The sequence below is a fragment of the Amphibalanus amphitrite genome, unplaced genomic scaffold (genome assembly GCF_019059575.1).
Source record: "Amphibalanus amphitrite isolate SeventyFive unplaced genomic scaffold, NRLGWU_Aamphi_draft 000315F_arrow, whole genome shotgun sequence".
Taxonomy (NCBI): Eukaryota; Metazoa; Arthropoda; class Thecostraca; order Balanomorpha; family Balanidae; genus Amphibalanus; species Amphibalanus amphitrite.
In genome coordinates this window covers 164,925-673,620 of record NW_024881810.1, presented here as the reverse complement: position 1 = coordinate 673,620, position 508,696 = coordinate 164,925, and the positions used below count along the sequence as shown (strand labels likewise).

At 49.3% G+C, this 508,696-nt stretch overlaps 9 protein-coding genes and 2 long non-coding RNA genes across 33 annotated transcripts; 5 read left to right on the top strand and 6 right to left on the bottom strand.

Annotated features, from left to right (window-relative positions):
* Positions 1–2,549: 2,549 nt before the first annotated feature.
* Positions 2,550–48,588, bottom strand: LOC122388249 (protein sidekick-1-like). The gene is made up of 7 exons (XM_043379146.1): positions 48,399–48,588; positions 39,766–39,836; positions 32,200–32,345; positions 27,699–27,860; positions 18,851–18,985; positions 11,504–11,741; positions 2,550–2,659 (listed from the first exon to the last, which is right to left on the bottom strand). Exons 2-7 carry the CDS (start codon positions 39,827–39,829, stop codon positions 2,550–2,552), a joined length of 855 nt encoding a protein of 284 aa, XP_043235081.1. The 5' UTR covers positions 39,830–39,836; positions 48,399–48,588.
* Positions 48,589–83,760: 35,172 nt separating this feature from the next.
* On the top strand, positions 83,761–103,066 carry LOC122388250 (islet cell autoantigen 1-like). 6 transcript variants are annotated; one of them, XM_043379148.1, is made up of 12 exons: positions 83,761–83,817; positions 92,984–93,036; positions 93,776–94,056; positions 94,381–94,541; positions 95,564–95,725; positions 97,721–97,913; positions 98,366–98,513; positions 100,166–100,344; positions 100,643–100,827; positions 101,186–101,267; positions 101,495–101,613; positions 101,937–103,066. In XM_043379148.1, the coding sequence occupies exons 2-12, from the start codon at positions 93,023–93,025 to the stop codon at positions 102,033–102,035; spliced, it is 1,623 nt and encodes a 540-aa protein (XP_043235083.1). In that variant the 5' UTR covers positions 83,761–83,817; positions 92,984–93,022; the 3' UTR covers positions 102,036–103,066. The 6 variants fall into 6 exon arrangements, with proteins under 6 accessions (XP_043235083.1, XP_043235087.1, XP_043235082.1 ...); XM_043379152.1 differs by having other exon boundaries at positions 83,776–83,873; positions 100,166–100,215; positions 100,755–100,827; XM_043379147.1 differs by having other exon boundaries at positions 83,776–83,873.
* Positions 103,067–103,947: 881 nt separating this feature from the next.
* LOC122388267 (pleckstrin homology domain-containing family G member 5-like) lies at positions 103,948–331,912 on the bottom strand. Of its 9 annotated transcripts, XM_043379187.1 has the most exons (29): positions 331,720–331,912; positions 310,415–310,759; positions 238,305–238,397; positions 201,582–201,649; positions 166,970–167,090; positions 159,048–159,168; positions 158,055–158,124; positions 148,917–149,072; positions 144,344–144,441; positions 143,059–143,198; positions 142,202–142,284; positions 141,660–141,818; positions 138,352–138,469; positions 131,801–131,946; positions 123,674–123,874; positions 123,320–123,430; positions 120,014–120,163; positions 115,516–115,626; positions 114,249–114,395; positions 112,351–112,572; positions 110,373–110,563; positions 109,847–110,023; positions 107,767–108,119; positions 107,264–107,388; positions 106,626–106,765; positions 106,078–106,196; positions 105,454–105,602; positions 104,992–105,218; positions 103,948–104,440 (listed from the first exon to the last, which is right to left on the bottom strand). In XM_043379187.1, the coding sequence occupies exons 2-29, from the start codon at positions 310,752–310,754 to the stop codon at positions 104,431–104,433; spliced, it is 4,146 nt and encodes a 1,381-aa protein (XP_043235122.1). In that variant the 5' UTR covers positions 310,755–310,759; positions 331,720–331,912; the 3' UTR covers positions 103,948–104,430. The 9 variants fall into 9 exon arrangements, with proteins under 9 accessions (XP_043235122.1, XP_043235124.1, XP_043235121.1 ...); XM_043379189.1 differs by lacking the exons at positions 310,415–310,759; positions 331,720–331,912 and adding an exon at positions 285,610–286,151; XM_043379186.1 differs by lacking the exons at positions 238,305–238,397; positions 310,415–310,759; positions 331,720–331,912 and adding an exon at positions 215,523–217,111 and having other exon boundaries at positions 148,917–149,069.
* Positions 331,913–333,401: 1,489 nt separating this feature from the next.
* LOC122388264 (ADP-ribosylation factor-related protein 1-like) lies at positions 333,402–345,293 on the bottom strand. Of its 2 annotated transcripts, none has more exons than XM_043379181.1 (6): positions 345,266–345,293; positions 340,621–340,735; positions 340,299–340,469; positions 339,685–339,766; positions 338,886–339,057; positions 333,402–334,560 (listed from the first exon to the last, which is right to left on the bottom strand). In XM_043379181.1, the coding sequence occupies exons 2-6, from the start codon at positions 340,711–340,713 to the stop codon at positions 334,470–334,472; spliced, it is 609 nt and encodes a 202-aa protein (XP_043235116.1). In that variant the 5' UTR covers positions 340,714–340,735; positions 345,266–345,293; the 3' UTR covers positions 333,402–334,469. The 2 variants fall into 2 exon arrangements, with proteins under 2 accessions (XP_043235116.1, XP_043235115.1); XM_043379180.1 differs by having other exon boundaries at positions 345,232–345,291.
* On the top strand, positions 334,974–337,117 carry LOC122388266. Its single transcript, XR_006257762.1, has 2 exons — positions 334,974–335,683; positions 336,664–337,117. It is a non-coding gene; the product is annotated as an uncharacterized LOC122388266 (long non-coding RNA).
* On the top strand, positions 341,707–342,778 carry LOC122388265. The gene is made up of 3 exons (XM_043379182.1): positions 341,707–341,851; positions 342,134–342,253; positions 342,444–342,778. The coding sequence occupies exons 1-3, from the start codon at positions 341,840–341,842 to the stop codon at positions 342,711–342,713; spliced, it is 402 nt and encodes a 133-aa protein (XP_043235117.1). The 5' UTR covers positions 341,707–341,839; the 3' UTR covers positions 342,714–342,778.
* A 4,516-nt stretch (positions 345,294–349,809) lies between the features above and the next one.
* On the bottom strand, positions 349,810–357,292 carry LOC122388262 (ciliary rootlet coiled-coil protein 2-like). 6 transcript variants are annotated; one of them, XM_043379176.1, is made up of 2 exons: positions 357,247–357,292; positions 349,810–352,595 (listed from the first exon to the last, which is right to left on the bottom strand). In XM_043379176.1, the coding sequence occupies exon 2, from the start codon at positions 352,532–352,534 to the stop codon at positions 350,201–350,203; it is 2,334 nt and encodes a 777-aa protein (XP_043235111.1). In that variant the 5' UTR covers positions 352,535–352,595; positions 357,247–357,292; the 3' UTR covers positions 349,810–350,200. The 6 variants fall into 6 exon arrangements, with proteins under 6 accessions (XP_043235111.1, XP_043235112.1, XP_043235113.1 ...); XM_043379177.1 differs by lacking the exon at positions 357,247–357,292 and adding an exon at positions 353,945–354,089; XM_043379178.1 differs by lacking the exon at positions 357,247–357,292 and adding an exon at positions 353,949–354,089.
* Positions 357,293–359,208: 1,916 nt separating this feature from the next.
* On the bottom strand, positions 359,209–379,525 carry LOC122388261. The gene is made up of 2 exons (XR_006257761.1): positions 379,453–379,525; positions 359,209–359,805 (listed from the first exon to the last, which is right to left on the bottom strand). It is a non-coding gene; the product is annotated as an uncharacterized LOC122388261 (long non-coding RNA).
* A 542-nt stretch (positions 379,526–380,067) lies between these two features.
* On the top strand, positions 380,068–384,870 carry LOC122388248 (beta-alanine transporter-like). Its single transcript, XM_043379145.1, has 9 exons — positions 380,068–380,253; positions 380,650–380,753; positions 381,120–381,274; positions 381,542–381,710; positions 382,172–382,333; positions 382,772–382,989; positions 383,194–383,381; positions 384,520–384,636; positions 384,847–384,870. Exons 1-9 carry the CDS (start codon positions 380,092–380,094, stop codon positions 384,868–384,870), a joined length of 1,299 nt encoding a protein of 432 aa, XP_043235080.1. The 5' UTR covers positions 380,068–380,091.
* Positions 384,871–385,540: 670 nt separating this feature from the next.
* On the top strand, positions 385,541–389,673 carry LOC122388260 (superoxide dismutase [Cu-Zn]-like). Its single transcript, XM_043379172.1, has 7 exons — positions 385,541–385,557; positions 386,898–386,963; positions 387,092–387,122; positions 387,894–388,005; positions 388,515–388,651; positions 388,939–389,036; positions 389,293–389,673. The coding sequence occupies exons 2-7, from the start codon at positions 386,935–386,937 to the stop codon at positions 389,441–389,443; spliced, it is 558 nt and encodes a 185-aa protein (XP_043235107.1). The 5' UTR covers positions 385,541–385,557; positions 386,898–386,934; the 3' UTR covers positions 389,444–389,673.
* Positions 389,674–392,188: 2,515 nt separating this feature from the next.
* LOC122388259 (PDF receptor-like) lies at positions 392,189–473,106 on the bottom strand. 4 transcript variants are annotated; one of them, XM_043379168.1, is made up of 14 exons: positions 471,998–473,103; positions 418,933–419,004; positions 412,265–412,375; positions 410,992–411,143; positions 410,660–410,763; positions 409,143–409,302; positions 408,143–408,245; positions 404,478–404,595; positions 403,726–403,795; positions 403,336–403,421; positions 398,536–398,719; positions 394,719–394,909; positions 393,292–393,451; positions 392,189–392,685 (listed from the first exon to the last, which is right to left on the bottom strand). In XM_043379168.1, exons 1-13 carry the CDS (start codon positions 472,047–472,049, stop codon positions 393,394–393,396), a joined length of 1,461 nt encoding a protein of 486 aa, XP_043235103.1. In that variant the 5' UTR covers positions 472,050–473,103; the 3' UTR covers positions 392,189–392,685; positions 393,292–393,393. The 4 variants fall into 4 exon arrangements, with proteins under 4 accessions (XP_043235103.1, XP_043235106.1, XP_043235104.1 ...); XM_043379171.1 differs by lacking the exon at positions 471,998–473,103 and adding an exon at positions 467,535–467,730; XM_043379169.1 differs by lacking the exon at positions 471,998–473,103 and adding an exon at positions 456,678–457,044.
* Positions 473,107–508,696: the final 35,590 nt, after the last annotated feature.

Sequence of the window (508,696 nt, the reverse complement as noted above, 5' to 3'; positions counted from 1 at the left end):
TTACAGAGGTGAAGTTTCAGTGTGTGATGGTTGAGTTGAGATTTCGAAAGTTTTTGGCGATGAGAAAACCGAAAAGGAGAGGAAAAACGGTTCACGGTAAAGGGTGCCTTTGGAACGTGAGTTCGCTTCATAGCTTTCCTCGTCTCCTCAACGGCAGGATAATAAATACTTTAATGGCATACTGACATGGCAGCACTGTGAAATAGGTGGAAAAATGACCGAAGGTGCATGTGTAACAAGAAGCAATGCAGACAGAAACCACCATACTTCGTTCCAGTGCAGTGTTGAGATGAAGTAAAGCAGGGTGATATGCGTCACTGGAAGGCATCCTACAAGTGAAAATATGCGTAGATCGTCGTCGTAACATTTCAAAGGATGTTGAGTTTCCATCGATATTCATTTTGGAAACGAGCAAAAGGAAGCGAAAACGGATCACGAGTAACGTTTCATTATTTATATGCTTCCTTCCAGATTTGAGACACCGCCATTCCGGTCAGTTCCCAAGTTGTACGCAGCAGGTCTCCCTGTAGAGCACTGGTCGCGTCAAAGTTCCGCCGCCGGCCAGCTCCGTTGCCGTTCTGCTCACCTTGAAACACGGGCCAGCGTTTGGCTCGCTGAACTTAACGATGTCATTCTTCAACCGAATGGCCTGGAACTCGAGCATCCTTAACACGCGTTTGATAGCATTTAATGAGGGTTTAAAAGTACAGTGGCGAGTTTATATATTTTATTTGTATGCGGTTTTTAGGCGCTGACAATTCTGATTAAAAATTTCATTTTTCATTTAACTTTGAGATATCAAAAATTCATGCCCGTGCCGTGCTGTTTGATAAGTGACGCTGAGGACGGGGCGGCGCGGCGGAACAAATTAAGTACCCCTCAACCTCCCCGGACGCACGAACAGATCTCACCACCTTCCCATGGGACGTCGAACGTAATCAGCTCAACCCGAGGTGGACCCGTCGCCTGATGACAGACCCGAGCGAAATGTGTCTCCGAGCTGACCCAATCACAGCAAACAACTCCGCTTCTGCAGCAGAAGCACCGGTGTCCAGATAACTTGACATGTAGGCGGACGGAAAATGACAGATCATCGATGGAGTCCGTTTATGATTCATGATTTCGGTAGAACGCCATGCCGCATTCAGCAGCTATCGTGACATGAAGAAGCGGTGTATTCTGTGAATCAGATTTAACTGAGTGATTCAGTGTCGTTTTTCAGTGTCATTTGAAATTAAATGTCTCACGTGTTGAAACTTGACATTCGTATTCCTGGTTTCAGTGATACTTCATTTATACCTTTATCCATTGTAGTTCGTAAGTTCGTCTTGTCTCAATCCATCCGTCCTCTTTTTGTCCCAATCCACCCGCGTTCGTCCCACTTGCCGATGTCATTCAATTCACTACGGCATTTCCATCTCCCAAAAGGCTTATAATTAGCCCGCGCGATGCTGATTGATCATCTATGTAATATCGCACGGTCATCTGCCATGGGGTCAACACGAAATAGCTGAATGCAGGCCAAGCTGCCGACAGCTGCCCAAAACCGACTGCAAACGGAAAAAGCAATTCAAAATGTTCACTGGTTAGATTGATTGGGAAAGGAATACTGGGAGATCTGCCAGCACTAGTCCTCATACAAGGATTGTGACAGGCTCAATATAAAATGGCATGAGCCCTTTCTATTGTATTCCTCTGAATTCAATAACCTTCTTAGAGCTATAAAGTGAACCCTTTGACCTGAAGTAATCACATTTTCACTTTGAAATCCAGCAAAGTTGAAAGAACTCGGCTTAGCCCTTATTCCGCTCGCTAATTACGCGTCCCAATAAGCCAAGCGCCACATCGTTACATCTTCACCCAGACTGTTGGGCATATAAAGGCTGAACAATGACGGCCCATAAAACGCGGGCGGTCAAGCGTTCATAAACTATGCATCCTTCAGACGGTCCGGCGGACATTGCCACCAGGCGTGGTCGGCTCCGGTCGAAACTCGGCCCCATCTGAGCAGCGTCCGTACCCAACCGGCTGCGGGGAGACGCCTCAATCTGAGGCAGCCCCGCCGGGAGACCGGCTGTCAGCGCAGCCCGCCTGCCAATGGGGTCATTTTCGGCATGCCCGGGTCTCGAGTGCGGCCCGGAGATAGCGCGGCAGGACGATGTATGACGCGGCGAGAGGAGAGCAGATAGAAACGGCGGAGGGAATGGCGGCGTCGGGACGGCCGCGCACAGCACTGGGAGATAGACGTCAGATCGGGGAGCGCGGCGAGATGAAACGGCAACTGTCGGTGATCGTTCTGCTCGGTCAACGACGGCCCATTTTCCCTGAACATACGCACAGTTTGTCGTGCTTATATAAGTTTTGCGAAGTTAGTAAAATGTGTAGTACCAATTTAAAATCACCCATTCACAGAAGTATTGTTTGCTGTGCACTTCAAAAGACAATTACGCTCGTTTAAAAAGCAAAAAAAAAAAAATCGATCAACAATCACCAGCACACCTCCCCTCCAGCCAACTCACCAGTGACGTAATGTGTGTGTGACGTCATCACTACCTGGCCAGCAGACAGGCTGTGACCGGCAGGAGCCAGGTGGCCGGCCCCCGTCCGCTGAGCGCGCTACCGGTGCTGTTCCGCCGGCTGATGGCGGCCGTCTTGTCGGCTGGAATGAGATAGACGAAGGGAGATGGTGTTAGGCGTCTGCTGATGGGTGTGAGGTGAGGAAGATATACGCGAGACGTCCGTCATCCATCGTCAGTCGTCTGTTGTCAACCATCAGTCGTCAGTCGTCTGTCTCCAGTATTCATAATCTGTACGTCAACCGTAGTCAATCATCTCGACCATTCTCGACATGTGTCGCGCAACAGGCATCAGTCGTCACCTCATCATACATCAGACTACGTCATATCACGTCAGTCTCTAATGGTCACACATCAACTGCCAGACTCGCCATCGACTGTAAGTTCAGAGACATATCGCCGCCTTTCAGAGGTTACGCACGCACAGGAAAGGCTGTGGAGTGGAGCAAGACGGTGCTGAGTCACGCGACCCACGAGCGTCGAAGGGAAAGGGTCATCGTACCGAGAAAGGCGACAAAGAAAGCTCGTAACGCCAGATTAGCTGTGGCTGTTGCGGAAAATCGTGCTAAGGTATGTGAACGAAAATTCCAGAACAGTTAAGTTTTTTTTTTTAGTTTAAGCACTTAACCATGAAATGGTTGAGCTCGGCGCTGATGGCTGCATAAACAAGCTACTCAACCCTTATTGAATTCGACTGGATTTGCCGAACGTAGTTAAATAACTAAAATCCAAAACACTAAGTGTCAACATCGTCTTATTTGCGATGTTCGATTGCCGTTAACTTCAGGCGAGTTTCCGCCGGTCTGGGCTGTAAATCTTTGACGTGGTAGTCGCTGGTCGCGGGCTCCCGACAGCCAACGGCCGGCGTGGCGGTCTCAAAAAGACAGACGGCACGTGCACAGCCAAGTGGCGATGGTCGATTGGTCCGGTTCATGCGGCCGGACCGGACCGGACCGACGAAATCGAGAGCCGGAAACAGATCGGTAAATGGATGGGGCACAGAGGAGAGCCGGAACAGGAAGGCGGAAACGAGAAATGGCGACGATTTCGTGGGCGGCCATGATGGTTGACTTTTCCGAGAAACTGGGGAGGAGATAGTGGAGACCGCGAAGTGCTTAGGATGGTTACGGAGCGAGCGAAGCGAGCGTAGTCTTTCCTTAGATTAACGGAAATTTCTGAGTATGAGCGGCCGGCCGGCCGGCCGGCCGTGGTCACGCTTTTGCGAGGCTTATATCTCAGCAACCACTTGACCGATTTACACGCGGTAATTTTTGTAGGGTAGCTTCATTCCTTCTACCAAGTATTGGACTAGTCCCGATGCATGTGGGTGACCCCTTATGCACGTGCCACGTGCAAAACGAAGAGGTGTCACTTTTGTAATTGTTGCAATATCTCGGTAACTACTTGGCCGATTGCGCTGAAAGTTGGCATGTAGGTAGGCACCCACTAGGCACTGCATATACATGTGCCAGAGTTGGGGTGCTGCTGCACGTGCGCACGTTTGTTTGTTTGTTTGTTTGTCGTTTATTCATGATTATGGGCATGGACAATGGACAGAAATAAAGTTGAATTGGTGCAAAAGCATAAACTTATTACGAGGCACCTCTTCAACAAAACAAAACGAAACAGAGCATCACCGAAATAAACACACACACACACCAGGTCCCACGCGCAACCCCGCTGCCCCGACAGACCTTCCGACCACTATAGCTGGACCACACGCGCTCCGCCAGCCTGCGGCCTCCCCCTAACTTTGTACGGCGGCCCGTCTGGCCAGACCGGGACGGTGCCGTTCCATGGCATATGCCGTCCCGGCCCCGGGGAGAGCTGTGGGATACCTCCCCGGGCCGGGGAGATCTGGTGGATACCTCCCCGGCGCTCCAGACGGGCCGCGAGCCCCCGCCCGCACCCCCGGAAAATCATCTTTCCCGGGGGTGCCCCCTAACCACCGCCCGGGCGAGGGGAGCGCCGACCTGACCCGACAGACCGGCGCCCCGCCCGCCCGGGCGGCCGACCGGTCCCTTTCAAGTGGGACCGGTACCCAGGTTGGCCCGGATGGGTCATAGGGGCGGGGGCCCAATGCTCGGCAACTCAGGGTTCCGCCACAGGCCGGCGGAGCCCGTCTGGTCCTATAGTAGACCACATCTGCTGTCCACTGCCCGTGGCATCTTTTTTTTTTAAGCAAATCGTTTTGTTTCAAAAATGAATCCCTGAATGATATGCGCCACTTGCTTCGCTTGATTACTTGCTATGTGAGTTCCCTTCAAAAGTATGTCAAGTTGTACTTTGTCAAGTAATTGTGGGAAAGTAGGAATTAATTGTGATATTTCAAAAATCATTCTAATCCTAGCATTAGCATAAAGGGGACAGTGCAAAATAAAATGTTTTTGGTCCTCGCAATGATAGCCACAGGAGCAATTCGGACCATCTACAAGCTGATTTTGAATTCCGAACATATGTGCGTTAAGATGCGACATTCCGAGTCTCAATCTAGTTAGCAAAATGCTTCCCGTTCTCGATCCCAAATTGTAATACAAAGGTTGTGGGGCTTCGCCCAAGCGCTCTCGTATCTCTCGCTTAAAGGAACGTGATGAATGTAAACACCTGATGTGTGATGGCAGACGATTCCAGATCCTTATGGTGGATGGGATGAAGGATTTTTGATAGGATGTAGTTCGATTTGGAGGGAGCGTGAGTGATGCCGCATTGCGAAGTGGTCGTCCTGTGTCTTGTGCTCGTGTGTCGGGTAGAAGTGCATTCGTGTTTGGTGGTAGTGTGTGCCTGTCCTTCATAAGTGCATGGAGCGTGGTGAGTTTGTGGATCTCCCTTCGTGCTTGGAGTGTGGTCCAACCCAAGTCTTGTAGTAGAGTTTTGGTATGTGTTCTGAGAAGAGCTCCTGTGATGAGTCGAGCGGCTCTGTTATGGAGTCGTTCAAGACGTAGAGAGTCATGAGTAGTCAGGTGTCCATCGTAGATCACGTCACAGTAGTCAAATATGGGGAGAATGTAAACAGTATAAATGTTTTTGAGAATGTGTCTAGGAAGGATTCGTGACAGTGGGTATAGAGGTCCTAGAGCCCTATTCACTTTGGATATGATGTCGTTAACGTGTTGGTGGAAATGCATGTCTGTTGATATGGTTAATCCCAGGTGTTTATGTGCAGTTACACATGGGATCGCTTGACCGTCAAATGTCAGTTTGGGAGGATCGTGTGTGGTCTTGTAAGTGAATGTCTGCTGTATAGTTTTGGCACCATTGAATGTGATTTTCCAGTCGCTGCCGAACTTCCCTATGGTGGTGAGATCTTGTAAGAGTGAATGTTGAGCATTGGTTGCATTGTGTGTGTGTGGTGTGAATAATGTGGTGTCATCAGCAAAGAACAACATGCTGTTATGAGTTCGATCTGCTAAGTCGTTTAAATAGATGAGTGCTAAAAGGGGCCCCAACACGGAGCCCTGTGGGCATCCAGCGTTGATGGTTCTTGGACGACTAAAACTTTCTCCAACTTTGATTTTTTGAACTCTATTTTCTAAGTATGATTTGAGCCACTTAAAGAGATCCCCTGTAATACCACAATAGTTTTTACACTTAAATAAAAGACCCTCGTGCCATATCTTGTCGAAATATTTGCTGATATCCAGATAGACCACGGTAAAATCGTCACCTTTGTCTAAGGCAGTGTACAGACTATTGGTAAAGTGGATTAGTTGAAGCACCGTACTGTGGTGTGGCCGATAGCCACTTTGATTGTCTGTAAGCAGAGCATTTTCAGTGAGATGATCATAAATATGCTTGAATATTATTCTTTCAAAAACCTTGGAAATACATGGTAATAAACTAATAGGCCTATAATTTACTGGGTCTGACTTGGATCCTTTCCTCTTGTAAATTGGTAAGACGTCCGCAATCTTCCATGATGATGGGAAGACGCCTTGGGTGAGTGACATGTTAAACAGTTTGGTCAGTGGAGTTTTGATGATTATAGCACACATCTTCAGAAGTTTAGCTGGCACATTGTCACTACCTGTTGATTTGTTAGGGTCAATGGCATTGAGGGCAGAAAGTACCTCGTCCTCTGTGATCACAAATTTATCCAGTATGGGAGGCTCAATAACTGGGGCAGACACTGGTGTCATTTCATCGACTTCCAGCAATGACTGTTTAGCAAAGAACTCTCCTAATAGGTCAGCTTTGTCTGAGTCATGTTCTAATATGGCTCCATTTTTGTCAACTAAGGGTGGTAAGGTGTCTATTTTGGCATTTCCCAGCATGTGCTTTAAAATGCGATGATACTCGTGGGGATTCTTTTGAGATTCTAATAGCTCATTACATTGCTGTTGGAGATGTCTCACTTTGAGACTTTTGTTCAGACTGGTAGTTAGATTTCTTTGTTTTTTCCAGCTGTTCCAGTGATGTTCAGTTTGGTGTTTTTGAGCTAGTTTAAATAATCTGTCTCTTTTCCTGATCTCCCTCCTGAGAGAGGCGTTGACCCAAGGCTTGTCAATCACTCGCACTTTAATAATTTTGGTAGGTATAGTCTCTGCAGCAGCTCTTAACAATGTTTCTGTAAAATTTACTGCTGCTACATCAATGTCATTACTGACTACTGCTTCCCAGTCAGTATGAGTAAGAATTTGTGACAACCTGTCGGTGTTCATATTTTTATAGTCCCATATCTCTTTATATCTTACTTTAGTTTTCACTGTTTCCGCCACGTGCAGGGGTCGTTTCCAGATCTCGGGAACGGCTGGACCGATTGCGCTCAAATTTGGTACACGGTTAGGGACCGGTTAGTAGGGTGCCGTGCACAAGTCAGTTGGGACCCATTTTGCACGTGCGCACGTGCAGGGTGCCGCTTCCAGATCTCGAGAACGGCTGGGCCGATTGTGCCCAAATTTGGCACATCGCTAGAGACCAGTTAGTAGGGTGCCATGCACAAGTCAGTTGGAGGTACCCCCTCGCAATTTCGCACGTGCAAGGCCCACCCTCTCGCTCGCTCCGTTAGTCGCCCCAAAAGGCGTTATACTGGTAGGTTACTATTTGAAGAGATCAAAGCTTTTTTAAACGTGTAAGAGTTGAACATTCTCTAGCGCTATGTGTGGTCTAATCTATTTTATAGTTTGATTATATCACTATATTGCGAGGTGCAATTTCAAAATTGAGGTCGGGCTTAGTTTCATTTTTCATTTGTTGTCATTTTTTTTATAAATTTAGTCCGAACCTTTTGATTTGAAGGATTCACAAGGACAGAGCCCACACTAAGTGAAGCTTATTGCGTTGACCCTGCCCTCTACCCTCCGCGCAATTCCGGTTCTCCGGCAGAATTTAGAGTCCAAAATTTAACGTGCGCACAGAGCCGCGCAGCCGGCCAGTCCCCTCACTGACTTCGCCTTGCTACGGCCTGCCACTAACCGCAAACATGCCTGTCAGGAGTCCCATAAATGTCAAGCGCCCGTCACGCTTCGAACCATGACTGTTATAACCGGGAACGCGTGCCCTCACCACGCGGAGTCCAGCGCTCTACCGACTGAGCTACGGGACCGGCTCAAAGTCATCCTGCTCAATAACGGGTTCGATGTAATTTTGTTGTCTGTCTATTGAAACACAGCACGTCTAACTGTAATGGTAAGTGCAAGATGAACATTGATATTTAATTATTCATTTCATAAGCAGTTGCATGATGAGCTTATAACAATGGAAATAAGAATATCAGTCATATAACCGAAAACTGGTAACTACCTACACATGCATTGCATCGAAAATGCAGAACATTTGTCGACCAGCACGACCTAAAGTGAAGAATGGCATTACCGTAAGGTCTGTTTTTACAACGCTCTTATACCTATTATTGTCGAGAACAATCTATCATAGACCGGTGATGTATGAGAGGTCATACATACACATGAGTGTCCTATATTTTGTGTCACTTGCATCATTTTATCACTAAGACGGCAAGAACCCCCGAAGTGGATACCTTGCATCATATTGGGATAACAAGTAACACTCAGAATGGATATGACATCTGATATCCCTCACAAGACCAAAGAAAGCATGCATCTTCTGGCATCATTTCTCTTTACCAATGCCCGAACTGGGCAGAGGCTAACCGTTAGAATAGCCTCCTGACCGCCTCCATGCCCGGCTGCTGCTCGCCGCTTCCGTACATTGGAGCCAACCGCCTCAGAAACTGGCCGCAGACGTTCCCAGTCGACTGTGAACGACCTACCGTGGCTCGAAGGACGCCAATGACGCGCCTCCTCGCCCGCGGCGATTTCAATAGAGGCCGACCGGCTGGCGGTGGCAGCGGCCCGCCCACCTCGGTCGGGGCTCGAGGGAACCTCCTCCGTGACCGACTTAACTGAACTCGGTCTCACCCGACCGAGCCATCGATATTCGACAGTCCGCGCGCTCTCTGACTGATCCACTCTCACCCAGCTGAGTACGCTCTCACTCGACTTCTCTGCCTCTCCACTCAGTTGAGTCCGCTCTCTCACCACTCTGGCCGCTCTCATCCAGCAGTCCTCTCTCTCTCTCTCTCTCTCTCTCTCTCTCTCTCTCTCTCTCTCTCTCTCTCTCTCTCTCTCTCTCTCTCTCTCTCTCTCTCTCTCTCTCTCTCTCTCTCTCTCTCTCTCTCTCTCTCTCTCTCTGTCTCTGTCTCTGTCTCTCTCTCTCTCTCTGTCTCTCTCTCCTCCCTCTCTCTCTCTCTCTCTCTCTATCTCTCTCTCTCTATTTCCATCCCCTTCCCCTCTCACTCAGCTGAGACGTGGTTAACTGGCGATAAATCTGCACCAGCCCACAATCGACCGGCCTGTAGGTGACCATATCTAGTATCATTTGGGTCAGCATTCTGCAATTGAAATTCCGCCGGCGTCCGGCTGGCCCCATTTCTGGTGCCCGGCGTGTGGGCTCTCGCAGATCGAGTGCCACCGGCCCGATATAGTTGCTTTTTATGCAGCTTCGCAGCCAGTTTCGTCCACTAATCGGTTAGCGCCGCTCTCTGGCAGACTTTAAATGGCCCTGGTCATCCCCGTAATTTCCGGTCAGAGAGTTATAAAAGGAAGACGGCTATAAAGATTTGATAGTTATCTTAGTATAGCTCGGAACGCACCTACACTATGATCACCTGGAGAAAGTCATGACAAAATACGTAAATCGGAGGTAAGGAAACTTCAGGTTTTATTCATACTATTCAATGTATTCAATGAATCATGTACTTACCTATGTCATAATTTAAATGTCATAAAATGCATAGAAACATGCAACTCCATAAGTATGGCAAGACACGATTGAAAATGTGACTGCAAGTCTTTTGAATAGCCTCCAGACTGGTCCCAGTTTATTCCCGTGTCCATAGATCCGGACCAGCAAAATGAATGTTCGGATGAAAAGGAGCGAGTTGTGAGGAAGGGTAAGAAAACACTTCGAGAACTTCCAATGTGATTCTATTAGAAAAATAAGGGGAAACATGTGAGCAGTTCCTAAGCCACTAAAACATTTCGACAAGTGAGTTATGAAGTGGTAAGTACTTTACCTCAGCGGTGTTTTTCTTCAAATTATCAGCACAAAATTCTGAAGTGTTCGCGACATGTACTGGTCGGAAACCAGCATTGCGGTTGATCTGGGTACGTGTTAAATGGAAAAGTCTGAGAGCGCCATCGCCCGGCGGTCGGCAGACGAAGGTACATCTGAGCCGTCACTCTCTGCCGAATGTCATCTGTGGCTCTTCACCGCACGACAACGGCGGCGTTATTCTGTCGTAGATTCGCAGAAATTGCCCACAGCCGGTATCTGGACCGCCCCAGCGTTAGTTACGAGTCCTCTTCTTACATTTCCTAAACAATTTGGGCGATTCATTGCCGAGAGTTTTGCAGACAGCTCTTGGGATGCATAGCAACACCATTCTATGCCCACACACAGAAAAATATTGACACCGTTAGCGGTGTAATTGCACAGTACATATCTGAGCACTTGAGGAAAGTTAATTTAGTCCCTTCCCCGCTTAAATTACTCGCGCTTCCAAATGAACACCAGGAAGAAGGTAATAGAACACTGTTAGGAGGGTTGGGTGTTTTGCTACAAGTAGTAAAACACCCAACCCTCCTAACAGTGTTCTATTACCTTCTTCCTGGTGTTCATTTGGAAGCGCGAGTAATTTAAGCGGGGAAGGGACTAAATTAACTTTCCTCAAGTGCTCAGATATGTACTGTGCAATTACACCGCTAACGGTGTCAATATTTTTCTGTGTGCACTTCTGTTTGCTAATTCACGGCCGTAAGCAAAAACAGAATTGCAGCAAGATTTCTCGTTAGCTAAGCCTAAAATGATAATTGGATGAGCCTTCATTTCGGGCGCCGGATGAGTGATCATATCATCACGCTGACCATCTAAGGAAAAACGCACAAACGCAGGCGTTTTGGTGTCGTTAACTCGATATCGACTGACCATTTGTCAATAACGGAACAAACAGACCGCTGCCAGCCTATCACCAGGCAAAGGTCATCCCGCGTTATTTATTGCTCATGGCCCGCAGACAGAAGTTCCTGCATCACTCAACATTTTCCCAACATAAATTATCCCACATTGTTGTCATCAGAAAAGAACTTCATCTGACGTTGGCGACAAAACCGCTGTCTCTGCTATGAAACTAACTGAAAGGATGATTTAGCTAGACAGGAGCTTAGCCTGTCTCAGTCTTGCTGATAAAGTCTGAATATAGAATACTTTGATTAATAGCATGGTACATAAATAAACAACATTCTAATGTAATATGATGTCACTATTTTAAAACACAATGAGCCGTGCAAAAGGCTTGACAGCATACCAAAGAATAAACATGCACACAAACCTCATCACTCACTCTCTATCCATTTCCTTCTTTACCCCCACACCCACCGTCTCCAGTCTTCCCTACCCCCTCCTCCACCCACCGTTATCGACGAACAATTTGACGCTGTCGGGCGCTGCTCCGCGGGCGCGGCACGTGTAGACGCCAGAGTCGTCAGCGCCGACGGCAGCCAGCGTCAGCAGTGACGTGGTGTTGACGTCCCCGCGGTGCGTCTCCACCGTCAGCCGCGGCCCGTCGGCATCGGGCGTCAGCGGAGGCGGCGCCGGCGTCAGCGGCACGTCGTCCTTCAGCCAGGAAACCACCCGCACCGGGTACCGCGTCTGTCGACAGGGCAGGGGCGGGGCGGGTCAAATGGGGTCACATCGGCAAGGATATTAGGTCAGGTGGGTCAGCCCGGGTCAGATAGGGTCAAATTAGATATGGTAAGCTTGGTGAGGTTGGGTCATATCGGGTCAGATAAGGTCAAATCATCTAGGGTGTAGGTAGACTAGCTAGCTAGGTGAGGTAGACTTAGGTGAGGTCGGGTCAGGTCAGGCCAGATAGGGATGGGTCAGGCTAGGTCAGGTCGTATCGGACTGAGTGAACAGATTGGGCAGGCTCAAGTCGGGTTGGCGTTAGTGGGTAGGTATCTGCGGAGAAGGTGAGACCGGAGACGAGAGAAGCCAGGAAGTAAGAAGTGGCAGAAAGAGTAGGTCAGGGTTGAGGGCGGGACTGTAAAGAAATGAAAAAAGAGCATCAAAATAAATCAGGGTCTAAGGTTACTGTTTTAAGGTGAATATCACAATGTTTTCATGACATCACCCAGTTTCATTCGTATATTTAGTAACAGATTAACGATGATAACTATTTGTGTCGTTAATTAAATTATTAATTAATAATGCGAAAGACGCGATTAATTCAGCTGTATCAAACAGTTACTTACTTTGAAACTCATATGGGCTATAAACAGGGCTATTAATTCCTGAAATTAGGACAGTTACTGCTCATCACGGCTACTTTCATGGCAGGGTAACCCTTCGCTTTGAATAATGCATCAAAGCCCTATACATATTTCTGTATTCTAGCTGGACAGGTGGAAATAGCCATATATAATTAATTTTATCCATTAAAGCTGGGACAACACTCGAGAAGACAGTGAGGGAGTCTCCCGGTGTGTTTGTTAGTACGTACTTGTTGAGTGACGGGCTGAAAAGCGCTCAGTTTTACTACCTTTTCATTAACCTGTGTGTCTCTGTTCACAGCTGCGCTCAATGCCATAAATGTGACCATATAATCGGATGCCGTCATAAAGTTTTATTCGAAGTGTCAGTTAGACGGGCCACCGTCCAAATTGCCCATACGCCAAACTTGATGTTGCGGTGCAGTGCTGACAGCGAAATTATAAAATATATTAATAGATAACCCTGTTTTCTACCAGGAACAAAGTGCATATCTAAATACACAAAAGTACATAAAATGATCGCCATACCATTCAAAACATTGCAAAAGTTGCCCGTGTTATTGTTTGACATTCCTTGAATCGTTTTGGTCGACCAATACGTAAGCTTCGGACTGCAGTGTCCGACCATGCTTTGCATACCGAGGTAAGCCAAAGTTCCTCATTAAACCGTGCTCTCCAGTCCCATGAAAGTTATCTGAGCTCCTGTCCCGTGCCAGTCCCAGAGACGAGCTGCAAGGTCGGGCGAATGTCATGACACCGCGTCCGAGTCCGTCGTCCCATTGAGACCTGTTGAAAGGTCACCAGACCAGTTCTGCATTCCTGACTGTCGGCCGGTCAAACTGACTAACAAATCACGCGCCTGGACCGACGGGACGACCGGACGGGCCCAGAGACTCGCCGTTCATTTCCATGTTCGGTCATCGGTTTCCGTTCGCTCGCGCTCATAACCCTTCCGCTAAGTTTGTGTCCGTTTCAGTCGGACCAAGTGTCTCATTAAGCCTAGTTGCGAGGCCCTTCCAACTTCTCAAAACTCATCTGGGCACATCTGATTAATTACATGGTGGAGAAGGCTGGGGTGGACGTTCGGCTCTGGTGATGTTATATCCAAACTGACCTTTTGATGAAAGGGCGAGTACTTATAGCTAAACATAGATGCTGTTGGTTATTTGGAGCAAACTATTATAACTTCACAAGCAAAGGATTTCTCAAAATGTATTCATGCCAAGAACTATAAACCCAGGTTTCGTGGCTTTGTTCACAGACTCTGGGCCAGACAAACTCACGCGAGTTAGGTTGCGCCGCCATACGTCGGTGTACGGCGGGTCAGTCTACCTATTCAGTTAAAACGGCCTCCGAGAGGCTCGCGACTTATCGAGTATCACTGCGGTGTCGGGTCCTTTTTTTCACTGCAACAAAAATGATCTTGCAACATCTCTAACTGGAGCTTTCAATAGCCAGTAAAGAAAATAAATAAGGGTCAGGTTATATGTGCACTCTAATAAATCGTGCCTCTCCAGGTTGAGATAGATACGGAGTGAGTTAGCGTCAGCCCGTGGAGCGACAGGACAGGCTCGTTTGTTTCAAGCGCCATTTACCTCGTGGCCGCCATGTATCATCCGTGATTGTGGGGCATATCATGTCCAGCCCGAGCGGCGGTGGGCGGCCCACTTTACTCCATCGCTGATATAGCGCCCCGGTCCACGTAACGTAGCCGAGCGCGGGGGCGCGACGCTCCTGCCCCCGCGCGTGCTTCCCTGAACCATGATTAAATAACTGGTGCGGCGCCAGTTCGGAGCGGGGGCGGCACCGTCCTGGGCAGTAGAAGCCGTGTCGTTACGCTGCCACTGTCCGTTGTTACAGTCGCGCCGTTCGCTCGCTATGGCGGCGTGGACGACGCGGCGGGGGCGTAACGGCGACCCGCTGCACCGTGGGTGGCGCTGTTCGCAAAACTGGCACGGACCTGAGTCACTAGAACCTCAGAGACAATAAAGCTCAGTTCTTGGATGGCACAACGGTCCAAATAACCTTTAAGACAGTGAGGGGAGTACCCTTGACCGGTAAATGCGCATAAATGCGCACCTGCTCGTGTGCGTATAGCGCCGATTAAAACTAGTGCAGGTGTTCTAATATTTTCGGTTGACACATTATCCGAATGAGGTGGTGAAGTTGCGATATCGTCGGACTCGCATGTATGTATGCGACTATGCTTTTGTTCCTTGGTGAAGATGCTCCTGATGCATATTACGCCTTAGTAAGCGGTTGAACAATGCATTCTATCTAGCATTTCACGTTGTTTTGTTATTTAAAATTCAACTTGTGACACATCACGTCGCTGACGTCATGCTGTCCATCACGTTATTGAAGTGACGGACGTCACCGACGTCAGGCTGGCAGCGAAAGGTCCGGTCCCTCCCTTCCCAGTGACCTCTGGACCCCCAGTCAGAAGCTCGGTCCGACGCTGGCCACGGCCGGTCCACGCGCCGATACAAGGCCCCTGATTGGCTGTTAATGGGCGGCGATTTCGGCGCTGAATGAGGCAGCTTTGCAGCTACTGCGTCAGCGCCTATCAGCAGCCCACAGCCGGATAAAAGGAACAGCGTCACCATCACCGACACCATCGCCATCACCATTCACCAGCACCAGCAGCCCACAGCCGGAAAAGCAGCAACGCCACCATCACCAATATCATCACCAATCTCGGCAACAACACAAGCACCAACACCAGCGTCCCACAGCCAAAAGCAGTGCAGGTGAGAGCGGCAAGGCCTGGAATCTGGATGACATGACGGGAGTAGCAGCCGCTGACACGCGGGACGGTTATGATATTTCCCAGAGGAAATCGTTTGATCTCGTATATTAACGTTCAGGAAAGGGCTTCCCGCGCACACCTGTAAAACGAATTTCAATCATACTTGTACCCTACGAGTGATATCTTTGAAGAAATCGCTGCCTTGTAATCGTCGCTGTTCCTTTTGAAAGTCTGTGCTGAATCGTCGCGTCAAAGTCATGAATTCCTTCGAAATCGTTTACCTTTGAAATGGAGTGACTAAAACTCAAATAAACCGGCATCAAAGAGGCGAATTAAGTAAATGTACCTCAATAGGGCGGCCGGCGGTGGTTCGCATAGTGGCCCATTGACCTGAATGTCGCATATAATATAGTGTCGATGGCGGCGGCGGCGGCGGGCTCAAAGGCCGATATCCGACGGGCCGGGCCGGGCCGGCTGACCGTGACCGGGTAGCCGAGCTCCGCGAGAGTCGCGGCCGGGCCCAGGCCCGATTGATCAGCGAAGGAAGCCCGGCAGTACACACGGCACAAAGGACTGAAGTCACATTTGTGCACACGGCACAAAAGAGGAAGTCGTAGCTGTGCACACGGTACGAGAGATTAAGGCTGTAGCCGAGCACACGCCACAATAAGCCATTGCAGTGCACTTGGCAACTGACAGCAACTATAGAAGTGCACGCAGTAAAAGACCGCGTCTAATCTTTGGTGCCGAGTGGCTACGAGTTTACATTTTCCGTGGAGGGTTATTGCATTGCTAACTAAATTTATTTGCGGTAGAGTGCAGCTAGCAACTGAGGAAAACTACCACACATATCAGGGCCAGACAAATTTCGATGGCATCATAACAGTTTATACTTAAGTAACAAGACATAACTCATCTCATTTAGCTATGTTTAAGAGTTTTCAAACAATCGTATGCCATAGATTTCACCACAGCTATGTTTGACGTCAGTTTCATTTCGTCACCCCTTGCATCGTCTTCACTTCATTACTTAATCCACTACCCATTTCACAGTCTGCTGCCCTCATATGTCCCATGGAGTCCTCATAGACCACCACGCCCATGTCGTGAGTACTTTTAGTAGACGTTTTGAACGTGTAGGTCGTGGCGGCGGAGGCATACCAAATACCCCGGCGCCCCCGGAGGACCCGAGCGAATGATGAGTGTCGGGCCGGAGGCACCAACTCACCGAATGACGTCAGGCACGGTGTGACGTCATACTTCAAGTGACGTCAGCGGGGCGCGTGAAATGGTCAGGAATAACTGTCTGAACTGAACAACAGAGACAAGAAAGATATACATATGAGGAAGAATTAGAAAAAGAAAACAATTCTGCCTTTGATAATGAAATTACAGCGATGCGCCGTTAGCGTTGACACCATCTCCGAGAGATTTGAGGAGTAGTTGAAATGATTCGACACGACTGCCAAAATATTTCAGTTCAGCATAGTACAAACATAAATCAAAAGCAAACTATTCTGTTAATAATTAACAACATTTACCACCCACTGAAGTGTTGCGATGCGGGCTTGCGAGCAGTAAACGGTCGTTTGACACTGTTACATGAGTTTTACCGGGCCATTTGCGGTTTTATACGCGCGACTTCGACCGTAAGTGGGCCGTTTCTCCGGCAATCACGCCAGACAAACACATTAATAAATTAAACCAGTGGCGTCTCAGCTCGACGAAGAGAGAACGGCGCCGCCATCTCACAAACGGCGCCGCCTTCGATTGGCTCTCTGAGGATAGCGTCTCCTCTGAAGACTGCTCCTGTCATGAGCCCATTCCGTGGTTAACAGACAATTACCTTTCAATTATCGTTCAGTGGTGCCACTAATGGATTGTCTCCATGGATGAAAGCGCAACTGACAGGCCTTATCTTCGCTAAAACGACTGCCGATACGGGCATAATTGAATGGATTTTATTAAGAATTTAAATATATTACAAAATTGTTGTGATAAGGAATGGCATGAGACCAATTCGAGCTTCCTTATCATTGGAACACAAAACAGGTACTGTATCTCCTAGTAACTGCTGTTATTATTTAGGACTGGCACAGCAATCGGTCTTATCTTTAGAACTATGCTCTGACAGACTCCCAGCTTCTGGCTGTGACTTATCTGTAGGACTATACAGACTATATGTGTGAGTAGGTGCTGTGTTGTGATGACAGTATCTCGCATGTAGGACTACCATCTCAGTATCCCTTGCGACTGAAACCCCTCCAGAGGCTGACCGCTGAACGCCGCGCTGTGACTCGAGTCAACTGTGGGGGTCGCTGTGGTCAACTGTGAGGATCTTTGTATATGGGACCATGCTGACGATACGGACGCCGATACCGCCCGGCTGACCTCCACCGGTCGGTGTTCAAGGCCAACTGTGAGGGTCACACTGTGAGAGTCACTGTAAGAGTCACTATGAGGGAGTTGTGGTCAACTGAGAGTCACTGTGAGAGTCACTGTGAGGGTCACTAAGAGTCGTCACTGAGAGGGTCACTGTAAGAGTCACTGTGCGGGTCCATGTGAAGGTCAATGTGGCGATATACGGGCGCCGGCACCGCGGCCGGCTGACCTCCATCGGTCGGCGTTCACGGTCGATCCTATCGGCAATCGCAGCTGACCGAGGGCCCACACGGTCCGGCGGCCGCCGACCCGGGACTCGGGGTCAGCTGACCGAGGACCCAGACGGTGCGGCGGCCGCGGACCCGGCACTCGGGGTCAGCTGGAAGCGGTGGACCAGCTGTAACCAGCTCACCAGCTGCCAGTGCTAAATGCTCGGTACCGGACGGCCATGAGCATGCATTGTATGCAGACCGGAGGCGGGCGAAATTCATGGCTCAGCCAGTACCAGTTTCCGCCATGCATGGCAGCGCGACCCACACCGCATTCGTCTACAAGGTATCCAAAAGTGTCACATACCACATTACATAGTATATCGCCTCGCGGCACGGTGTTTATGCTATGTGGGTACCCGTTCTCCATGCAATGTTTTGCCTTATATGCCGTGTTCTGTCACCCTGCATAGTGTCGTCACAGTTTTTGTTTCCATCTGGTGTCGCCATGTGTCAGGTCATATACCGCCTGCCGCCGGCAGTAACGACTCCCTTGGCGCCCGACCAGACGGTATTCCGTTTCCCTCCAGAGCAGCTGACGCGGTCTACCTGTCTGCCACTCCCTCAGCTGCTGGGCTAGCCATGCTAGGTCATAGTGTCTGACACTGGAACAAACTCCCAGAGCTACGGACTCAGCCGAGTAGCACCTGCGCGTCGCTTTGTATGGAAATGGCGACATGTGCGGTGGGTGGGGAACACAAGAAGTGGTGGTGTGGAGGTGGTGGAGGTGAACGGTGCGCGGCATATGAGAGATTACGGAGAGGTTATGTGAATTTTCGTCGGGTGCATGGAATTGTAGGAAAGTGTTGCTGCTAACACGTAGGAGCTATTATAAAAACATGTTTTGATAAGAGCTCTTCCAAAATGTGACATTTTTATGAAGAAAACACACATATGTAGACAAAGTACTGAATATTCAGGCATGGAATAAGGATGATACATCATTTCACAGCTTGGCTAGTAGGTGAGTGAGAGGAACCCTGTGCGCTTCGCTCACTGTGTTGTTTATAAAACTTGCTTTCGAGTGTCGCTCGGTCACTGACGGAGGTCTCTCGGTCACTGACACGGGCCGCTCGCAGTTCCCCTCACCTCTATGACGGTGCAGTTGATGCTGAGGCTGCTACCGGGCACCATGTGGTACTGGCGGGTGCCGCTGATCAGAGCCCGCGGTCTCTTCACTCGCAGGTGGATGAAGGTGGAGAGCACCTGCTCACCGTCAGTCACCTGCGAGATAGTCACAAAGGTCAGCGGAGTCACACAGGTCACGGGGGTCACAAAGGTCAGCGAAGTCACACATGTCAGCGAGGTGAGGTCACACAGGTCAGCAAGTTCAGTCCTTGACGGCTTGAGTCATTAAAGTTGCAGCTTGCATAACTTATCAGTATCATATGAGAGACATTTCTTCTTTCTAGTAGGTCTAGGCCTTGCAGAGTTGATGGATCGATATCACTCTAGAACAGCATATGGTGCATCGTGGGATTAGTTTTGGGACACAAAAGCCTTTTCATGCTAGACAAGAGCTCAACAAAATATTTTCCTTCCTTTCATGTTAGAACTTCCCGTAAGAAGCAATATCAATTCCAGAAATAGCGCCATATTTGCAGCTACACAAGCTCACACTCATAGTTTTCTTCTCAGTTGCACTGTTAAAATGGTTCATGCTCTATGTGCCAGGCAGCACTTTTCATAACACTTTTCGCCAGATTTTGTCCAGAGTGACTGCGAGAATGAACGGCCAATAAAAGACACTCCGTGCTTTTGGCAGTGGACGGGGAAGGCTGAGCCTCGTCTTGACTGGTCCTCAATCAGGCCGGGTGGTGGTTGCTCGTGACTCCAGCTGAAGTGAAAACCGCTGTCCTTTCAGAACGCCTCGTGCTCCACATAAATCCACGTGACAGTTTGACAGAGAGGGATCTCTGAGCCTCCGTAATCCCTTTCAACACTTATGCATGACCAACAAGGTTGAATCCTCTTTATAATAAAAAGCAAACATTTGAACGGGGATAATGCATTTACCATAAACGATACGAACGCGAATTGCCTCACACCTTAGTCTAGTTCTTTTTTCAAATCTCATGAAACTGCGTGAGCACTGATCCTGCTTTAGCGACAGACTGGCACCATTTCTCCCGCTGAAGACACAGGCTTTGCCTCCAACCCTCCCCGGTCGCTGTTCTATCGCCGTCGTCTAGCCGCGCCGCCAGCACCGGTCGACCATGCTGAATTATCGAAATCGCCCGTTGGCTCCCGAGCTGCCAGCGGCGATCGACGCCGGCGGAGTTCACTCCCTGGAAACTGTCCAGCGGTGTCGGCGGTGTCGGCGCAGAAGAAGGCGGAGCTGGCACAGAACCCTGGGAAGGTGCGGCCGCCGCGGCTCCCGCGCCGCCGCCCCACGGTCATTTGTAACCACTCGGCATCCGTCTTGTCGCCTGAGGCGAAATAACCCGAGTCGGAAGGTCGACGGCGGCGACGGCGGGGAGAGAGCGTGGAAATACGACACCGGAGAGAGGAGGAAAAGGGAGGGAGAGAGAGAGGTGCGGGGAAGACTGGGGATTCTTCGAATTCTGTTCAGGATGCAGAATGCTCAAATATTCGTCTGAAAACTTTGTAGAAACCGAATAGGTAAGTACATAAAGAATAATACACTGCTTCAGTGGAATCATATGTAAAATATTAGACGCCATAATTACATGCGCCGTTCATTTTATGCTTCTCTTGCAAATATATAGTCTAGCTAAGGCCGTGGCTTATTTATAACTCTCTCAAGTCCCACACGATACAATTTGATCAATATCATCGGAACCACAGCCTGCTGAAGTCCACAGCATCGCATCCAATCTGGAGAAAATCGGCGAGTCTGGCGTGACCGTCTGGTTTCGTCTACCGCCTCTGATGTTGTCATCAGGGTTAATCCCGCCATCCGCGGCCAGTCTGGCGGCTGGTCTGGGCAGACTCGGCAGACGGCTGCAATCAGCCGGTCCCGACGCCCCTGGAGAGGGTCTCAGGGAGGTCTCAGAGAGGCCTCAGAAAGATCTCAGAGGTGCCTATGGCCTCAGAGAGGTCGGCGGATGCCTCAGGAAGTGACTGACCAGCAGCAGATCAATGACGCGTCCAACAGACACTACCGGTCACTACCAGAATGGAGAGACTGCGATGGAGAGATGGTGATGTGAATTGTGGAACGATGCATGCAAGTGCGCAAATCAAGGAGAGTGTGTGTGTGGTAACTAAGGGTCAATGAAGCGTGTGCACACATTAGCGAGTCTTCATAGACAGTCTTTAGTTGGCCACTGCTTACTGCCCAATGTGAGCCCAACAGCAAACAGGCGCAAGCTCAGGCAATGACCACCACTCCGATGACCTCTGGCAGGCCGATGGGTCCATCTTCTGCATCGCTGCATCTGCCTCTGAGTATCCTCGCTGAGTGCCGGGCATCAAACTTGGCGCGCTGTCAGAACCTATACCATATGGCCTGCGTGCGGCCACGGCCGGCCCACAGCGGACACAAAGTCGAGGCTGGGGCATGCGTCATTCGCTGCCACCCAGGCGTCCGTATATCAGGGAAAGGTGGAACTTTGTGGCCAAAGTGTCAGCCCTGTGGTGACGCATGAGGCGGCATGATTTTCCCGCTATCTTAATGGGTTGGGCGATCTGACGGCGATAGGAAGCGCTACAAAAAGTGGCTGAACTATACGAAACAATAGCAGTTTTCAAGACGGCTATCTGGTACACATTTGCTGCACATTAGATGCGAATTTGGTCAAATTGGGTGCAGATGCGGTCAAATTAGGTGCAAATTTGGCCAAATTAGGTTCATTGTGTTCCTTAGAAGTAATTAGTTTGACAGTTGCTTATGTGCTTGATTTTTCAAATTATCAGGGGCTGCTCAGTTCCATGGTCAGTTCCATGGGCTGCTCTCACTCGCTTTCTCTGTACCTGTTCAAATATACCACCGGTGGGAACCGGAATGATTATTTTCTACACACTGAAATAAATTCATGATGTGACGGTATACGTATGTTGTAAAAGAGATTTGGTGCCCATTTGGTCAAACGAGGTACTTACATTCGATAGAGTACCCGTCGTGAAAAATGCTGATACGAAATAGAGGTGTTTGGTATTGCAACAATACTTGTGTGGTATGTTTGAAATTGTTTTAACGGACTTTCACTGGGTAGTGGGTACAAGTTATTATTGGTCCCGGTACTCCGACTTGTATTGAAAAGTCTTCGATGGGGCACACGTCTTCGATACCACACATCGTCTTCGACGATGTGTGGTATGCTCATGACTGTATAGAGTCTGCATGAACCTTTTTAGATAATTTCAGGCCCTTACCCACAAAGGAACACGGACACCATATAAAGAACCACCGCAGACATGCATCATGGCAGTTTATGAAAAGCCTCGTCTCGGCCGGGCTGTGGCCGTATGGGACCCAGACACGCAGAGCACAGGCCACACGGACTACCGCGACTCTCGGAGTCCCCCCTCCCACTCCAGCCCCCCCCCCCCTAGTAGCGCGTGATGAGACACTCGGTCCGTGACCACCATACGATATGGGGAAGGCCGACGGTAGTGCCCTAGTACGCAAGCATCTACGCTTCGAATGACGGATTCCTTTTCTTGTGTGCAGCAGTGATGGTGTGATGTGATTGCTCAATGATTGTAAGTGCAATAATGCATGGGTGCTAAATGAGGTCAGTTTATTCGGTGCGAGCGTGGGCTTCAGCGTTGTATGCAATTCAGGCATCAGTGAGCTGTATCCTTTAATCAGGAGCATACAAATGCTTCATGAGCTTTATAGCACCAGCCACCAGCTTTCATGATCGAACCCGAGTAAATTTGTCGATTCCAAGTTCGAGCGCAACGATTTTGTGTCTCACTATATTGTTTTCCAATTAGAAGAGTGGCAATGCTATCGCATCGCCGCACCGAGGCCAGGGTTTGAAAGAAAAAGCAAACACGATAATGAAAAAAAGAAAGAAAAAACAGCACCGCACACATTACAAATATATAATGAAAGTATGATTATCCAAGTCATATTTGTGGGTGTGGAAATTCACCGTTTGATTCATGCCACATTACCGTAAGCTGGACTGTTGCTGCTGTATTATTCAGAGGTGGACCGGCACGGCGCCGAGGTAAGGGATCTGTTGGTCTTCTCGGAATGATAGATACACCCTGAATGCTGTGCCATCACTTTCCAGAAGATAGCGCTCCCAATATAGCCGGCCCACCAGAAAACCGAATGAATTTCCGAAACTCGGCTTGTGAATTGCTGCCATCTCAGCAGACAATTGAAATAGCTGAACAGCAATTGCCATACGTTGGTATTTATGCATTGCCAGTGATCACCTAGACATATGATATCATACCTTATTGCCGTACGCGTTTGATATAAATGAAGACGATAATTTACAAGCCCAGGATATCCGCTCGGCCGTTCTTATTCCCTGTGCGAACACAACCGGACGAGCAGCCACTGGCTGCTGAGCCGTAAGGAGGCGGTTAGTTGGTCATTTCATTAGTGAAAGACGTCCGATATGTCAGATTTAGTGGTCTCTGGTACCCATTTGACTGATTGAAAGGCGTTACTGGCGGACATCGGCAGGGCCGTTCCGTCTCGGACCGCTCACAACAAGGTATCTATTGCTTCCCGACAGCTCTTTCCTTGGCCGCTCTGCAGAAATTGACTGTCAAATCGCCACCGGCCGGACTTCAGAGAGTCTCCGAACCGTCAGTCTCTTACATAACCTAACTCCAGTCTCTGACAGGGCTCTCTAACGACTAACGTCAGTCTCTGACAGAACCAAATGCACTCGTCTTTGGTCCCGGACGAGAGTGAGCTTCCAGAGGCCTGTGCTAAAAAGGAACGCTGGGAGTGATCTGATGGACAGCACCTGTTCTCCGTTCTAGACTTCACAGCTTCATCACCTGTAAAAGACGACGCTGATGATGTATGGACCTGTAGGTTTCGTTTAGACCCTGGCTTGATGATGTCAGAACGTTCACAGCATGTTTTACCACGTGGAGTGGTTCCATGTCTGACGAAAGGCTTTAAAAAATCAACGACGCAATCTATAGAATATTAGCCTTAGGAATTATCAGATCACTACTATTTTAGCACTCATGCTGCCGACTTCCATGTGACGAAACAGCTTTCGATCATTACTCACGAATGTGCTACAGAAAATGTCTCTGAAATAGTGACATCTAGCACATTGTGTCTCAATGTACTCCGAATTTGGCAACACCATCACTCCGAAACGCTTCTTGCGGCGTACACTCGGGAATGTCATTCCTGATCGGCAGTTGGTGTCACGGTGAATTTTTCAGTACTCTCCGGTCCGAACCTCTGTTGGCAACTGTGCGAGCGTTACTAATGTACAGCGTTTGTTCTCAGAAGATGGAACAGCGAACGTTCGCGGAAAACAGCAGGCCCGGGTGCCTGGCAAATCCGGAAGAACAATGGTGTTTCATACGCAGTAAAAAGTCACAATGGCGGTGTAGCGTCGTTTCCAGGTGCAATGGATCTGCGGGGTTCTGTCCCTGGGCGTTACTGCAGTTGTGATAAAACGACATTTTGGTGACCTGACTTAATGACTAAAAGATTGGCATGATGTGCTGAGCTGAACAGTGACAATAAGTATGGTGAGTTGAGAAAAGTAGTTGATGGAATTTTACGTATGTATGTAGGCATTCATGTTTCCAGCTACTTTGGCTGCACGTAACTGCAGGCTGTTTGAAATAGACAAACACAATTCTAACAATTGTCTATTTCCAACATAAAAGCTTGCTGGAGTAAGATGAAAAGAATCTCACATACGCCTTAAAAGGTGCAACCTTTGAGTTTTGATGAATATGAATAACATCTTTGAGACTTCAAATGGCATGTTGATTTGCTCTGCAAAGTCGTAGCCTGACAGCTGGCCTGGCTCCGGGAGTGGAGGCCGGAGGGGCGGGCTGACAGGCCGGATCACTTCCAGAGACCGAGGGGGCCGTCCGGCGCGCCCCCGTCCAGAGATTGACACCGCCCGCCCCGTGAGGAGTTCCTGCGACCCGGGCGACCTCGGACCTCGACCCACACCGGGACGGCAACTACAGTACAATTGAGTCGTCGCTCGAAGCGGCTGCGACAGCGGAGAGGCGCAGGAAATTGGACGCCGACGCTCACTCGCGCTCCGGGCGATTCATGAGCCGCGCTCCGCGATTCAATTTGGACCGGTTCGGCCGGACCGAGAGGACTGCGAGCCAACAGAGGTGTCACTTCACGTGCGGACAGCGCGGCCAGTCGGTAAACGCTGGCAGGATCGGAGAGACACTCGGTCAACGCCAGTCACTTGACGAGTTCGTAAAACTTACTGTTGAACGGAGATAAAATCGTAGCCAAGACCGTCACACCTTGTCTTTTTAGAAGTACTAAACTCAGCCCAGAAGTCGAACTTACGACCATCTAGATTTCTACCATATAATGAAATGCATAGTTGTACGCGATGACATCGCGCCCCGGCGCCATTGGCGGCGATAGACACTCTGTTAATGGGGCGGCGCGTCGCCTCTGGGGATCTAGAATCATTGGCGCACCGGGCTAATGGTCGGTCACTGACACTAATATAGCATGTTTATGTAGCGCCTCGGCCGCCGGGAGGCGGGAGCCATCCTCTCCCGATGTAATTGGCCCCAGCGAGACGTTAGTGCGTTACTATACGCGCCTAAATCAGTTAAAACTGCACCATGCGGAAGCATAGAAGGAGGAGTGCAATGCTTAAAGTGCAAAGCGATTCCCGCTTCGTGTAAAATCTGTTGTATTCAGTGTTGAGTGTTAAAGCAGTGATCAGGAGGCTCAGGATGTTACTTATGAACTTCGTAAAACATCAGTACTAACCATAATTCAGATAAGTATAAAAGCTAAAATAGCAATTAAGATGCAATTCCCATTCATCTGTTACAGCAGTTTCACCTGGCTGCTCATCTTATCAGCCATGAATGCAGCTTTTCATGCATATTATGATAACCTGACGATGCATTGCACTGGAGGCTGCCACCATAAACACTAAACAAGTCAGTAATAGACCAGATTGGGCCGTGGTCATCCATTTTCCTGTCAGACCAGCGCATATGTATGCCGGCCGCGAGGGCAGGTACCTCGCCCCTTGCATATAAAGTGTGATGAGCTGGCATTAGGGGACAATGCTTACGGCGACGACGCGTCATCACATATGGATGGCACAATATGCGCCAGGAAACACGCAATATTGTATACAAATATTAATGGAGAGTTGCGCCGTTGAATATCGACAAGGTACGCACATTTGATTCACAGGAATAAATTTCGAAACAGCGTATCTGATAAAGCTGCCATAACAATTGCTGGAATATTTTTGCGAAGATGATTTTTTAAATATACAGATCAGTTAAATTGAAATTATTTTAAACCTAATATTTCAAGCATTACCTCCTTTTTGTTGCAATAGCTGACAGCTTTCCAAGTATCCAAGATGCGTTCAGAACTTCAGACATTCCTTTGTGCGACAATCACTTCAGATTGGCTCTTGGACATCTAAGGATTCATCCTATTGCTTGCGTGCTTCGTTTGAGTAAAAGACGAGCATTTCATTTCCTTTATTTTAATAGTGCTTTCAAGAATGAATTCCTCTGTTTCATCTACAATCAAATTAGAAGAATTAGTTTAGCCCAAATTAATGAAATTTGCAAGCTTAACTTTGAAATGAAAAACACGATCCCTGAAAATGCAGCACTTTGAGGGCTGAGCACAGCCTTACGACGAAAGAAAAAGGGTGGAAGGCTACATTCTCGCTTTGGGACTGCTAGAGCACTTTGTCATTGAGCAGTTTTAATTCCATTCCATTTTTTCCGATCAATGAAATATCACACTTTTGTACGATATGCGACAAAAATGTTGTTTATATTCTCATATTAACCATGATGTTTGCTCCAACATTTTATTATCTGTTTTAAGGCAGCGAAGCGTCAGCCTCGCCCGGGGTGCGTATCGCTTTCCTCGCCCCGCTAGTTTATCGCGTGACGGGGCAATTTCGTGTCTCGGCATTCCTGAAAATCTGACGACAGCGTCGCACGTCGCTGAAACTTTGCGCAGGGTAAAAATTTCACGGCGAGCGTCTCACACGCCGTCCTTATCACGTCACGGGCTCATAAAGCTGACAGCGACTGCCTTCCGCGCTATGAAGTTCCCTTCAGGCCGCGTCACCTCTGGCCCGTGGACGTCAGAACGGCGGACGGCGCGCAGCAGCAGCGCGGCACCGTGGACAGATTTCGGTCCGACCCGCCATTCACCCGCTGACAAAGCGCCAGTGAGAGCGCTGGAGGTATGCTGGCAGCCAGCCGCGACCGAGACGCCTGATAAAGCGTCTCGCGGCATGTGCCGCCATTTTGCAGGTCATTGCCTGCTCGATAACTTCATAAATCGGCCTCGGGAGCACCGCCGGGGCCTGTTCGATAGGGCACGCCTTGCGCGGACGGCCTGTTCAGACCGCTGCTAATGTAACGTTCCGTTTTGTACGGGTGGTGGCTCTCATTGGAGCTGGCGAGCCGGTATATGGCCGGACAGATTATGCGCCGCGGGCCGAAGCCGCCAGCTAATGCCCATTCCCGTAATCCAGGTGTTCTGTGTCGGTGGCTGAATAAGCCGCTCGGGTGTTGGCATTGTCACCGAGTCAACGACCCGCAGCCAGCCATTCCCCCTGGCAACGACCCGACCTGACCTCGAGCGGCCGGCTTTAGGGCCGCTCCGGGACCCTGCTGTCGGTCGGAGCCCGTGGCTGCTCTCCCTCCCTGCGCTCTTTTCTTCTATACCTGAACGTCCCCATGTTTTAGGTGTAGCCTATCGTTTAACCCCACACAGATCTTCCAAACTTTGACCATTCGGACTCTGAGGGACGCCCTGAACACTGACCTGACACTCGTAGCTGCCGGCGTCCGAGTACTGGACCGGTTTGATGTGCATGTTCCACTCGTCCGAGCCGCCTGGGTGGGTCACCTGGAACCTCTCGTCCTGGATGTAGAGCTGCAGGTTGGACGACAAAATGTGCCAGTCGCGCCGACGCAGCCAGGTGATCTGAAATGACAGTAAAGGTGTGCGATGTTCAACGTTTGTTCGCGGTTAAGACGCTTATGAGTAATTATTTGAGACATTTTTGATTGATCTAAAATGCTGCCTAGCTTTATTCTCGACCACAGCCACCGAAGAGTCTAAATTGCTACATGTAAAGAACAGTCTTGCCTCTTGCTAGAACGACAAGAGCACCCTCAGCCCGATTGCTGTTTAAGGATGCTGGTAAATGAGGCTTTCAGTAGCATTTCTTCACATTAATAATTAAGTGATGATCCATAAGCAAAGTCTTACACATTCCTTATCTGTATGAGCGCGGCAAATAGCTTCTGTAATAAGACCTTAGGTCGCAAAGGTAATGTTTGCGTAACAGAAATAATAGATGAAAGAGTGAAATCCAGTACATGTTGACTGCCATATGGATATTTGCCCGTGGTGGACAAAAATACAAGTAATTCTGGTTGATGACATCATAAGGGAATGTCAGTGAAACATATCCTCTGTCCTCAACATTGCCACGTCGACACGCGAGCTGGTGGCATACCGAACAGACAATCGGTACCTCGCCTCCTGTTTGGGGTTTCTGGCTGATTCAAACCACTGAAAGTGCACCCTTGGGGCCCAAATCCAATCCAGTTGTGGTGCGTTCGTCAGGGGTGCTAGTAATATTGATCTGCAGATTGGCTGCGGTTCCGTGATGCAAAAATGCATCGACCTCAACTTTGGGTAACTGTCTTCTTTGTTTGTTTGTTGTTTTGTTGGGTTAGGCCCTTTCGGTCGACAAGACCATTGCAGAGCCGGAAGGATGATAGGAATTAGGGGGAGACATTGGTCTGGGCAGGCACCCTAGTGAGTCGCCGGGGCTGAGCCCATCCAGAGGACAGGCCACCCAGCCCCAAGGCACTCACTGCAACCGGCTACGGGGTGCGCTCCCTCAGGAGCAGCGGTGCCGCTCCAAGGGAGCAGCCCGCATGAGATAAAGTTGCCTGTCCAGCCCGGAGGGGGGTTGCGGCTTGGAGGAGAAGGATTTCAGTATCTTGAGGATAGAAGCACGGATAGGTGAACTGTCTTCGTACCACAACTGTTACATACATAGTTGCTTGAGGGATTGAGGTACGCATAGTTTTGCCAAAACTACATACAGCTTAATTGCTTCAACCCGAAAACATTCTTATTCCGACTAAGGTCAATCTCAAAAAGTTGTGCCGTGAAATGTTTCATATCCTTAATTACTTATTGACATGTGTTTGCATATCTAAACAAGGACATCAGGAAGGCCATGTGACCTCCGTGCTACAATTTTGAATTAACAGCAACGGAAAATATCACAGCGACTAACTTCATTTCACAGTCAACAGCGCACATGCTGATAAGTTGGCTTCACTTAAATTTTAATGAGCAAACATTGCTCATTATAAAACTTGCGAGACATAAGCAACGCTCCGAAGCACAAACAGATAATAAATGAGTTTCAAAGAATTTAGGGATATCCCTCTTCCCTCTCTCTCTCTCTCTCTCTCTCTCTCTCTCTCTCTCTCTCTCTCTCTCTCTCTCTCTCTCTCTCTCTCTCCCTCTCGCTCTTTATCTGTGTGTCCCCAGCCAATTCGGATGATTGCAGCCGGCACCGTAATACTCCTGTGCTAATGAATTACATTAGCCCATTATGTGTTGCTATAGGCTCTGGGTCGAGGTTATTGTGGTCAGCCTGCCTCGCTGCCGAGGTCACACCGCAGTGGTATGCTATTCGGTGACCTCAGCGGCCCGCGGCCTGTGTGTCGCAGCTGATCTCGAAAGGTCAGGTCACCAGAGGGTACACAATGCACAGCTCCCGGCGGAGAGAATGTAATAGGTAAGAGGCCGCAGTCAACAGAACAGTCAACAGTCACAGTCAGCAGAACCAGTGACGACTGACTGCAGACTGAGGTGACTCGGCACAAACTCGTTTTATTTGATGGTGGACACACCACTTCGCTGACTTTGATGGCGTCGCCTTTATCCACAGGTGCGCCAGAATGATCACCGGTGCGTCAATATGGCCGCTGTTTGGAGAAGTGACGAGATGAATGTTTGGACGACTTGCCGGGTGATGTTGACATAAGACGACGCCTTTCGAAACGCAGAAAGCCATCTTTCTGTATTTTATTGCTACACAGTTGTTACTGAAGATGAGAAAATATAACTTTAAACTTATCATGTTTTTCTGTTGTTGAGGTATTTTATTAAGACCACAGCGTTAAACGAATCGTTAAAATCTTCTAGAGCCCGTGAATGGTAATGAGATGCAAGTGATTCCGTTTTTAGGATGGTTTTAAACTTGCCACGCAAATTAAGGGGAGCGCACTAAGCTGAGATGAACGTGTCACAGCCCACTCGGCTCTTATTAAACTGTCAGACAAATTTCATACCGTGGTGTGGAACGGGTAATGTCGGGACTTGGGTAATGTAAACTTTGACTGTTGCAGGTTGTGGTGAGGTTGTCGTGCTAACGCTTGGCCCTGCTATGGACATCTCCACCCTAGCATTGCAATACGAATGAAAACAGCAATAAGTTATCTTCTTAAGATATAATTGTAAAGCTTATCAACAAATAGCGTGCAATTACTCTCCATTCTGACGGGATGTAGTAATTTGTGCATGTAGAAGTCCGTCGCAATCATTTCAATCAAAATATCGCGTTTTCTGGCTACCTGAGACTCTCAGTTCGTGAAACTGTTTATTATTCAAGCAATGAATACCACTTCATTAAGTTTAGCTAACACACATTCAGAATTGCTGTTGGCATTCTGTTTAATCCTAATGACCTTCCATCCCTTTTGAACTAAGCCACAATGTGTTGGCCATGTTAGGCTGATCTTTAAGAGTCGTATTCATCACAATAACAGCGAACTTTGACTAAAGTGATTGACATGAGTTTTGATCAGTGCCTCTTGTAGCCTCTGGCTTCGATCAGCATGAGCTATCATGAGCGTTTACCCTGACCTATCTGAACTCTAAATATTTCAAATGCCTATGTTTCCTGGATACTGTCGCAAACGTAAGCTTTATCTGGCTCACATATAACAAAGCCGTTGACCCCGTGGTGGACATTCCAATAGGGTTCGCTCACCCGCGAGGGCCATCCATCCCCAGCTGTAGGATTAGGACATTTAGAAGTCGTTTGGCGTCCAATGACACGGCGTTAGGGCGGGCACCGGCAGCCACCAGCGGGCCAGCGCGGCGGCGGAGCCAGGGACACCGGCTATGGTGGCGTCAGATTGGTCGGTACATCGGTCGGTGACGGCCAGGGCCGGCCCGCGGTCACTGTTCCGGCAGCACCCACTGACCGGAACATTGGCAGCGGTCAGAGGGGCAGCGCGTGCATCACTCCTGGGTGTCGTGCTGTGCCAAACTCCGGTAACCAACGGACAGACGACCGGATTCAGAGCTTCCGACATTTCGGAATTCCGTATGCACAAAAGTATCTTTCCTGGATTCCTGAAGCCCTGCATTGGACTCGTGTACTTCGTGCAATCGACCGTCCGGAAGTCGCCTTCCCCTAGGGAGGCACATTCGGCACACGGAGGTCGCGGCAACCAAATGATATTGGTGTACCGCTTCAGTAAATTGTGTAGCGGCTTTCCAATGAATAAATTGAACGTCGCTGTCGTCAAGCTTTCATTGCGCTGTGGTCTGATAGTTTGCTGTGTCTCGCTGCAACTTTGAAATCAACAGGACGATCGCGGTTTTGTGGGAGGTGTAAAGTACTGTTGACCATTTGAGTGATGAGGTTGGCATTTATTGATTGATGCTGGAAATCACACTATCGAAATTCGAAACAGTATGCGACCATATTTTTAATCCCGATCAATACTCATGTAAGATTCAGACGCTGTGAATTTGATGGTTTCCAGCCGCCTCATGCGGCTTTGCTGTACACAACTCTGCAAAAGTTGCGCATGCTACTTAAATTCATTCTGATGTAAGTGACGTCCTGCGGCATGACTGCCTGATTCTAATTAAAGTACCATTAAGTGCATCAAACCTAGCTATCGTGATGCAGCTTGATTAAGCGGAGACTCTCCATTTATGTGCCTTGGTATTAATCATTGCATGCATTTGCATTACATTACTATTTAGTTTAATCACTGGTAGACCTATGAAAATATAAAGATAGGACTCATACCGGTGTTTATGGCATTGACTGTACCATTGCGACATAAGTACCTTAATTTTATTTACTTTATATCGAGAGACACATCCGCAACATGTAACTAGTGGCTATTACGTGCATTGAGTATGGAGAAATTACTGTCCTCAAACTTTGACTTTGACTTTAACCATCATCCTCCCGGTCGGATGGTCTCACCTTCCTGCCGGCGGGCTCCTTCAGCCGACACCTGAGCACCGCCTCGTCGCCCTCCAACACGGTCGTGTTGTAGTTGTTGCCGCCCGGTATCGGCTCGTACGAGTAGTGCGCGTGGTGGTGGTACACCCCGTACCCGTGAGAATGACCTGGAACACACGGAGAGAGAGGGTGGATAGGCTGAGACAGCGGCCTGGGTCAGAAGGGTAACATTCAATTTCTCTTCTTAGCAGGGCACCCGGCACACAATGATGTAAAATATTTAAAATTCGTGTTGCACACAATATCCGTAACCTTTTTACGCTGCTGTTTCAAAAATCTGCGTGTCTTGTTTTACCACCAAACACGTTCGTTTCCTTCCATCCAGCTCTTCCCGCTGGCTTTATCCAAGCGTAAGCTTTTCACTGCGTACTTTCACAATCCTCAGCAAAAACCTTATCCCGCTTCATTTCGGTGGTCTTTGGCGTGTCGAGTCGCCCGTTAGTGGCCATTTTTCGCTCATCAGCCTCCGAGCCGCAATAATGGTGCTGAGACAGTGTCACAAATTATCCAGATTTCGTGTCATTTTCCGTCCGAGCCGCTGGGACTTCGCTGAGCGCGGCCGGGACGCTGATTCTGCTGACGGGGTCTGACTCACAGAGGCGTAAACTACTCAGCTCATGAATAAGGTATCAACTGCGTCTAAGTAACGCACATAAAGAGTGACCGAGTGGGAACAAACAGCCCGGAACGGGAGGAGAGGGAGTAAAAGAAGAGAGATAAATAGAAAGAGAGAGAGAGAGAGAGAGAGAGAGAGAGAGTGAGAGAGAGAGAGAGAGAGAGAGAGAGAGAGAGAGAGAGAGAGAGAGAGAGAGAGAGAGAGAGAGAGAGAGAGAGAGAGAGAGAGAGAGAGAGAGAGAGAGAGAGAGAGAGAGAGAGAGAGCAGCGTAGTTACCGAGCTAGCCAGGAACACGAGGAGCGACAGCCCAATGAATGAAACGATCGAGAGATAGGGAGAAACGAAATAAATAAGACAATACAAAGATGAGGATGAACTGGTGGACAGTGTGCAGCAGATAAAAGACGGTGGGCGGTGGACGACACATAAGCCCGTCCCACCGATCGAGCCGCGCCTCCCGTATCCCATCAGCGTCCGCCTCCATAACCGGCGGCGAGTGTGGACGTCGTTGATAGAGCGATGGCACCCTTTCGCTAGATTGCCCTCCACTACTGGCCCCGCCACCCCTCCCTTCCCGCGCCGCCCGCCGCCACCGCGCCGTTTCCGTCTCGTTTCACACACGCGCCGCCGCCATGCAGCTGAACTACCCTTCCCCTGGGCCCGACGGCTCGCTCCACTAATAATGACCGCCCCGGGGACGGCCGAAAGTCGATAGAAGGGCACGCCACTCTGCACGGTCTCACCGGAGAATGGCGGGATCGAGGAGGAAAAACAGCGATAAGTGAGGAGACGGTGGTGTGTTGACACGATCGGCGGTGTTCCGCCAATGTAAACAGGTTGGTCACAGAGCTGTCTTGTCAGCCGGGGGCCAATCGGAACACTCCGCTCGACTCGTTGGGTCAGACTCGGAGACGGGCGAATTTAGGCAGTTTTTGTGAAACTTTTACCGAGCAGCTTTTGGCTGACTAGCCCTCGCCCGCACATGGGGGGGGGGTTGCCACCCCCCCCAGGTAGTCTTTCTGCTCTGCACTCAACATTTTTAGAGCTAGAAGGCTGATTTTTTGTATAGCTGCTCCTCTATCCTTTCTTGATCTCCACTGAAAATGTCAAGTTTCTGTGGTTTGTGGTTTCGGAGATATGACCTTGTTTTTGAGGTCATGTCATGACCCAAATGGTCAATTCTCAACATCTTGCGTTGGCTATGGGCCTTGTGAGCTTTTGACACCTTGATTTCGGCCTTTTTGGCCAGTCTTACCTCCCACCTATCATGGAACATGTTGTTCGACGATGTACAGATGTCAAGGTCAAGGTCAAGGTCAACCTAGGTCATCTAAGATAATTGCGTTTTAGGCAAGCGGAATTTACTTTTTGTGAAGTTTTTTGACTGCATTTTTGGTAAAAGCTTCTCAGATCATGATTTCATGTAATATGGACACATAAACAATCGGTGTACACATCAGTATACACACAGACACACACAGACATACAAACACATATAATTGACCTTGACCTAACTTGACCTGAAATGACCTCAGCAGCAAAAACCTGGTCGCGTAGTGTGACAAAGAGGTTCTAGCTGGCTTGGCACCAGAAAACGGCATCGTCATCGGTATATGATAAACAGCGCACTTGATATCCAACGGTGACCCAAAACAGCAACATTTTTTAGTTTGACCTGACCTGGAAGGTCAATGACTGACCTGAGAAGGTAAAACTGGGTATCATTGGGTTCGTCTCTTCCCAAAGAATCTTTTTGGTCTTTACCGCTAAGCTCTATCTCCAACAGGAACGAAATGCCGCGGGGGGGGGTGGCAACCCCCCCCCCCCCCATGTGCGTTCTAGGATGGGAAAATGGGATGTGCGGGCGAGGGCTAGAGAAAATGCCTGCAGGTAAAATATTCTGGCGTTGGGTACCTAGCTATGCTAGCCAGAATCATGCGGCGTCTGTAAGTAATGAACACCGTTATTGGCTTCCCACATTGTTTATACCAAGCCACAGCTGCGGTGTTATAACCGCTTTGGCCTACTAATTAAAGGAAAGGTCTGCCTATATTTGAATTAATTATTTCTCTAGAGTGCTTTGAATGCTAACATTGTCAAATGTGCATTGTGATCAGCATCAATGCAACCAGCAACGTTGCAGCCTAATAACCATGTTTTCCGCAAAATGAAGCGCTTCCTAATTAATGGCAAAATCAACGACACCTAAGCATGCAATAGACTTATTGCGGCCCATAGGCGAATGCCAGTTACACGAGCTCAGCAAAACGTTTTTATTTTTCTGTATTTACAAAGATTCACAATTCATTCGTTGTGCGCATCCCGTTTTTGCTTCTTAAGTCTGCCAAGTTCCAACTAATGAAGTTACAACATAGGATATTTCCCATTTCTCTTTATATTCCATTTCCATTCCCCACATTTCCCAAGCAGAGAAACGGAGAATAAAAGATGATGGACTTACATAACAATGTAAGCCCTTCACCGTCTACGACATTCACATCTTGACCTGTCATATCAGTTAGATCAGTCAACTGTGTAAAACACAAATAATTTAATTTGATTACATCACCGCAATGGAAAAGTATCACTAAAAAATACATCCACGTTTCCCTTCCACCGCCACCCACAAAACCGTCACATGCCAATGGCCGCCACTTTCCACCTAACTCCGCGCCTACAGAGTCAGCTCACGTCCCTCAAATTTGGCTGATGATGCAGTCAGTCGCGGCGGACATTCGCTGAATGACCGGCGAGCAACAGTCATTCGTTTGACTGGCCGCGGTCTGATGAACTAGAAACGTATGGATGGTCTCCCATCGACCGCGACTCACTGGGATAGAGCTGCTCATAGCGCCTTTGACGGTGGGTTTGACCGAACGAGGATGTGGTGAATTTCTTCATGTGATGACGCGTTGTGTGCAAGAATGCAAGTGATCAGTGATTAAAGAACGCATTATTCTACATCCAAGTCGAATAGCGATTATCTGTCATGTATTTCTGATAATTTATCGCCATAATTTAAAATAACTGAGACCATTTCACTTCAGTATTAAGCCATGATTTACATAAAAATTAACAGCCCTGGCGAAGTGCTGAGGCGGCCGGCTCAGTTCCGTCATCGCCTGATGTCTGCCGGTCAGCAGCTATATATCGGAGCGGGCCCATATAGCGGCGCGGCCCGGAGACGGGTCGCCGCGGTCGCAGCTGGCCGATCCGTTGGACGCTATCGCCGCCTCCCGACACGGTCACCAATCAAACGGCCGCAATCCGGGCCCGATGGAACGGCGCGTTCAATAACACACGCTCCCAGACGGTGTTGTCTCCGGGTGGGAGGGGGCAGGTCTCTGAGCAGGTCAGAGACGAACGCCACGGCCGGGTCATTTTGTCTCGGTCCTTGCCAGACTGACTGACGTGGTCGGCGCGGGACGAGAGAGACGAGCTGTTGCAGCCGGCTTATCGGGGCAGCAGTGGAGTTGTGACAGCTCGGGGTTTGGCTTTACAGCCTACTGACAGTGCCGCTCTCGCCCAGCCGGCCGCACTTGGCGCGGATCGTATCGGACAGCCGGCCAAAACCCACGCAACTGAGGGACCGTATCGGACAGCCGACCGCACTATACCCACGCAACTGGGGTGTCGTGGGGCTTCTGAAGGCGCTGTAGTGATGACTTGGCTGGGGACGCATGAGAGTGGATACTGGATAGAAATGGATGTTAAGGTTACGTAGCTATATTTTCTCGATTCTCCGGCCTCTCAAGGTCATGTTTGCCTAAATTCATTTTGAGCAGCGGCTAGCAGATGCTACGTCAGCATCAGAATCACCTCTGTTGCTTTTATACGCGATGATAAATGACAATATTTTCATTTGACGTATTCCCTTTAAAAAAACCTTCAGTACTGTTACTTCTTTAGCATTCCAAATTTATCCCAAAAAATAAATGTGTACTGCGTAGTGTGCAGCACCGAAGCTGTAGCGAGAAGTTTCGTTTGTGGCGGTCGTCAGAGGTTAGACTGTGTCGCAATACACAACTGTACTCCGGTACAGCCTACGCTCCAGGTAACCAAGCACAAGCCATCAGCTCTGAGCCAGCGCCGTTATACGCTTTGAAAAGCGCTGCTCCCAGAAAAAAAGATGCAGTATTTTCATGTTACAAGGTGTAAAACGAAATGAAAAGAACACCAGTTGGAAGGTATTGTCAAGGAATGAAGCATGAAATGAAGATGTGAATGTCTTTTGTATCCTATTGTTAAGCTATTGGCATGTAACTGAATAAATGGCTAGCGATCTTTTGAACATCACTACGTTAACCCGCGCCCGGCTGGGGGTCCTGGATTTCCACGCCCTGCTGGGGGGGGGGGGGTGTTTGAACACCCCCCTTCTAACTCGGCTCCTGGGCCACGTAGCGATACGCGGAAGGCGGCGTTCGAAAGAGCGTCAAAAATAATGAGGAAATCACTTCGGTCAATTTTTTGGTCAGGTCAAAGGTCAGGTCACCAGAGGTCATTGAAGGCAAATTTTCGCCGATTTCCAGGTCGAATGTCGAACATTTCCAAGAAGCCAACGCATAACTCGGGAACCAATAGAGCTACAGCGCCGCGGAAAAGCGCATTCGATAGCCCTATTAACGCCCTTTCTGAGTAATTTTCTCAGATTTGACCTAACGTCAACGGTTTTGCCTGCAGGGGGCAAAAACTGCAAAAATAGCCGATTTTTTCGGAAACAGTTTTTCTGCAATAACTTTTGACCCAAGCATTGTACGAGCTTACTTTTACCGGCATCGTGTTCCTCTCGTCAAGACGCATCGAACGAACTATAATTTGACCTTGAAAGGTCAACTTGAAAATTTGACCTCAGGTCAAGGTCATGACCTGACCGGAAAGGGTCATGTTGCATATCAGTCGATCCGTATCGTCGAGCTGAACACATCTAAGGCGTTTTCATCGCTCTAGCATGCCTCTATCAAAAGTTATTTGCGAAAAACTGTTAGATACCATTCGTGACCTAAGATGACCTCAGGGCATAAACAGGGGTCACAGACACCATTTTCATGTTCAGTGTGTCTAAACCACTTGTAATTCAGTGTTTGGGAGTGTTTATAATGTCTTTCGTCCAAAACAGGCGCATTTCAATTTTCTTCCATTGACTTATAATGGTGAGGTCGCAAAATTGACCTGACCTTAGGTCATCGATATCAAAATTCTGAGATATACATTTTGTACATGCTAATGCTCTTAGCAATCGCTGAAAGTTTCAAAGCGATCGGTCACTCGGTGTAGCTATGACAGACATTGAAACTTTTTATGAGGTGAGGTCACTTCGAGTGACCTGGTGACCTGACCTTGAATGACCTTGGTCTGAAATTTTCACAACATGTGTAGAATTGATGTATGATAAGGTGTACCAAAAACGGCGGCGCTCCGCGCCGCCGTTTTTGAGATATTCGCGAAAAACCACAGGGGGGGGTGTTCAAACACCCCCCCCCAGCAGGGCGCGGGTTAAGCTAATTGCACCCACCATAATTAACATTATACGATGACATGACAACATCCAAAAACTGCTTACAGCACTTCACTTTATTTGGAAGTGTAATATCATTCATTAATGTTCTGCACAAGTGAATATACTTATCTTGTTTTTACGCCAATCCGCGATTTTTCTCCGATGCTGCTCTTGTCCTTGTTACCATACATGCTGAAATGAACTGAACTGAATTTAAAGATTTGGCTTTATTCGTGATTATCGACTCTCAGCATCTACATACATATATCATTATGACATGTTTTCCAACACCCGAGTCCCCTTTGCAACACTATATCAGCCTGTCCCCCAGGCCCCAGCAAGAGTGCACCTATAATTTAATGGTGGTCATTGGCCATACAATATAGTTATGTTGATGCTTAACAACGACAGTTATCGCTTGAGACTTTCAGACCCTCTCAACCATCCTATAATTGAGCAGCTTAAACGTTCAATGAATTATCCCCCTGCCACATTGAGCTTGCAAAAGTTGGACATTTTGAGCCATCTTTTCATAATTCTACGCTATAAGCTTGCATTCTGTAGGCCATTGCTTCATATCTAACAAAGGTATGCGCTGCAAATCGTAAGTCTTTGCTCGTTAGTGATTTTGGCATCTTGCTGTGTCTTTTAGTAATTGCTTGTCTGAAATACTGTTGCTACAAAAAGATGCACACATTTCTGGAACCAACAGTTAAACATCGATTCAATGTGTGAAAAGGTAGTATCAAATCTCCTAAGAAAGCTAAAGGTGCCCCTCATTCTTATCTTTGCTGCACACACAAATACTTGAACGAAAGAAAGCTGCGCAACATTCGAAAAGCAGTCCGGTGACCGGGATTTCGTAAGTGCCAAACCTGCTCCTGCGAGCTGCGATAAAGCTCACTGATTCCTCGGCGCTCTCGGCTCACCAATAACAGCCGTGGGAGCTATGTAAGTTACAAGTGCTGTGTCCTCTGGCGTTTCGGGACTATATCCGAACCAACCAGTGAAGTGGCAGAAGCGCATTCGAAACGTTCACGCTACAGAGAATTCGGATTGAGGCATTAATCGCGCCAGTAAACAGCAAACACATTATTTGCTGTGATGCAGTCCTAGAACACCTCTCAGCGTCTTGTGATACATAGGGTTGTGTATCACCTTTGAATAATAAGTGTTGTTCATTATGCTGAGTCACGGCAAGCACATTACACAGTGCAGTCAAAGCTTATCGTAAACTGTAATAAATTGTAAAGTCATTAGCAACAAAGCTCTTAGCTTATATGCAAGTCAAGTATTGATCACATATTCAACAACGTCGCTTGTTTCAAACACAAAACTGGAGCATTGTGTTTTCATATTCAAAACATCCATCATATCACAGGAGGTATAAATAAGATTAAAATGGCACTCTTACCGAGTTCACTGTCGCCGGCCATGAAGAGTGAGGCAGACAAACAGACAGTCAGCAGCCAGCTCATTGTGACCCTGCAAGAAAAAATGGACTCTGGTGAACATTTTGGCATATCTTTGCTGATTGAACAAACTTTGGGTGAATTTGCCAGGCTCAAAGAACAGACCAAAAATGGTCTTCATACGTGAAGTAGGTTGTAATCGTTTAGAGCGGGTCATTGTTTCTGCAGGCGGATAAGAGTTCCGGGCCGAGTCCTGGTGGCGGCGGTGGGACCAGTGCACGTCGACTGTACCCGTGTGACGCCCCTGCACGTGCCGCCGCGTGCACCTGGTCCCGGGGCGGGGCCGTCAATCGCGCCGACCCGAAGCCGGCGCCGTCGTCGCCAGTTGGGCCATTAACTCGGCGTCGACGACTATATCACGAATTACGAGCCGGCGGTCGGCAGTAAAGCCGACCTCTTGCTACCATCGCTCCGGTTCCGAATATGCACCGGCCGCCGCGGTCGCCGGCCGCAGCGTTTTATGCGGGTCGCTGAGGGGATCGTCGGGCTCGGCGTTCACCAAATGTAAAACGCGCCATGTGATGTTACTCCCCAGTGACCCTGAGAGTGAGGAGTCGTCAATCGACCATGAAAGTGTGACGACGAGTCTGGCTAACGAAAGGGCTGCGTCGGAATTTATCTCACCTGCTGGCAGCAGACCAGAAAGTTTGGCAGATTTAGAAAATTATTCGGTCCGAAGCTGTTTGGAGGTCGCTAATCTGGGAGCCGAGAAGAGTCGCTCACCAACAGGGAGCTGAGAGCCCCTGTCTGGCACCCGACCAACGCAGAGGATTACGGTGCCGAAATGAACGTCTTAGCTGCACTAAGCCCTTGTTTCAAATAGACACAACCAATTATCTAGTGTCCTGTTTGGGAGCCAGTGGCGGCGCACCGGTCGGTAGGGTCCGTTTGGGAGCTCCTCTCTGGATCTCAAGTCGGACTGGGGTGCCCCCGGGACAGAAAGTTAGGACATTGATCGGGATGGCGGCATATCGAAGCCCTGGAGGAAATCGTGGAAGCGTCCGTGGGCCGGCACGGGTCATTTCTGGTCGAGTTTGACGGCTCATGGTCCTGGTGCGGTGCTGCAGGTCACCTCACGGGGACGCTGGGGCGGTGGAAATGATTGGAAGATGGACTTTATTACCACTTTGACCGATTGACTGCAAAGCGAAAAATAAGGCACTAATCCAATGTTGATTGTATACGAACGTTTGGCCGTTTAAAAATCGTCATCAATTTCTGAACATAACGTAGCATTGCGCAAAAGGAAGCAATAAGAGCAAAAACGCATTCAAGTTGACATGCGAGAAGTGTAGCTGTGATGGCCGTTCAAGCTATGTTTGTAGAAACATGTAGTTCAAGCTATGTAGTACAAACACTGAATAATTCATATCACTGTCAAGTGTCAACAGCTTTGAGTTGAAAAACTTCATGCTGGATATTCAATAGTGCTCGCTTTACGAAGCAATAAGGTAAGATTCTGATCACAGCTGCCTGATAGGGATTTCTAGCCGGACAGTTTCCAGACAGCCATCCCCCCGGCAGCGGCCGGGGTCACAGCTGCACAGCCATCGTCCCAGATGGGACACCACTAGATTGATATACCCCGGTCATTTGTTTTGCTGGATCTCGATGACCCAAGAGAAAACACAACAGCCGTTTCAACTCGTCCTGAACTTTGCAAGTATGGAATATATGAACCATTTCAAACTTTAACTTTATTAAATTGCGCAGTGTATCTCTCAATGATCGACACTGTCGCCTATTTGCCTGACTGCGACACCCCATGCAGTCGCACCTGAGCTCCTGATAACATCATCGTACAGCTCCTTTCCTCTGCGTGGCGATACCGCACCTCCCTCCTCCCTCTATCCCTTTCTGCCCTACCTAAACCCCCATTTCCCCAGCTCTATAGATACGAATTCGGGTGCCGTCTGCGTCTGCAGCCACACCCGCAGCGTGGACTGTTGTCCCCCGAGCGGCGCGGCCGGACAGACCAGCGACCATTACCTTCTCTGGCCGGAGCGACACACTCAGAAATAGATTGGCTGCTCGGTGGCCGGCGCAAAACAGCGCCGCCGAGAGACCGTCGTTCTCTGCCGCCGGCGCGCTGACCGATCTAGCGATGCGGACCGACCCACTTAGGAGCGGTCGTGACGGTTTTGTGCCGCGCCTTTGAGCGCCAGAGAGTCGGCCTCCAAGCAAATACATTACCTGATGACGGCAGTGCTGAATGGCATGGTGGAGTCAAAAGAGAATGAAAAAGGTTTTGCTGTAAGGCTTAGTGTGCTCATAGGCCCTCGCACCGAAAAATGATCAAGTGCGTCTGGCGCTTTTCATTATGAAACGGGAAGTGACCTGCGGTTGTTTTTGTGAATAGGGTCTTACGAGTATCGTATAGTTTTCTGCGTAACCTATGGGTACCTGAATTTGCTTTGAATTATGTCAAACTCAACTCTTGCAATAGGACGCATTGATTACATACCTTATATGCATATGAATCAGCTAATTTCACCCGGGTTATAGAAATCACATGCGATGTGAGTTCAAATGACATCAGGGCACTCAAACGCTGGCAGTTTACAGCCGGTATAAACATCGCGATTATTAGCTACACGCACTACTTTGACAGTATGTACGGCCGAGCCCTGCGACAGAGCTGCTAATACCAATGCTTTTGCTCAATTGTTAAATGCATCGCCGCAGCTGTGCTGTACTCTGCGTTTCAACATTGATTGCGCTGCAAGAAATATGATTACAGGCATGGACCCACTTGGCCACATTGCCATGTGGCTTACCGCTCCACGGCTGCCTCCGCACGACGTAATAAACGAATCGACCAGCCCAACGGTATGCATGCTCAACACACATCAGTGACCATCCACTTCGCGATAGCCGCCTTCGCGCGTGCTCCTAATCCAATTTGGACCACTCTTACACTTGCCACAGAACTAATCAAAGCAGTTGGGGGGTCTTCACGTCAATGCAACTCAGCTACCTTGAGATGAGTTATCATTGTAAATGGGCCGCATTAAATAAATTTTGTTAGAATTTCAGTCACTTAAATCGTCGACCGTCCATCGGCCATCATTCGTCGTCCACCGTTTACTGCTTCTTATTTCGCACGAATTCCTGCCTAACAACAATGGTAGTGTGAACCGAAATCACCTGTGACTGGCGAGGCATTTGCAGTGAGCCTTGGGCATTGAATTGTCAAATGTTAGCCCTAATCCGTGAGCTGTGAATAGGAGATATCAATCTTCAACTGGAGGGCTGTTCGAGCATGGATGTGAGGACCATAAGCACAGTTCATTGACCATTATCCTAGGAGCAAATCTTATATTAAACGGATCAGGAGTATGCAAGCATCTACCAGAGTCGTCAGTCACAAATGTTTATACTCGTAAGAAAGACTGGAACAGAAAAAATGTTAAAATGCAATTCAACGTTAATGAAAGAGGAAACTATGCAGTTGATGCGGCAAAATGGTAGCATACAGAATGTGTAAAGGAAACAAAGCCTTGACCAACGATGACACCTGCCTATTTTAAAGGCTCCTGCTATTGGCAAGCAAATCCCTGCCCTGGCGTTGTTTTGACTGACCAACCAGCGCATTGTGAGATACGGACAGAAGCCCGTGCACTCTTGGCTAGGAATTAGCGCCGTAAGTCATGAGGAAGTGGCCATGAGCCACAAGCCCGAGCCATTGACCGTGGTCCATAGCACTGAGCCGCTGTCTACGGACTATTGCAGTCGCTTGAATCTCATTGTGGGTTGCAGGACATGCCTCACTGGCCCTGGGTAGTGGCCCGTTTGGCAGTGAACCAATGACCGTGAGCTGGTTGTATGTAGCTGCGTGTCGGCGTTCTGCCCAGTCCGTTACCGTTTGCGTGCCTCTTCACCGGTCCGCCCCTGCCGCGCCGTGCCACTTAGTTTTACGGCTGACTGTGCGACGAATGGTCCATTTGAAAAACGCACCGGCCGCCTCCAGTCCACTCCGGTGGCAGTATTGAGCCGGGTGTAATCGGCGTGGCTGGCACGCGTCGCGGGTAAGGAGGAATCATCAGTCTAGTGTCATTCTGAGCGTATCATATCTCTTATATCATTAGTCTATTAGAAAAGGAATATGGTAATCACGGTTGTGAGTGTAACTCCATTGCATCCATATACGAGTACAGGAGTGGTACCTAAGAAGCAAGATGATGGCCAGACACCACAGTATCACTCTTTCATATATCAAATGTTGTTAGCCGTTTTCACGACGGGCTATCCGGCGAATGTACCTGATTTGACCAAATCTGCACCTAATTTCTTTTACAGCAAATATCTTCATTCTATGAATTTATTTCAGTGTTTTAATCATTGATGCTCTCTGATAATATGGCATAGCAGGCACATAAGCAATTAGTGCAACCCTAGCTGATAGCTGCTCAGAGACACACTGAACCTGATTTGACCAAATCTGCACCTAATCTGTACCAGATGTGCACCAAATGAGTACCAGATGGCCGTCGTGAAAACGGCTATTACCATCAGAATCTCCTACAAAGTAATATCTACGATTCTCTATTTTTGACCGAACTCATGACCACTATGGTCAATCGCCACCACATTTCTCGGTCAAATATCACACCGCTGCGTCCGCCCACCGACCTCCCCCACCATCGATAACAGACGGACGCGGCCAGCGGCACGCTCCACGCAGAGCTGCGGTCATCACTCATGTTCTCTCTGTCTCCGTCTGTTCAAACTGACGACATTTATCGCGCCCGGCGCGGCGGGCCAGTGCTGGAACAGTCACGATCGCCGACAGCCGACCTAACTTGGCAGGTTGACGGGCGAGGCAGATTGACAGATTCGCGGGCGGCAGAGTGCGTGAATTGACGACGAAAATGTGGGAGATGAGTGATGCCCATGGAAAGCACAAATTGAAGCTGTTTAAACAGTTAAAAAATTTGCCTAAGATCTTATAATTTGTGGCAAGCATTTATGTACCTCTGTATACCCAGGTCTATGGTGGCAGACCATTCTAGAATATATCACGGAGACATAACATATTGTACCGCTTTTTGACTTTTTTTCACAGTCATCGACTGCCGATGAAATATACTGCGTTCCGTTAAAAGGCATGTCTATAGCCACAATTTATACAGCTGGAATTCACTGCACACCCTCGCGAGGGCTCCGAAATAAAACTCAAATGCGCATGCAGTAGAGCCGGAGAGATAAACTGGGAAAGCGTGTCGACAGCGCCATCTCTGGGGAGCGATTGAACTAAATGGGGCCATTACTATGGGGGCAGCCACAAACCGGGCACTGAAACTCACCCTCGGGGCTTTAGAGCGCGATCTGCGCAGCAGACTCGCCCGGGGAATGGAGGGTGCGTTTGGTTTCCTGCCATTGCCGGAGAGTTACAGTCATGTTCACTTTAGCCGAGATTTGTGATACATATCTGCTGATATTCAGCAAGACTCAATGGGGCACGGCATTTGACAAATGAAAATTGTGAGGATAAATCGAAAATATAAAGTAGAGTACAACTAGAAAATATCAAGATGGTTATTTTGCTAAAGCATTAACAATGGATGGTGTACAAGAAATTACACAAGAACAAACCTATATTGCACAATGTCAGGCTATTGCTTAATCCAAAATACCTAAGATGAGATAGAATATATGCCGACGCATCCTCTCCTGAACGTTTGGTACTGTTGTGCATTTAAATTTTCGTGATCGCGGTGATAAATGAAAAATGAAAATAATAAGTAATAACAAAACGTAGCGTATGTTACCGGCCACCAGCAGTGTGATCAGGTGCCAGGAGGAACAGACTGACACTGCTCTCCATCAACACCAGGATCTTCCAGGGATCATGCCTGGGACCGATGTTGTACAACATCGCCTCCATCGGCGCCGCCTGCTACGTGCCGTCCGAGGTGAATGACAGCATAGCTAGGATGGCCAGGTACGCCGATGACACCCAGCTGGTCGTCTCAGGACCCAAGGGGAGGCTGCCAGAGATCCAGACTGCATTGGAAGGCGGCCGCCTCGCAATTATTGTTCGGCAGCAAAAAAGAAAAGACTGAGATACGGTGACCTCTTCACCCCACTTTATCTTATTCTCCAGACGACTAAATGAAATACAAATTGCCGCATCGATTCAGGATAACAGTGGAATAATGGCGGAAGGACAGGTAAGGGTCCAAACGGTCTCCTCATGAATTGCAGCAAAGAAAGAAAACAGACCTGTCACCAAATAATCTTTCTGAAAAGTGGACTAATCGCATAGCCTCGGACACAGAAGTAAACATCCAGCACGCGAAGCGCCCCGAACCGGGCCTCTCACTACCGGTCAGTTTGACAGTCTAGCACTCCTACGCTGAGCTACACCGGATGGTGGCCACGGCCGGGGCAAAGTCTGGCCGGGCGGGCGGTGGGGCCGGGAGGTCGGCAGCGAAGTCAATGAATGTTTTTGTGGTTGGGGGGTGCCGGTCGCTCTAGCTTGGTGGAATGATGGTGGATCATTGGCAAAACTTTCAACGTGGAGTCCCGGTTCGAGTCTCATCGGGGCTCCGGCTACTTTTCCGGGTTAGGATCTGGTTTGATTTTAGTGGTTGCGAGCCATTTATACGGTTTTATATCTACATGTCGATTGTCGATTGATTGATTGATTCATTCATTCGTTCATTTTATCCATGTCGACATTTAGCATACGAATTGACATCCAGGATCAATCCGATCAATCTACCATTTTCACCTAAATATCATGCATATATGGGGCACAAGACCTATAGTTGCCTCGATACCGTGCCAAATCACGTTTTGCACAATGCACGAGTAAATTATATTCGCTGGGTCTTCCGTGCATTGTGCTTAGCAAAAACAGGAATGCAATTGTTAAGCGACGCAAAATGTGCAATGCAGCAAGTGACCAGTGACCACACACACCCACACACCCCCATGGTCCACCAACACGCCCCACAGTCCACACCACTCGCCAGCTCACGCCAACCACCGAGACGAGCCCCTCCCCCCGCGCTGGTCTGACGCGACAGCTGGTCTACAAAGCGCTCCACCCGGCGACCCGAGCCGATGTCAAACGGCGTGGGTAGACTGTGCCGCTTCACTCTCGGATCATGCGGCACAGTCTACCGGTACCAGGCGGCTGCTGCCAATGCTGAGCCATAGGAACCCGGTGGATAAAGAGTAGGGGACCATCAACCTGTACACGACTGTACGTGATAAGCAATTAACAATGAACTATCGCAGTAATGTCTTTACTCAATCTTGCCAATTGCCATAAGGTTTGCCGAAACATTAATTGATAAATGCAAATGACATCGTCCCATTGACAAACAACAATACCACATGAACACTAGCGAAAGTTCATGCTGATTTCAATCAATAGCAATAGGAATCAAGGCCTTCACCTAAGATTAGTATGTTTTCTTTCAGCAGTGTCCTGGATTTTGTGAAAGGAAGCAGATCAGTCTTCTGTCATTGTCGACTGTTATCATTTATGCTATGCAGGAAGTTCATTTGACATTTCCCTCGCAAATAAACACTACAACGTCGATTGACTACAACTATTACATAAACAATATAAGCGTGGCGCAGGAGGAACGGCCCAGTATGGAGAAGTTCCGTGTATTCAGGACAATGTTCTGGATCGGCCTGGATTCTTGTCGCCTTCTGGCGCCTGGACAGTACCTATGTACCTTAATATATGGGACAGTGGCTTCAGGTTATGATGTTGAGTGTGAATAATATCAGTAACCTCCATACTTAGATATTTACATACGCATGTGCGCATATGTAGAAAAAGATGACTTTTCGAAAGGTTTTTGGCGTGTTTTGTACTTGTTGAAGGCACGTTTATTGCCTCGCAATTAAACCGGTAATTATACTGCACAATGCAAAATATACAGATTGTACATGTTTGAGAAGAGTCACATATGGCGAAGAAAAAGAAGAGAGAGAGAGAGAGAGAGAGAGAGAGAGAGAGAGAGAGAGAGAGAGAGAGAGAGAGAGAGAGAGAGAGAGAGAGAGAGAGAGAGAGAGAGAGAGAGAGAGAGAGAGAGAGAGAGAGAGAGAGAGAGAGAGAGAGAGAGAGAGAGAGAGAGAGAGAGAGAGAGAGAGAGAGAGAGAGAGAGAGAGAGAGAGAAATAAAGAAAGCGATACCAAACACCGACAATCTCAGCTCAGAATTCCCGCATGGCTTTTACTACATATAACCTGGCAAAAGCGCACACAATACTCAAACAGGTCCCGGAGTGCCCATTTCAACCGCACATGCATTCGTGCAAGGAGGCTTCTATTCAAACAAGATCTCTTCCTTTCAAATTACACGCGGCACCAGGGTCTCAGCGTGCATTACGCTAATGACTCGTGGAAGGTAGTTGGATATGTGTCCCCCTGAGAAAGGACCGTCGTCTCGATTACATCACGTAAAATAGGTACACAGTTCAAGCCAAGCATGCGTCTACCTTAGCGTGGTGAAATTAACACCCGAATGACAAAAGCAACCGAAAATCCTTTCCTCGTCATGGCTCATGCTGTGATACATTCCTACCACACACAACTAAACAGGACTTACCGTTCACTCGTCTTTCTGCTACGAGTTCTTCACTTCGTCTTTCTTCCACGCCTGCCTTCAGTGCCCTCCGCGAAACCACAACGTGCTATTGACGGTCACTAAAACGTCCCTATCCCTTCTCCCGCCAGAATCTATACGCTCCGCCCGTCGACGCGACACAACCTCCCTCGCTGACGGCCCGCGCGCGACTGGCGGCCCTGGTCTGGCCGTCGACGGCCGGGTCAGAAGGTCACCCTCGGCCCCTCCCCTCCCCCGCAGGTAGAGTTCTGCACGGCTGCAATTTTCCACAGCCTAGCCGCCCCGCAGCCGTGGCTCCACAGCCACAGCCGCCCACAGCCATGGCAAACTGTGGGCAGCCAGCCGTCAGCCGGCCGTGGATACTTTCAATGAAATGCAGCCAAATAGTATATAATAAGTTGTTTTTAGTTGAAACATATAGCCAAAAGCACATTGCAATGGGCTATAGATTCTCAAGCTCATGAAGCATCATAGGTTAAGTGGTTGTGTACCTGGCTTTAGGCCGAAGGCCTGAAGCCTGATGCGCAACGCATGCCTACACAAGCCCTTGCAAAGGGTTAAGAAAGAATGTAACGGAAGTTGGCACAGATTCAGCACAGATTCAGCACAGCACAGATTCGGTAGGGGGAAAAAAGGCCCCGGTAGAGGGAAACCTTTATGACCCGTTTTCCCCTAGAAATGACGTCACAAAGAGGTAAAAATGGGTATCAATCGAAAGCTCTCGTTTACCCAGACACAGTCCTGCAGGAAAATTCCACTTTTTCCCCATAGGAAAGTTTGTACGGGAAAATCAAAATTTTGGGTCAATGGGGGGTCCCCCCCGATTTCGTTCAAAATCGGCACACAGGTGCCCCACCACCAGCCGAGAAACTTTCCCCAAAACGGTCCCCGTTGCATTGACGTTTAAGGCCCGTAAAGCCCCCTAGACTCGTAAAATATCCGTAAAATCGCCTTTGTACGGACAAAAAAGTGGTGCTATGGTAAAAATGGGTATTAATCGAAAGCTCTCGTTTACCCAGACACAGTCCTGCAGGAAAATTCCACTTTTTCCCTATAGGAAAGTTTGTACGGGAAAATCAAAATTTTGGGTCAATGGGGGGTCCCCCCGATTTCGTTCAAAATCGGCACACAGGTGCCCCACCACCAGCCGAAAAACTTTCCCCAAAACGGTCCCCGTTGCATTGACGTTTAAGGCCCGTAAAGCCCCCTAGACTCGTAAAATATCCGTAAAATCGCCTTTGTACGGACAAAAAAGTGGTGCTATGGTAAAAATGGGTATCAATCGAAAGCTCTCGTTTACCCAGACACAGTCCTGCAGGAAAATTCCACTTTTTCCCCATAGGAAAGTTTGTACGGGAAAATCAAAATTTTGGGTCAATGGGGGGGTCCCCCCCGATTTCGTTCAAAATCGGCACACAGGTGCCCCACCACCAGCCGAGAAACTTTCCCCAAAACGGTCCCCGTTGCATTGACGTTTAAGGCCCGTAAAGCCCCCTAGACTCGTAAAATATCCGTAAAATCGCCTTTGTACGGACAAAAAAGTGGTGCTATGGTAAAAACGGGTATTAATCGAAAGCTCTCGTTTACCCAGACACAGTCCTGCAGGAAAATTCCACTTTTTCCCTATAGGAAAGTTTGTACGGGAAAATCAAAATTTTGGGTCAATGGGGGGTCCCCCCCGATTTCGTTCAAAATCGGCACACAGGTGCCCCACCACCAGCCGAGAAACTTTCCCCAAAACGGTCCCCGTTGCATTGACGTTTAAGGCCCGTAAAGCCCCCTAGACTCGTAAAATATCCGTAAAATCGCCTTTGTACGGACAAAAAAGTGGTGCTATGGTAAAAATGGGTATCAATCGAAAGCTCTCGTTTACCCAGACACAGTCCTGCAGGAAAATTCCACTTTTTCCCCATAGGAAAGTTTGTACGGGAAAATCAAAATTTTGGGTCAATGGGGGGTCCCCCCCGATTTCGTTCAAAATCGGCACACAGGTGCCCCACCACCAGCCGAGAAACTTTCCCCAAAACGGTCCCCGTTGCATTGACGTTTAAGGCCCGTAAAGCCCCCTAGACTCGTAAAATATCCGTAAAATCGCCTTTGTACGGACAAAAAAGTGGTGCTATGGTAAAAATGGGTATCAAACGAAAGCTCTCGTTTACCCAGACACAGTCCTGCAGGAAAATTCCACTTTTTCCCCATAGGAAAGTTTGTACGGGAAAATCAAAATTTTGGGTCAATGGGGGGTCCCCCCCCCGATTTCGTTCAAAATCGGCACACAGGTGCCCCACCACCAGCCGAGAAACTTTCCCCAAAACGGTCCCCGTTGCATTGACGTTTAAGGCCCGTAAAGCCCCCTAGACTCGTAAAATATCCGTAAAATCGCCTTTGTACGGACAAAAAAGTGGTGCTATGGTAAAAATGGGTATCAATCGAAAGCTCTCGTTTACCCAGACACAGTCCTGCAGGAAAATTCCACTTTCTCCCCATAGGAAAGTTTGTACGGGAAAATCAAAATTTTGGGTCAATGGGGGGTCCCCCCGATTTCGTTCAAAATCGGCACACAGGTGCCCCACCACCAGCCGAGAAACTTTCCCCAAAACGGTCCCCGTTGCATTGACGTTTAAGGCCCGTAAAGCCCCCTAGACTCGTAAAATATCCGTAAAGTCGCCTTTGTACGGACAAAAAAGTGGTGCTATGGTAAAAATGGGTATCAATCGAAAGCTCTCGTTTACCCAGACACAGTCCTGCAGGAAAATTCCACTTTTTCCCCATAGGAAAGTTTGTACGGGAAAATCAAAATTTTGGGTCAATGGGGGGTCCCCCCCGATTTCGTTCAAAATCGGCACACAGGTGCCCCACCACCAGCCGAGAAACTTTCCCCAAAACGGTCCCCGTTTCATTGACGTTTAAGGCCCGTAAAGCCCCCTAGACTCGTAAAATATCCGTAAAATCGCCTTTGTACGGACAAAAAAAGTGGTGCAATGGTAAAAATGGGTATCAATCGAAAGCTCTCGTTTACCCAGACACAGTCCTGCAGGAAAATTCCACTTTTTCCCCATAGGAAAGTTTGTATGGGAAAATCAAAATTTTGGGTCAATGGGGGGTCCCCCCCGATTTCGTTCAAAATCGGCACACAGGTGCCCCACCACCAGCCGAGAAACTTTCCCCAAAACGGTCCCCGTTGCATTGACGTTTAAGGCCCGTAAAGCCCCCTAGACTCGTAAAATATCCGTAAAATCGCCTTTGTACGGACAAAAAAGTGGTGCTATGGTAAAAATGGGTATCAATCGAAAGCTCTCGTTTACCCAGACACAGTCCTGCAGGAAAATTCCACTTTTTCCCCATAGGAAAGTTTGTACGGGAAAATCAAAATTTTGGGTCAATGGGGGGTCCCCCCCCGATTTCGTTCAAAATCGGCACACAGGTGCCCCACCACCAGCCGAGAAACTTTCCCCAAAACGGTCCCCGTTGCATTGACGTTTAAGGCCCGTAAAGCCCCCTAGACTCGTAAAATATCCGTAAAATCGCCTTTGTACGGACAAAAAAGTGGTGCTATGGTAAAAATGGGTATCAATCGAAAGTTCTCGTTTACCCAGACACAGTCCTGCAGGAAAATTCCACTTTTTCCCCATAGGAAAGTTTGTATGGGAAAATCAAAGTTTTGGGTCAATGGGGGGTCCCCCCCCCGATTTCGTTCAAAATCGGCACACAGGTGCCCCACCACCAGCCGAGAAACTTTCCCCAAAACGGTCCCCGTTGCATTGACGTTTAAGGCCCGTAAAGCCCCCTAGACTCGTAAAATATCCGTAAAATCGCCTTTGTACGGACAAAAAAGTGGTGCTATGGTAAAAATGGGTATCAATCGAAAGCTCTCGTTTACCCAGACACAGTCCTGCAGGAAAATTCCACTTTTTCCCCATAGGAAAGTTTGTACGGGAAAATCAAAATTTTGGGTCAATGGGGGGTCCCCCCCGATTTCGTTCAAAATCGGCACACAGGTGCCCCACCACCAGCCGAGAAACTTTCCCCAAAACGGTCCCCGTTGCATTGACGTTTAAGGCCCGTAAAGCCCCCTAGACTCGTAAAATATCCGTAAAATCGCCTTTGTACGGACAAAAAAGTGGTGCTATGGTAAAAATGGGTATCAATCGAAAGCTCTCGTTTACCCAGACACAGTCCTGCAGGAAAATTCCACTTTTTCCCCATAGGAAAGTTTGTACGGGAAAATCAAAATTTTGGGTCAATGGGGGGGTCCCCCCCGATTTCGTTCAAAATCGGCACACAGGTGCCCCACTACCAGCCGAGAAACTTTCCCCAAAACGGTCCCCGTTGCATTGACGTTTAAGGCCCGTAAAGCCCTCTAGACTCATAAAATAACCGTAAAATCCTAAAAATAAATCCGTAAAATATCGGCACCTGTGTGCCGATTTTGAACGAAATCGGGGGGGACCCCCCATTGACCCAAAATTTTGATTTTCCCGTACAAACTTTCCTATGGGGAAAAAGTGGAATTTTCCTGCAGGACTGTGTCTGGGTAAACGAGAGCTTTCGATTGATACCCATTTTTACCATAGCACCACTTTTTTGTCCGTACAAAGGCGATTTTACGGATATTTTACGAGTCTAGGGGGCTTTACGGGCCTTAAACGTCAATGCAACGGGGACCGTTTTGGGGAAAGTTTCTCGGCTGGTGGTGGGGCACCTGTGTGCCGATTTTGAACGAAATCGGGGGGACCCCCCATTGACCCAAAATTTTGATTTTCCCGTACAAACTTTCCTATGGGGAAAAAGTGGAATTTTCCTGCAGGACTGTGTCTGGGTAAACGAGAGCTTTCGATTGATACCCATTTTTACCATAGCACCACTTTTTTGTCCGTACAAAGGCGATTTTACGGATATTTTACGAGTCTAGGGGGCTTTACGGGCCTTAAACGTCAATGCAACGGGGACCGTTTTGGGGAAAGTTTCTCGGCTGGTGGTGGGGCACCTGTGTGCCGATTTTGAACGAAATCGGGGGGGACCCCCCATTGACCCAAAACTTTGATTTTCCCATACAAACTTTCCTATGGGGAAAAAGTGGAATTTTCCTGCAGGACTGTGTCTGGGTAAACGAGAACTTTCGATTGATACCCATTTTTACCATAGCACCACTTTTTTGTCCGTACAAAGGCGATTTTACGGATATTTTACGAGTCTAGGTTGCTTTACGGGCCTTAAACGTCAATGCAACGGGGACCGTTTTGGGGAAAGTTTCTCGGCTGGTGGTGGGGCACCTGTGTGCCGATTTTGAACGAAATCGGGGGGGACCCCCCATTGACCCAAAATTTTGATTTTCCCGTACAAACTTTCCTATGGGGAAAAAGTGGAATTTTCCTGCAGGACTGTGTCTGGGTAAACGAGAGCTTTCGATTGATACCCATTTTTACCATAGCACCACTTTTTTGTCCGTACAAAGGCGATTTTACGGATATTTTACGAGTCTAGGGGGCTTTACGGGCCTTAAACGTCAATGCAACGGGGACCGTTTTGGGGAAAGTTTCTCGGCTGGTGGTGGGGCACCTGTGTGCCGATTTTGAACGAAATCGGGGGGGACCCCCCATTGACCCAAAATTTTGATTTTCCCATACAAACTTTCCTATGGGGAAAAAGTGGAATTTTCCTGCAGGACTGTGTCTGGGTAAACGAGAGCTTTCGATTGATACCCATTTTTACCATTGCACCACTTTTTTTGTCCGTACAAAGGCGATTTTACGGATATTTTACGAGTCTAGGGGGCTTTACGGGCCTTAAACGTCAATGAAACGGGGACCGTTTTGGGGAAAGTTTCTCGGCTGGTGGTGGGGCACCTGTGTGCCGATTTTGAACGAAATCGGGGGGGACCCCCCATTGACCCAAAATTTTGATTTTCCCGTACAAACTTTCCTATGGGGAAAAAGTGGAATTTTCCTGCAGGACTGTGTCTGGGTAAACGAGAGCTTTCGATTGATACCCATTTTTACCATAGCACCACTTTTTTGTCCGTACAAAGGCGACTTTACGGATATTTTACGAGTCTAGGGGGCTTTACGGGCCTTAAACGTCAATGCAACGGGGACCGTTTTTGGGAAAGTTTCTCGGCTGGTGGTGGGGCACCTGTGTGCCGATTTTGAACGAAATCGGGGGGGACCCCCCATTGACCCAAAATTTTGATTTTCCCGTACAAACTTTCCTATGGGGAAAAAGTGGAATTTTCCTGCAGGACTGTGTCTGGGTAAACGAGAGCTTTCGATTGATACCCATTTTTACCATAGCACCACTTTTTTCCGTACAAAGGCGATTTTACGGATATTTTACGAGTCTAGAGGGCTTTACGGGCCTTAAACGTCAATGCAACGGGGACCGTTTTGGGGAAAGTTTCTCGGCTGGTGGTGGGGCACCTGTGTGCCGATTTTGAACGAAATCGGGGGGGACCCCCCATTGACCCAAAATTTTGATTTTCCCGTACAAACTTTCCTTTGGGGAAAAAGTGGAATTTTCCTGCAGGACTGTGTCTGGGTAAACGAGAGCTTTCGATTGATGCCCATTTTTACCATAGCACCACTTTTTTTGTCCGTACAAAGGCGATTTTACGGATATTTTACGAGTCTAGGGGGCTTTACGGGCCTTAAACGTCAATGCAACGGGGACCGTTTTGGGGAAAGTTTCTCGGCTGGTGGTGGGGCACCTGTGTGCCGATTTTGAACGAAATCGGGGGGGACCCCCCATTGACCCAAAATTTTGATTTTCCCGTACAAACTTTCCTATGGGGAAAAAGTGGAATTTTCCTGCAGGACTGTGTCTGGGTAAACGAGAGCTTTCGATTGATACCCATTTTTACCATAGCACCACTTTTTTGTCCGTACAAAGGCGATTTTACGGATATTTTACGAGTCTAGGGGGCTTTACGGGCCTTAAACGTCAATGCAACGGGGACCGTTTTGGGGAAAGTTTTTCGGCTGGTGGTGGGGCACCTGTGTGCCGATTTTGAACGAAATCGGGGGGGACCCCCCATTGACCCAAAATTTTGATTTTCCCGTACAAACTTTCCTATAGGGAAAAAGTGGAATTTTCCTGCAGGACTGTGTCTGGGTAAACGAGAGCTTTCGATTAATACCCATTTTTACCATAGCACCACTTTTTTGTCCGTACAAAGGCGATTTTACGGATATTTTACGAGTCTAGGGGGCTTTACGGGCCTTAAACGTCAATGCAACGGGGACCGTTTTGGGGAAAGTTTCTCGGCTGGTGGTGGGGCACCTGTGTGCCGATTTTGAACGAAATGGGGGGGGACCCCCCATTGACCCAAAATTTTGATTTTCCCGTACAAACTTTCCTATGGGGAAAAAGTGGAATTTTCCTGCAGGACTGTGTCTGGGTAAACGAGAGCTTTCGATTGATACCCATTTTTACCATTGCACCACTTTTTTTGTCCGTACAAAGGCGATTTTACGGATATTTTACGAGTCTAGGGGGCTTTACGGGCCTTAAACGTCAATGAAACGGGGACCGTTTTGGGGAAAGTTTCTCGGCTGGTGGTGGGGCACCTGTGTGCCGATTTTGAACGAAATCGGGGGGGACCCCCCATTGACCCAAAATTTTGATTTTCCCGTACAAACTTTCCTATGGGGAAAAAGTGGAATTTTCCTGCAGGACTGTGTCTCGGTAAACGAGAGCTTTCGATTGATACCCATTTTTACCATAGCACCACTTTTTTGTCCGTACAAAGGCGACTTTACGGATATTTTACGAGTCTAGGGGGCTTTACGGGCCTTAAACGTCAATGCAACGGGGACCGTTTTTGGGAAAGTTTCTCGGCTGGTGGTGGGGCACCTGTGTGCCGATTTTGAACGAAATCGGGGGGACCCCCCATTGACCCAAAATTTTGATTTTCCCGTACAAACTTTCCTATGGGGAAAAAGTGGAATTTTCCTGCAGGACTGTGTCTGGGTAAACGAGAGCTTTCGATTGATACCCATTTTTACCATAGCACCACTTTTTTTCCGTACAAAGGCGATTTTACGGATATTTTACGAGTCTAGGGGGCTTTACGGGCCTTAAACGTCAATGCAACGGGGACCGTTTTGGGGAAAGTTTCTCGGCTGGTGGTGGGGCACCTGTGTGCCGATTTTGAACGAAATCGGGGGGGACCCCCCATTGACCCAAAATTTTGATTTTCCCGTACAAACTTTCCTTTGGGGAAAAAGTGGAATTTTCCTGCAGGACTGTGTCTGGGTAAACGAGAGCTTTCGATTGATGCCCATTTTTACCATAGCACCACTTTTTTTGTCCGTACAAAGGCGATTTTACGGATATTTTACGAGTCTAGGGGGCTTTACGGGCCTTAAACGTCAATGCAACGGGGACCGTTTTGGGGAAAGTTTCTCGGCTGGTGGTGGGGCACCTGTGTGCCGATTTTGAACGAAATCGGGGGGGACCCCCCATTGACCCAAAATTTTGATTTTCCCGTACAAACTTTCCTATGGGGAAAAAGTGGAATTTTCCTGCAGGACTGTGTCTGGGTAAACGAGAGCTTTCGATTGATACCCATTTTTACCATAGCACCACTTTTTTGTCCGTACAAAGGCGATTTTACGGATATTTTACGAGTCTAGGGGGCTTTACGGGCCTTAAAGGGACCCTCCCACCTTCAAAAAAGTTAATGAATTGGCATGAAAGTGATGTCGCTCGGTTCAGAAAGAGCAAAAACGAATATCTACCAAATTTCATCGAAAAATATTCACCGGTTTTCAAGATATTAGACTTTTACTTTTGTTTACTTTTTGGGATCTCCGCTGTTCCTAGCGACTTTATTTGAAAGTGCGGCATTTGTTGCGCGCAAAGCAGCATATACCACCGCGTGCTACAAAACGTTTTAGTCAAACATTTTACGGACGTTCGAAAGCCTGATGACGTCATCAGATTCCCGTAATGGTTAAGAGATAGGGACCACGCTGGTCCCACCCTGCAAGTAAAGGGAAGAAATTTCTTGAACACCATAAAGCTGCGGGGGTTGCGACCAGGATAAATAGTGGTTTCTGAGCCTGGCCGCAAACTTGGCTATCTCAACTCAAAACTAATGTTAAGGTGGGAGGGTCCCTTTAAACGTCAATGCAACGGGGACCGTTTTGGGGAAAGTTTTTCGGCTGGTGGTGGGGCACCTGTGTGCCGATTTTGAACGAAATCGGGGGGGACCCCCCATTGACCCAAAATTTTGATTTTCCCGTACAAACTTTCCTATAGGGAAAAAGTGGAATTTTCCTGCAGGACTGTGTCTGGGTAAACGAGAGCTTTCGATTAATACCCATTTTTACCATAGCACCACTTTTTTGTCCGTACAAAGGCGATTTTACGGATATTTTACGAGTCTAGGGGGCTTTACGGGCCTTAAACGTCAATGCAACGGGGACCGTTTTGGGGAAAGTTTCTCGGCTGGTGGTGGGGCACCTGTGTGCCGATTTTGAACGAAATCGGGGGGGACCCCCCATTGACCCAAAATTTTGATTTTCCCGTACAAACTTTCCTATGGGGAAAAAGTGGAATTTTCCTGCAGGACTGTGTCTGGGTAAACGAGAGCTTTCGATTGATACCCATTTTTACCTCTTTGTGACGTCATTTCTAGGGGAAAACGGGTCATAAAGGTTTCCCTCTACCGGGGCCTTTTTTCCCCCTACCGAATCTGTGCTGTGCTGAATCTGTGCTGAATCTGTGCCAACTTCCGTTACATTAAGAAAGATGGGTAGGTAGGTACCTACATCAACAGAAAACATAAACAATGAACCAGAATAGAAGCACTAGCAGTGTAGACATCTAATGCCAAATCCTGAAGCATGGTTGTGGGACAGAACAACAGACCCTGATGCTTTTCATTATCAATGTTAGGTATGGAAAATGAAACTGAAGTTGATGGACTGTCAAACAGTGATTGTCTAGTCAAAACTCTTGCTTCTTTCTTACCTTGCATATTTTCTGGGGAATGATATGCCAGGCTTGAAGCAGCCTTCTGAGCAAGTCTCAAACTAATTTGATATGCAAGGCATCAAAACACTAGTGAGCATCCAAGAAAGAAAAACATTCATCTATTTTGATTTTTCCAAATAATGATCTTCGCTCAAATCCCCAAGGACGTGCGAGCCACAATTGCCTCTTTCATTCAAAAGTTTTACTTGAGTTTTTAATGACGTCAATAGCAAAGAAGTGACAATAAATTGTTTTGTTTCACTACAAACAGCCATAAAATTTATAATTAATAAATAATGATGCTATACAATTCATAATTTGCTCTCAAACAAAGATTGGGTATCAAATTTTTACATTTTCAGAAGAAGACGTCATTTTATTAGTAAAGTCAACAGCTCGCGTAAGAAATATTGTGTTCAGGGTTTTCACCGGCATGTGAATTACGTGTTCAGGGTTTTCACCATCATGTGAATTAACCGTAAGTAAGGTTCATGCTCACTTATAATATAATTCCATTGGCTTCGTTGATCAGCATTTTCTGTTAGCGGTCACTCACACACCAGTTAGAACATATAGCGCCAGTTTTATATTATGTAATTGGACTTGCCGAAAATCCAGAAATACATCTAAGAGTTATTTTAGATAGTATTTTCTTAAGCCTTTACCTGCCTTTTCCTAGGCGTGATTTCTTTTTCTATTACCTGAAAGAATTATTGAACGCTCGTCTTCAATAGCTGTAAGGTGCTCTCCTAATGACCAGGTGAGATTGATTTGAGAGGGATGTGACAATGCAACATGTTGCATTTTCTGAAGCTGTCAAGCTCTTGATGATGAAGAACAATTGGTACCTATAATTAGTATTCTGTACCAGAGTGCAAACTCCCCTATAGCAAATGGTAAAACCATTACAGGTGTTCAAAGGCTTCACCACTTTCAATGTTGCTGGGCATCCTTTGCATGATTTTTACAGGCTAGACTGGTTATCAGAATGTAAGATTAAGGATTTAAAATTTGATATTTGAGTACTTAAGATTGAGCTTGAAATCTCACAGCCGTGGCCACAGCCGTAGCCGTGTTCTTGGAGATACTTGCAGCCGCCCCGGCCCACAGCCGTGGGGCTGCAGCCAGCCGCGGCTGCAGCCGGCCGGTGCAGACCTCTACCCGCAGGAGCCCCGTCAGGGCGACCAATTAGAGACGCAGGTTTACCCGTCACTCAAAGAGGGCCGGGGCGACTGAACGGCGAGCCGTTCCAATCGGAGCTGACGCAGAAATGGCGACTTCTCGAAGCTAATGGTGGTAAACAGTGTTAAATTGCTAATTGTCGCTTCTGAGATGTCGAAATTTGGATTGGAAAGGTTTTCGTAGCATGACACTGTTAACCCGGCAGTTGCTGGAGTATTTCGCCACCCACCGTTTGCTGGGGGGGGGGGGGGGGGGCGTTAAACGCCCCCAGCCGATAACTCGAGAACCAATAGGCGCAGCGAAACGCACGAGGCGGCAAACGAAAGAGCGCGACGAGACGCTTCAGAGAAGTACTTTAACCTTCGCCCTGGTGGGGGGGGGGGGCCATTTTGGCCCCCCCTGTGGTTTTTCAGCGATAACTCAGAAACCACTTGAGTTAGCGCCCTGAAACTTTGTATAGCTGTTTATTCAACATTTTTACATCATGTCCTTTTTTTGGGGGTTCGGGTCAGGTCAGGTCAGGTCACAAGGTCACCAAAACTGACACCACCTCTAAAAAAGTTCAAAGCTCTCTCAAAGGCACAGCTTTTATCCGATCGATGTAAAATTTACAGTACTTGAAGATGTCACCCAGCTCTACAAAATGGCTATCTCGGATTTTTTATAAATGTGACCTAAGGTCAGGTCAGGTCATCGCTGCTCCCCATTATAAGTCAATGGGAGAATCGAAAAGTAGTTGTTTTTCAGCTAAATCGGGCGTGATTGTTCCTATATTTCGTTATTGAAGTGTCTTGGGTCAGCAAATCACAGCCCATGTGAAACCATTTGCTTGTGACCTCGCTGAGGTCACGCTAGGTCATCTCCCTGGTCACCAGAGGTCACCAGCGGTTTTTCTGCACTTACTTGTTATTGAATAGAGATAGAGACTCCGTTCGACGTTTATCGTGTTTGTCTCGTCAATGCGGATCGAATGATATGCAGCATGACCTATTTCGGTAAGGTCATGACCTTGACCTGAGGTCAAATTTTCAAAATGACCTTTCGAGGTCAAACTATATATCATTCGACGCGTCTCGACGAGCCAAGCACGATGGTGCATGAATCGTTTCTCTATTTTCTCGTGAATGCATGCTATAGTTAAAAACATTTTCAACGAAATTTGCCAAGTTGACCTTGCATGACCTCTGTAGGCCAAACCGTTGAGCTGAGGTCAAATCTGACGAACCTTGGCGAAAGAGCTTGAAAAGAGCTATCGATTGCTTTTTTCCGCGGCTCTCTAGCTCTTCTAGTTTCCGAGCTACAGCGGAATATGTCCGGCAACACCGAAAACACTGAAATTTGACCTATGATGACCTCTAGCGACCTCAATATTGACCTTAGCGAAAAAATGACCGAAATACTTTCGAACGTACTTGTTATGGGCTTTCGTTTGCTTTTTTCCGCGTCTTCCTAGCCCTCTTCGTTTTCGAGTTAGACGGGGGGGGGGGGTCATTTTGGCCCCCCCCCCCACCAGGGCGAAGGTGGCTCAGACCCACACCAGGGCGCGGGTTAAAGTTGAATGTTGAGGTCACAGGTCGGGTCAAGGTCAGGTTCAAACACCTGAAATCGGCCTTTCATTAGCATGGACTTCAGGACTTCGCAATGGGCGCCTCTCGTCATAAACACTGTCAAAACGGTGCACAATCCATCATATAAGGCCTACAAGAGTGTTAGCTCCATGTAGGGGTCAGTCAAGCATAGGTCAGGGTCAAGGTCAGGTCAACCGGGTAGGCATATATCCCCGAAAATCAAAACTGATATTCGCAGCCTGTGACACATGTTTACGGGTAATTTGGGGCGTAGAACACGATGGTGACATTCATTTTATCATATGTGTACGTGTTTGGCTCAAAAAGTTCAATTTAAGAAATGCATGTATCATGGTCCACGAGAAATTGCCGAGATTAAGTTCAAGATTTTGGGAAATGCGGAACGATAATCAATAATCGAAGATAGCCATTTGATTGTTCATGGTATTGGCAGTCTAATGGCGTTTACGGCATGTCTGTATGTCTATTTTGTGATTTTATATGATTTTTTGAACATATGCCGTTTTTGGTCGAAAACTAAGAAATCATGACGCCACTAAAACCTCGATATCTCAAAAATTTACCGACCGATTTTTTAAAACTTTGTCACAAGAAACTTCAATCAATTCCCTACAGGTATCTAAAACTTTGGCGCGATGCTATGGCCCGGCGAAAAAAGTGGGGGCGTTTAACGCCCCCCCCCCAGCAACTCGCGGGTTAAAAAGATGGTCAAACTCATCAAAAAATCATTTGTTGTATGAAATTAAGAATGACAATAATAAGGTTGCTTATTTGGCTTAAGGTAGCATAGAACAAATAAATCGTTTGCCACGGCAAATTGAGTCAATACTTTACCTACTAACGGTAGTAGGGTAAGGGCGGGTAAGAGTACGCGGGCGATAAGAGTACGCATCAGCTGTTTCGGTTGCTTAGCAACGCGGGTTTGTCGAGTTCATGAAGTGACATGAAGCCGCCAGTGCGTGCTTGTCACCAACGGAACATGGGCGTTGAGCGGCGACGCTGTTGAGTTTAAGGCGATGAATATTATTTTCGAGCGTTATGATATTATTATGGTATGGTACAATAATTTTGATACTTGGCAGTTGAGATAAGGTACATTTCCGTGATTGTTGTGGGAAACTTGTGAGGTTATCTGGGGAAATACTGTGCAGTGCAATATTCTGTTTGCGAAGTTTTGCACAACGTTTCGGGGTTGTTTTGTGCGCGAATTGCATGTACGGTAAGAGGACGCACTGTTCAGGAGGGTAAGAGTACGCAGAATTATACATTAAATCGAATATACAGAAATATAAAATTATTAATCTATCGATCAATGACGTTTGTTTTGTAGGTATATCATCAATGGAGCACTGTGATGCAGATGCGTACCCGAAATTATTCCAAATACGAGTTATTCTCCCTTTTGATTGTGCATTTTTTTTTAAGAAACACACGACATGATTATTTCCTGATTTATAGACTTGAAAGATTTATTTTATGTTTTTCTTTTTGGATACTAGAATTAACTTAAATGCCTTCTGAGTTTGAAGTTAAGCATTTGGACAGAACAAGCTGCATAGGTGTGTGTTCATATGCTTGCGTACTCCACCCGCCTGGCGTGCGTACTCTTACACACCCCATATGGTAAGAGTACGCAACTGCAGCGGTTCAGAAAATGTCAGTTTTAGACCACTTCCATTTACGCTGAAGGATCTTTGTCCCATGGGTTGATGGCTAATTCAATGAACTTTAATATTCCCTATTTGCGATTTCTTTCTTTCAAATATTAAACAAATGAGAGCAAGATATCCACTAAGTGCGTACTCTTATACGACTTCACCCTACTTGTAGTAACAGCTGTAAACAGATGTAACCTGCAGAAAAATCACACTGTTCGATCAGTCGTGTCTGTTCAATTTATAAGTAAAAGTGATGGTCTTATAGATAAACAAGGAATAAATACATAATATCCTATTTGAAATGTCATTTCAATAAAACCGATTTTTAAACTCAATAATTGAAATGCCTATTGCGGGACCTTCATCTCCGGCTGTATGTAAGCTGTTCGTACTACTATAAGTCAGCTTGAACTAAGCACAAATACCAGTGAAGTGATCCAGTTATTGTGGTGAAGAATAAAAGAAGGAGTGAAATAAGTTATGTATTATCCTGAGTCTAATGCTCAAATTCGTAATCAATGCAACAAAATATGAAATTGTATTGTTCAAACGTAGTAGCCGTTTTCACGACGGCCATCTGGTACATATTTGCTGCACATCTGGTGCAGATTAGGTGCAGATTTGGTCAAATTAGTTTCAGTGTGTCTCTTAGTAGCTATCAGCTAGGGTTACACTATTTGCTTATATGCTTACTTTGTCATACCTATTATCAAAGAGTAGGTATCATCGATTAAAACACTGAAATAAATTCATAAAATAAAGATATTTGCTGAAAAAGAAATAACGAGCAGATTTGGTCAAATTAAGTGCACTCGCCGGACAGCCCGTCGTGAAAACGGCTATTAGCTACCTGAACAAGTAACTTTCTGCGTCCGACTTCGCTTTGAGCAAGAAATGCTTTATCGCATTTCTGGGACAATGAGCAAGTGTAGTGGTCTCTGAAAACCTCTTAAGACTTTATCAGGTTGGAGCGGAAGCATGCTTTGTTGTTTGTTCGGCTTCAGAGCACGCATTACTCAAAACATGTGAACATAAGCATGATAACTAAAGTGCGAACATGAAAATGCTCCAGCTGTTTATGTGAATATGTAAGTTAACAACACTTAAGCCTTTGTGGGAGTGAGAATCCAATTGTGAGCGCCACCGAACTTCGTCCTAACATTGCGTTTGCCCTTTCATTTTATATTCAACTTGGTCCGACTTCACTCAACTTTAGAGTGGACTTTACAGCGCACTCTGGAGCGAGGCTTTCACACAGTTCTGTTTTGGCCCGTAGCGCTCTGTTGACATATCGTTAGTGGCAGTGTTGTGAGCGTTTTTGCCTTCGTGCGTCGGCCTGCGAATGGTATAAAACCCTCCGAATCAAGCATGATTGTTTTCTTTTACACCAACAAAGAAACATTAAATTGACAGCATGATGTTCAGCATACCAAAATCATTTCAAAAGAATCAACTAGTTATTCACATTGATCAGACGATTTCATAACGGCATTTATCCTCCAAACCACTGATTGGGAGTGTTATTCAAACCGACACCCGGCCTCTATCTGGTTCGTCGGCCACTTAGGCAGTGGGCCGATGGCCGCTCTCGGTCCGGTGTTGCGTTTCATCAGCGACGCACCCGAATTTCCACCGCCATCTGAGCGGAATGCTGATGATTTCGAGCGGTTCGGACCGGGGCTCGAAGCGGGACGCTCGCCACTGCGGTGGTTTCCAGTGGTGGACGGGAACCGCGCGGGGGTGACGGCCGGGGACCAGGTCAGGCGCGGGTCAATGCAGACCGTGGTCTCATTTACACACATCGACAGTCGAAGAGGTACGGGAGATGTCCCCGCCAGCAGCGGGTGGACAGAAATTATTGTCGGCCGCTGCTCTATCGGTCAGCCCGGGAAGTTTATTGCTGAAGTTTTGAAACGTTTATTTTAGACGTGTTTCTCATGAATAATGTAGTCTTTTCTTCGAAAAAGGACCTGATAACACCACATGAACCCTCATGGCACATTATTAATAGTGCAGTGTCCAAGCTGTGATATCTTATTGATTATCGTTTGATTTCTACACATGAAAATATGTAAACATAGCCGATAATGGTCATATCACCTCAAGGCTTGTCATAACATCATAAGTTCACTCTAAGTTTTTAGGGTGAATTAACACTTACTGGCACACTGCCTTCCCGTTTTACGCCAAGTCATATGTGAATTTTTCGATTCTCTGACATCAATTTCGATAAGCCTATGCCAATGCCGACATTATGCCTGGTTACATAGCATTTTCGACGAGACTTCAGCTAATTAATTTTGCGATAATTTTGATGCAGTGCTCTTGGTAGATTTGAAAAGCATCATTTTGTAAATTGAAAAGCACCATTGGCAACTATTGCAACTATTGCATGAGCTTGCAACAATCCCTATGTAAGCGCGGCTATTGAGAGACGTCCAAGAGGATTTGGTGACTCAAGTATTCGTGACTTGGGCGATGGCCTGTTGCTAATCACAGTACTAACCCGCGCCCGGCTGGGGGTCCTGGATTTCCACTGTAGGAGTTCCCTACAGCCGCGCACACCTGCTGCGCATGTGTCGGTGCGACATTGCTTATGTATACTCGTATATCCGCGCACACACGCTGCGCATGTCTCACGTTACTAGATAGACCGTCTAGCGCATGCGCGTAGTTTTAGTATACCGTCTAACGTCCGTGTGTGCTGTACATTAGTAAAATCTGAAATTTGTAAATACAGACTCGTCTACTCATCGGCAACAAGGCTTTGGAGGGAAACGGAAGACGAGGAAGCGAGGGCGACATGAAGAGCCCTGGTGGCTGACGAGTGCTCGGAAAGGAACACGTTTCCCGATCACCACGATCGGATGACTGTAAACCGGGACGACCGTCTCCTCCCTCGGTTTACACTGGTGACCCCGACGTGATCCGGGCTACTCGTGGACCACACCATGGAGTCGAGCGAAGCCACCCGGCAGCACACCGCTCCTCCCGCAACCAGCTTCAGCTCGCCTGCACCCGAGCCCGAGGCAGCAGGTCGGCTCACAGCCCTGCTAGCCACCATCGCGACCCTCATCGTCCGAGTACAGCAAATGGAGGCCACCCAGCGTCGACTCAAAGGCGCAGCATCGCAACTTGGCCGAAGCCAGCATCAACGACGCCATGAAAACCGCCATCTAAAGCCAGCGCATCCGTCAACCTACGAGATCTGCTGGTACCACCAGCGCTTCGGGGCCAGAGCGCTTCGCTGCAAAGCGCCGTGCAGTTTCTCCCACCGCAACAAAGGTCGACATCGCAGCCGTCAGACGCCTCGCCCGTCACGCCCTCCGACGCCGACGTACCCAGACAGCTCTGTCTGCTGGTACCACCAGCGTTTCGGCAACAAGGCCCGCCGCTGCGAGCCTCCGTGCAGCCGGTCGAAAGCATCTGCCGCAACACTTCTCTTCGTGCGGAACACGAAGACTGCCAAACAGCAACGGATCGACGCTGACGCCTCACTCAGCGCATCTCCTCGCGGCAACCTACCGAAGCGACCGACGCCGACGCCAGCTCCACCCAACAAGCGGCCGGTGGCCGCCAGCGCACCAACCAGCAACATCGACCACTGCGAGCCTGCGTCTCCGGAAGAGACGCCACACCTACCTGCGCAGCAGTCTCCTGCCTCTGCGACTCTGCCACCATCAGCTGCCCGGTCGGACGGCCTGGAGCTGATGCTGCCACAAGACACGCCGCCTGCAGAACAACCATCTCCAAGAGCAGCAGCACCGGGACCAGCTCCACCGCGATCTATCTTGCGCTCTCGCACCGATCGCGACGTTCGATCCCCACAGCGATCTCGACGCGTCACGTTCGCGACCCGTCTAGGGAGGGGGTAGTGTAGGAGTTCCCTACAGCCGCGCACACCTGCTGCGCATGTGTCGGTGCGACATTGCTTATGTATACTCGTATATCCGCGCACACACGCTGCGCATGTCTCACGTTACTAGATAGACCGTCTAGCGCATGCGCGTAGTTTTAGTATACCGTCTAACGTCCGTGTGTGCTGTACATTAGTAAAATCTGAAATTTGTAAATACAGACTCTTCTACTCATCGGCAACAAGGCTTTGGAGGGAAACGGAAGACGAGGAAGCGAGGGCGACATGAAGAGCCCTGGTGGCTGACGAGTGCTCGGAAAGGAACACGTTTCCCGATCACCACGATCGGATGACTGTAAACCGGGACGACCGTCTCCTCCCTCGGTTTACACCACGCCCTGCTGGGGGGGGGGGGGTGTTCAAACACCCCCCCTTCTAACTCGGCTCCTGGGCCACGTAGCGATACGCAGAAGGCGGCGTTCGAAAGAGCGCCAAAAATAATGACGAAATCACTTCGGTCACTTTTTTGGTCAGGTCAAAGGTCAGGTCACCAGAGGTCATTGAAGGCAAAATTTCGCCGATTTTCAGGTCGAATATCGACAATTTCCAGGAAGCCAACGCATAACTCGGGAACCAATAAAGCTACAGCGCCGCGGAAAAGCGCATTCGATAGCCCTATTAACGCGCTTTCTGAGTAATTCTCTCGGATTTGACCTAACGTCAACGGTTTTGGCTGCAGGGGGCAAAAACTGCAAAAATAGCCGATTTTTTCGGAAACAGTTTTTCTGCAATAACTTTTGACCCAAGCCGTGTACGAACTTACTTTTACCGGCATCGTGTTCCTCTCGTCAAGACGCATCGAATGAACTATAACTTGACCTTGAAAGGTCAACTTGAAAATTTGACCTCAGGTCAAGGTCATGACCTGACCGGAAAGGGTCATGTTGCATATCAGTCGATCCGTATCGTCGAGCTGAGCACGTCTAAGGCGTTTTCACCGCTCTACCATGCCTCTATCAAAAGTTATTTGCGAAAAACTGTTAGACACCATTCGTGACCTGAGATGACCTCAGGGGCATAAATAGGGGTCACGGAAACCATTTTCATGTTCAGTGTGTCTAAACCACTTGTAATTCAGTGTTTGGGAGTGTTTATAATGTCTTTCGTCCAAAAGAGGCGCATTTCAATTTTCTCCCATTGACTTATAATGGGGAGGTCGCAAAATTGACCTGACCTTAGGTCACCGATATCAAAATTCTGAGACATACATTTTGTACATGCTATTGCTCTTAACAATCGCTGAAAGTTTCAAAGCGATCGGTCACTCGGTGTAGCTATGGCAGACATTGAAACTTTTTATGAGGTGAGGTCACTTCAAGTGACCTGGTGACCTGACCTTGAATGACCTTGGTCTGAAATTTTCACAACATGTGTAGAATTGATGTATGATAAGGTGTACCAAAAAACACAAGGGGGGGTGTTCAAACACCCCCCCCCCCCAGCAGGGCGCGGGCTAATGTCTTCAGCAGAAAGCGGAAGTCAATGCGAATTCATCCGCGAATGGTCCGCGTCTGACAATTTTCGCCGCCCATGCTGCTGTTCTAATCATTTGGTTGCTAGAGGCTGCGCTACAAGTATGCCTCTGAAAATGTTGACCTTGGTAGAGTGTTCTAGCTGCGAATCGCGTTCCCGTTTTAGCTGTGCTACATTACATGTTGAAGGTCGAGTTCCTAGCCGTAGGTGTAGCCGTGCTCCGGCGCTCCCTCTGAGAGCTCTATCTCCTGCGTCTCGCTCTGTCGCCTTCCGGCAGTGCAGAGGCACGACGTAGCTCATTTTTCGACTACAAAGCCCGCTGACAGGTAGCCTTTGTGCTGTCGCCGTCGCTATCTCCTCCGGCTGCCTCATAACCGGCGCTCCCCGCCGAGAGAAAATGACGCCGAGACGGCTACAAACTGCCGCGCCGATCTCTGACGCCGAACAGAGCTGCGCACGGTGACATCGTCGGGCGGCTCAGACGGCAACACGTCCATCGCATAGATCGGAGCGTTCATCATCTGTTCCCAGTTCTGTCCGCATCACCTGTCCTCTTCTGTGTCGCGTTCGAATAACCCTCCTTCGTTTGCACAACCGTTCGCAACAGCAATAAAACCTTCACCTGATTCGAATGCTCCTCCTCAGGGAAACATCCGGTGATATTCAAATGTGTTCTGTGCAGTTTTCTAGAGACTGTCGGAAAGGTTAGCAGCCTGTAAAATCGATATCTCTCCCAAGTCCCAGGAGGGCCTCCAACTCATTCTCATGCTCTGTAAGTGAGCGGCGGAAAGAAGTTGGTCGCAGGCAAATCGTGTTAGCCCCCACTTCACAAGTTAGCTCTGTTGGTCCAAATTAGCGTTGGCAATCTGCGGCGCGGTTCGAGGATCCGCTTCCGGTGATCAGGCCAGGTAAGAGTTTCTTTCAATTTTGTCTGGCTTTTACAGTCAGCCGCTCAGATCCTTGTTTGGGCGAGGGATGACGAATTTAAGTTGGTATGGAATTAGGAATAGCTTAGAAAATCATTATACCTAACAAGTGAATGGGATAAGGAATGTCCTTAATATCTAACTATAATATACATCATCATTCATCATGGTAATTATCACAACAAACGGGTTGTGATATCACAACAAACGGGTTGTATGAAGAACATTGCTGCCGTAAACTGGTCTAGGTACTTATGTTCATTGAACATCAGATAAAGTTTTGCTCAATACCCAATGCTCACAGCTCATATATCTGCACTCTGCAGGGTAGGTAAAAGGGTAAAAGATCCTGTTTTCCGTTTAACTGCAATTGCGCAGCGTTCCGACGACGGCAGAGTCTGTAAGTAAACATGTCTGGGAGAAAGCCAAACCAGATGTCTATTGCCACGCATTCGCCGTTGTTGAATGGTTTTGGTGATCAAAGTCGCGAGCTTTTGAGACAAGTACGTTGTGGACAACCAGTCAAATTGCTGTATGTGGCTGTAAAATTTTGATATGATTCCCTACGCCAGCCGTCTTTTTCATGATTTATTTTGATGTAATTATTCAATTTGAAATACCTACCGTTTTTCATCTTTTAGAAGCAAACAGCTCAGAGCATAGGTACTTAGGTACTGCCATAAGCTATTGCCACATCAAATTATGCGTTGAAGTGGCCAAGCTGAATCCACACCTAACACACAATGCCCAAGATCACTATCTTCCTGCACCATTCTTTCACATCGTAAGCCTCATCTTCGTCAGACTAAAGGAGTATTGGCCCAATCGCACGTTATCCATAATTCAGGAAGTGGGCCGTCACACAGCGTTAGTGCCCGGCCGGTGGGCCAGTCGGGGAGGGAGGGAGGGGAGGTCACTTTTTATCCTGATGACCGGCTCGCCGATACCGTCTAGGCGAGTCTTTTGGACGCCGGCCTCAGGAGATGGGTCTCATCACCATAGTGGATGACCCGGGCGGCCCCCGAGCGGCCGGTGGAGGCCAGAGGGAGCAGCCGGCGGGCTGGCGCCCCGCCAGCTGCTGCGCCGAGTCGGCCGCCGTGTGACGGTTGTGACGCGCCGCGGTCACGTCATCAGCAGCGTCACGGATTTGTTACGGATGTGGTGATTGCTTAATTATGTGTGTCGATAATTTATTTGTAACCGGCGCCCGACTTTGTATTTCTGGTAAACGTTTTTGATCTTTCGAGGTAGCATTCAATTGCAGCTTTGTGTTCGCGCGGTGGCTTGCTCATATTCCGGCTCGACGTGACGAATGATGATGAGCAGTCAATGACAACCGAGCGACGTTACCAATTAGAGCGAATTCTAATTAAACTGCAATCAAATAAAGCAACATTGAAAGCAACACAGAAAGCAACATTGAAATTCAATCAGAAGCCAACGAATCGATTCGAAGATAATTTCGCCTGTCTCTGCAGAAACAAATACCTAGCGCACTGAAATGAAACGCAATCCATTGTCAGTGGTAACAGGTACGACGTCCAATAACATGAAAACGTTTCACAATGTCAAATGTGATCCCAAAGACAGCATAATCATTTCCTCCAGCAATATCCGGAATCTTTCGTAATTGTCAGCGCTGTTGAGCCATCGAGCCCCTGCGACCGAGAGGGAAATTGACAGAAATCTCATATCTGACCGCCATCTCATGGTTTCACGGGGCTAGCTCAGCGTTCAGCGCCGCCATAACTGCTGGGGACAGGTTCTTTCGCGGGCGTTCCACACAGCCGACCGAGCATCGAGCGCTGCCGGTAAAGTATTTCATATCAGGGAAATACAGAGCTTAGATTGGAAATGTGAACTCAGTCTCGTTTCAGGGTCAGAACTCAGTCATAACCCTTTGTTTGCTGCCACCTTAAATTTCCTCTCATTAGAAATGGTTTATTTGAATCTACCTTAGCCTTCAATTATATTAGCCTTTGGGTAATCACATATGATTAGAAATTTATAATTATGTAGAATATTGTCCAAATACATATTTATGCTCCTAGGAAAAATGTGGTCTTCCGCCGTGTTCCAAATTATAGGCATGTTAACTTTTTTCTGTAGCTACGTTGAAAACATTGGCTGCCCAGAGTCTAGACTTTCAAGTGAAGCTGCTTGGGGGCTGGCGCATATTGGCTGCCTTCATCGGCATTGGAGGTGGAGGGTGGGGTAACTTCTCCAAAGCGTGTGAACAGATTTTTCCGAACCTAGGCCCGGCTCCTCATTTACCAATATAGGCCACATTGAAATGGGCAGTCTAAAAATTTTGTCTTCCCTCCTTTGAATCACAACGTCACGCGAGTTAGTGACCGTATGTGTATACTGTATAGTATATGTCATAAGCCGGGTCGTTCTTGGTCGAAATCGATGGCTTCGTGATCTAAACGAGGTCGCATGCGAGGTTTTTTATCATAAACGAGTAGAAATGTGGACGATTTCTATAACAAACTCAACTCAACTCATCCACTCTTCCCCCAATTACTCGGCAACTTATAGAGCAAAGTGATAAACAGATTAACGGCGCTCGAAAGAGCGAATAAATGGTGTTTGTCAACTTAGGTCAGGCCATAGGTCAGGTCACTACGTCTACGACCAGAGGTTATCAAAGACTATGTCTTCCCATTTAGACGTTCTTGGAGCTGCTAACCTTTACCTTTGATAACTAATATATATGCAGTGTACTTAGGCATAGGGGAACACCATATCAGGAAGCATCAGATAACGTTAAACAACACTTCCCCTCACGTGTCCTCAGTTTTCGATAGGTGGTTTAGCCTCTTTGAAGATAAAAAATTAAGATAATATTTTCGAATACTAGCTGAAATAACTTCTTATATACGTAGGCAAGCTTGTGCCTGCATGCTTGGGGCCCATGCTTGAGCAACATAAATTATGTTACAAAGATCTTTCTTTTCGTCGAGACGCGTCGAGTAACTGTAAATCTCATGACCGGGTTGATTGTGATCTGACCTTGAACCAGGGGCGCGGGAACAACTTTCAGACTTGGGGGGGGGGCACATCCTAATAGAGATCAACCTAAGCCCTAGGGTAACCCCAAATCTAGTTTTCTCACCAGTTTCAAGCCACTTAGGTATTTTTCATCCCTTGGCTTTTTCAATAAAAAAGAAAACATTTGCCAAAAAGTGCGGTATTCCGCCTCAAAGTTGTGGGGCGCATCGCCCCCATGGCCCCAGAGTTGGGGGGGGGGGCAAACTGGCCCCTCTGCCCCCCGGTTCCCGCGCCTTGACCTTGACCTGAGTTAAACTATGTTTTAGAGTCTTTTGTTGTCTGGCTTTCCCTGACAAAAAGAATACCTATCGTTCGATGCGCTTGATCATGTAAAATACAAAGGTGTCCAAATCGTGGCGCTGAGTTACAGGATCCTCGTAAAGTCCGCGAAGTCAAGCCCTTTGCAGCAGTCTTTATGTACTGTTATGGATGCTGCGTGGCTTGTCATGAATTTTGCAGCTCTTTAGGGGCCAATTTTCACATACGTAAATTTCGTGCACCTTGGTAAGTTTTGTTTTTGCGACGTTTTTGGTGTGCATATTTACGTCTGGACAACGAGTTGCGGGGAAAAGTGCTGATTTTGTTGCAGTTTTAGGAGCCGGTGATTAGGCTGGATTTTTGGGTTACTTTTTCGTTCCGATTCATGTATTTCATAGTGTTTGGCTTTTGAATATTTTAGTTCTTTCAGATAAATATTACTTGCCTTACAACGTTTGTAAAAACGTTTCATTTTTTTATAAGCCGACGTTCAGAGTCCTAAAAATACATCAGCACTACAATCATTGTAAACAAACAAATGGAGCACCACTTGGCTCTGTTCCAAGGCCATTTTTAGTTTATCTGGTGGTTTTCTTACTCTTGTACGTCGTTTTGTTGGATGTTTTGAATCCCTTAAGATTGACTTATATCATATATAAGAAGCATGTTGACTGAAAACAATCTGAAGTATCCAGGAGGCTGACAGAGGTCCTGACTCCTGAGGCGCACCTCCTGAGCAATATCAATATTGATATCAAGTCAAAGTTGAACAGGTTATGAAATTTTGGTTGATAAACGAAAGTTGATCGGGCTCATATATCAGCAAGAAAAAGTTAAATTAAAAGAGCTTATTGGCCAAAAACAAGCTATAATATTGCAGACCTTGGAGCAATACTGAAGAGCACGCTGAGCAGGATCATGCCAGAAAATGTTGACTGATGAGCGCATATTCATGTATTGGTATGAATATTGAATGATAACTTACAACAGCAAGATAAATTAGTGCTAACTATCAAGTTAGAAATCTAGAATGAATGGACTTGGGCAGTTTTACTATGCAGTATGCTTAGATGCTATGCAGATTGTATAATGTGCATCAGGTACTCTGGCTGGCAAATGAAACATGCGATCATTCCATTGCTACTGGAGGAGAAAGCTTGGATCACTAAATCCACTTTATGTTGATTTTGATGTTAATCATCACTGTATTTCTTGAAAAAGGATTGTAGTAAAATTGTCAATGTGACAATCCATGCAACGATGTGATCATATAATGTGTTCATACTTCATAGTCATTCGTGATAGTGATTATTGGTCCAATATACAATGGCAAAGCTCTCAGCCTCAGCGTTTCTTCCTGTGGATGGCAAGTACTGACTCAGAGCTTAGAAGTATTAGTTTTCATCACAGGGTTGGGATAAAAAGTACTGATGGTAATCTTCCACCAAGGAACTCTACTTTGACATGGTATGAGATGTAGGCACAAGTAGGTAGGTGCTTAGTTCCTATAGTCAGTAGTTGTGTATGTTTAGTCAGGTTAGCTTAGATTAGATTGTTAGTTTTTTTTTTAATTTGCCAAGTGTCCATAAAAATGTGACCTGAGCAATGAGCATACCTGACTAACCTGACAGCTGACCTAACCTCAATCATCACGTACATATTTGCAGCCTACCCAAGACCTGCATAGCAGTAGCACCCAGTTATAGATAGGTACTCAGTACTCACCCTAACTCAATCTTACCTGCTAACCTTCAACTTGCCAAAAGTTAGCTCACATTGCCAAGCTGCATCCAGGGAAACAGTCAACTGAGGAATTGGCTCATTGGGTGGCTAGTGTGAGTCTGTGCATTTAAAGTGTTTCTTCTCTGAAGCTGCTCAGCACTGCTGTATGTCATGTTAGATGCTCAGAAAATGTGGAAATGATTACTAAGCTACTTAAGTGCTTTGTTAATGCTCGAGACATGAACAAGTACAGATCCTGCAGGGTACAGCTATGAGTTAGGTGCTAGGTGAGTATGTTATGTGAATGTGCTGTTCCCTGTTTGACGATAGTAAGTATACAAACAAGCACAGTGTCAGTTATATTCAATCTCCACATAAACATACAACAAAAATGGCCATATAGCCTAACTCCAAAGTCCGAACACACCACAGATAACTTAAGCCTTTGCAGGCACAAAAATGTTTTGATTAACAGGACAGGTATACAATATATCCTCTGCCCTTGGGGATCTTGCTGCTAAGTTGAGGTACGATGACTGAACTTCAGGATTGATCAACCTTTTCTTAGCCACTGCTTATATACAAGAAAGACCAAATGCTTGTTTGTTTTGATTTACAGGACATGTATACAATATATTATATCCTCTGTCCTTGGGGATCTTGCTGCTAAGTTGAGGTACGATGACTGAACTTCAGGATTGATCAACCTTTTCTTAGCCACTGCTTATGTACGAGAAAGACCAAATGCTTGTTTGTAAACTGCGTTGAAAATTTAATGATCCACCTTCAATACTGACATGAAGGCACAAATGAAATAGTGAACAATATTGATATTGATATACACTGACGCTTTTCGCTTCATATTTTGTAACAAACGCGCTAAAACTGCAATATGACAGCACTATATGCTTCTTGACAAAATAAGAAAGTAGTAAAAAATTAGCCCTGATGGCATTCATTCTTGGTGGAAACGTAATTACAAAATGTTTTGTAGTAATTATTAAATTCCGGCCGAAAACAGTGCACGGTTTAAAAAAGAATCATTCCAATGACGGTCCATTCTTGCGGTCCTGAAATCGCCACTATTTCCGGCCTCTCCAACGCAACTCGTTGTCCAGACGTAAATATGCTTTTGGTGTGGTGGGCGTATTTACAAACTGCAACCGAGCTCCGCCGTAGGGTATTTTATTTCCGCCGTAGTATATTTCAGTTGGGGTATTTTCTACCATACATCTGCCTGAGCTTGGGGTAATTACAATTTGTCGGCGACGTTAAAAATGATGCACCTTTTTTCGCAGTATAGGTTATCGCATGTGCATATTTTTTGCCTTTTTGGTTGCGCTTTTCCCTTGCCCGTATAGGGGTAGGCGTTGAGCGGACCCCATCGGTTTTTCGTGAGTAACTCGCGTAAAAACCGTCCGATCGCGACGAAACTTTCAATACCCCTGATTTTATCAATTTTACTCCTACCCTGCAAATTTCATGACCCTGACCCAAATGACCTTTGACCTGTGACCTATTTCTCGAGACCATGTTTGGCCCGAATCGCGATTCGGCGTATGTCGGCTCGCATTAGCCGCGCGTTTGCAGTCTTTACGTGGTTTCAAGCGTTGAAACATGTGATATGATGCTGGTCCCATGCATTAGGATGGGTGTCACATGAAGGTCAGGGCAGCTCAATGACCTTTGATGACCTCGGTTCACTTTTTCGAGTTTAGCATGTTTCTAGGCTAGTTTTTGGAGCTGATTTCGAATTTAGCAACCATTTGAACATTACAGGGGGTGTAACGAAATTATCCGGACATCTTTCTTCCCGCTGTAATAAAAAAGCAAAACATTGTGGTACTTTTTATTTTGACTGAGCATGTAGCCACCTTTCATAAACACACAGTGGCGAATGTTTTGGAGCATTTCAGCCAATGGATTCTCCAGCACACTGGCTTTGATGCGGACCAACGCCGTCTAAACCTGTGCCTGCGGTTGGGCGGTGCTTGTGGCGGGCGTCTCTTCAGTCACCTGCTGAACAAGAGCCCACAGGTTTTCGATTGAATTGGGATCGCGACTTTTTCCAAGTCATAAGCGTTAGCCCAGAATGATTGAAGGTTCTATCGGCATCACTTCCCGTTCTTTTAGGGACTTTAAAGTAGCGCACCGCCCCGCATGAAGACAGCGTGGCTTGAATCAGGCATCAGTGCGCGTTCAGAAACCGAGCCCTCCTATACCGTCTGGTTGAGCGCCTCCGACTATTCATTGGCCAGTATGTTTCCCCGGTAATACTTACGTTGATGGTGGTATTATGTGACACTATGTCCTATTGGAGGAAGCAAGTTCGAGCGGCTGTCCGCCCATACATGGCCGATTTGACGGTTCAAAGGATAATACAGCTCGAACGGCTACCCATCCAACCAGACCACCTCACCCTTATCATTCTTCAACCAGTGGACGCGATCTGGCGTGAGGCGAAAGGTGGTGAACTGGTTGTTTTCCCGTCAGTTTCGTTGTCTTTTTCAGTTTGAAGGGCACTAGAACCAAGTTAAAGGGCGGGTAGCGGTAAACCATGATATGGGATCTCTTATTATCTGACTTGGTAAGAATTCGAGTCAATTTGCGGATTGGTTGGTGCCGTTTCCTTGCCGCTATCTTGATGACTCTCCTCACCACTTGACAAAGGGCGGCTTTTGTGGTCGCGACCGGGCTGAGTCTGCCACCGAAGTCCCAGCTTATTACACCTCAGGCAGATGTGCAATTGGCGGCTGCTGATGTCCAGCTGCTGGCAGACCAGCTTCTGGCTCATGACGCCGTGGATGCCGCCATGCAATTTTACCACGAAAGGAGAGATTGTATCCCTTTCTCGCAACTGCCTTGGACGAAAACTACCATGTGAACCCGTCTGTGAATCGACCCCAACTCAGAGCAACAGTCACATGACAAGGTCAGGTCACTGCTGAGTTGAAAACCGATAGAAGAGGCACGTATTCATCCAATATTCCAACTTCTAACATCAGAAAGGATTAGAAAACTGTGCAAACAGATATGGCGAAAAAATAGATGTCCGGAATCGTTACACCCTGTACTGAAGTAGTTTTAAAACCTTCCTAACATGTTACGAAGCTGTCAGAGAAAAAATAGCGTTCTGCCCCTCCAACTTTTGCTTATTTGTAGAGCTTCGTTGCTTAGCAAACCACTATGTTGTTCGCATTGAGGAGCTTTGAAATGTCTGTAATTCAAAATGTTAGTTCTGTAATTAAAAGAATTGATTCAGTGTTGCACATAATCTAACTTAACAACCGAGCATTGCAGGTTTGGCAGCTTTTTGCCCCACCAGCACCACCTTCCCCTGAAAAGCTCCACCCTTGCCTATGGGGCAAAACATAAGGGACAAAAACACAAAACAAGACAGATAAAAAACAAAACAAAATGAACTCATTACCTAATGAAGTTCAGTCTGGAGCAAAAACATAGGTAATAGGTATCTATGTCAAATTAGAATGAAAGATTAAAATCAACCTGACCAGGTCTTACGGTCTGACCTGATCCTAACCGCCTTACTTCACCTAACTTAACCCAATTCAACCTAACCTACCACAACACCTGCAGAGGTACCTTCCTGGAAAATGACGCCCAGGGAGCTGTCCAACTTATTGGAATTTTACCATGATTGCTTGTCAAAATGTGTGTCATCATGCTCTTGTTTGACAAGTGATGTATAATAAATGTGACATTCAAAAATGGTCTCCTGACGGCTGACTGTTGAGTGATCAGAATATTCAAATAATCAGGGTACAATGCTGTGCATCATAGTCCACACTAATCATGTTGTTTTTGTTAAGGCCCTATGCGCATTATTGTGTACACTGCCATGTGCACCTTAAGGAAAACAAGTGACTGGTGGTACATGAAAAAGGTTGTGCAACTGTGAAGTTCATGCCCTTGGTCTTGCTGGAGTCAAATGCCTATAGCTATAGCAGGATCATACACTGCGAATTGAAGATATTGGCACAAAGTTCATCCAAAATTACTATGCTTAACACCTGATGTAAGAAGCAACATAAATGCCCAGATGATACAGCTCTCTGGTCAACATCAAACAAATTTATTGACATACTTTGCAGGTACATATTTACAATCATAGCAAATACTTTCAATTTGATTCAATAACTAGGTGCTAGTAAGCTTGCATTTTTGTAGGTACAATGAACATATATTTAATCATAAAAAAATTTTCTCATGGCATTCATCACATACCTTTTTTCCGAACAAGTACCTATCTACCATGCAATGATTCTAAATTTTATCCGCAATCCACCAATATCTCAACTGACACATTGAAATTGAAATACCCTAACAAAAGCTAGAACTGTACAAAAGAAGAATGCAATGCTACAAAAACTATGAAGTTCTGAAGTTATTCTCACATGCTGGAATGTTGAAACTCTACTTTTGTCGTCCATTTCCACGTTTGATTGAGCCATCATATAGAAGTGTTTTCGCTCTTCAGTCATAAGCTTTTGCATAAATCTTGAATTTTTACACATCATCTTGAACCATGCTCCAGTCTTTCCAACAAGGTACCATGGAACATCAAAGCAATTTTGATTTGTTACAACAGCTTCAGATCATAATAGGCTTGAAGTTTGTTACACCATTTGCCAGACAAAGCTCTACAAAATGTGTATCAATTCCCAAACTAAGCAATTGATTAACAGTATTTGCAGTTTCCACACAATGCTTCATAATATTATTCGATTTTTATATCAAGAAACCCAAATAATTCACAAATTGTTATTGAAACACTCCCACACTTCAAGAGTTCACAGCAATAACTGGCAATAACAATACAAGTTCAGAAGCAAATAAACATTGCGCCAGATTTCGTATGAAACGCGCCATCATCCAGAAGTTTCTACCACAGACGGTAGTTCAACCGCAGCCGTAGTGCGAAAACCCCTGCCCACCTTACCCCACGGCGGAGCTCGGTTGCAATTTGTAAATACGCGTGTGGTGGTGCTGTCCCGGCAGCCGGCTATTTTGTGTGCAGGGTATGACGTATTTCGCGAGCCGACGTCACGGGCGGTGACGTCGGCTCGCGCGCGAGCCGAGCGCCAACGACAAACTAACGGGAACCCTCGGACACCCTCGGGGCATAAACCGCGGAGTAGCATATTGGGCGAGTCTTATAAGGAAAATTCATATATTTTCGTTTCTCAAATGATAATCAGGGTGTCTCTTACCTTTTTACATATCATTTAGGCTTACCTAACACTTCAGTTGCCAAATATCTGCAATTTATTCAAGCGAAGGTATTTTCAGTAAATATAAATGGTATAGACCGAAATCTTTTGAATAAAAACTCCAATCAACAGAAATAAAAATAACTTAATTTATTCCAACCATTTCCTCCCAATAAACAACATAAAAACTCACTTTTACACACATCATTCAAAATAAAGCATACTAACACGCCGCTTTTGACAATTGCGGCGTCGAGTGGCGCGCTGCTAGCGCTCTTTTTCGATCGCAGAGACCCGAGGGGTGTTCACGGGCACCGCACACTGCTGCGTGCGGTGTGTGCGGTACGTCCAGCAGGCGTGGGGGTAGGGGATGGGTAGGCGGCTCTGACGTCACGGCTGCGTGCGGTGGACGGTCCGCTGTGGCCAGTCCCGACCGGCCACAGCGGTCGCTGTGTGCGGTGACGCAAGGCTGACGTAGGGACGCAGTAGGCGGAGCTTGGAGGCTGTGTGCGGTCCGACCGCACACAGGGTCCGTGAACAGCCCTCCTGCACGCACGCGAGCACACTACGTCACGTCCGGGGGGCACAGTTATATGAAAAATCGCAGTGACGTAACACTTTTCTCGCTTCTCATTGGTCAATAGCCCGTTGCCGGGGTAACGTGCACGTATGTGAGCGCGGGCAAGAGTACTAGCCGGCCGCCGATCAGGGCTCCTGCTCCGCCAAATTTCACGCATTTGTGTGAGAAATTTCATTTTATCTGCTCAACTTTGTCCATTGCATTTGGAGTTGCAGGCATATTTACGTCTGGACAACGAGTTGCGGGGAAAAGTGCTGATTGTGTTGCAGTTTTAGGAGTCGGTGATTAGGCTGGATTTTTGGGTTACTTTTTCGTTCCGATTCATGTATTTCATAGTGTTTGGCTTTTGAATATTTTAGTTCTTTCAGATAAATATTACTTGCTTTACAACTTTTGTAAAAACGTTTCATTTTTTATAAGCCGACGTTCAGAGTCCTAAAAATACATCAGCACTACAATCATTGTAAACAAACAAATGGAGCACCACTTGGCTCTGTTCCAAGGCCATTTTTTAGTTTATCTGGTGGTTTTCTTTCTCTTGTACGTCGTTTTGATGGATGTTTTGAATCCCTTAAGATTGACTTATATCATATTTAAGAAGCATGTTGACTGAAAACAGTCTGAAGTATCCAGGAGGCTGACAGAGGTCTGACTACTGAGCAATATCAATATCAAGTTGAATAAGTTATGAAATTTTGGTTAATAAACGCAAGTTGATCGGGCTCATATTGATATCAGCAAGAAAAAGTAAAAGTAAAAGAGCTTATTGTCCAAAAACAAGCTATAATATTGCAGACCTTGGAGGCTGGACCAATACTGAAGAGCAAGCTGAGCAGGATCATGCCAGAAAATGTTGACTGATGAGCGCATATTGATGTATTGGTATGAATATTGAATGATAACTTACAACAGCAAGATAAATTAGTGCTAACTATCAAGTTAAAATCTAGAATGAATGAACTTGGGCAGTTTTACTATGCTTAGATGCTATGCAGATTGTAATGTGCATCAGGTACTCAGTGTCTGGCAAATGAAACATGCGATCATTCCATTGCTACTGGAGGTGAAAGCGTGGATCCTTAAATCCACTTTATGTTGATTTTGATGTTAATCATCATCACTGTATTTCTTGAAAAAGGATTGTAGTAAAATTGTAAATGTGACAATCCATGCAACGATGTGATCATATTATGTGTTCATAGTCATTCGTGATAGTCATTATTGGTCCAATATACAATGGCAAAGCTCTCAGTCTCAGCGTTTCTTCCTGTGGATGGCCAGCAGTGACTCAGAGCTTAGAAGCATTTGTTTTCTTCACTGGGCTGGGATAAAAAGTACTGAGGGTAATCTTCCACCAAGGAACTCTACTTTGACATGGTATGAGATGAATTGAGATGTAGGCACAAGTAGGTAGGTGCTCAGTTCCTATAGTCAGTAGTTGTGTATGTTTAGTCGAGTTAGCTTAGATCAGATTGTTAGTTTTTTAATTTGCCAAATGTCCATTAGAATGTGACCTGAGCAATGAGCATACCTGAACTTACCTGACTAACCTGAGAGCTGACCTAACCTCAATCATCACACATATTTGCAGCCTACCCAAGACCTGCATGGCAGTAGCACCCAGTTATAGGTAGGCACTCACCCTAACTCAATCTTACCTGCTAACCTTCAACTTCAACTTGCCAAAAGTTAGCTCACATTGCCAAGCTGTGTCCAGGGAAACAGTCACTGAGGAACTGGCTCATTGGGTGGCTGGTGCGAGTCTGTGCATTTAAAGCGTTTCTTCTCTGAAGCTGCTCTGCACTGCTGTATGTCATGTTAGATGCTCAGAAAATGTGGGAAATGATTACTAAGCTACTTTAGTGCTTTGTTAATGCTCTAGACATGAACAAGTACAGATCCTGCAGGGTACAGCTGAGTTAGGTGCTAGGTGAGTATGTTATGTGAATGTGCTGTTCCCTGTTTGACCGTAAGTATACAAACAAGCACATGACAGGGTCACAGTTATATTCAATCTCCACATAAACATACAACAAAAACGGCCATATAGCCTAACTCCGAACACACCACAGATAACTTAAGCCTTTGAAGGCACAAAAATGTTTTGATAAACAGGACAGGTTTACAATATATCCTCTGTCCTTGGGGGATCTTGCTGCCAAGTTGAGGTATGATGACTGAACTTCAGGATTGATCAACCTTTTCTTAGCCACTGCTTATATACGAGAAAGACCAAATGCTTGTTTGTTTTGATTTACAGGACATGTATACAATATATCCTCTGTCCTTGGGGGATCTTGCTGCCAAGCTGAGGTACGATGACTGAACTTCAGGATTGATCAAATCAACCTTTTCTTAGCCACTGCTTATAAACGAGAAAGACCAAATGCTTGTTTATAAGCTGCGTTGAAAATTTAATGATCCACAAATGTTGAACGTTCATTGTGACAATTATGACTAGATAAGTGAAACTTTTTTAAATATAAAGGTACTGTATTATAGAAAGCCTTCGCAAACGCGTTTCGATTATATCATCTTCAGTGCTAGCTTCCCATAATACAAAAAGAATTTTGTATTATGGGAAGCTAGCACTGAAGATGATATAATCGAAACGCGTTTGCGAAGGCTTTCTATAATACAGTACCTTTATATTTAAAAAAGTTTCACTTATCTAGTCAATTAATGATCCACCTTCAATTCTGACATGAAGGCACAAATGAAATAGTTCCCTCTCCTTTTGGAATACACAAAGCAAAATATTTAATAAATTTTAGTGGATGGACAAGAGCAATTACCATAGCTTTCCCTCAAGTTTACTTCTTGCACTGTTGATGAATTACACTGACACTTATTCGCTTCATATTTTGTAACAAACGCGCTAAAACTGCAATATAACAGCACTATATGCTTCTTGACAAAATGCAATAGTATTAAAAATTTAGCCCTGATGACATTCATTCTTGGTTGAAACGTTACTAAAAATATTTTGTAGTAACTCTTAAATTCCGGCCGAAAACAGTGCACGGTTAAAAAAAGAATCATTCCAATGACGGTCCATTCTTGCGGTCCTGAAATCGCCACTATTTCCGGCCTCTCCAACGCAACTCGTTGTCCAGACGTAAATATGCGTCCCGGCAGCCGGCTATTTTGTGTGCAGGGTATGACGTATTTCGCGAGCCGACGTCACGGGCGGTGACGTCGGCTCGCGCGCGAGCCGAGCGCCAACGACAAACTAACGGGAACCCTCGGACACCCTCGGGGCATAAACCGCGGAGTAGCATATTGGGCGAGTCTTATAAGGAAAATTCATATATTTTCGTTTCTCAAATGATAATCAGGGTGTCTCTTACCTTTTTACATATCATTTAGGCTTACCTAACACTTCAGTTGCCAAATATCTGCAATTTATTCAAGCGAAGGTATTTTCAGTAAATATAAATGGTATAGACCGAAATCTTTTGAATAAAAACTCCAATCAACAGAAATAAAAATAACTTAATTTATTCCAACCATTTCCTCCCAATAAACAACATAAAAACTCACTTTTACACACATCATTCAAAATAAAGCATACTAACACGCCGCTTTTGACAATTGCGGCGTCGAGTGGCGCGCTGCTAGCGCTCTTTTTCGATCGCAGAGACCTGCACGCACGCGAGCACACTACGTCACGTCCGGGGGGCACAGTTATATGAAAAATCGCAGTGACGTAACACTTTTCTCGCTTCTCATTGGTCAATAGCCCGTTGCCGGGGTAACGTGCACGTATGTGAGCGCGGGCAAGAGTACTAGCCGGCCGCCGATCAGGGCTCCTGCTCCGCCAAATTTCACGCATTTGTGTGAGAAATTTCATTTTATCTGCTCAACTTTGTCCATTGCATTTGGAGTTGATGGTGATACATTACTTTTCACTTGAATGCTGAGAAAAACATTTTTAGAAATAAGGTATTGGTGCGCCGGTTTCGTCTCACTGAGATGAAGTTAGACCATATTGCTCTTATCATATGTAACAAGTTACAAGTTGGTATCAGAGGCGGATCCAGCTCAGAGTTTTTTTTTGGGGGAGGCAAACCATAACAATTTTTCGATTTTTTCATGCCTCGTCCATAGGCGTAATGTTAAAATTATGACGTTTGGGAAGGGCAAATGCCCATTTTGCCCCCTGGATCCGCCACTGGTTGGTATCACGATAAAGAATAAGAAGTTCAGCTAATTTTTTTTTTCTGGGGGGCACCTGCTCAGAAGTTTGGTGAAACCCTTTCTTAAGTCACATTTGAGTGATTGTCATAATTTTGCTTTTATATTTCAGCTGACAGGCTTTGTTAATGTCATTTCGGTAATAAATGTTTCAGTTCATCTCATCCCGATTTAGCTCATATAATTCCATTAACCATTGACTAATGTAAGATTGCAATGACCCAGACCAAACGATAAACGTGACATTGTCTACTCTTGTATGACATTCACGACAATTCTGCTTTAAGTGACGTTCTGAAATGTTTAGCAAGGGTACCTCTTCGTTAGAATACCATATTCCATTTTCAGAGATACTAAGAGTTTTGTTGATTTATGAAAAAATACTTTATAAATTTTTGCTATGATTTATCCATTTGAGAAAATTGAGGAAATTTTGTTGGAGCATTTAAGTTGCTTTTGTTCAATGCTTAGTACATACAGTGCTTTGTTCTTGTCTTTCTTTGGCAAGTCAGGCAAAAAGGCTGGGACAAGACTTTTTTCATGAAAGCTGTGGTTGTTACAGAAATAGGTTGAAAATTAAACTGTTAAAAGTTTAATGTTTTGTTCTGATAAAATAAGGTCTAGCTGTTCATTTTTCAAGGCTAGTCTTATTTTTTGGCTTTCCCACTGAAATGCAAAAAAGAAGCCTTTGCAATGCAATACACATGATGCACTTCAATGCATTATCATTGTTAGCGCCGCACGGCCCCCAGCGGCGGTGCCGTTGCGACGCCGCTCAGCGGCGGTGCCCTCCGCCTATGGTAACTACGCTATGTTGCTATGGTTACCGGATTGTTTTGTTTTGTTTACTTTCTTTCGGCTCGATTTTGACAATGTCTGGCTAGAATCTGAATAATTACGAAACATAAAGACAAAAGATGTGATTGATGACTTGCAAAAATGTTGTTTGAGTGAAAAGGAAGAATTTTGGTTATGAATTTAAGCATGAACACTGTTCGTTACGCCGGAGAGTGACAATTTGTCGGTAAGCACTAAATCGTACCAAATGTCGGATGTTATTGTGAAGCGCTTTGCTTATTATTCTGAAATTATCGTGATACGACTGAACAATGTTATGATACGGATTTATTTGTCTGGAACTTACCTTGTTTTGTTTGTGTGTATGCGTGTTTTAGTTACGGCTCGGCTCGGCTCAAGGCTCCTGGCTCCTGGCTCCTGTTGTACGAGGCTCTGTGGCTCGGCTCAGGCTCCTGGCTCCTGGCTCCTGGCTCCTGTTGTACGAGGCTCTGTGGTATCGGCTCAGGCCGTTAGCGCTGGAAGAAGGAGGAGGAATGGAGGAGAAAATATAGAGGACTGAGAGCCCGTGAACGACGTTTCTCATTGACGGCGCGCGAACAATTTAGTAACGACAAATTTCAAGAATGCGACTTCAAGAACGGCAGCGGAAACGGCGAGTTCTCCAGCGCCATCAGACTTCAAGTTCTACAACGCGATAAGTGCCACAATGCCACTAGTTTCAGCAGCTTGCTTTGATGCTGTCGCCATTTGCGCATTGCATTGCCTACCAGAACTCTTGCCTTGAAAGACACTATTCGTCAGTGTTAATGCTCGTGGAACATTTGTTGACTGTTGCCGTTGGTACGACTGGCAGCCTGCGCCGACTGCGCTAGAAGTACTAGTGTACCATTGGTACTAAATGGTACCGATGATCAGTGTTGCCATGTTGAACTGTTGTCATTGGTACAAGTGCAGTGTACCCATGTTGTGCATAGAACGGTGCTGCCGTTGGTACGTTTCGCAGCCTGGCCAGATATAACCTGGTCGACGCATGTTGTGTACGGTACGGTGCTGCCTTACATTTTGCCGCCAGGGAATGTGAACTTTGATGATAGGCTTCATTTGGTACAACATGATGTTGCCTTGGTACGTTTCACAGCCAGGCAATATGAGCTTTGACAATTGGGTTTGTTTTGGTACCATATGATGCTGCCATTGGTAGGCACATTTGACAGTCAGACGATTTGAACATTGACAGTTATATGCTTCTTGGGTACAATATGGTACTGCCATTGGTACATTTCGCGGAACATTGACACGAGATGCACCCGACTATGACAGCTGCTGTTTATCAGTGCTGAACACATTTGGCATTACGCTTTCACATGCACATAGGTATATTAACATACATCAGCTATGGACATTGACATCGAGAAACTGGTAGTGCGGGACCTGAAGCGTGAGCTGGACGCCCGCGGAGAAGATTCCAGAGGGACCAAAGCTGTTCTGAAGGAGCGGTTGGCGCAAGTTCTGAGAGAAGAGGCGTGCTACAAGAAAGCGGTGATGCCCGATGAAGATGCAAGAAGTCAAGCCGATGTTGATCCAGAGTCGATCGCAAGAAAGGAAGCGTTTCAGATGGACGTAAGAAGTCACGATGGTACTGATGCAAGATCAGTCAAGTCGACGTCCAGCAGAGCATCTGTCACGTCACAGAGAGCTACTGAAGCGGCCAGATTAGCCGGGCTGAAGGCGAAGATGAATGCATTGAAGCAGAAACATGAACTTGAGGAACAGATAGAAAACTTGCGCAGAAAACAAGAGGAAGTGCAACTGCTGGCTGAACTAAAGGAGTGTGAAGCCAAAGAAGCTGTGCTGGCACGATTTGAAGCACTTGAACATGAAGAAGACGATGAAGTTGGAAATGAACATAAGCAAGATGATGAAGCACATGAAAGTGAACAAGATGAAATGAAACATGACAAGAAACAAGACAATGAAACGAAAGAAGACAGACATGCAGGCGCAGGAAGAGCATCTCATGACAAGTCGGCTGGCTCAGTTCAGCAAATGGATCTCAACACAACGGACAGGCTGGTGATGAGAAGAATCGGACTTCAGCCATTGGAGTTACGTGCGTTTGATGGAACCGAAGAAGACTTCCTACCATTCATCACAGCTTTCCAGTCTAACATTGCATGTAGGCTGGACAGGGAAGAAGAGAAGCTGATGTACCTGTTGCAGCTGACCAAAGGTAAGCCTCATGACATTGTAGCCACCTGCGTCTACCTGGGTGATGATGGTTACAGTGAAGCTATTCGTCTACTCAAAGTGAGATATGACAATGCGATGAAGTCCAGAGCATCAGTGATCGAGAAGATTCAAAACTACCCGCGCGTGAGATATGAAGATGTGAACGGCCTTGATGACTACTCAGTGTTTCTGCGAGGTGCTCTCAACGCTCTTCACTCACCTGCTTTGGCAGACAGTGGGTTTGATTCATGGATGATCTGCCAGGCCATTCAGAAGACGCCGTGGGTCGCTGATCGTTGGCGCAGAGCGGTCGACAGGATCGAACAGGATCAGAGACGAGACAGAAGAGAAGACGGAGAAATGAAGAGGACTGACCAGAGGCAGGTCAGTTTCAGAGACTTCGTCGAGTTCATCGAATCAGAAGCAAGAATCGTGTCCAACCCTGTCTATGGAAGACATGTGCTCAGTGCTCAAGAGAAGAAGGACACACGACCGCAAGCCACGACCGTGCAGAAAGCACAGCAGCCTGCAAGAAAGGAGATGAAGAATCGGGAGCATCAGCTCCGCCAAGAACGAAGAAGTCGAGCTTACGCAAGCAACATGAAGCAACCGGCCAAGTGTGCCTACTGCGAGCATCCTCATGACCTGGAGACTTGCAGAGCTTTCGGGGCGAAGACTGAGGAAGAGAAGACTGACTACATACGTCAACATGGACTATGTTTCGGCTGCTTACAGGAAGGACATATCTCCAGGAACTGTCAGAAACGAAGCCGCTGTAAGAAGTGCGAGAAGTCGCATCCTACAAGTATGCACAGAGATGCGCTGCCCAACGCCAACGTCGTGACGGCAGGACATGTGTCACAAGAGTGTGAAGGCGGTGGAAGGCTGCAGGTGCTTCCAGTATCAGCCAACGTCAAGGAACGGTCCGTGCTGACTGGAGCCTTCATAGATCCTGGCAGTACGCACTCATTCATCTCACGTAAGCTGGCAAGTCAGTTAGGCATTCAACCAGACGAGAAGACATATGTAGTCATGTCCACCATCAATGGAGAGCGAAGAATGAAGACCTCGTTGGTCACTGGTGTCAGTATTGGAACTGAAGATGGTGGCAACCAAGTTGAACTTCCAGCGTTGTATGTTCTAGAGCACATACCGGTGGAAAAGCAAGACATCGTACGACAAGAAGACATCAGCAAGTGGCCACATCTCCGACAACGTGGAGTTGAAGCTGGTTTTACTGAGAAGACGACATCAAGAGAGATCGGCCTGCTCATCGGTGCAAACGCCAGCGTGGTGTCAGAACCATTGGAAGTGGTGAGCTGCCCAGGCCAGAAGGGCCCCTACGCCGTCAGAACCAGATACGGTTGGCTGGTCTGTGGCGTTGAGGGGAAGAGGGGACCAGGTGCACACGTCGCGCGTGTCAACCGCATCAAGATGCTGGAAGATCCCGAGCTCGAGTTCCTTGACAGCCATGATAGTCGCAGAGGCTACTCAGTCGAGGATGTCAAGTGGTGCCTCAAGGTGGAAGATACATGCAAGAAGGACGGAGAGAAGTACGAAATCGGTCTGCCATTCCGAGATGCGAAACCCGATCTGCCAGACAACAGAGTGATGGCAGCAAGACGACTGGAATCACTGAGAAGAAAGTTCGAGAAGGATCCAAGATATGCAGCTGACTACAAGGAGCAGATGAAGAAGCTTCTGGATGAAGGATATGCTGAGGAAGCAGCACCAGACTCAGAAGAAGGAAAAGAAGAGCGCTGGTATATCCCGCACCATGGGGTGTATCACCCGACCAAAAACAAGCTTAGAGTAGTTTTTGATTGCAGCGCGTCATACAATGGATTGAGTCTAAATGACGTACTCATGCAAGGCCCGAACCTGACGAACTCCCTGGTGGACGTGCTAGTCCGCTTCCGACAAGAGACGGTAGCCTTTACCGGTGACATCGAGTCCATGTTTCTTCAGGTGATGGTACCGGAGAGCGACAGGAACTATCTGAGCTTCCTGTGGTGGCCAGAAGGCGACACTTCTTCAACACCACGTGTCTTCAGGATGACAAGACATCTGTTCGGAGCGACATCCAGTCCCAGTTGCGCGAACTACGCTCTTCATCGGACGGCAGAAGACTTCGGCACAGGATACACCCCCGAAGTGAAGAAGACACTGCAAAGAAGTTTCTATGTGGATGACGTATGCCAATCGACGACGTCAGAAGCCTTCGCTGCGAAGATGGCGCAGGACCTGAAGCAGCTGTGCAGCATGGGTGGCTTCCGACTCACGAAGTTCAACTCCAACAGCACCGAAGTTCTGAGAGCGCTATCAGAAGATGACAAGGGAAAGACTGAAACTCACCTTGGACAGGAAGCCTCTTCAAGCGAGAGAGTCTTAGGTGTACTCTGGGATACTCACAGGGATGAGCTTGGATTCAGCATCGACGTAGACGCTCTAAACAGAAGACCACGTACTCGACGCGGAATACTCTCCGCGACCGCAGCCTGTTACGACCCGTTAGGCCTGGCTGCTCCTCGCGTTCTTCAAGGACGGATGATTCTTCAGGAACTGACGCGTCTACGAACCGGCTGGGACGATGACATTCCCAATGAAGTTGAAGAAGAATGGAACAGATGGCTGAGTGGGTTGAAGTCCCTGCCAGACGTTCGCGTGCCAAGATGTTATGATCCGTATGGCATAAGTGCCGCGGATGCAGTGAGTCTGCACCACTTCAGTGACGCCAGTCTGAAGGGCTATGGCACCGCGTCATACATACGCACTGTGCGCGGAGATGGCGAAGTGTTCGTTTCCCTGGTTCTTAGCCGAGGCCGAGTCGCTCCGCTCAAGGCGATTACGGTCCCGCGTCTTGAACTAGCCGCAGCCAAGCTTGCCGTAGACGTGAACCAAGAGCTCTTGCGAGCACTGGACATGAAGATCCATGACGTCACCTTTTGGACGGATAGCACGACCGTGCTGCGTTACATCGAGAACGAGACCTCGCGCTATCACATCTATGTGGCGAATCGACTTGCTGCGATACACGCTGGATCGAAGAACGAACAGTGGCGGTACGTACCCTCGTCGCTGAATCCTGCTGACATGGTTTCAAGAGGAGTACTGCAAGACAGCGACATGTGGTACAACGGCCCGCCATTTCTCAGGAGCTCACAGGAGAATTGGCCAAGGTCTCCGTGCGTCGGTGAGATTCACCCGGATGACCCGGAAGTGAAGCAAGCGAAGACAAGTTCGGCAGCTGTCGTTGTGCAGAACGAGAAGGCTGACAACTCCAGCGCCAATCCCATCGATCGTCTGATTGAATATCATTCGTCATGGAAGAGACTCACGAGAGCGGTGGTATGGATCCGCCGAACGATCAAGACTCTGCAGCTGAAGGCCAGAGACGAGCAGGGAGCCTCGAATGTGAGGGAACTCACTCCTGCTGACATAGAAGATGCCGAGAGGATCATCGTGAAGCATGTTCAGAAAACTCATTTTCTGCAAGAACTGACTGACCTGGGAGTGGGACGTGAGGTGCGATGTGCCAGTCGTCCGTCGCGGCTGAGCCCATTCGTGGAGGACGGTCTCATCAGGATGCGCGGACGCTTGATGAACTCTGCGTTGGACTGGGCTGCCAAGCATCCTCTGATTCTCCCAGACAAGGACAAGGTAACTGACCTGATCATCGCTGATCGTCACGAGAGGGCAGGACACGAAGGACGCCAGTATGTTCTTTCTGAACTCAGGACTCGATACTGGGTACTGAAAGGGAACAGCGCAGTACGACGGTGTTTGCACAGATGTGTGAAGTGCAGAAGACGACAGCGCCCAGTTGAGGGACAGAAGATGGCAGACTTGCCACAGGATCGTGTAGAGGAGGCCACTCACCCGTTCAGTAGCACTGGTGTAGATTACTTCGGGCCGCTATACGCCAAGAGAGGTAGAGGTCAGGTGAAGAAGTTTGGAGTCATTTTCACATGCCTCAGCACGAGAGCCGTGCATCTCGAGCTCGCAGACAACCTTTCTGCGGACTCATTCATTTGTGCCTTGCGCCGCTTCATTGCAAGACGCGGGAACGTTCGCTTGATGCGTTCCGACAGGGGAACGAACTTCACAGCAGCAGACAAGGAGCTGAAGGAAGAAGTTGATGCACTGCACGCGAACGAAGAGAAGTTGAAGAGAGCGATGCTGGACAAGGGCATCGAGTGGATGTTCAACGTTCCTGCCGCTTCCCACCACGGCGGTGTGTGGGAGCGTCTCATTAGAGGCGTCCGGAAGATCCTGAATGGTCTGTTAACCAGCCAAACATTCACAGAAGAGACGTTGCACACACTCTTGTGCGAAACCGAGTGCATCATGAACAATCGGCCGCTGGTGCCGGTTTCGTCGGACCCTCGTGACGAGGTGCCTCTGACTCCGAATCACATCCTGCATTTGAAGTGTGTGACACCGGTATGTGATTCCTCAAGTGAAGATGACCTAGATGGACCCAAGAGATGGCGACAAGCTGCTTACCTAGCTGAGCAGTTTTGGCGTTCGTGGAGACGGCTATACTTGCCTCTCCTGCAGCAGCGATCTCGCGCTGCCACAAGAAGTCGGACGAACCTGCGGATCGGTGACGTCGTCGTCATGGTAGACGAATCGGTACCACGCGGTGTGTGGCCGCTGGGCCTCGTGAAGGAGACCCTGATGGGTAAGGACGGGCGCGTGCGCTCTGTGAAGGTGCGCGCTCGAGAAACCATGTTCCTGAGACCTGTCACGAAGGTAGTGAAGATTCTGGGCGCAGAAGAGCAGTCTTGGTGAATCGATGGAGCTGCAGCTACACTGTATAACACAGCATGAGTCTAGCAGCACACCGCTAAGTCATTAACACCGGACACTTAAGATCATGACACGCCACACAGGCTCATGATACAATCACAATGATAGACATCAGGAACGGTGCATGTATATAGGATGCGTTCTACTTGCGTGTGTTGATGCTGATCTCAGCGACGCTTGTTTCGGTAGGCTGTGCAGTGTGCCTATGTGTTGTTATATGTAGGTATAGTTAAGAAGTTGGTTTTGAACCTGGATGGTTCAAAGGGGGCGGGTGTTAGCGCCGCACGGCCCCCAGCGGCGGTGCCGTTGCGACGCCGCTCAGCGGCGGTGCCCTCCGCCTATGGTAACTACGCTATGTTGCTATGGTTACCGGATTGTTTTGTTTTGTTTACTTTCTTTCGGCTCGATTTTGACAATGTCTGGCTAGAATCTGAATAATTACGAAACATAAAGACAAAAGATGTGATTGATGACTTGCAAAAATGTTGTTTGAGTGAAAAGGAAGAATTTTGGTTATGAATTTAAGCATGAACACTGTTCGTTACGCCGGAGAGTGACAATTTGTCGGTAAGCACTAAATCGTACCAAATGTCGGATGTTATTGTGAAGCGCTTTGCTTATTATTCTGAAATTATCGTGATACGACTGAACAATGTTATGATACGGATTTATTTGTCTGGAACTTACCTTGTTTTGTTTGTGTGTATGCGTGTTTTAGTTACGGCTCGGCTCGGCTCAAGGCTCCTGGCTCCTGGCTCCTGTTGTACGAGGCTCTGTGGCTCGGCTCAGGCTCCTGGCTCCTGGCTCCTGGCTCCTGTTGTACGAGGCTCTGTGGTATCGGCTCAGGCCGTTAGCGCTGGAAGAAGGAGGAGGAATGGAGGAGAAAATATAGAGGACTGAGAGCCCGTGAACGACGTTTCTCATTGACGGCGCGCGAACACTTTAATCATCTTTTTTTCTGTTCCAGACAAGAAGCATTGAAATCTTTGTAACAGAGCTACTTAAAATGAATCAAAATGGGTAAGTTGTCAGGCTATTTGAAAGTGATTGTTGTATGATGTTGTGTCTTTGTGGCTTTGCCTTTATATTATATGCAATTATCAACATTTTCTGCCAATTTTCATAGTGGCATTACCTGTTTCCACTAATTAGCATGACACTTCTGTTGTGTAAAATTGTCGGTTTGCCACTGAGCATTACTTCTTTTGAGTTTCTTCTCAGCTTTCATACATCAAGTTCTGAAGGTAACATGCATCTTATTAATTTCTGAAACTGGCAATGTATTTGTTAGATATGTATTTCTTTATAGCAGCTGAAAATTTCCAGACAATAAAAGCAGACCATGTGTCTATAAGCAAAGCCTTCTGTATGTCACAGCACTAGGCATGTGTTCCAAAACTGTACCTTTACTTGGATTTTGGAGAGATATTTGATTCTTGAAAAGGGAAGTAGAGTAGAAATCAACATTCTAAACTCAGCTGCACTTTATCTTAGAATGACTAAGAATTGACATTGTTTTATTGTCTTTTCATTTCTCTAGCTAAAACGTTTTTGCTACAATAGCTGTACTGGCTCAAACATTCAAACACATTTTTGCTATAGCAGCTGCCCTGCCCCTGACCTGGGGAAACTGGGAGTGAAAATCTAGTAGAAGTGAAAATGCAAACTTTTTGTTGGATAATGACTTCCACCAATCACCATATTTACCAACTACCACAGCACATCTTTCCACCCCTATCCCTCCCCCTCCCTCCCCCAGGAGCGGCGGCGGCGTTGGCGGCGGCGGCAGTGTGTACGGACGGATGGGCGGCCCGTACGACCGCTGGGTGGAGCCCACCGACCGCTCGCCGCTCGGCCGCGTCCAGCAGCAGTACTGGACCACCAAACAGACGCTGATGCGCAAACTGGGCAAGAAGGAGGACGAGCATGTGGTGGCGTCAGACTCTGAGCTGGACGCCAAGCTGGAGATGTACAGTAGCATCGACGAGACGTGCCTGGACTTGGACCGGCTGCTGGGCTTCTACCAGGACCAGCTCTGCGGTGAGCGGCGGCGGGCTCCCGGGGTGTTTTCAGGGGCTTTAGGCCAGTGGGTGGGACCAGGATTAGGAAGCAATTACATATAGTGGTCCGACAGTCAAAATACCTTTATCCTACTCTTTATCTCTTTTCATGTTTTTATTGTAGCTAATTCAAAGTTCACTTATTAAAGAAAAGCCATTATCATCTTGGTGCCCTTGCATTTTCCTGATATTCTATTTATATTACTTCATAGTGTCCTTTAACTCAAGTGTTTGCTGTCGTTAGACCATGGACAATGAATACCATCCCTACAACCACCAGTCTCACTCCCTCCCCATCCCCCAGTGTTATCGCAGGAGGAGAACAGCCTGGGCCGCTTCCTCAAGGAGCAGGGCAAGGAGGACAAGACGCGCGCCGGCAAGATGATGGTGGCCGTGGGGAAGACGATGTCGTACACGGCGCAGCAGCGGCTGGCGCTTCGCTCGCCGCTGCTGCGGCTCCACCAGGTGGGTGCTCAGTGGCTGAATGGCTGGCGGCTCGCGGTGATAAGGTTGTAGCGGGGGATCATGGGATGGGGCTAAGCTGAGGTGCGCGATGCTGGCTTTGCTTACTGGTGAGGATGGAAGTCGGACGTTGTTTTGTCGGTAGAAGTATTTGGTTTCGTGTATGCAGTGAATATGATGTTTGTTTTTCAAGTCATTTAGACGCGCACTTCGATTGTGCTGGTTTAACTTCAATGGGGAAAAGGGTTACCATTGTGTAGGAATTGGTGCCTTTGAGTTTTCGCCAAACAAAGCTAATGGAAGCTGCCATAATCCGAACAACAGTTTGATAAAATACGGGTATTCCCGCTGTTCCTTGATTGGGGCATTTGATCGGCGAACTAAACCTGGTCGTTCAGAGAGATTAGATGCTGTATACTGAATCCCGAGCTCTTTGCAGAGATCAGCTTATGCAACATGCATCGTTTGCTCTTAGCTCCCTGCATATATGTTCGACCGCGTTTGGAAGTTGCTTGAAAGAAGCTCGTTGGTTAGCTTCGCTGTTTGTGTAACACCAAATTGCGTGCTGATGACTCGTAATCCTCAACGACTGATGCTCATCAGACGTCTGCAGGCAAAGTTTTTGAGCTGAGACTCGCTGCATTTGGTCCTGTAATATTGTTTTGACTTGTACGTCCGAAAGTACTGGCGTCTTGACTTGTTATAATGACAAAAAAAAAACGCTATCATCCTGCCATAACGTCATCGTTTTCCGTCCCGCCCGTGACCGTCTCCTGTCCGTATTGTCTCACTTGTAAATATAGCCGGTTGTCTGATGAAAACTCTGATGGCCAACAATGCAGTCCAGCTGTCCAACACCAGCAGCAGCTGGTGTCCCTCCCCTCCCCTAACTACTTCAACCTACTTAGCTACTTCAACCACCCCCTAGCAGTATCCTATCAGGCCATCCTGTCTATTTCTATTCTATCTGGCCTGCCTAACTCCCCAACTCTAACCCCTAACTCCTCCTCACTCCAACTCCTCAGGAGGTGGAGACGTTCCACAACCGTGCCGTCAAGGACACGGCTCAGACGGTGCGCACGATGGAGAAGGTGCGCACCGAGTACCGCGGAACGCTGCTCTGGATGAAGGACATCTCGCAGGAGCTCGACCCCGACACATACAAACAGCTCGAAAAGTTCAGAAAGGTAAGGAATCGAGCTCGAACCAGACACCTACCCAAACAACAAGAGAAGTTCAGAAAGGTAAGAGAAGGAGACGCCGACCTTAACGAGCAGCTGGAGAAGTCCAGAAAGGCAAGGACGGGAGACGCCGGCACTTACAAACGGTTGGAGAAGTTGAGAAAGGTAAGGATGGGAGACGCCGACACTTGCAAACAGCTGGAGAGGTTTAGAAAGGTCTCGAATTCGAAAGAGGCTCAGAAAGGACTCGGGCTCGAGCCAAACACCTTCAAACGGCTGGAGAGTCATGGAGAAGTTCAGAAAGGTAAGTGCAGGAGACCCCGGCTTTTACAAACGGATGGAAAAGTTGAGGAAGGTATGAGTGGACAGCTTTGGACAGCTTTGCTCGACCCAGACAAACAGCTGGATTTCAATTTCAGATTTTTGGAAAGGTGAGGGTGTACCCCGCGCCTACAATCAGCTCGGTAACTTCGGAAAATGTGTGTGATGGAATATCCACAGACAGATGAGGAAGTTATTCAGAAAGCCGGGCAATGTTCAAGTAAAGAAATGTAAACCTGGGCTGGAACTTGCACATATCACGTCCGCATATAAAGGTGAACTGGAAAAGTTTAGGAGGGTAGGTTGCGCGCTATTATCAACTAGCGAACAAGTTTATGATAGATATGTCCCCAACCGAACACCGGTGAACAGTTGGCTAAGTTATGAAAGACAAGTTCGTTCATAATATATGCCTCCGGGAGATGGTCAAGTTGAAGGATGTGAACCCGGGCTGGAACTCGCACAAATCACACTATACTTTCAGTCAGACGAGTCTGAGTATCCACAGTCCGGGCGTTGGATGCAGAGGAGTTCGGTAATTGTGCGGCGAGCTGGCGACAGGTGCCTGCCGTGCGGTGTTGTTGGGGAGAGAGGCAGGGATTCGCATTGTGATGCGATACCTGTGATAGTACAGATAGGGGAGAGGACTGGGGTGGGGGGTGGGGGGTTGTAATGAGCCACACCTGTTCTCGATTTATATTTGGCTCGTTAATCTCGGACAGGATACAAGATGTTTGTGTGGGGAGTATTCGGGGAAGGAATCGAACTGTTCTGGGCTTCCGTGACCGTCTCGTATTGTCGATATGTTACCGGAGCTGAAGGTCAGACAGGTTATTATTTCCCATAGCGATATTGGATGCGGTGTCTCCTCACCATTTATAATTTATATCATAGCTGGTGTCTGCAAGTGCGGGGAACATTCGGCCTCGCGGATAGCGGGCGGATACGCTGCATTTGGCCGTTTCCTGAATATGTTTCGTCTACCGCTCCCCGTGTGTACCGTATACGCCCGAGCTATCATGCCTCCGAGGGCCGTTCCTCATCGACTTCTGCCGGGCGGAGTGTTTCACCCGGCCGGCCCGATCGGGAATCGAACATTAAGACAGCGCAGCTAAAAGCTTCGATGAAATCTGGCCTCGTGACTTTGCCGTCTTAAAAGCATCTTCTCCCGGGTCGCCGGCGGTGGCTGGCCGCTGGTTTGGAAGTTCAGGTCGGCTGCTTTAATGGGCTCCGTTTCCAGCTGGCGCGAGTCACGATGCCGGCCGGCGGCCAATCTGCATCGGTCCGGATATAGGTCGGGCGCTCATTGTCCGCGTCAAACTCGCCGCCCGCTATGGACAAAGTTTGGTCGGAATCGACGATTGGTTCCGAGTTTGGCTGATATCTGATCTAGTGTGTCTGAAGTATCAGGGAATCTCAGTTGAGGTGAGCGAACTCTAACTGCATTGATATTTGCCGACTTAGAAACTTCGTGATGTTCTGTAGATTTCCGATTGTACATTGCAGCTTTTCTAATTATAGTATTACTTTCTTTTTGTTGAACTTATGCCTAATACCAGAGCAAGTTTTCACTAACCATCCAGCCGCTCGGGCTTGTCCTCAGCGCTCATTGGTAGCGCATAGCACCATCGCATCGCACCTCATCGCCTCCGCCCTCACCGCCACCACCGTGTTCCGCAGGTCCAGATGCAGGTGAAGAAGAACAAGCAGCGCTTCGACAAGCTGAAGGTGGACTGCCTGCAGAAGATCGACCTGCTAGCCGCCTCCCGGTGTAACATGTTCTCGCACGCGCTGGTGCTCTACCAGGACGCGCTGCTCCAGTTCTGGGAGAAGACGGCGCGCACCATGAACCACGTGGCAGAGAGCTTCAAAGGTCAGTGAGAGGACAGAGAGCTTCAAGGGTCGGAGGGAGGGAGGAGGGAGAGAGGAAGGTACACGAACTCACAGTTCTCAAATCTCGCCACCCCGCGATTAGCCCATGTCCTATCGCTTCTGTGTTCATTGAACTCCCCATCAGAATCGTATATTCCCACCTGAACTATGACAGCTGTATTTCTCCTGTGAACGGTGTTTTGTCGAAGACATGCCATAGTCCTTTTTTGCGCGAAAGGGAAGCTGTCACCGCATAGTCAATAGGCATCGTGTCAACTTACAGAGAACATTGGTGTTAAATGTTAGGCCTGTGTGAAGCCCATTTCACTCACCATTTGGGCTCCAGAAACTATACCCCAGCATTGTGTTCCCAACTGGGCGAATCCATCTCCACCTTCCCGTCTTACATCCTACCTGTTTCGCCAGTCACCAATCGCCATTCACTTCCACCAGGCTACCAGTACTACGAGTTCTCCGTCATCAAGGAGCTATGTGAACCGTCCAGACAGTTGGCGGACCGGACCTCGTCCTCTCGGCCCGCCCCGGCCCAGCCGGCGGTAGGGGCGGCCGCGGCGGCCCCGGCGGAACAGGACGGCGATAAGTGAGTAGTGGAGACGGGGTGGAAGTAGGTAGAGGGCTGCTGGAGGAGGGAGAGGGGTACTCGAGTGGGAGGGAGGTGTAATTAGGTGGAGAAGAGGGGAAGCCGAGTGGTGTGGTGTAAGAGTCTGATATAGGTTCTGAAGGAGGGGAGATGTGGCTAGGATATTTACGGATGAGCTGTGCTGGGAGATGGGATGGTTGTGTTCTCACTGGGAGAAATATTGACTGGAATTGGATCGCTTTTTATGGTTACCCAGGGGGCAGGGGTTAAGTTTTGATTGAAGAGATAATTGCTAATAATGAACCGAGACGGAACACTGATGTTGGCAGGTTCGGGTCCTGCAGCTCCGTCCTTCTTGGTATTGCGTTGGTTTATTCTGAGTTTTTGTTTATTTCGTCTATTTTATTTTTCTGTTTTCGTCATCGAAACGTTCAGTTCACTATTTTATGTTACAGGACATGACACCAGCAAGACGCCGAATACGTTTGATTTTTGGTATGTTAATTTACTTGATTTTGCCTGCCAGCTTCTTCGCACATTTCTAACACACTGAACCCGGCTGCTGCAGCTAACAGCATCCGCGTCGACTAGCGTAACAGGTCGAACATCTAGCCATTTCCTAATAATGTGCACCGTCTCATTAGTCCGCGCGGCTCTGAATGCGAATGGTGGAGGGAGTGGCTCTAGATCATAATCACTGACCTACTAACCAGCCCCCCCCCCTAACCTTCGAAAACGCATGCCCTCAGTTGGTACAAGCGCCAAGCATAGCACTAACATCCGAGAAGGCCAAACACTCATCCGCAGTAATGACTTTCGGTAACAGAACTCGTGCACGCAGGCCTTGTAACCAACAAACACTCGCTACTAACTATGGGGTAACGACACGCCACCTCTCTAACCCAGATCATATCGTCTGCGCCCGTCAGCTTACCCAATAAACGCGGCACTGCGCCGCCGCCGTGGCGCCGTGGGAGTAGATTGCTCGTCTCTCATCAGCCCTGATAGTGCTGTATACCGCCGCGTCAAGTCGCGTTGGCGTGACGAATTCTCCTCAGCGAGTCGCGCTGCCCGGTCGCCCCTTATCTGAAGAGCCCTAGCAGAGCGCTCGTCTACGGGCCGGTCGAAGCGTGCGCCAGGAAATGAACTGGTTGAGCGGGCCGAGACGATGCCGGTTTGACGAGCGTGATTTACAGACGGAGTGTCAGTGTAAAGTGTTGTTGTTTCCGTATGGTGAGATGAAGGTCGCAGCGGATTGCTGAACATACACTCAGAAGTAGAACTGGGTTGAATGTTGAGAAGCTTTGATAAGCAGCAAATCACAAAAAGCAAAGTGCTTATGTGAACAACGCTTCGCTACTCTGCTAGGTCCTCTCGGCTGGGTTTCATTCGTGGTTCGGCAACTTTCCATTTGATATTCTACGTTTTAGCGATACTAATGAGAAGCTTTTGTTGGTTTTGTCTTTTGCTTGATCTTCAACAGTCGCTGGCATCAGTTTTATTGATGCTATCTTCCAGATCCACACATAAACACTTTCTGACTTACATCGCGTCGCCGAGCTACCATCCTGCAACATTCTTTATCCTCTCACTTCCTACTAACCGCCCTTACCTCCCATTCCTCCGTAACGTCTCCCCCACCCTCCTCACAGACTCATCTCGCTCGATCTGGACCAGCCGGACGATGACGCCGAGACTGACGCGTCATCAGCGGCGGCGGCGGCGGCGGCGGATGACGACATGCTGCTGGACCTGGGTGGTGAGGAGACCGGCCGGGGCTCAGAGGAGTCGGGTGGACAGCGGCAGTCGCACCGACCGCTCCGACACGCCGGTGAGAACGGGGGTGAGAATGGATGCTGGTTTATACCTTGTACTTGACTATTTTGGGCCTGAAATGTGGTTCGTGCTATCAGATTTGGCCGAATCAAAGACCAGATATATGAACTTTCATCAATCTACCTCTAACGTGTTCAGACGATCGCAAAGACACCTTAAGGCGGAAGGGGGAGGAGCTGGCACCCTCAGCCGGGAAGGACGGAGGTTTGTCCTCCACGGTTCCCCATCCATGCACCGCCTGACCAACCCTTCCCGTCCCGCCCCCTCCACTAACCTCCGCCTGTGTGTGTCAGGCGGCGGCGGCGCTGCCGACCTGCTCACCCACCACCCGGAGATCCCCGACCTGGAGAAGGAGGACCAGGAGCTGCTCGAGGAGATCCTGGCGGCCCCGTCGGCCGCCGCCGCCGCCGCCCAGCCGGGCCTGTGGCACACTGAGGGAGCACAGGAACCGGCACAGAGCGGCGGGCACGAACTGCAGGTGAGGGCAGAGAGGCGGTTTGGAGGGGAGAGGGGGGGGGGGCGGGGTGGATATCGCTGGTTGGTAGCTGAAGGGCTTGTGTGATCGGGGAACCGGCAGGCTGGATCGTCTGGCACAAATCAAGTCGATTGCTGAACTGAATAACGCAGTAAACGACATCATTGGGCGCTTTCTAGCTGTTTGAGGTGCTGTGTTCATTGCATCTGCTCTTTTTAACGTTATTGTACGTCTCTATACTGTATCACAGCCCCACTGGTACTCCCTGTCGGTGACGGGACCGCGGTATCCGTCTATGGACCGTACCTTCCTCCTTTATCCGCTGGTCCCGCCGGTGACCTCTCCCCGTGCACCCTTTCAGGACGTGTTCGGTGGTCTGTCCCTGGGCGGAGGCGCCCAGTACCAGTCCTCGGCGTTCATGCCCTCTCAGCTGTTTGGCTCAGGTGAGGGAAAACTCTAGAAACTGTGAGACAGTAAACTAAGGCAGAGGTTTATTCAGAGATGTCTTGGCTTTGTATGTTTTTCGTTCTGGGTGTGTTTGTGAAAAGGTAAACTTTTAGCAGGTCTGATTCGTAGTAGTTTCAACACCAAAATCTTGTTTCGAAGTTTCCATAATCGCATTCTGAACTTGGCCTGACGTTGATTGTTGTGCCCCTGTCGGCTGTTCCAGGAGGTCGAAGTGCGGCCGGCGTCGCACAGATGGCAGCACCAGCAGGAGCCGCCGCTGCGGCCCCCGTTGCTTCCCAAGGACCCGTACCCCAGCCGAAATCTGCGGCGGATAAACAAAAGGTAAGCTAACGTTTGGGTCTGTCGAATTGCGTGCTAATATTTGTTTTGCAAAACAGCGTACTTTCAGCGGGACTGTTAAGGTGTTGTGGTTCCTCCACTCATTAACCGCAGTACCGTTGAGTCCTGATACCCAGGAAGTGGGATGACTAATCAGCTGATTTCTGATCAACTCGTGCCCAGCTGATGAACTCATGGACTCCCATTGTCCTCCACATCGGGTTTCACCCTCCCACCCACACCCTACACACATTCACGCACACACAAGCGTTACCATGACGCTCCTGGTAGTCCCTCGACATCACCCCACCCGTCCGTCCCCTCAGGACATGTCGGCGTGGTACAGCCTGTTCGCCGACCTGGACCCGCTGGCCAACCCGGACGCTGTCGGAAAGAAAAAGGGAGAGGAGGACCGCAACTGCTAGCCACAGCGGCGTGCAGACACCCGCACACACGCACACGAACACACCGCCCGGCCCGCCGGGTCGGCCGGCGCGGCACTGGGTTGCTGACAACCTGGTGAGGGTTGGAGATGGCTGGCGTGTCTCGAGGTTCGCCGGGGCATATCCGAGGAGGCTAGTATGACGATGTTCGAGCTTGACGTTCACCGATGAACAGTGACCATCGAAAAACCGCCCAGGGACTCAGAAAGGCGTCTTGGCAGTTACGAAATCAGATTCATGGACAAACCAGAGGCCGCTTCTACCGTTCTGAGACTCAGCAAGAGTCCACTCGGGTGGAATAAGGCCATTGTCATAGGCTGGTCGGGTCGAACCGAGACCCAGGGGGCTGCCCGCACTGGTCCGCGGCAGTGACAGTGCTGCGAACTGGCGGCAAGGAGTTGCGAGAGGCAGCGTGGTGTGCAATTGTGCCCTGGAGGTAACGTGTGATGCGAGAAACAGTTATCTGCGCACTATATATCAGTCGACGGGCTGGTGTCCCGGCCGCGCGCTGGACATGGCCGCTGTATCGCTAACTTGGTCCCTCCTTCCCTTCTCCGTGTTGTTGGCTGCTTTGTTTGTTCCGTACGCCAGTGCAGACTAAATCTGGTGCTGTCTCAGTCGCTGCGCGGAACTGTATCTCGACTGGTGTGAGTTTGCGTGGAGGGGTACATTTATACCGTGTGTTGGGCTATCAGGTACGGTGCGTCCGCGACTCGAAATCGTCTGTATATCTCGTTTGTGGACGGGTGATGACCCTCTCTGCCCCCCTGCGGTGCTCGGAGGTGGCGTAAGTCGTATCCCCGGCGCCTGTCGCTCCTCCTGCCCCGTTTGTACGTGGAGCGGGCTCAGAGCAGTCTCTGAACAGAGGCCTTCGCGCATCTAGTCTATATTTTGGATAGTTTGCTCCTGTTTTGTTTGAATCCTATCATGCTTTAATTATCTGGCTGTTGTGATATATTATCGCCGAAATCGACTTCGGCATAGGTAATACAGATGTGGTATTCGAATGAAGATGTGTTATGCGGGCGAGAGAAGTGGCGCAGTGCGAACGTAGCTAATTCTGGCAGAGGTTTGAAGTGAACCTTCGCTTCCCCGGGTACAAAGCCTCAGTTCAAATCTTACCCTAGCTCCCTTCCTCCCTAGGTTCACAACTTTCCAGGTCCGAAACTTTTCATTGACCTTATTGTCACAGTGAGCTAAAAGAGTTCACATCCTCCCAACATGGCGTGCTACGGAACCCCGGACGGTAATCGGAGCTATTTGTTTGGTGTATTGGGCTGGATGTCCATCTCTGGTGCACCCAATCCAACCCAGCCTAATGAAACTCAACATAGCCTATCCAAACCCGAACCCGATTGCGAACACCGTAACACTTGATAGACATTCGGTGCTTATGGCCTGATGTACAGCCCTGCCCTCTGCAAACTGCGTGGTAGGTATTCTTTTTTCGACAAAACCGAGAATAACGCGAATACTATGCTATCGGGCACACGGAAATCGTAACAGCAAGATGCGCGAGACTCCGCAGCTTAGATTGGCATTATCATCGTATGCATTTTCCATCCAGTTTGGCAACAAAACCCAAAAGTTTATATTTGCCCCCAAAACGAACTTTTACATTTTGTTGCCACACAAGGCGTATGCTTTGTTTATTGATAGGCCCTATCGAAGGAGTGGAGCATGGCGCATCTATTTGCAGTGAGTTTCGACCGACTGATAACATGACTTTTGAATTATTATCAGTTTTGTCGGAAAAAGAATACCTACCACGCAGTCTGCTGAGGGCTGTACATACATGGCCTGATTACCATAGTTATATAACATTGTGATGACATGGCAGCTCTTCCATCGCAGCACCATTCAACTGGCAGTCTTTTCACGTCCACACATCTGGTTAGAACTAATATTTATTATTCGCAGAGTAATACATTGGTGATCTGTCTCCCAGATTCGATGCGGGCAACGCGCCCGTCCCACTAAGCAAATCATATACAATGGTATCCGTCCTGCGTCCGCCATCGATATCGGCGCACCAGGGACATAGGACGCGCGTCACACACTTCACGCCAGGTACAGTCGACTGGAATGTGGGCGTGTGCGGGGGCGGGGGGCGGGGCGGCGGCTGAGGTAGGCGGCGCGCGGGCGGCGTCGGCCGTGGGCCGGCGTGGTCTCCCCGCCGCGCCGGCCGGGGGTCGGCCGGGGCCGCCCGCAGCCCGCCGGGACGCGCCCCGCCAGCCGCCGACTGTCGCGCGGCGCGCGCGGCGGCGTATCACAGCGAAACTTTGGAGTCGGGGTGGGCGCCGCCGGCCGGCGCCGGACCGGGACCGGCCGGCCGGCCGGCGTCACTCAACACTAGCTAAATTAGGTGCTCCGTATCTCATACATCCCTGCAAACACACAGAGGGGATAGACCGGTCAGCCACGCTGGGATTTGTGCTAAACTACGAATGGTCAAGGACGGTTCGCAGTTCCTGTTACACCTATTGCACAAACGTCCGGCTAACCTAACACCCATCCTTGGACCCATCCATGGATCCATGGATGCATCCATGGATACATCCTTCCATGTCTCCCGCGGTACTAGCTTCTTCGGTCATAACACCAAACTTTCATCAACGTTCATCTTCCCACCATCCTCGTGACCCCACATATCCTCCAAAGCACCACAAGTCCAACCACCTCAACACCCCTCCCTGTACAGTCTGTCTTAAAAGTACCGCGCAAAGTGACGGTGGATCCATCAAGCCTGACCGATGAAGGACTGCCAAATTTGAGTCACCGAAGCAATGGACATCCTCGTCCATTCCCCAGCTCCATTGGTTCGGTGACTTTCAAATTACAGCAGGCCCTTCCTCGGTCAGGCTTGATGGATCCACCGTCACTTTGCGCGGTACTTTTAAGACAGACTGTACCCCACTATCCCTCCCGGTCCACTCACGAGGCGCGTATAGTGCTGTCGCTGAGCAGAAATTCGAACTGGTTCCACTGCGGCGGCGTGGCGGCCGGGCTCGCCGCCGGCGACGGCTGCTCGTCGGCCCCGTCGTCGTCTCCGTCGTCGGCCGTCTCCAGCGCCGTCTGGCCGGCCGGCGAGCCGTCGTTGACGGTGATTTGTACACGGGACAGTACGCCGTCGGGCGCCTCCGATATGTCGATTTTCACTCCGCTCTGTGGAGGAGAGAGGGAGCAGGTTATTATTGTGGGTTGCGCTGCATATTGAACATATAGCATCCTTTCATGCAGCAGTGTGCTGTCCTGTGCGCCAACAAACCAAAACCAGCGTGACATCCATATGATAGCGTAAATCGAACCACGAAGTTATTCAGCAGGGCAACATTCATTCATACTCATACAATCATTCGTTTCTGTCACGGCGAACTGCCGTGAGACCCGCGCCACTCACATCAGTGTTTTGTACGCTGGATGAGACGCACGAGACGCCCGCGCAGCTCAGCTCGTCCGTCGAGATGTATGTGGTGGAGATGTGCGGGCTCAGCTTCAGACGCTGCGCCAGGTTTGTCGCCTCCACCAGCGTCTGCGCCGGGTCCGTCTCTGCAGGAAGATAGAGTGAACGGTCAGGGTTAAAGGCTAAGGGTATAGGGCCAGGGGAGCCACCAGGGATGGTCAGAGCTCATGGGCAGAGGGAGCTCATGGGCAGATAGCCGCCCGGAGACACCAGAGGTCAGAGGATAAGCTGGTTGGAAGGTCGTGGACAATGTATGGAACACCGAAAGATTACATCGCTAGAAGATTTCTCAAGATGTTTGCTCTGCTAATAGGATCTTAAACAAGTTTACCCACGATGTTGGATCATGTTTACAGACACAATGGGCCCTTCCAACGTCCTAACACTCGCGTCTCATATCACCAAAGCAAAGTTCACGACAACACACTGAGCGAGAGCACCGTCACTTGTCACAAACGACGTCAGCGCGAGCAATACCATCAGCGATGCTTGCCCGGCCACCCACGCTGGCTTAGTTCACCCCGGCGGCGCTTGGCGACGCCACTGTCGCCAGACACTAACCTGCTGCGAGCACCTCGTCCAGGTTATCGCTGAACAGGCCCTCCTCGAACTCTGAGCCGATGCTCAGGTGGAGGCTGTTGACGCTGCTTACGCCACTGCTACTGTGCACGCTGTCAGAGCTGCAGAAAACACGGTGAGCTGTTAGACGGAGACGGGGAGTGCAGGGTCGCGACAGGCACAATCGTAATGTGTTTAATGCCTAAGTTCTTACTAAACGCTGCCCTAGCAGGTCTTTCCCACTCTCAGCTACTACCTGAGAAAACCGCTAACCAGTGCCGATCCCGCAGTTTTTCCTTGCCCTTCATCCCTTCCTATATCCCATCTATCACCTGTGGCACCCATTGCAACCCCCGCTTCCAGTTCCTTCCCTCACCCTCCCTAAGTCCCTTATCACTCACTTGAGGCAGCCCGTGCTGCCGTGGTCTGTCTCCCCTCCCTTTCCTCTCCCTTCCCCTGTCCTTCGTCTCACCTGAGGCAGCCCGTGCCGCCGTGGTCTGTTCCCTCTCCCTTCCCTCACCCTCCCTCTGTCGTTGACTCGTTTGTCTCACCTGAGACAGCCCGTGCCGCCGTGTCCCCCGCGGCCGCGCAGCGCCTGTGTCTGTCGGGCCATCTGGGGCGGCGGCGCCGGCTGCTGGCCGCAGTTCCACGACAGCCGCTTCTGGATGCTGGCATCACGGCTCTCCTGCTTCTGGGGAGCGAAACGGCGCGGAGCGGAGCGTTAATAAGGGATCGGGTGACACCAACAGGACCTGACAGTGCGCCGCTCCGAACCCCAGCTCGACTCGATACAGCCAGCCGGACGCAGGGTCATTTAGCGGTCTACCGGACGGCGAACCGGTGATAGAGCTCCGACACACGAGCGCGGAGAACACGCGGCGTTCCGAGAACCCAGTAATGACTTGGATCGGTCGTGTTCGGTTCTGGCCGACCAGCCATTAGCGAACTGTGAGCACTGTACCGAGGGCTGACCAAAAATACCGCCGCATTGACAGCGAATGGTCAACGGTAAATGATTCGCTAAAAATAGCCACCCCACTCAATGGCGTGAGGGGTAAATAAACATATCTACTTACGACTCGGCTCTCCCCCCCCTCTCTCTCTCTCTCTCTCTCTCTCTCTCTCTCTCTCTCTCTCTCTCTCTCTCTCTCTCTCTCTCCCTCCCTACACGCACGGCGGCGCCGGTTACCTTCATGTCCTCGATGGCACCGGCCGTGTGGTACCGTCGGTTCTCCAGCCGGTCCCTCGAGTGACGGCGGCTCCGACTCTCGGCGTCGGCCGGCTCCGGCTCGTCAGAGTCGCCCGACGGACAGCCTGCGGCGGGTCAGATCAGGTCAGGATAGGTGGCGAGATGCATAGATGGACCCATGCAGACGGGTGCCATGATAGTGCACATCGTCAGGTAACGATACCATTTATTGAAGCAGATTATTTGTCGTTAGGTGAGAATGTGTCCGAAGAGCCGAGACAAACGAGCCTTCCTCGGAACAACTAGGGCATTTGAAGAAACATGTGTCCCAGTATTGCTGCCAAGGGAACAATACGCATCTACCTACCGGAGGATCGGGAAAGCCCGCAGGTGGCTGGCCCAACGAGCTCAACCACGATTGCGGCACATCTAATACATATTCTAGTCCAATTCAACAGCCCCCATCTCATCCACCCACAACCCCATCCGCTCCCCTGACGCACCTGTTTCGGAGGCGGGCGCCGGCGGGGGCGGCGGCGGGGGCGGCGCGGCGGCCGGCGGCGGCGGCGACGGGCAGCTGCCGCCGTCGGTGGTGACGTGCCGCGCGCGGGCCAGCGGCGGGTTGCGGGGCGGCGGCTGGACGGCCGTACTGCGGCGCAGAGTGCGCGGCGACAGCGGCGGGTAGGTGACGCCGCGCTGCGCCGACTGCAGGCCCCGCTGTGCCGGGGCGGGCACTGAGAGCTGCTGCGCCGCCTCGGCCGCCGACAGGTTGGGCAGCGACTGGCCCGCCGGCGTCAGGTGAGTCAGCACCGAGAGCTGGTTGGGGGTGGAGCCGACCGAGCGCAGCATCGGCCTCCTGCGAACGAGACAGGGAAGGAGGGGTCAGATACAGATACCACTGCGGCCAGATACAGCTACCACAGCGGTCAGATACAGATACCACAGCGGTCAGATACAGTGTAGGGAGAGGCAGATACAGTGTAGGGAGAGGCAGATACAGTGTAGGGAGAGGCAGATACAGCTACCACTGCGGTCAGATACAGCTACCACAGCGGTCAGATACAGTGTAGGGAGAGGCAGATACAGTGTAGGGAGAGGCAGATACAGCTACCACTGCGGCCAGATACAGTGTAGGGAGAGGCAGATACAGCAGGGAGGGGCAGGACCGGAGGTGGAGAGAGATCAGCTATCTGCTTCTGCGAGACGGCCTGTGTCTGGCGCCTAGATCGGCTTGTCATGGGGAAGAGAGATGCTGAGACGCGGAATGGTTACATGATGAAAAAGACTAGCACTCGATTAACTAATGACGGTCGATGCCGGACAACGCAAAACAAACACCATAGGAAAAGAAAGAACGTCAGTCCAGCGATGCGCACATAATTCACTGATTGTCCTTATAGGGGCTCCTAGAAACATCAAGAGTAGTTATTGTCGCATTATATAAACCAGGTACCGGTAAATCAACAAAAAAGCACAGCATAAACCCCAGAAATAGTACAAAACTGACACAAAAGGTCCGAGGTGACGCACATCAACTGACCCGCGTACCAAGTTCACGTAGCTGGTCTAATAGGACTAACGAAAAACAAGAGGAAAGAAATAAACATTCTGTCTTAGACAATATAACCGTTAAACAACCGAGCCCTACTCGGGTAATGGAGCGTAAACTGTTGACGGCACACGTGCGGCCTTTGTAAAGGTGCTACGCAACACCGTGTGAGAAAAAGCAGGAACTGCCCAGTGCCCACGTCATGTCAGCTTATGTACTACCAAGAGTTAAGAGATGACCTGCACGTGCATTTGTAAGTTAATAAAAACCTGATAAAAACCATCTTTTCAACGTTCTCATGAAATAAGCACATAGCTACCACAGCCTGCCAAGCAACAGAGCAGCTAGATCGCGATTATTTTCCAGCCGAAACGACCACACATCTATATATTTCTGTGATCGTCTCTGATACTGTCAGCGCGCTGATGCGATTGTCGCACATCTCCAGCCTAGTCCCTCTATTAATCCCGCAAAACAGCCGTTCCAGCCCCTGGCAGCCTCATAACACCGGATTCGCCGCGCGTCACACCATTAATCGCCAGGTGGACTCGGGTGTCACTAGGTCTGTGTAAGATCAGGCAGGGCTCATAGTTGTCTCCGCGTTGGAAATCCAGCGGCGCATCGCTCACAGTCCCAGCTAAGGGTTCCACAATACTGGAAAATTCACTCGCTACGCAGCGCGTTGGAGAAAAAAAAAACTGGGAAATGAATGAAAGCGCTCAAATGTTTTACATGATTCGGCGATTTTCGAACCAGTGGATTAAATAGAATCATTAATAATCTTCCCACTCTTCACTTTAACGCTCATCGCTCTTCCACGAAAGGATTAGGTCGGGAACAATTTCTTTAAATACAGCCACAATTTGAGAAAATATGAACTTTTCGAGATAAGAAAGCACGCTCAGCAGAGCAGAGACCTTATAGAGCAGCCATCCTTGCTCAGACGCTCCTCAGTCTCGCGTGCTTCATCCGCCGCTCATTCAGTCACTGCAGATCAGTCTCTGCCCAGTCAGTCGCTCCCTCCCCAGTCTCACCTCTCCGTCCTGGGACTGAGCGAGCCACGCAGGCGGGCCGGCGGGTGGTCCTCCGACGCCGACCTCTCCGGCAGGTTCAGTCGCTCGTCGGCCCCGGCGGCCGCAAGAGCCGCCGCGCGCGCCGGACTCGTCTGCAGGGTGGACACTCCGCTCGGGTCGCTGTTGTCCATCGAGCTGCTGCAGAGAGAAACAAGAGGACAGTAAGAAACGGGGCAGGGAGAATGAGAAGGGAGGAGGAGGGGTTGACAAACGTGAAAGCGGAAATATGTTTTGTTATGCCTTCCTTTAGGTCTGCTGCATGTTAAACACACTGATAAATTATCTTTCCCAAACATAATCACTCGCAAATGTAAAATAACTAATCCTACATAGTCCCCTACCCCCCGGGTAAAAGTTCAAACAGCAGTTTTCAAATCCCTGCAGAAGGTGAGGCATGAAGATGAAACACTTCACCGGCAGCCGCTGCGGCCGCTCAGTACCCCCCCCCCCCCCGACCGCGGCGATCGTGCCGAGCCGTCAGACCGACCTGTGCGAATGGATGAGACTGGGCACGCGGCTGGTGCGGCTGCTGCCGCGCGGGCTGCGTGACGTCATCAGCGCCGTGGTCGGCGGCTCCAGCTCGTCATCGTCGTCATAGAACACGTACTCCTGGTTGATGGTGGCCAGGCGCGCCTCGCGGTACTTCTCCTGGGCCTTCTTCACTGAGTCGACCCAGTTCTGGGGATAAGACAGACAAATAGGTAATTTTAGAACGGGGAGGTGCCTGAGCCTGTGTGCAGAGTTTATACTAATATAGTAAATAAAGTAGCATAGAAACATCACCAATATTTCCTCGTCTGTTGTTCAACTGCGCCAGCCCCCAAGGCACCCGAGTGCAATGTAAAAACACACGTGAGCCCAGAAAATGAGCCTCGTGTAAGCAGCATTTACAGCAAAAGCGCCCAGGCAAATGACTACTGTTTACCTACGCCCGGCAAGATTAATTGCCGCCCTGAAGCAGGCTGTGTATAATGAATTTGGTCGTGTAATGTGTTTTCCTAATACAGCGACACACACTAGTAGTCCCCGGCTATCAACTCCATCAAAGAGCTTAGCGAGGGAGATTTATCCAGCGCCAGGCCATCTCACCAACAGTGAATGCGAAGCCCCAGGCATACTCTCCGGGCCAGGAAGTTGCATCCCTTAACCTTGGCGGCTGCTGGGCCGACCGAGGCGGGGTCGTTTAATTTGGAGACCGCGCCCATGCAATATTGCGCCGAGCAACTACCCTTCAGGCGCCCACATCAAGAACTTCATAAAACCGCGGCGCGCGGTCGGCGGCGGCGGTCGATGAATGAAAACACGTCTCGCGCCACGCGGAACCCGGGGTCCGGTGCGGCCGCAGCACACTATGAGACGCCGCAGCGGCCATAGAGACGGTTTATGGGCGCAGGGAGGCCGCGGAGGGTGACCCGGGAACACACGGTGCCGGCGGAGGGACGATTTAACGAGCTGAGACGCGGCGGGCGGCCGCCGCAAACCTGACCAGCGTGTTTTGGAGCGGTACGGAGAAAATGATAACTAAAAAGATGCAAGATGTTGTTTTCCTAGACATGGATAATTTACAATAATAGCACAAGCACAACCACAAACCTAAAACGGTAATAACTACTTAACTACTTTGTAAGCTGGCCGCTTTGTTATCTCACCAGCTCGCTGACAAAGACGCATTAATTATTCCAGCGTTTGATAACTCCATATCTCACGCAGAATGCATACTTAACCGCAACTTCTCCCCCTCCCTCCCTCCCCCTCTCTCTCTTTCCCTCATTTCTCAACAGGTCTATTCATGAAGCACATCCCACTCCGCTGTCTCCTCCCAGTAAAGATATCATCCATTACCGCCCCCTCTCTCCCTCTCCCTCCCCCTCTCCCCCTTCTCAGTACCCGGCACAGCACACCAATCAGTGACCAGCTCTGTGAACTGCTGACTGCTGACGGCGGCCGGTTTATTGCCATTCTCCACTGAGCCCGCTGTGAGGACCGATCGAGTCGAGCACTGGGTATTTCTGTCAGTTGGCGAAACGCTCGACGGCCAAGCGGTGTAACGCTGACCGGCCGAGGCATTCACCAAGAGAGAAGTGGAGGCGAAGCTATACTTATGACGTACAATTCATCAGCCGATGTGTAAAGAATGGTTCGATGCATATCAATGCATAAATGAGTGATTCGTATTGCTCATTGTTTAGAAGCGTTATATTGCTACGGAAAAAACATTAATAAATAATTTAAATGGTCAGCAGAATGGCTGCAAACTTAGACTTATCACTCTTATATTAAATATAAACTTAATTCCCATCTTAATGTGCGTTCCTCCACTACCAAACTTCCAATGTTCCCAATAAGACTCATTCCCATTCCCTCAAAACCGAGGTGACAAGTTTGCCCCTCACACTACCATCTCCCCAGCAGCACGCACTCCTTCACTCCGCAGTAACTCCCACACACACACTCGCTCCCCTCACCTTGCAGTGCCGGCTGTCGGAGCAATAGAGGGTGAAGGCCGCCGTGGCCAGCTGGTACTCGTTCAGGTAGACGCAGAGCAGGGCGGCGTCCTTGGTGCCCTCCTGAACCACCAGCCGGTCGATCACGTACGGCTGTCGGATCACCCGCACCTTGTCCCCCTTCTTGGTCAGCGGCTTGCACACCAACAACATGTCGGTGAAGAGGAAGCAGCGGACGTCCACCTGGAGCGGGGTGGAGAGACCGTAGGTGGCAGGCGAAAACAAGAAACGATGATATAACATCCCGTGAAGAGGCTCTCTTTATTGAAAGCAAACAGCGGAGTTGCTAAATAAGCGATTCTGTTACAGATTGTATCGTAAGAGCCCGAGTGGTTCCACGGCAGTCAAGTATTTAAACAGCTTTCTTGTCAGGTGGATCGAAAAATCAATACAAGATAAAGGGAACGTTTGCATTGTTGCTTTTTTAGCACCAAATGATTCCATCGGTTTAGAAATTGTTAATATGATCGTTGATCCAAGCATAAGACGCAGGTGTGGTACAATCCAAACAAAATCCATAACATAAATTTTGCAATCAGTAAATGAAATTGAAAGCAAACCCTTCGTTATCAACCGCGTACGCTGTGTCCGGGATATTGAGCCGTGCGATGCGGCACAGCATACATTTCAGGCGCTGACCACTACTGTCATCTAGTGGCAACGGGCCAAAGTAGTCGGGTAATGCGGTGCAGTGTGGTATCCAGGCGTTGTAAAACGCATCATATAGCCAGGCATATAGTGAGTCTAGGAAATGCGGTTATCACTGATAATTCAGATATATAAAGGATGGACTTGAATGTTGGTGGAATAAGAAAAACCAAGAAACGTTTCAGAAAACGAATATAACGCACAGTATGCTTTTAATTGCTCTTAGCGATCACATTCATCTTAGAAAGCACGGCGATACTGATGACACTTGAAGCTTATTGACAGCTATTCCCAAATAGGTTACACATGGGCATTGCATCGCTATTGATCAGTGTAATTGCTCGTTACCAAAGCGAGCGGCAGTCATCCATAAGGGGCGGATCGGGCCTTTAGAAATCGTCTGTACCTTCCCTCATCGAGACAACAGAGGAAAAGACGGAAGCAGGGCAGGGAGAGAGATAATCAGCTCAGGAGAGATGAGAGAGAAGATAAGAAAGGCGAGGTAGAGACAAAGAGAGGAGGCAGAGGAGAACAAGCGAGAGGCGGGAGAAGAAAGAGAGAGATGGAGGGGGGAGAGAAAGAGAGAGAAAGAGAAAGAGAGAGAGAGGGAGGGAGGTAGAACGAGAACGAGAGAGAGAGAGAGAGAGAGAGAGAGAGAGAGGGAGAGAGAGAGAGAGAGGGAGAGAGAGAGAAAGAGAGGCGCAAATAACAATAGGAGAGAGAAGGGAGAGCGGGTGGAGGAGGGTCGCCGAAGTGTGAGAGCAGGCCCGGGACGTTCGGTCCGCTCGGCTGGAATAACACGATCGGGGCCGCGGCGGGGAGATGGCTGGCTGGCCACCCTCCCCTCCCCCGGCCCTGAGCCGGTCGATGGGACAATTTTACACGTGATTAGGGAAACTAGAGCTGGCTCAGAATAAGAGAAAATGTCTCACAAGAAACCTAGAAACCTCGTTTGAAAACGATGTGTGTAAATGAGGCATATGTGAGTTCCTATTATCTTCAACGTTAAAATGAAACAGTTATACATTTTCAACATAAACTTCTCATATTTTTCTAAATGATCTCCGAAAAATATCGCAACAGAACACTTCCAATCAACTCAAATTGTTATAGACCCTGTATTTGTGTGCCTCACCTTTCTATTTTCTTTGCATGTATCTCACGAAAACGTCTCGCAGCTGAGAGCACAGATAACTCGAAAGCGGACCTACCTTGGAAGAGACGTGATCCCTCAGTTTGAGTTCGCCCTCCAGCAGCAGGTAGCGCCGGTGGACGTCGCTGCAGCCCGGCATCGGACACGTCAGGTCCAGCGAGAGGTGGGGCTTCATCGCCTTCTCCAGTTCATCGTCCTTGGTGTCCTGGGAAGGGACAGGTTAAATTAGGTCAGGTGTGGTCAGGTGCGGTCAGAGCAGGTCAGGTCAGATCAGGTCTATTCGGGTAGCCAGAGCAGGTCAGACCAGGTCAATGTGGGTAGCCAGAGCAGGTCAGGCCAGGTCAATGAGGGTAGCCAGAGCAGGTCAGACCAGGTCAGTGCAAAGACGAGATATGTTTGCACTGACTGCACTGAACCATGCTTGAGACATTAGAAACGAGTGAAACGCACCAAAGCTTTACCAGATGCCTCCCGGATTTTCCAAGTTCCGTCATCTGTTAAGAATAGTTTAAACCTTACTCTGAGCAGACAATAGTACTGCTGAAAGTTTCGCTGATGGAAAAGCAAAACCCGAAAGCCGGGGTAAAAATAATCAAGAAAACCGTTCAGTAACAGGCGATCTGCTAGAAAACAAATTTCATGCGTCATCAACATTCGCTGATTGGGATTTCTAGCAATGATGAGAAATTATAGACCAATTTGACCAATCGATTTGGGAACCCACTCCTCGCAATTGAATTGCCAAACAAGATAGATGGAAGTATTCCCGAGCATGTGCACCAACACAATAATTTAAAGTCGTCGCTGCAACTATTTCGACCGTGGACGTTCCGAGAAGTGTTCCGCAATTTCGTCTGACAAGCCGACAGTGGCGGCAGGCTATAACGCCGCGGACTCAGCCAGTTCTCAGCGAAGCAAATGACGCACAGGAATTTCTCTGTGAGCGCCCGAAGTCGCCGGTTATTGTTGTCACAGTCATTGAGAAGACTTATCGTCACCGTTCTTCCCCAGACTGGTGAGTTTCAGACGCGACCATTTCTCATGGTGCCAGAAACAGCGCCTCAATTCTGGGTCACTTGTACTTGTAGAGGTACGAGAATTGAGTCTCGTACCCCGCATCAAAAGTCCCAACAGATTTAATCACAGACAGTGAGCCTGGAAAATCAGGACATCTTGATTGATTCCAGATTATCTTTTTGATTCCAGATTACCATTTTCAGCGTTCCCCTGTTTCTGCAATAATAAAAATGTCCTGCTCCTCCAAGCGGCTAACGATCTCCTTTAACGCCCCACACAGTTGAAGGCGTCGTGGAGCCATCTCTTACCACGCAGTCGTAGCTGTCGATGCGACCTATGATGGCGCTGAGCCGCTCCTGCTCGTGCCGACTGCGCAGAGATCCGTCGACGCTGCCCACGAACACGTCCACATCCTCGATCTGAAACACACGGGAAAGGGGACGTGACAGTCAATCCTGGGGTGCAGGGGAGCGGAAGTGTATGTATGCGAGGGGAGGGAAGGTATGTACGAAATTGCTAAACATAACACATGTGGCACATAAGACAAAATTGCTTAGTATATTATTGTACTATTTTGATAAGGTCTTGTTTGACCAACAACATTATTTATATTTACTGATATGCAATAAATTATTATGGAAAGTAATAAACGGAAGTCGAGAAGTACAATGCTATTTTGATGCTATATGCTGCTTGGTATTAGTCACTGTTCACCCATGCTCATGGAGGAACAGAAGCTGAAAATGTTATTTTACCGTACCTACTCCGATAAGACAGCAGCCAGCCAACTCACGTCCAAACAACAACCGGTAAACTAAAAATAAAACATCGTACCGGAAACTATTGATAGCGCGCTGTACCCCCACTAATCGGCTCGAGGTTATCGCCTCAGCTAACGGGGATAAAGCGACCACAGCTCACCGCTCCACCGCCTCCTCTCGGTACACAACCTGCCCCCGATTCGCCAAAGTCATCACCGCACACCATTAGCGCCCCACTTCCTTTCCGAAAACCGGGGGTAGTCGGCGGCAACCTACCGCTCTGCCGCGGATTCGCCATCGCTCGCCGCTGATGGGAGCCTAATAAACAGCGGCTTAGCGGCGCCGTGTCCGCTGACAAGCACGGGTAACGACCCAGGGGATCTCCCGGATAGACGGCACGAGTGCTCCGGCTCATTGACAGCCGCTGCGTGCTGGTTGTGTGTTGGTTCTGACGGTATATACTGCCTTGGTTCTGACGGTTCTGACACACGGGGACGTCCTAGCTGGCGTGGGCAGGCAAAGCATACTGACGGGTAGAAAGACATCAACTGGGAATGACACGCCACGGCGTGTAAAATACCTACAGCCGAGCTTCCGGTATTAGTTTTTATCTTGATTTCAGAGCGGCAGCATGACAGACGCGGAAGTTATTATAGATGAATAGCGACGTGGAATTACTAACAAGAACCACGGCTCGTTTCAAACGAATGCTGCAGCAGACGTTTTCCGGCAATGCAGGGAATGTCTGAGACAGCTAAAAAAATAAGGCAATCGATCCCCAGCGGGGAACGATTTTACACCTAAAAAGTTGACAATTTAGTGAAAGACTCAGAAATCAAAGCTCTGAGCTGATGAGTCTAGAGGTCGATCGGTCACAAAGTCTCTCGATGCCCGCTTTTGGATCCGTTGTGTGACGTCACAATGGCGTCACTGTCATGTCAAACATCCTGATAGTAATGGTGTCCCATTAACCTTTGGTGTGGCACCGGCGATAGACACCCAGCAAACTGTGGCCAAACTTGGCTCGCGGGTTGATTCAATACCTGTCCAAAGAGCTTCCAAACAGAACGAATGTGATGGGACAGGTCTCTCACGTCTGAGCCAACATGAGGGATCATGGACACAGAAACTGCGCCATCTACGCAAGATACCGGCTACTATATAGTTCATAATGTAATTTCACAAATGTAATAATTAAATGAAGGTCAAACATCACTCATCAGAATAGTCAGCAATACCCAAAACTAAAAAGCATCAGGTACTGAATGATTTCACTTACTCAGGTGAAACTAGCAACGATTAATGGAAAGTCAAGACATATCTCGTAGCGACAAAAATGACCGTACCATCCGCCTTTGAATACATACAACATTACAACCGCCCCTCACGAGTCGGCGACTACACTTCTCTCAATTAAAAACTCATGCCCCGTACGCCTCGCTAAATGCCCCGACACAACTTGTTATCATTTTCCCCGGGCCGTCAGCTGACGATCACGGACCGCCGTGTAATCGACTGATCTATCGGGCGAGTTTAGCACCGGACCATTAATCGGGCGCTGTTCAGCTCGGTGGCAGGAGCGGCCGGCCGTCAGGCCTGCTAACTCCAGCGGCGGGGCGGGGCAGGGCCAGGGAGGGGAGGGAGGGCACGGTGTAATCAGGCGCGGGCCAGCCGGGGACAAACAAGCCCGGCGACGTCAGGCGAGCGTCGCGCAGCTCGCAGCTGTCGCAGCCGCCCGAGCGAGCGTCGGAGCGCGTCCTCAACCGATCACACACGCGGGATCACAGGGGACGGACGCGAGGACAGACGCGCACGCAATGCTCCAGACGCCTTCAGACGACTCTAGACGGCTTCAGATGACAACAGACGACTATAGACGACTATAGACGACTACAGACGACTCAAGGCAATCTGAAGGCGACTGCAGTTTGCCATAATCAGCCCAAAGCGACTCCAAACGGCTTCAGTCGACCACGGACGACTCTAGGTGACTATAGACCACCATACAGGTGACTACGGACTACAGTACTCCATAGACCGACTACTCCACAGGACCAGAGACCAGACGTCTACGTCAGGCGCAGCGAGACATGTCAATCAATGGTCGTGCTGTGGTGTAAAGGCGCATAAGTCATAATTACACAGGTGTGAGCAGGCCCAGCAAGTGTATTGGCACGGAATCAAATACCTTTTGAAAGCAGTGAGAAAGTAATAGCGGAAGTATTTACGGAAGCTGAATAGGACTGGGAATAACTATACGGCACAGCGGTACTGGCAAACAAAAACATTCAATACTTAAGGTGAGCGCCATTTGACTTCTTATAAACTTTTGAACAATTGAACAAGGTGCAGTTAAGGATTTCAACAATAATTTTGATTTCTGAGCTTGACGAAAAACGGTTATGTGCACTTCGAGAAACGGATGAAGCCAAAGGAACCCGATTGCACTGCTGGGATTAGCTCCACGGATCAGAAGAAACGAAAGGAGAGATCCTTAAAATAGATTCCGAGCTGGCACGCTGATAAATTTGGCGAGGCTCCAAACTAAATTAATGCTCGATTGGTTGGAGAAATCAGATTCGAGCTAGCTTGCCATGGTGCGGTAGTTTTTGCAATGGCACGTCGATGGATCCCATATATTACCAGTGAGTGAAACGCAAGGTTCCGCTAATGCAAAATTAGAACGCAAGGGGCTTCTAAAAATGCAAAACATCGAGCTGCCATTAATTTGAATAGTCTCCAAAAGCACGATGCGCAGCAAAGAGAACATAAATTGTGACATACATTTCCTTCTTTTCTCGACCATTTTGGTCACGACTCGATTTGTCTCAACCCACGCTGACCCTCGCCAGCACGCTCTGCTGACCTTTGGGTCACTCCCCGACCCTCCATTACTCCACCAGCCGCCGTTCCTAATGACCTCAGGTCATTTCCGACACCCTCCCCGACGGCGGGGCGGGGGGGGGGGAGGCGAGTCGGCCGCTTTGATCGCCGCCGCTGTCAATGTTTGTGGCACGACGCTGTGTTTGGCCGAGACCGTAAACGGCGGCGGCGCTCACTGGCACGTCAGGGACGCCGCGCGAGTGTGATCACCGGCCGCCGCCGCCCCCGCCCAGAGAGGGACCGGAAACCGCGCTCGCTCAGACGGACTGTACACAGCGCCGCCGGCCAGATTACATACTGGAACAACACAGACCGTCTCGGCCGGCGGCGCCGGATAAGAGGCCGGGCCGAGTAATCCAAACGGTCGGCGCACCACCGACTCGCTAACAGAGGAACAAGGGAGCATTGTGTCCTGCGGGATGTTTGATTCTCATCGTGATATCTGCAGTAGTGCTTATTATTACATTAAAATGTTTTATAATTCTCTTAATATGTTATGTTTTCTACAGTACAATTGAATTCAACTTGTGGGTAGCATCATTATAAAACGTTACGCGAATTTCCTTTCGAAATCGCATTTTTATTTTTCTGATACCCATGCATACTTAGGACAGATAACCCGGCTAGAACCTATAATTAGACACCATTTATAATTCTAAGATGCAGCAGCAGGTCGAGACCCACCAGAGTGTCGTTATGGAAGCGACTCATCACGTCGAGGAAAATTCATATCAATCAGTAACAGCATTAGAATTGATATATTTCGCGCAGCTGTGCAGCGATTCGCAATGACATTATAGCCCGAGGACGCAATAGCAGGCAGTGCTTTAGATCCGAAATGGTTGGATGATGTCCAGAACCCAGCAAAGGACAGTTTTTAGTAGATCAGTTAGTAGATTTTTAGTAGATCAGTTATCACCTTACACTTTTCAGCATATAAGATACTGACAAACCTAGAACATTTCGTCACCGTATCCTAGACCAAACTAAAAGTCGACCCGAGCGTCACCATAACTAATCTGGCCACCAACCCAAGTCACCATAAGCCTAACTCGACACCAGCTAAACTCGCCATCAGCCAAGCTTGCCACCAGCCGAAGTCGTCAACAACAATTCACCACCAGTCCCAGCCAAGTTCTCCCAAACCCCAATCGATACTCACCATCTGCCTCAGAATGGCCTGCTCCTCCTGCGGCTCTGTCTTCTTCAGGATCGCCTTCAGCAGCAGAGAGTACTTGGTGAGGCGCTGCCAGGGCTTGGCCAGGATGTCCACCAGCCTCAGCCGGTTACAGTCCTTCTGCGTCTCACACCACTGCGGAGACAGCGGGAGGGCAGGTCAGATTGCGGGTCATGAGACAAATTACTGAAATGGCGAGGGTGATAGGACAGGTGGCTATTGGAGCACAAGAGAGGTCAGTGAGGAGGCGGTGGTCGAGGTCTGGAAACTGCTCCGTTAGTCGGTGAGCCGCGTTTATTGTTTTCATTTTTTTATGTTTTTGGCGTCTGCACCTTGCGTACTCTGAGCCGTGACAAAGCTGTTTGGAATCTGGGGCAGTCTTTCATTCTTATGCAGATTCGATTATTTCCATCAGTATTTCAGCCACAATCGAATATAAACACGCCCAGGAGAAATACCGCGTAAAAGAGTCATTTTCGCGAAAATGTTTGTGTGGCGAGGCTCAGAAATATTTTGACAGCCGAGTGAATACGCTCACAGAAAGCCTCCGTTCGTCTGTCGATCGAGCTGCCATAAATTGTCATTGTTTGCGTCCGTTCGGATGATGAAAGCATGACAAACTAAGCGCAGCCAGCTCAGCCGTCAACACAGGGTCCCAATACATCTATCCATCTACCGATCCCGCTTACAGAAACACTCGAGATTACTCGCTGTTACACTCGAGATTACTCGCTGCTCGCATTAATTCTGCTGTCTGTCCTCAAAGCACACCCCCGCTCGACCCCAACGCACAGCGGCGCTCTCATTTCCATCCGAGGCGGTACTCTGCGCGCGACCTAAGGCGGCTGCTTCCTCTGCCGTCGGGGGACAAAGAGTCGCAGTAGCACACGCCGGATCCGGGAGACGCCTGGGCGCGCGTCTCCGCTACCGGTTGCCGTGGTAACGGATAGTCCAATCAAGGGACTAAGTCACGCAGAGGCGGCCGCACGTTTTTGTTTCTGGCCGAGCGGCGCCGCCGGCCGCAAACTTGCGGGAAAAGATGGGACGCAAGCCGCACGGCTTGGCAAAGCGAAACCTGTTTGCTGGCAAACTTTCCTCCCAGGGGCGTTGCCGCAACAAAGCTGATCCTGATCGCGAGAGTGTTAGTCGTTAGGTGTTCCCGATCTGCCCATGTCTATCCCAACTACGATCGACACTCAGTGTCGATCAGTGTCTCGAACGAAATTTTACGCTGTCTCAAACTCCAACCTTTTATCTACAAAGTCTACCTGTTTTGGAGTCCCATACACAAAGGGCGGATACAGATTGGACCGCCCATCCGCAGTCAGCATACTGCGACGTTCAGATAATGCCGTCCGATCAAATTACAGTCCACCGGCGCACAAAACAGAAAAACGAATTCACATCACGCGACACCCTACGAGACAACAGCACGTGACCCCGCATCGTGAGATTTCTCAAACACTTCCGTTCGCTTTGATATGGACGAAAAAGCTCGCTACACACGCGACGGTTCAAGCACAGCTGCTCTTCGGCATAGCGGATCAAAGTAGAATAGTGTTTGTTTTGGGAACAGCTCTGTTGTATGCAATGAGACATTTAATAATTCATATAAACTCATGCACGGATAAACACAAATGCACGGCTCGCATGCTTAAGTATACCCATGACGTGAACCCGCCGGTAATTATAAGCAGCCGAGGCGGTCCTTTTAGTGACCATATGCCGTTAAACGGCCGCTCGTCTGAGCCGCGTAACGATTCGTCCCGTCTAGTAATGAGCTCGTCTTTCGCCGGCAAAGAGCTGCAACAGACACGTCAGCTCACAACACCGGCATCCGGCGCTTTTAGAGGGACACGGCGAGACTTAAATCTGTCGGCTTAGTGTCGCCGGTGGAACGGACGCAGGGCGGACTGGAGAAGTGCTGCTCCGAACGAGGCACTTGTTACGGGCGAGATGACGACTTGGAGTGGCGAGCAGGCGATGTGAAAACGACGCCAGACAAAATACGAGCATCCGACGAAAGTTTAACTTTAAGTGGGCTGTTGTGGAGGCGAGAAACAAGAAGGTACGAAATAATAGACGTATAAAATAGAAAAGTTAATAATTCATCAACGGTAGACACAGGGAATGATAAAAAAATCGTTCCGGACACAAATAATCACTTCGCAAACTTTGGACGTGACGATAAACATTGTGACGCGAGAAAACTGAAACAAAACTGAGAACAAAATTCACCAGGATGCAGCAAACACACACATACAAAACAGACGATGAAAACAGAAAAGTTCGAGAAAGCCCGAGCGCCATAACGTGATCGGGCGAACGAAGGAAGGGCTTTTTTTTTTAGTGGCCCTAACTTACGTTACCGGCCTCGCGAGGAGGGCAAAGAAAGGGCGATTCACCGCGAATGAAGTGCGTCTACATGAGGTGCTACAATCTGGCCGATCGGCCATCGAATCTGGCTTTAGCGCTGATGGGAGTCCGATCCGTCTGCCATCTGGTCCAGACAGGAGCGTTCCGGTGATATGTGGCCGCCGTCGGCCGGAGCACGGCCCGGGGTGACCCCGGCGGCCCGGCCCCCTGCGGGGAACTCCTTCTACCGGTCCGGCCCCCGTCCACAGACGGCAGCGCTCAGCCCGACCTCGACCCAGTCGGCCGGTGCGCCGACCGTGTCCGACGAGCTAATTAGCTGCACCGGACACCTCGGCGGCCCACTTTTCCAGATTGGCGCCCGTCGGCCGGCCGAGCGCGCTGCTCGCGACCAGCGCCGGCCTCTCAGAGGTCCGTCACCGGCCCGCTTAACGAGCCGTCTCGGCAGCGCGCCGCGGATGACACGCGCCGCAGAGCGCTTTACAGCGGTGCCGAGGTGCGCCGGAGCCGCCGGCCGCGCCGCTTATGGCGAACTTCATGCCGCTGTCTCCGGGAGAAGTCGGCGAAGGTTCGCGATGAGCTCCATCGCGCGGCCGACTGAGTGCATTTGGACATTAGAGATGTCCCAACAGCGCGAGAGCGAGACGATAAAGTGGTTGCCGAGCTGAGTGATGACAGTTGTAATGTGCGGAGTTCCTGAGTTTGTCCGCACTCAGTATGGTTATTATTCGCTCTGGGACGAGACGAATTGCCTATGAGGTTACCACAAACATAATCACATAACAATTATACCAGCCTGATAACACGTATCAGGGAAGTGATAACTGTATACTGATTATGCCGCAACGATGTTCATATGGCTATTGTGTAATACACTCAGACGAGATGGAGACTGTTCCCGACTAAGCGCGCACTTACCGCCAGGTATCCGTTGAAGAGTCCGTTGCTGCGTGAGAGTGACTTGCAGTACAGTTTGCTGTTGTTCTGATCCAGACAGTAGCGAGTGTACGGGTGGCAGATCTCCTCAAACTGGCAAACAAACACCACCGCGTCAGAACCACCGTAACAACAGACAAAGGTCTTGGAAACAGAAACATCTTTCATACACTCCATAGCGTCGTCCGTCGCCATCATCCCAACCTGAATCGTGACGACTCACAATACATACCTATGACACGTGACCGTTTATTACTACCTCATATCACGTGACCCATAAATAACCCCGTCACACCCATGACTCCGTGACCCGTGCCGTGACCTGTCGCCACTCACCTGAGCGAAGCCGTCTCGCATTTCGGTGATGTCCAGCGGCTGGCGGCTCTTGCGCGCCTTGGTCAGCATCCGGAGCACGTGATCGTGCCAGAAGTGGCGGTTGGCCGCGTAAATCTCCTGGATGTTGGAGAAGAGTTTCTCGGTGCTGACGTCAGTGAGGATGCCGCAGTGCTGCAGGTTGCACAGGCACGAGAGGAACAACTGCGAAACAGAAACATGTCGGTTAGTCCGGTCGGCAGTAATTCGAACAGCGTGAAGGGGATACATAGGGCTAATGTAAGGACGAGATAATTTAACGGATTAGACAGTATGTACACATTTTTATTATCTATAACACGAGCAAAAAGAAAGACAATATACGTAAAATACCATAGCTTTGTGGCGGCCGAGACGAATCGATAAAAATATGATAAAATTATATTGAGAGACGAAAATAAAGAACATGGCAGTTTGAAAGTAGGCCGCACACTGAACTAAACACAATTTCTAACATCGACGTTGACTCGGTTTTCTGAGCTAAAAAGAAATATTGTTTTTCACGCGCGCAGCAACAATGACAAGAAAATAAACATGAATCAAATAAGGCGTGATAAAATAAGAACAAAGACCTCAAAGAAAAGGAAGTACGAACTCGCCACAATACTCCCCGCCCCAGAGCGGAGCTAGAAAGTAAGATAAAGTAAATTGCTAACAAAAATCGATCACAAATTGTCAGTCAGAATGGGCGCAGACCAGCTCTTATTAATGGCGGCACAGCGCCTGCCGCGTCGGACGGGAGCGGCGATAAACCGGCGCAGCCCGGAAACTCCGGCGACGGCGACTTGCGACTCGCTGACTTGTGTTCTGCGTTTCGCGGCGACGTATAGGTTCATGTCGTTGACGAACGCTTGGGTATGTAGATAGGTAGGCATGAAGATAAGAAGCACCGCGGTGGAGCAGGCGGCGTGGCTCAGCGCGGCCTGGATCCACCTTGGTTAGGCCACAAGTCAGCGGAGCCGCTCTTGGGAGAAGCGAGCTTGAGGTCGGTGCGCTGGTATCAGCCGGTGCGGAGGGAGGCGGCGCGGCATGGGTGCGGCGCGGCCCGAAACCACCGGCGATTCTTCAAGTGATCGTTTCTGGTCGATAATGGTTCTTGTTGCATGATAAATGTATATCGTATTTCGCTTTCGTTTCGATGATTGACACTTCCTCGTTCTTATTCTTGATGTCGCGTCGAAGGACAGACGTCGACATCGAATAGATAAATAAAATCTTGAAGATCAATAATTTACTGTTATAAAATAAAGAACATCACGTCGGGGTCACCAATGTGGCGGCCGAGACGAATCGATAAAAATATGATAAAATTATATTGAGAGACGAAAATAAAGAACATGGCAGTTTGCAGAGGTGAAAAAAGGTGTCAACTCTCCAACCGGTGTTGGAGACAGAGTCAATCCTATAAAGGAAGGCCGTCGGAGACACAACCACTTAAAGATATATAATAATCTCTTTTCATTGTTGTCAAATTCTTCTCGTTTTTCTTTGATGCACGCAAAAAAATCAATCATATTGAGTCTTAGTTCATTACGAGAACTTCATACTCCATATCACAGAGCACTATATACACTATACAGTATACATAGGCTGCCCCGGAGACACCGGAGACAGAAGGTGGTGAGAAGGTGATGACTCCTAGAGCCGGGCGGAATCCATAAAGACGATTCTCTGTGACGCTTGCCGCGAAACTAGACCTTACGGCTGTCTCCGGAGACACGAAAAAAATTCAGTAGCGAAAACGCTAGCACAAACCCTGCGCACTTGTGACAACGCGGCGCAGCTTCTGAAAATACCGTTGAGATAATAGCGACAGTGAAGTGTGCTTGAAGTGACGGAAGAGGGTAGTTGGATCTTGGTTGGATCTACCTAGGTAAGACTAAAATATGACAATGGTTGAGGTTGGGGAATAATTATCAAAGTTGAGGAATCAATAGGTACTCAGGGAATATCGAACTTTTCAAACAAAAGTAGGTAACACATATTGTACAAAATCCCTTGTGAATGATTTTTATTATATAGTTGATGCAGAAACAGTCGTTTTCCTTTCATTTGTTTTATATTCCAGTTCAAAGTTCAGTTCTGATTGACTGATTTAGGAATACATGAGAAGGTGGTAAAATAGGTACATTGATTGCATTTTATTCTACAAATACTTCAAAAGGAAAAGACAAACCTGAAGTTTCTGTTGCTGATTGCACTTCTCCTGAATTTCAAGAATTTTAGGTAAAGTATTCCTTAGAAGTTGTATTTAAGCTTGATGTTGTTTCTTATCCTAGCTGGTCCTAGCATCAGCCCATGATGTGTAAAACTTGTTTCTATGTAGGTACCCATTACACAAACCACATGGTTTGATATTTGCAGATTGAGGTGCACAGCCTCAATGTAAGCATTTGCATTTTGCAACAAGCATTTACCTATATTATTGAACCATTTCTGGACTTCCTGTTGGAAGTGAAGAGCAAATACTCCAGTCATCATTTTGATTTTACAAATATTAAATCTTGGTGGTCTATATCAAAGCACCCATCTTGCTGACACTACCAGGTAAGGCCAGAGATCAGTCTAAATATGTGCATGCATCTCAATGATGTAAAACAATCCAAGTCTTCATTGGTGCTTATATCAGTGTAAATCTGCTATTTTCATTGGCTTATTCCCATGCCTTAGATTTCTGCATGGCAGAGGAAGCATTTATTCAAAGGTAATTATAGCTTTAAAATAGTAGGGATATGCGAGATGACCTTTTCATTATCAATGCATGACTTCATTCCAGTAGCCAAATCAGTCCCTTGCAGTTCTGCATTTCTCGACCTGCCAACGGTGGCCATGGTAAGGCCCCGGTCCGGCAGTTGGCAGTAGCGCCACCTACACTGAAGGTCGGCGGATCCCGAGGCCACGGGCCGGCCTGGCCCGGCCGCGGACGGGCCGGGGAGCGGGCGGCAGGGGTGGGGAGGGGTACCCGGGGACGACGGGCAGCATTGCACTTTAAAAACAAGGTTGGTATAAATAATTTGCCTGGAGTATCCGCGAGTCATTTTAAGGCAGGCGCGACGTTACCCAAATATAACTTGTTTTTAATTGGAGAGTAGGTAGGCAAATTAAGACATTTGCGTGTTGCTCATTGACTAGCCCTCTGTTTTGGAATAACACCCGGTAATGATGCCCACAAGTGCAGTGCTAGCCTGCTTTTTTGTCTGTTTTAGGTATACATAGAAATGATTGAACGCCCTGCTAACATAAATTTGTTCGTAGGTAATTCTTACGATTTGTTTGAAGTGCCGACCTCCGAAGGGATAGTCCTTTCGAAAGCTGATACTTGCGTCCGGCTTTTATTCTAGGAAAATAACACCCATTGTATTCCTAAGCATTGCTGATCTAACAGCAAAGTAAGTTGAAAATTTCAATTACCTTGCCTTTGTGTAGATGAAGGAGAGCAGCCACCAGCACACACGTCTAGCCGATCCCCTCACAGGCTCCACACTGCTGCCCATTGCCCAAGGACCGACCGTAACATCTGTGCGCCATAAAATGGTACAACGGCGTCTTTTATCAGGCGGACCCCAGTGCGAGCGCCACGCGGACCGTCCGTAATCGAACGGTTGGTCCAGGACGACTGACGCACGGGGCTTAGCTGATTTTGTCTGGTCTGACACAAGCTCTATAAGCATTGGTAAACCATCAGTTAAATCGTTTTGAGTTGACCTCGCGATTAAAGCATAAAGGCTAGCCATTAGTCTATCCCAGAAACAAATATACCCTTCGCATTTGTTCGCGGCATTCGTGATAACTGCGGTTCAAAAGCATGGGAACACAGCATGAACACAACCAGTCTTCCAATGGGTATTGTTGGGTCCAGATGGCAGAAAGATGGCAGAAAGTTTTTGAAGGTATAAAAGGAACACTCCCCAAAAGCAACTCCAAAATCCAAAATATTCTGTTTCCACTTTTTGATCCTTTTTCAGCTCTTGAAAATATTTCACCTTTTATCTAACAGAACTTGATTGAGTGTCTTTCAAAGCCAGAAAACTGTAAAGGTTGCATAAATTGCTTCGTGTGCTGCTCAGCCAAAAAAGTTTACAATTTGCTTGGAGACAGAGCCAGTATGCCAGCTTATACAGTTGGAGACAGCGTAGACATTTTTTTCACCTCTGGCAGTTTGAAAGTAGGCCGCACACTGAACTAAACACAATTTCTAACATCGACGTTGACTCGGTTTTCTGAGCTAAAAAGAAATATTGTTTTTCACGCGCGCAGCAACAATGACAAGAAAATAAACATGAATCAAATAAGGCGTGATAAAATAAGAACAAAGACCTCAAAGAAAAGGAAGTACGAACTCGCCACAGCTTCAAGTCTCTTCTCATAGCCTCAAGTCTCTTCTGAAAGCTTCAAGTCTCTGCTATACGTTACATTATACCCTCAGCGGATATCAAGTGGCGTACCGTCTCCAAAAATCGGGCTGAACCCGCTCAGTCGAGTGTGCGCTTTTGTTGGCCGAGCAATCGAGACCGATCTATTAATCGTGCTGCTCGCGCCACATTTGCCGGCAGATCTCAGAGAGCGAGCCCGAGAAATTCGTCTGCCCGGTCGGAAAATCGGCAAACTGTCTGCCGATACGAGGATCAGTATGGCAAAGTTTTCCGGGAGGTGTCTGAACTTCCCGGGGACACGGTCCGGGCAGAACTAATGAGCCCCACGGGACTTAATAAGCCGACGGAAAACAAACACGGCCACTTTGAGGACCGTTTGGCGACAGACAACAAACACGTCTACTTAGCTGCGGACATATGGCAGAGAAGCCATGGCGACAGGCTTGCTTAGTCCACCAGTCTAAGAACATCAAACATAAATCGTCACCACAAAGAGCCGATGCTGCGTCCCGGGCCAAATATAGCCCGGCAAATGGACCGTAAATACCATGTCCGTTGATACCGATTACTGATGGCGTGGCTGACCTGCTGCTGACACGGGGACTACCACGGCCGTCTGGGCCGTGAGAGCTCTGTACCGGGTCGCGCCGTGGCGGACGGGTCCAGCGCTACAGCCTGTCGTTGAGTGCACCAACAATTACTGAAGACACGTATCGCAAGTTCGATGGTGTTTGAGTTCTGGCCTTGACATCATTTCCTAACACATCTATCCTTCCAGCATTCTTTCCTGTCCTCAATGATCTCTGATCAGACTTCTCGCAGCTGTATCTCGTAAGCGCGAATCGCCTGATGTGGCACACCTGATCGCAGCTCCGACCAGCACACCCACGGCCAGCGTGCCTGCTATGATTAACTACCCTCGGCCGTCGCGTCTGGCCGTCTTCCCACGCCTTGTGCACCCTCCTGCCCACCTCCGGACTCTACCTCATCACCCTCCACTCTACCCTTATGCCATCGGGAGTCCCTGGAGGCGGATCGCGCCTCCGTGGAGCAGCGAGACATTTGTCTCTCGCAGCTGCCGTCAGCTCATGATCACACCAAAACGCGTGGGGTGGAGTTCGTAGGGAATGAGCAACAGTCCACGAAACGACGAGCATGAATCGGGAACGATTTGCCTCTCCATCAGTCTGCGAGAGGTGGGACGAGCACAAGGTGGCGAGGATTAGCGAGAAGAGGCGAGCAAAAGACGAGGAAAGACGCGAAAAGGCGAGGAAAGGCGAGGATAAGGCAAGCAAGAGCGTCAAATGGAAAAGAATGGCTTTGATGTGGGCCAAGTTGACCTGAATCGATGCCGCCCACCGCGGGGTGTGTCCCGCCGGTAGTGGGACAATACGGGCGCCCTCAAAGGCACCTCGGACAAAAGCCACGAGGTTACCGCTGCGGTATGGAAATTTAGTCTCGTTTGTTCTAATTTCAATGGCAAGTGGCGAATGGTTCCGTGGCCCTTCTTTTGTGTCCGGTAGAAACTTTGCCGTGCATGACAGGCATAAAGAAATGCAGAAGCAGGTCAACTAACTTCGTTGTAGCATGACCAACTACAGGATACAATTGAATTGATGAATGCTTAACAGTCTGCTAGCCCATCGCCCTTTTAACGATAAACATACAACCTTAGATCACGGTCTTTGTGCGTTTCGACCCCCACTGTCGATCACCCCCGTTCCCGAGATTTCTGGGACCAGTGACAGGCGTTTTCCCATCCATTTCAGATAGCACCCCTATCCACGACACACCAGATGCATAGGGGCCATTCGTCGCACGTCGGCGCGGCGCCTACTACCGGCGCCGGCCGTCCCATGGGTCTGTGACACGCGCTAAATGGCACGCCACCGCGCGGGGCAGACCGCATCAGCGCCCAAATGGAGCCGCAGGTGATGTACGCCTCGCCTGACACTATCTCCGTCATGACTCGTGCGGGTCATTGCATGGCACGTCTGGTGAGGTCGGCACCGCATTTCAGAGCGGGACATAGCGCCTGAGGCAGTGGACGAGGTCAGAGGTCACTGCGACGTGTATAGCAGCTCGAAGCACCTGTGACAGAGGGCGGCCCACAACCAAACCGGCGGGGATCCGCCACATTTGAAGTGCCATCATACCAGGACATGGAACAGCACTCACTAACCCTCCCGCTCCGAGCGACGCGCATTTGAACGCCCTCGCCGTTCGCGTCCCGTGGACGGGTGCGCGTCTGACCCTGAGAGAGCCCGGCCACGGATGTGCCGGGAGTCACGAGACCAGACACAGCTCACGGAGCCTCACGGAGCGTGCCAGACACGCGTCCAGCCCTGGACACCGACGCGGAAGCCAACAGCGCTCGTCAGTAAGTTTGGTAAGATAATGACGGTCCGTTAAAGCGGCAAACTCGTGCTCGGAGCAGCGTCTGTCGGCCGACCGGCTAGTTTACGCCGTGGTTGGCGGCACGAGCTTCGATCTATTTGTGGGCGGCTTGTAACAGGTAATTATGGCCGCACTGATTAGGCGCCAGAACAGGGAGCGGCTTTGTTTCAGAGCGCGCTGATTAGTTTTCTTCTTCTTGGTTTTATCTGCCAGATAGAATGAGGTCTCAAAGCAAGGTGATCTTGTTTTCATTTCACTGATTCGTGGCGGCAGGAGTACCTACTCATTCGTATTCGTAGAAAGGCAAAAATACGCTCACCTTGACAAAAACTGGCCAAGCTGATATAATTTTGCTGAGAGATTCATAATGCCTGCGGTTTCATATTGAAACGGAATACAAAGTCCTTTTTCCAACGTCGTTAATAAGTTCAGCTAATGCTAATGGAACTATAACTAAGAAGCCTTTAGCCGGGTGTAACCCTCAGGGCCGGTCTGAGAACGCCACGTCCCAGGTCATTAGGCTCATTAAGGTCGGGCTTCCGTCGCGCTGATCAGCGGAAGTGGACGGGTTGGACCCCAACCCACAACCGGTGCCCTCGGGCCTCGCGACAAACAAAACAGCCCATTCATGGTCGCAAGAAAACACCACAATGCAGAGAGCATGGTTACCTCTCAATGCGCCGCCGCTGTGTTCTATCCATTCTGCCATAGTGCTAACTTTGCCACTAATTACTCAATACTATTATGCTCTGTATTTAGGGCCTTGTGCTCTGCCACGACCAGAACCATCGCTCTCCCCTTTGACCCGCGCTGGGGAACACAATCCCCACCACCGACCGCCGCGCCCGCGTCCTATTCGCACTAACACTTTGTGTCCACCACTTCAGAGTCCGCCGAGACCCGGCGGGCGCGGGGGTGGCTCGAGCTCGCCCTCCATCCTCTCGAGGGGTCTCTCGGGACTGCCCAGTGCACGCACTCCAGCGTCCCAACGGACCGCAGACGGCGGGACGATCGGGAAAATACCGCATAGGCAACTCTGCCATATACGAGTAAGCATCTGTTCCATCAATAATTCGGAAAACATACTGCTTATTTTAACATTCCTAGGGTTTGAAATTGCGTTCAATTTACTTTTATTCTAATAATCTATGACTTCGCTGTATTATTGCGCATATCTATATTTAATACTTATAGCTTTTGAACGTATGCTAAGGCATTTATATTCTTTATAATATGTACATCACGAATTAAAAGCGCCATAAACTGAAGCAGCCACATGCACCCCGCGTACCGCCAGCTCCTCAGCCGCTGCGCCACTTACGTCTGTGATGACTTTGAGCGTGTGCAGGTAGGCGGCCTCCGTGTGTACCAACTCCCAGATGGCATTCTGCTGCTGGTGCCGCCTCTCCGACAGGGTCTCCGGCGCGTCCACCAGCTCCCGCCAGTCGCTCTCCAGGTTATACAGCTCTGGAATGGAGAGAGGGGAGAGAGCGTGAGAGAGAGAGAGAGAGAGAGAGGGAAGGGAGAGAGAGAGAGAGTGAGTGAGTGAGTGAGTGAGTGAGTGAGTGAGTGAGTGAGTGAGTGAGTGAGTGAGTGAGTGAGTGAGTGAGTGAGTGAGTGAGTGAGAGAGAGAGAGAGAGAGAGAGAGAGAGAGAGAGAGAGAGAGAGAGAGAGAGAGAGAGAGAGAGAGAGAGAGGGGACGCAGAAAGAGAGGTCTGAAGAGAGATAGTTCTTAAAAAACGCGCGCTTGCTGAACTACTAGAAAACAGCACATGCAAAAAAGAGCACCTGAAAAAGTCGGTAGGATTTCGTACTCGGCTTTCTACTCGGCTTTCCGCCTCGCCGTTCTCGGGCCTATTACGCAATATCCAGTCTCTAACACATGATGATGGAAGCTAGCACGACGCTAAGTGCACACCAAAGTGGTCAGCCGTAAGTGCATCAATTAACCGCCAACATGCTTCTTAGCGCCAGTCAGGCAATCACGGTAATGTACAAAACGGGTCTGCGGTAATATAATGGGTGGCGCTGAGAAACGCTTTAGCGCTGCCAGCACTCAACATCATATGAAATCCTACACATCTAACAAAGCCTGCCGTGGCAGCACCAGCAAAAACGGCCCAGCCTCAGACGTGATATGGATAGCTAACGTGACATTTCGCCGGTATTTTCAGCCTACCGTACCGCCGCCGCCGCCGCCACCGCCGCCCCACTCCTCCCCGCCCCCAGCTGTACCTACCTCCCGCCCGGAGCGGCGGGCCCCCACACTGCGCACGAGCGCCCACCGCCTGATTGAATTCCAGTATCCGTCTCGGCCAGCGCCGGATGGGGAGCGTTCGCCAATCCCTGCCCCCGGGGAGCGCGGGCCACAGCTCGCCAGGCCCTCGTCTCTGCCCCTGTCCTTCCCCGCTCCTCCCCAGGGAGACCGGCCGTCTCTGCCCCTCTTCCCCCCAGGTCCTCCCCCAGATGTCCCGGTCAAATGCGCTGCCCAGGGGACCGTGCTGACTGGACAGCCAGTAGCTGGGACCGGCCCCCTGGGTACCGGACGGTATTGGGAAATGGCCGCTGACGGCTCTGGTCGGCAAAAAGCCACGTCGAGAAAAGGTAATGGAAAAGCGGTCATAGCAACATCAGCCTCCTATGGTAAGCATCAAAATACATTGCGCAGAAAATATGGAACGACACTCGATAACAGCAAAGCAAGGATCGCATTCAACGACGCAAATGAAGTACATACATATATAAACTTAAGAAAAATAAAATATTTTCATCAATATAATGCACTGATGGACTACCGAAGGCACCCAGTGACTACCAGAGGGTCACGTTACCACGGACAGAGTATCATATCTGACAGTCACGGAGATACACTGAGAGACACAGGACCACTGACAGACAGACAAACTGACAGACTGTTGTAACTTAGAGTTCGTTTAGTTTAATTCCTGTATTCGAGTGCCTTACATATTCAAGATCAAATTATAACACCACACAGTTTGTGCCGAGAGAACGTTCAAATTTGCTCAGATAAAATATCGCGTTCTCGGCACGTACAGTTAAAACACGGATACCTCTTATGAGGTTAGTGACCTCTGACATAAAAGGTCAGTGACCAACACAACAACTCACACCCCCTAAAATGTGACCCCACTCCGCTTGTGACCTTTATGGCTCCCCTGCTTGAAAACGGAGAGGCCTGCGTACTTCTCGGCCACTTCTAGTGAATATCCTCGTCCGGCCAGAGTATGTAGTAACATCCTGGCCAGAGGACGGGTCTCCATCGCTGTGTCCATCTTCTGCTGTATCTTTCCCTTCTGTGCTCCTTTCAGCGTCATTTGAATGTTCAACAGATGACCCGGCTCCCGAGAGCGTCGTGCCCGTATCAGGGACCCTGTCATCAGTTGGGTTGCTCCTGCTGACCTCTTGTGGTCGCGGTTCAACTGGAACCGATTGTCGTGTCACTGGGCGGGAGGACATCTCGGTTACTCGCTGACGAAGCGGTGAATTGTTCCTCCTTGACTCCGTTTCAGTTCCAAGTATTCGTGTCTCGGATGAGCCTGCTCGTGGATCGGCTGCTCTCGAGGCTGGCTTGCTGGCATGTCCCAGCGGAAGCAGCTGTCCTGCGTGACGGGACCATGTCAGTCCGTCTACTGCCACCTGATAGGACACTGGTCCTGTTCGGCCAATAACATGGCCCTCCTTCCATTTTGGTCCGCCTGCATAGTTGCGTACCAGCACCTTGTCTCCAGACTGGTATTCTGGAAATCTTTTGCTGCCGTTTTCCATCTGTTTCGCCTGTGCATTTAGCACCTTGTCGGCGGGCCTTGGCTTCAGCAGGTCGAGTTTGGTACGCATCACTCTCCCCATCATAGCTTCTGCCGGGGCGACTCCAGTGGTGCTGTGCTGGGTGTTTCGGTACATCATCAGGAACGATGACAGCTGTAGTTCCAGCGGACGGTCATCTCCGCTCAGAAGACATGCTTTGAGCTTCTGCTTGACTGTTTGCACCATTCTTTCAGCCAGTCCGTTAGACTGAGGTCGATATGGTGCGATTCGGATATGTTTTATCCCCAGCTTTGTCATAAACTCTTCAAACTCTCTCGAGGTCAGCTGCGCTCCGTTATCCGTCACAACTTGCACCGGAATTCCCCACCTTGCAAATATCTTGGAGAGCTCACTGATTGTTGCTTCTGCTGTGACTGTCTTCATGGTGACTATCTCTGGCCACTTGGTATGACTGTCTACTACGACTAGGTAATGTTGACCTCTGAAAGGTCCTGCGTAATCCAGATGGATCCGCTCCCACGGGTTCTTCGTATGTTCCCACGGATGTAGAAACACCGCTGGTCTCTCGTTTTGTCCAGCTTGACATCCTGCACAGCCTCTTACAGCTTCTGTCACATCTTCATCGATCTTTGGCCACCAAACATAACTTCGTGCCAACATCTTCATCTTGCTGATGCCTGGGTGGCTGCTATGAAGTTCACTGAGCACCTCGGCTCGCAGATTCTCCGGAACCACGACTCTGTTACCCCAGAGAATACAGCCACAGGTGAGCGACAGTTCACTCCTCTTTGCTTCAAACGGTTGCAGCTCGGATGGGATCCTTTCCGGCCAGCCGCTGAGGAGGTACTGTGCCACCTTTGATAGAACTCTGTCTCGACCAGTGGCCCTCTTGACGTGTTCACAGGTGAGTGGCGCCATCCTGTCCCACTGCTCCAGGAAGCACACTGAAGCTTCATCTGTGATCCTGTCAGTCTCCTCTGCTTCCGGAACTGGCAAACGAGACAAGAAGTCAGCCATGGGAATGTCTGCTGCTTTTCTGTACTCCACATCATAGGTATACTCTGCCAGAATCAACGCCCATCTTTGCATTCGGGCAGCTGCTAGAGCAGGGCCTGGTGTCTTTGGTCCCAGCATCGTTGTCAGTGGCTTGTTATCAGTCACTAATGAGAACTTTCTGCCCCACAGGTACTGGCGGAACCGTTTCACACCGAAGATAACGGCCAGCCCTTCCCGTTCGACCTGGGCATAATTCTTCTCGGCTGTGGATAGGCTTCTGGAGGCAAATCTGACAGGCCTCTCGTTCCCGTCTCCGTCCACCTGCACGAGAACGGCTCCTAAGCCATACGGACTGGCGTCCGTGATCAAACGCACTGGCTTCCGTCCGTCATAATGTGCCAAGACGGGTGCTTGAGTGAGCCTCTTCTTCAGCTCGTTGAAGCTGGCTTCTTCAGTCGCCGTCCATTTCCACTTCTGGCCCTTCTTCAGCAGTCTGTGCAGCGGCGCTGCCACTTTCGACATGGCAGCCACAAATCTGGCGTAGAAGGTCACAGCTCCCAGGAAGCTTCTCAACTCGCCCGTGTTCCGAGGTCTGGGAGCGTCCAACACCGGGGTCACCTTCTCCTTCACTGGTTTCACGCCGTCACCGCTGAGTTCCACTCCAAGATACCGAATCGACTTCATCATGAACTCGCACTTTTTCCTTTTTAGGACGAGCTTCCACTTCTTCAGTCGCTTCAGCGTTTCATTTAACCGCTCTAATGTTTCAGCCTCTGTTGGTCCCGCTACAAGGACGTCATCTTGGAAGCATGTCACTCCTGGAAGGCCTTCAAGCACCTTCTCCATCGTGCTTTGGAATATAGCTGGAGAGGCTGCTATCCCGTATGGTAACCGCTTCATCTTCAGCAGTCCCCTCGGAGTGTTCAGCACCGTCATCATCTGGCTCTCTTCGTCCAGCGTCATCTGCAAATACGCTGTGCTGAGGTCCAACTTGCAGAACAACTTCATATCTGGCAGCTTTGCCAGAATGTCTTCTAAGGTTGGCATTGGATGTTTCGGAACCTCAAGCTGAGGGTTCACAGTGCACTTGTAGTCACCGCAAATCCTGATGCCTCCTCCGGGCTTCGGAACCACCACCAGTGGCGTTCCCCAGTCAGAATATTCGATCTTCTCAGCAATTCCACTGTCTTCCCATTTCTTCAGCTCGCTCTCAACTTGGTCTTGCAGGGCATATGGGACCGTTCTGACTCGCTTGAAAACGGGCTCTGCCGTTTCCTTTAGCCTCAAATGGGCCTTTACGTCAGCCAGTTGTCCTAACTTGTCTTCAAACACATCCTTGTTCTCATTCAGAATCGCTTCGAGTGATAGGCGCTGGCTGCCGTTCTCCGCTACTTGATTGACGTGTTTCCCGGTGGATATCAGTCCGAGCAGCTCCGCCGTTACTCCACTCAGAAGCGAAACTTGGCCGTGGGCCGCGATCAGCCAGCAGCTCTGGACCTCTCTGCCGTTCACCGCCGTTGTCGCCAAGAACTGACCATCCAGCTTCAGAGGGATCTTCGAGCCATACGGCAGCAGACGCCGGTTGGTCTTCACTGTCTTGAAACCGACCAGTGTTTTGAAGTCCTTTCTTGTTATAATATCTGCTGAGGCTCCTGTGTCAACCAAAACCCTCACAGTCTGACCGTTTAGCTGCACTGAGGTCAGTGTGCCACGTCCTTCAGCGCTGCTGCTCTCGGACGTGAACGCAAAGTCGTCGAAATCACTCACTGTCCGATCTGCTTCGACTTCGTCTCTTGTGGCATTCACTCGCCGCTTGTAGCTCGGTCCATCATCTTGGCGGCTTTTGCACATCTTGGCAAAATGGTTCTTGCCTCCGCACTTGTTGCACGTTTTCCCTCTGGTGACTAAACAGTCACTCGCTTTGTGCGAACTCCTTCCGCATCGGTAGCATGGGCCTCGACTCTGTCCGCCTTTTCTGTCGCCGTGTTGGAACGGACTTTTCTGGCCTTTTTCACCGACGACTCGGTAGGCCGACACTCCTTCTTTCTTCGGCTCCTGCTCCGGACTCGGATTGACTTCTTTTGTCAGATTCATCTCTTGAAGTTTCTTTGCCTGTACTCGGACCTGCAGAAACGACTCCCACATTTTGATTGCATCTTCTGCCGTCAGGTGCTGTGCCTCAAGCATTCTGACTTGCAGCGAAGAGTGCGGACACCGTGAGATTATCATATCACGAATGAGCTCAGTTTTCTGCTCCCGAGTAAAGTCACACTTCTCTGCCTGTTTCTTCAAGCGCCCCACAAAATCTCTAATATTTTCATCTCGGTCCATCATGGTCATGTTGTGGAATATGTTCCTTTCGTACAGAGTTCGGACCTGGGGTTTAAGAATACGTCTCAGCTTTGCTTTGGTGCGTTCATAGTCATTTGGCAGTGCTGAATCGGATTCAATTTCAGCCATATCCTTTAGTTTCTGTTGGATGTCAGTGCCCAGTAAATGAAGCAGCAGTGCTCTCTTCCGAGTCACTTCTTCTATGCCTAAAGCACACAGGTACACTTCAAATCCATCTAGCCATATATCGAAGTCTTCACCTTCATGGAACTTCTCTGGAGTGCTGAGACTGAGCGCCATATTTACTTGCTGTGGCCTGTTCCGGGTCCACAGTGATATCCACAATTATATGCAACAGTCGCGACTCAGTTCACCGTTCAACCTCACTCCAACTCAATCAAACGTCTGTTAAGTTACTTTGCACCAAGCTTCTCTCAAATAAAAATTATCATGATAACACTCGATATCTGACGTTACGTTACTCTACTTAATTAGTATCTCATCCTTGTCGCCATTATGTTGTAACTTAGAGTTCGTTTAGTTTAATTCCTGTATTCGAGTGCCTTACATATTCAAGATCAAATTATAACACCACACAGTTTGTGCCGAGAGAACGTTCAAATTTGCTCAGATAAAATATCGCGTTCTCGGCACGTACAGTTAAAACACGGATACCTCTTATGAGGTTAGTGACCTCTGACATAAAAGGTCAGTGACCAACACAACACAGACACTGACAGACACAGGGCGGCGACTCACCCTCCTCCTCCGCGGCGTCGCCGTCAAAGTTGACCAGGTAAGGCAAGCGCGGGATGCCGTGTGTGCTGTAGTTGTCCAAACACTGGATCATCTGGTCCATGCGGGCAGCACTCGGCTCCTGGAGGGAAGAAAAGGTCCGTAGTGAGTACAGGGTGGAAAGTAATTACGCGAACATACTTTTTCGTCTTCTAGTAATGAAAAAAACGGCGGTGACATAAACAATATATGTTTTACTTTATCCTTATCTAGTTGCGATGCATTGACATAGGCGTTCCGGCATGATTTACATCAGCATGTGAAGATCTGTTGGCCAAAGCTCAGCCCACACCTTATGGAGCTGTCCAGTGAGGTAATCGGTATTGGTGGCTCCTTGCAGCTTTTAGACGGTCTCCTGAGGAGTCATCTGGAGATTTTTAATCGAATTGAGGCCCAGGCGTTTCCCAGATCAGCTTTTGTATGTCCTGAAGAAAAACAGGTTCTCACAGCACCAGTATTGCGTTTTGTTGGCCGTGAAAGTAAGGATTTCACCAATCACGAAGAGCAGTTTCTTTGCGTCAGGCACAAAAGTGCGCTCAGTCATATTGCCCCTTTCGTTGCACGGTGGATTAGACTGAGACACTCGTCTTGGAGGATGTTCCACCGGTTGTATACTTTATTTTTAGTGACCTTTTTAGCGCTACACGCAATTCTGACACCACCCGGGGGCTCGTGACCCACTGATGTGTTCCTTTGCCGGATGTTTGAAGGTTGGGACGGACGGGACATAGGACGCAACAGCAGCCCTCAGAGCAGTTGTTCTGCAGGTTTGACGGATGAAACAGTTTCACAGATGTCTCACCCAACCACAAATCCAGCTGCCTGTCCTCCTCTGTCCATCTTTGATTGTCTTTGAAAAGCTTCAATTAACAATTCTGCTGTTAATTCGTGAATTTTGGTCATCCCGAGGGTTTGTACGACTTAATTTTCGAATTTTTGCGTATTAATGTGCGAATCGTGATATCCTAGATCGGGTACCCGGCCAGAGTAAGCTATTTTGCCAGTTTTCGGGTCGACTGGCGTCGTTTTGTCGCCGACATGGTGACCACCCGCCCGGCGGCAGAATTCGCCGAGGGGTTGCTGCCGCGGACGGCTTTGCTTTTTAAGTCCTCTCAAGTGTTATTATGTTTAAAAAAAACGTATAATTGTGCAATGCTGGTGCTGAGACCGCTACGAATCCCCTCTCCGCCAATCCAGCGAAAATAATCATAAACGCTTTCCCTGGCAGCTCCAAATTGAGCTCTTTGCCCATTTCGGTCTTGTGCAGCGTATGGTGTCTGCACCATTTTAAGTCGAGAGGTGTTTAAGACCTTCCAGGTCATTGTTCAAAGTTGGGTCACTTTTGGTAGATGAGGCGACAACAAACACGACCAATTATGTTCCATGACAGCCCGTACTCATAATAATGCTCCACTGACGGTCAAAATTGTAAGAAAATACATGTTCGCGTAATTACTTTCCACCCTGTAGCACTATGCTAACCGTTGAAATACAACTGGTTTGATTTTTGACATTGCTGAAGCCGTAAGAACAATAATCATCCTCAATCTTAAGCTTATCACAGCAGCCAAGGGATCAGTCTGTTAAAGGGTTACAAAGAGCGCCCAGCAGTAGCTCAAAGAGAGCGTGCGTCTCAACAAAGTCCATTGGCGCAAGGCATATTTACGTTGCATTGCTACTTTATGCATCGCGATTAAGTGTAGCTATCTGCTTATAAGGGCCTGGCGCCGGCGAGTAGCCTCAATCCCTTAAAAAAGCAAGGCACATCCCGTGAAATTGAGGGATTTCAAAAGGCGAAAGTTCCATCTTTAAATCCGCGATCATCTCATTGGTCGTTTGCCCTCAGCCATTGGGAGTCTCTCATATTCGGAGGTCAAAGCGAGCCTCTGAAGCCGGCAGTAAACAGGCGACTAATTTCACGGGCTATTAACCACGGCTCGATTGAGCGCTGCTCTCGTCAATTTCCACCGGACGGCGATAAATATCAATACTTCACAGGAGCGAAAAACACAGCACACGGTTCAATAAGGCTATGATAAAATTATTTACGAGTGGCTGCGATAACTTTCCTAATAACCTTGATCAAATAACACAATAAAAATAACATATGATCTCATCTGTGAATATTAGAACTGCCAAAATGAAATAAGTAAAGCTTGGTCTGCAACCTGAAAAATAAGCGTAGCTTTCGACTGGAAATTATAATATGAAAGCACTATCCGACTTTCGAAATGCATCACATCTCGCAAAAAGTCTACTGAGATCTAAAACACTATTTTCGCACAGGTTGTCTTTGAAAATTCACCATTCGAACAAAAAGTTACTCGGAGAAGAAGATACGCCGCACTTAAGTGGCCAATCAAAAGAATCCTGGTTGCGGCACTCATTGACGTCTCGACTTATCGTATTGAGTACTAAACGTTTTATAAGTCCACAACCTGGCCCGCTTCCATTTCCGCTATCAGAATCGCAGGTCAGGTCGTCGGCCCCTCCTAGCTGGCGCTCGCTCCGTAAAAACATCGCCCTTCCATTTCACCCCGGGACCGGCGGCGCACATAGCGACTTCGGCGTCACCGATTGACTCAACAACATTTCCACCTCCGACAGCAATTTGGAAACAAATCAGGGCCTTTCAGTCGGCAGGCGGTCGCTCGGAAAGTGCTGCATACTGAGCGCCTGGGCTCGGGGAGGGTGTGAGCTGGGGCGCCGCTCACTGCCGCCACCCGCCTCAGTAACGTAAATCCCTCGGACGGGTCGTCTTACCGCTCGGACACCAGAAGACGTGGCGGCTAAACAAGGGATTGTCGTATCAGCGGCGTGATCACAGCGCCGACAGCAGCGGGAACGATCGGGATTTCCAGGCCTTGGGCTTTATGGCCGGTTTGTTTTTGTTTTCGTGTTTTGTCTTGACGCTGTTATGCCGTTTAGGTATGAAATATCGATAAATTTACTTTTATATTTTTTCGTATAGCTAGACTTAGCCGTAATTAATTCGACAGCGTTATGACCGTGACGACTTTTTTGTATAAAATGTCGAACTCGGCAGCAACGAAGCCCGGTAAACAAAGCCTATCGCTGTCTAAAAATACGCAGTCTATGTCTGAGCTTATATTTTATCTAACACTCACAACAAAGGCTAAGGGAAAAGCCCCGAGAACACACCCGAGACCATGCAATATTTTACATTTTTCATTGATCTGTATATCCCCACACCATCCCCGCCCCTAGACTGACCTCTGCGACCAACCCCACTCGTGCTGCCCCTGACTGACCTTCATTGAGCTGTTACTGAAGATGCCACTCCAGCGCGTATGCTGTTTGCTGGTCTTGTTGACCTTCAGGGAGCCCTCAGAGGAACCGGGCGCGGGTCCGTCCCCTGAGGAGGTCTCCTCGGCACTGTTCATCAGCTTGGTCACCATACCGCGGTAACTCTGACGAGAGGACACGGCCGCATGTCAGAGGTCACGGGTCGGGTCACAGGTCACCCGGGGTCAGGTGACAGGGAAGGTCACAGGAGGACAAAACGGCAACGGATGGTGGTTAGTACCAAGTGGGTATGTGATAGAATACGAGATAGGTTAGTGTAGCGAGATATACGAGATAGCTCGTATGATAGCTTAGTATGACATCAAAACACCACCCAAATCAACCACTTCTTCATTTTATCGCTAGTAGATACACACTTAAGATACTAAAACAGATACCGAAGACGCCACTAACATGACCTATCTTCATTTATCTTCAATCGGCTGCTGTGAGCGCTACTGTTCCTCTCATTACTGACGTCAAAGTGGCAGCATTACTCGTTACTCACCCCTGAGGACTTGCGCGTAGGTGCTGACGAGTGGCTGGAGGACGACTTTGACCTCACCGGACTCTTGCTGTCGTGATCACGAACTGTGGAACAAACAAACATTGTCTCAGGATGCGGCAACAAATAGGAATCGAGCCCGATAACACCGGATCAAGAGCTAGAGGCAGTCGAAGACTGCAATCAATAACAATATTATACTCAACAGGCACTTCGTTATCGCGGCTAACGAGACAACAAACATAAACACACTCTCTCTCAGACTATGTAGTTCTGAAGTTCGGCAAAAGGCACCAGACATTGTCGAGCACATACTTCAGAAGTCCGACAAACATACTGACGAATGACGAAGCGGAAATGGCTGTTACGTTGCAGGGCGAAGAGCATGCCAGCCCTACACAAAAATGGTTATAAGAAGGAAATGTAATTCGCTTTTTATGCATTGCAGTTTAGAGAAACTGTTCCAAACCAAAGTTTCCCAGACTTTGTTTGAGTACGGATATGAGCAACTTTTCAGCGATTGCAGACGCCGCCGAGTAGACGGTTACCCTGGCGACGTTCCTGGATCCGCCGCCGTCTGCGATAACTGCTGTCACGCCGCCGGCATGGCAACGACATTCAAACAGGCTAAATCAGTATTATTTGCATCTTACACCAGACTTTAAACAAAATAGTACCTGCACCAGTTGAGTCTTTTCTCTTGTATGTACTTCAAAATCTCGTCAACTCTAGACGAAATCATGCATGCTGTCGGCGTTCAACATATGCACAAAACGCAACAAACACAATCCCCCTCTTCCACTGCCGTTCACCCCTCCGGCCGATGTTCCCGTGGCCCTGCCGCCGTTTCAGTCCCTCACCTTTGATGCGCAGGTGTTTTCCGCCGAGCCAGTAGGTCTCTGTGGTGAGCAGCGGCAGCGGCGTGCGCCCGTTCTCCAGGTACACGCTAATCGAGTCGATGTCGATCCGATGCTGCTCACACACCTGGCTCAGCGCCTCCCTGAGAACACCGCCGGCGCGGTCAGAGGCGCCGCCACCCAGACCAGACGTTTGGAGTAGCGGCAGGCGAAAATAGACCGGTCCTCATATTTCTGGCGCAGAGATCCGCTTGTAAGCTGTTACTGGACATGCTATATTCGAACGATGCTGCGCAGTTGTGTGCGTTTGATAGCACGCCTTTTTGAAACGTGTGTTGCACAAAGAGTGGATTAATCCAATTGGCTTATTACTAAGTGCAGCAATAGTAACAGTGAATTGAGCGTAGAGGATATTTTGCATAATCGGACACCCAACAATGCCGAACGTTACAACCTGCATTCATCGACTCTAAACCCATGATCAACGTGCTGATGTTTGTCAAACTTTCCATTCATTACAATTTCGTAACATTAGAAATGCATTAGCAGAAGTAACATTATTTACGAGTGTCATATTTCCAAAGACGGACCATAAAGGAAGCATCATAAAATCAATCTATATAACTGCTGGTAAGTTACGAGCCATCAATTTGGAGAGCATTTCGGGGCTGCCGGGTTCCCGCGCCGGACCAAACGGGCCTCGAGACAATACTGAGCACGGCCATTATAGACACTGGCACAGCGAACAGTCAAACATCAATAATCGAAGGGCTTTCTCAGAAGCACCCCGCTCGGAGCCCGCAGAGCTCAGTGGGAGTCGAAAACCAAGGGAGAGCACATTCACGGACCATCTTCTTCTGCGTGAGCCACGCAGAAGAAGATGTAGTGTAACAGGGAGGACAAAATGAAAAGGTTAAAGGTAGACGAATAAAAATGAATGCAACAGAGAGAAAAATGAAGAAAGAGCCGGTAACCCATGATCGGTTCAGCGCTAGACATTATTTTCACCGTGGCTAGCCCAAGTGTACCACGGTACTGCGCAGCGTCTGCTGTTTCCAGCTCATTCGTCACCGTTCAGCAATTTTTCAGTGTGCGCCTGGCACCAGCGCGGCCCCATTTCAGCACCAACCATTAACTGTCGCCCGACATTATCAACAAAAGGACTCGCGCGGCGTCGTGTTTGAGCGGCCAGCGGGGCCACTCCCGACAATTCTATTTGGTGCCGCCAACACGGACCGTGACGCTGATACTGACGTTAGCTGTCGCGCCGGTTCTCCACACAACTCACCTGAGGACAGTGCCTTTGACGGCAGAGACGAACTCTTCAGGAACCTCTTCCGACGAATTGACGTCGAAGCTGACGCTGAAGCACTCCGAACTGACCACCTGAGTGACAGAAGAGACGACCGTCACATCTCTAGACGAGGGTAACGTGACACAGAGAGAGGGAGATCTCCAGCCAGTGCGCACAGGTCCACTCACACTCAGCGAGCCACCCGGGAACACTGTCCATCTGCACAAACGATAGTCACATCAGCGCCAGTCGCATGTTTCAGAGCTGGATAAAAAGCTGTAATGTTACATCATAACTAGCTGCTGTGAGATCAATGAGCGGCCACATCTGTGTGAGTCATAGCGAGGCGACGGGACAGTGACGCTGTCAATTCAACACAGTGTGACACAGAGCGAGGTACTGCCGAGCATAACAGAACAACGGAGTAATTAGGGCAAACACGGTTCATTACGAAACATCGTTGTCCACTTTAAGATTACACGAGTGATGAAGTCGGCCGTTATCAGGCGTGAAGTAGCTGCTCAGCGTTCGGGTTTCAAACTCAACTAGCACATTCAGTTTATTGTTAGCCGACACAACGGAGCGACGACTAAAAATCAACACAGCCTTGGTTACTTTCTCATCATACCCTCTCCGTCCCATACCGAGCTCTCAAACCAGTTACCCTTACGAGGTTCCACAATTGGCTGGCCCTCATACACCACCGCTTTAACGCCCACAACTCTCTTCCCGCCACTAGCCTACTTCCCGCCTCATTTCCGCGTTTCTTATGACCGTTACCATCTCCTTCAGCCCTCACAGGCCGCCACCGGCCAGTGTCAGTCCTCAGTCACTCTCCATCAGTCCTCACTCCTCAGTCACTCTCCATCAGTCCTCAGTCACTCTCCATCAGTCCTCAGTCTCTCTCCATCAGTCCTCAGTCTCAGTCCCTCTCCATCAGTCCTCAGTCCCTCTCCATAGATAGCGCCGCCGAGTGTCGGGCCACGGCCACCTGTCCGAGATCAGAGCAGCAGCCCGGCGACATCTGGCCGCTGGGTGGGGCTCGTGACAAGCCCCAGGTCGGCCATAAAACCGCGCCCGAAACAGACGCCGGCCGGCCGTCGGCGGCGTTTATAGGGCGCGTCGGGTCCCCGAGAGCCGGCGAGTCATTCCGAGTCAATTCGAGGCAGCAGGTCGCCGCTGCAAGGCTGGGATCGCGCCGTCAATCTCCGACAAACGCAGGGTGAGCGGGTCCCCGTTCAGGTAATATGCCATCGCTCGCGCGCGGCCACTCTCGGCGGCAGATTTATACCGCATCGGGACCCCGTTGAAATCGAGACCGTGATTGGAGGCGATTTAATCGGAACAAGAAGCAGCATCTCATGCTCGGCAATCTCCGTTTACGTGCGTACGATTTAAGGACATAAGCAATAGACATCCTCGGGCAAGTCACAGCTCTGAAATATTGAGAAGCGCAGCAGACATCACCAATGCCTCCAAAACGCAAGTATTTTCCTTTTCACTCAGTTCCACACTGTGCCGAGGAAAATCCGTCTTTGTTATTTTTTTTTTTATCATATCCATCGACCTTCGGTCTGAGCATGTAGTGCCGAGCTCTCGCATCCATTGCGTCTAGATGCCACATTTTCAGGTGCGGCACTCCGCGGTCCATCAGTGATGTCTCCGACCATATCACCCATCCCTCAGCGGCCATTTGCAGTGTGTGACATGATTTTGGCGGAGATCAGAGTAAGGTAGCGGAGGAGGCGCGGCAGCCGAGGTGGCGGAGGAGGCGGGAATCGAGGGGGCGGCGGCGGGAGTCCGAGTCTGAGTCTGAGTCAGAGCAGGCGGCGGAGTCGGAAGCGGTGGTGGAGGCGGAGGCATTCCGCCACGGTGCGATGATTACACTCCATCGTCAGGAGAAGATGGCGGCTCCGTGCCCCTGTCCTCTCCGGATGTAATGACGGCTCTCAGAGGCGGTAAAAAGGCAGCGGCCACCCACAAGGCTAGTCCTTACGGAGAAGGTTCTGTTTTTGGAAGGCAGCGGCTCAACGATGAAAAAAGAAGATTGATAATGCGGTAAAAATCAAGGAAAAACAAAACAAAAATAAAAATAAAAACGTCGCACATCGTTATTGGGCATTACCTAAAACAATGCACTAGGAAAGACACGAAGATCATTTATCTTAACCTGAAAGTGCTAAATAAATACCAAGCGGGTTTCTCTATAAAAAACCTTGTCGAACTAATTTATCTTTTAAAGCAATGCTAAACGCATTAAATTCAGTGATTGCAGACCGTTGGCAACGAATCAGTCATCATCAGAAGCCCTAAAATCAAACAAAACGCTCAGCTCGAGCCACCGCTTTGAACAGGCCCCAGCAACGCAGCGGCCGATTGCCGGTACGAAGAGTTTCAAACCAATATCCCAGAAAACAGAGCTAGAGTATGTAAAACCAAGTGGCGTAGGACAATATTCTCCTTGACGACACGCCTGGGCCGCCGACAGCAGTTGGAGCGTCGGCGGCCGTGCCACGTATTGCACATCTGCCGATAGCTCTGCCGTCCCACACCTGCGGTTCAGTCAGCTGAATCGGGTCGTTTCTGAGGCGTTCGAGGCGCTCAAACGGCCGTGTTTGTGCCGCTAAAACGGCGACAATCGCAGCGCTTCTGAGGCGTTCGCGGCGCGTCGTCTAGCGCCAGAGCGAGTCCAAAGGAGCCCAATTTCAGCGGCCGAGTCGGCTCGTTCAGGTAACCAGACCCCAGTCGCGGACGGAGATTTCTGTCGTTCGTTTGGAGTCTGTCACCTGCAGCCGCCGACTTGCTCCTCTTTCCTATCCAATCCCAGCCACTTCAGCGGAAACAGGTCTCCGCGGTCGGCGCGCGACGCTCTTCAGTGACGGAGGCGAGCCGTGTGGTCGAGGAGAGTCGCTAAAATATGGCGGCCTTGAGGCGTAAACAGGCCTCTCGGAAGCGCTATGAATATAGATGGAGATGGCGTCCGACCTCCCGTCGGACGGGAGAGCTAGACGGCAGAGAATGGTCGGGAGCCGGGACCGGCCGAGCGGCCGCCGCCGCGGGCCACATTGATCTGCATTGGCCATACCGTATGATTGATTACCACCGCGATGGGGTGCTTTGTATTCAAAATGAAAAGACGTAAATGCGCGCTGATTCGTGCACAACAGCTCTCATTTAGGAAAGAAACTCATCACACATTAAGCCATTAAATACATTACATTTATGTACCCATTAAATACATGAACGTAATGAAAACATAAATCAGAAGACCCACACTACATATTTTTGCAAATGAATATTGATACAAATATCTGATAAGTTCTTTCCACCAACGGTGATTTAGTAGGCATTACGTAAGTGCATTAGGCAAGTGCATAATTACGCTAAAAATCATTAAGATCATAAATATCCTAGCCAGCCCCCCAAAAAGGAAAACGACACAAAGCATTGTTATTCCCTGACAGCGCTCTGTCGACGTTGCCACCTCCATCCGACCCCGGCATAGGTCATCAGAGCCGGCACCGCGGCACGGCAAGCCGAAACGAGCCGGTAGCGGGGTGCAATGGGCGCCTCTCGTGATAGACCGCCACTGATTACTCACCGGCTCAGCACAGGACGCGCCGCTCCGCTGCCGAAAGGCCGCATCGTGTGTCCGACCCTCACGTGTCCGTCACGTGCGCCGTGACGTCACACTACTGACTGTGACGTCACGACCCTTGTAGCAGCCGTGATGATTATTTCGAGTCATCCTTAACAGTTTTTTATGGGAGATGAAATTAATTGTTTTGAGATTTCACATTTTTCGACCTCGGCTGGTCGTTTTCCCACACTAATTTCCATCGGTTTTTCGTAGATCATTTCTTTTCGCTCACAGCCAGTGTCTTCAATTTTCCCTTAAATTAAAATCCCGCCGGATTTCTCCGTCCCGTTAATTCCCGTCCTCACCCTGATCTCATCCTACCCCACCATCCAGCAGTCTCATCGACCAGGTGGACGCGCTCTCTAGTTCTGGATCGGTGCCCAGAGCCGCTGACGAACCGCCGAGGACGGTGTGTGCCTAGCCTTCCCTCCGCTCCTCCCCTCCCACTCCCCCTCCCTCCCCCTGGGGTCGGTCAGTAGGCTGATGACCCGTCGGATCAGGGAGCCCAGGTCGGAATGAAATGCCGCCATGGGGTAATGGATATGTCGATTACCGATTGTCAGCCAGCTATTGAGAACATTGCGACGGCTAGTAGGTTTGCTGTCTGTTTAGAGCGAACAACTGGCATGTACAGGGTACCAACATCAATTAGATTTATACCTGACCACCTAGACGACGGTAAAACTCGTGCAGGCCTCTACAGAGCCATTTTAAACTTAAGTTACATTCGTGATCGACGTCTAAATTGATACGAGGGAGTAAAGAAAAACAAAACGCAACCCCTACCTCATTCTGACTTTTGCTCCCCGATCCCTCTTGCCACCCACCCACATCGGCCATCCCGCCCTCAGGTGACCTCGGTTTTCGGGTCGATACCTCCCACCAGCACTCTCCTTATTGTGAGCGATACCTCCCACTAGCACTCACCTTATTGTGGGCGGCCAGCTTCTTCCTGCGCATGCCGCCGCTCTCGTGCAGCCGACCGGGGGTGTCCGGCTCCGAGAGTCGGTCACCGTCCTCCTGGTGCACCAGCATCGCCGGGTCGAGCGTGTCGATATGCGTCAGACTGCGCGACCGGCCCTGCTGGGGAGCAAGAATTACAGGGGTCAGATTTCGGGGGACGGTAAGAGGGAGATTGCTGTTGGGGAGATAAAGAGAGGGCGAGAGAAAAGATGGGAAGAGGAGGAAAAGGACAGAGAAGAGAAAGAGAGCATCATCTAGGTGGAATTACGTTTAGTTTTCCTCACTGTAATAAGTGGGGAAATGTTCATCGAATTACGTGAGCTTAGTCATATAGCACATTAAGATCTGCTGCTATAGCTGCAATATATTACAATTATAACGTGCAAGAACAATTACATGAGTTCATTATTAACCCGCGCCCCGTTGGGCTCTGCCGAGCAACGCGCCCCGTTGGGGGGGGGCCATTTTGGCCCCCCCCCTAAGATCTCGAGAACCACGCAACGTAGCGACAAGCGGCAAACGGTGTTGGATAGCCCTATCAGGGAACTACCTTGTGACCCAATTTTATTGACCTAGGTCAAACCGATGACGTCACAGGTCAGGTCAAAGTTCCAATTTTCACCGTTTACAGGCATTTCAAGAAATGCGTTGTAAAATCGAGTAAAATGCATTTCATTGAAAATCATCGATGGGGAAATGTTCTTCAAACACATATTTTGCTAGTTGAGGTCACTGATACCAGGTCAGGTCACTGAGGTCAGGTCACTGGAGGGTCACAATATGAAAGTGTCGTGTGATACATGTTTTATGGTCCATTTTACATGACAAATGCGATTATGTGGGTCAGGCAGCCTTTGGGGCCAGCTTAGGTCACGTTTTGGTCAAGGTCAGGTCAAGGTCAGGTCAAGGTCAGGTCAAATAAGGTCAAATTTCAAAGTTGATATTTTTGCATAAAATGGGTATCGAATCGATGCAGCTCGTCACGGGGAGTTCAATGGTGGTCTTTGTTTTGCCGTACGAGGTCTAGAATCGCTAAAAGTTGAGTTCAAAAATTTGACGTCATCATTTTTGAACAGTTTTTTCGCTATAACTTGGCCAAAAAACGAGACATCGATCTGAAATTTGGTATGTATATAGAAGAGCGCAGGGACTATCACATATATTCCGGTTTTTTTTCGAAATTCGGAAAAATTTTGGATTTTTTTTTAGTTTTTCTAAAAAAATCAATTTTTTGAAAATTTTTGGGTCAAAAACCCAAAATTTTGAAAATCCGAGATAGCAGTTTTGTAGCGCCGCTTTTTGTCTATTAGACCATATAAAGAACTTTGAAATTGCTCGATAACTGTAGATTTGGTGAGCGTTTCAAGATTGCATGTTTTTTGCTCATTTTTGCTCGAACATGACCTCAGTTTGACCTCAATAACTCCTGACCTAAGGTGACCTAAGACTTGAAATTTGGTGTGAAGGTGTCAAATTGATGCCCGGAAAGGTACTGAAAATTTGGCGGCGCTGCGCGCCGCCGTTTTCTTGCTATTCAGGAAAAACCACAGGGGGGGCCAAAATGGCCCCCCCCCAACGGGGCGAGGGTTAACAGACACCGTAAACATAATTAAGGCAAGGCATCGGTGCAATAACGATAAAAGCATTCAACATAGTTCCGCTAAGTCCAGGAAGCAAGTTAAATGCCAGAAACATACTAAGTTCGACGTAAATAATGCCCAAGGGATACGGTAAATCGTTCAGTCACGCGACGTACTACTTCAATCATCTACTCCCAGGCCTATAAGGCTAATAATACGGACATTAACGCAGCTGTTGGAAGAGTCGGCGACCATTTCGTCCACGCCATCACAGCTACGTCATCCGCCATCTGCTGTGTCATCGCTGTATCATCCCACACCGACCAGCGCATGGCTTCCCGGTACGAGTGCGTATGCCGCGGCATATTACCGTCGGCCCGACACTTTGTCAACAGGCGCACCAATCGGCCGACTTAGGCACCGCTGGCTAACCAAACAGCCAGTCGGCCGGCCGTATTATTACCGCCGACAGATGGGCGCCGCACCCAGCGCGTGCAGTGCAATAATCGTCACCGTGACCCGCGCGCCGTCGATGTCGACGATATGGTGTCACCGCTCGTCGGAGTCGACGCGCGCCGGCGGTATGGGGCGAGGCGGGCGAGGAATGGGAGCAGCACGCTGGGTGGAACGAACGCTTCCGAGTCGCCGTCGAACGGGGTTAGGGGGCCGGCGCTCGGCTCTCCCGGCGGGGGGCCGCGAACAGTGTTCTGTAGCGTACTGAGGAGAGATTATTAAAGTGCTGTCAAGTGGGGTGTCGCATTGAAACCAGATAAATAGCAGCATAGGCTACTGTAATACATAAACTATTGCATTATGTAGAGTAGCCTATGATAGCAGAGGTACGATTTTAAGCGAGTGGTAAAAGAACTCAAAAGACAATAATTCAGCACCGTCCTATAGCAAACGCAGACTGAATTATTGCTGTAACAAATACCTGTAACACATAACGTACATGCAGTTTAACAAGCCACTTTGTATTGGTTCAATAGAGCCGTTTATATGCACCCGCTAAGGCACATTTATTATCTGTAAGCAAATTATCCACCTAAATCGGGGCGCACTTTATCACAACAGCGCCAAAGGTGCAAATGACAGTTTGACTAAGTGATTGTTGGCGGCCAGAGTTTCGAAGCTGTGCAGTTCCTCTAAAACATAACATATGAGACGTGGCTTTCTCGCTCGCTTTCGCCAGCACTGTATCGCGATTTATGAACGCTACATTTCTTTATTTTTATGTGTTATTTTTCTCCTTGTTCTAAAAAAAAGTTTATAAGCTCCTGAAAATAGAAAAACAACAACCCAATAGTGGTCTGCTGGCAATAATGAGCTGCGTTATTTTTATTATCCTTAACTAGAAAGAGCTATATTCAATTCCAACCAAATCAAAAGAGGCATATGTATTCTCATGACCGAGTCTTGACACTAATATCGTTCCGAGAAAAATGCTGCATTCATTGCGTTGAGTTGATATTTATTCCTACCACGAATTGACTCCTTGACAGCTTTATTCTAGCGTCATTTTAAGTTTCCTGAACCGAATAGCTGACGGTATGACTGCGAATATTCAAGGCTGATATCTGAATTCTACATTTGCTGAATCACCAATCAAATCCAAATGGCCAACTCGTTTGGCCCCAATCTCATTATTTACTTTGATTTGCTGATCACAACGTAACTTTCTGCAAACAGCTTCAAACCTGCTTTGAATAAATGCAAGAGTTCCACAACCGTCTAGAGCCGAGACTTTCAAAAGTCTCTCAGCAGGGCAGCCGCCCAGCTCTCAAAAGGCAGAGCGGTGCCGTGATGGGTCCATTCTGTGCCACGTCAGCCCCCAACAGATGGACGCGGGAAAATAGCGCGCCAGCTCCGCCCGCCTCCCCCGACGGACACGGTTTAAGCGAATAGTCTGGTATGAGAACGCAGACCGACGTCACTGAAGAATGAGCGACGAGAAAAATACCGACCAGACTCGAGAAAAAGGAAAAGAGCACGTCCTTGTCGCAATAAATCCTTCCACGTACTTCGACAAAATAATTATATAAAATATAAAGGTGACCGCAGGATATGAATTGATGAACGCCAAAAGACATAAGAAAAGGGAAGAACTTATTCGCGTAAATATTAAATCTTTGTCCCATCCCATTTTCGACATTTTCCGGCGACTATTTGAAATTGAGATGCGATCACCCTTGACATTCAATCCCCATCGCTGCTGCGGCGAAAGCCGATATCACCTAAACGGATTTAGCTGTTAAACGGATTTTCTCCATCATTGCGCCTTTTATGAGCGAGATATTTCCCGAGTCATCTCTCGGCTCTAGGCCAAAACACTTCTTCCACCAGCCGTGCACTTTCTTCTGTTTTGTGGAATGTATTAAAGTTGCATCTAGCTATCAGTATATCGTATCAAGACTTATTTCATCTATTCATGATATGAATTAAATATCTGAGATAGCCAACAATTCAACCACAACCGTAACTGCAGCGCATTGTGTTGGTAAACTGAGACATAACGTATTTCTTCACTACATATCGTCGTGTGACTACTTCATCCCTCCGCGCTAGAAATCCACTTACTTCAACATCGACCAGCAGGTTGGGGGTCTGAAACATCCTGCCCGTCCACAGCATGAGCGAGTCGATCTTGAAGGAGGTGTCGCCACAGCAGCTGCTGTTGGCGGACGAGCCGCGCCGGCTCTCGGGTCGGGCGGCGCTGCTCTTCCGCTTCCTGCCGTCACTGCCCTCCTTCACACTGGGCCGCCGCATGGCCTCCGTCACCGTCAGGATGTTGCTGTCCGACCCGGTGGACCCGCACCTCCTCTGCCTACCGCCCGGCACCGCAGCCGCGTCCACCTGCAGCAGGTCGGCCGTCGGCGGCCGACGCGGCGTCCGCGAGCCCTCCGAGTGTTTCTTGGCCGGCTTTTCGGAGTTGCTGCCGGCCGATGTTTTGCGCCGGCACCCCCACGAGAGGGTGCGGCGGTGAGCGAACTCGGCAAACATCTCCATAGGGGAGCGCGCGCGCGGCTGGCGTTCAGAGCTGGCGGGGCGGCCGACGGCGGCGACACGAGCGACCCGAGCCCGCCGGCGACATCGCGACCCGCCGGCACCGACTGAGCGTCGGGACCGACGGCGTCGGCGGCGCGCACACGGGCCGCGCTCCATCGATCAGGGAGGGACGGGGACCACCAGACACCTCCGAGGGGACCAGCAGACACCTCTGAGGGACCGTCAGACACCCGCTCTGGGGGACCGTCGGACATCTCCGAGGGGACCAGAAGACACCTCTGAGGGACCGTCGGACACCTCTGAGGGACCGTCGGACACCTCTGAGGGACCGTCAGACACCTCTGGGGGGACCAGAAGACACAATGGAGGGTCCACCGAAGGCAAATTTTGCGCACCTAGATCTTCGGACACATAGAGGAAAACCAAACATATTTCTTGGGACCGTCAAATACTCGGAGATTATCAGACGCTCCTTTTAGAAAACATGTATCTCTGTATTAAACACTGGCTCAGCTATATCAGCTATCAGCCAAGAAGTCGGACGACCCTGCACCCCAGACGTTCCTGCCGTCCGTAGGATAGCCACTGGCCGGAGTGTCACTGCCGAACTAGCTAGCTCCATCCTTCCACCGCTGTCTGGTGCAGAACACCGCCACGATAATCACTGCTGCGTGCCATGAGTCTCCCTCGAGTCCCGTCCTGTGCGCTCCTGGGCCGCTGGCAACAGAAGGTCTGTTCCAGGTCGCCCCAGAGGGCTATCAGGCGGCGGCCGTCGCGCGCTTTGTCTCGAGGGAGGGCCAGATGGGCGGCGGCCAGCACCACGCGCCAATATGCGTCCTGTCAGATCAATCTAGCGAAGACGGAACAGGTGCCGCGCGGTACTGAGAAGCCGCAGGGTCGCGGTGCGGCGCGGCGGCCGGCCGGCCGTCCCGCGCGTGCAGTGCGGAACAGTCTACCCCGTCAGGCGTACGACTCGTAGTGACATCTAGCGACTACTTCTGGAACTAATGGAATGCTCTCCAGTGCCAAAGTCCGGTTCAGCTAGACTTTCTCTCTTCCTCGAATGAGTTCGGATGGTATACCGTGGTACTGCTAAGTTCGTTCTATATTGTGCTTTTATAAGCAAACCCAACGGAAATGACGCCATAACTTTGTACGGCGAAGCCAAATATTCCGTTTTACGAGAATAAACAGAGCGATATTACATCAATCAGGAGGCGTGGTGTTTGTCATTATTGCTTCTGGACACAAAGAATCTAATAAAAGTCTGCCATATAGCCTTCATAAAATCATGACAATACCATCGTTAAACAACTGAAATCAGTTGTTGAACTGGACTATGAAGAACTACAATAGCACTTAGAATACCATTGCGTCGTTGTCATGGCATCTGTAACATTGCACTGGCAATCAGGTACTTACGGTTTAACAGGGTTAGGTAGTGATTGCAGTGATTGTAGCATGATAGAACCCAGCAATAAAGTAAGGCGAATTAGGCCAAGACCACTACAAAGAATGGACGCTGACTGCATACCACCAGTTTCCAAACAGGCCGTTCCATTCTCATAAAATACAAACCGACTTCTTGTCGCATAAATCGCCACAAAAACCATCATACCCAAATCGAACTATCAAAGTTCTTCCTCGGATAAATTTAGCCTGGAACCAACCCCTAGCATGAAATAATGCGGTCGGAATGGCCTCAGTGAGTCTGTGGCCGATTTCCATCCATTTTCGGAGCTCTGACTCAGTGAGCCGGAGCGGCTCGGCCCGGTCTGCCCTCCACAAAGGGAGGGTGACGTCGGGGGTCCAGACGGCCGTCTGATTGGTCCACAGACGCAGGTCTGGACGCAGAGGTCTGATATTACCAGACGGTGGTGCAGCAAAATAAGGCAAGGATGTAAAACCGGCAAGGATGTTAGATCAAGATCGGCAAAATACAGACGGTTGCTGGTCGCAAGGTCAATGGTGTGCTTTACTAGACTTCCAATACCAATTAGCTAAGGTATTGCGGAAATTTGATGTCTAGTCGAGATCCGGTTTTCTTACGATCCATGATTTTATATTGTTGTTTGAGCATACCACTTTCGCAAACCATTGCCACCAAGCTTTAATTATTCCAAGGTAGCATGTGACTGCGTAAATACCAAAATATCACGCATTTCTTGCGAAACCGGCTATGGCCTGCATTCCGTCCGGAGAATTTTCCCCGCCGTGCCGCAGGACTCTGCGCTCTGTCACCTCTGTAATCGGCCGGCCGGCCCGCGGCGGGCCGCTCGACCGCTCGGCAGCTCAGTGCAGAGCACGGCCGGCCAGCCGAGATTAGCGGTTCAGCCGGTCCAGGCCGTGATGAGACGGCCGGCGCAGCAAACAGCCGCGAGCGGTGCCGGGTCGGCACGGACGGCAATCACCGCGCCCGCCGCCGGGTCCCGTCTGTACAGTAGGGTACTGCGGCTGGGGTACCTCCGGCGGCAGTGGTACAGAGGTTTGTGGGGTACCAGTTCCCAGCTGGACCACCACGCAAAGAGAGACAGTCTGTCTACGATAACGAACCGCGCTGTAGCGGGCCCAGAGAAGCGCCGATCAATAACGGGAGGTCTCCGCCGCGCGGGCTGTTTTGAATACGCCCAGCCGAACGCCAGTGTCAGCGTTTCCTCGATCGGTCAGGCCTATCAATTTTCGTCGCGCTGCGCCGCGCTGTTTGCTGCTGTCCACGGCTCGGCGGGCAGTGTCGACCACGGCAAACGTGGCGCAGTGAATCGACCCCGCGGCCGGCCGGCCGATCGTGAATTACGGCTGTTTTCGGCGCCCCGCAGGGCACCTGGGCCGTCTGTGTATCCCCACAGCGGTGTCGTCAGGACAGTGATAGTGGCGACCAGAATACCTACACACGGCCAGCTATATTGCGACTATCTGCGACGGGTTTTTAGACCGGTGTCGTAAATCGCGAATCCTTGGAAAGATGAGCGCGTATGAGCTGTCAACAAATATCGCCATATGTGCGCCGGTGATAGGCAGAAAGCGCAACCTCATTAGTTGCACAACGCAACAGGCGGGGCACAACCGTCATTGCCAGGGAATGCAATACAGTTGGACTATAAATGTGTGTCACCAACAGACAATGCTGGTTGCCCGACATTGAGCTAGAAACCAGCCGAGTCAACAGCGCAAATGGTGAGCCCGATTACACCAAACTTATGGCAAAGCGGGTCAAGGGTCACATCAGGCATTTTATGGGACATGTTAATGCTCATTACTTTGAATCCGCTCCATGACACAGCAATAAATCCAATCATGAATAAAACGACTCTGACAAATGGCGTTTGGCACTTATATGGCCTTATGATCCGTGCTAAATAAATGAAAAAAGATGAAGATCTTGAAAAAGAAAGAAAGTAAGTCCAAGACGGACCTGACGACAGGAGTGTCCGTATCAATTTAATCTGAAATGAACATCGCATAATACCCATCATTGTCAAGTCGACAAGCCACGCCTTATCAGCCTTTTTTCTGCTATCCATGCTCTATAGCAGCTGACAAGAGTCATAAATCCACAAGCATTTGGTGCACCAAATTGTCCCTGTTGCGATCCCCCCCCCCCACGACTGTCACTGTTAGTCGGCAGCCCCAGACTGCAGCGCCGGGCAGTTGTCAGGACACCGGCCGAGCTCGAGTGACAGGTCAATCACGGCCACTGGCCACAGTGACAGCTGTGATTCGGTCATCAGTACACGACACACGGGGGCCGCAAACACGGCCAGGGACGCCCACGACCGGCGCAGTGTGCACGGGACGTCGGCGGTGACCTTGCCGTGACCTTGGGATGCTTTAGGACGTCACAGTCCGATGTAAGGTCGTGGAGACGCGTTGTGACCCATCTCGTTGCTCACCGTTTTGACTTATGATACGATACTGTGTTCTGATGAGCATGATCTCATTCATTAATTCATTAAGCATATACAAGGTATTGCGCACCAGCCACAAGCTATTCGGTAATGTCTGTGCACTTCAGCGTATTTCAGCGACAGGCACAGCATAAAGACGTCGTAAAATCAGTAAATCCTCCTTTAATCGCAGGTTTAAATTCTACTTTGTCAACTAAATACGTGTTTAAACTCATCAACTGGTGAGGGTGACGGTGCTTTTGGCGAGTCAATCTCGTTAGAAATGGACAAGCAAAGAAGTAATGAGACCGCGTTCTGGAGCCGCTCCTCGTCTTTAAACACAATTTCATCAAGTGTTTCCCACTCTGGGCAGCGTAATTGCAAGTCTGATTAAGATTCTGCGTGAAGGAAGCCGCGAGATTGTGCCCTGATTGAGTGCATCTGTCGCCTTAATGGCACACGTTCCACTGGGTTGATAAATTTGACTGCCCAGCTTCCTTGCATTCGGTTACACCGTAAATGAAAATATGTATGACATCAGTATTTGCATCGTCGAGTAAAGCGTAAAAATAAACACGAGCACATTCTGAAGTGAAAAGGGAATGCTGGCAATCCAGCTGGCAGGTACTTACATCCTTCTTTTGTCTGTAGCAGGCCTTCCTCCGCGTGAGCTTGTTCCTCTTTTTCTCCTTCCGAACCTCTCTGAAAACAAAAACAAAATGACATATGAGCGCGTTTTGATATAAGCTCCTTTAAGTATTACAAAATGAATATTAAATTGAGTTTGTTAAATTCAAATCATATAGACAAAAAGTAAAATATGACAAACGAAGGACTAATTATCGCAATTTCGTTGCCAGAGATACACCCTACAGATAGTAATTTTGTGACTTTTGTTTATAAGGGTCACACGCCACCTAAATCATAACACATATCAGCAAAGCTCGTTGGTAATCATTAGTTGCTTTTGAAGCATGATCGATTACTCTATGGGTGGAACTCATTTGTAAATTTTCGTTACATGCCTGACAAAACAGCTGACCCACACGCGTCGCTATGGTTCATTTCAGACCACATTGACACACCATATCCGTCCACATCGACATCATAATGCGACGTGGCCTTCAATACCGATGTCGGCACTAATGTATGCAGGTGGGCGGTGGCCTGTGCCGGGGGCTGCGGGCCCGCCGATAGAGGTCGGATCACACCGTCCGGAATCCGCGGAACGGCCGCCGGTTCGCACAATATCCGGCGGCCCGGACCAGCCGGAAGGTCACGTGACCGGCCGCCGGCATGCCGGGCCCACGTGACCGGGCCATGGGCAGATGATAGGAGCGGGGTGGCGCGGGATGTGGGACCACGTGATCGCGTGGATGGTAAGGGTGATAGAGATGGCAGGGGCGGGAGACGATGGGTATCAGGAGTGGAAAGTTAGCGTAGTGTTGCACTTATGAAGTGTGACATTAGGCTTCATGTGGCAAGAAGTCAATGAGATGGCGTTACGTGCCATTCCACACACAATCGTGTTTTTCTGTCCTTCGTAGATCTGTGTTAAACAATCATGCAACAAGCCTCTACCACGCCCCTCCAGGTCCCTCTCGACCCATCCCCTGGTCACTCACAGTCGTGAGTCATCCTTGTCTCTCGGGGGCTGCTGCGCTGCGTCGTCCTCGATGTCCGAAATGCAGTCGATCTGAGCCGGCAGAGAGTACGTGCTGCTCGCGATCTTCTGGTGGGCCAAACCTGGGGAGAAGAACGACGAATGATCAGACATATCGGAGAAATATGGGCTGAGGGCAGCAGTGTGAAAAGCATGAGAACAACAGAGCAGGTAACATACGGCTATGACTTCGATATATCTTCGACACGTAGCAGTGACTATACAATTAATTCAATCAAGAGAGATGTAAGATCAAAGCATATCAGGTTATCGCCCGCTGTAGGTACTTCTGTTCTGGTGATCCTGGCTCTGCGCTCACTGGCCGTGCCACCGCACAGGTAGCGTCACCTAAGGCAGAAACGAGTGCTAGGGTTTCGTAAAACGGCCGCTAGGGGCAGCACCTGCATCTCGCATCATCTTGCCCGATCAGTGTTGAATAAAGCAAGAAACTAGCCGTAAAACGTCGATAGCTGGTGTTTCCCCTTTTTAATCCTAGGCAGCGGTAAAAATGCCCACAAATAAAGCGAGCCGACTTTTCCGTTTTCGACTAGGGGTTAAATTCAAGTCCGAAACAATGGCACCGCACGCGTGCGCGCGGTGACTGCAATCGGCACAGCGAATGCATGTCGTGTGCGAGTAAGCTAATAACAATCCACCCATTACCATCTAAATACCCAGGCCTCTCCTCCCTGCGCTTCGTCGATTCAAAATACTCGCCTGCGTTACTGACGACACATCCCTCTACCCTGAATGGCACCCCCGAGCCGCCAGCACATAACCCGCCACCAGTCAACCGTGTGTGACTTTGCGCCAGTCACCCGTCTGTCATGTCAGCGAGTCACCCGTCTGTCATAGCGTGATTCATTCCGACTGTCATAGCCTGAGTCACCATCCGGTTCAGCTCAGCTGGATAGTCTTGGGTTGTTGAAGGCGTCGTAGATATTCAATAAAGTCCTGAATTCTAAATAACTGCTTACTCAATAGATCATTTGTGGTTATTCGTATGACTCTTGTAAGTTGTAGCAGCTGAAAGTCTGCGTAATATGTGTCCTATCCCTGTTTTGTGATGAGTAAACATTGGTTTGTCTCTATGACCCCACACACTGGCGTGTCATGAACATGAGGAAGGGACCGTGAGGGGTAAGGACCGGCACGAGCAGCCACCCGGGACACAGCCGGCCAAATGACCACCGAACCACCGTCTGACGACCGGCCTGTCTGAGCTGTCAGTCATTAGACGAGCTCTAATGGGGCCTGGTTAGGCGGCGCACCGCCGCGGGCGCCGCCCGGTCAGGTCAGGTCGGGGGAGGGGGCGAGGGAGCGGGGGGTGGGGGTCGGTTGCCGAGGCACGGGCGCAATGAGTTGACACGGCGGCAGCTCGGTCACTATTTGCCGCCGGCCAGGCCACACAGTGACACAGTGGAGCAGGTCAGAGAGGCTGGGCGGCACCGTGTTGCCATGGCAACAGGTGACTATTTCCGCCCGGTGATACACTCCATGATCAGCCTCAGTTTCCGATACAAAGGAATCACCGTGCAAGGAAAGGAACCTGCGGTGATGGGTGAAACTGAACAGCGGGATTCAGTCAAAATTGGTAATCGTCGGCTAGCAAGTACTATCCTCCATCCTGGAAACACTCTATTGTTCATCCTATCTTCAAAAAAGGCGACCCTTCCGACCCTTCTAACTTCCGTCCTATATCCATCATTCCCATCATATCCAAAGTCGTTGAACGTGTCGTTCAGCGGCAGCTCTTTCACTACCTGTCTTCAAACCACCTCCTGTCATCCAACCAGCACGGCTTTCGCCCACACCACTCGACGGAGACCGCGCTGGTGACGGTCTCTGACCACATCCTCACTGCCGCCGACGGTGGGGAGATCACCCTCATGTGCCTGATTGATCTCAGCAAATGTTTTGACGTTGTCGACCACCGAATACTTTTAAACAAGCTACGGCTGAACGGCGTCGACACCGAGTGGTTCGAAGCGTATCTCTGCGGCCACACACAAAGTGTTTCACTCCGTAACGCCGCGGGTGCCGACAGTGTCTCACGGCCGCTGCCCAACTCCATGGGAGTTTTCCAGGGCTCGGCGCTCGGGCCGTTACTTTTCACGGTGTTTGCCAATGACATGTCACCATACGCCGAGGGTGCTACGGTGGTCCAATACGCTGACGACACCCAGGTGCTAGTCTCAGGTAAAAAGAGCGAACTACCAACGCTCATCTCCAACTTGGAGACATCTCTGGCCTCTCTGGATCAATGGTTTACTGCTAACGCCCTTAAGGTGAACGCGGGTAAAACAGAGCTGATTGTTTTTGGTAGCCGTCAAAATCTCCGCGATTTTCCAAAATTTACCGTCAAATTCTGTGAAACCAGACTCGTTCCCTCTGACCAAGTCAAGAACCTCGGAATACTCTTCGATAAACACCTCACCTGGGACAGCCACGTGGATGCCGTCAGCCGCCGCTGCACAGGGACTCTCCTTGGTCTCTCACACGTCCGCCACATGGTACCCCGTGGCATAATCACTATGCTCGTGTCAGCCCTGGTGCTTACGCAGGTTCGCTACTGCATATCTGTCTACGGCAATGGGTCAAAAAAGAACGCAGCAAAAATTCAAAAGATTTTGAACTTTTCCGCTAAAGTCATTTTTGGTAGGCGGAAATTCGACCACGCTGCGGACCTGCGGGAGCAGCTGGGCTGGTTGGAAGCCCAGCAGCTAGCTGACCAAAGCACGATCTGTCTCACACACAAAGTGTTCCGAAGTGGAGAGCCTGAATCGCTGGCAAATGTCCTCCGTCTGAACGCGGCAGTACGACACCGTACTACCAGGCAGGACGGTCTGCTGCACGTGCCGCGCTTCAGAACCGAGACCGGCAGACGACGCTTTTGCACCAGAGCGCCAACACTGTATAACCGGCTGCCACCGGACGTGACTGCTCTCGACGGGCAGCGCTTCCGACGGGCGTTGAAGCGCTTTCTTGCCCGTGATTGTACTGAATGACATGTCTGCAAGCATCGACGTACGTTATGTGAGGACGCGTGGCAGAGTGTGTATATGTGTTCAATTTATATGTTGACCTTAGAATGTACTGCATCGCTCCCCCTGATGACTCGGAGCCATAATAGCCACTGCTGCTGTGGAGTGCTCCTCAACAGAAATACAATACAATACAATACAATACAACCGAAAGAACCGGTTCAATCAATCAATCAATCATGTATTGAGTCCTCCATGTGAATGGTTTTTCAGTGCTCTCGTCATACAATCATTCACAATCTATAAAACTACAAGTGGGTATAAAACACACATCAATAAGAATGACGCACAGTATAAAAGTAAAGAGAATCGTCTGTACCAGTAAGATACTCAGATGGCAAAATGTGAAGTTAAGAATGCACAATACGCGGGTAAAAAGTAGACAAAGTAAATAAAAGTGAGCAGCGCAAAAAAAAAATCATCACAAAATACAGGGTGATTCATAGCCGTGTGACCGAAAATAAGTGAAAACTACAGGAAATGCTTTCGTGTTACATGCGGTTGCCAAGTACCATATGAAACTGCCAAATCTGAAGTTTTGATCCATGTATTGCATTAGTCATATACACTTCTCCTTTGACGCTCACACTTCTTTTAGACAAGATGCTCAAAATGGCTATCTCGGCGACGGATGCACTATGTACAGCACCAGAGCCGTAAAGTTGGCGATGGCGCGGGCGCACCACATGTCTAAGGAAATGGAGCCAAACAAGCTTGCAATGGCGTCCTTCAGCCGCAAATATCCTGGGGACTCCCCTAATAGACCTCGGGCTTTGCATAGCCCCAGAGGAAGAATTCTGCGACGTTGAGATCCGGCGGGTGTGGCGCCCACCGGACCTCAGCGCTGTTTGAAATCAACTTTCCGGGGTTCGCCTAGCAAATGTTTTCTGCCGTGTTTATCATTAAACCGTGCCCTTTGTTTTGAATTTATTAACGATTCTATTAATTGTTATCTTCCTTGGAGCTTCCTAGGGTGCAAACCCTCAGACGTGCAAAAATATCTTGGCGTTTGCTTAACGGACTGCGTTAACTTATACAAATTACACATTTTTACATTTTGCTGCACTGTGTACATCTTGAGCGATACACACAGACCAGACCAAGACAGAACAAAACTTCATAAAATTTTCTACTAGGACGTGAAATTTCACGCGAAAATATGCAATAGTCTTCTCAAGAGAGATCAACTAAATAGGTTACACGGCTATGAATCACCCTGTACATCACAGCTTGTTTGCCAGAATGCTAACGATGGAGACCGTTCCACGATTTTACTGCTCTAAAATGAAAAGTACGCCTGGCTCGCTCTGTTCTAATTTTAGGCAGGTCCAGCTGATCCCCACATGTGCCGCGAGTGAGCCTCCTATTCACATCAGAGCGACGCATCACGAGTCCAGCTAGAGATGGCGGCGCATCCGACGAGAGAATCCTACGCAGCATCGCTATGTCTCGGTCCTCCAACATCTTGTCAAACTTCGGCCATTCGAGAGCTTCCAGAGCTGCGCTAATGTGGTCGCGTTTAGACAGTCCTGTTACAATGCGCGCCGCGAAGTTAATGGCCTTCTGCACACGTCGCCTCTGGGTTGCGCAGCAGCCTCCCCAGACGGTACAACAGTACATTATGTGGGGGAATACAAGGGCCTCGATAAGCATCTTTTTTACTTCATACGGTAGCTTATGTCTCAACTTAGATAGGCCGACTAGTACATGGTAGCAGCGGCGGGTCACCAACGACACCTGCTTCTCCCAGGTCAGTGAAGAGTCAAAGAACACGCCTAAAATTTTGATCTCGTGACTAGGTTTAATTTCGCAAATGCCAAAGTCAATAGTAAAATTTGCACTACATATTTTTCTCTGCGGCTTTACTAGCAAAAGTTCAGTCTTAGTAGGGTTGATTTTTAGCCTGTTCTGGGTGTACCATCGGAGAGCCACCTCCAAAGTACACTCCATACGCCGTTTTAGGTCGTCCAAATTAGAAACCGTATCAGAGTCAATAAACTGAATGTCATCGGCGTACATGACCTGCTTGCCACTGGGTAAATGAGACATAAGGTCGTTAGTAAAAAGTAAAAACAATTTTGGACCCATTAGTGACCCCTGTATCACGCCGTGTGTCACTGGTAGTGCCCCAGCGCCGCTACCCTGCATCCTCTGACTTCTGCCGTACAACCAGTCACGAAACCAGTGATCGCTCACGCCGTACCAGCCTAGTTTTACAAGCAACCGCTCATGTTAACATCATTGACGTTCCAATCGGACCATTTGCATAAATTGCGCATGTATATGCCTCCAAACAAAAACTTACGGCAACTTTTAAACAACATATCGAAATCATTTCTTATACGGAAAACAGCTTCTAAACTTTTGCTCTCGACCAATATTATTGAGCGTTTCCAGAGATGATTGGATGTGAGCCCACCGACGTAATTCCACCTATATTGACGTGGTCTACGCCGTAGAAGGGTCATCACACAGAAAACCCGATCAAATATCATTTACCGAGACATTCGTTAGACGTAGCTCCGGCGACTTATTGGGATTTCCTTTCCTTCGGGGTCACCGTCTAGTGACCGGGCCAATTCCAAGAATTGGAGCATATGTTACCATGAGACAATACTCTACATCGAAGAACGTCAAGACACGCATTATACGATAAGGGATTATTCATTGATATCACGTAACACGAATGCCGAGAAATGCCAACTGCACAAGTCCATTGTCAGTTGTCACCCTAGACGGTACGATCTTGTGTAATAGCAGATCCTGCTACGATGACGGTCGACTCATTCCTTCAAAATATGTATGATGACTGCATATCCAAACCCTACGTAAGCACGCATATGTGTACATTCATGGAAGTACGTAATAGGTATGCGATATGCATGCATGTATTTATCATATCGCCCAGAACTGAGTCCGTCAAAAATGATAAACCGAATGACTTAAGCGTTGGCTCACACTCCAAACTAACAAATTAATTCCCCACGTCAACCTGCGACGTGTCTAGACCTGACTTCACCACATCTCAAACTCACTGAATAAATCGCACCAAAGCAAATCGCACCGCACGGCGGCGGCTATCTTGGCCTCGTGCCCGCTGTCTAATCGACCTTCCGGCCTGACTGCGCCGCATTCCTTAATCCTTCGGCGCTGGTGTGCACAGGTTTTCACACATCCCCGCGGGCGGCGTATTCTCGTGTCCGTTCGACTGGGCCCCTCCTACGCACGCCGCGCGCATTGTTGCCGACCTCTGAGGCCCACGCCAATACCAACACTCGCTTAGCGGTGCGCTGGAGCGACTAGCGTAGTGGTGGGTCTGTTAGACCCTACACGGCGTGATGAGTGGTCGTGGCTCACCGTGACCCCCAACAGACGAGGTGGGACGGCGGGCGCCTCAGCGAGTTTTGCCTGTAGTGGCACAGCCCTGTCAGCTGTCCGAGTGGAGGCAGGGAATCGGAAACGGGTCCAGGGTGGGAATCTGGGTGACAACGGAAGCTATAGATTCCGAGTTATGGTATTGAACAGCTAAGGATTGGTATGCTACAATGAAATAAAAAGCAGTAAATCATTTCTATTGAAGAAGTTATCAGTAGATATAATCAGGAGATATAATATCAGGCGAATCGAATACTTTTTTAGGAATATTTCCTTACCAGGAGCATATATTCCACAACAAACCATATTCCACTTTCTTCCAAAGACTTCACAAGTCCACAACTGACACCACTAACAGAGCTGAAGCACCAAAGTAGCGGCTATTTGACCTCTGATCACCTGCTCAGAGCTCAGCAGCATTTAATTCACGCGGAGATGAAACCAGATACGGCGCGGAAATCCGTCTCCCGACGACACGTGACGAAACTGTGACGGATCTATGACCGTTCGTGACGTCACGACGCTGGCAGGTAACCACAGCCGGCACACAGCACCGGTCACCTGCCGGCTATTCGAGATGGCGCCTAGTGCCGACCCTCGCCGTTTTCACGCTGCAACTCTCCTCAGGTTGGCAGGGCAGTGTTGGTCTCCTACATAAAACCCCTCAGCGAATACAGCGGTTTACAAAGTCGCCTCACGTCATCGACGAGTGTGAGCTACTTCACAACAGCCTATTGTAAAAGTTTTATGACCAGCTACCGGATTTTTTACTGCACTATGCTCGGCTACAAAACTTTTCGCTCCTTTGCTAAAACCTACGGTGTAACGTTGAAAGCACCCACTTCTTTGGTTGCCCCTAGATCATAACCCGTAAGGGATTGCTAGGCTTGCAGCCGTCCACAGCGTATGCACATCAGTCAGGCTCGACAGAAGCTGAACAGCCTTTGAACGACGCTTGCACTGGGTTGGTGCCAAATGCCAAACATTACTACATTTTTTATGGAAAGCATGTGAGGTGTTTATTGATTATGGCTCGTTCCGACTGCCGATAAATTTCAAAACAGCTCAGGTCATGTCGGTACGGTATTTCATTTCAAACTACATTCCATGTATGCTGCGCAAGCAACATGAAGGGGAAGGTCGGTAAATATGATTCGTCCTTTCAGCCTGTCTTTCCTGTTCTGTCCTGTCCTGTCCTGTCAGTTCAGTTCAGTTCAGTTCAGTATATTTTGGTAACCAAGACCTGTATGTTCTGTATGTCCTGTCTATCTCGCCCCATTTGTCCTATCTCCCTCACCCTGTTCCGTTCTTGTCCTGTCTGTCCGTCTTAGTCTGTCCCGCCTGTCTCGTTTGTCCTGTTAGCCCCTTCGTCTGTTTGTACTGCATGTCCTGTCTCTCCTGTCCTGCCCTGTCTGTCCCGTCTGTCCTGTCTATCATACCTGCCCCTCTTTTCTCCTCCACTCACCTGGGGAGAGCGCGAGCTCGATGTGCTCGCTCTGCGGCCGGCTCCTGCCGCGACCACTCTCTTCCACCTTCTCCTGACCAGAGGAGCTGGCTGAGTGGCTGCTGTAGCCGTTTGGACCGATCTGAAACGCAGAAAAAGACATTGTCAGAGAGGTGTGTACTGTGTGGCATGGCGGCGAGAACACTGATCAACAGGAATGCCAGATATATAATCTATCACTGGGAATAAAACGCATTGCGAGAAGGAGGAACGAATAATCGCGTGGCTTGGGTGTCCTCAAATCTGTCATGAAAGTGATAACTAATCGGATCGGAAACCACCGGACGTGTTGTGCGCCGATTTCCTGTGCCAATATTGGCTGACATCTCAGCGGACCGATCAGCTGATCGGCCAGGGTTCGGCTGATTCCTGGTCAGATAGGCGACACCAATCGCACCAATCCTTCTGACTAACGGAATGACAGCTCACTAATCGTCTGACCAACGAGCTAAGAGATTACCAGCCTGCTGACCAGCGGTATGTCGGCATGGTATTTCGCCTAGAACTCTGATCAAGGAGAAGTCAGCTCACCAACCCGTTTAACCCGCGACCGCCTGGGGGGGTCGGATCCGACTAGAGATGTCAATCGGATACCAACTTTTAGGTATACCGATACCAAACCGATACCAACTTGGTATTTGGTATTTCGATCTTAATGTGTTTGGTATTTTGTTGGTATCATGAATCCTCACTAATGTATAAGAGGCTAAGAAATCGGTAAAAAGTTGGTATTTCTCTCATGTTCCCAAGTTGGTTTGGTTTCGGTATTTCCCCATGGTTTTGGTTGGTATTTGGTTTGGTATCGGTATTACGATTGTCTGTAATTGACATCACTAGATCCGACCCCCCCTCCGTTTTTCTTGGATAACTCATGAACCGCTTGCGCTATCAACTTGAAACTTCGCATACCTTCTCCCCCATCAATTTGACGTCTCCTGTGCAATTTTTAAGAAAAAAATTTCAAAAAATTCTGAGATATATCGATTTTAGTGATGTAACTACATGGCGTTTTCAGTCAAAAAATGGTAAATGTTTGAAAAATCGCCAAAAATCGAGGTTTTAAGCAAATTGCAAATTAAGGACATGAAAAGACGCAACTCAACGAGTTCTTTAAAATGGCTATCTCGGATTTTCCATAAAATGTGTTTTTCACCCCTAAAAATTCAAAAAACTATATTTTTTGGAAAACAGCTAATAAAATCCAAAATTTTGAGAATTTCCAAAAAACCGGAATATATGTTATAGAGCTCTATTAGAACATTAGATGTCCCAAATTTCAACTTTCTATCTTGATTTTTGACCCCCAAATTGTAAAAAATAGCTCCAACATGCATAGGGCAAAGGGCATGGTGACGTCATAAGCATTTTCGCGAATTAGAGGCACTTCTGAACATCGCATGTGAAAACAAATGGCACCACTAGATTCCTGGGACAAAGCTCGTCTAGAAAAGCGCATTTTTATGTCAAAAATAAAAAGTTGAAAAATTGAATTTTTTTCTTAGCCCTCGTTTAGTTATGTATGGTATAAACGATTTTTTATGCTTTCAATGCACACTTATCACCAGCACAGTGACTTGGGGTCACATATAACCATTACCATCGGATTTGGCGTGAAAAATAAGCCATAAAACATGTGTCGCACGCCCATGTAGAAAGTGAAAGTGAAAAGAAAGTGAAAACCGTGACCTTTCGTGACCTGACCTGACCTTGACCCGTACTTAGTATGACCCCTATACGCACATGGTACCTTCACTAGGTCTTTGAGGTCATTTGTGGTGAGTTTCGAGCAGCAGCTATCGATTCCGCTGTCCGTAAGCCTAATCATGCAAAACCCCTGAATTTGACCTTTGACCTGACCTTTACCCGAAAGTTGACCTCAATCTTAAAATCTTAAGAGTGCTTTGGGAAGGTCTCGTAGAGACCTTTCGAACGCCGCCTCGCGGGGCTCGATACGACCATTGGTTCTCGAGATAACAGGGGGGGGGGTCGGATCCGACCCCCCCCAGGCTGATGTGGGCACGGAAATAGCCCAGGCGGTGCCGGGTTAACAGACTGTAAAACGCATTATCCAATATCCATCTCACCAACACACTAACCAACACCTTTCTCAGAGGTCTGAGTTCTGACCAACTGTCAGAAATAACGAGGAACACATCCCCAGTACCGGCAGAGGGGGCGACCTGTGCCGGCTCAGTCAGCGTTCCTATAACGTTCGATCGATTTTTAGCTACGTGGCATATCGCAGGATCCACTATCAGTGTTCTGGCGTAGCGCTGACTGGCAGCGAAACGGCCCCGTCAGATTTCCAGGATAGTTCCCCTAATGCCAAGCATTGCAAAGCATCAATTTCCAACGCAGAGTAGTTGGGATTGTGATATGCTTGTAGGTAAACACGAAACAGGCAAGTGATAGTTATTTACAGGTTTTCCTTCATTCATTGCCTTGTCCAAATAGGGTAACCTTTTGCGCTGCAACATTCAACTTGCATGCCATGTCCGATGCAAGCCGCAAGAATGGTGCACACATCTGTGAACATTAAGGAATGTCATAGCCTGTGCTTTATTATCAATACGGTTTATCAAGTGTCGAGATTCATGACATCACCTGAGCAAATACGGCCCACCCGTGACAGTCTTTATCAGCGCTGCTCCAGCCATACTGTCGGCGGGATGTGTGTCTGTGGGGGTCCCCCTTTTTCCATTGTCGTATCTGTCGGTAACGTCGTCGAATTGTGTCCCTCTGTGGTCGTCGATTTGTCCAACACCGTTTACTGATGAAGACTGAGATAAGAGGTCATTATGACTGCGTCTAAAGGAAAGGTGTCAGCACAGTTGACCAAAACACAAATATCAGTGCAAGCAACTGTATTCCACTGTAATGTTTATCGCAATGTTGATTTCATAATTGGCCTTTTATGAATAGAACCTAGATAAGTACGAATAATACACAATACACATAATTCATAATGACTTGCGATCAGATGGTAACAAGATATACGTTAACAAAAAAGCTGAGTACTCGGTCTAATGTCCAAACAGACGTCACACAATGCTGCGGAATGCGGCACACGCTGGGCGGGAACGTCTGCTAGCGAGGTTGTCACTATCAAATACCAATCGCGGAGGACAACACTCGACAACTGTTTTATGAAGCCGTCTGTTTAACAGATAGCCAAGTAGGATGGGAACTATGATTGTCGAGCATGTGTCCTACAACAGGCTCCGCAGTGCCTACTTATCATCTGGTTTACATAATGGTTTAGTCGCTATCCGTGTAATATTTTTTAGGGATAAAGAATATCACGCATGTTAGAATGTAGCAACGTGCAAACAAAGTTATTACATCCATTATTTTATGCAAATAATATGTTGCATTAAAGTATTGTTACAACATTGACTACTATGGAAATTTTAAGCAAAAAATAAATAGGTACTCATGCGTCTCTCTATGACAAAAAAATAAACAAAAGATGGCAGGCAGCAATGCATGAATACTTCTGTGGCCCTCTCCATATAAAACCCGACTCTGCTTCTTACGCAGCGATCGCCAGAGGACGACTCCGTTCACGACGCATTAACCTTTGAGGAAGTTAGCGCTATTAAATCATATCTGCCAGCCGATTCAATTACAGTTCGTGGCAGAACGAATTCAGTTAGCTCGCCTGGTCTCAAACGAAATAAAAAAGAATGAAGGCGCAATAAATGCCCTCTATCCTGATGTATAAGACACAATTCCTAGAAAGTTAAGCAGCTCGAGTACAGACGTTTGCAGAAGGAGATTAATGACTACGAAAAGCTAGGAAAAGCACACCAGATAGCATCTATTGGGCAATACTCAAATAACTGAAGTCCATACACATATCGAGATGTGATGACAAAATCACTGCTTTTGGTTTTGCTGGCAGATGTTTCACACATCCTCCAACATTCTTATCCACCTGCATGTGAAATAAATGCCACCAACCTCCTCGGAAGCATGAAATACCAGTTTATTGTTTCAGCCACTGCCCTAGAGCGCACGTCAGAATTGAGCCCGACAAAAACTCGTGACCAAGTCGTTATAGGAGCTAGCTTGTTTCAAACAGCGTCCGAACTTGGAGCGAAACTTTATGCTACAAAAAAAAACTCAGTCGAATGCGTGGAACGAAAATGCTCGCACGCACTACCAAACCTACAACTATTCGTTGATTTTTGAGACCACTGACCATGGTTAGGGTTTGATCCGGGGCGATGTTGCTCAATAAGCACAAGAGACAACAAGGAAGTATCCACAGCGCCTGTCCCTAGAAACCGCTGACACCGCCTTTCAGCTAATGTTCTGAGCGCTGACAATGGGGATGAGTGCAGCGAATGACTTCTAAGAACGCATCCCATCGATGAAGAGCCCTTCATCGGTCTACTTGTATTTGTATTCCTTGTCAAGTCCCAAGGAATACAAAGGAAGCATTGCAGCATTGGTCTTTGAGATAGACTGTATCCATCCCTTTGCGGCTAGTATATCCCCGGTGCCAGCTACTTTGCCCCACCAGACTGATTAATGTGATCAACTACACACAAATAAGAAAATAATTGAAACAATATAATGCAGTTCCATAATGCAGTGATGTCCTAGGGTAGCTAGAGTTAACTGATACTAGTTTAGGTACATGATATTTATGCATATGGACCTAAACAGATCTATTGATTAACAACTAAAAGACTGCAGCATCGTTAACTAAGAGGCAAGTGCATGTGTTTGGTATTTGTGTTCGAAAAATTAAAACGATCTAAGGCATCAACTTTCAAACGGCAGGTCCAACTGCGCAGATTCGAGAAACGGCGGGTCCCTTTTTCAAAGAAAAAGTCTCAGGCTTAAACTCAGGATCAGGGATATAGTGTCCTCTGTCCAGGTTATAATGATGGCATCCGCAAACTCACAAAGCATACTCACAAGACTGGCCAGTTTGTCGCTCCATTTGCCTATCTGGTGGGCCGATTGAGATCTGGCCACGGGTTTCCGCACGCGATGATCCGTTCGTCTTCCGGAGTCGACTGTTTCTTGGGGTGTTTCGCCAAGACTCTCCTCTTTCGAGTCTTCAGACTCTGCCTCGGCCACACTCCCCCGCTCCGCTGCCGCCGCTGCCGCTGCTGCTGCAGCTGCTGCCTCCTCCTCGCCCTCCAGTGCAGTGCTCTCCAGGAGGTCAGCCAGTCTCGGGTCCCAGCTGCGGCGCATCGAATTGGTCCTCCTCACCGCCCGAATCCGTAGACTGTTGGCCCTGCGTCTGACGGGGCCCGCCTCCCCTTTGGAACCTTCCGCCGCCTGACACTGCCGCTGGTACGCCTCACGCAGCAGGGAGAGAGGGTCCGTGGCCAGCGACCAGAGAGGAGGGGAAGCCACGACCCTGGGAGAGTCGCAGGCCGCCGCTGGGGCGGTTGCGAAGGGGGAAGCTGTCGGACTTGAAGAGGCTGCCGCCGAGCCGAGGGAGGCCGCGTCCGGCGAGCTCGGAGAGTCCAGCGCCACGGGTCCGTCCTCCGGCTCCGTGACCAGCGAGGTCAGCGACTTGTGCACCTCCTTGATCCGCTTGGTGATGCTTGACTTGACGTAAAGTGATTTGCGCTGCATGGCGCGTCGTTTGAAGGAGTTGCTCTCCTCCGTGTCGCCATTCTGGGTGAGGTCGATGCAGCTCTTTGCCCGGCCGCGGCTCGACAGAAGCTGCACAACCGACCCGCGCTTCTCGTCAGCATTTTTCGCCTTGCTCTCATCCGACTTTTTCTGTTCCTCCAGTTTCTTCTGTTCACCTAGTTTCTTTTGCTCCTGAACCTTTTTGGCCGCTTTCGCCGCCTTGGCTGCCTTAGATGCAGACTCGGTTCTTCCGGCTGCCTTTTTGTTCTTAGTATCCTTCTTTTTCAGATACTTGGAGCCATTCTGTGTCAACTCCGGGCTCGTCAGTCCGTAAGCCTGTTTCATCAGAGTGTGGTACTCTGCTGGCACGTCCATCGTGCCGCACAAATCGGCTGTTCACAAAGGATAACAATGGCTTCTAGCACCTCCCAGCCAATCTCCAACAAATCAACAGCTAGGACAACCCACAGTCACCGAGTGCTGTCGAATTCGCGTTTGATCACCACAACCCGACATAAGCATCACCACCCTCGCAGCTTCTGCGTTCAACCGCCACTGCCACTGTCCCCTCGTCCCTTCTCTCGCACCACCCGGTCGTTCTCAAGACACAGCGGCGGTCGTTCTCAGGGCACGGCGCCCGTGGCGTTCGCGGCGCGCCCGGGGCGATACTGGCGCGGCGGCCGTGGCCGCGGAGACGTGCCCCTGGCCGCGGTTCGGTACACGAGCTCGCCGATAGCCGAGCCGGCGTCGGACTTTGTGCTGTGCTCATGGCCCATTGTTATCGACGGCGGCGCCGCGCCATCGCCGGGTCAGCAGGATTCCACCTGCCCGTCCCCTCCCCGTCTACCACACCGAGACGGGGGCTGGGGCGCAGGTCAGGTCAGTTACCAAACAGCTGGGGTTTCCTCGTAAGCGGAAACTGGCAGCATGATGGGTAGATGTGGGGACACGACGGTAATTTCGACGTTGAGAGCAAACAAGTCAGTCATATAAATCCGATAGCGATGGTAGCTGAGGGCACCTGTTCACCGTGAATCATGTCGCGAAGGCTGAGCTTTCCGGATCCTAACGATGAGTGATCGGCGAGTGTATCTCCCAGGTCCCACCCACACCAAACGAGTCACCAATCAGTAGCATCTCTCTGCGCAGATAGTACGACAATCCGGACACCACCAACACCCACGGCCACTCCATAAATCCTCTCGCCGTGCAGAGATTTATTGCGACGCAACCTTAGCCCGCGGCCGGGGTCGTCGCGTGCAGGGGACCGCAGCTGTCGGCGGCGACCAGTCTCTCCAATGCGTCTGTGTTTGGATCGTCTGGTCTGCCAGTTGGCTCGTCGCGCACCAATTACCCCCGAGTGCGTGCCAATTTCCAGCACGCGTCTTACTGGGTGCTGCGGTGGTGTCTCAGCGGTCTCAGACAGCGAAACGAGGCGGCAGACAGCCAGAAGAGGCGGCGAGACAGACAGAACGACAGACGAGACGAGACAGACGACAGACGGCTGGATGAGGCGGCGAGTAACGAGACGGATCAGACGAGGCGAGACAGACGACCAGACGAGCCAGACAGACGGCGTGACGTAGCCGACGGATTAGTCATATCTTCCAGCATGAGAAAAATGAGCGCTCACGGCACTGTCCGTCCTCACCACTGCTGATTAGCCTTCGAATGCGTGCGAGGACGTCACCAGAAGCAAATGACGTCACCAGAAACTGTTTTCATATACCAAAGTAAGTAGTGGTTGCTTGCATACAAACTGTATTGACAGCCGTGAGCCCTTGCAAACTATTAGAAAACGAAAACAATGATGGCGGTATTCAACACTCAGCAGAAACCTTGATATCGCCATAGTCGCTACCAAGCAATAACGCCCCACAACTTGCCTCATTTCCGACACATTGCCAGTGGGGGTTCATGGTCTCGGCGAAATCGCTGCCACCAGTGCAGCTGAGCCGTCTTTGTTACCGATAAGATACGACTGCCACATGCCTGCACGGGACCATATCACACGTCTCGGTGTCGCTGGAGTGCTGCCGATTGTCCGGTGAGAGGGTCGTGTTCCGACCGCGCGAGCACACTGCACAGTGCACACGCCCACGGCCAGAGTTGCAAATCGCGCGCTGAGAGCTGTATATCAGCCCCCGGCCAGCCGACACCGTTTGCTGAGGTGGACTGACACGGGGGGGGGGGGGCGGCAGCCGGTTCACACTATCCTCGACAGTGCAATACTGCGACTATTGCCGGTGCAAGGCGACACACGCTGAGTTCCCATGGGTGGCCAATGCCAGTCGTGTGAATGCCGCCCGTGTGGGCCAGACCGCAAAGGTGCCACGTGAAAAGGCCGAGTTTCGTTCGTGTGGCCGACGATTGGAAACGTCTGAGAAAATCTGCAACCGTGACTCGTCTTCCAGTTGTGACGCTGGGCAAGGAAATCCATATGGAGAATGATACGATCACGCCCAAAGGATACGTCCAAAGGATACGCGATCACGCGCTAAGGATAGCAAGCATATTTATGCTCTACAAACGCTAGCGCCCATTCATACTTTGACAGGAATAGCGGAGAGCCAAGTATCACTGCATACAAGTCAGCTACTGTTAAATTGTCTTTACCATTACGATGAGTCAGGCTTGATTTTCAACAGAAAAACACAAAACTACCTGATGTTTGGACTACTGTACACACAGCTTCTGATACCAAATAAATATACTTAGCTACACTACATACACAATGCTAAAAACGTTAATTTACTTATAAGTCATAACAAACTTTTGATCAATCAAACCGTGCATTGTTTGTACCCGAGGGCATATGTTGTTATGACACATCCAATATGATGTCAGTTTCCTCTGATTTATTGAACACGACCAATGCAGCACACATTGTGCATGTAAGCCAGCATTCACAACATACAGTCCACAGCAGAAATAATGTGGGGTTTCAGTCATGGGTATGTTCTGCTTCTGAAGCTTAGGAACGATTAGCCAGACTACAATGAAACTTTGAATGTAGCTTATATGTATCGTCACCCTTGCAGCTGCAACTTTAGCTATTGACATCTTCTTTTCGATTACTCCGCATTAAACAATCGCCAGTCAAAGCCAACTGTTGAGATTGGTAAAACCCTACATTACTTTAGCGGTGGGCTGGTACATGACTACTGAGACCGATCTGTCTCGCGCCTTGATAGTCAGCGCACCCGCTGTCATTACGAGTAACTACACATATGCCACCAAACAGCGGGCCTAGCATCGGTAACACATCGCCCTGACAGTAAATAACGCCCACAAAACCACTGCAGCAGGGGCGGCGCCTCGCGGTATCGCACCAGACGCCAATCACCTGCCAAAGCTGGCACTTGGATATGACAAACTCGAACTCCAATGGCCTCACAGTGCGGCGGGGTAGACAGCAAAGAAGCACCCCCCAGTCAGGAGCAGCACCTTGGCGCCGGCTCGGGCACAGGCACAATACCTGTGTGACGCTATCTGATCCCGATCAGACAGTCGCCGCCGCAAAAATGACGCCAAGATCAACTCTTTGCCGATGGAAAAACGTGACACATGACCAATGAAAGACACACGCAAAACTAGCGCCCACAAAATACCGACAGGTGATGGGAAACAATGGGCGTTTGATGCACACGGTTGGCAGCTCGGGTGGCATAACATACTATCTTATGCATTGAGCCCACACCCCGCCGCCCACCCCGTCCCTCCGGGAGACGGTGCCACCTGGTTTGTGCGGCGACGAGGCGGCGCGTCGGAGCACCGCGACAAGAACATTCGTCAGCGCGTGACGGTTGAGAGGGCCGTCAGACGGTCCGTCCGTCTGCTACGACCCGGCGCGACGTCCCTTCCCCGGCGTCCCTGCCCTAAGAGACGCTAGGGAACTATTGTGTGGAAACGTTGAAGTTTTCTTGGCTTTATCTGTCAGATTATAGTAAAACGATAATAAAAGGAACACCGATAGCTACTGCTCACGTTGTTGCTTATGTTTGGTTCAATCAGCTTCCCAAATGCCGAAAATGACACTGTTCTTTGTGCGTTACCTCACAAAAGATCCCAACAAGGAGTCCCAGGCTGTCGTGTCATTACTGTGTCTTCCGTGTCTTTGTTTTTGCGTCCGAGTTCGTAAACAGAGCCTGTCGGACCCATAATCGGTCGATGATTTATGCAAAAGGCCGATCTAGTGACATTGACGCTCGTGACATTTTGACCCGCGCCGCAGAGACGCCATGCCGGCGCATCCCGGGCGGCCATTAGGGCTCCGGAGCACAGACAAAACAATGAAGGAGCAGACGGCAGCGGACCCATCTCCTCCTCTGACGAGCGGCGACCCCGTCATATGGGGCACCCCGCCGCTGCTGTGCGCCGCCTGTCAATCCCGATACTGAGACACCGACAACTTTGTGAAAGTACATGTCTGTTTTGAACACCGCGTGTCCGGCCAGCCTCGTTCCATTCGCGTCATCCGACATGACTGGTTGTCGGTCCACGAGGTACAAAGTGGTCCCGACGAACAAATACTGGAGCTATTAGGGCTTCCATTTGCTTATCGTTAGAAACAAAACGCTAACGATAACATGACAAGTGAATGGCTTCGAACGAGGCCCTCCCTAATGGTTTTCTTATTGAACGCAGTCCAAACAAGACGACAGAAACTAGTTAGCAAACAAATCCATCAGCATCTATTCACTACGCTTACCACTTCACACCACGGATAGCAACAAAGTCTAGTTATTCAGTCGAAAACCAATACTGCCGCAAATCCACTATTCCGACCACCGAATAGCTCAGAAAACTTGGCTGCAGTTTCGCCCCGTATTGAGAGTTACGCGGCCACCCGTACAGCCCGCAGGCCCCACATTATGAACAGTAGCTGCCGGCCTGTAGATCAGGCCCGATAGCGGGCTCCACGAAGGTCACGGCAGCCCACCGGGTCAGCCGTGTTCCCCATTGCATTGTCCATGCGCGCCACCATCGCCGAGCCCAGGCAATTATGGGTCATTTGACTAAGGACTTTCGTCAGCGGAGCGGTCCAGCGCACGGCAGCGGTAGTCGGTCGGGGTGACCTGGTCAGGTCAGGTCAGGTCAGAGGTTAAATGTCAGGACCGGGTGAGACGGGACCTGAAAAAGCTTGGAGTGGAAGTAGAGGCTGTACATTTGAGGGCTTGCCATTGCACTGAATTATAAAACTATATACTGACTATAATTGACACTGGACGTAATTCGAACTATAGAAGCAACTACGGCACTTGAAGTACGACCGCAGTGCTAGAACTGGAGCAGGCCTTCTGATACAAGAAATGCCTGTTTGTTTCCATATCTACCACAGCACAAAAACCAAAGCACGTACTGCCAACAGCCTCCCCGTTTGCAATAACTTTCCCGGCTGTTTCCCGACGGCCATAACATTTCACCTTGCGGCCACCGCGCTGAGAAACAAACCTCGCCTCGAGTTTTACCGCCGCATCGGCCCTCGAGTTTTCGTTTTTCACCTGGCAATTGGTTCGTTTAGGACATTGGCGACGCCTCTCGTGACCTGGCGGCTATCTGAGCCATTAGCTGCGCGTAACTGTGCAGAGCGCGGGTCACCGCGGGGGCCGGGCAAAAAGTGCGCCGCTCTCGCGCTGCATACAAACAGGGGAGCGCGGCGCTGAGGGACGCAGGGTGCCGCCGCCGCTGACAGGCCATTTCTCCATTAATCGCCGCGCAAACCGAGCGGCCAGTCGCCGGACAGACCGAAAAGATCGAGGCATTGTTGCCGGGAGCTCCCGGAGAGAAGAAGTGCAGTCTCTTGGCAGACGCTGAGATTGATGTGGACCGCAAGGTGAAATAACCTCCTCGGCCGTGTGGCCGCGACTGGAGAAGAGATTAAACCAGGTGCCGCGGCTCCAGGACGTTCTTCCCGGCCGCTATTTTTAACGTAATTGCAATTTTCTCATCTCGCTGCAAGACGATGGCGTCTTGAAATTTTGTCGTCAGGCGCGACGGGCTATGGCCTCTCACGTTTGGCACATCTGCATCTTCAGCTTGTGAGAAGCGAGTTTGGCCAGCAGATAATGAGCTATCGGATGAGAGCGGTCACTGCTGCCTGTACAGCGGAGGACCACACAAGGTCCCACGATAACAGGGGCGGTGGAGCGCGGAAGGACGACAAAAAAAAAAAACGTTCATGGTGTGTCAAAAGTGGAAATAGCCGGTGCGCCGTCTGGCAACCCGGCAGCCCGCCGCCATAGGGAAATTCATGCTTTTTGTCGCTTTTTCGCTCCCTATGAGTCACTTGATCTAATTAGAGCTTAACTAGGAACGAGGCGGGTCACTTGGACGTATTCGGGAGCCGAATACGGTGTTTTGGAGCCAATACCTGGGAAACCCTGCCCGCCCAACGCGAGTTTTTAAGAGTCTGCATGCCCAAATTAACCCTCGCACGACCAGGCCATTTCTCATAACACGAACGACCGGGGGGGGGGGGTTGTTACGACCCCCCCCCTGGCGTTTCGAGACGGAAGGTCGTAGAGCTTAGCGGAAAAAACCAACGGATTGCTCTCAACGAGATCTCGCGATTGGTGGTATATTTTTTGGTCCTAGGTCAACATTTGACCTACTTATGACCGGTCAAAGGTCAAATTTTCCGAAAAAATCAAACTTTTTCAACTTTGCGCAACGATTGCGGCAAAACGGTGAGAGATATTAACTTCAAACCTTCAACAACGTATTCCCCACTCAATTCTGCATCATATATGGTGTTTTTGGTGTATTTACCCTATAAAAGTAAGAGGCCTATTGCTGATGAGTGATATGGTGTCACATCACCCTCCGGTGTTTGTCCCGATTCGTCGGCTGTTGACCACTGCTCCGCTATAAATACTGTAGGTAACGACTCAGAAAAGTGTATTTCCAACTTCCAACAATGTGGATAGCATCAGCAGAAAACCTCGGGACTCGGTACACACTTCGTGAAAATCCGGCCGGAGGCTGTACCTCTTATGACGTCATAACTCCGTGACCTGACCTGACCCGGTCAATTTTCTTGCACCACACGATAGCCAATGCTTGCCCCAACATGCATGGGAAGTTTCATCATGATCCATCAAACAATGTGGGTATCACCGGCAGAAAACCTAGGGATTCGGCGCACACGTTTGGTAACTGTCGGCCGGAGGCTGTACCTCTTATGACGTCATCACTCCGTGACCTGACATGACCCGATCAATTTTTTTCGGCAAAAGATGCGCAAAGGTTGCCCCAGAGGGTATTGAAAATTTCAGCCCGCTACGACAAGCCGTTTAGCGTGCACTTCGAAAAAACCTCAGGGGGGGGTTGATACAACCCCCCCCCTAGGCGTTCTAGGGTTAAAGGGACCCTCCCACCTTAACATTAGATTTGAGTTGAGATAGCCAAAATGGGGTCCCTGGCTCACAATTACCGGTTTCGGCACTCACAACATCGAGAAATGCCTTAAATCGGAAATATTGAATTTCAAAATTGCAGCATTTTGATTCAGAGGGGCTAATGCATAGGAATACCCCTCTGAATGTGTGACGTCAGCGCAGATATCTAACGATTTTTAAATGTTTGATTAAAACGTTTTGTAGCACGCGGTGGTATATGCTGCTTTGCGCGCAACAAATGCCGCACTTTCAAATAAAGTCGCTAGGAACAGCGGAGATCCCAAAAAGTAAACAAAAGTAAAAGTCTAATATCTTGAAAACCGGTGAATGTTTTTCGATGAAATTTGGTAGATATTCGTTTTTGCTCTTTCTGAGCCGAGCGACATCACTTTCATGCCAATTCATTAACTTTTTTGAAGGTGGGAGGGTCCCTTTAAAACATGCGATATTCAAAGAAGATAAGCCTTAGTATTTATTTGTTTTGTGGATAAATACTGCTGAGATGTAAAAACTAATCAAACCACTTTCGAATTTTCTCAAGATCATATTGGAGTAGCGTGAAGTAATTTCTTACATAACGAGCATCCTCCCAGTTGCACATGCAGCGCCCTCCCCGTAGTCAATACAACAATCGGCGCTCGCCGGGGCGGGGATGGGGGAGAGCTGCGAGGGCCTACTGTGCGCAAACTAATGAGCACCCCACTAATGAGGCCATCTCGCTGAGACCCGAGGCAGCGCCCGAGTCCCTGGCTCAGCTTGGCCCGAGCGGCACTCGAGTGTTACATACGTGGCGTGACAAATGGTTAAGATTAGTGGCAGGCAGCTTTCAGCAGCGAGGTAGCTCAGTCATTTTCAGTCTACACAGCTAGCAAACCAGGTCTATTCTAAATGACATTTAATGACAAAACTTGGGGGATATCTCAAGAAGGCTCCGCCATCAAATTTTGAGTTTAAGAATATCAAGTGCATTTATGACAAAGGGAAGACTGAACTTCATCCACGGACTAGTCCGTCCTCTCCCTCCTGTCAGCGAGCCTCCGAGCAGTTCGCACACCATTTCGACCCACTGCCGGGGGCCCGATCTGCACGGCTGGGCGCCGAGCAGCACCTCGCGCCGCGGGCACCGCTTGTTAGCGTGCTGCGAGCTCCATAAAAGGCCTGCGCTGGGCGGCTCCCCACTGTGTCGGAAGCACGCTCTGATCAGGCACCGGTACCGCGCCGTCAGCGGCCGAGTACCGAACGAGCGGCGGGGCGGGGTCGGCGAGACTAGACGGTCCTTCGCGCGAGGTTAGGTCACCGGTCAGGTCAGGTCAGATATCAGGTCAACGGGGAGAGTAGGTAAGCGGTCAGGTAAACGGACAGGCTGATGGTCAGTACGGTGGTCAAACCCCACCAGTGAGTGGGCGTATTTGGTTTAAAAGTCATTTCAGCGGAAGGGTCACCGGCCAGGTCAGCAGCCAGGTCAACCAGCAGGTCACCCAGCAGGTCACCAGTAGGTCACACCGGGCAGGTCACACCGGGCAGATTACCGTGTCAGTGTCACTCAAACCGGACGGCGGCACCGACCGTGTCCGTGTCAGCTTATCCCGCACACCTGATTGCTGCTATCAACTTCAACAGCGGACGTCAGGCCGAGTTAATCAGAGCTCTGCTCGCACCATGAGCACCAGATTTCATCGTCCGCCCTACCACTTTTTACTGTCCCCAAGTGAGGGATTTAGATAGGGGCATATCATAATTTCATAAGTGGCAGGTGGGTGACTTCTGTCTTACCAAGGAGACCTTGTGGCACGGGTTCACACCGGTCCAAAGGGCGTAGTACCGAAATAACATATGTATCACAGTTTCTCCGAGACCTTTCATTGTTTACACAACCCCGTTATACAAGAGGCCAGCATTTAAACAAACCAACAAACACTGTGGCTCATGACGCTGCAGGCTGGCATCTTTGTGTTTTACCTGATCCGAGGCGATGGCCGCTCGCCAAAGGGGTGAGAAACAGCAGCCAACAGGGAGGTCCCGTGACCTCAAACGCCCGCGGCGCGGCATTTCCTGGACCACCCCGACTCGCTCGACTGGCCGCATTGCATAGAGAAAGGTAACAGCGATCATGCTGAACCGTAGAGTCTATAGGATTGATCTAGCTAGTCAAGACATACTCAAGGCTCAATGTGAGAACGAAAATTAGTTCGCTCATGATCTATACCAAGAAGGACGAGTGGTATGGTGCGAACTGATTGTTGCATCAGTTATCGGTAAGCAAACAATAGGCATACGGCTGTATACAAGTGAGGCTTACGATTCAGTCAAGATCAGTACATGAAAGACTCTCAAGCCTAATCCACATCCCTCTCTCAGCCATCACGAGCTATCATGCACGATAAGAAATAAGAATCGAACCTGCCTCAGGTGTCAGCTCTCGGTCTGTTGAGGGGATCCGTTAATCGGACTTTCTGCACCGGGTTGTGGTCGCGGCAGGATTATATAGACTGAGCAGCGCGCCCTCAAGGATCGATCAAACCGTCAGTCCGCCGGTTATTGGTGGCACTCGTGTCGGCGGCGACCTTCTGCCACTAGCATCGATCCCTATCGGCCACATGTCAAACATTAATGCCGCGCTAGCATGGAAATCGCATGCAAAAATAGATCGGACGGAGCTCGGGTTAGTGTGGAGCCGGTCCTGATGACTGCCGCCAAACGAACATCATTTAGGCTGATAACGTAGACATTTGATAAGCAAAATGCAAAAGGCCAACCAAATAGCCAAGTCATTACAATAGCGAGTAAACAGCGAATCTCTGCACACCATTGGTGGAGCTTTGAACTTTCAACACCAATCGCATATCGTGTAGGTATGTCGATATCCACAACAGTCGCCAGTACTATTTAGGAACTAATATAATAATCATTAAAAATATATAGGTACCGGGTGGCCCAGAAAAAACGTTCCCAACTTTAAATCATGATTTCTCAGAAAGCGATAACGATACATCATTACAACTTCCAATAGTCAATGCGGCATACATTTTCAGTATATGGTATGATTTTTATGTTATTCGGTCAATTACTTTTTAAATGGTTCGTGTTTCTAGCATGTCATGTAAAAATTACTTTTTTGCTCAGATGTTTACTAAAAATGTGAGTGAACGGGCCACTTCCATCTCGGCACCACGGCATGCAGCCATGACTGCTACTGGCAACTAGTCTCATTGATGGTTCAGGCCTCAGGGTGACACATTCCCTCTAGCTTTTTTCCTTATTCGGTCGACTTACTGTTTGATCTTCTTGAAGGGAGGGCGATCAGCAGTAACCCATGCACCGTGCCACTCCTGCTCGAAACAGGACTTGTTAAAACAAATGGCATCCATTAACACTATTTTGGCTCAGTATTTGAAAATTTGGCACATAAGTGGGACAAAAATATTTAAAATAACAACACACGTGCTGGTTTCATTCACGTGTTCTATTTTTCCTTTTTTTCTAACATGGTACGTCTAAGCCAATCATTATTGCCGTTAAACATCGGCAAAAAAAGCAAAAACGTCTTGCTTAATTCAACATAAGATTGCTGTCTTGAAAATGACGTTACAGTGTTATAATTTGGCATACCAATGCGCAAAGAAGTGACGCAACCTTGATAAAAATTTTGGCTCGTTATTTGCACTCGAATTTGAGATATAGGCCTCCAAAGTTCGGAACGTTTTTTTTTTGGGCCACCCGGTAATTCATTACTGCCTATCGTCGAGAGGCATATCCAATTATGCTCGGCAGGTCAAAGCCGTTAACTACCTTCAGAAAACCAGCGTCATCACCGGAGCTATAGAGGAGAGAATGCGAGAAGGCGCGACTCCGTAACGAGGAGCGAGGTGGTAATTTGATCGATTTTCCGAGTCACTCTGACACCAATCGATGACGAAGCACCGATGAGAATAGGCGATAGGCGATCTGTCGGCCTCCTGCCGCTTCGAAAATACGGGACACAAAATCCACCAGTACCTATTTCCTCGCTATCGGCTATTGGTTATCGGGCCGTTCAAGTGTCATGTCACAGCGAATGCAAAGGGATTTCACAGGGTACCGTACTATGCCCTTCACAATAAGCTGCGATTACTTACACGGGAGATGCGCCGGTCGTCGCCGACACTGGAGACCCGGATTCGGGGGATGACCGGTGACCCGACGATGGTGACCTCCTCACGCGTGGCTTCCATCTCGTCCGGATCGATAAAGAACACGATACGACTGCTGGGCGCCGCGGCCATGGCGAGATCTCCTCACCGTTTAACGATCACGAATCACGAGTCACGAGTCGCGGATTAATAAGTCACGAGTCACGGTGTTGAGCCAGAATCGGCCTCAGAAACTAATATCGAGTCTCACGGACGAGAGACGGATCGTCACGCGCTCGTGTCGTCCACACTCTCTCGTCTTGGCCTCTGTTAAGTTTTTCTCGCCTGTTTTGACCGCTCTCCGTGCCAGCGGCTCAACGCGGCGGCCTGCAGACTATCACGCCTTTGTTACCGCAGATTAGAGGCGACGAAAAAGATCACGCCGGGGCGCGCTCTCTAATTATCACCCTGCTGATTTCAGGCCGGATGTGGGGCCCTTCGAGCCCTATTCGCGTAAGCAAGTCAATCACCTCCCGGGGTAAGTCCCCCTGCACGGCGCAGCTCAGGTGTGGCGGGTCTCACAGTGCCAGGGCGGGGCCCGTCACGTTCTCACGTCGGCCGTCACTCTCGGGGCGCGCCGTCACCGCCTGGAACGCGTCCAAACCGGTCCGAGCGCCGGCTGCCGGTGTCACAACTGGGGCGCGAGGGGCGCCGCCTCGGACCGACGGCGCTTCGACGGGCCGGTCGCGGCGCCGAGCGCCCCCGGCTCCCTGCTGCCAAGATGAGGTGAGCGAGCCAGCGCCGAGCATCGCACATTAATCGTGCAGTCGGCCGCCGACACGGCCGGTCAGCGGGCTGTCGCCACCGACAGCCCGCCGTTCGTCGAACCGACGGCCCGTCGACGGTACGGCGGAGACACGGCGAAGATACTGCGACGACCGCTGACACCACGACGTTGGGTTCTGTCGTAAAAAGTGCCACAAAGCTCTACACAATACCGATTCACGCCAATCACGATCAACTATCTCGCTTACCGAATCGCACACTCAGTATTCACTCCTGAGGCTCCACTTACGTCACAGGGGATGTGACCGGTCACAACAGCGCGCAGCGCGCAGCGCTCGACCTCAGCCGGCGACACACACTACCGGTGGCAGTACGCAGGAGACTGTTTCTCCAGCGAGCGTCACGAGGCCGCGCGAGCCAGCACGCGAGCTCGACGGCGCACACTGGGCCGATCGCCAGGTCTAGCACGACATGGGTAAAAAAATCGAACTTTGTGGATGTGCAATGAAACCTATACCAATTTGTTCAAAAATGATCATACTACACTGCTGTGGTCTTTGTTTTCCAACACAATCGCTATTTCATGGCGAAAACTCAGCTTAAACACGAACTTCGGAATCGTTTGGACCGAACTCGTCCCCCGCACTCTTCGACAACGTATATTTGATCCACGAAAACAATCACAATTTGAGGAGGAATTCCACATTTATATACATCAAACGATAGCTCCGGGTCTGCAGAACACACATAACCACATGAAAATGGCGAACTCTTACTTGGTTGTGATGTATTGGCACCGCAAAGATTTAAAGACGAAAATATAATTTCACATAATTGATGTCACACACAAATAGACTTTTAAAAAAAAGTACCGCAGAGTACCGCTTTAAAAATCTCGCCACATGTCAATTATTCATTGCACTACAAGATCCAACAGTCATTTTTTGCGACTTTTTGCGACTTTGGATGTAGCAGCCAAACATCAACCCGCGCCGGACCGGTGCTCGGCGTCAAACGCGCCGGGCCGGGAGGTGTTGATTGAACATCCCCTTCTAACTCGGCTCCTGGGCCACATAGCGACACGTAGTAAGTGGCATTCGAAAGAGCGCCCGAAATTCCAGATAGAGTAATTAGTCATTTCTAGGTCAGGCCAAAGGTCACGTCACCAGAGGTCATCAAAGGTAAAATGTTGCATATATCAACATTTCTCGAAAACCGGCCCTTACCTCGGGGACCAATAGAGCTACATCGTCGCGGAAAAGTGCATTCAATTGTTCTTTTAGCGGTCTTTCTGAAATAAGCCCTCATATTTGGCTTAACCCTCGCCCCTAGTGGTGTTTTTCCAGCCGCGAACGTATAGAAGGGGTCCGTTGGACCCCTCCCCCGCCGTTTCGCCTCTGATCGAGCTAGAGCTTCGCGGAAAAGACGAGCGTGTTGCCCGTGACAAGAGGAAGCTGATGATACCCAATTGTAAGGTCCTAGGTCATCGGTTGACCTTCCAGGTCAGGTCAATGACCCAAAAGTCGGGAAAATCAGGACCTGTTAGAACGTCGTAAAGGGTGGCTGCTATAGGTTTTTTGGGTGCTGATCACGAATATAATGTTATTTACTATCATAGATGATGTCTTCATACATTTAGGCCAGGTCGGGTCAGGTCAGGTCAGGTCAACCAGTAAGGGTTCTGCCGGGTATTTGCAGTAGGTGGCAACCGCCTCTGACAGCTTTGTAACATGTTACGAAGGCACCAAAGCTGCATAGTAAATGTTCAAATGGTTGCTAGATTCGAATTCAGCTCCAAAAATTAGCCTAGAAACATGTAAAACTCGAAAAAGTGAACCAAAGTCATCAAAGGTCAATGACCTTACCTGACCTTCTGGTGACCTTGACACCCACCCTAATGCATGGGAGCAACATAATATCCCATGTTTGAACGCTTTAAACCAAGAAAAGACTGCAAACCCGCGGCTAATGCGAGCCGACATACGCTGTATCGCGATTCCGGCCAAACATGGTCTCGAAAGGTCACAGGTCAAAGATCATTAAGGTCAGGGTCCTGAAATTTTCAGGTTAGCTGTAAAAGTAGTTATCGCGAGGGTACTGAAAGTTTCGTTGCGATCGGCCGCTTTTTACGCGAATTACTCGCGAAAAACCAAGGGTTCCGTTCGAAGATTCAGGCCCTGTCGCGCTAGAATGGCATATCGGCCCACTGTGCGGCGGTGCGGGCGGCGCTGCACCTTCACTGTCGACTGACGACTGGCGGCGGCGGGTGGAGAGAGAGAGAGAGAGGCGCCAGTGGCCCCAGGTCACCCTAACCCCCATCCAATCGGGTCAGCCCACTCGCCGACCGAGCGTCACAGCACGGTAAAAACACCAGACACGACCGGACACGGCGACGTTCCGGCATCTCAGATATTCTGCGACAAACATCCGACATGACATGCGACAAAACCACGAACGCCTGAGCGGTGGTCTCCGTAGGTAAAATACGGCGCACTATGAAGGAGCTAGTAATATTGAGCATGAAGACCACTCGCCAAAACTACGAGCATCACGCATGGTTGATGGCCTGTCTAAATTGGCAAGTACATAGTAGCGGGCAGGACCACCACCACAATGAGATGTCGTCGGGCTCTGCTTGCAATAAAATTACGTAACCGACAGACCGAACTATTATGAAAAGCGACCGATTCGAAAACATAATATAATTAGAATTCCTTAGCGATATCAGCTGTTGCTGGAAGCAGCTTGTGATAAAGAATAACTCTCACGATAAAATTCAATGTCTTGATAATAAAATCCGCATTACTAATTTTCATTCGAAGCGACGTCGCTCTTGTTTATTCAGTACCAGTGTTTTTGCAGCGAATGGGTTATGGCATAAACACTAGTAGCATTTCTGAATTGTAATTTCCCCCAGGATTGAGATAAGCAGGCCAGACAAAGCTAAGCTCACCAGTAAATTATCGCGAACACGCTATTCAACGAAGTCAGTCACGCCGAGCAAGTTATTTAGGCGCAAACAAACAGACCTAACTAACGCCTTAATTAAGCAACCTGGTTCCTTAACGAGTTGGCCTGTCAATAAAGCAAGCTATCTGGCGCCTGAGTATCGAAAACCTTTACAGGGGCGGCGTCGCCGTGTGTTTACGACGGCCAGCTCCACCGATTTCGATAAAAACACGCTCAGGGGCGAGCCGTCTCCGGTGCGAGCTCACGACATCGCCGACCGGCAAACAGCCCGCGGGCAGAAGTCGAGGTCACGGGGAGGGGCCAGGGGTACGGTAAGGACCGGTTACACCCCTCCATCAACCTCCCCGTCCCGCTGTCATCCTTGCACCTCTCAGATGACCTATCCCCTGTTCCGCCGACAATCCTCAGTTCCCTCTTTTTCATTGGCGGCTAGACCGGCATAGGCTCAATCTACTCCACCCGTCCGACTTCTGGCGACCTGGTCAACCAATTAGTACAGCGTTCCACTATCGGATACACGGTATCGGTAAGGACCGGTTACACCCCTCCATCAACCTCCCCGTCCCGCTGTCATCCTTGCACCTCTCAGATGACCTATCCCCTGTTCCGCCGACAATCCTCAGTTCCCTCTTTTTCATTGGCGGCTAGACCGGCATAGGCTCAATCTACTCCACCCGTCCGACTTCTGGCGACCTGGTCAACCAATTAGTACAGCGTTCCACTATCGGATACACCGCCTACGGCGGCGGTGCCGTGCCGAGTTTGTACCGGCCGCGCCAGAAGCGCCCCGTCGCCGCGGCGGGCAGTTGAGCGATGACGCAAGGCGGGCTGCCTACATAGTGGCGCGACAGGGGACAGCTGACGAGCCACGTCAGCTGACAGCCGCGCACCTGACTCACAGGGCGAGGGCGAGGCGAGGGCGAGGGCGAGGGCGAGCGCCGCCAGGTGTGACGGTCGAGCAGAGAGAGATCGCCGCTCCACCGACCGTCGCCGCCGGCCGGAGCGGTCGCTTTATTATTGCCAACGGTCCGGATATCGCCGGCCGCTCTCATAAACCCACAGCGGGCCAAATCGACAGAACCAAAGTACAATAAATGTGCAACAGTAAAGGTCAAGATGGTATTACCCCACTTCCAGCAATATCTGCATATTTGAATAGTTTTATATCAGTATTATGCCAAATTTAGTTCAACGTTACTTAGGTTTGGTGCTTACTCTTCATGAAACAGGCCCAGGTTTTATAGCTGCCAACACTCGGCTAATGTTAGTCCATAGTATCATAATTAGTATGCAGCTAGGGCACAACTCCACTAGGGACCCATGGCCGCGTGCCCAACACTAAATATGATTGAGTTTTCTCTCGAGTGGATCGTGAAGTTAAATATGTCTTCGCTGATTGAACTTGCGCAAACGATCGACTAATCACGCATTCAGTTATTTACATTTGTCATTTAGAAGACGAAGCGGAACACAGATCCATGCTCTTGACACGGTTTTCTATTTAGCAAAATTTTCATACCATCACTATCCACTTGTAATGTGGACGATTGGACGATGACGGGAGAAAACCGGCTTATCGTCTGGGGAATGATGGGCCGTCGCCGGGCGCAGACCCAGTAAGTCGCGTCAATAAAGAGGATTCCGGGCGCGTGCTGATCGCATTTGTTCGCGACTATTTCATTAACGTGATCACCGCCGATGCTGACGCAACCTCGCAACACGAGCACTTGTTCTTCCTCCGAAAGAAGCGGAGAGGACGGAACGTCTGCCCCTAGACTGAGAGAACAAGAAGACAGACATCCGGCACTGGCTTTGGATCGATCGGAAATCCCACAAAACGCCTGAGGTAAATGAGTTTCGCTTTAGTTCATCAGCGACTGGGGTCAATGGCGCCGTAACACGATTACAGACGAACGCGCCTCGAATTGAAGCTAACACTGCCCAGAAAAACGGCTGCATCAGTAGGACCCAAGTCTATTATATATCACAGTCGGTCCAATTCACCTGGTTGCGATAACTCAATAGGGTAATTCCATCCGATTAAAATGTTTGCCAGATCCAGATGCCAGAGAACTTGCAAACAAATTCAGCTGATCCCAAGTTTAGACGTGCAGTCACACCGACGTCCTTTGCGAGGTAGCCTCAGCCCCTACCCACAGCTCGGTAAGAGCCGAGTGACCGTGTGGGGTCGAGTATAGACCGGCTGAGGTCAGGTGTCAACGGCCCATGCGCGCTGACCTGCGAGCGGGGTCGTTGGTGATTGGCTCTCCTGTGCCCCGGTTCGCTCGGCTATCGGGAGGGCCGGGTCACGAGCGGACCTCACGACGGCGGTTACGACCACGCAGTGCGACGGGAGGGCTGTCAGACTCCAGAAGGGGAAGGGGTGGCAGGTGGGATCGCGGCAATGACGTGAGGGTGGAGGGAATAGCAGAACTTACGAGTCCTGAGTTAGAAGCTAGACGTGTCATTATTCCAATCCGCTTCTATTTCATCCAATACATTTCGCTTCTTCATGCTATATATAATGTAAACAGTAAACACTCTATACAGATTGATACTGAATGAGCTCACCGGAGACTGGGAAGCGTGCCGATGGTAAATGTAGTCACGTCTCCTGGACATTTATTGACTCTGGTCTCTGCGATGAAGCATATTACCAGAAATTGCATGCCAACTATCGGGAGACTTCCAATTTGTGGTCCAATCTATGTAAACAATCCAATCTGCTCCATGATCGAGCACGCCCCTGAAACGATTGATCTCAGTCTAGCGCCTAGTGGTACTCCGGCAATGCTTCACTGAGAGCGAAAAATCCACCTCGAGTTCATATAGTGTCCCAACCTCCCTGGCCCTGGCCCATAGCAACGTGGTCCTTCGGTGACACCATCTAGCCGCCGTCCTCGCCACTGCGACGACCGGTGTCGGCCTGACAAATACCCTCCGCCAGAAACGACGGACGCCTCGCCGCGAAACAGAGGCGAGAAAAAGCGACCGATCTCCACACCGCGGCCCCCGCCCGGCGGCCGCACGGGCCCGATTTGTTTTCCAGCCATCCATCTTGTGAAACCTAGAGCTGAGTATCAAAGCTGTGCTGTGAGATGCGGCTGAGAGGGAAGGCCTGAAACATTGTTTTCAGATCCCTCCTCTGCGGATCGGCAGTTTCTTCCAGTTTTCTATCAGGTAGGAAGCTAGTGTTTCTGGTAATAGGATAGGATAGAAACGGCAAGGAGGTGTTTCTGTTTTCCTGTAGGTAAGGTAGCCCTAGTGAGCCCCATGGGTGGCCTCTTCCCTCTGCAAGGTCAGTTAAGTCCGTGCCGGACGCAGGCGGGCCACAAAACTTGGCTGCCGGCCGTGCCAGCGACCCGCCCGCGCGGGGCACGACGCCTGGATCGAATTATCACCGGCCGGCTCCAAAGTAAACCGGGCGCCGTCACCGACGCCGCCACCGCCACCGCCGCCGTTGATCCACGCCATGCGCTCAAACTCTCCCGCAGGGTTCTCAGTCATCTCGCCGGCACGCGCCATACGTCACCGCTCACGCGCGTACGCGCAAATCTCAGCTTAGCCGAGAGAGCGAGACGAGACACGATACGACGCGTGGCCGCAGGTCGCCGACGCAGGCCGTCGACGGCTCGCCGCCCCAATCACAGTGGTCGTAAGTACATTTTCATGCTGATGTGTACTTCTGCACTATCTGCCGGCTCTTATTCATGCTGTCGCTTAATTCGAACGTTTTTGTCGGCGGGGTCGCGCACTTTTTGTGTGGCGCGACCTCGGCTCAGCTTAACTGCGGCGCCGCGCGCGACGGGTCGCATCTCGATGGGCGACAGCGCCCGAGCGGCGACTGCAGAGTGGACGACGCACGCGCATCGAAGAAAAAACGGCGCCACCGCGTATTGTCGCCGGCGCCAAACTGAGAGGGCCAGAGGTGAGAGAAGGACAGACGAGAGGAGAGAGGGGGGGGGGTGCAGCGGTAGGTCACGGGTGCGATTGGGGGTGACGGGGCGCACTGCGCCGGGAGAAGGTGGTGACAGCTCCGAGAGACCGGACTGCACACATGCTGTGACATCCCACGGCGAGAGGATATCACACGACCAAGCAACGCACGGCGGGAGGGGATCACAGTAGAGAGACCCCGTGGCGGGGTGGGCCCACGCGGGCAGGACCCCGCGGCTGCGGGCGACACAGTAGCCGAGCCCCTGCAGCGGGACACTCCACAGAAGCCTCTCGCCCCTGTGGAGGGTCCGTTCAACTGACGGAGCGCCCGTCTCCGCGTTAGTCGTGTCGTGCCGCTAAACACTGTCGCTGATGGACACGAGTCGTTATGTTGCAGATGGTATCTGAGCGCTCGAGTTACCGGCGGCAGCGGTCGACCGGTACGACCGCTTCTGATTAAGCCGCCCCAATTAAAGGTCGCTGGTAATTGTTGGCTGTTTGGGCCCGCATACCGTGCCGGCGAGGCCGGTGCCGGCGGGCTATATAGGTCACTTCTGCATGGTGCCGGTGCCGGGGACAAAGCGACGGCGCCACCACGGACCAACGAAAAACAGCGCGCGCGAGCGGCGCCGCTGAAGGGGAGAGAGGCACGCAGCGCGGCCCACCAGCCTTGGCGGCCATAAATTGTCAACTATTAACTTTCCAACGGTGACTCTTGCCTTGAGAGTAATGCTTTTTGCGCGCTGCACCGGTATTGCGGGTGTGTTTTTGTGATGCAACACAGCCAATTATTCACATCTTACGCCAATCAGAGACGACGGTGCAGACATGAGTGATCTGATTAATGGCTTTGCACTGCTAATCGCTATGTCCGTCGCGGCCAAACAAAAACAGTGACGTCACAAAAACTGACTACCCTTGGCAAAAATGCGGCGCACAATCGTCAGAAACTGCGTACTACACCGGTTAGGTGAGAGGCCCACATCGATAACCGGAATCATCCAAAATGGGTCAAGCTGTTTCGTGGAAACAAGCAGTAGTGAGGAACGCTGGCCGTTAGGTATGCAAAGAAAAATGTGTCATATGTAGGCTTCCCATAAAACAACAACAAAATATAATTGTCATAATTTGGACATATTAGTACATTTCAGCCTTGATACATGAATCTTAGAAGTCACGCTCCGGCAAACAAAATCTGAGCGCAGCAATCAATCGGCCGGTCTCACTGCACCAGATTGCTTGGAAGAAAGTTGTTTGCAATACCTCTGCGACTATGCAGCTTGCATGAAGAGATCTATCACAAGATTGTGCTATCACACGATCTTGGCGGATTATATGGGCTTTTAGTGGTCATCATATGTAGCAAAATAACGGATTGGTACACTGTAACTGAGACGAACGAAGGGCACAGGAGAGAAATTGCTTTGCCCGTACCAGGCGCCTCCAATGGAGCGCGATGATAAGACTGTCGAAGGGAACACCTTGTTTGCATCAAATTTGGCACGGTTTGCGGCGGCATGCATTTATATGCATGATAGGCTCTGATTTGACGAACAAATTCAGCGACAAACTCAACTACCTACCATAAATGTTGTCCTTCGAAAAAGGCTCGTCTTCAGTCTTCATAGTTTATAATTCAGAGCACTGTGTTTCTCGGATGCCAGTACAATGTTACGTTGACCTCACGCCCGTCTGCATGTGCCATGTTGTAAATTTCATATGATGAGGATGTACTGCTTTCGATACGACAGCTTTCGATAAGACAACAGGGTCAGACGCTCAATAATTGACGATTAACACTTTCCCCGAAATTGAGCAAAATGAAGAGACGGAGAAGGAAAGAAATGTGTAGGACTAGGCACATGGGTGGAGCTATTCCAGGGAAGTTGGTGGGGCAAAAGTCGTCAAGCCCATAGTGTCCAATTATAAAGTTGAATAAAATGCCATAATAAATCAATTCCTATCATAACAGACATAATATTTTGTATTTAACAGACATTCAATAGCTCTTCAATGCGAAAAAGATTAATTTGCAAAGCAACGAAGTCTTACAAATCAGCTAAAGTTGGTGGGGCAAAACGCTTTTTGGTGGGGCAAAATACCAAGTTGGTGGGGCACCAACTGTATAGGAAGCTCCGCCCCTGACTAGGCATATCAAACTTACCTTTCGACTTTGACGATAATGTTCACGACAGCTAGCAAGCCGAGTGCCAGCAAATATTCCTGAACGGGTCGGTCCCATGCCCTAATTCCACGACTGATATTGATGATTTGCTTAACCCTCGCCGGCCGAGGGGGGGGGGGCGGGTGCCGCCCCCCCATAGGGTTTTTTCGCGATAGCTCCGAACACGCTGGCGATAGAGAGCTGAAACTTGGCATACCTGACCTTTGATCCAAGCCGGATCTTTTGACACCAACCGCATTTTTGGGTTAGGTCAGGTCACTGACCTATGACGTCATAAGTGAACCTCTGCACGGTCTTCAGATGTCGCAACTTCGCAACGCCCTCGCTGCCAGAGGAGATGTCACAGGGAAATGAAACTTGCAGGATCTAGTATCCATTATGAGTCCCACAACTTGTATATCTCGGATTTTTCCTAAAGGTCATATGAGGTCAGGTCATTTTCGTGACCTCACCATTATAAGTCAATGGGGAAAAATGAAAACTGCTATTCTGGCGCCGGCAACGATCTCCAACTATCTCAAGCACACAGAATCGTGATTTGATGCACTCCTTGCAAGGTTAAATGCGTCACTTTTGCAATGTTGACCTTGCGTGACGTCATTTATGACGTCATCAAGGTCATATTAGTTTTTCGTCAATAACTCTTGATCAAATTGAGCTAGCGAGTCGGGAAAGCCACCAATGGACTCAGGAAGACCTGACGAATCGAATGATATGCGACATGACCCCTTTCGACCAACTTCGTGACCTGGGGGTGCTGACCTGACCTTGACCTGAGGTCAACACCCCAAATTGACCTGACCCGGACAAAAAGTATATCATTCGACGCGCCTGAGCGAGACGAACACGATGCTGCCAAAATCGGCGCTCTGCGGCCGTTTTTTGCGAAGTTATTCACCAAAAACTGAACCGTACCTTGGGGCACTTGACCTGACCTCAGAGGTCACCGGTTGACCTAGGACCTTAAAATCGGGTACCAATCTCTGCGTTTCGTAACGGCGCACACGCTCGTTTTTTTCGCGACGCGCTAGCTCCACCAGGGGCGAAACGGCGAGGGGGGGGGGTCGTACCCGCCCCCCCCCCCTCGGCCGGCGCGTATGTAGAAAACCAATAGGTCCGGCGAGGGTTAAGATATTAAATCGGAAAGTGTTGACGAATTCATCAACTTCCATAAAATGATGACCTGTAATGAGAGATTATGAGAGCTTTTAAAAGTCACCGTTCAAAAAGTGATGTTGCTGTTCGTTTGGGCAATAAGTTTACTACCTATTACTCATAGGTGTAGCAACATATCTCTTTGGTGAAGGATACCTTTCACCAAAGTTTTAGATTGGTGAAGGATCCTTCACCAATCTTGAGCAATGCGTGTGAAGGTCTTCACCAATGCTTAGAACGACTGGGTTCGACGGTTGATCTAATGTTTAAAAAAAGGAACAGCAATGCCAAATGGGATGAACAAAAAGGCTAAGACGGCAACAGGCACCCAATTATCCCGACCTTTCAGTTATGAAGCGTTATGCACACCTTCTTTACAATTCACGCCATTTAATAAATGGGTAAAGCTGAAAACTATATTGAAGTTGGTAAACGTGTAAATGTATCTCAGTAAATGCCGTGAATATCAAAATAAATTGGTTTGTTGGAAACTCGTGGGTTGGAACTCGTGGAAAATTTGTAGGACTTTGGCCATGAAAAAAGAGCAATGGAGCATAACTTTAGGCATAAGAGCACCTGTGTGTAGCATCTAGGTCCCTCAATGGTCCAAAAAGCGGTCCCGTTTACATGACCGGTTTACGCCAATCGCAAAGGAGGTAATGTTCGTAAGATAGGATTTATTTTTGCGGCGTTTTTTGCGTTTTTTTTTGCGGTTTGCGGCGGGCGGACATTTATTTGTGCTGTTTTTTTTTCTTGCGACATTTGCGTTGGCGTTTCCGGCGTGCGTTTTGCGCGTTTTGCGGTGTTTGCGTTTTGCGGCGGGCGGGCGTTTTTCACAATTCAAAGTCCCAACCTTCGGGCCGCAGCGCTGCTCGAAAAGCGCTACCCTCGAGTAAGATAGGATTCATGCTGGTCTCTCAAGTATCATACATCAAGGATGAAGCATTTCATTTTCATTGGCTCCGGCCCTCAGGCTCAGACCGCTGGGTGAGTGTGAGAGGCCCGCGTGAGACAGATGGCTGAACCTGCACCCAGATCAGCATAAACCCTTTCAGACAATTATGTAAACCTTGGCACCAATGTAAAGGACAATCCAGGGCCCATAGATTCCGGTGAGAACCTTCAGAGGTTTTCGTCAGCATTACCAGCTTTTGAATGTCAGTATGGGCCTCCAGAAAGGTACAAGCACGAGGTCGTCAGAGACGAGCCCTCAGAGACCCCAGGAGTCTGGGGTCGCGGGAGCCCTTTTGGACTGGCACGGGGCCCTCACTAAGGCCAACATATTTCCTGAATCCGATCTGCGATTCTGAGACAGGCGTGAGGCTCTCAGGCTGACGTAGGCCCCAAGAGGTTGCAGACCGACGCACTGGCTGATCTAGGGGAGGGGTGGGGGCAGCATTTGGAACAAATGATCCCTTATACGAGTACAGAGGGGTTTTGGATTTTTTTTCTCAAACATTTTAGGCTTCGTATTTCTTTTGTGAAATACAAAATAATATTCGAATTCCAATGGGAAACAGTTTCGGGTGGTAGGTAGGTTTAACATGCGCAGTGGAAGGGTTCCGAGAACTATGCCCAGTGGAAGGGGACGGCGAATGTCGCCACCCCAAGATCTCAGCTCCTACGGAAGTCAAAAAGACGAAATTCGGAGGGTGGTTGGGGACGGTGTGGAAAAGTGTTGCCAGTTGCATAAAATGTATGTCTAATGTCCGTCCAACGTCCGGCAGTTAAGTCAACTCTCCGTCCAAAGATGTTCAAGCCAGTCATCTGTCCCGAAAGATGTCCGAAAAGTACGCAATAATTAACACTGAGCACGGTCATGTAATTTGGTTTTAATGAACTAACTATTACCAGCCCAAAAGTGTTTATCATATCGAGAGCTGAGCTGAACTTTCAATTCTTCAATCAATGCTATGCACGATCACTTAATAGAAATGCTGAGGTGTAGCAAGTGATTGTCCAATACTGTCAAAAGCGTGCTGCCTTTGTACAATCAAATTCCGAATTGGACATTGGAGCCTGGAGGACAAAATCGGAATTCCGAAGGTCCAAGTCCCGATTGGCACCACTAGTGTGGAACTATTGTGTGTTAATTTCATGACACTAGGTAAATATCTTAGGTCAAAGAGGTCAGCCGTTGCTTAAATTTTCCAGATAAGGGTTTATTTTGTGCTTACACGCCCATACCTCAAAAAGTTATCAGCAGATTTTCATATTTCTCTCACTACAAGATTGCACATACCTTTTAAGTACATATTGAGAATCTATAGTTAATCCAGTCATAATGATGGCACTTAGAAGCTAAAACTCTTCTGAGTAAGATGTCTTCGGGGCCGGGCTGAGGCGGGAACAGCCGACGCGGGAAGCGTTTCAGTCACAGTTTTGTGTTTGCTTTGCACACACGAGACTCAAAATGTTACCGGCTGATTTTCGTATTTCTTTCACTATAACATTGCTTGTAGTCCGTACATTTTTAAGTTTGCAATGATATGCAACTTAATGATATACTGTATTAACGCGAATCGAGCATTAGCAGCGGTAAGCAGCGCAACGCAAAGACGTAACCGTCCGGCACCGGCAGTGAAAATCGACCGGCACTGCCCGCGTCGCCACTCCGGAGGGATTTTTGACTTTACACCCCTGTTACTAAAAAGGAAGTTGCAGACCGATTTACTCATTACTTTCATGGCAAGACGCAAAATTCAAATTTAGGCAAGTACTGAAAATTTGACGTTAATTAGATGATAATGGCGTGAGGTATTTGGGAAGAAAAAAACAGGAGGGTTTGGCGAAATTGCTCCCCCCACTGCGGAAAGGTCCTGTACCTTCTCAGAAGGTTCAGGTGACATCCTTCACCAATATTTTTGGCGCTCCTACACCCATGCCTATTACACATGCACAAACGTGCATAACAAACAATTTTATCATAGCTGAGTCCTAAAAAAGAAAAGTCAAATGTCATCAAGCAAGAACTTGACACAAACTATTTCTCGAAGCATTACACTCCAAGCCAACTTTCAGCCTTATCAAGTCAGCAGCTTGTATAAAGCAAGCTTTTTTTCGGCAAGTACAGAGCGGATGGACGGTCCAATACTCACCCAGTCGCGTCCGAAATCTTGTTTCCAAACCCCAATTAGTGTCTAGCAAAGTCGCCTGTCCTTCCTCTTGCAAGGATACAGTCACACTACTCCGAGCACTATATGCTAAGCCCGAGGTCCAGCCTTCTTTCACTACACTCAGTCGACCCAGTCTGTCGTTGCTTAATTCGTTTTTAGCCACACAATTCCTCGCCCTCTTGTTGATGCGGTTGAATTTGTTCTTCCAGTCTTCGAGCAGGTAGCTATGTTCAGCACGTACCTTACTCGATATTGTTCGCAATCACTTATTAGCCTTATAACACTAAGCAAATAAAAACTGCGGTACTGTCTATCGCACGAACTCTCGCCGCTTTAGTTTTATTTTATTATTCACCCCACTGTCCTCTCAGCAGCGGGGCGGACTTTGATCCACTTCCACCAGTCCACCGTACCGTCCACCAATCCACTGTCCCTCTTAGGACGCCACAACCCCCACTGACCACACCACCGCAGCCCCTCCTGTCAACCTGCCCGGGGGCTCTGTCCGGTGACCTGACCCGACCGCGGTCCAGCCGCGGGGAGCGACCAGCGCCGTCGGAGCCGACACCGCCACTCGTCGACACCGACGGAGCCGTCACCGCCGCTCGTCGACACCGACGGATACCGTCTGAGCGTCGAGAGCGACGCGCCGCCGGGTACGAACGTCGGGCGCGCCGCCGCCGGAGGACGGCCCGCCGACGGAGGTATAGGGCGGCGATCGGTGAACGGGGCGGACTTTAAAGGCGGAATGACAGCCGCTATCTCGGCATGCAGTGGTCCTGTCATTGCCCGACGGAGTTTTGAGTTTGATGGTTGTTGCATGACGTGCATTTTGTAGAGATCTGACGGATTTCATGTCTCATATTGTTTCGATACTAAGTGTAAGGGACTATGCAAAGATCGCAGAAGGGGAGGTTGACTAATATTTTGGGCAGTGGCGGCGCCACGAATTTTCGCCAGTGGGGGCAAGCTTGAGACTGACCCGACTGTTGTCTGATAACGCCGATCTGCAAAATCCATGAGCACCTTGTCCCTAGATGTTGTCATTCAAAATTATTTTGGTTTCAGGTTTCATGCATAGGCGTATTGAGTTTAACCATTAACCCTCGCGGGCCCGGAGGGGGGGGGGGCGTTTTTCGCCTCCCCCTGGCGAATATTTGCGATACCTCACGAACGCTTAGGGATAGAAAGACGAAACTTGCTGTAGGGGAGAGTGGTGTAATTTGGCCGCTTTTTTTAGGAAACGATGTAGGTAACTAAAAATCGACAACATATTTCTGCATTTTCTCAACGCTGACAGGTGTGGCATGCATTTTACTTTCTTGGACAGTAAACTTGACATGATAGAGTAACTACTTATATTGACATTGTGACGTATTACAAAGGTCTGCAAAGCGGCCAAATTGCCCCACTAGCAGGGTTATTTGGCCGGGGGTGTGGGGCAATTTGGCCGGTGTTAGTTTGAGGTGTTAGTTTGAAAAATGGTCCTGGAGCTACGGCAGTGGTACCTTCGCATTAGTCTTGTCGAGACGCGTCGAATGACATATATATTGTTTGGAAAAGGTAAAGTTTTATGTTGACCTCATGTGACCTCGAATGACATTTGGTTGATTTTTTTACATATGGAAGGTCATTTGTGATGATTTCGTAGCCGCTAGTCACGATTCTGGGCCTCTGGCATCCATTTTGCTGTAAGCATTCATTTAGAGCCTCAGTATGGCAAAACATGTCTTAATTATTATGCCTGACTTGAATAGTGAAATAGCCTCTAGCAAGGATATTCTCTTGTGACTTTGACCTTGTAGCAGCCTTGTATCGTAAGCTAAAGCACAAATAGGGGTCCGCTAAGCTTGAAAACATATCAAATCATCTAGGAATTTAGTATACAAGATATATAAGAAAAAGTGCAAAGTTTGTGGTCAATTTTGAGCATGATCGTGACCTTGAATTTGAATGTTATGCACATGATCGGAATCCTTTTCCCCGTAGTACGTATATATGTGCGATTCTCTCACATACGATTGATATAGGTACGAGAATAAGCTCCATTAGGGCGACCCACATACAATTCCAGATAACCGCGGGATATACATACCCATCACATTTTGTCATACCTCTCTGAGCTCAGTCTCAGTCTAAGGGTTCCCAAAAGAGGGTGATCTCTTCTCTGGCCGACTTTTGATAAACTGCTTCTCAACCTCCTCGAGATCAAGCTCGAGGGCAGCCTTTTGGTGAATGAAAATGAGTAGGAGAATGAGTGGGAGTAGGAGATATGCGACAGACGGTCCGAGAACGAACGTTCTGCTGACGCACTTGATACGAGGACCGTCAAAAACAGGCGTACGAGTACTATTATAACCGCCTATAATGAATGTTGCACCGGTCTTCTGTTCTCATACATCAGCCAAATTTTGTGGGGGCAAAAACATAGTCTTGCCCCCACAGCCTCCTGCCAGTGGGGGCAGTCTGCCCCCACTGCCCCCACGGTGGCGCCGCCCTTGATTTTGGGACCTTTCTTTCACACTTTATTTCCAAGCATGCGAAGCTCTTTACAATTGACATGCCAAATGCTAAAGTTTCGGTCTTCGATTGTTGAATTAGTTGTCAACCTGGCTACTACTGACCTGCTTGAGTTTTTCGTTTGGGGGAGATAAACGCAAGTGCTCTTGCACCTGACACAAACCAGAGCCACGTCACCGAGCCTGACCGAGGCTTAAAGGGACCCTCCCACCTTAACATTAGTTTTGAGTTGAGATAGCCAAATTGGTGGCCATGACCTGCAAATACCGGTTTGGACACTCACAACATCGAAAAATGCTTTAATTCGAAGATATGGAATTTCAAACTTGCAGTTTTCGGATTCTAAGGGGCTAATGCATTGGAATGCCCCTTAGAATTTGTGACGTCAGCGGAGATCTAACGATTTTTAAATCTTAGACTAAAACCATCGTTAACACGTGGTGGTATACGCTGCTTTGCGCGCAACGTCTGCCGCACTTTAGGGCTGCCAAATTATTGCTTCCAAATAAAGTCGCTAGTAACAGGGGAGATCCCAAAAAGTAAACAAAAGTAAAAGCCTAATATCTTGAAAACCAGTGAACATTTTTCGGTGAAATTTGGTAGATATTCGTTTTCGCTCTTTCTGAACCAAGGGGCATCACTTTCATGCCAATTCATTAACTTTTTTGAAGGTGGGAGGGTCCCTTTAACAGCGCACACCCGCGCCACCTGGCGAGCTTCCCTAACTTCTACTAGTTCCCGTTCCTGCCGCAAGGTGTTCGCTTCCCACTACCGCCGCTAGATGTCTCTGCTTACCTTGGGCAGCTGCCGGCCGGTGCCGCGATGCTGCTGCTCCCCATGAGGTCGCCTCACGCCGCCGCCGTCTGAAACAAGGCGCACATCTGGGTCAGTTGGGCGCCGCAGGTCAGGGGTCATCCGGCGCCGTCCGGGGCCCCGCTTCCAGTCTGAAGTCTGGACACGAAAGACGGGGAAAGGCGGAACGCGTCATCAAACAAATCAGTGAGCGGTGGGGTGATTAAAACAAATGTGGAATTAATTTTGGTTTGCGATCACAATCCAAGAAAAGATAAGGTAATCGCTTGCTATGCGGAGAGAGAGCTGATTGGAGGAATTGACTTTGGGTTCTTATGAAAAAGACGTGCCTTGCCACCAACCATATTTTTTAATGCAGCATCGGTGATGAAAAAGTGCCTATGAGCTGGACTTTTACAGCGAAATTTGATGGTAAAAGAAGGAAACCATTCCAAAGACTTGCCATTCACAGTTGAAAACAAGCTAAAACTTTTCTCGTCTGTAGGCACCAGTTACCATTCATTCTGTTTCAATTCCAGCCCATACACTCTTAACCCGCGCCCGGCTGGGGGTCCTGGATTTCCACGCCCTGCTGGGGGGGGGGGTGTTTGAACACCCCCCCTTGTAACTCGGCTCCTGGGCCACGTAGCGATACGCGGAAGGCGGCGTTCGAAAGAGCGTCAAAAATAATGACGAAATCACTTCGGTCAATTTTTTGGTCAGGTCAAAGGTCAGGTCACCAGAGGTCATTGAAGGCAAAATTTCGCCGATTTCCAGGTAGAATGTCGAAAATTTCCAAGAAGCCAACGCATAACTCGGGAACCAATAGAGCTACAGCGCCGCAGAAAAGCGCATTCGATAGCCCTATTAACGCCCTTTCTGAATAATTCTCTCAGATTTGACCTAACGTCAACGGTTTTGCCTGCAGGGAGCAAAAACTACAAAAATAGCCGATTTTTCGGAAACAGTTTTTCTGCAATAACTTTTGACCCAAGCCCTGTACAAGCTTACTTTTACCGGCATCGTGTTTCTCTCGTCAAGACGCATCGAATGAACTATAACGTGACCTTGAAAGGTCAACTTGAAAATTTGACCTCAGGTCAAGGTCATGACCTGACCGGAAAGGGTCATGTTGCATATCAGTCGATCCGTATCGTCGAGCTGAACACATCTAAGGCGTTTTCATCGCTCTAGCATGCCTCTATCAAAAGTTATTTGCGAAAAACTGTTAGATACCATTCGTGACCTAAGATGACCTCAGGACATAAACAAGGGTCACGGACACCATTTTCATGTTCAGTGTGTCTAAACCACTTGTAATTCGGTGTTTGGGAGTGTTTATAATGTCTTTCGTCCAAAAGAGGCGCATTTCAATTTTCTCCCTTTGACTTATAATGGGGAGGTCGCAAAATTGACCTGACCTTAGGTCATCGATATCAAAATTCTGAGATATACATTTTGTACATGCTATTGCTCTTAGCAATCGCTGAAAGTTTCAAAGCGATCGGCCATTCGGTGTAGCTATGACAGACATTGAAACTTTTTATGAGGTGAGGTCACTTCAAGTGACCTGGTGACCTGACCTTGAATGACCTTGGTCTGAAATTTTCACAACATGTGTAGAATTGATGTATGATAAGGTGCACCGAAAACGGCGGCGCTCCGCGCCGCCGTTTTTGAGATATTCGCGAAAAACCACAAGGGGGGTGTTCAAACACCCCCCTCAGCAGGGCGCGGGTCAAATCTCGTTACACTTAGACATGTCGATTGTCGGCCAAATATAAAATAACATTTTTTTAAAGTACGTTCACCTAAGCCTACAGGCTTACACCTGAGCCATCCCACTCTAAAACTGTCTGGATCTGTCAGTTTTACTCTAGCCGGGCCCGGTGAGCCGTGAAGCAGACCAGAGACCGTATCGGTAGATTGTCGGGATAGCGGCCGCTGCTGGGCGCTCGAGATCGGAACCGGCCCCCGCTGCCGGTCACTGCCGGGGGCCGCGGTGTCCGCAGCCGAGCGTGTAATAGCCGGTCAGTTCGGCCGTCAGCCACCTCACAGACAAAAACACAGACAATTAGATAGATAGCCCGACTGATTTAAACACTGGTAGCAAGACTGGGTTTTAATAGCATGTCATTAAACGTTAACTATCAACAACCAATGAAGCAAAAAATAAAATGAATTCAGGCTGAGATAACTATATCCCCCATGCACCAATATCAAAACTCACAAACCCCTACCATAGAGCTCGCCCATACGCTCCTAACATCGCTCGATCACGCTTGACCCGCAAGCGGCGAAGACGCACGCCCTATAGGAGGAAGGTCTGCGGATTTTCCGAATCCCCCGGACTGTGAACACACACTGTGCGTGGTCTACTGTGCGCCCGCGGGCATCGTGATACGTGAGCGGCCTCTGACGCAGCTTCTGCAGCCCAGGGCGCAGTTATTGTAAACCCTCAGCCCTGTCGGATGAAGGAGGGAGCTGCAGACGGCTGGAGCTGCTGGCGCAGCTGGTATAGACTGCTCAGTTTGTCCAGTTAAGTTCTCCAGTTGTCCAGTTGAGCTATCTTGGGGGACGGTGGCCGTATAGAGTGCGAACGGAAAATGAGAGGTGTTTGCTTTTCATTTGCAAAAGAACTTTGGAAGGAAACCTACCGTGAAAAAGTTTAATTAAGGAAATTGTTGGCCGTCACTTCACGCAAAAGAGCAGCCAAACATTTTATGATTTCGGGGAGATAAAGACAGCGTATTCAAAAGATAAATCCAGCGTCATTTCACTCCAGAGTAATAAAAGTGTTCTGGGACAGTGCAATGTCAGCAATTATGGAGCCAGCAGAGGCGTTTAATTATCCCCATATCTACATCATCTTGACATTTAAGCCTGCACCTGATGCGGCAATGAAACGGCGACCTCTACAGGCAAAGGTCAGGCAAACACCTCCGTGCTACACTCAGCGCCCAGATGCCTTATTATTGTGCCACCATAACTCAGCTGTTTGTGATTCCCCAGGAGAAAATGACAAAGAACGTGGTTCGTTAATCAGAATAATAAACCAACCCGTAATCCCACAATAAGGATAGCCAGCTACGATAGCAGAAACAAGCAACCAACTGATTGGAATCAACGCTAGAGCCCCAGGTTCCAAGGTGGTTATCGTGTGCGATGTTCACTCATTCATTCGTTCGTTCGTTCATTCCTTTGTTCGTTCGTTCGTTCGTTCGTTCGTTCGTTCGTTCATTCGTTCCCTCGCTCCTTCTTTGTTTGTTCCCGCGCCCACCATTTCGTTGTTTCGCTCTCATCTCACACACTGTAATGTGTGGAGCCGGGGGCGCTGATATGAAAACCAATACACGGAAATCAGCAGCTCATCTCCATGAAGAGTGATTAGACTGCCGTGGGGTTTTAAGCCGAGGAGGGCGGAAGGCGGGAGGCAGGAGGTTAGAGTTGGACAAGCAGAGGCGGGAGGTGGATAGGTACATAACGAAAAACGGAAACGGGAAGCCGACAAATAGTTGTGGAAGTCGCCGTAAATACATCGTTCCACCTCGACCTGCTCGACGTTGCATCAGTCCTGGGTCACCAATGTTCGTCACAGCCCAGTCGGCTGACGCAGTCGGCCCAGTTAGTCTACCAAGTTAGTTTACCCAAACCACGTCCCAGCTCGTCCTGTCAGCTCAATCAGACCAACCCTGACTGTATATGCACGACCAGCGCGACGTAAGCGCTGTTTACAGCTAAGGCACGGCCGTGCGTACGGTGCAAATTAGAACAGCAGCTACGTGAGACCAATCCGAGCTGTCGCTTCAGAGCCCGTTTGCAGACCGTGCTACTGACTGACCTGACACGCGACGACCGTAACCATGGCAACCGCAGGGCCCGCCTGACGCAATGTGGGTTGGTCAATGGTCATCACTGGCTTTGTCACTCCGGGTCAGAATGCTGTCAGTGTAACAGTGGCGCCAACCATTGAAAGAAAGTCTTACCAACGATACAGAACAATAGCGACGATAAAGAATGGTGCGTTGCACATATGCGAAGGCAACAATGGCACGCCATGCATAGAGAAGGTCACCACGCAGGTTATCAAAGGCCAGTCAGGTCGGGCGACAAGAATGGCGCAGTTTGTGCCATAGCAAACATTGTTACAATGACACACAGGGCTGGTATTAATGGAGAGATTATCGGCACGGTCATCTTATTGCCAGGTTTACTGTTGGTGGCGCTTTGACACGTGGTGCACAATAGCGTAACGAGCAACGATATCGGGTTACACCCTTCGGCATTTGTAACTGCGATAAAGCAGCTACTGAAAGTGCTAAGATGCAGTTGTCACAGTCTATACCACTAGATGGTATCAAAACCAACGTTCTAATTGTTATCAAACACCATCTTATTGTGAATACGCGATCCAAACTTGGCTAATGTGAGTGTCGCATCTGTACCTTGATAGCCATCGGTAACATAACGTGGGCCAGCTATAAAGCAAGCAGCAAGGTTACGTCTATCACGAAACCGACAGGTGCAAGCTCAATTTCATACACACGTATACGACACAATCACTCAAACCCAACCCTGTCGTAAAATCACTTTCCGTGAAGGTCCCTCAATAAAAAAGCAGCGATCATCAAAGAAACATTGCAAGAGCGCTAAACACCTCTGCACTCCCCTCCCGTCCCCACTAAGAGGCGAGCGTCATCCCACACTTTACCATGTCCTCCTGGGTCACATTTTACCATCACCGTGCCCGCCTGCCGAAACCTTCTGAAGACGATCGTACGTCGGAGCGCACTTAGGTCGCATATGAGACCCTCCCAAGTGGCGACGGTGCACATACTGATCTCTGCGAGCAGCGTGGCGCAGAGGTGTGGGACGGGTGGTATTTACTGCCGAAAACACGCATCCTGTGACCAGAGTGCGTGCCTGTGCGTAACGCCGAGCCAGGGTGGGTGGGCAGATAAATATGAAGAGAATATACCGCAGGATTTGGTAGCCGAATGTTGTTTGGTGCCGCCGCTGAGGTCGGGCGGGGCTACGGCACAACGTTACGAATAAAAGTCGACGCTCTCGCCCACTTATTACATCACATCATTTAAAAGCTTTCCAGGCTGCCAGCCGTCGAGTTGGGGCTGACATACGACCAGGCAATGCATCACTTGCCGCCTAACGTTCCGACGTGTCACCGACCGACTGAAAACCGCCTCCACCGCCGAATATGAGCGGCGCATTCAGCGGCACCGGGCGCCCTCAGAGGCGCCGCCATCAGTCAGCCGAACGGCGTCAGCTCCATTCGATTACCGGCCTTACAGGTCGGTGGCCCGTGCACCGTAATCGCTCAGTGACCGCTGCCTCGAAACGGCCAAACGTGGGGCACAGTCACCATGCAGGCCCGAACCGTCACATAGGCTGAAGTGGTCTTGTGAAAACCGAGGTACGAGACTGAAAGCCCTGGCTTTGACGGCACTCAAAGTTAATTGCCTGCGAAATGGAAACAGCTCTCAAGAAATGAAAAGGAGCGGTGCAATATTAGTCTGCGTGGATTTCCGGGAATGCTGATTTCCGACCAGCAATTTTTAATGAGTTTGATTCATAGATTATGTGTTGAGTTTCAAATATCAGCAACACAAACAGGCTTCCTTTCCATCAATAAGCGCTGACTAGCCTTTCACAGTTCAATTTCGGGCTCACTGTCAGCGGCACACACCAGTTTGCGGCAAAATCAGCTGTAGCAGCTCGACAATCAGCTGACCGACCGGCCAGTCAGCTGAGCGGTCTCGACGGCATACCTCACCACGTGAATGACCTCGGTACTGCACCGCTGCCGCCGGACCCGGGGGGCGGCGGGTGAGAGGCGCCGGCTGCGGAGGCCGGAGCTGTGTGTGTGAGCGCGTGTGGGCGACAGGCCGCCCGTCCGAGACACACACAGCAGCCTTCTCGGCCGGCCCGCTGCGTTCAGCCCCCGTGCGCCCCGCCCTGGGCCGCCCCCGCACCTGTCCCGTCCCGCCGAGACCCACATCTCGAGCCGGTGGCAGGGGGCCACTTTCTCGCCTGTTTGGCTCCCCGAATGGTCGTCTGATTTAAATGAGCGTCGGCCGACGCGTCCGACACCCACTGCCGGCCGTGTTTACGTTCGACGGTCACCTCTCACTGACAGGTGGACCAGCGGCGCCCCGGGGGTACTCCCAGCAAATGGCCGAGAGTAGGACCGTGGCCTCGGGGTACCCCTCACGGGACAGGGACGGATCGGTGCTATACGGCGCCGGCCGATCGGGATCTGAGACAGCTCTTATTGGTGATTTATCCTCGTTTAGGAACGAAGATGCCTCGAACTATGAGATGCCGAATAAATGTTGCATTTTCTATCGTTATTTAGGTAATCTGAGTGTTTAATTGCAAGGAAAATGATACACTAAATTTATTTATTCAAAAAGAACTGTGAATGGTCTTCTGAACACACGACAGATAACATAACTTTAACCCTCGCCGGCCGAGGGGGGGCGGGTGCCGCCCCCCCCATAGGGTTTTTTCGCGATAGCTCCGAACACGCCGGCGATAGAGAGCTGAAACTTGGCATACCTGACCTTTGATCCAAGCCGCATCTTTTGACACCAACCGCATTTTTGGGTCAGGTCAGGTCACTGACCTATGACGTCATAAGTGAACCTCTGCACGGTCTTCAGATGTCGCAACTTCGCAACGCCCTCACTGCCAGAGGAGATGTCACAGGGAAATGAAACTTGCAGGATCCATTATGAGTCTCACAACTTGTATATCTCGGATTTTTCCTAAAGGTCATATGAGGTCAGGTCATTTTCGTGACCTCACCATTATAAGTCAATGGGGAAAAATCCAAACTGCTATTCTGGCGCCGGGAACGATCTCCAACTATCTCAAGCACACAGAATCGTGATTTGATGCACTCCTTGCAAGGTTAGATGCGTCACTTTTGCAATGTTGACCTTGCGTGACGTCATTTATGACGTCATCAAGGTCATATTAGTTTTTCGTCAATAACTCTTGATCAAATTGAGCTAGCGAGCCGGGAAGGCCACCAATGGGCTCAGGAAGACCTACCGAATCGAATGATATGCGACATGACCCCTTTCGACCAACTTCGTGACCTTAGGGTGCTGACCTGACCTTGACCTGAGGTCAACACCCCAAGTTGACCTGACCCGAACAAAAAGTATATCATTCGACGCGCCTGAGCGAGCCGAACACGATGCTGCCAAAATCGCGGCTCTGCGGCCATTTTCCGCGAAGTTATTCACCAAAAACTGAACCGTACCTTTGGGCACTTGACCTGACCTCAGAGGTCACCGGTTGACCTAGGACCTTAAAATCGGGTACCAATCTCTGCGTCTCGTAACGGCGCACACGCTCGTTTTTTCCGCGACGCGCTAGCTCCACCAGGGGCGAAACGGCGAGGGGGGGTCGTACCCGCCCCCCCCCCCCTCGGCCGGGGCGTATGTAGAAAACCAATAGGTCCGGCGAGGGTTAATGTAGTGGTATTTACCGCTTTGAAATCCACATTGCATATGAAAACACGTGAACTCTGCGTGAAGTTACGTAAGCGTTGAATTAAAACGGTTCTTGAAAAATATATTATAAAAGTATATCATCCTTGCTGGCTGGTTCAGACAGCGTTTTACGTCAGACTGAGCAGACGGGAAAGGCCGGAGCAATGTCTCAGTCTCCGCAGAAACTTTCCGCTTTACGGTGTCTCGTGCCAAAGTTGACCTCTCGGCGGCAGCAGGCCGCTCGTGCGGTAGAGCACAGGTCCCCACGTCTCCGACACAACGGAGTGGTCGTGACAGCCGTCACCGACAGAATATTAATCCCCGCCGCAGCGAGACGGGCTCCGAGAGCCCAGCCATCCCGGCGCCGGATTCCAGTTCACGGAGTGTCGGCCCTCTGATCGTGATTGGAGCCGATCGGAGGCGGGTGCGTTACCGAACTTCACACGCCGCCGAGCCGCCCGTCCGATACCGGCACCGGCGTTCCCACGGGTCCACCGGACCTATTTCGGCGAGCGGTAAATCCGCGGCTCCGTCACAGCCAATCTGTCAGGCCGTCACAATGCCGCGGCGCCCCGTCAGCGGCGCCATCCGTCACCGACGTGACAGAGCCGTCACGGCGCCGCGCGGCCGGCCCGTGACGGGACGCCACCGGCACGGTCACGCCACCGTGACGTCATTAGGGGCGCCGTGACGTCACCGAGGACACGACAGGGACCCATCAGTCACCTGTTCAGGCGTCTATTCAGCATCAATATTAATCAACGCCTGTATAGAAAAGCCAGCGGCAAACAGGCAACAGCGGCGACAATAATGACAAAATGATATTGACGCGGTCGGGTAACGATATTTTTCTCGTCAAATAGCATCAACTGCATCAACCTACAAAAAAAAACGAACAAGCGGCATTTTGATTTTTAGTTGCCCTTTCAGCTATGAAAATCCGACCTAGAGGACCAAAGTTCCTAGATCCCTGTGGCGTCAATCGGGCCGAAAAGCGTTACCTCCCGCGCCCATAACTCCACCAGTCACCGTCGGCACGATTCCATTGTGTCAATGATGACTGGCCGGCCGAATCTGGGGCGCGCGGTCGGGCCATCGGCGGCCATGTCAGCCGTGACGGCGCTATTCGAGCTGTCACGACTCGCACATCACGACTTACAACTCACCGACTCACGTGTCACGACTCACGAGCTACGACTCACCAGGTAAGACTCACGCCGCTCAACTGACGATTGACAGTTCTGACTCACGACTCTGGAGTAGATTCACGACTCACGGTTCATATGACATGTCCACGAATGATATGCCACCCAAACACAGCAATAATGAACGGTCTTAGAACTCACAACTCCTAGCCCACGACTCAAGATTCAAGACCCCACGCCCAGTCAAACATACTGCATCAGGACGGACCAGTGATAGCCTACTGAATAAAACCATCCCTGCATCCATCCAGACACGATTCTTGAGGCGGAGCCTTGACAACTTGTATCATTGAGCCCATCATCTGTGTTCAGAGAGCTGACCAGACTGAATCGGTATGCTTCACCACGCAATTGAACTACAGCAAGAAGCCCAAACTTCACAAAGCAGGTTACAAATGACGCTTTGGGACACCGTTTCGGACCAATTTGGATGACGCGACAGACAGGCTGGTTCCATTCTCACCAAGTAACGCGGTCGATGGTGACGACCCCGCGGTTCCGGCCCCTATCATGACCAGCACGTGACCTTCCCGCGACCCGGGGGCGACATCCGATTGACCCGCACACTGACCCGCACAGACCTCCCGGGCAGGTCGGCCGCCACCACCGCAGTCGCCGGAAGAGAGCTCTTTCCGGTACATCCGGCAACGAGAACTCAGACAGTGTCGAAGGCACCGCTGGCAGCTCGGCAACGGTGGTCGGCATTTCAGTCAAAGGCTAGACGTTAAAAATAAAAAAGTTGTGGGAATGATGCTGATAAAAAATAAACTGAAGACGAGAAGGCGAAAGCTAAACTAGCACAAGTGCAAAATACATTCGTACGCATTTCAGATTAACAGCGTTAATAGCGAAGCTTGAAGCTACAATCGACTCAAGATTTATAAGACGGACGCCTGAAATCTGATTACGGGTCTTTACTGCAGACTGCTGTCATCAGCATTGGCTGTGCATAATGGTAAATCGATACGGACTAAGCGACAGCGCTGTTAGCTGCCGGTGGAAGTTCATTAATGGAGACCAGCTATATAGGGAGACGCGTTGACATTCTGGCGGTCAATACGCATACGAGGTAGACTGATGCTCTTCTCGTTACTTCAGGTGAATAAGTCAAGAGCATGGTTCATGTTCTCAAGCAAATATGCAGAGAAATATGTAGAATGATGAAGAGTGAGCCCAGCAGAATGCATTAGCGGTCGGATAGGTATCAAAATAAAAGGCGAGCCGTAGCTTTCAGAGCATCTTAAAGCTTTCGACAATGCCGGTCCCCAGGATATTTTCATTGAACACCTTAACTCAGCCAAATGTAAATACATCCTAAGGTCAATGGGTGTTGGGTGTTTTAGAGATCACTTTCCACGTGCATAGCTAACCGCTTCCCGCCCCCCATCAGTCAGTTCCCGGCACTGACGCCCACGACGGGGACCGGCGAGACTATCCACATTACCCACAGCCCACGCCGGGTCGGCGGTCCGCCCCTCCGGACCGAGTCAGAGGCGGACTCGTAAACATTGCATCAATCACGGCGGCCCCACGGGCCCAGCACGGCGCCACGCTGGCTCGCCGAGCGGCGCAGCAGCCGCTGGGCTCTGACTGCACCACAAGCATCCAAATGGCAACGACAAAGACAGCGACGACATCCCGCCGAGCTGCGAGTGTGGTGCCCTCGCCACATGCTTCTTTGATGTTCGAATGAACATTTCGAATCCTCATATTGCCAGGAAGCCAGAAATGGCAGTTCGGGTAGGTCATCCTCTCGAGAAACCACCGTCTAGACTGGCGATATCTCGGTTTTATATCAGCTAATTATGCATGACTGAGGTGGGCAGTTTCGCTCGATCGGTATCTATTAACCCGTGACCGAGCCGGGTGCGGTTAGAGTCGGGGTCACCGGTCGTCGGGGACGGGGAGACGGGGCGCTATCGCTCCAAACCGCACCACTTTCACCACCGCTTCTGTGGCGCCGGATCGAAATAACGCGACTGGACGGCACAGGTCAGGACCTTGGATGTCGGCCCCCTGAGAGGCACTGCTTGATCTGAACCTATCGTTGTCGCTTTGTCGGCCGCCCAAAGTGACTGAGACCCCCGGGGATCGACAGCTCACGGTAGGTAGTCAGTTCAGAAAGATATCTTCTGTCGATTATTCCACCCTGCTGCAGTTTACTCACGTCTCTGGTAGTCCCAGCGCAGACAAGGAAGTCGGTAAACCGAATACTTCCCCTCAGATGCAGGGACAACATCAAAGGAGCTGGATGGACACCCCCATGAATAACATTACGAACAAAGCACTTTATGGCAGACGTGCTGTGCAGCTAAACAGATGAGCACTTACGCAAAAATTTGTCCGCCTCAAAGGTTTCTAAGCAGTTACGTTTCCAAGTTAGGTTGGACAGATGCCGTTGCAAACTGATTGACGAAATACCATAGATCCAGCATGGCATACGTGATATCAGTGTGGCTTGTCGCACAAATAATGTACCGTTAACACCAACTGGGTTTCTGTACCGTTATGTTACACCCTTTCTGATGAATATTACATATGAAATATTGATAACTTCTGAAGAAAGTGTGTAAAATGTGAAACTGAATTCATTACTACCTCGGCACATTACCTAACCTCAGCCATTAAAGTAGCATCCGGTGCTTATTTCACTCAGCCATCCGGTTAAACGTGTCTGTCACCTCGCTTAATAGCCGTGTTTTGACCGGCCGAGCCTCGCAGCCTAAAAACGAGCCTGTCCAGGCGCGCCCCACACGTCCACCCCCACAGTCCACCAGCTCCGCCGGCGCTGCCGCTGAGCTGTGGTCGCTGCGCGCTGGGACAGGCCGGTGCTGAGGGAGGGAGGGGAGGGGGCAGCTCGAGGTCGGCCCACTCCGCTAGGTATACCGGCGCGTCAGGTAGGCTGATCGGACCCGGGGCCAGCGAGACCAGGCCCGGGACGAGCAGCGCCGCTGGCAAGGCCGCCCGGCCGGCCTACCTACCCGCCCGCCTGCCTCCCTACTTCCCTCCCTCCTTCCCTGTTTCCCGGCCCTCCCTTCTTCCCGACTCGGTCGAAAGTGGCAGGCTCGGCTCGCCGGTCCATACCGAGCTGTATAGGAGAATACGAGTAGAAGGCTGGCATGCACAGGCCGTGACAGGTGGGAGCCCAGAGGCCCCCGCGTCTGGTCTATCAGCGCCATGAGACCGCTGCCCAACTATCGGGCAGTGTCAGTCTGCTGAGCGGCTCTGTTGACTGCTGCTGGCTTGCCGCTCAAAACGTGTCAACTGGGCAAGGCTTCATTGGTGTCTTACATCGCTTTTAAGCGCCCTAGTAACTCACCAAAATCCAACGCTTTAGCTCGGTAATATCGATTTCAATTTTGTATAAAACTGTATTATCTTCCCTCCACATTATGATAGGTGGAACGGTAGACGAGGTCTCAGTCCCAGTCACGGTCCAATCCCAATCCAGTCCCGACTAGACACGTGACCCGTTCAGTCCGACCTCGAGCCGACCCCGTCACCGAGCTGCCGCCGTGACTGGTCTGAAACGAGCCATCGAACCCACCCGACCGGTCACCGTCGCCAATATGGGTCACAGGGGTCAGCCTGCAGTCTGCACCAGCGGATTAGCAATGTTTGTTCGTGATCATTAGCATATCCAAAACAGTTACACGGATATTGGCCATGATCAAATCGTGAGCAGCGTGCAGCTGAAAGGCGAGCTGCGGCGTTGGTTATCGTGATGCAATGCTCGTGTTGCATTGCTATGCTGATGGGCAATGGCAAAAAGGCGATCGTGTGCACACTTGAGTCGGTTGGTGGTCAACGTATGCCAGTCATTGTGGCAGAAAGACCAGCAGGTGGGGATTATGATTCCAATGGATCGAAATGTGCTGCCGAAACAGGGACAAGGTGAATTAGTGGCAATGTTGTGCTACACTCATTAGATGCTCGACATTCCTTGTAAACCGTGACAATCGCTGAAAAAACAGACTAAAATTGAGATTAGGCAAAATGTAAGAAATCAGAGTGCATATCGCTAGAGAACCAGTGTCCTCGTGCCACCTAATAAATTACTTCCACAAATTTACCTATACGAATCAACGCAACAGTAGAGCGAAACAAAGGAATCGACCATAACAAAGACGCAACCGTTTGTTCTCGCACTGCTACGAAAAAAAAAAAACGACGCCTTAACTGAAAAGACGCATTAGCACCAGCAATGTCGCACAACAGTGTATCACAGCTATACCAACCGCTCTGAATAGGCGCTACCTGCCGCCATTGACACGCCGGTTATAAACGACAGGGCACACGTCGTTAGTAGCCGCCGCTGCCTGGGGCACTGTCCACGGTCCAGAGACGCTGTTAGCCCCGTCACCGGGCGGCACGGCACCCGCCACGTGACCCGACGCGAGGGCCATCTGTCAGGTCGTGTTTCATATCATTCTGACGTGACATATGACACAAGACAGACGAGCCATCAGTCAGGGCCGACTGAGGTCGAGGAGAGGTCACGGAAAAGTTGTGGTGAGGTCAGAGGGAGGACAGGACGAGGTCAGAGCGAGGTCAAATTTTCTGGCTGAAGTGCGAGACAGTTCCCACCGGTCCCGGCCTACAAAATATTGGGGCTTCGACTAACGACAGCTTCGTTGTCTCGGTCTTCAATGGCGCTGTTCTATACGAACAAATTTGTCTCGGTCTTCGCTGACTAAAACGAAACGCAGCTAGTTGGTTTGCCCGCACACGCAGACAGTTTCGGACGCAGGAAGCAGCGTCTCCACAATGCGGAAACGGGTCGCCTAACGAACGAGTCCGCCGGCGTCTCGTTCCACCCAGCCGAGGTAGTCGGCGGAAGGAACCAATCCGACCCCGCCCGCTCCAAAAACGTCCGGGTCATTGTGGAGAACGGTCACGTACCGCGGAACTGGACAAAGACAGAGCCACTCATCGGAAGGACATTGGTAAAAACCGGTCACCCTTTCAGACAATTAGCTGCGAGCACGGCCTCGTCAGCGCTAAAAACGCCGCACAATCACGCAGCATTTCTCGGAGGCGGTGTCGCTAAAAACAAGGCACGATGAGCCGATATTTCGTGGGACCTTCCGCGACCCTGTCCCGTCCGTTGACCCTGGTATGTCTCGGTCCTCGTCTGCCCATTGTCTCTGGTAAGTCAGTCCCACGCTCGGTTCCGGAGACGCCCTACACACAGTAACGCGCACTAACAAGCCCCTTACCTCTGCTGGTCAGAAACTGGCTGCCGTGGAAGTTGATGCTGCTCGGGGCGGCGCCCTGAAGGTAAGCCACCGGCGGCGGTTCGCCGGCCCACGTCCTGCCCAGCAGGCCGCGCGCCACACCGTTCCTCACGATCGGGAACGTCAGACTCTGCTGCTGCGGGATCACCGGAAGAGACAGCTTCCGGTGGCGGCGCTCGCGCGGCGGCGCCGAGCCGCAGCTTGCGCTCAGGCTGACCCGGCCCGGCGGCCGGCCCGGGCTGCGGCCGGGGCTGCGCGCGCGCCGGTCAGGGCGCGGTGTGCGCTGACCGAGAGCTGAGAGGGTCAGCCCCTCAGGCACCCGCGGCGGCCGGCTCAGAGATAGAGGCGAGTTCACATACACACCGTGCTCCGGCAGCGTCAGAGACGAGGCCGGGCGGGACTGAGACAGCAGCTTGGCAGACATGCTGACCAATCGCGAGGTAGTTTCTCCTGAACCTTTGTCACTTCTCTGGCACTGATCTATCACCGAGGGCGCTTTCCAAAGTTCCCGTAGGTCAGCTGCAGCACTCTCTGCAAGAGAACGCCCCTCACACACCCCGCACTGGCTGACCCGGCGCAACGTCACAGGTCAGTGGCCGCGTCACAGTCCACCGAGCACCGTGCGCCGGTCCCGGGGCGGCTCGGATGGCAGCCGGCGCCGGTCGCGCGGTGCGCCGGCCAATTCTCACACCGGCCGCACGCGCTACGGCGCGGCCCCGATCGAGCTCCGCGGTCCGCGGCGAGCGCTAATGGCGTACAGCGCCGACCGATGCTTGGCGAGAGTCGCGAAACGAAAAGTTGATCACTCACTGATACTTCACTCGCGAACGACGTACTTCGGCTTTACAGCCACCAGACGAAAACTTTTAGCCACGCACCACTCTGGATCCAAAAATATCACGCTCTAAAAATATCGTCACCTTTATTTTCGTTCCTTTCTGATATGCACTCCACAAAACTGCCACCTCTCGCGGTCCCAGGTCTCTCTCAGCACTATCTCCAATCACCTCTGCGAGCTTCCAATCGCTCCTCGGAGAGTGTGAAGGGCGCGCGCGGTCTCGGGGCGGCCAGAGACGGACGGTCGCGTCGTCTGTGCGCCGGCTGCGCTCCCGTAAATCGTCTCCCGCGGCGGCTCCGCTGTCATTGAGCCGTTTGGGCCGCCCTTACGACACGCCGACCGCCAAAAAAGTGGCCGGGTCGCACCGGTGCACCGTGGTAAACGGTCGGCGCGGCGGCGGCCGGGCGGCGCACAGCTGAAAAACGGCGCGTCCCCGCCTCCGGCGTGGTGCTGTTCCTCAGGGTACGGCCCCCGGGGACGGCTAACGTCCGACCAGCAGCCGTGTGGTGGGTGAGAACGTCCTCACGCTCCTCACGATCTGAAGGCTGAGCCAGTAGCGCGTCCGATCACTAATTCCACCACGCTCGGCTCTACGCTCGGGCTCCACACACCTCCCCGTTCACCACAGCACCGCGTTCTCACTTTGCGCCGCTCCTGGCAGGTCCGGGCCGCGCTCCCGGTCCTCTCCTGCGGAGACCGGCGCCGCCTCCGCCGCGGCCGTGATTAGAGCACTAAACTGAGCTCAGCTGCGGCCGGCGGGCCCGCTACTCGCGCGGCGGCGGCCGCTCGCCGTGGTGCGCAGGCGCACTGGGACCGTCTCGCGCCGGTCGCGGTCACAGCTCCGCCGCAAAAAGAGCCGCCGGACGGATCCCAACACAATGGTCGCTACTTAGTGACTGGTGTTGTGAGACCGACAACCAATGAGTGATGGCGTCATCCGAGGCTGCAGCGTCTTGATTCGCCACAGGTTTGATACAAAAAGTGGGTCAGAGCCCGAAACGACGGGGGAAACCAAACCGAGAGCCTGTCGCGTTTGGCCCCGCCAGATAGTCATCTAGTGCGGCGTGGTATTCATCATGTTTTGTACGAATGACATTCGCAGTGTCAATGAAAAACATGGCTGTTGTCTCGCTGAACGATCCGCGCATTGTTTGAATCGCAACTTTAGTGTGCGGAAGTCATAAGGAAGTGCAGCTGATTGCTCATTGTTCAATTATTTCTTGTGAACGATGCAGACCTTGGCTGATTGACCCATTGACTGTGCACAGAAAAAAAGAGAGCAAAAACGAGTTCCTTTGTCAACGAGCTGCTGTCATCATCAACCATCAGAAGAGGACGCAATTCGGCTATGCAACTCGCCGCCCTTTCAGGAAGTGAATGGTTGAAAGAGCGACGAGCGTTTAAAACCAGCCAGTTACTACAAATTTGACTAATTTAATTGAGTTCAATCAATTTAATGGAATAACCTTCTGTTCAAAATTCTAAAAATTGCCAAAAGTTACCAAAAACACTTGAAAGTAACTTAAGTAACTTAAAGTAACTTTTGGCAATTTTTAGAATTTTGAACAGAAGGTTATTCCATTAAATATATTACATATAATGCTGTTCACCAGAGTGCTTCGTCATTTGATTGAGTTCAATCAAGTCAAACTTTAGATCCTGCTACCAAATCGATTCCATGTTTGACCTCTGTTTTTTCTTCAACTTTCTTTCTATAGTGATCAAGCATGATGATCACTATTGCGTCAGCAAAAATAATGACGTAATAATGAACATGCACGAGAAAATTCACCATTAATTATGATCACTCCATACGCAATAGTCAGCCTACCAGCATATCCAGAACCGCGAGAATCTGTCACGTGACTGAACGAGCTCGTTACGGACGCGTTACGCATCCGTTACGCAGCCGTTACACCTCCGGATTGATCCGGATCGAATACCGTTAGTGTCTGAGGCCGTAGCGAGCGGCGTACGGTGGCAGCGGCGTTCCCAGACATCCTTCTCAATTGTCAGCCGGAGCCGCAGCCGCCGACCGCCGCAAGCCGCCTGTTGTGTTACTGGATTTCGGTGCCTGAGACATCAGCATATCTGAGTTTTGTGCGTGAGTGGATATTCGGAAATGCGTACACTGCAGCTCCGATAAAATCCTTGTGTTATGTATGTAAGGTAATGCCTATGCAGCTCGTCATGAGTCAATTTTAATTTACTACGGAGTAAGATTGCTTATTTCACTATAGCATACGACGTGACCAGCCACCTTGAATATTATCGTTTTTATCGTTTGGCCACATCCACAGAGTCATATCAGGGTAATTAACCTTTCCTAAGACGATAATTTACTTTACCTTAAATGGCTACCAGCTTGACCCACAGGGATTTTAAATAGCTTGACCTTCCTGAAGCAGTGGTCAAATACACGGACGGCATACTAACCAAGTCTGCGGCGTCTGCGGCCCATGAATCGAGCTCCCGACATTGAGCGCGGCCTTTGGTGGAGCTGGGTGGTACTGCAGCCCTCAGCGGCCGGCGGCGGCGCAGTGCAGACCCGTGACGGAGAGGGACAGCGGCATAGATCAGCAGCCGACGAAATGAGCCTTCGGTACGGAGAGCTCCTAGGAGCATCCGTCAGCGGCAGTTATGAGCATATCCTTATTGCCTTGTTGCTTCGCCGAGCGAGGCATTCAGGCTGCATCTCACCCTTTCACAGCTTCGCTCGATAGTCATGAAAGACGAAAGTGTCTTGTTCGGCATTCAATAACGAAATGTTATTGGGGGTTTCTGGCAGTAGCATGCGTATCACAGCAGGCCCAAGGAAAGTCGTTTTATATTAGATTTTTTGGTCTTCCCGGACACATCATATGTACATACTATTCGTCATCACTCAGTCAGAAGTGCGCAACTGTCCGTGCGTGATCGACTCGTATATATTATCATTTAGTTCGCGGAAGGCACGCAGTTGCGCAGTCAAAAAGAAACAGATAGAAATAGAAAAGCCGAGAGGAATAAAAGCCAGGCCGTTGAGCCGCGTGAAAGGAAAGACAGCGAGCCTATTGCACGTGAACAGTGAATAACAATTGATAGCACGTGATGCCGGATGCGTATAGCTGCCGACGTGAATAAACTCTTCATATCCACATACCTGGAAAGGTGTTTCGTTCAGTGTCCTATGAATCAATGAATGCAGGTCCTGATCCGCTACAGAAATAATTAAACGAATTCCTGCCATTCCTCCCTGTGTGCCATAAAGGCAGCCGTAGCGCGGCAGTCGGCCGACGTAACTGTACGCAGCTGGCCGTAGCGCACTGGTCTGTGACCAAATGACGATGTAACTCCACTGCCACGAGGTAATTACCAGCTCGGGGACCGCTGGTGACGCCGGCCGTCCTGTCCCGTTCCGGACCGTACCCCGGTATTATCCTATCCTATCGGCGTGGAGTATCCCCAAGTCCGGCCCCAACTCAGTGCTTGTTTGAATAAGAAATTCGCTCCTTGATTTAAAAAAAATTAAAGCTGGCATGTTTAAAAGACATGAATATGTAGTGTCTTTAAGAGCGAAAAATACTAGTAAAAAAATCAGGATTTGGTGAGCCCACACGGCAAAGTAGGGTGACCAGAAAGACTATCTGATTACTTCCCGGATACTCTAACCGTGACGCCGCGTCCCATGGCCTACTCACTTCTAGGAAAAGGGTACGGGGTGATTTCCCCTCCTTTGTGCCAGAACTGGGTCGGAATGGACCTTTATCCCATTACCCGTTACCCATTTCAGGTTCTGTTCCTCACGCTCGAAATGCGGCTTTCAGGGTGACGAACACCGATGCTCCCCTCCTGTGAGGCTGTCATTGTGAATTATTCTCTCGCAGCCACCCATTCAGAGTTCACAGCATGGCCGACGCTGAGCTTCTAACTACGTCCTACTCCTGGCCATTCTAATCGTTATTTTTACCAGCATACCAGCACCCAGGTCTATAGACATTCGAGATCCACCTCATTTCCCGGATCGGCGATTGCCACTTTGGCAAACACCTAAGGGGCATGCAGTCACCGCAGCGTGTCTGCATCTTTGTCCGAAAGTTTTCTGCAGTTGGAAAGTCCCACCGGCTCCTCCCCTGCTCTTTGACCCGCGGCCCCAGCCCAGAGTTCTGCATCACGTGTGCAGACGGACGAACAGAGCAGGTAATTACTTCCTGGTGAGCTCTACAGCCCTGAGCTCTAAGCGCCTTGCATCGTCAATAAACACCCCACCAAAAACTGCCGTGTCGACAATAATGGTGCTGTCTCAACAACAAAACAGAGATCGATTGACATACCAATACTGTTAATAGCGGTTTTGTCATGGGACTGAGGTAATCAGCACGCGCAGAAGAGGAAGGCGGAGAAGGGGAGGGGAGGGGACTGTCAGCTAGTGACAAAGAAAGCCTGGAGGTGACGGGTACTGAAAACAGGTAAAGAGACCCTGCCGAGATATGTGTCTGTAGAGTCTCACGTGCAAATGCAAGGTGTAGTATGACATACTCACGGTAATACTGCAAAATGTGTTATTAATCAAATCAAGGCTTTATAACCTGGGAGCGACCAACCGACTCAGACCGATACGCAATATATGACGATCATAATACACATTTTACACCTTACAATTACATATTAGGCCCACAAAAGAGCATGGGAGTCTCAGTGTTGACTCAGATTGCTTAACCGACAATGTCAGATTCCTTCGTACACCGAAATTCACCACAGGTCACCTGAGGTCACTCCAGGTCACCAAAACTGGCAGTCTGTGAGCCGTGTCAGGCGGCGCGTGGCCACTTCCACGGGGGCGTGCCGGCGCGTCACTCCGAGGTAATGGAGCTCCCCTCGGGCCGATTCAAAACACTCAGAGATGGGCCCAGGTCGTTATGAAGGTGCCTGTTATCGTTCGATGGTCCATTTCCACTGGCTCTTCTTTGATTCACTCGCCCAAAACATCAGTAAGCCCCGCAAGCCCAGGGCGATATGATAACTCCTGAAGCGACGTTTGAAAAGGGAGTTTCTATCATCATAGAAAGTGCTCCTTTTGAATGCGAGTAAGGGTTTACCCGTTCAGTTCATGTCCCCAGAGACGGCCGGTGTGCGCGCTGCACCTTTTCATGACCGTTTAATGGCCTAATACCTGCCATTTATATCAATCAATGATCGATACCCAGCAATCGCCGAGCAGCGTATACGATGGCCCGTTCCTACGGGGGAGCACTGGGCTCAAGATTGGTAGTGGGCTGACGTCATTTAGACCTTTTTGACGCAAGCACACACTTGTGCTTCTTTCGACCTCCTTGTGACGTTTGTCTGAACAAGCGCTACACCAAGCTAACACATGAAAACACGGGCATAACGAGCGGGGAGACCTAACTAAGACAACACATGCTATAAACTTGTGGTCATGATGATCTGCGTATAAGGACATCCGTTTCGCAAAGACTTTCCGTCGCCGCTAGTGCCTTATTATAAAGCGAGTTAGCGTCGTTGTTTCATCGTAACAGCAGCACAGCGCCACCCACCCAAACCTCACTCACACGCGATTGTCCGAGCAGCAGGCTGATCAGCAGCTTCAAACAGGTGTTCTGCTGCGCTTCCGTAGCTAATCCCTCGCCTGAGGCGGCGCCCCGAGCTATGGCCAGATGGTGGTCCATCGGGACCTGCGGCGGCGGCGGCGGCGGCTGCGGAGGCGGCGGCGGTGGCGGAGCTTGGAAAGAACGAGGAGCGATGGACCGACCTTCAGCTCATCAATCGAATAGACTCGAGTCGGGCTCGTCCGAGCCGGGACGGGCCGGGACGGGACGGGACGGGACGGGCGGGGTCGCCTGGTACGGCCCAGCACGGCTTGGCCAGCGTGACTGCTAGCCTCGGCTGACGGCGGCCCGGGAGGCGATACACAGACAAAGACGGAGAAACAGGCACGGAGGGATCACCAGGGGTTGATAAACAACAGGCACAGATAGCAAACGTCCAGGAATGGCACGAGTGGGGTTGTTATGCAAGCAAAACAACGGTAGTGCGATGGCTGATTGATAAAAAGTCACAAGTGTGCAGATGGGAACAGCACATGGATGTCTCCAAGCGAGGTTTCCAGACATGTTCTAGCTCTCAATTGCAGTCCGTCTCATCCAATGCACACCATCTACCGCCGATCTTTAACTTATGTATCTCTGATGCAGAGGCTCTCTCTCGTCGGCGCAGCGTCCATGGCAACGCTAACGTCAAGGGCGTGACGCTGCCGGAACCGCAGCGTCACACATAGCGTCACAGAGCGGCGTCACAAGGCGCGTCACAAGGCCTGTCACAAGGCACGCTCTCACGGTGCCGGTCCGAAGCGAGACGGGCCGGAACTATATTTGCGTCGGACGCATCGCACATACGAGTAGATAGACGAAGGAACGAGCCGTATCGAGAGGAAACCGATGTCACAGAGACATGCGAACAGAACTGACGAATGAGGCGCAGCCCCCGCCGCCACTCGCCACTTCTAGCCATGAAGCTTTACCATACAGAGATTGAAGCTGTTAAATGAAATAGCAAGGAAGAGCCTTCCACATATCAATGAAAGAAGACTCATGAGTCGCGTGTATCCTTTGGTATGGGTTAGTTTGTGTGATGTGTCTGTCCTACCTCTCATAATTACAGCGTTTTTCCTTACGGGGTAATTTAATTAGCAGCAGCTGTTTTCTGTGGTGGAGCGCCTGTTTCCACACTCGGAGTGGCCCGTTATACTCTGTGCTGCCGTCCTACATCGTATGGTGCAACAAAAATAAGCCATCTACGGTCCCCAAGACGTCGTGGAAGTGCGGGTAACTTCACACCATATATTCCAAACAGAAGTAATTCCTGACGTAAAAGATGCGGAGAGTTGGCGACTGAAATTGCCTTCCGTGAAAGTAGTTAGTAGGGGCACCAAACCGCGAAAAGCGGTCGTCGTACGCCATTTCTTGCAAGTAAAATATGTCTAACTAATCACCGAGCTCTACGACTGCACTCCGCACAGTCATCGGGGAATAGCAAGGCAGCCATGAATGAAATGGTTTAATTGCAACAATCGTAATGCTGGGAAAATAATGGCAACGCCGTGGCAGTAACATGTTACATGAATACTAACTAAACTGGGTGCGAGCCAGCCATTTGAGAACATTATTTATATCTCGGCGTGGTTTGTGAAAATTCACATGCAGCGTCCCATGACGATAGATAACGGGATCATCCTATGCGACTTCTTCTCCAAACGGGACTCAGCTGAGTCCATCACATCACACTACTAACCCGCGGTCACCCACTGACCAGCTGAGGTTTCCGATTCACGGTCTATCGATAATATCAACGACTATACGCAAAACCATGCTGCTAAGCAATGGTGGATATTGCGTTACCGTGCACGGCTGCCGCGCAACTCACAGGCAAATGTCGCCAAGTGTTGCCCGGCAATCTGCACCACAATGCCCGATGTCATGGAATTCATCTTCAGGGATAATGAAAGCAGGGGTGGGGGAGTCCGGAGTATGAAGATGCCAGGAACAGCCTCAGATAAGCACTCAGCACGAGAGCAAAGGGCCGAGAAGACAAGACGGGAATCCAATATCTGCAGGCTGCTAGTCAGAAAGTATGGGACTTTCACTCGTTGCCGAGGGCGCCAAAGGTCACGGTTCGTTGCAGCACTTGGCCCGCACCGAGCAATCTCCACCGTGTCGCGATAAATATTCAGCTGAGCTCAACTCCGGCACAATTAAGGCCTGGGTACACTATGCGTTTTCTGCGTGCGTTTTTGCAGGTTTGCGTGTTTTGCGTAATATCGTTCTAGGAAAAAGTTATAAACAATATAATTTTTACTTTGGTTATATACAAAAGCTAATATAACTCTTATGTAACTAAAATCTAAGGTGAAAAACATCACAAAAACGTAATATCGTTCCTTTTTCTAGAACGATATCACGCAAAACACGCAAACACGCAAAAAACGCACGAAGAAAACGCATAGTGTAGCCAGGCCTTTAACGGTTAAACTTACGATTCACGAAGGAAATAAGGCGATCTTATATATCTGAACAGTTTATACACATAAAACTTGACGGCAGCACGGCCCTTCAATTACTTCGAGTAGCATTCAATTACTTCGGATTCCAAGGGAAAATAAAAAGACCGAAAATACTACAGCCGACTCCTTCATGCTTGTGGACCTAGTGGAGGTTACATTTTTGAGTTTCCTTTCAGAAGTGTTCCCAAGGGAAGCTGATAGCGTCTAAATGTGACTGCATCGTAAGTGTTTGGACATAGGCTGTCATCGAAAGGTAAATAACGTTGGCGTTTAAAAAAGCGGAGGGTAAATTTTCATCTTTTTAGAAGCGACACACCACGTCGTTCTGGCGATCTTCCAGCGAATACCGTCAAAAGTAAATTCAGGGTGAAATTATAATGCCACTGCGATTCATTGTTTTTCTTGGGGTTATCACACCGGAAATATTTCACTCGAAGAGGCGCTTTTTATTCAACAGAATCGCGTATCAGAGGCAGCGGTTCGGAGACACTTCCCAAAAACTCTGATGGAAAAGAGTCTGCATCCCAGTTGCCTTTTCTTCAATACCAGAATGTTTAAGCGCTTCCTTGGTGCTGAAAGTATAAAAGTTTTAGTTAACAAACGCCTAAACCCAAGGCTTTGGAAATTTTAGCAAGCTACTGAAAGAAATGCGATTACAGCGTATCAAAAAAACAGCCAGCATATGCTTCGAAAGATGCTATGCTGACAATACGCTTCAATAGCTCGCTGACATTGTTACCCTGGATATCCCACATGCTGGAGCGAATAAAATATCCAGGGCATCTTGTGTCACAACATGGTACTTAAGCAGAAATATGACTGGTGCTTGATCTAAAAATGCAGCGCTCAGGGTGAAATGTTGCGCATATTTTCCAGCGTCTTTGTGGTGGTTCAAGTGAGGGCCTTACGGTGGTTCGTACTACGGACTACGGAGTCAACTTGTCTCAGTGTTTCCTGTGGATGTCATTTTGCTGACATATTGATATATTGATTTATTTCCGGAAGTGGACCACTCTTGGGAGACTTGTTTCCGAAAACACCGTCTGACACGGATTTCCTGCATTTGTGGTCGCACGGTGGCCAAATCAGAACTGTTTTTCTTTCCGAGAATCTGGGCTGAAAAGGCGAAGGACTACCTGAGTGACATCCGAGTATCTTGGTCAACCAACAGCCACTCTGCGCAACCAAACACCCAATGCATTCAGCAGCAGCGGCAAATCAGTCCACCACACCCCTCCCTTGCCATTCGGTGAAAGCCAACTCATCCTCAACGCTCATCAATACAACTCTCCACTAATACAAACCGAAATATTACACAGATTTCCTTTCCATAGGGATCCAATAGCAGCATCTCATCATCCCCTGAGGTAATCCCCTGCCCCGAGCGGCTCTGCTGTCCTCCCCCGCACCTCCTCCCACGCACCACGAGCGCGACCAGTGACCACCCGCCGTGGCTGACCGCCGCACAGTGGGCCGATATGCCATTCTAGCGCGACAGGGCCTGAATCTTCGAACGGAACCCTTGGTTTTTCGCGAGTAATTCACGTAAAAAGCGGCCGATCGCAACGAAACTTTAAGTACCCTCGCGATAACTACTTTTACAGCTAAGCTGAAAATTTCATGACCCTGACCTTCATGATCTTTGACCTGTGACCTTCTTTCGAGACCATGTTTGGCCGGAATCGCGATTCAGCGTATGTCGGCTCGCATTAGCCGCGGGTTTGCAGTCTTTTCTTGGTTTAAAGCGTTCAAACATGGGATATTATGTTGCTCCCATGCATTAGAATGGGTGTCAAGGTCACCAGAAGGTCAGGTAAGGTCATTGACCTTTGATGACCTTGGTTCACTTTTTCGAGTTTTACATGTTTCTAGGCTAGTTTTTGGAGCTGAATTCGAATCTAGCAACCATTTGAACATTTACTATGTAGCTTTGGTTCCTTCGTAACATGTTACAAAGCTGTCAGAGGCGGTTGCCACCTACTGCAAATACCCGGCAAAACCCTTACTAGTTGACCTGACCTGACCTGACCCGACCTGGCCTAAATGTATGAAGACGTCATCTATGACCGTAAATAATATTATATTCGTGATCAGCACCCAAAAAACCCATAGCAGCCACCCTTTACGACGTTCTAACAGGTCCCGATTTTCCCGACTTTTGGGTCATTGACCTGACCTGGAAGGTCAATCGATGACCTAGGACCTTACAATTGGGTATCATCAGCTTCCTCTTGTCACGGGCAACACGCTCGTCTTTTCCGCGAAGCTCTAGCTCGATCAGGGGCGAAACGGCGGGGGGTCCAACGGACCCCTTCTATACGTTCGCGGCTGGAAAAACACCACTAGGGGCGAGGGTTAAGCCAAATCTGAGGGCTTATTTCAGAAAGACCGCTAAAAGAGCAATTGAATGCACTTTTCCGCAACGATGTAGCTCTATTGGTCCCCGATGTAAGAGCCGGTTTTCGATAAATGTTGATAAATGCAACATCCTACCTTTGATGACCTCTGGTGACGTGACCTTTGACCTGACCTAGAAATGACTAATTACTCCATCTGGAATTTCGGGCGCTCTTTCGAATGCCACTTACTACGTGTCGCTATGTGGCCCAAGAGCCGAGTTAGAAGGGGAGTTTTCAATCAACACCTCCCGGCCCGGCGCGTTTGACGCCGAGCACCGGTCCGGCGCGGGTTGATGTTTGGCTGCTACATCCAAAGTCGCAAAAAGTCGCAAAAAATGACTGTCGGATCTTGTAGTGCAATGAATCATTGACATGTAGCGAGATTTTCGAAGCGGTACTGTGCGGTACTTTTTTTAAAAGTCTATTTGTGTGTGACGTCAATTATGTGAAATTATATTTTCGTTTTTAAATCTTTGCGGTGCCTATACATCATAACCAAGTAAGAGTTCGCCATTTTCATGTGGTTAGGTGTGTTCTGCAGACCCGGAGCTATCGTTTGATGTATATGAATGTGGAATTCCTCCTCAAATTGTGATTGTTTTCGTGGATCAAAGATACGTTGTCGAAGAGTGCGGGGGACGAGTTCGGTCCAAACGATTCCGAAGTTCGTGTTTAAGCTGAGTTTTCGCCATGAAATAGCCATTGTGTTGGAAAACAAAGACCACAGCAATGTAGTATGATCATTTTTGAACAAATTGGTATAGGTTTCATTGCACATACACAAAGTTAGATTTTTTTACCCATGTCGTGCTAGACCTGGCGATCGGCCCTGTGTGCGCCGGCCGCGTCCATCTGAGACTATTCCGGGAAGAGCTGCTGCCGGGCTCACATTAGCAGAGCCGTGCTATGTGAGTCCGACCGTCCAACCGGCACGGCGGCCACCGGGGTGGGAACCGATGGACGAACCAAGTGCTGAACAGCGAACACTGAACGGGCACCGCCGCCGCCGCCACCGCGCCACCCACGCCGCCGCCGGATCATGAACGGGTTCAATGAGGCGGCGTGAGACCGGCCGGAACTTCTCTGAACACTTCCGCACACGAGAGGGAACTAGGAAGTGGGGGAACTGTTGAAGTTCAGCTCAGTATTCCAACAAAATGTATAACAACAATAAACTCATCGAATACTGTATAGCATGGACGGAACTGAAAATGAGAAAATGAAATAACAGTCAATGAACCAAAAAATCGCTTAAACTTAAGAAGCAGCGAAGTCGAATGCACACCACAATAATGTCAAAACTGACAATTATAATTTATTAGCCAATTATCTCACCAGCCAATGTGTAATGTGACTGCCAATGTGCAATGCAATTCGTACAACATTCAGAGCACAGCCGCTGTTTACCTCGGTAGTATAGCCGGTATTCTACCCACCATTTACCCTTATATTCGACCCCTCCCACTCCTCCCAACACCAATCGGTACATCTCAAGACCTAACCCCTCCTGTCAACACTTCGACCTCTGCACTGTGCAGTCCGTGGGTCCGGCAGTATTGTGTCGCCGGCCGGGCCGGGTCGCGGGCCGTATAACAGGCCGACACGCCTCAATGCGCCCTAATCGGCTCTGTAAACGTCGCCGGCCCGCCGCGCCTCACTGGACGCTCTCTGGGTAACGGTGGTCGTCGGACGGGAGGCAGGCTGGTGGCGGACAGGTCGGCACCGCCTGCCTGCCGATATAGGATGGTGCATAGAGGAACGGAGCGCCGCAGAGAGGGATGAGTGCGGCGCCGAGACACCCACTATGGGTCAGAACTCAGATGCCTGTCATGCCATTCTCTCTGGTCAGTTTCATTCAAACTGCTTAACTCGCAGTTTGGGGGAGGAGTTATCTGGTTTGCTGCTTATCATTGCACAAAAAAAAAATGTTTACACACTGATTTTCTTTCTACCTCAAGCAGTGTATTAAAAGATTTTTCATTGCTGCATATTTGGCACAAGCTGAACTTTTTCGTCTTCCGCATCGACTAGCAGCGGCTGTTGACAACATCTGCTCATAACCACCACTCCAGACAGCGGCGCTGTGCGCCATCCGTCGGATCATTCTGTCGACAATCTTAGCGCCACACCTGCGCCAGGGTCGACACCGGCGCGACGAGACAATAGTGGCGCTGTTTCAGTCAGCGAAACGCTGCCAGAAGTACGGTACAAAGTGACGAGAGGTGGCGGAGACTTACTGGGTCTGTATGGAGGGAGACTAGGAGACCAAACACGGTAGAGCACTGAAGGAAACTTGAAGACAAGAGGTAGAGGAACGGGAAAAGATAATGGGTCCTCATCACCCTAGATCAATGAATCGACTTCCAAAGTTAGGCGAACTTTGGCCAGTTACCAGGGGCTCCGAGGATAGCGCCGGTAGCTGGGTAATTAAGGTTCCCTCATTTTGGCTCCGTGATTTTATTGTTAAATTTGATTTTCGTCATCAATTTCTTAACTATCATGACCTTTAATGTGGAGGCTTATGACGAGCAACAAAAAGGCCAAATGACTTAACGTACTCACACTAATCAAGTCACAAAGCTTCCTAGTCCGCCTCCTGTTAATGACCTCGACCTAAGCGTGGTGATAATGTCCTGAAACACTATCATTGGCAAACATATCTGAAATGTGCGTCCGTGTTCACCATCTACATTATTTTGATCATCCATGCTTTGTCAATTCGCGTTTATTCATTTATTCATTCGCCTAGCAGCGAAAAAAGTTTGACTTCAGGTGTCAATGCAGATCGCAGTGTGCACTATGGGTAAAAGACTAGCCAAGCGTACCTACTTGCAGAACCACCCTCGGAATACCCTGAACACTGAACAGGTAACCAACAGGTAATAAAACAAAGTGTCATTCATAGAACCCTGCCGTTCAGACGACTGCGGTTCCAAACTCCCGGCCACAATCGCTGCTCCCCGCAGCGACCGGCGTCGTTCCGCTGTCCCGTCTCCCACGCGCCGCGGGACTCCCATCACCCACCGACGCGACGAATGGCGCGCCAACGAGGCGAGAATCGGCGCACATGCGGCGACGAGCGGCGCAGGTCACCGCAGCGCCTGCGGGCCCCGGCGCGGTACTGTTACTCAGTGTTTGTCGAGATTCCTGAGCAGCGATGCGCAGCGGCCGCAACAGACGGACAACACAGGCCCGGCGTGATCGGCACATTCGCACAAACGGTGACCCGGCCAATGACGTCATCGGGTCAGCGGCGCCGGGTCACGAGTGTGGCGGAGTGGGAGGAACGGTACAGGGAGGAGATGTGGAGAGGAAGAGAGGACGGATAGGTGGTGCAACGGGACTCGGGAAACAAAGCGGCCGTGAATTACTGGTGGTGGAGAGTGAGTGAGAGAAGAGAGAGAGAGGGAGAGAGAGAGAAAGGGAGAGAGAGAAAGGGAGAGAGAGAGAGAGAAGTGGGGGATGTAAAAGATAAAAAACAGGCAGATGGACTTGGAGACAGGCCGGAAGCTGTAATTGTCTCATTAGTGTATTGACCCACTCGCTTCCCTTCCGGGAGTCGTCATAGTAGTGTACCGTTACCATCCTCCCGTCCGCATCGGAAATGGACGTGACAGGACAATTAGGCCAACTGTCATCATGACGACCTATTACAGTCGTGATTGCCCTTCCACACCTAACTGAGACGTAACGATCTATCAGAGCCGTTACAGCCCCTCCACGCCTGAGACTGAGATGACGCCTGGTCGTGATTGAACCAGCCCTTATTCCGGCCGACAGACACCAATCTCATCACGACGGAGTCGCTGTCTAGCTTCCATCACCGCCCAGCTGTCCAGTGTCCATCCTCCGTGTCGCCGTGACGGACAGCTCACGGTGACGCGTCACGGCGTAACGGCACTGCGTGACGCCCACCGTGACGGTCTCCGTGACGGCTGGTGAGAATGAGACCAGCGAGCACGGGCTGGGTCTGGGGACGGGCTGAAGGAAAGAGGTGTTTGGCGAATGTGATGCAAATGGGCTTTTTGATAGAGCAGCGTACGTTGAAGAGGAACAGACAGAGAAAATTAAATGATCATGAATAGAGGTGGCAAAAGATGAAAATTTTGGGAACCAGACTCGAACCAGACCCAGCTGGACATTTCTGGAACCAGTCGGACCCGGTCTTAGTTGGAATCGGAACCAGTTGGACCCGTTTCCCAAAAGTCAATGAATACAAGCTACTTGTAGGTATCATTAGTTGCATCATGTAAAACAGCCTATTTCCCACTGAGAATACTCATGAGGTACTGTGTGCAAAGAAACATTCACTTCATTCACTTCATATTTTGCAATAATGTGTAGTGTGCAAGATGTATAGTTTATGGTAGGACCCGGTTGGACCCGTCAGAAAATTTCCAGGAACCGGTCTGGACCCATATGGGTCCAGACTGGTTCTTTGGACCGGGTCCCCGGGTCCACATTTTGCCACCTCTAATCATGAATCAACAGCAAGATTTTTATATTGCTAAAAAACGTGTTACAGTTAACCAGTAGAACCAGCCTGTCAATGGTTAGGTCGTAGCTCTGCGTCAATTCTCGCTGCGAAGCGCTTTTTAAACGGGATCTGATTGATCAGCGCCAAGCGTTTCGGCTGCGCATTTGAATAATTAGATTCGCCGTCTATTTAGTATTATTCACCGTCTGACTGCGTGCCGTGTGTGTGTCGCTTGGCGCGGCCCATTCCGACACTGGCTGATTTCACAATTAGGCCCCACAGCACGCCAGGCGGCTCTGAAATTCAATGCCACTCGTACATATGCATGGAGGTTAGAGAGCCGGTAGCGATCGCCAATATATCCATTCACACGTTCACATCAATGAATTTGGTGGCAACACGTTTATAGTGAACCGACCGAAGTCCACATCACCCAACAGGCAAGATAATCAAGCAGTAGCGGCGGAACACCTTCAATTAAAGGGGGGCACTGCCGACTTTTGGTCCCATTATTTCCATGCAACGCCGATAGGGCTAATGCTAAAATGATAAAATCAAAGGGGGCACGGTGTCCCGGTGCCCTCCCCGTTCCGCCGCCTATGTAATCAAGCAAAATACAAATAAAAATATACTAGGAAAAAACAGCACGGGAATTTCCACTTTTTATCTTACAACCGCGAGCTGTTGTATGACCGAGTACCCATCACATCCGAGGACTGTAGAGGCGTCAGCTAATGAGCCCAATCTGTCAACTGCTGTGGGCAGACGCACCAAACACGACCCATATCGACCTACACGCCGTGTATAACCAGAACCCGTAGCGCCCAGCCCGGTGACGCCCGGCAAACAATTAGTGGACGCGCGAGGTAGCGGGCCGCGCGGCCGCCACCCGTCACTTACCTTTGGTCACCTGTCGTCGTCTGTTGGCGGCCACCCGACAGCGCTAATCATCTGTCAGGGCTGTCATCACCTGTCATATGTCATCTGTCACCTGATAGCTCTCGGGAGTGACCACCTCTCCCGATATATCTGATGTTGCTGACAGCGTTGAGCTTGTTATTTTTGGATAAATTCCCACGCTATAGGTCACTCTTTACAGCCGCACGAACGAAAGGTCGCCGGCAAACGATGCCTACGCAGCCTGAATGATGAAAACCCTCGTCGATTGATGGCCAGACTTCAGTCAGAGCGGCCATCGACGGCTGTCGGCGAGCCACGAATGCCGCACGTGCCATGTGCACGTGACGACGGTACGTGACACATGAAGAGAGGTACAACGGCCACCGTCTAGTCCAGCAAAAAAGACATAAAGGCACGTGAATATGTCAGAAGCACACCGGCTGCATGACAATGAATAAATTGGTTAAGTATATCTGGATGAAAAGTTGCTCATATGGCGTTTATATGACCGTAAGCTTTCCAACGAAGCGTAATAAAATGAACGAGTACCATGCACTCAAACTGTTGGAGAAGGACAACGCATCTTTATTACAGGAACGGAACAACAATTTTCTAATCCCTCAGCAGCAGCAGCAGCAGTCAGAATTCGGATGCATCTAACGATTTTTACACAGCCAGCATCTCTCAGCTGATATAGCCAATCACAGCCTGGCTCGCCATCGCTCGGCGGCCGCAGTCATTAACTACGTGTCCAGCTGTTTGGCGTCACGTACCACGGCGGTCACACGCCGTATGTCTTCTGCCCACGGCGACACACAGCCGGCGGAGTGGGAGAGGCCGTTTACCTCCGCCGGGCCGACAGCTGTCGGTGGTAGAGCTCCGCCGCAGCGCCGCTGGTCTCCACTGGGAGGTGGCTAGTGCTACTTGACACCAGAATACAGGCATTCAGCTTTGGGTAGTTGTTGGGGTCTATTATTTCTGTCGATCTCCACTACATTGCTGGAAGCTGCTGCAAAGCGTTAGCCCGACCGCTCGCCATTCCAATCGTCATGGTTCGAATCACAGACTGACGGCTGAGAATTAATGGCACGAGGCGGAGGGTCTGTTCCGAGCTCACGAGCACCGTTGGGTGCCCTATCGTGCAATTCATCGCCGGTGCTAGCACGATAGCACGTGCCCGCGTAGTTTCCCGACGTTGGCTTTGGTAACCCGAGCTAATGTCGTTGCCACCTGGCATTGTGTTCAGCGGAAGTCTGGTTTTAGTTTTCCATAACAAAAAGCGTGACCACTGTCAATGGTGAGACGTTCACACTCGTGGAAAAGTAAAAACGTTCAGTGGAAACGGTAAAAACTCCAGTAAGCTGCAGTTGAGGGATCGCTGTGTTACATGTCTTGTTTTCTGGTAAAATCATGCAGTTCACTCAAACGGGTGGCTATAATGAAGTGTTTAGGCCGTCCAAATTGGCTGGGCAATATCCATGATTGCGGGGTACACGCCGCCAAGCGATGTATTTTACTTGATGGTGAGCCTTTGTTGGCCGAGCCCGACACTCATGTGCTGAATGTTTTTATACCTTCAACTCAGGTGGTGAGGAAAGGATATTCAGGTGCAGCTTTAGTAGCCTACATATATAACGTATAAGTAAGGTAGGTGCTAGGGCATAGTTTTGAGCACTGATTTCATCTAATATTTATGCAAGTTCATACGGCGGGCTGCATTCCTAACATAGCGCTCTCCTATGGTTTGCATGAAAGGCTCAAAGGCAAGAACTCTTCAGCGGTTGAAGTAACATAAGCCGCAGCTTCTGATGAGAAACCCAAAATGTGATAAAGAAGTGCAGGTATTTATGTCGTCCTCATTCATTTGATGCCTACGCAATGCATTTTATTCTTATGATCTGATATCATTATGTTTTCTACCTCTTATCGGTTCCATTAAGAATCTCAAACACAGTCGGACCCATGCCCCCGGCCAGTACAGCACACCACCGACCCACTTCCTCCACAGCTATAGCAATGAGAATCGGCGGCGTGCCTCAGCGACAGTGGGCCGGCCGGCTGTCTGATTCGCGGCGCGTCCTGCACCGTCACCGTGCACCGTTAGCGACCGCAGTAGGGGCCGGCGCATGGCAGCCGCCCCTCCCCACTCCCAGAGCGCGCACCATCGGTTCGTCATCTCCTCACTCAGAGCTGACAGCCGTGCAGACCATTGACGGTTCCCCGCAGCCCCCCGCAGCAATCTGCAGCTCCTGACACTCCGCGAGCGCCTCTCAACATACCGCTGAACGGTGTCCGACGCGCACAAAGCGGCAGTTGATCAGTTCGACCTCACTCTATCTGCATCTCGACAGGCGCGCCGGCCGAACAGCCTTGTTCGACAATCAAGTTTGAAAACTATTGCTGCTCGCAGCTCCCCTCCCCCCCCCCCCCCCAGACGCCGCCGCCACCGCCGAGCTGCGTTGCATCTGCACCGATTTGAAATAGTCTCGGCGTTCCGGACAGAGACGCCGAGAGTCCAGCCACCGCCCACCGGCTGTCCACGGCGGGCCAGAGCGTTCAATATCGGTAGCCACGTGCCCCCCACGTGATTGCCGCGTGCTGGAGACAGGCAGACTCCGAAAGTATCCCTCCCCACGCTCTCTCCCCACCGACCCCTGCAGAGGCAGAGACGACCCATCGTCGGCCCGATCTGTGCAGGCATTAGTAGTTGGTGACAATCAATTGCGGCATGTCTGCCACAGATCTAATAGGCACACATACACGCACCACAGACTGATATGCGCATAGCTACACACGCACACGGGAGACATTCCTGGGCGTGGCTTTAACACATCACCAGCGCCTGCCTGCGGCGTATTTTTCAACTAGCCATCGTGAAAACGCATTTACCGCCAAGCGGCCATAACGGACAGTTATGCACCGAGCGGTCATTAGCAGCGGACACCGCCCTGAGGTATCCAGCTCCCGCGCCGTCAGCGACGAAGGCGGCGCGGCGGCGGCGGCGGCACGCACGGAAGGCCCTGAAGGCGGTGCTGCGGTGATCGGAGGGCCATCTGTCGCGCCGTGCCAATGTCCGGTACGCGCTGGGAGCGCGGTCGTCCCGCCACCTGACACTGTTTGGAGGACAGCGGCCCAGCGCACAGCGGAACAGAGGGACCAGAGGACAGGGAGACAGCGGCACAGCGGAGCAGCAGCTGCTGACTCGCCGGTCACTGACTGACCGGGCTCGGCGTGACCCCAGTCCCACCACAGCAAACAGGGAGCGCTCTGTAGGAGAAGTACCGGGGTGCGCTGGTTTAGATGACACACCCGGGAGAGATATCGTCGGCGGATTTTACTTCCGGGAGAATGAGATATCGCACCGCAATGAGCCGAAATATTCCGTGGGGTTCTCATTTTCTTCCATAGGTCGCCGAGGTCAGGGAGGCGCATTAATGACAAGCCTCACTCTCACAGAAATTAGCTGACTATAGAGAATTACAGCAGGCACTGTTTATCGTGTATCAGTTCAGTATGTATGGCAGTATAAGACGCCTGCATGTGAGATTACAGCGCTATCGGTTCCGGGGGCCGACGAATTGATTACTGATTGATCATTGGCCAATATCCAGGCACAGATGGGATTATAACCAGTCAGTCGATCGGAGGACGATGCCCGTGAGACCGTCCGCCCGCACGAACAGGCTAACCAGCCATCTGCCAGGACGGGGAGGGGGGGTGATCATCAGCTGTCCCGCCACTGAGCTCAACACACCAGATGAGCGCACATGACGCTGTGAAGGAGCCATGAAAGAGCGGAGATGGGATCATCACTCCGGCCGCCGGAAAAGAAGAAGTAAGATCGCCGAAGCCACATTTGTAATTTTACCACCTCTCGATAAGACAGAAACTTCTTTTCGCGACTTCGAAAGCCTAGTGTTAGCTGCGAATCATGAATTCAGCCTGCTTGCTCGAGGTTGATTCCGAATGCGTAGAAATGAGGCCGCACTCTGTCGGCCTGCCCATCGATTACGTCGCTCGGTCCGCCCTGAGGTCCCGCCGGGTGGAAGGAGGGTGGCGGCGGTCACCGGACCAAATGAGAGGCCACCGCCGCCGCCGCACATTGTCCGTCCGTGAACAGTGTCCCGCTGTCACACAAAGAGACAGTTCTGGCGCACCTCCGGTCCGCTAAAAAAGGCCCGCCACCACCCTCCAGCTGCCGCCGCACAGTGGAAGATTTGAGGGAGCACGACAGGCGGAAGTGCGGAGCTGACATCCTTGAAAAGGACAGTACGGCGTCAAAGACGGTGACGGGGTCGAACGAGCGGGTATTTTTTTCGGTCGTTACTCTTTTAGTGGGATCGTCTGGGAGGGAGGTCAAATCTGTTAAATGTCAATCACCATCGTTTTATGGTCGAGTTCCGGTGTAAAGTGCACCCGGAGATAGTCGTATAAAACATGACTGCATGACTGTCAGGCTGCATGTAAATATTCGTTGTTCCAGGAAGCATAAGCATGTAAGTGGGGTTTACCTGACCCCAACCATGGTATTGAGAGGAATTCATTTAGGTACTTCAACCAACATGACCTGAAATAAATAACCTAAATGACCAGTAGGTATTCATAAGTTTTATACCTTTTCATAATTCAAGTCTTGGACCCAAGTCCAATACCCAGAACCACATAATGCATAAATATGCGGTGCATTGCGGTTTGACATAATTTATCCATCAAGAACAACAATGCCTCATTCGGCAAATGGTTCACTCTCAGTTGAAATGCAAGCTGTTTCTCACGTGGAAGATGGTCCATTTCAGAGAAGATTGAGAACTATTTCACCAAATTACAGCACAATCTCAGCGAATATGCCGAGATGCCTCGGCTGAAGCTTCAAAAGGCAGACAGCCAATAAAAGTTGAAATGTAAAAATAAAGTGAGGGATCATAAGATGCGGGAATAAAGCATGCATAAAACGTCAAAATTATGAGCGATATGAAAAGCTGGGAAGCAATCAACGGGAAGCTATTAGAAAAGGAATTCGCTTAAAAGAACCCAGTGGTTGTCAAGAAATAACGGAAACCGGAATAAAATAATACCATAGTTGTTGCATGGGTGAGGCAGGAGTCTGATATTTCCTAGAGGTATCTAGCAAAACAATGGACTAAATCAAACGAGTTACACCCATCCTTAGTCCAGCCCCACAAACAAAACACTCCAGACCCGACAGCCACTGTGAATGGCTCGCGTTGTGTCCGCTGCGTTCATGACCACAGGTAGTTAACGGGATTTCGGTGACCGAGCTAACGTCAACGTCCTCTCGGGACTTGAGAGCACCGGGAGACAGCAGCGCCACTCTCCGCTCTGGTGGCCAAAGTCAGAACTAGAGCTTCCAGCTTGTTGTCTAGGTGACGCTAAAGAAGTGCTAATGCAGCCATAGTTTTACGGTTATACCATTACCATACCAATATGCAATTACCAACTAATTCTGAGCGTGACCTAGACTAGCGGTTCGTGATTGACGACAGACGAGCCATGACTGGAGTCCAGCCGAGTAAATTTGAGCAGACAGTGTTGATTTATCCGAATTCGTCACACCTCACCTTCCTAAATGGACAATAAGTTACAGCGACACTCCTGGATTGCAGCGGCGGCGGGTTGAAAATTACGGCACAGCAGTGCCTTCTGGTCAGCTTACGAAACCACAATGTCCCACCAATTTTACATAATCAAAGACCGGGAGCGATGTTTAGCTGATCCAAACGCCACAAAAGCAGCCGGACGTTTAAAATGTATAATACACCTGGCACGAAAACTAACATTACATGCAAGGATTTATGTTTACCTAATAGATGGCCTTAACAATGTTATCCATCATTGTGATTGCACAGACAGGCAGTGCATGTAGGGCATTGCCCTCATCCGTCTTATTCTCCTGCCCGCAACCCGTGTGCAGCGGACTGTGGATATTTCGGCAGTCTCTTATTCCTGCAGATGTGACTGACTGCAGGTTGGACTTGTGACAGCCGTCTACATCACTGTCACTACAGCTGAAATTCATATTTACATTTACAGCTTCTCATTGTGAGGCGCAGTACTCCCAGCGGGTACTCACCGAACGACTGGGTGCGCGAGTAGGGCGGGTGGGGCCGACTGCAGCGGGGCACCTCCGGCCGGCCCGGAGAAGACCACCGCATCCCCTCGTGACCTGGCGGACAAAGGGTCAAAGGTCAAACAGCAGCCGGCGCGTGTGGGTGAGGGGGCGGAATGTACGGGATGCAGGGACTTTGCATCGCTTTTTTTGTCCAATGAAAACGAAGCATTCGTACACGATATTATCACGATATCCAGTTTCAGCACTTAATAGCTGAAGCATCTCAAAACTATATCAAATATGAAATAAATCGTAGCATTGCCCTTGACAAGCGAATGATTTCCATTCTAAGTAGACAGCACTGACAGCAGTTGGTTTGGTACCGATGAGGGACACGCGCGTCTGTCCTGACACCTGGCGGAGAAACTGCCAACTGTGCTCTAGATGGCGCTCAGGTCTGGCGCAGCTGCTATTACGCAGCCAGCGACAAAGTGGCGACGTGTGCTGGACCTTCTTTACACCTGGGGCATTCCACGATAGATCGTACCAGGCCCGTCACCCTCATCTCTCAGATTTTAATGAAAATCCGTCCTAGGGGTAATCATAGGCCCCAAAGACGCCTGGCAAAATATCAGACTTCTCAGATCAAAACTTTTTGAGTTATATTGCATTACATTTTTTTAACTTCGGTTTGTAACGGTGAGTTTGATGGCCTATAACTCAAGAACGGGTTAAGCTACCAACAAACAGTAAGCAACACTAAGCTTGCAATGAATCAAAAATTAATATTACCATTTAAAGATTCCAAAGAAAAAATTTTATTGTTGAGCAAAAACCTTAATCTTTTTTCATTTGCCTCTAAAGACCTTTGGGACCAAAATTTTTCACATTTTTATTTTTTCAAAATAAACTTAATGTCATTGCAAATCGACATGCAAAAAATTAGAAAGGTGTTCTTTCTATAAAATCCTCATTTTCCCGCAAACAAAATGGGTTTCGGCGGGGTTGATACGACCCCAGTACGCCGTTCGCTTCTAATAGAGCTAGAGCCTCGAGGAAAAAAACGAGCGTGTGTGCCGTAACAAGTCGCAGCGATTGGTACCCGATTTTGAGGTCTCAGGTTAACCGGTAGCGTCTGAGGTCAGGTCAAGTGACTGAAGTTACGGGTGTTCGGTTTTTAGTAAATAACTTCGCAAAAAATGGCAGCAGAGCCGCGATTTTGGCATCATTGTGTTCGCCTAGCTCAGGTGCATCGAATGGTATACTTTTTGCTAGGGTGAGGTCAACTTAAGTAGTTGACCTCGGGTCAAGGTCAGGTCAGAGCCCCTCAGGTCACGAAGCTGGGCAAAGGGTATCGTATGGCATATCATTCGATTCGGAAGGTCTTCCCGAGTCCATTGGTGGCTTTCCCGACTCTCTAGCTCCATTTGATCGGGAGTTATTGACGAAAAACTCGTACGACGCTATTGACGTCATAAATGACGTCACGCAAGGTTACCAATGCAAAAGAAAAGCATTGCGGGACTTTGCAAGAAGTGCATGAAATCACGATACCATGTACGTGGGATAGTTTGAGATTATTCTCGGCGCCAAAATAACAGTTTTCATATTTCCCCATTGACTTATCCTCTTGGTTCTTTTTGTATACTGGGGTATACATCGTCTTAAGTCGATCTCTACGGAATTCACTAATGGCTAGGCTATTTCATGGCCATGCGTTGCATTCTTCATGCCATGGTCCGCCACCTGGTGGCTGAATTTATATCCTCAAGTTGAATTTGTTGACGCCTCAGCGCGTTAATCTTCCCGGTATCTCGGCGGTCGCAGCATAGGGGTACGTCTCCTAATTATTTTCCTGTTATTTCTTTTTAAGAGTATGACTCATCGAAAACTGTTGTTTTGCTAACATAACCATTCGTTGTTGATCATTGCTTGCAGGTTTTGTAAACAAAATTGTGTGTTTGGAACTTTTCCAGAAAGAATTAAAGTTCATGTATACTAAGGTATACAAATGTCCTTGGCCCGAAAAATTTTGAGACGTGCTTAAGAAGTAGCACTACAATTATTCGGAGGAATTGACCTCTGAAAAAATAAATGTACACCCGAGTGACCAACGGGATCCTGCACGACGGAGAAATGTAAACGTCAGTATACAACGGACTGTGCCTAGGACTAGTCATGTATACTGTAGTATACATGGTTGCTGGGTTAGTTAAAGCCATTTTTGGTGGCTCACAAACAACATTATGCCTTCAAATGGCTCTGTGGTTGAGCGTTGACATTCTTCGAATCGTTGGCGACCTCAATGACCGTAGATCCTCACTCAAAGTTTGATAAATCGCCCGATGAATTAGAATCCGACCCCTAAGCACAATGACATAGGCAAGCACCTCTCTAAAACACACCATACGGCGATTTTTTTAGAGATGTCGCTTCAGATAATGCTGCAAGGTCTTCCTCTACTGTTTATCGATTCGCAACAGGTGCTACAAGTTCTATATCTTCAAAGGAAATGGCAACTAAAGACCTAAGAGCAGTGGGCAAGGGGCAGAAGAAGCTGAAGTTAAGGGCGAGTGGTGTTGATAATTAAACGTGTCAATACTATTAGCCATTTTACGCCCTAAACAAACGAAAAAAAATACACTTTGGTGTTTGTATGGAAGTTTTCATGGGTTGCATTTCAGTCAGATTTTATAGGCTTTGAGTATTTTTGTATATCCCAGTATACATGTCACTGCGCATGCGCGATGACCTTCACGGCTGAAATGTCACCAATCTGGCCATTATTGGCACCAAAGCTCTCAGCCAAAAAAGTTTCGTTGCTCTCCATTCATGGGCGAATTGGCGGGACTCAAGAGGATATAACAGTGATGTCACGTGACCGACCTGACCTCACGTAACCTTAAGAATTCCCAGATATACAAGTTGTGAGACCTCTGGAGGACACCATGTATGCGTCCTGTAACTTTCATCTCGGACAGCTATGGTCGTTGGCGTCCAAAACAATGTCAGAACCAAACAGCCTTTTTCACCCTCGCGCTTATAGGAAAGAGGGTTGGATGAACCCTCTTTTCACTTTTTTCAGATGACTCAGACTTCAATTGAAATTTCAGTAACCCGTGATGTCACTAGGCAGCTTTACCACGCCATTTGTAAGCTCACCCCTCCCGAAATCACTATTCGAAACCGTTATCGTGACGTAAAATAAATACATTTATAGAAAGAACACCTTCTTAATTTTTTGCATATTTGTTAACAATGAGCCAAATATTTTTTTAAAGAAATAAAAATTCAAAAAAATTTGGTCCCAAAGTCCAAAAAATACAAATGAAAGAAAACTCGATATGTCATATATAAAAAATAGCGTATTTTTCGAAATTTCAAAAATACATATTAATCTCTGTTTCATTGCAAGTTTAATGTTATATAACATTTGGCATTTGAATAATCCGTCTTAGAGTTACAGCCCGCCAAACTTAGCGCTGCAAAGCAAGATCCAAAAAAATGTTATACATCATAACTCAAAAAATACTTATTTGATAAGCCTGAAATTGTTACAGGTAGATTCAGAGCCCCTGATTACCCCTGAGACCAATTATCGTCAAATTCCGAGAGATGAGGGTGTCAAATTGGAAAAAAGTGGTACGATCTATCGTGGAATGCCCCACCTACCTGCCTATAGTTCCTCTCTTTTATACACCTACCTTAAGTTTCTCCTCTAGAGCCCTAGCCTAACTATTTTGAAAGAATACTCTGCTAAATGTGGCATTTACCCGAAAATAGTAGGTACCTACAAGCAATTACATACATCGCTGGATTCTACACAAAAGTTGACCCAACAGAATAAATGAGCATTTAGAGCAGCTCGACCATGGGTTCGTGCCATTGTTCGGTAGCTCATCATATTCTAAACCAAGCAATAGTGTCGTTAAACGCCAGAAACCACTTCCAAGGAAAAGAATGACTCATGGTCAGCACACGACAAACAAGACGGCAGGCTTCGGGTTCTGCCTACTGTGGTCAGCGCCTTGGTCCTCTCGCACGTCCGATATTGTCTCTCGGTCTATGGAAACGGGTCGGACAAAAACACACAACGCCTCCAAAAAGTTCTCAATTTTGCGCTGCGCGTTGTGTCCGGCCGAAGAAAATTTGGGTAACCGGACAAAAAGTCAAAAGGAATAAAGTCAAAAGACAAATAGTCAAAAGACAAATAGTCAAAAGACAAAAAGTCAAATGCAAAAAGTCAAACGGGATAAAAGTCAAAAAGATAAAAGTCAAAACGGATAAAAGTCAAAAGACAAAAAGTCAAAAGCAAAAAGTCAAAATGTGCAAAAGTCAAAAACGTAAAAAGTCAAATGACAAAAAGTCAAAAATGCAAAAAGTCAAAAGCAAAAAGTCAAAACGTGTAAAAGTCAAAAGACAAAAAGTCAAAAATGCAAAAAGTCAAAAGGATAAAAGTCAAAACGTGTAAAAGTCAAAAGACAAAAAGTCAAAAATGCAAAAAGTCAAAAGGATAAAAGTCAAAACGGAAAAAAGTCAAAAGACAAAAAGTCAAAAATGCAAAAAGTCAAAAGGATAAAAGTCAAAACGGAAAAAAGTCAAAAGACAAAAAGTCAAAACGTGTAAAAGTCAAAAGACAAAAAAGTCAAATGGAAAAAAAGTCAAAAGACAAATAGTCAAAAGTAAAAAGTCAAAACGGGTAAAAGTCAAAAGACAAAAAGTCAAAAAATGAAAAAAGTATAAAATAGCAAAGTGAAGTCAAAGTCTGAAATAAAAAGTCAAAAGGATAAAAGTCGAAGCATCGATCTTTTCATCTTTTGAAAAATATTATACAGCGCAACGTACCCTACCCACTGAAGTTGTAAGGAACATGTGAGTACGCGAGGGATTCTGACAGGTACCGGGGTCCGCAGCAGCGGGGCAGGGACGCTGGCTGCGGTGGTGGGGCCCACGCTCACATAATCCGCGTTGAGCGCTTCCGGCGTGCACGCTGGCGCAGTGGCGCAGCAGCAGTGGCACTCTTCCCCGCCCCGATCACCGGCCGCAGCACTGTCCACATCCTCGCCGGTCCTGCCTCACGCAGCTGGTCAGCATAGTATGCCGCGTGGTCACGTCTGATGGCCGCTCGACACTGCCGGTTCACCACCGTATACTCGGCGCGCGGGCCGAGCAGTGCGCGCCGCCGCGCCAGCAGCGCTCGCGTGGCGTCCGTGGTGCGCGGAGCACCGGGCGGCGGCAGCCCCTCCCCCATGGGAGCGAGTGAAAAGCAGTGCCTCCTCTAAGCAGTTTTGACTGGGGGCCCGATCACGGGCAATGACTAAGGTAACCCCTACCAAAAACGTCTAAGACTAAAAAATGACTAAGGTACCCCTCAGTGACCAGTTTGGAGGATGACTGCGGGGGCTGCAGCTCCCGCAGTTAACATGTTAGAGGAGGCATGGGTGTCGTTTTGTATAGGCATGGTAGGGCCCGAGCCCTACCAATAATTTTGGAAATTTAACATTATGCCTATGGCGTTGCGTGGAAAGAATCGCTTTGAATTGGCAAAAATTTACATTAGAGCCCTACCAATAATTTTTGGAAAGTGTCGCCCCTGAGAGGAGGCCCTGGTGAAAAGCCAAAACCTCAAAATAAAAAAATACCATGTGATTAACGCTTAAATGACGTCAATGGACTTAAAGTAAAAAATACAAAAGACGAGATAATTTCAAAATTTTGAGTTGCAATTTTTGTCCCCTCAACTTTCAACCTACCTCATCAACTTTTCAAACGTTCCCGGGTCACCACTGCCCCATCGTGCAATTCCAGTGCTATGGCAAAGTTTTATCTGACTAAAGTTTAAACGTGCCCGATAGACTGGACGCGGTCCCCTCCGTCCACTCACGCTCTCTGGTCTCTGTACGGTCATCGCTGACTGGTCCAGCATCCAACGCGCTGGGTTTATAGAAATTTGGTTAAAAGAAATGAACATATTTTAATGAACGAATCCATTAAGTAATAAAATGAAAATGATTCACAGGTTATTATTAAATGTGGGAGCACTGGCGCTGGAACTTTCTCAATGCTGGAGCCGGGCTCGAGGAAGTTTGAACTCATTTCTTTCCATGCAACGCCATAGGGTTAAAGGGACTATCCCACCTTTAACATGGGGTTTGAGTTGAGATAGCCAAGTTTGCGGCGAGGTTCAGAAACCACTATATAGGTATCTAGGCTGCAACCCCCGCGGCCTCTTGGTGTTGAAGAAATTCGTTCCCTTCATTTGAAAATGGGCCTTGCGCAAGGTCCTATCTTCAACATGGAGCGACCGTTAGTGTGACGTCACCTCGTTTTGTCATTCTGATTTAAATGGGTTTGTTCGTTGAAAAATCGCTTAAAACTTGTTCTGGACTTTGTTGTGGTGCCTACAGAGTAAAAAGAATCAGCTTTATGACAGTAATGTGGCCTGGGGAAGGAGGTAATTTTGGGCTGTGACGTCACATATTTGAAAGTTTGTGTTTGGAATATGGGAAGCCTAAGATGTTTAATGAAAAATAAATGCCAGAACCGTGTTCCTGGTCATCCAATCTATAAAGTCGGGCACAATTTAACTGGTTTTAACAACATTTTAGAAGGTGGGATAGTCCCTTTAATTACGAGCGAGCGGTGTCTTATGATTTTTTAGATACCTATATGACTTTTTACTTTTGAATTTTTCTTATTTGACTTTTTCCATTTGATTTTTATCATTTTGACTTTTTTGCCGTTTTTTCACTTTTTGTCTTTTGACTTTCCGCGTTTTTTGACTTTTTGCCATTTGACTTTTTGCTTTTGACTTTTTGTGTTTTTGACTTTTCGCCATTTTGACTTTTTGCCATTTGACTTTTTTGCTTTTGACTTTTTTCGTTTTTGACTTTTCGCCATTTTGACTTTTTGCCATTTGACTTTTTGCTTTTGACTTTTTGCGTTTTTGACTTTTTGCCATTTTGACTTTTCGCCATTTGACTTTTTGCTTTTGACTTTTTGCGTTTTTGACTTTTCGCCATTTTGACTTTTTGCCATTTGACTTTTTGCATTTTTGACTTTTGGACGTTTTGACTTTTTGCCATTTGACTTTTTGTCTTTTGACTTTTATCCGTTTTGACTTTTATCCATTTGACTTTTTTCCATTTGACTTTTATCCATTTTGACTTTTTGCATTTGACTTTTTGTCTTTTGACATTTTGTCTTTTGACTTTTTGTCCTGGAATCGAAAATTTGACCACATATCGGACGTGCGAGAGGAACTGGGCTGGCCTACCGCCCGTCAGTTGTACGAAATCCACTCTCTTAACTTCCTCCACAAAATACGCTGCACCGAAGAGCCGGATACTATGTCCTCCCAAATCCTGGCCAACTCTTCCCTTCGCTCACGCTCAACCCGGCGGGACACTGATCTGTCTCTCCCACGCGTGAGAACCGAAGCAGGGAGGCGGCGCCTGCTCTACAGCATAGCCCAGTTGTACAACCGTCTGCCCCATGACATTAGACATCTCCCTCTGGGAGCTTTTAAACGCTCTGTTTCCGAGTTGTATCTGCGTGTTTAAAGGGATTATCAGGGTTTAAAAATTGAAAGGAATCGGCATAAATTTCCAATCAATGAACTCCCCAGACTCTGCCGATTCTAAATATATGCATAAAATGTAAATCGGTACCAAAATTTGCGAGATATAGCCGTTTCAAAATTGACAAAATTGTACTTACTCACGCAAAACAAGTACTTGGGCGGCCAAGTTGGCCCATCACTAAAATGTAAACAAAGAGCAGCCTTGGGAAATTTCGCCAAGGCCGCCGCACCGCACTGTCGATTTCCACAAGACGGGCCTTGTCTGTTTTGTTTTTGTCTGTTGTTTTTAGGGCCTTGCAACAAGATTTCAGTGCTTGGCAGTGAATTTGGATATGAACAAATTGAAGATTTGCTTTTCAATAAGACAGCAAGAGTTATCAACATTGCCAAAGTTATTATTTTGATTTGGGTGTGATTTGAATAGCTTGAGCTTGTTTGCTGATCATCAAATCTTGATTAATATCATTTAAATGTCAACAATTTTCAAGGGTAAATTTGAGTGTTTTATTTCAATAAATTGAAATGTAAGTGCATCAGGCACAAGAGCTAAGTTTCAATCTGATTATTTTGTCAAGAGTGGTCAATCTAATGTAACGTCTTGCGAGAAAGCTTACCTAAGTGACTGAAGAAAGCGCTACCTACAGTTTTTCAAGATCTATGTTGATCTGGCGTAACAAGACATCTACAGATGGCGGTAGTGTAGATGCGTACTACATAACACTACTATTATGTATAACTATCTACATATGCTGCTACATTCGTTACATATGTTGCTCTTACATTGTGTATTGGTTGAAACCAATATTCTTTGCTCATCCCAAACACTGTTATTTAGTGTTACCTTCTATACTGAGTATAGCTTTTAAATCTCTTGAATTTCCAGGAGATTAGTGAATGCCGTTACACATTATTGATGATGCCCATTTGCATAATCTATACCAGAAAACTTTTGATCCATTTCATGGCGTCGAAAGCAACTTTGAACCAGAAACTCAAAGAATGTTTGAGGACATTATCGGTAAATGTAAATTCTACTCAGTTGATGTCAATAGATCTAAACCTGATGATCTAATAATTCATCAATGGTCAATTATACACCTGAATGTCAGATCCATCCTCAACAATGAAAAGTTTGACTCACTCACAACATTTCTACACACAACTGGTATCAAATGGGATGTAATCTGTATATCTGAAACCTGGCTCAATCGTGATACTGAAAAACAGCGCACAATGGCTGGTTACTCTGCCTTCTTTGAAAGCAGAGTAGGAAAGGCAGGTGGAGGAGTGGCCGTTTACGTGCGCAACGATCGAGTCAAATCTTGTGTGAAGTTACAAACAGAAGGTCTGAGAGGTACAGAATCATTATTTATTAAATGTGAACTACCTTGCTCTAAGGTATTAATCATAGGACAGATTTATAGACCTCCAGGTGTATGTCAATCCGAGTTCATTGACTACATGGACACCATTTTAGAATCACTTACACGAGCTCAAACCAATTGCTCATGCATAATTGCAGGTGATTTTAACTTCGACCTTTTTGACCTTGACAACGATGACTCTACCCGTGACTTTTTTAATCTCCTTACATCGTACGGATTCCTCCCATCCATATGTAAGACAACAAGGTATGGAGAAAAAAAGTGGTCACTATTAGACAACATATATTGTAATAATATAGAAATTGTAAACAACTCTGGAGTGATCAATGATGATCTGTCAGATCATTTTCCTGTGTTCCTCACGCTGAGCATCAAAAGCGTTGAGCGAAAACTGCAAAGGGAAGAAATAAAATCTTTCGACTACAGGAAAATTGATGCCCTTAAAACACACCTTCAAAATTCATTACATGGATTCACTAATGTAACAGACCCGAACATTGCCTGTGAAACTTTACTACAAGCATACACAACAGGAATAGATAGGTATAGCATTACCTATAGACCCTCTAGGAAAAATACACCAATTAAACCGTGGATCAGTCCAGGTATTTTAGCATCAATAAACCGTAAAAATGTATTGTTTCTACAAAAGAACAAATATCCCAATCGAGAAAACATATCCACATATAACAATTACAGAAATGCCCTTAATAATATTCTAAGGGAAGCAAAGAAAATGTACATCAAAAACGAATTAAAAAATGCAAACCCTAAGAAAACGTGGGATATCTTAAGAAAGATAACGAAAGGTTCATCTGGCCACTCAGCTTTGCCAAAATCCTTCCATACCGCGGATGCGAATGTCGAAGGGCCTCAACAAATAGCTAATGGATTTAACACATTTTTTTCTAATGTTGGTAAGCAGTTAAGAAATAAAATACATCGAAATGATGTAGATCCAACAAAATATATACCTGTATTTACAGGGAATAGCCTGGATTCCCTATCACTCACTAATGAACAGGAAATTACCAACATCGTAGACAATATGAATAAGGTCGGTGGAGGCCATGACAAGATAAATACTAGAATATTTAGAGCAACTTATGCCTCAATAATGCCAGAAATCGTACACTTCATGAACCTCTGTCTGCACGAAAGTACTTTTCCTAAACTTCTAAAATTTGCTATTGTTAAACCAATTTTCAAAGCAGGCAATAATCAGCATTTTAATAACTATAGACCGATATCCCTTTTACCGGTGATTTCCAAACTATTGGAAAAACTTCTACATACTCGTTTTAACGATCATTTAGTTACAAATGGTATTATTAATCCACACCAGTTTGGATTTAGAAAAGGTATGAGCACGTACATGCCAATATCACTCTTACAAGAAAAGATTGTAAGTGCTCTTGAACTAAACCACATTGCATGTGGGCTTTATTTGGATATCCGAAAAGCCTTCGACACTGTGAACATAGACATTTTATTAAACAAAATCAAGTGTTATGGAATAAAAGATAAGGCGTACGATATGATATCATCGTATTTGAACGAGCGAGCTCAATGTGTTCAAATAGACCAAACAAGATCTAAAACAGTATCAATAGATATGGGAGTCCCGCAAGGATCTATCCTGGGACCGCTCCTGTTTATTTTATATATAAACGATTTTCCGAACATTAGCAAGGATTTTACTGCATATTTGTATGCAGATGATACAGCAGTCTTCATGGAGTGTGAAAATGAAGCAGATTTACAAAGTTCCATCGATGCCATTATGCCCAAGATATCCGAATGGTTTTCTGCAAACCAGCTATCAGTTAACACAGATAAAACCTTGTACCAAATATATTCAAACAAGAAAAACAGACAGGATGTAATGCTGAAACTAGGAGGTGTCGAAATTCAAAGGACTGGAACTGTTAAATACCTTGGAATGTTTATTGATGAAGATATGAAGTGGAACACACACATTAACAAGCTATGTACCGTGCTGTGTAGAAATGTTGGTATGATTACCAAAGTAAAATATTTTCTAAGCAGTGACCATTTGTTACTGCTTTACAATGCTTTGTTCTTATCGTATGTCAATTACTGTTGCTTTATTTATAGTAATACATACTCATCAAGCTTGTCAAAAATTGAAAAACTCCAAAAACGTGTTATAAGAGTTATAGATGGTCAGCCGAGGATGGCACATGCTGATCCAATTTTCAAAAAACTTAAGCTTCTCAAGATAAAAGACATTGGAAATCAGCAAATGCTACTCATCTTGCATAGAAAAATATGCAATAATCTACCAGATGGAATAGATCGGATGTTCAGGTTTCATCCCATCGGCAGAAGCAATCGCTCTGGTAGACATTTTGAAGAAATATTTACTTACAAAAAGTATAAAACGCAAACAATAGCATGGACTGGACCTAGAGTTTGGAATGAAATTATAACCCCCCTGTTTCCTCAAATTCAACATGTACCTCCTTCCAAACATACATTGAAAAGAATTGTAAAAGAGCGTTTAATTAATAAATACTGAGTATTGATAAACGCATTACTCACAGGCGATGTCTTTGACTTCTCATCCTATACCTACGCTACCATGCCTATGGTAATGAATATGTATATTTGCCTATAGTTCGTTTTTCTTAAGTTTGCCCCTCACTGTAAACGTCTTTTTGAACATAGCACGAGAATTGCTAGCTGAATTACTGAGAAAACTGGTTGGCGCACACTGATTTGACAAGATTTCACAGACGATCAATTTCATCAAATTTATTTACTATTTCACAGACTCGTAAATCGTATTTGCCAATACCTACAGGCCCACAGGGATAGACGATTCCTCAGGAATTATCTCTGAACTAATAAATAAATTGCACGGCGCTTAACATAACGTCAAATCGTCGGTGTTCAAAACTTATTTTTGAAAATATTATTCATATCTACAATACAATGTGCGCTAACCAGTTTTCTCAGTAATTCAGCTAGCAATTCTCGTGCTGTGTTCAAAGAGACGCTTACAGTGAGGGGCAAACTTAAGAAAAACGAACTATAGATACGTATACAAGTGTCTATAATGTATGTAGTATGTATATGTATAATTGCATGTGCATGTATTTGTACGTAAGTGTGAATGTTTATATCTTAGGTGCGTACCTACATTGATTAGGTACGCCCCGTGCAGTGTACATTGTGACAATTGACAAGTGTGACAGAAGTACACACAAGTGTGTAATGAGTAAGTGTATGACATTCTGTTCATGCCTACTCTTGTGCATAATGGCATTTAATTATGTTGAACTAAGTACACACAAGTGTGTAAGAGAATGAGAATGGACCTTGTTGCACACCTACACTGTTGGGTGTGCATCATGGCATTTTATCATGTTTGAATTGAGTACACACAAGTGTGTAAGAATATGTGCCCAAACTAGGGCGCATACCTACATTGGCTGGGTTGCATGATATCATTTATTTGTGTAAATGAGTGTGTAAGTGTGATGTGTGCATGATACTGTAATATGCCACCCCATCTGTTTGGCGGCCTGGGACCTTGGAGTGCCCGGCAACAAGCCTCGCTTCGTTGGGTGCTCTGGGAGCCCGGGCTACCTTGCTGCTGACATGCGCTGAATTTGACCAGAGTTTGATGATGACCTGGCTATGACTGTGGATCCCCCTCTAACTAACCTGCCCCAGTGGACTTTGACACTTTCCCCGGCGTGTGTGGGTGTTGTGAGTGTGATGGATGTGTGAGTGTGCTGATAAATTGGGGGCTTTCAGTAGTGGGCAGTCACCACTGATTGCAGTGTTGACTACTTTGCTTCTTTTTTGTTCCCCTAATTCGTATGGCTTTCTCCCTTCTGCTTTTTTATGTTACATTTCATTTCCTAGCAGGGAGTGCCGCGACTTGCAATTTTAAGTTATTATGGTGTTAACGTAAGGTTCTGTGTGTCGCTGGGATAGAGGGAGGGGGCACTCCTGGTCACCTGATAATGGGTGGCGGCATAGAAAAAAAAAATCTGTTTTTTCGAACAACAGGTTGTACAACATGATGTTGTGACATGACCTCTGTGTCCTGTACGTCTCCCCTGCTGCTGCAGCAGAGCCCCGGCTTCAACTATAGTTTGTTATGGGTGGGCTCTCCGTGAACGTCTTGGTGCGTTTCTACATATTGCTGCTGTGAAAGGACGGTACATGAAAAAATATGTAATTTGTATGTTTTTTATTGCCCTGGTACCTACTTAATGTATATTTTTGTTGTTTATGAGTGATAAATGAATATATTTTGAGGAAAATTGAGGCATTTCAGTTTTAGTTTGTGGAACAGAACAGAAGAAGCTGCTGAGTGCGGATCATGCTTCAATTGAGAGAATCATCCTCAGTTATCTACATATAGGCATGCTTTGTAAGCTCCTTGCATTTTGCCAGCTTCTACTTGCTAGTCAAAGTTGTAAGAAGGGTTAGGGAGAACAATTGGTACACATGCCACCATGTGCAATCACCAAACGAATGAACGTGAGGGCCAAGTCCTTCACACAGCATGGATGCTTATAGGTACTGCACTAATGTATAATGTTCATTATGTTCATATTAGCAACTCACCCAGGCAGCCTGCCTTGTGGTATTTCTGAGTTTAAGATTTTGTAAGACTCACACTAATAAGGTAAATTATATTGATATGTATGGATGAACAATGTGCAAAGGGGTCGCACGTGCCTGCTCAGTGCTCAGCCATGGATGCACGTGCCTTCTCAACAATGGGCGTGCTTGCAGACATCTCCATGGACGAACAATGTGCAAAGAGGGGGGGGGGCGTGCCTCCGCGGCCGCCTGTTGGCTCGGCCGCTGCTGCTGCTTGGCGCCGCTGCTGAGCGCTGCCGGAGACGCCGCTCGCTGCCGGAGCTGCCGGAACAGTCACCGGAGCTGCCGCCCGCTGCCGGAGCTGCGGGAGCCGGGCCCGCCGCTCATCTGTCAGGACCGCCGACGGCAGCACGCCCGTCTGTCAGGGTCTGTCAGTGCCGGCAGTGGACGCGCGCGGGTGCGGGCCGGGTACGGACGCGCGCGGGTGCGCGCCAGGTACGGGTGCGCGCCGGCTATGGACGCGCGCGCGCTTGCGTGCCGACGATGGGCGCGCGCGCGTGTATGCCGACCATGGCTGCCGCCCGCTGCCGGAGCTGCGGGAGCCGGGCCCGCCGCTCATCTGTCAGGACCGCCGACGGCAGCACGCCCGTCTGTCAGGGTCTGTCAGTGCCGGCAGTGGACGCGCGCGGGTGCGGGCCGGGTACGGACGCGCGCGGGTGCGCGCCGGTACGTGCCGGGTACGAACTCGCTTGGGTGCGCCCCGGCTGTGGACGCGCGCGGGTGCGCGCCGGGTACGGACGCGGCGTGCTCGCCGGGTAAGGACGCGGCGCGCGCTTGCGTGCCGACGATGGGCGCGCGCGCGTGCATGCCGGCCATGGCCGCGCGCGTGCGCCCCAGCCATGGACGCGCGCTAATGCGCGCCGGCGATGGGCACGCACGTGCCTGCTCGGCAATGGATGAGCGACGAGCGTGCCTTCTCGGAAATGAGTATACATGCAGACATTTCATGGATGAACGCTTTCAATATGTTCAATGTGTTGAGACGGATCTGAGTAAACTGGAGAGAAACTAGGATAGTTTTAGTCCTGCTCAACTAGTTCTGCCAATAAGTACAAACACCACCTTGCTGCCAACTGCTTACCAAATACCGCATCTGTTGTACCCTTGCATGATGCATATGTACATACAGAAAAAAATACAGTCTGTTGAAATCTGAAAACATACACTGCAGTGCTGAGCACTGTGGATGAATCTGTATGAACCCTGTGGCTCAGCGAAACCTTCTGGCCCAGGTTATAATTGACAGTGAATTAGGAATCAATCCTTGCGAAGAGAAAATAGATCATTGTGCTTTAGATGAGCATAATGAAGAAGCGTTCCTGAAGTTGAGTTAGTGACTTTCCATCATCCATGCCAGATGGCCAAAACACACCATTTCAATACTGTCCCAAAAATATATTTCAAAACACTTATTGCATGGCTATACACACCAGCTTACTCAGTCACCACACTCAAACCAAGGCCATATAAGTAGACTCAAACACAGTCTACTGATACAAACGTCACTGGTCTCAAGTCTGCGCTCAATGCACCAGATGTACACTACTCATAACTCACAATACGTCAGGACTCAACGTCAGCCACCAATTTTCTACATCAAAATTCACATCAGGTTTTCAAAGTAACAATGTATGTGCCACTTCTGTACTTTGTGCTACAAACACAGAATAAATGATATCAGTCAGCAATGCATTGCTCATTGTCAGCCAAAGTCTGCAAAGTCAGTCCGCAGGCTTTGCAAGTAAGTGCAAAGTCTGCGGAGATCAGTTGCTTTACACACCACCAATATCATGCTGCAATGTGCTCAAAACATGCCTATACACCAACAACAAAGCACAACCATGAAGCACCACTGATAACACTTAACCTCAAAGCACACAACATGATAATTTATTTATTTTGAGTACCTACAGAAACAGAATGTCTCAAGGCCACTCGTGCTCACTCCGAAATCTGCCAGTCGCTCAGCCTTGAACATTGACATTATTTCATCTGAAATCTATTTTCTTCACTTGATCAAAGTTGATCTGCGTCATACATCTTACAACGGATGTCTCGAATTATTGGTAACGTTCAGCACTTAGCATTAAAAATGATAGGTAACTTTGATTCAACACTAGTTCCATCCAAGCTTCTTCATTGCTTGAGCTATATCACTTTCAAGTTTAATTACTTGAACTAAGACATTCTTGAATTACACTCGGGATGAGCTTAGTTTGAACGCACACAACACAATTTTTTAATTTGAATTATTTTGATAACCCACAGGATATCAATATCTAGAATGAGAAGCTGAGAAGAATGAGAAGAAGGTTGTGTTCGTTGTGTTACGGACCTATGCTATATTTCCCTATTTTGTCTTGGGAAAATATAATGAAGCATGTAATCCATTATATTTTCCCTAGATCCATTATATTTTCCCTAGATCCATTATATTTTCCCTAGAAATATTTAGAAAAGTCTCCGCTAGTGTAAACCCTATGGGCGTTTAGAGATGGACCACCAAGTACTCGTAAGTTTACGCGGCTGGCAGCCGCGAAAACTTTGGAGGCCCACCATTGGAAAATTAGGCAATTTTGAGACGAATGACTTTGGATTGGGGCTTCAGTCACCTTCTTCTACACGTTTCACTGAGTAAGTCCGAAATTTTGGAAAAAACCCTGATAATACCTTTAAGGATGAATGTGTGATTTGAATTGTGTTCTGTTTGATGTGATTGATGAGTGTATCTTAACTTGTTTTTCCTTTTAACCCGCGCCGTGCTGGGGGGGGCGTTTTTACGCCCCCCCCCCCTCAGGTTTTTCGCGAATATCTCAAAAACGGCGGCGCGCAGCGCCGCCGTTTTTGGTACACGTGTTCCTACATCATTTCCGCACATGTTGTGAAAATTTCAGACCTAGGCCGTTCAAGGTCAGGTCACCAGGTCACGTCAAGTGACCTTACCTCAGAAAAAGTTCAAAGGCTCGCTATAGCTACACCGACTGAACGATCACTTTGAAACTTTCAGCGATTGATATGAGTAACAGTATGTATAAAATGTATATCTCGGATTTTTGATATCTGTGACCTAAGGTCAGGTCAATTTTGCGACCTCTCCATTATAAGTCAATGGGAGAAAATTGAAATGCGCCTCTTTTGGACGAATATCGTTCAAAACGCTCTCAAACATCGGTTCATAGGTAAACATGACACACTGAATAGGAAAAATGCACCTGTGACCCCTCTGTGTGCCCCTGAGGTCATCTCAGGTCATGAACGGTCGCCAGCAGTTTTTTGGCTATAACTTTTGATAGAGACGTGCTAGAGCGGTGAAAACACGTCAGATGTGTTCAGCTCGACGATACGGATCGACTGTTATGCAACATGACCCTTTTCGGTCAGGTCATGACCTTGACCTGAGGTCAAATTTTCAAAATGACCTTTCAAGGTCAACGAATAGTTCATTCGACGCGTCTCGACGAGAGGAACACGATGCTGGCAAAAGTAATGTCATGGCGCTTATGAGTCAAAAGTTATTGAAAAAACGTTTTTCGTAAAAACGGCTATTTTTGGAGTTTTTGCCCTCTGGAGGCTAAACCGTTGACCTGAGGTCAAATCTGAGAACATTACCCAGAAAGGTCTGTAAAAGGGCTATCGAATGCGCTTTTCCGCGGCGCTGTAGCTCTATCGGTTCCCGAGATAGCCGTTGGCAGTTTCCAAAATGTTGAAATAGTCAACATTTTACCTTTGGTGACCTCTGGTGACCTGACCTTTGACCTGACCCAAAAAATGACCGAAGTGTTTTCGTCCTTATTTTTGACGCTCTTTCGATTGCCGCTTACCGCGTGTCGCTACGTGGCCCAGGAGCCGAGTTAGACGGGGGGGCGTGAAAACGCCCCCCCCCCCCCCAGCACTCGGCGGAAAGTTCAGGCCACCAGCACGGCGCGGGTTAACCGTGACGCGACACTCGGAATAGCCATTTTACTGTGGAGAGTGTTTTAACTGTCAAATACAAATACAAATACAAATTATATCTGCAGATAACGATTACCGACCCGGAGGTAGGCGGACCACCACGACCGTCCACGGTCCACGATCACCAGGATATTAATCCGGGATAGCAGTCTCGTAAGTTAGGCGATGTTGATAAGAAATCGTCATTCCGAATGAATCAGAGAAGCTCATCGCGTGTCAGGAAATCTGCCTCAAAATAAAACCAGCCATACCTATTTGTAAGAACTTCCTAAAAATATATGACGTCTAAAAGTCATACGGCTGCAATGCCATAACCGTACCGTGCACAAAATACCTGCCAATGCAGAAATAGCTGCTCAGATACCACAGCGATGGGGATATGACTCATTCAAGAAAAAAAGACATCCTAGACGGCAGAAGTCATCTATCACTCCAGGTTTCCCGGTCCGTCCCCTGACCAGGCTGGCACGGTCGGGTGAGACTAAATGCTTACTTCGAAATCTAAGCTGCGTTGCGGCATTGGCGGTTATGTGCGGCGTGTATGCCGCATGATTAGTAAGCGGCGACCACTAAATTAAGGCACGGTCCGCCGACATCAAAACAACGGTGCGTCAGCTGATTATTGGTCCTCCGATTCCGGAGAAATTATTAATGCGGGAACGCCGGCGCTAAATAAAGGCGGTAGGATTCACGGCTTCGCATGATCGTGTGCAATATTTTTTTTATAGTATCAAGCGAGGGGTATTGCTGGAGTTTTGCAAATAAATATTTTGTTCTCAGTTTGGCTATGCGATCGTGAACACTTTATTTTCATAGATACGATATGAAACAGGATAAACAGGCCAACCCAAGGCTTATGTAGGCCAACCTTAGACTTCGCATAGCCATGGACATTGCGTAGGAAGGTACTCGCCGATCGTACCACGATACCACGGGCAAGATATCAGACTTTTGGGAGTTTTGTGTCGCTGAAATGTATTTTAAGTGCTAAAAAGGAAAATAATTCAATTTAATGATGTCATGGACAATGGACATTTAGCCATTCCAAGCATATAATTTGCCTGGCTTCGACAACCAGATAGCCAGGTTTATTTCAAGAGCTTCTAAAGAGGTAGTGGATTTAATATCGTTTCTATTACATTTATTTGATAATCCTACATATCAGTAAACCTGCCACGCTATCATTCTCGGCGAGCGAAGCGATTACCGGCACATCGTACCAATGCCAATGCAGCGTCGAGCGTCCGATGGTTTACGATAGGAATTATAACAATAGTTTTAAACTAGCGCTTTTTAGAACCATGGTCCGAAATGGTAATTCAAAGAACCTCTTCCCCCTTCAACTCACCTGAAAAAGCTGCTTTCGTGTACCACCCAGTACCCGTTTCGTAGATATATCAAAATGATAACCGGAGGCGAAGATTGTCTTTATGATCTACCACGATTCGTGGGGCTGACTAGTACCGACGGGGATCCCACAAACACGACGGTCACATTCATTAAAGGGACCTTCCCACCTTCAAAAAAGTTAATGAATTGGCACGAAAGTGATGTCGCTCGGTTCAGAAAGAGCGAAAACGAATATCTACCAAATTTCATCGAAAAATATTCACCGGTTTTCAAGATATTAGACTTTTACTTTTGTTTACTTTTTGGGATCTCCGCTGTTCCTAGCGACTTTATTTGAAAGTGCGGCATTTGTTGCGCGCAAAGCAGCATATACCACCGCGTGCTACCAAACGTTTTAGTAAAAGATTTAAAAATTGTTAGATCTCCGCTGACGTCACAAATTCTAAGGGGGCATACCAATGCACTAGCCCCTTAGAATCCAAAAACTGCAAGTTTGAAATTCCATATCTCCGAATTAAAGCATTTGTCGATGTTGTGAGTGCCCAAACCGGTATTTGCAGGCCATGGCCACCAATTTGGCTATCTCAACTCAAAACTAATGTTAAGGTGGGAGTGTCCCTTTAAGCATGATGTACGGCGTAAAGCACCACAACTCGGCCCCAAAAGAGCAACCTTCTGAGATATCTTATATTTAGTTTCAATGCTGGTACTGGTGCAGTTTCAATGCTGGTACTCTGCTCATTTCTGTTCAATGAAGTTATTTCTCGCTTAAATGAGCCTCACATTTATCGTGTGCTGTGCTCCACAATCATTGCGCCGCGCGCTCTTCCTTCTTATCGGCCCCCTTGAGATCGTATCCATCAATATCTATTTGCTTCTAAGTTCTAATGACTTGTAGTGTAGAGAAACAATTTTAGAGCGTTTAACAAAATAATTGCATAACGAGCGATGGGAAAAGCCCAATCGTCCAACTCATAAAAAACATTGGGACACAAACAACTGGAAACTGTTGGTAGTTGGTACTTTCGCGCATAGGCGGCGGAACGGGGAGGGCACCGGGGCACCGTGCCCCCTTTGATTTTGGCATTTTAACATGGGCTCTATGGGCGTTACATGGAAAGAATGGGACCAAAAGTCGGCAGTGCCCCCCCCCCCCCTTCCCCAGTTGAGCTGGGCGCAGGTACTAAATAGCATCAAAGGAAATCCTATATTCATCTCGCCGCATTTAAGCGCACCAATCGAAAGACGACAGCGTGACCGCGCTGACAGGCAATCAACCTGGCCACATAAAACTAGCTAGTGCAAGGAAGATGTCTATATAAACCACTGGACCATGCAAAGCGTTCAGTAAATAAAATACGAGTAAAGATGACGCGTTTGAGGGCAGACTGGCCAAACAGTGACGTTACACGCGGATCTCAACACTGCACAACACATTCATCAAAAAAGATCTCGTGGATCCCTATATACGTCATAACTAGCCCTAGTACGGGGGAATATAGCCATGGACGTAAATGGCCGGCTTAAGGCACAGGATCCCAATTGTCATCCCCATTACGTGGTCCCCAGAAGTCGCCAGGCCGAGAGCCAATGGCAGTTAAGCACATCTTACACGTGCCGACAAACGTGACACAATGAATCCAATAATGAGTCCGCTAATAAGACTGCCTAATTCTGCATGTAGGCTGCTATTTACCACCACGGCGGAAGGCTAAAACGCATCCATACAGCTCAACATAGGTGTCAATTTCCGCCGGGTTGGGGGTGCTCAAGCTCTTTAAATTCCCCGCCAGCTCGGCTGGCTTGGCTTTGGAGCCCCAACAGACGGTGCGGGTCAAGGTCACCGCTAAGGCAGCGGCGGATTTGCTGCGCCCGGGCAGTGGGCACCCTCAATTCGGTGAAAATCGACACCCATGCAGCTCAACATGACAAAACGCTGCATACAAGCGCACGTCCTCGCCTTTAATTGACGCATTTAACTGCGTCACTAACCTCGTACACTGTACAACACTGGTGAGATGACTGTCCGAAGGAAACTGCCGACTTTGGCTGGCAACATTCAGGGATGGTGACTTATGTACTGAGTTCGGCTGGCTGACAGCGATGTGACTTCAGGACCGGTTGATGAACGGGCCATCCTAGCCCCATACTACAGGAGCCCAGCTGGTCTTGGCGAGCGGCGGCGACTGGACGAGGCTGGACCCCTACTACAGGAGCCCAGCTGGTGCTGACGAGCGGCGGTTACTGGACGAACGGGTCAGCCTGGACCCCTATTGCAGGAGTCCGGCTGGTCTTGGCGAGCGGCGACGACTGGACGAGGCTGGACTCCTACTGCAGGAGTCGAGCTGGTCCTGTCGAGGAAATAGTTCACCTTTAACATGGGATTTTAAACTGAGATAGCAGTCTGATAGAGCAGATTTGTGTATGCCTTATATTTGAACCGTCTGAGATATTCACCTTTTATCAGTAAATATTGGTGCTTAAATTCATGTTCTAGTGCTCATTTACAGCAAGCAGAAACCTCTTCAACACACACAGTGGCCAATCAGCGATGAGAGCACTTACAGGAGCAGAATCCCTTGCAGCTGATAGGTTGTTCAGCTGTTAGTGTTCACTCTAATCATTAAAATAATGAAATCCCTTTAGAAGAAGTGTGTAATTCCAAGTTAGAATACATTTAAATTTTATTCATCACATTTTTAACACACCTTTTTAAATTTTATTCATCAACTTACTCACAGAAGGTGAACAATTTCTTTTAACACTTACCTTGCTTCAATGGTGACATGTAGCTCTTGCAGCAGAGAAGGCACAGCATTTGGCTGCAACTTCAAATATTTACTTGTTGCTATCAATTATTCAGTTTTGAAATGCATACAGGTAGGTACAGTGAATCTTGGGTTCTCCTGTAAGAATGCCGACCGCAGAAGCAGAAGTTCATCCAAAGCTTGCGCCTGAAAAAGGGCCAGGTTTAATTATCATTATACCATAATCACATTTTTGCCTAATTTGTAAGAAATAGGTTTAGGTTAGCAGAAAAAGGTAAGGTTTTGACTAGACCCCCTGGGTCACAACAGGAGATGACCCCCGTGATTGGTGGGACCACCAGGCACCAGCACTGGCACAGTCCGTTCTGACCACCGCACACCTATCAGCCACATTTAAAATGCACTACACTACATCCCCCACCACCTGACCACACCAGACCAAATCTGCACTGCGCTACACAAAATCCGCACTGCACCAAGCTAAATCCACGCCACACCAAAGCCTCACCAGCCGGACAAGCCAGCACAGATGAGATCTTGTCGAAATTGCCATGCTTTGCAGAGTGCATACTGGCCTACCTGAACCTGACCTTACCCAACATATGAGCCTGACTGTCCTTAGCACTGGGAGCTCATTGAGACCAGGCCCCACAAGCCTAGTGGCCTCCTGAAACCTGATTTCCATATGGGGTGAGCTATTTAAGAATGGTGATCGGATATCGAACGTGAGACAAGACAGCAATGGCCAATGAGCAGTGGGCGGTTCATGCAACCATAATCATGTTTCCTTACCACAAGTATCAAAGCAAAATAAAAAATAGCTACCTATCGAATTCAAATTTCACTGGAACCTCACCTGCATGGATCTTAAGTGAAAGGATCTTGATACATCTGCACGAAAGATACATCTTGATCCACTCATCTCAATCTTGTTTTTCTGCATCCAGGGCATGCAACACTTCTGGTCAAGGCCGTATAGGATATCGCTTCTGGTATTTTTGGCACCACACTCGACTGCTGAGTGCTGAGCTCAAATGCAAATTGCAATCACGGTCATAAAATACTGAATATTGAATCGCAATGTATATTCAGTCGATGTACCCCTCGTTCGATGTCTCTCAGACGACGAAGATTGTACGTCGTCCGGCCAATCCCGTTCTAGATCAACGGGGGCTCGGCTGCAATTATGGAATGTGATTGGCCAAATGGCGTAGAATCTTTGTCGTCCGAAAAACATCGAACAAGAGTAATGTCGCTACTGCGCGCCATTGTTGCATCGAATTCGCCCCATAGAAGCACGTGTTAACTCTCTCCCATAGGGCCCTGGGTAAACTCTCTCCATAGGGTCCTGGGTAAACTCTCCCCTTGTCTATTTTCTTTAAACGGGGATAGTTTGGACAACAAAATATTTTCGACCTCATAAAAAATAAAACTTAATTTTTGATGTACCTCATTGATGCAAAACATCAGAAAAACATTAGAAATTAAGTAAAAGAAACCGATTGTTTATAAATGGACAGCTGACGGCATGCCTCCCGTGTCCCCTGGCTTGAAGCTTCGGCTCCGTGTTACCTTAGTATTCTATGACCGTGCCCCTGACCATATGAAGACACTGAACCGTACGACCTGTCCAGTACTCCAGCAGTGTAACCGTCTGTTGACGGCTGACTGGCCGCCGGTCAATCACCCATATATACCGCACCAAGTGACCATAGCCCATCCATCTGTCCTGTTAGGAACTGTCTGACAGCCCCTCCCCGTAGGCTTCGGATGTCCATACACGGCACAGCTCCTCCTACTAATTTCGAAACGTCTGTCACAGTAAAACTAACGGAGATTTCGGATCTGTCCATCATGAAATCATTCAGTTGGTGTTATGTCTTGGTCTTGCTATGAGCTAGTAAGGATATGCACCAGCCCACGCTTCGCGTAGAATTTCAAATGTCTTTCACTTCATCACATAATGAATCCTCATTAGTTGACCATGTATGATAAAACCTATGGTTACAACAGGTAATTTTACCCTCTGAGCATTTAGGGTCACAGCAAAGAAAAGGCAGTGCATGGGCTCAGAGTTATGCCTTCTACACCTCCGCATACCTAACCCATCTGTCCATCCACGTCCCATATGTCTCTCCATGTCCCATACGTCTGTTCAAGTCACCATATCTCGCGGCACGTTCCCCGAGTAAGTTACCTTGTCTCCATTTACATTATCTGCCCACTGCCCAGTGCCTCCCTGAGTCACCCATACGTCTCCCAGTAGAATTCCATTGGGTAAACTATCGAGCATGCCTATGTGTCCCTGTAGTTTGTAGCATGCAAAGTCAACCGTAGGATCTCGACAGTTTAGCATGCGGTCACGAAGTGGCATTCACGGCGTGCTTTTGTCGCCGGCATGAGAAATTAGCAGAGCAGAGCGTATTCGGATGAGATTATAAACTGGGTCAGCGGAGAGAACAATGTCCGAACATCAGGCTGTCTCAAGGGCAGCAGCATCACAGCCGGATCACAAATGATGCAGCACAGATCAGCATGACTGTAAGGAATCAGAAGAAACAATGCAAGCAAGCTTATCGGTGAGGCCACATAACGACTCAAATGAGCAAAACCGAAAAAATGACACTGGTTAATTTGGTTAATTTTGAAATCATTTTCGTGAAAATTGTAACATTGTAGCTAGCACAGGGCACATATTTGTCAGAGATTGAAACACAAGAAACATTATGTCGCCAGCTGTCGTCCAGTATTATGTTATACTGAGCGGCAGCAGCACACATGTTTGCAAATCTATCCCTAAGAGGTGTTTTCCTCTTCCTGTTAGCTCCCGAATTACACTTCTGTACTAAGTACCATTGTGGTATGACCGTGACACAGCTCTGTGTAATTACCGGAAGAAAGCAATGCGGATTCGTGGATCATTTGTAGTACCTCGAAGCCTGGTATAAGCATTTAGACCACACAACTTATGTTGCATATGTTGGGAAACATCCAGCAGTCCAACAATCCAGCAGGAGACACCCAGCGATGGAAAAAAAGAATTTGAGAACAATTATCTGAATCCATGACTGAGTTTGTCCTGAATTTTCAGCCGCTCCGCCCGCGGGTGAGACGGGTGAACAAAACGGTACGTGCACGGCACCTCATTCCATCACCCGTGGAGCGGCCAAAATCGCACGATTTATTATCATAATTTATAGCACCCCATGGTGCGCCGATTAATCACTAATGCCATCATCACAGACACGAGCCAGTCCCGGTCTTAGAATCCCTCCATCAAACAGAGTCAACACCGCTCGAAAACAGGAAACAATGTGCGCAACTTAGCGCAAAACCGGCATACAATTAAATCTACTCATTATTTTGCAAGTTTGTTTGTTTATTGCAATCCACACATTCCTCGTTATCATTGAAAGAAAACTTAACAATCCGCCAGCAAATAACCCATCATGAGCAATTCACGAGGCATCCTGCCGCCATCCGTCAGTCTCTCGGCTCATCTCCGACCCGTACCAGCACACACCTGACTCCCCACGTCCCGTACCATACTCGGCCCCATATGGTCAGCGACCTTCATAGGTCGGCGATCGAATTTCCGTGCGCGGCGCGGCGCCGCGAGTGTGGTGGGTGTGTTTTTCTGAAGCGGCGGCCACAGCCATTCATCAGGCGATTAGTCACGGTGTCGGGAGGTGCGAGGCCGCCACCACGCGACGCAGCGTCCGCTGGCGGCGTCCGATAGAGCCCCCGACACTCGTGAGGTACGGAAGGTGCGGAATGTGGATGATGACCAGAGTGGAGCTGATAGAGCAAAGGTGAGCACTGAGCAGCACAGCGTTACGAACCGGGACTCACTCGTGAGTTAAACATGAGGAGAATAATCCAGGATAAGAACGGCATCTGTCTTTGCTTGATTAGCACAAAAGGTAGACGGTGAATATAAAAGTAGCTCAACTTTTCATATTTCATCCTGCAAAACTCACGAAGGATGGTATAAAAGGTTACTGAAATTTCCGTCTGGAGCAACTGCCACTCACAAAATAGCTCCAGAAACCGCGCCAGCCCATATCACCACGGCTTTCCAAACGCGACACGACGTGCGCAGCTCGGCGCCGACACCCTACACGACGCCCTGTCAGGAAGTGATCTCCATAGATCCAATCTACATACAGCGCTCGGCGGCGCGTGCGGGGCGTGGCTCACGACACTGAGAGGAGAGCGACTGACTCCCCCGCCCGTCCGCCGTCACCGCCCCCAACTGGCGACAACACAGAGCGGAGGGCAGGACGTGTCTGGAATCGACTCGGGAGACAGTGGGCTGACGGCTCACTGAAGGTTCTCTGCGGCTCTGAAGGTCTACGGAAACATACGAGATGGAAGGAAGGCTTCCTCCCACTTCTTCCGCGTTCAGGACAACACGATCGACAAAGGTCACGAGGCGCACTTTGCGGTTTTTCTGTGGTCTCATTGTTGTTTTGTCATTGTTTGTTTTGTGGCCAGCGGTCTATTTCGGCCCTTCGTAGTCTGGTCTAGTCACAATAAACCTCAAGCCAGAGCACTTAACTGTCCACGACCGGCGCAGCTCATAGCAAGGTCGTGATAGACAGCCAGTGAGAGCCGTCACCGTTAACAGTTCGATAAAGTACGACCGTCCGTGACGGGACCGGCGAGGATTGCGGCACAGCGCGTGACCGATCGGCGTATGGGGTCCGGCTCTGACGAACGAATGACACCTCTTATAGTGAGAGAATACCCAGCTGAGACGCTTACACAAGCCTGACATCGACGCGAGTGGTGGCTAAATCAAGGGTGGTAGATGAATGTACAAGTCGAGCTATGAGCGAGAGACCGGGACGGGGAGGGAGGAAATGAGACTGAGAATGGGAGAGAGAGAGAGAGAGAGAGAGAGAGAGAGAGAGAGAGAGAGAGAGAGAGAGAGAGAGAGAGAGAGGGAGGGAGAGAGAGAGGGGGAGAGAGGGAGAGAAGTGGAAGGGAGAGAAAGAGGGGTGAGGCAGAGACGGCACGAGACGAGGCGAGGTGAAACGTACAACCTAAGTATACCGCTTTAGTAACGAAGAGCCGAGTGCAGTACACTTCAGAATGGCCAATATCAATATCAACGCAGGTCACTCATAAATGGAATTTCATCCGTAACAGCTGCTAATAAGGAAAACATAGACACAGTGAGCTAGTACCAAAACATGACATAGTAGCATGTGAAAGGCTTATCAAGCAGCCAAACGAGACAGGTATACGCTGAACAGTGCACCCAGACCTAGAGAGTCCGGCAATTATGTGATTAAGTGGGATGAAATACGGCATCGACTTGAATACACCAGCGGTACGGCACACTGAGGCCGCGGGCGCTTTACGATTTGTTGTCGTAAGCGGCGTACCATGGGTGGTTTCAGTATAAATTATTCCTTATGTGATCGATTGCTAGCCATCAAGAGCGGAGTCTCCTATCAATTATGATTCATGGCTAACCTAATATCAGGAACAATTAAGTGTGAAGTGATTTATAGAAGATGGAGGTCAAAGTGGCGCAACGGCACAGCTGTGCTTTTACCAACAAACCAGCATTTAACCGCTGGGAACTCACTAACACCCTGCAAGTTAGGTCTCAAAGCCAGAACACAGTTTTCAGCAGTGTGCGAGCTCATTGATCCAATTCAATCCGATCCAATTCAAGGTACTCCCTCCTCCGCCACCCCCTTAATAAAATCGACAAGCGAATCGTGGCTGTGACAGGCCAAAGCTTTCAATGATACTATGCTGAGTGGTACATTTTAGCATCTCTCAATCAGTAATGCAAGCTGGAACAAATAATACATAGTTCCTAATCTCACATTAAAGCCCGCATGCACGAATAAATAACACATCCTCTTGTGTAATGTCACGATCACGTCGTGATTATCCCGTCCAGTCGTGACAATCAGAACTGGGTCCGCCACTACCAGCCTGAGCACGCTCTCGGGATATTATGTATCTCTGTCCAGGGTCACCGGGGTGTCGTGGAGTTCCTTCATCCGCATTGCCTCTCCCGCGGCCACCCCTGTCTCCTAATGCCTCCCCAGTCTACGAACGCGACGAGGCATCGGCACACGCTGTGGGGGGACCTACACATCATGTCCCAGACCACGCGAATAGTGTTGAGATCATAGAACATAACTCACAATCGCATGCCTCTCGCAAAGCTTATGGGAATTGCTGCGTCTACCACGGTATGCCACCACTGCAGTTACAAGTCGCGGATACAATACGCTCCCTTAGTAATGACGATTGTCCTGTCTGCACTGGTGCATACCTAACGCCACTGTATTTTCCAATGCTCCTACGCGCTAGCAAAGACGGTGCGAAAGTGATTCGGGGCTATATTCTCACGAAAACAGCGTCTTTGGGTGAGGTGACAGCCCGATGAGGTATAACACGCGACAAGCGAATAACATGACATGGCGGCGGCGGGGAGTCCGAAAAAAATATGTATGTGCATATTTAATCCATATAACTATATAAATGCTTCGCTTCCAGCTCTAATCCAATCTGGGAACAATAATCGACTCCGATTTCGTTGCCGAGCCCACCCCGCCCAAAACTACCGACTCCAGCCAAAAATCTCCTGCCTCCCCGAGATGCGAACTCGGTACTCACGCGTGATAGCCGGGTGCTCTAAACGCTAGACCAACAAGGAACTGATACCTGCTCCAACCGCCGTGGCACGACATGGAGGAAAACCTCAAACCCAAAGCCGAAGCCGCCGCCGACGGCCGGGAACAGAGGTGTGCAAACCCAAAGCCGAAGCCGCCGCCGACGCGGCCGGCCGGAACTGAGTTGTTGACACATGACACCCTGGCCGGGCGGGCGAGCGGCCGAGACAAAGACCACACTGCTGCGCGTCTCCCAGTGCACAAACGCAGCCGGAGCCCGGTATTAGAGATGCTAACTTTCCTCCAAAAGCCACAACCGGCACCGTTCCACACCACGGACAGCACAAGGATCACCGGCACAACACCACAGTTCAACCACCAATGCCGGCATAGTACCAGCGTGATGAACAAATATCTCGTTTATGCTGTTTGTAGGACAATTTACAACAAGAAGTATTACTTGTATCCAAATATAACACATGCACATGACCGGCAAGCTGCCGGCAGGAAGAACCACTACCACATCGCTATTGGCGTAATGTAAAATTACCGGCCAGCCGGCAACGTATTAAGGAAACCTTGCACCTCTACCCGGTATGGAGGACCAAGAACAACACATTCTAATTTGAGCACCACCAAATCGAGCACATATAAAAACCGGGAAGCCGAACGGCAACTGTGTGCGAAAGATATATGCGTACCTTGTAACGCCAGTTGGTTGTAAGAGCGGAGCGCCAACGCGTGTGTCGCCAGACAGACCAGGCAGAAATGGGACACAACGTTATCGCGGGCGCGCGTCCCCTATGCCTAAGTCACGTGACCGCGACGGACGTCTTGGCTGCGCAGCGGCCCCGCGCTGCTTCATTGCCCCTTGAGGGCCAAACAGAGAAGTCATGGTACACTCGAGGGCAGATTGATGTTCCACTACTCCCTACCCATCGGGCGATCCCATGGCTCAGCACTGGCTGCTGCCAGTGTTGCCTGCCCTCAGCACTGCTCAGCACTGCCTGCCAGTGCCAGTGCTGCCAGTGCTGCCACTGGCAGCAGCCAGTGCTGAGCCATGGGAGCCCGATGGGTAGGGAGTGGTGGAACATCAATCTGCCCCCGAGTGTACCACAAAAAATTTTCGCTCGTATACGATTGGAAAAAGCTCCTAGCTGCGCTAAACGCCGATTTCTGCTGCAGCCTGCATCAGTGACAATTGAAAGACCAATAATTATTCAATAAATTTCCCATGGAGGCACTAGCAGATGAGAAAACAATGCACAATGCATGGGAATGGTGAAGCTGCAACGGTGGGCAAATGGTGACGTCATTTCAGATGACGCTGCACCCTAGTCAGGCGTCCCACGGCGCATCGAAAGCCTCGACAGCGATCGTTTTTGTCTTCCACTACGAACAATCGCCTCTTAATCGGCTGAAGACGGCACTCTCCAGCTCAGGCACGAACAGGAAACGAGAATAAACACGAATCATGCTCGCGTCAGCTGGGTCATATATAGGGTGACCTGTTCATCACCGCGGTCACCGAGTGACTTTGGCCGTCACCGCGTGACCTTGGCCGTGACTGCACCACTCTGGGGGGATTCAGCCGACATCACGATTTACCGGTCTCACCATTCCACGGGGAGCTGGTGTGATAGCCCCGCCGGAAATGAGCCAAATTGGCCGCCGCACGAGGCTTGTCTGTCGCATTGTCCGGTGGAACGATACGTGTCGTGTACGCACGAGTGTGGTAGGATTAGATCAGAAACAGCCGGAAACAAGCATCGCGTCTGCATTCCCCACACAAAAGGAGCGGGCAATCTGCCAGATCGAGTCTGGGATTGGATGAAGTGCGACAGGCGCATTGTGAGTTAAAAGTTGGGCGTGTTCTTGGCGGTGTGTTTTTTGTAACTCACGCACGCAAGATGGATATCATTCAAAACAGCCCATCATACGTTCCCACAGAAGGAAGATTCAACTGTGGCCGAGATGAAATGCGTCTCATTTGAAAGCTCTGTCAAGCCCATTATCCTTATCTAATTTTTAATAACCCGTCAGCTGCAGAGCCCACCGGTGCAGGGAATGATGCCTGAAGAGGAGTTCCTCTCAGGCCTTCCTCCGCGGTGATATGCAAGTCCTCATCGCCGTACGCCCTGCGCTTATAGCCGCGGCGAGCCGTACAAATTGGTAATTTGTCCAGAGCTGGGACACGTCCTAAGCCGATTATTTCAGCTCCTGGTACGGCTTTAGCTTAGGTCCGTCCTGGTGCTCGGAGCACCGCTTTAATGATGATCCACGCTGAGATCGGCTCCCCACGCCGGGCATTTTTCGCTGTCCTCCCCACCTCGCCACGCAGAGTGACTGAACTGCGCCGGGTATTTCGGGGGCACAGGCACATCCATTGTGTGTCTCCATTGTTCGCGGTCACTCAGTGACGCCACTCAGTGCTCTCCGTTCCAGCTAAGACAGTCAGTGTTCTGCAAGCGCGTCCCGACCGGCCGGGGTCGTCTCGGTCGCGGCGCGATCGCCCCAGCACCGCACGCTCATCTCGGCGCGGTAGTGACTTGCAGCGGCTGGCAGAGGTCGTTCCCCGCACGCTGGGACACCTCTGACCGGCCCCGAGCGCGTGACATCTCGCTGACATCAGGGCTCTGTGCGAACGTCGCCGCCCCCAAGCTGCCGACAGACTGACAAGTAGCTTGCGCCGCGGCCAGCGTGGCTTATGCGAGATCACGCAAAGCAGCCGCGCACTTCAGTGCAAATGCCTCAGACATTTTCACAGATAGTGTGCTTTTAGTCTCCCACACCCGGCCTTGGGCAAAGCCCTGGTCATCCGAGTGTTTGTAAGGGTTGCGTGTGGGTCACTCAGCCTCTCTCACGATTGCTCTTAGAGCGGAGCTGCTCCGAAACATTCCGCGCGATGCTGAGATTCCAGTGGACCCTGCACGCACGCGACGCTCTCTGCAGTTAACTTGTTCGTTTCTGCGGATACCCTGGAGCCAAGCGCAGATCTATACTTACTCTACTATATCGGGAGTTGTTAGATGGAACTCACTAAGGGGGCACACTTTTGATCTGCAGACTCTCTCACTCAGGTTTCGATACAAGTCCCGACTCAGGTTCGAGCTGACTCAGCTCGAACTTGCTCCCGAACCCAGCTCGTGGTCGGATTCGGTCTGGGACACTTCAGGGAGCCCGGCCGGCAAGTACGCGAGATATTATCTCCATCCTCGCCATGTGCCTCTACCAGAGCCTCTTGAGCCTCGCCTCGCCTGGCCGACCATCTGAGTTAGCGTAACACCGATAAAAACGTCCCGTGCCGCGTGCTTATGCGCCCGTCCCCGCGGTTTTTACCCGAGATATCTGTCTCCTCGCTGCCGTGGGCTGGTCCGACCACAGAACCTCAGGCCATGCGTTCTACCTCGGCTCGACCCGTGTCGTGAGATAGCAGAGTGTTGTGCTGTAGATTACCGCGGTGAGGTGTTACAGAATGGTGTTTGTTTGTCACAGAGCGTGAGCAAAGTGCTGCAACAGGGATCGCGTGTCGTGTACTGTGTTTGCTTTCATCCAGTCCGTTACGCCGTGTCAGCTTGTGTGTCGCGCGGCGCTCTTTCGTCTGTCAACTAGTGTCAGCTCGTCTGTCACACGGTGACAGTTCGCCGCGCGCCGGTGCGGTGGCATGCCGCACCTGTCAATTATCATCATAGCAGCGGTCGGCGTGAGTCTTGTCAGCGGCATTGTCAGCTTATGGCAGGTGCATACCGTCACCTGTAAATGAGCACTGGATACGCCGGATGGTTTAGGTGAGCCAAACGCACCGCATTCACAGAACAGTTGGTCAAAATACAGTATCGCTTAACCCGCGCCCTGCTGGGGGGGGGTGTTTGAACACCCCCCCTTGCGGTTTTTCGCGAATATCTCAAAAACGGCGGCGCGGAGCGCCGCCGTTTTTGGTACACCTTATCATGCATCAATTCTACACATGTTGTGAAAATTTCAGACCAAGGTCATTCAAGGTCAGGTCACCAGGTCACTTGAAGTGACCTCACCTCATAAAAAGTTTCAATGTCTGTCATAGCTACACCGAGTGACCGATCGCTTTGAAACTTTCAGCGATTGCTAAGAGCAATAGCATGTACAAAATGTATATCTCAGAATTTTGATATCGATGACCTAAGGTCAGGTCAATTTTGCGACCTCCCCATTATAAGTCAATGGGAGAAAATTGAAATGCGTCTCTTTTGGACGAAAGACATTATAAACACTCCCAAACACTGAATTACAGTTTTGACCTTCAGACAGAAAACAAAACAGGGCGTGGAAATCCAGGACCCCCAGCCGGGCGCGGGTTAACATGTGCGTGATATATCAACTCCAGCATATGCATCAAAGCCCGTCTGGTGGTAGAAGGCTTGAAAGTAAGTCGAATCGAAACACGCTAGGCTTATCACACATTTCTAATGTTCCACGTTCTTATCCGTTTCTATCGACAGCTCATCATTATCAAGTAAAATGATCGTCCCGGTTATCTAACCATCCGTCTGTCAATCATTCTGTTCCACATTTTCGATTTTCCAGTAATACTGACCCTAGTAGTTCAATAAGAGAGTTGTTCCTGCGACCACCTCTCGAATCGCGCTGCGCTAATGCTATCTTTGAGTATCGGCTGGCCGGTTGACCCTAAATTAGACCGATGACCAGGGTTCAATGAACTGATGACCCACACTATCGACTATCGACCAAAGACCGCCAAACAATGAAAAACAACTGTCAATGATCAGCAGCCAATAAATAAATAAATAAATAACTAAATAAATAAATCAATAAATAAATCAATAAATCAATATATCATTCGATCAATAAATCAATCAATAAGTCAGTCAGTAACTTATGACAGAACACTGACCATAACCACCTATGACCAGCAGCAGACGAGCAACAGCTAGCATCCAGCAACCAGCAACCATCGACAAACGACTGGCGACCAGCAGCCCAACTAGCGACAAATATGGATCTCTAATGACGACCGTCGCTGGGGGCAGTAACGGCGACAGATGACCTCACTCACATCCAGCCCTAGTCCGGTCCAAAGCCAGTGCCAGTCGTGAACCACAGGTCAGCCGTCAGCCGGGTGTCGATAAGAAACGAGAAACGATTTACACCGAGCATTATTACTGAAAACCCGATGTCACGCTGATCACCAAATAAATCCTTCACGAATCTGGCGGAGACATTCGAACGGGCCCGATCAAGACTCACCGTCGGATTTGTCTCTCACGTGATAAAGTCGGCAGTTTGGCCTGACTGCGGGACCTGTGAAGTTTCGTGGATCTGTCCGAGACACGCTACACTGAGGGAATGGTTCCTTCGTCTGCTCAGACGCAGACAGATGAACTCACGGGTCCACCGGTCCCATCGGTCCCACCGAATGTTTGTTATTGATGGGATTCGTTTCCGCTCGGAAAATCTCCTATAGAGATGGCGGACAGATTAGGTCGGATGATACGGACGACTGGGGGAGACGCTGGGAAGAGAACTTCGGCGAGAAGAGGAACGTTTGATGCAGCAAAGTTAGATTTGTGCTTTTTAGTGAGTTGGCAACCCATTGGTAGCCTATGTCACGTCATTCCCGAAATGAAGTCATTTTTGTCACGGATAAATAATATATGCAAGAAAATTTACAAATCATAAACCTCAGGAAGTGTTCAACGCGCGCGTTTATTTTTCTGTTAAATGGGGCAAATGCAAAATCAGAAATATTGGTAATATTTAGGTGCAATTGAGCCTTCGAAACGTATGAAAGGCTACAAAAAAAAACTAAAAAGTTGTTTAAATATGATGTAATGTGATATTTATTAAGCCAGAGCACTCGTCATGTTTTCAGTAACCAATGATGACGCTAGCCTGATGTCAGCAGTCAAACCATTCGAGCATGAATTCACCAGTGAGTGCTTCAAGCACATATGTCACAAGCCTCCATCAAAGGTCAAAACCCGTCCCGCCCTTGACTCAATCACGCTGTGTGAAAGTCGGCGCCTGCTCACCCCTCCAGATCACCCTCTAACCGTCCCCATTGAAGATCGCCCAACTGAAACGGGCCACGCAGCATCGCCAGCGAGTAGCGCCGATATTGAGCCCCAACTCCGCGCGGGCGGTCCAGCCCACAATCCAGAGGTTAATGGGGGCACCGCTTCAAGCACCGGCCCATGGAGCGACCAAAGACCATCCACTCCGTACCGAAAGCGCCGCGCCTCTTGCGACAGAGGAAGCGCGCTCGGAAGGGTCGCCACGCCAGCGACGAGGACGACGCGTGGCCTTGCGCGCGCTTGATTCGGTTCGCCGGATGTGTAACGCACAGCGGGTGCTTTAGACTCGGAGACGGGAGCTGAGAGCGCCTCGGGTGACGGGTCGATCCTCGTGGCTGGACTGTGGGGACGGGGACGGGTGACGGTGAAGCGAAGCAATGGGCGATAGACAGGTCAATACAGGCTCTCGCTCCGCTGACCCGAGAACCATGGTGGAGCGCTGGAGCGCGAGTGACCAGTGGGGGTGACGTGAGCGGAATCTGGGGCCAGAGAACCTCGGGGACCGACATCCAGGGTCAGACCAGAGCTGAGAGTTCGATGTGTCTGGAGCAACAACATGGGATGAGTAAGGGAACCACGTCATGAGCCGCATGGTGCTATGATAGGAGCTAAAGTGAAGACAACATTGGAGAAGCGTTGCACTCAGGTTGAAGATATGTAAATGACCACCTCTATCCAAATGCTCAAAGCGCCCACGCTTCCACTGCGTCAAATGCGCGTCTCGGACGCTTCTGAGCTCACCAGCCGGGCAGGACTATTACAGTCCACGACCATAAATCCAGCGGGAGTGTCTCCGGGCCTGCCCACCACATTCAGCGCCGGGACGGAAGCTGCGCGTCGCTGCACGGTCCTTATCTCCAATCTCCAATGGCGGGGTGTCAAGGCCGGAGGTGACCTTTTGGCGCGATACACAGTTCGTCGGCGCCTCCCGGAGTTCACCGGGCACTCCCCTCTCCACTCCCCTCTCCACTCCTCTCTCCTCTGCTTCCCACGCCCCGCGCCAAAATTACAGAGAGCCACCCCAAGCCGCCGCTCACCACGCGGTGCCTTTAGAATCGGTTCGAAGCAGAACGTTCGGCCAGCAGCTGGGGCGCTGACCGATCCCAGAGGTCCGTAATGATGATTCCCAAACCACCGCGTCCAGAACAAACGATCAGAGACGCCAGTCGCGGTCAGAGGTCACCAACGTGCGTGGACGATGGTCGGTGCGGCATTGGCGCGCGACCGTACACCGAGGATGAAAAGAACGGGCCAGATTCACTTTCTGTTGATGGTAAAAGCAAAACAACGATGTCGGTTGGGAAGTGGGTAAAAGACTGAAGTCGGTTGGCAGTTGGTAAATATTGAAGTCGGTTCGAGTGAAGGTGCAGGGGCCACAGGTCGTGCGCTGCGACCGTGCTCAAACCGCGAGCGCCGGCAGCAAGAACAGGCCAGTGTGTGAGCGGCCGACTGCGGCGCGAATAAACCGCAACGACATTGCAAGTTACGGCCCGGTGTTGCGATTCCGACCTCAAATGGAAATCTGCGGCTGACCAAGGCTGGGAGTCGGCTGGTCCAAACTCCTTCTACGCTCGTAACTGCAGCCCGGACCGTTATACGAACCAGTCATGTTCACAAGGGCCGTATGGCGAGGGATCTTATCTCGGAAATCCATTCATACAAAAAAGGAATATCTCTTAGTCTGATTTGTTGGTCAGCGACGCTAAACAACAATTGACAAACAATAAAATATCATGGTCACTATTTATCCTGGTAATAACAATAGAGTGGTAGAACGTATACAATACTATAAGATCGAATCCATTACATCCACTTTCGCTGGTTGGCCTAGTGACGCAGACCAGTGAACACAACCCACGTCCTGGGAGCACTGAAAACACCCGGGGTGAAAGACGAGAGCTCGTATCATGTCGAGTGCCACGTTTGACGCTACGAAATTCTCCATTAAACCGGGCGTCCATAAAGGTGCGTGAAGCAATTCTGGGATGTAGATGAGATGGAAAGGTGGATAGGAGAGTGTACCGCCCGGTAAGCTCGAGTGGATTCAGGCGTGGAATATGGATCCGGCTTGTATGAGGTGGGGAACCGCATAAAGTAACGCGTTTCACCTATGAAAGTGAGCAGAAGCAATGTTTTGTCGCTTATAGCGATAAACCACGTCAATGACAGCATAAAACAGGTGTTTCAGCCTCACGTCATTGTAAGTACAGCTTTTGTCGGGAGCAGTATTCCATTGCCATCCGGTTTAGATGCCTTTGGATAGTAGCAGTGAAACATTTCAATAGTTTTTAGTCGACTGGTGTTCAGCGAAGAACTCCCGCGCCGCAGACCGGCCGAGCTGCACACTGGGTGACCTCGTCATACCGTTTAACTGCTTTAATTGCCCTCATTGACCGACTAGCGCCAGAGTTTTCTTAATTACCTTAAAAATCGCCCTAGGGCCCCAACTCGCAGAGGGCGGTAAAAATCGTGCAGCCCCAGCTCCGGTGGGTGTGCCGACGAGGTGGCCACAGCGGGCTGCGCGTGCCCAGCGCGCGCATCTCGCGGCGCAGGAATGTCTCGCCAGTCAACAGCCCGGCTATTAATGAGTCAATAAATAATAGGTGTGCCCCAGGAGGCAAGCCACACGGTGGGTGACCCATATTGAGCGCTGTTGCCGCAGCAGCCTCTGCAGCAGCGGCGGCGCAGGCGGAGGCGACAGAGGCGGAGGCGGCAGCTGCGGAGGCGGCTACCGCCCGCCAGAGATACTCCGCTCGCACGCACGTGCTGTGGTCGCATTCCAGCGCCGCGGGCTCCTCCACTCCGGAGATACAGCGGAACCCGACCGGCCGGCCGTCGCCGTCAAAACCAGGCCAGAGGCCTCTTGCACCAAACTACCTAGCTAGGTAAAATCGAAAAACCGGTTTCAGAATAAGCTAATCTAACGGTGGTAAATTTGTTTGCAATAGCCCAATGCATAATCCTACATGTGCTTGCTGAATTTTGCACGCAAATTGTTACATTTGAGACTTGGACTGGGTATACGATGCAAAATAATCCAAGCATTGGTGCAAGAGGATTTTGGTGCAAGAGGCCTCAGGCGCGCCCGTCAGACGGGACCCGAGGGCGCCGGTCGGCTACCTGCCGGTCACCGGACCGCGGCGGGCCACTGCAGACCGACCTAACACCGCCGTCAGAGCAGCTCACCCCTGCACATAAACCGAGTCTGCTGCCCATCCCGGCCAGTAGCCCCATTCCGCACAGACTCTGCACTAGAGGTGGCAAAAGATGAAAATTTTGGGAACCAGACTCGAACCAGACCCGGCTGGACATTTCTGGAACCAGTCGGACCCGGTCTTAGTTGGAATCGGAACCAGTTGGACCCGTTCCCCAAAAGTCAATTAATGCAAACTACTTGTAGGTATCACTAGTTCCATCATGTAAAACAGCCTATTTCCCACTGGGAATACTCATGAGCTACTGTGTGCAAAGAAACATTCACTTCATATTTTGCAATAATGTGTAGTGTGCAAGATGTATAGTTTATGGTAGGACCCGGTTGGACCCGTCAGAAAATTTCCAGGAACCGGTCTGGACCCATATGGGTCCAGACTGGTTCTTTGGACCGGGTCCTCGGGTCCACATTTTGCCACCTCTACTCTGCACAGACGCCTGGTTAGCTCAGTGACCTCCCGTAATACATGGACCACCCCCTGTGTGCGGCTCACAGGAGCGGACGCGTGCCGGAAACGCCTCGATTAAGTTGCCGAGGGGTGGAGGAGCGGTCTGGGAGGAGACAGGTCGGCCCGGGCGGTCACGGTGTCTCCAGGTCCACCCGAGAGCGGCTCGTAAATTAGCCAGGAGTGCCGCGATGGTCACGTAGAGGTGGAGCGGAGCAGGCACAGGTCGGCGGTGAGGGAGGGAAGCAGCACACGATGGCCGAAGAAGAAGAAAACGGGGCCAAGGCTGATAATATTATCACATTTTTAGGGAAATCAGAACAGCAAAAAAAAAAAACAGTTTTCACACTTTCAGAACAATTTGAATGGACATTGTTTCGTAAGCTGAATTTTCGTTGAATGTTCTCAATAGATTCACTGAAATAAAAGCTATCCAAGCGGCGAATAAAAGCGATCATGCAAGACCTGCTTCAACATCTTACCAAACGTCTACCATTCTGTTCTTTCGAAAGTAACCGCGTTTTCGTTCTATTCCGACGCAACTGGTTCAAACAGCTATGCTACGGCGATATCCTGAAAAATCACGTCAACTTCTTCAAATATCTGGTTCCCAGCCAACAGATGCGTGCTACAGGATAATCTCGGAACCAGAAGTGGAATGAATCGGCGCTAAGCCGTAATGAGCTTTGCTTCTGCACCAGCCAGTCATCCCGCAGTGACGTCACAGCCATTTTACGTGACGTCATTAGTGGGCCAGCGTGAAATAGGAAGCCTCCACTCACACAGGAGCCACTGAAAAATGACACCAATTTTGCTATGAGACAGCACGGGTTCAATGGCTTCGAAGTTAACAGAACAATCATATATAAGGAATAATTACCATGCACAATACAGATGGATAGGCGGCTATAAAATGCAATGTTTGAATTTAGCCCCGTGGGTTAGTTTGTTGCAAAATTTGGAAAGTTGAGTTTCACAGTGCTCGATTAATGGCCTGTTCTTAGAGCAATTGCACTGCCGAACCGAAGGTTTTATTAGAAACCGAAGGTGAGACATTACGCTACAATAAGGTAAGCAGAACTTAGCGCAAATCAAGCATAAAGGCTATCGTGTGTAATGCTTTCTCTAATACACTATGTAGACACAATCAACAACGGCCCCAATAAAATCGATCACTTATTTAATGGTAATTAGTGGTGGTTTTAAAAATCGATTACACTGAGAAGAGTCAAGTCACGCCAATCTTTAAAGAATGCGGAATATCTTTACGAGTCATTCCAGAGACAAACAAAGGGTATTGTCTGACCAGCCAGGCGTGCTGGCAACGGCTACTGTGCGGCCAGTTTTTATTTGCGGCGTGTCTATCACAATAAGCCAACGCAAGGACACATACGCACGCCAATACCAGTTCGGAACGCAGGAAGTTACTGCTCTTGTTATATCTCCTAATACCAGAAGCCAGAAGTCAAAAGACAGTAAGGGGAGCGGACGTAAAAACGGTCCACTCAGCGGGCCCTCCCCTGCCCGTAACGGCTGCCGGCTAAGAGCCGGACTGCGCATATAGGTGGAGTGTGGTGACTGGTGGGTCTGACACCAATGCCCCGCGGTGAATTGTTTGCAGGTCGATGTGTTGCCAGCCAACCGCAGAGGTCTCACACGTCAAAGGTTGCTATGGTCTGTTGTAACGCCCGCCCCCGCTTCTATGACTACTCCCTCACTCTTACCATCCCCCACGCGCGCCGCCGCCGCTCGGCCTCCACCCCCGCGCGCCGCCGCCGCTTATCGCCTTTCCTTGATCTACAATCGCCCTCCGACCTCCAGAACCTCTCACCGTCACCGATCCGTGCCGATCTCGGCACATCGTCACAACCGTGACGCGTCGTGCGTAACGCGCCATGCGTCACTCCCCGTCACGTCACGGGTCTGCCCGCGCCGTGCGTCCGTCCTCTCAGATAACGGAGTCCCCGGTGACCTCGACCGGCCCCATAAGGCTCCTGAGCAGAATGCTGCGGAGGCGGCGGGGGCCGAAATGAGGCGGTGTTTATGTGCCTTGCTGAGTGCGGTATGGAGGATGAAGGTTACCAAGGGAAAACACAGAGTGCTGCGGACCACCAAGAGCTGTCTTTGGGGCAGTGTGGGAGGTCGTTAACAGAGCAAACAGAGTGCCCACATGGTTTTCAAGAAGCATGCTGGGTAAGAAATAGGTACACTGTGGTTTTACGAGTCGTCAAACTAAAATGCATTACAAGCATAAATATTAATTGGGATTTCCGTTGCGCTATCATATGCTATACCACTAGACATAATCACAATTAATGCGAACCTGTAACCCTCTCAGACAGCAGAAGCCGCTTAGCGTCAGTGGCCGTGACAATCGCCTCGGTCGATCCGGCTCAGCATTCAAAAGAACCGCAAATCTCCGTCTGAGCTGCTACCGGGCACACCTCAATGTCGTGCAGGACGCCTTAGCAACTGGAGCCGGGCCGCTGAGCCAGCGAGAGCTGCGGCGACAAGACGGAAGTCCCAGACAGAAGAGGATCTTATAAAGACGTTGAATGGGATTTCGGGGGTCTTGATTGAGAATGACATGACAGAATAAATCCCTCGCACAATGAAATTTTGCACATAAAATGACACAGAAATGAGAGTTGTGATAACTTGACCGGCCTATAAATCTTAAGATTTAGCTCACTTTTTAGAAGAAAGTAGCTCACATAAAAAGCACAAACAAGAGCAGATAACCCGTAAGAAGCAAAAAAAAAAGACTTCACAATGCCTGCAGCCATGTTTGCCGTTGATAACGGTGACGAAGCTGGCAGCCCGAGGGGACGGTTCTCAGCGGAGCCCAAGGCTGCCGGCCGTCGTCCGCCGGTCATCTCGTCTCGGTGGGCCGTTCGTCCGCCGATTATCCCGCGATGCGGCCCGTCGGCCCTCTGAGCAGTCGCCGGATAATTCGCTCTATTACGTGTGGCCCGTTAACAGCGGCGCTGCATGCGACGGAAGCGGCCCGCCGACCAAGCCTTCCGCCGGCCCCGACCCTCGGCTCCGCGGGTTCGTGTTTGCCCGCCTGAGGGTCCCGTGATTATCAACATCGCCCTCAGGATGTTATGTCCAGCTCCACTGCCTTTATATGCTGCAGAGTCCGAGAGATGGGCTTTCCGGCTACAGTGAGTGACGTAAAAACAAGCGCCCGTATAAACCAGGTTTTATCGAGGGTAAATGGAGAGGGATGCGCTGCACTAGCTGGAAGCTTAGCTGGGGACTGCCCCTAATGCTGCTGCTTCTGTGGGGCAGCAGCGTTTGAAGTACGAGGAAAAGTGCTTTGGGAAATGTGGAAGCCATATTCGAATACCTTCACGACTTCCGTTCCTTCTGTTTGCACTCAAAGTTGCTATTAACTGATGAGTCATTATTTTCATCTTGCGGAAGATGAGGACAGACCTAACTCCACCGCTTATCATAGTAGCGCTGGCCGTCCAGCCTTGCCCCGTCGCCAGGCACCCAGCGACACTGGCAACCCCAGTGACCCCAGTGACCTCTGTTGACCCACAGCGACCCCCGAACAATCGCTCGAGTGCTGTTCGTGTCGAAGATTCGTCCCGAGCCGGAGGATCTTCTCCGCTGCAGGCGGTTGTTTCGTACTATCGAGCGCGGCGAGGCACTAGGCGCGTGCAGAGATACACTCAGCAATTACCTTCACTAGCGAGAAAGTGGTGACCCGGCCGATTCCTGCTGCCAGTACTGACTCGCGTATTGCCGCCAATTTGCGGCCGATAGCTCGAAACGCAGCGCGCTGTACGGATGTACACTTTCGCTGAGCCCAGGGCCTCGCCTGTCGGCGTCTCTTTGCTGACATCTGAGAGACACGCCTTGGGAAAGAAACTGCGCTGTCTCCGCAACACGCTTACACGTATGCATAATATGGGCAGAGTCTGTGTCAGGCTTTCGTTGGGACTTTGACGCACATGGGCTTCATATTTTTCTCAAGCGTGCAGAATTAGGACCATTTTTATTTAAAACAACTGCCATGAACTCATGGCCGACCCAGAGCTGGCTCCCTACCTGGTGCGCGGTGTGACCCAGTGCTCTGCTAGTGCTATATCGTGTTTAGCTGAGCCTTAGCGTTAGGTATCTGTGCATTATATTGTATCCGTTGTAACCTGTATGTTGGTTCGTGTGATAATATTGCGGAGTCTAAAATGTATCTGCAATAAAAAAACTGCCATGAATTAATCTAGACATTTTCAAATGTCAATCGAAAAGACAGGGTAGTAGACTAAACCCGGCGTCTTTTGAAAGCGTGGTCTCAAGATGCCATCGACTGACTCCGGTGGGTCGCGTGATGGGTGCGGCGCTGAACGACGCGCTGCGGTGGAGAGCGGCGTGTTGCGGCGAGGAGCGGCGCGGTGTCCCGCCGCTTCTGCCGCCGTCCGTCAGCGGCGCACAACGCGCGTCTCAGCGGCGTCCCGGCGTCGGTGAAGTATGGCCAGAGACTTTCCCTGGACCCGGGCAAGTTATGAGCCGATGCATCGTGGGCTCGGGCAGCGCGACGTGCCCTCTGCGACGGAGGTGTGTCGGACGAGACGAACCGACGGGGATACATCACCGCCGGCGATCGGCTGCGCCGTGACCTGCATCGGCCCCGTGACATCTAAACAAAGCGGAGACATCTCGACAAGACGCCTCGTCATGTCAGAATGTCCCCATTTTGTTGTTTGGATATGCACGTGAAAATCGCTGTAGGTTTGTAGGGTAATTTAAAACTAGGGTAACTGCGAAGTCTAGCATTGTTGAGCTTTGACGCTGTCACTGAATAATCACAAGAACGCTGTTTTCTGTGTAATAGATCTACAGCACCATCTAGAACATTCGAAAACATCCAAACTAGTCCACGAGTCTCGTTCAGATGTTCTCCAGTAGACCGATCTGTCACAGTTACCTCCAAACACACCGTGCGGTATAATTTTCGAAAGTGTAAACTCGCCAGAAAAACGACCGAGGCGGGCCCGGAGGGCAGGTGAGCAAACATGGAAAGAAGCTCATCCGGCGCCATCAGCTTTGACCTATGAGCGGTAATCACCATAATAGTGATCGCGCTTGTTCCAGGCGCCACCGGCGGTGGCCGGACGACCCGTTTTCCGTGAGGCCCTCCGCCGCTGTCTCGCCACTCGCCGCGCCGGCAGGTTCTGTAGCTAAAGCCCAGCATCCGCTGCAGAAAGGCTCGTGAACCCAGGCCCTTTATCCCCGTCTTTGAAAGATGGAATGGATTCCACTTTAGATCTACAATCGTCATTCGGACACCTACCAAGCTTCAGCTTCAACCTCTGCCCAGATCATTATCCATATCGTCCACACAATAAACCCTACCTGCTACTTTCAAACGCCCTGAAATGCTTACCACTCCTCCCATCTCTATCACCTTACCGTACCGTCCTAGCAGCTTCTCTATACCTCCCATCTCCGGCCCATACCGCTGTGCCACCGAAGTAAAGACACACCGTCCTGTAAACATGTAAACACCAGCCCACCAATGCAAGAGGTAACGGTCCGTCTGAAGACAGGCACTCCACTCTAACACAGACGCCAGCTCGTCTGAAGACAGACACAGACCCGTCATACCGTCATGCCGTCCATTGCCGGCCCGTCGACCAGACAGCACATTCCAGCAGAGCCTGTTGATGACACAGGCAGATCGCAGCAGCGATACCGACACAGCGGGCAGACCAGGTGCCGGACGAGCTCGCGCACGACGCCGGCACGAATCGCACGTGCCACGTGTCACTCGGGCACGTGTCACGTATCGTCGTCACACACGTGTGACGGCTGAGCGCATCACGTTTGACGGGCGCCAGTGTCATTCTCGGTAGCTTGTTGTGTCAGCTGGCAAAGGCGTCACCGCGACGTAGTGTATCTCTCAGAACTAGAGTGACCCAGATACTGTCGTTACACTGAGTTGTTGGTACACAGTCTGGCCCGTGTCTTACACCCACGTGTTAGTTCAGAGAACACGCAAGCACACACGAGTGTAGAATGACACAGGCCGGTGGTGTGACCTCAGAAAAACCAGACACGGTGGTCGGACGGACCGTACTCGAGGTGGTTTGCTGCTCAGTGCGTATAATGTTCTCGTTTGTACATTACCCTCAGCACATATATCTGATAGCACCGAGCCAGTTTTTACGTTTTTTTTCGGGCAAACAGGAAACGCCAGAGCTGCTAGCGGACGTGTCGTGTTTGTCGTTGAAGGGTGTTCGTCCTGTCAGCACACTTTTCAACACCGAACAAGGAGCAACCAGTGGAGAAGGATATAAGGCGAAGATACCGTAATTAGGAAGAAGAGGCACGAGACGCCGGACGCAGGACAGGATAAAACAGGATGGATACCGTGTAGATAACGATTCAGCGTATTGAGCAGGTTAGGAAAGGTAACACCAAGATGGACGGGATAAAAGACACAGCATCGCTGCACGAAGCAGCAAAGAGAGAAAACGGCACATTCTGAGTAAAGCTGTGACTGGAATCACGCTCCTCGAGGACATTCAGTGAACGGTAGCACTGAACAATGCACCATCGGTGAGTGCAGTTTTCTGCGAATCGTGACAGCTGCGGTACTCGTGCGTCCATTAGAACAATTGTTGTCGAAGGGCGGTATCAATCTTGCCCTGCTACTGGATTGCGCTGTCGATGTAACGGTTGCCGTATCGGTAGCTAAAAAGGCGCGCGCCGATTCAGTGTCTCGGTGATCCAGGTGGGCCGCGTCACGCAGTATGCTGCAGCGCGGTACCGTACTACCAGATATCGGAGAAATGCTATCGTCCAGTCAGGCTCCTGCCCTTGTGGGCGCTACCAGTGCAACCTTGCCATAGCACGAATGGAACGGAATATAGGAAAATCTGAGAAATTCCAGCCCCTCGGCTAATTTTCCGTTAAAGCCCTTCTACCTTGTCAGGTGCGGTAAGGGGTTTTCATATAGCTAAACCGAAGCATATTTCTATGGATAGAAAGCAACCCACTATACCTTTCGAAGCTGAAAGCATGACTTTACGATACTGGGATGTACTGAGTACCTACAACAAAGCTTGATATGCCTGGGTTGATTGTTCCATGAGTCCGAGGATTCACTTGTAGAATAGAACTCAATCCCATCGCATAAAGTCAAACGCACTTGAGATTGGATGGTCTCGCTGAATGCTACTCAGAACCACTCCCTCGGTTCCCATCAATAGATTACAATTCACACTCGTGCGCGTTAATCTAATCGTGATTCAGCTCGAAACACGACACTTGATACACCGCCGCCCACTCACTCAATGACGAAACAAATGCGTCGTCCGGCGGCCAGATATCTCACACCTGACGGAGGCCCAAAACTGGAACACCACACGCACCCGACGCCCACCGCTGACACCTAAGATCACTCGCTGGCGTGTTTAACGCGTTTATAAAATATCATGCTGGTGACGCGACTGACTTCACCACAGCGCCAGAAGGCTGACGATCAAACAGAACATCACGGACTTTTCTGGGACTTCGATTCACTCACCAGCCGCTCCAATGAGCTGTGAGCGGTTTTGGGGCGCCACAAGAGCTCCGGACCGTCACGTATAGAAGGCGACTGACGGCATCGCCTAGATTCCCGACGCTGACAGCCGTCTCCAAAACCGAGAAACATTCGCGTAAAGGTGAATTTGCCACGGTGAAAGTGTCTTCATACAGACGTCGCCGAAAAACGAGCCCATTGTTACGAGTCGTCCAAGGCAGGATTCTTTGATGTTTCGTCAACACATTAACCGTGTTTACATAGGGTTCCCTTAATCTTCCCCTATTTGTCTCTTAAATGTCCCTTATAAAGGAATCCTCTGTCTCCTTTACCTCGCTTCACTACAAATATGGCGCAACTAAGTCATTCTAGAAGCAGTTTGCAATTGTTACTTACCTTTAGGGCTCTCCCAAATAGCTTCCAGACTAGACACTGAGGTAAAAGTGATAGCACATGAAAGCTCAAAGCAAGAAAAATCAGAAAACTATCTGGCATTTAACATACTTTAAACGGCTGAGCTATTATTCAAGAAGGTATAATCACATCCACGGCAATATCAGAACACCGCACCTGTCGAATTTCCGCCTTGACTTTCTGCCGTTTATGCGTTAATGCCACTTAAAAATCCTCAGTCGGCGCACGTGCGCTTGTCGAGTCGGGGACCACCATTCGGACGATTCGGAACTGCCGGCCAATCAGCACGCCGCTTTTGTGATGTGATAGTTTGAGAACCACTGGATATGGTAGCGTAGCAGCTTTTGGAAAGGCGCTACGCTACCAAATCCTCCCCTATTTGTCGCTTAAAGAGGGAATTGAAGGGCAGGATAAAATTACTTCAAAATATGAATTGTTGAATTTCGAGTATTAAATAAGCCCAATTTATATTGTTTACAGCATAAACGATGCTTAGTATGCTTCTAACAACAATAGCGTCCATAGCAACGCTACACGCGAGCGCTATGATGCCTAAAATTCGATCTGAAAATAGGGGAGAAATAGGGGAAGATTAAGGGAACCCTATGTAAACACGACTATTGTGGGTCACTCGGTCCAAGATAACGGCATCTCTGCTGCCCAAGGGCTGGCATCGGCACTTTTGGAGGCGGTGGTACTTTAGTATGGAAGCTTAATAGCTTTGAAATAGGAAACTAAAAATATTATTCGCCCAACAGATGTGGAGCCACATTAACATAGATGAAATATCGTTAATTTATCAATTTCATCAACAAATCAATTAGCCGGATTTATCAATGTCCATGAGAGATATCGTACTCAGATAAAAATATGTTAAACAAATCTCTAAAATATTGAAATGTCCCACCTGAAGACATTCAGGCAGTCGCTGACCTTAGCTGGTGACCTTTACCGTATCGGTGATGGCAGTCCACGGACAAATACCATCACGTCAGTGGCATCAATCGGCCAGCACAAAAACTGGGGCGGCTCCGGCAGACACCGCGGCCGTTCTCTGACTTTTCTCCCCGACACAGGCCATCACATACTGTCCGATAGCATCGAGCGGCGAATGGAACCGGAGGCGTCACAAAAACGGATAGACATCGGCTCAAAGGACCGCGGTCGAGACGGGTGAACGATCGGAAGGACTGACGGTAGAACGATATCCCCAATGGCGGCATTATGGAGACAAATGAGAAAAGATTTGCATGGTTGTGCAATATTACAGCTGAAAAGTAAATGTGAAAGAAATGATGTCGAGTATACATACATCTCGTGCATTGTCGTTTCCTTTTCTTGACGATCCTTTTACTTCCGTAGATGATAACCTCCTCATCAGCATTCTCCGTCGGTTTTTGGCTTAGTTCCTTCATCCTGGTAAAAGGCTACACTATTTTCAGTCAAATTGAGCACTGGTCACCACACCAGCCGTCACTAGCCGCTGTCGATCGGCGTATATGCCTCACTGCACAAAACATCCCGTTCTGTCTCGAGAACGCAATGTCACCACACCTTCTTCACTGAGTGCAGGATGCCAGGCGCCTTCACTATAAGACACCGGTCACTGCAGACTCCCACACACCAGAATCACACCAAGCGCCTCGCGATGCACCGCACAACCCACGCAACCGACCTAAACCTCCACTCACTTATCTCGTCTCAACGGTTCAGCAGAGCTCAACTTGTCTTCTCACACTCGGGCCTCTCCACCTTCTAGGTCACAACACCGGCACAGCTTCCCGCAGGAGGGTCCGATCGCTGCGAGTAAGACAATCCGTCGGCTCCGCGTGCTCGCACCGTTCACCAAGAGGCCGCCGCGCGGTTAGCCGTCACCTCGCCCGCGGAGCGCTGCCTCGCCTGTCGCCGCGACCGGCTCTCGAGCCCAACTGTCTCAGCGCGGCACGGCGCTCGGAGCGGGCGACCCGCGCGGAGAGGGCGGCGCGCACGGCGCAGCCTCCAGCGCGCAGAGAGCTGCCGGGCAGGGCTGGGACAACCGCAAGAGCTGCCGGCAGGGCTGAAACAGCTGAAAGCTGCCGGGTAGGGTTGGGACAGCTGAGGGATGAAGAACAGGTCTGGGACACTTGAGGACTGCTGAGCAGGGCTGCGACAGCTGAGCGCTGTCGGGAAGGGCTAGGACAGCTGAGGGCTGTCGGGCAGTGCTGGGACAGCACCAGGGTTTCCGCAGCAGATAGTTTGTGATGCATTGTGGGTGATAAAATATATAAAATTGAGTCAGATAAATAACAAGAAGACAAAATTAAGATGTCTTGTGGAGGCTAGGGTCAACGTTTCGCTGTAGGAAGTCCGCTGATATGTAAATGCACTGTCTGAATACGTATTTAGTGTCTCCGCTGGGTGGCGCGGACGGGCGGCGACTTTTGTTCCAGTGTCGCGCTGATCTCTCGCTATGGGCATGACGAGGCCACAAGGGTGATCCACTGATTCCTGGCAGAGCTGACGCTGAATAGGTGGCGAGATCAGCCATCTCACGCGGTTATTAGTGACGGCGTTGTTTAGCTAAAGAAAGATAAGTTACTAGAAAAAAAAACATCCTATATGAATATGAAACCAAGGTCACTTGCTCGCTGATGTTAACGGGCCCATGTATGATGAGCTGGGAAAAATGAATTTGTGATTGTTCAGGCGTCATTCAGGAAACTGAAATAAGATATACTCGGGTGGACATTCACAGGGTGTAATTTGATGGATCGTTTAAATGAATAGTGGGTGTCAATGGCCACATAACGTGTAACAGTCAGAGACAGTCAGCCTGTGGCGGAACTAATATGTGGTAATCAATTTTAAGTCATTTGGATGACTTGAATTATATGATAAACAAATAGTTACAATCCATCAGTAGAACATGACAGGATAAGCTATCCGCTACTCTACAGCACTCAAGCGCTGCACCGTAAGCGGACCGCCTTAACCCGCGCCCCACTGGGGGGGGCTATTTATAGCCCCCCTCCCGTTTTTCTGCAATAACTTCCAAACCGCTTGACGTATCGACACCAAACTTTCAGTACCTTTGGCTGCATCAATTTGACATCTTGTGTCAAAATTTGAATTTCGTAACTACCATAGGTCGGCCGAAAATGACGTCAGAGTGACGTCATGTTCGGCCGATTTCGACGCAAAACATTGAACCACGGCAATCGCTCCCAAGAGCTCAGTTTTTGAGCTAGATCCAATTTCTTTGCATGAGAGGACTCAGAATAGAATGCACTATCAAACTGCTATCTCGGATTTTCGAAATTTTGAAAATTTCGGAAATTTTATATAATAAAATTCAAAATTTATATTTTTAGATTTCTTGCAAAATTTTTTTGACTTTTCGATAAAAAACGGAAAATATGTGATAGAACGCATTATTATGACTAACTCTAGCAAGTTTTAGCTAAATATCTTCAAAAATGGCCAAGTTATACACATTACTGCAAAAAATTAACAATTGTTAATTTTTCAAATCAATTTTTCAGCACCAATTTGACATCGTACGCCAATATAAATAGCACCATCGTGTTCCTGAGCTCAAACTGCATCCAATAGACACCTTTTTTGTTGAGAAATTTTAACTTCAAAATTTGACCTTTTTTGACCTGAAAGTGACCTGACCTAAGCTAAATTTGACTCAAAATGATCCCGATTGACACAGACGACATCAAATTCGAAATGTTTGGCCCAAATGGACCATAAAACATGTGTAACGTGACCGACGGATGATATAATATTTTCGTGACCTGTGATGACCTGACCTTGACCTAAAAATCAAAGTACAAGTTTGGTACCCTCAGAGTATGTAGAGCATCTGTTCACGAGTGTGTGAACCAAAAATGAGCCTGATCTGACTTGTAAGATGGCGGCCAGAGCCTAAAACGTGAAGAAGCCAAAATGCTAATAATTTGTACTTTGACCTGACCTGTGACGTCATCGGTGACCTCGAGGTCAATGAAATTAGGTTTCGCTCGACAGTTTTTCCAGGGCTATCAGACGCCGTTTGAATTTTGACGATCGGCCCAGTAGTTTCGGAGTTAGGAGGGGGGGCTATGAATAGCCCCCCCCCCCCCCCAGTAGGGCGTGTTATACGCAGACCCCAGTGGGGCGCGGGTTAATTTGGTGGACAAAATATCCGCCACAAAATATTCGCACATCACTTACAATATCGGTTACGGGCGCTGATTTGGTCAGGGCTTGTGTTTTTGGTGTTACTTTACTCTAGCGGACAGCATGTATGACCGGAGACTGCAACGAATCATACAACAGCATCACTGGACGCTGGAGACTGCAGATACGCACACGACAATAACACCACGCCCCGCGGAGACTGCATTGACGCATGGAACAATATCACCGCGAGCTAACCACGACCGTCGCATAGTGTGGACTTGGCTCGAGCGTTCCGGTTTACAAAACAGGCTGCAACTTTTGAAAAGGTGGGAATGAGAACAAATAGGTATACCTATTTGAAGCTACCTATAATGAAGCTAATAAAGAGTTTATCTATTTCTACCCAAACATCAAAGTTGACTGATACATGCAGACATGCAGCGGATTGATATTGGCCGTCACGTCACCAAGAACCATGCAACTTGTAAAAAGCTTTTCTAAATTAATGCTGAAATAGATGCATTACGTTTTTATTAATTGCTTAAGAGCTCAAGCGAATAAGCACTAGGGACATTACGAATCCGCAAAGCACCTTTCAAAAAGAAGATGCCGCGACATGACTCTTTCCCAGAACGTTCAGACACAGCGAATGAACCCAAGCACTCCGCGGAACGCCAGTTCGAAAATAAAACTCGCCGCAAGCATCCGCACTTCATTTACCGTTCGCACATCCTCTCTGAGCCCTCCACCACACACGCAGAGCATAACCGCTCTGAGAGCACTCAGTGCGGCGTGCTTGGCGGTGAGAACGGGCGGCGAGGCGGCGCCGCATCGTGTCTCCGGTGCCACCGGTAACGGTTGTGGTCGGCACGTCCGTAAGACAGAGTCGCTGAACCATCAGCTAGCTGTCGCTCCGTGCCCTCGGAAGCTGCGGTGACGAATCTCACGCGGCGCATTGGCCATAAATGGTCGGATGGCCGCCGCCGACCGCGACGGAAGCCTGTACGCAGGCAGAGTAACTTCCCAGAGGATGGCCCCGTGTGCGGACTCCCGGAAGGAGGGGAACAGCAGGGGTGACACTAGGGCGGGGCTGGGGAATGAATGGAGAGGTCTGAGTCAGCCGGAAGGATGCTGAAGAAGCGCCTGAAATGGCAGAATGGGAAGGAAGTAAGAGACATATGGGTGGACGTTATGATGTAGCCTTTAAAGCCCTCCATACGAATCGCATACAAGTTTATACTCATAATCACCGATAAACTACTTTGTCATCAACCAAAGTGATGACAACACCGTAAACCAATTTATCCATACCATATCTCTCCCCACATCCCAATTTTTCAGCTACTCTCCGACGCCAGCTGCCGCGATCTACGGTTCACCGTGCGCGACCGTCGCGAGCCGGGCCGCACAGCTGCCGCCCCGTAACAGTTATTCCCGTTTGGCATACATAAACGGCGCCTATTTAGGGCCATTTGTCTCTATCAGTCGCGGGAGACACGGCCACCTTTCGGCGGCGGTATTGGGTCGGCCGCGGGTGCGTCGGTGGAGTCGGTCATAATAGTAAAACGGTAGGTGATTGGTTTGACCGTTAAGCCCAGAGCTTAGCGCAGAGGATGAGCTTAGGTGACAGTTAACGATCTGCGCATTTTATATGATTCCAGTGTCAACCCGATGACATCAGGGAACTTTGGCGACGTAGCAACAAATGTCCGTGTCAGTGCCGGGGTTGTTTTCGTTACAGAAGCTGGTGCTGTGGTTACTAGTGATTGCCGGCGATGGCGATGGTTCTATATAATAGTGCCCACCCCGGTGCTGCTCTTGGCGCTGGAGCCTATCTGCGCGCTGATTTTAGTGCGGGCGTCGGCCGGGGCGTGAACAGATGTGACCGTTGCGTTACGTGTCAGCTGACCTGAATCTCATCGAGCGCTGACAGACAGGGCGCTAATAGACGCGCATGCCTCGGCCTGTTCTGCATGCCAACGAGCCAGGAGGTCGACGGAGCCGTGCGCGGACGGAGCCGCTCAGGGAAATGGACCCCCGCCTCCGACACAGATGGCGGCAGCCAGAGTGATTGGCTCATGTGGCAGATGTCGAAACTAGCATTCTGTTTCCTATGGGGTCATTTCGAGTATGCATTTTGACACTGCGGGATATGCGTGATAGTCCGAAATAAACATCTTCTTTCAGCCAAAACCCCAGCTGTAACTATCACTGCCACGACTGTGCAAGTATGAATCAATCCTTTATTTCCGCTCTATCAGCGAGAGCGACTCGTCGAACCGGCTGGCTCGTTTGGCCGACGCGGCCCAAACGGCCTTGCAACTGACCCGGCCGGGCACCGGGTCACGACCCCACGCCCCCGCCGGCCCGGCACGCAGCCGGGCCGGCGCTCTTCACTTTCACAGTCCGCCCGGCCAGCTTAACCACGAGAAATTAGCGATTAACGACGCCGGCGAACGATGCGCTGCGGGAAGCCCACCGAACGGCGTGTACTCGCGTGTATTCATCGTCCCGCCAACAATCGACAAAGGCAGCTTAACGGAGGCCAGGCAGAGTCTGGGACAGTGGACGAACCTGGGATAGCAGCGGCAACAGAGGCGTTAAATGAGATAAAGAGAACAGAAGGGTAAGGACAGACAGCAGGGGGATAGAAATCATAGAACCGAAACGAGCAGAACGTAACAAAACCAAGGTAACATGGACATAAGTGGGTCTAGAAAGAACACAGCCATGAACAGAGGCAGAGGACGGAAGCGGCAGAGGAGGTGAGCCGACCCCGTTCTATCAACTCGCCACCACCACTGTGCGCCGGTGGGACGGGCCAGCCGGCCGAGTGGGGTGAGGTGGGCGGGCCGTGCCGGCCTCCTCCGCCGCCCGTGACACATCCGTGTTCTTGTTCGGGAGCGCGCGGCCGTTATAATGAGCCGCCGGCGGCGCCTCTCTTCTCTCTCTCCCTCCTCTCCTCTCTACTCCTGGCTGCGCGTGCTGACAGAGGCGCACCGGGTCGCTCCCGAACGGCGCAGTCCGACTAAGATGTCACAGCCGTGTATCGAGGAACTTACACACCGCCGCTACAAATACGGCATCTGAGCGCCGAGCACCGTCGGAGGTCGGTTGTATAACATGTGCTTCGTGAGAAATCTGGGGAGATATGAGTGAACTTGTGGTCTGCGTTTGGCTGTACCGCTTCATTAGTGTGACGCGGGCGCGGGCGGCATTAGGATCCGGCGCACTGTGTTTGAATGCCCGTCTGTTTCAACAGAGCGGTAATGGGCGAGGTCACGACTTGTCGTGCGAACTTCCCTGCCCCGTGATAGCCCTGTGTGAGGCCGCCGCCGCGGGGGTGAGGCAACGCAGCGCATTACTGTTGTGATACCACTGAGTTATCAACGAAAACAGCGCCGTATACGCCGAGCCGGTAGGAGACATGTCACAACAAAGACGCGGCGTGAGCCACACGCGCTCAGTTTGGCATCGCTCCCGTGGCAGGCACATCTCCATTTTCCCATCGCCATCTGCTGGATCTCCAATTCTCCTCGGCAGACCCTCTCTCGATTCACCTGCCGCGGGGCTCATCTCGAGTAAGGTGTTAGCCAAACATGAATTCAGCGGCTCCGACTCCCCGGCGAGACTCCCACGAGCCTCCCACGCACCCGGAGAGAGAGAGACTGACGTTCACCCGTCAGTGAGCCGGGCTGGGACGTCAGCAGGCGTCAGCAGACGTCAGCAGACGTCAGCGGGCGTCACCAAATGTCAGCGGGGATCGGAGACTCTTCAGTGAAAGCTAGGGGGCATCAAGGTGGACAACAGCAAGGACTAAAGGAAGACCAGCGTCAAACAAGCAGGGTTACTGCAGAGCTGCGGATGTCGAAACTGAAAAGTTCACAGCTAGCCTCAGTGAAAAGATCACGAATAAAAGTAAACCTGAAAGTACTCCCAATCACCAAACTAAGGACAGTACACAGTGTAAAACCTAAAGCAGACGATTTGGCAATTATTTATCGCACCATTGCTAAGGGTTTCGGTGTGGGAGCTCAATAAGTGTACCCCTCGAGGCCACTTCAAGCGTCACTTCCCTAATTTGAGAGGTCATTCGGGTCAGCATCAGGGTCGTCACGGACACGGTTAAAAGCGAAATTTGCCAGGCAACTCCAGGGACTCGGCTCACATTTACCGACCTCGCGGATAGCACTGACGGCATTAACACATCGAGCCGAGGCTGTTCAATCGGTCGAGTGTTCATCACGAGTTTGAGACGTGTGGCGCAAGTCTGACAAGCGTCTGCACGTCTAAAGCGGCCGGCGCGTGGGGCAGGCGTTCGACCGGCACGGACTGGGGCCAGAGGTCGGCTCTCGAGCTTCTCACGTGCTCTTCCAATAGCCGAGCCAGAGCCAGGACCTCGAGCGCCGGGAAACCAGCCACTGTCGACTGATTTGAATGAGACTCTCTGGTGACAGAGACGGGTAGAGATAGACCCAGGCATGCGATGATGTCGCAAAGATAAGCGAACGAGTGTAGAAAGAAAATAACGCAGGGCCAATGAAGAAAGAAGCGAATTAGTCGGTATTTCGCCTGTCGTAATCCAAGTAGTAACTTGACATTAATGGTGACAAAGCGTAAACATCGACACGTCGGATCGGAAACTTAGCACCTTGTTACTGCTAACGAGGCATTCATCGCAGTCGACACCCGACAGGCTGTCACGGTACCCGTTTAACCATTCCGGTCACGGCATCACCAACTCCGTTACCATGGTAACGACGCCACCTTGCATTTGAGAGCATGACGCTGAGTCGGTGACGCTGACATGGCTGCAAGACGGCTTTTCCAGCTGTCAGCGTACTGAGCGGATGCGGCCCTTGACCCTGGCAGCCGGGCGAGTCTGCATTTCGTTATACTGCTGACGTCTGGTGCACTCAACGGTCACGGACTGGTCAATGCCGCGTCTCAGTCCAACCACAGACCACTGAGTACTGACCACTGTGACCACAGACCACGTACGGCAGATAACGGTCCGGTGCGGAGCAGAGGACTGACCGAGCCCATCGCGGTCACATCACAGTGACTCCACACTCCGCGGTGAATAGCCGATACTTCTGCGGCCTGACGGAGCCGCGGCGCCACAACTGCCGCTTGCTGCGGCCGCGGCGCGGAGCTTCTGTGGCCAGCCTATTGTACTCACTCAGCCCGCGGACCATCACACAGACCGGCAATCTTCGACAGTCATCTCCGACAGTCATCACCCCATCAGCACCTTGGACGCCCTCCCGCCCAGACAACGCCTCGGCACACGCCGTGTGGGGTGGCAGGCGCTGTTTACCCCAAGCAGTGATGACTAGTCTCGGCAGAGGGAGCCCGCTGCTCGCCGAGCCCGCCACACTGTATGGTGAGTTTCATCACAGCCATGCGCGTTGCCCAACGCAACACAACAATTAAACAAAGGCTGTGGGTGGCTGAATGGGGTCGATATGGGCCGACTGAGATGGCTGGGGTGATAGCCGGTCACCGGGCCGAGCTGTGAGCGAAAGGCGCTCACACTCTCGGTCAGAGTCATCGGTAATGGATGGTGACCGCGCGCCGCGGAGGGCCCTCGCGTCAGAGGCAGGGACAGAATGGAGACGCAAGTGATCACTGGTCTCTCAGGACTGACCTATCTATGACTGTCAGACGCGGTGAAGAGCGGTACGTTGAAGGCAGAGCAGAAGTCTGATTTAGATCACAGCCAGGCCCCTTCCGTCACACCTGAGACAAGACACAAAGACAGACCACTTCAGTCACCCCCGACAACTAGAGACGGGCCATCGTCCGGTCGCTGTGGGACCCTCTTCCAGCCCACCGAGCCGGAACACAGCTGGAGCCACCATTGGGTCATCGTCAGGCCGCTGCGCCGCCGGCGGTCCAGGCACCATTAGTCCAAATGAAATGGACTCGGACCCGGCCACCAGTTGTGCGGTATGCGCTGTTTACGTCGCGCGTACCCCGTGGCACGTATGCACGGACCTGGAACGGTGCTATTCACCGCACAGCTGTGTGAGAGAGTAGACCGTTTAACGCCACAGGGACAGCCGAATTGACGGCCGTTAGGAGACACAACCGTTGTTTGGGAACAACATTAGTAGCGGAGGTTAATCCGTGACTAAGGGAGGTGGTCGCGCCAGGTGGATCATTTGGAAGTGAGGCGTGGGACAGCTAGACTGGGAGTTATTGTAACCTGATGCATAATAGGATATCGTTTAGTCTGTATCTAAATGCATGGTGGCATGGCGACACTGAATGCATTTATTCAGATACTCCCTTCAGCTTCGACAAAGCTCTTGGGTCAACGCTTTTAATCCATCTCCAACCCGTGTTTTGTCAGCTGATTTGTCTTCAGCATCTCTGACGAATTATTGCTCCTCCCTAAATGCCATCTGAGATGAGACTGCTGGGCGTTAGTTCCCGGTAGAACACTTCATCAGCCATTCAGTGAACAAATTATGGAAATGCTATTGAACTTGTAAACTTGTATCATTAATTTGCCTGTTTACTGACTTGGAATGTTACTAGGCCATTTCGTGGCACTACCAAGTCTGAACTCCAAAGGGTCGAACGGAGCACCAATAACGCAGATTGCTAACATTCGATTGGCAAACGTAGGTTTGTTTATTCGCTTAGGTGAGTGGGAAGAACGCCAAAAATTTCAACATTGATGATTTTTCTCAGGCGGCTATGATTATGTCAAAGGCTCTGAAAAGTTGGCAACCAAGGTCAAAAGAACCAAGCCACTTCCAAAGCCATATTACCGCCTCGCTACTAACGCAACATTACCATTCACACACACAAAACACATAAAGCAAGCCGCCGCATAAAGGTCGTGCGTAGGCGGCCGCGTTCGGTGTCGATTGATTTTGCCAGTCGGATTCCAGCTATGATTTATGTGAACCGCCCCGAAACCAGCCATCGTCAGCGCTGATTGCCCATTGTTGTCTTCGGGCATCGGGCCTAACGAAGCCGGCTCCTAATCGCCGTAGTTAAAACCCGGTCATTGTTTCTGCCGCCGCACCTGACGCGATTCTTTATCGGTCCGCTGAAAACAGCAATTACAATACTAAACGGCGCAGGAATCGGCCAGCCGGGCAAAGGTAGTATGTGAGGCCAGATGTCGCAAAGCAAGTCACGTGTCGAAACCAGGAGAGAAAAAAGCAGCCGTCGACACTCGGAGTGTTCTGTCGTCTACTTTCCCATATTTAGCGCGCCACGAATGTAGTCAATGCGGTCAGCCAATTAAAGCCGCCGTGGCTCGACCCCGACGAATTCGATCTCGTCCCAGGTGGGGGCCGACACACGGTGACGCCTTCTGGTGAAATGGCCAATTATGACGGGCGACAGACGCACAGACTTTTCAACGGGCCACCCCGGACATGGGAACGATGCCACAGAAACTGGACGGAGGGAATCGAAAGTAAAGAGGACGTTCCAGGCATTGGGAGAGTGGTGGTTCTTAAAAGCTGTTTAGATGTCATATCATCCTCGATCAGACAATGTCACAAAAATGCATACAAAGAGCCTGAAAACTGGACTCTCTATAAACAAAAACGTTAAAAATATTACGCCTTTACTTGCATTAATAGTATGATGAATTGCAAATACATACTGCAACTAACGTTTTTCAGACGACGAACTTGATGCAAAGTATCGTTCCGTACAAAACTCGTGATCATTTGTTTCACAAGCCTATAAAGGTCTCAAAATAGTTAAAAAGCCCAAAGGTACTCCTAAAAAAAAAAATGCTGACACCTCTGAGAAAGGTCAACACCTTCTGTCACGACATCGAGGCCTGGGGAATGAGATGGGTCTCGGGGTGACCTCAGCGGTCGGTCCGCCCAGATAGGGTCAGGGTAGGGGTGACAGGTAATCAATACAGACACCACCTACCAGAGCGACCACACACCGCGGCAGCCCCTAGTAGCTTTAACTCCTCAACACAATGGACACATCAGCTCCATATTTAACGGCAGTGAATTGCAAAACCTTGTTCCGGTAAGTCGTAACGCTAATGTTACAGGTCTGGCCGGTCAGAAAATGTCTGACATGACGTGCCTAGACCATGACATAATCAATCACGACTTGTCTGCACATTCGGCGACCAATATTCATAATTCATGCAGGTGCACAGACTGGTCGCTATGGACAGCAGCAACGCCAAATTTTTCCGGATCTGTACCTTCAAAACAGGTGGAGTATAGCCAATACCGTACATTTTTTGAACTTTTTTCGGGTTTTGCAGGGAACATCAGCACATCAGCACGGTCACCATCACTCTAGACTGACATCACGGACGAAGTTTACTTTTCCATTAGAGACGTTCAGTCTTCGCCGTCCTTCTGTGTCGGGACTCGGAGTGGCTGAGTGCCTAAGTGGTCAGCGTGACTGCGTGACCATCACGAACGTACCCGTAACCCAATTCGTGACACGTTCGGCCCCAGTCGTCTCCAGCAGTCGCTTCACGGCGACAGAGACGGCCGGCACGACCGGCGCCGGTCAGTCGGAATCACTCGACAGTCCAACGTCGTCTGCGGTGACGGACAATCACAGACCCCTGCCTCCGCCTGACAGGTCAGCGAGGTTGATTGTCCCTCGTTCCCACTGGCACACAGCGGTCGTTAAACGAGTCTCCGAGGCGCAATGGCTCGTCCTCGACAGATGGACGATGGTCAGTGCTCCAGCGCACGGAATACAAACGACGGAAACATGGTGGAACTACTGGTGGTCAGGTTTTTGCGAGTCCACTTGACATGTTTGGATGACGTGATGTAATGCCCTTGACCATGGTAAGTAAGAACGAAAGAAACCACTACAGCAATTCTTTTGAAACGAGTGACATCCTTATCAATGAGAAGCAGCACATCGCTGAACTGCCATCACGAGCGTACCACTCTAGCTACAACGGCCGCGTACATTCACATGGTTGGAAAATCGTTAACCCGACGTCAATAAAGCCAATCTAATGTGCAGCAACCTATGTATGTCCTTATCTCTTACATAAACATCCATTATACGTTGTTAAAGAATCGGCTAATTTTGGTAATCAGCAATATTATCAGCATCTCCCTTTGCCACTACATGCAGTCCCGCTCCCTCATATAGGTACCCTCGTTATCCCGTTTGTCGCTCTCGAGGTCGTGTGTCACGGTCTGTCCGGTCCCGTTCTCCCTCGTTCCGGCTCGTTTTCGCTCGTCTCGGGTCTCACCGGAACTAGAGGCTGCTGATTGGGAGTCCCACGGCAGCAGCGACGACCGCTGCACGTCAGTGACGAGCAGTGGCGCGGCGCAGCGGCGGACGTGAACAGAAATGACGCACCGCGGCGAAAAGCGGCGCGAGAGGTCGCCGAGGAAGGATTCATGGCCCGGGGAAGAGCCCCGACGTGATGGGGTCAAGTCGTCTTCTCCTCTCGCCGGCCACCACCGCGGGGCGGTCGCTGGGTCACCGGAGGGTCGCCGTCAGGTCGCCGGAGGGTCGCCACTTGGTCGCCGGTGTTTGGGGGCGGCGGTTTGTCGGTCAGCTGACCCGTCGCGCTCCGTGCGTGGCCCGCGCGCGGCCTCACACCTCACGGGCTGACCCGGCGTTCGACCCGAGCGCACGGTTTCACGCATAACTCAGTTCTTCATTCGTCGTCGGCGGCAGCTCCTCGGCGGCGCCGCGGGTCATTATTAATCGTTAGGCCGCCGTCAAGTGACCGCGGTCGACTCCAATTTGCGGGGGCGCCACTTTCACTCACACCGATCGTGGTGTGTCGATGGGAACTGGCCGTAGCCCTCCGGGATCGGCACCGATTGCTAATCAGGGATAATTCCCAAGTATGAATAAGTCTGCGGTGGGTTCCTCCTGGTTCCACGACAAGGACGGCTGTGTTCAGTAAGGCCCGGAGCTCCATGAGGAATACATTACACTCCGCAGAGATGTCGGTGCCATTCAGAACAATAATCGAAATCGCGTCCCGTCGCGTTAGCGCCACATTTACATCTCGGAGGTGTTGTTCATGGCGCAATGGCCGCTGGATTTCGGTCGTTAGGTGGAGGGGGTCCAGAAACATCCTGTAGTAAGGACTCGCAGGACATGGACGAACAGGTAATGGTTCATTCAAATGACGTTTGTCAAGTAGCTCAGGTTGTGCCGCACTGACATCACTGATAATAGTAGCTCCGTTTGTTCGGTCATGGATCAAAACAGCATTTCATTCGTGTCAGGAAGCAAGAGGCTTCAAACCGTGGATATTCCAGGATGATTTTTGGATTTCCCTAAACACCACGTGCATATTTTCTGCACCTCAGTGAGTTAAAGTGATGGGATGGGGTCGGCTACCCACCGGGTTGACTCCATTATTCCGCTCCATCTTTTGAACTGGAGCAGCCGTGTGTGACTAAAGCCACCTTACTCGGCCCTCCTGCCGTCTCCCGTTATCCTCCACTGCCCCCTCGGGCCGACACGATGAGCCCATACACGCAGTCAGGCGAAACCCGCCCATAACCACCCAGTCAGACATTAGACACTCGTGTGAAATTATCTCTCATGTGCGCGCTATTTCAATGTTAATTCTGCACTTGTGCCGAGTGGCCCCATGCACGTCACCGAGCATACGGAGCCGTGCACGTCTGTTATGCACGTCGCCGGGCCGGCACGGCCGTGACAATGCGTCTCACGACTTCACCTCGTGACGGGGAGGGCCCGCTTAATCAGCGTCATCGGCTGCGGAGCTGTGATCGTGACGCCGTTTGATAATTCTCGGGTCGTCCGGCGCACTGCGGCCGTATTGAAATGCAATTTATGATGTGGTTTATGCGGGATCGCGTGTACCGAGCCTGGCGTGACCACATGCCCCTTCAGCCAACGGAAACTCCCGGTTCTTAGTACGGGAACGCCGACCAAACAAGAAGTCTAAATAAAAACGTGACTCACACGCTTATCGAAATACGATCGCGCAGAAAAACGTAAGTGGACAAGCAAAAGTCGTAAAAGCAGTGTCGTGTTTACAAAGTTACGAGCTGTTTAGAGGGCAGTAACCATCATCATTCGTTTGGTTTGAATCGTGAATTGATATGCCAATGAGTCAGTTCAAGGGGAGGGCATACAGCGTTTACTGAAAGATCACACTGAGTAAAGGACAATCAAAACATACTCGTACGTGACGTTTAAATACTAAATTTGCACAATGCCATGGCATTAGAAAGGATGTTTATTGTTTAAGCCTACAAAGATTCTCTGGAAATAAGGATTGATTGTTCCCGAATGAAATACGAAACACCCTGTTCAATAGCTGGAAGGTTGTGTACTAAAAAAGGATGAGTTAATCCTAAGATATGTAATTATATAATCTCGAGCTATGTAGGACGTAGGTAAAGACGAGTGGCTATAACATACCATTTAAAGTCGGTCTGATATCTCATTATCGGCCGTCCTGCTCTACAAAGCCTAACGGGACGTAGATTGGCTGAGAGACTCAGAGACAGCCGTCAGGCTCGGCTCCGATATTCGTGTAAAAAAAGATGAGATCGATCATTCATGAATACACTTCGGAACGCCACATCCACTTAAATCCATTGACGAATGACATCTCGGAGTCTATTACAGACAAAAACTTACGAGCCCGGGTACAATTTAACTGTTCCAAATCTCGCCATAGAGCCAGGACGCTTATGAATCAGGATACAGGATATAAAACATGAAAGTCTGTGGTTTTCTGAACCAAATTAGGGGTTGCGACAAAGCATGGCGCTGTGCCTATCGAATTAACCCGCGCCCCGTAGGGGGGGGCCGAAACGGCCCCCCCCCTTGTCCTTTTCGGTCGATATCTCCTAAACGGCTGGAGATATCGCCACCAAACTTTCAGGACCCCTCCGGGCATCAATTTTACACATTGTGACCAAAAATTTTTCCAGAGGCTATGATAGGTTGGCCACAAATGACGTCAGAGTGACGACATGTTCTGTCATTTTCGACCGAAAAAAGACCTTCGTGAGAAGACCTGTCAGGACTACAACTTTGAAGATACAGAAAAATGATCAAGACATAAAAGGTGTAGAATTGACAGGGCTACAAAACTGCTATCTCGAATTTTTGAAATTTTTGAGTTTTGACCCCCAAAAAACAAAAAAGCACTTTTTTAGATATATTCGCCAAAAAATCCAAAAAGTTTTTTGAGTTTCGAAAAAACCGGAATATATGTGATAGTGCCTACCGTCTTCTATCTACATACCAAATTTCAGATCGATACCTCGTTTTTTGGCCAAGTTATAGCGAAAAAACTGTTCAGAAATGATGACTTCAAATTTTCAAACTCAATTTTTGGCAATTCTAGAACTCGTAGAGCAAAACGAAGACCACCATTAGACTCCCCGTGACGAGCTGCATCGAATCGATACCCATTTTATGCAAAAATATCAACTTTGAAATTTGACCTAATTTGACCTGACCTTGACCTGACCTTCACAAAAACGTGACCTAGGCTGGCCTCAAAGGCTGCCTAACCCACATAATCGCATTTGTCATGTAAAATGGACCATAAAACATGTATCACACGACACATTCATATTGTGACCTGACCTCGCTGTGACCTGACCTGGTATCAGTGACCTCAGATAGCAAAGTATGTGTTTGACGAACAATGTACTATCGATGGTTTTCAATAAATTACCAATTTACTCGCTTTCACAGCACATTTCTTGAATTGCCTGTGAACGGTGAAAATCTGACCTTTGACCTGACCTGTGACGTCATTGGTTTGATCTAGGTCAATGAAATTTGGTCACAAGGTAGTTCCCGGGTGGGGCTATCGAACGCCGTTTGAATTTTGAAAATCGGCCGGTAACTTTCCGAGATCTTAGGGGGGGGCCGAAACGCCCCCCCCCCCCCTACGGGTGGTAGGGTCCGCCGGTAGCCCTACGGGGCGCGGGTTAACGGGTGCATTCGACCATCCGTAGCCCAGATCACCAGTTAGCACCGCCGGCAGGGTCCAGCGAATTCCGTCACATCCCGACGCACTCTGTCCGTTCCAACACCTGCCAACCCTCCTCACCAGGCGCCGCTCACCAGCCGTTCTGTTCAACCCCAATCACCACATCCCGATCGTGATGTCATGTTAACTGGCCGTGATTGTCGATAGAGCGAATCTATCGCGGCCGGCTCCGCTCCGCCCACTTATAATTATCATCCTGAGGGACGCATTCCGGCCCGATCTCGGCACACGTCGATATTCTCACGGTTCACGGCGGGGTGCCGCGGCGCCTCCTCCTAACACGAGTGGAGTTCGCACGAGACAGACGGGCTTTCGAAAGCGTCGCCTTCGAGTGCTCCATCACGGAAGGAATAATCGAAACGACGCCGATAGACTCGTCTCATCACGGAGTGACGCGATCCTGATGTGCTGCGTGACGGACGAGTCTCCAAGTCCTCCATGTCTTTCCATCCACCTCACTGCCCGCCTCATCTCAATCCCAGATGTGCCTCTTCCATACACCTCCCTCCTAACCTATTGTCCGTAACAGAAGAGCGACTGTTTTGGGGTCACTGTAGACGAGAAACGTCATACCATAGGTGAAAATAAACTACCACACGTATTTACGATCCTAAGGCCTTATAACTCACCCTGGTAAGCGCACAGTCCATCAGGTATGCAACGCGACACCAAAACCTCCTCACATGGGTCACATCCAGAAACCGGTAGATCCTCCTGTCAAAGCAGCTCTCAACGCACATCCCTCAAGGTCACCTCCAGACTTTTACGATCACCGCTCGTGCAGGTCTCGGCCAGCGGGGCGGTGCCACCCTGCGAGCCGCACTCGTCACTCTCAAGGAAAACACGCGCGCTATTCAAACTGCATCGGACAACGCGCTATTCAAACTGTATCGGACAGCTTGTGTCTGGGCCCCTGTGGGAACTATGCACGGAACGTCGTGTCCCGGCCGGTCTACGCTCAGGACAGTTCCTGCGGCCCCGGCGGTCAAACAATGGTCTCATTGTGAGCTGAGTCGATGAGCGGTCACCTGACACGCCCATGTGGCTCGCGTGAGTCTCAAGCGGGAGTTGAGGACTAGGTGGGGATTCTCTGAGAACTGTGAATCTTTGTTGGAGCGACGAGGTCATGAACGAATAAGTGGCGCATAAGTAAAGACTTAAGAAGGTAATCGCAATTCAGTGGTTGTGCTAGCATGAAGAGGGGACGAAGTTAATGTTCAGTGATTGGCCAATCAAGCATTGAATCTCGTTTAAACCGAGGTGTTTCACGTGTTACATAATTTCTAGTTAGGCTTGATCTTTGTCGGAACCAAAACACAGATTTAACGTAATATTTTGAATCCAAACAACATAAGCAGGAAGCTAGGCTGGAGTTTCCGAATATAATCGCATTCGTGGGCTTCTGTTTGTGCAGCAATCTAGTTAGAGACGTACGTGTTTGCCAAGGAACTTGACACTGTTTGCTGAGATTTTGAGTAGCACAAGCCCTCGTCAATCAACGCACCCTTGTTCGACACTTCAGACGAATGACAGGCAGCCGAAACTGCGAGAAAATCCAGGAACTTCCCTGTCGATATGTTTGCATCTCGTTGAGGAAGAGAGACATCCTGAATGACGTTTCTAGGATGTTAATCTTGCCTGTCATGATGTCTGTGACAGCTCCCGCTATAGGCGATCGCAAGTGTCTGCTTCTCTGATTTGCCGCTTATCGTGCGGGAGTTATTAGCCATTCGTACTTTTCCGATCGATTAGGATTTGACAGTAATGCACTTGAACGTTTGAAGCTGTCTATCAACTCCTTCAGCTAGTTTTCATCGAGCTGTGAAGAGTGTTAATGGGCTCCGTAGACAACTTGGGTGTCAAGGCTGGAACGCCGGTTGCATCATTTGTGAGCAAATTTAGGAACAAAATCTCCTTTTTTGCACCGAGATCTCAGCACCTTATCAATCTAATCATATCAATAGTACCTATACGAAAACGGCCAAAAGTCCTATCCACAGGCGGCACTAGGCCAACTTCAGCGAGACGAATGCTGCGGTCTGATCATCCTTGAGACTCCATTATGGCTGTCACCGTCCCATTTACACGTCCTCCCACGTCTTCGTAAAGCCGAGCATCGCGCCAGTGTGTTAGTAAGTGGTCTTCACACCACCGGGAGATATGCGCGTGGCGCCTTCACACTTCGTAACCGGGGCCCCTCTGCGCGACCTTGATCGAGAGAGCTTGTGTTGTTTGGTGGTAGTATTGGGATGAATGACGCAGAAATAGGTGTTCGTAAAAATGCATTTGCGCTAGCAATTATATATTCATGACCTTTTAAATATTTTATGTTGCTACAACTAACGACACTTCGGAGTAGAGATGTCAATCGGATACCAACTTTTTGGTATACCGATACCAAACCGATACCAACTTGGTATTTGGTATTTCAATCGTAATGTGTTTGGTATTTTGTTGGTATCATGAACCCTCAATAATGTATAAAAGGCTAAGAAATCGGTATAAAGTTGGTATTTCCCTCATTTTTCCAAGTTGGTTTGGTTTCGGTATTTCCCCATGGGTTTGGTTGGTATTTGGTTTGGTATCGGTATTCAGATTTACCGTAATTGACATCACTTCTTCGGAGCAAAGCGATTAAAACAAAAATAAGGGCCATGAACGAGATCCGTTGGACTCCAGCCAAGTCATCATCAGTCATCACCACGGTTCCCGGTCTGCCACCGTGGCGACTGGACACCTCATCAGCGGCTCACGACTGGGCTAGCCGTGACCTGGTGCGGCGCCGGTCGGCGCTGATGAGGTCAGTCGGTTTCAGCGCGTCACCGCTGGCACAATGGCACTGCGAGCCGATCGGGACGAGATAGACGGCCGGGCGCCGCCCCCGAGAGCCGGCCGCCCCCGCCCCACCGCCGGCGGGTCAGCTGCCACCCCCCCCCCCCCCCCGCCCCCGCCCCCGCCGGGCCGAACCAGTGACCGCCACAAGGCAGCCGTCAGAGCCGGCGGGCGGTCGCCTGATGCTAGATCTAATTCGTGATTATTTCACCGTGCAGTGAGCCAGCACCGCTGGACTGTCTGCGATATGTATGGATATTTATGGCACAGTTGACTGGGTGAAATTAAACTCATATTCTTGAGCACGCGGTAGGAAAAGTGGAATAAAGAGAGAAGACAAAAAGGAGATGACAGGAGAGGAGATGAGAAGAGAGGAAAGGAAAGGAGCGGGAGCTGAGGCGAGTTTGGAGGCGAACCATCGGGAGGGACTCGACGCCACAGCTATGAGCATTTCGTAACCGTTAATGTGAACTACGCGTCGCCTGTTAATTTGATTCCAGCCCACATTTTTGTAATGGGCGAGATAAGATCTCAATAGGCAGTGAGCATGCGCCCGAACCAAGCAGCGTCGAACAGAAGTTGTTAATGACCAGACTGAAATTATAGTGATCTTAGTGATCTACTCGATGAGAGCGAACTGGCCTTCACGAGTAGAATCGGTCGCGCGCTGCTCGTTTATTTGAGGTTATGGTTATTAAGCTATCAGAATGCATTGATCACTGGGTCAAAGCAATACCCATCTTTCAAAAGTAAAGATTGGTTTGTCACTTTCGGTCAATTTCGTATCGTTGAACATATCGCATCACGCATTCACTGAATATCGATATGATAAGAGAAAGCATAGTCACGAATGATGGGAATCAATAAGGAAACATGAAGCTTCGTGCATATGGATGTTTAGACTTTAGTGTGAGAAAGGGACCATATTTTTAAAATGCGTCTAGAGAGCTTGCCTACCCCGTACCTAAAAAAAATATTTAAAACAAAGATGCTACGTGCAAAAAAACATGCAAATGCAATACTGATTACTTGATTAGGTATGCCATCACTGCCATAGCCGTAAGACATTTTTATCTCAATCGCCATTGCACGCCCAACGCGGAGGAGAAAGAACGATCATAAGAAGATGCAGGTTATTCCTCGTGGTATTCCAGATTATGCTTGGGTGTCCAAAAATAATATATGTATAGGCCTATTTCCCCTCAAGTGAACTAAATCCTCTTCATAACTAAAAAAAAAAAAACGCGCAATATTATGCTGATGTCCAACCATTCGAAGCATAACACTATATAGACAGGTCAAATGAGACGGCTACGCTCATCAGTAAATGAGAACAAAGCATAGTTGGGAGTTGGGAGCGTCATTAAAAAGTTTCACGCTGTCTGCTGCTGGAGCTCGCGACCACAGCGCCACTAGCCGGAGTAAGAGAAACTACTAGTTCAGCCCACCTCGTATGGCGCTGCTTTCCACCCTCCACCGGACTGACGCTCAGTTCACAGATGGCGCTACTAGGCGGTGGTGCCCGCTCACCAGATATGTTAAGCTGCCCTGCCGCTAGTTAGAGAGGATGCGACGGTTCAAACAAACCTCACATCGCCTGAGATGACATTTATTGGCAGGGTCGTAAGGTCAAAGACTTTCAACCTCACCACAGTGTCGAAGGAGCATGAGCCCCAGCCGTGGAGTGAACACGGTACGGGTGTGTCATGTCATTGGACCTAAAAGTTTTGAGGGTTTGCATCCATAGATGGCGCTACCCCCTGCCACGCTGCGCTCAGGCACAGGTGGCGCTCGGCGACAGTGAAAGATGGGACCAGATACCTCAAAATGACCATGACAACAATGACAATCGGACGTTAGGTCATAGGTGACCGGCTATTGAAGTTAGGAGAACAGGTGAGTAAATATAAGTCACGAGGAATAAAGAAAGCTGTGTTAGTGACAGAGAATGATGTTTCAAAGATACGTGTAACATGAAACATAGCAGCTAAATAGAAAAGCAAGGCAGTCACTGATCCAACATTCGTAGGGACTAAGTGGGTGTAAAAATTCACTTAACAAAAAGTAAGAGATAAAAAATGGTGTTACGAGACGAAAACGTGCACCATATGGATAAAGAAACCCGGTAACTCGTTCCGGGTGCGGTTAACTCTTTTTATCAACTAATTCACATACCATAGATATGGCAGAAGCAGTTGTAATTTACCAGCCCGACAAGACCACATCTTTTAACCCTAGATCCTTACGGAAAATGTCAAGGAACCCAGTCTCCGCCAGCAAACGACTAGATATCTAGAGACCCCGGGTGCACTATAGTATACATGGCTTCAGCGCCGTCTATATCGCTCCGATGTACTCCGAGATCGCAATAGCTATGGTCATACCTCAGACTGATCCAATGCCTGCCATCTGGTGCCAAAAACAAACCTTTGGTTGCAAAATTTGCCGCCAGGGGCCTTTTCGATTTCGCTACGTCGGGGCGACGGACGCGTTCAGGTGAGGCTCCGACATGTTTTCTTTTTTTCTTATTATCATGCCATGTTATCATCATTTTTGACATGTTGCTAGTTATGAGAAAGGTGCTGTGCAAATATGTGAATAGTTATTTTTGCTTTAGCGTTCGTAATTTTGACGAAATGTGTTATCGTACTTGATTGTATACTATAGTATACATCCGGACTTCAGACTATCATTTCATGCCACCCGATGATGCAAGTGCCCTATATCTTATATTCCACTCTCTTGAAAAAAAACTTTATTGTATCGTGACTGTAAGACACATATTAAGATAATTGTCATACCTAAACCACAAAATTAAATCCTACTTATTAAATGTGTATACTATGGTATCCATCAGGATTCGCTCGTTTCTTGATTTGTGTACTATAGTATACACTTAGGCTTACATTACAACAGGACATGTGCACTCAAGTATACATTCAGGACGTGAAGCGTAAACATACCTGTGGTTCCCACGGACACATTTCAATAATTATTGCGCTAAAACATGGCACAACGTTAGGGACCGGTTAGTATGGTGTTGCACACAAGTCAGTCGGGGTACCATTTCACACTCAGGCACGTAAAAGGCTCACCTTTGCGCTCTCTCGTTCATCGCCCTAACGGCGTTTTACTGGTATTTGATGGTAAAATACTGTTATTGAATGGAGAATAAATGGTCAAAGGTCAAACTACCAAAAGGGATCGTGGCGTCACAGTCTGCATGCCATCACTGAAAAGTTAGGTCGGATTATAGAGCGAAGTTTGATAAACTGTGCTGTTTTATAGGTGGCCTGTCGTCTGCCAGTATCAAGGCCATGCTCGAAGGACCTGATTCCGGATCCGATCTAGATGTCTCTGATTCAGGAGACGCCCAGTAAACATGCCGACGTCGGCCCGACCTCGGGTCGAGGCTCGGCCCGACGTCGGCCCAACGTCGGTTCAACCTCGGCCCGACATCGGCTGGACGTCGGACATGCCCGCATGTTCCGACGTCCAGCCGAAGTCCAGCGACGTCGAGCCGACGTCGGGCCGAGGTCGTTTGCCGAGGTTGACGAGATCGTTTGTCGTTGGACCGACGGGGCCGACGTCGGCATGTTTATTGGGACAACGCGCCAAAAATATCAACCGGCGGCGGGATTCGAGCCCCCCAGTCGCCGACGTCGGCATGTTTACTGGGACAACACGCCAAAAGCATCAGCCGGCGATGGGATTCGTACCCCGTGTTATTTGAACGCGAGGTTAGTGCGCTAACCACTAAACCACGCAGCCAGAGGGTTAGAGGGCCTTGGCCAGAGATCGAATTTAGTTTGTTTTGTTGGGTTATGCCCTTTCGGTCTGACAAGACCATTTCAGAGCCGGAAGGATGATAGGATGGAGACATTGGTCTTCTTGGCGAGCACCCTGGGTCCAGTTCATACAGAGTCCCTGGTCCCATTGCTGTTACGTGACACTTATTGGAAAGGGCGACCCCACAATGGATTCATATAGCCACTCAAACACACCTGCACCAACGTTTCCCAAAGTGTCCCTTTGATAAGTGGCACTTTGGCAAAGTGACACTTGCCGACTGGCCTTTCTATATGAACTGGGCCCGGCCCTGGTGAGTTGCCGGTGCTGAGCCTGACCAAAGGATAGGCCGGACAGCCCCCAAGCACTCACCGCACCCGGCTACGGGCGAGCTAGGCTTACGGGCAATCCCAAATGGGTTAAAATTTCCCGTCCAGTCCGGATCAGGGGGTTGCGGCGTGGAGGAAGATTTGAGTTTCCTGAGGATATTTTGAATACAGAAGCTCTTTATGAAAAATGAAACATGCATTTTATATTATTTCAACGGTCAAAACAGCGGCCGATACCGGTCCGACGTCGGCCCGACGTCGGCTGGACCTCAGCAATTGATCTCGGTCCGACGTCGGCCCGACGTCGGCCCGACGTCGGCTGGACCTCGGCTGGACGTCGGTACATGCGGGCATATCCGACATCCAGCCGACGTCGTGCCGAGGTTGGATCGACGTCGGGTCGACGTCGGCATGCCGATGCCGAGATGCCGACGTCACCCCCACGTCGGCCGACGTCGGCATGTTTACTGGGCGAGTACATCCCTCGAGTCGATCCTGCTCCTGGGTCCGACAGTGAGAGTGACCTCGAGTTAGGTAATCAAGATGTCACCCCCAATGCTCCTGAGTATGTTTACAACAAGTATGTTTTTTCCATGCAGATATCACCTCAAAAGGTTTAGAACACATCAGCCCATTCATCACATTGCTAGACATTGTCGATGCGACCCTTAAAAAGCATATTTATCACTTTTAATATTAACAACCAAGTGCAAAAAAATAAGTTCTGAAACCGAATGTATACTATAGTATACAGGTCACTGCGCATGCGCATTGGGGCATATGGCCAAAACGACTGGAAATTTATCAATCGCACCACTTAAGCAGACTATATTCCAAATTTCGTCTTTTTTATCTGTAAACTTGCTCTCGGGTCTCTAGAGGATATAACGAGCCGTTTTGCTGCGACTGCTACCCGAGATTGAAGGACCTCGAGCAGCCGATCTCGTGATTTTTAACTATTGTCCCGTGACTTAAGATTCGTAAACGTGATATATAATCCATGCGTCGTGCCTCATGATATCTATATAACCCGTGACTCACTACTCGTGACAGGTAGCTCGTGAATCTCAGCCACGCCCCCGTGAGTCACGCTCCCCCCCCCCCCCCCCCACCTCTCCTCTCCTCTGCATCCGCCGTCAATCGCCCTTCGCCCGCACCTGTGCATCCAATGACCCCCATAACTACAGTACCTTACAGTCCGCACTCCGCATGATTGAATAATAATCATTCCTAGTCTGGGGCACACCCTACCGCCTAGTAAACAATGGGTCAAGGTCAGCCCGATTGGGCGGCGGCAGTACTCGGGAGGGAGACTATATGGGCGCTAATGAAGTAAGGGGTGTGGATACGACCACACCACTCCTTATTCCCGACACATCGGTATGCCTCTGTGTAATGAGCACGGGCTGAGCCACCAGCTGTGCTAGCTGGCGCTGAATCATGGGCCCGTCGATATTTTTTTTTTTAATATAAATTTAGCTCGAATGTTTGAATGGACGGATTGACAGAGCCGGAGCCCACGCTAAGCAGAGCTTGTTGCGTAGACCCCGACCCCTACCGTCCGATCGCGCAATTCCGGGTAACGGGAGAATTTAGATGCCAAAGTTTAACGTGCCCTTCAAAGCCGGACACGGCCTGTCCCACTCAACTGACTTCAACTGGCTGCGGCTGATCCCACCAACCGCAGACCATCCCCGTCAGGAGTCTCCAATATCGAGCGCCGGAGCGTCTCGAACCCGGGCTCTCACTACCGGGAGTCCGATGCTCTACCAACTGAGCTACGGGACAGACAAATAAATGGCAGCCTTTTAGCCTGTCTGAACCTTCGATGAGCCTTTGGGTGCCCAACATTCACGCAACTCAGTCAATGACAACACTACTGACGCACTAATATGAGCTGATGCTACTCGTTTGAGATGCTACCTAGCAGCCCTCAATCTAATCAAAATAATATGTAGCTTAAAGCTAGGCCTACCCTTCGATACAAGCCCCAGTCACACCAAAATAGCCTCTCCCCGATCACTGACCTCTCTGGTTGATGCTGCGTCGCCGCCGTAACACGCCTGGCTGGTGGGGCGAGGGGACATCTTGTCCTGCCCTGCTCCCCAAGCTAGCGAGCTTGCTCGCAGGAGACGAGGTATCATGACTTAACCTGCTCCCCAAGCTCGCGAGCTTCTGAGCAGGGGACGAGGTCTCGTGACCTGTCCCTCGCCCCAGGCCGTTAGTCTTATACACAGGAGAGGACACCTCGTGACCTGTCCTGCTGCCGAGGCCGTTGGTTTTATGCGCTGGGGACGAGTCTGCATTGCCGGTCGCCTGAGTTGGCTTCACCAGCCACGGGAGATACCACTGAGGATTGTCCTTCATAGCGCCTGTGAACACACAAAACAAACCCACGGTTAGTGTGGTTAGAGCTAGACCCCAGGGCTCAGGGAAGCACTGAATGATCTGATAACGCTTCACGTACTGGCGTGCGGTGTTGTTTTTCACCTGTGATATACTCCCACGCGTGATGGTTATCAACAGCAGCCTGTTAGAACCAGCACAAATACCGCCCACCGCGTCCGCTCAGGTGCGTGCAGTTGGGTGCACTCATTAGGGACAGCCGGCCGGTCTCTCGACCTGTGCACAATTACAGAGGTAAGCTGGCCGCACTCCGTGGCCTCGCGTGACGCTCCCTATCACGGCTGCTACACGACAGAGCCCGGCCCGTGATTAAGCACCGATCTTGGGTTATGCGCGGTGGGTGTTCCTTCTGAAGGCAGCGGCATCTCCCTTAGTTCAACAATTCCACTAATTACTGGAGAAAGCCATCCGACGTTGCATTTATTCAGCTTTCATCAACGACGCTTGAGATGGTAGTGCAATTACAAACAAACATGACGATTGTATTCGTTATATTTTTGCTTGAGCATGCAACTACATACAAAGAAAAGGCGTGAGGTGAAGCATGCACAAATGGAAAGTGGTGGAAACATTCATTCATGGTCTCATCCAAGGGGGTTTTCGCCATAGAGCCTGATAATAACTTGCGCGACTGCACAATTTTGGACATTTTTTAAAGAATATTTTGATCTCAGCATGCGAAGGGACTTGGGTATTCGATAGAAAATCTATCTGATATCCATCTGAAATTCAGGAAAAGCTAGGTCACGATTCATCCAAAGACACAAATAGGCACTCAACTACACCAGCAAACAAACATCCTGAAAGCAGACACGGATTGCGCCCATGCCGTGAAGGTCAATCTCGCCTGTTCTGCCATCATTTCCTGTGCACGACAGATGACCATTAGACCATGCGGTCACGCACGGAACCACGCACGGCCTTGGGGCGCAGCCGGCCCGCACAAGACGTGGTGCGTTCTCGGCAGCCATAAGAGCGGTGATTAGTGCTTTCAGTTGTTAGTTATCAGGTCGGGTTCATGTGGGCAGGAGCTGGGGAAAGGTGCAACAGATGGGGACGAAGGGCGGTCGGAAACTCCTCAGCGTCTGTCCTATCGCATTTAGTCAGTGTCATCTACCCAGTCCCTAAGTGGATGTGACAAGGCAAGACAGTCATTTCAGCCTTCGAATAAAACATGGCCTCACGCTCCATCAAGACAGAACGAAGACTTAAGAATGTCAAACACCATCCGCTGAGCCTTGAAGGTCCGCTACCGCTGACGCTTCCTATACGCAAGCCAAGACCATCGAAAAAAACATCCCCACGGCAGGACCGCTGAGACGAAATCCCTCGGAAGGCGTTGACCGCAGCCTGGGAGCTACACGAACGGCGGTCCCAGGGATAGGTGCGGGACGGTCCACACCGGACTCGTCACCCACATGGTACCGTGAGGAGGCGGCAGCGGATAGCGTCAGGTGTGAGATACTTCCGGCGTGTGACGCTCGAGAGCGCCATATTGGAGCAATTCAGGGAGCGGCAGATGACAGAGCTGAGTGACGTGAGAGAAGATGATGAGACGAGAAGGAAGCTGCTGTGGAAGATGGAAAGAGAAAGGTGGAGGTGAGATTGAATGTCAAAAAAGCCGATAAGAATTGGACGATTACATATTTGCCTGTTGCCACTTGCCAGGGCCTGGTGCAGAAGTATGAATAAAAAATGGTTATGTGTAAAAGCTAAATATTGGCTCATGGATCACTTCACAACTTGCAGCTAAATGCTTCCAATATACTGTCACTACCAACATTTCCGCGCCCAATCTACCTTCGAACTAAGTACATGGTACAACTAATGCCTGCGACAGATTGGACTGTCCCTGTCCGTTATCAATAAACGGCATTAGCCAGAAGTCAAACTTCGTCGTTTAAATTTGAAAGTTTTTTCTCTTCATCTCCAGCACATAAACCAATTTCGATGCCTCCGACAAGCTAGCACGACTGGCAAAACGGGGACACAGCAATGGTGAAGCACTTAACCTGACAATTGCGATCAATGAGCGCGGCTTAACGGGTTGACATTATGAATGCTGCCTCGTGGCCGGCCCGGTCGTCATCCTTTCTCTCGACAGAGTCCATAAGGGCGCGGCCTTCACACTGCTTCGGTCGTTCGAGTCGAGATCACTGGAGCGTGTCCACCGCGAGCAGAGCTGACGCCAGCGGCGACGGGAAGCGCTTCCCTCCGTCTCCTCCACTAACAGACTGGAGAGAAGATTCAACGACAGAGTCTCTTTGGCTGCTGTGATGGTCGCCATCATTAACACCTAGTTTTTCCATGTCACTGGAGGGGAGACACATTTTTCATCGTCGGAATGACGAGGTTTTATTGTAATGGTTTGGCTTTCACGCGTCAAGTTTGTCATAGGAGGAGTGATTCTTGAAGTGATACAAATGAGCTGTCCAACACTCTTCGTTTCTTTCATTGTTAAGCTAGAACAGACTATCACCTGAGCTTCGAAGGCAAATGGAAAGCATTTGGCTGCATTTGGATCAGTGGTTTAGCCTGTTAGTTTAAGAAGGTATCGTGTTATTTTATATAAAAAGTAACTTAAAGTTAGGGGCAGACCATTTTCATTTAGGAGCACTGCGGATTCACAGACGAAATTATAATTACCCTGACCTCTCGGCACAATAATACTTCCTCTTACTTTCATCGCATTCACCGATCGTTTTAAAAATTAGCCCATTTCTAATGGCCATGGCGCCGTACTCCCGTCTAATGGCATATGACTAATGGTCTGACCAACTAATAGAAAAACGACTGGCGACGCCTGATGGTAAATGGTCGGTCCGCCCTAATACATTACAGGTCAATGGAATAGAATGTGATGAGCCTCGCCTGGACACCCTCAGAGAGGTAAAGCAAGCCTTTCGACGATCCATCATATCCAGAATTGAGTCATGATGTGACGAAATTAGATCAATCTTCTGGAAAATTCAGTAGGTGTAGGCCATCCTCAGACTCGCCGGAACAGTGATGAACCGTATGCCACGACTGTAGTAAAGCGAGGGCCAAGGGATGAGACGTAACACGGTATAGGCAGGGGAAGTTGAGAGAGGTTCGATTTAAGCGCAACTATTCAACTGCAGTTACACCCGACTGTTTCATGGGGTCGATCTGACAAAACCGGTCGCCTCAAGGAAAGGCTTCTCCGTCCTGGCGAACAGATGACTAATCTAGCTCTCGATGTGTCATTGACAGGATTCTGATGACTGATAAGTTAAAAAGTCAAAGGCGAGGCGACCTGATGGATGACAGGTCACAGGGCAGACAGTGACTGGCCAGAGCTGGCTCAGCACCATGACAGGACGTGAGGGCATCACACAAGATGTTTAACTTCCCTAAATGTGAAAATCACGCGGTGCGTCACGCTTTGCTCAGAGACTCGTGCATAAAACGCTAATAATGAGCGTGATAAGCGGACTGTCAGGAGCGTCCTGACCATCCATGCACGAGACAGGTGGGACCCCGGAGACGGCCGGCTGCTTTTACCTGTCACGAGCGCTAATGTTGTGCATATGGTAGCGCAGAAGGCCACGAACCAGTGATGCTAGAAAAAAAAAAACGTGATATTCCCAAATCGCCATCAGTGCTCAGTTGAAAAAATGCCAACATACGGAAAATGCAGGTCGAAAAAGAAAACAAATATATTCAAGCTATGTCAGCAAAAAAGCAAGCAAGATATTATATATAAATAAATAAAAATTCAAGCAGAAACAAGAGCAACAATTGACTAAACTCGGACAACCATCTGTCCCACATATAGCCGCCCGATGTTTCTTCATCCCCCATTTACTAATGACTGTATCTAGCGTCGGTCGTTTGTCTGCGATCATTAATTAGTCAGATAATGTATAGCATATGTATAGCCAGGGCGCAGATGGGATGTCCCTCTGAAGTAATGGACAGCCATCACTAGCGTCCGGGCGTCAGTCGAACATGACACCGTGAGTGATGACCGATCAATATTTTAGACAGGACTGAACTCCTGTAACTCAGGATAGGTATTACTTCAAGTGATGCATTATGCATGTGAGTACACTTGAAACCCAGCGCTTATATGGGCGCGTTTTCATTTAGCGTTGGTGACATTTTCCACGCCTGAGAGCGTCGGGGCGGCACTGGCTGTCTTGCGTCACCTCATCTGAAGTTGTGTATCAGCGTCTGGTAAATGAGCCCATCGATCTAAGACAGACATCAACTAAAGGTACCAGCTCCGTCTTCACGAAACATGAGGTAGTGAGACTCGCAAAAATATTTTAGCAGCGGAGTTTACTTAGTGGAAGTGTGAGTTTCTTTTCAGTTTTGGCCAATTACACATGGATGTTTCTCTTTGCTGACATGATGGTCATGGAAAGAGATTATCACGATCTCAGATACACCACAACAACAGGAGTAAAAATACGCCTGTAGCAAACAGTGTTGAGTTCCGCGTGACCGCAAAATCTTTTCAAACTGCACCGTTAAGTCGTGATAACAATAAGGAACAATGAGTGAGGATCAGTCGAGAACACGTCTCTCCCTTCTACCATTGTTGGCTAGAAATAAGACCGTGCCTACAGACGTGTCTCAGGAACAGACGTGTCTCAGGAACAGATCAACAGATGCCTAAACACCATCCCAGAGACCGGTACCGCCCGCCTGTTGATCTGCTTACACCTCAGCTCGCCGACCCCGCCCATGGCAGCTCGTGCGCCGCTCCGGCGTCGACCCGGCGTGTAATCCGTGCCCCGCTGACCCGGTCGGCCGGTCAGAGGTCCGTCGGCCGACCCTCTGAGCTCCATTAGTCGCTGATGAGGTCCGTGAGGGGCAAAAACAGCCTATCGTCGCCTGCTCAGCGCGTGTCACCCCGGCGACCCCGAGCCGTGGAAAGTCGGCAGTCGGAGAGACCGGCTGGGAGTCGGGTGGGGTTCAGACTTGGGGTCTGGGACTGTGGGGTTTAGAGAAAGAGCCGAGAAATTTGTAAGACCCGAGAAGGGCTTGAAAGTCGTGAACATCACTAACTAGAGAACGTGAGTCAAGTTAAAAACATGCAAAGTCAAGAGCCGCCCTTTGAAGGAGGAGATGAGATAGATAAGAAGAAGTGGTTGCTCAGCTGCTTAGAGTGAACAGACAAGATGGCACAGGATAATACGACAGGAGAAAGGAGCCCAGACGTTTGGAACTCAGGTAAAAAGAAAAAAAAAACCTTACGAAAGACAATGAGACAGCAGTGGACAAAAATCAGGTGGTAAGATAAGAGATAGGCACCAGAATGATACAAACAGAGAATTCAGTACAATGAAACCATATCGCGATCCCAGCGTCCTGGGCTCAGTGAACTGGGTCACCCTGCTGGTTGGTCCGAGCGGGGACCCTTTGAGCCTCTCCCCTAACGTCACCAGTCACGAATCGTATCGTGCCGCCAAGTCTGTCTCCAAATGGGCCCGTGCAATCGCAACCTTCTCCGCACCCGTCCAGTCGGAGAGAAAGCCCGCAACGAGAGAGAGAGAGAGATAGAGAGAGAGAGAGAGAGAGAGAGAGAGAGAGAGAGAGAGAGAGAGAGAGAGAGAGAGAGAGAGAGAGAGAGAGAGAGAGAGAGAGAGAGAGAGGAGATCACAGTGGGTGAGCGGACGTCCAAGTGGACGACCCAGACACAGAGATCACTGCGCGACCCCATGAGATGGCACAGCGTTTAATTGTCCATCACCTGTCACGGGCTAGAAGGAATGAAGTAGTTTGGTGAGCGCTACGCCGCCGTCGTCGTGAGAATACGATTGATGACATCTCGGCGATAAATCTAGTGATTACCCGCTGGATCAGCTCGGTGGAACGGCCCGTTTGCCTGTCCTCAGACCCACTCGGGTGTGGAACGGTACGCAGTGGACCGTTTGGCTCAGACATCGGTCATCCAGAGCCGAACGACCAGGTCCTGTCAACCTATGACTCGGATCCCCTTCAGCAGTTTTTACATCTCGGGAGCCAGTGCTTCACTGTGACACTGCCAGTGTAGTCTCGGAATCATCTTTGGCCCAAACACGGCAATGGGAGCCACTTCGTGGTCTCCCATGTCGTCATACGCGCAGACTGGTTGTAGCTTGTAGACCAGCTATGAATATACTGTAGGTATGGCTAAGACGGTGACCAATTGAAGTACTTGCGAGAATATATACGAGAATATGTAAGGCACTATAAATGTATATAGTCGGTGCTTTACTTGCTGACAAGGCCCTCGCCCGTCAGCTGCAGCTGCCTGTTCTTCATTCAATTTGTCATAGGTACTGCCTTTTATTTCCTTGATGTTTCATGCTGTGATGCATCCATCAGGTGGATTGATAAGTACACAGCGGAAATAAATAAAACCTATGTCATGTAAGCTGCATACTAAGTCACCAAGGTACACCAAGGTATAACAGTTTCAACGTGCAGAACACGAATATAAAATCTAGCAATAGTCAACATGTTATTGGCAATAATATGAAATCTAACAAAAGCAATAATATTTGGTACTGGTGAAGAGCTACGGCTCACCATAGACCTCTTTTTCGACCTGCATCGCGTCACGAATGTCTCCGCGTGGTGAACCTGCCGCACACGCTACAAAAAGCACCTTCACTCGAACCTACGGTCACGACTCCTGGACACTTGGATTGAGCTCGACGCGTGATGAAACGAAGAGATGATGGGACAGGGGACGGAGACGGAGACGGTACGAAGACAAAAGGAACACAAAATGGAGACGAATTGGAGACGAAACGGAGACAGAACGAAGACGGAACGAAAATAAAAAAGAGACTAAGAGAGAAAGCAAGTATGATAGTATACGTTCTGCATGCCTCTATTGCATGCAACAACAGAAACATCAAACAACCCCCATTTGCCGGCGCTGAACGCTTGCAATCACCAAACGAGCGTTTGTCGTTCGTCCTTGGACCGCCCCATCGGTTTCTCGAATCGGTGTCACCACTCGACTGTATACCGTCACCCGGTGATTTGCAGAGGCCAGCCACAACTGCCGCCGTTTAACGGTTGCAGACCCGGCCCAGATGGCAGGCCGACCGGCCGGCGGTGCGGCGGCGCGGCGGCGGCGCCCGGGGCCGCTCAGTTCTCATCAGTTGCCCAGCCTTGAGCAACAGCGCCGTTCAGTGTCACCTCACCTCGCCGCTCCGACCACGCCCGTCGGCTCCGCTGTGAGTCGCCGCCGACGGTCACGACAGGCGGCCACAGGAGGCGACCCGCGGAGCCGCGCACTTGACCCGCCGCGTCGCCAGCACCGTCACGCCGGTCACATGAGGCCAGATTGCGTCAGAGTGGCCGTGTTGTGCACATGTTGTTTGGCGCTGACTTTGCCAAACGGCGTGCTCGCTCACGACATCGGCAGTAAGGCGGTGGAGTAAGTAATGGCTACGGCGCCTTTATGAGATGTTTCGAGTCACTTTAGTTGATAAGTATACTCCAGTTGTCGATAGAATGGTAGGTCGTGATACCGATCCAGTAATAAAGTGACTGGCAATGTCATTACAGGAGAGTTAGATCTCGCAACGAGAGACATGACAGTGCGGGGTGGGAAAGGTCACGGAGAAGTACCTAAATTTAGCCGGTACTGAAAAATTAAATGAACTTGAACTGTCATAGAAAATGTTTTTACCAGGGTACACTCGAATTAGTCATTAACAGAGTGTCGGTTGTCCGAGGGGCGCCCATGGCTGGGGCGGCTAAGATATTTGATAGGTTTTTACGAGGCAAGGAAAACTGCTTTTGACATCTGAGTCATCGATAGTAGCTGGATAAAAAAAAAATGGTGGGTGATGGATCCAATGAATGCTTACTTACATACAAAGGTACCTACTATAATTTCGTAAAAATGAAAGCTATAACCCAAAGATGAGCGAGAGCATCTGACTTCGGGTGTAGACGGGATAAGACTTCGGGTGTAGCGTCAGATTAGCGAAGCTCATATGAACTTCTAACGAACCGACTACAGAAGATAGCTATCGACACCATCGGATACCACAACCGCAGAGAGTTTCATCCCTTTTAGGGTCGAAAATCTTAATCGATCGCTATGATTTTGATAAAATTTCTCATTGTGCTCACTAGGGCTATGACCAGGGAGGGCTCAATCACTTCCGTCATTTCAGTCTATTGCGCGTTGCGCGTTTCGTGAGTATACTAAATGATTGACTTGATGACACAATGCTATGCAAAAAGACCGTAACCATCCGACTTTGAAAGAATCACCATTTTTTCGCGATAGCTTGCTTGAAATACCAGCTTGACAGTCAGTGACTACTATGCATAATTCACTACATGTGCGTGTACATTTGAGGCGAACAACACATTAACAACGCCGAAAATGAGCGGCTCTCAACTTTTGTAACAATGGGGGCTGCCGGTTCCAGCCCACACTAGCCTCTATAAGCACCTTAGGAGTTACGCCACTAAATCCCTGAGCAAACACAGCTGCCAGGTCTGAGCGCGTCTCGCCGTGGTGCTCACTTGGGCGTTGCGCGGCGCCGTGATAGTGCCCTCGTGGTCATCGGCGGCCGGCGGTAGGGCGCACGTGGCTGTTGTGGTCCCGATGGAATGGTGACGGGGGGAGGGAGGGGGTGACTGCGCCGCCCGGCGCCCGGGCCGAGGCAGCGGACGGTGTTATCTTAGGAAGGACGCTGGGGGAGTGGGGTCGGGTGGTCCCGACTGTTTGTGATCCCGCCGGTGCCACGGTCGTGGTCCCAGTCGCTGGTGTGAGTTCAGTGGTAAAAATATTGGCTTTGCGTAAATACGAGACGTCAGTCCCTGTGGGAGTGCGAGACGCATTGGAGGTGTCCAGTCCGTCCGAATGACTGACCTTGCGACGGGCAGTGCGAGGTTGCAAACATGCAACACTGCAGCGAGGGTGTCCGGCCCAGAGCGGGCCGACCCTGCGCCGGACAGAGTGAGTGTACTGATTGCGAGATTGCGTCGAAGGTGTCCAGTCTGTTTGAATGACTGACCTTGCGACGGGCAGTGCGGGGTTGCAAGCATGCAACACTGCAGCGAGGGTGTCCGGTCCAGGACGGGCCGACCCTGAGCCGGGCAGAGTGAATGTACTGATTGCGAGACTGCATCGAAGGTGTCCAGTCCGTCCGAAGGACCGACCTTGCAACGGGCAGTGCGAAATAGCAAACATGCAACACTGCAGCGAGGGTGTTCGGCCCAGGACGGGCCGACCCTGCGCCGGGCAGAATGAATGTACTGATTGCGAGACTGCATCGAAGGTGTCCAGTCTGTTTGAATGACTGACCTTGCGACGGGCAGTGCGAGATTGCAAGCATGCAACACTGCAGCGAGGGTGTCCGGCCCAGGACGGGCCGACCCTGCGCCGGGCAGAGTGAATGTACTGATTGCGAGACTGCATCGAAGGTGTCCAGTCTGTTTGAATGACTGACCTTGCGACGGGCAGTGCGAATTTGCAATCGTGCAACACTGCAGCGAGGGTGTCCGGCCCAGGACGGGCCGACCCTGCGCCGGGCAGAGTGAATGTACTGATTGCGAGACTGCATCGAAGGTGTCTAGTCTGTTTGAATGACTGACCTTGCGACGGGCAGTGCGAATTTGCAATCGTGCAACACTGCAGCGAGGGTGTCCGGCCCAGGACGGGCCGACCCTGCGCCGGGCAGAGTGAATGTACTGATTGCGAGACTGCATCGAAGGTGTCCAGTCCGTTCGAATGACCGACCTTGCGACGGGCAGTGCGAGATTGCAAGCATGCAACACTGCAGCGAGGGTGTCCGGCCCAGGACGGGCCGACCCTGCGCCGGGCAGAGTGAATGTACTGATTGCGAGACTGCATCGAAGGTGTCCAGTCTGTTTGAATGACTGACCTTGCGACGGGCAGTGCGAAATTGCAATCGTGCAACACTGCAGCGAGGGTGTCCGGCCCAGGACGAGCCGACCCTGCGCCGGGCAGCGGGAATGTACTGATAGTGAGACTGCATCGAAGGTGTCCAGTCCGTTCGAATGACCGACCTTGCGACGGGCAGTGCGAGATTGCAAGCATGCAACACTGCAGCGAGGGTGTCCGGCCCAGGGCGGGCCGACCCTGCGCCGGGCAGAGTGAATGTACTGATTGCGAGACTGCATCGAAGGTGTCCAGTCTGTCCGAATGACTGACCTTGCGACGGGCAGTGCAAGGTTGCAAGCATGCAACACTGGAGCGAGAGTGACCGGCCCAGGACGGGCCGACCCTACGGCGGTCATTATGAGCTGCAGTTATAGCGTTTGCTGTCACATTAGGCGCCAGAACCATACACATTACACAATAGCATAGACCGGGGTCGCAATGGCGTGCCGTCGAGACGACTGCGAACAGATATTAGTGTCATTGGCTGTGAATGCGTCGAGTGTCCCGAGCCATGGATCTCCCCGGTGCACGATACCTGTGAGTGCGGCGGTGATGGCGGCGCTGTCCATGGTAAACCGGTGAGGCGTTTCGCACGATTCGATTCAACACTGTCGGGATGGTTGAGGTAGTCGATGGCGCTAGCTGTGACGTCCGTCGCTCTCGGGGCGCGAGCGACGACTGGCGGGTAGCGCCGCGCACAACGCATGGCCGGCGGGTACCGCCGCGCACCACGCGTGCGCGTCGTCGTGCCCTCAGCTGATCGTGCGTGAGCTTGCGTTACCATTAACCATCATTTAACTGACCATCAAACAACCAGTAAACGACCTATTCGGAGCGGTGCCCGCTGACCGGTGCCGACCGGCAGCGCTGGAGGAGCATCTCTCTTCGGGTATACCAAGCCGCCGCCTTCGACGCAGAGGTATTATAGTTGCGTTTTCATGGAAAACCAAGGTCGTTCTGCGTGGAAGGAGCGCTTTCGCTGGTCGCGCGGCGGCTGCGCGGAACGCGCCGCATTGTGCTGCGCTGCGCCCTTTGTCGACCTATCTGACGCATCAGACGTAGATCAGAGCCGTTCCGCGGCGTGCGCCGAGATCGTGATCCGTTCAGGACCCATGAAAGGACGGCGGCGAAGTGGAGGTGGCCAAGGTAGCGGAGGGAAATGGCGACAAAGGTTGCTGGCAGGCGTCTGATTGGCGGGGATAGCTTACCATTTCGAGTCGCCGCATTACTGTTGACAAGTCACCTCACGCGCATCAGCTTAATGATAGAAACGCGTCAACGTCATCTTTGCCCAGCAACGTACCCTACCAGCGCTCTTCACCGCCTTCGAATTCCAGTCGAGTTCCAAGCTATCGTCAGCCAGAGAACCAGTGCAATCCGAGTCCCAATCGCAGCTCCCAGTTTCGTTCGAGATTCAGTCCGGTGGTTTCGTCTCTTCCCACCCTCACTCCCGTCCCGCCGTACCACCCGCCAGGCCCGGTTCCGGCACCACCTGGCGCGTTTCACGGCTCGGCGCCGGTGCCAGCCGAGCGGGCCACGAGGCGCGCGAGGTCGCCGCCAGCCCCGCCGCCGCCGTCTTTACGGCCGGTGAACGGTTCGCGCTCAGTTACGCCGTTTATGGGATGTCGTCGACCCCCGCGATCGGTGTGGTTGTTTTAAAACGGCCGCTCCCGCCCTCCGCACCGTGATAACAGCATCGGTCACGGAATCAGCCGGTGCGGGCTGATGAAGTTGCTTCTTTGCTTCGTTGAAAGGTTGTAGGTTGGAAATGAACAATGAGCTACTCGACCTCGAGTGCATGAGTTTTATCGAGCGACACATAACGTACATTTATGCACAAGATCTAGTGCGTATGATTATTTCGCTGTCCACTAAGGTAACCAAGGCGTAAAGATAACAAGTTACTTTCACCCCTAGACATTCTCGCCGTTCTTGTTTCAAAATCAACATGATCGCGTTGCAAAGAATCGGTGAAGGTCAAGTACAGTCTATCTCCTAACCGAATGATATGCTCCAGGAGTTCGGAGGCCGTTTGGGACTGTGCTGTAACCGTGGCTGCCGAAAACAGCGCCACCGTAAGTGATTTACTGGGCCGCAGGTCCACCCAGGCTTCCCAAGTTTCCAAGCAACGCCCACGGCTCGGCGGGGCGCTGCCAGCCACTTCACTCAGAAGTTCGTCAATACTCCGCCCATCGGCGGCGGTACAGAGCTGCGGGGAGCCGGCGGCCGCCCCCGCCGCCGCCCCCGCCCGCGGCACAGACCTCAGGTGGGAGGAGGCAGTCGCCGCCGCCGTCAGGGCGCGACGCGGCGGCCACCCGAACGCAGCCATTAGAAACCGGGCCGCAGCCCACAGGAAAACAACACAGCACACCGAGCCGCCCGTGCCAAGCAGATGGAGGCGGGCGAGCCGGGTGTGAGGCAGATCCCCGCAGATACACGCTCTCGACGACAGAGCACGACGCATGGAACATGGCCGGACCCGCTCCCCGTCAGTTTCAGTGAGCGTTTACGCATGTGCTACGCATAAACAAGGAGTCAACTGCAAGAGAAAACAGGAAAACTGGAAAGGGACAACACGTCGCCCACGTACCGAAAAAAGCACCACCAAGTTGACGTGCCATAACGTACCGTAACGCTAAATCATTCGACACATCCGGTATCGAAACAGCCCAAACGGCGCTTCCTTTGCCACCGAGGAGCCTCGTCTCCACCGTGGCGAAACGGACCAGCGACATTTCGCCAGATGCGCCGCGCACTACCGGCGTGGGGCGCGGCACCGCTCGGACGAACCCTGATGGCGAAACTGACGCGCGTCGGTTCCGGTCGATCGCTCGGGTCACAGCGTCGCCCCGGAGGTCATGGGTCACATGAGGTCGTCCCAAGTCATAAAAGGGGTCGCGCAAGGGTCGCGCGCGCACCGGGCGCCGCCCCTTGCGCAATGGTCAACATGCGACGACCCGTGGAGCCAGCCACAGCCAATGGCACTGCCGGATGCAGAGAGGATTGCATAGTCAGCTTTACAACGCCACAAGCTTATTAGTGGTTTCGAGTAAGCGAAAATGGGAATAAACGTACTAGCTAAGTGAAAAATAAGTATCCAGTGTGCGAATCCGTTTCAATACTGTTGCATACGAGCCTACAAATAATTGAAAATGAGATGCATAACCTACTGGCTACATGATAACCCATACGATAGCGATCAATTCATTTTTCTACATAATGAAATGCTTTACTACTCATCAACGTTTACGTGGCTGAGTTTACCAACCAAATATCTAACAGTCCGTCTTAGGAACCACTCCAAACAGGCAGGCAGTAAGCCAGCATCACCATCAGTCACATGCCCGCTGTTCACCGTCCGTAACACGCTCCGACACACAACAGAGGAAGAAGAGGCGGAGAGAGATACTGTGACGGAGACACTGTAAGGAGGAGGGAGGGTACCTCCCGCCACACAGAACACCGTCACGGACCGAGAGACACGTCTCCGAGCTGCGGGGCCATCCACCCCGGCCGGACGGAAGTCGAGGAGACGGCGGCGAACGGTAGTCGGAGACGGGGAGAGACAAAACACGGCGAGCGTGCGACGCCGGCGAACATTCGTCTCCGGCCGGCGGTGATTAGGTGGCCGCCCGGACAGCAGCGATTGGTGCGTGTTCATCAGCTGTGGTCGGCGCTGGTTAGCGGAGCAACTCAACGGTGACGCGGTGGTGGTGGCTCAGAATTGAACAGAAGTTCGAGGCAACGCTACAAATGATTGGAAGCAAACTTTACTTTTGTAACAAGTTCTCTGAACACCAGCTCATGACCAATGCAGATTGAGAATGTATTTTCTTATGAAACGCGAATCTTAGCTTCAAGATTACGCACACTTTAGCACCAATTTATGGGTGCTAAGGTTACGGGATCCCTCACTGTCCGAAACTTGGGGGTCACGTTTGATCAGAGTCTGTCTTTCTCAGATCACGTGACCGATGTCGTACGGCGTGGCACTGGTATCCTGAGCGGTTTAAGCCACAGAAGACACTCGCTGCCCAGGGACACACTGACAATACTGGTGCAGGCTCTGGCTGTGTCTATTGTCCGGTATTGTATCAGTGTCTATGGCTGCTGCGGTGTGACCCAGCTGTCCAGAGTTCAGAAGCTACTGAACTTCGGTGCTCGGGTGGTGTCTGGCCGACGTAGGTATGACCATGTCAGCGATGTCATGAAGACCCTGAAGTGGCTCTCTGCTGAGAACTTGTGGCGGTTTCATTCGGTGACTCTGCTCAAGAGAATGCTAGCTACGGGACAGCCTGAGTCGCTGCGTGAAGGCATTTTTACCCGTCGCAGTGTTCATGGTAGGGAGACCCGCCAAGCTGACTTTTTCGAGACCCCAGCGATCCGCACAGAGTCAGGCCGCCGACGGTTTCTTTATTCAGCCGTGACAACATACAACTCACTGCCACCAGCCGTGCGAGGCCTGGGGCCGCGGCAGTTCAAAGCCCAGTACCGAGCACTGCTACTCCGAGAGCAGTATGGCGATGAGGACCCGTGAGTGTGTTTTGTATGCGTGTGCTAAGAGCGAATGTTTTATCCATCACATCTTCCAAATGACATGACGCCCGGAATAGCCGTTCTCGAATGGATGGGTTTGTCGCGACGTGAAATAAATAAATAAATAAATAAACACTTACCGGCATGCATGTTACCAAATAATGTCTCTCAGAAACAAAACGTGACGTCTGCTCACTCCCGATGACTGCATTGGGACACAAGACAACATCACCAGCAGACCCGAGCCACTGAGTGGCCCACCATCCCGGCCTCACTTGGCTTATCTCGCGTTTGACACAGCTGCTATCCATCGCGTCACGCCTCATCAGCCGGGGCTTGACGCAATCTCGCATAAAACCTCGCACGGGAGACTGATCTCAGCACTCCGGGGTCACGACGTCGTCTCTCAGAGGTCACGGAGACACTGATCAAAGGTCACACTGACGCCGAGCTCAGAGGTCACGGTTACTGCGCTCAGATGTCAGCATATACGGCTTAGGTCAATGTGGAGCCCATTTCTAATTTGCAACGAAGTATGTTGGAGATGTTTGTTTTAGTATCGCGGGTACAATAGAGAATAAGCTGCACCACTTTGCCCGAACTTGTGATTGCATGAATGATACATTTCTGGTCACATTTCGTTCCACCGTAATTAATTTCCTCGGCAGATCAACACAAGGCTGTGCAGCCGCCCTTTCTCACCTGAATAGTGACCTGGATGACGGCTTTGACCAACACAGGTGTCAAAACAACTAACAACTGCATAAATAAATTAGCTACAAATGGGTCAGCACTGGCACCATCTGACATCTGGGATAATTAAACGCCATGCCCTGCAGATGAGCGGAGTGCCAGATCTCATTAAAATCTGGTCACAGTCCACTGGGCGGCATCTGCGCTGCAGAAGTGACAATCTCGCCAACACTATTGATAAACACACCGGTAGGTTTGGGAAAACAAAACCACAAGCTCGCGGTTCAATTTACTTCTTCAAATGATCCGCGATGTTCGGTGGGTTTTTACATCATCAGTTGGGTATAGGAACTTGACTAACACAAAACAGATACAAACTTGGCAACTGGGACGGGACGAAACAGTACGGAGTGAGACGGGATGGAACAAGACGAGACGGAATAGAACGGGACGGAACAGAACGGGACGTGGCATTGTGAGACGGGGTCGGGTGAATGGCTGACCGACCCGGTCCGCCGCACTGAATGACGCCCGACCGGTTCCTGATCAGCGGGCGTGGGTGGTCAGCTCTGCAGCGCCTCGCTATTCTTGCTTTTAACCAGCCGGACGACCGGCGACTACTTCTCGATGACCTCTCAGTAACCGCTTCGTGACCTCTTGGTTACACTGGTGGCCGCTTTGTGACCTCAGAATGATCACACTGCAGTGAAGGATCAGTGATCTTTAGATTTTTGATCTTTAGATGACCTCTCAGTGACCTCTTGTGACCTTGCAGTGACATCTTGGTGACCTTGCGTGACCATGGTGACCCCTCAATGATATTCATGGCGTCACAGAGACTCTCAAACAACCGACGTGGAATAGCGAGGCCGGCAGCCGGGGTCCCTCTCCGGTCAAAACAGCCCCGCGGGCGGGGTCGGGCCTCACCGCAGTGGGAAGTGAGAGTGGGGCCAGCAGTAAACATTTCTCTATTTGGCTGAATGGGAAAACATGTATGTTGTAGTTTCCGTTTCCCGTGTTTTCAAAACTGCGTTGGTGTTTGGATCAGGCGGGTCAGCGTTGATTGCAATTCACTTTTAGAGACAAGCATGATAAACTTCCATTACCCAGCGTATTCTTGAGCCAGGCAAACCATCAAGAAAATTGTCTGTTACGTTGTCCGAAATAAACAGTTAGTCTTCTACAAATCATCAAATCCCACGGGACCGCACAAAATAAGCCAATCAGACATTCATTACATCAAAACACTGCACGCCTTATCATGGAACTACTCAAGTCACGGTACCCGTTACAGACATCATTTACACACCATTGCCAGCCTACCACACCTACAATTGCACAGCCACTCCATCACATATAACGTCGGGAATCTCTGGAAAGGTTTTATGAGCATCACATCAAGGCATGAAACCACAGAGCAATCACTACACAACCACTCACTTACGAGCCCGCAAAGAGCGCGTTAGAGCCCCATTGTCTCTGCCGAGCAGCTCCCAGGATCGGTGACCCAAGCCGCCGGGTCACATCCAGGAAGTCGTTGTCGACACTCCGAATCACGCCTGAGATTGATACTCTCGACCCGGAACGGTTTCGCTTCACATCTTTGTCCCCCAATGTCTATAAGCGATCTCCAGCCTAATATTACCGGCCAACAAGAGAAAGGAGGCGAGTCGGTAACATCATAGCAAGCAGCCACATGTGAAGGCATTTATGGCTTGTTTATTGGGACTTTAGGGCACGTGTGTATGCGCTTGACATGTCTCAAGGCAAGGGCGAGTCCGATGTTCGTGTTTGCGCTGTGGCGTGCGGGCGTCCTCCCACACGCCGTGATATATTCCGGGCTCCAGTCGTCTATCAGACGGGAGTCGTGATGTGGGCAGCATTACCGTGGGAAGCGTGGCCACGTTTTGACGTGGGTGACGGTCATGGCAAGGCCGCGCGAAACCAGTTCTTAAATTCAGCAAGGCGAGTTTAAAACACATGGAGTACCGCAAATGCTACCGTCCACGTCAAGATGTCACCAAATGTTGATGTAATCGCAGAAAGCAGTTGCAAATGACATAAAACAAGCTCTCCCCAGCTCATCGAGCGAACTCGTGTCGCAGCTTAGGCGGACACACATGCCAAGCAAGCGGACGTGTAAAACCATCCTGAACATAGCAACGACTAGCATACATCCCCAGAACAAAGACCAATCCGCTCGCACATCATCATTCGAAACGATAAAGAGATTTCCATGAGCAGTCGTTCCGCGCACACCGAAAGTTTCGACAACGACCCACCACATATTCAAAGAGGAAGTAACATCGGCAACCGAGAGAAGACGGGCTGAACAACGGTCCAAACACGCGATAGAGATGTTAGCCGTCGTCATCTACTCACATACCGGGTCACTCCGTCCCACGGGGGTAACATAGCGAGAAGCCTAATGATGCTAAATGAATAGCCATTTCCCGTTACAACACGCAGTCGACCGCTCGATGCATAACCTGTGTGGTGAGCGGCCACGAGTAGAAGAGACGAATTGTCCACTAATGGTACTCGTTCCCATGCTTTCTAATCCGGTGTGTGCCGAAGCGTTGATTGATGGTTTGAGATGTGCAATGACAAACAGAAACAAAACGCACCGATGCTGCCATCCGTTGAAAAGGGTTTATGGGTAGGTAATTAATTATTCAACGACTACGACCCGGCATGCGAGGATGACTACCAGCTTTTAGCCCTTGATAGTACCTACAATGAAGAATGAGTTGAGAAACGGAGAAAAAAGGAGAACAAGACAGAGAGAGAGAGAGAGAGAGAGAGAGAGAGAGAGAGAGAGAGAGAGAGAGAGAGAGAGAGAGAGAGAGAGAGAGAGAGAGAGAGAGAGAGAGAAAGAAAGAAAGAGAGAGAGAGAGAGAGAAAAGAGAGAGAAGGGAGGGAGGGAGGGAGGAAGAGAGAGAAAGAGACAGAGAGAAAAAACAGAGAGACAGAGAGAGAGAGACAGAGAGAGAGACAGAGAGAGAGACAGAGAGAGAGAGAGAGAGAGAGAGAGACGAGAGAGAGAGAGAGAGAGAGAGAGAGAGAGAGAGAGAGAGAGAGAGAGAGAGAGAGAGAGAGAGAGAGAGAGAGAGAGAGAGAGAGAGAGAAAGAGAGAGAGAGAGAGGGGAAGGAGGGAGGGAGAGAGGGAGGGAGGGAGGGAGGAAAAGAAAGACAGGGTGCGAGAGAGGAATGGAGGGAGGAAGAGATGGGGGAGAGAGAGAGAGAGAGAGAGAGAGAGAGAGAGAGAGAGAGAGAGAGAGAGAGAGAGAGAGAGAGAGAGAGAGAGAGAGAGAGAGAAAGAGGAGAGAGGGGCGGGTGACTTAATCCGTCGTGCTGAAAAGGCGCGTGATAATATTGTGCGTGGGCCCGGTATGCGATACGGTACGGTGTCGCCCCAGCTGAAACCTTCACCGAAGCGGGAATGCAGCCAAACACGACGTCCTTGGCGCTGGCTTTTAAACCTGGATACATATCTGTGCACTGCGGCGATTTAAATAACAAGTCTGAGCATTGACGTTACAAATAACAAAACGGCTGGTGTCAAGATTAACCCGCGAGTTGCTGGGGGGGGGGCGTTAAACGCCCCCACTTTTTTCGCCGGGCCATAGCATAAAAACGGCGCGCCGCAGGCGCGCCAAATTCTAGGTACCTGTAGGGAATTGATTGAAGTTTATTGTGACAAACTTTCAAAAAAATCGGTCGGAAAATTTTTGAGATATCGAGGTTTTAGTGACGTCATGATTTCTGAGTTTTCGACCAAAAACGGCATATGTTCAAAAAATCATATAAAATCACAGAATAGACATACAGACATGCCGTAAACGCCATTAGACTGCCAATACCATGATCAATCAAATGGCTATCTTCGATTATTGATTATCGTTCCGCATTTTCCATAATCTTGAACTGAATCTTGGCAATTTTTCGTGACTACTTCACGACCATGATACATGCATTTCTTAAATTGAACTTTTTGAGCCAAACACGTACACATATGATAAAATGAATATCACCATCGTGTTCTACGCCCCAAATTACCTATAAAACATGTGTCACAGGCTGCGAATATCAGTTTTGATTTTCGGGGATATGTGCCTACCCGGTTGACCTGACCTTGACCCTGACCTATGCTTGACTGACCCCTACATGGAGCTGACACTCTTGTAGGCCTTATATGATGGATTGTGCACCGTTTGGACAGAGTTTATGACGAGAGGCGCCCATTGCAAAGTCATGAAGTCCATGCTACTGAAAGCCCGATTTCAGGTGTTTGACCTGACCTTGACCCGACCTGTGACCTCAAAATTCAATTTTAAAGTACTCATCTGAAGCGTCTCGTCGCGCTCTTTCGTTTGCCGCCTCGTGCGTTTCGCTGCGCCTATTGGTTCTCGAGTTATCGGCTGGGGGCGTTTAACGCCCCCCCCCCCCCCAGCAAACGGTGGGTGGCGAAATACCCCAGCAACTGCCGGGTTAATGGCGCCAGCCAGACGAAAATAATGTCCGGAGAATTGTAATAGAAATTAGAAACAACAAATAAGGGTGGAGCTGACGTGATACGCGCGGTACATAAGGAGTTTTTACATTATCGTTTGTAAGATCTACTGAACCTTTTCAGAGAAGCACTTGTACTCCTTCGATACAATTCGAAGAACATCATAAACGTTTACAAGACATAAATGTTATTTGGCGCCTGACGGGAGGGGCAACAAAGAAAAGGAAAGATCATCATTTCACCCTGCAACTGCAGGATTAGGGGAGGGGAGGGGAGAACAGCTCGACAATGATTCAGCACCAAATTACAGACGAACGAGTAACGAATTCATAACAGAGAATGTGAGGCACACCGGAAATTCATAGATCCATTCCAAGGTTTTCTTGCAAGGAAAACAATCATATATGCGTTCAGGGTTGTCAGCCTTCCAACATGGCGATGCGAGCAAGCTCCGTGACGTTTTCATTTCAAGGCCCCATGGTCCTTCATCGTTTGCAAGCAATATGAATGCAAACCAAACAAAGGAAATTGCACGACACGGCGGCACGCATTATGGTTTGGTCCATCTCTAGCCCTTCCGGCACCTAGTAATCGCAGCCATTACACTGCAAGGACCCCGGTTCCCAGGCATCGCTTTAGCCGGCCCGGCCCGTAATTTACACGTGACCAACGAAAATTGTCCCGTTTAACGAGAGGATAAACGGGACATCCGTTGAGCTGGCCTTGACCTGAGCCCACTGTTGAGCGTTTTAGGGTTGACAGGAGGTGTTTCCATAGGAACGGAAGTTAAGTCCCGGATGCATCGCGTCTTCGCACTCTATGCTGCGAAGGGCAAGAATGAGCTTTTGGAACCCATTTGGTCTTTGTTGGCTGCATGCGACATTTGCAAGAGCTTCTGCATTGAAAAGGCAGTGTCGAGATAAGATGCTTCTCGACGCCGCTCGCTCTAATTTCAAACTAGACAAGCAAGCAATGCCCCTGGGCCCAGGTGTCTGGGAATGCGCCCATGGCATGAGACGCTCCCCACCCCTGCAACATAATTCGCGCCTCGCTGCGTCTGTCTGCACAGTGCACACACAGACGGTGCACGGGGCACGCAAATAGCCCACCCCGTGCACAGCCGTCACCCCGACTTCCTGTCTAGCAGAGTACGGCATGTGTGACCTCTGCGGGGTTAGCAGTCTGACTCTGGGGCCTAGCAGTTGCCTGACCGAGCGACCGACCGGCCGACCGGACACGGCCTGACCTGCCGGTTCGGAACTGGGGCGCACCACGGCGCGGTCACCTACCTGCGATCAGCTGATCCCTCAGTCCAGAGCCGCTGCCTCCGAGAAACTCGCTTCGTAAAATCGCACACCACGCTCACACACGCACATACACGCATATAATCGTCACTATCACTGAAAACACCATCCACTGAACGACGAATAAGCACTGCAACCCCGCGCGTACACCGCACCGACTTGGCAAGTCAGGCAATACAACGGGATCGTCGCCTTCGCCGGCCGGCCGCCGCCGCAGTCGGGCCGAACTTGGTGGGGTTTATTGTTGGCGAGCGCCGCGGGAGGAGAGAGGAGGGGAGGGAGAGAGAGTGGTGATCGTGTGAGGTGAGAAGCTGGGCCGGGGAGGTCAGAGAGCTGTCCCGAGTGGGGTCGGTTGGATGCGGGAGGAGAGTGAGCCATGCAGGGCAGAGATGGAACGGGATGTGCAGTGGACGGACCGAACATCAAAAGGTTGCCGTAGGTCAGGGATGAGGTGCGTGAGGTCAACGCGCACGTGCAGACTGCCGAGGCATGTCGCGTGGAGGGCGGCATCACACTCATGGAAAGTTGGGAGGTGCATAGGCGCGGGAGCCGGGGGACAGTGGGGGCAGCTTGCCCCCCTCCCCAACTCTGGGGCCGTGGGGGGGGGGGGGCGGTGCCCCCACAGCTTTGAGACAGAATACTACACTTTTTTGCAAATGTTTTCTTTTTTGTTGAAAAAGCCGAGGGGTGAAAAATAAGTGGCCTAAAACCGGTGAGAAAACTAAATTTGGGGGTACCCTAGGTTGATCTTTATTATGGTGTGCCCCCCCCCCCCCCAGTCGGAAAGTAGTTCCCGCGCCCCTGGGGAGGTGTGTTGTTAAGCGTATCAGTCAAATTCATTCACCTACAATTCCAGATGGTAGAAATGCCTGTTAAAATACGTAGATAAATAAATTAATTAAATTGATTCAAATATCCGGTGTGTTTCTGCATCAGTTCCATAAATAAGATATTAAAGAGTCGTTCGCTGGCGCCTCGCCGATTTTAGGGAACAGGGTGCTCCCGGCGTCAATTATCCCGAAAAATAGCATGAAAAAATCGCCGGCCCGACGATTTTCAATTGTTCCTTTGACCTCCACCACTCATCAATAATCTCCACGTTTACATCAGATGCAGCTCTCAAACATCCGCCGGATGAGCATAAAGCAAGTCCCCTAAGTTTGACAAATCCTTTCCCAGTCAAGTCGGACTCCCAGATCCCCGATATCCCGGTACCGCCGCAGCGCCACTGATGCCGCCCCGGCCCACCCACCCGGGCGCGGCAGCTCGAACCGGGCCGCTGCTCAGGTCGATCAGCCACTATCGGTACGATCTGCGCTGCTATAATAGCCGAGTCGGAGTAAACAGGTCACCTGACGTCATTGGTTCTTGGGTGGAACCCGCACCCGGTTAAGGCACAATAAACTTTCGCCGCACAACTCCGATATCAGTAGCCAGAATGGCGATCGGCGGATGGATAGAAGATAAAGAAAGGTAACGGGACGTCTCCCGATATGGATGCTTTTCACGATATTTAGCTGCACGGAACTGGATGAAATATAGCATAAATCGATCAGTATCCTATATCGGTCATTTCACCCAACCATCCCACCCGCCTTCCCTTCTCAACCCAGTCACCACCATCACTTCTCAGTATTGAAACGACAAACCAAAGGACACACACCACCAGCCGTACAAAAATACATTTATTTTTTACCTGCACATCTGACCAGCGTATCCATGTTATCAAACGTCGGTTCCTCGTGGCTTGCATTCTCCGTATAAATATAACGGTGAGTACAGAATGCCCGCTAAGAGCGCATTATCCTCCAGTGTCAGCTATGACATGCCATTATCTGTTGGTGAACGATTGCACTGTGCACCAGTGAGGTGATAGAAAGGCGGCGGCTTTTGAATCACTAAAATAACCCCGTGTCCCTCCAATAGCAATGTAAAGCTGGACCCCTTCCTTTACCAGACGACATAAAAGCGGGTTCCGTTCATATTTAGGTAAACAAAAATTATGACGATTATCAGATCATCGTAACGGATTGAGTTTGTGAAGCCCTATTAATGACGAGGATAAATAAGCCATTTTTTGCATTTTTGCTGGTACGATATCGAAGCATTCGCGAAATCCACGAAGTTCACAAAGAGAAACGCCAAGAGAATATACGGATGTACAAATACATACAAGCAGTCAATGTCATGCACGACAGTTACCCAGGTACGCTGGCGTATCTTTGTTACTTATGGAATAAATTGCATGCTTACGGTAACATGCCACAAGGTCCGCCGACCATGGCAAAACAAATATGTCCTAGTGCGCAGATAATTTCGAGGACAATAAAATAAATACTAACTCGAATTAAAACGAGCTCATGTCACTTATCATACGCATTGAACACCATGTGTTGGGCACAAACCAACTGAACGGTCACCAATACACAAAACGACAGTGAAACTAACGACGAGTGAATGCATGACGCACGTAATAACAACTCACCAGTATGAGATACAATACTGATTTGACGAACAGCACAAATCAGTGAATAAATATGCACATTAAAACCACATTTTCATTCATGTCTTCAACCCAACACAAGTCCCATTGCCTCCACAGATCTCACTTACGCAAATATAACGCACCCTCACATACACATCCAATATTCCAACCATACACCCATGGTTCACCCAAACCACATAGTTCAGTGTTCATAAATCACCCCTCCCCATTCCCCGGTCCTCACACCTCACTATGAGAAGTCTGCGTCCTTCGGAGGCCGGTTGGCCGCGTTTCGTTTGACGCACTCCACCAGCCAGTCGATCCCCTCGTGGACGCCATCCCTGCAGAGGTGGCCAGGCCGGCCGGCCGTGGGGCACAGTCACTTGGAGGAACATGAGGGGAACAGCAACAGATTATTTAACGATTTAACTTATGACCGTAAGGTCAGTTGGAGGAGTAAGGGTAGGGGGTGGAGCAGACAGGTGTACTGATGAAAATGATCCAAGATGAAAGGAAGGACAAGTATTAGGCTTTTCAGGAGAGCGAATAACAGATCTGACAAAAAAATTAGTGGTCAATATTATTTACCAGTAAAACGCCTTTTGGGCGAAGAACAAGCGAGCGAGATAGTGAGTCCTGCACGTGCGAAAGGGCGAGAGGGTACTTCCAACGGGCTTGTGCAAAGCACCCTTCTAACCGGTCGCTAGCGGTGTGCCAAATTTGAACGCAATCGGCCCAGCCGTTCCTGAGATCTGAGCGCTATTGCATAAACATAAGATTTACGCCACCGGAGTAGATCTTAACTTTTTTACGAAACGGCCATACTCTACGAAACACCGTAAAACCTGTTGCATAAAGGCCGTGACCTACTTCGTAAATATTTGGAAAATCTAGGTATGACGTCATACATGAATGAAAATAGTGCCGGATCTCAGCACGAAATGCAGAAGAATGGTGACAATAATGAAAGCGATTAAAGTTCCAGTGTACTGAAATGTGTGAATCACGTTGTCTGGATAAGTGGTTCAAATCACCTTGAATTGATAGCGACTTTAGACTACCTTTCGTACTTTTCAATATTCATGCGCCCTCCCACATCAAGCGGCGGTCGGCTTGGTAAACAACATCGATCGTGGCATCTTGGGAGTGTGGGATATTCTAAGATCATAGATAATTTGCCCTCACTATGGGTTTCAGTCGATATTCTACATAAATTTGCATAGAACTGAGTGCACTGTATCCGTCTAGAACAGTGCCGTAGCTGCTACTGCCACCTTTCGCCAATTAAGTAAGCTGAGATTTGTACACTCGCCGTCCGGTGGTTGCTAGGTAGGACACGAAAGTAAACAACATTCCAAAGAAGAATTTCAAGACAAATGTCCAGCTTGGCTTGCAAGATCGAACAAGATCATCATTTGGTGGCTGAAAATGAAGAATTAAGATAACCAGGGCCCAGACTAACAAGTAAGTTTTCTATTATATCGAATGGTTAGTGAACAATTGTCGGTTCATTGGCAGCACACTGCTCACTGCTCAGCGAGTAGTAAAGGAATCTTGCTGCTCAGCCCTTTCAGACCAATCGTGAGCTTTTTCAATAGTTAATGGTTAAAGCTAATGCCGCTACAATTCCTGATCTATATTTTCTTTTGGTGTATTTTGAATTTGGCATCGTGTTTATTAGCCTCAGCCCTCAATTACTCGCAACATTCCAATGTTCTGTCGCTTTTTTCTTCACCATTATCTACAATTAGGTATGTTGAAATGCCATATCATATTGATATGGTGTCAGGTGTCTTATCATTAAAATCATTTAACTATCCACAAAATTACGTTTAATTATATATTTGCAAGCAACATGCTTTCGCGCGTTGAATTAGTAGGCACAAAACAGAATGCATTTAAGCTAGGTATTACAAGATGAATGCCTACCTATTCGTCTGTGGGCTTGCGTGATATTTTTCAGTTTCAAACGTAAGCATTAAGGGCATATCAGTATAGCATCTAGATACCTACTGGACTATTCTGAATCTGCCAGTGAATTGCTGATTACTTTCAATTCACAGGCTTTAATTAAATGACATGGCTAATTAAATTTAATTAAATGGCACTGGCTAAAATTGGCTAATTAAATTTAATTAAATGCACTGGCTAAAATTGGCTTTAAAAAGTCAACTTTACCAGTATAGCAGGGCACAGTCACAGACCTTTATGCTTGCATTCAAAGAAGTCTGAGAGCGAGGAGATACATGGTGTCATAAAAAGTTCATTATTCGCTCGATTTACTTTTTCCGCCCCTGTCTATATGTATCGCCTCTTTCCTGATTCCCTCAGTCCTCTCTCCTATTTCATGCTCTGTCAGCCACTTTGCCTTCGAAAATGATCTCCTCTCAATCCATTCGTTCTAGTCTTTCTGATACTTACCGACATCTTTATTTCTGTTTCAGGAATTTCTATCCGACTTCGTAGAGGAGTCTTCTGACCACGGCATTCGGCTGTTCTACATGAAGGTTGAAGAATCCCGCTGGGTTCAGCCGACAGAGGGCTCTGATAAATCGCCGATAGATGGCGGCTGCTACGCCAAGAGTCACTACCTTCGTTGAAATCGTCCTATCAGCAGCGTCTTATCCCGGTGTTGGCGCACTCGGGAAAAGTGAGGCTGTGCAAGCTCAGCATCATTTGTTCCCTTTTTTTAAAGCGCTCTTCGTGTTACGATTACAGTGACATGTCAAGTTTACGTGGGTCTCCAGCTCAACTTGAATCGCGGCCGTATTGGTGCACAGACGTTCTCTGAATACGTATGGTACATACGTGCTAGAATCTGAGGCGAGTGTGTTTGGATGTTCACTAAAATCGTCAACGGAATGTGGGAACCAGAAATAAACATCGACACGGCTGATATGTTTGATGACTAATGCGTCTGCAGTTCCTCAAACGAGCTACGAGCGTGGTCTAACGTCAGTCACCACCGTTGTAGTACAATTGTCGGGTGCGACTATGCTTATATCATGCTATCGCATTGGTTGAGAAATGAGAGGTGCGGTTGCAGTCTTTCTATAAATTGTTCGAGGATAAGAAAGCATCAGTGTGTTAAGGAGTTACCTTCATATGCATTCATAACTGTATAAGGACTCAAAAAGTTGGAATTCGGCGTCAAACAGCTGCAATAGCCGACTTTCGGCTAAAATCTAAGAAGCCCACCCCCTCCGTAGAATATTTTACGATTTTTACACATTTGGCGCATCTGCGACATTTTCTGCGCGTTTCGGCGAACTACTTTTTCTTAAATCTTAACTTATATGCAATAGAAACCCCCAAAAGTTACGTCACGTGCTGGAGTAAATTCCTTGCTCTCCGTACTATTTTCAAGACCTTTGTGAAACAGATTGGCGTAGAATAAGTACGATTCTAAGACAATTCGTAAAATATCCGGTGTCGTAAGTTTTATGCAATAGCGCTCTGGAAGCGGCATTCTGCACGTGCGCACGTGCAAACGGGGTCCAAAATGACTTTTGCACGGCACCCTACTAACTGGTCCCCAACCGTGTACCAAATTTGAGCGCAATCGGCCCCGCCGTTCTCGAGATCTGGAAGCGCCCCCTGTACGTGCGCACGTGCAGTAGCACCCTAACCGCAACACATGGGAATGCATTGCCTGGTGGGTGCCTACCTGTATGCCAAGTTTCAGCGAAATCGCCCCAGTAATTACCGAGTTACTGAAATGGGAGCAAATTTGACACTTCTTTTTTATTTTGCACGTGCAGTAGGGGTCACTCACATAGATCAAGAGTATCTGACCTTTGGTAGAAGGGATGCAGCTACCCTACAAAAATTACCGCAAGACAATCGCTCAAGCCGCTGCTGAGATATGGGCCTCTCAAAATCATTACTTTTGCAAAACTGCTTGAACACCCTTGACTTTTCACGTGGCACGTGCCACGACGGTCACTGAGATGTATCAAAAGTAGTCAATTACGGGGTAGAAGGGATGGAGCTACCCAGCAAAAAAGACCGCAGGCCAATCGGTCCAGCGGTTGCTGAGATATAAGCCTCTCAAAAGCGTTACAGGCCGGGCCGGGCCGGGCCGCTCATACTGAGATTTTTCCGTTATATTGAAAAGACTTCGCTTCGCTCGCTGCGCTCGCTCGCTCGTAATCATTGAGTTAAAGGTGTCCGCTAAAGCATAACACCTGTATTCGAAACCTACCCTTAAAATGCAAACAAGTTCATATTTCCATAAATACAGGTAGTCCGTAGTGATAATGCAGAAACCCTTCCACAACCCCAGCGGTTTCAGCAGTCTTCAAGTAGGTACCGGCATCTACTGGGAAGCGGTGATACTAACCATGCGCCAACTGGCGCCACCTGCCCACTGCTGACATTCATAGGATGTGGAACTTTGCTAGTTGCGGTGAAAAGGCACGAGTTACAGGATATCAACATATATGAAAACACACTATTCACCAACAACCCTCGCCACTCACAGCCAAAATCAATACATAAGCATTCCCTCCCATTCATACCACGAAAGCTTCCCATTCACACCACCTAACTCAGAACTGGACCTCACGTTACTCGGCAGTGCCTGTCCTCCCAACCTTCCCATCTTCCTCCACGGCAGCACCCAACCTCTAACACCCCATCCCCACCTCCCCCTCACCCCACTCACCCGTGGAGCGCCGAGACGGGCATCACCATGCAGTCCCTGCGTCCGATCAGGTGGGCGCTCTGGTTGAAGATGGGCTTCACCTCCCGCACGCCCATGCAGTCGGGAATATCCTGTTTGTTGGCCAGCACGAGCAGCGGCACGCCAATCAGGTGCTCCGAGCCGATCACTCGGTCTGAGGGCCAGGGAAGGTCACAGGTCAGAGGTCAAAAGACGGGTCACATGTGTAGAACAGCGGCACGCCAATCAGGTGCTCCGAGCCGATCACTCGGTCTGAGGGCCAGGGAAGGTCACAGGTCAGAGGTCAAAAGACGGGTCACATTTATTGAACAGAGGCACGCCGATCAGGTGCTCCGAGCCGATCACTCGGTCTGAGGGCCAGGGAGGGGAGAGGTCACGGGTCAAAGGTCAAAGGGCAGGCCACATTTATAGAACAGTGGGACGCCGATCAGGTGCTCCGAGCCGATCACAAGATCTGAGGGCCGAGGAGGAAAGAAATCGGGACAAGAGTTCACCGATCGTTCAAGGTCATTGGGCGATATGTAGCGGGAATGCAAGAATACGGTAAATTTATCACTGTTGAACACTACAGATGTAGATGACAGTAGCAAATGAGAATGTCCTGTGCTTATGTTTTCAGAAAATACGCGAAGAGAAAAGGTAATGTTATGCAAATGAAGCAAAAAGTCAATGTTATCAAAAATCATGTTCACTGAACGTTGGCCCTGAAGTGTAGCAAATGACAACACTAGAAATGTCAGTAAAAGTCCCTTTTCCTTTTCTATCGAGCGCCCTCACTCACCGAACACCTCTTTGGACTCGTCCATCCGCTCCCGGTCAGCCGAGTCCACCACGTAAATTACGGCGTGACACTCGGCGTAATACTGAAAACACAGACAAAGAGTCCACGACGTAAATCACGGCGTGACACTCGGCGTAATACTGAAAACACAGACAAAGAGTCCACGACGTATATCACGGCGTGACACTCGGCGTAATACTGAAAACACAGACACCTGCTGATCAGAGTGTACGACGTAAGTCACAGCACGTAGGTAAATCGTCACACATAATACTGAAAATACAGACAACAGTCATAATCGGAGCAAAGCTCTTCGGCCACGAACTCGCTGCCATAGAGTTACGAGACGGACGCCTCGTAACACGGGGGCACGGATGACAAGTTGCAAAGTTGCAAAGTTTATTGGCGATTTAGGGCAAGTCGACTACGTAGGTCATCTTGCTTGTTGAGTTTAAAAGTGTTCACACATTACCCTCGCTTGTTGCGACTTAGAGTTTATGACTAAATGTGTATCACAAGTCACATGAGCCACCTGTTCTCTCCCATTAGTGTCCACTAAGCCCTGCCAACCCCCCACATCAGTCTGTCCCACTCTTTCCATCAGCCGTTCCCACCTTGTCCCAGAGACTCTGGAGGTCCTCCTGTCCGCCCAGGTCCCAGAAGTTGATACGGATCCCAGAGACGTCCACCTGTCCAATATTCAGACCCACTGTGGTAGTGATCTTGGACGCGTTCAGACTCTTATAGTCCTTCTTGAACTTTGTCTTGGCCGCCTCCAAGTAGGTCTGCGGCCAGGGAAGAGAAAACGACAGTTAGTCCGTAGCATTAAACATGTAAAGAGCATATCAGATGAAAACGGAAAATGAAAAATGCGAGTGCATAGATCAGCGACCAGCGAAACGGGGAAGTCTGTAACCGAGCGTTATTATATCTTACCGATTTTCCAGCATTATCCAGACCCAGAATGAGAAGGAAATAGTCGTCCTTCTGCACCAGATGTTTGTACAACCCACTGAGCAGCGTATACATTGTGTTTAACGCTGGTCAGTGCCTGAAAAAGACCGTATTTTGTCAAAGGTCCAGCAAAATAGGTAAGCAAGCTCGGACCAAATGAGCAGCTAAGCCTTAGATGAGTGTCTCGAGGAGGCAAGTCTGTAAATATCACATTTATAAACACTGCAGTATGCAGTAGGTAGCAAATCATACAATCGATAAAAATATCGAACCGTTGATCACGCAACACATGCTACAGCATTCAGCAATAAGTTCATGCTCGTCCCAAGACACTGTCATCCGACTACAATAGCAAGGCATTCCGTTTTTGGCTCCCCATTTGTTCCACTGTCTCGTCGACATGTATTGAAGCTATGCTTATTATTCGTCTTCACATATCGATGGAAAACAACAAAGAATCCCTCCTCCGTGGAACGACAGCACGTCCACGGCACCAACAAAAACTGGTCGGAGGGTCAGTTCACTGTCCCCTCCCCCCGACCCTGTGCAGGGCGGAGGCAGGGGTGCAGCTGGGGACACAGACCGATAACGCAGACTGAAGGTGGACCGCTCCTTATCTCTGCACGGTCAAGAGCAAGGCCACAGAGGCGGGGGATCAGGAATGAAAAACAAAGAAAACAAACGTGATAGAGCGGAGTACAGACATTAGCGGAATTCATCATACTAAAGTCGAAAGGGTCGGAACTCGGAACTAAAAATAGTCGGGGGAAATATAAAATGATATGACATTTACGCCGTGAAATGAGTTTGGCATTTTGTATAGAGTTCCTTTTGGCTATTCATTTGCGAAAAATACATGGCTATGACCCGTGGCCGCTGCAACATCTTAAAAAGTTCTTAGGCATTCCGTTTAAAGCACTCCAATTTGTTTTTAGCTTTACAAATAATTTAGACCAATAGACCAGCAATCCGTGAGCCGTCTGTCCATCCTCTCTTGAGATCACTTGATACCATCCGGTGGACAAGACCCGTCCCTCTCATCTCGACGTGTGTGCCGTTTCAGGTTTGGCCGGTGGGACTGCAAGGTGGGACGGACCGCGCCCAGAACACTCGGCGTATAAAGGTGGCGGCAGGCGACAGATGAGCCAGGCAGCTGACGACAGCAGGAGAGCGACAACAGGGTACCATACACGCAGAGAAGATGAAGTGCGCGGTAAGATCTAGCCATCGGAGACATTGATGAATTGTGCTTCAATGTACTGGGGGTTTGAAGGTAGCTCCTTGGCAAAGCTGCTCAGTTTTTGAGGCATCAATACTTGAACATCACTCATTTTAGTTCTCACAAATTACAAGCAACATTGTGGTATGACAAAATCATATTCTCAAACTTCTTATGAGCTGTTTCTATATGTACCTACCAGACGACTTTGTTAGAGAGCTGGCTCACTCCCCACCACAAGTAACGCCCCCTGACACCCTGTACCGTCTGTTTCAGATTCTCCTGCTGTGCGCGGTAGCGGCGCGTACCCTGACCGCCTCCCCCATCACCAGTACTCTGTACACCGCCAACCCGGCCGACGGACTCTACTCACTCAAAACGGGACTCCCTTACGCGGTGAGTGGCGGATGGAGATCTGTTCGTGTGCATAGGCGGTATGCATGGGTATAAACAAAGTCGTTTTGTAGGAAACGTGCAATACTGATCGATCAAATGGCAATGTAACTCACTATTATAGAAGTACAATGATTCCAATAAAATAGTAACACTCTTGCCCAGGTATTCACCGCCGTATTTCCTTCCACAGTTTCTCCGCAAGAGGCGCGATGTGAGCCACGCGGAGACCCTCCGTCAGAGAAGGGAGCTGGATCAGGCCGCCGCCGAGACTGCCCTGTACTACAGCCCCCTGGCGTACTCCAACTTCGGGTACGCCGGTCTCGGGTACCCGTACATCTTCCGCAAGAAGAGGGATCTCGATCAGGTCGCCGCCGGCACCGACTTTTCCTTTTCTCGCTACTCCCGCCGGCAGTATATCAACCGTAATACGTATTCCTCGCGGAGATTTGGGTACTACTGATGCATGATAGAACGTGCAATGCCTACGCTGACTGAACTCGGATAAATACAGTTGACGATGCACAAGCAATGGACTGTTCGTACTCTGCCAGGCAGGTTAAAGCATCTGTAGGGATGCTCAGACAGACAGACAGGACAAATAACTCATGATGGGCTGGCACTTGTCAGCAACACAATCTTTTAAAAAGGGGAGGAATTACTAAATGGTTGAGCCTACTTAAGGTTACTTTGTTTCAAAACATAAAACATCTATATCTCAAACAAAGACAGGCAAGAACCTTCTGCCGGCATCATCCTAGTTTTTCATGTCCCATGACTACCTATTTCAAACATCTGGATGAAGTTTGCCTTTCTTTTTTTTTACTGATATTTTTTTCAATACCAGCTCAAACATGCTAGATCTTGTTTGCCTCTATATTGCTGTAAATTCAATATTTGAGGCACTCCAAATCAAGTGAGACTGAAGAGTCATGTCTTAATAGTTAATACCCAGGTAAATGCTTATTTGAAATTGTTTAACGGACTTTCACTGGGTAGTGGGTAAAACGTTTTAAACCTATGTGTGCCCCATCGAAGACTTTTCAATACAAGTCGGAGTACCGGGACCAATAATAACTTTTACCCACTACCCAGTGAAAGTCCGTTAAACAATTTCAAATAAGCACTCCAAATCAATTAGCTCAAAATGTTGAACTCTGTGCATGATTTTCACTATGAGCTGAAGAAAAAAAATATTGATTTATTTAAACAAGGTTGAATGTTTGAATGGGCAGATTAACAGAGCAAGAGACCATGCTAAGCAGAGCTTGCTAGTTGCTGCCTGCTTAGGCTCAGACCAATACATACTGCTCAATTGAGCAACTATGGGTAACAGCAGAATTTAGAATTTGAAATACCAGAGCCTAACATCCCCATCAAATCAGGACACTGCCTGCCTGGCCCACCCAACTGACTTCAAGCTACAGCTGCTACCACATTACATAGACCATCCCCATCAGCTCAAGCACCAGAACAACTTGATCTCGGGAGGACCAGAGGCGCGTAGAAAAGGTTCAGAGGAGGGCCACGAAGCTGGTCGCCACCATCCGAAATCAGCCGTATGAGGAGAGGCTCCGGATCCTCGACATGCCGTCTCTCTACCACCGCCGTCGCCGTGGTGACATGATAACTGTCTACCAGGTGCTGAGACAGGGGATCGACCTCGAGGCGGAGAGGTTCTTCGCGGCGGCGGTGGCAGGCAACACCCGCGGACACCGATGGAAGCTGGCAAAACCGAGGGCCGTCTCCCGAGTGCGTCGAAATGTCTTCTCCGTCCGCGTCATCAACGATTGGAATGCACTACCGCCATCAGTCGTCGACGCTCCCAGCCTAAACGCATTCAAAGCCAGACTGGACAAACACTGGGCACATTCGAAATACACAACTCATCTTAACGACTGAGTCAGGGCATTGCAACTGCAAGGAGCTCGATAGGACCGGATCCTTGAGGCCAAGTGGCCTTTCAAAATTCCGCACTTAATAAGTATAAGTATAAGTATAAGTATCTCATGCTCTATAATTTAACCGTAATTATAACGCTGGGGGATGTTTGAGACCCTGGGGAGAAGAGTAGGGATATGGATATTCAAAGCACCATTTTCAGTAAATGTGAGGATGAAGTCCTAGTAGATTAAAAACATAATCTAATCAAACAATACCTCAAGGCTCAAATCTACTACCTACCAATACTACATGGTACCACTCTGACTTCATCTTTACAGTTTACATATACATTTTCAGTGGTGGATCCAGGGGGCATTTGGGGCAAAGCCCCAGCCCCACTTCCCCCATAGCACCAGAAATTAAAGAAAGTTGATGTTTTTCTAGGATAAAATGAACACTTAACAATTTTTATGGGGAAAAGCTGGTTTTGAAATGCACAGCACTCAGCAGTGCATAGGGAATCAAAATCTGATGAGTTTTTTTGAATTCTCAGGCTTTTTGGGGTATGCCCCCAATGACAGCATCCAACACCACCTTTCTGGAACCACCAATGAGCATTTTCATAACAAAATTAGCACAAACTAACATCGTGAGACATGATAGGCTGAGTAATTCAAACAAAAAGAAACAAGTCGGGCCGAGCCAAACCAAACCAAACCACTCCGGCAAAACAAATTGGTGCAGTTCAGTGGAGTGACTCCAATGAACAACACGAAGACGAACTACACGGTATTATTATAGCAGGCGTCTCACATGCTGCCACCGCTTGTGAAAAGTCGACGCCTGCTATGAGAATGCAAACTACACTCTCCTTGGTTGAAAAAACAGGTCAAAGTGTGACGCCTTCTTTACTTCTACTAGGTACCGCGTACAGCACCCTGACCCTGGCGGCTGGCTACCCTCTCAACGTTATAAGAAGATAAGATGTGTGGGACGACAAACATCAAATGCCAAATCATAAGCAGCATGGTAAAATCCACAGTGTATATAAATAATAAATAGTAAAATTGGTAAAATCGTTAAACCACTCAACACACTTTCAAGAATAAAATCGCGCAGCTGCTGCTATACCAAGCAAGATTACTTTACCCAAGCCCATATATGACTTTACCAAGGCACTCATGCCTATTCATAAATATCAGTGACAGCTCAAAACTGCTGGCAGTGCGAATTTACGCGAATAGAAACGTCAGTTTTACTCACTAGCAGAAAATATTCTCAATATTTTGTGTTTAGAACACTTTTCTCTTTCAACTGCGCCATGTTCTTGTCTCTACCATGTCATATTTGAAACAAAGCAGAAAAGAACGGATTATTAATTTTTAAATTTTTAATTACTAATTTCTTGCTGACCACTTCAGCCTCACGCACAGGGACGGTGACTCTGAGGGGCTTGCAGCTGAGCACGAGACCGTTCATAAGTTAGTAGACGCATATAGGACATCTGCACTTGAAGCACCGGGTCCCAGTAGGATCATAAGTGCCCGTGAAGTAGCGGGCCTTATAACGGAGCTAAACAGGAATGCAGCTCCCGGCCCTGACGGCGTCACCGCCGACCATCTTATCCATGGCTCTTCACCAACGCTTCTGGACATAATCGCTCTCCTCTTATCTGCCAGCCTGGCCGAGATGCGAGTACCGTACAGCTTCCGGCGAAGCACAGTGGTCCCACTTATTAAAAAAAGTAGCTTGGACCCAAACTGTCCGGATAGCTACCGACCAATTTCTTTGGTGTCCACGGTATCAAAGCTGCTCGAATTACTGCTTCTTCGAGAAATCCAACTTTCTTTCCGACCTTCAGACCTACAGTTTGGATTCCTTCAGCGCCGGGGCACCAGAGAGGCAACGCTACTCGTCCAGGAAGCGGCTGGCCACTATTTGTTGCACGAATCCCCGCTGTTCGTCGCTAATCTCGACGCTCGTAAGTGCTTTGACCGAATATGGCACGCTGGCATCCTACTTCGGGCTAAAGACTACTTATCTCGCCGAGGTTGGCTGGTTTTAGCCTTCTGGTATAGCGACCTCTCAGCACGAGTTCGGTTCGGAGGTTCTATATCGGATGCGTTTTCCGTACGACGAGGGGTGAGGCAAGGTGCGCTTCTGTCACCATGCTTGGCCAATATTTTCTTAAGGCCGCTGATACAGCAACTGGACGCTACCGGCCTTGGTGCAATGGTCTGTGGTAAGCATGTCCCAGTAGTGGCTTACGCTGATGACCTCCTAGTCATGTCGGGGAACGCACTTGACTTGCAAAAGCTATTGGATTCTGTTTCAGAATTCTCAGTTAGCTGGAGGCTCGAATTTGTTAACCCGGTTCCGAGCGCAACCAAAAGTCACTGTTTCATTTTCGGTGCTGGTCTTTTAGCCCAGCGACCTGAGTCAGGGCCTATTTTAACATGTTAACTGGGGGGGCAAATGCCCCCGCACTCAACAGAATTGCCCCCCTAGTCGTCGAGATTTGCCCACTATAAAAATGGGCATAAAGGAACAGGGTGACAAACATACTACGTAACTACTGTGACTTGTTTTGCAATGGATGTCAAATGAGTCAGTCTGTAAGTAATGACCAGTGGTGTATCTAAGGGTGGGTCATATGGGTCATGACCCCCCACCCTCTTGGGGCCCGGGGACACCACAGGCCTGCCAGGGGCACCACCGGCCTGTCAGGGGCACCACAGGCCTGTTGGGAGCACCATCAACCTAGCAAGAGCACCATAGGTCTGCCAGGGGCACCACAGACCTGCCAGGGGCCCCACCGGCCTCGCAGGGGCACCACCTTGGGCCTGTCAGGGGTACCACCACAGGCCCGCCAGGGGCACCATAGGCCTGCCAGAGGCACCATAGGCCTAGCAAGGGCGCCACGGACCTGTCAGGGGCACCAGAGGCCTAGTATGGACACCACATGCCTGGCAGGGACACCACCGGCCTCGCAGGGACTGGGACACCTTGGGCCTGTTAGTGGCACCACGTGCCTGTCGGGGACACTCCAGGCTTGTCAGGAGCACCACAGTCCTGTCAGGGCCCAGGGGCACCACCGGCCTCACGTGGACACCACCGGCCTCGCAAAGGCATCATGGGCCTGTCAGGGGCACCACGGGCCTGTCGTTGGAACTTCAGGCTTGTCAGGGGCACCACAGTTCTTTCAGATGCACCGGCGGCCTAGCACCATGGCACCATGTTTGGCCGAGGTCGCGATTCGGCGTATGTCGCCTCGCATTAGCCGCGCGTTTGCAGTCTTTTCGTGGTTTCAAACGTTCAAATATGGGATATGATGTAGCTCCCATGCATTAGGGTGGGTGTCAAGATCACCGGAAGGTCAGGCCAGATCATTTACCTTTGATGACCTCGGTTCACATTTTCGAGTTTTACATGTTTCTACTTTCTAGGCTAGTTTTTGGAGCTGAATTCGAATTAAGCAACCATTTGACCATTTACGAAGTAGTTTTGGTGCCTTCGTAACATGTTACGAAGCTGTCAGAGGCGGTTGCCACCTACTACGAATACCCGGCAAAACCCTTACTGGTTGACCTGACCTGACCTGACCTGGCCTAAATGCATGAAGACATCATCTATGATCATAACTAACATGATATTCGTGATCAGCACCCCGAAAAACCATAGCAGCCACTCTTTACGACGCTCTAACAGGTCCCGATTTTCCCGACTTTTGGGTCAATGACCTGACCTGGAAGGTCAACCGATGACCTAGGACCTTAAAATTGGGTATAATCGGCTTCCTTTTATCACGGGCAACACGGTCGTTTTTTCCGCGAAGCTCTAGCTCGATCAGGGGCGAAACGGCAAGGGGGAGGGTCCAACGGACCCCCCCCCCCTATACGCTCGCTACTGGAAACACCAATACGGGCGAGGGTTAATGGATTATTAAAGACAATTTTCCAGGTTGCCCCCCCAGTCAAATTCCCTTAAAATAGGCTCTGACCTGAGTGGCACTTATGCAACCAGTTGCTCACGTGTAAGGAATACACTGAGCACCTTGGTGTTCAGCTGCACCCGAACCTTCAGGGCCGAGTGCACGTAGATGCACGCGTGTCCCGTGGACGAGGCGCCTATTTCGGTCTCTCCCGAGCGGGTTTGTTCAGCTCGCAGCTCCCTGGCCCTGACAAAGCTTTCCTTTGGCGAGCCATAGTATCCCCGACCCTGTTATTTGGTTGTGCTCTGTGCCCTCTGGGACCCGCCGACATCTCTCGTCTCGAGTCCTGGCAAGCAGCAACAGTCAAAGCTGCCTTACGTTTGCCATCCAGAGCCCACCACACAGCTTTGCTCGCTGCTCTGCACATACCGAAGGTGCAGGAGACTCTACGTCGCTCCATCATCGCGTGCTTCCGTGATGCGTTCCGCGAAAATCACCGCCTACGCCAAATTCTGGTTGCCAGCCTGGCCACTCTTGTTCTAGGGGATGCCTCATCGGGACACTGCGCGCCTATCGTTAGATTTATGTTCATCGTATGTGGGGCCAATATGAGTGTGCTTCTACAGGTTGCTGGAGGTCATATCCCACCTGAGATTATGTACACCCCAAGACCCCCCTGTGGAGTCACCGACTCGCTCAGTTGGCTCCTGGCTCAGAACACTGGGGAGGCATGGGCACTAATACAAATGATATTAGCGCCACCCATATGATAGTGTTATGTTGTTTTTGGTTTGCCTATGTTTTGGTGTAGGTATGATTGTGCATATGTTTTCTGGCGTATGTCTTGTGTGCATTGTGTATGTTTGTTATGCCCATGCTTGTCTTGTCTCTAGACATAATACAATTGATGATGATGATGATGATGATAAACGAGGTGGGGAAATACAGTTCAGTGGGAAATACAAATAAGACCCATAACTGATGATACCAATTACCAACACTCGACTAAGGTTCCCCCAAGGTTCTCCTGTCGTAGACATAGGCGGCGGAACGGGGAGGGCACCGGGGCACCGTGCCCATCTTTGATTTTGGCATTTTAACATTAGCCCTATCTATGGGCGTTGCATTGAAAGAATGGGACCAAAAGTCGGCAGTGCCCCCCCCCCCCCTTGATTGAAGGTGTTCCGCCGCTACTGGTCGCAGAATGAACTTTTTTCTGAAACTGACGTATGAAGGTCCAGCAGCCATATTATAAGGCTGTACAGAATATGTCAAAGCCTACATGGATTTGATCCAACAGACAGAGAGTACCACTCAACACAACTCGCATCTACCGAGCCTCTCAAGTCGGGGGCCGTCCACCATGAGCTCAATGGGGGGGGGGGGAGGGCGGTACCATTTCCTCGGGATTCCAAAATTGAACAATGTCATCGTTTCCATTGCGTAGAATGAAAGCTTAACAACTGATAGGGATAGTTACCTGTAAACTGCAGGGATAGCCCTTGCTGCCTTGCTGGAATGATGTCCTCAAGCCTCCATTCAGTGAAATCATTCCACGTTCCGCATTCGACGCAACACGGGTGAGCTGAGCATCAATCTCATGCTGCCCATGGGTGCTGATAACCTCGGAGATCAGAGCACTTGAAGCAAGATATTTGCCATACCTACTGTAAATAGTGTAACGGAACGGGCACTTATATAATACATAACGTATTATATAAGACTATTCATATACTGACAAAAATAGTCGAATTTAAATATATTTCATATTTATGACACGCGGCTCAACATGAACAATGTCAGTCACATATAACAAAACACTTTGGAAGCATGCGTTGCAATTTGTACTGGATAGCGATCAGATCAATGCACCTGTTGAACAGATGCTAGGTGTCGTGAAATCCCTAAACTCACTAGTGTCGCTATGATGATATTCGTTCGTGTTTCTCGCATCACCGCAGCATCTATCATCTATCTATCCTCCATCAGTCATCTATCAAAGGTAGTTACCACGAAACCTAACGCGAGTTCAACTCTCGCACTGTCGAAATACCACATCAGGTAACATTGCAGCCATCGAAGACACTGTCAAACAGCAGGTAATGCCTCAGCCGCCACACGCAGTCCCGCGTCCATCAACTCGCCCAGGTGCGGTTCGAGTCCTGCGCCGCGTCCGGACTCAACTGCCGGCCGCCGGCCGAGTCCGTGCGCCAGTTGAGAGTCTCTATCGTCCCCCGCAGGGCGCGATTTTCCTCCTCCAATCCAGCAATGAGTCGCGTCTGCTCCTGAAATCGTCGAATCGTCTCCCGCAGGTGGACAATCACATGTTCCTGCGCCTCCATATGCGAGCCCATCTCGAGCATCAGCGAATCCTTCCTGGCGGAGAGCACGGCGTCTTCTTCCGACACGGCGGCGGACGGTGACGGCGACGGCAGGACAGCGAGCTTGGCGCGCAGCTCATCGTTCTCTCTCCGCAGAGCCGCGATCTGGCAGTCGCGCCGGCTCACCTCCTCCTCCATGTAGACCTTCATCTGACCCAGCTGGTCCTTCAGGTGCACGTTCTCCTCCTCCACGGCGGCGATGGCGGTCTGCAGCTCAGACAGCAGCGTCTCGTCCACACAGCGGCCCTCCGCCGCGGCAGAGGCCACAGAGGCTCGCCGAGACGGACTGGCCCGCTGTGAACGGCTGGGACTACTTCTCCGCGAGCGCGGCTCGGCCGGGCTGCGAGCCGCCGCGACCGACACCAGCAGCTTCTCCCGCTCGCGCTGCAGGCCGGTCACCGTGCGCTGGCTCTTCTCCAGCTGGCGGCGGCTCTGCGTCAGCGCGCGCTCCTTGTCAGCCAGCTGTGCCTTCAGTCGGCGCAGAGCCGCCATCAGCTCCGGGTCGTGCCGGCTCGGCGAGCTGGACGCCTGCATCCGCCGCAGACGACCTTCCGCAGCGCGAACCTTGGCATCGCAGGCCCGCCGGAGGTCAGCCTCGCGAATGGAGGACGCCTGAGTCTCCTGGTCCAGACGCTGTTCCGCCTGGACCAGCGCCGCGCGCAGCGAGCGGAGCTCTGCGGTGGCTGCAGCTGCCACGTGCTCTGGGGAGCGGGTCGGAGGGCGCGCTGGGGAGACGGCGGGGGAGCGCGTCGGCGAAGTGGGAGCGACTGTCTGACAAGAGACGGTCGCCACTGGAGGACGAGCCGTCCGCTCACTCTGTCTGGGAGCACCGGCGGTGACCGTGCTGCTGCAGCGGGCGCACGGAGCAGCCTGGCGTTGCGCAACCAGCTCGTGCAGACGCGCCACCTCGTTGCCGGCACGCTGCACCTCCTGCCAGCGGTGTTCCAGCTCGAGTTCGCGCCGGCGCAGCTGCTGCTCTTGGTGTCGCTGCTCTCCGGCAGCCGGCGCAGCGGCAGGTGCCGCCCGCTGCGCCGCCTGCAGCTGCGCCCGCAACAGCCGCTGCTCGCACTGAAGGTCGTCCACCACGGTCTCCAGGTCTGCGCGCTCAGTTTTCAACTGCTGGAGCTCGCGATAAAGTCGAGCGTTCTCGGCGTTGAAGCCGTCCAGCAGTCGATTCTGCTCCTCCACTCGGTGTTCGAGGTTCTTCACTCGCGAACGCTCGCTCAGACTGCCACGAAGGTCCGGCGACGGTCGTGAGCGGAGCTCCTCAAGTTGCAACTTTAACGAGGAATTCTCCGCCATGAGATCTCGTACGTGTTCTTCCCATTGTGTCTTCATTTGTATCTCACTTTCCAAGCTGCTCTGTTTCAACAAGATCATATCAGCTGTGAGATTCAAATACTTCTTCCTTTCCTCCGACATCAAACTCTGCAGAGTGTAGCCTAGCGCCGGCTCAGACACGCTGAGCTTTCCGCCGCCGCCGCTGCGTGGCACAAGTGATGTTGGTTCGTCCCTATCGACAGCCTTTTGCGTTCGAGAGAAACGCACACGTCGGTTTGCTGACTCCCCTTCCTTCAGCAGCGCGGACTCTGAGGCGGCCCCGGAGGCGGGGACGGGGGTGGCCGGACTGCGTGCCTCCGGCGGCCGGCGCGGACTCGGAGGCGGTCGACCCGCCCCATCGCGGTCCGGTAGGGAGCTGGAGGAGAGAGTGCGCCTTCCCAGCTCGTCGACCTCGCGCAGGATATTCACCATGTCACGGGGCCGCCCCTGAGTGAGCCTTGGCGTGGTGGTCCTCGAAATGCCATCCAGGAACTTTTCGATTTCATCCAGGTCAACAGGCTTGGGAGAAAGTCTCTCTTGCTGCTTCGCCTGTTGTTCACTTTCCTCGGATTCGTCTTCATCTGAGCTGGCGGTCTCCGACGACTGGTCTGTATCAGACTGAGTCTGGTTTGAGGTTCGGTCAGAACTGGCCTGCTCTTCATACCAGTTGTTTGACTGTTGTGTGTGTTTAGGATCACTTGATGCAGGTTTCACAGCCCCCTTATTCAGGAGCTGTGGTAACAACTGAATCAAACTGTCATGGTCCATCACCAACCCTTGTCATATGCAGTCCCTTAAGTAAAAATTTGACCATCAAAATTTGAATTATCTGAAAAACACAAAAACAACCAGTGTTATAGCCGCCCATAGGTAAGTAGTGTTAAATGGAAGACTTAATGGAGTTTTTTTTAACGAAATGGATCTGTTATCCTTAATAATGTGAGTTATACAAAATTAAATTTTTATGAAACAGATACCTGATCTGAGGCCTCTTGCACCAAACTACCTAGCTAGGTAAAATCGAAAAACCGGTTTCAGAATAAGCTAATCTAGCGGTGGTAAATTTGTTTGCAATAGCCCAATACATAATCCTACATGTGCTTGCTAAATTTTGCACTCAAATTGTTACATTTGAGACTTGGACTGGGTATATGATGCAAAATAATCCAAGCATTGGTGCAAGAGGATTTTGGTGCAAGAGGCCTCTGAACTGTAGCTTAATGGAGCCTAATGAGAATTGAGAACCAGCTAAGTAGGTATATACTGAACATATCATTCAGATCATGAATGAGCCCTACAAAGTAGAGACACCAGCTTGAAACAGTTTTCATAGGTAGGTATAACTGGAGCAATTCAGCATGACAGCATCATCATATACACCTATTAATGAGGCCTGTTTTGGCTGTTTATCAATCTATTTTCAGCAGGACTGCACTAAGATTCAAATAAGCAACACATCTGAGCAGGGGCTCTGCAACTGTCTAGGTATTAGGGGTCAGGGGGTCCAACCCCAAAATGTACACTCTCATACATAACATTAGGCTGCATTACAGAAGCAAAATTATTGGGGGTCCAGTCCAGACCCCACGACGGACTCTCCCCCTCCCCAGGTTGCAGAACCCCTGTATAGTGTATCTGTCAAGTCAGTGTCGACTGTCTGAGCATTGCCAGATCACTATTGATGCAGAATGCATAGGTACTTTATAGAAAGCAAGACAATTTAATAATTCATTACATGATCGCAAAGCAAGTAAGGTGGCTTTTGTTATTTGTAATTCTGTAATATTTACACCTCAAGTTGCAGAACGCTGACAATTAACAGCTTGACTTGATTAAATTTGTTTCAGAAAAAGCCTAACCCGAACCACAGCTCGCACAGCATCCAGCAGCTGTTGCCTGTTAGTGCCTACCATTTGCCTCTACTTTGACATATGAAATTGATGAAATTTGGTTGGAGCATATTGATACATTGAAAAGTTTCTCAGATATTCGAATTGGAGAACCTTGACCTCCTTGGGTCTGGAAATTGGAGAAGGCAAGCTAACCGCCTTTCTAATGCAAGGAATACCATGAAAGCAAATATAAAAACAAATTATACAATTTAAGTAAAAAAGCAAACATAAAAGGAAACCACACGTAAGAAAACAAAGGCATTTAGCGTAAAATAAAAATATTTACCAACATCTTCTCCTCCGTAAAATCATTCAGGCAACGTGTGACAAAACGCGCCACATACGCAAAAATTTTAACTCCATTGACCTCTATCATGGATGAAGCATTTACTGGATTGGCAACTCTCCCTCGATTCGCGACCAAATATCGCAGTGCGCATGCGCCAACTCCAGATAGGACGCCGGTGTTTAGCCTAAGCTACACTAGCATGAATTCCGACGTTTTTTCGGTTTCTGCAGGATTTCGGTTCGCGTCGTCAAGTTCGCCTCATAGCGAATGCATTGCGCAAGCTACACTGCCAGTCTGGCGTCCCGTGGGACGAAAACCCGCAAAAACCGACGAGTCGGAACCGAAAAAAAGTTCAGAGCTGTGAACTTTTTCTCGGTTTCTGCGGGATTTCGTTTTAGTGATGAATGATTAGAAGTGATTGTTGCTGATAATATTGTGACGATGGAACAGTTTCAAAAGTAAATGATGAAAATGGTGTAATTCATGATTAAAGAAGACAAGATATGTTTCAAAACTCTTCATTCTACTTCAAATATGATAATACAGAAAATTGTATCTAAGCTGACAAATGATTATGATCGAAAATATATTTTGGTTAGTTGTAAAATCTTTAAAACAATTATTCAATTATAATTTTGTTAAAATACAATAATATTTAACATGAATAATTAATTAATTCGATCACTTATCCATCACTATGCTATAAACAACAGCGTCCACTCGGCGGCCGCCCGGAACGAAAAAACGCAGAAACCGTAAAAACGCGGAAACCGAAATCACGCAGAAACCGAAAAAACGCTGACAGTGTAGCCTGAGCTTTTGGCGGCTATGCGTTCCAATGATGGGACGGGGTGGTTGGGTGGTTTTTGAGCAGTTTATCTTCGAGGTTCATCTGATAAAGGATAACGGCACTGTTTTTCATAATCTTTATGAGTTGATAAGGATTTAACTTTAACACGGGGAGGGGCCGACGGGGAGGGGGGCGGGTCACTCAGGCGTCGCCCCACCCTGACGGTTTTTTCGCGATTGATCTTATGGCGCTGGGGATAAAGAGCTGAAACTTGGAACACCAGGCCTTTGATTCAAGCCGGATTTTGTGAAATCAACCACATTTTCAGGTCGGGTCAGATCACTGACCTATGACGTCATACGTAAACCTCTGCCGTTCTGCACGGTCCTAAAATAGTTCAGTGCTGCAACTTCGCAACGCCCTCAGTGTCAGACGATTTTCACTGGAAGATGAAACTTAGCAGGGCTGCAGAGTCGATGGATTTTCGATGACTCCGACTCCCACTTCTACTCCCACTCCGGGCAGATCTGTCGACTCCGACCGACTTCAACTTCGACTCCGACTCTGCAGCCTTGCCAGGTCTGCGGAGTCGATGGATTTTCGGCGGCTAGACTCCGGTTCGCAAAATCGACTCCGACTCCGGCCCCGGTCAGAACTGTCGACTCCGACCGACTCCGGACTCCGCAGCCCTGCTCCCAAGACCTCTTTACTTGTATTATATTGGATTTTTCTTAAAGGGCACCTGAGGTCAGGTCGCTAACATGACCTCACCATTATAAGCCTCTATGTCATTGCGGGGAACTATGGAAACTGTTATTTTGGCGCCGGAAATGATCTCATCAAATCGAGTTAGCGAGTCGCAAAAGCCATCAATGGACTCAGGAAGACCATTGAATCGAATAATAGGTATGCAATACAACCTCCTTCAACCAACTTCGTGACCTTAGTGACTTTGATCTGACTGGCCTTGACCTGAGGTCCACACTCGAGTTGACCTTAGGTATCCATCCATCAAGCAAATAATATAGCATTTGACGTGCTGAAGTAAGAAGAGCCCGTTAGTGCCGAAATCGCGGCTCCGAGATTATTTTATAGCGAAGTGATTTGTTTCTTTGTTTGTTTTGATGGGTTAGGCCCTTTCGGTCTGACGAGACCAGTTCAGAGCCGGAACGATGATAGGCAGTGGCGGTGGGACAACTTCAATTACGGGGAACTGCCGACTTTTGATCCCATTCTTTCCATGCAACGCCCATGGGGCTAATGTTAAAATGCCAAAATCAAAGGGGGTACGGTACTCCCCCCCCCCCGTTCCGCCGCCTATGATGATTAGAATTAGGGGGAGACATTGGTCTTGGCAGGCACTCTAGGGAGTCGCCGCCCGCCGGGACTGAGCCCGTCCGAATGGACGGGCCGACCAGCCTCCCAAGTAGGTACGGGGACCCGCAGTTGCTACTGTACACGAACCCCAACTCTAGCCGTCTGTCCTGTCCTAACAACCGATAATATTGAGATCGACTGCCGGTCCCTATACAAGAGCAGCTGAGGTTTTCTGTGCGTGCCCTCTGACAGCTTATCTTTGTTCACTGTGAGGGTGCTGAGACAATTTACTCAGGGTCGCTGTACAGTAGCAACTGCGGGTCCCCGTATTCTCTGCACCCGGTTACGGGTGTGCTCTGGCGGAGCTGCCCGCATGGGATAAAGTTGCCCGTCCAGCCCGTATCAGGGGGTTGAGGCGTGGAGGAAAAGGATTTGGCTATCCTGAGGATGGAAAAGATTGAACAGTGTGTTATCAAAAGATGGTGATGTGTGCATTTTACGCCGGCATAAGAGCTTGGCGACTGGGTATGCACGTCCTCTGCCGAGACAAAACGTCTTACCCCAATGGTTCGATTACTTCGTTGAGGACAAATATGGACTTACTGGACGTTCCCGACACCATAACTTCGTTTTAACGCACCGCACCCAGCCGTTCAATCCCTAAATTCGATTGATCTTGGCCCGCAGTTTACCACAGGGATTAGCGCCCAACCCTCCGCCGTCCTATCTCACCAAGCTTCACCACTCCGCCGCTAGGTGGCCAGCCGTGGTCGCTTACATCAAAGGCGCCGACGGAGAGTTGCCGATCCAGGAAATCTCTAATCCATGCCTCTATCAATGTTTAACTCCCTTAGAAATTCCCGCGTTATATTCTACTAGCTACCGTCGCTGGTCCAATGACGTCATTCAAATTAAAGAGATATTTTCTATCTATTATTTTTCTTTATCACTAAATTTATGACTACTTATACAATTTCTTTGTGACTTCACTAAAACAGCGCATAGTGGCAAATTTACCTTACGTTATACCATCCCTCCCATCGCCCTCTAGTCCATAAGAGATTTGATTCATTATTGAATGCCATTTTCAAACCCTCATGTTCAATCAACTTTCTTTCATTTCAAATAATTGCTTAGCCAGACCTAGGAGAGTTTGAGGTCACATCGGTCACGTGACATCGTCCTACCTCACCTTTAGGCATAGGTATTCAATATTCATTAGGTATTCAACAGCTTTAGTGCTCATATATCCAAATCTTGTCCTATTGTAAGCATTCGACATCACGGTTTCATCATCTTTTATAATGCATTGCCAGCCTATATATAGGTAGGTAGGTATATTAGCTCAGTCAGTGGAGTATTGGACTCCGTGCAGTGTAGTGAGAGCACACTTCCCGGTTACAAAAGTCCGAGGAGGTTCGAGGCTCGATGTCTAAGAGGCTTCTGGCTGGTATAGTTGTGGTTGCCGCCAGACCGCAGCCAGCAAAGGTCAGTGCCAGGGACGGGCCGTATAGGCGGCTATGTGCGTGCTGTAGCGTGCACTGCCGCTACCGCGCTCCAACTGTTGTTCTATATACCCTGCTCCAACTGCAAGACACCTGGCGGCAAGTCTAGAAAGCTGAGCACCTTACTACGAGAAAATGCTCTTTTTACAAACACTTGTTATAGGTCGGCGTATGTTTGATGTATTCTTTGTTGTTCTGCATCTTATAAAAAAAATCATGCCGTACACACAAAACAAAACAAAACAAAAATGAATAAGGCGAGTCGGTACCTAAATCTTGCGAATACTACCGATCTCTTCATGAGTCGGCCGTTCCTTTCGTTCAGCAGCTTTTAGGTCACTATATTAGCGATAGGTGAGTGACCGACCCAGGACGAATCTTCCTCTACAGCAGCGGCATCATGAACGCATTGTCTGCAAGGAGATCGGAGCCTAGCGGCATTCTATACAGAATTCGGCACGGTCTTTTGCGCTCACCGGCGCCGATGTCCCTCTTCTTTCTCCAGAGGAAGGGCGAGTAAATACTGGAGCTTATGGGCAGGGAGGAGTATACAAGCAGAGCGGGGTCGGCCTGCTGGTCCATCTCGGCAGCGCCGACATCCCTCTTTTTCCTCCAGATTAGCGGCGACTGGACGATCGGCAGGCCGGCGAGGCCGACCGCCGACGGCACGGCTGACGAGTAGAGCAGCAGGGACGGCTCGGCCCGCTGGTCGGTAGGGGACACCTCTCGACGGGCGAGCGGCAGCGACAGCGCGCTGGCCGCCGACGCCGCGAATAGCACGCACAACAACTGAAATGAACATGGGAATGGGTCATAACAAAATACCCCGTGACGAGATAGGATATTCTGGCAGTAACATTAAATATACTCATTGGCTTTTTTGTATCACTGCTGACGGTTAACCGTGCCGTCCCTCTCAGGTGATTAGTGATTGCAACTGATTGCAGAAAACTTCAATTCGATAAAGAGGTAGGCATGCTACAACCGATAACGAGAAATAGTTCACATGCTTATCAATTGTTAAACGCTTATCAATTCAGTTTCTATGATTATTTCTTTACACAATTAATTTTTGAAGCCAAACTATTAATGTTCCAGTCCATACTTTGGCGACACTTTGGCGATATGCTCGGTCAGCAAATTTCGAAAATAATCCATAAGCTGAAGCTGAAGCTGAAGCTGAAGCTGAATTCGAATTTAGCAACCATTTGAACATTTACGAAGTAGTTTTGGTGCCTTTGTAACATGTTACGAAGCTGCCAGAGGCGGTTGACACGTATTACGAATACCCGTCACAACCCCTACCGGTTGACCTGACCTGACCTGACCCGACCTGGTCTAAATGCTTAGAAACATCATCTCTGATAAAAACTAACACAATATTCGTGATCAGCACCCCGGAAAACCACATAGCAGCCACACTTTACGACTTTCTAACAGGTCCCGATTTTCCCGGTTTTCGGGTCATTGACCTGACCTGGAAGGTCACCCGATGACCTAGGACCTTAAAATTGGGTATCTTCGGCTTCCTCTCGTGACGGGCAACACGCTCGTTTTTTCCGCGAAGCTCTAGCTCGGTCAGGGGCCAAACGCGAGGGGGGGTCGTACCAACTTGTGCCTTCGAAGGACGCAAAATGGCATGTGCCGGCGAGGGTTAATACTATTTGTATTTGCTTACGAATACTGAGGCAGCCACCACCTGAAAGTCCTGCACAGGCTGCAGACACTGTGAGGGGCTTATGTTGTCACAAATGATATTCAAAGTCAGGGCACGACTAGTGTAAGGCATGGTCAAGGAGCTCACGAGTCTACTTCTTCAGCAGCGGCATAACGAAGGCGCTGTTTCTGAGAATGCTGGACCTCAACGGCATGCTGTACAGGATCGTTGACGCGTCGGCACTCTGGTCAGCAGTGTCCCGCTTCTTTCTCCAGATAAACGGCGAGTAAATACTGGAGCTTATGGGCAGGGCGGAGTATACAAGCAGGGCGGGATCGGCCTGCTGGTCCATCTCGGCAGCGCCGACATCCCTCTTTTTCCTCCAAATTAGCGGCGACTGGACGATCGGCGACTGGACGATCGGCGACTGGACGATCGGCAGGCCGGCAAGGCCAACCGCCGACGGCACGGCTGACGAGTAGAGCAGCAGGGACGGGTCGGCCCGCTGGTCGGTAGGGGACACCTCTCGACGGGCGAGCGGCAGCGACAGCGCGCTGGCCGCCGACGCCGCGAATAGCACGCACAACAACTGAAATGAACATGGGAATGGGTCGTAACAAGTCGATATTCTAACATTTACAGCAGTTACTTGACCTGTAGCTGCTTTACAGTCAGGAAAGGTACCTAGATAATTACATACATAAAATAATCATGTCAGTTGAGTAGTAGCTGTATGGCAGCTGATAAAGATCATGAACTTACGATGACTGCCGAAAGTTTGGCACGAATGTTACGGACGATTACGTCTTAGTTCATTAATATGTGTTATGGAATGTTGGTCAAAAGAAAGAGAAGTCAGTGTGAGGTAACTTTCAAATATTGGTTTCTTTCATGTAATGTGTGCTCACGCTCAGTTATGGTGTATTCGTATGATTATTTTGTGCATCTGTGCTTTAGACGTACGGCTACAACTTTTCCTCGTGGTGGAATGTATTTTGGTAGGTGGTTGAGACGTTTGAGACGTATTGTCTTGTATTTTAATGCATTTTAAAGCACGGCTGACGAAGGGAGCAGAAGCTTCCGAAAGCTACCGAATCAATATACGCATTACTGGTGTCGAAGAATTGGTTCCTAAACACTATCTATCTAGGTTGTAACCCCCGCGGCCTCTTTGTGTTGAAGAAATTCGCTCCCTTCATTTGAAAATGGGCCTTGTACAAGGCCCTATCTTCAACATGGAGCGACCGTTAGTGTGACGTCACCTCGTTTAGTCATTCTGATTTAAATGGGTTTGTTCGTTGAAAAATCGCTTAAAACTTGGTCTGAACTTTGTTGTGGTGCCTACAGAGTAAAAAGAATCAGCTTTATGACAGTAATGTGGCCTGGGGAAGGAGGTAATTTTGGGCTGTGACGTCACATATTTGAAAGTTTGTGTTTGGAATATGGGAAGCCTAAGATGTTTAATGAAAAATAAATGCCAGAACCGTGTTCCTGGTCATCCAATCTATAAAGTCGGGCACAATTTAACTGGTTTTAACAACATTTTAGAAGGTGGGATAGTCCCTTTAAAGGGACCCTCCCACCTTAACATTAGATTTGAGTTGAGATAGCCAAAATGGGGTCCCTGGCTCACAATTACCGGTTTCGGCACTCACAACATCGAGAAATGCCTTAAATCGGAAATATTGAATTTCAAAATTGCAGCATTTTGATTCAGAGGGGCTAATGCATAGGAATACCCCTCTGAATGTGTGACGTCAGCGCAGATATCTAACTCCTCGGATTTATACAATTTTATTTTGAGAATGCACCAAAATCGTTTTTTAAAATATTTTATTTTATTCTTGATCGATTTTCGTGGCCAAAAGTGTGTGTGGGGGGAGGGGGGCGTCGGACCGGCATATTTTCAAGAATGTGTGTGTGTGGGGGGGGGGTCCGGACCCCTCCGACCCCCCCCCCCCCGTCGGCGACGCCCCTGCATCGACCAGCGGTCCCCCATTCATTCGGAATCGTACCCCAATCCGAGGATCCATGCTTCCGGCGGCTAAGTGCAACGCCACAAACCCGTCCGTTCGCAAACGGCCTAGGCCATTCGCGAATGGCCGGCCATTCGCAAACGGACTAGTCCGTTTGCAAACGGACCGCCATTCGCAAACGGCCTAGTCCATTCGCGAATGGACTAGTCCGTTCGCAAACGGACTAGCCTTCGCACTTGGCCCGTAACATATACATTATACATACATACGTTGTGCGTATCATGTTAAATAAAGAACGTCAATGAGCGTGCTGTATTTAATCCTTCAATAATCTTGAATCTACCCTCGGCTCACAGTAACGGGACATAGAGCACTTCACGGATAGGCTTTTCAAGATCCAGCCCGGCCCATATCCAGCAAGTCATATCCAGGTTCGCCCATTATCCGTCTTAGTCTTTGAATTTCAGAATCCGACCCGCCCATGGCCCATATTTCAGCCAGTCAGCCAAAAGATAAATATCAATAACAATCCGTTTTAGCAAAAACTGGTTGTGAGAGTAGGTATCATAAATTCACTGTAAGGGACCAAAAATGCCTCCCGTGGGGAAAGATGCACAAAACCACAACAGCACTTTACATGCACTTACAAAACCAAAGAAAAAGGGTACTCAATTTACTGAACGATTAATTGCTGTATATCATAGGACAAAATAAAATACAAATCTAGCAAAAAGACATTTTGTCCATCCGCGTCGCGAATTTCACTGAAGACGTTTGATAAGCAACCGATATTTGGTTTTGCTTTACGCAGAAACATGAAAAACACATAAACGTTGCTACTTTTGACACTAGAGGGTTATGCTGGGTGCCTTACGTCCGAGGAGGAGTCTTGTCCCACTCTCCCCTACAGATCACATAGTTCATACACGGATCATGCAGATCATATTACAAAAAATCCCCTTTGTAGGAGTTAGGATTTGTGATCCTATACTATAGCTCATAGCTCATATATGTATAACAAATAGTGCTAATGAAGATAAAAAATCATCGCTTTATTGGCAAGAAAATTCAGGCATCTTTTGTCGATATCCAATATTCATTCAGTAGGTACCTACTCATCATTATGTTTAAGCCAAGCTTAAGTCCTACTTTGCGACCTACAGCTGTTTCGTCTATTGGAGTATTTCAGACGCAATTCCAACCCGACTATTGATGTGTTTCAGGGGGTCCATTGGCTTGCGTTAGCGGCAGTACTCACAGTAGTTCTCAGGTCATAATTTGTGCCCATTAGTTAGCTCTTTGCTGAATGATAAATCTGTCTCGTTTAGTTGAAAAATGAGTTGAGAATCTGTATTTGCAGTTGTACCCTGCAAAGGTTGCCAATGAAAGCGGACCACATAGTAACAATATTGTTACTATACAGGAGCCGGCGAGCCGCGGTTCGGCCTCGCCGGCCTGCCGATCATCCATTACATTGCACTCAGAGGCTTGAAAGGGGAACTTGTGAATCCGTGAATGGCAAGTTGTCCATGAGCGAATGTGAAATACGGTGGTATGCAATGCTTGCAACATTCTTTGGGGACTATATAAGTTGTAAGTAACGGCTCATGGGTTTGGATATTTGATGAAATGGAGCATGAATCTATCATTTGTATACAAAGCGATGAGTATGCATCGCAGTTGATTTGGAGTACCCAGCATCCATTTCCTGATCCTTACATGCAACCAGTATTTGAATCACCGCCAACCTTGAAGGGCCCTCATTCGGTGGTCAAACTTCAGCTAATCCATACCGAGCCTTTTGTTTCCAGCAGCCCAGCTAGCTAGCAGTCACCGTTTGGTTCAGCATCTTGGTCAGCATGCTGCTCAACATGTTGCTCAGCATGTTACCCACGATGTTGGCCACCTTGCTGACATTCCAGTTAGCCGTCCCGTCGGTCATCATGCTCTCCAGAAGCTCCACCAACCCTTCCATCATGAAGTCAGTGAAGCTGATGTCCTTGCTGGCCATCTCATGTTCACTGGCTGAGGATCGATTCGAGTTCGTGACGTCTCCACTTCCCACAACTGCTCTGTCAAGTCCTTCAGCAAGTTCGGTCACTTTCTGTGCTATCTTCTGTGCTAGGGAGACCGGATGTCGATCACTGGTCTGGGAAAACGAGTGTATATTGTTTGGGGATGTTGGGAACGACTCTCAAGACGTTCAGCCTGTTGATATGTACAGAAAGGTGGTTGACGAAGGGACACGTCTTGTTGGAGATCATGGAGAGCCTGCAGGAAGTTATGGTGAAGGAGCTGCCACAACTGAAACTACGGCGAAGCCCATGGCAAGACCTACGGTGGACAGTACGACCGGTATTTATGAAGCACAGCCGACAGCAACTGAAAGGACCAGCCTGGAAAATCAAACGACTGTCCCATGGAACTCGGACACCCTTGAAATCCAAGAAGTCACGTCCAGGATCTCAACAATGGGTTCTGAAAATCCAGCAATGACCACAGAAAATCCAACAACAAGCATAAGCAGCACATCAAGCCGACCAACTGCCACCGAAAACCAAACAGCTTCCGTCAAAAACTCGACAGACCTTGATAACCAGACAACCACAGCCGAAAACCCAGCCACCGCAATGGAAAATCAAACTACCAGCCTTGAAAATAAAACTTTCAGCATGGAAAATCAGACTATCAGCATGGCAAATCAGACGAGAAGTTTGGAGGGCCTAGCAGCTGATGTAGGAGAAGAAATAGAAGGCTCCACCACAATCACCTCCGTCAACGCCACCACCACCACAACAACAACAACGACAGCAACAACAACGACAACGACAATAACAATAACAACCACAACAGCCCCCATCCTTCTTTCCTCTCAAAACTCCTTCGGGAGAATCATCGACAACCGCTTCTATCGCCGTATCACCGCTCCCGAGCCCATGACTTACCAGGAAGCCAGCTACCACTGTGGCGTGCTTCTCCCGGGAGGTGACCTGGCCAGTATCTTCACGATCAACCAGTTGAATTTTCTATGGGAGGACCCAGCACGTCCGGATACGGAAGAATGGATCGGAGTCCGACGTTCGGCTTTCAATTTGTCGCCACTGAATGCAAATGGATCCAGAGTGCCGTTCTCGATTGCAGAGTTCACGGAAGGAGTTGGGTTCTTTGTGGTTCTACCTGCTGGAAGAGTCCAGAAGAAACTATTGTACGTCGGGGAAGTTAAGTATGACTTAGACTCGGGGTACGCTTTGCAACATATGGTCTGTGACGTTCCTGTACAGCCTTTTGTGGGTTAATACATTTTGAACTGGCTTTATTCTAAAAATTAAGCTGGCATTAGTTAAAGGGACCCTCCCACCTTAACATTAGGTAGATTTGAGTTGAGATAGCCAAAATGGGGTCCCTGGCTCACAATTACCGGTTTCGGCACTCACAACATCGAGAAATGCCTTAAATCGGAAATATTGAATTTCAAAATTGCAGCATTTTGATTCAGAGGGGCTAATGCTTAGGAATACCCCTCTGAATGTGTGACGTCAGCGCAAATATCTAACGATTTTTAAATGTTTGACTAAAACGTTTTGTAGCACGCGGTGGTATATGCTATTTGCGCGCAACATCTGCCGCAAACGCCGCACTTCTAAAATACAGTCGCTAGAAACAGCGGAGATCCCAAAAAAGTAAACAAAAGTAAAGGTCTAATATCTTGAAAACCGGTGAATATTTTTCGGTGAAATTTGGTAGATATTCGTTTTCGCTCTTTCTGAACCGAGCGACATCACTTTCATGCCAATTCATAAACTTTTTTGAAGGTGGGAGGGTCCCTTTAAGTTTGAACTACCTTTGTCATATTTATTGAAACAGCTTAGTATGAGAGCATATGGTATAAGTTAGTTTAAGCATGGGTTATTGTAGAAACGGACTTACGAGATCTTAGTCTGTCCTAGCTCTTAGCTCTTAGGTCTAGCTCGTAGGGCACGTATGTACAGTCACTACCTGAATCTTCACAGGGCAGTATACTAATATCTAAAGCACTGTAGTAAATACTAAATACTATAAAAAGTAGCAGATTTACGGCAAACTTCGTCTGGAAGATCGCCGTACCCAGATATGTCGTCGCTTTAGCCAATAAAATCTTGTCTGCCTGATTTCGGAATGAGTTGGTGGCGCTAAGGGTGTTACGCCCGCGTGCGTCAGAATCGGCATCGGCGTCTGAACTACACGCGTTACAGCTGTACTGTGATAAAGGCAGCAATAAGCAGGAACTATGCAAGACTCGAACTGAGCTATGGCTGACTTTTTTACATATAGGAAATGCCTCGAAATCCCCCCCCCCCCCCCCCAATATAAAACCTTAAGCCATATGTGGTGGTTCAACACGTCTTTGATGTGCAATACAAGGATAAACGTGTGCATACATATTTATGGTTTAATGGATTGCTATGATGTTTAATATGACAGATCGTTTACAAGCATGCGATGTCAGGCATGTATCTTTTTTATTTGTTTTAAAAGATCAGGACACCTCGGAATAGCATTGAAAACTAGAATACTTATTTAAGTTTACATGAAAAGCAGGAAACGCTCCTTTATACAGAACCACAACTGATCGCACCTACTTATTCATAACCATATACCTCAATCACATTCAACACTACACATTTGAGCGTCGTCAATGTAAGTAATAGGTGTGCAGTGCACTATGCAGATAAACTGATGTATTCGCGCTGATATTATATGTCAGGGGAGGCGGGCACATTAAAATAACCAAGAGAACTCATTTTTCAGAAACTCTGAAAGTAGGCATGACCATGCTTGTTTTTTATTTATCGTCGAAGTGCGCAATACTCGTCTCCCCTAATAGAAGCCGATCACTAGTGGCCGTGAGCCCTTCTTTCACTGATCCCGGTCAGTACCGGATTTGCCCATGGAAACGGCCCCAGTCATCCGGATCAGTGGCGGCTCGACTGACCCGAATACGGATCCCGTCCCTTGCCCATGGAAACGTGGTCACTGTCGTGAAATTGAGGGATCGTTAGAAAATTCCATAAATAAATAATAAGCAGTGGCATAATATGTGACCAAAGTCTCATTAACTCACGTTGTTGAGGTCTGGCAGGTTCCACGTCCTGTTGGGCTGGGGCCCAAAGGGCCCTCGTCGTATCTCCGGAACTAATCGTCGGATAGGAAAAAATCAAACGGCATTCGAAAGCGCTCATTGTGATGTGCGAGCTACGGTATCAATGACCTCGATATTTGACCTGTGACGTCACAGAGAGGTCAAGCAAAGTAAAATCAGTCCAATTTACATTGACTAGAAGTCGGCGATGAACTAAATCTAGATTTCTAAAATGAGCTGAGATATGATGGATATGATAGATCTGACACATGGATGGTCACCTAAATGGATGATGACCTATGACGTCTCAAGAGAGGTCAGCCTCGACCAATCAGAAGACACTTGCGTGAATCGTAGGGAACGGCATGCTGAATGGCGAATATTCGAGTATTTATGAAGGTATGTCATACATTATAGTTTATACATCCAAAGCAACCTCCTTGACCATTTTTCTTGGACCTATGCCGTCACAGGGAGGTAAAAAAGGTCAAATCGTATCGGTTTAGTGTTTACAATGAAAAATATTTTATTACGTTAAAGTGAATTTTATAACGTGAAAGATCATATTCAGTAAGGAAGAGGTGTAGAAGTATCATTCATATTACCCTTCACTGATTTTAAGCGCAAATACTAAAAAAAGATGACGTCATAAACTCATAAGAAAAGTCGCTGTTTTTTTTTGTCATTCAATGACTATATCTCCGGCAGTTTTAGAGATATGTTGTTGATTTTTGGCATGTGTAAGGCCAGTAAGGGGCTCTCCGACATTCATTCCGGTTTTTTTTGCTAGATACCAAACTTTTAGAAATATCTCAAGAAACATATTTTTTTGTTAGAAAACCTCTAGATCTTGAGTGTTTATATTTTGGAAATTTCGAGATAGTATTTTGTTTGGCATGCCTTTTTATACCTTCGATTGTGAGCCTCTAGATAACAAGTCTGATTTTCTGCAGTTTTTCTCCGTAAACAACTTTTTCGACGAAAAAATGGCCAAACATGACCTTAGCTTGAACTCTATAACTCGTGATCTGAGATGACCTGGGACCTGTTTTGAGGAGTTGTGTAAAATTGATGTTTGGAGAGGTATACTAAATGTTTAAAGTCAAAATTCGCAGCCATTTCTGATTTATCTGCGAAAAACCACAGGCAGGGGTCCTCCCCCTCCCCCAACAGGTTGCGTGTTAACCTTCGCCCCAGTGGGGGGGGCATATGTTACCACCCTGTCGCGTTTTTTGCGTGTGAATAAAAAACCGCGGCGCGTAGCGCCGCGCCGCTTGGGGTAGCTTTTGGTACATCAATTTTGGATAATGTGTGAAATTTTTGACCCCAGGTCATGTCAGGTCAGGTCACCAGGTCAAGTTCACTGACAAAGCCTAAAAAAGTTTGCAATCATGTCCAGCCTGCAGTGTTTGTCAGAAAGGTTTCACACTTGGTGGATTGCATGCTGTTATGGGCGCCTACAATTTGTATATCTCGGATTTTTTATATCCGTGACGTAAGGTCAGGTCAGTGGCGTGACCTTTCCATTACAAGTCAATGGAGAAAAATGAGAATGCCTCTAGATCCGTGTGTACGCATCAGAACAGTCCAAATATTTCAGAATCACAATGATTTAGTCCACTCGTGATGACCAAGGTGTCATTTTTGCTGATAGCCTCTAGACAGGTCATCCGAGGTCACTTGAGGCTACAAACAGTTTTTTGCCAATAACTCGCGATTGGAAAGAGATAGAACGCTGGGAATGGTCTCATTGTGTTTGTCTTGTTGAGACGCATCGACTAATATGCAACACGACCTTTTCCGGTAAGGTCATGACCTTGACCTGAGGTCAAATTTTCAAGTTGACCTTTCAAGGTCAAATTATAGTTCATTCGACGCGTCTCGGCGAGGGGAACACGATTCTGGCAATAGAAATGTCGTGGCTTTTTGTAGTCGAAAGTTATTGTCGAAAAACACTTTTCGTAAAAACAGCTATTTTTGGAGTTTTTGCCCTCTGGAGGCTAAACCATTGAACTGAGGTCAATATTGATAATGACCTTTTCAAAAGAAGAGTTCAAAAGCTATCGATTGCTTTTCCATGCGTTTTCCTAGCTACCATAGTTCATGAGATAGCGGCATGTTTTCTGAAAAATATAATGACAATTGGCAAATTTTGACCTTTAATGACCTCTGGTGACCCCAATATTGCTCTAAGGTGAAAAATGACTGAAATACTTTCAAACGTACGCATTGAGGGCTATCGACTGCTTTTACCACGTCTTTCTAGCCCTCCTAGTTTTTGAGTTAGAGGTGGGTGGTAACATATGCCCCCCCCCCCCCCCCCCCACTAGGGCGAAGTTGGCCGAGACTGCCACTGGGGCGCGGGTTAATCTGCGTCACCTGTAACTATGCCAGGCTCAAAACTTTTCATTCACCACACATATATCCACGGATATACCCGGTAGACCCCGGTCGTCAGTGCGAAACAAGCTCGCCGGACGAAAACCTGTCTGTGTGCTGTCTGACGTGAGATGGGTAGATAACATAGAACTCCGCCCCCACACACATACCGGTCGGTAGAGGGGACAGAAGAGGATGATTCCGTTCACAGCTCAGTTTTCGTGATGAAGTCCGAGCCTGGCCACACCAATAGCTAAGAAGCAGACCCATATAAAAGGGAACAGATGCAGTTAGAATCCGCACTTCTCAGCTGCAGTCGTACTATATCTGGCAAAAAAAAAAAAAAAAACGACAGCAGCATGGAGAGCGCGGTAAGGCTTAAACAATCGAAATCGGGCATCGGCTGTTTTCATATTATCGGTCTTCCCGGGAAATGTGATTTAAAATGAAATGTGCTATCGGCAGTCAATGCAGTTAGTCGCTATAATAACTTGTTTTTATCAGCTGCCATACAGCTACTACTCAACTGACATGATTATTTTATGTATGTAATTATCTAGGTACCTTTCCTGACTGTAAAGCAGCTACAGGTCAAGTAACTGCTGTAAATGTTAGAATATCGACTTGTTACGACCCATTCCCATGTTCATTTCAGTTGTTGTGCGTGCTATTCGCGGCGTCGGCGGCCAGCGCGCTGTCGCTGCCGCTCGCCCGTCGAGAGGTGTCCCCTACCGACCAGCGGGCCGACCCGTCCCTGCTGCTCTACTCGTCAGCCGTGCCGTCGGCGGTTGGCCTTGCCGGCCTGCCGATCGTCCAGTCGCCGATCGTCCAGTCGCCGATCGTCCAGTCGCCGCTAATTTGGAGGAAAAAGAGGGATGTCGGCGCTGCCGAGATGGACCAGCAGGCCGATCCCGCCCTGCTTGTATACTCCGCCCTGCCCATAAGCTCCAGTATTTACTCGCCGTTTATCTGGAGAAAGAAGCGGGACACTGCTGACCAGAGTGCCGACGCGTCAACGATCCTGTACAGCATGCCGTTGAGGTCCAGCATTCTCAGAAACAGCGCCTTCGTTATGCCGCTGCTGAAGAAGTAGACTCGTGAGCTCCTTGACCATGCCTTACACTAGTCGTGCCCTGACTTTGAATATCATTTGTGACAACATAAGCCCCTCACAGTGTCTGCAGCCTGTGCAGGACTTTCAGGTGGTGGCTGCCTCAGTATTCGTAAGCAAATACAAATAGTATTAACCCTCGCCGGCACATGCCATTTTGCGTCCTTCGAAGGCACAAGTTGGTACGACCCCCCCTCGCGTTTGGCCCCTGACCGAGCTAGAGCTTCGCGGAAAAAACGAGCGTGTTGCCCGTCACGAGAGGAAGCCGAAGATACCCAATTTTAAGGTCCTAGGTCATCGGGTGACCTTCCAGGTCAGGTCAATGACCCGAAAACCGGGAAAATCGGGACCTGTTAGAAAGTCGTAAAGTGTGGCTGCTATGTGGTTTTCCGGGGTGCTGATCACGAATATTGTGTTAGTTTTTATCAGAGATGATGTTTCTAAGCATTTAGACCAGGTCGGGTCAGGTCAGGTCAGGTCAACCGGTAGGGGTTGTGACGGGTATTCGTAATACGTGTCAACCGCCTCTGGCAGCTTCGTAACATGTTACAAAGGCACCAAAACTACTTCGTAAATGTTCAAATGGTTGCTAAATTCGAATTCAGCTCCAAAAACTAGCCTAGAAACATGTAAAACTCGAAAAAGTGAACCGAGGTCACCCGAGGTCACCAAAGGTCAATGACCTGACCTGACCTTCAGGTGACCTTGACACCCACCCTAATATATGGGAGCAACATCAAATCACATGTTTGAACGTTTGAAACCACGAAAAGCTTGCAAACGCGCGGCTAATGCGAGCCGACATACGCCGAATCGCGATTTCGGCCAAACATGGTCACGGAAAAGAGGTGACAGGTCAAAGGTCATTGGGGTCAGGGTCATGAAATTTTCAGGGAACGTGTAAAATTGATCAATGCGAGGGTACTGAAAGTTTCGTCGCGATCGGCCGCTTTTTACGCGAGTTATTCGCGATAAACCTTAGGGGGGGTTGCATCAACCCCCCCTGTGCCGGCGAGGGTTAAAGGGACCCTCCCACCTTCAAAAAAGTAAATGAATTGGCATGAAAGTGATGTCGCTCGGTTCAGAAAGAGCAAAAAGGAATATCTACCAAATTTAATCGAAAAATATTCACCGGTTTTGAAGATATTAGACTTTTACTTTTGTTTACTTTTTGGGATCTCCGCTGTTCCTATAGCGACTTTATTTGAAAGTGCGGCATTTGTTGCGCGCAAAGCAGCATATACCACTGCGTGCTACAAAACGTTTTAGTCAAACATTTGAAAATCGTTAGATATCTGCGCTGACGTCACACATTCAGAGGGGTATTCCTATGCATTAGCCCCTCTGAATCAAAATGCTGCAATTTTGAAATTCAATATTTCCGATTTAAGGCATTTCTCGATGTTGTGAGTGCCGAAACCGGTAATTGTGAGCCAGGGACCCCATTTTGGCTATCTCAACTCAAATCTAATGTTAAGGTGGGAGGGTCCCTTTAAAGGGACTATCCCACCTTCTAAAATGTTGTTAAAACCAGTTAAATTGTGCCCGACTTTATAGATTGGATGACCAGGAACACGGTTCTGGCATTTATTTTTCATTAAACATCTTAGGCTTCCCATATTCCAAACACAAACTTTCAAATATGTGACGTCACAGCCCAAAATTACCTCCTTCCCCAGGCCACATTACTGTCATAAAGCTGATTCTTTTTACTCTGTAGGCACCACAACAAAGTTCAGACCAAGTTTTAAGCGATTTTTCAACGAACAAACCCATTTAAATCAGAATGACTAAACGAGGTGACGTCACACTAACGGTCGCTCCATGTTGAAGATAGGGCCTTGTACAAGGCCCATTTTCAAATGAAGGGAGCGAATTTCTTCAACACAAAGAGGCCGCGGGGGTTACAACCTAGATAGATAGTGTTTAGGAACCAATTCTTCGACACCAGTAATGCGTATATTGATTCGGTAGCTTTCGGAAGCTTCTGCTCCCTTCGTCAGCCGTGCTTTAAAATGCATTAAAATACAAGACAATACGTCTCAAACGTCTCAACCACCTACCAAAATACATTCCACCACGAGGAAAAGTTGTAGCCGTACGTCTAAAGCACAGATGCACAAAATAATCATACGAATACACCATAACTGAGCGTGAGCACACATTACATGAAAGAAACCAATATTTGAAAGTTACCTCACACTGACTTCTCTTTCTTTTGACCAACATTCCATAACACATATTAATGAACTAAGACGTAATCGTCCGTAACATTCGTGCCAAACTTTCGGCAGTCATCGTAAGTTCATGATCGTAACAACCGAGATCGAGACAATTAATCGGAGGTAGTCGTAAGTTCGTAATCGTTTTACAATCGCAGACGCACAAGCTCGCATATCCGCTCTAATAATCACATACAACAACCGTACATATTTTTCAACACTTCTAAACTAAGTGTGCCTATAATAATAGTGTGCCTATAATAAAACTAAGTGTGCCTATAATAATAGCTCACTCAGACCCCCTGGAATTCGCCCTATACACGCATTGCCCTGTACATGTCCGGCACCTCCCACCCGGGTAAGATATTGATGCTGTTCTGTCTGTCTACCCTGGAAATATAAAACCCCTCCTTCACCTTTCGTTTACCCCAGTTCGTCTCATAGTCCAAAATTTTAACTTCGTTCCACATGATAGAGTGCCCTGTTTCTAATATATGCCTCGATATCCCTGAATGGTCTCGGTTCCCGTTTGCTATAGCTCGCTTGTGTTCTGACTCCCTCGTCCTCAGCTTTCTCCCGGTTTCCCCTACATAAACTTTTCCGCACTGGCACTTATACTGATAGACCAGGAACGGGCACTGGTGAAGAACCACTACCCAAAGCGAATGGTGCGCCGTATCCACAGGCGGTATAAAAAATAGAGAACGACTACGCATGGGAGAGGGTGGTGGTTCTGAACGGGTAGGCAGGGAACAGGAGGAGGACAAACGGGTTTATGTAAGCATCCCTTACATCCAGGGGGTGAGTGAACAGGTCACGCGCGTCCTCCGACCCTACGCGAAGGTCAGCACGAGACCTGCAGCGAACCTTAGTGCTAGGCTCGTCAAACCCAAGGACAAATTAGGGATCAAAGAGAAGGCTGGGCTGGTCTATCAGTATAAGTGCCAGTGCGGAAAAGTTTATGTAGGGGAAACCGGGAGAAAGCTGAGGACGAGGGAGTCAGAACACAAGCGAGCTATAGCAAACGGGAACAGAGACCATTCAGGGATATCGAGGCATATATTAGAAACAGGGCACTCTATCATGTGGGACGAAGTTAAAATTTTGGACTATGAGACGAACTGGGGTAAACGAAAGGTGAAGGAGGGGTTTTATATTTCCAGGGTAGACAGACAGAACAGCATCAATATCTTACCCGGGTAGGAGGTGCCGGACATGTACAGGGCAATGCGTGTTTAGGGCGAATTCCAGGGGGTCTGAGTGAGCTATTATTATAGGCACACTTAGTTTTATTATAGGCACACTATTATTATAGGCACACTTAGTTTAGAAGTGTTGAAAAATATGTACGGTTGTTGCATGTGATTATTAGAGCGGATATGCGAGCTTGTGCGTCTGCGATTGTAAAACGATTACGAACTTACGACTACCTCCGATTAATTGTCTCGATCTCGGTTGTTACGATCATGAACTTACGATGACTGCCGAAAGTTTGGCACGAATGTTACGGACGATTACGTCTTAGTTCATTAATATGTGTTATGGAATGTTGGTCAAAAGAAAGAGAAGTCAGTGTGAGGCAACTTTCAAATATTGGTTTCTTTCATGTAATGTGTGCTCACGCTCAGTTATGGTGTATTCGTATGATTATTTTGTGCATCTGTGCTTTAGACGTACGGCTACAACTTTTCCTCGTGGTGGAATGTATTTTGGTAGGTGGTTGAGACGTTTGAGACGTATTGTCTTGTATTTTAATGCATTTTAAGGCACGGCTGACGAAGGGAGCAGAAGCTTCCGAAAGCTACCGAATCAATATACGCATTACTGGTGTCGAAGAATTGGTTCCTAAATACTTATAATGTCCCAGTACAATAATTCCATATTCAAAATAGATAGATAGTGGTTTCTGAACCTCGCCGCAAACTTGGCTATCTCAACTCAAACCCCATGTTAAAGGTGGGATAGTCCCTTTAAAGAGATTTCTCTTTTTAATAACAGAAAGATGTGATCGATTAAAGGTGCACAACAGACCAACTGATTGCGGATTCGATGCCTTACGGTTTCATTTGAAAGGTGTTTCGTCTCACTAAGTTGCTGCTTGTCAAACAATCTCTATGTAAAGGCGCTATTGATCATTTATAGATCCGATTCATCTATGACCTTTTGAACTGACCCAACGATCTATTCGCCTGGACTGCGGTTCTGGATACCGAATACCTAGCCACTTCCTTATCTTGGAAGTCAGCTAAGCAATTATTAAAATGCGACATGCATTTAGAATGTTCGGCAATCCAATTTTGACTCTTCAAAAATAAAACACCATCTAATTCAGAGACTCAGACTGTCTGCCACAGCTTGAATTCCCGTATCGCAAAGTACATAAACAGTGTCTCCCAAATGGACTGACGACTAGCTGTCAATGACAGTCGAGCCTGCTATTTGTCTGATAAATCGCAGATCTGACAGTCTGTCTATCAATCGATCACCGAATATCTGCCGCCGCCATCGACACCCGGCGATCGTCCCGGCAGACGCGCCGGTCGTTTGTAGAGGGGAGTTGATGACGCGAGACACCCCGCCCCTGCCCGGCACCGTCTCGCCGGGCCGCATTAGCCTATCGGCTTTGTCGCGGAAGCGCCAGCTAAGCGCGAGAGACGCGCCATTTCCGTCGCCGCCGCGCCGTGGCGCGCCGGAGTGTCTGGGGCGGATCGGGAGGTGGCGGCGGCGGTGGCGGTGGTGGGCGGTGGGCGGTGGGCGGGCGCCAGACACTGAGGCTGAGGTCGTCAGCACCCAACTGACTGTACCGCCGACGTTCCCCGAGGTAGAGTGGGTCTTGGCCAACAGTTCGGCGGGAGGGAGACACGCGACCGGTGGCGGCACTGGCTGCGAGAAGTGTAGGAGGTCGGGCACATACACCGGTAAGTCTCAAACGTACGAGCATTCCCTTATACGCTGGTAAGTAATATTTACCCGTACGGCAACTAGTAATCACCCATTGAGTGATCAAAGCGCCCGCTACCATGGCCCAATACAGCTAGAAAGCGTCGGAGCTATAGGCATGAACTCAAGGATCAGCTCTGGACGGTACCAAAAAAATGAAAGTCGTTACATGCTTTGCCATAGACAGATGAACGCTTAGGCCAAAGTATTCAATATTCATCCTTGCACTTGCTCCTGGTTAGCAACATTCGTTTTCCTTTTAGTTTCGTGGCATGTACCTAAAATTTTTGAAATGTTGATAAAAAAAATAGAAAAAGGTTGTATTTTTTACATAACAGTATGAGTGACGTTCCCTCGTTCACATGAATGATGTGCCAGTCCCCCTAAACTTCAAAGGTCGGAACGTTTACCGTGAACCCGGAGCGACAAACATCCTGCTTTTGGCCGTCAGGTGTCAAACTGACCTCCGACGGGTAAAACAGACCCTCTCGCGGCAGATATAAGACCCGACGGTATATTACGATTCTTACATGTAATTCCACTACACGAGACTGAAAACCGGCGAGGCGCAGCCATTCGCTACGTGTGAGATCTAACTTCCAGCAGACATGAAGCCACTGATGCTGCTGGTGCTACTGCTGGTGGTGGCCCAGGGAATCGACGTGCTATCGCGCCGTGTGAAAATACCACCGCGCTGTCTGGAACCAAAACGGCCCGGACCGTGTAGGGCTAGCGTCAGCCGCTACCACTACTACACCTTTTTGCGTTGTTCGATGGCCAATCAGCAAAACCCATTCGTCCGATCAGCATATAGGTGGCGCCAGTGAGAGGCATTCCGGCAAAACCTTCAGCATATGGGCAAAACGGAATGCTGATCCCACTCCACAGTTCGTCAGTTGGTATTACCTTCGCTATTCGCCATAACTGATTGAGTTCCGGCAAAACCTTTGACGATTTGGATAAATGCTTCGTCATTCGTTAATATCCCTTCGTCGTTCACCAAAACATCCCCATGCTAATTTCGGCATTCCTCATAACATTTCGTCAAAACTAAAAACAGATCGCCCCTTTACAGAGAAGTATAAATATGACCGCGTTTATACAGTGCAGTGCGAGGCATAGGTGGCGAAACTCGTAGACCATTGATCCACATAAAAAATCGGTAGCGTTCATGAGCGCCATAGGTACAATGTAGGTGGACGTATAGCTGACATGTTATCGGCTGATTGATAAATGGACAGGCAACAGAGCAACAGGCTGGATAAGTTAACCCCGCCTCAAACACCAAGGAACAGGCAACAGGCTGGATAAGTCAGCCCCGCCCCAAAAACCAAGGTGTCCGGCCGGCAGGACCCGGCTTGCCATCTGTCAGCCATTCCCTCGCGAGTCCGACCGGCGCGGCCGCCCGAGGCGTTGTCCCATGACATCGCACGGGCAGTGACGCGATAATGACGGCCGACTTCGTGGTTTGTATCGAAGCGTTTAGGAGTCCGACGCTCAAGAACCTACATGCCTACTCGGTATGGCGCCGGCAGTCTCCTCGTAGCTATGGCATAACTGCCTTTTTCGGAATTCAATGGTTAATTGGTTGCAAATTGCGCTGGAACTGTCATAAGCCTCATCCCTGAATGCGTGATTAACGTTAAACATTGAATATGGCTAGATAAGCACTACATCATTGACATTTTGATCATTGACGAAAGTTTTAAATAAACAGTCATTGTTTACGCACAGTACCGATGAATTTTGCACATCGACTAACCATTTTGTGAAATGTCGAAGCATTATGACAATCTGACAAAGTGTTTTGCCTATGACGAACATTGTGCTCAATGACAAAGAGTTATGCAGAATGGTTAAATGGAGTCCAGCCTGTTTTGCCGACCGTCAAACAGTGATGCACATCGCCGATGGGTTATTCTGTATGACGCTTGTCCAAACTGATGCCGAAATGGTTATGACGATTGGCCATCGAACAACGCAAAAAGGTGTACTACCAGCGAGGCAGGGGCTGCAGGCTGTTCACCTACGGTAGATGCGGCGCCAACGGAAACAACTTTAAAACTTTCTGGGAGTGTCGCAAAACCTGCGTGCCATATTTTATTTATATTTGTGAGCTGTGCAAAATGAAAAAAAGGCCCTGTATTATACATTGCTAGTGAAAAGAAGGTCTTGGTGAAATACGATTTCAAATAACGATTACTAACTATTTGTCTATTTCAAACAACCTGCGGTTACATGTCTAAGGCGGGCAGCGAATGTTTCATTTTCGTGATCTGTTGTTCTCAATAATGCTGATCGAAAAGGTACCTATCAGGGATGCGGAGCCGTGGAAATTTCAGACGGCTCCGGCTCCGGCTCCGGCTCCGGAGAAAAAATCGGCTCCGGCTCCGGCTCCAGCTCCGGGTGAAATGCTATGGCGGCTCCGGCTCCGGCTCCGGCTCCGAGTAAAATGGTCCGGCTCCGGCGGCTCCGGCTCCGACTCAGTACATCCCCTATGCAATCAATTTAATACGGGTGGAAGAAAAAGAGACGTTGCTGGGAGTCGCAGTCCACTGCACTGGCTTCAAAACAATGGCCGTCACCTGATGACCGGTCCTCATGTTCTGGGGATGCAGTAGACGTGTGTGTGGGGGGGGGGGGGGGAGGAGCAGACAGGAAGTTGATTGCGTACTGTGGGATACTGGGGATATTCGGCTTTTTTCATTCACTTGATGGCCCATGACGTACTATAATTGGTCTCAAGATAAGGGCCCAGGCGACCTGTAGTTTTGATGCGATGGATACCCTTACCCTCGCCACAACTCGGGCCGAGTGCACCCCTCCTCCCAGCCAGCGCCACCCCCACTCGAGTTGTGGCGAGGGTGAGGGTATTCACCGCATCAAAACTACAGGTCGCCTGGGCCCTTATCCTGAGACCAATAGTACCATATGTTTTACTGCATTGTACTGTCAAACCGAGCTAGGTCAATTATTTTTTTCCTCTTCAAAAAATAAAAAGGAGCCGGAGTCGCCCCCTTTTTTGGCGGCTCCGGCTCCGGCTCCGGCTCCGGGCTATATTGTTTCACGGCTCCGGCTCCGGCTCCGGCTCCGGGCAAAATATGCCGGCTCCGGCGGCTCCGGCTCCGACTCCGGCTCCGGCTCCGCATCCCTGGTACCTATGTATATCATGTCTGTCGGCCAATTATACGGAGGGTTGAACGGATCGTAGAGGCCATGAAGAAGGAATGAGCAGCCCGTCCTTCCCTCTGTATGTTCTAGCTTGTATGTAGTACATATAGCTTGGTATTCAATTTCAATGCAGTGGCACCTGCACTCTACGATGTAACCTTTTGGGCGCTCGTCGAGTGACATGTCGTCCGTTTTCAAACGAACCCTCCTGGCACAGACAGGGTGACCTAGTTCGCCGTAGATATAAGGATGTGCATTGTGCATTGCAATCTGAGGCTGTGGTTGCAAAGCTGAGGCCGTGAAGAGGCCAGCGAGCCTGCAGAGAAGAGAACAACTGAGAATAAAACGGCTCTTCCGTCTACCGTCGCGGGAGAGGAACGGATTGTCGAGGCCATGAAGACGCCTTTTGTGATACTGCCACTGGTAGTGATTCTTCTACTCCTGGTGTTGATGGCGGAGAGCAAACCCCGAGTCTGCTACCGGAAACCCTGCCCAGGACCGTGCAAGGCGTACTTTGTTCGTTACTACTACAACCCGTACAGACGGAGATGCGAGCAATTCATCTGGGGAGGCTGCCGCTCCAACGGAAACAACTTCAAGAGCCGCCGGGCGTGCCAGAAAACCTGCGGCTACGGCTACAACATCGGCTTCCACAAAGGACGGGGATGAGTTAAAGAGTGGTTGGCTACTTTGCAGTGCAATAAATCGCTACGTTTTATCGCGGGTTTGATGGCGAAGACATCATTCATGGATTGCATCAAGGGTGGTGCTATGTCGTATGTACAATGTACTATAAAGCACGAACTTTTCCAGACAGTATACAAAGTGCAAATTTTTTTATTTGGCATAAAATTGTCGAATAACTAGATTTGAATGATCGTTCGGTCGCATAACAGAACCACTTAAGATCACCTGGCTACCTTCTGGAAAGCGGTCACTTCATGCTGTGCCTTGAATCGATGACGGAAGAGATATTTTAAGTGTGTAGGTACTTGCATGACGGTTTTTATGTCGAGTGGTAAAGACATCAATAAACCTTTGCGGGGCTGGTCATGTGTTTTATGTCCAGACAATCTTACTCATCCGTAAATGCTGATGGTCAGATAGATCCCGATTCTGGAACAGGCTGGAGTAAGAGAAAGAATGAAAAAGACTAGGGACAGTGCGAAAAAAAATATTGAGGGCATAAGGACGCGAAGACATCATGTTTGTGCGAGGCTGGAGCTTGAGTCGTAGCCAAAAACAAAAAGAACCTTCGGTACCTGCCGTTGTTGTCAGATTTTCAGTAACTTAACGCTGAACAATAACGATTACTCACGCGTTTTGGATCCACCAGGCGCTATAGGTATCCGCTTGAATGGAGCTGGACGAGGCGCTGTACCGCGCTGGAGGGGCTGGAAGGTATCAGAGGCTGGTGGGCTGGCTCCTCCTACTGCCGGGAGCGCTCCCTGTCGGCCTGTATACGCTACTAGTGCTTCTGCAGGTCAGCGACAGAGGGCAGCACTGGTGCCGGGTGCCCGAGCTCGAGCACGCAGGGATCAACGAGACAGTGGCCAAGAGATATAGGTGAGCTTTCGGAAATAAACGAGTTGTGATGCAGAACTTAACCATCAATACAACCATGTTTTATCGAACGTTCACAGTCCAAATGTCAACAGATTGCATGTCGATTCAATAAATACAAATGCATTATTTTTTTTGCAATATTCATAACTAGTTAATTAGCTGCCAAGCAGAAATGTATCATTCCAACCAAACCTCTCGCCAAAATGCATGGCGTTATTGCCTGATATGACGTCTTAGCGCTAGTCTCTGAACTTAGTACATTTTTGTGTCAATCGCAGTACTTCTGACCACCATACCCATTACTATCGTCCATCTATTTTTCATTTTCGCTTCCAGTATCCCGCTGACCGGGGACGGTGACGTCACCTCGCCGGAGTTCAGCTCCTGTCAGATGTATGACGTCAATTACACCCGGCTGGTGCGTCAGCTGACGTCAGTGACGGCGCGGGACAACTCGTCCGGCCCGGCCCCGCTCCCCACCCCGTGGCCGGTGACCCCGTGTCGGCACGGGTGGCGCCACGAGCCGGAGAGGGGGGTGACGCTGATGGCCAAGGTCAGCCGCTGACGGCAGAATGTTCCGGGAATATGTGAGGGGCCGGCGGGGTGTGAAGGGCATTTATAATGTCACGAGGAACAATGACGACATTCGATGACTGACAACAACGCGAGAAATAAGAATCGGTAATTTACAGCAAAGTAAAAACGGATAACAGTCACAAATGAACGGCTTAAAAAGGAACGTTGTGTGTCTAACTTTTGCCAAACTTATACATTCACAAACCTTTTGCTGGGTTTTCTTCACGAAAAAACGTCTCTCTCTCTCTCTCTCTCTCTCTCTCTCTCTCTCTCTCTCTCTCTCTCTCTCTCTCTCTCTCTCTCTCTCTCTCTCTCTCTCTCTCTCTCTCTCTCTCTCTCTCTCTCTCTCTCTCTCCCTCTCTCTCCGGCACAGTTTGAGCTGGTCTGCGAGAACAGTCAGCTGACATCTGCCCTGGTGGCCGGGGTCGGAGCAGGGGCCGCCGTCGGACAGCTCGTGGTCTTTTCCTGTAGGAACAGGTCAGAGGACTTACTAATGTGTCAATACTCAATAGACTAGTCAAGTTTTTCACTGAGAGACTTATGGTGATGATGAGTCGGTTAGCGAGATATATTAGCTGGTAGATAATTCCATACAAACTGCCTTACAGGATTGACGATATTTACAAACGGGAAAATTAAAATTTACTCTTTTCGACCCTCTTTCGCTCCATCTCTCTCTCACACACTCTCTCTCTCGCTCTCTCTTTCTTTCTCTCTCTCTCTCTCTCTCTCTCTCTCTCTCTCTCTCCCTCACCCTTCCTCTCTCTCTCTCTCTCTCTCTCTCTCTCTCTCTCTCTCTCTCTCTCTCTCTCTCTCTCTCTTCTCCCCCTCTCTCTCCGACAGGGTGAGTCGCCGCTGGGCGTTCCTGTTCTCCCTCCTGTTCTATCTGACCACGGGAGCCGTCTCCGTGACCTGCCAGAGACCCCTCTGCCTGCTGCTGACCGCACCCGCAGTGGCAGCTGCCGCCGGAGCTCTGGCGTACAACCAGCTCAGTCTAGGTCAGTGTCGGTACCATCCTTCAACACGTTCATCACATGCCATTGGTGGTCTCTATGACTTTTAATTATGTGAGCCCATAAGTCAGTCATGCTGAATGACTTTACGAAAAAGACCCATTCACGAATCCTTCACGATGCTCTAGATTTTACAACAGAAGGTCTTTGCTTTGGTCCCTTGTCCCTTGTCATATGGCTTCGATCCCAGTGTCGAAGATAATGCACTTCTGTTTATCAAATCAGTCACGTGACCTGTGCTCCCTCCCCCAGTGCTGGAGCTGACGCCCGCCTCGTCTCACCACCTGGGTCACGTGACCGAGCGTCTGGTGACCTCTGGTGCGGTGGTGCTGCTGTCCGGAGTGGTGACCCTGACTCGACAGTGGAGCACGGCAGTACTGGCGGTGGTGCTGCCCTGCGCGGTGTTTCTGCTTTACTGGTGGTATGTTGGAGAGATAGCGATAGAGAGAGAGAGAGAGAGAGAGAGAGAGAGAGAGAGAGAGAGAGAGAGAGAGAGAGAGAGAGAGAGAGGGAGAGAGAGAAAGAGGGAGAGAGAGAAAGAGGGAGGGAGAGAGGGAGAGAGGGAGAGAGGGAGAGAGGGAGAGAGGGAGAGAGGGAGAAAGGGAGAGAGGGAGAGAGGGAGAGAAAGATAGATGGAAGTAGGGAGGGAAAGAGAAAGGAAGAGCCAAAGGAAATTTTTCTTAACTTAAAAGGTAGCAAAATTCAAGTGTATAACGTACAGTTAAGGACATTTAAAATTGCCCACTCAGTGAAATATATTTGTGGACCAATTTACACCCAATGCGACCAAAGTCTACCTTTTGTTACACAATGCAGCCTGTTTAGTTCATTATACCATGGTAAGATATCAAAGATCATCCCACCTTTCCCCGATACTCTCAGCGTGATGCCTGAGTCGCCGGTGTGGCTGGTGAGCCGGGGTTACTGGTCAGAGGTGCACCGGCTTCTGGAGCGGATGGCACGGGTTAACGGACAGCCCACGGACGCCGGCTACCTCACCGAACAGCTGCAGGTAATCACTGACAGACTCGGGGAAGAGGGAAGGTGTGGTACTTACGTGAATGGTTAGCTTGAGGTCGCCGGCAGCGGCGAAATATTATTTTCTTCTGATGTTATTAAAATGTCTTGCTTTGCTTTCAGACCCGCTATGCTTTACTTTTCTTATATACTGAGCCCATGAATGACCGTAATTAAATGTTTCCTTTTTAGGATAATTCCGAAAAAATCGTATTATCGTGGGAGGAGCTGTTCTTTTCGAATCGACAGCAGCGGAGAGTGGCAACTTTATTCCTTCTCATGTGAGTACGGAACGACACCAAATCCATGCTAAGTGTCAGTATGAACACAGTTTTCTTTTCCATAGCAGCAGCTAACCCAACTTTCCGGGCATCTTGCTTGATAAAACGCTATGAACAGCTCAAAGCTTGCCTCCATCCCGTATAATACCTGAGCAGTGAGCACCACCTGCCTCCGTTCCCGCAGACTGCTGTCTTCACTGACCTACCACCAGGCGGCAGCAGAGTCGCTGTCGCGCTGGCCGGGCGCTCGCCGGCCGCTGCTGCTGCTGGCAGCTGCCCAGCTGCTGGCCTGTCCGCTGGCCTGGGCAGCTGCGCGGGTAGCGGGCAGACGCAGCTGCCTGCTGGTCAGCCTGGGTCTCAGCGCGGCCGTCTGCGGTCTGGCTGCCTCGCTCCAGAGACGCGGTAAGCCACATGGGCGATAATAGCTCGATAAACAGGCACTCATTTATAATTCAGTTGCCTGTCTCCTGTCTTTAATTCATTAGGACATCATGAAAAAATAAAAGATTGGACTCCTGGGAATAAATTGCAAGCATTGTGCTTATTTCTTTCTCTCCAAAAAAAGTAACGACATTTCTACCGACAGCTGCCCCCCTCCGTTCTCAGTGACGTCAAATCTCACTCTAGACGCGCTGACGTTCACACTGGCCTTGCTGAGCGAGATCAGCCTGCTGCTGCTGCTGCTGACCGGCTGCCGGCTGCTGCCCTCGCTGCTGTCCAGCCACGGCCTGCTGCTGCTGCGCTCAGCGCAACTGCTGGGCTACACCGCACTCCCGGCCCTAAACCTCCTGATGGTGAGTGTAGCTACCAGTTTTTACGCCTGATTTTGGTTGTTGGCACGATAAATTAGCAGCTGACCATCCGTTCAGCCATGCAGCATAAAAAGTTTCACATGTGATCAGGAGCAGCGTAAAACCTTGTTTAACCCGGCAGTTGCTGGGGTATTTCGCCACCCACCGTTTGCTGGGGGGGGGGGGCGTTAAACGCCCCCAGCCGATAACTCGAGAACCAATAGGCGCAGCGAAACGCACGAGGCGGCAAACGAAAGAGCGCGACGAGACGCTTCAGATGAGTACTTTACAGTTGAATTTTGAGGTCACAGATCGGGTCAAGGTCAGGGCAAACACCTGAAATCGGGCTTTCAGTAGCATGGACTTCAGGACTTCGCAATGGGCGCCTCTCGTGATAAACTCTCGTCAAAACGGTGCACAATCCTTCATATAAGGCCTACAAGAGTGTCAGTTCCATGTAGGGGTCAGTCAACCATAGGTCAGGGTCAAGGTCAGGTCAACCGGGTAGGCACATATCCCCAAAAATCAAAACTGATATTCGCAGCCTGTGACACATGTTTTTTGGGTAATTTTGGGCGTAGAACACGATGGTGACATTCATTTTATCATATGTGTACGTGTTTAGTTCAAAAAGTTCAATTTAAGAAATGCATGTATCATGGTCGTGAAGAAGTCACGAGAAATTGCCAAGATTCAGTTCAAGATTTTGGAAAATGCGGAACGATAATCAATAATCGAAGACAGCCATTTGATTGGTCATGGTATTGGCAGTCTAATGGCCTTTACGGCATGTCTGCATGTCTATTCTGTGATTTTATATGATTTTTTGAACATATGCCGTTTTTGGTCGAAAACTCAGAAATCATGACGTCACTAAAACCTCGATATCTCAAAAATTTTCCGACCGATTTTTTTAAAACTTTGTCACAATAAACTTCAATCAATTCCCTACAGGTACTCAAAATTTGGCGCGCCTGCGGCGCGCCGTTTTTATGCTATGGCCCGGCGAAAAAAGTGGGGGCGTTTAACTCCCCCCCAGCAACTCGCGGGTTAAAAACGTTCACTCAGCAGTATTCAGCATCTTGTCGGGAAGTCACCTAGCCCACTGACTGAAGTGGTTGCAACCGGTGTTGTCTTACAGCCGGAGTGGCGGCTGGCGACGCTGGCTGGCCTGCACGGTTTGGGAGCTGGAGCTGCACTGCTGCTGCCCGAGACCCTGCACCAGCCCCGACCCCGACTCCCGAGCGAGAGTCACAGCGTACGTAAGGCCGGAAAGAGAGTTATAGCGCATACAGAAGACTCGTTCTCCAATCTCTAGAGACTACAGGGGAGATAAAGCAGCTTTGAGTTGCATCTTTACACTATCTATCTTCTGCTGATGTCCATCGTGGATCGTCACGTCGACGATATTGGCTGGAATTGATTAAATTCGATGTCCCTGTTTCAAATCCGACGGGCCGTGTTTCAGATCCGCCGCTCACCCACCGTTTGAGACCATTGCACCGTTTGAGATGCAATGGTCCGTGTTTGAGATCCAATGACCCGTGACCCAGATTCGGTGCCCGTGTTTCAGATCCGATGGCCCATGTTTCGATTCGGACCGCGCCCTCCCGGACTGACCGGCCACCGCTGCTGCTCCTGTCACACTGCTGAGACGCCCGGCAGTCGATACCAACTGACGTCGTCCGCATCTGTCAACGACGCTCGAGGGTACGGACCTGTACATAACAGATGGCAAATAATATAGATGGCGACGTTTTGACTTGATGATTAGGAGGCCACACATTTTTTTCTTCTTCTGCGATATAATGAACAGTAACAACATAGTTGCAAACTGGATTGTATACAGCGCCAATAACGCAGTAAGTTCAAAAACATCAGCGAATAGGTAAATTGCTTCCTTTACTGAACACTGGTGCAAACGGTTTTAAACCTAAAACTAAAAACACGGCCTAAATTGCGGGTAAACGTGCATTTAATTGCATATCTTTAAACTATCCTCATCAAAACTGTGATATTTCACAGAGCATCAGTCCAGCCAGAGAGGACGGCAGAACAGACCTCAGTCGACCGGCGGCGCACGGCAAACGGGGGACTGGTCCTGGGGGTACCGAGGGCCCCCCGTCCTCCCATCGTGAGGAGAGAGGACCAGATGTACATCACCGTCCTCTGAGGAAAGGTGAGGACTGACTGAGCATGGAAAGAGACAGAATTAGAGAGTGAGAGAGAGAGAGAGAGAGAGAGAGAGAGAGAGAGAGAGAGAGAGAGAGAGAGGGAGAGAGCTGTGAAGAAGTGTCCTTACATGTCCTCAGTTGGCCACTCTGGTCCGTTTGTATAATACGGCCGCGTATGCTGCAGGTCCCACGGGTCAGAAACGCTGACACGACGGAAGCACCTATGTTATCGGTCACTTTTTACGTAACGGAAACACAGCTCGGTACGGTTTCGCTGTGTGACGTAGGAAGTGAGAGCTGAGATTATTTATAGAAATGTGCGTTGTGTACGTTACATACATGACACGCAAAGGTAAGGTGACACCGTCGTTTGCCAGCCCGAGAATATTCATCGGCGGGTGATCGTGTCATGCGCGATGAAATGTAAGCAGTTCACAAAAATATAAAAAGTTCAAGCTTATTAGAAATCCGATTTCGGATTCGGCCAAGATTTCTTCATCAGCATGCCTAATTTGACCATCTTGCCGGCTCCATGTCTGTCACAATCCGCCTACTTTTGAGCCTAATTCAGCTCCTGCCATGCGGCACAGTATAGATGCAGGCGCCCACCACTAGTGACATCTATGGGCGGGAACGAAAGTAGCGGTGCACGGAAGACGGTGAACGGTCTTGATGTAAATTCAAATCGAGTTTTCATAAAGTTGGCAGCAAAGTTTTTTCACTCCCATGAAGTTTTGCTCATCATGAACTCAGTCGTTCTTCCCATCATCTTGGGATTAGATCAGACCATCTTCATTCTTCAAAGGAAGTGTACCAGTTTTCTACACTCGCCGTCCGCGCAGGATCTTACCAGGCTCTGAGTGTCGCTCATATTACATTTCACTGCTTTAAAGAGCATTGTCACAGCACATTTGGCTTGTCATTCCAGAATCAAACACAGCTGCACATTTCACATGCGAGTCATGCTTTCTTTGCGTAGTTTTCTCGTGAGAATCGCAGCAGCTGTTCAGATTAGGATACAAATACGCACGACTGCTTCCGCTCCAGACAGTCAAAGCACGTTCTGCCGTATAGTAAGTATACGCAGACTGTGAGAGCTGCTAGCAGCCACTTCAGCGTATGTTTTTTGCAAACATTTGAAAAAAGCAGATGCAATTTGTTACTGCTAAGCATAAATAACACCTCTCGCGTTGATATTTGCGTACAAGATGGCTATTGTCTGCAACAGAGAAGCAATGTAGCTTGCTTTTTCACTTAAAGCACACCAAAGGACTTTTTATGTTGGAAGCTTCAATGTGCGTATGGCCTAAAAATTTGCACTAAATATGTATGCCGCATTCAACAGATCGCTGTTTGGCGTGTTCGAGGGCATAAATCGTCCAATGGAGTCAAACATGAAGTTTGTCATTTGGTAAGTATACGTCCTCTCCTTGCCCCAATGATAACTAGTCATTGAAGCTTAGTTATATTAAATCTGTAGCACTTTAACCCTCACGGTTTGCTTTAGGAATTCCTTTCACCCTTTCGCGTCTGTTTCAGCGCGGTTCTCTTCACACTGGTAGCTGACCGGGTGAGTAGCAATAACGATGAAATATTCATTTTACTTACCGTCAATATAATGCATGCTTGCTTTGAGGTCACCGTCTGGTGTACAGAGGTCTATGATTGAATGTGCGTGTATAGATTTGTTAACGTCGTACCCAAACGGATTTTTTCGCGCCATAAATTCTATTGTATGTACTGACATTTGTGGTCTTCTCTATAGAAAACAGCACTGGGATAATTTAGTCGGAAGGTCAATTCCTTGATCCGAGGAAACACGCACGATGAGTGAATGGAACAGTGAAAAATATTTTGCTTACCTTACACGATCTATAACTGTCCACTGTTCTTACCGGAAAAAGAGTGCAGCTACTTTTGAATATCCAAAGTTGGATGTCCACTTTGTCGTGATGTCCATTCAGCAATTCAATTGCAGTTAAGCTATTCAATAAGCGCTACCTACTCCTGCCACAATCACTGACGGACACGTGCCGCCCCTCGAGGCCAATTGGCACTCGCGATCGAGGTCAGGCCCGCGTAACAGATGTGAATACGTCAAATCTCTTTCATATAAAAATACGGAATTTGCTTCGTCCGCATAATAGCCTGCAGCCATCTTTTTGGTTCACTCTCACAATGCAATATAGCAATCTGTCAAGAATATCGTCTATAGCTTCATGTAAGCAACGCAAGTCATGATATTTACAAAATAATTATATTACAAGTTAGGCTTAAAAATGTGCCGACAACTGTTGCCACCCTTCTCATCCACTCCCACCGCCGGTTGGGTTCGATTCAGGTGTCGGCGTCACGCCAGGCAGAGGCTGTCATCCAGGCGGGCACGGACGAGGGAGTGTCGGGCCTGGTGATGTTCTACCAGACCGCCGAGACGGAGCCAGTCCAGATCTCAGGTGAGCTCCGGAGTCCAGACAGCTGTAATCTGGACTCTGGTGAGGTGTTGCAATCTGTCGTAAAGTGGGTTTTGTATGAATATCGGACAGCTCATTATGTCTAGAGAAATTCCCAGGCTGAAAATGGACCCCGAGAACACGATGAATCGAAGAACACGGTATCGTAAATAGCCGTTCTCACGGCATTCTGGTATACATTTGGTGTGGATTTGGTGCAGTTTGGTCAAATTAGTTTTATTGTGTTTTTTCAGTAGCTATCAGCTGGGGCTGCACAGACACCCACACATATCTTATGTACCTTTTTTCAAATTACCTATCAGGCATTATTCTCAATTAAACTGACATAAATTCGTGACATGAAGATACTTGCTGTAAAATAAATTGCTTGCATATTTTTCCAAGTTTGGTACATTCTCCAGATAACCAGTCGTGAAAACGGCTAAGACCGACATATGTGTGACCCTTCAATGTTCAATATACCGATCTAAGCTTCCATCATCCTCCCGCAGGCAGCATCTCGGGCCTGGCGCCGGGTCTGCACGGGCTGCACGTGCATCAGAACGGGAACCTGACCAGCGCGTGCTCAGACGCCGGCTCTCACTTCAACCCGGCGGGCAGCGACCACGGCGCTCACCCCAACCTCGCGGTGAGAGGGCAGTGCACGCACCGGTGTGATGGCCGGGAGTTAGAGATCACTTCTGAACAGCCCTTACTTTCACATTTTTTTGTGAAAGTTAAGAAAAGATATTCACAAAAAGATATTAGTGATTCAAAATGTACACATGGGTTTGCATAAAACAAACAAAGCTGGGTGAAAGAAAGCTTGCATGATGTGCTACATTTCTATATAATATATAATTACATATACAACACTTGTAACTCCCTCTATCAGACTCGCGATCTTCACCGCCTGGTTTGATCACCTGCCCTCAGGACCGGCGCCACGTGGCTGACCTGGGTAACGTGGTGGCAGACGAGACGGGCACGGCCGACTTCCAGCTCCAGGACAAACTCCAGACGCTCTATGACGGGTCAGTGCAGTCCCAATATTGGTTCCTTTCGGCATTTTCTTGCTATACAAGGAAATAACGTTAACGTTAATAGCGTTAATGATAAACGTTATGCTTTCGTTATTTCCATTCGAAAATGTATTTGGAGCATTTTCAATTGGACAAATCTGAGTGATGAAGCTACGACAAGGCTCACAATTATCGATCTCACCCTATCCATTCAATGCTGTATGTCTTATTTCCACAACCCTAAATGACAAGTGTTCCTCTTTCACAGCGAGAACGTGATCGTGGGACGTGCTATCGTCATCCACGCTCTGGAGGACGACCTCGGTCTAGGTGGAGACGAGGAGAGCAAGAAAACGGGCAACGCCGGCGCCAGGGTCGGCTGCGGGCTCATCGAGCTCAGTCAGGGGCTTGAGGAGTAGGCGGGGGGGGGGGGGGGGTAAACTGATTTTCTGCACATTTGTGATGTGTTATAGACGCAATTAATACTTGCGTGATCAAAGCTTTTGACACTTCAATATTTTTGTAAAAAGGCCTAAAAAAGCCCTCCTAACATTTCAAGAATACCTATTTGCACAGGCCCAAATGTGGGCACTTAATAAAGAAGATCTGATTTGTCCTCGACATGCAAGAAAACAAAGAACAAAAATCATGCACCGCATTTTTTTCTCCTATCTGATTTTCTAGACAATAGCGGATAACGTATCGGTTGTAACAAGCAATAATAATCACCAAACTTGCACAGAACCCCAAGGCCCCGATTGCTGCTCATTCCAAGATCTCAGGATAAAAATCAAGGCCGAGCACGTGTCCGAAATCAGCACCGTCTCTCCTGCGGGCGCTGGCGCTCGTTTGTGGAATCCTCTTAGCTCCCACGAGGCGCTGTTCGGCTCCACTTGTAATTCGGATCACACGCCCTCTGACGGTCTCTGTGTACACTGCTGATTTATCCTGTGTTAGCATCCGGGACGGAGATCGCGCAGTTAGAGAGACGGAACGGGATGAGCAGTAATTTCAGCAAACGAGGGGTAAAAAAGGTGATGGTAACGTGCCATTGAAAACATATGGTACAGACACCTATACAGTATACTCTGTGTAAATATGATAAATTATCCGACTATGTAAGCTAGCTTAGAAGACGAAATTTACATAAAATACTCCGTTGTCGGGTTCCGTTGCTTATATTATGAAACAAAGGTGTACAGAAAGCACCATCGAAATAAACAGCAGCGTTACACCAAGATGACCCTTCCGGACCTCTCACTTTCACATTGCGAAGACAAAGAACGCAATGCTTCATGGAAAGAAAAGCGAACACGAGTCGATAGTCGCCACACGGACACAATACATTGTCGGATCGGCGAGCCATTAATACGTCTCCGTTTCCATTGATTACACTTAACGAATGTCAGATCTACTCGTGCTTCTCAGCGATGCATGAGCTCCAATTGAACTCTGTCACACTTGACAAATGCTGGCTCGGTGCTCTAAATCACTGGACCGCATGTGACTTAACCCGCGCGGGGCTGGGGGGGGGGTAAATTTTACCCCCCCTCGCGAATTTTTGCGATATCTCAAAAACGGCGGCGCGCAGCGCCGCCAAACTTTCAGTACCTTTTCTTACATCAATTTGACACGTTCCCTGAAAATGTGAGCGAAATCCGTCGGAAAATTTTTGAGAAATTGACGTTTTAGTGACGTCATGTTCGCCATTTTCGCCTCAAAAACGGCAAAAGTTCAAACGCCCCTAACATCTTCATTTTTAAAGGAATCAAGACGTAACAAAAAAGGTTATACGTAATTTTACTTTGTCTATCAAATGGCTATCTCGGTTTTTTGAAAATTTTGGATTTTGGCCTAATTTTTTTCAAAAAACTTATTTTTTTGGGAAAATCATTATAAAATCCAAAATTTTGAGTCTATCGAAAAAAACGGAATATATGTCAGAGAAGTGGTCTATGTGCACCAACATACCAAATTTTAGAAGAATCGGTTCAAAAATGTGGGAGTTATTCAAAATTTTATGACGTCACGACACACAAATTTTTGAAAAATGACATTTTTGGAAGTTCTAGACCTCGTACGGAAACAAAAATAGCACCATTCGATTCGCCGTGAAAAACTGCATCAGATAGACACCTTTTTAGGCCTTAATAACCAACTTCAAAATTTGACCTCACTTGACCTGACCTTGACCTGACCTCGACCTGAAATTCATCCAGAGGTGGTCCATATCACTTATTGAGTGTGCCTATTGAATTCTATGAGTAAAATGACCCATAAAACATGTGTCGCACATGCCCTTTTCTATATTTTGTTTTTTGGTGACCTGACCTGACCTGACCTGACCTTGACCTTGACCTCTGAATGATATTGTATGCAACGAATATTGTCTTGGTAGCCTAAGAACACGTTTTGGGCGATCAGTCTCAGTCCATGACTCCATTCTTCGGCAACTACGGGGCAAGGCCGATACTGTAGAAACTTGCAATTTGTACCCTTGACCTGACCTTGACCTTGACCTCAAACTTTAAATTAAGTACATGTTTTTAGTAGTTCGTGATGAGAGCTTTCGATTGGCGTTTGAATTTTCCTAATCGGACCATTAGTTCGGGAGATAACAGGGGGGGGGTAAAATTTACCCCCCCCCCCCCCAGCCTCGCGCGTTCGGCTGGAGACCCCAGCCCCGCGCGGGTTAACATACGGTTACGCAAAATAAAAAATGCGAGTAAGGAGTAAAGAAGAAGAAAATCAATGAAGCTTGTGCACATTAGCAATAATATCATAAGCACACACAAATTATAAATTGGACAAAAATGTGTTTAATCGTCAGAGAGCTGTCAAAAGTGCTACAAAACGTAACGTCAGACTGAAACGAAACATTAGATCCCTCTCAAAACCGTATTTCACTAAGACTATTGGCTTATGGCAAGACATTGATACTTGATTCCGGCTTTCTTTATAACTTTGTGGTTATGTATTCTGTTATATTTCCCGCATATTAACGACCAATGTTAAAATTCCTTCACAATCACGTTCAACGTTGAATAAGCATTAGCAAAAAGGAACGATACCTTTCATACCCGTACACATGTGAAGGAGAAGCGAGACTTAGTACGTTAGTACGTCGATTCATTTTGCGGCTGTCGCGATAAAATAGCGTCTGCTCGGCTACTTTTCGACGGCGACAAATATTGACAACATCACACATGTGATTACAAGCGACAGTGATCTTACGCAAGCCGCACACACTGGACGAACAATGTGACTACATCTAGTATGGCATTTAGTATACTGTAGATACATAGTATATACATTGCACAAGCCAGCGTAATGCTCTTCAGTCCACCGATCAGCGCTGAAGAGCGGAACAAGCCATGGACATATATGACATAAATACAATAAATAAAAACGATTCAGCACATGAATGGTACATGTTTGCGATGAGTACAATGAACATTATGGATGTGTCGCCAGGACAGTCTCTATGGATAAGTGGCTCGCTGCACAGTCTGTTCGTCAGGCCATCCGAGGCAAGCCCTGGCCGCCCGGTCTCCCCCGGGCGCTGTCGCACCCCGAGCGGGCAGCGCCGCCCTGGTGGCGAACGACGCAACTGCAGCTACCACTGACCGGCGATAGGTGACGATGAGATCAGACTTGAGTCCTGCCGGGGAGAGCGCTGCGTAAAAACACGGGCTCGAGGAGGGGGAGGGAACCGACGCGGGATTGACCTCATCACGCTGGGAGAGCGAGCAGTCCCACTGGGACTGCCCACAGTGCTAATTCCGATCTCACGCCTGCCGACGGATGCTGGCTCAAGCTGATTTCGCCGACACTACATATCCGCAAAAAAGCCAGGAGTGAGGAGTGAATGTGAGGTAGATACAGCTACAATGCAAGACCATCCACATGACCTGCTTGTTAATGAAGGTATCCAACACTCTAATGCACATAACTGAACCCTTTATTATGGCATCTTGGGAACATGACTTTTGGCCCAGACAATGGACGACGATGAAAACAGGGCGCCTGGGGCGATTTGATCAAGGTTCGTGAAATTTACACGTGACGTTTGGCATATAGAAGGCCCATGGAGCGGGAGAAGTTCCAAATGTCACGTGACTAATATGCCCTCCGGCGCCCCGGTTTCACCGGCGTCCCAGACAATGCCTACACGGCGACCGATCAACGGTACATTCGTAAATATAAAAATCACGTATTTACACAGCGTCTCTCCCGCTCATCTCCCCACTACCGCCGTCGATCTCACCTGCTCCGGTCGAGCCGACACAGCTAACACAGTGGACGATCATGCAGTTCTAGCTAGGACGTCACCGAACTGCGGCGCGCCGTCGGGCTGGCGCTGGCCCTCTCAGATCTCGGTGTGCACGCGCCCGGCCGGCGGGCTTGGCAGCAGCATTCGGCAGACACTACACAGCAGGACGGATCGTTCAGACACGGTCGGTGACCTGACCCGACTACCTGGGGCACATTTAGAGCGGCGGGATTGCGACCCGACTACCTGGGGCACATTTAAAGCAGCGGAATTCGGACCCGCGCCGCGGATGGAACTGGACGATTACGTGCACAGCAACTAAGGTAAAATTGCGACCGTTGATGATGGTAATGATAAGTTAACAACGGTAAGCACATCAGGGCCTGTTCTATACGATCAATAACATCCACATGCACTTAGCATGAGTAACATGATGGGTAGTGAGTACAAATATGAAACACTGATTTCCAAAATTGTCAGCGGGACCAAGTCATGTAAAATAGGCATTCGATCTTGGCAACATTCGTGCAAAAACGTTATACAATCAAGTACTCCGCGTTGTTTATAATTTCAAGACACTCCACACACTATGGTAACTTTGCAAATCCTTAATTGCTTTTGTTAGCTATTTACATCCGTTACAATTCAGTTAAAAAACAAAAGTAGTGATCTTTATTTTCCTGCTCCTGTACGTGAGTGAATGAAGTTAGTGTCGCTGGCTAACGGGCTTAGATGAAGTTATAGTAGAAAACATGAAATAAAATGCGTGAGAGTCGGTAGATAGCAATGTGAACAGTTTAATGAGGTAGAACAGAATTTACGTCATTTCCGGGTTACAGTAACGTGCGTGAATTCGTACTCATCATTGCCTTCAATTTTGTTTTAAGCATCTGACAAAATTGTCAATTGATGAATTAGCATGCAGAACAAGGCACGTCTTAGATAGGTACGTACCACACAAAAGCTTTCAAAAATTAGCTCAAGTCATGCGTATCGAAATAGATAGAAGGAACTAAGAAAATGTTTAGCATCTTCTTTATGCTGAGGTCAAAAACCTGAGCAGCAATTAAGCTGTAGCAGGGTGTCTAACCGAACTTTTAAGGCCATGTTCACATTTCGCAAAACACGTAACTAGTAGCATTTGCACTACGAGTACCAAGTGTACCAACTAACAAGTAACAATAAACATTACAGAAACAGCAGACAGAGCAGGTAAGAGACGATCAAAGCTGATCCGGGTCACGGAAACTTTGAAATCCATTTATCTATAAAGTCAATTGAGATGTTTTGGAAACACTCGATATTTCAAAACATCTGGTAAACGATCACTTACATCAATTTACATTTATGCATATGCCACATCCCAAAGTTTCCGTGACCTCCAGCCCCCCCCCCCCCCTCCCCTCTGACTCCTCACTCACCCCTGGCAGGCCGGCGAAGAGGGTTTGGTGCGCACGCAGCCGCAGGTGACCAATGAGCGAGCTGGTTCACCGCGAGCCGGCTCAGCAACTGTGGTCAGGAACACGCTGGAGAAGCCCGACCCGCGCCGGTACGTGTCCGCAGTGCGCAGCGAGCAGTAGTCGTAGATCATCTTACTGATGGCCAGACGCACCTGCGGGAGGAGCAGAATGGGGGCTGGCTTGAGGGGGTGTGATTGCTGGTGGTGCTGGGGGTGGTGTCGAACACTGCAGAGTTGCGATCAGCTCAATAAAACGATTTGTTGGTATAAAATTGCACGAACGAGCGAAGCTTACGTTTCCGCATAGATCAGATATCATCAAAAACGTAAAATCAGCTCAGAAGCCAAAGCTTGAATCGATTAATTGATAATGGCTGCTCTACGAAAACTTTTAAAATCCCTCATCGGTAGTCCAAAGAAGACAAACTGCTTTACAGTCCACTTGGAGGCTCTCCGAGCCGAGATTACCATGAAAATAGCAGCGCCATCAATTCAACATACGGACTTACAAATTCTGGACAGCCGTCCGTCACCCTGACTCGCAAATAGCCAGTGGCACACGAGCTGCTCCTACTCTACAAAGTGCAAGCCACCCATTCATCAGCCAAATAGAATCGGCTTGGCCTGCTCAGCCGGCGCCGCGGCCGAGGCCGACCGCTGGCGCTGTCCATTCTAATCGGATACGGGGTCGCGCGCGTGCCGAGGTATTTCGGGAGAGGACCCACTACACATTCGGTGGCGGAGGAGGAGGAGGAGGGGGAGAGAGAGTGGTCCGGAAACGGTGCCCTTGGACGACTAATGGCAGGGAAGAATGGGAGGAAAGAGAAGTGGTTCGATATCAGCAGGCTCCGGATGGTCGGGATAGGCGGATAGGAGCACCTGGATAACGCGAGGGGATGAAACATTAAGAAATAGCTAAGCGTTATGCTTAACAACATTGTGGGTTGACGACACTGAACAAAGCACAGTTGCAAAGCGGATTGCTTCCGCGTTTCATTATGTATACTACACTGTTGAGTTCTTTCTTTTTCTTTTTTTTGCATCAAAGCTCAGTGAATTCTAGGTTGAACCGCTTGGAAGCGGCTCGAAAGTCCCAAAAAGGGAAATAAGCTGTGTTGTTTCCGGTGAGAAAATCCTTATCACATTTGTATAAAAATGCAATCTTTTTGTATTTCGAGGAGTGGCAAGCAAAGACACAAACCGGACAATGCAATAGTTAGAAAGAAACAGAAGTTTGGATGGCTTATTTGGGTTGCATCATCACCGGAGGAACTTATCTCAAAGATCGCATGTGCAGCGTTCTCGACGCGCGCCATTATTGCATCATGCAGCGGAGAGCAAGTATCGCGTACAAATGCCTCGCGAGTCATTATCCTCCCGGAGGTACCGACCATAGACCAACATCGCATTTCCGGCAAAGTTTTCATGAGGTATCACGAAGCTTATCACTAATAGGCCCATCCCATCCAACGAGCCAAATCCTGGAAAGCCGGTCTGATCCTGGCATCTCTCGGCCTTCTGTGACCATCTGGGGCGTTTTTTACCGCCGTGATCCTCCATCTCCCGCTCTGAGTCGCTGTCGACGGGAATTGATATCAACCACAGCCGAGTGGGATCTATGGGAACCACTGTTATCATTTCTTTAATTTTGATGCTTGTTTTACTGCGATGACACTAATTAACGTCACCCTAAAGGTCAGACGGGTCGGTGACATGTGACCTGTGACCTGTGACCTGACCCCAGGGTCCTGGGACGTGACAGGGGTAGGGAGACGGGAGTGATGTCAGAGCCTGCACGGCGCGGCTGGTGGCGCCTGTGGAAATCCAGGGCTGGGCGAGCAAAGCCGGGCTGTCCTATAGCCTCAGCCCAGCGGTATCACCAGGAATACGAATCAGTTGCAGGGCAGGGAGAGCGGGAGTTAGGGGCACTATCCCGAGATTTTTATTCGAGTTAGTCTCCAGTTGGATGTTGTAAGTGAGGTTGAATGAATGAACATTTATTACCGAGATATTTAGCGGCATTTCAGAGGCTTGCTTAAATTATTTACCAACTGATCCAGTCTTGACCCTGCACCACGCAGCATCATCGACCATTCCTTCCCCATATTGACCCCAGCTGGAACCTGCCAGACCTCAAAGGGGCGCGGGTTAACCGCGCAACCAAATATTGACGAGCACATCACTCTGCGTACCAATCAGCTCGTCATGGGTGGGACTAAATGCTTACTTCGAAATCTAAGCTACGTTGCGGCATTGGCGGTTATGTGCGGCGTGTATGCCGCATGATTAGTAAGCGGCGACCACTAAATTAAAGACTCAAACGCTCCGACCGGTTCTCAATGAATAACACTGCATACCAAAAATGCCAACCGCTCTCGTCATAAGATATTCAGCTTCAAATAACTTGGTTATCTACATCATCATTTTGAACCAAATTAATACTTTCAACTTAACTCACTCATTCCTTCCTTTGTTGTCTCCAAACAGTCTTTCGATTGTCTGGAAATCGTATGCTAAATCCCGTACCTGTATGCGACTGGTGCATATAAAGGCCGATAAAAGAATTTGAATAGGCTCTGGCATGCGATTTCCTGGCTACCCAAAAAAGTCTGTTTCAGTCTTGCTATCAAAACATGACCTCGCCCGCACAGGGGGGGGGGGGTTTGATGCAACCCCCCCTAAGGTTTTTCGCGAATAACTCGCTTAAAAAGCGGCTGATCGCGACAAAACTTTCAGTACCCTCGCATTGATCAATTTAACACCCATCCTGAAAATTTCATGACCCTGACCCAAATGACCTTTGACCTGTGACCTACTTTTCGAGACCATGTTTGGCCGGAACCGCGATTCAGCGTATGTCGGCTCGCATTAGCAGCGCGTTTGCAGTCTTTTCGTGGTTTCAAGCGTTCAAACATGTGATATGATGTTGCCCCCATGCATTAGGGTGGGTGTCAAGGTCACCTGAAGGTCAGGTCAGGTCATTGACCTTTGGTGACCTCGGTTCACTTTTTCGAGTTTGACATGTTTCTAGGTCAGTTTTTTCGAGCTGAATTCGAATTAAGCAACCACATGAACGTTTACAAAGTAGTTTTGGTGCCGTCGTAACATGTTACGAGGCTGTCAGAGGCGGTTGACATCTACTACAAATACCTGGCAGGACCTCTACTGGTTGGCCTGACCTGACCTAACCCGACCTGGCCTAAATGAATGAAGACATCATCTGTGATCAAAACTAGCATGATATTCGTGATCAGCACCCCGAAAAACCCCATAGCAGCCACACTACGACGTTCTAACAGGTCCCAATTTTCCCGCCTTTTGGGTCATTGACCTGACCTGGAAGGTCAACCGATGACCTAGGACCTTAAAATTGGGTATCATCGGCTTTCTCTCGTCACGGGCAACACGCTCGTTTTTCCGCGAAGCTCTAGCTTGATCAGGAGCGAAACGGCAAGGGGTTATACCTTATACGTTCGCGGCTGAGTATTAATTTGGTTCAAAACAATGATGTAGATAAGTTAGTTATTTAAATCTAAATATCCTATGACGAGAGCGATGGACATTTTTGGTATGCAGTGTTATCCATTGAAAACAGGTCAAAGCTATTGAATTTTTAATTTAGTGGTCGCCGCTTACTAATCATGCGGCATACACGCCGCACATAGCCGCCAATGCCGCAACGCAGCTTAGATTTCGAAGTAAGCATTTAGTTTCACCCCTCGTCATGGCTACTGACATTTGGCAGCTCACCGGCTCACGTGCCTTCTGGTGTGACTCACCTCTCCGTTGAGGAAACAGTAGAGCAGTGAGACGAAGAAGCCCTGGAAGGATGTGAGGAAGTGAGTCAGGTAAGACCAGACGGCGAACTCTGCCACCGAGCGGCCCAGCGGCGCGTCCACCATGTTGATGATGTTGCTGACCCCCAGCAGCGGCAGGAGCACCACGGCCGCCTTCACCGCCTTCCTGTGGACATACATGGGGGCGGCAGAGGTCAGTGGGTGACCCCGGTGATCTCAGAGGTATGGGGGTAAGCAATTTCAGCTTACTGACAACTGTCTTTGGCCCGAATGTGTGTAGATTAGTTCTAAAAGCAGGAGCTGTCTAACTGAGCTGCTATGCGATGTTTCGCTTAAATTTGAGCTATAAGTATGTCAGTCGATTCGATTTCTAAATTCTAAGAATGATTTTCTTCAGTGCCGTACTTTGGTAATCCACAACTTTGCTTCTTGAAGAAAGGACAACGTAGCTTCAATGAACGTTATTTTGATGATATGATATTGCTATATATTTGAAACAATATCCTACGTGACTGCTTTAGCAAGCATCGATCGACAATTCGAACCATATTCTCCTATCTTTAGCGGCAATCTGCCGCCATAACAAATAGGCTTGCCGGATGTAAGGACAGGAGCATTTAGGAGCACACTTTAAATGCACTTAAAACACGTTTTATGGCGCCTGTTGGCTACTTAGTCGTTTCAGAAACATATACCGAGGCCAAGACTCCATTTTGACTTGTTATTGTCTCATGCATGAATACTTTGCCAGTGTATGTTTCTGCGCTGCGGCGAAGGTTCTACAGAATATCAAATGGTGCACCAGTGACCAGCACTTAACCACATTCTAAATCACTTGCACTGAAAGCTTTAATGAGTTTAGCGGCGGCGCATTGTTCGCTATACACTCGTATAAGGCCATCAGTTGACCTTTTGCGCTGCACCGAACATCCGGTGGCCAGGGCTGATACGAAGTTTCTGTATGACGCAAGGAGCTTCGTGGGACAATGACGCCACATAGGTAGTGGCTGTTGTGCTTTCTTTTTGCTCTTTTCCTTTTTAATTTGCGTTTAAACCACATCACATCAAATACGGCACCTATAGCTCATTCACGTGCTTTTCTGCTTCCACAAATATTAAAACGTTTACTTTCACGCAAGCCCTCCACAGTCCATATTGCTGTACCCAGCAAAAACTATCGCGCAGCCGGAAAAAGCTAATATTCGTGCCGTCAATAGAAACCCATCTGTTTGGATACCGTCTACCATCAGTTATAACATAGCGGACATTTGTCCTATAGAACAGCGGTCGTTCTGAGCCGCAAACCAGCACGCGAGTACGAACGAGAGTGTTGACAAAAATGACACCATTCATCACACTTCGTAAACATGCGCTGTGTGATAAACATGGGCCGAAAAAACACCTATCGCGCTTTTGGTATGACGGAATGCACGATAAAAACTGTATTTTCACTGGCTGAAATCGATGCTAAAGTGGCACGGGAATTTGGCAGCCATTTTTTATTAAATAAAACGTGAATTTTTATTTGCTTCGGCCATCGGTTAATATTTCGAGTAATTGGTAGTTCAAATTCTGTCCACTTGGACTGATTGCAACGGCGAGCTATGTCTGCAGATCGCTATTATCTTACTTCATGTTTATACATCAGACCTATCACCACCTGCTCCAAGGAAATCTAAATTTTCCGGCGCTTCCAAGAATAACAAACTGATAAAATTACGAGCAGCGTCTGCATCACATGCTTCCAAATCAGTGTCAGCAACGTCCTTGATCCGACCCAATCTCGCTTAGCAAAATAAAACCACCGATCCGTTTTCTTCGCGGTCATGTGTATACGGGTGAGACGGGGTCGTCCCCGGTCACCTGAGGCCATGTGTCTACGACTGCTGCCAGCAGGGATCCCGGTTCAGAGCTGATTGCCCCAGCAGCGCCCTCACAAAATAACGATTCGGTGACCGGCTGTAAGTGGCTGGCTGTTCATTCATTCATTCATCGGTTCCCCTGCGCACCAAGGGCAAGCAAACGGTCTTTTATTTTATTTTGTTAATTCGCGAGAAAGTCGATATGATGACAATCTGAATATGTAAAAGATGGATGGCGCATTGAACTAAATGAATCTGCTTTACGAATGTTTTGAGTTTGTGGGGGAAAATGTTCAAGGTGCCGCAATGGTAGGGTTAAAACGTTCGCAAGTTGTTAAATGCAAGTTACACTTCGCTATATGATCTGAGCAATGAGCATGTCTGCGGGTGAAAACTAATGAGCAAACTATTCACACTAATTTTCAACAGATAATTAGCTTCAGAAAGTTTATCAAAGCGTGTACTACCTACCTACCTACCTGCTCAACTTCATTTTGCGCCTTGCGGTCTCTCAGCCGTCAATAAAAACAGCCCTCCTAGCAAACTTTCTCCAAACAGCCCACTTAGGTCGCCGCGTATTGACCGGTGGCTGGTAAATAAACTGTGATTGCCCTGTAATCTCGGTCTGGCCGCGGTCTGGCCAGCTCGTTTCGTCGGGAAAGCCCCGGTATTTGCCGGCCCAATCCTTTTGTGAAGAGTATCCTGTACCGCATGACACTGGAGCCGTGCGGCACAGCATACCAATTCAGGCTGTCATGGGACGGGGAAATCAATGCGGGAAATGCAAACGGAAAGCTCCCTTCTCAAGCGTTGACTAATAAAAAGTCAGTAGCGTTGGCGTTTGATCACACGATTGTAATGTGCCTCATTACGTTAACCCGCGCCCCACTGGGGGGGCTATTTATAGCCCCCCCTCCCGTTTTTCTGCAATAACTTCCAAACCGCTTGACATATCGACGCCAAACTTTCAGCACCTTCGGCTGCATCAATTTGACACCTTGTGTCAAAATTTGAACTTCGTACCTACCATAGGTCGGCCGGAAATGACGTCAGAGTGACGTCATGTTCGGCCGATTTCGACGCAAAACATTGAATCACGGCAATCACTCCCAAGAGCTCAGTTTTTAAGCTAGATCCAATTTCTTTACATGAGAGGACTCAGAATAGACTGCGCTATCAAAATGCTATCTCGGATTTTCGAAATTTTGAAAATTTCGAAAATTTTATATAATTAAATTAAAAATTTATATTTTTACATTTTTTTCAAAAAATTTTTGACTTTTCGAAAAAAAACCGGAATATATGTGATAGAACGCATTATTATGACTAAGTCTAGCAAGTTTTAGCTAAATATCTTCAAAAATGGCCAAGTTATTCGCATTATTGCAAAAAAATTAACAATTATGAATTTTTCAAATCAATTTTTTAGCACGAATTTGACATCGTACGCCAATATAAATAGCACCATCGTGTTTCTGAGCTCAAACTGCATCCAATAGACACCTTTTTTGTTGAAAAATTTTAATTTCAAAATTTGACCTTTTTTGACCTGAAAGTGACCTGACCTAAGCTAAACTTGACTCAAAATGACCTCGAATGACACAGACGACATCAAATTCGAAATGTTTGGCCTAAATGGACCATAAAACATGTGTCACGTGACCGACGGATGATATAATATTTTCGTGACTTGTGATGACCTGACCTTGACCTGAAAATCAAAGTACAAGTTTGGTACCCTCAGAGTATCTAGAGCATCTGTTCACGAGTGTGTGAACCAAAAATGAGCCTGATCTGACTTGTAAGACGGCGGCCAGAGCCCAAAACGTGAAGAAGCCAAAATGCTAATAATTTTTACTTTGACCTGACCTGTGACGTCATCAGTGACCTCGAGGTCAATGAAATTAGGTTTCGCTCGACAGTTTTTCCGGGGCTATCAGACGCCGTTTGAATTTTGACGATCGGCCCAGTAGTTTCGGAGTTAGGAGGGGGGGCTATGAATAGCCCCCCCCCCCCCCCCCCAGTAGGGCGTGTTATACGCAGACCCCAGTGGGGCGCGGGTTAAGGTGGACTTGAACCGTGTTAATTCTTGCGGTGTGTTTTCATTTATCGGTAATGGGGTTCCCTCAGGCATTGATGCAGGCGTTTGGTACTAGAGCATAGCAGTGCGTAATGCGCCTAGCGGCCATGGCGCGATATGAACCCGTGGATCGTCCAAGGAGCGGTTCGGCAGGCACGTGCGCCGACAACGGCTCGTTTCCGGTCCGCTTTCGGAGCGGCTCTGGGCGGCGGCCGCGGCTGCCGGCCGAGCCATACACGCCGCGGCCATCACCTCAGCTCTGATCTGCGGCCGCTCCTCGCAGTTTTCAGCCGTACTCAGGACAACGGGCCGGCATACCAGAGTGAGCCATTTCGTCCAAAACGCCCCATCGCTACATGACGGGCCTGCATACGGGAGGTGGCTGATGAAATATTCACACGTGCAGACAAGGTCACTGTCGACAAGGCCTCGCTCAGGCGGTGGCGACGACAGACCGCGGGGCGGCGCCCGCAGTCACGTCAATTCCGGCCCGCGCCGCGGTAGAAGGACGACTGCATTTGTGCGGACCGAGCGAGCAATAAATTAAGAGCGACAGCTTTTCTGGAAAACAAAATGATGCGAGGACTTTGACGGCTCTAAGCGTGTGAATTCGACGCGCGGTGAGTGGTTGGCAATTGAATAACACGCGAGTGTGATTAAGTGCCTGGCTGAATTCTAAGCGCCCTTCAATTAAGGTAAACGTCAAACGAGATTGCTGGTTTCCCGCGTAGCATTAAAAAAGCAAATGCAAAAGAACAAGAAACCTTCGAAAATCGGGCTCACCTTACGAGTACTTACCCGGTGCAAGAAAACACACAAAAACATTCAGGAGGAACTTACCTGACTTGTTGCGCTTCACTCGAGTTGCTCTGACGCATCTTCGTTACAAGAACTATGATGATGTTCACCAAAAAGGCGACATTCAGCTGCAAAGAAACAAATGGGGATGAACATTCCACGACACCTTCTTAGCTAGCATAGAAATACTGCCAGCGTATAACCTTAAAATAGAATGCTCTGAAATGAAAGCACTTTTCAGCTAAACCATCATTTTTCAACTAGTGCTGTTTTTTACTAGTACCTACATCTATCAATTAATTGACTAGAAAAATACCAGACAATTCCCAAATCACTCATACGAAAGTGAAATCATCATCCACAGAAGAAACCATCTGGATTTCGGCATTCACGTAGACTAGACCATTCCTTTGAGCGCAATCGCATGCTTACCACCATGACTGCAATGCGCGGCCCCTCTAGGATCCAGTACAGGTTCGTCAGGTTATAATTCCACCAGCAGCTGCAACCAAACGACAGACACCAATGTCACCAACCGACCGCAGCGTCAACGAGCCAGCTACAATCGATACGGTCTCACAACACAGCAAACCGATCGACTTCGTGCTGCAATGGTGAAACTTTAATGAACTTCTGCATCGATCCATTGCGAAGCCCAGAACACAAAACCGACGCAACAACTCATTAAAACGAATCGGCATTCCTCTTTTGATGTTCAATTCAACTAACGTTGCTTCCGTTGTCAGCAAAATAAATATGTGTGATGCTGTTGAGGCTAAACTATGTAGGGGTGGAAATCATGCTGGAAATGTCGTTTAGCAGCTCCAAATTATATCAGCTGGTTTCTTTTCACAGTCCAGCTCCTTTTCGAAGTTTCCCTTTTTAGCAGTTTCTTCGCTGAAAGCTCAGAAGCTTCCACTTTTCCCACTGTCATTAATTCTCGGATTTCCCCCTCTGCGATTGCCGATTCTTTTTTCCTTCTCTGCCCTTCGTCTTCTCTCTCTCTCTCTCTCTCTCTCTCTCTCTCTCTCTCTCTCTCTCTCTCTCTCTCTCTCTCTCTCTCTCTCTCTCTCTCTCTCTCTCTCTCTCTCTCTCTCTCTCTCTCTCTCTCTCTCTCTCTCTATCTATCTATCTATCTATCTATCTCTCTCTTTCTCTCTCATCCCTCCACCATGCACACTTACCTCACGTGACCATAGTTGAGTCCAGTGACGACCGCCCACACCGTTGTCATGACAACGGGTGCACCCCAGCCGGTCGTGTAGTAAAACTTGTCGTAGAACCGCGGCGAGAAAACAGTCACTGGAAACGGAGAGAATTCGTTCACGGTCACTGGCAAGTAACTGAAGTGACTGAGGTTGAACTGGCACTCCAGTGTCAAGGTCCGACGTCAACAAACCACTTCGGGGGATTGAGTGGCTCGGTGAAGCCGATTCCCGCCTTTTAGCAGCGGCGCTTTACCAAAAACAACCACTGTGAGACGAATAATAGACTGAGAGAGACAAAGGCGGGAAGCAGATTTGTGAGGATCTGTACATATATGGGGAAAATCAGACGGTGCTACAACACAGGATGGTTGGCTTCCATTCTGGGGCACTAATTCAATTTTCCAAGCATTGGGATTTGGAAAAAAATGAAATAATCAGCATGGATTTCCCAGCCCTTTCAATTCAGCTTCATCGCGATAAATAACCTATCTTGAAGTGATAAAGCATGTGCACTGTGCAGCGTACAAAAAAGTAAAATACGGAAGATCAGTCATGCACACCTACGAATTTGCTGCGAGAGGGGAGACTATGCTGCGCAAAACCGCTCAACATATTCATGGAAGATCATGAAGCTTAACAAATTGTACAAATTGTACTGTACAAATTGAACATTGTAGAAAATGATGGGACGTTCTCATCCAGGCCGGCATATGTGGCTAGCAAATAAAATATCTAAGTATGTCGCGCCCACCGCGGTATCCACACAATTCAGCATCCCCAAGGACACCGGTGTTGACCTGCTAGCTCGCTACGTGACCGGTCTCTGTTATTCTGGCGCGCTGTATAGACGGTGTTTAGTGTGGACACAAAGTAATACTGAATATTGTACCACGCTACGATCAGCCTCGGTCGAATGCCACCGCGTCGTGCCAACAGACAATGTTCGGAGGTCGTATACATGCTGCAGCAATGACTCCGTAGTCCAACACAGGTGCAAGGTGAGCCCAAGTGGCGACTGAGAACAACGGTCAATGGTCACAGACCCTGGGGTATGCCTTCTTCACTCGATCGAACCAAAGAATGTACCCCCCCCCCCCCAAAAAAAAATACGCATGGGCTTAATTATTTGTGCGATATTTCTAGTATCTAGTTTGCGTTTGGTGATACGAAATTGACATTTTTCTGGACACTTTTAAATTAACGTTTTTTGACGGTAATATAAGCAATATAGCCCTAACCTGACGCGCAACGTCAGGGCTACTGCCAAATCAATGAAAGCATCGGCACCTCTAGATAAACGTCAGGCAATCCATAAAGCCAGACGAGACATTTATTAAACTCTGGCCACGTCCGGCGGTGTTCCCAGGCCGTCGCCAATTGATGCTATACTAGCTGCCCCCTCTCCCCAGGCACCGACTCCCGATCCCTGACTTCCCCGAAACCGTTAGTAATATAATGACCTGCTGCCAGCCGGTGGGCCAGTTTCCAGAAACGAGCTGCCAGATGTACCAGGCAACACTCAACGAGGAACTAACGCAAGTCTGGCAGACAAGAGAAAACGAGCAGCGACATCGGGCCATGGTGAGTAACGGAACGACGACAGAAAGAGAACGGCAGATAATTCAGATATATCGCACTTTCCTACCGTCTGTTGTTGGCATCGTTAGAAGTGGGACGATACAATATATTCCAATCCGAGACCGATCAGCCTCGGGTTGCTACCCGGCCGGCGGTGGCCGAACTTAAGCGCGATGTCATGTGATAAAAGTGGCTGGCACCGTCCAGTCCCTTCCTGAGCCGTTCCTTGGTTTATACGATAGTCCGCAAAAGCCAGGATCGAGTGGGATCATCGTATATCTTTTCTCTGGGGACATGTGGTGGTCGGTTGTCGCATTTTTATATGTCACTGTTGGCCGGCTCTGAGGATAGTGTGGTCACACCGCTAAACACCACACATTAATTTAGTGACGCTTGAGAAAGCTGCCGATCGTTAAAATGGCTCAGTAACAGCACTGTGATTGTGCTATCTGGACAGAGACGAATTCAGCTGGAAACCACCAGTGGCCAGGTCAACCAGAAAATGGGTAATCGGTTCTGCAGTACAGAACAATTGTTCTGAAAATCACCGTTCAGTTCAGAAGTTCTTCGGAATGATTTTCGCAGTCGCAAAGTTACAGATTCGCTTATCTGTAACGTTGTGAATGTAAGGTATTACATTTCCGGGTAACATTTTATCTCTGTCATGCATAATGGCACTATATGCTTGCCTTACTTTGCCTTCCTTAGAGTTAAAAGAGAGCTGTGAAATGGAGTAGCAAATCTGCAATAAATCACAGACTGCCGGCAACAGTTAACTCCAGAAATGGATCCAAGTTTGACTTCCTGGTGCCAGAAGTTATAAGTTCTGCAGCCGTTTCGTCTCCCGTCACCCGCAGAATTCACAGTAGTGGGGCTGCTGGCGCGGCCGCGGTCGTGTCGAAAGCGACCCGGGTCGGGTCCGAAAGCGGTCCCCTCCGAGGGTCACAGGGTCCGACCTCCACAGGTGCGAGACATTAGCGGGGCCGTTAGATCTGTCAGACAGCCCGAGCGTCCCGGCCGTCAGGAAACGTCCGTCAGTCAGGACATGAACACGGCCAACCGTCAGAGGCGCCCGTTTTAGCTGTCAGAATAGATCTCATGTGTCAGAGCCTGTCTTGCCTTGAGTTGAACGGCCTAACAAAGTCAAACAGATTCCGTGTTTTCACCCAACATTAACTTTGACTGCATGATGTCCTTTTGGCTTTCATAATTCGGTGACCTCCACCAGGCCCGCTGATGAAGGCAACTGTTTTGGCGAGCTCTGGAGCAGCTCTTTTCATTCTAGCTACAACCAGGGCCAGGATTCAATGCCTTAGACTTGAGCCACACACCGTTGCATCGCGTGGTGGCCCGTCATCCAATCTCCATCACACCTACCATTCCTTCCGCCGCGTCTGTCGGTGTCTCTGACCCACGGGCCGGGTAACCGCCACTGTTCCATCCCAGCCCCGTCCTGTAGCGGTCACTGCAACCATCGACGCCAGGCTAGCCGCCCTCTTATCACCAGTACTACCCGACCAGCACAGCCGGCGCGACCAGCGAGCCAGCCAGCGGCCACCGGCGCACACTTCAATATCGGTTTATGAGGCCGGATTTCGGCGCCGCCCGCGGAAACGGAGCACTGATGAGTGAATTTAATATAGTTTGAAATAGTGTGGGTCACTGCTCGGCAGGCGCTGTGCCGGCTGCGTATGAAGCGGCGCGGTTTTAGGTCAGTGACCATATTGAGAGAGCACGTGACCAGAATAAGAGGGACCCATAACGGCTAAATTGAAAGTTCATAGCGTTTTGATTTATGAAACGGGAGTGTGTTAATAAAGGTGTTCTGTTCATGATGAAGGTGTTCATGAATTCTAACGCATACCAGGTTGACCCTTGAGCATTGAAAATCAAACGATATGAAGCTCCCTATCGAAAAGAATTGCCGCAGCACAATCCAAATACAATTTTGATTCCAATCTCTGAATTACAAAGTTCATGTGAAGCAGCATAAATCTTAACATTGGTTCTGAATCTGATGCATCTGATTAACAGCGCGGCGGGGCGACTGGTTCAGAACTGACCTGAGATCATGGTGTTCAGGTAAAGTCCTTCGATGAACATCCACATGAACATGGCGGTTCGTGCGTACTCCAGCAGAATGTAGAACGACTCACACACGTACGGCTGAAAACAGAACCGCAGGTCAAAGGAGGTTAGCACTGGATGAAGTACACACAATCCTCACACTTTAAACACAGAGCGGAATGCGAGTGTAAAAAAAAATGCAGTTCTTCAACCGCGGTATTTGCATTTTATAGGTAAAGCGAATAAAACATTTCGCATAAACCATAAAATCAATTGAGCATAAGAAAATGCAGTCGTTTTGAAAGTTCGCTGTATTTATGCTTATTGACAAAGTAATTATAAACAACGTACTTATCTGCAAAGAATGTTTGGAATGTCATCATTGCATCAAATAAGAGGTTTATTGCAGCTTTAATAGAAACAATACGGCGAATCACTCGAGAATAGAACGCCATGCCGGAGATCGGACATTGTTCATGAACTTCCACCGAAGAGAAACGTAATAAAGTCTATAAATAATACGGCGATCGTTGTGACGTCTGATCTCATACGAAAAGTTCTCACACCGTGTTACGTGACATTTTACGACGTTATGAGCCCATATCAGAGGAAGCGAACGACCATAAAGATACCCTGCCGTCATCCTGAAAACTTCATTGTTCAATAACGCAATAAATTGTAACAATATCCGGAGAGGAAACCGACCGAGGAGAATGTATGGTGGGCCACAAGAGACGTCTTTATATCGCATGGAGGTATCGCGTGTTAAAACTGCCGTGTTCATAACTCATAGTCGCTGCTATTCAGCGACACATTGACACATTGGGAGCACTGTCGCAAGGCTACTGTGCACACATCAAACATATAAAAGATTGTCAAATCCCAGAAGTTACAGACAGTAAACGGGCAAATCTTTCTCCCTCCCTTCCCCCTGCCTCTCTCTCTCCCTCCCTCTCCCTCTCCCTCTATCCCTCTTTCCCTCTCCCCATTTCTCACCGTGTTGTCGATTCCCTGGACGGTGACGCGACACTCTGAGTTGCTCACTCCTCCTCTGATCACCACTTGGTCCAGATAGAGCACCAGTCGCACCAGTACCTGAATCACCATGGCCACAAACAGGTTCCGGTGGATCTTGGTGCGGTTGTTCTTCAGAGACCTGGTGAGAGGGAGAGAGTGAGAGAGAGAGTGGGAGCAAGAGAGAGACAGAGAGACAGAGGGAGAGGAGGAGCAAGAGGGAGAAAGAGAAAGAGAGAGAGGGAGAGACAGAGAAAGAGAGAGAGAGAGAGAGAGAGAGAAAGAGAAAGAGAAAGAGAAAGAGAGAGAGAGAGAGAGAGAGAGAGAGAGAGAGAGAGAGAGAGAGAGAGAGAGAGAGAGAGAGAGAGAGAGAGAGAGAGAGAGAGAGAGAGAGAGAGAGAGAGAGAGAGAGAGAGAGAGAGAGAGAGAGAGAGAGAGAGAGAGAGAGAGAGAGAGAGAGAGAGAGAGAGAGAGAGAGAGAGAGAGAGAGAGAGAGAGAGAGAGAGAGAGGAGAGAGAGAGAGAGAGGAGAGAGAGAGAGAGAGAGAGAGAGAGAGAGAGAGAGAGAGAGAGAGAGAGAGAGAGAGAGATGGGAGATGATGAATATCACATTGTTGGCTTCTGCGGAAAGTGTCCAGTCGGCCCATTGTATAATGATCACCATTACCATATGTTCTTTTTTGCTAATGAGGTGAATCAATAAATACCTAAGTACGTATTATACTTACTCAGCATAACGCCGATCTGAATATAGCTACCGAGGTGTTATGAGCGGATAAACCAAACAAAGCGAATATCCCCACAGAGCTTAATAGGGTTGATATCATTAGCTCGATGAATCAAAGCATTGCTGAAACACATACACCAGTAAACATTTGACCCAGCATGACCTGATAGTTTTTGGGCCCCCAGCGACCACAGACTGGGGTAGTCTGGTGGACATCATCACCTCTACTGGATATCCAGAGAGGGGGTGAGCGGAGTCGCCGGGGGGCGGGGAGGGTAGACAAACGTCAGAGAAGAGGAGAGGAGGAGAGGAGAGGGGAGAGGAGGAGCGGAGTGGGGTGCTGACCTGGCAGCCGGGAGGAGGTAACGACACCAGCCGAGGTGTCACCGCTGATGAACGGCCACCCATCGCCGCCGTGCCGCCCTGACCGGCTCTCCATTACTGGGGCTGAGCTATCCGTTATAGGAGGGTATCACAGCCGGAGCTCCTTTGCTGAGGCTGAGCTATCCGTCATAGAGTCTCCCGTCCGTTAGAGAGACTGTTGTCATTACAGTAACGTATCACAGGTAACTCTCCATTACAGAAGCCATTATCCGTTTTAGGAGGATATCACAACCGGAGTTTCAATAAATTGGAGGACTTGGCAGCCGGATCTCCATTGCAAAAGCTGTTATCCCCACAAAAGAAACATTGTAGCACGCGTGGGTCGTGACAAAAACACCATGCAAGTAGGAGTACAAAAACATCCATGTCTGTAGGAGGTTTCAGCATACCTGAAGTGGAAAAAGATGAATAGCGACACGAAGAGGCTGGCCAGAGACAGAGACAGTCCGGCCACCTCCAGCAGACGGGTGTTCTTGGCGACGTGGATCTTTTTCTGAAAACATAAAACACATCATTCAGTCTGAAAACAGCACAATCAATATTGGGTAACGTGGATCTCACAAAACACACTCAATGAGCCTGATCTAACCAGCCAAGCGCGCAGAGACTAGTCTCACCGGGCCCGCACTGGAAGCCTACAGACCCGGACAGGGATTGTTCCCCACCAGGCCCGGACTGGACTCAGTGAGCACGCCCTGGACTAATGAGCACTGTTCCTCACCAGGCTGTCACCGGGAGCGCCTGCCGCCAGGTTGATCATCATGTTCAGCATCTCCTCGGTGTAGCAGGTAGCGTAGTTGGTCGTCCCGCTGGTGTCGTTCTCTGTCTGATACTCCCACAGGCCGTCCGGCTGACAGACCTTGTGTACCAGCTCTGCCAAAGGGAAGTGGTGTTAGCTGTTAATGAAAGGTGTCAGTGTCAGTGTCAACAAACAATGACAGGTGTTAGTGTCTGTTGGTGAAATACATGTGACCACATGGGCACTCACTGGTCCCAGCGATGGACTTATAGGGGAATGCGCAATCATTCCAAATGGATTTCGTTAATGTGATAAGCAATAAGCTTCACGCATTTCTGCTTCGAATTATCAATAACTCACGCTACTGAACTTCATGAAGCTGCTTGACTATGCGCACATATTTTAGCAGTCACCTTTCACCTTAATGGAGAATTGTTGGAATCTTTCTTCCGAATTTCATCAGAGAAATGCCTGGCCCACCCAGGCCTGGAATTCAAATTGAGGTGCTGTGCGGGCGCTTGAGCAGCTCCGACGCCTTTCCGCGCCCCCATTTTCATTCTACATGATGACAGACGTTCATCATGTTCGCACCATCAAGGGCGAGAATGCCTATCCATGGTCTCCTGCACTGTCATGAGTCTGCCCACGCAACCTTTCCACTGCATGAGAAGCATGCCCTGACTAATGCCCCAAACGTTCGCAAATTAGTTGCAAGCTAAGCCGAGCTTGCAACAAGCTCGGCTTAGCTGGAGGGCATCGGGAGGGATGGCAAGACAATATGCATGAATTAGACCAGACCTGATTTACCCCACTAATGTCCCCTTCCAAGTGAGTGTGTGCGTGTTCCTCACTAACGATGTGCGATTGAACCCTTAGCGGACAGTTTATGCTGGATTTGGCATTAACTATGGCTCTCTGTATCTACTAACCAAGTTAAATAATATCATACGTAGTCAATTCTGCTTCTTTTACGTTTTTTTTTTTCCTCTTCTTAGCAGGGAGTGTCGCGACTTTTTCTACTTTGATTTTGATTTTGGTGTTAACGTAAGGGTTCTGTGCGTCGCTGGGACTGAGGGTGGGGGCACTCCTGGTTGCCTGATCATGGGTAACGGACTATTAGAAAAAAAAAATTATGCTGGCTGTCAGCGGAGAAAATGTTTTATTGTTTACCTTTACAAACCACAGCCAAAGTTTTGATAATACCTAGTAACATTTATAGTACCGCACCATCACCACACGCAGTTTTGTGACTCACTTCTGAGATCGACGCCCTTCATGGTCCCGGGACAGGCCTGGGACACGGATGTGTTGGCTGGGGTCGGAGGCCAGCACAGCACGTCATCGAACGTGGCGTTACAAAACAGACCTGTCGGCGGAACACGGGTCAAACACGTTACACAATATCATGGATAGCACCTGCCGGCGGAACACGGGTCAACGTCAGACACGCTTTGCAATGTCATCGATAGCACCTGCCGGTGAAACGTCATGTCATGCACACTCTACATACAATATCATTTTATGGAATAGCTCCAGACCTACGACTCTAGTCAGGCCGGAACACAGCTTTTAAGCTCGCAAATCGCGTCTCGCTTCCCCCATTGCAATACATGGCATATTTTCAGCTCCCAACACGCAGGTCGTCTCGCTTTTACGCCGCGAAATCACGCCGGATCCCGCTCGGAAAACGCGAGCGAAACGCGAGCGAAACGCAAGCAAAATCAGTCCGGCGCGGGTTGCAAGCTGAAAAGTTGAATCTGTTTCAACTTTTCAGCTTCTCTGCTCGCGAAATACAAGCGTAATAGCGTCAGTAACCATGGAAACCAAATAAAGCACCTTGGCTTACGGCAATTTTAACTAAATACCGGCGTGGTCTCCTGCTTTCAGCACATCGGTATTCATTTGATTGACAATTTTATACGTAAAATGTATTAAATTGTTTAATTTTATGTTTCGATGTTTAAAGAAATCTTAACACATATCTTGTACTGCGGTCAACATAAAATGAGGAATCCGTGGATTTTTTTTTTCAAAAACCTCCCCTTCGTAATTTTCTTCAAAATCAGTAAACATAAATTTGATTAGAAAATTGTAACTTTTGCTTCCGTTCGAAAAATTATATGCCTGGCATGTAAAAATCGGGCTGTAGACAATTTTTGACATTGTGGTCCCATTGCTTAGATGTTCAGCGTTTTCAAGAGTAATTTCATCTATTTCCGTAAAACCACAACGACTTTGTAGACAAAACTTTTCAGAATGGCAATGCGGGGTAATTTTGCCGGTGCTAGTGGAACAGCTTTGACGGTGCTCTCAGGATCGCTATGCTGGAACGGCCGACTTGATAAGCAGTAGCGGCGAAACACCTTCAATTAAGGGGGGCACTGCCCATTCTTTCCATGCAACACCCATAGGGCTTATGTTACAATGGCAAAATCAAGGGGGGCCGGTGCCCCCCCCCCCTCCGTTCCCGGTTCCGCCACCTATGTAATGATAAGGTCGTCGTACCGAGCTGGTTGAGTTTATAGCCGTTGGCGGTGGCATGGCGGCACAGTCTGTCTCCTAGGCGCTCATCAAGACGCAGCTCAAAGCAGCACGACGAAGTTGCTAGGGATCTGCTCAAACCAAACTGATAGTCACATCTCCAGCTAGTAAACACTATTAACAACTCGTTTGCAGACATCGGAGGCCTATGAGATGTGAGGATTTGAGACTGAGCTGAGTAGTTTCTTTGATTGCTAAGAATTTTTTAATTGAAATTAGTCGATTATTTCCTGACTAGAATAAACAGTTAACGTTTTTTTCACCACAAATAAAATGCAAATGTTTGATTTAGCAGTGTATGCTAAGGAAGCGCATTTTCAGTTGTGCAGGAAAATGCTGAAATAAGACCTGAGTCAAAATCATTCGAAGATAAGTCCGACATCGAGTCAGCCTAAAAATGCGTTAAGGACACATGTCATTGATGGCGCTGAAGCTGACTTGCCCGTAACATAAAATCCAGGCCTCAAATTAACACCGGCCAAATTGCTCTACCCCACCGGCCAAATAACCCTGCTAGCGGGGCAACTTAGCCGCTTTGCAGACCTTTGTAGAACGACAAAATTCAAGCATAAGTAGTTGCTCTATCATTTTCAGCTTGCTGTATAAGAAAGTAAAATGAATGCTACACCTGCCAGCCTTGAGAGAGTGCAGAAGTATTGTCGCCAATTTCGAGCTACAGCGGGGGCGCGGGTTAAACAGGGGCGCGGGTTAAATAAGACTGCAATGTCATGTTAACCCTCGCCCGCACATCGGGGGAGGAGGAGGTTGCCATCCTCCCCCCCCCCCCCAGGTAGTTTTTCTGCTCTGCACTCAACATTTTTAGAGCTAGAAGCCTGGTTTCGTATAGCTGCTCCTCTATCCTTTCTTGATGTCCACTGAAAAATGTTAAGTTTCTGTGGTTTTTGGTTTCGGAGATATGACCTTGTTCTTCAGGTCATGTCATGACCCAAATGACAAATACCTAATATCTTGCGTTGGCTATGGGTCTTGTCAGCTTTTGACACCTTGATTTCGGCCTTTTTGCCAGTCTTACCTTCCACCTACCTACCATGGAACATGTTGTTCGACGATGTACAGATGTCAAGGTCAGGGTCAAGGTCAACCTATGTCATCTAAAATCATTGCAATTTAGGCAAGCTGAATTTACTTTTCGTGAAGTTTCTTTGACTGTATTTTTGGTAAAACCTTCTCATTTCATGATTTCATGTAATATGGACACATAACTAAACAATCGGTGCACACATCAGTACACACACATACACTCACAGACATGCAAACACATAGCATTGACCTTGACCTAACTTGACTTGAAATGACCTCAGCAGCAAAAACCTGGTCGGATAGTGTGACAAAGAGGTTCTAGCTGGCTTGGCACCACAAAACGGCATCGTCATCGGTACCTATATGATGAGCAGCGCACTTGATATCCAACGGTGACCCAAAACAGCAACATTTTTTAGTTTGACCTGACTTGGAAGGTCAATGACTGACCTGATAACCCTCGCCGGCACAGGCCATTTTGCGTCCTTCGACGGCACAAGGGGGGGGGGTTGGTACGACCCCCCCTCGCGTTTGGCCCCTGATCGAGCTAGAGCTTCGCGGAAAAAAACGAGCGTGTTGCCCGTCACGAGAGGAAGCCGATGGTACCCAATTTTAAGGTCCTAGGTCATCGGGTGACCTTCCAGGTCAGGTCAATGACCCGAAAACCGGGAAAATCGTGACCTGTTAGAAAGTCGTAAAGTGTGGCTTCTATGTGGTTTTCCGGGGTGCTGATCACGAATATCGTGTTAGTTTTGATCAGAGATGATGTCTTTAGGCATTTAGACCAGGTCGGGTCAGGTCAGGTCAGGTCAACCGGTAGGGGTTGTGACGGGTATTCGTAATAGGTGTCAACCGCCTCGGACAGCTTCGTAACATGTTACGAAGGCACCAAAACTACTTCGTAAATGTTCAAATGGTTGCTAAATACGAATTCAGCTCCAAAAACTAGCCTAGAAACATGTAAAACTCAAAAAGTGAAACGAGGTCACCAGAGGTCACCAAAGGTCAATGACCTGACCTGACCTTCAGGTGACCTTGACACCCACCCTAATGTATGGGAGCAACATCAAATCACATGTTGGAACGTTTGAAACCACGAAAAGCTTGCAAACGCGCGGCTAATGCGAGCCGACATACGCCGAATCGCGATTCCGGCCAAACATGGTCTCGGGAAAGAGGTCACAGGTCAAAGGTCATTTGGGTCAGGGTCATGAAATTTTCAGGGTAGGTGTAAAATTGAGCAATGCGAGGGTACTGAAAGTTTCGTCGCGATCGGCCGCTTTTTACGCGAGTTATTCGCGAAAAACCTTAGGGGGGTTGCATCAACCCCCCCCCCCTGTGCCGGCGAGGGATAAGGTAAAACTGGGTATCATTGAATTTGTCTCTTCCCAAAGAATCTTTTTGGTCTCTACCGCGAAGCTTTATCTCCAACAGGAACGAAATGGCGCGGGAGGGTAGCACCCCCCCCCCCCCCATGTGCGTTCTAGGATGGGAAAATGGCATGTGCGGGCGAGGGTTAAGTATATCCTGTGATAGTGGCGGATCCAGGGGAGAGCAAGTAGGGCATTTGCCCCTCCCAAACGGCAAAATTTTAACATTACGCCTATAGACGGTGCATGGAAAGAAACGCTAACTGTTATGGTTTGCCGCTCCCAAAACTCTGAGCTGGATCCGCCAGTGTCCTGTGATTTGCATAACGCAAAAGGAGAGACATGTAGTTTACTTACGGATGGTAATCGTTGGATTATTAGATTGAATGAATTGCTAGATTAGATTGAACGATAACAGTTTTTAGATTTGGAAGAGCGGTGATGTATTCGTTTGAAAAACTTCTGAATAACCGATTGTGACCATGATACGTGGCAAACAAATACTGACTAAAATACTAAAATTGACTGAACAAATTATAGTTAAGTTCCAATGTGGTATGATGAACTACCTGTGTGGCATGGCATCAACTGTTTTTAAGGAATTTCCTACAAAAGAAAGTAACATTTAACCTGTGCTGATTTTAATCAATGATCGAGGAGAACGTCATTTAAAATACCAAAGCTAAAAAAAATTTCATCGAAAGAACGCCGCATAAAATTTTATCATGAAACAGACGCATGGATATGCTAAGATGTCACGTGCAAAGGTCAAGTGTAATCAATAATCAACGCGTTTCAGCCGCGAGTTGGGAGCGCAAAGCGTTTTCCAAGCGGGACGCGTTTTCGACGCGAGTTGTGAGCTGAATTGCAAGTGAAAACACAGCGAACGAAGCGATTTCCGCGCTTGACGCGAGTTCGACGCGATTTGCAAGCGAGTGCTGTGTTCCGGCCTTAAGATGATAAACACGGCTTTAGAGACGCGTAGTGTACTGTTATTATTCTGCAAATGAGAACCCATCAAATATTTTTGGACGATGTTTTGAAGCGGAGAGACTCCAGGTTTGACTGTAATTCATTCCGTGCGAAGTTCTAAGTTCTAAAATTGCGGTAACCGCACCACTGAGAGTTCGTGCAAAGATCTGAAAGTTTTTATGAACGTAATTATGTCCGCATTTCCTTTCGAGTTGGGATAAATGCACCGAATTTTCAGAAATCCAAATGGTGCACTGCAAGCTACAGCTTCTTCCCATAATGTAGGTCGTAATCGTGAATTGTGGGCTTAGCGGCCCGCACTTCATCTTGATTAGGCACGATCTCAATGGTTATGCTTGTGGTAATTATTATGCATTGCCTGTGTATGAATATTGAATATGCAGTGATCACTTTGGCAAACGAATCTAGTGCGTAGGGGGTCATGAGCTTCATAGCAAATACATCCAATGAAACGGCAAAAATGACGACATGAATGAGGTCACATGCAAACTTTCTGCTGCCGCAAGAAATGCTTATGATATCATGCACAGATGTTATAACCGATCGGGCGTTATGATCACAGTCATTCTGGTGCCACAAAAGTCCAGCATCCAAATAGAAGAAAGCGATATTTCACGTCAAGGGTTTACTCATAAAACGGCCGACTGCCTCTCCATGGCAGACGGTGACGGTCGGAGCGGATATTGCAGATATAAACAGCACGGCCGGCGCTGCAGCCGATATTAGCACTAACGGCCCAGGAGGCCGGGCGACTGAAAATAAGTATACAGCTCAGTACATCCGGGCTAGAAAATAAAACTAGGCTGGCGTCGTCCTGAGGCGGAAGTCTCGCCAAGCCATGGATCTCACCAGGGACTCTGATCAAGCCGCTGTCTGTGGTTGATGCGACGCGGCATATCATTTATTCATTTTATTTTTGATGAGCCAGTAGGCAAAGTATAACCAGTAGGCCAGTGAGCCAGTGGGCAATGGTCATGAGTCACGACCCCTTTCCGGATATCGGACATGTTCCCATGTCCTAGAGTGTTCCTCCATGCGGGTATAGACTACAGCGATGCATAATTTCATGACTTCCTCAAGCTGCATCGATTGCAGATTGAAAATTCACATGAAGCTGATGTATGTCATCATTTCGCATCACATTGCAATGCGGAAGAGTCGATTTTACCCATTTCGACTACCAATTTTGCAGCGCCATTCTGCAACTAGTTGAATCCATGAGTTCCGCAAACAGATCCTCTGAAGGTCGGGCCCGCATGATGGCAGCTATATCACCTGTAGCGCCTCTCCGACCTCTCGCCTCCCCTCGCTCTGGCTTCCCGGCGCCGTGGCTCTGTTCTATGAGGAAGTGCTGCGGAAATTCCCCGGGGTAGCGCAGCGGGCTGCGCTCAGGAGCGGAACAGGCCCGCCACCGGCCCATACAGCCGTAATGGAGGCGTTCGCGCATCGTAGACACAGGGATGAATATCAGCGGGCCCTGCGCAGAGGCTATGAACCGAGTGTTGTGGTGTGTGAAGGAAAGTGATGGAAAGAGATAAGGTTTTCATAGACGATTTTAAAAATAATAGGTGGTGATAGCTATTCATCTAGGCAAGCTTTTATAACATCCACTTTTCTTTTCCCGCTTTGCCCGCAATGATTTCAGTTTTCAAAACTAACTTATCCAGGATGAATAGGCCACTTGTAGGGCGAGCACCCAGCCGTGCAACTGCCCAACTCGAGAAACGGAACACACCCAAAGGCCAGGCCGGACCGCTGCACTCGACCTTAAAACAAGTTCAACAACTGGCGGTCGAGTGACTTTTCTGCACACAGCCACAGATAACAGTAGTACTACTGTTATCTGTGACACAGCTAAAGACAAGCAGCTCATTTACAAACCAAGGAAAGGCGCAGCCTGAACTTTAGACATTGCGAAGCTAGTACAATGTTGGGGTCATTGCAGGCTGCAAACACAGAGTTTCTCGGGTATTCTTACCGGGTGGCATCTCTGCATTCCGATAGCGCTCCAGGCACTCCAGTTCCTCTGGACACATCTCCGCCATAATTCCTGCAACAAGGAGAGACTCAGTTAATGAATTGTGCCGGAATCTCGACGGTCATTCATTCGTTGCTAATGGGCTTTTTACGGGATAAGGAAAGCGTATTCTGAGAGTGAGCAGGCTGAAAATAATGTTGCTTCTAAATGCCTGTAAATTAATTGAACTAAAATGGCCTGATGTGCCTATTCCCAGCGGTTATGCAACGGTAGACGTGGCATAAAACAAACTACTCTTAGTAGGTGCGGCATTTACCAGCATTATTTGTTGGGATTGCTTCTCTAAACTACCATACTGTTACTGGATTTATATGTCTGATGTTTTGCAACGATGCGCATTCGAGATGAGACAATTCTTCTGTGTTGTGACTGATGTATGTATTCATATCATATTTTGCAATCATTGTCGTCATATGTACAATGCTAAAAATACAAGTGTTTATTGCATGGTCAAGGACCATCAACCCATCCAAAATATCCCACATGACACTAAAGACATTTGAAAACGGCGATTGTTTGTTTTGGCATGTTTTGTTGGGTTTGGCCCTTTCGGTTTGATACGACCATTTCAGAGCCGGAAGGATTATAGAAATTAGGGGAAGACATTGGTCTGGGCAGTGGGCAGGCACCATAGAGAGTCGCCGGGGCTGAGCCCGTCCGAATGGCCCCCCCAGGCACTCTCTGCACCCGGCTACGGGGTGCGCTCCCTCGGGAGTAGCGGTGCCGCTTCAAGGGAGCAGCCCGCATGAGATAAAGTTGCCTGTCCAGCCTGGAGTGGGGATTGCGGCGCGGAGGAGAAGGATTTCAGCTCCCTGAGGATGGAGACAATGGACGGGGTTGGTAAAAATAAGTGATTTTGTTGCTCCAGATTATAGCCACCCCAGTACCTGCCACTGCGGCACAGTATACGTGCAGGCGCTCACTACTAGCGCCATCTCTGGGCCGGTGAAAATATTACGTGACGCCGCGCCGTCCGCATATCAACCTTTGCCAAACACATCACGCCACGGCGTTTTTTCTTTTTCCAGACATATTTATAGAGTTCATCAATTATGTATATCACAGCTTAGGAAGCCAGACAACGGATCCTCCAAAAGCGCCACCCTCTCAGCACTTCCTTTGATCTTGACGAGTCGAGACGGAAGGCGTCCCTTCACCGCAGGACCAGGGCAAAGGCGTTATGTAATCCGATTGCCGCTGACGCCTGAGTCTTCCCATGCCCCACAACATTAGCACGTGATAGTCACAGGGCTGGGGCCGGCCGGGTGTCCGGTTGGTATTGTTGATGACACCCTGAGGTCATTATCGCCCCCTCCTGCCCCCCCCTCCGTCCGGACCCCCGACCTTGCCGGACCTGGCCTGTCAAGACGCCGCCGGTCGGCCAATCGAACGTCGCCTCTAATTTATTATGCATGCGACCGCATTCAAATGAGTGCGACAGTTGGCTCGGCTGGGCATCGCGGCGGCACGCGGTACGTCTGTCTGATGCTGGTTCGGCACATCGCGCCACAACGGCCGCCGCCGCGCCGCTGCCGCCGCCGCCGATATACCATCTCCGGTCACCGACTGTCTGGGTAGCCTCAGAGGCCCCGCCCGCTCCCCACGACCCTCTGAACTCTCCGCGGCCGTCACCACCACCGTGCTCGTTATGCAGACCGATCACGACTCACAGCAGCTGCAGCGGCTGCCCCAAATGGCACGCGGGCACCCTCAGCTGACACAATCACCGGGAGTTATCTGATGCTGCTCGGCGTGGTGCATGGTAAGACAAGCTGACGGCACTGGGGGCATGTCACTTCAGCACGAGGTGCCTCACATAGAAAGTCGCCACACGAGGCGGGAGACCTCTGAGGAGAGACGACACACAACCAGAGGAAATAAATTAAAACAGCGACTTCTGGAACAAGCGCTGATGATCAGTCTGCGATTCATCACGCTTAGCGAAGGGAAGGGCGATCTCCGATAAATGTCTATTAATTTTGAGAAATGATGTCAGACGTGAGGAGAGGCGCGGTCCGGTCGTCATAGGTCGCACAATGAGAGCTATGCAAATATGGACAAATTGATTTGCTGATTGATACTTGACCCAGCTGATAAATGATAGTAGCGGCACACGAAAGTGGCAATGAATGAATCTGGTTAGTGTGTGTGTGTGTGAGGTGAAAAAGCAAGGAACCAAGCTGTTTTCTCTCAAGTAAAACAACCTTGGGGTTCAGAATAGCGAATCCTTTTGTATTCCGTGCATGGAGCATTTGGAGAACTCGCGTGTTTATGTCAGCCCTGATTCGAGCCGAGTCGACATTTTGTCGAAGGCCTGTCTGTCCTGATTTTCCAACAGCTGCAACCGGATTGGAGTCCTCTTTCTCTGTCTTTCTTCACTCCTCTCTCTCTCTCTCTCTCTCTCTCTCTCTCTCTCTCTCTCTCCCTGTCTTTCCCTCTCTCCCTCCAACCTCGGCTGGTAGTTCCGATAAGAATGCTACGGCTACGCACCGCTGCACCAACAGAGCCCCAAAAACAACAACACAGGGATAGAGTGCGGATTGGGAACCTACCGCTCAGAACTGAGCCGTCCCGACCTGACCCGACCTGACCTGCACTGACCCAACCTGACCCAACCTGACCCGACCTGACCCAGCCTGACCCGACCTGATCCAGCCTGACCCGACCTGACACAGCCTGACACGACATGACCCGGCCTGGCCCAGCGTCCCAGGATTCCGCGGCTAGCAGGCGACGAGGCCTTACTACGTCCCAGACGTCACTGGTTCGGAAGTAATGGGACCGCGTCTCCGGGAAAAGAGCGTGGTGAAAGGTGTAACATCAAAATGCACATATGCATAGCCTCGCTATTTGCCGTGTGATTCGATATGCATGATAGATGTAGCACCTATTTAGAAATTCAAATAGCAAATGGATACGTGAAATTCGATTTGCTTGAGTGGCTGCCAGAGCAAACTTGCCTGCATAACAGGCTTACCTCAGCCGGTGTAGGTACAAAATATGTCCCCCCCATCCCCCATCGTCAACCTGTATTTCTCATCAGTGTTGCAGTGGCGCATAACAAAGATATCCCAGAAGCCGCCTTAGTCATTAACCAGGCTTGGCCATATTTAGGAAAACGAAATAAAGCAAAATTAAGACCAAAGGAATTATGTAGAAATGAAATACCATATTATATTAGAATGAGATGTGCATTGTTCATTTTGTAGCTATAACAATAAGAAGGTATCATTTATGAGCAGTTTTTGTTCATATCATATTCTTGAAATGAAAATATTTACCTTGAAATGTTATAGCAGTTATCGAAGTGAAAAAATCAAGGGATCTCAATAGCCTTGAGTTAGAGGATTTCTTTTAGCATATATGTTGTTTGATAAATGGTTCTTTTCTGTCTCTCTTTCTTTCTTTCTTCCTCTTTCCATGCCCATCCCCATGCTAATCAGGCTCCCGTTCCAAATGACCTCCTCTGAGCACACCTGCCCCAGTGAGGCCCCAGCTGACGACCTGTCGAGTGCCCCAGCGCGGCGCACCGCCACAATGGAACACATGTGCCGACATGGAAAACACCGCTGCCGCAGGAGCTCTGGGGCGAACGTGGCGCGATGAGGCGTCGGTGAGGTAGTGGCGTAGATGTAAGACAATTGTAGATGTGGAGGGACAGTGGTGCTGACGTAGGTAGCTAGTCTGAGAAGGGATGTATAGTCGGTCAAATATGTATCTTTCCCGGCCGGCCCTCCCCTCGCTGGGCAGGTCGGTAACTTGGCTGAATCCGCCGGCCGCTGCGAGTACTACGGAGGGGAGGGGACAGGTTGTGCGGTTGCCGCGTCGGCCAATGAGCGCGGACCTGGCGAGCGGGCTGGGGCCAAGGCGTGTTGACCTAATATGGTCAAAGGTTCATGCCCTGCGGGTATGGTCTGCGGCCAGCTGGCCCACTGATTGAGCCACAGCACCGGGTCGCGGAAAGGTTTCGATAGGTATCTGAATTGGAGAGTGGAGACCGTTAGCTTGAACTTGAGTGTAGTCGCTCTAGGTTTGAGATGCCGGGACCAGGGTCCTGCAACACCATGATCCTGAATATATTGTGTGGATCGGGTGGCATTCAGATGAAGTTGAAATTTATCCCATTGACTTATAATGGGGAGGTTGTGAGATTGACCTGACCTCAGGTCATAGATAAAAAAAAATCCGAGACATACATTTTGTGGATATTGTCACCCTTACTAACTCCTGAAAGTTTCATATCGATCGGTCAACAGTTGTAGCTTTGGTGCAAGTTCAAACTTTTTGTGACGTTAGGTCACTCAAACCGACCTGTTGACCTGACCTTAAGTCATATAAGGTCAAAATTCGCACACAGTATGCGCAATAGATGGAAAAACAGGTATGCAAAATTTGGTGGCGCTGCACGCCGCCGTTTTTCGGCTATCTGCGAAAAACCTGGGGGGGCGCAAATCGCCCCCCCCGGCCCGGCGCAGGTTAAGATTTTCAGTAGATATGGCTTAACGCTTTCCCGTTAATGCCAAAAAAAAAAAATGAAAAAAGTTTTTGCTTTATCAAAAAATAACCGGTCATAATTCGATTAAATATTTCTCTTGCGCTAATCATCATATCACCAAGCATTCGATCGTATCAAGAGCAACCATCTTAATTTTTAGGTCAGCGACCCCTGTTGAAACACCAGATAATCCTTTGATAGCTCATAGCACTCAGTCTACAATTTACACGGCGCATGCGTTAGGCGGCACGGGCGGACATCGATAGCAGCGCCTCTATCGGTCACTAGGGAAAGCTGGGCTGTAGGCGACGATATACCGGCTGAGTTGTCACACTTTGAATAGGTTTATAGCCATCCGTCTTGTGAAAAAGTTGAACTTTTGCCTTTAATATTTCTACAGGCAATTTTAAAAGTGTCTTCACATGGATTACAAAACCGTTTAGATTATTGTATTCACTTCAAGCCTTCCCTATTGTTCTTGATGATGCGGGAACTATTTCTAATTAGTGTTTCTAGCTTAGTAAAAGAACATACTGTGCAAACGATGAAAAAAGCATAAATGGAAGATTTTAAATGCAATTTTCTCTAACAATTAATGGTAAATTCTCTACATATCAAGGAAAAGGTGCATGCTATTTGATAATTTAAAGTTCTTGGGGCCAGTTGTTTTCTTCTTTTCTTACGTCGCCCCAATGGCCGCGAATACACTTGTGATAACGCCTATCGGAAAGCACAGCCATCATTAGACCATCGCGCTGCCCTCACATTCGTTAGATTCCTAACGCATCCGCTTGCTCGCCTCTCCCGGCCAGACCCGCCGGAGCACCCGGCGGCGAGGCCGTCCAGTGCTGGTCTGCGGTCACTCTCCAGCCGGCCGCTGTGTAGCTCCGCCCCCCGCGCGTGACGTCACAGGGCCGCCAGAGCCGCCAGGGCAGCTGGGGTGTGGGCTCAGCCAACTATCGAATCCAGACCGTAGCGCCACTTGGCGGCCGGGAAAGATACATATTTGACCGACTATACATAGTGATGATCGACATGTCTGATCGATAGGTTCATGCGCAGTAGGAGTCACTTTTCTGCGCATATAGTTATAGATAGAAGGCAAATGATTTATTAGGAAGCTATGACAGGCACGTAGCTAGGATTTGGCCAAGGGAGGGGCGGAGGAATCCCGGGGGCCTCCTTTCTACAGAGGGCCTCCTCCCTAAAGGGGCCTCCTTTCTACAGAGGGTCTCATGCCTACATAATTACATAGGTATACAATATAATGCAGACTTTTGTTCAGCTTTCATATGGCCAGCGCACTGGTATGTTTCTTTATTCTAACCGCTGCAGCGGTAAGAAACATACGCATATCACAAGTCTCCGAGTGGCATGGTAACTGGCAAAAAAAAAAAAAACTCGGGCGCCGCCGGCGGCGGCGGCGTCGGCCGGACCGCAGCAGGAGGGGGAGGATTTGCGAGGAATGGGTGGATACTGGATGACGGCCAGAGTAACACTTGGTGTATTATCATATATCTTTCAAGCGCTTAACCGTATTCCGGGCGGGCTCTGAAAGACTCTGAATCGGGCGGGGGCCTTTTTGGCCCTCGTCAGAACTCGAAAAGCACGAATCGTAGCGACAAACGGCTACGGCGTTTGATAGTTCGTTGAACGACTTACAACTTTTGTATACAACTTTTTTGGGTCAGGTCAATATTGAGGTCGCCAGAGGTCATAACAAATAATATGGTTTATAACGACCTACATTACATAGTTAGGTCAACTTCAAAATCTGACTTAGGAAGGTCACGCTGGGTACCAATCGGGGCGTCATGACCAGGCGAACGGTTTGTTACACTAACAACTATTTAGCCTCATCATGTCGTGATTTATTGGCTAAAAACTGTTGATGACCTCACCTCGCCTCAGATGATCCTTCCCGGTGCCCCTGTCAGTAAATGCCACCTGGGTGCTTACAGATCAGCTAGTCTGACGCAATTCAGAAAGAATTGGGTGATTTTGACTCGTTTACTCGAAGCAGGACACAGTTGATTATATTTTCCAATAGGCTTGTCACGATTCTGACCTGACTGACGTCTGCAAGATTGAACTATACGGTTATCAATTCTTTCTGTGTGAATGATGCCACGTTTACTTGCTGTAAGTAAAACATGGTTTCGTTAGTAAATTTTCCTAGGCCCAGGTGGTTTGCTTCATTTACGCCGTAGATGAAACAAACAAATCGATGGATAGGTATATATTAATTTCCCGGTCAAATAAATTATTATGAGTTGTGCGAAGCATGGCTATGGGAATATCATCACGGTCTGATAAATGGTTTGGGTAATTGCATGCATCGTAAAAATACCAACACAGCCACAGGTAACTATATATTACAGAAAGGGGCTGCTGTGTTCATGCATTAACCCGCGCCCTGCCGGGGGGGGGGGGGGGGTTATACACCCCCTGCAGTTTACCGTGAATATCTCAAAAACGACGGCGCGCCACACTTTATCCTACATCATTTCCACATATGTTGTGAAAATTTCAGACCCTGGTCACTTAAAGTCAGGTCACCAGGTCAGGTCAAATGACCGCACTACATAAGTTTCAATGTCTGCCAAAGCTACACGGAGTGACCAAACGCTTTGAAACTTTCAGAGATGCAAATGCACAAGAGCGACAAAATGCAAAAAATGTATGTCTTGGAATTTTGATATGGCACCCGTGACCCCTTTTTATAACCCTGAGGTCATCTCAGGTCACCAATGGTATCTGACTTTTTCGCGAATAACTTTTGATAGAGGCATGCTAGAGCGATGAATACACCTTAGTTGTGTTTGGCTCGACGATACGGATGGACTGATATGGAACTTAGCCCTTATCGGTCAGGTCGTGACCTTGACCTGAGGCCAAATTTTCAAGTTGGCCTTTCAAGCTCAATTGATAGTTCATTCCACACGTCTTGACGAGAGGAACACGATGCTGGTAAAGGGAAGTTCGTGCAAATTTTGAGACGAAAGTTATTGCCGAAAACTGGTTTCCGAAAATATCGGCTATTTTGGCAGTTTTTACGGCCACTGCAGGTAAAACCGTTGACGGCACCCGGCGTGATTTCTCTGAGCGCATTTATACAAATAATTTGTTTACATAGGATAGGGCCTTCTGTTTACAGAGGACCTCCTCCCCTGTCCCTTCCTACAGTGGGCGGCGACGCGGTTGGGAGTCTATTCTGTACAGTTTCCTGAGTTCTCAGTTCTCACTATAGTGAGAACTGATAACTCTCTATAGAGAGTAGCAGGGAACAGAAGCCGGAAGGTAATTTGCTTACAGTGGGCCTCCACTCTATGTACTTAATATACGACGCGACGCTGTCTTTGACTACCGGGGGCCTCCTGCCCACAGAGGGCCGCTTATCTACAGAGGGCTTCCTCTCTACAGATTGCCTCTTTTCTACAGAGTGCCTCCTCTCTGCTAAGGGTGTCTTTCTCTCCAGAGGGCCTCCTTTACAGAGGGCATCCTCTCTACAGAGGGCCTCCTCTCTAGTCTCTACAGGGACCTCCTCTCTGCAGAGGGCTTCCTATCTATGTAGGGCCTCCTCTCTTCAGAGTCTCGTCTCTACACAGGACCTCTTCTATACAGAGGACCTCATTTCTGCGAAGGGCCTCCTCTCTTCAGAGGGCCTTCACTCTACAGACGGCCTCCTACCTACAGAGGACCTCCTTTCTACTGAGGGAGTCCTCCTCTACAGAGGGCCTCCTCTCTTCAGACGATCTCCTCTCTACAGAGGGCCTCCTCTCTGCTAAGGGTGTCTTTCTCTCCAGAGGGCCTCCTTTACAAAGGGCATCCTCTCTACAGAGGGCCTCCTCTCTAGTCTCTACAGGGACCTCCTCTCTGCAGAGGGATTCCTATCTATGTAGGGCCTCCTCTCTTCAGAGTCTCGTCTCTACACAGGACCTCTTCTATACAGAGGACCTCATTTCTGCGAAGGGCCTCCTCTCTTCAGAGGGCCTTCACTCTACAGACGGCCTCCTACCTACAGAGGACCTCCTTTCTACTGAGGGAGTCCTCCTCTACAGAGGGCCTCCTCTCTTCAGACGATCTTCTCTCTACAGAGGGCCTCCTCTCTTCAAAGGGCCTTCTGATTTCAGACGGTTTCCTCTTTACAGAGGGCCTGCTCTCTACGGAGGGCCTCCTTTTTACAGAGGGCCTCTTTTTTACAGAGGGCCTCCTTTTTGCAGCGGGCCTCCTCTCTACAGGGGGTCTCCTCTCTAAGGGGGCCTCCTCTCTACACAGGGCCTCCTACCCACAGAGGGCCTCCTCTCTACTGAGGAGTCAGAGGGGCCCTAGCGGTCAGACACAGACACTAGTGGTTATTCACAGGAGATTAGAAGGGTCATAGCTGTCACTTGTCAGGCTGGTCAGTGGGCCCTGAATGTTCTGACGTCATTTTTTAGATTCCCGCGTGAATTTCGTTCGCCTCCGACGTGATTTTGGCCAACGTGGGCCTTCGGCCCACGTTTGATTCAGGCCGAAAGGATTCAGGCCAACGTGGGCCTTCGGCCCACGTTGGCCTGAATCCTTTCGGGGGGCCTCCTGAAAACCCCAAGGGAGGGGCGGGCGCCCCCTCCGCCCCCCCCTTGGCTACGTCCCTGAGCTATGAAATGAAACAAAAGCTATGGAGTTTCGACAGATGCATGCATGATGTAATTGAGAATGGCAGATGCTTCTACCATAGATGGAAACGTCTTGACCGACACAAAACCCGGTCCTCCCAGACAAAAAAGCAGTTTAGTGTTCACTGCTATCACCGACCCTTGGAATCTTTTTGGTCAAAGCCTACTAAAATAAGTCAAAACATCAAAAATAGTTCACTCGGAAATCAGACACGCTTAGTGCGTTTGTTGGTAGTTGATACCTACTGGCCTGCGTCCAAGCGGCGGCCTTTGGTTGTAAATGAAGTTGCGGTCCGGTTTCAGTCCAGCTGTGCCAGCATAATAGCCGCATAGATTTCCACTGTTGTTCTTAGCGATAGCGGATTTCACGGACGCACACAGCTGCCTGTTTGCTGTAATTACTATAATATCGCGCTCCAGCAGACACATTTGGCGTTTAATTAGCTGAAGGTCCTAGAAATGTTCAGCGAAAACAAGCAGTCCCATTCCAATATGAGATATTATAACTAAGTCGCATTTGTGTACTATTTAACCCGCGCACCGACGGGGGTCTGCGCCAACTTAGTACCGACGGGGGGGGGGCGGATGACCGCCCCCCCTGAGATCTCGAGAACGAAGCAAGATAGCGACAAGCGGTAAACGGCATCGGATACGCACGGTCAAGATCTACAATTTTTACTAAGGTCATTTTCAGGTCAGGTCAAAGATGACGTCACAGGGGTCGAAAAAGTCAAAATGGCGGCGCTAAATATGGAGAGAGTTTTTCTCGAATAACTTTCGAATTAGTCAAGATAGGAACAAACTAAGGGCATCATCGTGATCCTCTCGTCAATCCGCATCGAATGATATATATGTTGACCTCGAAAGGTCAAGGTCAAAGGTTGACCTCAGGTCACGTGACCTCGAGGTCATCATGTATATCATTCGATGCGTCTTGACGAGCTGAACACAATGAGACCATCCACGCGTCTGTATCTTGTTCCTGTACGGAGTTATTGGCCAAAAACCTTTGGTGACCTTTGATGACGTCACATGACCTCACAGCTGCCCAACAGCAAAACAGACCTCAAGGTAGTGAAGGTTGATCGTATATGAAGTCATGTATGGTATATGGGGCCATTCCGACCCGTTTTAGTGGTAAAAACAGGGAGTTGATTTTTCCCCCATTGACTTATAATGGGGAGGTCGCGAAATTGACCTGACCTTAGGTCACCGATATCAAAATTCCGAGATATACAAATTGTAGCTACTAATGACCTAATAACATCCTGCGACTTTCAAAGGCCTCCGACATCTACTGTAGCTCTGGCACGGTGACAAAGTTGCAAAAAAGTGACTTGAGGTTGGGTCATTCAAAGTGACCTGGTGACCTGACCTTGAAAGGTAGGAGGTTCAAACTTGCACACCATGTGTAAAATTGATAAGGGAATAGTCATACCAAATTTCGCGGCGCGCTTTCCCGCTATTCGCGAAAAACCTCAGGGGGGGGGGGCGGATATCCGCCCCCCCCCCCCCGTCGGTGCGCGGGTTAAGAAAGGACTTGCTTTGTGTCACGCGCGATAGTGTGTTTGAGCGAAAGATAGCGACATACAAACTTAAAAAAAGAACAGATAAAGGGAGGAGGGGCCAAAGAGGGAGCGAGATGGATGGATAGAGACACACTGAACTCGTAATCGAGCATATTTGATTGACCGAATCCTCAATATAATCTGAATAAAATGACAAATTAGCGAAATTCAAAAACTCTCTTAAACTCTCTTAAATGAACTCGTAATCATTCAATACCTACATCCTACACATACTCAGCTACCCTGTGTGTTAGCGTGTCTGATGCCGTCCTGAGCGGGATACCAGTGGCAGTAACAGATTAGCCCTGTTCCGGTGCTGCACGGTTCGGCCGGTCCCGCCGGACCGTGCTGAATGATGACATAGATATGACGTCACTGAACACTGATATGACATCACTGGTCGCACAGAGACACACTGGACACCGGGGGAATGACCTCTCCCTTTTTGCGCGCAAAAAGTCGAGCACAGAACGTGGCATGCTATGAATCTGCTCGATATATATGAACAGTCACTGTTGATAGATGATTTGCTACATGTCGAGAGAAAAAAGAACGATGATCGGTGATGGTATGGTAAGAAATGACGACGGACGAAAGGGAATGCTGGCATCACACTTCTTTTGATAATTGATACGTACTGCTGTAAAGCCCCGGTACAATTATTTAAAAGCGCAAGATCACACATGCTTACCCTATGCTCATATCTCTAGCACAGGGCGTTTACATCATATACGTACTCTACATAACAGAGCATCATCAAATAATCTCCAGAAGAGCGTACCACTCCAGCAGCCTTCTCTGCGAACCCTCTCCGACCCATCAGTCACTTTGCCGCGCCGGTGCCGCTCAAAGCGGACATCTGCTTATCGGCCGCGATACCACTATCTGGCTTGGCACGTGTGCGGTGTCAGCGTCGCCGCCAAGGCGTGCGGCTTCACCCATCGTTCGCGACGACCCCCCATCCCTGTCGAGGAGGGGGGGGGGGTGACGTCACCTCCGGTCAAACATGCCTCTCATCCTCCGCCGTCCGCTCGGCCCTCTCACCGCGCGCATATCACGTCTTCGTCGCCGTGTCGCCTCCCGCAGTACCTCGCGAGACGGCGTCACCGACCGTCGCGCGGCACTGGCGACCATTAGTATCGTCTCGGCCCTGAAAAGGCCACGTCACGCCGCCACTGACCTACTCAACGGCGCCGACAGTGACCCCGATGGCAGCGGCGGCGGCGGCGCGGGTGGCGTGGCCTTGCACCGTTTCCGGAGCGTCACGCGTCGCGCGCCCGGTCGATTCGGGCTCATCGAGGAGCGGGGGTGGGCGGGAGGACGAGTGGGAGGGGCAGGACAGTGTTGACCGATCACAGGAGACACAGCAGAGACCAGGCGAGGAGACAGGGGACGCAAAGGAACACGGAGGGACGGACCGACTGCGCCGGCTGCGTCGGCTGCGTCGGCTGCGTCGCTGCCCGTTTTGGCACGTGCACCGTTCTGGCGGCGCGCCACCGCGGCCGGCCGCGTCCTCCGCGCCCGGTGATTGAGTGCACACCGCTGGGTGGTACTGACATGGGCGGAAAGCGCCACTGCCAGCCGGCCAGGCGGCGCCCGCTTTCGACACGACTCCTGCGAGTCGTTAGCGGTCGGCGAGCACGCCAGTGAGGTTCATTACGGTGTCTATTCTTGTCTGGCCGGAGATCACAAAGTTGCGTGATGTGGAAAGTTTGTGGCCTGCGCGATGTAATGAATACGAAGGTTAAGCTCCTAAGGTCGTTAGCAAATATTAATGCATTACTGTTTAAGGATTATTGTTGCAGGGCATCTGACTAAATATTGTAGAGTCCTAAATACCACTAGCCAAACTGAGAAATGAGTATTTCATTAGCAAGGAAAAATCGATGTTATTGCGTCAGTGTCACTTTGTTGACTTTGCTAGCAACTCAGGAGTCAGGCGAGCTCTTGGCCTTGCTAAATATAGTTAACCATAGACCTCTGTACACCTATGTGTACACACCTCTGTACACATAGACCTCTGGTGTACAGAGGTCTATGAGTTAACGAATGGGTCTGCGCAATTTCATCCTTTGTTACCGTGTTCCAACTAAGCATGAAACTTGCGTATGAGTCTGCTGAAAAATAGTTAGAAAGCACTCATACACGCCTCGCAAGTCAAACTCTGCATCCGACTTGCAGAAAAACGAACACAATCAACTATTCTTCTATTTTTGTCTAAGATAATGCATGATTTGTAATGCATTTAGGGAAAGATTACATCATTACGAATTATTTGCACAATAGATTACGTACAAGGTGATTTTTACTCCGATTTTTCTTCCGGAAATGCATAGGCATATAATTTCTTACATGACTGCCATCAGAACTTTGTAAGTCTTCCGCGCCTTAGAATTTGGTAGTTTCGTATTGTTATTTCGCCAGCAGTGCGTTGACTTTACGACGTGTTAGCGCATTCGGGCACCAAGCCGGGCCAAATAGATCACAAACTTTGTCTATCGGCGCGTCTCGTCAAAACAGGAAGTCGATCCAAACAAAGGAAAGCGGCCCAGCCAAGCCGTGGCGGACAACTTTTGACAGACGCTTGGTCAGCGCTCGCTCAGGACTACAGAGTGCGGCGACACCCAAAAAGAGCCGCCGCAGAAAACAGTGATGAAGGTCATGGCACACTACCGCAGCGGTTAATGATAGCACTCTGCGGCGGCGACGGCGACGGCGGCGGCGGCGGCGGCGGCGGCGGCCGTGTGGGCGGCGGGCCTTTTCTTGCATGCGCATCGCCGTGCGCCTCTCCCCACCCCTCGGGAAGGGTGGAAAGAGCACGGAGCGCCGTCGCGTATTGATCGGCCCCTCGTCCCTCTGCCTATGCCGGTGACGAATCGTCCGCAAAAGCGGCATAATTTGTTATCCTCCGACGGTGCGCACGGTCATAAGACAGTCGTATCTTGTCGCTGCCACTGATGCATCGGCCGACCGGCTGACAGCACGATCGGAGCTGCTACCCTCGCTCCCACTCTCGGGCCGGGCCTCTGGCCGGTCTCCGGCGGCAGTCGGCAGAGGCCGAGGTAGCGGCGCGGAAGGCGGATGGCGCACTCAGCGGACCTCCCACCGGACAGCCTAGCCGGCGGCCAATCACCGCCGCTGTCCGGCCGCCCGTGACGAGGTCAGCGCCGACGGACCGGCGATGCGACGCGCTGCGTGCGTCGATGTCGACGGGGACGACGGCGCGATTGCCCCGGGCCGCCCGCCACCTGCGCTTCGCCGCTGCCGATCCGCCTCTCAACGGAGCAGCTGTGTGTCGCACTTCGCAGCTAAGTGGGAGTGGGACCGATAGGGGCGTAATACGAGCCACTCCTCTCGGGTGAAATTAGCGCACTAGCGCACGGTTCACGCGGCTGGTTAGTCCTAGTCGGAAACGCTGTAGCAGGAGGCACACGTCAGCGGGATTTAAGTGACAGAACAGCGATGACTGATGGTTTACGAGTCGCTCTGTCAAGCTAAAGAGACAGCCGCCAGCTGCTGACAGATTCCTAGGGATGTGTAGTCTCTGGATTGAATATCAATCACCTGGACAGATAACATGATGGATAACGAAATGTCACCGCTTGCACGAGTGCTTCACGTGTTTTCACCAAATTCTTTTCAGTTGTTTTGCAATATCTATGACTTCCAGAAAGTCGAGGAAACGCATTCATCTGCGGATTGGTTCTGCAGCCACAGTCCAAATAACATTCCAACTGTTCGGTAAAGGCGATAAAGGCCTTTGGGTGCAAGTGAAAACAACATTCATAGGATGTCTATTTTTTACGTAGAATCGCACGAATAATAGCGAAACTCACGAAAGCATCTCTATCTTTGAAATATATTCTCGCTTTTAGGAGAGTTCCAACTCAGTTACCGTCATTTGAGCACCTCTCAGCTTCAGACAGCCACCTGATCCCTCCTGACTGAAAGTGTCACAGCCACAGACTGCTGTGATCAGAAAGGCCGACTGAAAGGCTCCGTCTCTCGGCAGGCTGACCCGCTCGGCAGAACGGAGAGCTTGGCCGATCACCCTTCCAAAAGTAGGATCTTATTCCCAAAGTGTAGACTGGAGCTGCGATTATAACAAAAGCAAAGCTTTTCTGCAGCTACCTTTCACTTTACCAAATTTCCCGTCATGTAACCTATGAGAACATCTCCTGTGCCAGGAAAGACCCATCACCCACGAGCCAGGGTGTAGGTCTCGGCCAGATTGCGCCGATGCTCCACACATCTCCTCTTTGGGGGCTGCCCCAGGCTATTTGTGTGCCGCCCGTGCTACAGGGAGTCTCGGAGGAGCAGTGGGACATGATTGTCACCCGCGGACACCAAGCGCTCGTTCAGTCGCGGTCAGTGAGCACTGGACAGGGGCGCTGCGGAGCTGCGGTTAACGTCAGCAACAGGCTGATCTCGACCACACAGAGACGATCTCTGATATGTCGCTAGTGTTATACAGCCGTAGCAGGTTCGTCACACAAGCTTCATTAGGTTATATGATGCATGTAAGGCAGAACCAGCCAACGCATGATTGTGGATTTACTTTTGTTGATTGCCGTTTGCAAAAGCCGACTTGTTTATCAGTTCCCTGCTACCGTGCTGTTAATTCATTACACTGCAATCTTGGACTAAGCATTTAAGCAATCACTTTCTTAGAAGTGTTCACTACCTAGAGAATCTCCCGGTGACAGAGGAACGATTTATACACTGAACATGCACTGTACAAGTGTTCTTTAGGTTGCAGACTCAACGCCCCTAATTTATCCTTGGCGCTAAGCTCAAGCATCTCCTTATCCGAATAACGATGAATTGGGCATTCACCTCGTACCTGATCTTAGTGCCTCCAATCTCGCCACACCCTTTGATGATAACGTCACGAGAAAACAAAACACTTGACATAAACAATGCAACCCTTTCGAGACGGACCCAAGAAGATATCATACAAGTCAACAACAGTCACCGATCACGCTATTGATCAGCTCGTGAAGTTAGCTTAGTTCTTAGTAAGTAAGCGAGTTGGCTCGAGAGCTTTTTGGTGGCCAGCTAGACGTATGCCAAAAGCGCCGTATAAAGCTTGTAAGCTAGTGCAAGGGTTGGCTCACTGAAAACGCCTCCCTGAATTGCAGGAAGCAGGAACAATTATATGAAATAGATAAATCCCAGCAATTACCACCAGCGTCATCTGAAATCTGAATGTAAAAGTAGACCTCCACAACTGCCCAGAAAATCGTTGCTTTTTATTTAGACCGATGACATCAGAGTTACTGAGTTGGCTCATCTGTCGAGATGTTTTGATGACGTCAAAGGGCCCGTGCTCCAGATGACTGTCAGGCTCGGCTCGTATTCAGAACCAGCCGCATCCTGACAGCGAACAACAACACGAGCCCTCGCGATGACAGCCATGAATGAGGATCCCCCGGTCGGAAAATATTTGTGAGGTGGCTGCACCATCCATCTTTTTGACCGAAAACTAAACAATGTCTACACATAGGTATACAGTGAAAATCCGCAGGGGACATGGAACAAGCCCATGCAAAGGCATTTAGCAGCAACGATAAATGCAAAATTATTCAGAACACCTGTTGATAGGCGCAGAAACGCATTGCTGTGGCTTGGCAGACTATTTTCCCAAACATTACTGAATACATTTCCATCAATTTTATCCTCCCAGCAACAGCATTGGTTCCTTGAGGTCATCGCTCTTGCACGCCGCCATCTCGCCGTGAAACATATACAATCATACATGCTGATCAACCGCGGCAGGAAGGACGAGGGAATATTCCCCATGTCTGGTTGCTTTTTCGCAAGTACATAGGTATCTCATCCACGGGCAACAACCCACTGCAACAACGCACATGTAGTTCGCTCGGCCTGGCCGCTCCACGTCGACGGCCACGGCGTGGGCGGTGGCGACGGTGCCGATGATCCATTGCGCCGGACCCGATGATCGGTCGCGGCGGGCTCCCATGCATCAGCCGCCGCCGTCAGAGACAAACAGGGGGCCCACCGGGGCATGAGGCAGGACCGGCCTCTGTGGGTCCGGTGGAGAGGGCGAGAGAGCCGCCTAGCAACGGTGCGGCGGAGACGTCGGGGTCACGTCAGAGGTCAGCACAGGTCACAGGTCACAGCACAGTCTGGGTCGAGTCGAGCTGTCTGTGAGAGTGTAACCTAGCAATTAATCAGCGCATCTCAACTGCATTATGTGAAATATGAAGCCAGATTCCAGCCACAATTCAGAGAACATTTGGCCAAGAGTATTTCGTTTCGTAATAAGATAGCGATGCTGTCAAGTTTAGGCGACATTACCGGCCATTTGACCTTCAGACGGCGGCATTATGCAGGTCAGACCAGACGGAAGGAACCAGAGACGGGAGCTTCTCAGAGGGAGAGAGCGAGAGAGCGAGGAAGAGCGGGGATAAGAGCGGCGGACGCGCCGTCCATTCATCACTCCCCCCTCTCTCTCTCTCTCTCCTCTGTCCCCACCCCCGGGGGCGTCGGTCGGTCGGACCATCGTGGCGGCGCCAGGGCGGGGGCGGACACGCGACCACCTCATGACTGGGAAAAACAGCCCCGGCACCCGGAGACGACCGAACTAAACAAACCAGCACACCGGAAAAAACTGCGACTGTCGGAACACCGCAGGCCTTAGAGCAGAAATTAGCGAAAAACCAACTAGTGCGAAGCTCCTAATGCCCCGCCTGGTTTACACGCACTAGCACCGACCAATTCCGCACCCACACGGAAAATGCTCACGCTGCTCATTGCTGTCGTGCTATATTCATGCGGACACACCGCTGGAATGTGTGCTATGGCGGCGGGACTCCCAAGGGGGCATTCACGGCGCGGCGCGGTGCGCCACTTTCGGCGACCAAAGGCGCGCCGGCGGCGATGGAGCGCCGCCGTGTCGCTTTGTTTGTGCGCTCAGGCGAGTGGTGCGTTTGTTCGCCGAAAATTGATGGCCTCCTCCGGCCGTGAGAGGCATGAATGCAGACTGATCATCGCTATACATAGAAGGGAGCACTGCTGAGGCAGGCACCCATAGGATTAGATTGGTTAAAAAAACTAGTTTACGGAAAGGTCGCGATGGGTAATGGCACCTTACTGGATCGGATGAGACTGTAAGATTCATTAGAACGGCGAGGCCCACAGCCATACACACATCGGCGCCGCAAACGCCCGTACGTACTCGGCGGCGGCATCGTGCGAACCCATGACTCATATGAAACACCCAGTGACACCTAGCGGTCGGCCAGACATTGCACTGACGTGGAAGTGACTACAGGCGGCGGCGCCCCACGAACTGCACCCTTCCCTTTGCTGACAAACCATCACAGAGGGAACATCTTTGTGCTGCCTGCCGACGATTGCAGATTGCCACTAGGCGCAAATAAGGTGGGTCGTATCCTGCATTTCCGCTGACGCCCTACTGGCCGCCATGACCGACTGGCCCTAGGACAGGGTTGCGCGTCGGCCATTATTGTTCAGGCCAGAGCTCTCCAACGGCCGACAGTATCACCGACCGTATACGCAGTTATGCTCGTGCCCCATTTCAGGGAGACACGATTTATGCTGCCACCAGACTGCTAGCCTCGCATCTTGTTGTGTTCATAGACCTGTCCACGTGCATGACCTAATGTCTCTGTGCACCCAAGGCCAAGCCACCCTGACGCCATCTTGGCGGGAGCGACCAGCAATCGTGTGACCTCTGCCCAGCGATCGCGTGATCGTGACGTCAGCGGTAGGTGTGGACACCTCCAGCGCTGGTGGCGCCGCGGCGGCAGCGACAGCAACTGCTGGTAGCCACGTGGCCGCCAGCGGCGCAGGCGCGGGCGTGTCACGTAACCGTCACTGCGCTGTGAGGCGGCCCGGGTGACTCATCCGCCGTGACGTCAGCTGACCGTGACCGTGGCGTAGCGGCCTTTGGCCCGGCGCCCGGACCGCAGGTCCGCAGCTGATCGGGGGTCGTCTTGCACCGGGTCTGCAGCGGGCCATCTGGGCTGGAGTCAGGTCACTGCTGGCCGTATGCCGCTCTGTGGGTGCTAGAATGACTGCATGCTGCATTGCCGCCACGAGCATGTCCACTGACCGTCACACCTACACCGGAGTCGCAGTGTCGCACTCCCACTGAACTCATCTGTCCGCTGGCAGTGTGTATGGTACTGAGAAGCCTGTCCATCGACGCAGCCTGTATTAAGTCCTGGCACTGACTGACCGGCGCGACTCACCGGCCGGTTGCGATCGGCCACCGTGTGCCCGAGGCGCCGGACGTGCACAGCGGTCAGCGTCCACGCAGGGACGCGGCAGGGGTGTGCACAGATGTCAGTGCACACAGACAGGCCGCCAGCCGGCACCAAGTCCCTACACTGCCTTTCCCGAAGAAAATGAGCCATTGCGCCGCACACCAACACATAACTATGAAAAAAATCAGTTTGTTTCCGCAATCGGCCCAACCGGCGATCACCAGCTTCGCTAGCACCCGACTCCGCCGGTACGGACGCTAACTGTTTCGCAGCCGTCAGCCCGCCGCTATCGGGGGGCACCGCCACTTCGAGACAATCATCGCCTGATGGCGCAGGCGCCTTCGCTAATGGCACCTGCGTGCCCAGTCACAGAAGTTTCCACCGGCAGCCGCCGTGCGGCAGGATCCAGTCCGGGTAAGCAGGTCGGCGGTCGCTGGGAGGCGGAGCTCGACATCCTGAGCAGAGGCGCGTGCAGCTGGGTCGGCGGCGTCGGCTCCTCTGCAGCCGCAGTCCGCACTCCTGGTTCGGCCACGGTCTCGGCTGCACCAGCAGTCATCGCAGGAGGTTCTGTAACCGTGTTTCCGTTTAGTCTACGTCTCAACTGATCAGTATGCCGTCGCCATATCCTGCCGTCCTCTAGCTCGATCGCGTACGATACTGGCCCGTCGACACCAACGACCACTCCAGCAGCCCATGGCGACCCAACACCGTAGTTTCTGGAAAAAAAGACGAGATATGACACACCAAATCTTCTTTCAGATCTTACCTTGCTGTCATGAATTCCTTCTGTTTCCCCAGATGCTCAGTCACTCCCTTCCGCATGTCCGGGTGAAGGAGATCCAGCCAGCTCCGGATGCTGCGTCCAACCATGAGCTCTGAGGGATAAACTGAGGTCGTGCTGTGAGGTGTGATATTCTGACAGCGCAGCCAACGAGACAAAGCATCTTCCCAGTTGTCGTCAGACCTCTGCTAGGCAAGCTTGACATCACGCACAGCATGCTCAGCCAGTCCGTTGCCTTGGCTGTGGCGAGGTACTTTCGTCCTGTGATGTCTGCCATTTCCCTGCATAAAACATTGAAACTCGGATGGGGTGAATGATGTGGCGTTGTCAGTCACAACCGTGTCTGGTAATCCCCATCGGGAACACATTTCCCAGCCTAGTAATCGTCGACTTGGAGCTGACAGTGGTGCAGCACTCTGCCTCAATCCACTTAATCACGGCACTGACCCTATGCAGGACGCTGATCGACAGAGGGCGTGAAAGGAGTCGAGACCGAGTCGCGCCAAAAGAAAATTGGTATATGAAGGTTACGCGTACCACCGATTGCCGAGCACGTGCTAATGGCACCTTACTGGATCGGATGAGACTGTAAGATTCATTAGAACGGCGAGGCCCACAGCCATACACACATCGGCGCCGCAAACGCCCGTACGTACTCGGCGGCGGCATCGTGCGAACCCATGACTCATATGAAACACCCAGTGACACCTAGCGGTCGGCCAGACATTGCACTGACGTGGAAGTGACTACAGGCGGCGGCGCCCCACGAACTGCACCCTTCCCTTTGCTGACAAACCATCACAGAGGGAACATCTTTCCCCACCTCCTCCCCACTCCCCCACTATTACATTATCTTCCCTCCCAACCCATTGTCTCCTCCTTTCATCAGTCCGTCTCGTCTTTCAGCGGGAAATCACGGCACTGACCCTATGCAGGACGCTGATCGACAGAGGGCGTGAAAGGAGTCGAGACCGAGTCGCGCCAAAAGAAAATTGGTATATGAAGGTTACGCGTACCACCGATTGCCGAGCACGTGCTAACGAATGCAATCGCAATCAAAAGCAGAAAACGAAAATGGAGTTCGATAAAAAGCTTGACCCACTTCATTCATATGTCCATGAAAACTAAGGTGGGCAATGGACATTCAGCTTTATCATGTAAGAGGGGAAGACGCTTCACTCCAATAAGTTCAACGCAGAGTCAGTTCCGCCACAGTGCTCAAATCAAATGGAGCCGACACATTTTTTAAAAGTCAAAAAGGCATGCCAGCTCCAATCTGTTAAATTTATTCAATACACAGGACCGCAGTCATTCTCAGCTCGGTGGTCTGGATAGTCACATCGGCGAGATCAAATTACGGTCATGTTTAATGCAAAATGAGCACCTGCTGTGCCAGGCCTCAGATTGAAACATGACTAATTTAAGCACGCTGTCCTTGGTTTGAGACAGGGACACCTCACAATTGCAGAAAACTTCGCAGACTATAAAAGAAATCAAGTGGCTGAACGGTGAAATTGAGGTTTTAAAATAGTAACAGAAAGTCAAGTACGGATTACTTGTATTGAAGCTATATCAGGCGTTTCACTGCCTTATGTTACCAGATTGCCTATATTAGTTATAACATAGTCAAGTAAAATTATTTCAGCAGACACTAATTGATTTAAGAGTGCAATATACATAGCAGAGCTCATATATGCGCATTGTTATTCAAAAATAAAGCACGCATAAAAACACGTAAAACGGACGTAAATAAACAACCTCCTTCCTCCAGTCCCTATTTACATCACGCAAAGCGGCGCGGTTTTTCGCCGGTCTCTTAAACATAGCTCGGCGGTGGGCGGCGAACTGACAAAGTCGGTCTCCGAGCGGCGGGCTGAGAGTCACTCCCTGACTCTGTGCTGAGTCACCGTGAGCCGCCGGAGTCCGACTCGGACAGGTGTCGGTCGGCTGTCGGCTCTGAAGACGCGCCGACAGCATGTCGGACTAGTCGAACGACGAGGCCTTTGGGGGATTAACAGTCTGTCGGATTTACACCGCACAAAGGCCAGTGGCATCGCTGAAGAAAAGCAAAAACACACGAGCTGGCTGCATGTGAATCATTTCGAAGCTTACGGTCGGTATGTAATGGCAACCATGGACCCATAAGTCACCACTTGGCCACTTTTTCTGCGTCCGCTCCGTCATTACGACCTCAGACACTCGTCTTATCCCATCCCACTGCCCGAGGCGACGCCCGTCTCATCTCCCTCCTCTTCCGCCTGTTATTCTTGGAACGATGGTAAGACTCTGGCTCTACTCGGGCTATACACAGAGACAGCACACAGAACGATGTTCAATCCCCCGATTTAGGACAGTCCCAAGATAGAACAGACACATATGTGTGTCTGATGCAGATCCTGAGGACGTAAGTACGATACAGGACACTCACGGACTATTGAAATAGTATGTGTGGGGGCGGTGCACATCATTCCTCATTGGCTGTGACGTCAAACACGACATTGAATGCGGGCGCTCAATGAAAAAAGTAACGATTGGCGAATATGGTCAGACTTGACAAGTATTGTCTGTTATGCTGCATTAAACGGGTACCCATACAGGCTAGTGCATATTTAGGCCCTGTACTTTCAGTGGCAGTTGTACTATATAGTAAATATGTCTATTCATGAATGGCAGTGATCAATAAATGGAAGTCCGTATTTCTGATCATACAATAGAAGTTTGTGACTCGACCCGCTGCGAATACATACATATACCATAGGTTAATAGTGACAAAAATACAGCAATACGGTGACTGACAGCCAAGAAAATGCCTCGAGCGTCCGCATTTTGTTAGTGTCACCCAGGCTGTCAACGACCGCTGTTTTGAAGCACCGAAAGGATAAAACATTACGGTGCAATTTGGCATATATGCTGACTGAGCTGATAGAGGACTTGTTGACACCTGAGACTTCCGTCTTCAGTACCTACCCTTTTCATCTTTCAGCGCCTATTTCTTTCACCGCCTATTTTCACTTTATCACTTTTACCTACTATTTTCCTTTTATCGTCACGATCACCTTTACTTACTTACTATTTTCCTTTTACCTTCACGAAGGCTGGAGGCCGGGCAGGTAAAACATCCGCACATAAAGGTGATTTTAAACCGAGGCTATATAGCCACCAATCATCGCTGTTTGTTTCGAACGATTAAGCCATTGACATTGATTGTCTCACAACGGTACCTAAGCTGGTTAGTGTGACGAAAAAATATACATCAACTCGCAGAACAACAGACAAGTGAGTGGACACAAGCATGAGCCATTGCGGCGGCCCTAAAGATCGCACGAACTCCACAAGAAGTTAGGTACCAGCGAGACGAGTATTACTGTACAACACCTATCCGTGCTTCTATCCTCAGGATACAGAAATCCTTCTCCTCCACGCCACAAACCCCCTCCGGGCTGGTCAGGCAACTTTATCTCATGCGGGCTGCTCCCTTGGAGCGGCACCGCTGCTCCCGAGGGAGCGCACCCCGTAGCCGGGTGCAGTGAGTGCCTTGGGGCTGGGTGGCCTGTCCTCTGGACGGGCTCAGCCCCGGCGACTCACTAGGGTGCCTGCCCAGACCAATGTCTCCCCCTAATTCCTATCATCCTTCCGGCTCTGCAATGGTCTTGTCGACCGAAAGGGCCTAACCCAAAAAAAAAAACTGTACAACACAGTCCGTTAGTAGTAAATCTTCGTCAGTTGAACTCTTGTATCTCTCATTTATGTATAGGTGTGAGTTACAACAACACCATCTAAATTCGACGTTTACATTTTACAACGTCCAACCGCTTAGTAATTTTCGCCGATGTTATCGCTTTCCGAGCTGCTTGTTATAAAGCCCGCACCGGCCGAGCTCGCAATTTCCCAAGTCATCTACGCTGCAAATGCAAATGACCGAGACCAAGTCGTTGCAACAGTAGGTAAATGAGCATAATGCGCGGAACCAGCGCGTACTTCTAGACTAGCGTTACAGCGTCGACCACGCTGAAAAATCGCAGCGTTTTACGGTTTACAACGCAAGAAGTCAGCCTGTGCCTAAATGAAACACTGAAGTGACAGCGAATGCGCCACAAGGAGCTTCGCAGGTTTGTTTCACGAGGTTTGCAATTAGTCACTCGGCCGAGCTATATTACCGGTTAGCACAAAACGGATGAGGAGGTACAAACACACAAACCAGTCCAGAGGACAAAAATGGAAATTAGAAAAGGTAAGAGCGAACAAAAATAGTAGTTGCATTGCAATTTGTAAATGCATTGGGCAGTAATTTTGAAACTGGGTCCAGCTACTATCCCTTTACTTTGCTCCGCAGCTGTCTTACGGGTCGTGCCGATGCCAGTTGGAAAACTTTGCATTTTATTTGAATTTCATGGTATCGAATTCCACTCGGAGCTGTCTGGCGGTCGGCCGTCAGAGTGCTGCAGGATTTCGCCGAGATCTGCGTCCTTCAAACGCAGGGTGCAAGGGCGAATGGAAATTGGGTTTGCAGAAGGGCATGCAAGAGGAAGAGAGTTAGTGAGAAACATATAGAAGAAAGATGACCGGGAAGGTCAGGAAAAAGGAAGGCGCAGAGAAAGAGGGGATATGAAAACAGAAGAAAACAAATATTACAAAGAATAGAGGGAGAAAAGGAGAGAAAGAGAGCGAGAGAGGGAGAGAGAGAGAGAGAGAGAGAGAGAGAGAGAGAGAGAGAGAGAGAGAGAGAGAGAGAGAGAGAGAGAGAGAGAGAGAGAGAGAGAGAGAGAGAGAGAGAGAGAGAGAGAGAGAGAGAGAGAGAGAGAGAGAGAGAGAGAGAGAGAGAGAGAGAGAGAGAGAGAGAGAGAGAGAGAGAGAGAGAAGGAGGGAGGGAGAAAGGATAGGAAGTGACTAACGGAGTTCGTAAGCACGAAACTGTCACCATCTGACAAATGGTCTCCGACCAATGAGTGACGATCCCAGGCGACTGACACTGACACTGACACACTGACACTGACACTGACACTGGTCCGGTCGAACGGCGGTGACGCGGCTGCGCTCGTCAGGAATGCTAACAGCGTCACATGGCGGTTCATGGTGCGGCCGTTATAGTTGAGAACGGGTCGCGGCATTGGAGCAGACACCGGAAACTCCGCAGGCCCAGGGGTGTTGGGTGAGGTCCAGGTTGTGTTATAGGAAGGATTAGTAGACTGGTTAATAAGGTGATTAGTGAGGGATAGAGCTCAGTAGCTCGACGCTGCGTATGTTTATATAACTGCTTACTGCTTATGCGACATGCTCGCAACTTCACGAGGGAGAACGCCACACGTCTCCTGCGCTCATTTCAACATGCCTGTTTCTCTCTAATAAACGGGCGAATGTCGGCCCGAGGGTCTGCCATGCGCGTCACTTCCTTTGTCATAATCACAAACCGGCCAAAACTGCCATGTGTGCTGACGTCACCCAAGAGCACTGCTCTACCGCGACGGAAGGACACAGCTGACTCGTGACGAGTGTTCAACGTCACCCTTGGCACGGAAGGTCTGAAATTACAAGGTACTTAAGTAATACGACAAACAGGCAATGTCAGCGGCACGGGACATCAGTCTGACGATGTCCGCGGAAACACACTGATTGATATTACACTGTAAAAAATATTGACTAGCCCCTCGTCAAATGATTCTCAACGCTAAATGTCGGGGGTACAGACTAGTTTTGCATCCTACTTTTGACACACGCTGCGAGCCCCTGGCTTGTTTTGTGTTCGTCAGATGACAGTTACCAGGTGTCGGTTAGTTTTTAACACGTCCCAAAAATAGCTGGAGCGTTTCTGCCTTGTTTTGGAAGCAGGTCCTCGTTAATGCTGTGTATGATAACAAAGTACCTAGTAACAATAATAACGAAAAACAATGTCAAAACGAGGGCGGCTTGTTTAGTGACGATGCTCAAAAGAAGCATCGTCTTGTTCCTACTTAACGAATGAAGCTCAAACTAGGTCAAAACTAACGTATTGCTCAACCCATAGTCAGATGACCAGCAGATCCTACGCCGCCCAATCCAGTCATCGAATTTGCCAGCGAATTCGTTTGAAGACCATCATATTATTAAATATCGGTGGTCTTCAAACGAAATCCCTTACCAGTTTGATGACGAATTCATCCGGCCCATTCCAAAAACGCTCAAGATAAAATGAAAGTGTATTTCTGAAATAATATGCTTTCTTGCAATGCACCTTTCGTATATCAAGCGAATCTTTCACTTCCAGCGCCCGTTTACAGTTATCAATCGAATCAGAAGCATGCACATACCTATCGATAGATCTGAACCTAAGAACACAGACGACATTTTGTAGAGTACCTGTCTGAGCCTATGCAGTGGAGCCCGTGAGCCGCCCAACCGCAGCTGCCTCATGAACTTGATGATAGGTCTGAACCTCAGATTGGCCAGAGCTTGGCCGTCAATAACCAGCTTATTTATATCCACAGTTGTAGTGACTTAGGGTTTGGAATTTGCCAAACCTAAGTTTTGATTACCAAGAGAAGTTTTGTACTTCTTGCACTTGCCCTTTCTTCATAACTTTGGCGGAAATCGTCGTAGTGAAACTTCAGTGTTCCGTTAGCTGTCGGTTCTTGAGAGAGTTGGCCAGGCCGGACACCGGGGGCGGCTCCACAACTTTCGAAAAATTAAACCTAAGTCCTATTGCACTGCATGGAGAGCAATTCATTTAAAATCGCTCTTGTTTCGCCCCCCCCCCCCCCTCGACAACTTTGCAAACGTCTCTGCGCGATTTGGTTGAGAATAATGGCTTATGGCAAGTTATTGAATCAGAACGTCGATCACTGCAGGTCATATATCGGCAAGCAATTCTTCATAACTAGACACTGCACAAATGGAAACGATACAGGTTTGCCCAGTGATAAACACTCGCACTGCACAGACTCGCGCACCCCCGACCGAACGCGGCACGGCACAGCGCAACAGCTGGCGCCGGGAAGCCGGGAACGCATTAAGTGAAGGATTCACAGGTGCGCAACTTTATTGCGAACAATAAAAACCTACCGCAAACGATAAAAAAAAAAGTTTTAGGGCAATCGGAAATACAAATGTATTGACTTATAGAAATAAAATTGTCATTCACCTTCCAAATAACCCAACAATTTATTTGCCGTAAAAAGTGTCTGGAAATGGAAAGTTGCTAACATGATTCAGCAAGTAGGGAAACGCAGCCGCTACCTGGCGAATAATCTCAGGCTGGTTTAGTGACGAGTGCATTGCTACGGCTTGTTCCTCAACCTTCACAGATTACTATGACAAAACTACCCCTAGTATTTTGATCATCCTGAGGCTGGCTTTCACCTAATAATTTGATGAGGGTCTTCCTCGTTTCGGATTGAGGCGAAAACAAACGTCAAACAACCTTGATAGTTAATTCAGCACTTCAAAACAAAGGTACACCTAGGGTATCATTACAATACCGGATCATAACGATCTGGATAGTTCTCAGCCTGTAAGCTAACTAAGCGGTAACTAGTCAAGTGGTAGGTACCGGAAGCATTTACAACCTGGTGACTGTTTCGAGACCCTTGTTTTGACACATAGCTCGTCAATATTTTTTACAGTGTAGGGCGTCAGTGTGAGACAAAATAACACTGTTGTTCTATTTTCTCCATCACTTTGGCGGGCAAAAAAGCTATTGCAAAAAGGAGAGCCGCTACTACCGGGAAAGATGATCTAGAACAGCGTAACTACTTATGACGTATCTGCACTTAGCGCCACCCGGGTTATGTAGTTTTTATTTAACCAGATTTTTGTCAGAAGCGTGCTTGATGAGAGTTTCCTCTAATGTGTTTACAATAGAAAAAAACGCAATAAAGACCAATACGGCATATACCTGAGATGTGATGCCAGCTGTGCTTTTACAAATGCGGCATTTTGCGTGGGGCGTAAGGCATACGACCTGAGGTAACATAGCGATACCATTTATGGCACCGCATCAACAGCGATGTGCGCATTGCAGGTGCTTTGATGCGACCACAAAAACCATATAATGGGTTGCGCAAGGTTTTTTGGAGACAGGCATGTCTCACAGAATGGTTGCTTGGTGCAGGCCCCAAAAGGCAGGCTGATACGTAAAAAAGAAGCCAAACATGCAGCTTTTATGCGGTTCAATCATGAATCTCGGTACGATCTAAGTCCGAGCTCCGGTGATGTTGAAATCATGAGTTAGTCTCCGTACGCCCCTGCCGTCTGAGACTGCGCTAGCCCAGTACTCACATTTGGAACAAGTACCTATTGATTCAATGGACACAAAAATGACCCAGGTAGGTATCTAATGCGTTTTCATGTCATACTTTAGTAGGCATGCTGACACACATTCCTTAGCTTGAGCGCAATTTGGGTAAAGTAGTGCACCACTCCTTTCTGCCCTATCCTATCCTCTCCCTTCCGTCGACCCTGATCTCCGGGGGGCATTTCTGGTCGCGACCGTCAGAACGACGCTTCCTGCGACCGCTAACTCAATGGCGGACCATTTGGCTGCCCCGACAGACGGACGGGCTGCCAAATGAATCTCCGGGACGATTGACGCGCAGCCACCGTGCCACACTCCCCGTGGCCGAGGTCAAGGTCTTCACAGCAACAGTTTTCCACGACGCGCCTTTCTGTTAGGTGGGGATCCGTCTGGACCATTGATAGCAAACCCGGAGGATCAGTTCCCGAAAATCGTAGTTTTCCATTATGTCCACATATGTAACGTCCGCAATGAGACACAACATGAACTTGTGTTTACGTGAATGCCATCGACATGGGTGGAGCTTTTCCAGGGAAGTTGGTGGGGCAAGAAGTCGTTAAATATACAATGTCCGATTGTCAATTTGAATAAAATGCTAAACTAAGATAATTCCTATCATTACAGAGCTAATCTTTTGCATTACTCAGGTATTCCAAAGATTGTCAATGCGAAAAAGATTGATTTGTAAAGCAACAAAGTCCTACAAATGAGCTCAAGTTGGTGGGGCAAAATGCTTATTGGTGGGGCAAAATGGCAAGTTGGTGGGGCAGCCGCCCCACTAAGTGTATAGGAAGCTCCGCCCCTGGCCATCGACATTGATCTCACATGGGACTGGCGATTGGCATTTGATGCTGATTGGCTGATCGACCTGAGGGACCGATGTGACATATACCTACATTGATGAGGTATCGGACCTCATATGTATGTTTATCAAAGTAAGCTCACAGCTCATAGGAACCTCCAGCTCTTCCAGAAGATACCTACCATTGAGCTACCGTTGCTAGTGAACTTCCCAAGAGTGAACATTGAGCAATTAGCAGTGAATAATGAGCATTGAGCGATGTTCAGTTCACAACAGTCAGCTACAACAGGAAGATTTGAGTATCATATTCAGACTAACCAAAAGCTGGTGCTCCTGTCAGCTGTCAATCACTGAGTCACTGACACGAACATATAATGCATTTCCTGCTTATGAGCTGAGAGAGGTCATACTCGGTTCAGCCGGTCCATTGGGTCCAACACAGCACCCAATAGACCTCCGAATGGTGCCTGCTGAACTTAGTGAGTCCATTCCATAGCCTTCTGACAGAACACATTCGGTCGCTGTCGGTCTTTTAGATGATTTCGCGTCAAAATGAGAAACAGAGGTCATCTCAGGATTGACAGAGGTCATCACAGACAAAAAAGGTCACGACGGGACGGACAGAGGTCGTGTCAGTATCGACATAGGCCAGTACAAGGTGGATGGAGGTCACACACACACACACACACACACACACACACACACACACACACACACACACACACACACACACACACACACACACACACACACACACACACACACACACACACACACACACACACACGAAGTTTATTGTTCTAGTACATCAGGTACAGTAGGTCTACAAAAAAAGTTCCCCGCTCCAGAGGCGGCCGGCCGGCCGAACCCCCGGATGCCAGCCCCGACTCTATTGCGCAGGCCGCGGCAGCGACACGGGTCAGGTCGCGGCGCCCGGCGAGTGGGTCAGTTGGCGGCGGCCGGCCGTGGAGTGAGGACGCCGTGTGTGGGGCGCAGAGATGCCGCAGTGCAGAGGAGGGGGAAGATAGTGACTCTGCACTATGCCGGAAATGATGCCTTTGTGATCTAAATTAAACACCTGCAGACACAGTGCATATCCTCCCTCGCCCCATTCCTATTTTATCACATGATCATTCAATAATCCGTAATGACCATTCAACGCAAGCAAGCAAACAAAACAACCCGCTTAGCGGCGACATCATATCGGAAAAAAGCGATAGTGATGATTAAAGTAGACTTAGCACGAGGGCAAATCGAGGGGTATATACTATATATGTATCACATACCGAGTATTTTATTCCCATCTAGCAAATCAAGACTGGGGATCTTGTCCAAGAAGTCAGCGGCCGTTCTAGACACAGATAAATGCTTTGTTTTCGGTCGCATCATTATCTGCAATAATTCGAAGCGAGGTTTAGCCCTCGCCGGCCGAGAAGAAGGGGTGAATGCCGCCACCATGTATTTTTTTTTTTGCGGTAGCTCAAAGCACACTGATGATAGAAGGCTGACATTTCATATGCCTTGCATTTGATTCAAGCCGGATCATTTGACATCAACCACAACCACAACAATTTCAGGTCAGGTCACTTAACCATGGCGTCTTAAGTAAACCTCTGCACGGTTGTCGGTTATAAAATGATGCGAATCCGCAATGCACTTAGTGCCATATACCTAAGCATAATGGGGAAATATGGAAACTGTTAATCTTGGAGTCGGAAATGATCTAAAATTATACCTCAACTCTCAAGCACTTCAAATCGTGACTTCATACATTCTTGGCAAGGTCTAATGCTTCACTTTTGCATTGTTCACCTTGCGTGACGTCATTTATGACGTCACTAGGGTGATAGGAGTGTTTCGTCAATAACTCCCGATCAAAATGAGCTAGCCAGTCGGGACAGCCATCAATGGACTTTGCAAGACTTGCCGAATCAAATGTTATGCAACATGTCCTCCTTTCAACAGTTTCGTGACCTGTGTTGCCCTAACATGACATTGACCTCAGGTAAACATCCTAGATTGTTTCACCTAAACAAAAAGCATGTAAATCGACGCGTCTGAGAACAGAAAACACGATTGTATCGAAAGGACGATAATGCGACAATTTTTGTGGTTATTTACCAAAAACCGATCGAATGCCTTGGGGCCCTTGACCTGCCCTAAGAGGTCACTGATATTTTAAAATGGGATACCAGTCGCTGCGTCACGTAACGAAGCAAACGCTCGTTTTTTCCGCGAGGCTCTAGCAGCTAGCTCAATTATAGGAGCTAAACATGGGGTTGGGGGATCGCTCCCTTCTCACTCACTATTTGGCCGGGATAGTGCTTGGCCGGGATAGTGTGCCCAAGTCTTTCAATTCAAGGTCATAACACCAGGTCACGTCAAGTGACCTTACCTCAAGGAAAGTTCCTGTGCTCATCAATCTAAATACACCGACTAACCGATCGCCTTAGAACTTTCAGCGATTTCAATGGGCAACACTATACCTATGTATTTGAAACGTTTACTTTGCAAGTTTGACATTGTTGACAGAAAGGCCGGGTCAATTTTGAGATCGTTCAAGTCAATGGGAGAAAATTGAACTGCGCTTTTTTGGACGGAACGCATAATAAACACTCTGAAAACATGTGGTGTTTGATGATATACAATACTAATTGAGAAAATTGTTTGTTTTGCTGGGAGCTATCTTTTTCGGTCTGAAAAGGCCCTTGCAGAGCTATGACATAACATGACATAACTATGCTCTGGTGTAGTAATTAGGTTGTGCGAGCCAGCGACAGTGATCTGCGGAAGCGAGACTGTTCCCGTGGGACGATTGCCCTGTCGGGACGGTCCAGCCGTCTCCCAAACCGTCACCACGAAGAGGATTATTTGTCCTGGAAATTGGAATTGATCCGACATCAACTACAGGTTGGCTGGTGGGATGACCTCCAGTCCAGAGAGGGAAGCATGAAGACTAGGGGCGATGCGGATTTTTTTTCCTGAGGATAGCGAGGACGGAAGGAATCTAGCACCCTTGACCCTTCCTCATACTGAATGTATCTCAGGCTGTTAAATCTCCTAAGCATTTTTTTTTTCTCGATGTCGTCAAGGTGTCATTAATAAACGTATGAAATCCTGGAGGATAAATTAACCCTCGCCCGTAAACGGTGTTTTGCCACCTTCGCCCATGCAGGGGGGGGGGGTTGGTGCGACCCCCCCTGGCGTTTGAAAACGGAGCGTCGTAGAGCTTAGCGGAAAAGACCAACGGATTGCTCTCAACGAGATCTCGCGATTGGTGGTATATTTTGTGGTCCTAGGTCAACATTTGACCTACTTATGACCGGTCAAAGGTCAAATTTTCGGAAAAATCTAACTTTTTCAGATTTCCGCGCCGATTGCGGCAAAACGGTAAGAGATATCGACTTGAAACCTTCACTGTCGTGATCCTTGATCAATTCTCTATCGTTTGGTGTATACCTATTTCGATGTCATAACTCTAAAAATGATGCGTTGGGAGCATCGGGAAGTCTGCAAGGTCATTTGTGCATTGGGTCACGTCAGGCGTGTGACGTCACTGACCTGACCCTGACCCAAAATGAACTACAAGAAACAACCGACGATACCTGAAATGGATAGCAAATTCGAATTCAGGGCATCAAAATACCCCGAAAAGGCATACAAGTGCAAGAAGTTATTACAGGTCAACCGAGGTCACTGACCTTACCTTGACCTTTAGTAACCTTCAAAATGTCAACGGACATTGTGCCAATGTCAAATCAGCCAGTTGTGATTCTAAAACAATCCATCAGTGTGTCAGGTCAGTCGGCATTTATACCAATGTGAAGCAATCTCCAATTTAGCGTAAATCTGGCCGGAGGTTGTTCCCTTTATGACGTCATAACTCCGTGACCTGACATGACCTTGACAAAAAATTTTTTACCAAAAGTTGCGTAAAGGATGCCCCAAAGGGTACTGAAAAATTGAGCAGGCTATCTGAAACGGTTCGGCGTGTAGCTAAGAAAAACCTCAGGGGGGGTTGCACCAACCCCCCCCCCCTACATGGGCGAGGGTTAAATATAGAAATTGTGGCCAACAGAAAATTATCAGTTGCGTTCATACTTCATACTCGTAAGCATGATCACACACCCAGCCTACATATGAGCCATGTAATAATTATTTTTGATAGACATGCTTAAGTTATGAAATCATCTGAACTGTTTGTAAAGTTCCACGATACGGATCTAATATCCTGCTATGCATCATGTGGCCATTTCTGGTCAGGTCATGTCTTTGAACATATGCCAAATTTTTCAAATGACCTTTAAAGATTAACTTTTGATTCATTCGAAGCGTTTTGATAAGAGGAACACGAGGCTGATAAAATTAATTTCGAGTAAGTTTTAAGCTAAAAACTTGTAAGTGTTTGTGGAAAAGCGATTGGTTTTCTCATAATACCGATGGTGGCAGTTGCTGTTATTTACGTGCTAAGCCGTTCACCTTAATTAAATCCGACAATATTATTAAGACATAGCGGTAAACGAGATGATTGTTGTGTTAGGCTAGGCTCGGTCGATTTCAGAGTGGGAAGGATGACAGGAATTAGGGGGAGACAGGGGGCCTGGGCGGTGTTTCACGGCCCCACGCTGCAGCACGCTGCGCTGCGCTGCTGCATTGTTGCGGCGGTTGATATGAATTCGGCTCCACGCTAGCGTTGCGAGCTTCCGAGTCTGTTGATGTTTCCATGGAAATTGGAAACCCAATGCACCGGTGCGCGCAACGCACCCTGTCCAAGCAAAATTTTACTACCGATGACCTCTGGTGACATGACCTCTGGTTCTGACCCGATCTTAAATTGGCTGAAGTATTTTTCTTCTTCTTTTGCTACTTTTGACGCTACTTCGAATGCCACTTAAATGCCCAAAGCTGTATATAAGAATGATGCTCAATCCCCATTTCCCCTCCAACAGGGCGTTAGAGTCTAGGCATTCCTGTGGGGCACAGGCTAACAATGACTATCTATAATCATTGTGGCCATGAACTGCCATTCTTAAACACCGGTTTCGCTGCGCTGAGCGGTGGCCGTCCCGTTTGTTGGATTCTACAGCTGGCTGGCGGAAAGCGTTACCGGCCGCCCGTCCACCGCCCGCGGGCCGGACCGAGCGGTCCCGCTGACCCTACCTGACCTGAGCCCGGCGCGATATTGGACAGGCAGACGGGGGTTCGGCTCAGCGAAGGCAGCGCCCACTGGTGCTGGGGACTTTTTTAATAGACCTACTGTACATCAGATTTGCATCACGGAGAGTTGGCGCAAAAGCCATAGGCTTATCTCTTGGCGCCAAATCTCAATTGCTCTACATAGCAACATTCAACATTCACATGTCTGCAATAACACCGCCGCCGCCGCCGTGTCTACGGGAGTCTCGCGCAGCCAGTCACCCCCACGCGCGCTCCTCCGCAGGCGCAGGTCCGCCCGGGTCAGCAAACGCTGTACTTGATTATAATCCAGTAAATCTACCTGATTCTTGCAAGAATTTTTGGAAGTGCCAAGCCACCAGCCGACCGCCCCCGCCACCGAGTCCGCGGCCGTGCAGGAGGACTTCAAGTTGGAATGGTTTGGGTTTTTGTTTGAGGTCATAGTTAAGGATGCGTTGCAAGTTATAGTAGAGTGAGTCTCTTGGTTGGTTGTACTTGGGGCATGTAAATAAGTAGTGTGTTACGTTTTCCTGAGGATGCCCGCATTCACATTTAGGAGTTTCAATTTTTTGTATTTTGTACTTGTGTTCGTTAAGTGTAGTCATGTTCAGCCTTATCCTCGTATGTAGTGTGTTTAAGGTCCTGGTGCCGTAAGAGTAGTACATAGGAGGTTTGTTGGTGCACATGCGTTCTGTAATGTTGCTTTTGAAATCTTTGTATGATAGTTCCTTAATTGAGTTTGGCAGACTGTTCCACTGTTTTCCTGTGAGAGAAAAAAATGTTCGTTGGTGTTTAGTCGTACGTGCTCGTGGTTGGGAATGGTGGTTTGCGTTTCTTAGTGACCTATTGGTGTCTCGTAGTCGTGAGTGTGGCATAAGGGAAGTAATGTAAGAGGGCCCTGTTTGAAAGTCAGATTTTGTTAGTTTATGGTAAAGCAAGAGTCTGCGTAACTTTCGTCTGGTTGTCAGTGTGTCCCATCCAAGTTCAGTACGTAGTTTGTCTGATGATGTTCGAAAAAGGGCTCCTGTCGTCAGTCTCGCTACTCATGTCATGTCACACCTGACATCCTGGACGAGAGCCGCCTGAGTTTGCGCTAATGTGGGAACCGCTGCGGTCCGACCCGGCGCTCAGTATGCAGGAGGTGGAACGTCCGCGGTCGCCGGCAGCGGTCGCGAAGGTCGCTGGTCGGTCGCCCCCTCGGTAAAGTACGAGACCGACCGTCAGGGACAGCTGACCGGTCCAGTCCGCGCGCGTGACCGATGGCGCGTCCCAGAACGGCGGCCAGCTCCAGAGGGCTCCCGATATCCAGATTGGAGCCATTTTATGACTCAGCTCGGCGATAAATAACCGGCGGTAGTTCTGGAGCCGCCGTGAGGCAGTGAGACAGGTGCGGGGTGATGCACATCGTGTTCGTATCGACAGGCCGCCTCTGACGCCCCATGTTGACGGTGTGACGGACCAGGGGCGCCAGCAGCGGGCAGGGAGGAGCTGCGACCTCGTCCCGCCGTGCTCTGCATTATGGAACAGGCGCCAGCGCGGCCGATGGCAGTGCAGATACGGAGCCAGTTCGGCGCATATGCGACGGTTGCCGCCACCAGGTATGAATGCCATGAATCAAGGCAGATGTTCTGTCCAAGGGGCACTGGCTAGTGCGCTATCGGAGGGATGGCTTAGATCGCTGTACCACTTACGACGGTAGACGCTGGACAACTTGCGAACCTGCTGGTATGCATGCTGCTTGCTTTCGCACGTTCCGCGTTGTTTTAACTGTATGCAGATGAAGCGGTAAATTGAGAAATTTTAGTATATTTTATATCTTCCGTCACCAAAAAAAAAAAAAGCATAATCCAGCTCATGAGCGTACCCAGGGAAATGGTTGCGTACTATTCATTCGATAACAGATACCTACCATCATGGTTTCCGTAGCGTGATCGTATGAGACATGTTCACAGGGGTTGTGACTTGCGAACACATATTGCCTTGAAAAAAGAATCAGCCAAGTGGCGTAGAAAATAATACACAAGAAAATGTTATTGCGATATTTGTATTGCAGCCCGCGTGCACAAACTGTGATCTATGGATCACCAAGTAACTCCCGGGGAGGATTTATTCGGAGCTGCATTTGGTTTAGTTCGCTGAGTGGCTGAATGACTGATGATTTATAGAGCACTTGACCAATGGCCATGGAAGGGGCGAGAAGGATAAAAAGATTGAAAATTGTCACAAAATTGATAGCAAAGTAGAGGCCTGCCTGATGACGACTGAAGGTCTTGCGAATCAGCTCCGAAAGTGCATGAGTAAAATGGATAAAGAAATTTGCTTTGATTGAGATTCAACCACACAAGTTACAAAAAGATGGCTAGCTCGCATGAGCATATTCGAATTTGTACGCGTGGCTTAAATTCTCAGTGCGGTAGCATATTTATCACCACTATCAATATTATGCAACCAGAACCATGAAGACTGCACTGTACTCGCACGTGAAAATATGAGCTTATCGACGGATTATTTAAATCTTTTCTGAGTCTTTTAAATCCGGAATGTCATAATCTTCTGGTTTGCGGTAAGACCTGTACCAAATTATGTAACAAAAGCCTTTACAACTCCTTATCTAGAGATTAGTGATGAATTCAGACTGAGTCGCCTTCGTTTCAGCTACCAATACTGGCATGGTCATACACGCGCTGTCCATACCATTTCCAACATTATGCATGTTATCGATCAAACTCCATAGTTTGCGGAAGGACAAAAAAGACGCAAGCTGTCACAGTCAATCACCGCATACCTATACGAACATTCTCACTCTTTGTCACACATCAAGTGAACGATCTGACAGAGATCTCAGAAATTAATCCACTGTGGCCCGGAATCGGCGCCCAGCTCCTTCGGTGAGTACGTGGACCGCCGACAAATGAGTGCCATCGAGCTGGGCGGTTTGACACATAGATCAATGGCGAAATCCGCTGTCAGGAGTAGCGCCGAACCCAACGTCTCGTCTCAAATGCCGCCGATCGAGCCGGCGCGTCAAAGTTGGCGCGGCGTCGATTTGGCGTTAAATGGATGCTGAGGGCCCAAGTCGGACCGAGTGTCACCACTTCCAAGTCCGTTCTCAGAAGGCTGGCGGTGTGTGGCTCAGATACAGGGAGTGTTCTGATACGCGGATGGAATTGGTTCTGAAAATAGCAGACCTATCCCGACGAGCTGGTTTGGTTCCGCTAACGGGCGCCGTCAAGACAGATTGGTTTTTACTGATGGCCAGATCGGTAGCGGTATCTGAGTCCCCTTCACCACTATTGGTTTCACGCCGTCTATAGGATCACTTGCTCGTCAGCCACAAAACTTTGACGACATTTTCAAACTGAACTCCTGTAGAGAACTGATATCGTCCAAGTGCGAAACTTAAGAGCATTTGGAACTGCTAAGTGTCATGCGTGCCTCTCATTCTGCGAAACATTCCGAATTAATCACTTGAAACCAAGGAAGCGGATAGGAGCATAATCATCTCTAAAAGCTCTGAATGCATAATAGATATCTAACACCCATCCAAACTTCTCACTGAGGGCGTCAGATCCCGCTCCATAGCGTCTAACGCTCCCGGAACGGGATCTGACATCTCCAGTTTGAAAACTTTCCAGGTCAGGAGTGGATCCCCGGCTGCATTTGAACCGATGTCGACGACACTTACCAAGTGAGGCGGATACGACGGTCAGAAGTGTGGCACGTGCGAGCCGCATGGTGCCACGGAACGTGCTGGGTGCTCTGGAGGGCCGCGATGGAGGTACTGGAGCACTGTGATGTCCCGGCACGAGGGACGATCCGATGCCTCTCTAATGGACAGTTCCGAGGAGTTGACAGTCCGCCGGGTCGCCACACTATCAAGCTGTTCAGAGTTCAGCGCTCACAGGCGGGCGTCCAATGACGGAAGAGACTCGCAGAGGGTCACCCCTCAGTCAGGAACACCTCTGTCCTGTGGCAGACCGACCGTCCGGCAGAGTCCTCCGTCCCGCGGCCCGCTGTCCTGCTGACCTCCCGCGACCGGTGTGCGCCCCGTCTGACTGACGGCCCGTTCTGTCAGACCGCTGCCGGCGGAGAGCTGCACACTGCAGGAGGCCTCACCGACCAATGACCATGGCTGTCATCCCCAGCCCCCTCCGAGACGGCAGATCTCCGTCAGAGATTCCACGTGCTCTCTCTCGGTCAGAGTCAGGAAACGGGTCTCAAGTGCGCCACACGGAACGAGCTGTTTGCGGACGGCCGCGGGTATGCCGGAGGATGTTTGTTTGGATGCCGTGCTCTACTCATGACGTCACTGGACTTTGATGACGTCGCAGGACCACCCGTGCGCTGGCCGCTGGCGGGAGGTGAAATATTCGGCTCATCAGACTCAGAGCCAGCTGGATAAATATCTGTCTGACCACAGAGTAGGTCGGCTCCCCATTTATTACGATGCCGCAAGATATGCGGTCTGGTGTCTGATGGTTACTGGACTGGGCTCACATTAACAGGTTTCTATGAAGGTCACTGAACTACCATTATATTATGCCATACTGTATTGTATGAAATGGTCTCATGACATTCAGCACTCAAAATAAGGGAGATAAAAATTCCAACTCCCTCTGAAATACGCTTGAAGTCAATGACAGTCACTCAAGCACGAATGCAATACTGGGAGCGCGAGCTTTCTCGTTATTCATTGGTTAGTTTATCTAGATGAATCGGCACCACTGTTGCGTCCTTCATTGCAAACATAATGTCATGATTTGATAAAATACGTCATATTATTTTTATGACCCTAATTTGGTCATGCCTTCATGAAATTTTCAGAGTAGGTGTAAAATTGATCAACTCGAGGGTACTGAAAGTTTCGTCGCGATCGGCCGCTTTTTGCGCGAGTTATTCGCGAAAAACCATGGGGGGTCCATCCAACCCCCCCCCACCCCCTACACATGCGAGGGTTAATTGAGGAGAGCCGTCAAGACCTGCCCAGGAGTTAAAGAATTTGTTTTAATATTATACATGCGTAAGCAATAATCTCTCGTTATGAAGTCATTGCATCATAATTTTGAATTTCAATACAATAGCACGGCATTAAGCCTTTCTAAAATTCAGCAGCCCTGAAAACAAGAAGCGGCAATATTCCGAATCTCACGGACTGTAATGAAGCACGTGTACCTATCTATCCCTCTACTAGCATTCTGTCGAAACATTTTTTCAACTGGCAGTCTACGCATCGAATTGATAATGAAGATAAAATACTGTGAATATCATGGCTTCATTTGTATTCCAGATGTTCCCAGACTCATTTTTCAATCGTTTTGCTCTCTTCTGCACCGCTCAGATAGTGATTGATAACACAATCAACTCATTCACATTCATGCTTGACAAATCCTATAGAGGGAATTAAGCCACGGCAGGGATCGAACTTTTAAATCACTGCCCAGTATCCCTCTCAATGCAACGAGCCATGTCAAACCGATTGCACAATAGTGACGTGGATTATAGCGCCACCCCACGTGAGTTACACTCGTGAGCGGCCTCACATGGGCTGCTTCTCTGGATTTATCCGGACGCCACCGAGCGACATGCCGCTGCATCTCGACCTCCCATCAGTTGGCGAGTGGTCCACCCGAGTTAACTGGAGGCCCTGGCCATTAACGAGTTGTAGAGACAGCAGAAGAGGCACCACCTCCCGCTGCTGGGTGGCCAGCATTGGCTTCAACTATCGCACATCTGCACTGAGTCGTATGTAAACTAGAGAGATTGGGAGACGACTGGATTCCGACGACACGACAGGCCCATTCTGGGGCGTCGCAGTTTTACAATGAGCATGACTGTGCACATTGTCGTATGATATTGATGTGTTGACACTTAGGGCGACACACAGACCGGGTAGGAACTATAGGAAAAGTAATAGGTATGGACGACAGCAGTTGCTTGGTTAGAAATGCGGGTCGTTAAACAAGCTGAAACAAATGAAAGTGAGCTAGTACAGTACAAGCGGTGAATCTATTTACTTTCGGCATTAGCGCCACATAAATTTGAAGCATTTGACATCAAAGGCTGTATTCCAACAATGTTGAAAGCATTTGCAAGAAGAGAAGTTCGGTTGTTAAGCTAATGAGCACCTGAACAGTGAAACTAGCCGGTAAAGAAATACTTCAGGGCATGAGCAGTAACTCTCCAGAATCTTAAGTCCATCCAGGACACTTTCACTATTCGCTATTTCGTTTGCGTAGGTATTGCAGATTTAGGGCCATGCGATACTACCATCTGATAAGCTCCTAAGCGACCGAGTTTTTCTGCAAAAGTTGTGCATCGAAACCGGAGAATTATGTAACCAGCACTACTCAGTGTCCATATTGATAACAACCTCCCGGCACAGTGCGTGGGATGGCAGCAAACATGCCAACGAAGCTTCGAATATCTGCGAGACGTGCAGTACCATATCTTGTGAATGCATTCGTGCACTACGCATGCATCATATCTATTCTTCAACTTTATGAATGGAAGCTCTTTATCAGACGGAAGACATGCAACATGAAATGAAACTCGCCACTTTGTTGCTCTGTTTTGTGGCAAAACTGGCGCCAGACATCAAAGTAGAATACGGATCTCAATCACTCAGGCATCCAAAACATGTTTTCGAGGAGCTGAATATTTCAGAGGCATAGCAGTGTCGTTAATTGGCTCAAACAATAATAACTTTGAAAACATATTCAAATGAAGTTTAAAGGGACCCTCCCACCTTAACATTAGATTTTAGTTGAGATAGCCAAAATGGGGTTCCTGGCTCACAATTACCGGTTTCGGCACTCACAACATCGAGAAATGCCTTAAATCGGAAATATTGAATTTCAAAATTGCAGCATTTTGATTCAGAGGGGCTAATGCATAGGAATACCCCTCTGAATGTGTGACGTCAGCGCAGATATCTAACGATTTTTAAATGTTTGACTAAAACGTTTTGTAGCACGCGGTGGTATATGCTGCTTTGCGCGCAACAAGTGCCGCACTTTCAGCTGTCAAACTATTGCTTCCAAATAAATTCGCTAGGAACAGCGGAGATCCCAAAAAGTAAACAAAAGTAAAAGTCTAGTATCTTGAAAACCGGTGAATATTTTTCGGTGAAATTTGGTAGATATTCGTTTTCGCTCGTTCTGAACCGAGCGACATCACTTTCATGCCAATTCATAAACTTTTTTGAAGGTGGGAGGGTCCCTTTAAAGGAGCGTCATGTCACCTTCAATCAACAAAATCACATCCTTGTTGAACAGTTTTATCCACTTAACCAGCAAACGTAAGAAGTCCTTTGGACATTTTTGCGTTTCATTTGTAAGCAGCGCTTCCTTTTTAGCAGCGCCTTCTACTGAATAATGCACACACTACAGCCCAATTATCAACGCCACGCTTACCAACAGCCGCCAGGCCAATTATACCTTATTCCGCTTCTTCAATGGACGGTAAGTAACAATCAGCCACCACCCTCCCTTGAATGACGTGTTTTCCGCCGCTGCCGTCGCTCCAATGACGCCACAAATGCCGGCGGCGATGACAGCTAACTGGCGATGACGCCTCGCCTTCGAAATCGCCTCCGTTCTGCCAATCCCAGCCCTTTCAGCGGTACCGGAGTAAACAGCCTCCCACATCTCTCTCTTCTCTCTCTCTCTCTCTCTCTCTCTCTCTCTCTCTCTCTCTCTCTCTCTCTCTCTCTCTCTCTCTCTCTCTCTCTCTCTCTCTCTCTCTCTCTCTCTCTCCTCCCATTCACTCCATATCTCTCTGCAGAGCCGTCATAACTCGAGCACTTTCCATCGCCATTTATCGCCACGATTGCAGCCCATCAGCACGCCGGCTTTCCAGGCGGCTTGTTAGCCCCACTGGCGCGCTAATAGTCGTAAATCCTTGTCTGAGACTCCCAGGCTGCTCAGCTTAAGGAAGCCTTCTCAGAACGACCAGAATATCTACCTCATCGGCTGGCTCCCCATCCCATCGGTCATTGACGCCCTAACCTGACCCAATTAGTCATTACAAGCATTTGCAGGGGTGATCATTGTTTATTCAGAGAATCTTCAAACATGTGCCCTTGATTACGAACACTAATGTATCACTTCAAAGTAATTTAGTCGATCGGAAGAATCCCTTTCCCAATTGTTTAAAGTTAAAGTTTCAGCAGTGACAGAAATAACTCAAGGACGAGCGCCAAATGACGAAATTACCATTGGGCGTGGCTTATTTTTATCCGAACGGAAGTAGCAGCCGCCTACGGTGTCGTCAGCTACCGAGCGTCAGATTGGTCCGCGCATATCGCGCTTCCCAGGCTCGATTGTTTATCAAAGTCAGAAATGGCATGGCATTTACCCCAGATAGTGGCAAAGATCACAAGAGACACGCACTGTACCCGCTTCACAATTTTGGCAGGCACGGGGATCGATTCGTGAAATACGGCTGCATTATGCGATAAGGCCCTCAGCTGGGAAGGAATTTATCGCACGCGGCATGCGAAACTATTGCTATACATCTTATCCTGCTGTGGTGTGCTTTGCTAGTAACAAACGAAAATGACGCCATTCTTCTGGCTCAATCGACGACTGAAACAAAATCGCGAAGCATTTTCTGGGTCGATGCACCTTGCGATACTAAACTTGGTGCGGTCACCAACATTGATTTCACTGAACTACATAAAATAGGATACAGATATCTATATCTTCTTTAGGACATAAAAAATACCACAGCATCAGGCAGTCCCATGCCTCGAAAGGAGCAGCTGCCGCTGGGCCTGTCTCGTCTTCCTGATGTCGATACCGATCCCCCAGACCCCCTCCTCCCCTGTGAGGATCCCCACTCGGCCAGTACCGACTGGTCATCGACTCAGCTAATCACCCACAGCGGGGCCATGTTCCAATCAGTCTGAAACGCAGCCAGTGGATGTCTGAGCCGGTCACTGGCCGTCCTGAGGGCCCGTGTACCGCCTCAGGGTGACCGCTGGCGAACAGGGGGACATTTCGAGGGCCCGGTCAGTACACGGGGCTTTGAGTGGCGGTACACGACCGCTCGGCGGCCGGTGCCTCGGTTGGGTAGGGTCACTGCGAACAAGCCAGTCGTTTCAGGCTGTATTGAAGCGCACTGCTGCTATGTGCACAGAAAGGTCGGGCGTTTGGGCAATGGTTAATTGGAAACGAAAGCGAACGGCCGTGTTATGGGCATGTCCACTGGAACAGAGCTCATATTGCGATGATATTGTAGCCAGATATGCCCAATATGCCCTTTACTAGCGGGAAGACAATATACAATCATGCATGCAACATTCGATATGAGACATTCACACGTGATTCCAGATTGATCCAAAGCGTTGCTACGAACAGAAGACACTCTTGTTGCCAGAACCCTAAAGATTGTAGAAGTTGTGTCTTTTCACCAGGTTCTATGAAATAACAATGACCTTATTGCGGGTTACAACCACAGCATGGAATCCAATAGTTTGCTAAAACATCCATGCTATAACTGACGAGCAGACTATGGGTATTGTCACCAACCAATGCGACTTCATGACCATTTAATAGGTGCACTGGCAGGGTATCTCGATCCCCGAACCTTGCCATGACCTTTCTAGGACGCTCGCACCCATGCAGGACACGCGTCAAGGCCGTATGACGTCGCTTCCATGCTTCCATAACCGTCCCCAATAAGCCCACCTCAGAGGACCATACAGAGTGTCTATATGTGACGAATCAATGGGAGGGCCGCAGTCGATGGGACCATTTGTGCTCCTTCGTGCCGCACTGACGGCAGGTATTGGCGCTGACACGTGCGGTCCCACTCACGTGTGGCGTGGTAGAAGTGCGGAGGGCGTTCCACAAGAAATGCCGCTCCCACGACCCCGTATTGAGCGGCCCTCGAGGAATGGGATGGGGTACAGAGGCAGCACCTATACATATACCTGGTCACCGCCACGGCGCGGTGGGAGGGGTCGGGACGAGACATATTCGTCATAAAAAATAGTTCGAGTTGTGGTAGTCAAATGCTAAATCCTGGACACTACTTTTAACTGCCGTTGCATATACGTTAGACAATCTATGTTTTCTTAAATGACTTAACGTTAGCTTATTTGCTATTTCAGCAATTAAAGAATCAAATCACCGAGCCCGGAATTATACAGTGCCGCTCGCCAAGTAGCACCAAATAGCGCCAAATAAAATTCACAGGTCTAAATCGCCCCGGTGAACCAGGCTGAATGCACGGGCAAAGTTGTGCAGATCCGTGGTGCTACGCAGAAAGCTTTGCTTGGCGGGCACCAGGGCCAGTAACCACCCATTCGAGTAGGGGAGAGTGGGGAAAGATGCCCAGGGTTTTGCTATGTCATGTATTATTCGAAAATGACGATGGGAAAGCAAAAACTTGAAGTTTCAACAGAAGCCGACATCATTTTTCTCCAAACATATCACACTTTCGTGCCTGAAATATTATAACTTTTTTTGCTATTAAGCATTTTCTTGAAGAAGTGAAAGGGGGCATCTTACCCCACAGGGTGGGAAAGACGCCCCCTGACGTTGGGAAAGATGCCCCCTGCACTATAAGTGACATAAATGGGCACGTGAATCGCCTGAACGAATCAGTAGTCCCTTCGAGCCTGCAGTAGACACCAAACGTCATCATAAGGGCCCTCAAAAGTAGTCGTAAGGGGCTTCAGAGGTCATCGTTAGGGCCATTATAGTCCAGCGCGGCCAAACAAGCCTCCGTGGTGGCGTTCGGAGACCACTGTGGGGCCCTTATAGGTCTTCATGATGCTTGAGGGCCCTCGAGCCCATCGTGGGGACCTCCGATGCCAGCGCGGCCCGTGGGGCCAACGTGGGAGCCCTCAAAGGATGTCGTGAGGGGCCCTGGAGCCAATAATGGGGCCCACAGAGGCCGTCGTGAGGGCTCTCAGAGTCACATGCCGCCCAAAAAGTCGCTATGTGGGCCGAGAGACCGGCATGGGGAGCACCCGACCGTACTGGACTCTCAATAGTCCCAGGTCGGCTTTTGTCTACATCACAAGTACGTAATAAATTATTTGACGGGCTGTTTGAAGGACAGCCTACGGATTTAGGGGGGCGTCTTTCCCCATCAGGACAGGGGGCATCTTACCCCAAGGTACCGAAGTAATCAATAAAAATGGTAAAATTGACCTTATGCTCATAATATCAGATAAATTAACCCTCGCCCGCACATGCCATTTTCCCATCCTAGAACGCACATGGGGGGGGGGGGGGTGGTTGCCACCCCCCCGCGCCATTTCGTTCCTGTTGGAGATAGAGCTTAGCAGTAAAGACCAAAAAGATTCTTTGGGAAGAGACGAATCCAATGATACCCAGTTTTACCTTCTCAGGTCAGTCATTGACCTTCCAGGTCAGGTCAAACTAAAAAATGTTGCTGTTTTGGGTCACCGTTGGATATCAAGTGCGCTGCTTATCAAATACCGATGACGATGCTGTTTTCTGGTGCCAAGCCAGCTAGAACCTCTTTGTCACACTATCCGACCAGAATTTTGCTGCTGAGGTCATTTCAGGTCAAGTTAGGTCAAGGTCAATTATATGTGTTTGTATGTCTGTGTGTGTCTGTGTGTATACTGATGTGTGTACCGATTGTTTTTGGGTCCATATCACATGAAATCATGATCTGAGAAGCTTTTACCAAAAATGCAGTCAAAAAAACTTCCCCAAAAGTAAATTCAGCTTGCCTAAAACGCAATTATCTTAGATGACCTAGGTTGACCTTGACCCTGACCTTGACCCCTGTACATCGTCGAACAACATGTTCCATGATAGGTGGGAGGTAAGACTGGCAAAAAAGGCCGAAATCAGGGTGTCAAAAGCTCATAAGGCCCATGGCAAACGCAAGATGTTGAGAATTGGCCATTTGGGTCATGACATGACCTGAAAAACAAGGTCATATCTCCGAAACCAAAAATCACAGAAATTTGAAATTTTCAGTGGACATCAAGAAAGGATAGACGAGCAGCTATACGAAAAATCAGCCTTCTAGCTCTAAAAATGTTGAGTGCAGAGCAGAAAGACTGCCTGGGGGGGGTGGCAACCACCCCCCCCCCCCCATGTGCGGGCGAGGGTTAATTGAAAAAGGTCCATTTTTCAATTACTTCGGTCTCTAGTACCGAAGTAACATTAAATCAGTACAATTTGTTAGCCATAAAACTACACCCTGAAACAAACTGTTTGGGACACAGACACAGTACACGTATGCTAATGTATCACGACTATAGCAAGGGACGCAAAAATTATTTACCTTCTTTGATATTTACAATGTTCTGACACCAAAATATTTTTTGAAAGCAGCAAATAAAAAACATACAATCATCAGCCAGCCGTTGCCCAACTGAGCTTCGCAATTTTTTGTGCAGTTAACAAGGCAGGTCTCCGCTTTACGCTAAGAACATTAATTTCCAGGTCCGATTCTGTTTCGCCGCTAGAGGGGGTGGGGCGTCTTTCCCACCCTGGGCATCTTACCCCACTCTCCCCTACTCAAAATAAAATTCCAAATAAGACCTTCATTATGTAATTATTCAAAATATGAATCATTGCATAATGGCAAGGTCTATTAATGCCAACCTACGCATCTATGGAAAACATTACGTCATAAAACTCTGACCAAGAAACTTCATCGTAGCCATAGTGGAAGACGTAAATAGAAAGAAAGCGACTAGAAAAGAAGTCGAACAAACATTCACAATATGCAAAATTGTGGGTATGAATACCAACAAATAGAAATGATTAGTAAACATTTACATAAAGGCTTACATAATTGCATACATACTATGTATGCGATTATGTAAGCCTCAAAAGCATTTAACTAATTTCGGTACACTGAATAGCTGCTCGGTCTACACCTAAACATCGCGACCTCACTGCTGAAAACCGATATTCCCAGCTAAGCAAATTACCCGAAACACCGCGGTGCGGCGGATGCCTCGCTCTCCAAACAAACCCACCACCAAAAAAGCGTTACAAACAAAGCGTACACGCATAACGGCTCTTACACTGGCCCCCGCAGCGGGCCCAAGAAGCTGCCCTCGTCACCCGCGGTGGTCGGGAGTTGTTTGTTTACGGCGTGGGCGCCGCAGGACCGCGGCCTAGTTCCGTGACAGAGGGAGGGGGATGTCGAGCACTCCGCTTTGGTGGCGGTTGGCACGCATTGATTGTGGTGGAGGGTGGTGATTCGGCAGATTTAGCGGTAATTTGGGCTGTGCTCGTTAGTTGATTGAAGGACAAAAAGAAGTCAACGCAGTGTGAGGGTGTTAGTGAAAGAACTCTTTGACTACGAGAACTCATCGGAACGCTTTTGAGTTCATTCAACAATGAATAAATACCTCACCACACACCATCCATCTATAACTCAAGAGTTGTTTTCTTAATTGGGCTGGGATCAGAATCAGAGATGAACTTCATCAGGCTTGAACCATGAAAACATACGGAAAGCATTGTACTTGAATACTAATTTGAATAATAAATTGAGAGACATTTGATTTACAATTATAAGCATTGAAGATCTTACGCATAACAATTACGACTTTTTATTTAAACCTAATGTATTCTTCAATATTCTGAAACTCCGTATAAAGATGTTTCCGACTTCGACCAATGTCAACATATTAAGTATGCCCATATAATGGCGATATGCCAGGAAAACCGGTTCTAAATACACGTTCTTGTGTAAAATAAAAGAAATAGCAAGTTAAAAAACTTCCTGATAAGCCTCCTCGAGCTGCTAAAATTTCACTGTAACGCAGAGTTTCGCGGAATTGAGACGAGGGATGGTCTGGTCACAGCTGTGATCTCCAATCGGAGCAGACGGATGGGAACGGTTCGTCTGCTGCCGTAGAGTGAACATCAGTCTGCTGCCAAAGGCCCCGCGCCGAGACATGTGGCGCGACCATCCGTCTCGACCTCAATTGGGGCGTGTCGGCCAAGATATTCGCTCTAAAAATTAATGTATGTCTAGTCTGTGCTAACTACTCAGGAATCAGAAGGGTAGGAAACATGAAAGGAAAGATTCTTCGTTGTAAAAGCAATGCTTATTTTCATTAAAAGAGTTCCATAAAATATTTTAGATCATCTGGGACATTTCATATTACTGAAATATGAGCGCTTCTTAACGATTCGGAGCTCCTTGAATTTAATGACTTTTGGTGCAAAAGAAAAGCATTCGTGAATATTTATATTGTAATGCAGTTGAGCTTGAATACAAATACCATATGTTGAAATCTGGCATCTGTGCCGATTCCCAGCATAAAACGTTCGTTTCTCTGGACCCTGAGTCACCGCCAGGTGCGGCCACCAATCGACTGTTTTGATCAGATCAAATGTCGTGTGTTCTCCTCGCGTGTCAGACACAGCCAAGGACACCTGATACAGATCTAGCGTGAGCGCCCTGCGGCAATCGAAGCCGCGGGACCTCCCCCACAGGTCACATGGGTCACCAGTGCGGGGTCACAGCAGCGATCGCCTCAACAAAGTCGCCAATTACCCAATAGCCGTCCATTCCTGCGACTGACCTCGCTCAAACGATTCGCGCCGCTCGTGCTCAGTGAAGCCAGCGGCGATCAGAAGAGCGCCATCCCCGGGGCGTCAGTGACCTCCGACGGCGCGGGCCCCTTCTGCTGGAGGTCGGACGACTAGAGGTGGCTCTCAGAGGAGCCCATGACACTCCGCGCGCACAGGACGACCCGGCGGCACCTACTGACTGCCGACGGCCCGCTCCGGCAGCCGCCGCCGCCGGCGCCGACGACGCTACCGACGCACCGCCGCCGACGGGCCGCGCGAGCCCGCGCCGCCCGCGACGAGGTCACTCCGTCTCGGGAGGACGACTCCCCGAGTCGCAGCTCTCTCGAGCTCATCACTCTTCTCGGCAGCGAAGGTGGAATTTTCATCACATCATGATGATTTCTCTTCCGCGGGGTGCCTTAGAGCGCGTGGTACGCGGCTCTGTTGCTATGCGAGATCTGACGGGAGCGGTGAGCCGTACCCACAAACGACGGGCGTGACCTGGGAATGACCTTTGAGTCGCCGCGTCTGTGGGACTATTGGTACACAGCGACGCTCGTCGTTCGGTGCTGGCCGTCTATTTGTGTACGATACATGAATAGCCACTGACAATGCGCGGGGGAAAATAGCGACGGAAGGCCGCCGGCAAGGTCCTTCAGCGAGGGGATGTCCGGTCCGCGGGACGCTCGCTGTCCGAGGACTGCTGACCGCTGTCAGGGCAGCTGAATGCGCACTGGCTGTATGAGTAGTCGGCCTGTGGTCAGAGTACGGAAAAGTTGAATAGCTTTAAGGGATCGCAACGGGAAGAACAACAACAAAGTTTGTCGATTAAAGAAACTTACCTCGGTAGGTAATCTATGTTTCGCAAGACGAGGAAATAGTAGGGTGAATCCTCAGCGATATGCACCATGCAGAACAATAAGTGAGCATTATAAAACCGCCTGAGCATCGTAGCACAATATCTACAACTTCGCATCCGCCTCCACTATACTGGCTTCAGCCATCCAGTTTCTGACCTATACGACCCAACGGCCGTCAAATTCACAGCATTGCGCAGCAGTCGGACCCGAGGACCACCCTGAGCACCCCAACAGCCCCGGTCACCGGGTCAAAGGTTATCTGACAGCCAGTTGCCACCAGCGGGCCAGAAATGATGTCTTTGATGGCCGGCGGCGGACCATGAAAGACGCGCGCATTGCCGCAAAGCCGAGCGAAATGGGTCACGGCTCTAGCTCCCCTCGGAAATCGGTCGGATTATTGGCCCGAGGCGGTTTGTCTAAGGCCATTAGCGGGCTACATTAGTCACTAACGGACTCTATTAAGCGCAATTAACGGACATAGACGAAAGTGCCTTTGGTCGTTTGATTGTATATCAGGGCACACGAAGTGGTCCTGGCTACTTTGATAAAAATGTGATACACCTGTTTTAAGAGGGTTCTTGTGAGGCATTAGTGACCCAGAACCAAAATGTAAAACTCCATGACGACGGCTAAAAAGTGACATGCTAAATTACAAGTAAGCCTTGACCTCGCTAGCTGAAGCCCATATATGTACATACCTACCTTCGTAGCTCTACAGGTCCCTCCAAGTTTCGCCCTGTTAGAAGGCATGATATCAACATTGCATGGCATTATCACTCCTTCCATCCCAGCTCACATCATCTACTCAAGTGGATGAGTGTGGAAATTGTTGCATCACGGCGTTTTCCACCGTTTCACGAGCTATTTTCGGTATCGCACAGCCAGCAAACACGATCAGATTGCAGCCGGGAATTTCTGGCGAGCATTCCAAGGTTGGCGCGACCCTGGGAAACTAACACCGGCCCGGGCCAATCGATATCCAGTGGCCGGACCACGCAGCTCGGCCGTCGGCAGCAAACAACACCCTCGCCGCAGCCCGGAGCCGCGGGACAGCGCGCCGGAACCGGCGGCCCGCCGCGCCGGCAAAACAGCAGTCTCACGCCCCGCCAGCAGCCGCGGCCGGGAACGACTCTGTTTGGACTGATTGGATGACGCGTGGTCGGTGGAATTCCCGGGCCGTGGTAGAAGTGAGCTCCATCGAACGGCCCACGCTGGGCTGATTAACGGAAATGAAGCATATTGAACTAAGCTTCACTAAAACAATGGATGTCAGAATGGTCATGAACTATGGATAATATCGATAGTCGAAGGCCAATGTCGCTCATTTACCCACATTAAAACATGGAAATAATCGACTCAAGGTCGTTGACTTCTTGATAACTTTCTGGCTACGTGGTCCGTTCGTCGGCGTCGGTGCCCAATAGTTGTAATGCTCGCATGCGTACAATACTTCAACGTTGACATGAATGGACTGACCAAACAGATACAATGGGCCTCATAAGCTTGCCAAAAAAAACCTCAGCGAGTACTAAAATGATCATATGTAAAATGATATTTCTGCCTGCAGAATAACTTTTACAATGCATGCATGCCTTTCATGATGGCCTCTCGAGCATGATAAGGGCTGACCAGTAGGTAAGCATGGTTAGGCCAGGAGTGTGACAAAATTTTTGCTTAATTAATTCAAAACTGCCGTTCGATCATGGGACATTTCCTCTAATGAGATGCACTCAATTATTCATGATTTCAGACCATGTCCAAGCTGGGTCGGTTTGATGCAATATAGACAACTAATTGGGTAACTTCCTGCCTGCCTTGGCCGACAATTCGTCGAACTGTCTCCGAACCGCCCACCATTGCGACACGTGTAAAGCGCAGGGGCGGATCCAGAAAATCTCCAAGGGAGGGGCCATTAGAAACCAGGAGGCCCCCCCCATAATCCCACCTGTTGGAGGCCCCATCTTCCCACTTGTTGGCCCCCCCCCCCAAAAAAAAAAACTGCGTCTATTGAGCTTATCTAGCTGTTCAGGCAACATCTCAACATCTGTGCAGGCTTGGAGGCCCTCTGTGCAGGTTAGGAGGCCCTGTAAAAGTGGTCATCTCTGTGAGTATAAGAGACCTCCAAGTTATGAAAAGCTTTACCAATCTTCTAACAAAGAAGTCTTCTCAGCTAGGCTTCTAAGAAATAACTAAGTGGGTAGGTTAAAAAAAAACTCATCGGATTTCGGCCACTTTATTTTCAGGAGGCCCCCTTTTCAGCTTTTTAACTTTTTAACTTTTTATTTTATTTTTGAAAAAAATCGGCCAAGGGGGGGGGCCATGGCCCCCATGGCCCCCCCCTTGTATCCGCGCCTGGTAAAGCGGCGGGCTCACGTACCGGCCACGTACGGCACGTGCCGGCGCACGTGCGACACGCGCGGGCCCGCCCCGTTCCGTGACCGCTCCGCCGCGCCGGGCCCAGGTCCCGCGGTGGGTGGATGTCCTTCGTAATCTCACGGCGCTCTCTGCGGTGACGAGATCACAACAGAAATCAATCTGTCATTCAGTGAACATGACACCTTTTCATATCGAATGTGTACGAATGCTATGAATGTCACCGAGTGAATGTGGGCTGGGTGGGCTCCCAGTAGAGGGCAGTCACCACTGCTTACAGTGTTGGCTACTTTGCTTCTTATTCATTCCTACCAACTTTTTGGCTTTCTCTATTCTGCTTTTTTATGTTGCATTCCATTTCCTATAGCTGGGAGTGCCGCGACTTGCACTTTCAAGTTATTCTGGTGTTAACGTAAGATTCCGTGTGTTGCTGGGATAGAGGGAGGGGGCACTCCTGGCCAACTGATAATGGGTGGCGGCTTAGAAAAAAAAAATCAGGGGGCCTGCCGGCCAGAAGGAAGCGGGCTATGGGTGGTGCCGACGGCGATAATGTCCCGAGACCTGGTACATACCTACTTCTTTCGCCCGAGAGCGGTTCAATCGTGATCCAGTGGTTAATTACAACGTTTTAGATTGGGACTCTGACGCAAAGAGCAGCTGAGGTATTCAGGTCATGTGGACCGGATAGAAACCAGAACAATTTTTCATTTTTTACTTCAAGCCTGCACCTGCTCAGCTGACCGCGAGTAGCTGAGGGGCGTTAAACGCCCCCCCCCCCCCCAGATTATCCTTGAAAACAAGCATCGTATAGCGTAACGCTCGAGGTGGAGTGGGAAAGATCTTGCCGAACATATCAGGCGCAAGCAGAAATTCGTTTTGGGGTCACGTGGCAGGTCAAGTCAGGTCAAACGCAAAAATCAATCGGCATATTCACATTTGAGATCCAAGCAAAGATAGTGCCGATTGTATTGAGCCCAAACTTGGATTGAGTACTGACGAAGGCCATGGAGAGCTGTTCCGAAAGGTTATGCCTACACGGTTGTTTAGTTGGGAAAAATATAACTGCTTTTTAAAGGTTGTAGTGATATCATATGAATCACAATTTTTGCCAGTTGTTACCACCAGACAATAAACATCATCCAAAACACACGAGATGAAAATTATGTGGATATCAAATCCCGAATATCTGGATAAAGCAAAAACTACGTGTTGGTGTGAAGATGGAGTTCACTGAACGTTACCTGACTGTGCAAGCCTGGTGACCGTCTCGGGGCTTGGCGTCATGTACGGCATCTGTGCTGGCTGCGGGTACTTCTGACACTCGACAATCCAACACTGACTCAACTACGACACTGACACTCCGACACTGGCACAACTCCGACACGCACCAACTGCTTTGTCCCCGGCACCCGGGACTCAGGCTCTCACTTCGACAGTCACGCTCTTGAAACCCCAGCGCGTGAGACCTCGGCGCTCGGGACATTTGCTCTCCACTCGGCGTCACTCCACACACAACTCCCCACCCGCACCGGACAGTGTGCCGCGTTACTCTGCCGGGCGGCGCACGGCTTGCGCGGCGCCACGCGTCACTCTGCCGAGCCCCGACCGGGGAAGACAGTGTCAGCCACGGACTCCATCAGCCTACTCGGCGTGCAGTTAGACCGTCTGCTCCACTTCGGCCCCCACTGCCATAAGCTGAGGAAGAAGGTCCGCCCACGCATCGCGCAGCTGCGTCAGCTGTCCGGACGCTCCTGGGGCCTCGAGGAGGACCTGCTCCGGACAGTAGCCAGCGGCTATGTCCGAGGAGCCCTGGAGCATGCCGCAGCAGCCTGGCTTCCTGCCACGCCGCCCTCCCACGTGGAACTTCTGGAGAGGGAAATGAGAGCAGCGGCGAGAGTCGTCACGGGGTGCACTCGCAGCACTCCGTCGGACGCGCTCATGGCGGAAGCGGGCCTTCTCCCGGTATCGGTGAGGAGAAGGACACTGGCTGCGCGTTTCCTGGCCAAGGCGACTGCGCTCCCCCCGGAGGAGCCGCTCCATCGAGTAGCCGCGTCGGACGCCCCGGCCCGTCTAAGATCCGTGACGGGCTGGAGAACCCTGGGACGAGAGATGTGGGAGGCGGCCGGTGTCGGCCCCCCTATCGACCCAGTATCGCAGGCGAGCGTCCCCCCGTGGGAAGTGAAGAGCGGGGTCACCATCAGCCTGGACGTGGGACCACTACCACTGAATGCGACTTCCACACAGAAGAGAGACGCGGCGACCTGTCACCTAGGTAGTCTGCCACAGTGCGCGACTTGGGTTTGGTCCGACGGCTCGGTGGAGGGAGGCATCACAAACGGCGGCGCTGGCGTTTTCATCGAGGACCCGGACGGCCAGCAGCACCTACTCACGGTGCCGGCGGGGAACGTCTGCTCCAGCTACCGTGCTGAAATGGTAGCCCTCAGAGAAGCGCTGAAGTTCCTGCTGGACCGACAAACCCTCCCTCCTGAGCCGATCGTGATATGCACGGACTCCCAGTCAGCTCTGGCGACACTCCGGGGTGGCCCCTCTACCCAAACAACCCTCATAGGAGGAGAAATCTGGGCGGCGCTTCAACAGCTGGCGGCCCGCGGCAGGCGTACCTACCTACAGTGGGTACCTTCCCACTGCGGCCTGCCCGGGAACGAGAGAGCGGACGAGCTGGCGAAGCAAGCCTCAGCACTGGACCAAGAGGAAGTCCCCGTCGACGCCATGACGGTGTACCGCGCGGTGGCAAGGACGGCGCGGGACCAGTGGGTCAGCGACTGGCCGCGCGGATGGTACCGCAGCCTCATGGGAGCGAAGCTGCCGGGACCAGTCAGACACCTGGATCGAGCAGAGGCGGTGGATGTGCACCAGTTGCGAGCGGGGCACTGGTCAGGCTCCGCCCAGTACCTCCACCGAATCGGCCGGAACCCGTCGCGACACTGCCCGCAGTGCGAAGACGTGGACTGCCAGGGTGCCCGTTGCCCCCTGTGCAGAGAGACGGCGGATACTCCGTACCACGTCCTGGTCGAGTGCCCGGCCCTGATGGGCGCCAGGCTGCGACTCACCGGGACAATCAGACCCAACAGGGAAGAGGTGCGGAGCGACGGAGTTGTCGCGGCCCTGGCGGCCGCGTTCAGGACCCTGCAGAGCCGTCAGGCTACAGTCGACTGAGGTCGACCTGGAGGGAACAAACAACAACAACACAACAGCCCCGACCGTGACGGTCGTCGCGCGGTCATCAGCTGATCGGCACAAACTCCGTTTCCGCCGCGCTGATTCGGTGACGGCGTTGTCAGATGACTGACGAGCGGAGTTAGTTGTTATTTGTGGCGGCGAGGCCGCCGCACTGATCTTGTCGCTAGGGGACGACCGGCTTGTTCCGAGAATAGTACCGGGCGTGCCGTTTCACTTATCGCTTTTGTATCACTTCTTGGCGGCTTCACTGGCGGTTTGGCGATCACTAATCACTGATTCGGAACGTTATGCGTTTGGTTTGCTAGAGTTGAGAAACTGAGTAGAAGCAGTGCACGGGTCGGCTTGCGTTCAACGTCTGCCCTCAACTTCAATGCTCACTCCGTCAGTAGCCAGGTTGTAGCTACGGTCGGTGCCAACAGCATACAATCCCAGGAACACTAACCCAGCTCACCGCCTGCCAGCGGCACAGAGGAATCAGCACGCGAGCCGCCGGGTCGGCTGCGGAACTGTAACAGCCGCCACACTCGTTACCACTGCCAAAACTACCTCAGCGCACCCGGCTACTGTCTGAGGGAGCACCTGTGCCGCTTCAGACGAAACGCCAGTCGGCCGCTGTCCGTCAGATTTAACGCCGCCACTTCTCTGCCAAGCCAGTCATCGCCACCACACCGTCACCACCTTCACCACCGCCGTCACCACCGTCACCACTCACCACCACCGCCTCCGCAGCTGCCGCCAGTGGCCACCGAGGCAGCCACTGCGCGTATGAGGGATGCGTGAGCGGGCCGGCGCTCGTCCTTCGTTCGTGTTTATCGTGGCTCCGACACCGCCTCGCCGGACCGGTGCGGGCCGGGCGGGGAGGCAGTCCCCCAGCTGACCTGACGTGCCTCGGCGCTGCCCGGGCCGCAGTCGGAGATAATCTCGGCTGAACGCGCCGTCAACAGGCGGCTGCAGTCGACGGCGCCGCCGGTGCAACCTCACGTGACCGGCCAGCGTTTGGCTGTGTTTTCGGTCCGAATGCCTGCGCAGAATATGCCGCTGCAGAACGCTATAACCGGATGTATTCGTCCGGTGCACGCCAAAGTTCGGCAAAATTTATGCATGCGCGGCGCTTCCACGCAGGTTGATGCATTTCCTTGACGAAGCCAGACCGACATTCCATATTAACGGCAAAGTCTGGTTAAGTTAGGTTAAATATAACGTTAGTAGTACCCCTCTGATAAAATATTTAATGGTGTTGAAACAAACTTTATGCTAATATAAATATGTTATCGAACGATCCTTGGGATAGAGCTATAAGGCACTTTGATATTCACCTTTACGTTCCGTTGGTATCATGGTCATCGGCCTGCTCCCTTGACGACTGTTTGATGAATCTTTGATCATCGCACGAAATACGAGCTAAAAACGATAAAACAACATTATGAAAGTCGTTTGTCTCAATGTGCTAATGGAAGGTTGTTGTTTTCCATGAGAAAGATTGGGCTTCATATATCGTCGCTGAAAGAAACAATGCTGATTTTGATAGCAACAATACAATTCTTAAAGCAGTTTCGCTGAATCTTTGGGAATTGATCAAGAATAACAGCCTCATTTCATGGCCAAATGTCGAGTTCATTGGAGACAAATCACGAGAGCTACAGATTGCTAGTGTTTTGCCAAGATTACGACAGTCTGGTGATGAATATTTGAGCCTTGACATAACCTTTGCGTCATATATTTCCTCCCAAGCTCTTATTTCTTGCTGCGGAACAAACACTGATCGGAGGAAAAGGCTAATGTCAAGGACAGGCTATCGGAGACCCTGGCCTACAATGAGGATGTAGCCGTGTCGTAAGAAGGGAGATAAGATAGATAAATGTAAGTGATTAGGGCACAAGAAGTGGTGGCTATATGGTGTGGGGGGAGGGGAGGGAAGGAGAGAGAGAGAGAGAGAGAGAGAGAGAGAGAGAGAGAGAGAGAGAGAGAGAGAGAGAGAGAGAGAGAGAGAGAGAGAGAGAGAGAGAGAGAGAGAGAGAGAGAGAGAGAGAGAGAGAGAGAGAGAGAGAGAGAGAGACGGAGAATGAGAAAGAAATAGAAGAGATGTGGGGTGGGGATGACTGACAGACAAGCATTAGACATGGTGATGTGTTTTCTGCTTTCAAATTTCATTCGACAGGCCTCAAATAGTTCCACCGGTACGGAGTGGGCAGCGGACTCCAGTTATTCGTACGGACTCTGCCGGAGTTGAGCGTTGTCCCTCTATATCCGCCCCTGATGCCTCTGACAGCCTCTGGTGGCCGCTGTGTCTAGGAGGGCGGCCTCGTCCGCAGAGTCGAGTGGACAAAGGAGTCGCCACCGGCTGGGTGGTTATCGAGTCACATCTGACGGCGACTTCTCTGTAAACAGCTCCAGACGGCCGTCACTGGGTCGGTCGGATACAGAGCTGTCCAACTTTTCCACGGACGCCGCCGGAAAACAGCGGTCCGCCGCCACACACCGTGCGATGGCCGATCAAAGGTCGGTCGATAGAGAGACGACCTCAGACACTGAGACTGACACCGGACGGTCAGACGGCGGGAGAGGAGAGACTGAGACTGACATAGAGCGGTCAGACGGCGGGAGAGGAGAGACTGAGACTGACACTGGGCGATCAGACGGCGGGCTAGCAGAGACTGAGACTGAGTGACACCGTGGCACAGGCCAGTCACACCGCGCACAGAGCAGCTGTGTTTGTTTACGCTCAGCAGAGCAATTCGAATGAGACGTGCACATGACTGTGAATATGCAGTATGCAGGCAAGCAACTTCTCCAAGCTACTAACCAAACACATAACATTTGTTGAGTAGGTATATCAGCCGACCTCAACCGTAACCTCATTCACAATGCGGTAAGTCAATGTCAAAGGTTCCATAAGCCTCGAAACATTTTCAGACTGACCACCAAATCTTCCAATAAGGTAAAGGCCACACTTCCTCGGTCTAACTCAGCAGCACGTATCGAGGAAGTAACTTCAAATGAACTTCAGTGAAGTTCCACGGGCACTCAGTAACAGTCGCCGTACTTGAGAAACCGATATATCGCTGAATGAATCCACTTGAACGTCGTGGCAGTAGAAAAAAACATATTTTCAGCACCAGTATTATTCGAGGGAAGTTACTTAGAAACAGCCTATACAGCATTATTTCACATCGCCTGAATTGTGGTCGGTGTCCATCAGCTTGTACTATTTTTACTACCTGAGACTCCAAACCCGTTTATTTGTCACAAGGCCGATGTGCACATGGTACCTACCTAATACATATATATTCCTTCAAAATTCATGCCAGACCGATGAGCGACTCACTCCATCTTTACCTGCTTGTTTTGTTCTACTCACGCCAACAGTCCGCTCAGTTAGCCCCACCACCGAATCAGACCACGCCGCCCCCTCGCCTGTCCCGTTCCCCTCCCCACCGGATGCGGGACAGGATGTGGGACAGGGCACGAGCCAGAACACACACCGTGACACACACCGAGGACAGTGCACAGTCACGGCGGCCGGCCTGTGTCCGCTGGGCGGGGAGGGAAGAGGGCAGCTCGGACACGGGACAGTAGTGCTAGGGCTGACAAACACTAGCTTTTTAGCTGTACGAGGAACAGTCCAGTTTTTAGCATACTTCGATTATATGTGTGTACTGTGTATTAGAGTATAAAGTATTATTATTTAATTAGGAGTTATAGTAGTTATAGAGTACCTATTACTACATAGTATACATATTAGAGCATAGGTGCAGGTATCCCCACCACCTCCTGGGTGTTGAAATTCGGTCATGAGTGGTTTAAAAGTAATATTTGTATCTTGCTGTGATCAGTGATTCGCCCGGCCGCCGGCTGAGCTTCCCGGCCGACGCGCGGCCGCTGTATTGCGGCACAGCATCTCTCGCTGGAGCGGGGCTGTGCGGCGCGGACTCGTGCAGTGATTGGTCGGCTGCTGACCACGTGATTGTGAGGTGAGGTCGGGTGAGGGCGCGCCGGCGGAGGGCAGTCGGGCAATGTCTGTTGTCGCGGCTGGTGCGTTGGGACCTCGAATGTTATATGCGTTTGCTGGGGACGTCGGCAGACTCGTCTGAGAGGCTTGCTGTCGGCTTACTCGGCGACGCATATACATTCGAGGGTCTAAATCTGGGACTGAGTCTGTCCGGCTCGTTCCTCATTCGCTTTTTGGCCCCAACCACCGATAGCACAGCGCCGTGAATATGTAAGCCTTACTAGTCTGAGCGGCCTGTTCGGCGAGCATATTCACGGAGCTGTTCGTAACATTTGAGCGTGCCTTGCAAGGCCGCTATTTCACACGGCTGTCGGCCTATTCATGGGCGGTATTTTCTTGGGTTTCCTCGAGCGTCTCTCGAGATTCACTAGCATATTTCTCCGCCAGTTGCGATTGGTCGCTGTTCATATCGAGTCCCTCATAGCCGGGTTTTTTGGCAAGTGATCATCTTGTTTGTCTGGGTTTTGTTGACCAAAAATACATCCGCCTGGTGTATTTATACCTTCTTTAACTTGGAATCGCAACATAGTCCACCGGGGCCGGATCATTTATTCAGTGGAGGGCACAGTCCCCATGGCTACCGGACATTTAATTTGCTGAGTCCACTGGGTAAATTGATGGTTTGTTTTGAACATACAGTCCACTTTGTACTTTGATTTAGTTCCCATTTCACTCAAACATGGAGGAGCTACTGGCTGCTAGGTCGCGTCTCCGCACAAAGGCTACTAAAGCGTGCAACGATCTCCGAGCCTACAGAGAGGAAGATCGGAAAGCGCTAGACCCGGACCAACTTGCCCTAAAACTTCACCATGTGGAGAAGATCCAGACTGAGTTGCAGGGCTTGCAGGTCCAGCTGGACAAGCAGGGTCAAGCCGACGAGACAAATCATGTTCAGACTCTGGAGGATGAGGCTTTCCTCGGTTCTCGCCTTTTGACTCGCCTCGAGAAGGCAGAGGAGGCCCAGTTCAGGGCAGAGTCGATGAAGGCAGCTGGTAGCGCCAATTTGAAATCATCTCTCACCGTGGCGATTCCCACATTCGATGGTGATGTGATGAGATGGCCCGAGTTCTGGGAACTGTTTTTGATTTCTGTTCACGACAACCCTGGCTACGCAAACGTTCAGAGATTCGTGATCCTCAAGTCGCATCTCGCCGGTGCGGCATTGAGGGCCATCCAGGGCATCCCAGTCACGGGTGACGGGTATGTGCAGGCGGTGTCAGCTCTGAAAGCGCGATTTGACCTCGAGAATGTGCGACGGGAGACTCTCTTGAAGGAGCTGATAAACATGTCATCAGTCCGCCACGGTGACTTGAAGGCCATGCGATCCTTCATAGATCACCTGTCTGCGCACACGAGAGCTCTCAGCACTCTGGGTGTCTCCTCAGAGAGCCTATCCAGCCTGCTGCTGCCCATGGTGAAGGGCAATATCCCGGAAGACTGGCGTCTGGAGTGGGCCAGGCGATCGAGTCATCACTTTGATGACTTCCTGGTGTTTTTGAAGGAGGAAATTCGGGTCAGAGAGCTTGCTAGGGGCCTGAATAGTGAATGCTCTGCTGTTGACCCACCAGCAACGTTCTCGGTGACCACCAGAGACCTCGACTCTGAACACCTGGCCAGGGAATGTCTGGGCAGTCCGTGTGCTGAGCGTGGCCGCCAGCATCACTCGCTGCTGCATGATGCGGAGTTTGGAAAGCAGCGCTCACCCTCAGCAGTTTCTGAGTTGAGCCCTGATGCTGAACCACTCCAGCCTCCTGAGCCTCCTGCTCCGGGTACTTGTGCAGAGGCTGAGACGCACGGTGTTGAGCTGCCCAGCCGTCACCGATATAATGTCAGCTCTACAGGAAGGAGCTTCTTGCAAACCGCTGCTGTTGTGGCAGCAGGTCCCAATGGCCGCACGCCGGCACGTGATTTCCTTGATGGAGGATGTGACGCCTCCTATGTCAGGAGCTCCCTGGCTCAGGAGCTGGGACTACCTGAGAAGGGCTCCGACACATTTGTCTGCATCGGGTTCCATGAGAGAACCGAGCAGCCTTGTACCAATGATCGAGATCAGGTTGACCTTGAAAGTCGTTTCGGTGGACCGTCAGTCCAACTCGACATGAAGAGCACAGACGTGCTGTGCTCACCAACCCCAACTGCTCAGCCGCCTCGGTTGCCGTCTGAGATCCAGACGGCTGATGATTTCCGGGGCGGTGAGGCTGACGTCCTTGTAGCGGCTGATGACGTGCATCAGGTCGTCCTACAGGATCAGTTGGAGGCTGATGGGCTGAGAGCCATCGATACTATTTTTGACTATGGGCTGAAAGGTGGAGACAGTGATGGTCCCCACACGAGCCAGCGCCCTTCTAGTCGGCCCGATGCTGCTGACTGGGACGCGAGCCCAACTGGCATTCATGACAAGGAGATGTGCGACTCACACTCCAACCCACAACTGATGTGGAGTGAGAAGCTCCACGAGCCGCCCCCGATCTGGGGCTCTGGCGAGAGGCCGACATATGGCCGCCGCTCCCGGCCGTCGTGGTGCCGTGCGGCGCCCTCGATCGTCGGCCCCCGACCCATCCCGTCGTTGCAGAGGAAGCACCCCGGCGGGATCTGGCGGTGGCATCGGTGGCGCCGTCGAGGGTGAACTCACTGCAGCGTGCCCGTCAGTGGCTGTTGGCCAGGGTTGCGCATAATCTGGCAGGGAAACGCGCTGTGGGGAAGAACTGGCCATGAACCACAGTGCCCTGACAGATCTGCAGCTGAGAAGGGACCGTTTGATCCTCTGAGATAGAGGGTTATCTGTTTATTGCTTAGGATAAGTGTACGAATGTTGTTTATTTGTGAGGGCAAACTCAGTCTGGCGGCTGAGTCTGTGGCCATTTGGCAGTGGCCCTGTTGCCATGATTGCCTCAAAATGTTTATGTTTGCCCTCTACTTACGAAGTGTTTCTTTCTTTCTTATTTTCAGTTTCCTTTACCGGCCGTACGCCGGGCTGCTGGGCCGACATGGTTGCTGCGCCGTGCCGGGACGCCGTCGATGCTGCGCCTGGACGGGCCGCCTTTTCGGCGCGTCGGAAGGACCACCTCTCCGCCCGAGGGATGCGACCATGCGCCCGGTGCTGCTAAATCGACAAAGCTGCCGCACCGTGCCAAGATGCGCCGGTGCTGCACCTGAGCGTGCCGCGTTTTCGGCGCGTCGGAGTGACTGCTTCTCCGCCCGAAGATGCTCGAGCGACGCTGGCGCTCCAGAAAGCTCGATCACAATGTCACAGACAGTGGTATTTCGGCGCGACTAAGAGGACCATGCGAGTGAAGCGGTACTCTCCCGAGTGAATTTGAGTGGAAAAAATGTGGTGAACCCCATTTTTTGGTGGGGAGAATGTTGAAATTCGGTCATGAGTGGTTTAAAAGTAATATTTGTATCTTGCTGTGATCAGTGATTCGCCCGGCCGCCGGCTGAGCTTCCCGGCCGACGCGCGGCCGCTGTATTGCGGCACAGCATCTCTCGCTGGAGCGGGGCTGTGCGGCGCGGACTCGTGCAGTGATTGGTCGGCTGCTGACCACGTGATTGTGAGGTGAGGTCGGGTGAGGGCGCGCCGGCGGAGGGCAGTCGGGCAATGTCTGTTGTCGCGGCTGGTGCGTTGGGACCTCGAATGTTATATGCGTTTGCTGGGGACGTCGGCAGACTCGTCTGAGAGGCTTGCTGTCGGCTTACTCGGCGACGCATATACATTCGAGGGTCTAAATCTGGGACTGAGTCTGTCCGGCTCGTTCCTCATTCGCTTTTTGGCCCCAACCACCGATAGCACAGCGCCGTGAATATGTAAGCCTTACTAGTCTGAGCGGCCTGTTCGGCGAGCATATTCACGGAGCTGTTCGTAACATTTGAGCGTGCCTTGCAAGGCCGCTATTTCACACGGCTGTCGGCCTATTCATGGGCGGTATTTTCTTGGGTTTCCTCGAGCGTCTCTCGAGATTCACTAGCATATTTCTTCGCCAGTTGCGATTGGTCGCTGTTCATATCGAGTCCCTCATAGCCGGGTTTTTTGGCAAGTGATCATCTTGTTTGTCTGGGTTTTGTTGACCAAAAATACATCCGCCTGGTGTATTTATACCTTCTTTAACTTGGAATCGCAACACTGGGTAAGCCCGGCTCACCGTCCAGCCCACTGAGCCCGACGCACTGAACCCACGCCGACCTGAGCCCGGGTCGGGCCGCCGCGGGCGTCGTCACCGCGGTCACATCATTGAGCGCGTCATCAATCACAGCTAATCACCGCTGTCAGGGACAGTCCACGGCGCCCGATGACTGCCGGCGTCACATTACCGCTGCCAATACAGCAGGCATGGCGGCCGTTGCCACAATCCGAAAATACAGCCGCGATGGTGCGGGCTTAGGAGCCCTGGTAAATGAAGATGTCACTATGGAAGCATTAATAAAGGTCCTGTTGACGTCGGTGCATGATGAAGATGATAGTGGCTAGGGGATTAGGGGATTTGATACTGGATTCAATGTCTCAACAAGTGATGATCTGTTGATGTCTAGGGACAATGACATTCAAGCGCGTCTTGCAGATGCGGTGCACGTATTGTCTTCCATTCCATCATCAATTACCCTTACGTTCTCAAAATGCGAGTTACTGGGCATAGACGGATAAATTTAGAATGCAGGTCACAGGACTATTGACTTTTGACATGAGAGTGAAATATTATAATAAAAAAAACAATGCACCAATGACTGCCATGTCCGCTCGCTCACGCAAACGACCGGCCTTACGCTTGATATAAGCATTTATCTTGTGTGCGCAGTGTGTCAGAGCCCGTAAACTGTAACAGAGACCTGCCAGCATCCCACAAAGAGATATCGAAGACGTTTCCGATTAATGACAGAGATCACATGATGTCTGATGTCTGATGTCTGCAATCGATCAATGATGGCTCCTTCGCCGATATGATGGCGATCAAACTGGTTTTAAAGCCGACGAGTCATTTATCTCGGAGTATTACCGAGAGTTATTTTCGTTTGAAGTCGCATAGAGTTCCAGAATGACCATGATTTATAGTATATTTACGCGAATCGGTAAGTGGTCCAAAAACATAACCCATGTCAATGTCAAACAAAATATCCACCCAGTTTTATCGGAGCGCCCACAAGCCGAGTCGGAGGTTAGTTCGGTTCGGTAAAAAAAAAAAACTGGCCCCACCAAAGGCCTCGGATGAGTTTACGTGTAGGCATTACTTTCGGCGGGAACAAACTAGCCATAACAATTTTCTCCAACAAGAAACAGAACCATAGGCGGCGGAACGGAGAGGGCACCGGGGCACCCCTTTGATTTTGGCATTTTAACATTAGCCCTATGGGCGTTGCATGGAAAGAATGGGACTAAAAGTCGGCGGTGCCCCCCCCCCCTTAATTGAAGGTGTCCCGCCGCTACTGAACAGAACTAGCATAACATCTCACTTATGAAAACTTGATTGCATGGGCCATCTGCATAAAGTAGACCAGCTTGACTAGGGCGACACCTACTCCCCAATTTAGTTCGAACTCTGCACACCAGATGACAGAGCGGGCTGGGAACAACCCGGGCGCGGTGCATCGCCTGATTGGTGGCCTTGGCTCGTTATTGCTTTTGCTATCAAACTTCAAAGCTTATGAGCGCATGAAACGAACGAATAGTTAGATGTTTAACACGGTGAATTCTACTAAAAGGACAAAGGGATGCAAACAGACGAAGAAGGGAAGCAGAGCGTATTAAAACGAATGTTCGATAAAACGAACGAGCTCAATCCATCAATGAATGAGCTTAAGCTATGTGAGTTTGAACCAGCATTAATTTACATTTATCTTTGAATCAAGACAATGTGAAAGGGTTGCTTTCGATTCGTGCCCCTTTCAGCTACCTAAACTGCAAAACGGTGCTAAATCGTCCACCCGATTTAGAAAGCGGCAGCTAAAAAATGAGCTACCTACTTCTGAAACTAAGGACCCTTTGATTTTAATGGTTGCCTGTTTCAAAGTGAAGTGAATAGTGATTGCATTTAGTACTCTGTAAGCCTATGCCTAAACGTTTCGACGAGACCAAAAGATTGGTGAGGTAGCCGACATGAGCAAAAAAGGAAATAGGTATGGGAGAGCGGGGTCAAATGTAACACGGGGCAATTGTAACAGTGTTAATAATTCATAAACTTACCAATAGAATGAGCTGATGTTAAGACCGAAAATGCGCAATTATATACTGCCTTTCCCAGCGGAGTTTGAAGCGAAAGTGTCGGGTATGTCGATGGCTGTGCACAGTAATGTGTTTTTGAGAGCATTTCGTAAATTTTTGTACCGTTATAGGTATTTGATAAGCTCATTCCCGCCATTGAAAAGATATCGACTTCAGATTTTTTTTGTGTAAGCGTTGGCAGGCTTGTTGTCCATAAATTGAAAGCATTGATTGCTGTTCACACATCTTTTTGCGCCAGTTTCGTCCAGTGGCGTATCCAGGATCTTGAAAAGGGGGAGGCCAAACCTGCTCAAGGGGCCCCACCCTTACCTTAGGGGCCCCAGTAGTGACGCACTTAACCCACGCCCAGGTGCGGTTCTTTGCCACTTTTACCATGTGAGGGAGCCTTTTTAGGCACACTCGGCAATCTAAAAAAGAAAAGAAAAACGTGAAAAAGCCATCGACATCGATAGCTCTGTATGAAGTGTACGATTTATTTCAGCAGTAGGCATACAGTATTTTTCCTTTGGTCGGTGCCGGGGCTACTAAAGATTATCAAAAACAAAATGTTTTGTCAATTTTTTTTAACGATTGTAACATTTTTCAAAGGGCAGATTTTTTTTTATAAATTTAGTCCGAACCTTTTGATGGGAAGGATTCACAAGGAGAGCCACCGCTAAGCGAAGCTTGTTGCGATGACCCTGCCCTCTACCCTCCGATCGCGTAATTCCGATTCTATGGCAGAATTTAGAGTCCAAAGTTTAACGTGCGCACAAAGCCGCGCACGTCCGGTCCCCTCGCTGACTTCGCCTGGCTGCGGCCTGCCACCAACCGCAACCATACCTGTCAGGAGGCCCATAAATGTCGAGCGCCCGTCGCGCTTCGAACCCGGACTGTCATAACCGGGAACGCGTGCTCTCACCACGCGGAGTCCAACGCTCTAACCAACTGAGCTACAGGACCGGCAGATGTCAATCTCTTAGTGTCTTGCGCTGGTTGAGGGCTGATACAGCAGGGCCCGACTCGGGTTGAGCTCTGATCTAGACTCTGATGGCTCTATGTCACCCACATTGGCCTCATTCCGGCCTCTAAAGGCTCATTCTGGCCTCAGAAAGCCCAACACCGGCAACAGAGTGAACCACGCTGGCCTGCGGGCCCCATAATGGCCTCAGTAGACCCATGCTATGGCTGACCTCATAACCCTCCCCCCGCGCCGGCTCTTCGGAGTCTTTGAGCCAGTCTGAGGACCCTATGCCGCTTTCGAACCCACGCCGGTCTCTAGAAGCCCATGATGCCCCCTGAGGGTCCCACGCCGGCCTTTATAAGGGCCACTCCTACCTCAAGGGGCCCAAACATGCATAATATCTGAAAAGTGGTTGCCGAGGCCCTCGAGGTGGCCTCTAATGGCCCGACGCCAGCCTATGAAGGCCCGCGCTGGCTTCTGAGGGCCCAGCACCAGTCTCTGAAGTCTGAAGTCAGATGACAGATGGCCCCACGCTGGCCTCAGATGGCTCACGCTGGTCACAGAGTGCCCAACACTGGCCTAAAAGGGCTCCACATTGTCTTCAGAGGGCCCCAAGCTAGTCTCGGTGGCCAATGGGCCTCTCTCTGACCTAAGAAAGCCCCATGTCCCTGGGCTTAAAGACCCCACGCTGGACATAGTCGGCCCCATGCTGGACATAGAGGGCCCACACTGGCCTTACAAGGCTTCACACTGGCCATAGAAGGCCCCACATTGACCTTAGAAGACCCCCACAATGGCCTTTAGAGGGTCCCACGCTGGCCTTAGAGGGCTGAGCGCTGGCTCCTTAGGGCTCTACACCAGCCTCAAAGGATCCCACGCTCGAGTATAAGCTTCTTTATGGCCGCCAAAGCGACCTCTGAGGGCCCACGCTAGCCTCTGGGGGCTCGGCCTTGGCCTCTGAGGGCCTATCACCGCCATCAAATGGCATTTTAAGATAGTTTGGAGCAGTTTGACTTTAGTTATGCTTTAGTTAGTTTGGGCCAGTACTTTGGATGAGGCCCTGAAGATCGTTTCTCTTGGGACACTCAAGCAGGCGCGTAGTACGTACCCAGGATTTTGCCCAGGAGGGGGCCGCCTGCTCTCAAAGGGGCCCACGAGTCACCCGGATGCCGCTGTCAACCCAGGCAGGGGCGTATCCAGAACCTTTCGATGAGGGGATTGGGCACAGTGGGTCCGGTCCCCCCCTTGCAGACGGGCCCCTCTGTCCGTCTGTCTGTCTGTCTGTCTAAGTCCTGAGAAAATGTGCAAAATTGGCAGGTAAAAATATCATTTCTTGCTTGAGAACTGAGAAGTATGCATAAAATGCACGGTATTTTATGAGGAAGTGAAGCGAGCGAGCGCCTCAGAGTCACCTGTGTTAGTCCCTCAGAGGTGTCGGTAAAAGGCTATCAGATGCGCTGGTGTGGGGTCCTCACAGGCGCCGTTGTGAGGGCCTTGGGGCTTAGAGACACTGGTGGGGGCCATCACTTAGGCGTGTGTGGGGCCCTGAAAGTTACTGGTGGCCCTTCATAGGCCGGCAAGGGACCCTCAGAGGTCGGTAAGAGGCCCTCAGAGTCGCTGGTAAGTGACCGTCAGATGCGCTGCTCAGGGCCCTCGGAGGCGCCGGTGTGGGGGTTCTCAGAGCCGCCGAAATAGGCCCTTAAAAGGCACTGGTGTGGGACCCTTAGAGGTGGCAGTGGAGGCCCTCGCAGGCGCCGTTGTGATCGGGCCCTCAGAAACACTGGTGTGGGCCGTGGGGCCATAGCAAACGGGTATGAGGCCCTTACAGCTGATCTCTCATTTAGCCTTCAAGGACCCTCAAAGGCCGGCAAGGTCCCTCAGAACCTAGCGTGAGGCCCCTCTGGAGATAAGTGTGGCTACAGAAGAGCCCATGGGGTGTTCTCACAAGCCCTGTGGTCTCCTTTCCAGTTGAAGCGTTGCCAGCGCGGGCCCTCTGCCGCCAATTGGCACCGCAGGTCCTCTCGGGCCCGAGGGGACCCTAAACCCTATAACGGACACGTGCTCCCTCGCCCCTGGCCATACCATTGAATCCAAGTGATCACGGGCCGTTCAGGTAATCAGGGGCCTCTCAGGTGACCAGGGGCCTTTCAATTGACCAGGGGCCCACCAGGTGACCAGGGGACCCTCTGATAACCAGGGGACGGTTATACTAGGAGCTCCAAGGGTAGCTAAGGGCCTTAATGTGACTGCAGGGGCCCTTCATATAACCAGGTAGGGGAAGTTGGGGCCTGGGGGAACGCCGAAGACTTTTTTTTCTGACGCCCGTAGCACGCAAGGTAGACAACATACGCTATTCTTGTTGGCATCATTCGAGAGGCCAGTCTTTTGCCTTTCAAACATACCAGGCGCATTTGATGAATTCGCATACCGTTAAGCGCACAAACTAAAAATATCAAAGAAGTGACTTTTTCGGCGTTGCCCCGGACTGCGGGGAAAGCCGAAAATGGGAGAAATGATCTACGGGGAATGCCGACATTGATGTTTTGCCATTTTATCTCAAACTTTATCCAGAATTCATCAAAGCTGACACACGTTTCAAGAGCTTGAGGACGCGGTGCACACTGGAAGTTATAATTGTGTGATATAATAAGAAAATGCCAGGTAAATCATTCCTTATAGGTAACAGGCCGTTGTGTCGGTTGAAAGTGTAATTTGTGTGACTAAAAATACGCGTTGCTATTCTACAGCAGTAAAGTCCACGTAGCGTGCTTTTAACACGTGCGTAATCGCACGTTTTCGGCATTACCCCAGCCAGCCATACTTTCATTTGCAGGCCCATAACTTTTCAACGTGCTGTATAAATTTCAAATAGGCAGCACACTTATGCAAAGACATGCTAAAGATTACTTGACCGAATTGGCCAGACAAACGGTAGCCTAATGAGTAAAAAATGCAGCTTCAAAGGCGCATGTAGTACAAGGGAAACGTACCTTGAAAACGCTCTTGGCGCTCTCACAGTCGAAGTATTCCGAATGACGACTCGTAACAAACATGCGATAATTGTAGTCACTTAAGCTTCAGAGCATCACTGACAGGTGGCATCCATGTTTTACGGTTTTCGAAATATCTCGAATTTCGGCTTTGCCCCAACTCCGGCATTGCCCCAACTTCCCCTACTCCCCGGGTAAACATGGGCCCTTCAGGTGACCAGGGTTTCTTCAGACCACTGGCCAGGGGTCACCCAGGGGATCAGGGGCCCCTCAGGTAGCTAGGGGCCCTTTAGATAGCTAGGGGCCCCTCAGGTAACCAGGGGCCCCTCAGATAACCAGGGGTCCCTCATATACCAAGAGGCCCCACTGGTAACCAGGGGCCTCTCAGAAAATCAGGGGCTCTCAGGCAATCACGAGCCCCTTAGGTAATCAGGGGCCCCTCAGGTAAGCAGGGGCCCCTCAGGTAACCATGGGCCTCTCAGATAACAAGGGCCACTCAGGTTACCAGGGCCCCCGTAGCCAGGGGCCCCTCAGGTAACCAGGAGTCCTTCAGATAACCAGGGACCAATCAGGTAACCAGGGGCCCCTCAGATAACCATGGGCCCCTCAGATAACCAGGGGCCACTCAGGTAATCAGGGGCCCCTCAGCTAACCAGGGACCCCTCAGGTGACCAGGGGGACCCTCAGGTAACCAGGGCGCCCCTCAGGGCCCCCATGGCCCCCCTTGGGTACGTCACTGCACTCAAGTGACCCAAAGGGCCCACTTGCATGTTTGATGCCAAAGGGGGAGGCCATGGCCTCTTGGCCTCCCCCCTGGATACGCCACTGGTTTCGTCTAAAATATGTCATGGCGCGACGGGGACAATTGTAACATTTTTGCAGGGGTCAGATGTAACAGAGATGTAACAGGCTATAGGTCAGTGGCCATTATGTCAAAGTCGTCAAATTGTCAAGTGAGATGAAACATTGCTAGAATTAAGATAACTATGAGTTTTGTCACAATCGGCAGCTTTTTGCGCGATTTATTTGCGAAAAACCGAGGGAGAGGAGGTCCATCCAACCCCTGCATAAGTGCGAGGTTTTAAGCCCTTTTTCCTGAGAAGAACCGTCCTAACTACCAAGTCTGGCAAGATGAACAAGTGTTCAATTCTTTCGTTAAATCAAAGTTTTGGAAAAAATGAGTTGCTGTAGCCGTTACAATTGTCCCCGGGTGGTGTTACTTTTCGGACCCCATATCTGGGGTGAATTGTAACAGCTGAATTGACTTTTCGGACACCAATTTTGACCCGAAAAAGAAGTTATTTCGGAAATGTTTTAACTACATTTTAAAGACAAAACATCATAGTTTCTGAAAATAAAAGAAAGAGCTTTATAGCTGCAAACGTGTTTGCATCAGATGATAAAATGCAAAAAAATGTTACTATTGACCCCGTTCTCCCCTACCAGGTACCTACCTACATTTCTCATCAAAAATGAATATTAAACGATTTTGTTCTGCAACAAATGACTGCCGCGTTCTGATCTTGCATGTACTTTCAGGAACAGTAGATTTGAGCCCTTTTCTGAAGAATAAGGAATAAGAATACCTATACCTACCTACAAACCTACACACCTACAGCTCCAAATTGACGTGGACCAACAGCAAGGTCACGTAATGCACGGCACCAATCAACGCCTCGGCGAGTGACCTGACACCTGGTGGCAGACAGGCGAACCTCCCAGCCGCCGAGCGGTCTGACCCGAATTATCATGACTTGCTCATTCTCTCTGGGTCGACCCCAGCTGCATAAATATGAATCAACAAAAATACTGCTCACTCCAATATTCAGCCCGCCGACAATACAGTGCTTAATTTCATAACTTCGTGTGGTTTATTTCGGCACTAATGCGCCTTTAAAACCTTTCAATTTCCCTTACAGTCTATTTCTAATCAGAGCCAATTCCTGTCAAGGGGCGTCCCTGTGGTTATGAGGCGGGCCCGACAGGAGCTCCCAGCCGCGTTCAGCCCGTTCCCGACGCGCAACGTTGGCGGCGAAACCGGCTGCCTCCGCCAATTGCGTCTGATTAATACTGCGGTGTGAGCCACGCCCGTCTGTTGTCCGGGCCGGCGGCTGGCCATCCGCAGCCCGGCGCCTGATGGACCACCCAGAGCCCGTACGCGTATTTACAAATTGCAACCGAGCTCCGCCGTAGGGTATTTTATTTCCGCCGTAGTATATTTCACTTGGGGGATTTTCTACCATACATCTGCCTGAGCTTAGGGTAATTAGAATTTGTCGGCGACGTTAAAAAATGATGCACCTTTTTTCGCAGTATAGGATATCGCATGTGCATATTTCTGCCTTTTTGGGTGCGCTTTATCGGTTTTTCGTGAGTAACTCGCGTAAAAACCGTCCGATCGCGACGAAACTTTCAACACCCCCGATTTTATCAATTTTACACCTACCCTGAAAATTTCATGACTCTGACCCAAATGACCTTTGACCTGTGACCTATTTCTCGAGACCATATTTGGCCCGAATCGCGATTCGGCGTATGTCGGCTCGCATTAGCCGCGCGGTTGCAGTCTTCACGTGGTTTCCAGCGTTGAAACATGTGATATGATGCTGGTCCCATGCATTAGGGTGGGTGTCAAGGTCACCTGAAGGTCAGGTCACCTCAATGACCTTTGATGACCTCGGTTCACTTTTTCGAGTTTTACATGTTTCTAGGCTAGTTTTAGAGCTGATTTCGAATTTAGCAACCATTTGAACATTACAGGGGGTGTAACGAAATTATCCGGACACCTTTCTTCCCGCTGTAATTAAAAAGCAAAACAATCTGGTACTTTTTCTTTTAACTGAGCTTGTAGCCACCTTTCATAAAAACAGTGGCGAATGTTCTGGAGCATTTCAGCCAATGGATTCTCCAGCACACTGGCTTTGATGTGGACCAACGCCGTCTAAACCTGTGCCTGCGGTTGAGCAGTGCTTATGGCGGGTGGCTCTTCATACACCTCCTGCTGAACAAGAGCCCACAGATTTTCGATTGAATTGGAATCGCGACTTTTTCCAAGTCATAATCGTTAGCCCAGAATGATTGAAGGTTCTATCGGCATCACTTCCCGGTCTTTTAGGGACTTTTAAGTAGCGCTCCGCCCCGCATGAAGACAGCATGGCTTGAATCAAGATTACTGCTTGAATCAGGCATCAGTGCGCGTTCAGAAACCGTGCCCTCCTATGCCGTCTGGTTGAGCGCCTCCAATCATGCTCCACCACCTTCCCTGGAAAAGCTCCACCCTTGCCTATGGGGCAAAATATAAGGGACAAAAACACAAGCACAGATAAAAACAAAGCAAAATTAACTCATTACCTAATGAAATTCAGGCTGGAGAAAAAACATAGGTAATAGGTATCTATGTCAAATTAGAATGAAAGATTAAAATCAACCTGACCAGGCCTTACGGTCTGACCTGACCTGGTCCTAACCACCTTACTTCGCCTAACTTAACCCAATTCAACCTAGCCTACAACAACACCTGCAGAGGTACCTTCCTGGAAAAATGACGCCCAGGGAGGTGACTGTCCAACTTATTGAAATACTACCATGATTGCTTGTCAAAATGTGTGTCATCATGCTCTTGTTTGACAAGTGATGTAAAATAAATGTGATATTCAATAATTATTTTATTATTTATTTATTTTTCGGTTCACCCGACAACCACAAACAAGTGGGCATATCTCCTGACTGTTGACTGTTGACTTTGAGTGATCAAAATATTCAAATAATCATGGTACAATGCTGTGCATAGTGCACACTAATCATGCTGTTTTTGTGTAGGCCCTCTGCACATTGTTGTGTCCACTGCTATGTGCACCTTAAGTAAAAAAAGTGACTGGTGGTACATGACAAAAGGTTGTGCAACTGTGAAGTTCATGCCCTTGGCCTTGCTGGTGCCAGATGCCTATAGCTATAGCAGGATCAGTGAGGGTTGTAGACATGCTACATACATTGTGCAGTGAAGATATTGGCACAAAGTTCATCCGTAATTACTATGCTTGACACCTAATGTAAGAAGCGACATAAATGCCCAGATGATAAAGCTCTCTGGTCAACATCACACAAATTTATTGACATACTTTGCAGGTACATATTTACATTCATGGCAAATACTTTTGATTTGATTCAGAAACTAGTTGCTAGTAAGCTTGCATTTTTAGGTACAACAACGACCATATATTAAATCATAAAACACCTTCTCATGGCATTCATCACATACCTTTTTACCGAACAAGTACCTACCTAGCTATCATGCAATGATTCTAAAATTTGTCCGCAATCCATCTGTATCTCAACTGACACAATGAATTTGAAATACCCTGACAAAACCTATAACTGTACATAAGAAGAGTGCAATGCTACAAGAACTATGACTTTCTGAAGTTATTCTCACATGCTGGAATGTTGAAACTCTACTTTTGTCGTCCATATCCACGTTTGATTGAGCCATCATATAGAACTGTTTTCGTTCTTCAGTCACAAGCTTTCGCACAAATCTTGAATTTTTACACATCATCTTGAACCATGCTTCAGTCTTTCCAACAAGGTACTATGTAACATCAAAGCAATTTTGATTTGTTACAACAGCTTCAGATCATGATAGGCTTGAGGTTTGTTACAACTTACACCATTTCAATTTGCCAGACAAATCTCTACAAAATGTGGATTAATTCCCAAACTCAGTAATTGATCATATCAGTATTTGCAGTTTCCACACAATGTTTCATAATACTATTCTATGTTTATACAAAGAAACTCAAATAATCCACAAATTGTTATTGAAGCACTCCCACTTCAAGAATTCACAGCAACAACAATACAAATTCAGAAGCAAACAAACATTGCGCCAGATTTCGTATCAAACGCGCCATCGTCCTGAAATTTCTACCACAGACGGTAGTTCAACCGCAGCCGTAGTGCGAAAACCCCTGCCCACCTTACCCCACGGCGGAGCTCGGTTGCAATTTGTAAATACGCAGCCCGTACAGGTGTTCACGGCAACCCACTGCATAGCTGCTGCCACCTACCGGCAGGGAAAGACACTACCCGCAGAGAGGCGAGTGGGGATGACTGCCAACCAATTCACAGCAAGTCGGGTGGTTTTGTTTTGTGACTTGGAGGTGATTCCGCCATTGGAAGTGGGGTGCATCAGCCCTTGCCCGTATTGGTGTTTTGCCAGCCACGAACGTATGGGCCATGGGGGTCCGTTGGACCCTCCATTGCCGTTCGGCCCCTGATCAGGCTAGAGCTTTGCGGAAAAAACGAGCCTGTTTTCCGTGACGAGAGGAAGCCGATGGTACCCAATTGTAAGGTTTTAGTTCATTGGTTGACCTTTCTGGTCTGGTCAATGAACCAAAAGTCGGGAAAATCGGGACTTGTCAGAGCTTCGTAAAGTGATGGTGCTATGGAGTTTTCCGGGGTGCTGATCACGAATTGCATGCTAGTTGTTATCACAGATGATGTCCTTATGCATTTAGGACAGGTCGGGTGAGTCAGGTCAGCCAGTAGGCGCCCTGCCGGGTACGTACATACGCCGAATCGCGATTACGGCCAAACAAGGTCTCGAGAGATATGTAGGTCACAGGTCAAAGGTCAGTTGGGTCAGGGTCAGTGTTAAGTTGGGGCATGTGGGGCATGTGTTATAGGGCATTTTCAGGGCATTTGTAAAGTTAAATAACTCGAGGCTACTGAAAGCTTTGGCGCGATCAGCCGCTTTTCGCGCGAGTTACACTGAAAACAATTCAACCCGTGGATTGCGAGTTGGCCCGAGTATCGCGGGTATTTTGAAGAAACTACCCGCTCTGCGCGAGTTTTTGCTGCCGGGTAGGCTGACTACCCGTTTAGCTTCCCGCGTTTCGCAGAGCATCCCGTTATCATCGTAGCTTTCACCCGCTTCACGGGTGTCAACGCCCGCTATACTCGGGTAAAACAGCAACCCGTCATGCGCGGATACATGAAACCTCCTCTGGCGGGGTCAATCACTCGTCCGCAGCGGGTTGTGGCCGCAGGCGTTACTCGCGCCCACGGAGTAAGCGCATCACGCAGGTTTTGCATCGTGTAACTCGCTGCGCCAAGGTAGGTGACATGCTATACGCAGGTTGCCTTGATCACGCATGTGTCATGGCAGATATCCCACTGATGCACGGCATTGGTTTTGAAATTAATACTTTTGACTTCGACGCTCAAACGAGTGTTGAAATGTGACGCGCCACAATAGTCGCTTTTCGGCTCGGCTGCGTGCTTGTGCAGGCCTTGTGCAGGGGTATAGAGATGTGCAAGGCAATTGTAATCGTAACTGTAACAGCTGTAGGGCTGCGTTCTGTGAGTTAGGAGGGTACTTAACGGGCTTGGGACATTTGAATCATTGTTTGGATGACGTCACGTCTTGGCCGGCAGAATATTTCGCTGGAACGCTCAGCAGAATATTCTGCAGTCCGCGAATCTGGCGCATTGTGGTGAAGTTTGCAGACCGTTCTTAGCACATTTTATTGGTAAAAATAAGCCTGGATAAATAAATCTTTCCCGATGCAAATGAAATATTTGTCCAAACTATTCCTTAATATTTAAAACACTATAGGCGGATTCATGTCAATTGTCTAAGATAAGCCTTTTTACTTTCTGTATTGAGTCCGCCGTCAGTTCTTCATTTTAATCTGATATACACCGACATTTCAGTCGCTTTGCGTCAGGTCGCCTGTGGCGCAGTTGGTAGCGCATCGGTTTGCAACATCAAAGGTATCGGGTTCGAATCCCGTGGGGTTGGCGGCGTTTTCCTCCTTGAACGCCGCCACTGGAGGGTACTTTACCCTCCAGCTTATTTGGACACCCTACCAGCGGATATTTGTACTCGCAGAAAGCGAGTTCCCAACCCACGCAGCGCAGGTTAATACGCCATGTGCGGATTGTGTACCCGCTGCGAACGGGTAGGTTGCCTTCTGTGTGTGGGTTGAGTCCCCATCCTATGCGGGTTAGGTACACAACATACTCGGGTTGACAGCCTGCGATATGCGGGTAAACGCACCCGCTGGTAGGGTGTCAAATTAGGTGGTGGGTAGGTGTACCCGCCAGCAGCGGGTTTCACTCGCTGTACGCGGGTTGAATTGTTTTCAGTGTATTCACGAAAACCGAGAGGGGTCCATTCGACCGGCGACCCCCTCCTATAAGTGTGAAGGTTAATTTTCGATTTTATTGCACCTTACAATTCTTGCTCGAACATTATAAATGGATGCCTACATTGACGAATATTGTGCGAATTACTCGTTCGAAACACTAGCGAAAGTCAAACCCACTTGTCATTATGGCATAAAATGTATGTTGAAATGCATAGCATACCTACATACTTTGATTTAAAATGCCTAAACAAGTGTCTTACACAGAAAAGCATGCTCCTAACCCGCGGGATGAGCCGATTAGTCAGGGACTGCAACGCTGGAGGCAGCTAACACCGGCACGGCGAGTTGTGCGCTGCGGCGCAGTCTACCTGCCAGGCTCGCCTGCTGCATAGGCTGTACCGCAATGCAGCATATCTCTCCAGCAGGCAACGGGCAACGTTTTGATGGTGTATTATATACAATCCATTATTTTTTATTTCTTTACTATAATGTGCTTTATTACTTATACTTAATGTGCTTTTTATTTACTTTACTATAATGTGCTGGCTAGTGGTTGCTGGAATAAACAATCAATCATGTTTCAAATACCTAACTGGTCTCAGGATCCAATTTCAATTTTAGCAGGCATCCTCTCCCCAGTTGCTACAAACTGGGTCGCTTAGATCCCGCCAAGAATAGGATCTAGCGCAGGGTGGGGTTAAGCAATAAACATCATCTTTCTGTGACACATTTCAGTGTTGTGACACTGATATCCACGTTGTTCTGTTATGACATTCTGTTCTGTTATCGTCCTGGAGCACCCCGAAAGCGGCACGGTCTGCCCAGCCACGGAAGTCACTCGTTTGCCGCTAGTCAGCGAAGGGGATGATCTTCCCCGGCCGGAAATTGTCCGGATATATCCACCCCCACTGCTGTCTGTGATATACCAACATAAGCCGTGTGGGCAGGGTGCATTTACCTTATCGATCAGGTCTTTGGAGAAATCGGGCTGTCCCGGTATATGGAAGCACACGTAGAGCCCTTCAAATCCTAAGACCCAAAGGGATCACAGCTCATTAGAGCAATGGCACGCTCATTTTAACCATCAAATGCGTCATAAACCGCAGGGAAAGCAAAAATAGCCTCGATTGAATTATCGAATTAGTATAAGCCTGGCATTTCATTTCATTGTAACAACAAAAGAGCTTTCTCCATATCATTGTAAGTGTAACATTCATATTATTTTCATTTATGATTCAATAATGACCCTGAATATTCAAAAGTTTTTGTTGTTTCAAGCTTTACCTTAATGTTACTAAGAAACCTTTTGACAGACAGATGAGTTACATGGCTTGGTGTCAGAAGAATTTCACGCATCAGAAAAGAAAACGCATCTCAGCGCTCCCGTATTGGATTTTCGAGTCACGGAGGTGTGAATTGTTTTACAGCCGGTCTGAAATGGGGCTCAGGCGGGGAGGGTGCACTTAACACAAAACGCTCTTTGTCTGTATGGCCGAACAGCATCCACGCCGAACATTTCAAACAGTTTGGGATGCGTGCCGACAGCCGGAGATACGGCCGAACGGAATTCATTTTATTCCGAACACAAATCCATCAGATTTTAGCTGTTGGGCGATAAGAGCTACGAGGTCAAGCGATCTTTTACGAGATATTTTAGATGGACCAAGTAGAATCACGATAAAAAGGCATGATACTAATGGTTAAAAATATTTTATCGATACGTGTTGTGAAGCAGGTTGATATTGGGAAGAATAAGCAATAATGATTAGATCTGGGTGAAACACATGTACTCGTAACTAACAAGTGTAACTAGATGAAGCTTTCTAGGGATGCGTAGGCACTAAAGCATGCACAATGCGCATGTATTCTACAATGAATATGCATAGTGTTTACTTAGCCGCAGGAGTTTCATTGGTATGGCATGACCTCGGTTTTTTACTACAGCTCTCATATTATTCAAGGGAATCCACCACCACAATGAAGCGCCGTCGCAGTTTTAAAGGCCCATAGTAGAGCCACACCCAGCTCCACAAAACACCGGTTACGCTCCAGCCATTTTACTTCATAATTACTCACTTTTTATCGAATGGCCTCCGTATTCACCAGCTAATCTCGCCTACTAAGGAGAGCATTATCCGAGTTTTCGGCCAGCCGGCGGACACCGGCGGCTGATGTGACCGATAAGGCTTATGTATGTCGAGCGGCAGCCACCGCGAGGAACCGCCGCCCGGGGGGCCGGCTCGCCAAATTACCGTCATTAACAATCAGGCGGCGGTCCGGGCCGGCGCCGGCGGGCGCCACCTGGCCCAGGTGTACGCGCCGCAGCGGCCCGCCGCCGCCGGCGACACTCGGCTTGATGCGCAGGTGGAAAAAACGACGCCGTGAGCTTGTGTCGTGTCGTGGAGGCGGTTCCAGAGTCGATAGTGAGATATATGAAAGGTAAAACCAGATAGAGTTTGGCAGAACGTGATCAGTCATCTGCAGAGCAAAACAAGGATTCTAACATATGTATAATGGAGTTTGGGCGATCAAAATTGTGACTTTTCCAGAGTCAAAACAATGAAGTTCGCTGTGAAATATGTTTATTTTGGTTATCATCACCTTGAAGTAAAATGGTACACCAGGCCAGGCTTTCAGACTTCATCGATCTCCGTTAAAGAACACTGTTCGCGATGTGCTGATATATGTTGGATATCTGTTGGAGTTCACCGGGGTAGGAAAACTGCGCCTCTGCCAGTTGTATGGCAGGAGTTTGGGACCACCATCACCCCTTTAGACATTGCTGAAAGCCCTGACGCGCTCGCTGAAAGCTTCCTGGGAGCAGTGTAACTTCGCCAAAGTAGAGACGACGTCTACAGGATAAAGCTGTAAACAGAGAATGGCGCCGTCTGACAGAGAGCTACAGATCTGGGGTTCAGAAGACACGTGTAAAAATGGGCAGACTTGGTGAGCAAAAGGCCGGTTGTGCTACATAACAAACGTTTGAAAAGGCATCTGCGTGAGCGTCGAAGGTCCCTATACTGTTTTATTGTTAATGAAATAACCGAGTAGGCTTATTATTCATTCAGTGGTGTGCAACATAATTTTTCGCAAACACGTACCCGCTGCTTAAGAAAATGTTACAATGTTATCGGAGCCAACAACTTTGTTTTATCACCGATTGTAGTCGCTTAAATGTTGCGTCATGGCTATGATTTTGAAGAAGAAAAATCACCACTTCGGCGCGGTCAAAGTAAGATTCAGCGGCCACTGGGTAGCTGGATGACCGTTGCTTACCAAGCCCACACACTTGGTGAGTGGATATTTAAGCTCCATCAGACCTCCTGAGAATGTGTCAGGGACACGAGGGAATCGCAGCAACAGAGAAGATTACAGAGCCACCGGAACCTGACAGCCCCCTCGGGACCATGGGATCCATTAAGATTTCCTGGAGCTCCGGGGGTCTATAATGGGAAGCCACCAGAGCGCCCAGCCGAGCGTGCCGGTCACTGAGACGTGGCGAGGCCTCGCGTGTCGCTGGGGAGACCGGGGGCTGCTGGGCGCTGTTGGTAGCCGGGCGGCGCCACACGAGTCTGTTAATTAGCCGGTCGACATTGGCCGCTGCCTGGGTTGGACGTCCCGAGCGGCCCACATTGGCCCACATCGGCCCGAGTGGGCCGCGCAGGCCGGCCGGGCCGAGATGTCTGACGCGTGGGGCCCTCTGGGGTGGTTTGGCCACCACTCGCCACTACTTCCACGTGGCCTACTGGCTGATAGCTGTGAATGAAAACGGCTTTTCCGATATGTCGTTCATTAGCAGGGAAGGTCGGTCTCCCGAATACGTCGCTAGAGTGTCACAACTCACGAGACAGGAATATCTAACAGAAAACTGGAAGAAGCACTTGACTACATTTTGTAAGTTGCTGACTCTTTCCTTAATTCAAACGACGGTTCTTATACTGATGCTTGGAAAGCCTGACAATTTATCACCATTATGTCAGTCTAACGCCCCTGAGCACTCTGAGAATTTCATCATCCGCCGCTGCCCATCATCCGGCGTCTGGCGGCTTCGGAGGTGCCGGCTCCGGAGCAGGTCATTCGTCAGAAGACGGCGCTGGATTGGACACCTCATGACCGCCTCCTCGCACCGCCATCTGCCCCTCGACCTCCAGCGGCATGACAGGTCTCCCCAGGGCCGGCGGCTGCGGCAGCCGGGACCTTGACCTGATCCGGGGCGGGGCCGGGGCGGCCGTGAAGATTGCCACCGGCCGCCGCCGCCGGTCAATAGCTGGGAGGAGGGGTACGTCCCGGCCCGGGTCTGCGTCGCTCGGCCTCTTACCTCTAATGACCTGCACTGAGCAGCCGGCGTTGACTGATGACGTACCTTCGGAGGGCGGAGGAAGCCGGCGTCTGACGGGGTGGAGATCAGGGCAGTCGGGTACTGGGACGTCGATAGACATGGCTATGGTTCTCCGTGTTCCGTAAGGAGGTCCCAGGGGAACAAACAGCAGCAACAACAACAACATCGATAGACGCGCTCCAGGCGGCTGGGTCTCGGGATTGGTCGTAGAAGACTTCCGAACTTCATTATTTCTGTTTTGTTATTGCTGTTACTGCTGGTGTTGCTTAAAGTGAGTCTTGTTCTGCGCAATGCACATTTTCTAACTTTTGCAATACTTTTGCATCCCCAGTGCCGCACAACTCAGTTGGTGCGTGTGATTTTCGAATTCCAATGAATAGACATTTTCTATTCTATCAGATCGAGATTACTGGTTCTTCATCTCATCTATATGTTCTCAGAAAACTAGCTCTGGCATGGCCTTGAGCTGGTTTCGTAACCCTTCATTGAACACATGTCATGCATGGCACACTGTGCGATGCGCTGACATTCAGGTAGGCGAGGAGAGGACAACCTCATTATCCACTAGTGTTTTGGTATGAATACACAATGCATGCGTAATGTCACCAACCACGGAAGCTCCCACTCGAAAACACGCCACAGACAAGCTGGCTGACACAACGGAAAATCAATGTGCCCAGCTGATCATGGTGGGGAAAGATTGGATGGTCTAGTGCTGCTAGGTTACAAACTCGTTTTCCTGACAGGTCATGAAATGCTGATACGATATCACCTAATGCTGGGTTTTATTGTGCCCCCGAGTCTGGTTAATAACCAGATCTCTCAGATATTTGTCAAACAAAATGAATTTGTTAGTCTCAGTGGAAAACATGCAAAGCGCAGAAATGAATACTTTAGGTTCAATTAGCAGCCATTGCGTGTCCTTCGTGTTAAACTAACATATCGTGCGAAGATACTCCGAATTGCCTGTAACTCCCTAGTGGATACGCAGTCTCCGCGATCCCGACAGTCGGCACTCCACCTATCATGAGAAGCCCACGCACACACCAGTCACATCTCCCCCACACACCTCCGCTCCCTCTGTGGCGGACCGAGGCGATGTCGTCTGCTCCGACCTCGTCCCGATTTACTGTCCCGAGCCCGGCGGCCGGGTGACTGAGGGCCCCGGAGCGGCCCTCCGGGCTAACCTACGGTCTCCGCGCGGCGCTAACACCGAGGGTGAGAGCTGCAGGTCGACAGAGTCAGCGCACCTCGCGTCATCGGGCTGTGACGGTCAGCGGTGACCAGCAGACCTGGTGGTCGGTGTGGATATGGAGGGACCCCAGTTCATCAATGGAAAGGCTTCTTGGCGAGCATCGGGCAATTTTGTTTCAATAATTACCCATATCCATTGCCAACATCTAACTAGGCGCAGATACTGCGATGTAACAAATGACGATGAAGATGCCCACCTTGACTCTCTCTGCTAAACACAGTCAGTCCTTTCCTCTATCCTATTCACTCTTCAAATGGTATCGCAGGGCGATAACTTGTCGTCAATCTCTCCCAAATGCAACCGGAAACCGCATCCAATAAACTCTTCGCGGACCCGACCCGACCCGTATCCGGATCCTATCCTACCCGAATCCCATACCCGAACCGTATCCGGATCCGGATCCGGACCCGGACCCGGCCGGATCCGGACTCGGCTCTCCTGAGGCGCGCCGGCATCGACCCGGTCTACCGAGAGACGATGGATGGCCTGCCGCGAGCCGGAGCCGCCCCCCAGCCCCCATTAGGCCATCTTCGAGTGCATGGATCCCCTGTGACAATGCTCACAAAAAGAGCGCAAAGCGTCTGTGGCATACGCGATCAACGTATCTTATGGAACAGCTCATATGGTGTTAACATGGAACGAATTCAGTAATTGGATTCCTAATGGCTGCGAATTCAGCCTAAATTGCTGAATCTACCGCATCCGCTATAAAATGTTAATCGTTTGATAAGCGGGTTTCCAATACCGCACAAATTGGGGCGACGGAAACGGCTTCAAATCAATAGGGCGTCGGGCGTAAAACTAGCAATCGATTAAAAGTTTGACCTTTCCACGAAATTGGCAGTGCAATCGGTAAATTCCAAAACATATTGAACTGACTCCTATTAGCGTGCACGGAGATAACGTGAATTTAATATTGAACTTTGCAAATGTCAGAGCCGACCGAGTGACCTTCCTTCCTGGTCATTAGTCCTGCAATGAACTGAAATGAAATGTGTTATGGAATGTTGATTGGCTATAATGGATCTAATAACTGATAAAAAATGGATACCTACGACGTGACACAGTATATGATATGTGTTTGAACGTTGTTATCGAGTATCAACCTAACTATTGCCGCATGAACAATTTGACGAAGCCACGGTAGGCATTAGAGCAGGTGACACTCACCCAGCGAGCATCTCGCCCTCAGCAGTCCCCGCCGCCTCTGTTCACATTAGTGATGTCAATGACGGAAAATCGGCATACCGATACCAAACCAAATACCAACAATATCCATGGAAAAATACCGAAACCAAACCGGCTTGGGAATATGAGGAAAATACCAACTTTTTACCAAATTCTCAGCCTCTTTAACATTAGTGAGGATTCATAATACCAACAAAATACCAAATTCACTCGCCTTGAAATACCAAATACCAAGTTGGTATCGGTTTGGTATCGGTATACCAAAAAGTTGGTATCCGATTGACATCTCTAGTTCACATGGCGATTAAATCCCGGCGCCGTCCCGGCGCTCGATGAGCTGTGACCTCCTTCCGCGCTGCAGTTACGGGGCCGGGGCCCAACCTCTGTCACCGGCTACTGTCCAATACCGGTCGCCCCCGACCTCCGTGTCAAGCCGCTCATATCGACCCGGTGAAGTGTGGCGATTGGATGGCACGTCAGCCGTCCAGGTTTAATGGGGTTTGTCACCAAAGGGCATAGATTGTCCGAACAGTTTGGGGGAGAACCGACAAGGAAGTCCATGAGAACTCAATTTGTCCGCGGAACACTAGCACACAGCGTATAAACGCGTTGCAGGCCTCTGCGTTCCAGTCTGTTTATAATTAGGTAGCTTACACATTACATTTTACACGATTCATGCCCAATCCCAGAGCACAGGTAAAATACCTATCTACGTTCCATTCACAGTCTTCAATCACCAAAGAAGGTCTTCTTTCGAGAAGACACCTCTCCTTTTCGGGGCTTCTCCTGAGCATTAATTTCCCTTCGCAACGGTTCAGGCGGATCGACCCGATAATTGACGGCGAACGAAGCCCCCGTATGGCCGGAACTCTGCGGCATTGCCCGCTAATGGCCGTTCACGGGCAGATTGGTTACGGAGACACTGGGTGCAACTGATGGCCTGAGCAGTAACCCAAAGTAACAGGGCTGGCGTAACGATATATAGAGCCAACCATGAGCCAACGCAGTCAGCAAAACGTGCCTATTTGAATATTTCAGAGGTCAAACGCAGCAGATTTAATTAAGTACGAGTGGCTTTCAATTAGCTTCAAGGGAAACTCTCAATCTGCTAGAGTTTAGCTATAATAGATCACGGTGTCCGTAAAAGGGACCTGGGCATTGGGCATATGTCAGGTTGCATGGTTTAGAATTTAAACACCGTTTTGTGAACGTCACGAGTCATCAGCTTTATTTCAACGCCTTGCATAGCCCGCGCCCTGCTGGGGGAGGAGCGGGGGGGGGGGGGGGGGGGGGTGAACACCCCCGTGTGGTTTTTCGCAAATATCTCAAAAACGGCGGCGCTCTCCGTACCTATCATGAATATTTTCTGCACATGTTTTGAAAATTTCAGACCAAACTCTCTCAAGGTCAGGTCAACAGGTCACTTCAAGTGACCTCGCCTCATAAAAAGTTTCAATGTCCGCCATAGGTACACCGAGTGACCGATCGCTTTGAAACTTTCAGCGATTGATAAGAGCAATAGTATGTACAAAATTTATATCTCAGAATTTTGATATCGGTGACCTAAGGTCAGGTCAATTTTGCGAGCTCCCCATTATGTCAATGGGAAAAAATTGAAGGGCGTCTCTTTTGGACGAACGCGATTCTGAACACTCTCAAACACTGAATTACAAGTAATAATGACACACTGAATTGGAAAATGGCATCCGTGACCCCTGTTTATGCCCCTGGGGACGACCTGGGGTCATCTCAGGTCACGAATGGCATCTAACAATGTTTCGCAAATTACTTTTGTTAGAGGTATGCTAGAGCGAAAAAACGCCTAATTTGTCAATCAGTTCGACGATACGGATTAGAGATGTCAATCGGATACCAACTTTTTGGTATACCGATACCAAACCGATACCAACTTGGTATTTGGTATTTCAATCGTAATGTGTTTGGTATTGTGTTGGTTACGGAGCGAGCGAAGCGAGCGTAGTCTTTCCTTAGATTAACGGAAATTTCTGAGTATGAGCGGCCGGCCGGCCGGCCGGCCGGCCGGCCGTGGTCACGCTTTTGCGAGGCTTATATCTCAGCAACCACTTGACCAATTTACACGCGGTAATTTTTGTAGGGTAGCTTCATTCCTTCTACCAAGTATTGGACTATTCCCGATGCATGTGGGTGACCCCTTATGCACGTGCCACGTGCAAAACGAAGAGGTGTCACTTTTGTAATTGTTGCAATATCTCGGTAACTACTTGGCCGATTGCGCTGAAAGTTGGCATGTAGGTAGGCACCCACTAGGCACTGCATATACATGTGCCAGAGTTGGGGTGCTGCTGCACGTGCGCACGTGCAGGGGTCGTTTCCAGATCTCGAGAACGGCTGGACCGATTGCGCTCAAATTTGGTACACGGTTAGGGACCAGTTAGTAGGGTGCCGTGCACAAGTCAGTTGGGACCCATTTTGCACGTGCGCACGTGCAGGGTGCCGCTTCCAGATCTCGAGAACGGCTGGGCCGATTGTGCCCAAATTTGGCACATCGCTAGAGACCAGTTAGTAGGGTGCCGTGCAGAAGTCAGTTGGAGGTACCCCCTCGCAATTTCGCACGTGCAAGGCCCACCCTCTCGCTCGCTCCGTTAGTCGCCCCAAAAGGCGTTATACTGGTATCATAAACCCTCACTAATGTATAATAGGCTAAGAAATCGGTAAAAAGTTGGTATTTCCCTCATTTTCCTAAGCTGGTTTGGTTTCGGTATTTTCCCGTGGTTTTGGTTGGTATTTGGTTTGGTATCGGTATTCCCATTTTCCGTAATTGACATCACTAATACGGATCGACTGATATGCTGCATGACCCTTTCCGGTCAGGTTTGACCTTGACCTGAGGTCAAATTTTCAAGTTGACCTTTCAAGATTAACTTATAGTTCATTCAATGCGTCTTGATGGAAGGAACACAATTCTAGTAAAAGTAAGCTCATACAAGGTTTGAGTCCAAAGTTATTGTAGAAGAACTGTTTCCTTAAAAATCGCCTATTTTGGCAGTTTTTGTCCCTGCAGGCAAAACCGTTGACGTTAGGTCAAATCTGAGACAAGTATTCAGAAAGAAAGTTAATAGGGCTAGGTATCAAATGCGGTTTTCTGCGGCGCTGTAGCTCTATCAGTTTCCGAGTTATGCGTCGACTTGTTCAAAATTGTTGACATTCGACCTGAAAATCGGCGAAATTTGGCCTTCTGAAATTTGACCTCTGGTGACCTGACCTTTGACATGACCAAAACCCACCGAAACCCAACAAGCCAACCGAAGTGTAACGCGGAATACGGAACATAAGGTGGAAACCACCACTTCCAGCCTGCTCTGCGGATAGCAGAACTAGCTTGTCTGACACGTGAACACCGAGTCCTCCCGCTGATCCTCTCGAGCTAAGACCACGGCTTCCTCGGTTAAGTGGCTTAGGTGGCCGCCTCCAGTCGCCCATTTTCAGGTACTCATGAGACGCTGACCGGCCGGCCAGCCGTGTCGGCGAGCTGTAATCGGCTTCAGCCCTGACCGGAGTGTGTCAGGCCCCCCGATCCGCCCCAGCTCGGAGCACGGCCTGCTGTTCAGGTCGTTCACTGCCGACTGAGAGGTCTTACCGCCGCGCCGGTGGTGATCTGGGCTCTTATCGTTACCGCTTGTGCGGCCATTCAGCTGCCGAGCACGTCGTAACGGAGACCCTTGTTATGTAAGCTATTTTGATGTGGATCTGAACACTAGTACCTAAGCTACTTAGTGTGGTCCCATATGCCAAAGACCGACACTTTGAGACACTTAACCCGCGCCGGGCCGGGGGGGGGGTGTCTGAACAACCCCCCCCCCCGTCTAACTCGGCTCCTGGGCAACGTAGCGACACGCAGTAAGCGGCACTCGAAAGAGCGTCAAACATCATGACGGAAACACTTCGGGTCATTTTTTGGGTCAGGTCAAAGGTCAGGTCGCCAGAGGTCATCAAAGGTCAAATGTAGCCCATTTCGACATTTTTAGAAACTGCCAACGGCTAACTCGGGAACCAATAGAGCTACAGCGCCGCGGAAAGGCGCATTCGATAGCCCTTTCACAGACCTTTCTGATTATTGTTCCCAGATCTGACCTCAGATCAACGGTTTAGCCTCCAGAGGGCAAAAACTGTAAAAAATAGCAGTTTTCACGAAAATGGTTTTTCGTCAATAACTTTTGACTCAAGAGAGCCACGACATTACTTTTGGCAGCATCGTGTTCCTATCGTCGAGACGCGTCGAATGAAATATTTGGTGACCTTGAAATGTCATTTTGAAAATTTGACCTCAGGTCAAGGTCATGACCTAACCGGAAAGGGCCATGTTGCATATCAGTCGATCCGTATCGTCGAGCTGAATACATCTGACGTGTTTTCATCGCTCTAGCACGACTTAATCAAAAGTTATAGCCAAAAAACTGCTGGTGATCGTTCATGACCTGAGATGACCTCAGGGGCACACAGAGGGGTCACAGGTGCATTTGCGCCGCCGTTTTTGAGATATCTGCGAAAAACCGTGGGGGGTGTTTTCCCGCGCGGGTTAACGCTTCTATGGGGTAGTTCTGCTTATGAAAGCACATCCCCGATAAAGTGGAAATGATCGAGCACACAGCGTGTGTTAGAATATTTTAGGGGGCAATAAATTCGTTGAACATGCAAGCTGAATCCAACGGGCTTCCACGTTAGGCATGTCATTGAAGCTGTCTGAGACCAATAATTTTTTTTGTACTTAGGTAATACGGCAATGACATTGATTACGAACAGAAAGTTACATCAGCAATCAGCATCTTGAGCTTAGACCTAGAGCTTACATCAGCATCTTGAGCTCCTGGCTGCCATGGCACGAGTCTAGCGGAGCGACGTAATTCTCAGACGCCGGCTCTAACCGTCTCCAGACCCCGCGAGCGACCTTTACCTCTCGACCTTGACCGCAGCGCCGCGGGGCATTTAACAGAGGACATCTGACCCCTGGGAGCGTACATACAATACGGTCCGTTACATTCCCCGGGGACGCAGTTCAGGAGATCAACGAAGAGACAGTCCCACAGTGAGACTGGTGTCACACGTGGCATATTTTTCTTTCGTACTCGAGCTGGACCCAGGCGAAATCGTCCACCGAACTCATCACCGACTTTTGGTCTCATGAACACATCTTATCATTGTTTGAAATTGTGTTGTAGTCTTAACAATTGAAACCATTGCAAAGCTACGCCCCACAAGTGCTCATGCTTCTGACTCTGAGGTCCGTCCGGCGTCCCACTAATATGAGCAGTTGGGCTAACTCGGCTGTCTAGTCGGTCTAATTAGACCTCTGCAGACGCCGCCTCCGTGGTCGCAGTGGAGTGCACCAGACAGCGGCCGTCTGGCTGGACCGTTCTCCGTCCGACTGCTGCCGCCGCAAATGAGAGATATTAGTCGGGGCATGTGAGTGAGAGCGGAGGGGCGCTTCGTTGTCTGCCTGTCCGTTGCTGGTCTCCATTTGAAGAGTGTCCAACAGTCAACACTGTGGGGTGGAAGATAGACGGAACAGCCATGGGTTGGTCGGTTGCCGGGCTGAAATATCAGTAATCAATATTTGTCAGTGGGTGTTTTGTTGATGGTGGAATGTCTGGCCAGTATGCGATGATATGGAAACATCGGAAGAGTACATAAGTTGCATTCAGTGAATATGAAGTTTCAGCACTGATAGTGATATTTAGCTTAGTCTTAGCAGGAAAATAACATCAGTTGATCGTTAAAGTTAGTGATTCAATTGTACCTCATCCGCTCATTATAATGAATGCATCGTTCATGTAAACCTTACCTAAATTACGGCGCCAGCTAATGAGATCAAATGCGACATTCCAGCCACGCTATTGGTCACGATCCAATGTCACTGTGACCAGAAATTGGAGCACACTCGACGGAGCTCAACATCGACAAATCAATGCTTTTGGGAACAAGCTCTCCAAGAAACCGCTCTACTTATAGTTCAAAGCAAATAGCTTGCGATTCCGCCAGCCATCGAATGATCAAAGCGCAGGCATTGATGCAATTACCGCGAAGCCGTGCTGATGGCTTTTTGAAGTTTATGCAGATCCAAGGTATAGCCGGTATAGGTATATACCCGAGATCCTCAGCAAACTGGCACCTAAGTACTGTAAGCATCCACTGCCTTCACTCTGATTCGCTAATAACTGAAAGTTCCTGTTCACGATCAACCGTACCGTTTAACCGAAGTTTGCAATAAGCAACTATTTAGTGCATTATGATATCACGGATTTAATTCATCTCTTTAATACCACACACCTACCTAGCGACTAGATATGCCTCCTGATGTGGGTGCGACGCACGTAGTTTCCCGGTAGTGTATCACGCGTTCCCACCCCTTCCAGCGCCGCTGACCCGCCCACTGTCCGCGCTGATGTGTTCACGGAAATGGAGCAGAGATTACGATCCGCCCTGGCCAATTATTAAATCGGGAAAATCCAGCCAAGCTATCGGCGATAAATTGTTATTCCTGATCCCATTATCCCGAGAGGCGATAGATAGCGGTTATGAAACGCCTACTTCTCTCCTCCTTCCCTCTTGTTTCCTGCCAGAGAGTCTGGCCTGGCGCTCACCGTTTGCCCGTCTTATAGGTAGCCCTTATCACA

Coding starts and splice junctions, on each gene's coding strand:
- LOC122388259 (XM_043379168.1), bottom strand. CDS start 472,049: ATGCCGTACATGACGCCAAGCCCCGAGACGGTCACCAGGCTTGCACAG. Junction 404,596..408,142: donor CCTGAACACCATGATCTCAG/GTCAGTTCTGAA, acceptor CTCCGTTTCCAG/TGACTGTTTTCTCGCCGCGG. Junction 403,422..403,725: donor CGCGCATTGCAGTCATGGTG/GTAAGCATGCGA, acceptor GTTTCTTTGCAG/CTGAATGTCGCCTTTTTGGT.
- LOC122388262 (XM_043379176.1), bottom strand. CDS start 352,534: ATGGACCATGACAGTTTGATTCAGTTGTTACCACAGCTCCTGAATAAG.
- LOC122388260 (XM_043379172.1), top strand. CDS start 386,935: ATGGAGTCAAACATGAAGTTTGTCATTTG. Junction 386,964..387,091: donor AACATGAAGTTTGTCATTTG/GTAAGTATACGT, acceptor CGTCTGTTTCAG/CGCGGTTCTCTTCACACTGG. Junction 388,652..388,938: donor GCGCTCACCCCAACCTCGCG/GTGAGAGGGCAG, acceptor ACCTGCCCTCAG/GACCGGCGCCACGTGGCTGA.
- LOC122388249 (XM_043379146.1), bottom strand. CDS start 39,829: ATGAGCTGGCTGCTGACTGTCTGTTTGTCTGCCTCACTCTTCATGGCC. Junction 32,346..39,765: donor GGCCGGCGACAGTGAACTCG/GTAAGAGTGCCA, acceptor CGTGTGTTCCAG/GTCATTCTCACGGGTACGGG. Junction 27,861..32,199: donor AGGAGCCCGCCGGCAGGAAG/GTGAGACCATCC, acceptor CTGTCATTTCAG/ATCACCTGGCTGCGTCGGCG.
- LOC122388267 (XM_043379183.1), bottom strand. CDS start 172,984: ATGGACGTGCCAGCAGAGTACCACACTCTGATGAAACAGGCTTACGGA. Junction 141,819..142,201: donor CTACGCGCAAGTCCTCAGGG/GTGAGTAACGAG, acceptor TCCTCTCGTCAG/AGTTACCGCGGTATGGTGAC. Junction 105,219..105,453: donor CCAGCGTACAAAACACTGAT/GTGAGTGGCGCG, acceptor TCTCCTCCACAG/AGCGGAGTGAAAATCGACAT.
- LOC122388265 (XM_043379182.1), top strand. Junction 342,254..342,443: donor AAACGGGACTCCCTTACGCG/GTGAGTGGCGGA, acceptor TTCCTTCCACAG/TTTCTCCGCAAGAGGCGCGA.
- LOC122388250 (XM_043379147.1), top strand. Junction 97,914..98,365: donor CGTGGCAGAGAGCTTCAAAG/GTCAGTGAGAGG, acceptor CACTTCCACCAG/GCTACCAGTACTACGAGTTC. Junction 101,268..101,494: donor CTCTCAGCTGTTTGGCTCAG/GTGAGGGAAAAC, acceptor CGGCTGTTCCAG/GAGGTCGAAGTGCGGCCGGC.
- LOC122388264 (XM_043379181.1), bottom strand. CDS start 340,713: ATGTATACGCTGCTCAGTGGGTTGTACAAACATCTGGTGCAGAAGGAC. Junction 339,767..340,298: donor TCCAGAGTCTCTGGGACAAG/GTGGGAACGGCT, acceptor CTGTGTTTTCAG/TATTACGCCGAGTGTCACGC. Junction 339,058..339,684: donor CGAGTCCAAAGAGGTGTTCG/GTGAGTGAGGGC, acceptor CCTGGCCCTCAG/ACCGAGTGATCGGCTCGGAG.
- LOC122388248 (XM_043379145.1), top strand. CDS start 380,092: ATGTATGACGTCAATTACACCCGGCTGGTGCGTCAGCTGACGTCAGTG. Junction 382,334..382,771: donor AGACTCGGGGAAGAGGGAAG/GTGTGGTACTTA, acceptor CCGTTCCCGCAG/ACTGCTGTCTTCACTGACCT. Junction 383,382..384,519: donor CGGCCCTAAACCTCCTGATG/GTGAGTGTAGCT, acceptor GTTGTCTTACAG/CCGGAGTGGCGGCTGGCGAC.